Genomic DNA, 567,749 nt, shown 5'->3' on the forward strand with positions numbered 1-567,749 from the left:
AGATATACAAATTGTAGCTACTAATGACCTAATACCATCCTGCGACTTTCAAAGGCCTCCGACATCTACTGTAGCTCTGGCACGGTGACAAAGTTGCAAAAAAGTGACTTGAGGTTGGGTCATTCAAAGTGACCTGGTGACCTGACCTTAAAAGTTAGGAGGTTCAAACTTGCACACCATGTGTAAAATTGATGAGGGAATAGTCATACCAAATTTTGCGGCGCTACGCGCCGCGGTTTTCCCGCTATCCGCGAAAAACCTCAGGGGGGGGCGGATATCCGCCCCCCCCGTCGGTGCGCGGGTTAAGGTCTCATAAGGTCAGGTCAAGTGACCAAGGGCCAGGGTTCAGTTTTTAATAACTTCGCAAAAAAAAAAACGGTCGGAGAGCCGCGATTTTGGCATCATCGTGTTCGCCTCGCTCAGGCGCGTCGAATGGTATACTTTTTGTTCGAGTGAGGTCAACTTGAGGTGTTGACCTCGGGTCAAGGGCAGGTCAGCTCCCCCAGATCACGAAGCTGTTTGAAAGAGGTCATGTTACATATTACTCGAATCGGCAGGTCTTCCTGAGTTTATTGGTGGCTTTCCCGACTCGCTAATTCAATTTGATGGGCAGTTATTGATGAAAAACTCTAATGACCCAAGTATATGTATAACTGCAATGAAAACCGTAAGCCTCATGCTAATAATTATATTCAAAATAGGGCCAAGAAAATAAGACATGTTGGCCAAACTGACAAACTGACCTTTGTCAAACCGTCTTACTGTTTTCATTGCAGTTATACCTATATGTAATCATGAGCCTCAAAACCGCGCTTTCTTTACCTAATCAATGACCCAAGTGACCATAAATGACGCCACGCAATGTCAACAATGCAAAAGTGAAGCATCGGACCTTGCAAGACGTGCAAGAAATCACGATTACATGCGCTGGAGACAGTTTGAGATAGTTCTTGGCGCTAACATTGCAGTTTTCATTTTTCCCCATTGACTTATACCTAATGGTGAGGTCACGTGGCCGACCTGAACTCATGTGATTTTTAGGCAAAATCCGAGATATATGTACAAGTTTTGAGACCTCTGGATGATACTACATCCTGTAAGTTTCATCTCCCTGTGAAAGTTCCTCTGGCACTGACAGCGTTGCGAAGTTGCGACATCTGAGGACTGTGCAGAGGTTCACTTATGACGTCACAGGTCAGTGACCTGACCTGACCTGAAAATGCGGTTGGTGTCACAAGATGCGGCTTGGATCAAAGGTCAGGTATGCCAAGTTCCAGCTCTCTATCGCCTGCGTGTTCGGAGCTATCGTGAAAAACCCTATAGGGAGGCGGCACCCGCCCCCCCCCCCGTCGGACGGCGAGGGTTAATGATACATGCAGTACCTGATACGAGCATAAGGTTAAAACATGCCTAATTTCATTTCAATAATAACGCTCGAAAGCGTCACAGCTAGACAAAAAAGAAAAACTGTGCTTAAAAATAAGCGGATGCGAACACAATCTCCTTGACCGAATCCTTACAAAATGCAAGTCACGGGCCACGGCACCCCAGAAAACCTTGCTTAAAAAGACCCACTGAATCGCCACGAAATCAAGTGCTTTAACATAGGCGTGTCATCTCTATGTATATAAGATCTCTATGATTCCTGGGACGACTCGCATGAACCTGACATGTCCGGAATTAACCGGTTCTGTGTGCATGGCAGCCTTCTGAGACCCGTACCGTTTGTAGCATGAGCCGTTTTTTTTTTAGGCCCGGTGAAAACTGGTGGTCGGTTGGGTGCCGCATGCGGGCTGGTCCAAAACGTAAACACAGCGGGTGAATCATAGCGCTGGAGTGACAAATGAGGGATCCTTTGCATATACACTATACATGTATGTACAGCATACCGCGTACTCGTCCCAACTGACTCATCTATGGGTGGGCGTAATGGGATGGCCTTGGCCACGCCACAATACTGCATGGGCTGTGCGCTGTGGTGCACCCACACACTCTGATCCAGGGACCCCAAACATCTGCCCACCTTCAGATCACCTTCAACCTCAGCCCCCCACTCCACCCCCCCCCCACCCCCCACCCCCGGCTGGAAAGCTGGGACGCGTGCACTCGATAAAATAAAGCTCCCTTTGCGGATCAAGACTAGAGTGCGCCTGAACTAAATAACCAGCAGAAAAATGGCGCCGTGTAACTGGATGACCGGTTTGACCGCCAAAAAGAATGCAGCAATAAACTGTTTCTCCTTCAAAGGCACCAAGTACAGGACAAGTGCAAATACCAGTCAAAGAAGGCAGCCTCAGCTAAATGTTTATTGGTCTTGTTTCTGCTTTTCTTGGGCTGCGCAAGAGCAGGGACGTATCCAAGGGGGGGGGGGGCGACGGGGGCGGTCGCCCCCCCCTGGGCCCTGCCGGGCCCCAAAAGCGGGCCCGGTAGGGCCCGCTAGGCAGCCCGTGAGCGGGCCCGAAGGGCCCGCTTTTGGGCCAAACCAGGGACAGTTTTGGGCCGGCAGGGCCAAAAAGTGGAAGGGCCTGTTCAGAAGAATTTGTTCGAGCCTTCAGGCTTGAGGAAGGGCTCCTATGGCCCTGCCGCCTGCCGGGCCCCAAACGGGTCCCTTACCGGGCGCGAAGGTCCCGCTTTTGAGCTAATTGGCCCTCGAGAGGTTATGAAAAGCGGATCCGAAAACTCCTCTTCCAGGCCCAGTCACAGGGACTGTCCGGGCCCTAGAAGTGGAAGGGCCCGCTGGGAAAGTCTTGCCCAGGCTTTCGGGTCCAAAAAGGGCCCCATGAGGCCTTGCCGGTGCTCCCTGGCCGGGCCCCAAAAGCGGATCGGGTCAAGCCAATGACAATCTGGGGCCCGGGAGGTCTCCGAAAGCGGAAGGGCCCGCTTAGAAGGCCTTGGACCAGGCTTTTGAGCTTGAGTAATGGGTCCTCGGCCTCGACAATGTATCAAGAAAGCGGGCCCAGATATTCACTTCCGGCTCAGTCTCAGGAACAGCTTGTCCTGGCCGGGCCCCAGAAACGGAAGGGCCCGCTGAGAAGGCCTTGCTCAGGCCATCGGGCCCGAGGAACAGGCAACAGCCGATGATGGGCCCCTGTCGACTGACCTCGTGGGGATGCTCCGGTTTACAGTTCTCCAAAGAAAATGAGCTCCAACAATACATAACTAAACTAAGCTAAACTACTATTTATTATAAGCAAGCATTCTGTACAGAAGGTATCATTTCCAATTCGCATGTTTTTTTTTTTACCTTGTTTCTTCCTTCATTTGAAGCGCATTTGGCAGCTTTTTAATGCATGCTTCTGCAACGTGCAGACGAATGTGACGAAAACTTAACAAACATCCGGAACGTTTGTGAACGGCAAATGGCCTTACCTTCAGTGCCTGGATGTAATCCCCACCCACCCCGGGGTTCTGACCGCTGCGATCAACGAGGAATGATATGGATGGACATTATAAACCGGTTTGATCTCCATGTGCTCAATGATGGACAGCCGACACGATTGGATGAATCGACCGGTATGATGTCCCATATTGATTTGACTCTGGCTTCCAGCGACATTGCCCCCTGGTTCGAGTGGAACCCAGATAGGGACTTACACTCGAGTGACCATTTTCCTCTGCATGTTCGGTACCGGCCTTCGACGCCAGTGCCGGACTTACCTAATATATTCCTGGGATGGAACACCAAGAAAGCTGATTGGGTGGCATTTAGAAATACATGTGACATCCGTTTTAACGATGCATTGGGTGTGGGTAACTGTGATATCATGACCGAGGAGATAATCAACACTGCAAAAGGATATATCCCAATGAAAAATGCAAACTCAAAATATCAATGTCCGTGGTGGTCAAGTGAGTGCCGTGAGGCCATACGAAACCGCCGGCGAGCGCAAAATAGAATGCGTAGAGGCCCCTTTTCCCAGTTTTTACGACTTGAATATAGGAGAATCAAGGCCCAGACTCGGCGTACCTTGAAACAGGCACAGCAAACATCATGGAGAGAACTTTTGTCCACTTTTAACCACCGAACCCCTATGAACCGATTATGGGAAATCATACGCAAATTCTCCAATAAATACAGGGTGACGAAACCATTTCCTGTCCTGTTCCACGACAATACGACCAAAGATGACCCTTATGAAGTGGCAAGGATATTCGGGAAACACTTTGAAAAGATCTGTTCCAAGGAGAATTATCCTGAAACATTTCTCGAGCAAGAGCGAGATATGTTAGCCAGGCGCGTAACCACCACTGGGGACACTGGGGACCGGTCCTCAGTAACTTTTGGGTTACTGGGGACCGTCCCCAGTAACTTTTGGGTTACTGGGGACCGTCCCCAGTAAAACCGACGACCTTCTCAATTTGCTTCAAAAGCCAAATGTCTCTAAATCGACGTGAAGAGTAATACATATGTAGTCAATGGGAGACAAAACTATGAAGGTTTTCTTTAGCCAGCTCCCGAGTGGGCCTCTCAGCTAGCTTTGCCATGGTTGGGGGAGGGGGCTTTTTGGCCACACCAGATTATCTCGCAAGTGAGTCGCGAGCAGCTGTTCGCTTACTTTCCGTGGAAAGTAAGCAAGCTAGAAAGACGCGGTAAAAATCAACAGTTCATTATAGTATCTCAGAATTACCCAAGGCCATCTATAGAAGGTACAGTCACTCCCCCGCCGACCAATCAGAGACAGATCCTGAGTGACGTCACCCCTGATGCTCGAAAGGGGTACTCCATTCCTTTACAACGTAAAAATGACTAACTTCATTTGAAGATTGTTGGTGACACCCTACACATATCGCTCAACCATTGATGTCATTGAAAAGTCCAACTAATTTTCTAGCGATTAAAAGGAGCAGCAATATGCTAAGAAATGGCCGGTTTTGAAGATATAGACGATTTAAAAACCCTCTGCAGTTGCAGGAAAGCAACGTAAAAACGCATCGAGCTTATATTTTTACTATGAATAAATCATTTTTAAGTAAGTTTTTAGATATGGTATGGATTTATTCAACAACTTTTTTACAATATTTTTATTACTTTGAACTTTATTTCAAAATAATATTTTCAAAAATGGCAACTGTTGGCAAGTAGCTTTGAAGCGATTGTGGCGCGCCGCGCCATTATTGTCCTGAGGCCCCCATATGATGTCATCAAAAGTGGAGTGACATGGGCCTGGAATTACCTATGTCATTTTTAATCAGGTCGTTGCTGAGGTAAGTGGAGGTCACCAAGGGTAAAATTTTCAAGAACTTATGTTCCCAATTTTGACAACTTTTCTTTCACAAATCGGCGCATAAGTCAGGAACCAATAGAGCTGCATTGTTGCGGGAAAGCGCATTCGATAGCTCTTTCAAAGGCCTTTCTGAGTAATGTTCTCAGATTTGACCTAAGGTCAACGGTTAAGTTTCCAGGTTGACGCTTTTGCAGAAAAGGTTTTCGTATTATAACTTTTGACTCAAAACTTGCATGACGCTGATTTTACCGGCATCGCGTTTGTCTCGTCAAGAAGCGTCAAATGAACTATAAGTTGACCTGAAACGGTTAACTTGAAAATTTGACCCCAGGTCAAGGTCACGGAAAAGGTCATGTTGCATGTCATTCGATTGGTATTGTTGAGCTGATCACATTCACTGTGTTTTAAAGGGACTATCCCACCTTTAACATGGGGTTTGAGTTGAGATAGCCAAGTTTGCGGCGAGGTTCAGAAACCACTATCTATCTAGGTTGCAACCCCCGCGGCCTCTTGGTGTTGAAGAAATCCGTTCCCTTCATTTGAAAATGGGCCTTGTACAAGGCCCTATCTTCAACATGGAGCGACCGTTAGTGTGACGTCACCTCGTTTAGTCATTCTGATTTAGATGGGTTTGTTCGTTGAAAAATCGCTTAAAACTTGGTCTGAACTTTGTTGAGGTGCCTACAGAGTAAAAAGAATCAGATTTATGACAGTAATGTGGCCTGGGGAAGGAGGTAATTTTGGGCTGTGACGTCACATATTTGAAAGTTTGTGTTTGGAATATGGGAAGCCTAAGATGTTTAATGAAAAATAAATGCCAGAACCGTGTTCCTGGTCGTCCAATCTATAAAGTCGGGCACAATTTAACAACATTTTAGAAGGTGGGATAGTCCCTTTAAAGGAAACAGTTCACTTTCCTGAAATTAGTATTTTGCTATGGATTTATGATTTGTTATGCTCAAAATGATCAGAAAATAAAATAAAACCTTTTTGTAAAAACAATTATTTTCTATATTTTAATATAGGACGAACTATATTATATGTAAAATAATGTTTGACGCGGAAGCTTATTACGCGTGGACCAATCATATTGCGTAGTTCAAACCTACGCATGCTGCATTGGCTGTAAGCAGCATGCTGATTGGCTGACGATGACGTGGCTGCATTCCTGTGCAAGGCACACATTCCTCTGCAAGGCACTCTTTTCGGAACGAGAAATGGAATATCTTCGTCTAGGGTGATCGTTGAGCCGTAAAAGCTCCTGATTTGTGCTAGTCTCAGCTCAAGCTACGAAACTGCTATTCCAGTTCAAAACCCCATGTTAAAAGTGAACTATTCTCTTTAAAGCTCTAGCATGTTACTACCTCAAGTTATGGTAAAAAATTGTTGGAGATATTTCACGACCTGAGATGACCTCAGCGGCATAGAAGGGGCCACAGGTGCAATTTTCCGGTTCAGTATGTCATGTTTACAGTGCTGTGTCACGGTGTTTGAATGTGTTTTCGGGCAAAAGAAGAGCATTTCCTTTATTTTTTTTCGTATATCACCAGAACCGCTGCGCCGATCGTCACCAAACTTTCAGTAGCTCCCTGGGAGTAGCTTAACACATTGTGACCAAATATTTTTCCAAAGGCTATGATAGATTGGCCGCTAATGACGTCGGAGTGACTTCATTTCTCCCATTTTCCACCCAAAAAAAAGGGTTTCGCGGGAAGAGCTGTCAGTTCTACGGCTTTAGAGATGCAGAAAAATGTTTAATACATAAGAGGTGTAGAATTAATAGGGCTACAAAAATTTTATCTCGGATTTTTAAAATTTTTGGTTGTCGACCCCCCTATTTTTTTTTGAAAATAAATGGCGAAAAAACCAAAAAGTTTTTTTTTCTGAATTTCGAAAAAAAAAAACGGAATACCTATATGTGATAGTCCCTACCGCCTTCTATTCACATACCAAATTTGAGATCGATACCTCTTTTTTTGGCCAAGTTAGATCGAAAAAAACTGTTCAAAATTGATTACGTCAAATTTTCAAACCCATTTTGTTTAGCAACTCTAGACCACGTAGCACAAAACAAAGACCACCATTAGACTCGCCATGCCGAGCTTCAATACCTATTTTATGCAAAACAATCAACTTTGAAATTTGACCTCTTTTGACCTGACATTGACCTGACCTCCACCTGCAAGCGCTCTAAACCGAGCCTGATGGTCTTAGAACCAGCACCATTGAGCTGGAAATGAAAAATTGTCCATAAAACATGCATCGCACAACCCTAGTAAAGATGGGTTCATGTGTTGACCCTTGGTGACCTGACCTGTGACCTGACCTGGTATTATCAGTGACGTCCAATAGCAACATATGCACTAGGCAACTTAATCCCAATCGCTGATTTCCGACAGAATTCGTTTTACTCGATGTTATAGCGCATTCCCTAGAAGACCCGTGAACGGCGAAACATTTTATCTTTGACCTGACCTGTGAGGTCATCGGTGACCCCGAGGTCAATGTTATTAGATTTTTCCTTGATAAATTTGACAGGGCTATCGAACGACGTTCGAATTTTACGGATCCGTCTAGTAGTTTTGGAGATAGGGAGGCAAAAAATGCCTCCCCCTACCGCGCGGAAGGTGGCCGGGAGGCCCAACGCCTGCCGGGTTAACCCTCGCCCTGGCAGGGCATTTTTCATAACACGGCCTGGCAGGGGGGGGGGGTCGATGCGACCCCCCCCCTCGCGATTGGCTCCTATGGCACCTAGAAACACCAAATTTGGTAGGTAGGTGGGCCCCCTGGAGTTCTCGCCCCTGTTGCTCTGGTCAATATTTGGTTGCTCTAGGTCAATATTTAGGGGGGTTTTGGGGAGGGGGGGGGGGGGTATAAATGTAAAAATTTCGCTAAAACAGGTCAAAAGTTTTTCGCTTATAACTTTTGATCTAATTAAGATAGAGCAAAAAGAAAAGCACCAGTGAACTCAGCACGTCAAGGTGCGTCGAATGATATACTTTGTAGCTTGCTTAAGTGTACTTAAAGTTTTTTTTTTAATTTTTAAGTAAACTTTAATTAATCAATTAAGTTCAAGTTAACCAAATTGCATCATATCGCATATCATTCGATTTGGCTGGTCACCAGGAACACAATGACACCATTTTTTAAGCTCTAGCGTCATTATGTGCCAAGTTATTGACAAAAACGTTATTTGACCTCAGTTGACCTCATTTGACCTGACCCATGGATAAGTACACCAAACAAAGAAGCACCAAGTGACCTGCTGTTAAGTACTGTGGTTTCAAAGCACAAAAGTGATAGAACGAAGCGGATATCTCCAATATTTTCCGAATTTAGTATTTTCCCATAGGCTTACGCTTAACATTACGACGTAATGACCTCTAACTGACCTCAGGTCAGTGACCTCAAAAAACCCGAACTATATGTTATACAACTCGGTGAACTTAGCACACCCTGAAAGTTTGAAGGAAATCAGTCCGAAACTGTGAGCTGGACAGGTGCAAAAAGAAAATTGAAATTTGACCATGACCTTGTACCGGTTTTCTGACCTGGTGACCTGACCCAAGGTCACCCGGACCTGAAATTTTCAGGTCATATGTAAAAAGGTTGCCCCATAGGCTGTGCCAAATTTGGCGGCGCTGCGCGCCGCCGTTTTTACGCTATCTTCGAAAAACCTTAGGGGGAGGTCGCATCGACCCCCCCCCCCTGCCAGGGCGAGGGTTAAATAATGGAGAGGTCGGGAAATTGACCTGACCTTAGGTCACCGATGTGAAAACTTTGAGGTATACGAATTTTTCATACCAATTTCCTCATACAAAAGCTAGAGTTTAAAGTTCTGGGATGTGAACTGTAGGAATGACAGAGTTACAAAGTTTTTTTTTTAAGAGGCATGGTTACTTTACTTGACCTGGTGACCTGACGTTAGGTGACCTGTGGTCAAAATTTTCACACACGATGCGAAATTGAGGTATCATAAGCTATATCAAGTTTCGCGGCGGTGCGTGCCGTGGTTTTTCTTACACGCGCAGCAAAAATAAAAACTGGCAGGTGTGGCCGAAATCCCCCCCCCCCCCCCACTCGGGCGAAGACTAATTCTGAAATATAACATTTGGTCATTGCGGCCCTCCATGTGGTCCCCAGTAACTTCAGACTCGTGGTTACGCGCCTGATGTTAGCCAGTATGCCTGATTTTGGGGTCGATAACAGGGACCATTATAACAGAGCTTTTACTGTGGACGAGCTTCGGGACGCCATAAGTCGCTCCGGATCCACATCGGTTGGCCCTGACAGGGTTCACTACGATTTCATACGACATCTGAATGACGTGCAATTATATGAACTGCTGAAGTTATTTAACCACTTATGGACAAACGATATCTTCCCTACATCGTGGAAGCATTCATTTATTGTCCCGATTTTGAAACCAGGGAAAGATGCCACATTGGTTGAGTCGTACAGACCGATTCAACTTACATCATGCCTTTGTAAATTAATGGAGAGAATGGTTGGCAGGAGACTATCTTGGTGTATCGAGAAGTACGAATGGGGTTGGGAACTCGATTTTTTAAGAATGCATGAAAATGATCAAACTATTTTCACAGAATTTATGGTGCATACCATTGCCTCATAAAATCAATAACCTGAGAGAAATGGGGGAAGAAAGATAGGAAACTTGTTTTGAAAAGTTCTTGAAAAAGATGCTCTTGATGCTGTTACGTCACATGTCACCTTCTGCGGTTGACAAATAATGGCGCATCTGGCGCACCACAGATTACATGTTATATCAATGGGTGAAAGATGTTGTTTGCTTCACTCTGCCATTCGCGCTGTTTTTAACTATAAATTATGCTAAAACATTTACGGATGAAATGTTCAGTGTCAAAAATTGATGTGTCTGCCGTGTACTATATTCCCACTTAACATGAGCGCGTGATAAACATTTTATGTACCTCGAATTTTCAAATGATAAAGATGATGAATCGGAGGATGCTGAAAAGCAAAAGCTCATTCCAATATTTGGACTACTTTACGATTAAAATGTTTACATTCCTGTCATCTTATTGATCATTTATTTGTTCTTTTTTATGAAAATAACTTAGGCGTTGAGAATCGAGGTAATTTCTATCTACCGTGCCTTAACTTACCAGCAACAGCAATCTATCTATACGTCCTACGGTGGCAAGGGAGACTGTGAAAGAAGCGTAAGATGGATTCTAAACAATTCTTTTGTGATATACTGAAGGGCAAAGTGCAGAGAAGAGCGTACAAGTCCTGTTTTGTGCCAGGCTGTTGCAGTAGCACTTATGAAACTCCGAAAACGATCTTCGTTCATGTCCCAAACAACATTACCCTGAGGAGATGATCGTCTGCAATAGCAGGAAGAGCTGATGCAAGTACTTTGAAATCCACTATCAAGTCGGTGCTATTGTTGTAATGATCACTGTGAGGTGAGATATTTTGTGCAAGGGCTGAGTGTAATGCCCAGGAAATGACCTCCATTCGCCCCCTGACCGGTCAGGGTTATAAAATTTGAGTGGATGGCGGTCCGTTTGGGGTTCAGATGTCAATTGTATTTTGTTCCTGTCAAACAATACATGTTATGCTGGCAGCGAATGTGTGTAACGTCGTTTTTCGAAACAGAAGTTAGAACTGTAACGGCAGAGTGCTTGCTGGTCTCATCGTAAGTATTGTAAGTGTTGTAAGCAAAAGCATTGTCAATATTGTAAGTATTGTGAGCATTGATGTATGGTATATATCACCTCACATGATCTCGGCTCAGATAACCCTCTCCGGTGTCCCTGTCAGTAAATGGCACCTGTATCATTACAGATAAGATAATTTGTCATAATTCTTAAAGAATTGGGTGGTTTTGACTCGTTTACTCGAGGTGCAGTTCGCATTTCAATACTTTTCCATAGGCTTGCAATGTAAAGGTCACGACTCTGACCTAACCTCAGGTCACAGATCAAAAATTCTGAGATACCTATACAAACGACACATACTGCAGGTACTGTTTTGAAGACTTGATGAGAGGAAATAACTTCGTGAAAAACTCAAGCTCTGACGTGTTTGCAAACTTTTCTGAGGTGGGGTCAACAAACCCGCTCTGGTTCCCTGACCTGACCTGACCCGGCATTTTTTTTTTTTTTTTGCTGAGATGTGCGCAATGAGCATTTAGGAAAAGTCACCAAATATGAGCTGAATGTCTCGCGGCGTTTGGCAATTGTACAAGAAAATCCTGAAAGGTCTCCCCGTCCGAAATAGGGTTAATGTGTATATGAAGAGTTGCAGATGCCAAACATACCCAGATCTAACCCTCGCCGGACCTATTGGTTTTCTACATACGCGCCGGCCGAGGGGGGGGGGGGGGCGGGTACGACCCCCCCTCGCCGTTTCGCCCCTGGTGGAGCTAGCGCATCGCGGAAAAAACGAGCGTGTGCGCCGTTGCGAGACGCAGAGATTGGTACCCGATTTTAAGGTCCTAGGTCAACCGGTGACCTCTGAGGTCAGGTCAAGTGCCCCAGGGTCCGGTTCAGTTTTTGGTGAATAACTTCGCAAAAAACGGCCGCAGAGCCGCGATTTTGGCAGCATCGTGTTCGCCTCGCTCAGGCGCGTCGAATGATATACTTTTTGTTCGGGTCAGGTCAACTTAGGGTGTTGACCTCAGGTCAAGGTCAGGTCAGCACCCCCAGGTCACGAAGTTGGTCGAAAGAGGTCATGTCGCATAGCATTCGATCCGGCAGGTCTTCCTGAGTCCATTGGTGGCTTTCTCGACTCGCTAGCTCAATTTGATCGGGAGTTATTGACGAAAAACTAATATGACCTTGATGACGTCATAAATGACGTCACGGAAGGTCAACATTGCAAAAGTGACGCATCTAACCTTGCAAGGAGTGCATCAAATCACGATTCTGTGTGCTTGAGATAGTTGGAGATCGTTCCCGGCGCCAGAATAGCAGTTTGAATTTTTCCCCATTGACTTATAATGGTGAGGTCACGAAAATGACCTGACCTCATATGACCTTTAGGAAAAATCCGAGATATACAAATTGTGAGACTCATAATGGATACTAGATCCTGCAAGTTTCATTTCCCTGTGACATCTCCTCTGGCAGTGAGGGCGTTGCGAAGTTGCGACATCTGAAGACCGTGCAGAGGTCCACTTATGACGTCATAGGTCAGTGACCTGACCTGACCCAAAAATGCAGTTGGTGTCAAAAGATGCGGCTTGGATCAAAGGTCAGGTATGCCAAGTTTCAGCTCTCTATCGCCAGCGTGTTCGGAGCTATCGCGAAAAAAACCCTATGGGGGGGGGCGGCACCCGCCCCCCCCTCGGCCGGCGAGGGCTAAGACTGCAATTCCCAGCGCCGCTGCAACGTTTTTAAAACAAACATACATAGGACATACAAACATGTTTATTTGCATCTGTTTTGGATAATAGCAACTCATGGCGCCATCACCCGCGATAACTGTTAGGATTTGAGATATATCTTTATTTAGGCCATTAGTTTGGCTGTAATGTTTATTAATATTAGTTGGGCGGAGTTTGGTAGTTTTTTATTTAACTTGTGGTATGTTGTGCTGATTGCGGGTTGTTCAAACCTTTCAAATGTAAGGACCTTATTGAACTCAACCCTACCCCTACACTACCCTACATACGACTGGACGCTTTCCAAGCCCACAAGCATCACGACGCCGAGATGGAATGTAGCCGAGAAATCACCCTCGCCATCTGCTCTAGAGCTAATCGTGTGGGGCGGCGTGTGGGGCGCCGCTTATCCTATGGGGGTGCACTTCTAGTGGATGGGGGACGGGGGTGCACCTGCACCCCTTTCATATGGAAAGTTACTTCCCTGATTACAGCTCCCCGTATTGCACCTAATCAGGGAACGGCCAGCAAACGAAGGAACTATTTCTGGATGACAGGCGAATAACCGCTCACGCAAGGAGCGGAGCTCCGCCCCGTCCAAAGTGGCCAACAAAGCAGAGACAGAGGCAGCATCCCATCTTCCATCAAAGAACTGGTTTCTGGCTTGGAAGATGAGCTCCATCTTTGCATCCGAGTCGGTGCTGTCAGAATCAGCTGGTCTAATGGAGTGAGAGTAGTAAGACGACTAGCTATTGTATCAGAGCTGCCTGGTCTTCGTAGCATTTGCACCGATTCTTCTCGATCGGACTCTGAATTCTGTCCCTCCTGCGTATTACTTGAGGCATTGCTATGTAGCTAAGTCTTTGGCAGAGTTTCATTATCCATGCTTTGCAAACAGTGCCATAACAACACAGTTAATTAATCACCAAGCTTCTTTGCAAGTTCCAATACAGTTGAATCGCACGCGATTTGAGTGCAAAAATCAAGAAAAGTGCCAACTTGTTCCCGTAAAATATTTTGAATATTGACCTAAAAAAATGAGTAATTTCCAGATAAAATAACAGCGAAATCAGTTTTCGCTTGCCAATAAAACTCACAGATATTGAAGCTCCATTATTAAAGGAGCATTTTAGTATATGCCATTCTTGATAAAACTTCTTAGCCACGCAATACCAGCGCAAAATAAAGAGACACTGAAAACACGACCAATCACTCCGATTTACCATAGGAAAATACATAGAAAATGTATGTCTCAACTGCGCCAAATATACAGACAGTTATATACCTACATGTGACGTCATGATTAGCCCGACCAATCAGAAGCAAGTTGTTTTCAGCCACAAATAATTAATTTCTGAACTAACTAGGCATTTTTATAACAAAGTGATTTTAAATTAAATCATTAAAAATTCTGAGCTTTTTTATTTTACCAAAACATACAGAGCATGCAGATAGGTCCCAACCCTATTGTTGAGCAAATATCAGTGTGCTTTTCGGACGGGAAAGTCTACGGCAGATCATCTGATTCGAATGGACTCACATATTCGGGAAGGTTTTTTACATCACGCCAGTACCTTGGCAGTCTTTCTGGACATAAAATCGGCCTATAATATGGTGTCTCCCACCATGCTTCTTCACAGAATGCATCATGTCGGCTTCCGGGGCCACATCATGCATTTTGTTCATGGTTTTTTGTGCAACCGAACATTTCAGGTGCGATGTGGTGTTCTATCCGATGCAGGGGTGTCGTTTTCCGAAAATGATTGGTAGTGCCCAAAGGCGGCGGCTGGCCATATATGACGGCGCTTACAAGGTAGGGTAGGGGAGAGCGGGGAGAGTTGTATCATGTCCAAGTTGTATCAGGGCGAATTGTGCCAAACTTATCCAATGGATGGCGCTCGCGACACGACCAGCCGACGAGGTTTTCCGGGCGCCATCTTTCCCTGTTCTGTCTTGTGGCTGAGTGGACGCGTCTCGAGGTGAGAGCCGATTTTATGTTTTTTAATGTCATTCTAAAAAAATAAGTTGCAAGAAAATGTGTGTTTTGGGCATTTAGATGTGCACGAATTTGAAAGATCTCCGTAGCGGTGGTGAGGGTAGGTTCTAAGGCTGCATGAGTGAAAACGGATTTCTCCAGCTGTCCGCTGTTTTTTTAGCACGAGGATGTTTTTTTCCAAGATGGCGGCTAGGTACATGTTGTATCAGAGCCGGGTGGGGTATGTTGTAACATTATGTATGTATGTATGTATGGGTATGTTGCTTTTGATCGCGAAAACTAAGCCCTGGCTCGCGTTTGTAGGTAGCTAGTCAATGCTCGTTCCATTTCGGCACAATGTGTTGGCTTCTTTGCTCTTAACGGGCCACTTTTGCGTCTAGTCTGTTGATGTTTCGTTCGGATTGCATTGACCTAAGTTTGGTCTAATAAAGTGAAGCCTTTGAGCATACCTATACATTGTATTAACCCCATTTAATGTTGCTGTTATGTTCAAAACCAGTAACAAGCACACTCCCTGAAACGTGAAATAGTGATACAAATTACCCCACCATGTGATACAACTCACCCAAGCCATGGGGCAAGTTGTATCAAAAACATTGTTCTATTCGGCAGACCGTAGAATAAAAACTGGTAGAGGTAGCGGAAAAGCTACTTTGCACAAAAAAAGCAGAAGAATCAAGGAAGAGGATAGTGTGGAAATAATGAGTTTATCACGGATAGTTACGAGGTTATGGGTCTCGGAGTAAAAACTGATACAACCCACCCCACTCTCCCCTACCCCCAAATCTGCCTTTCTCATTCGATTTCGGCCACTTATTTTTCGCCCTGGTCATTGACAAGACTAACCGAAATCTAAAAAAAAAACAAAAAAAAAACTTTGGAAATCTGGGTCCACACCAGACGCCATGCACAAAACGTGCAGTTATATAGGCAATAGTGTCGGAGGAATGCACGCCATTCTGAAAGAGGCCCACATCGACTTAAAAGGACGGCTGTGCTGAAAGGGGACAGGAACAGCTTTGAGGGCCCAAGCCGACTAAAAAAGACGGCTGCGGAGCCAGGAACGGTTTTGAAGACCCACGCCAATTGAAGGGTTCGACAACTAACGAGGACTGGAAACACAACGATAGTTAGAAAGACCTGCTTGCCAAAATAAAAGGATGACAGTACACGGAAAAAAATATTTTCTCCCCTACGTGGGGTTCTGACGTCCCAAATACAGTACCTATATTAGAGTAGATATTCGCCCTATTTTGGAGTTCTATCCATAACTCCCTAAAACTATCAAAAGGCGATTCATTACTCTCTTGGTGTTTTGAAACTCCCTTGTAAAACGCAATTGAAACTCCCTTTTAGGGAGTGAAAAATAATAGGGAGTAGTGGAACCTAAGAGGAGTAATAAAACTCCTTATTGACTACTCCTTATTCCGGAGTTATGATCGTAAAAGGGAGTTTCACTACTCCTGTTCTGCAACTGAAACTCCTTTAAATTTGTCTGTGGAGTAATGTCACACCGAAAACGAGACAAGGTAAGTGGTTCCAAAACTCCTAAAAAGGTACTCATCCCAAATACAGTACTTATATTAGAGTAGATAAAGTTAACATTCTGGAGTTTTCCAAAAAGGGTGTGATGTCACCCCAAATATACGGGTTGAGTCACTCCTAATTTTGGGCAGGACGCACATTGCACAAGCCCCAACTGACATATTCAGAGCATTTCCAGCTGGAATTTTAACAAATATGGATCATTTATAACGTTATCATTGCAAAAAAAGTTACTATGATGCTATGACGTGACGTGTGTTGTGAGGCTGAAATAAGAACCAGTCTCTTCCTATTTCTTTCGCGCATTTCGGAAACAGAGTTTAGCTATAGTGTAATAAATAGCCAGCAGACGAATAAAAATCTCGAGCATATCCAACAAAAACACTGGATTATAAACAATATTTATTATGTATTCTCGTCAACCAAATCATGCATGTAACAGCAGATTTAGCACAAGAGGGCCAGGAGCCACAAGGATTTGCCATGGGTTTACAGAAAATCTGCAGCAGCATCCAGTATCATCCAGTATAGCAGCGTCCAGCAGGCAGCAAGTACAGCAATGGTGAACGAAGCAGCATATCATAGATGTTAACCCTCGCCCTGGCAGGGGGTCGATGCGACCCCATCCCCCTAAGGTTTTTCAAAGATAGCGTAAAAACGGCGGCGCGCAGCGCCGCCAAATTTGGCACTGCCTATGGGACAACCTTTTTACATATGACCTGAAAATTTCAGGTCCGGATGACCTTGGGTCAGGTCACCAGGTCAGAACAACCGGTACAAGGTCATGGTCAAATTTCAATTTGTTTATGCACCTGTCCAACTCACAGTTTTGGACTGATTTCCTTCAAACTTTCAGGATGTACTAAATTCACCGAGTTGTATAACATATTGTTCGTTTTTTATGTCACTGACCTGAGGTCAGTTAGAGCCTAGAGGTCATTACGTCGTAATGTTAAGCCTATGGGAAAATATTCAATTCGGAAAATACTGAAGATATCCGCTTCGTTCTATCACTTTTGTGCTTTGACACCACAGTACTTAACATTATGTCACTTGGTGCTTCTTTGTTTGGTGTACTCATCCAAGGGTCAGGTCAAATGAGGTCAACTGAGGTCAAATGACGTTTGTGCCGATACCTTGTCACATAATAAAGATAAAACTTTCAAAATGGTACCATTCTGCTCCTCTTGAACAGCCGAGTCGAATGATATGCAACATTAAGCATTTTGACCATTCTTAAGACTTAAGTTGTACTTAGGATGTGCTTAATATTTTATGTACACCTAAACAAGCAAAAAAAGTACATCATTCGACGCGCCTTGACGTGCTGAGTTCACTGGTGCTTTTGTTTTTGTTCTATCTTAATTAGATAAAAAGTTAGAAGCGAAAAACTTTTGACCTGTTTTAGCGAAAATTTTACACGTATACCCCCCAAAACCCCCCTAAATATTGACTTAGAGCAACCAAATTTTCACAGGGGCGAGAACTCCAGGGGGCCCACCTACCTACCAAATTTGGTGTTTCTAGGTGCCATAGGAGGCAATCGCAAGGGGGGGGGGGTTCGCATCGACCCCTCTCCTGCCAGGCAGTGTTATGAAAAATGCCCTGCCAGGGCGAGGCTTAAAAAATGAACACATTTTTATGCAGAAACAATTGAGATGTGAGACTCTCCATAACACTGTAACACGGTCATAGGGGTGTGATTCTAAACACACATATCCAGCGCCGTGCTCGTGGTGCGAGTTTTCCGTGGAGTGCTGGGGGGGGGGGGGGGGACGGCGTTTTCGCGCCCCAGCTAACTCGGCTCTTGGGTCATCTAGCGACACGCGGTAAACGGCGCTTCGATAGTCAAAAATAATGAAGAAAACAATCCTGTCATTTTTAGATCATGTCAAAGATCAGGTCACCAGAGGCCATCAAAGGTCAAATTTTGCCTCTTTCAATAGTTTTTGAAAACCGGCGCATAACTTGGGAACCAAAAAGAGCCGCAGCACCGCGGAAAGGCGCGTTCGATAGCCATTTTTAACGCTATTTCGTAATGTGTCCTCAGATGTGACCTCAGGTCAACAGTTTAGCCTCTAGAGAGAAAAAAGAACTATACAAATAACCGTTTTACGAAAATAATAGTGTATTTCTGTAATCACTTTTGACTCAATAGAGTCACGACATTGCTGTTGGCAGCATCATATTCCTCTTGTCGAAACGCATTAATTGAGCTATAATTTGACCTTGAGGGGTAATTTTGAAAATTTTACTTAAGGTCAAGGTCATGACTTGACCGGAAAAGGTCATGCTGCATATCGGTCGATTCTTTTCGTCAAGCTGAACACATCTGAGGTTTTTTTACCGCTCTAGCATGTCTCTCAATCAATGTTAGAGAGTGTTTAAAACGACGTTTTTCCAAAAGATGCGCATTGCAATTTTCTCCCATTCACTTATAATGGAGATTGCGCAAAATTGCCCTGGCATTAGGTCATCGATATCAAAGTTATGAGATATAGGTATATTTTATAGATTCTTTTACTTTTATCAATCGCCGAAAATTGCAATACAATCATTCAGTTGGTGTAGCTACCTACTACGAGCATTCTTTCTGCGGTGAGGTTACTTGAAGTGGCCTGGTGACCTGATCTTTGGCAACCTGGGTCTGAAATTGTAAAGATGCTGAGCAGGTGTGCCAAAGAAGACGGTGGCTCCACGCAGCCATTTGTGAGCTATCTGCGAAAACCACGGGGGGGGGGGTGTCCGAACGCTCTCCCCGGTCAGGGCGGGTTAAAATCGGTATTAGTCGTTGCATCTCGCGACGGCACACGTGCTCGTTTTTTCCGCTAGCCACACTGTGGCTCAGCATCCATGCACAGTGTGCATTGCACACACTGTCTCCGTGATGGTTGTGCTGGATGAATAGACAACCACGCGTTGGACACTATTCGTTTATCCAACGTATTCCTCGTCGTGCAACGGGCTTCCGAGCGTGTTTGCCAACCATGCTTGCCAGCATTATCTGCAATGGAAAATGTTCAGTTGTGACTAAAAAAGACAATATTTTAAGTCTGCATAGGTGGGGTCAATGGGTTTCTGAGAAACTTTGTCTAGGAGCTAGGGACATTCCCAACATCTGATGAAATTTGATGCAATTATTAGGTCACTGCATTGGGCGAGGAGTGATGTTTGCTCTGCTCTGCGCTCAACCTTTGCAATTGATAACTTAAGCTTTTTAACATTTCCGTATAACATTTTATTTAACTCACATTTTCATAAACATTTCAATTCCGGAATTCACGCTTGAGTGCATTTGTCTTTTGATGTGGCGGGTAATTTTCGGAAAATAATTGAGATAGGCCTATTCTAATAAAGCAATATATGTACATAAACGTATTTTTTCATATGCCTTTCATTAAAACTAGTTTCATTGTTTAACCCTCGCCGGCACAAAGGGGGGGGGGGCAGGTTTTTCGCAAATAACTCGGGCAAAAAGCGGCCGATCGCGACGACACTTTCAGTACCCTCGTGTTAATCAATTTTACACCTACCCTGATAATTTCATGACCCTGACCCAAATAACCTTTGACCTGTGGCCTATTTTCCAAGACCATGTTTAGTGGCCAGAATCGCGATTCGGCGTACGTCGGCTCGCATTAGCAGCGCGTTTGCAGTCTTTTCGTGGTTTCAAGCGTTCAAACATGTGATATGATGTTGGTCTCATGGATAAGGATGGGTATCAAGGTCACCTGAAGGTCAGGTCAGGTCATTGACCTTTGGTGGCCTCGGTTAAAAACCATTTGAACATTTACAAAGTAGTTTTCGTGCCTTCGTAACATGTTACGAGGCTGCCAGAAGCGGTTGACACCTACTACAAATACCCGGCAGCACCCTTACTGGTTGACCTGACCTGACCTGACCTGACCTGGCCTTCATGCATAAAGACATCATCTGTGATCAAAACCAACATGATATTCGTGATCAGCGCCCCGAAAAAACAGCAGCCACCCTTTACGATGTTCTTGCAGGTCCCGATTTTCCCGACCTTTGGGTCATTCACCTGACTTAGAAGGTCAACCGATGACCCTGGACCTCAAAATTGGGTATCATCGGCTTCCTCTCGTCAAGGGCAACACGCTCGTTTTTTTCCGCGAAGCTCTAGCTCGATCAGGGGCCAAACGCCAGGGAGGTCGTCCCTTGTGCTGTCGAAGGACGCAAAATGGCCTGTGCCGGCGGGGGTTAAAGTATAAATTACCTTATGAAAAGGCTACACTGAATATGGAGCATGGATCTATGCAGCGCAGATAACCAATGACATTCAGGTACTCAGATTATTTTTCAAAGAAAGGAGCAAAATAGAGCCAAAAACCGGAACATGTAAACCATTAGGTACGGCCCGAGTTTCCAAAAACTGTAAATCTTTTATTAATTTTCGCTTTTAACCCTTGTATATTCTGCCATGACAAGTCTACGACAAATGGGAACAGGCGGTGATGTCGTTCATTGCATTCTCTAGTTTTGCCAAAAGTGTATAGCTACCAAAAAAGAATGATTCCGGGAAGGGCCGGCATAGGTACTGGACGTCAATATTTTGGGCAAAGAAAAAAACAGCCTCCACTGCAGTAGCTTCTGGTTTTAATATGTCACGAAGCAAATATAACTGTTGAACGCATCTCCAAAGTCGCAGCGAGAAGGGACTTGCCTGAATTGTGAGCTCGAAGATCCTGTCAGTTATATGCAGTGAGATGATAGTTGCTGCTGCGAGAGCGTCGTCTCCGAGCGTATCGTCACCACTCCCACCTTTTCCTGCACCACTCTCCGCCGAAAACTCTCACAATCCACTGACAGTCCACTGACACCACCACCGGCATGTTCACTGTAGACGCAACTGCCAACCGACTGCTGCCTTGAAAATGGCGTCGAATAACGCACGTGCATCAGTGCCGCAATGGCGGCAAAACTCTTTCAAGAGGAGTTTCAGGTCTTTTTTTGGAGTTCAGTTACTCTTCTTTTCTTTTGACTGTCCTCGCTGTTCTTCGTTAACTCCCTCTGCGGTGAATTACTCTGCATTGCGTACTTCCAAGCTTATTCGAACTGTCAAAGCAGAGTAACAAAACTCCGACCGGGTTTGTATACTCCGAGCGGTTATGCATGGGGAGTAAATGAAATCCCAATCTCTTTCCTTTACTCCGACAGATAAAGTGAGGTACTTTTATTACTCTTCCTCGCCATGAAATACTCCAAAATGAATGGTATATGAACACCATCAAAAGGAGTTTTCAAAAAAAGGTGTATGTAAATCTCTCGCGGAGTAAATATTTTTTTCCGTGTACGAGGGGCGTTCAGAAAGCTACGGGCCCGACCATGAAGGAGCAGAGCGATACAGCATCGACTCATTAGACCAAAAAGTTCATTTATTCAAATAAACACCGTTAAGACAAACACATTTCGCGCAGCGCTTCGCGAGAGCCCTCAAGGCCTCAATAACCAAGTGGGTTTTGGACTCATCCTGCACGTCCAAGACGGCTGATTTCGTCTCCCTCTGTTAGCGAGGTTGCCGCTGCTAATTTTCTTATGTTGGGGAAGAGGTGGCAACCACTAACCAGAGTGTGCAAGGTTCGGAGAGAAAAAAGTGGATGCGACAACAACTCGAAGCTCATCGCTTCACTGTTCGTCATCCCGCCCATGTACGCAGGTGCGTGGTCGCGGATCAGGTACACACTTTACGTCAGCTTCCCTATAGCCTCTCCTCGATGTTTATCGAATGGACGCACATCATCAATTGTGTGCCCCTGTTTTGGAAAGTTGACGAGCGGAGGGGGGTCGCATCGACCGCTCCCCCCTGCCAGGCCGTGTTATGAAAAATGCCCAGGGCGAGGGTTAACGCTTGGTGCCTTTTCTGCACTAACTACTATGAAACGAATCACTGCTCTCTTCTGGGCGTCGCCCATCCTATCCGAAATGGCGAACTATGCTACGAATAGAAGCCCGAATCAATCACAGAAGAGACTTAACCCTCGCCCGCACATGGGGGGGGGGGGTTGCCACCCCCCAGGCAGTCTTTCTGCTCTGCACTCAACATTTTTAGAGCTAGAAGGCTGATTTTTCGTATAGCTGCTCGTCTATCCTTTCTTGATGTCCACTGAAAATTTCAAGTTTCTGTGATTTTTGGTTTTGGAGATATGACCTTGTTTTTCAGGTCATGTCATGACCCAAATGGCCAATTCTCAACATCTTGCGTTTGCCATGGGCCTTGTGAGCTTTTGACACCCTGATTTCGGTCTTTTTTGCCAGTCTTACCTCCCACCTATCATGGAACATGTTGTTCGACGATGTACAGGTGTCAAGGTCAGGGTCAAGGTCAACCTTGGTCATCTAAGATAATTGCGTTTTAGGCAAGCTGAATTTACTTTTTGTGAAGTTTTTTGACTGCATTTTTGGTAAAAGCTTCTCAGATCATGATTTCATGTAATATGGACCCAAAAACAATCGGTGCACACATCAGTATACACACAGACACACAGACATACAAACACATATAATTGACCTTGACCTAACTTGACCTGAAATGATCTCAGCAGCAAAATTCTGGTCGGGTAGTGTGACAAAGAGGTTCTAGCTGGCTTGGCACCAGAAAACAGCATCGTCATCGGTATTTGATAAGCAGCGCACTTGATATCCAACGGTGACCCAAAACAGCAACATTTTTTTGTTTGACCTGACCTGGAAGGTCAATGACTGACCTGAGAAGGTAAAACTGGGTATCATTGGATTCGTCTCTTCCCATGGAATCTTTTTGGTCTTTACTGCTAAGCTCTATCTCCAACAGGAACGAAATGGTGCGGGGGGGGGTGGCAACCACCCCCCCCCCCCCATGTGCGTTCTAGGATGGGAAAATGGCATGTGCGGGCGAGGGTTAATTAATGGCCACTTACTTAATTTGCGTAAGTGGACATCCCAATAACACATCATTTAACACACCGCCTTGCAGGCCAAAATTCCAACTCCTTCATTGTTCGGCCCGAAACTTTTTGAACGCCCCTCGTAGTTACGAGCTTCAGTTTTCGGGGTCTGATGCGGTAATGACCTGGCGTTGAACCCTGGGGAATCAGGCTGCATCACCCACTCAAATCAATATACCTATGGCCTAATCTGGAGCACCGCGGCACCTTCCGAAGTCGGTGTAGGGCCTCCAGCGGCTGGTGTGGAGACGGATCGGGGTCTATTAGGGGCGGTCGCGTGGTATGCGGGACTCAGAGGCAGTTATGGACCTCTATAACCAATTGCGTTTTCGAGCCTCTTAAAATCCATTAAGGACCGGAGTCCTAGACACGTGAAACCTCATTGTCAGCTACATGCACCTACTGTGGCTAGAACCTTATTTATCTACTTGCATATGTGCTTATTTAATATTTGCTTATCTGTTTATTTTGATTTTTTATCAACTGATAAGTGACAAAAGATTGGTAGGGCTCAGCTAACATTGGTAGGGCCCAAATAAACATTGGTAAGGCTCGGGCCCTACCAGGCCTATACAAAACGACGCCCCTGATCCGATGTATACCAACAAGAATATGGTGTAGTACAAGGCGGAGTAATATCTCCGATGCTGTTTAACCTCGCCATTGATTCTCTTATTGACACCCTGCCCCCAGGCATCTCGTGTGCAATATATGCGGATGATGTAACAGTATGGACCCAAAGAAAACGTGTACCCACACTGTACAGAGACATGCAGGTAGCACTGGATCGAATAGGAGATTGGGCGACGAGGAACGGCTTTGCTTTCTCTCCCAATAAGACGAATGCTGTACTATTTCGACGCGGCCTTAAACGAATTGACGAGACAACACTGTAAAAAATATTGACTAGCCCCTCGTCAAATGATTCTCAACGCTAAATGTCGGGGGTACAGACTAGTTTTGCATCCTACTTTTGACACACGCTGCGAGCCCCTGGCTTGTTTTGTGTTCGTCAGATGACAGTTACCAGGTGTCGGTTAGTTTTTACCACGTCCCAAAAATAGCTGGAGCGTTTCTGCCTTGTTTTGGAAGCAGGTCCTCGTTAATGCTGTGTACGATAACAAAGTACCTAGTAACAATAATAACGAAAAACAATGTCAAAACAAGGGCGGCTTGTTTAGTGACGATGTTCAAAAGAAGCATCGTCTTGTTCCTACTTAACGAACGAAGCTCAAACTAGGTCAAAACTAGGGGCCCAACTAGGCCCTAATCAACCCATAGTCAGATGACCAACAGATCCTACGCCGCCCAATCCAGTCATCGAAATTTGCCAGCGAATTCGTTTGAAGACCATCATATTATTAAATATCGGTGGTCTTCAAACGAAATCCCTTACCAGCTTGATGACGAATTCATCCGGCCCATTCCAAAAACGCTCAAGATAAAATGAAAGTGTATTTCTGAAATAATGTGCTTTCTTGCAATGCACCTTTCGTATATCAAGCGAACCTTTCACTTCCAGCGCCCGTTTACAGTTATCAATCGAATCAGAAGCATGCACATACCTATCGATAGATCTGAACCTAAGAACACAGAAGACATTTTGTAGAGTACCTGTCTGAGCCTATGCAGTGGAGCCCGTGAGCCGCCCAAACCGCAGCTGCCTCATGAACTTGATGATAGGTCTGAACCTCAGATTGGCCAGAGCTTGGCCGTCAATAACTAGCTTATTTATATCCACAGTTGTAGTGACTTAGGGTTTGGAATTTGCCAAACCTAAGTTTTGATTACCAAGAGAAGTTTTGTACTTCTTGCACTTGCCTTTTCTTCATAACTTTGGCGGAAATCGTCGTAGTGAAACTTCAGTGTTCCGTTAGCTGTCGGTTCTTGAGAGAGTTGGCCAGGCCGGACACCGGGGGCGGCTCCACAACTTTCGAAAAATTAAACCTAAGTCCTATTGCACTGCATGGAGAGCAATTCATTTAAAATCGCTCTTGTCCCCCCCCCCCCCTCGACAACTTTGCAAACGTCTCTGCGCGATTTGGTTGAGAATAATGGCTTATGGCAAGTTATTGAATCAGAACGTCGATCACTGCAGGTCATATATCGGCAAGCAATTCTTCATAACTAGACACTGCACAAATGGAAACGATACAGGTTTGCCCAGTGATAAACACTCGCACTTCACAGACGCGCGTACCCCCGACCGAACGCGGCACGGCACAGCGCAACTGGCGCCGGGAAGCCGGGAACGCATTAAGTGAAGGATTCACAGGTGCGCAACTTTACTGCGAACAATAAAAACCTACCGCAAACGATTAAAAAAAAAAGTTTTAGGGCAATCGGAAATACAAATGTATTGACTTATAGAAATAAAATTGTCATTCACCTTCCAAATAACCCAACAATTTATTTGCCGTAAAAAGTGTCTGGAAATGGAAAGTTGCAAACATGATTCAGCAAGTAGGGAAACGCAGCAGCTACCTGGCGAATAATCTCAGGCTGGTTTAGTGACGAGTGCATTGCTACGGCTTGTTCATCACCCTTCACAGATTACTATGACAAAACTACCCCTAGTATTTTGATCATCCTGAGGCTGGCTTTCACCTAATAATTTGATGAGGGTCTTCCTCGTTTCGGATTGAGGCGAAAACAAACGTCAAACAACCTTGATAGTTAATTCAGCACTTCAAAACAAAGGTACACCTAGGGTATCATTACAATACCGGATCATAACGATCTGGATAGTTCTCAGCCTGTAAGCTAACTAAGCGGTAACTAGTCAAGTGGTAGGTACCGGAAGCATTGACAACCTGGTGACTGTTTCGAGACCCTTGTTTTGACACATAGCTCGTCAATATTTTTTACAGTGAACCCTCCCAGCTCTGCGCCTGAATGGAGACCGGGTTGGTGTCGTTGACCAGGTGAAGTACCTGGGAGTTATTTTAGATTCTAAACTAAACCTACATTCCCACGTGGAGTATGTCAAAGGACGGGCGCAAAAGCGGATGTCAATTTTGAAATGTGTCGCCGGGAAAAGTTATGGGGCAGATCGTACAGTGCTCCTCAGGATGTATAAAGCCATCATTCGGCCCATACTGGAGTATGCATCGTTTATCTTGGACGGCCCTGGTAACAGGCGAGTGGAGTCGCTTGAAACTATACAGAACGCATGCCTACGAATCGCCACAGGAGCGATCCGAACCTCTCCAGTACAGGCACTACGAGTTGAAACAAATGTCCCCCCTCTATGTCTACGACGAAAAGAATTGTTGGTCAGATATGCCCTGAAGGTACTGAGTGACCGACAACATCCCTGTTATAGCTTGATGGCAGTGCCGGCGGATTGTATTTCTGAAAGGGTGGGCAAGATATCGTGGGGGCCTCCTGGCGAAAAGGGGCCTTTTGTGTATAGGGGCCTCCTAGATCTGGTGAGTGAACGAACGGAGGGGTAAACGTGTATCACCGAAGTAAACCAACTAGCATAATCTGCTCTACAAGCATATTTTTTCCGCCAGCCAATTCTGTAGCACGCTACATCTTGAACATTTAACGTAGTATCTTTTCGGCACGGCTCGGTACGGCAGTTCCCCCCCCCCCTCGCAGTCCGGTCACAGGCCTAGCCCTCCATTCACACACCCGTCGCTGCTACCGGGTGACGCACAGCTGAGCGGAGCGCTGCTGCTGCGCTCTCCTCCCCTCTCATTATTCACTACCCCCCCCCCCCCCCCCCGTCACCAGGCCCGCCATCCCCATTCAGCACTTTTCCCCAACTCCCTCAACGAGCACTGTCCGTGAGAATAGCCCGCAGTAGACACATCTGCGAGAAGACGATGCCGGTCACATCAGTACGAACCGCCGAGGCACAGCTGAGTCAACAAGCTACGTCAGAACTGCGGCCGGCGGCGGCGGCGAGCGAGCACGTTAAGGTACTCTGTCACTTGTCACGTACTCTGTCAGGTACCACAACAGCTGCGCCGCGCTGAGTCCCACGGAGGGAATGGCAAAACCAGAAAGATCCTACGGCAAGCAAAAACGCTGTAGTTCCAGAGGTCTTCGCAATGGGCAGCCGTTAAACTCTCATTACGACGCTCGCCTATGGAGACAGCTACCGCAGGATGAGCGATCCGAGCCTCCTCAAATAACGCTGGATCAGTAAGATATGTCAACAGATCATGGAGCAGTGTCAAGGATGGATGCCGGCTGGAGCACACAGCCTCCTTTGTCGGGCACAGCAACCCAGGGTGAGTGAACCTGGCAAAACAGCCGGGTGACCGACCTCACAATGGCCTCATGAGGTAGTTCCAGAGATCTCCGCAGAGGAAGAAGGCGCTGACTTACGGCCACGCCCCGGTACGGTGGGCGGAGCAAGAGTGACGTCACAGGGGCGTTGGCGGCAGACGAAACGGAAGGAAACAAAAGTTTGAATAAAATGAAATTGAAGAATCAAAATTAAAACTCGAAAATCACAAACCTTTCGGGGATTGTTTTATGCCAGCGATTACTAAAATGATAAAGCACTCAACACGAAGACGATTCGACGGCCAAAAATTGCAGGCACAGAGGAGCAAGGTGACTAAACAGGACAGAGGGCGCCATCTTACGGCCCCACCCACCAGAAGAAGGCAGAGGAAGATGACGTCGCAAGGGCGTGGCAGTCACCCCTCCCCCCCCCCCAACTATAAAAGGGTGCGCCACCCAACCAGAGGGAGAATCACAGTCGAGCAGCCGAGAGTCACAGTCTGCAGCTGGAGCCGGGGACGCCTTCTGGGAGCCGCCGTCAGTCCGGGGTCACCCGCGAGAAGCCTCTTCAGCTCGAGCGATCAGAACCGAGGACAGCCGCCGACGCTTGCGACCACACTGAGAAGCGGAAGCACAGAGAAACTCCAGAATGTGAGTGTTGTTGAAAAGTCTGCTCAATCCCGATCCTTGACCCCCCCCCCCTCTACCCAGCCTGCCGTGCCGTGACGACTGCCAAACATTTTCGGTTGCCATAAAATGCACTCTCTATTGGAATTGGAAAACTTAAATTACTTTGAACTTATTGGTCCAGACACCCTAGTAGCACATTAGGATCTGAATTGTGAAGTCATGCAAGAGCCGCCAGCAAATATGTTATTGTCAGTTGGAGTTCACGATTAGGCCGGGAGCGAGATGCTAAAATTTGAATAAGCAGCTCATTGTCACGAACGTTGAGATTGATGACATGATGCGTGTCAGCATTGAATAATGAATATGTCTTTGTGTTTGGCCAAGCTGGTTCGTTTGATTTATTCTCGGCGGTAGTCAAGTGCGATTTGAGGTTGGAATGTTGGTTAAAATAAGGGTGTAGATTCGTGCTGTACTCATTAAAAGTTGCATTGCGAAATCAGTGGTAATATTGCTATAGGAATTAATTGTGGAGTCGAAATCAATTATAGAACAGGTAAATACGGTTGGAAAGAAATGTAATGGTTTAAGGTGGCGACTGATTCATGCAATCGATCTATGAATATGGCTATGGGTTATGATTATCGACAGATACGAATGCTTGAGTTTACGGCGGAATTTCTTCTGTTACTTAGGTGCAGAGTTGAGAGTAGTGGTTTGAGGTCGACGGTTTGACACTTTGCGACTTTAGATGGTTTTTGTAGTTTGCGTCATTGCAGCTGCGAAATGTCGAGTAATAAGTAGATGTATAATTGTTTGTGGTTTGAATTAATATGCGACTAATATAGGTAGCGATCGTTGCGCTTTTGTAGAATAAATACTAGAAAAAACCATCTTTGTTGGGAACGATTAAATGGGACAGGAATTTAATTATTTAAAAAAAAACTTACGTGGAATGGAGCTGATGAGATGTCGAACAGGGAGATATTACAGCGATATTTTACCAGATTCACACTCACTGACACATCCGGTGAATCTACCGGCCAGAAGAGCCAACACGCACGAGCACTGTACCGCGAGTGTTGACGCGCCCATAGCGGCGTGACTGACTGACGGTGTCGACGCGGCGCCGGCCGGCGGTCGTGGTAATCGTCGTTCCCGACGCGGGCGTTGAGCCGCCAGAGGGCGCGAGAAGCAGCCACAACAGGGGCAGTGGGTTAGCCGTAATTGGGGCGCGGGCGGTAGGTGAAGGTCACGTATAGGAGCCTGGTTAGTTGCGGAAAGTTGCAACGGGATAAGAACGTAGACAGCTAAATATGACATGCTATATGATATCTAGGATTGCACTTCGTTTGATGCGCATTGTTTACTGCTAATAGGATGATTTAAATTAGATTCCCTATGAAAGGCTCGGGACCCTATGACAATATTCTGGCACTCTATAAAGATAATTTGTTTAGGTAACTAGTAGCCCATCAGAAGCTATCGAACGAGTTTCAAGGAGTCATTTCCGTTTGAGCATTCAGCAATTCACTATGATACGGTGGATCACAACCAGACGACAGATCGGTGCGTACTAATTGGTTCTAGATTATCTGATTAAATCAAGAACGGTTCAAGGTTTGATAGGATTGCATACGAGAACTGATGATTAGGTTCACGCGTGCAGCAGCAATTAGGGCTTGAGATTACGATTTGGTTGGATAAATAATGCGTTTTTGTTCTTCGCGTTCTTGCGAGTTAGCGCCAATAATTACTCCACCAATATTGGCACAGGGCATTTTGAGGCACAGACGGCTTGTTTGCCCGTCTCCTATGGCGTAGCGTTTACCAGCATGACCGTATGAGACACAGATGCACTTCTCTAAACCCACGTCCAGACCGGAATAATAAGAGGGACACGCCGTCACGTACGCAGGGCATATGCACGTTTTCCGCCAGTGGTACCGGCCACTGTTAATTTTCCCGCTTAGGTAACACTGGGTGAGAAGGCAGTGAGAGGTTTCTACGGCAGGGGAGAGGGGGAAGATTGGCACAGTATGCAGTGGAGAGTAAGTTATGCCAAAGGCAAGAAGCCGAAGGTCAGGGGTGAGTCACCCAAAGGGCGGATAAAGCGAGCCGTAGTGTCCCGAATAAGTCCTCATACTTATTTCGTAAAGGTACTCTAATCGGTACTGGACAGCCTCAGGGGAGGGAAGAATGTACTCCAGGACACGTAAGGCCTTGAATAGTAAATCCCATGGTTTAAGGATAGTTCCAGGATATGAACTGTGGTCCCTGGGTCGTGAACGGGAATGTTACACGCGGACCGGAAGAGGGCATAGGTAATCTCTCCCGGTAGAGAGATAAGTCGGATATAAATCGTGTATATGTGTACCATAAGTCTATCGGACGTGTAGTGAATTCCATAAATTAGTAGGGTGGATATTTGTGCAATTATTCTGGACGGCCCTGCGATAAGTATCTTTGTCGCCGGTTAGCGGAGCATGCATATGTATTTCGGAAAGAGACATTTATCTCGCCGGGGAGATCGTTGTTGATCCGACGCCTAACACTATCGGAGGGAATTTCGAGGGCTACGAATTAAATTTGGGTGAATACATGAAAGGTGAATGTAATGCGAACAAGGGTGTGAGAATGGTGAAGGATGAATCTTAGAATAAGGCCGATAGGAATTGCGTAGAATTCGGTTACGGCAGTCGAGCTAGCAACCCTCGAGGGCAACTAAACGATAGCAACGCTAATACGAATTAAGTGGGCAATTTTCGTAATGGGGAGGCCAGTGATATAGGAATGGGTGACTGGACGAATGATCACATTCAATTAATCAATGTAATTACCACCCATAAGTTTGGCAGTGGTCATCGGGACTTCGAATGCCCTGTCCTCACCTGCCCAACTGTGCCGCAAACCCAGCTGATCGGACCCCTCTATCCCTAATCCGAGCAGTGAAGAAGCATCTCGTACATCATGGTCTATACAATGAACAGAATCATCAAGCCTCTAAATTAAAAAGCATCTTCCATCAGATGTATTTGTATGCAAGGAGGATCTATATCTACATCTCCCTCAGGCGGGTCTTGAGATCTCTATCTGGATCCCTGCATCACTGTCAAGATCTCTCTCTATAGCTATCTCAGGATCTCTTCAACGACTCTCAAGCTCCCCTGTATCACAAGCTCTACTATCGAGTCATTACAGCAGCAAATTGTTCTCTCTCTTCTGCTAAACTAGCCGAACGACAGAGGACTGCGGTTTTGATCAACCGCGATGATACAGCTTTTTCTATTCTTCTTCTCTCCTAATTCACCTTGCTACAAATGGCGCCCAACGTGGGGATTTGATAATTCTCAAATTGTGAAGCTGGTAGACTGGCACAAGCCGCCGAACCCGAAGTTGATGAATTGAAAGTCAACCGTATGGAGAAGAGGAAGAAGTTGAAGAATAGAGCAGGTGTTCGGAATACTGGCAGCAGTGGAAATAAGCGTGCTGCAGGGGTCGATATGAAGAAAGAGGATGAGCTAAAGAAAGCTGTGTGAAGATGATGAAGCTTATGATGGTGGCTGATGACAGGAAAGTTGAAGAATTGAGCAGGTGTTCGAAATACTGACAGCAGTGGAAATGAACGTGCTGCAGGGGTCGACGTGAAGGAACTGATGAGAGGAAGCGGTCTTACGAATACTGAAAAGGACATAGAAGAAGTTGTTGAAGATAAGATAAGGAAATGAAGCTGTCTCATGAACAAAGGATCAGACTAATACAGAAGACAGGCCGAAAATGCTTGACAATTGTTTGCATCAGCATATCAATTCTTCTACGTTCTGCTGTACAACAAGTCCAAGTCACGGTCAGCTGCTGTATTGCAAAGGAGAGCTCGAACTTTCTAGAGTATTGAGGATAAAAGGACAGCAATATCAAAAGCAGAAGAGGAAGAAGAACAAGCGGAATGCTCGTGTTGTACTGAATCAAAATCAAACACGGTCGTCTTCACAACACAGCCAAGGCGATTATCATGTTGGTGAACGAGGAGAGGGTGCCAGGATGCTGCAAGACCAACTGCCAAACGATCCATTCAGATGGGCTGCTGCAGAGATCACCCACCTGGGCTGCTGCGACGGCTGTCACCTGGTCCGCCGAAAGGTCGCTACCTGAGCTGCCACGGAGGTCACCTGTGCTGCCACGAAGGATGCATTGCCCTCGCGTGCTGCCTCGGAGGTCACTCATCTGAGCGGCCGCGGAAGTCGCCTACCTGAGCTGCCACGGAGGTTGTCACCGGGTCTGCCACGAAGGTCACCTACCCGGGCTGCCATGGAGGTCACCCACTTGAGCTGCCGCGGAAGTCGCATACCTGAGCTGCCACGGATGTAACCTGTGCTGCCACGGAGGATGCATTGCCCTCGCGTGCTGCCCCGGGGGTCACTCAACTGAGCTGCCGCGGAAGTCGCCTACCTGAGCTGCCACGGGGATGCATTGCCCTCGCGTGCTGCCTCGGGGGTCACCCACCTGAGCTGCCATGGAGGTCGCTCACCTGAGCTGCCACGGAGCCTGCCACCCGGGCGGCCACGGAGGTCGCGGCAGGGCCGGCCATGGAGGTCGCCTACCCGGACTGCCACGGAGGTGTCGTCCACCTGGGCTGCCACGTAGGCTGCCCACGCGGGCCGCCGTGCAAGCTGCCCACCCGGGCTGCCATGGAGGCCGCCACCCGGGCCGCCATGAAGGCCCCACCCGGGCTGCCATGGAGGCTGCCACCCGAACTGCTGTGGAGGCCGCCCACCTGGGCTGCCACAGAGGTCTTCACCCTCCTAAGAAGCCGCTTACCGGACGACAACCGACGACATCGGGCTAACCAAAGTGGTTGGTGCCCGTGACCCGGATCTGGTGAACGACAAACTGAGGTGGGGACGAGGAACAACAGGTGCGTGTGTGTACTGTACTAGGTATACGATGTCATGTTGTGGGCATTGCGGAAGCTCACATGATTGTGTAAATTTAGATGAGTAAGGGGTGTGACTTTTTTTGTATGAGTTGCGAGGACGCAACTAGGGTTGTTTGGACTGAAGATGTAGCACGCTACATCTTGAACATTTAACGTAGTATCTTTTCGGCACGGCTCGGTACGGCAGTTCCCCCCCCCCCCTCGCAGTCCGGTCACAGGCCTAGCCCTCCATTCACACACCCGTCGCTGCTACCGGGTGACGCACAGCTGAGCGGAGCGCTGCTACTGCGCTCTCCTCCCCTCTCATTATTCACTACCCCCCCCCCCCCGTCACCAGGCCCGCCATCCCCATTCAGCACTTTTCCCCAACTCCCTCAACGAGCACTGTCCGTGAGAATAGCCCGCAGTAGACACATCTGCGAGAAGACGATGCCGGTCACATCAGTACGAACCGCCGAGGCACAGCTGAGTCAACAAGCTACGTCAGAACTGCGGCCGGCGGCGGCGGCGAGCGAGCACGTTAAGGTACTCTGTCACTTGTCACGTACTCTGTCAGGTACCACAACAGCTGCGCCGCGCTGAGTCCCACGGAGGGAATGGCAAAACCAGAAAGATCCTACGGCAAGCAAAAACGCTGTAGTTCCAGAGGTCTTCGCAATGGGCAGCCGTTAAACTCTCATTACGACGCTCGCCTATGGAGACAGCTACCGCAGGATGAGCGATCCGAGCCTCCTCAAATAACGCTGGATCAGTAAGATATGTCAACAGATCATGGAGCAGTGTCAAGGATGGATGCCGGCTGGAGCACACAGCCTCCTTTGTCGGGCACAGCAACCCAGGGTGAGTGAACCTGGCAAAACAGCCGGGTGACCGACCTCACAATGGCCTCATGAGGTAGTTCCAGAGATCTCCGCAGAGGAAGAAGGCGCTGACTTACGGCCACGCCCCGGTACGGTGGGCGGAGCAAGAGTGACGTCACAGGGGCGTTGGCGGCAGACGAAACGGAAGGAAACAAAAGTTTGAATAAAATGAAATTGAAGAATCAAAATTAAAACTCGAAAATCACAAACCTTTCGGGGATTGTTTTATGCCAGCGATTACTAAAATGATAAAGCACTCAACACGAAGACGATTCGACGGCCAAAAATTGCAGGCACAGAGGAGCAAGGTGACTAAACAGGACAGAGGGCGCCATCTTACGGCCCCACCCACCAGAAGAAGGCAGAGGAAGATGACGTCGCAAGGGCGTGGCAGTCACCCCTCCCCCCCCCCAACTATAAAAGGGTGCGCCACCCAACCAGAGGGAGAATCACAGTCGAGCAGCCGAGAGTCACAGTCTGCAGCTGGAGCCGGGGACGCCTTCTGGGAGCCGCCGTCAGTCCGGGGTCACCCGCGAGAAGCCTCTTCAGCTCGAGCGATCAGAACCGAGGACAGCCGCCGACGCTTGCGACCACACTGAGAAGCGGAAGCACAGAGAAACTCCAGAATGTGAGTGTTGTTGAAAAGTCTGCTCAATCCCGATCCTTGACCCCCCCCCCCTCTACCCAGCCTGCCGTGCCGTGACGACTGCCAAACATTTTCGGTTGCCATAAAATGCACTCTCTATTGGAATTGGAAAACTTAAATTACTTTGAACTTATTGGTCCAGACACCCTAGTAGCACATTAGGATCTGAATTGTGAAGTCATGCAAGAGCCGCCAGCAAATATGTTATTGTCAGTTGGAGTTCACGATTAGGCCGGGAGCGAGATGCTAAAATTTGAATAAGCAGCTCATTGTCACGAACGTTGAGATTGATGACATGATGCGTGTCAGCATTGAATAATGGATATGTCTTTGTGTTTGGCCAAGCTGGTTCGTTTGATTTATTCTCGGCGGTAGTCAAGTGCGATTTGAGGTTGGAATGTTGGTTAAAATAAGGGTGTAGATTCGTGCTGTACTCATTAAAAGTTGCATTGCGAAATCAGTGGTAATATTGCTATAGGAATTAATTGTGGAGTCGAAATCAATTATAGAACAGGTAAATACGGTTGGAAAGAAATGTAATGGTTTAAGGTGGCGACTGATTCATGCAATCGATCTATGAATATGGCTATGGGTTATGATTATCGACAGATACGAATGCTTGAGTTTACGGCGGAATTTCTTCTGTTACTTAGGTGCAGAGTTGAGAGTAGTGGTTTGAGGTCGACGGTTTGACACTTTGCGACTTTAGATGGTTTTTGTAGTTTGCGTCATTGCAGCTGCGAAATGTCGAGTAATAAGTAGATGTATAATTGTTTGTGGTTTGAATTAATATGCGACTAATATAGGTAGCGATCGTTGCGCTTTTGTAGAATAAATACTAGAAAAAACCATCTTTGTTGGGAACGATTAAATGGGACAGGAATTTAATTATTTAAAAAAAAACTTACGTGGAATGGAGCTGATGAGATGTCGAACAGGGAGATATTACAGCGATATTTTACCAGATTCACACTCACTGACACATCCGGTGAATCTACCGGCCAGAAGAGCCAACACGCACGAGCACTGTACCGCGAGTGTTGACGCGCCCATAGCGGCGTGACTGACTGACGGTGTCGACGCGGCGCCGGCCGGCGGTCGTGGTAATCGTCGTTCCCGACGCGGGCGTTGAGCCGCCAGAGGGCGCGAGAAGCAGCCACAACAGGGGCAGTGGGTTAGCCGTAATTGGGGCGCGGGCGGTAGGTGAAGGTCACGTATAGGAGCCTGGTTAGTTGCGGAAAGTTGCAACGGGATAAGAACGTAGACAGCTAAATATGACATGCTATATGATATCTAGGATTGCACTTCGTTTGATGCGCATTGTTTACTGCTAATAGGATGATTTAAATTAGATTCCCTATGAAAGGCTCGGGACCCTATGACAATATTCTGGCACTCTATAAAGATAATTTGTTTAGGTAACTAGTAGCCCATCAGAAGCTATCGAACGAGTTTCAAGGAGTCATTTCCGTTTGAGCATTCAGCAATTCACTATGATACGGTGGATCACAACCAGACGACAGATCGGTGCGTACTAATTGGTTCTAGATTATCTGATTAAATCAAGAACGGTTCAAGGTTTGATAGGATTGCATACGAGAACTGATGATTAGGTTCACGCGTGCAGCAGCAATTAGGGCTTGAGATTACGATTTGGTTGGATAAATAATGCGTTTTTGTTCTTCGCGTTCTTGCGAGTTAGCGCCAATAATTACTCCACCAATATTGGCACAGGGCATTTTGAGGCACAGACGGCTTGTTTGCCCGTCTCCTATGGCGTAGCGTTTACCAGCATGACCGTATGAGACACAGATGCACTTCTCTAAACCCACGTCCAGACCGGAATAATAAGAGGGACACGCCGTCACGTACGCAGGGCATATGCACGTTTTCCGCCAGTGGTACCGGCCACTGTTAATTTTCCCGCTTAGGTAACACTGGGTGAGAAGGCAGTGAGAGGTTTCTACGGCAGGGGAGAGGGGGAAGATTGGCACAGTATGCAGTGGAGAGTAAGTTATGCCAAAGGCAAGAAGCCGAAGGTCAGGGGTGAGTCACCCAAAGGGCGGATAAAGCGAGCCGTAGTGTCCCGAATAAGTCCTCATACTTATTTCGTAAAGGTACTCTAATCGGTACTGGACAGCCTCAGGGGAGGGAAGAATGTACTCCAGGACACGTAAGGCCTTGAATAGTAAATCCCATGGTTTAAGGATAGTTCCAGGATATGAACTGTGGTCCCTGGGTCGTGAACGGGAATGTTACACGCGGACCGGAAGAGGGCATAGGTAATCTCTCCCGGTAGAGAGATAAGTCGGATATAAATCGTGTATATGTGTACCATAAGTCTATCGGACGTGTAGTGAATTCCATAAATTAGTAGGGTGGATATTTGTGCAATTATTCTGGACGGCCCTGCGATAAGTATCTTTGTCGCCGGTTAGCGGAGCATGCATATGTATTTCGGAAAGAGACATTTATCTCGCCGGGGAGATCGTTGTTGATCCGACGCCTAACACTATCGGAGGGAATTTCGAGGGCTACGAATTAAATTTGGGTGAATACATGAAAGGTGAATGTAATGCGAACAAGGGTGTGAGAATGGTGAAGGATGAATCTTAGAATAAGGCCGATAGGAATTGCGTAGAATTCGGTTACGGCAGTCGAGCTAGCAACCCTCGAGGGCAACTAAACGATAGCAACGCTAATACGAATTAAGTGGGCAATTTTCGTAATGGGGAGGCCAGTGATATAGGAATGGGTGACTGGACGAATGATCACATTCAATTAATCAATGTAATTACCACCCATAAGTTTGGCAGTGGTCATCGGGACTTCGAATGCCCTGTCCTCACCTGCCCAACTGTGCCGCAAACCCAGCTGATCGGACCCCTCTATCCCTAATCCGAGCAGTGAAGAAGCATCTCGTACATCATGGTCTATACAATGAACAGAATCATCAAGCCTCTAAATTAAAAAGCATCTTCCATCAGATGTATTTGTATGCAAGGAGGATCTATATCTACATCTCCCTCAGGCGGGTCTTGAGATCTCTATCTGGATCCCTGCATCACTGTCAAGATCTCTCTCTATAGCTATCTCAGGATCTCTTCAACGACTCTCAAGCTCCCCTGTATCACAAGCTCTACTATCGAGTCATTACAGCAGCAAATTGTTCTCTCTCTTCTGCTAAACTAGCCGAACGACAGAGGACTGCGGTTTTGATCAACCGCGATGATACAGCTTTTTCTATTCTTCTTCTCTCCTAATTCACCTTGCTACAATTCAACGAAAACAAAGTTCAAAATTGTAGTCAACGGCGTGTTTAGAATATCGCGAAGGAAGGGGGGGCAAAGGTTATGAGGGCGCCACCTCACCCAAGGAGGGCGCCGTTCGGTGGCGAGATAAAAAAAAATCCTTTAACGATCGCTGAGGAGGGGGAGGGGCGTTTTTTACCACGCCACCAGTTTTTTTTTTTTTGCGTATGTAAGGAAAGCGGCGACGCGCAGTGCTGCGAAACTTGGTATCGGGTTAACCCGCGCCGGGCCGGGGGGGGGGTGTTTGAACAACCCCCCTGCGGTTTTTCGCAGATATCTCACAAAAACGGCGGCGCTCCGCGCCGCCGTTTTTGGCACACCTATTTGTGCATCTTTTCCGCACATGTTGTGAAATTTTCAGGCCCAGGTCACCTTAGGTCAGGTCACCAGGTCACGCCAAGTGACCTCACCTCAGAAACAATAAGAATGCTCGTCATAGCTACACCGATTGATCGATTACCTTGAAACTTTCAGCGATTGATTAGAGCAACATTATCTATAAAATGTATATCTCGGAATTTTGATATCGGTGACCTAAGGTCAGGTCAATTTGGCGACCTCTCCATTATAAGTCAATGGGTGAAAATTGAAAAGCGTCTGTTTTGCACGAACGCTATTCTAGACACTCTCAAACATCGAAATGTAGGTAAAATGGACACACTGAACCGGAAAATGGCAACTGTGACCCCTCGTTATGTCCCCGAAGCCGGTCAGGTCATGACCTTGACCTGAGGTCAAATTTTCAAGTTGACCTTTCAAGCCAAAATTATAGTTCATTCGACGCGTCTCGACCAGAGGAACACGATGGTGGCAAAAGTAATGTCATGGCTCTTTTGAGTCAAAAGTAATTGCCGAAAAAACGTTTTTCGTAAAAGCGGCTATTTTTGGAGTTTTCGCCCTCTGGAGGCTAAACCGTTGACCTGAGGTCAAATCTGAGAACATTACTCAGAAAGGTCTGTAAAAGGGTAAAAGGGCTATCGAATGCGCTTTTCCGCGGCGCTGTAGCTCTATCGGTTCCCGAGATAGCCGTTGGCAGTTTCCAAAATGTTGAAATAGTGAACATTTGACCTTTGGTGACCTCTGGTGACCTGACCTTTGACCTGACCCAAAAAATGACTGAAGTGTTTTCGTCCTTATTTTGGACGTTCTTTTGATTGCCGCTTACCGCGTGTCGCTACGTGGCCCGGGAGCCGAGTTAGAAGGGGGGTGTTCAGACACCTCCCCTCCCTGCCCGGCGCGCGGAATCTCAGAGCACCGGCCCGGCGCGGGTTAATATCACACGCGACAAAAAGGTTGCAAGCGATTGGCATGTGGGTACCAAATTTCTTTCGACCATACGTTCTTTAAATACCGCGCCGAAGTCCCGTAGAATTGTCAAAAAACAACCTTTTTCTGCTTCTTAGGCACACCTGTTATGCATTCACCATTCGAAGCTTTTCTTGTCCCTTAACCCGCGCACCGACGGGGGTCTGCGCCAACTTCGCACCGACGGGGGGGGGGGGGCGGATGACCGCCCCCCCCCTGAGATCTCGAGAACGAAGCAAGATAGCGACAAGCGGTAAACGGCATCGGATACGCACGGTCAAGATCTACAATTTTTACAAAGGTCATTTTCAGGTCAGGTCAAAGATGACGTCACAGGGGTCGAAAAAGTCAAAATGGCGGCGCTAGATATGGAGAGAGTTTTTCTCGAATAACTTTCGAATTAGTCAAGATAGGAACAAACTAAGGGCATCATCGTGATCCTCTCGTCAATCCGCATCGAATGACATGTATGTTGACCTCGAAAGGTCAAGGTCAAAGGTTGACCTCAGGTCACGTGACCTCGAGGTCATCATGTATATCATTCGATGCGTCTTGACAAGCTGAACACAATGAGACCATCCACGCGTCTGTATCTTGTTCCTGTACGGAGTTATTGGCCAAAAACCTTTGGTGACCTTTGATGACGTCACATGACCTCACAGCTGCCCAACAGCAAAACAGACCTCAAGGTAGTGAAGGTTGATCGTATATGAAGTCATGTATGGTATATGGGGCCATTCCGACCCGTTTTAGTGGTAAAAACAGGGAGTTGATTTTTCCCCCATTGACTTATAATGGGGAGGTCGCGAAATTGACCTGACCTTAGGTCACCGATATCAAAATTCCGAGATATACAAATTGTAGCTACTAATGACCTAATGACATCCTGCGACTTTCAAAGGCCTCCGACATCTACTGTAGCTCTGGCACGGTGACAAAGTTGCTAAAAAGTGACTTGAGGTTGGGTCATTCAAAGTGACCTGGTGACCTGACCTTAAAAGATAGGAGGTTCAAACTTGCACACCATGTGTAAAATTAATGAAGGTATAGTCATACCAAATTTCGCGGCGCTACGCGCCGCGGTTTTCCCGCTATTCGCGAAAAACCTCAGGGGGGGGGGGGCGGATATCCGCCCCCCCCGTCGGTGCGCGGGTTAAGCAAAGTTAGTGGGACAAAAATAAAGGTTGGTGGAGACGTTCTGCCCATGGGTGACGGTGTAGAAAAAGTTTATTGGTGACGGCATCCACACCAAATCACCGTATCGAATCGACACCGGAGCAAGAGATGCGAAAGCATGCAAGCTCACAGCGAGAATGCAGCAGCATAGCAGCAACAATCCTCAGAAACACCAGTCATGGTTGTAAAATCAATCAGTTAAGACCAAGACGGGTTTCATCCATGTTAGAGCGTAAATAGCTTTGGTATAGGAGTCGGCATTAATTCAAAGTGTGTCAACCATAAGGGGCTTTTACACCTTAGGAGGGGTGATTTGCGGTCTGGGTGTGTACTTGTGATGAGTTGTGAGCTTTTGTACCATTTTGATTTTGTATTATAGGAAGCTAGCACTGACGAAGATATATTCGAAACGCGTTTGCAAATGCTTTCTTTAATACAGTACCTTTATATTTAAAAAAGTTTCACTTATCTACTCATACATTTGGTAGGTATACTTCCTTCATTGTGCTGAATACACGTTCCATTGTATCAGTTTTCCCAGGCAATGCATCACATTGTGCAAGAGAACGGCTATGCTGGGAAACATACTTAAGCTTACGAGTAGATAAATGATAGGAGGGCAGCGATCAACGGAGGTCGCCAATAGGTAGATGGGCTGTGATCGGCAGGATAGTGCCAAATGCCAATGGTTGGGAGGGCGGAGATCATCAGGAGAGCGCTAAATAGGTATGTAGTAGGGCCCCCGATCAACATTTAACAGGAGGTCGCCAAAAGGTAGGAGAGCCCCGATCAACATTCGACAGGAAGGCACCAATAGGTAGGCTTGGGTTGCGAACATCGGGAGGGCTCCAATGGGTAGAAGGGCGGCGAATGACAGGAAAACAGAAACACCAATAGTTAGAGGGCGTTTTTCCCAAGACGGTGATGTTGAATAGGACGTCGTCTGTGAGGAGGGAGGACGCCGATCAACAGGAGGGCGCTTGTGATCAGAAGGGCGGTAATCAACAAGACGGCGCCAATAGGTAGGAGGATGGCTATCAAGAAACTGGACGCCAATGTGTGGAAGGACGGCAATCAACATGAAGACGCCAAAGGGTAGGAGAGCCCCGATCAACATTCGCCAGGATAGCACTAATAGTAGTAGGTTGGCGAGCAGCAGGAGGGCGCCAATATATGTATGAGGCCGTTTATTAAGAAGTGGGCGCTAATAGGTAGGATGACCACGTCATCAACATTTAACAGGAGGGCGCCAATGTAGGAGGGCCCCGAACAACGTGAGGGCGTCAATGATCAGAAGGGCGATGACCAGCAAGAGGACGCCAATAGATACGAGGATGGCAGAAGGTCGGGACACCGATACCAAACCAAATACCAACAATGATCATGTGAAAATACCGAAACCGAACCGACTTGGGAATATGAGGAAAATACCAACTTTTTACCAAATTCACAACCTCTTTTTCATTAGTGAGGATTCATGGTACCAACAAAATACCAAATAAATCAGCCTTGAAATATCAAATACCAAGATGGTATCGGTTCGGTATCGGTATACCAAGAAGTTGGTATCCGATTGACATATCTAACATGGAGGGCCTCCCATGTGCACGGGGGCCTCCTGCATACGTTTAGTTCCTCATCCGTTCAGGAGACCTCCTCTGTACTCGGAAGGGCCTCCTCTGTACACTACGCGCCTCCCGTGTACGTGGAGGGCCTCCTATGTGCAAGGGGCCTCCTTTGTATCCGTCACGCCTCCGCTTTAGATGGAGGGCCTCCCTGTGCACGTGGGCCTCCTGCGTACCTACGTTTCGTTTCTCCCCCGTTCAAGGGGGAGAAACTCTGTACTCGGAAGCAGGGCAGCGGAGTCGGAGTCGGAGTCGGAGTCGGAGTCGGTCGGAGTCGACAGTTGTGACCGGAGTCGGAGTCGGAGTCGATATTGGAAACCCCAGCCGGAGTCGGAGTCGGAGTCACCGAAAATCTGTCGACTCCGCAGCCCTGTCAGGTGTGCGGAGTCGGAGTCGGGAGTTGGAGTCGATCGGAGTCGACATTTCTGCCCGGAGTCGGAGTCGGAGTCGGAGTTGGTTTTTGAAAGCCGGAGTCGGAGTCGGAGTCGCCGTAAATCTATCGACTCCGCAGCCCTGCTCGGAAGGGCCCTCCTCTGTATACTACGCGTTTTCTATATGCATGGAGGGTCTCCCATGTGCACGGGGGCCTCCTGCGTATGTTTCGTTTCTCCTCCGTTCAGGGGCCTCTGTACTCGGAAGCGCCTCCTCTATATACTACGCGCCTTGAAGCCTTCTCTGTGCATGGAGGGCCTCCCATGCAGGGCTGCGGAGTCGATGGATTTTCGGCGACTCCGACTCCGACTCCGACTCCGGCTTTCAAAAACCAGCTCCGACTCCGACTCCGACTCCGGGCAGAATTGTCGACTCCGACCGACTCCAACTCCCGACTCCGACTCCGCAGACCTAGCAGGGCTGCGGAGTCGACAAATTTTCGGTGACTCCGACTCCGACTCCGGCTCGGGTTTCTAAAATCGACTCCGACTCCGACTCCGACTCCGGTCACAACTGTCGACTCCGACCGACTCCGACTCCGACTCCGACTCCGACTCCGCAGCCCTGCTCCCATGTGGACTTTTTGTCCTCCCAGCTAGCCGTGAGGCTATAGCCGAGGTCCCATGTGGACGTGAGCCTCTTCTGTATCCGACACGCTTCCGCTTTAGATAGAGGGCCTCCCATGTGCACGGGGCCTCCTGCGTACGTTTAGTTCCTCATCCGTTCAGGGGGCCTCCTCTGTACTCGGAAGGGCCTCCTCTGTATACTACGTGCCTCCTCTGTACATGGAGGGCCTCCCATGTGCAAGGGGCCTCCTTTGTATCCGACACTCCTCCGCTTTAGATGGAGGGCCTCCCTGTGCACGTGGGCCTCCTTCGTACTCGGAAGGGCCTCCTCTGTATACTACGGTTTGTCTATGTGTATGGAAGGCCTCCCATGTGCACGGGGGCCTCCTGCGCACGATTAGTTCCTCATCTGTTCAGGGGGCCTCCTCTGTGCTAGGAAGGGCCTCCTCTGTACACGGAGGACCTCCCATTTGCACAGGGGCCTCCTACGTACACATAGTTCCTCCTCCGTTTCTGGGAGGGCCTCTCTTTGCAGGGACTGGGAAGTGGGAGGGTCTTCTGTCACGACAGAGCCTCATCTTAAATTGCAAAGTAACCCTGAGGGAACCTTCTTTTGCATGAAAGTGCCTTTTTTTGCACGGAAGCCTTTAGCCTCTTTCAAGCATGGCTGCCCCCCCCAAAAAAAAACGGAATAGAGGGCCTGCGGCCCTCTATTCCGAGCAAAGGGCCTCCACCCAGAACAGGGTGGGCAAAAAGATAGTTTTGCCCACCCTGAGATTTTTCAGGGTGGGCAGCTGCCCACCCTGCCCCCCGGAATCCGCCGCCCCTGCTTGATGGACATACAGAACATTGAACACTTGTATCAAGATGTGTCGGAGAGGTATTTGCCCGGCCCACCAGAGCCATAGCTCCATGGACAATGCATGGAGTGAGCACCCGTTTGCTGTTGACACAAGACAAAAGACATGTGACACTGACAGACATTCAGACTGAGTTTCAGGATTTACTTGAAAGTTACTCAGGGTACAGAGTCCTCTTTACAGATGGTTCTAAAATCAACACGTCTGTCAGCTGTGCTTTTACTGTATGCCTGGCCTATTCAAATACATTAGCTAGAGGGGTGTGGTAATAACTGGTGTAAGCAAATTGACCACGGTCAAAAATGCATTACCAGAATGCACTTAAGCCAACATTTTGGGATGGTCTCGTTCCTAAGTCGGCTAAGAGCTTCGGTCCAGAAAATAAATTTATCGGTGGCATACAGTAAAATACATACCAAACTCGGCCGGTGATAAATTTTCAAGACCTCAGTCCTTACTGATTTTTGAACTCGGCCTTCGGCCTCGTTCAAAAATCCAGTAAGGACCTCGGTCTTGAAAATTTATTTACACCGGCCTCGTTCAGTATTATATATTACAATTAATAATGCTTTTTATTCATTTAAGCTCCAGGCAGGCCTCTCAATCTATACCGCAGAGTTAGTAGCGATAAGGGATCGGCTTTGAAATACGTGCGAGATAACCGGTTAAGTAGAACTCTGATATGCACAGATTCGATGGCGGCGATAAAGGCGCTTAACAGCCCCACAGGTGATCACCCGGTGCTTCAAGAGATCCTAGAGATCAACCACGCCATCAACTGTGCTGAATATGAATGTGTTCTGGTCTGGATACCAGGACATAGTGGTATTGCCGGGAATGTGAGGGCAGATTACTGGGCTAGGAAGGCACATGAGAAACCAAATGTGACAATGGTTAGGGTTTGTTATCGGGAATATGTACCAGCTGTACGCAAGTGTATCCGCGATCGTTTTGCGATGATGTGGCAGAATTATCGTCACACCCACTTGAAACTTATCAAACCGAATGTTGGATTATGGTCGTCTAGCATGCGTGATAGTCGGAAGGAGGAAGTGGTATTGTGTCGTCTTAGACTTGGCCATACCTTACTTACTCATTCGTACATACTTGATCGCATTCCAGCTCCGATGTGTGACACATGTCGATGCCAGCAAGATGTTCAACACATTCTCCTGGACTGTCGACTGTACCGAGTGCAAAGACGTAGACTGTTATCGACCTGTAGGAACCTCGGCATTCGGCCAACAGTGGCTTCCCTGTTGGGAAATGACGATAGTAGTATCATTGATGCATTGTTCCTCTATCTTCGAGACTCATGGGTGTAACTTTGTATACTTTCGAGGTCCCATGTGGGACCCCAATGCGAACATTTGGGACCCCAATTGTCATTTTGGGACCCCAATAGTGGAGGCCCCCGAGACGCACCAGCTACTTTGCAAACGGAGGTCCGATGTTCATATAAAAGGTTCTGTTTAAATAGGAGGCCCCTTGGACAAATCGGAGGCCCTGTTGGACAAAAGGAGGCCCCCTGAACAAGTAGGAGGCCCCCTGAACAAGTAGGAGGCCCCCCGGAAAACAGGAGGCCCCCTGGAGAAATAGGAGGCTCTGGACAAGCAGGAGGCCTCCTGGACAAATAGTAGGCCCTAGGCAAATAAGAGGCCCCTAGACAAATAGTAGGCCCCATGGACAAATAGGAGGCCCCATGGACAAGTAGGAGACCCTCTGTACAAATAGGAGGCCCCCTGCAAAAATAGGAGGCCCCCTGGACAAATAGGAGGTCCTAGACCTAGACAAACAGGAGGCCCCTTTCACAAAAGGAGGCCCCCTGGACAAATAGGAGGCCCCCTGGACAATTGGGAGGCCCCTGGACAAATAGGAGGCCCTCTGGACAAATAGAAGGCCCCTTTCACAAAGGGAGGCCCCCTGGACAATTAGGAGGCCCCCTGAACAAGAAGGAGGCCCCCTGGATAAAGAGGAGGCCCCTAAAAATAGGAGCCCTCTGGATAAATAGGAGGCCGCTTGGAAAATAAGAGGCTACTTTAACCAATAGGAGGCCCCCTGGACAAATAGGAGGCCCCCTGAACACGTAGGAGGCCCGCTGGACAAATAGGAGGCCTCTTGGGCAAATAGGAGGCCCCCTAGAAAAATAACAGGCCCCTTGGACAAATAAGAGGCCCCCTGGACAAATAGGGGACCCCTTGAACAAATAGGAGGCCCCATGGACAAGTAGGAGCTAGAGGCCCTATGTACGAATGGGAGGCCCCCTGGACAAATAGAAGGCTCCCTTCAAACAAAAAGGAGTCCCTTCAAAAAAAGGAGGCCCCGGGACAAGTAGGAGACCCCTGGACAAATAGGAGGCCCCTGGACAAATAGGAGGCCCCTGTACAAATATGAGACCCCTGGTCGAATAAAGGACCCCTGGATAAATAGGAGGCCCCTGGACAAATAGGAGGCCCCTGAACACGTAGGAGACCCCCTAGATAAAGAGGAAGCCCCCTGGAAAATAGAAGCCCCCTGGATAAATAGGGGACCTTCTGGAGGAACAGGAGGCCTCCTGGACAAATAGGAGGCCCCATAGACGAATAGGAGGCCGCTTGGACAAATAGGAGGCGCCGTTAACCAATAGGAGGCCCCCTAGACAAACAGGAGGCCCTCTGTAACAGTAGGAGGCTCTCTGTACGTACAAGAGACCGGCGCTCGACCTGTAGAAGCTTAGCTGTATATACACTAGGAGGCTCTCTGTGCAGTGCAAGTAGTCGAAGTAGGAGGCTATCTGTACTGTATGTACCTACAATTACAAATATGAGGCCCCCTGGGCAACTTAGATGCAACACAAATCGGAGGTCACCTATAAAAAGCGGGACTCTGTTGGAATACCTGTTTGAATAAATTGTTTACCTGATATTCAAATTATTTAATCCTCGCCCGCACAGGGGGGGGGGGGGGGGGTGGCAGTGGTTGCCACCCATCCCCCCCCCCGCCCTAGGTAGTTTTTTCTGCTCTGCACTAAACATTTTGATTGCTAGAAGTCGGATGTTTCGTATAGCTGCTGCTCTATCCTTTCTTAGCGTCCACTGAAAATTTCAAGTTCCTGTGGTTTTTGGTTTCGGAGATAGGTATGACCTTATTCTTCAGGTAATGTCATAACCCAAATGACAAATACCCAATATCTTGCGTTGGCGTTGGTTCTTGTGAGCTTTTGACACCTTGATTTCGGCCTTTTTTGCCAGTCTTACCAGTTACCTCCCACCTATCATGGAACATGTTGTTCAATGATGTAGAGGTGCCAGGGTCAGGGTCAAGGTCAACCTAGGTCGTCCAAAAATATTGCGTTTTAGGCAAGCTGAATATACTTTCGTGAAGTTTTTTTGACTGTATTTTTGGTAAAAGCTTCTCAGTTCATGATCTCATGTAATATGGACACATTCACAATCGGTGCACACATCAGTAGGTATACACACAGACACACACAGACATACAAACACATGTCATTGACCTTGACCTAACTTGACCTGAAATGACCGCAGCCAGCAAAAACCTAGTCGGATAGTGTGACAAAGAGGTTCTAGCTGGCTTGGCACCACAATACGGCAGCGTCATTGGTATATGATGAGCAGCGCATGTGATATTTCAACGGGCAACGGTGACCCCAAACAGCAACATTCTTTAGTTTGACCTGACCTGGAAGGTCAATGACTGACCTGATGAGGTAAAATTGGTATCATTGGATTCGTCTCTTCCCAAAGAATTTGTTGCTCTTGACCGCAAAGCTTAAAATCTTGTAAGAAAAATTGTGGTGATGTCGAATAAGATACCTACACAGGCAGCGGGCCAACCCATCATATACCGATGACGCTGCCGTATTAGTGTCAAGCCAGCTAGAACAGCTCTTTGTCACACTATCCGACTAATTTGCTAGCTGTGGTCATTTCACGTCAAGTTAGGTCAAGGTCAATGATATGTGTTTGTATATCTGTGTATGTCTGTGTATGTACTGATGTGTGCACAGATCGGTTTGTGTGTCCCTATTACACTAGATCATGAACTGAAAAGCTTTTACTAAACATACAGTCAAAGAAACTTCACGAAAAGTAAATTCAGCTTGCCTAAAGCGCAATAATTTTAGATGACCCAGGTTGACCTTGACCCTGACCCTAACATCTGTACATTTTTTTTTATTTTTTTTTTATTTTTTTTTTCAACTTCTAGCCATTTATTTGATCATTTGACCACCATTAACCACGCAAAACAAACGCACACAAACATTACATACAAAATTACAACATAATATGACACACATAGCTTAACAGCTTTACTAACAGACCTTTTAACAAAAAACACAAAACACAAAACCAAACAAAGCAAAAAAGAAAAGAAAAAAAATAAGCAAACGAACCCAAATAAAAGTGACGACATACGTAAGCAGTTCGGATCAACTAATAACGGCATTCGTGACCCTCCACAGGGCATCATATCTATCCATTTTGTCATTTATTTGCGCCACATGCTTTTCCATAAGACTGTACTGTTGCAGCGTGCTGATAAAGGTCTGGAAGGTTACCGGTCGGTTACTAACTCTACAATTCCAAATATACTGTTTGGCTACCAAAATCAGTAGATTTAAGCGATCAACAAAGTGAGCTTCGCCTTCGACCCCGCATATTATCTGTTGTAGAGACAGCTCCTCTCTTACCCTGAATCTGTCCTTCAACTGACGCCAGAAACTCGCCACTACCTGACAATGCCAAAAAAGATGTCCAATAGATTCTTGATACATTGGACAACTCCGACACTTGTTTGTTTCAATTAGGCCATACATATACAGACGCTTATTCGTGGGTAAGAAACGATGTAAACACTGATATTGCAACCATCTTAACTTTCGATCTTCACTAATTGCGTACACAAAGTTAAATGCTCTATCCCAATCATAAGTTGCTGGTAACCCCAGTTCTTCCTGCCACTTAATGCATGCAATCGGCTTCGCCTGATTTTCTCTGATAATTTTCAGATACGCCCATCTTACTACTTTCTTTGTTTCTAATAGTTCTTGCGTGACCTTATTTCTGACCCTTGTGATAGGCTCCTCTACGTTCAGCAGTTCACGCCAATTCTCGGGGATTGTCCTAATCAACGATTGACATGGTAATGGGTGTAAGTCGTACTTTAATGCCAACTCATTTGCAGACAACATTCGATGTCTATCGTAATCGTACAAATCGCTCACTTTGACCATTCCCTTAGCAATGTATACACTTCTCCTTATCCCCTGAATTTTCTCTATTCGTATATTTCTATTGAACCATATCACTTCATTAAGCACATCGCCAGCTGTTAGGGATTCTTTTGTAGCTACTTCTCGCCAGGCTAATACGGTTTCTCTCCAAAAACTATTACTCACGCGCCCCTGTACCTGTCTTAGGTCAGGGTTGCATTGGAATATACTGACATCGCCGTTAACCGTCAAAACTGGGCTTATAACCTTTTTCCAACTAGAAACATTATCTTTGTCGAGATATCGTTTGACCCATCCAATCTTCAGACTTTTTACTACCGTCAAAACATCTGGCACCTTTAGGCCTCCTTTTTTGTATTCCATTTTGAGAACTTCTTTCTTAACCCTAGCTCTTTTCTTGCTCCAAATGAACTGGAAAATAATATCATCTATACGTTTGATCATATCGGCTCTTGGTTGTGGGAGTACAGACATTACGTAAATTAATTGCGACAATGCGACAGATTTGACCAAATGGATCTTGCCATATGGCGTCAATCCTCTTTGCAGCCACGGGTTAAGACGTTGTTGCAATTTATCAATCTTATTTGTATAATTTTTCTGCAAGATATCCTCCTGGAGTTCGGTATCAATTAGCAAGCCTAAAATCTCGATCGGCTCCCTCGTCCATTTCAAGCCAATTTCTTCGCAAATGAAGTCTTTTGTCTGTGATTCATTGCCAATCCACGTGCAGTGGGTTTTATGTTTATTTAACTTCAATCCAGACACTGCTTCAAAACTATCGAAGGTCGCTATACACTGTCTGAGTGAGTTCGTTGTTCCGTCCAAAAATACCGTAAGATCATCAGCGTAAGCTGTAACCTTCACAGTGATGGAGCCCGACAGGTCCACCCCCTTGACCTCATCGTTATTTCGTAATGTGCGAATGAGGGGCTCTATACACAACAAAAACAGGTAACAACTCAGTGGGCAGCCTTGCCGTAGTCCCCTTTTAATCACATACGGCTCAGACAAAAAGCCGTTTACTTGGACTCTAGCCGTAGGGTAATGTTCAGGCAGATCGGTATACAGTATATCTATCCACTTTTGGAAATTTGGTCCAAACCCGTTCCTTCGAACTACCTCTTTGAGATAAGACCAGCTCACGCTATCGTACGCTTTTTGCATATCACATGCCAAGAGTAAAGCAGAAATCTTATTCTCTTTACACTGTTGTATAGTATCCAGAATTAATCTGACATTTTCACCAATGTATCTCCCTTGTATAAACCCAGTTTGGTCTTCATGAATCAAGTCCTTAATCACATTCCTCACCCGTAAAGCAATCGCTTTCGTTATTAATTTGTAAAGAACATTTAATAGACTGATCGGTCTTAGATTTTCAACGTGCCTCCTATCTTTACCTCTCTTCGGGATCAGTATAGTTATACTTTTTTTCATCTCTCCGGGCATTTTACCTGTATCTAAGATCTCGTTTACGGCTTGTGTAATCAAAACCCTGAATTCTGACCAGAACGTTTTAAAAAATTCAGCAGTATACCCGCATGGTCCCGGAGAGCTACCATTCTTCATTGAAAACAGTGCTTGCTCTAACTCACTCGAATCAAAACGACTTTCACACCCGTCCCGTTGTCTCTCTGACAGTGAGGCAGTGTCGTTCAAAAAATTGGTGTAGCACTGCTCAACGTGCTCCGAATCATAAAGCTTTGCAAAAAATGTCCGGCATTCCTGCAATATTTCATCCCGGTCTACGGTGACTTCTCCTCTCTTTGTGCCATAATTTGACATGACCATAGCTTTACAAACGTTATGTGCAGCACTTCTCACAGGCAAACCATGAAAGTATTTCGTACCTCGCTCTGCGTGCATACGCCACCGAATTTTCGCGTTCCACATGTTTTTATCAGTCATTTTGCTTACCAGACTTTCCAGCTGAGCTCTTTTCAGTTCTAACCTATCCTTATCATCCTCATCTAAAGTATCTAAATTGCTCATGTAGTTTATCTCTTCATCGAGCTGCTTAAACTCTTGCTCTCTCTGCTTTTTTTGGGTGGCTGCATACTTAATAATATCACCTCGTAAAACGCATAAAGTTGTCTCCAGTAACAAAGTTCTGGGAGTGCCTATCGTGTCATTGTCCGCAATTATCATCGGTACTCGTGCTTTAACCATATCTTGAAATTGTCTGTCTTTAATGAGATCTCTTTTACACTTCCAGTAAGATTTTCCTATCTCGCTTCCCGTAACCTGCATCTCCAACACAACCATTCTATGATCTGCCAAAAAACCGTCAACTATTCTCGCTTCCGTTTTACCATCCCCATACAACACTGATTCACTCACAAGGAAAAAATCTATCCGAGACCTGCTTCTACCATTTTGACGAATGTATGTGTAATCACGTTTAAATGGATTTTGCTCCCTCCATATGTCTATAACATTATATTCATTCATAATTTGCTCGACAGCTCTTTTGCAACGATCATTATTAGAAACATCCCTACCGGAGGTTTTTCTATCTAAGTTCCTGTCAAATCCAAAATTAAAGTCACCCCCTATTACTAATTCATCGATTTGATGTTCGTTCAGTTTTGCGTGCAAATTCTCATAAAACTTCGGATCATCGATGTTTGGTCCATATAGGGTCACTAAAGTCATAGATACACCTTGAGTCTCTATGTCTACTATGAGATACCTTCCGTTGGGATCTGCTTCTACAAGTTTCATCTGTATGGCTGCCCCCGGTCTCAGTAAAATGCACACACCCCTGCTCCTTATGTCGCCGTGTGCAAAATATCCATCTCCCCCCCATTCGTTTAACCACCTTGCAGAATCTCTCTCCTCTGAATGAGTTTCTTGTAGCATGTATATGTCTGCATTTTTCTTTTTGAGCCAGGTAAACATCTTTCGCCTTTTTGGTCCTCTTTCATGTGTCCTCAATCCATTCACATTTAACGATACTACTTTAAGCATTTTGAGTTTAATTTATTTTTCCCTTAACCTTCCAGACCTCCTATCGCCGCCCGTAAGTTGTCGTATTATCATCTCGATGCCCTCCGAAGTCAGGCAAGGGCAATGATATAGCGCTATACCACCGTCGTCGCCGGCCTGAGAGCAATTCGTCAAACAAAAAGTCTCCCTGGTACTACGCGCACGTTGTGCCGTTATATCCGTAGGCCTTATGCGTGACATACATGATCCGATTGAAATAACACAAAACAAAAATGCAAACACTTTCACTAACCGCAGAAAAAATCCCGACATCGCGAGACCGTGCCCGTGGGCCGGTTACCCGAAAGGCCCAAACATCTTGTACCAGAACCCCCAATGTAGAAACACAAGTCGCGAGCTAACAGTGTAAGAAATCTCGTCGTAATCCACACCATCCTTATGTTTAACCCCCTCAAATATTACAAATCTTTTCAATATACCCAGTAATCAAAATCCCACCTCAAGGCTGGAGTACCCAGCTTCCATTCACTCAGTCCGCCACAGTTCTGCCCGAGGTCGTCCCACCCGGCCGGCCCGGGGCAGCGGCATCCGTCTCGCCCGACGCACTAGCCGGCCGATCTGCGCCGCCGCCCCGAGGAGCGGCCCCCGTCGAAGTCGATCCACCAGCGCCGGCCAGGTCCGCCCGAGCCGCCACCCGCGCGGCCGCATCCACGCCGCCCCACCCGGGCGCCGATACACTGCCACCTGTCTTACTTTTCCCCGCCGGTGGGCGCTCCCCTGCGGTCGGGTTACACGCGGTTGAGGTGTCATTGTCCGCACCCGGCCCAGCAGAGTCGATCGCCTCAGCTGGAGATCCATTAGGGGTCGAGTCTTCAGAGGTGACGTCATCAGCCCGCCTCCCGGACCCGCCGTCACCCCCACCGTCTCCTCCCGAGTCAGCAGCAACTGTACCGCCACCGAGAGAGATGACGTCATCGGTCCGTGGCGATCCGAGGGGCCCGGACAACCAAGCTGTCAGCCCGACACCAGACGACCCCGCCCGGGGCTCCACAGGTCGGACATGGCCATGGGGCGCGCCACCAGCCGCCGGCAGGGGCGAGTCCAGCACCTCGGCGTCCGGCGGCACTGGCCGGCGCTGCTCCCACTCTGTCCCCGCCGGTCGCGCCTGGCCCGCCCGAGGAGTCTGTCCCGGCGGCCTCTCTTGTCCGCTGCTCCCCACCTCTGTCCGCCGGCCGTCCCGGGCGCGCCCCTGGCCTCGCCCCTGCGTGCCCGCAGCAGGATCGCCGGACTGCGCGTCCCGAACGAGGTCCGCCACCGCCTCCAATGATGAAGCCCTGCGTGGAAAATCCTGGAACGACAGCTTGTAAAATACTTTTCCGCCCTGAGTGTGAACGGAAAATATCTTGCCGTCCCTCCTAGCTCGCAGGAGGGCTTGGAATATCTCCTGGCGCCTTTCGGTCAGCGATTCTTGCACATATAAATCCTTTCCCCTCAGCCTGCTTTTGAGTTTCCACACCTGTTCCTTGTCGGATCCTGGCCCTGTGCGGTTAAATTTCACAACAATTTTACCGCTTTGAATCCGATGTGCACGATTGATTTGCTCGTCATTTAAACGGTAGCCCATATGATGCTCCAGGAGCTTACGCACAATCAGAGCACAATTTTCGTCCGACCGGCTTTTGGGGATAGCTTTCCCACTGAAAACAAGCAGGTCTAGCCTAGAGTGCTGCTCTGCGTTATCGCAGCGGTCCTCTAGACGCCTCAGGTGCTCAGAAATTGACTCCATCCCCGCAACCGCTCTCCTGGCCTCAGACTCTGCTGCGCCGGCCTTGGCGCTTGCTGCTGCCACCGAATCCAATGCGAACTCTACGGCATGCTCAACAGCAGCGAGTCTTGCTTCTGACCATCCTTTAAATTCTTCCCTCAAGCTACTCAGCTCTGATTTAATATACTCTTTCAGGCCACCGATTTCTTCACTAAGCCCACTCACCTGCTTATCGGCTGGGCTTCCTGGACTCGACATCTTCTTTCGCTTTGTCATCCCGACACCAAAATCAACTTGTCCACCAACAACGCCAAACTGATCAGTGCTCAACTGCTCACACTCGCCTTTTCATCACAGATGGCCCCGGTCACCGGCCACACGAGCTACCCCTCAGCCACGCATTCCTCCCCTCGCGCCGGCTGCGGGTCAAGGTCGACCGCTCGGGACGGCGGTCAGCGCCCAACTGGTAACATCTGTACATCGCAGAACAACATGTTCAATGATAGATGGGAGGTAAGACTGGCAAAAAAAGCCGAAATCAGAGTGTCAAAAGCTCACAAGGCCCATAGCCAACGCAAGATATTTGGTATTCGTCATTTAGGACATGACATGACCTGAAGAACAAGGCCATATCTCCAAACCCAAAAGCCACAGAGACTTGAAATTTTCAATGGACGCTGAGAAAAGGAAAAGCAGCTATACAAAAAAAGCAGGTTTCTAGCTTTAAAAATGTTAAGTGTAGAGCAGAAAAACTAACTTGGGGGTGGCAACCCTCCCCCAGGTGCGGGCGAAGGTTAACCCTCACACTTTCTGGGGTCGGCTAGATTCCTTGCGCAATGCTGTGCCGTTAAATTCTTTTTTGTTTTCTATAATAAAAGCATTGTGTTTTATTGTCAAAAGTGAAAAAGCCAGATATTTTCGTCGATTTCGGACACCGCGGGGGGATACCTATTTACATACAATGTCACCCTGCTGGCCTGGATCCACCATTAGGGTCAGGTCCTACCATTTCTTTATTAATATTAAAAAAAATCATGGCATCAGAGCTGTGACGAAATATAAGTGGCTTAAATCCGATGAGAAAACTGGATTTGGGGGTACCCTAGGTTTGGCTTCTAAGCCTCTGGTCCCCCAATGAAAATTTCTTAGAGGAGGCCCTGGCGTGGTTCGTAAATTACCGCTTCCGCAATTGGAGGCCCCTAATTGCTTGGAGGCCCCCACTAAATGGAGGCCCCCTTGGACGTTTGGGACCCCAATGGTGATGTCAAAGTTTCACCCATGTCGAGACTGTGACCTCCTCGATAAGCTGTAACAATTCTTGTTATGGTGTTAATGTTGCAGGCACTTTAGAAAATCAGTCATTTTGTAAAATGCCTAGGCATTTTACAAAAAGACGGCTGTTTGAAAAATGACTGAACGCAACCAGGCTTTTTCAAAATGGCTAGCCATTTTACAAAATGACTAGGCATTTTGCAAAATGCCTGACCAGCATGGAACGTAGATCCCACTACAGATACTATGGCCAAAGTTTTTGGACGTCTTCCTATACCCTATAGGTACGTGTTCAGCCTGTAGCTGATCGATTTGAAGCTCTGTGATGACGACAATGCTGAGTAACGACCTGGTTGAGTTGCAGACTCGGCTGTAGCATAAAGCATTGTTTAGTTAACGCTGTAAAAACTCCCAAGTACATCAACGCCGTTCACGTTCTGCCTGAAACTAGACCTAACAAAACCAGCCGGAGACCGGCCCTAGTCAATAGGCAGGCTCGGTTGATGTACAATTACGTGTAAACGAATGAGTGTAGTCTTTGTTTGATTGTGTCTTTGTTTGACAGCTTTGAGTACCTACTTGCATGGTCCCAGTTAAAAATATCAAGCTCCATATCGGGAGAATCATCAGGTCGCTTGGCGTAGGACAAGAGCGTTGGTTTCAGAAGATACTAACGCCTAAGTGTGTGGGATCGAATCCTCGCGACCTCTAATGGTTTTACAGATACAGGCCGGCATAGGGCCAGTCGTTTGTTGACGCTCCAGATCGATCATTTTAACCCGCGCGGGGCTGGGGTCCCCAGCCGAACGCGCGGGGCTGGGGGGGGTAAATTTTACCCCCCCTGTTATCTCCCGAACTAATGGTCCGATTTGGAAAATTCAAACGCCAATCGAAAGCTCTCATCACGAACTACTAAAAACATGTACTTAATTTAAAGTTTGAGGTCAAGGTCAAGGTCAGGTCAAGGGTACAAATTGCAAGTTTCTACAGTATCGGCCTTGCACCGTAGTTGCCGAAGAATGGAGTCATGGACTGAGACTGATCGCCCAAAACGTGTTCTTAGGCTACCAAGACAATATTAGTTGCATACAATATCATTCAGAGGTCAAGGTCAAGGTCAGGTCAGGTCAGGTCAGGTCACCAAAAAACAAAATATAGAAAAGGGCATGTGCGACACATGTTTTATGGGTCATTTTACTCATATAATTCAATAGGCACACTCAATAAGTGATATGGACCACCTCTGGATGAATTTCAGGTCGAGGTCAGGTCAAGGTCAGGTCAAGTGAGGTCAAATTTTGAAGTTGGTTGTTAAGGCCTAAAAAGGTGTCTATCTGATGCAGTTTTTCACGGCGAATCGAATGGTGCTATTTTTGTTTCCGTACGAGGTCTAGAACTTCCAAAAAAGTCATTTTTCAAAAATTTTGTGTGTCGTGACGTCACAAAATTTTGAATAACTCCCACATTTTTGAACCGATTCTTCTAAAATTTGGTATGTAGGTGCACATAGACCACTTCTCTGACATATATTCCGGTTTTTTCGATAGACTCAAAATTTTGGATTTTATAATGATTTTCCCAAAAAAATCAGTTTTTTGAAAAAATTTAGGCCAAAATCCAAAATTTTCAAAAAACCGAGATGGCCATTTGATAGACAAAGTAAAATTACGTATAACCTTTTTTGTTACGTCTTGATTCCTTTAAAAATGAAGATGTTAGCGGCGTTTGAACTTTTGCCGTTTTTGAGGCGAAAATGGCGAACATGACGTCACTAAAACGTCAATATCTCAAAAATTTTCCGACGGATTTCGCTCAAATTTTCAGGGAAGGTGTCAAATTGATGTAAGAAAAGGTACTGAAAGTTTGGCGGCGCTGCGCGCCGCCGTTTTTGAGATATCGCAAAAATTCGCGAGGGGGGGTAAAATTTACCCCCCCCCAGCCCCGCGCGGGTTAAATCCAGCAGCGTCGCTGACGTGGGGGTTGGAAATGTCGCGGGCCTGCACTTCTCAAAATAGAGAGAAGTAGGCATGGACTTCCCACTGCTGGACTCCTCTGGTCATAATGCTGGACTCCTCGGTCCACATACACGCTACCAAAACGTATATTAATTAGGTACTCGTATCTACAACACGCTGCTCAGTCATTTTGTAAAATGGCTAGGTATTTTGCAAAATGCCTAGGCATTTTGCAAAATGACTGGAGAGTCAGTCATTTTGTAAAATGCCTAGGCTTTTTGCAAAAAGCCTGGAAAATCAGGCATTTTGCAAAATGCCTAGGCATTTTACAAAATGACTGATTTTCTAAAGTGCCTGCAACATTAACACATTGATTTGAATTGGTTCATATTACCGCAGCCAACACGGTTGGTTAAGTGGTGAGCGGGCTAGGAGTGAAGCTGATCTGACAAAATGCGGTGGTTGTTCCTGTCATCATCATGATTCTGTTGATATGAGTGACTGTCCGTTATTCTGTTCTGTGCTGTTTTCTCTGTCCGAAACTGGTCACTTACGTGAGAACTGGCCGTCTCCGTTTTGTGCTGTCCCTGAGGGCCTGTGTTGTGAGGGGACTGGGCATCGGGGCACATGGGAGGCAACCTCTTTCCTGAACTGAAGTCCTTCTTAAGTTGTATGTAGCAGTATCTAGAATTATTTTAAGTTGTCCAACTCTCCAGCCCGAGGGCTGAGGATTCCAATTTGAAATAGCTAGATCGCTTCACATAATGCTGAATTACTAACACTAACATAAACTTCAAGATTCTTCATCAACTTCATCAACTTCTCCCTCCTAAGGTTATTCCTCCCTGGCAATTTCCTCCCTGCGCAATTTCCCTACCTTGGTATCTCCTTACTCCTTCCATTGTCACCCGCTTAGTACCGCTTAGTACCGACGCCTTGGTACCGAACAAGAAAGGACGTGACTACTAGTCAAGAGAACGACTACAGTGAAGTTGGACGCTTGGGTCGCAAGGCTACGCGTCCTATTCCAACAACAACAACAACAACCCACCCACCCCCCCCCCCACCCCCACCCGCACGTCTGCCTGTCTCGCCCCTCTTGGGCTGTGTGTGTCGTGAGCGGGGTCGTTACGTGCGATTTGTGGCCCCCGCCCTACCCCATCCGGGCTAACCCGTGCCCGGCCCCCCAGCATCTGCTGTGCAGTGGGTGGGCCGGGCCGCCATATGGGGGCCGCCGGACCGTCCCGCGAACCGCCGCGCCGCACTATGGTTGGAAACGGCCTCACGGATGGCCGGGGGTCAACGCGAAAAAATGTTTTGCCCATAACTTGTTAATGCGTAGACCGACTGCGATGAAACTTTGCATAGGTATACCAGTGTCCTTCGTACATCATACAGTAACTCAGAAATGACGAGGTCACGTCACGTCACGCGTGTGTGACGTCATCATTGCAAGTATGTTATAAGTCGCCTATGTCTTTCCTTATGTTATCGATATCGCGAGGCATTTTGAACATGTTTTGAATACTGCTTTTACTGAATGGATATTGTTGTTATGCTTTCTGGCGAGAAAATCAACGTAGTGACGCACAGTGTCTTACTATTGGTCATAAAGGGTAAAAAATTTGGAGAAAGAGTATTTATGATTTTTTTTAGATTGGGCAAAAAAGTAAGAAATAAAATGACGATCAAATGACAAAACATGCGTCAGATTAACCCGGCAGTTGCTGGGGTATTTCCCCATCCGCCGTTTGCCGGGGGGGGGGGGGGCCTTCAACGCCCCCAGCCGATAACTCGCGAACAAATAGGCGCAGCGAAACGCACGAGGCGCGGCAAACGAAAGAAGAACACGACGAGACGATTCACATGAATACTTTAAAGTTGAATTTCGAGGTCACAGGTCGGGTCAAGGTCAGGTCAAATACTTGAAATCGGGCTTTCAGTAGCATGGACTTTAGAACCTCGCAATCGGTGCCTCGCGTTTCGCGTTTCGATTATATCGTCATCAGTTGGTCCTAAATAAATTCAGTCAACAGTTGGTCCTAAACAATCTGTCACAACTGTCACAACTGTCAAAACCCTTCATATAAGTGCTAAAAGAGTGTCAGATCAATGTAGGGGTCAGTCAAACATAGGCCACTGGCCAGGGTCAAAGTCAGGTCAATCAGGTAAGCACATAACCCCGAAAATTAAAACTGGTACCTATTCGCAGCCCATGCATGACACATGTTTTATGGGTACTTTTGGGCGTAGAACACGATGGTGACATTCATTTTATCATACGAGTACGTGGCTGGTTGAAAAAAGATCAATTTCAGAAATGCATGCATCATGGTCGTGAAGTAGTCACGAGAAATTGCCAACATTCAGTTCAAGATTTTGGAAAATGTAGAACGATGATCAAAAGCCATAGATAGCCATTTGATTTGCCATGGTATTGGCAGTGTAATGGCGTTTACAGCATGTCTGTATGTCTGCTCTGTCGGTGGATATCCATATCCATACTCCAGGATATCCATACACGTTTGCACGATATCCATACTCCAGGTGCAGGGGCGAGCAGTTACTTCTTACGAGGGGAGCGGAGTCGAAGTCAGAGTCGGAGTCAGAGTCGGAGTCGGAGTCAGAGTCAGAGTCGGAGTCAGAGTCAGAGTCGGAGTCGGAGTCAGAGTCGGAGTCGGAGTCAGAGTCGCCCAGAGTCGTGGCAACGAGCCAGGAGTCGGAGTCGGAGTCGGGGTCGGTCAGGAGCCCGCAGTGGAAGTCGGAGTCGGTCCGAATCGGAACAGCTCCATCACGACTCCGAAACACTGGCAGGGGTCCGGAGTCGGAGACAGAGTCGGCCGGAGTCATGGCAACGAGTCAGGAGTCGGAGTCGTAGTCGGAGTCGGATTTGGCGCCACCACGACTCCGCAACCCTGCTTCTTACCATCATTTATTAGGATAAGCGATTGCAAGACTGACGAGCCGATCTGGTGCTAACGAATCGACGGGTAGGTACGCCTCGGGAGATGAAGCTTCACGGACGATTTTGCGCACAAGTGCGCAGTCTGCTTTTACGTTCCCCTTAGGCAGAATTGAACAGAGATTTATTCTGCCAAAAAGCTCAATGGAGGTCGATGGAGAACTTTTTGTATGTCCAATGAAACATAAACGTAATTTTGCAAATATTGCTGTGGTGACACTGCAAACAGAATGCAATGCCGTTCCTGATTTTGAACACGCATGGGAAAAAGAGTCACTCCACTCGATAGCAAACATAACAAGGATTATTTTGATATATAATAATCCAGTTTTACAACGTCATGGAGGTACTCAACATGCTATCACCAGCGCGGTTGTTTAAACCTTTGACGGCGCACCAAAAAAGCCACTATCAGAAACTCCCGATTCCACGTACGATAATGGAGACTAAATGCGCAACTAAATAATTTTTTCTGCCCAATTCAAAACATTTCATCAATTTCCAACAGAATGACACCCCAAATATACATATATTCCGAAATTGCCCACGGCCATCCGTGAGGCCGTTTCCAACCATAGTGCGCCGGTGGCCCGCGGGACTGGCCGGTGGTCAGGGGGCGCCGCTTCGCGTAGATAGCCGCACTGAGGTGCGAGGCGGCGCGGGCGGGGGCCAGCGACTCCGTCCGGTGAGTCCGAGTCCGTGCATCGTCCACGGCAAGTGGTGTGACTGTTGGTTTGGTAACGTGTGGTTGCTTGGTCGCTTGTTGCTTGGTCTGTGACGCTGTTATTTACCGAGCATGTATGTGCCTTTTGTTCAACCGGAAATGCCATTGGTGGTAAAATGTGAGATGAGACTGATAGGAGGCAAAGAGGTGTCAATTAGGATCGATCACAAGTGTACATTATCAGGGGTGTAATTTTCCCAAAATGATTGTGGGTGCCCAGCTGTAGGGGCGCCAGGCCGCTTAGGGGACGTAGGGGCGCCAGAAGGTTACAAGAGCGCCGAGAGATCATGACAAGGGCGCCATTCTCCCAGAAGGGCGTCAAGTGATTAAAAATGCTATATTATCCAGGGGCGCAGAGAGGTCAGAAGGGCGCCGCACCGTCAGTAATGCTAAGTTGGTGGGGACGTAGGGGCGCCAGACGGTTACGAGGGTGCCGTGAGATCATGCAAAGGGCATGGTCTCACGGTCTCTCATAAAATAGGGCATGGTCTCTCATAAAATTCTCCTAGAAGGGCGCCGAGTGATTGAAAACGCTATGTGGTCCATGGGCGCTGAGAGGCCAGAAGGGTGTCGAACAGTCAGTAGTGCTAAGTTGGCGGGGACATAGGGGCGCCAGACGGTTACGAGGGCGCCGTGAGACCATGAAAAGGGTCGCCATTCTCATAGAAAGGCGCCGAGTGATTGAAAACGCTATGTGGTCCAGGGGCGCTGAGAGGCCAGAAGGGTGTCGAACAGTCAGTAGTGCTAAGTTGGCGGGGACATAGGGGCGCCAGACGGTTACGAGGGCGCCGTGAGACCATGAAAAGGGGCGCCATTCTCATAGAAAGGCGCCGAGTGATTGAAAACGCTATGTGGTCCAGGGGCGCTGAGAGGCCAGAAGGGCGCCGAACAGTCGAGGGATGCACGGTGGACAGAGACATAAGGGCGCGAGACGGTCAGGAGGGCGCCGTTAGACCATGAGAAGGGTGCAGTGCTGTCAAAAGGGCGCCATTCTCCCAGAAGGGCGCCGAGTGATTAAAAACACTATATTATCCAGGAACGCGAGGCGGTCAGGAGGACGCCGTTAGAGCATGCGAAGGGCGCCGTGCTCTCGAAAGGGCGCTTGTGACATAAGACTTGTGGGTGCATTTTCATCATTGTGGGGGCATATTTCAGGATTGTGGGTGCATCTGCCCCCACAAAGAGATATAAAATTACACCCTTGTACATAATTATGCTTGCTGAAGGCTGATGCTGCTTCCAATGTCATGAATAAACGCAACCGGTGAAAAAGTCAGTGGGGTGTAAAGAGGTAATATTGGCACGAGTCACGATTAATAACTAACTGTTCATAATGTTCAGAACGTCGAACTTCAACGGAAGTGAGCTGCAAAAACGAACTTCAACGGAAGTTAACTGCAAACATTTTATCAAGGTCAAAAAACGCAAGGCAATGCATTTTCATTTACAACAGGTCGAATTCTATCGTAAATTTACTGTTTTTCGGCATTCTCGATTTTTTTTTTCACACCAGGATAGGCAGTCGCTGTGGGGCCCCTTTTAGCTGACCTCCGGGCCCTTCTCAGCTGTCGCCCCCCCCCCCCCTGAGCGAAATCCTGGATACGTGCCTGCGCAAGAGTGATTTGGTTGTCATCGTGCATGTCGTGTAAACATTTCCTCGACGGCTAGACACTGCTATGCTGTATACTTAAATGTTATTTATCTAGTTTACTCTGGTAATTTAGTCACACCATCACGTGGCAGAATGTGGACAAAAGAGCGTACGAGTACAAACCAGCAGCAAATTTTAACTAGCAGACGCTTGTCGAAGTCAACGATATGTACCTATATGGTATTTAACCCCTCAGGTGTTTCACCCCAAGCTGCAATGCATCCCATAAATTATATATCGCAGTTTTTAGTTAGGCGCTAGTCGTGGTAGTTATATAGTAAGATGTAATTGTCGCAATTGGTTTAGCCCACGCCATGCTGGGGACGGGGGGGGGGGTGACCTGACCTTTGCCCTGACCTAAAAACGACCGAAGTATTTCCGGCACTATGACATTATTTTTTACGCTCTTAATGCCGCGCCGCGTGACGCTTCGTGGACCAGGAGCCGAGTTAGAGGGGGAGGCGTTTTCACGCCCCCAGAGGCGGATCCAGCTCAGAGTTTGGGGGGGGGCAAACCATAACAATTTATCGATTCTTTCCATGCATCGTCCATAGGCGTAATGTTAAAATTATGCCGTTTGGGGGGGGGGGGCAATGCCCATTTTGCCCCCCCCCCCTGGATCCGCCACTGCACGCCCCCCCCCCCCCCAGCGCGACCCGAAAAACTCACCACCAGCACGGCTCGGGTCAGAGCACGAGCGCCGTTGCCGATAAAGCGTTAAACCCCGCGGCCGGCCGGTGAAATATTTAAAGCAAACGGTCGAATGTAGTTCCACAATATCGCATATTCTCAAAATGGACATTTAGGGTAAACATTCACTTGTCGGTTACCGGAAAAACTCTCTTTATTCCTTCCGGCTTTAGCGATCGGCATAACAGAGGTGCACAAACCTTCCTACTTGCCTACAATGTAGGAGACAGGAAAGAGCCGAAGAGGGTAGCCGCGAGACAGATTTCAGTTTGTGTTTTCTGTACAAAAATGACTATAAAAACAGCTAACTGGTAGCAATTGGTCGGTACAATCAGCTGTCAACGGCATTTGATCGTTACATTTATTTACGTGTCTTCAAAAACAGTTCCTACAAATCTCCTCCATGAGACACCCACGAGACAGTTCCCATTGGATTAACATTGTGTCTCATGAGACACCGTGTAGGTAAAATGTAGGAAGAAAAACTGCGAAAGTGGTGGGCATGTTTCGAAGAACGGCGCACCAATCCTTTAGGCGCCTACCAGTTAAAACAAAACACCTGATCGAAAATGGGTTCTGTAAAGTTTTGTCAGCTGGTTTCCATAGCAGCCGCCATTCGTGGGACAGGCTGACTCCATTTGCTAGCGCGTTGCGTGGTAACGAGCTATCGGTGTCTGTTGAATTTGAAAGATATTTGTAACACTGAACAGCTCGCTTCAGTTGCTGGTTGCTGTACTGTGCTGTGGATGTGTGTCTTGTGCAGTGTAAGGGCTTTCACATTATATTTTGTGATAGTGTGGTAATAGAAGGTTGTGAACTCCAAGTGGAGTTAAGGAATTGCCAAAGAAATGAAAACTCTGTATAGGCCGGAAGTCCATGCAGCCTGCACTTCTAAACTCTTCACAAGAGGTTCGTGGCAGGGGGCATTTTGGGGAGCGATTATGTGGAGGTGCTGGTAAGTAGGTAGGTACCCAACCTAATTGGCTTGGTGAGAACTGAGACTGGGTATCCATGCTAAAAATCGTGTATCCTTATGTCACATATTCCTGTAGATATTAGATGAGCCAATTGATTCTTTCCTCTGAAATTATACCTATTTGAAAAAAATAGTGTGACAAGCAATTGGAGTAGCCTTCAGAAACAACTACAAAGGTGTGAAGGATGATTAACTGAATTGTGAAGTTGCTTTACCTATCCTATCTGATAACTTCAACTTATTTTTTTTTGTAAAGTTTCCAATCATTTTGATTGATAAAGGGCAACATTGAAAGATGCTAGCATGCAGGTAACTACCTACCTACCTCTGATGATCATGTAGATAGGTAATAATTTCCATCAAAAGAATATATGGCTCTTCATTGTACTGGAGTTTTAGTAATTGAAGGCATCTCACTTCATTTTAAACATTACCTAGGTATAACTTCCCTAAGCTGCATGACAAATTTTCAATTTCCTTGTAACACCAATACCACAAACATTCATCTGGGCACAAGGCTCACAATATCAAATCATTCATGTTTTATAGACAGATACCTATACAGCAAAGATGCATCAGAGATATGTGATTATTTTCAACATATGCTTTGTGTTCAGTTGTGTATATAATAATTTTGTGGGTGGACAATGTGTCATGAATTGTCCACAGGTCTGTGTAGAATTGTCATTAATATGATTATAGAAAAGGTAAATGGTCAGTTAAGTAACCAGTCAACATGTTTACTCAATATTAAGACATGATGGCATGGAGTTTGCTCATGAGTCTGCTCAAAAGTCTTTCTGCAGTTAGGGTGGGAAGCTTAGCAATTTGAAGCATATGCTTATAAAACTGATTTGTAATGGGGTTTGTGAAGTTCTCCATAAATTTCACACATAACAATGTACCTACCTAATGCATTGCATTATTTTAAAATGAGAGGTACCTACCATACAAGTTGTCAGGTAGGCTTTGACATTGATTTCAAAATAAAACATTTAGGTGATCTGTGCTTTTGACTTATTACTTGTCCTCATTCTCTGACTAAAGGAGTGGCAATACAATCTGACTTGTTCTATTTTCCTTTTGCCTTGCCATTTTTGACATAATCCTTGCCCAGGCTATAAATATATGGTATGGTGAAGGACAAATCAGTCATCAGATGACATATTTCAAATATTAGAATCATGATTTCAGTTGAATTTGCCTAACTTTATTTAAACAATAAAAGATTACACATTGCATAGTTATAACAGCGATATTTGAGCCACCACTGGCATAGAAATTAATAGGTTACAAAACATTACTCAGCAAGAAGAAATCAGTCATTGACAGTGGAGAAAACACATCTAGGCTTGACAACAAATTACTATATTGATTATTCTTCTACCATTCATGTTGGCATAAGTGATAATTCAAATGTATACCTACTTGGTGCATTTTTTAAGATTTTAAGCTCATGAGATCCATCCAAAGACACAGACTCAGAACAAAGGGTATGTTAGGAACAAGGACATTGCACCTTTTTTGGTATTTTAACATGTTGCTATATTCCGACATCCTAAGAAAAATGATGTGGCCATCTGCCCTGCTTCATTTGATACGTATCGATGGGTAATTGGATGCTGCGGGAATGTAGGTAGTTTTCCGGCAGTTGTCTCCAGCAGCGACAAAATGGCCGCTTACTTTCTGTCAAACATTTACTTTCATATGGCTAAGTATGTACATTAATTTCACTTGGTCCAACTTTGCCTAGCAAATCTCCAGTTTTATTTCGGAAAAACCGGCAGCGTGTTCCACATTGGTTACCCAGCCAGGCGAGGCAGTCCCGTCGGCCGTCGATGTCCTTCAGTCATATAACCCCCAATAAAACTAGCGTGTCGAACGATCGGCAGCATGGATGGTCTCACACCATCCATGGCATGGACCGACCTCACAGAGCCACGCAGAAAACAGCAATATCGGATTCACCTGCCTCTAAACTGTAAGGTATGAATACGTCGTGAAAATTGCACAAGACAGCTGAGGTTTGCTAAATAAGAAAAATTAGACCCATATTTGTAATAGCGAAGAGATGAGCGATGCACGTGAATAGATCGCATGTGTATAGATTGCAGTATTAGTCAGCGATGGATTATAAAAGGATTTAAAGCCGCTTGTTAAAGCCTACAGTCAAAACGTTTTCTGAAAGTTTGTGGTTCTTCTCAATATGATATTCCATACCAATTTAATGGGCTTCGTCCCATTATGATAGCAAATATTGCAAACTTGTCCTCAAATAATGTTTTCTTACCTAAATGAAGTAATGTTGATCCAGGAAAAAACTTGTTTCACACTCCTAAAAGTTTCAGATTCCTAAACAGAAACGCTGATGTGCACCGCCCACTGCAGCGATGGATCACTTCACCTTCAGCCCGCCAAGTAGTGACTGCCCCACTAAACGGGAGAGGGGCGCTATGGGACGGCAGATGGACGCCCGTCTGGTCCATGTGGAACTGAACCCTCATTGGATGAGAGGAATTAATTGAGCGTCCCGGTGGTTTTATGAGGGTAGTTCTCGACTCCCCACTCCCCAGTGTTCCCAGACACAGTCATCTACCAGACCGCCTCACTCTAGTCTATTTATACACCACCAGTATGCATTTCAGGTGGAGGTGTACCAAGCCCTGCCTCGCACTTTTCCCAAAGCAGCGTATACCGTATGTCTGTCGGCCTCTTTCCAAAAATGTCGATATATCTGCGGATAGCTTCAAAAAAAAAAAAAAAAAAACTTCAGGAATAACGCTTCGGTGCTGTAAATATTAATAACTGTAATGTAATATAACCAGCTTTACTTGATATGTTTCGATTTACCTAAGGATGATCGGTGAGACAAACCTGAGCCATCGGAGACCGTGTAGGAGACAGGCTGGGCTATTTGTGCACCTCTGCGGCATAACAAGACTTACTAAAAATCAACATGAAATGCCCACCAAGCTAAAAGACCCAAGACCTTAGGTCCTCTTCTGCCCCCTGCCCCACCCTCACAACATGGCCCTGTCGCTAGGCGACCACGGTTCGGTCGGTATGTGGGAGGGGGGGGGGGGCACTCGCGGCCCGCGCCGTCACCGCTTGGCAACTCATCAGAAGTCGCCGCCGGGGCCCGGGGTCATGGGTCACGTGAGCGCCGCACGTGCGCTCCGCTACACGCGAGGAAAGGACAGCTTCCTGGCGTGAGGTCGATAACGTATAGGTACACTCGGGGGCAGATTGATGTTCCACAACTCTTTATCCACCGGGTTCCTATGGCTCAGCATTGTCAGCAGCCGCCTGGTACCGGTAGACTGTGCCGCTTCACTTACTTGTTAAGCGGCACAGCCTACCCACACCGTATGCCATCGGTCTGGGTCGGTGGCTGGAAGGCGATGTGGGCCGCCTGTGACGTCAGCGCAGCGGTGAGGGCCGAGCCCGGAGGCATGGCTCGGGTCGGCGCGGCGCGGCGGCTGGCGAAGGCTGGGGAGTGAGGTGGGGTGGGAGCACGGACCATCGCGCTGTTGAGCGAGTGTAGTTAACTTTCGCGTCTCAAGGCGCCAATTATTCTACCTAACAATTGTGCTAAAGCAGTTGTTAAAATGTCCTATCCCCAAGACAGCGCCTATCATCATACTTGCCATGCACATTACGACACACTCAAACGTGACATTGGGACAGCCGATAGAATTTATATCACACGTGCATCGAGTTGCGGAGCTACATTGTTTTTAACAGATATGTATTAAGGCCTTGATTGAGCTCATTGGTGTCTATTATTTCGCACAGCAATCGTCCAGAGACGTGGGAACTGGGGTTTTTGGATAGCGCGGTGTCCCAACTTTAAAACTCTTATGTTCCTCTAATGTGTGGTCGCAGCCACCAATAGCAAACCGTTCCATCTAGGAACAAATAAGTCGCGCACCTGGGACGGTTCGAACCGGGGTTCTCCAACCGGGCACCCCACGACGCTAGCGTGTATCCACTGAGCTGCCGAAACCAGCGACCACCCGCCGCGGTCAAACGCGATCAAATGTCACAATACTGTCATTGGCGGTCAGCGGGTGAATGTCATTTTGTTTTGTGCGGACGAGGACCATTCTCGGTAGCTCAGTGGATGAACGCTCGTGTCATGAATTGGCCGGTGGGTGAAGCCCGGTTCGAACCCCCTGAGTGGCTGACTTTTTGGCTCCTAGTTGGAACGGTTTGCTATCGTAGGCTGCGACCACATATTAGAGCAACAGTAATAATCGCTTTAAATTGGAGCGTTGGCTGCGGCACTACTCATAACCCCCAGTTCCCACGTCTCTGGACGATTGCCGTGCGAAACAATAGACACTAATCTGCTCAATCAAGGCCTTAATACTAATATGTTATACAAAATATAGCTCCGCACCTCGATGCACGAGTGACATAAGTTCTATCGGCTGTCCCATTGCCACGCTTAAGTGTGTCGTAATGTGCATTGCAAGTATGATGATAGGCGCTGTCTTGGGGATAGGACATTTTAACAACTGCTTTAGCACAATTGTTAGGTAGAATAATTGGCGCCTTGAGATGCGAAAGATAACTACACTCGCTCAGCCACGCGATGTCCGTGCTCCCAACCCACCTCACTCCCCAGTCCTCGCCAGCCGCCGCGCCGCGCCGACCCGAGCCATGCCTCCGGGCTCGGCCCTCACCGCTGCGCTGACGTCACAGGCGGCCCACATCGCCTTCCAGCCACCGACCCAGACCGGTGGCATACAGGTGGGTAGGCTGTGCCGCTTGACAAGTAAGTGAAGCGGCACAGTCTACCGGTACCAGGCGGCTGCTGCCAATGCTGAGCCATAGGAACCCGGTGGATAAAGAGTTGTGGAACATCAATCTGCCCCCGAGTGTACCTACCGACTCGTATACCTACCGATAACGGAACGATTCAAGTGTTCGATCGTCAATGAAGATTAAATGGCTTCTAAAGAGTTGCTATTTGCTAAGTCCATTGCTTTGACACGATGCTGTGCCTAGTGCCTTGTATCATTGTGGTTGTTATTTTTATTTTTAATTGTAAGGAGATACCGAATACCATACATATGACTTCTATACTTTCCCAGCCTGGGCTGCATTCGTCTGAGGGGCCATCTAGATTCTAAGCCACAAACTCATTGTCAAGGTGAAAAGGTCATGACTCCAGCCAGCCCATCCGTTTCATGTCCTGGACTAACTCGATCAACGAGACTATCCATCAAGACGATTGACGGGGACGCGGGGCTAGACGGGTACGGGCAGTTGTGTTGATTAGGTCATATCCGATACTTTCGGAACCACGCGAGTCCGCGACATTGTCTGAACACTACAGTCACGCCACTCCGAAAACAAATACCTATAAAAAGAATAAAGTAGCGGAGGCAGAATTAAGATTCAGCCGCTTTAAAATGTCGAACGAGCGAACAACGCGATATAGATGCGATCATATGATCATATACCTACTGGATAATGAGCTTCAACACTCGTAACGAATCGATCCCTCGAAAGGTGCCTAAAAACTTACATTTTAATTGAATGTGGCACGCACCTAATTATGATTTTTTGTCGTTTTTAAAGCCATGACAGCTAAGTGTTGGTGTTGAAATCAGAGCCAGGCCGTTTAGGCCAAAGAAAATTAGCAAGCGAAACTCGAAACTCGAAAGTCGAAAGTAGAAACGTTTCAACCATTAAGACGGTGTAAAAATTGAGGTACGCCGCGGTGCCCATAAAAGTGCAAAACCTTTTTTTCTTCTTCTGTATTGGTATTTGAAATTAAGTGTTAACGATATAATCACACTTTTTGAGTAATCAGTTTCTAAATTGTTCAGCGGCTGCCGAGAGTTATTCCTAAATGCTTATCTTTTTATCCGTTTACCACCTCCAGGTTGCCACGATATGACGTGGACATTAAACATTGGTGGAAGCAAATTCTCTTAATTCTCATAATTCTCCACCATACTGCTCACTTATGCCACCATGGATTCAATGGGAGAGGGGGAGGAGGCGTTGGGGCTCTTGCTCTTCCTGTTACCCAAGGTTGGTAATTTCACCGTTTTCCTCGAGCAGAAAAAAAACCTTTTTATAAGAAAGGTGTGTAGTGTCTATTCCCCAGCAAAGCGAATGGAGGCGAATGGCGATATCCAGTGCATTCTTTTTTACTGGATGACCGTTCAATTTGGGTATGCCATCCGGCATCTGGTATCCCCCCGCCGGACAACACTCTTCGACCGCCACCCCTTGCAGCCATATTTCTCAGGAACCACTAGACCCATCGGGACGAACGAAACACCATTCAAATCAGGTGGTACGATTTTATCGGCCGTTTCGAATATGGTGACCTCAGATGACCTCAGTGACCTGGAAAGGTCAACTTGACGTTTTCGCCTATTGCAGCCAATCTATAACTCAAGAACTACTTGGCCGATCGAGACGAGAGCACCACCAGTCGATTCAGCGTATATGCGATTTCATTAGCGGCGTTTCAAATGTGGTGTGGTGACCTCAGGCGACTTTGGTGACCTTGGGAGGTCACATGGCCGTTGTCGCCGATGGCAGCCATTCTATAACTCAGAAACCACTGGGCCAATCGAGATGAAAACACCACCAGTCGATTCAGCGTATGCGATTTCATTAGCCGTTTCGAAGATGGTGACTTCAGGTGAGCTCGGTGACCAATGGTAGGTGACATGACCGTTGTCGCCGATGGCAGTCATTCTATAGCTCAGAAACCACTGGGCCGATCGAGATGAAAACACCACCAGTCGACCAGTAGCCGTTCCGAATATGGTCGGACCTCAGGTGACCTCGGTGACCTCTAAAGGTCAACTTTACATTGTCGCCCATGGCAGCCATTCTATAACTCAGGAACTACTGAGTACTGGGCGGATAGAGATGCAAACGCCACCAGTCGATTCAGCGTATGCGATATCGTCTGCCGTTTTAAATGTTGTGACCTCAGGCGACCTCGGTGACCTTGGGAGATTTAAAACCTAAAGGTGACCTTTCGAGGTCACCGATGTCACCTGAGGTCACCATATTCGGAGCTGCTGGTGAAATTGTATACGCCGAATCGACTGGTGGTGTTTCGGCCTCAATCGACCTAGTAGTTTCTGTGTTAGCTAGGTATAGATTGGCTGCAATTGGCGAACACTTGAATTTGACCTTGCAGGTCACCGAGGTCACCGAAGGTCCCCATCTTCAAAAACGGCCGATAAAATCGTACCACCTGATTCGAATGGTGTTTCGTTCGTCCCGATTTGTCCAGTGGTTCCTGAGAAGAGTTATAGAGTGGGTGCAAGGGCGGCCATTGAGTAGTGTTGTACCCCCCCCCCCCCGCCCGGAGTGCCTCAAGACTCAAGTCCCACTTTTCTTTTTCCGCCAGCGACTAGAGCTGTAGTAGAATAATTAAATTCACCCTTATAGTCTTTCCGTGATTCCAAGCTGGCAAGCAATATGCTTACTTAACTCTATAATGTATGTGCTATAGGGCCATTAATTGCTTACAACACAATAGATCAGTAATCAGTATCACCATCTTCGGACAATAAATCATACCACGGGTGCTACTACCCCGTCATCTATACAGGAATTACTGCATGGGCGATGACAGCGTCATCTGTGCTCGATATAACTTCAGAATCCATGCATTACTGTAGCTTAGAAAACTTTCCCACATAATGGATCAGTTAGATGTCGGAAATCCTACATATTTTTAAAGTACTCGCCTCTTCATAACATAAATATTTCAATTTTCAACACCGAACTAGCATGAAGAATTGATAAAACAAAATTTGCGGAGGCTTGGAATCGTACTGAAGAGGCCAAATCACAGGTATAATAACCAATGAAGTTAACATTTCATTTTAGCCGTATATAAAGTGCATGCAATCACTAAACCATGAAAAAATCAGTAAAATTTGTTTAATTTTGCTGATATCTTGTATCACTCATATAGTTAACAAAGATTTTGGCACGCATTAGACTACAATGCGATTTAGCTACCTATTCCTTCAGTAGGAAGATTCATTAATGGCGTGCTTACTACTATTTTGCCGCAGTAGTCTGAACACGCAATGCTCAAGTGATAAAGCACAAAGCGCCTGCGTTCTATTTTCACGTCTTGTAGCCTGCAGGTGCCCCCATAAGCTGGTCCAGGGGCTGGTCCTGCACTCTGCAGCTGTGTGAAAAACCTTTTTTTCTAGAAATAACAGACTGGACTTGTAGCTGCGTGGCTTGAACGTTTAAAGAACGTAGCAAACGGTCTGTCGAGGCTTCAATCAAGTTTTCACTTCAACTTCAACTTGTGATGAATGAACTGACTCCAGAAGAGGTAATACTCTAAGACAAAGCTTTTTATTGTTCAGAATTTTACCTGACTGTAGAATTATTAGAAACATTTATGTACTATGTGGTACTCATTGAAGATAAATGAAATAAAGAGGATAGCCAAATTGGCAAAATATTGGATATTGATATTGATATTATCTATGATGTTGACGAGTCAACACTAAATGGCTTAAACACATCAGAAAGGAGAACAAACTACCACAAAATGACCTACCTCCTTCCAGTTGAGACAAAAATGTGCACATCAGTTTTGACAGAGCAGAGTCTGTTTAATTAGGTATCACTTGATGAGATTCAGATTATGCGGACTCTGCTAATTTCTGGGCTCCGGCTTGTGGGGTCCAGCCAAGGTGGTCCAGCCCAGCTGTGGTGCTACATTGAAGTAAGAGGTGACAGTTTCTGTGACAATAATAAGTCAGCTTCCCTGGGACTGGATTTTATGTAATTATCCCTTTAACCATTTTAATTATTCATTTGTGCTGAGTTTCTATTATAATAGTGCTAATTCAGTAGGCGGAACTATGGTCAAGCGTACCCATTTTCTGGGACGCATTTTCGTTCCCATGTTTGGGAACGATAAACCCAAATATGGGAACGCCATGTAGGCATTATTTAAAACAAGAAAAAGAACCGTTAGATGACGTCCAAAAAATATAAAATGATCGTGAACCGCCTGATATTTGTCTCAATATTGTTGGGAAAGAGTTTGATATTGTAAGGCCCATCGTAGTTTCAAATCGTTCCCCTATTTCTAAAGCAGTCCATCATCCGGGCCGCGAGCCCAAATTTGGGAACGCTCTCGTACACTGGCGCTGCAAGCGTTCCTTATTATGGGAACGGCGTACCCAAAATTGGGAACGATTTCACCGACGCCTTTCAGGGGCTCTTTTCATTAACAAGCATCACGTCCAACGCCGCAAATTATTGTTAACGCAACAATCATCAGATGACCTTTCCGGCAAGACCGTCGCATGTTTCGCCCGGTCTTCTGCGCTTTTATTCCCGTCGATCTCGCAGCGGGCACGCCCCCCTCTGCAGGATTACGTAATTCACAACGCTCAGCGATGTTCAACAAGGTCTTCCATAACTATATCCACCGTCCGCGCTGAGGGTGGAGGCATGTCAAGCACCTGTCTGTTTATCACCGATAGTTGACGAGTACAAGGAAGTATCCAAAAATGGGAACGCTGAATATGTTACACCCTCAAAACACCTAGTCCCAATGAAAATCTAGTTTTTTCCTTTCTTGATGAGTGTAAGTGGCAAAAGGCCTGGTAGGATGGGCACGAGGAATTATCGAAATCAGCATAAAAATTATAAATAAGTCACACAGAGCGAGCTATATAAGAGAAATTCCCCCAAAACGATCACGCTTAGAAACACGGAAGACAAAAACCACGCTCATGACGCTCCTTATAAAACAACTCTAAACAGCTAGCATCCAAATAAAATATGTCTTTCCGGGATGATAAAATACAGCTGGATAATTTTCAACCGCTTAAACTGAGTTTACAACAGTAGCTCGGTAAATTCACTCACGTTCCACGCGGTCGTCCGCCCCGACACAAAAGTCAACAATATTACCTCGGGACCGTCCGCGTCTTCGCTTGCATTTGTCAGCATCTGGTGTCGATAGTATGAAAGTTCATAACCAGGCGAAAATTATTATACTTTACCTCAAACTAAAAAATGCTTCATTTTCCTTAAAATTGCATGTTAAATGTCGTATAACCCATATTTCCACCATTCTGCCATTTTCAAAAAATCATTAAAAATATCATTCCACGGTCAATTTCCTGGTTCCACGGTCAGATTAAAGATAACTTTATGGAGATTTAGTAGACACTTAAATCAGCGTGCACTTTTTTGAGACGTGATGCACTTTTGAGTTTTAGTGGGAGAACGGCCGAAAAATTGCCTTCCGTTCTCATAAATGGGAACGCCCGTTCCCATATTTGGGAACTCCGTTCCCAAAAATGGGAACGTTCCTATATTTGGGTACTCATGACCATAGTTCCGCCTACTGAATTAATTTTAAAGCTTAGAATAATGGACTGTCATTAACCTAGGTCTATTCTTACATCCCAATAAGATAAAATGAATACATGAAACCATGAAACCAGAAATGGATCAAGATAAAATGATCCATTTCATTTTATCTTGCATTGCATTGCAAGACAAAATCCAAGCTTTATTGTGTGTGGGCTCAGTTTGATCTATAATTTTAGCCTGGTTGTTGTAAGTTTCAGTGAACTTTGCCCCCTGGTAAGTGTGGCTAGCTACTTTTGCTGCCATACTTTGCAGTTTGTTCCCCAGCTACACTCCTGTGCAGCATATTAATAAACTAAGGCAACTGTTGGATTACTTGTAACAAAGCAAGTAACCAATAATATTTGAACTATTGCACCCATTTTATTGGTGCAGTTTTAGTTTGTTTTGACAAAACTGGACATAGGTAACATTGATTTTTAAGTGCAAACACATTTCAACCTGTTCAGCTATTTCACAGGAATCCACACAAGTTTGCATTAAGTGATTCTGACCTGTCAACATCAGAAAAACATACTCTGATTTTGATATTTTCAATTGGTGCCTGAGCAAGTTAGCTGTTGGTCAATCTTGCAAAACCATGCAAGCCTGAGTAGTTCATATGGTCTCCTTTGCATCATAGCTTTGCATTGGTCAGGTGCAAGACCATGGCAGGCAGATGAAAGATCATTTCAATAGGCAGATGTTCTCTGTTCCACTTGGTTTCCTAAGTTTCTATTTTCTAATTTTTTATTTTTAGAAGAGCATGAATGCCATCATGATCATATCAGTGCATATGAAATAAATGCATCAAACCTGTTGTCAAATCACCTGAGGTCATCATTGGTGACCTTAAGGTCTACATTCAACTTCACCATCTGTCCATCACCATGTACAATATTTTACTCAACACAGGTTAATGTAACAAGCATGATAGTGCCAAAATTATTGCTTTGCTATCACTTACTGGTAGAGCTTTCACTAAAAACTAAAAACTTGACATTCAAGACATTTGCCTGACTTCCTACATCATCTGCTGACCTGAGGTCTTGAAAGTATTGCCTTTATAAATTCCTAAAATAGTAACATTTCTTAGGTTTCTCACGAAGCTCTAATTGCTCAGTTAGGGGTTAGATGGGGCCTCTCGCAGGCTCGCCTTGTACCAAAGAAGGTTTACCCTCGCTGAACCTGTCGGTTGTTTTTTTTCCTATCGGTCGAGAGGATGGGGACCAAGCACGACATTCGGCGCCATTTCGGCTGTAATTAACCCTCGCCCCAAGGCTATGTAACCCCTCGCCCGTATTGGTGTTTTGCCACCCGCGAACATATGGGGGGGGGAAGGGGCGTTGAACCCCCTGACGTTCGGCCCCTGATCGAGCTAGAGCTTTGCGGAAAAAAACGATCGTGCTGCCCGTGACGAAAGGAAGCCGATGATACCCAAGTTTGAGGTCAGAGGTCTTCGGTTGACCTTTCAGGTCAAGTCGATGAACCAAAAGTCGGAAAAATCGGGACCTGTAAGAACTTCGTAAAGCGAGGTTGTGATGTTTTTCGGGTTGCTGATCATGAATTTCATGTTAGCTTTGATCACAGTTGTTGGCTTTATGCATTTAGGCCAGGTCGGGTCAGGTCAGGTCAGGTCAATCAGTAGGCGTCCTTCCGGGTATTTATAGTACTGTCATCCGTCACTAACAGCTTCGTAGCATGTTACGAAGGCTCCAAAACTTCTTCGTAAATGTTCAAATAGCTGCTAAATTCGAAATCAGCTAAAAAAAAACTAGTCTAGAAACATGTGTAACTCGAAAAGTGAAACCAGGTCATCAAAGGTCAGTGACCTGGCCTTAACTTCTTGTGACCTTGACACCCACCATAATGCATGGGACCAACAGCATTTCTGATGTTTGAACGTATAAAACCACAAAAAAGACTGCAAACGCGCGGATAATGTGAGTCGACATACGCTGAATCGCGATTCCGGCCAAAGACGTTGTCGAGAAATAACTCACAGGTCAAAGGTCATTTGGGTCAGGGTCATGAAATTTTCAGGGTATGTGTAAAATTGATAAACTCGAGGGTACTGAAAGTTTCGTCGCATTCGGTCGCTTTTTGCGCGATTTATTCGCGAAAAACCGAGCGTAGGTTCGTTCGACCCCCCCCCCCCCTATAAGAGCGAGACTTAAGTTACAGCTTCGCGGAGAAGCCAGCGTGTTTACCGTTACGCATCGCAGCGACTGGTATCCTTTTTGAAAGTCTGAGGTCATTCGGTGACCACTGAGGTCAGTAGACGCCTTCAATGTTGTGCTCCGATGTTTGGTCAATAACATTTCGGAAAAGCGTTGCAGAGCGACGATTTACACCATCGCATAATAACACGGAAGAAAAATGATAGACGAGCGCGTTTCGGCTAAATCGCCGTCATCAGCGTCTAAAAGGAGAACAAGAGGCACACTTGTTGTGTGCCTTTTGTTGTGAGTTTGGCACACTTGTTGTGTGCCTTTTGTTGTGAGTGTGCCTCTTGTTCTCCTTTTAGACGCTGATGACGGCGATTTAGCCGAAGCGCGTTCGTCTATCATTTTTGTTCCGTGTTAGTATAGGTACTTGCCTCAACTGAAATTACACCGTCGCTGATCGCGTCTGTCTGGTCAAGCCGTGGCGAATTAATATGCGTTTGTGATAGGGAATAGTTAAGCTCGACGTTTACTTCAAATCAAGGTTAGTTTGAACCCACTCACAGACCAGATTTACAACGTCAAAATCTCTGGCCGCGGTTGTCTGAAGCCAAAGTCGCCCACGAGTTTTGCCAGTTACGCGAAAAAACGCTTATGTGAAGAGCCATATCAGCCAGCCTAGTGATTTCCTCACTTCAGTGTTTTGTTTTTTGCGTGGCTTATGAACTTGCGGGCGACTTCTAGGAATAAAAATAACCGCAATCGGCAATGCCTATCGAAATCGACCGCGGTCTGTCCCATTCACTGACTGACTGGATGCGGCTGCTCCCACCAACCGCAGGCCATTCCCGTTAGTCTAATGTCGAGCGCCTGACCTGCTCGAACCCCGGGCTCTCACCACCGGGAGTCCAATGCTCTACCAACTGAGCTACGGGACATGCCTAGTGCCTACTGCTTTGTGAATCTACCTACCTGTGGTTGATTATGTCTATTTGGGATGTTCTTCTTGATGGGCTAGGGCGCTAGCCGTCAGGCTCAAGCGTCCGACGTTTAATATTTGTGTATAACACAGTTTGTCCTTTGTGCCGTCAGATGCGGCGGCGGCGGCTGGCGCGTCTGGCGCCGTCCGCGCCGCCCGCTGCTGCAGCCGGTGAGAGTGTCCCCGACCCACCGGCCGGGACCGACCCAGAGACCGGTCAGGTGCCAGGTGAGGTCACGGACAGGTCAGCTGGGGGACGGTGCAGGTGGATGGTGGAGAAACCACTGCATTGAGCATTTGACTATCATGTGAGCATGTGACTTGGCGTGCCCAACATGATTTAACCCTAGAACGCCTAGGGGGGGGGGGGGTTGTATCAACCCCCCCCCCTGAGGTTTTTTCGAAGTGCACGCTAAACGGCTTGTCGTAGCGGGCTGAAATTTTCAATACCCTCTGGGGCAACCTTTGCGCATCTTTTGCCGAAAAAAATTGATCGGGTCATGTCAGGTTACGGAGTTATGACGTCATAAGACGTACAGCCTCCGGCCGGATTTTCACAAACTGAGTGCCAACGCCCGAGGTTTCCTGCCGGTGGTACGGACATCGGTTGATGGATCGTGATGAAACTTCCCATGCATGTTGGGGCAAGTATTGGCTATTATATGGTATAAGAAATTTGACCGGGTCAGGTCAGGTCACGGAGCTATGACGTCACAAGAGGAACAGCGTCCGGTACTATTTTTGAAAAGCGCCCGAACCGCTATTTTGCTAATTCTTGTCACCTCAATGGGAATATGCAGCAATATTAGCTTCTATAGGGAGCAAATGGACCTCCCAAATCCAAAAATACAATCAGATTTCAAAAATTTAAATTTTGATTTTTCGAATTTCTGCCGCCGACTGTGACCTTGCCGACTTCCGGCGCTCCCAACGCGCCATTTTTAGAGCTAGGGAAACGAAATACATACCAAACGATAGAGAATTGATCAAGGAACACGATAGTGAAGGTTTCAAGTCGATATCTCCCACCGTTTTGCCGCAATCGCCGCCGAAAGTTGAAAAAAGTCTATTTTTCCGAAAATTTGACCTTTGACCGGTCAAAAGTAGGTCAAATGTTGACCTAGGACCAAAAAATATACCACCAATCGCGAGATCTCGTTGAGAGCAATCCGTTGGTTTTTTCCGCTAAGCTCTACGACCTTCCGTTTCGAAACGCCGGGGGGGGGGTCGTAACAACCCCCCCCCCCTGGTCGTTCGTGTTATGAGAAATGGCCTGGTCGTGCGAGGGTTAACATCTGTATTAATCATGCATGGACGGCTGTCTATTTGAATGTGAAATGAATAATTTGTTTTCTGGTGGAAATTGTCTCATCTTGCAATATTCCGTGTAAAATTCGGCTTTCTTCCATTCGGCTAGAGTGGTGGATCTTCTTGAGAAGTGGTAAACCTCTCAGCTTCTCTGTGTAGATCACTCGCCCTTCACCACTCCCCCCTCTTGTCGACAGGGAGCTCAGCCCCCGCTGCGCCGGGGGTGAGCAGCGGATCTTCCTCTCAGCTCACTCATCTCTCTCCCTCCACAGCGAGCTCTGCCCCCGCTGCACCGGAGGTGGGTGGTGTCTCCCAGATGGAGCTAGACGCCGCTCCGCCGACGGTGGCTCCCGTGTCGGCGGACACGCTGATCGTGGGACCGCAGAAGGGCCGTGCCGGTGGCCCTCTGACCGGGCTCGAGGAGCTGCCCGCCGCCCTGGACCCCATGGAGACCGACCAGCTGGAAGAGAGTGCCACCAAACGGCTCCGGGTCAGTCGGGCGGGCAGGCAAACAGACAGTCTGTCATGAGTTAGTGATGAGGTCAGTCAGTTGTGCCCGTAGACGGCTGTTCTGACGGTACAGTTGCACCGGGAACGGGAGCATGGTGTCGTTTAATTTAGCTCGTTATTGTTTTTGCTGTTATTTTTTTTCTCATCACATTTGGTTTTGCCATTGTTGTTCACTTGTTCAGTGTTCCTCCAGGCTCCATCTGCAGTTATGATCAGTTGAATATCAGTCTCGTGTGGCATTTGAAATTATTTGTTTATTTGTTCATTCATTCATTCATTCATTCATTCATTCATTCATTCATTCATTCATTCATTCATTCATTCATTCATTCATTCATTCATTCTTGCATTCATTCATTCATTCATTCATTCATTCATTCATTCATTCATTCATTCATTCATTCATTCATTGGTGCATCCATTCATGCGCCCATTTTTTCTTCCATTCATTCATTCATTCATTCATTCATTCATTCATTCATTCATTCATTCATTTCATTCATTGATGTTATTTATCCATTTAATGACAGTGATTCCCTTAACCCTATTCCTGGCGGGCTCCGCCGGGACAAGAAACTGGCGGGGGGGGGGGCGATTCAGCCCCCCCCCCCTTCAGATCTCAAAAACTACACATCGCAGCGACAAACGGTAAACGGCATCGGATACGCACGGTCAAGATCTACAATTTTTACTCAGGTCATTTTCAGGTCAGGTCAAAGATGACGTCACAGGGGTCGAAAAAGTCAAAATGGCGGCGCTAGATATGGAGCGAGTTTTTCTCGAATAACTTTCGAATTAGTCAAGATAGGAACAAACTAAGGGCATCATCGTGATCCTCTCGTCAATCCGCATCGAATGATATATATGTTGACCTCGAAAGGTCAAGGTCAAAGGTTGACCTCAGGTCACGTGACCTCGAGGTCATCATGTATATCATTCGATGCGTCTTGACGAGATGAACACAATGAGACCATCCACGCGTCTGTATCTTGTTCCTGTACGGAGTTATTGGCCAAAAACCTTTGGTGACCTTTGATGACGTCACATGACTTCACAGCTGCCCAACAGCAAAACAGACCTCAAGGTAGTGAAGGTTGATCGTATATGAAGTCATGTATGGTATATGGGGCCATTCCGACCCGTTTTAGTGGTAAAAACAGGGAGTTGATTTTTCCCCCATTGACTTATAATGGGGAGGTCGCGAAACTGACCTGACCTTAGGTCACCGATATCAAAATTCCGAGATATACAAATTGCACATACTGGTACCCTAACTAAAGCCTGAAGAGAAGAAATTGATCGGTCAAAAACTCTAGCTCTGGCGTGATTGCAAACTTTTCTGAGGTAGGGTCACCAAACCGCCTCTGGTGACCTGACCTGAGGTCAGATCAACTAAAAAATTTCAGACATGTTGCGTAGAAGCCTTTTAGGAAAAGTCAGAAAATTTGAGCTTCCTAGCTCAACGCGTTTGGGAGAAATAACCAAAAAACCTCAGGGGGGGGGGCTCCTGAGGCCCCCCCCCCCCCGCCAGGAATAGGGTTAAAGGTCTTGGTGTTGTCAACTAGAAGTAAATGCTTTCATTATGAGCTAGAAGGTGACCCTAGTCTTCTGATCCCATGTGTGACCGTTATCCCGCCCTTTATGACTCTGTTTATCTGTCTCGTCAGCCGTCGGAGCCCTCACCGCACCAGCCGGCCTCGGACCCGGTCCTTCCGACGCTGTGCCGTGTACTGTGTGTGGCGCCGGCGGACGGGCCGCGGCCGGACGGAGCCCCTCACCAGGTGACTGTGCCGGCCGACCAGCTGACTGTCGGCAGTACGGAGGACTGGGTGGACCAGGTGAGACTAAGCTGGTGTGTCTGCAGTTTTTTTAAAGACTGGGTTGGGGCTGGGGATTGGGTATACACAGGGAAGGTGGTGTCTGCTTTCTAGCTAGGACGACCGAGCTATCAGATTCACCTTATAAACTGGGGAGCGATGCATTTCTAGCTCTACTTTATGGCTAATCGTAAAATACGCTGCATCCTAGCTCTATTTAGTATTTACCTTCCTACTTCGTGTTGTCAAATGTCTACCGTATTTCCCGGTGGAACCGTGATATCTGTAATTTTCCGCGGCTGGCAATGTGTATTGCTACTTTGCGTATAGGTGTATTGTCACTGTGTGCTGACGGTACGAGTGACGGTCTTCCTGTTGTTTCCAGGTACTAATGGAGGTTCTGGTGGACATCAGCATGGCGTCAGCGCCGCTCCCCTCCCCCGTACCGGACCAGAAGCGTCCCGACTACATCCCGACTCCCCCCGCTGCTGCGTCACCGTCCTCGTCGGGATCAGCGGCAAAGACGGCTGACACCTCTACCGGGGATAGGCCGGAGCAGGGAGCCGCGGCGGAAACCCAGTCTAGTGTACAGTTCAGCCTGCTGCTCTACCTCACCGAGTGTGTGGCCAGAGGAGAGGAGGAGATTCGGCGAGCCCCCAGAGTGAGTACTGAGGAATATCCTTTTCACTTTTTTGTTTTGTGCCGACCTGCGGTTTTTTCCTCTGTCCAGGGTTGAGCCTTTGTTTAGGGGTAATTGGTAATATTAGGGGCAACTGGTTAGTGTATTTGGGCTTATGTATGGACAATTTTGTCTGCAATGGACAAAGCACAGCCTGAATCTGAAAATTTCTGTGTTTGTTTCTCGCCATTGACCTTAAACAAGCATGTGTTTCTGCGTTGCACCTGACCGCTGCACCCCGTCTGCAGTGTGCCCGGTGTTCACTGTCCCGCTGCTCTCACTCGTCTGACCTGACTGACGCTCGTGCCACCTTCTGCCCCCTCCTCAGCGCTGCGGCGAGCCGCCTCTCAGCACTGCCCTCGCTGCAGTGCGCGCTCAGGCGGTGCGCTGCGCGGCGCTGGTGCTGCGCGGCCGACTGACGAGCCACCTGGCGGCGGCGCCGGCAGGCAGCTGGCCGCCACTACTGCGCGCTGCCCTGGAACCGGGCCTGCTGCCGGCCGGGTTCCTGCCGGAGCTGGTACAGGAGCTGCTGATCCAGGGAGAGGACGCGCTGCGGCAGGTGAGAGACACGCTGGGAAAGGCCATACCGTGATGGAGAGGCGTGCCTTGGACCGTGGAGAATATACAGCTGTGTATCGGCTAGAATTTACATATCAGACACCGTTTTTAATCTAACATATTTCAGAATTCTTTGACCTTTTTGTGAAGCCCCATCTTCGCTTTGGAGTTATTGAATAACGGAAAAGTTCTAAAACATAAATAGCACTGCACAATACGAAAGACACCGACGAACTTTGTGCCCTCCCCGTTGTTGCTCTTTTGCCGGCGGCTTTCGGTACTAACAGTACACGCTGCCGCCGGTAGGTGGTGCTGCCGGTGCTGCGGCGGCTGCACCGGATGGCTCGCACGGCCTCCATGTCAGAGCCGGACCATGGCCGACCGCTGCAGATTCTGGCCGAGCTCTGTGAGGTGCGCGCCGGCGGACGGCGGCCCGTCTGTGACCTGATCGTCACGCTGGTAAGGGCCGCGCTCTAGGAGTGATTTTTGCGGCTGTTATGGTGGTGTGAGCCGCCCCTGGGGTTGGATTTCGATGATGATGATTTGGTGTTTTAGGGCGCACCAGCAGGGGTTGGATTTTCATCTGGGGCTAGCAGGGCTGGACTGCTATGTTACACTCCCTGATGAAAATGGTCTCAGGACTGGTACCTCAGAGTTGACGGAATGAGCGTTGGTTTAGGCGGTACTTACAGAAACTAGTCACTGGTGTTATGTTCGTGATTCACGGTTCGAGTGAGAGAGAGCTTAAGAGAAACGCGATTTATTTACTGCCGGTGCGAATGGGCCGAGAGAGTCCTCCAAAACTAAACAAGTATGGCCAGCGCCACGCCTAGTCGCCCGCGCCAGTCATGCCGCTTGGCGCGCACGATCAGCTGAGCGTCGGCAGGGGCGCTCCCAGGCACACAGAGGTGGGGCCGCAGAGGCGGTCCAAGTACACACCCCCTATACCCGAACACAACATCCCCCCTCGAGACAACAGTCGTCAAAAACACACAAAAACACAACAATGCACGACGTTGTCTCACAGTCACTCCGCATACGAGGTCGCACCCCATTGAACTCGGAGCCGACCAGGAGCGCGGCGCTGCCGTCGAGAACGACGCGGGAGAGCGGCGGCGGCCGTCTCCACCTGGGGTGACCGCACCGGCGACGAGCGGCACACGGCCGGCGCACTAGCGGCGGGTCGGACCGCCCTCTCGGCGGCGACCGCGGTGCGCGCTGGCGGCGGCGGCGGCGGCGGCGGCTGAGGCGCACCCGCAGCGGGCGGGCGCGGGGCGGACGGAGCCACAGGCGGGGTGGGTTCCGTCAGAAGCGGCCGGTATGGGCGCAGGTAGCGGCGGTTACGCCACAGGACCTTGCCACTGGCCGTCTTGACGAGGTACGTGCGCCGCTGACCGACGCCCACGATCACTCCGATCCGGTTCCATCGGCCGGTGGCGGGGTCTTGAAGGTCGACCCGACTGCCGATCTTGAGCGGTGACAGCCGGCGCGTGCTCTTGTTGTAGCACCTGACGGCCTGCTCCTGGAGCTCGGCAGCCTTTTCCTCGCAGACATCGGCCGCCCGCTGCCACTCAGGAGCGAAGGCGCGGTGGTGCGTGGGAACACCAGAGCGAAGCGGGTGACCAAACAGCACCTGTGCCGGCGACCGCCCGTCTGCTCGGGGCGTGTTACGGAGTTCGAGCAGACTTCGGTCCAGTTGGTCCTGGTCGAGCCGGCCCGATGAGGACGCAGCCAGCACCAGCTTCTTCGCTGTCTTCACGCAGGCCTCCGCGTGCCCGTTAGCGCGCGGGTAGTGCGGTGACGACATCTCATGTCGTACGTCCCAGCGCTGGAGGAACCGGCGGAGCGTGCCTGATGCAAACTGGGGTCCGCCGTCTGACCGGAACACGGTCGGGACGCCCGTCTGCGAGAACATCAGTCGGAGCTGCCGCGTCAGATGGTCTGCCGAGGCCGTGCGGGGACACACTGTGACATACGGCCACCCGGACAGCCGGTCCACGTACACCAGGTACGTGTGTCCTCCAGCGGAGAAGTAGTCGGCCGAGACCGACTCGAAGACGCGTGTCGGTGCGCCGTCCTCCTGCCACATCGGCTCCCGGGCGTGGCTGGGCAGGCGCTGACGGCACTGAGCGCAGGCGGCGACAGTGTCAGCAATCTGCTTGTCGATGCCCGGCCAGTACACACTGAGCCGAGCACGGCGCTTGGTCCTATCAACGCCCTGGTGTGACTCGTGGAGTTTCTCCAGCACACCGCGTCGGAGGGCGGACGGGATGACCAGTCGAGCGCCGTAGACCACCAGTCCGTCGTCGATGGCCAGCTGATGGCGCACGCCCCAGTACGCTCGTACTGCAGGGGGCGTCTCGTGCCGGTTCTCTGGGAATCCGGCCAGGATCAGCTCGCTGAGAGTCTGGTACTCGGTGTCGCGCTCCGCGGCGGCGCGGACTCTCTCCAGTGTGGAGTCGACCAGCGGAGCCAGCTGGGCGCCCTCCTCCGATCGGGTGGAGGCCTGCAGCGCGGCAATGACGCTGGCGTGCAGCGGGTCGTCCTCGGTGTCCACCGCTCCGTCGTCATCAGCGGCGGGGTCGCTGGTGGGCGCTCGCGAGAGCGCGTCTGGGATCACGTGACTCGATCCCTTCTGCCAGCTGGTGGTGAAGCTGTAGGCCAACAACTTCTCTCTCATCCGCTGCAGACGCGGGTTGTCGATCGAGTTGAGCTGCTTGTAGTTTAGGATGGTCACCAGCGGTCGGTGGTCGACCACCAGGTCGAAGTGGGGCATGCCAGCCAGGTAGACATGGCACTTCTTGCAGGCCCAGAGTACAGCAGCCAGCTCCAGCTCGATTACAGCATATCGGCTCTCGGTATCGGTCAGGAACCGTGAACCATACTGGACCACACGCCAGTCCTCGCCGTGCCTCTGGAGCAGTGCAAAACCCAGTCCTCGGGTTTTAGCAGCGTCCGTCTGTAGCACGGTCGGCAGCTGGGGGTCGAAGAATGCCATCACCGGCGGTGACGACAGCACAATCTTGGTGTGCAGAAACGCTGCCTCGTGCTGCTCAGTCCAGCGCCAGACCCGGCGCGACTTGAGGAGGTCTCTGAAGGCCTGAGTCGAGTCAGCCAGCTCCGGTGTGAGGCCGCTCAGCTGATTTACCAGACCCATGAAGGACCGCAGGTCGGTGACGTTCTCCGGTCTCGGGAAATCAGCGATGGCGCGCGCCTTTTCATTGTCGGTGGTGTAGCCGGCCGGGGTGATCTTGTAGCCGCAGAATTTGACCTCATTCTGGGCGAACTTGAACTTCAGCGGGTTCAGCGTGATTCCTCGGTCGTCACAGCGCCGGAGGATGTCGATCACCTGCTGCAGGTGCTGCCGGTACGTCTGTGCCACGGCCAGGATGTCGTCGACAATCTTGACACAGTTTGGGATGTCGCCGAGCGCGGCATCGCCGCGCCGGTTGTACTCGTCTCCAGACGCACTGCATCCCATCGGACAGCGGACGAACTTGAACCTGCCCCACGGCGTGATGAAGCAGGTGAGGTCCTGACTTGACTCAGCGAGCGGCACCTGGAAGTAGCCCATCTTGGCGTCCAGAGTCGACATCCACCGGTGCCCGGCGGGCAGACTCGTCACGGCATCGTGAGGAGACCGGCAGGGGTACGTGGGTCGATTCACGTACCGGTTGAGTCCCGTCAGGTCCACGCAGAGTCGAAACCCGGACGGGTTCTTCGGCACGCACGAAATGGGATGGCACCATTCCGTCGGGTAGTCCACAGGGACGATGACGCCGCGGTCCAGCAGGTCGTCCAGCTGCGCCTTTACCTCGGCACGCCAGGCGAAGGGGATCGGTCTCGCAGCGGTGACCGACGTCGGACACGCGTCGGGCCGGAGTTCGATCGTCATCAGACCGCCGTCCATGACTCGAAGAGTCGAATCTTGCCCGAACACACGCGGGAAACACTCCACCAGAGCGGCTGCATGAGCTGCACGGACCGCCTCCGGTGGGTCTGAGTCGCTGTCCCAGGCCGGCAGCGGACCGCTGAGGCCGGCGGCCGGCCCGGGTCCATCGGCCGGCGGCGCCGGCGCGCCCGTCTCGGTCCCGGTGGCCGGACAGGGCCTGTCACGCGGCTCCTCATACGGGGCCGAGCGGCCGCTGGCGCTACGAGCGGAGCCGGCAGCGGCCGGCGGTGCAGACGGTGTGACGTCATTAGAGGGTGTGACGTCACCAGCGGATGTGACGTCAACAGAGACCGTGACGTCATCAGCAGGGCGCGGTGCGTCCTCGACGGACCGGATCTGTGCCGGAAAATCCCTCGGCAGAATCCCCAGCGCCACACAGTCGAACCAGCTGAGTAGCAGGCCAGTCAGCTCCCTGATGACGAACACGGCAGCGGTGGTCGATCGGTCGCCCAGCTCCAGAGTAGCCCGGAACGACCCGACACAGGTGAGCGGCTGTTTCCCTACTGCTGAAAATGGCTGGCCGATGCAGGGCTCCAACTGCGCTGGTTCCACGCAGATGGAAGACAGGCTGTCTTCGCCGATGACTGTCGCCTCGGCGCCGGAGTCGGCCCGGGCCGGCACGGTGAACACACCAGCCGGCGTAGACAGTCGGACAGTCACAGTGGGAGTCGGCCGCGTCGAGATGCCGTTCACGTAGACGTCTCTGATGACACGGCAGATGCGCGGCTCTGACGGCTGCCCCACCGCGGGCCGCGCGCGCTCCGGTGCTGCGCGCTCGGCGGGGGCAGCGGCGCTCTCGCGCGCCACCTGGGCGCACACCACTGCAAAGTGGCCGCGCTGGCCACACGAGTTGCAGATGGCGCTAGTAGCGCGGCACGCCGCCGGGTCTGCGTGGGCGGCCCGCCCGCAGCGGCAGCAGCGCGCGCCGGCCGCGCCCGCGGAGCGCCCGCCAGGTTGGGCCGCGGGGCGCGCCTGGGGGCGGCGCACGCCGGCCGTACCCGCGGAACGCCCGCCGGGTTGGGCCGCGGGGCGCGCATCGCGCAACCTTGAACGGCGGTATGCCGACAGACGGCTCACTGACGCCGTCGGTGAGCGGAGGTCGGAGCAGGTAGCCCGGGCGTTCTCTGACGCACGGCAGATGTCCACCGTCTTCTTGAGGTCCAGCCCCGGATCCTCCAACAGACGCTTCACCGTCTCCTCGTCCCGCAGGCCACACACAATCTTGTCACGCAGGCGTGAGTCGTAACAGTGTGTGCAAAAGTCGCAAAATGCCGCGAGCTCCTTCACTTCGCACAGAAACTCCTCAAAATTCTCGCCCTGCTCCTGGACACGGGCGTAGAACGCACGGCGGTCGACCAGGACACTGCGCTGCTTACGGAGATGACTCTCCATGGCGTCTACCACCGCGGAGAGGGGAGAGTCGTCCGCTATCGTCAGTCCATAGCGCAGCACCCGGTGCCAATCTTCGTCGAGAAGACTGAGAAGGGCAGCTCTCTGGGCAGTGACGGGCAGCGCGGACGCGCCGGTCAGAAGCATGTACCCGTCCAGCTTCTCCCTCCATACAGCGAAGTCGCGCAGGGATGTGGAGGACGACAGATGAGGCGCCGGCGTTGCAGCAGCAGGCAGGCGCACGGGCGGGGCGGCAGCCGACGTCCGGGCGGCTGTCGCCGCCGAGGCATCGTCGGCAGCGACGGTAGCGGGTGGCTGTCGGTCGGCGACCAGTCGCTCCACCATCTGAGTGAGCCGCTCCTCGCGCTGCGCTGAGTCTCGCTCCCGCTGCGCCGACAGCTCCGCCTGCTGCAGGAGCAGCTGCGTCAGTTTCTCAATGTCACTCATCGTCACAGATCACGGCGCGCTATACACTAATTACTGATACACTGATACACCGATCACTGCGCGCACGCACGGAACCATCTACTGACCGCGCCATGTTATGTTCGTGATTCACGGTTCGAGTGAGAGAGAGCTTAAGAGAAACGCGATTTATTTACTGCCGGTGCGAATGGGCCGAGAGAGTCCTCCAAAACTAAACAAGTATGGCCAGCGCCACGCCTAGTCGCCCGCGCCAGTCATGCCGCTTGGCGCGCACGATCAGCTGAGCGTCGGCAGGGGCGCTCCCAGGCACACAGAGGTGGGGCCGCAGAGGCGGTCCAAGTACACACCCCCTATACCCGAACACAACAACTGGGGTAAATACTGAGCCTGGTATGTCGTCGAAGATGGGCTGTGTAGATGCTGGATACTTTGACACACACGTCCGCTGACCTCCCGTCCCTGTTTCTCCGCCGCTCCAGCCGGAGTGGCTGCCGGTGCCCCTATCAGCGGCGCCCGGCCGGGAGGTGGCCGCCCTGGCCTTCCTCGGACCGTTCCTGCGCTACTCTGTGCTCTCAGAGGACGACTGTAAGGTCATCAAGAAGTCTCACGCGGGCGCCACCAACCCGGAGGCAGTACGGATGCTGCACCGCACACTGCAGCAGCAGCTGGAGATTGTCAGGGTGAGGAATGTGTTGGGGAGCGAATGGCGGGGGTGGGGTTGTGGGAATGGAAGGGAGCTAAGCCTGGCTGATGCGGTGGTGTGGCTTGTTGTGGCGTTGAAATTTGACAGAAATGTCACATGCTTCTTAAAATTGTCTATTACCATATATAAATGACTCGAACACCGATATAGGATGAGGAATTGCATGTTTAAGACATCAAAGTCGCATTTAAACGAAGAACCTCTGCAGCTTGCGCGCATTTGAATCTTGACCTTTAAACAAACACTTCTTGCTACCAGCTGATATTCTACCAACCATTTTACCATATTCACCCCCACCTTGCCCACCCTACCCCTTCTGTCACCCACTCACAGACGCACCAATTCAACATCCTCCACGCTCTGCTGGTAAACTCTGGCTCCCGGGAGGCCACTCTGACGCTCCTGGCGGGCCTGCTAACGGCCAACGAGCGCCGGGGCCAGCTGCACGCTGATGACAGGCTGGTGGCCGGCGACGGACTCATGCTCAACCTGGTCACCGTGCTCATGAAACTGGCCAGCAGGGTGAGTAATTGTTCAGCAGGGAAGGTCTTGGTCTGCAGGGGGAGTGGCAGTCAGCGTTGCCACAGGTTGCCGGGGTGGGATGTCGGCTGTGGGGGTCGGCAGGGTGAGGGGGATGATTTGGTGGATGTTTAGGGTCATTACACACAGTCAGAAATAAGCTGGCCAGTGAGCGTTGGCTTTGAAATGAGTTCGCTCGTATGTTCAGGTTATTCCCATTTGAATATTTGAGCCTGACTTGCAAGCTACTGAATGATACGATCCACTGCATTGTCCCTTACGTTGTTTTTGTCAGTTAATGTGAACGTTGTCTCATGCTTATTTTGTGTTTTGTTGCAGGTAAAACTGGACAAGGTAGACGTGTGTTTCACATTCCATCCCAAGTTTAGGTTTAATATTGATGGCGAGACTCGAGTGAAAATGACGTCACAGGAGGCTCAAGAATGGAAGGAAAAGATGGGTAAGTCAGTAATTGCCAGCACAAAACGCACTACATATACATACATATCGTGTCATTTGGTGCAATGTGATCCCTCATGACGCTATGGGTTATCGTCTTGTATGGGTTATCGTGTTGTACTGTGTTCGTTTTTGTGCAATGTATATTTATTTCTAGGGCTGTCATGCTTGCTGGTGTTTGTGTTTGTGTTTGTGTTTGTGTTTGTGACACCCCCGCTACTTCTCCCGCCAGTGTCGGGTCCTGCTCCGGGGGTGGCCTGGATTGACCCCACCTTCCACACCGAGTGCTGGTACCTGACACTGCACTGTCATCACCTGTCGATTCTGCCGGCCACGCGCAAATACCAGCACCGACTGAGGGCCATCCGAGACTACCAGAGACTGGTGAGTAAGTGGACGGTGCTGGACACGGCAGCGCACCATGCACCGACTCGGGGTACGCGAAATGACTTCGGTTAGTGTGAACCCTGTAGTAAATTAGTGTTGTGAACAGTTTGCTGTTTCGAGGTACCGCTGAAATGGTTTTCGTGTAGCGTGGCGACACATCGTCTTGAATACCAATTACCAATGGATAATGTCGTGGAGATTGTGTCGCCAAACGTCTGGTTTCAGTTCATGCTGGTAGTCTTCCTTTTTATTTATATCAACAGCTAGTGAGGCAAAATCCTAACTCATTGTATTATGTTTCAGATTGACGACCTGAAGAGCTCAGAGGCGCAGTGGAAGGACACTCCGCACGCGGCCAGAAACAAACAAATGCTGGCCAAGTGGAAAAACCTCCACAAGGTAAAACCGTATTTGACGTCTTTGTTAGCATGGTGGCCCAATCAGCTGGCTAACCTGAGTGCTTCTAACTGGATGCTTTTCAATACCCACTTACTTGAGCCTTCTTTCGAATGGTACTCGCGTCTAAGGCAGAAGTCATGTTTAGCTCTCTGAGCCAGGGATGCGGATTGCGGAGCCGTGGAAATTTCAGACGGCTCCGGCTCCGACTCCGGCTCCGGATAAAAAATCGGCTCCGGCTCCGGGTGAAATGTCAGGGCGGCTCCGGCTCCGGCTCCGGCTCCTACTCAGTACATCCCCTATGCGATTAATTAAATACGGGTGGAAGAAAAGGCGATGGGATTGGTACACGTTGCTTCTGAATTTGCATAACAAGGCTATTTTTGAATACCACATGTTTTACTGCCTTGTACTGTCAACCCGAACCAGAGGCCAGTTTTACCAACAGAAAAATAGCCGCCTGCCGGAATTTTTTGCCTAGAGACCGCTTCACATACGCGACGCGATGGGCACGTAACAGGATATGGCTTTGCCGTTTACGCTCAGTATGTGAAGCGGTCTCTAGGCAAAAAATTCCGGCAGGCGGCTATTTTTCTGTTGGTAAAACTGGCCTAATGTCAATAATTTTTTTTCCTCTTCAAAAAAGGAGCCGGAGTCGCCCTTTTTTGACGGCTCCGGCTCCAGGCTTTATTGTTTCACGGCTCCGGCTCCGGGCAAAATGAGCCGGCTCCAACGGATCCGGCTCCGCACCCCTTCTCAAACCGCTGACAGTCCCTCAATAGCGATCAGTTATGCCTAACTTTACTACTGTGTTAGCTTGCCTTTAGGCCAGTCTCTAAGCCCTAAGCCGTTGTCTTACCGTGACCACATCTCCGTGTTTTGTCTCCACCAGCGTCTGAGCGAGGCGGCTCTATCCGCGGACGCCGCTCTTCTGGACCCGGTGCTGCTGCAGCGCAGTATGTTGTTCTACTCCCACACGTGTCAGCTGCAGCTGCGACAGATGGGCGCACAGAACGGACAGCTACCGTCCCACGTACCCGACACGTTCCGCGCGCAGCTCGAGTGGTACATCGAGGACATCGCTGAGCTGCTGCTCTTCACACTGCAGTGAGTGACGCTAGACGTGGTAACTGTAGCTGCTGTATGGGATGTGTAGAGAGATGGAGGGCTGTGGAGCATAGGCGGCGGAAAGGGGAGGGCACCGGGGCACCGTGCCCCCCTTTGATTTTGGCATTTTAACATTAGCCCTATGGGCGTTGCATGGAAAGAATGGGACCAAAAGTCGGCAGTGCTTAATTGAAGGTGTTCCGCCGCTACTGCTGTGGAGGGGTAACTGGTGAGACGATATGAGTTTGTGACTGGTGCAGACTGTCCTTTTAATCATCAGTTTGTGGTGGTGAGGGATGAGAGCAATGTGCGACATTGGCGATTCATTCCCACGTGCAAGGAAATCGGGATAGGTATTCCAACTGACTTACAGGGATCGAGCAAGTAGCTCCCTTTATCCTCTCCGTTTTCAATGCATACCGAAATGTCGTCTGCATTAGGATGTGGCATGAAGCGTTTACGGCAGACTTCTCACAATAGCTGCCAACACTCCCCGGGCCGCCGAGTTTATGCCATCACTTTCTTACAGCAAGAGACTGTCCACGGCTCCATCGGCCACCGGCAAACTCTGACCACCAGCCCCCGAGTCTGACCGCTCCCCCGTCCCTTCCCTCACCCCCAGACACCGTCCGGCGCTGGTGCGGGACAACCTGGACGACGCCATGCTGGTGTGGCTGCTGGTGCTCTGCTGCTCGCCCTCCTTCTTCAACAACCCCTACCTGGTGGCCAAGCTGGTCGAGGTGCTGTACGTTCTCAATCCTTCCGTCCAGGAAGGCATGGAGGATGTGTTCCACAGAATCATGGCCCATCCGCTCTCTGGGCCCCTGTCGGTCAGTCTGATGAAGTTCTACACAGATGTGGAGTCGACGGGATCGGCCAACGAGTTCTACGATAAGTTCACCATCCGATACCACATCAGCATCGTGTTGAAGACCATGTGGGACTCGCCGCGGCACCGGCAGCTCATGATCGCAGAGTCCAAGTGAGTAGACGAGCGGTGAGAAATTGTAAACAGCAATTTGTTCTTGTGTGAGGGCGACGATTGGCGGTATTATAAAATTTTGATGGAATAAGGGTGAAGCTGAATGCGAGATAATTAGTTGATGTTTCTGAGTGCTGATGGGAATTTATAGAGCTTGCTAGTTGCTAGCAGCCTGAATGTAGAGCACAATGACTAGTCACCAGGTGTGTGCAGTTTATCTGTTACAATTGTTTCGCATTTCATTTGTGTTTTATCGAACGTTGATTGTCACACTGCGATTGTTTTCGTTCTCAGCACGGGTAAGCAGTTCGTCGTGTTCATCAACATCCTGATGAACGACACGACGTTCCTGCTGGACGAGTCTCTGGAGAGTTTGAAGCGGATCCACGACCTGCAGACGGAGGCCGAGGATACCCAGCGATGGCAGGCGCTCAGCCGGGAGGAGCAGCAGAGCCGCACCCGGCAGCTGCACTCGGACGAGTCGCAGTGCAGGTGAGCGGGGGTGACAGGGGTGGGGGTCTCATAGATTACGGGTGACGGGTCTGAACTAACGGAAAGGGAGGTTGGAGCGTACAGATCAGGTAGCGGCACGAGCAGAGGGTACGGAATATATGTATGGCCCCATGGGTGGCCATACATATATGTAACTGCTTCCCAATGTATGACCGTTACTTCCACCGTTCTCGTGTGCCCCCCTCCCCATGTTGCGACTGACGGCTGATGTGTGACTGACAGTCTGGGCCGGTACACGGTCGAGATGCTCCACTACCTGTCATTGTGTAACTTCTGACTGTGTGACAGAACGTACCTGACGCTGGGTTGGTACACGGTCGAGATGTTCCACTACCTGTGTAACTTCTGACTGTGTGACAGGACGTACCTGACGCTGGGCCGGTACACGGTCAAGATGTTCCACTACCTGTCTGTGTAACTCCTGACTGTGTGACAGGACGTACCTGACGCTGGGCCGGTACACGGTCAAGATGTTCCACTACCTGTCTGTGTAACTCCTGACTGTGTGACAGGACGTACCTGACGCTGGGCCGGTACACGGTCAAGATGTTCCACTACCTGTCTGTGTAACTCCTGACTGTGTGACAGGACGTACCTGACGCTGGGCCGGTACACGGTCGAGATGCTCCACTACCTGTCAGTGTAACTACTGACTGTGTGACAGGACGTACCTGACGCTGGGTTGGTACACGGTCGAGATGTTCCACTACCTGTGTAACTTCTGACTGTGTGACAGGACGTACCTGACGCTGGGCCGGTACACGGTCGAGATGTTCCACTACCTCACCATGGAGATCAAGGAGCCGTTCCTGCGACCCGAGCTGGCAGACCGGCTGGCCGCCATGCTCAACTTCAACCTACAGCAGCTCTGCGGACCAAAGTGTGAGAAGGGTTGGCTTCACAGTGAGGGGTGTAATTTTTTGTTTGATTTCCGTTAGATTTGGCCTAACAAGGTAGACGTCCCTGAAAAAACACAAGGGTCCTAAATTGATTTTCGTTACTCGAAAAGGATAAATACAGAAAATTCGCGTATCATCCTCCTTTGGTGGTAACCATGCTGGGCCCAAGTAGCCATTCTTCACGCTCTCTTCTTTTCCTCCGTTCTTTTTCCTTTAAACGGGAACCTAAACCGGATCACCAGCGTCTTCAACTGTGCATCTATAAAAGCAGTCACCCGTCCAGACCTTCAACTTTACGTGACATGTCCGATCCTCCTGTCATGTTTTCAGGCAGCAACCTGAAGGTGAAGAACCCGGAGAAGTACGGCTGGGAGCCGCGCCGGCTGCTGGACCAGCTGACCGACATCTACCTCCACCTGGACAGGCCCGAGCTGGCCGCGGCCATCGCTAACGACGAGGTACGTGGAGTCTACGCGTGCCGCGGTGTCTGGACACTGAGGGGTTCCAGCTAGGGTTCCAGCCAAAACCGCGCGCCCTGTTAGTTAGCAAGCCGAGTTAAGATAAAATATGTGATATAGTTGGCACGTTTCGACTTCTTTTACAGCAATGCTAAGTAATTGATGTTTGGTGAGTTTTTCGTTCTTTCAAAGTAATGCTTCTTTTTTTGGGGCTGCTGGCGTTGCACTTGAATTTGATTATCACACCCGTTAACAGTGGGCACTGGGCACGATGATCGGCGCAGATCGGGCGCCCCTAAAACCAATGACATCAAACAATGACAGCAGCGTGGCGTATCTTGTGATCGCGAACACTGTCCATCCCCGTATAATGTTCAGCATAGTCACTGTAGCGCATCATGTGACCAGTTGTCCCCTAGCCTTTGACCTTCGCTCGCCTTCCGTGCGTCCTGCAGCGCTCTCTGCGACCGGAGCTGTTTCGTGACGCCGTCAGTCGACTGGAACGGAACGTCATCAAACCGCAGCCCAAGATCAACGCCTTCTGGGCGCTGGCCGAGAGGAGCCTGGAGATCCGCGCCAAGAACGCCCAGAAGGCAGTGGAGTTCAGCGACGCGCCCGAGGAGTTCAAAGGTGGGTGGGAGGGCGGAGAGGGGCGGGGTGGGCGCGCAGAGGATTGAGAGAATTAGAGGGTGAGGTGGGTCGGATGGTTGGGATGAAATGAGGTGCGATAAGATTAAATGGGATGGAATGAAATGGAATAGGAGTGGCTCAAATTAGAATGCAACCCATGGTTAGTAAATTTTAAGTTTCTGCGCTTTATCGGCAATAGTTAAGACGACACTCTTCATCGTTCTAATTTGGGACAAGTTGAATGATTCGTCTCGACTTGATAAATGTGACAATTTAGGATACTGTGATGTATTTCTAACATATTTGGATGGTTTTGTAGTTAGACTTCTTTGGTGAGCTGCTTTTTCACTCCGACCATCCGCATATGTTTACCATCTAACTGACGGATTCCTCCGTCCGTCCCTCCTCAGACCCTCTGATGGACACGCTGATGGAGGACCCGGTGGTGCTGCCCTCCGGTAAGGTGATGGACCGGCCGGTCATCACCCGACACCTGCTCAACTCATCCACCGACCCGTTCAACCGACAGCCGCTCACTGAGGATATGCTCGTTGATGGTGAGTTTTCCGCGTGGACTGGGTGGTACTGGGATGTGCTGTACACCGGGGGGGGAGCTTATTACAGGGAGGGAGGGAATTGCCAAGGGAGGGGAGTGGAAGCTGTGACCGGACGCAGATACCTGCAGCGGGAACGGAGGGTTACTTATGTTGTACTCTTGTAATAGTTCGGTAGACCCCGACTGGTGGCGTAAAAAATGTGAAGTATTTTCGATATTAGGGCCTGATAATGATGGATATTTTTTTTATTGGCATCGTATTTCTTGTGGGAAGCCCAGCTGTGAGTGGTGGAACAGCCCCACGCCTTGTTATAACACCTCTCAGAATTGACCAGGACTTTTTGCAGACAGCCCAGTGTTTGCTGACGAATCGTTTCCGGTTTCGTGCCTTGACGGAAGCCTCGTGCAACCTGCCGTGCCAGACTGAATTCATTTTCTGTGCGGTGTATTAACAATTGGAACGGGCTTCCAGCAGAAATTGTACATTCGCCCTCAGTCAACGTCTTTAAGAACAGGCTGGATGCACACTGGGAGTCGATCTGGTACTCCACTCCTGTAACAGACTGAGTACTAAGTGAAGTTATGGAAATCGGCGAGAACGGGCCCTACAGGACATCGTGCCTCTTGCCCCGATAACACGAAGATGAAGATGAAGATGAAGACTTTAAATCACAGTGCATTGTCGCAACGCTGCATCACATTTCATTGTGTATCATGTTTGTTCCTTTTCATCAGTAAGTGGTCTGTTGTTTCGTTACAGCCACCGAGCTGAAGCACAGAATCCAGGAGTGGAAGAAAGCCAAGCTGGCGGAGATCAAGTGAACTCCTCAGAATCTCCCGTCCGGCCACCCACCCAACAAAGGTGTGTGCAGTCTCTCAGCCTCCATCGGCCTGGCTTTCTCACTCATCTCACGGGAAAACTCACGGCACTCGCACCTGCCAAGATGTGATGAACGCAGTCAGGTCGGTGGTGCAGTGTTCCACTCAGTAGCAAAGCTTTATCAGCACGCTGTTATTCCGAGTGGTTGTGATGGCCACGCGGCGGGCACGTAGCTTTTTACCTCGTCATAACGTATCACATTGCACATAATACGCACATCCCATTGTTGGGGTGTCTTTTCCTCGTATTGACTGGGGACGCGGCAGACCCGAGGACGGCTGCGGAGCATCCCCTAGCGCTGTGATCGGTTGGTGAGCTCTGATCATCAGCTGTGAACTCTGGGGGTCGGTAGTGAGCCAAGGACGTCTGGTGAGCTATGAGCGTCTGCAGTGAGCTAAGGTCTGGTGAGCTAAAGACGGATCAGTGAACAATGGGCGTCGGCAGTGAGCTAAAAACGTCGGCAGTGAGCTACGCTCTCTGCAGGCGTCACAAGTGAGATAGGCGCCTGCATTGAGCTCCGATAAGCACGTCACGGACGTCTTGTCAAATTATGTGCACCTGCAATGGGCTCCACGCATCTCCCAGCGCTGTGATGATCATACGGACGCTTGGTGGGACGGGTGCAGTGGCGACAACCACCGGCTATGGAGTCCCAGCCGGTCTTTGTAAACTCAATGCGGATCTCTGGGTGTTAACGCTGTCTGGGGACGTGGCAGTGTCGCTGTTCTCGCGGCCAGCAGGTCGCGGGGACAGACTGGCGGCGCGGCGGGGTGGCATGGCAGGTTTGTATAGACATTCGGCTCTCGACAGTTCAAGTTGGACACTGGATTGCCGGCCCGTCCAACATGTGTGTTAGCTGTGACCCGCGGAAACTGTGTAATCATCCCGGCTCGCTACCAGGATGGGCAGGCGCACCACCGGCGTCGACCTGGCTCTAAATATGTGTGTGGGGTGACCTCCGATATATAATTTATGGGTGTATCGTCGGTCGGCCGGTCCAGAGCTGTGCGCGGCCCACATATCGAGTTACCGACGCGAGCGCGAGTGTTGATTGTACAGAATCCGTTTGTATACTACCTGTCATGACACCACTGGTGAATATGTTATAATATACTTATGTATGAAATATCATGGAGTCGTTATGTGATGATGATGAAAAGTCAGGGCTTTGATGTTGGTTTCCGATGTGATTGCACGTTATATTACGAAAATCACAAAATACACTCCACAGTCCACATTCAATCATCATAGCTATATGGTATCGCTATAAATATTCACGGTCCAGTGAAATGACACTTTTCGACTCGACATAACACGTCTCGACTCAGCGCACAAACACACACGACCCGCACGAGTCAGAACTGCATCCTTTTCTCCAAACATCTGCACGCATATACAAACATTGCAACAGATGCACAGCGTTTGATAAAAACACGTGGCGCACAAAGCCACGTTGTCCCGCCCCCATTATAGGGCACGCGCCTGTCTAGTTCGTCCGGCCTGCAATCGAGTCAAGCGTAGCGTCTGTGATGGTCCGTCAGGCAAAGCGTGACGAGCAAGAAACACTTGGGCAAACTATCATCAGACGGTGTCTTCTACCTTGAAGAGGCCATCACCGCCGCACACGGTGACTCACTGGCGGTGACGCCCGGATGACGGTCTGATGACGTCCTTATGACGTCCGGATGACGTCCGATGGCGGTTCGAGTGACGGGCCAAGGCCAGGTCACCGCCGCTTTCCGGCCTCTCGGAGATTGTGGTACCAGCGTATCAACGGCTCGCGCTTCTCCCAGATGTGTTGCCGGCCGTGCATTGCCCAGTAGCTGTCGGGTAGGACAGACGGGGATCAGGTCACTTATCGGACATAAATATTCAGGTCGCAGTTGCCTAACAGGTAAAACAGTCCTGGGAAAAAGGACACAGTAATTCAGCTGGACGCCAGACATATAGAAGAAAGCAAATTTGAAGAAGACAGTCGACGCCACCGGACATTACCGACTTCAAGTCTCTCGCAGCCGCAGGTCATGATACAATCGTATGACTGTCATCCACCCCACTTCCTTCCCACACTCCCCACTCACATTCCGAACAGTGTGCCTCCCAGATGAGCGGCGTGATCGAACAGCTGCCACCGCAGCGCGGCACCTAGCACATCAAAAGCAACCAGCGCCTTGATGGCGGTACCGGCAGTGAACGTTAGCATGGGCAGCAGCACGATGGCCAGCCGAGAGTCAGGTGACTCGGTACACACGTAGCCGAGTATCGCCATGATGGCTCCGGACTGCGGGGGGGGGGGGGGAGAAGGGAGGGTCAGTCGGGCGGGTCAGTCAGACGGAATGTTTAGATGGCTAGGTCAACCAGAGGGGACGCTCAGGTTCTCGGGTCAGCCAACGGGCTCCTCGTACCTGAAAGACTAGATATATAATGAGCATACTCGGATGGAGTAAGTGTATTTGCAACAATACATACTTAAAACATAAAATATAGCGCGACCTTGCTACGCCAAAGAAACGCGGGCCATTAATTCAAATTAACCCGATTGAGCTCCAACTTTCCTTGAGCTATTGGAAGAAGTAGAATAATGTCCAACACCGTAAGGAAACCAATTACTTTCATATCTGGCATCAAGCTAGTATGATAAGTGTTTGAGTCCCCTGACAACGGTAGCATATCCCCTCCGCTGCCCGACTCACCGCGCCGAGGGAGACAGCCGGGCTGAAGACGAACATCTTGTAGAGGTAGCTGGCGAGGGACGAGGTGAGCGCTCCGCTCAGGTACAGGCCCAGGAACTGTTCTTTCCCCAGCAGAATCACGGCGCCTGGAACGGTCCGGGGTGGGGCAGTCAGTCGGGCGGCGGCGAAACTCTCGCATCGCAGAGGGAAATTTCGGCCGCCTGACCGAACACAAGCCGGCGGTCACTCGCTTTAGGTTACCATCGTGATTTATCAACGATCGTGATTGGCATAATCTTATCAGATCTTGAATATTGAATATTATTGAATAAATCAGAAAGAGAAGCTTGCGATATTGATGAGCGAGCATGCAAGAACGATTTCATGCTGGCCGTATAGCAACTCTGCAAGCATTACGAAATGACGCTTTCAGCAGACGTGTCTCAAAAACCCAAGTCCCGACATCTAGAACGCGAGCGGCGAGTTCACTCACTGGTGGAGAAGCTGTGCAGCACGAACATGTTGACGGCCAGGTGGATGAACGAGTAGTGGCTGAACCCCGAGAGCAGCATCGGAAGGCGGAACCCTCCTGTGCGGACAGAAAAATGATCAATCAGTGAGGCACAGGATTACAGTTGCCCGACAAAGCGTAGTGTCCAACGCATTACACTATTCCTACTTCCACTATGGAAGTTATGGTAGCAGGAGTGACATAAGACAGCCACCTCCATATTCGGCACTGTATAAGAAATGTAACCACCGATTCTCACTCGAACATAGAACATAGAACGACTTCAAATGCGTAAAACTTGATCACGCTCAGAGCGATAAAAGAAAAGAGGAACCAAGACTGACTGTCACTAACTTCCGATCTGCTTCTCCGATGAACTCAGAACTCACGAGACGCCGGGCTCGATGCGAAGTACCGTAGCATGGTGGGCGCCAGGCTGGGGATCTTCCAGGCGCCGAATACGAGCACATTCACGAGGCAGATGGGCCAGAACACCTTCTGTCCTTCCGTCTGGGACGCCCACCAGAGCGACAGCTGAGCGCGCCACTCGCCCTGTCGGAGTCGGAGGATCGTCACGAGTGATCGTCACTGGGCGCACACACTGACAGGGAGAGATGCGGTAGTGGCACAGGGCAGCCTCAGCGGAATCGCAACTGTTGGCATGTTTGAACATAAAACGGATAGCAAACAGTCTTACAATCAAGTTCTAACAGTCAGCTTCCGTTTAAATTAGGCTGCAACTAACACGGGCGAGCTGGACTTAATGCCGTAACGATTAAACTGAGTATGCCAATGTAAATAAATCGCTAAGCGTATACGTTCGATGAATAAATCACAAGCTTAATTTCATACAAATTACGTATCACCGCCTCAGAAGACACTGATCCTGGCAATATAAAGAAAATCCGGCCCGCCCACTGTACCGAAGTTCCGTGCACCCTGCATCATAAATACTGACCCATTTTTCTCCGGGCTCGAAGGGTCTGCGCGCCCAGAGCGGGCCTCGCTCCATGTGTCTCCTCATCACTGCTCGTACCTCCTCATACTCCCAGATCACGCAGCCGGCGAAAAACGAGCCGGCGCCCTGAGGAAACGACGTGGTGTGGTGACCCAGGGGCAGAGTGCAGACAGTCACAAGGAACAGGGTGGGGACAGAGAGCAGTCACCAGTGGATGGGACAGGGAAGGGCGGAGAGGAGTGGCCAACTTGCACAAGAGATCAGTCACTGGCAGTTGTGAGATGGGATGGAAGGTGCAGATAGTGAATGAAATGGAGGGAATAAGTCACATAGCAAGAAAAGGAAGCGGTCACGAATTACGACGGATATTGGAACACTTAACATATTCGCACACATCTAAAAAACAATGCTGATCACCAGAACATTTCTTAGACCACATTTCATGGATACATTTGTTTAAAAGCGGTAGGTACCTTATTAAAAATAACATCATGGACCTAATGGGCAGGCATAAAGATGCTCCCAGAGACTGTGACTACCTACCACCACAGTGAAGGCAGTGGCATGTGCGAATTTGCCCCAGGTGAAGGTATTCTGCGATGGGGATGGCTCGACTGGTCGCTTACCAAACCGGGCCAGCAGCCGACCTGAGGGCAGGTCAAGGCAGGGGGCTGTCAGAGTCGGCCATCATAACCGCCAAACTTAGGTGGGCGAGATGAAAAAGAAACGAGAAATGAGATACAAGCCTGTGAATGAAATGACTGATCTACACTGCAAACAAATTTAAAGCGACTAAATTGTTCTCCACATAAGTTTTTACCTATATAAAAAACTATTGCTACAACAAATTATATTCAATCACTTAGTTATTAGCATCATACATTGAAGTCATCATGGAATTATGCTAACAAGGCGTTTTATCTGTATGGCAGAGACAGCTGCAGTTAACTGAGATTATTACCTCCAGTGTGAAAGCTTCTGTAGATCTGTCTGTGAGGTGCATTTGATGGGGCTGTAGAATTCACTGCAAGTCGACAGGCTGCAGGCAGAAAAGTCCTGGAATAAAATGTAAATTTAATATGTTTTCATACAGATGATAAGCTGTAGGTATGACTAGCCTATAATCGTAGCGTAAAGGAGCATACCATATGTTTTATGTGGCAGTAATTCTAAAATATACACATTTATATTTTCAAGAATTGAAAATTCGCATTTTGGATGTTTCTAACCAGTTTCATGCGCATTGCTTTGCATGTCATAATCCTTCCTTTCAACAAAATTTCGTCCTCAGACCTTTGATTCATTACCCTACCCACTCATCATCCCATCTAGACCTCGTCTACGCATTCGTATGTGCATAACATCTTCGTCTGCAATTCGTCTTACGCAATTCTTCCGCATACGAATATCATCGGCATTTTTGTCTGTGTAAATTTTCATCCCCGAATATTCGTCAATTCCAGAAAAAAAACTACCATCTCCAAACCTTCACTACCAATGCTGGCTAACCTGTTCTTACCATCTAAAAAAGATTCCAGGACCCAGCGGCTCACTCCCACTGCGATGGTGCAGTGCCTCATACCCTCATTGACCCCACAGGCACTCCCCACTTTGTGACAGTTGGTGTTTGGCAGGTGGTCAGACTCTACACCTCACCCATATATGAATACCAATCATACAGCACCACATGTGCCATCTTGCACCATACCCATCCCTTGGCCCACAACTGTCACAAATATGACAGCCCAAAAATGATATGATACAGTGTCCTGCTGGCCTGTTATGTTGTGTTGATCCTCAGCTGAAAGGCATTATGGGTAAACAGATGTGCAGCCAAACAAATATATATCAAACAAATATATGTACATATATTTGTTTGTATTACATAGATATTACATAGATTTTCATACATAATTGGTGAACACTGAACCTTACCATAGTTTTAACAGTTTTGACTTTGGGGCGAGCCTACACAGAACAAAGATGCATCAGTACAAAGATTCAAAGATGAAGATTTTTTGTGAGCAAGCACAACTCCTGCACAAGAGGACAAATGTGCACAACTGGTCTCGATATAAGGGTTCCTGACTCTAATGACCGGAAGTTTGGATGCAATTTTACCCTCATTCTTGCCCTCACTGTCATGGCAGGATACTCTGTCCCAACTTCCAGTTTGACAGGCAATGGCTGGGTCACTTTGAAACTACTGGTCACAGTAGAACCCTGATTTTGAAACTGGTATTACATGAGTAGACAGTAGACACAGGGTTGAAAATGATATATGAATGAAAAACTAAAGCCTTATAGGCTTTAGCCTTATAGGCTAAAGCCCCACAGGCCTTATAGGCCTCAAAATTCTGTATTGGTAAGGTAAGGTAAGGTAAAGGAGATTTAGATGTTTTTACAAGAAGCAGCAATGAGATGTGAATAGTATCGGTACCTACAAAGAAATGTGTGAAACAGAATCATCCTATCGAAGAAATGCAAGACAATACGAGATAGGTCAAGGCTTGAAAAACAAAGGAACGTAGTGACTAAAAATTTAAGTGAATGTCGCCTACTCCAAGGAGATACCAGTTAAAAAATAAATTACAACTATTTCCTATTCACGCATCAATTATTAAATAGCAATGTGTACCTCTGTAAAAAAAAAAACAAACAAACAATAATTTGGCTCAGGTTAAAACCAAAAAGCCAATGGTAAAAGCATTAAAATAATTCAGCCTATTTATCGTACCTGCCAATATTCCTCAGCATCTTGATAGATGATATTTGTTTTATGAATCAGAATGCTCGAAAAAATACGAAACCGAGATATTAGGGTAGAATGAAGAAACACTCCTCAGCAGCCTGACAATCCCAATTGCAATCCGCTTCAGCTTGTACGCGCAAGCTAACAGAACTAATTAGGAACCGTGCATTTGCATTTGATGCACATTATCACAAATATTTTTAACAGAAAATAACGAAAACATCTCAAGATAGAGTTACGTCCCAAATTAGACGGCCTTCATGCAAAAAGCTGAAAACCATTTATGTAATGTAACAGCGGCGCCAGTTTTGAACAAAGTTGACGTCATATAGTTCCAGAAGTATTTCAATTATAAGTCAAGGAATTACCGGAGGTCAAAGTAATTTTTAAGAGCGCAAATATATTTTCATATAATGAATATATTTATTTGGAAATAAAAATAGGAATGAAACATAATAAAAACCATTTGTCACTGAAGTTATTTTCACAAAATCCCAAAGCCAAGGGCATACTGCGTCGCTTATGCCTTGTTACACTTTTGTGTTCGAAAGTGCTTGACGTTTTATGCAATACGCTGATCTACGGCGTTCCTTCACCGTTCATTGGTGAAAAGTGCTTCTGAATGATCGGCACGCCGGCTGCATGGAAGCACTAGTACACGTAAGTTGTAGGTGTCTGGATGCTTCGAAAACGCACTGCGATTCTGTTATTGTCATCGTCGACGTCGACGTGTGGGGGAGTGGATGTGGCGCGCTGGCTTCTCGCAGTAATTTATGATTTATATGGTCTTGCCTCGCAGTGTTGGCGTTGTTATCGTGGTGTTGAAAGTCTGGCATTGGCATTAGTTGGTGCTTTGTGCATTTTTGTGGGTGATAAGACTAAGAGCTTTCTTGATAAGCCCTGCCCCCGGTGAATGCGTTTGCTCAGGAAGAACCTTATTTCGGGACAGCAAGACTCGTGAAGCAGTTCAAGTCAAGGACCTTATTTACTTGGTGAGTACTTGGTGTACTTATTTACTTAATGAGTTACTTGGGGAGGTATCCCACAGCTCTCCCCGGGGCCGGGACGGCATATGCCATGGAATGGCACCGTCCCGGTCTGGCCAGACGGGCCGCCGTACAAAGTTAGGGTGAGGCCGCCGGCTGGCAGAGCGGCCCAATCTCACCAAGTGCGGTAAACTCAATTTGGGGTAAAATACCAAACTACCCCACTCCATAACTACAAAAATACTACCCCGGTAGTTAAACTAACTTGGTGAGGTTGGGCACTTGGCCCAATCTCACCAAGTTATGTAAACTTAATTTTGGGACAGTATTTTTGTAGTTACGGAGTGGGGTAGTTTGGTATTTTACCCCGGTATATGTCAAGTTTAGGTCCTAACTACAATTGTGGCGCTTTTGATACGAATATGAAACAGCAAAAATTTTAGGTTTTAGGTTAGGTTAGGTTGTAGGTTTGTAGGTTTTAGGTTGTAGGTAGGTAGGTTTGTAGGTTAGGTTAGGTTAGGGTAGGTTTGTAGGTTGTAGGTTGGTAGGTTATAGGTAAGTAGGTAAGGTTAGGTCAGGTTTGATTATGTTTTTTTCTTTTATTTGCGAGACATATGAGTATCATTTTTGGATTCAGGATGTCAAATAATGTATAAATATGAAAAATTTATCAATGAACTCTTCTTAGGACTTAAACTTGACATTTACCTTTTACCCCAAATTGAGTTTACCACACTTGGTGAGATTGGGCCCCCAATTTCACCAAGTGCGGTAAACTCAGGTATGATGGCACATGTAAGCTATATTTCAAGTTAGATGGTAGTCTGGCAAATAGTACCCAAGATACAGATGATGCAAATTACAAACCTACAAGATACAAACCTTAATCACTGCCTATACCTCACATTACCTACTTCTGCAGAGACCTGTACCTACTCCCCTACTGGCTACTACTGCCCTGTACTACTCTCCCCTACATTGGTAGTTGCAGACTGATACTGATTTCCAGTTTGATTGGTGTGGGCTCAGGGCCAGTAGGATACTTTATCCCAATCCTCTCTGGTGCAGCTTGTTGACTGTTGCTGCATTTTGCACTCAAGCCCTGCTGCAGCTGCTCCCCCTGGCTGATCCAGAGAGTAGGTGGGTCAGGATTTTGTGGAGGAGGCACACTTTCCCAAAATTTCATCTTTTTTCAGTTGCCAAAAGCCTAGACTTTGGAACTATTAACATATTTTCCTTCACCTTATTGTTCAGATTTTTGCTATCATTCTTCAACAAAATTGAAAAAGTTGTCCTGTTCACTTTTATTTTCCTTCTTTTTGTAATTTTGGCTTGTTCACTTGGTAATTTTCCTAGCTCTTTGAGCTAGGAAATTACAAAATTTTGTTCCTTTTGGATGCTGTTCAAGGGGCAAATGCCTCACATGCCCCTTTGATTCCCCAGTTGCATCTGCCTGTCCAGACTACTTTGAAGAGTGTAATCTTATCTTAGCTATGGGTTGTGTACACAGTACCTACACTGCATTGAAGTTTCTCTATGCCCAAATATCTATATTGCTGGTGGTTGGGCAAGAGTGAAGAAGAGGTGTGCCCAGATACCAGTAATTGTCAAAGTTTTTCTTTAATGTGCTATGGTATTTTTTTTTATTTCACAAATAAAAGTGCTACTATGATTTTTTTTCTCCTGCACAGCAAAAGGCCAGGTGTACCTACCTATGATAAAAACTTGCAACACTTACCCTGATAATATGTTTCAGAAATTGATGTTTCTGCCCAATGCAGTTAGTTGTACATTTTCTTTCGCGTGACAGATTGTTTTCTTTTGCAGGTGCCTATTTCCATTTATATCTCTGCGGTCTCTACAATAGTCTATTTATACACTTTTTGAATAATTTTATTATTTCTACACTCTTTCTGTGATCGACACCAAAGCACAAATACCCCAAGATGTCTCTGGCAAGTGAGAGGAACGACATCGAGCTGGATGAGAAGATAAAGGAGCAGCACCGTATCGACTCTCTGAACCTGCTCCTCTACATGATGCTGCTCATCACCACGGTGCTCACAGTGTGGATGTTCAAACACCGCCGGATGCGCTACATGCACGAGACCGGCCTGGCGCTGGTGTTCGGTAAGTACCCTAGCGGCCTAACCCGTTCAATGAGCGTGATCACGGCTGGGTGGTTAAGAGTGCTTCATATTGGACGTCACGTATCGGCGTAAAACACGACAGTGTTTGTAGGAATTTATAGTACGTTCCTCTCTAGACAGCGTATAGCTACTGTGACTCGTAAGTATACGGGGCGCCGATGTTGACCTAGTCGCAGGCAACTCTTCTTTCTGGGGTAACTGAACTTTGACAGCTCTTTGGTGAACTCATCGGGCTCAGTTACGGACAAATCATTTAGGTTGGTCGGCACAAAGGTATTTTTCAAGTCTAGTTGCTGCCCGAACAGGATGTTTGATCATCGGCGTATTTTCGTAAATTGTTTGCAAGTAACCAGTTGATTGAATAAGCTGTTTGATTTTGTGACACATCCGACTCGAAATCCTTCCATGAAGCCGGCATCTGTCACAATCAAGCAATTCTGGTTGCTGGTTTAGCTTGAAGTCTGACGTAAAAGCTGCATATTGTAAACATTTCGACTGAGTTATGGAGCTAAAAATATGCCCATGGACTCATGATTCGACGAATGCGTAGTTTCATGTACATTTTATTCACAAAAACATTCCGAGACGGACTTCTGGCTCAAATTCACAGTGCCTAACTGTTTACAGTACTGGTTTCACAACTGTGTGTAGCTGAAGGTCGCGCGGAGTTTTTATGTTGAGTCTTTAAAGGGAGTGCTATAGGGCATAAACTATGATCTATTCTTACGTGCAATGGGTTCTTGCTTGTTTCGGAATGTTCATTCCCTGCTAGAGGGAATCTGTAATTTACTTATGTGAGCGGCTCGGAAAATTCTGACCTTATCCATGTGCCATTTCTCGGTGCGCTTTGGCGTTACGCCTGGAGACGTTGTATTGTGCACAGCTCTTTAGGAGGGAGTTTTAGCTTAAATGAAGCTAGGCAGAGCAGCTTTTCTGCTTTTGCGGGGCTTAAAGCTATGTTAGTGGCATTTAGAATGGACGACTTACTGGGCAGGTATTGAGCAAAGCGCTCTTTTAAAAGATTTGATCTACTACGCTGATGCTTGTTTTAAATTGTCTGGTGCATCCATAGAGATACGCAACACTGCTGTTGCATCTAGGAAGTTCCATATTCCTTCGTACGAGCGTTGCGAAAGGCTCGCCATGGTTTAATGAGTTCTTAGCGCTGGATGGGTGCCCCTTTGTGCAGGGATCTGAACAAAAGCAGCGATCCCCCCGGCCTTGAGTTATGTTGCTATTTTACCAACAATGGCGACTGTCGCGTTGTCTACGCTCGTTGTCCGTCGTGTTGATCTGTTTGTCGAATGACCTGCTTTGGGGCTGATGTCGACCTGTGTATTCGGACTTATCTGACAGTTTGGAATCGTGATATTGACTTCTCCGAAATATGTGGCCCATGGCTGGCTGCCTGTCCGACACTGGTCTGTACACACCGTCTGACTGTCCCTCATTATCAGGTGGTATGGGCTGGTAGGATAGCGGGCGCCCTCTGAACGTCTCCCTCTACTCGGCGGCGGGTCTTGTATCGTGCCCTGCGCCGTCTGACCGTCCCTTACCCCGTCTCAGGTCTGGTGGTAGGCGCGCTGATCCGTTACACATCAGTCCCTTCGGCCATCTCTCATGTAGAAGTTAAGGCGGTGTCGCATCCAACCTACAACGGCACGCTACCGCCCGACTACCTCTGGTATCATATGAAACGAAAACGTGAGTATCGACACGGGACGGGACGGCCGTGAGGGCACTGTCGACGGAGGGGGGGGGGGGGGGGGCAGCCAGCGCTCCGGCGAGCGGGGCTCATGTGCGCCAAAACCGGACCAGAACCGGTCCAACGCGACGGTTTACGTCTGGTGATGGCGGCTGGTGCGCCCTTGGGGAGCATCAATGACTCGTAATCATCATCAGCGCTGCCGTCTAATTTTGTTGCAAATATGGCTGACACACTTTCGAGTTGATACGATTTTTAAACGAAAAAGTACAGGTGTATGATTTCTACGTGCTGTGCGAGAGTCTTCTTACTTCATGCTCAGTCGCTGAGTCGCCTAATATTACTCTTCATGCTTTTGATATAAAAAAGCGTCCTTGATGCCTTCCCGACTCTCAAGCTGTATTTTGTTACCACTAGCAGCCCTGGCTTTAGTCATTTGAGAATACTTGATAATAATGTAAATTGACACAGCATGGAGGTGGCCGGTAGGTATCATCAATGCTTCAAGCGTGGTAATATTCGGTCAGTTCCAAATCCTAACGGCCGGATACATTTCATCAGGAATTTCATTTTGTCGGGACCGTTCCGGGAATGTCGCTCCCGTTGCTACGAATTGGCTCCCCGTCCCATTGGAGTGTGGCTGTTACTGTAAAATGGTGCAGGCTGTGGGGCCGGGCCTGTAATATCACCTCTGGGTGGACCAGTTGACGGTAGCTGGCGGCCACGCTGCTGTCCATGACCGGAGTGGGAGGGCGTCCTTTCGCCATACATGGGTAGATAACAGACAGCCCCAAGGGCCCAAGTCCAACACCACGCCACTCCAGCGTGACCAGTGTCGCTACCCTCCGACTCTCTGGTTAGCGTGCCGGTGGTAACGTTCTCTGGTCGGTTGGTCGAGTTAAAGTTAGAATCAGAGGTCAAACCCAACCGGTCCGCACGTGCTGTACGTGACGCCATTCAGTTGTATTATCGACACAAACAAGGTAAGGAAATTGGTGGTCATGAATTACGGGAAAATACCGTGGTATCGATATGTGCATTTTTCAGTTGTCGGCTATTGTCTCACTGACCTAGCTTCTGGTATAACGTTTGCACAGCTAGTGAACAACGATGCATTTGTAAGCGAGTAGAAAAACGTGCTGCCGTAAGAATTCTCAGTTGTCCTTTGTAAACCAGCTTAGCTTTATATGTCAAATTGTGCATACCGTTTCTGTTTGGCTTGCTAATTGACATTTAGCATTCATATGATATCATTGATGTATCATTCTACCGGTAGTTACAAACAACTCGTATCTAGAATGTTTGCCCCCGTGTCCGCCCTTGTTTCGACAGTAACACAACGTAGACATATTGTTACAAAATTTACCGTTCATCATACCACTGGCAACCTTTCATTTGTCCTGGTGGGCTGCTAATTGGCTTATTCTTGTCTGGCAATGTCACAAACAACCCATGCAAACAGAACGAATGTACAAATATATCCACATTCAATCCACGGAAATGATGGGACGAAGTCAACACCATAAAGATCTAATATCTTTTATGATCCACGCGTCCATTGTTAAATACACTTAACTTCCGAAACGAATTATTCGACACCAGTAATATGTATATGATCGGTAGCTTTCGGGGGCTGCTGCCAGGGGGGTCGAAGTCTAGTTCATACTAGACTGGCAACCCCACGGCTGACGTCACGATCCCCAGCGTGACGTCACAGCCCCAGGGCATTGACCCCTTGAAGCTTGCAATATTTGATGGTGCTTACAGACAAACTGAACAAAGCTTGTACGTAACAAAAGAGTCATGGTTCTACGCTCGATAATTAATGTGTTTATTGTGTTTTTAGCAGATAAAGCAGACAAAAATTGTTCAAAGGCAGAAACAGCGAGGTGTACGCCAGTCGCCACGCATCGATCTCATCGCATATGGTGCCCGAAGAGGCGCAGCATTGCACCCGTGACCCGTCTTTATGTCCCTAAGGTCATTTCAGGTCAAGAATGGTCTCCAGCAGTTTTTTGTTTTACCGTACCCTTTGACAGAGATATGATTCTTGATTAAACAGCAACAAAAATACATTAGATGTGTTCAGCCCAACGATACAGATCGACTGATATGCATTACGACATTTTCCGGTCAGGACATGGCCCGTAAATGAGGTAAAATTGTCGAAATGACTTTTTGTGGTCAATTCAAAGTTTATTTGACGCGTATTGACGAGAGGAGCATGTTTATCTGCATTTTGCCGGCGTAAAGTCTCATTGAAATCCGTTGAATAAAGTTTAGGTCTGCGGAGTCGGAGTCGGAGTCGATCGGCGTCGACAGCTTTGCCCGGATTCAGAGTCTTAATCGACATGTCATTGCTCAAATTCGTGGTCTTCGTCTGTTTGCGGAAAAATATTACGTTCGGTGACCTTTCCAAGACCGATGTTTAAGCTGAGTTCCTGTTCATCTTCCTGTTTTGGATGAGCTTTTGAGTGTGAAAAGCAAAAGGGGGTGGCTGCATCCGAAACTGCTTTTATTCACAGACATGTTATTTATAACCACAGTTCTGACCGGGGTCGGAGTCGGAGTCGATTTTGCAAACCAGAGCCGGAGTCAGTCGGAGTCACCGAAAATCAATCGACTCCGCAGACCTGGCAGGGTTGCGGAGTCGAAGTCGGAAATAGAGTCGGCTGGAGTCGATAGGTATTGTATGCCTGCAGTCGGAGTCGAAGTTGGTTTTTGGAAGCCGGAGTCGGAGTCGGAGTCAGAGTCACCGAAAATCCATCGACTGCGCAGCCCTGGACTTATAACGGTACCGAAATGAGCTGCTGTTGGAATGTCAAGTGTGTTCACACGATTTTCAGGCACCAGAATCTGCATCTTAGATCGTGAAATGGTCATTTCATGGCTTCTGGTTTCTAGTCAAGATCTGGTAGCCAGCGGTTACTTAACCCGCGCCCCGTAGGGGGTGGGGGGGGGCCGAAACGGCCCCCCTGTCCTTTTCGGTCGATATCTCCTAAACGGCTGGAGATATCGCCACCAAACTTTCAGGACCCCTCCGGGCATCGATTTTACACATTGTGACCAACAATTTTTCCAGAGGCTATGATAGGTTGGCCACAAATGACGTCAGAATGACGTCATGTTCTGTCATTTTCGACCGAAAAAAGACCTTCGCGAGAAGACCTGTCAGGCCTACAGCTTTGAAGATACAGAAAAATGATCAAGACACAAAAGGTGTAGATTTGACAGGGCTACAAAACTGCCATCTCGGATTTTTGAAATTTTTGAGTTTTGACCCCCAAAAATCAAAAATGCATTTTTTGGATATATAAGCCGAAAAATCCCAAAAGTTCTTTGATTTTCGAAAAAACCGGAATATATGTGATAGTACCTACCGTCTTCTATCTACATACCAAATTTCAGATCGATACCTCGTTTTTTGGCCAAGTTATAGCGAAAAAACTGTTCAAAAATGATGACGTCAAATTTTCAAACTCAATTTTTGGCAATTCTAGACATCGTAGAGCAAAACAAAGACCACCATTGGACTCCCCGTGACGAGCTGCATCGAATCGATACCCATTTTATGCAAAATTATCAACTTTGAAATTTGACCTAATTTGACCTGACCTTGACCTGACCTTCACCAAAACGTGACCTAGGCTGGCCCCAAAGGCTACCTAACCCACATTATCGCATTTGTCATGTAAAATGGACCATAAAACATGTATCACACGACACTTTCATAATGTGACCCCCGGTGACCTGACCTCGCTGTGACCTGACCTGGCATCAGTGACCTCAGATAGCAAAGTATGTGTTTGACGAACAATGTACCATCGATGGTTTTCAATAAATTACCAATTTACTCGATTTCACAACACATTTCTTGAAATGCCTGTGAACGGTGAAAATCTGACCTTTGACCTGACCTGTGACGTCATCGGTTTGACCTAGGTCAATGAAATTTGGTCAAGGTAGTTCCCGGGTGGGGCTATCGAACGCCGTTTGAATTTTGAAAATCGGCCGGTAACTTTCCGAGATCTTAGGGGGGGGGGCCGAAACGCCCCCCCCCCCCCCTACGGGTGGTAGGGTCCGCCGGTAGCCCTACGGGGCGCGGGTTAAAGTTCCCAGGCATTCTCTGGTTCTCTGGCGCCTCAGGTCTCTTGATTTCTCAACCTGTCGGCTGTCTCCTCAACCGTTCACGGTTTTCTGAAAGCTTCTGAGTGGCGGCTCTTCCACCAGCTATAAGCTGGTTGTTTCGTGGTTCTTGACTTATAGCTAAACTTCTTATTCTCAGACAATTTATGATCGATCACACTTAGATCACTGATCACAAGGATGCTTCTACCGGGATAAAAACAGATACCTATCTCTGTGTATCATTCACTTTACCACCAAGGAATGGCGACTTGCATTCTGTATAACATAAGTCTTTATTCTTATTTCTTTACGCGCTGAAATTAACCACCTGTGTCTGGAACCATGATATGATAAAGTAAAAATATTATGCTAAAGCTTTAAGCTAGATATATTAGATGAGCCCCGAAATACAGGAAAATATCCAAAGAGCTTGTTTTACCCTATTTCATAACAACAAAACTATCTGCAAATACGAGATAGCGTCCTTAGCAACCGCCCATAGCAACGTGTTTGTCTGAACCACGCATCTGGAAAATTAAGTAGATACTGGATAAGTCGACTAGAGTTTGGTCAAAACTACGCTGAACTTGATTTCGAAATGGCTTTTTGTGAATCAAATGTAAAGTGACTTATTATTTCCTTTCAAATTTTCATACTATTAGAAAACATGCTTGTTTGCTCTGTATTTGTAAAGAAACAACTGCAAGGACGAAATATCACGACAAATTCTAGTACCTTGTTGGTAGGAAACTTCGTCCAACCTTATGTTTTAGGGCCTTGGCTGCTGCCTCCTTCATCACTCATCAGCCTGCTTTTTAAATGCATTAGAACACAAGACATGACAATACGTTTCAAACATGTCTACCAAAAAGTAAACCGCCACGAGGAAAAGTTGTAACGGTACGTCTCAAGCATAGATGCACAAAACAGTTTGATACATGATAACAAATAATAACACATAATTAAGTCGCCATCGTCCGTAACATCCGTAATAAAACATTCGACATTAATCGTGATCCGTGGTCGTAACAATCGAGTTCGTGATCCGTGGTCGTAACAATCGAGTTCGCACAATCGGGGTCATGACACATAAATCGAGTAACAATCGAGTTCGTAATAAAACAATCGAGTAACAATCGAGTTCGCACAATCGGGGTGATGACACATTAATCGATGGTAATCGTTATAGGATCGTAATCGTTACATACTCGCAGGCGCACAAGCTTGCATAAATTCGCTGTGATAGCCACACGCCTATACAACAAAACAATTTTCAACAATTATCAGAGCGAATTTATGCAAGCTTGTGCGCCTGCGAGTATGTAACGATTACGATCCTATAACGATTACCATCGATTAATGTGTCATCACCCCGATTGTGCGAACTCGATTGTTATTCGATTGTTTTATTACGAACTCGATTGTTACTCGATTAATGTGTCATGACCCCGATTGTGCGAACTCGATTGTTACGACCACGGATCACGAACTCGATTGTTACGACCACGGATCACGATTAATGTCGAATGTTTTATTACGGATGTTACGGACGATGGCGACTTAATTATGTGTTATTATTTGTTATCATGTATCAAACTGTTTTGTGCATCTATGCTTGAGACGTACCGTTACAACTTTTCCTCGTGGCGGTTTACTTTTTGGTAGACATGTTTGAAACGTATTGTCATGTCTTGTGTTCTAATGCATTTAAAAAGCAGGCTGATGAAGGAGGCAGCAGCCCCCGAAAGCTACCGATCATATACATATTACTGGTGTCGAATAATTCGTTTCTGAATATTTACCATGTCCCAGTACAACAATTCCATATTTAAAACACTTAACTTCCATTTAGTTTCTTTCCTGACTCAGCTCTCGGTGTCGGGACAACCTTCGGTTGAGTCGCGGTAGTGTTGGTAGGGGAAGCCGGGGGAAGCCCGGGCGCGGGGGAAGCCCGGCCACCCCGTTTCCGGCTAAATTATTCACAATAAAATGCTCAACTGTTTGTCCTTACAGCGTGGCAGCTAAGCTGACGCCAGCAAAAAAGTTAAGGCTGACAAAAATTGCATATTGTTAAAGTTATAGCGCAAAAATGATATTTTAAGGGTTTTTAGCTAAAAAGTGAGATATGTTGCACTGTAAATGTTATACCATACAGTACTTATATTTATACGAATGTTATGTAAGGACCGTTTAAGTGTTTGTAGTGAGGGGTGACAAGGCAGGCTGGCTTAAGTATGACATTTTTTTCGAATATCGCTGTTCTAAAATAAAAATTAGCACATTGGGGTAACCCCGGACGAGTGGCCAAGCTTACCCCCAACCGAGAGCGATGCCACTAAACCACTGTTTTCCATGAGATAATAGGTACTGAGCAGGTTTGGTTTACACCTAGATCAAAGATAAATTTCGAAAATAAACATGTTATCATAGACAAAGCCAGTCATGTCACTTAACCCGGCAGTTGCTGGGGTATTTCGCCACCCACCGTTTGCTGGGGGGGGGGGGGGGCGTTAAACGCCCCCAGCCGATAACTCGAGAACCAATGGGCGCAGCGAAACGCACGAGGCGGCAAACGAAAGAGCGCGACGAGACGCTTCAGATGAGTACTTTAAAGTTGAATTTTGAGGTCACAGGTCGGGTCAAGGTCAGGTCAAACACCTGAAATCGGGCTTTCAGTAGCATGGACTTCAGGACTTCGCAATGGGCGCCTCTCGCCATAAACTCTGTGAAAACGGTGCACAATCCATCTTATAAGGCCTACAAGAGTGTAAGCTCCATGTAGGGGTCAGTCAAGCATAGGTCAGGGTCAAGGTCAGGTCAACCGGGTAGGCACATATCTCCGAAAATCAAAACTGATATTCGCAGCCTGTGACACATGTTTTATAGGTAATTTGGGGCGTAGAACACGATGGTGACATTCATTTTATCATATGTGTACGTGTTTGGCTCAAAAAGTTCAATTTAAGAAATTCATGTATCATGGTCGTGAAGTAGTCACGAAAAATTGCCAAGATTCAGTTCAAGATTATGGAAAATGCGGAAAGATAATCAATAATCGAAGATAGCCATTTGATTGATCATGGTATTGGCAGTCTAATGGCGTTTACGGCATGTCTGTATGTCTATTCTGTGATTTTGTATGATTTTTTGAACATATGCCGTTTTTGGTCGAAAACTCAGAAATCATGACGTCACTAAAACCTCGATATCTCAAAAAATTTTTGGCCGATTTTTTTGAAACTTTGTCACAATAAACTTCAATCAATTCCCTACAGGTACCCAAAATTTGGCGCGCCTGCGGCGCGCCGTTTTTATGCTATGGCCCGGCGAAAAAAGTGGGGGCGTTTAACGCCCCCCCCCCAGCAACTCGCGGGTTAAGGTCAACTAGGGTCAAACTACGTTTTTGCAGATAACGCGACAGACAATGAAGCTAGAGCTTCAAAAATGGTGTCGTTGTGTTCTTCTTCATCAGCCGAGTCGAATGATATGCAATATGATGCATTAAGGTAAAGAGATAAATAAATTTTAAGGAATTTTGAAATGCACATTTTTTTGTCAATTTTGCATCACGATTTTCATCGACCTGTACTGTATATGTAGTAGACGCTAGCTAAAATACCAGTAGTGACATAAACTCTAAGATGTTCAGAGCTAACCAGTACCTTAATATTTCACTTTCCGTTAATATTTGGAAAACACATAATGGTTTCATCAACTCGTTGTAAAGCGCTGGGGAGGTGGCCGGGCTTACCCCAGAAAAATCAACACTTTTTTAAAACTCGATTTTCTCAACCTTATACTTATTCCACGAAACCGAATTTTTGGGAAAACACGGCCAATGAACTTAGCTAGCTAGCTGGATATCAACATTTTATACAGCACGTATGGTATGTAATAAAAATGAAAAAGAGCTTACTATGCCGGGCTTCCCCCGGCTTCCCCTACGTGTAGATATGTGATCCGCTGCTGTTTGTGTGCATGCCAATATGTGTATGTACATACAACACTTAAGTCAAAGGCTGGGAACGTGAACCGCGCGGTGTGGGAGGGTTTCGTGGATTCCTATGACCAAGTTCCACTCCACCGGCCTGCCAGACGACATCTGACCCTGCTGACCTGACTGCGGTGACCTGATTGTGACCTTACGTCCACTGGCAGCCAGATGTCATATCACTGACCCACTGCTACGTCTTACAGTTCCCCTCTGACGGCCCAAACGATCGGGCGTTGAGCAGGTGGCTTATGAATGCCATTGGGAGGGGGGGGGAGGAAGCCGCACATAGCGCTCACAGTCACCACCTCAGGTGGTCAGTCACTGAAACCGACCCGTCCCCTGAAATAATGACTTGCGGACTGTGGTAGGCTAGCGGACTGCACACCAGTCCCTACGGAACGGGCCCTAGTTGCGTAAGCAATTGTCGGGAGGCACCGCACTAATTAACCGTCGGTCCTCGTGTCGCTGCCGAGATCCGAGCCCAAAACGCACCTACCAATTTGAATGTACGTCTTACCCGTGTTGGCGCATGCATTTTTCAACTTCGAGAAATCACACTTGCCGAGCTTGAGCGGACGATTTTCAGCATGCGTAGCTCGGGTGCTTGCGGTACCGACAGTGTCTGCGTTCGCATGCTGAAAGCCGGATTCCGAGCTATTGGTGGTGTCATCCTGCATATTATCAATACCTGCTTAATTCAATCCGATATCCCCGATTCATGGAAACATTCCATAGTTCACCCTCTGTTCAAATCCGGCAATCCTTCAGACCCCGCAAACTTCCGGCCCATTTCCCTGGTTCCTGTGATCATGAAAGTGGTTGAGCGCATTGTCCATCAGCAGCTCTACACCTACCTCTCTCACAATCACCTTCTGGCATCCTCACAGCACGGCTTCCGCCCCCGGCACTCTACTGAAACCGCGTTGTTGTCTGTCACTGAACGCATCCTGGCCGCCACCGACAGGGGGGAGATCTCAATGCTATGCCTTCTCGATCTTAGTAAATGTTTTGACGTGATAGACCACGAGCTTCTGATGCAAAAACTTATGCTGCACGGTATCGAAATTTCCTGGTTCGCTGCCTATCTTCATGGGCACACCCAGAGCGTGTCGTTGAAAAATGGGTCCGGAAGTAGAGTGCTGTCTCGGCCTCTTCCTAATACCATGGGTGTCTTCCAGGGCTCTGCGTTAGGGCCGTTACTTTTCACCATCTTCTCTAACAACTTATCGCTGTACGCGGGTGATGCAGTAGTCTTTCAATATGCCGACGACACCCAAGTATTGCTTAGCGGTCCTGCCAGGGACCTTGAAGTTCTCATCTCGCGCATGGAGGTTTCGCTCGCGTCACTCAACGAATGGTTCTGCGCTAACGCCCTGAAGGTCAACGCCAGTAAAACACAGCTCATTGTCTTCGGCAGTCGTCAAAATTTACGCAAATTGCCAGATTTCAGGGTATCGTTCCGTGACGCAGCGTTGCAGCCGTGCGCGCAGGTTGGGAACCTGGGCGTCACTTTTGACAGTACTCTATCCTGGGACGCTCACGTCTCCGAACTCAGCCGCCGGTGTACGGGACTGTTGATCGGTCTCTCCCATGCGCGCCACAGTCTCCCGGATGGCATCATTAGAACGCTCGTGACAGCACTCGTTATCTCACGCATCCAGTACTGCCTCTCAGTTTATGGCAATGGGTCCCAAAAAAATTTCGATCGTCTCCAAAAAATTTTGAACTTCGCTGCTAGAGTCATTTTCGGTCGCCGTAAATTTGCCCATGTCTCTGACCTGCGAAAAAAGCTCGGGTGGTTGTCCCCGCGTCATATGGCTGATTACCAAACCCTTGTTATCGCCCACAAAGCCATTCAGCGCGGCGAACCCGAGGAATTGGCAACCATGTTCGTCACAAACAGCGCTGTCCGGGAGAGACACTCCAGGCAAGATCACCTCTTTCACCTTCCGCGACCACGGCTGGAAACGGGTAGGCGGCGGTTCGGCTATCGAGCCGCTGCTCTACTCAACAGTCTCCCAACTCAGCTGTCGCAGCTGTCTTCCGCCCCCTTTGCCCGATCTGTTAAAGCCGCGATAGTGGATGGGACATCAACTGATCGTCGCTGACCAACGGGTTGGTGGGTGGGTGAGTTGTACCTGTGTTACTACGAAAGTGTCTCTGTCCTTGCTTTGACGTGAGTGAATGTGTGAATGCTGTGAATGTTTAGATTAGTAACCGCGGATACGGATTCTGAGCAGTAATCGCCACGCACTTTCAGAATGTGGATCGCTCATGATTGTTCAATACAATACAATACAATACAATAACCCCAGACAACCCCGACAGACTCTCTTACCCTGTTTGGTCCCGTCGACCCCATTTGACCTTGCCATTTGGCCCATTTTATACTCATTTGGCCCTCTGCCAACCCTGGTCACCACGCTTCGCCCGGCTGACTCGTGACCCCATGTGACCGCGTTCCGCCCCGGCTGACCCGTGACCCCGTTTGACCTGTGTCCGTCTCCTTTGACCTGTGGCCCCGTGTGCCCATGTCTGTCTGTTGACCCGGTGCCTCTGACGCCTCCAGGAAACCCCGTCGGTCCATTCGGTAAGGAGCCGCTGCCTCACGCCTTGTGCGCGTGTGCGTGTGTGCGTGTGACCGCTCCGGCCGCCGGCAGCCCCGCGGCGAGGTACTGCACGCATCGATCGGCCTCCCCGCTCCTCCCCGCCCCTCCCCACTCCCGGGCGGTCTCCGCTGCTCTGCCGGCGACCGCAGCCTCTCGGGTTACCGAGATGACACCGAAGGCGTGCATCGCACGGTGGGCCGCACTTTCAGGGAGCTCTCCCTCCCTGCATCCCTCCCTTTTCCTCCCTGCATGACACCTGGCCAATGCCACGCCGACGGACTGAGAGAGCGAGAGGGAGAGAGAGAAAGAGAAAGAGTGCCGGCCTGGGTCGGCGGGTCGTTAGCGCCACCGAGCTGCAGGGCGGTGGATTTCGCTCTGCCGGCGGCGACTGGCCAAGCTGATCGGCAAAGGCTGAGGAGAAGGGAGAGGTGCAGGCACGGCATGTGGGGCTACGGGGAAGACAAGCTCGGCTGGGGGTCCGCTCGGCTTGGATGGGGGCATGCCCGAAGCGGATCCGTCGTGCTCCGTATGGCGGCGGTGGGGAGGGTAAATCGGGAGGGGAGGGAGGTCCTATTGAAGCACGGCGTTCACCTGGTGGGGAGGGAAGCCCAACACCTGCGGTTTCATTGTGGAGGAAGTGCGGTCTAGTGAGAAACACCCACACGTGGATTCATGTGGCCCGAGTAAAAGGATCCACAGCGGATCCACAGCAGGAAATTGCTAGACGGTGGAAATAAAGCTCGTTAATTAAGAGCATTTTTTTCAGAAGTGAGGGAAAGACTATGTCTTGCTCTTTTTCACTCGACGGGTGTCGAATCATTTGCGAACTTCCTACTGGAAAGTCCGTGGGCCATTCGTGTACCATTATAAGCATTATTTTTTATTTCACTTTTAAAATTATTCAGCCGAATTTCAAGATCAACTTATTAGAAGCGGCGAACGTCAACATCAATCAATTAATAATTGAATTTTGTTAAAGTCGAGTGGTAGTTCATAGCGTTGAGAATTTGACGGATAACAGTGCCAGCAATAAGCGAACGTACAAACAGGTGGAGCTCCGTGACGGAACCCCACGTCGCCTCCCGAACAGAACCATCGACTGCGCTCCGTAACTGCGTCACGTGCCATGCGGGTGCACTGTGTCCATTGATTTTCCGTTCGTGCTGCTGCGGGAGTGTGTCACTGTATGTTCCGGTCACACTGTGTTACCCACGTCACACGAGTGGTCTTCACACTTCACACGTTACACGAGTGGTCACACGTAACGTATGTGATGTATGTAATATGCATGGTGATATGGACCTCCCGGGCACGAGCGCCCAGGGTCAGTGGCGTCTTTTGATTGCCACTGGTAGCATGAGAGGACAGATCGTTTTGGTTCTCCGCTGGAACCGTGGGGCATGTGGCACCTGGGAAGTTCTCGACTGGAGAATGGCCCGGCGATGGACTGTGACTGGGTCCGGGTTAGGACTGCTTGGAGTCTGGTCTGTAGTGGCTGACCTGGGGAGGACCGGGGCGAGTGCGGCGGTCCTCTCCGGACCAAGAGGCAGTTTTGGACAGCGGAGCGGGGCGGGCGGCACGCGGGAGCCCCGAGCTGCATACCGTGAGGGAAACGCATTCCGAAGATCGGCTGATTTGGTCCAGCTAGTCGCTTTCAGCCCAGCTACGGAAAATGGCAGCGTTTTCCATATGCATGTGCATTGCATCAGTTTCTGGAGGCCTCACTACTGCGAGTAATTTCCTCAGTTGCTCTATGAGGCACAGGTATTAAATGGCTGCGTTGTCTTTATCTTGAAATAAGCCGATTGAATCTGGTGATAGACTTTTCACTGCTGCACCGCATTCCCTTCCAAGTGCACCTACCCTGGGTCAATGGTCTCCAAGGTCTGATATCTCATGGTTTCCTCAAAGTTCAGCAGAGTTTCCGAGTTCCATCGCATCTGCAGCCTGCACTGACGCCCCTTCCCCTCCCCTCCCACAGTTGAAAACAGGACATACGCGTACCGCCTGACGGGCGAAGTGGAGGACCTCACAGGCAACCAGTTCGCTCAGCAGGCCACCTTCGACCCGGAGATATTCTTCAACATCATCCTGCCGCCGATCATCTTCAACGCCGGCTACAGCCTCAAACGGGTGAGCATTGAACATTCACTGATAGCACCGATGTGGTGCACTACGTGGTGTAGGTTACGGTGGAACTGTGGTGGTGCTTGGTGGTGCTGGTGACTGGTGACGTCTTTTTATATGTGTGCTTGACGCTTGTAATCTACATTCACGCATATTGCAGAATGCACATCTTTGTACTAGACTAATAGCACGACATATTCGTAAGATACACATCCTATGCATTGTTATGAGACGCAGTAACTGATGTGTCTGTGACCCGATGCGTGTTGACCTGCATTCATACCGACATGAAAACGTGCATTAGTTCGACCAAGTATGACATCAGTTTCGTGTCATGAACTTCAGCCTCCGACTGAAAATCACCAGACCATCAGCCATAGGTGGAGAATTGTGACCAGCTGGGGGTGCTCGGGCGCAGCAAATCCGCCGCCGTCTAGCGGTGACCTTGACCCGCGCCGCCCGGCCGCGGCTCCAAAGCCAAGCCGGCGTGGCCGGCGTGGAATTGGGAGAGCTCGAGCACCCCCAGTCCAGCACAATTCTCCGGGTTCCGGACAAAAAGTCAAATGATAAAAGGTAAAAGGATGATAAGTCAACAGACATTACGTCAAAAGCAAGAAGTCAAAAATCTTAAAAGTCAACAGGTAAAAGGTCAACAAAGAGGAAAGTCAAAAGGCAAAAAGTCAAAAAGGATAAAACGTCAAAAGATAAAAAGTGAAATTGCGAAAAAGTCAGTGAACAAAAAGTCAACTAGCATAGAAGTCAAAAGACAAAAAGTCAAATGGACATAAGGTCAAAAGACAAAAAGTAAAAACGGCAAAAAGTCAAATTGCCAAAAAGTAAAAAGGACAAAAGTCGAAAGACAAAAGGTAAACAGGACATAAAGTCAAAATCCAAAAAACCAAAAGGACAAAAAGTCAAAAAACAACAAGTCAACCGGGCATGAAGTCAAAATAAAAAGTCAAAAGGTCAAAAAGTCAAAAAGACATATAGTCAAAGTCCAAAAAGTCAAAAGGACAAAAAATCAAAGGGACAAAAAGTCAAAAGGACAAAAAGTGAAGAGGACAAAAGGTCAAAAGACGAAAAGTCAACAGGACATAAAGTCAAATTACAAAAAATCCAAAGGAAAAAATCCAAAATCCAAAAACTCAAAAGGACAAGTCAAAGAGACAAAGTCAATGACCCCTGGATCATCAGTCATTACATACATGAGATAACATTTACAAACAGCTGTACACAATTAAGCAGGATGCTGCACAATATAACCTGCATCATTGGACATTGAAGCGAGACTGTCTCCATTGCGCGACTGATGGGGATTCCCATGGCCCGCAACCGCGACTCAGCTGGTCACACGGGCATGCTTGGCTGAAATCTGACACACAAACGTTGACACTTACGTGCTAGGTGGGAGCTCGCTCGCATGGTAAGGTTGTCATGAGGCGGCGTTACATGATCCTTCGAGACAACTGGCTGTCCCAGGCGCAGTTTACTGGAATTATTTCAACAAATATAGTAACCCGGAATGTAACCGATACGAAAAGTTCGCTTGTTCAAATTTCCTATATTGTGTAGGGAGACGTTTCTCATCAATTGATTCCGTCACGGGCTCTATAAGCGATTTCACACTTTTATTATAGTTCAAGCGTATTGTATGGTACAATTGGTACAATAGTAAAGCGCGTCGTTTCTTTAAGATAGGTGGAAGTTGGAACGAGAGGCAATTGTGTGATTGTCGGATTGTCCTGCCTTGAAAGGAACGCTCATATCAGCATCAACAGACAACAACCTGTTAATATTCACGGACTGCATACAATTAAGGTGACCAATTTTCATCGAAAGTTACTGACTTTCGAGGTGGGAGACCAATTTTCATCGAAAGATGCGATTGCTAAAAACACAATTTTTTAGGACCTCGGAGCTGTGACGTCCAAAGAGAGGTGACAAGTATAGCGCATTGTGGCCACCAGTTACTGTCCCTCTCCTTCATCTTCGCCTCCGCCCTACGTCTCCTTATCGGAACTGCCCCCCCCCCCCCCCCGCCACCAGCAGGCACAGTACGCTAACTTTATATAGATAAGTTCACATTCCCAATATACTTTTTAAAGCAAAATAAAAATAGGTAGGAGCGTTCTTATCGGTAGTGTCGGGGCACGCACGGGGACGCGCCGAGACGCGCTATGCGGTGCAGCCGGCGCCCAGCGGGCGGCGGCCGGGGATCAGGTGGCCCGGCGCGGGTCAGTCGCCGACCGGAGACGCGGGCTGCGGCGTACTTGTACCGACTTAGTTAACGACTGCTGTTAAAGACTACTTTTTGCTGTTGACTACATTTTGCGCATCAACTTTTCGCCCACCTATGAACTATTTGCTTGAACTTGACTTTTTGTGTGTTAACTTTTAGCGTGTTGACTTTTAAGCATGTTGACTTTTAGCCTGTTGACTTTTAGCATGTTGACCTTTCGCGTGTTGACTTTTAGCGGGTTGACTTTTAGGCGTGTTGACTTTTAGCGTGTTGACTTTTTGCGTGTTGACTTTTTGCGCGTTGACATTTTGCGTGTTGACTTTATGCGTGTTGACTTTTAGCGTGTTGACTTTTAGCGCGTTGACTTTTTGACATGTCGGCTTTTTGTCTCTTCGACATTATGTCTTTTGACTTCTTGCGTGTTGACTTTTAGCTTGTTGACTTCTGGCGTGTTGACTTTTTGGCAGGTTGACTTTTTGTTCATTTGACATTTTGTCCTTTGACTTCTTGCGATGTTGACTTTCTGTCTGTTGACTTTATGTCCTTTGACTTTTTATCCGTTTACTTTTAACGTTTTGACTTTTCATCCGGGAATCCAATTCTCCACCCGTGCCATCAGCGGCTGAGCTTTCACCTCCCCCCACGTCCCCACTAGGGTCACCGAACCCGTCAGAATATGACCAACAGGAACTGAGTTGTCCGCTGTCTCCCTCCCTCTCCCTCCCTCCCTCCCTCCCTCCCTCTCTCTCTCCCTCTCCCTCTCCCTCTCCCTCTCTCTCTCTCTCTCTCTCTCTCTCTCTCTCTCTCTCTCTCTCTCTCTCTCTCTCTCTCTCTCTCTCTCCCTCTTCCCTGAGGTTACCGCCATGTCACCGGGTCACAGCCTTTCTCTGTCGACCTCGGTCGCCGCTCGGTGCCCGCTACCACAGACCCCGTAGGCCGTAACCGATATGCCTGTGGCCGGGCGCGCTGGGACCGGCGTAGACTGGTCGTTAGCTGGCACTGACACACGAGCCACCAGGGATTATCCAGAGTATGTGGGAGATGGGGCAACGGGAGGATATGGCAAAGTATTGACGAGCTAGGATGCATGCCAGAATGGCGTCTTCCGGTTGACTATTATTTTACAGTGGTTATCCATACAGTCGTAACTGTCATAATAAGTCGTATAATAAGTGTAATAAGTCGTAACTGTCATAATGTCTCCTTGAGGACATGCTCTTTAGTGGTGCGTTTGTTTACGAGTGAGACTGGGGTTAGGGTGACTTTTGGTGTGGTCACCGCTATGGATCACGTGGCGTCTGGTACTCTTACTTATCCATATGTCCCGTGAGATAGTGAGACAGAGACCAGACCACCAGATGGCACGCACATGACTCAGTATGGCCTATGTGCGGGAGCGACCTTCGTACTAGCGACACTGAAACCGAAACTAAAATCCCCTCCAAGACTCGGTAAGACTGGGTCACAGTGACAGCTACCGGCCGAGAGTCTGACAGGCGGGCCGTGGGGGCGGGTCCTGAGCCGTTTGGCGGGGATCTGGCGCCGGCCGTCTCCCGCAATAAGCCGTGTCGCGCCACACTCGCCGCCGCCGCGCCGGACTGGTCGCCGCTGCGCCGCGACCGTCTCGCCCGGTCTGATCAATACCGGCCGGCCGGCGGGCGGCGGAGGCGGCGGACGTACCGTGGCATTTGTCGGCCGTTTGTGTGTACACAGCCTGCCGAGTGGTGCGCGGCCAATTGCGCGGGGGAGGGCCCAGGGAAGGTGGGGGATCATATGCCGGTCACGTCCGTCTGGCACCGAGGACGTGGCTCGTGTCATGACGGCCAGATGGATGGATATGTCGCCGGAAGGCGACTGACAGGCCTGGGTGGGTCATGTGAGCCTTGACATCGGCTAAAGTGATTAGCTGTACCGTTATGCGATACGCAGTATAAAAATGATGGAGTAGCAGCCAGTGAATTGCGGTCGCGGCATTTTTGGTATTTGAGTAACGATATTATGAGCAAGTGAGCAGCAGTGAGAGGCGATGCTCCTTTCCTGACGACCGCCAACTTGTGGCCATAATGGCCCACTGAGATCCCTGTATGTGCCACCACATCACCACAAGTGTCATAAAGGGCACCAGCTGGTGGCTGCTTCACACTGGAATGCGTACCTATTGTCGCTGTGAGTTGTGCTGAGTGATGTGTTATGTGATGGACGAATTGCCGTAGATTTTGTAATGTTTTATGTGACGGGCCAATTACGTAGATACCTACCTTATCATCTACGTGGACATTGGGTAAAGTATCTGCGCAGTACAAACGAGTTACAATGCAATAGTCAACACAAAATCCCCTTCTGATGCGCACTTACTACTTATGGATGTAGCTGCGCGGTAAGTCATACCCTCTGATATGTAATACTCCGTCGTTTTCATGCTGATCGACTGTATCATTTGTCACTTGCTATTACCGGTGCGGATTACCGTGACAGTCACATTTCCTGTACACGTGCCTGATGTAACCGCCATCGGCTCTGCCCGTCCGACCCAATAACTGTCCTGTTGACTGGCCCGTGTCCGGTGCTCTGTTGGAACACATGACTGTGTGTCCTCCTGGAACACATGGCTGTGTGTTCTGTCGAGCTACGACCGTTTGTTGTACCCTGGTGTGTCTGTGGGCCAGCTCAGGCGGTGTCGGCGGCAGCGGGTGACCTTTTCCGCTCCGTCGCGCGGCTGTGGAGCCGTTCCGGCCCGGCCGCCGCCAGCTGTGCTGTTGCCACTCTCGTAATTGGATCATTCATACCCCCTCCCCCGCCCCGCCCCGCCCGCATCGTTGCAGAAATTCTTCTTCCGGAACCTGGGCTCGATTCTGTGCTTCGCCTTCATCGGCACGACCATCTCGGCGTTTGTGATAGGGTAAGTTTCCAGTGCTATGTCAAAGGGAAAACGACCGTATGGCCTGTTGGTGTCTAGATGAGTGTTGACTGAAGTAATGTGACCTACTAACCTGTATGACCAGACATTTGTTCCGTGATCAGATGTGTTGATTTTTCCTGACAACGTTGTTTGATGAGCAAAGCTGTACACTTTTGTTGTTTATCGAAACTTTATTACATCCTTTTCGCTGCGAAGTGCGGCGACTCTGTCCTGGGCACACCCGATGCCAAACCATACCTACATTCCAGTGTACCTACTGTGGTCGCCGCCGGCCTCAGTGGTGATGAGGCATCATCGTTGAGTCATGTTGTGACGTCAATGCCTGGTCATCAGCCTGGTCACCTGGTTATCGGGTAACAGCCACGGGTCGCCCTGGGCCCCACCTGGACAGCAGAGCCAGGATAGGGAGGGCGGTGGACACGAGATGAGGCTCTAACCAGTATCTTTCAACCTTTAGGAATCTGCATATCGCTCGGAATGGCGACTGAGCCTGTGCCATCAGTCTGCGATCTCAGTTTGAAAGGAGTTTAGAACTCGGGGATTGCCGGCTGGTAGTGGAAGTGAGAGCGTCTGGTCGTTAGGAGTATCTCGGGGAAGTACCTTCTACCGAGAGCCAGGTTTTCTATAGCCAGGCTCATTTTGCATGCAAAGTCTTGCTGATAGACAGACTTTTATGGCCTAGGTATGTGCTATCACAAGATTACGAGTATTCCTTGGTGACATCACCACGCCTGGGTTTTTGACATTGCTTTGAGTATTGAACCATTCCTTATTGTATCTTTTAAATGTTCAGTATTCCTTTGAGACGTCTCCATCGTGGTACTCTTCTTCAACCTACATCTCTTTCAGTTATCAGCATCTACATTGTTAAGAAGTGTTACTTTTGCACGTTTCGATGACCGTGTTTCCCTAGTCTCAGCACTGGTGCGTCGTAGGGAGTCTATTCTTATCACGGTGCGAGGTATCTCGAGGAATTCAGGAGCGATTGTAGCGATTTGTAGTGGACGTACAATCTCGGATATTGCTTAAATGGTTCGCCATTGACCTTGGCCTGGGATTACTCGTAATGCTCTCGAGTTTCCCAAACTTCTGATGTGGACGCCCAGAGTTTGTCGACCTAGCGCACGGATCACTGGTTTGGAACTACCAGCTAGCATTGCGGCATAAACTACACAACACGTCAGAAGAGGTCATATGCCCCGAGCTGTTGTGATATTGTCCGCGCGACATTGTGCAATAACCAGTGCGATGTTCACCACTTCTCACTCCCCGTGACGCCATCCAGCATCCATCCAGCGCCAGACAGCTCGCATGTGGCTTGTCTCGAGTTGACTCTGGTGCTGAACGCCGCTGGTATGTCTACCCACTGTGTGGTGACTCTGTGCGTTCAATACCACTGTATCTTGACCTTCACTGGGGCCGCTGGTCTGTAGACTCGCTGTCTTCCAGTAGTAGATTTTGCAACGTGTCGCGTCTCCCGGCGCTCTCTCAGTTGTGAGTCACTGTGCGGCGTCTCTCCTCAGGCCACTGTCAGTGACTCTGCGTGAATCAGCACCGCGCGTGGACGGCACGTGATGGTGCGATCAGGGCCGTGTGGTAGCGAGTCGAGCGCGGCGGATGTTACACAATATCCTCCGTGGACGGACCGCTAGATGAACCTATTCCGCTGGTGGCGTATTGTTAGGAATTTGTTGCTTGATTCCATTCCAGAGCTGACAATGTTTATGGTAAAGAATTTGCCTCAGCGAAAAGACACCTTCTACTAGAAGTTTTATGTAACGACCACAGCTGATTTGAAATCCTGACGGGGTGTTATGTTTATGTAACGACCATGTGGCTTATGAGGAATGTATGCCAAGATCCGATTCGGTCAACTAAAATGTGCAGCCTTCATAGCTCACCAGCTTAATACCTGGTTCCATAACGATGTTGATATCGCTGCCTCGATCACTATTTTCCTAAGGCATCAAGTCTTAAATGAATGCATTAACTGGTCTACCTCAGTATGTGGTAAAGTGCTGAGAACTCTGAAGTCAGCAAGCCTTTTGTGTCTAGACAATAATTCCATTATGCAGAGACATTATTCGCCGCAGCGTGCAATAGCTTTCCGGACATTGTCATCATATTACTGGCGTTGTCGGGAGTCAGAACATGCATCACTATAATGAAGCGTGTGGGTGTCATAATGGATTTGCTGTTGGCATGCTTGCAGATATATCACAATGTTGCGAAACTGACTAATAACTCTAGCTTTGCATAACAAAACTTTTCCACTATTGCCTAAGCTACCCATCCTTTAAACGTTTTTTTTCATATTATTGTTATTGCGTCAGCCGTCAGTTAACCATCCCTACTTCCATGTTTCAGCGGCGTTCAATACACATTCGGTCTCCTGTTCACCTACAAACCATCTTTACTGGACTGTCTGTACTTCGGTGCGCTCATCTCCGCTACCGATCCGGTCACCATTCTGGCCATCTTTAACGACCTCCATGTCGACGTCAACCTTTACGCCCTCGTCTTCGGCGAGTCGGTACTCAACGATGCCGTGGCCATCGTGCTTGTTACGTAAGTGGGAGTGGAGGGATGGGACTGGTGAGGAACTTTGGCGAGGGACGAGGCTGGTGAGGGCTGATGGTGAGGGATGAGGGCTGGCGCGATAGACGTTATGGCGAGGGGTGGGATACTGGTGAAGCTTATGGCGATTGGCGGGGTTAATGGCAAGGGACGGGGCTGGTAAATGCTCATGAGGAGGGCCTGTGGGATTGGCGAGGGACGGCTGATGAGAGGCGGAGTCGAGCAGATGCATATGGGGAGGGACTGTGACGGCCGGAGAGGACTGTGAGCGTCTCAGTCATGTCGGAGCGTATTGGACGGCTCATGTGCCAGTTGCAGCTCAAAGTCCTCTTAAGAATTAAGTTTTACAGGCAATCGACCTTACGTTTATCAGTACAGGTGGTCAGATAGTAGCGTGTATGATAGCGTGACCTCTGATTGTGTTTTATCTTATCATTCTATGACGTGTTGGGTATCAGATGAATGATGGACAGACGGCCTTCGTCAAGGTTTTGTCAGTTTGATTCGAGACCAGAATATGTATGGGGTCAGGACCCATTCGACATATGCTCACCATACGCAGTACACGTCTTTCACCCCCAAAGCTATCGAGAACTACGCCAAGTTGTGCGTCACGGCAGCTGAGTCTTACCATACCTACCTCCCGTCCCACAGAGCCATCGAGAACTACGCCAAGCTGTACGCCACGGCTGCGGACGGATTCGAGGCGATTGCGTTCCTGAAGGCGATCGGCCTCTTCTTCTACGTGTTCTGCTCCTCCTTCCTGCTGGGCTCGGTGATGGGCTGCGCCACGGCGCTACTGACCAAGTTCACGCATATCCGCGACTTTCCGCTGCTAGAGAGCTCGCTGTTCCTGCTGATGAGCTACTCGTCGTTTCTGATCGCCGAGGCGGCTGATCTCACAGGTGGGAGGATAATGGGGAGGGGTAGAGAGAGAGGGAGAGAGAGAGAGAGGGCGGGAGAGGGCAGGGAGAGAGAGAGAGAGGGCGAGAGAGAGAGAGAGAGAGGGCGAGAGAGAGAGAGAGAGAGAGAGAGAGAGAGAGAGAGAGAGAGAGAGAGGGGAGAGAGAGGGCAGAGGGAATAAAGCAGGGAGGGATTTTTTTTTTTTAACGATTTGAAGCAGTGGACGGCAGCTCTCAAGTCTCAACGAAAATTTATGTTAGTTGTATTTTGACTGGTTGCATTGAATTACATTTACGCAGATACGTGTCCTTAAACTAGAAGAGACTGCTTTTTACCTATCAGCGGATATTGTCACGAACTCGGACGTAGTTATTTGACCTTTTGCCCCCTCTGTTCCTACCCACTGCAACAAACATATGCCAGCGAGAACCGACTCAAACGTGATGCTTCGTGAACGCCTCACTGACATGGGAGCCTATGTAGGTTTTAGCCGAGTGCAGGTGTTACTTCTATTGCTATGCTCCTTTTTAAACACCCTCTTAAACTCAGTCCTGTCTTTTCGCGGCGGTCGTTAGCAATGCGCCCCACCTGTGAGGATAAAAGGACCTCCCGCATATTCATGGGACAGCGGTCGTCCCATGAATATGCGGGGATGGGACAGCCTTCTGCCGATTGGGACCGCTGAGCTAAAGAATTCCTCGGTCCCCTTTCATGCACCTGGTTTGGTCGAGCTAAAATGGTTGTATCATTCTCTACCCTCATCTCACTGTCTCTCCTTTCTTGCGTGACGCGGCAGTTTACGGGGACTTGCGGCATGTTTTGTGAATGCCTCATGCTGCTTTTGTGGGGTGTGACTTAAGATTCGACGGAGGTGAAGAATTAGCAATTATATGCAGTAACCAACGCAGCTAACTATTTTCGTCTCTGACCCCGTCACTACTGCCGTTACCTTCAACGTCGCCATTCTGTCCCCGTCCCTTCTTGTTATCGCCCCCTCTTAGTTGTCTTTGTTCTTTCTTATCCCTTCTTGTGCTAGTCCTCCACCTTATTCCCGTCCCCGTCTGGCCCTTGGTCCGTCTCGTCCCTGCCCGGCCCTGTCCCGATCCCTGTGCCCCTTCTAAGTCCTTCCCCGTCACCATCCCGTTCCTTTCCCTGTTCCTGTCCCCGTTCCTTCCCTGGCCTGTCCCCTTTCCCTCTCTCTATCCCAGTACTCTGACCCGCCCATTTCCCCGATTCCGCCGCCGTCGGCTGCGCCCTTGACGCCCGGCCACGGCCGAAGCCCGGTGAAATCGATACTCTCAGGTGTTTTTACTCGGTCGCCTGGGACGGCCCCTTGCGCAGCTGGGAGGGCAAAGGCACCACCACGGATGGAGTTTAACGTTGAATATCACGTATCACACTCGCCGCTGAGATGTTAAACCACGTGATTGCAATATTACCAGTCACCTAAGACGCTCTATTTTCTCAAGATTTTTCCAGTTTCTACATTAGTGATGATTCTGGTACCTAGCACACAGCTTGATACTTTTACTGCGCTTACAAGTATCCCACCCCGGTCTTGTTATTACGCATGGCGAGCGATTACATAGCCGTGTTTACACTTTATCTCTCTTGCCAAGGCTCTGCCCTATGATTATGCTGATCTGCACTAGAAACTTGTATCTGATGTTATCCATCCGGGACACTTGATCATGCATTCCAGCGTTGTTTTGGAGACATTCACGTGTTAAATTTACAATGGTGAGCGATTGACTATTTGCCCAGTGTTGGACTGGTCACGCTATTTAAACAAACAATAGTTGATGATCTGGTGTTGTCAAGAAACTGCCAAAGCTCAGCGGCTGTTATCACTCTGCCGTATCCGTGGATAAACACAATTGTCTCGTTGTTTGACTAACCCCTTGTCTCCGTTCCCTGCCTACAGGAATCGTTGCCGTCCTGTTCTGCGGTATCTGCCAGGCTCACTACACATACAACAACCTCTCTGACGAGGCCAGGGTGCGCACCAAGGACTTCTTCGAGCTCATCAACTTCCTGACGGAGAACTTCATCTTCAGCTACATCGGCGTCTCGCTCTTCACCTTCCCAAAGCACCAGTGGGACTTTGCCTTCATCGGCTGCGCTTTCGTATCCTTTTCGAAGACGTGAACTTTGACGGGCTTCGTAGTTGCGGCTAGAGCGTTTAATTGACACTGACAGGAATCATATATCCAAATAAGAAACCACATACAGTTTCAATTAGGTCTGAAGATTCTCTCTGAGGGGATCAGGTACTGTGCACTCGACACACTTATATTTCACTTCGAGTACTAAATGTCGAGCCTCGGTAATTGCACGCCCACATGCCTTACACAGCTCGCTACGTGTTTGTAATTGCAACCTCCGCGTGGTAAATCCCTGCGACAGGTGATACGAGAGTCGCAGCACTCTGCCGCAACTGGACACCCGTTCTCTGCGTGAAAACTGTCTGCACTCGGCAGGCTTCTCTGAAATCCCCAGTCCTCACTTCCCATGGTGGGGATAGGAGCGGGGAGTCGGCTTTAGGCCGTAGCCAGCCGACCGCGGTTGGCTCGGGTTATGCCCCTTCTATATATATATATATATATATATATATATATATATATATATATATATATATATATATATATATATATATATATATATATATATATATATATATGTTACAGGGAGTTTGAGAAATCCGTGAGTTTGCAAACTCCCTAGGGAGTTTGCAAACTCCCTGACCCATCAGTGAGTTTGCAAACTCACTAGGGAGTTTACAAATTCACTAGGGAGTTTGCAAACTCACTGACCGGTCAGGGAGTTTGAGAAATTCCAGAGCGATTGGGCCAAATAAAAACAAGTGTGCAGCATGTGGGTGGCATACGTGCCGTCCGTGATGTTAAAACAAAGGCGGCTAGTTGTAGGGCCTCGCACGCTGACAAAAAGCTTATAGATCATATGCACACCATAAATACCTTCTTTTGATTTCAAACTGTTCAGTGATCTATCCAAGCATGTACCGCCGCTTAATTAGTCATGCCCAATTATCCGTTCCACTCAAGTGTGGCTATTCAAGAGTCAGGCTCAATATATCGAAGTAGAAACAGCTAAGTTGGTCACTTATGCTAAAGTACAGGCACACGCACCAATTACGTCCATCCCCACTCCGCCATAGACGTGTCATCGAGAGCCGGCGCTGCTGGCAGCCAGCTGCGACTGGAGCACGCTGCTTGTTTGTTTTTGTTTTGTTGGGTTAGGCCCCTTCGGTCTGGCAAGACCATTTCAGAGTCGGAAGAATGATAGGAATTAGGGGGAGACATTGCTCTGGGCAGACACCCTATAAGAGAGTCGCTGGGGCTGAGCCCGTCCGAATAGACAGGCCGACCAGCCCCCCAAGTAGGGGAAGGTGGGGTAAGACGGACCAGCTAAGGTTTGAGGCCGCATATCTTGCTACACTGCTCTCGTAATTCATATTATTTATAGTCTTCGGAATGCTCAATCCTTCCTCTGTTGATATGTGTAAAGACTAAATTTCAAATTAAAGACATCTAGGTGGTGGATGCTCTTAAAGAGGGACATGTCAAAAACTCAGACAAGAAAAAACGTGGGGTAAGACGGACCACCCAGCAGTGCCTGATATCCGTTCATGTGTGTTACACTTCTGCTCTGTACTCTTGTAAGAAAAAGTAACCAGAATGGTAAAATAACAAAATGAGCCTTTATTCTTTACTCATATGTGATGGAAATGCAGCTAAAAGCTGGGAACATGTGAGTTGATTGTCGTTTGGCATGAATGCATGCTAACTGAGCACTTGCATGCATGGCTCACATGCAACAAAGACTCCTTCCTGAAAAATTAGCTTACTTAAACTTGTGTCAATGTTTTGGAAAAGAACTTTCCATATGCAGGGTACAATGGACCACCACAGGGTAAGATGGACCACAGTGGTCCGTCTTGCCCCAAATCTAAATTCTGTCATTATCATGACGTATATGTCAAATAGCCCAACATTGCAAAACCTTGCCTTTCCTAAAGTGTGCTGTGTGACTATAACTAAGTTTATAACTTTGTTCTTCACAGTTAAGTGCAAAATAGAAACTAATCATGCAAGAAAGGCGCCGTAATTGAATCACCCGTAGACCTCTCATATTAGATCGGTTTGACGAAAAACAACATTTTTCTCAATAACTCAAAAGCTATGCATCCTAGCAGCATGAGCTCAAGGTGGCCATTGTTACGAAGGAAAACAAACATAGTGAAGGCATAAAGCAGTAGATACCAGCAGCGGTTCAGCCGGGAGGGCTGGTGGTCCGTCTTGCCCCGCTGGGCCGTCTTACCCCACCTTCCCCTACTCTCTGCACCCGGCTACGGGGTGCTCTCCCTCGGGAGCAGCGAAGGCGAGCAGAGAAGTGAGCAGCCCGCATGAGATAAAGGTGCCTGTCCAGCCCGAAGTGGGGGTTGCGGAGTGGAGGAGAAGGATGTCAGTATCCTGAGGATGGAAACGACGGAACGGAGGAGCAAGTTGCTCCGAACCTCCCCTTTACATAGCTGCGAGTAGCATTTTTTCCCGGTAAAACGATTAAGGACCTGTAAGCTTTTTGTCAGCGTGCGACGGTTATATAGGCCGTACCACTAGCCGCCTTTGTTTTAGCATCACGGACGGCACGTATGCCACCCTCATCTTACACACTTTATTTTATTTGGCCCAATCGCTCTGGAATTTCTCAAAGTCCCTGACCGGTCAGTGAGTTTGCAAACTCCCTAGTGATTTTGTAAACTCCCTAGTGAGTTTGCAAACTCACTGATGGGTCAGGGAGTTTGCAAACTCCCTAGGGAGTTTGCAAACTCACGGATTTCTCAAACTCCCTGTAACATATATATACGAAACCCCAAGATTCCGCTCAACTTCCAGCATATGATGTTCCTGGCAGATGAGTAATTATGCTCCCGCTCTCGCTCTCTCGCTTTCTCGGGCTCTCTGCACGGCGGTTCCTTCCTTAACGCCACCGCTCGCAGATCTCCCTGTTCGTCGGACGTCTTCTCAACATTTACCCGCTCTCCTGGCTGCTGAACTTGCGACGAAACCCCAAGATTCCGCTCAACTTCCAGCATATGATGTTCCTGGCAGGTGAGTAATTATGCTCCCGCTCTCGCTCTCTCGCTTTCTCGGGCTCTCTCCCCCCCTCTCTCTCTCTCTTTCCCTCTCTCTATCTCTCTCTCTCTTTCACTCACGCATATTTTCCTCAAAATCATTCTGTATTTGTTTCTTTTTACTGTCTTTCTTTCTTTTCTATCTTCATTTCCCCAATTAACCTCATAACTCAATCTCTTTCTCCGCTTCTCTAGTTAACAACAATTCTGGAGAACCTGGACTCAGTTAGTATTCAGCTAGGGATGCTGACCCGGTCTTGGCTGGGCTATTCTAGCGGCACTCAGAAAACAGGTCGGTGTCGGGATTTGTGATGATTTTGGCTGACGCAGGAGCGAGCTTGATAATGCTCTAAAAGCAATGCCAAGCTGTGGTACCCTTGTGGTCTTCACTGCTTACGAGTACTCGCTTCTACACGAAATTGATGCATACATATTACGGATTCATAATACTGTTTGGTTTGGCATTTGCGCTTGCCTTTGTTGAAGCTCAGTCAGGTAATTTGATTGATCTTGATGAGTTCATATTAATTGGCCGTCGCATTAGCTGCACCATGCGCGACCCTAGCTCTTGTGTAAATTGCATTTGCCCATTGTCTCGCGATGGTTGTATTAGCGGATCCAGCCGCGGCCTATTTCCCCAGCAGATGGCATTCTGTCCATCCGCTGAATTCCAATAAGGCCATCATGACCCGGAAGCTGCTGCGGGCTTCCCGTCTGGGTCGATCTCGCTGCGAATTGGTGAACCTGCTGGTCCGCCGTCTCGACTGTAAATGAATGTGCAATGGTATATTGACCCCAAAAGCCTGCTTAGGCATTATGTACATCTTTTAGGCAAGTTGAGCACACGAGCCCTCACTTATGTGTAAAAGAAGATCCGTGGAAAACTTTTTTACTCGATGCAGATACCAGATACTGATATAGTTATGGCTTATGAATGTCCTTTACTGTCATGTTAATTAGGTCGACTCGGGAATTATTGAGTTATGTTCGTGTTATGGTGAGTGACAATACCGCTACGAATACCTAGCTCCCGCACAGGGTGGTCCTCATCTTTTTAAGAGCTGGAGAGCCGCTTAACGGCTCACACGGCTTCCGCTTATTCTTACACAGCGTCTCACCAATGTCAGGTGTAGAGAGTAGGCTAGGTCTCCCCGGGCGGAGAGCTGGGTCATTAACATTCACGGGGCTTCTCGTCTCAGACACGAGAGCTCCCCAGCGCCTGAGCTAGTGCCTTCGAGTAGTGCTTCCTGTTCGCATCACAAACGCTTCCCACTTGACCCGGCTGACCTTTTGTGTCGTTTTTTTTTCTACTTAACCCGCGCCCTGGTGGGGTCTGTTTATAACGCGACCTGGTGGGGGGGGGGGGGGGCTATTTTTTGCCCCCCCCCCCCCTCGTATCTCCGAAACTACTGGACGGATCCGCAAAATTCAAACGGCGTTCGAAAGGCCTGTCAAATTTGTCGAAGGAAACCAAATTTCATTGACCTTGGGGTCACCGATGACGTCACAGGTCAGGTCAAAGATGAAATGTTTCACCGTTCACGGGTCTTCTAGGGAATGCGCTATAACACCGAGGAAAACGCATTTTGTCGAGAATCAGCGATAGGGCGTCAGTTGCCTAGTAGATATGTTGCTATTAGAGGTCACTGACAATACCAGGTCACGTCACAGGTCAGGTCACCAAGGGTCACAGGTCAGGTCACATGAGCCCAACTTTACTAAGGTTGTGTGATGCATGTTTTATGGCCAATTTTTCATTTCCAACTCAATGGTGTTGGTTTTAAGACTCAGGTACGGCTTAGGTCACTTTCTGGTGAAGTTCAGGTCAAGGTCAGGTCAAGGTCAGGCCAAAAAAGGTCAAATTTTAAAGTTGACAGTTTTGCATAAAATGGGTATTGATTCGATGCAGCTCGTCACGGGGAGTCTAATGGTGGTCTTTGTTTTGCGCTACGGGGTCTAGAATTGCTAAAAATGGAGTTTGAAAATTTGACGTCATCAATTTTGAACAGTTTTTTCGCTATAACTTCGCCAAAAAAAAAGAGGTATCAATCTCAAATTTGGTATGTGGATGGAAGGCGGTAAGGACTATCACATATATTACGGTTTTTGCGAAATTCAAAAAACTTTTTTGATTTTTCGATCATTATATCAAAAAAATATTTTTTTGATTTTTGGGGGTCAAAATCCAAAACTTTCAAAAATCCGAGATAGCAGTTTTGTAGCCCTGTCAATTCTACAGCTTTTATGTCCTTATCATTTTTCTGTATTTGCAAAGCTATAGGAAATGACGTCACTCTGACGTCATTTCCGGCCAACCTATCATAGCCTTTGGAAAAATTTTTGGTCACCATGTGTAAAATTGATGTCCGGGAGGGTACTGAAAGTTTGGTGACGATCGGCGCAGCGGTTCTGGAGATATATTGAAAAGTCTGGAGGGGGGGGGGCAAAAAATAGCCCCCCCCCACCAGGTCGCGGGTTAAACCGGGTCTGGTAAATTTTAACCCCCCCCCCCTCGTTTTCCTCAGGTCTGCTTAAGGTTAACTTTTCCCTCTATTTCCCTCGGGCCATCTGAAGGTTACCACCCCCCTCCGCTGCATGCAGGACCGCTGAATGATAACTCCCCTCCGTTTTCCCTCAGGACTTCGTGGTGCGATCGCCTTCGCGCTGGCCATCCGCAACACATACTCAGTGGGCCGGCAGACGATCCTCACGGCCACGTCCATCATTGTGGCGGTTACCGTCGTCTACGGCGGGCTCACCACGCAGCTGCTGCTGTGGCTGGGAATACCGTGAGTCGGGGCGGAGCGGGGACGGAGTGATCGAGTAAATCGTGACCGTGCCGTAAGTCGGGGCGGATTGGGATGGGACTGTATGCTGATTCTGGCTGGGCATGACGCGAGTCGGGAGTGGGAGTGTTTGGGTTAGGACAAACCGGAACTTTCGTAAGTCGATATTTGCCAAGACGGGGCTAAATCTGTCAGACGTCTGAGGCTTATGTGGCGGAAATTCTGTAAGTCGGGGTCAGATAGGACAAAAATATCGTCAGTCCATGGCGGAGGAGGTCTCCGTCCGCCGTCGGGCAGATGGTCCGGGATTTCAGCGAGAGAAACAGTTGTGACAATCGATACTTGAACGGACAGTGTCATTAATTACCTAACAAACGGGCCGAGGTGAACCGTGTAGACTGGAAACCGGACCGGATAAATAAATGGCGTTTTCAAATCAGAAGTTGGCGGCATTATGATGCTGTTAGAATGTTTTGGACACGCTCTGGTCCAGTTCTGTATGGCCTGATGTGAACGATAACGGACGGTTAGTGGGATACTGATGTAAGCGGGCCGTGTGAGAAAGTCCTCATAGGTGCAATCAGTCCTCTGAGCGGGGATTAGCCGGTGTGTGCCACACCAGACTAGCCGCGGCAGGCATTGATGACGTGGTTCGCTCGTGACGTCAGTGACGTTGGTTCATCCCGTGACGTCAGTGATCTAGTGACGTGGCTCACCCTGTGACGACTCTGATCCAGTGACGTAGAGCCGCCCTGTGACGTCAGTGATTTAGTGACGTTGGGTCGCCCTGTGACGCTGACTCATTGCATGGCTATTGCGGCGGACGTTTCCGCTCCATTGGGGACACTGGACGACGCCAGGTCAGCGCGATCGATCGACGGATTTGGTCTTCAAATGAAATGGCTGTTGCCGATGTTAGTTGAGGCGTTCAGGCTCCGATTGGTAACCGTATGTCTTAGTTAGATCAGTAGTTCTCGGTAGTACTGATCCGACTTTATAGTGGCTTAACTTATCTGTAGTAGGATGGTGCGTTCTTTCGATTGTAATTCGGCCAGGAAGTTGGCTAGTGACTTTTCTCTGTTATGTTACAAACTGCATACCATCCTAATGGACGTTCAATAGCCAATCAGACTGGTATCGGAACGTTTAGTTCCATTTTGTGGCTAAATTGGAAAGCGGCTGGCTGGCTTTCCCAGAGAAGCGACAATGTAAAATCAGGCTGGCGATTGACCAGAGAGGACATTTACGGATATGGCGGAAAGCATCGTACTGAGCTAGGCTTCTAGCGGCCATCTGTGGCAGTACGAACAGAATATCTCGAGACAACTTATCTGTCAGGGAATCGGGAGGAGTTCAGTCGCCTGGTCGGGTGGTGACAGGTTTTTCGTCGTAAGATTGCCTATTTCCGCGCTTGTGCTTATGTTCAGGATCGTCCCACTGCGGCTATCGCTGTGTTCGTCCCTATCTGGGTTTTATGCGCTGTTATCCTGAGTGGCGTGGTGTGGTATACTGCTCAGCGTTGTTGACGTGTTCGCTGTGCGTCGTTTTATGACTCAGCACCCCACGCAATGGCAACTGACGATTTTGTCGTCACTGAACTCACATAGTAAAAATAGACGACCTGAATGTCTTCTTGGTGTTTTCTTATTGGTGTCCTCTTGTTCATTCCTAATGCCTTTGACCTCCTCACTCGCTGTTCTGACTGGCTTTGTAATTTGTATTGAAACTCCGCGTTGTGCCTCTATAATGACCTGTTCGTCTGTCTTCGTTCCAGAGTGGGAGGCGAAGCAGAGGAGGATGAGACAACAGGACTGAACCAGATGCAGCGCACACGGCCGGTAGGTGCCCCCCCCGCCCCGCCCCTTCCCACCCTCACCCCTGTCCCCGCCCTGCTGTGGTTACGCGCCTCGGTGGCCCGCTTGGTAGGGTGTTGGTGCTTGGTGAACCGGCCGAGTCGGCCGGGCGGGGGGGGACGCCGTAGTCAAGAAGGGAACTGGGTATCTGGTATAGGCCCCACTGGACGGGCTGAACGTACTATTACCGCGATTGAAAGGAAGAAAATTTGGTCAACATTTGGTGTTCTTTCCTCTCTGCAAATACTTTATTTTAGCGCAATATAAGTGGCTTGAAATTTCAAGAATTTGAACTCATTACCCGAGAAAGATTGAATTATCCCGTGATATTATAATTGAGGTAACAGTGGAACGTTTAAAATCAACATTTGTTACAGATGGCAAATATTGAATTATATGTAGATTGGAATTAAAATCCATGAGCGTGCCATTTTTGACCCTGGACTTTTTTTGCATCGTAGTTACTCTGAAGCCGAATTATTATTTTTGCATCTTGACGTTACTGCGGAGTTGAATTATTATGCAAGCTTATAATTATTTTATTTTGCATTTCCTCACAGAGATATGGAAAAGTGCGTCCTTCACTCGCTCTGCACCATGTATTGTGACTCGTTTCTGGAAACACTTTGTTTAATAATTTTGCCTTAATGCTTTTGCTATTGTAACTTTTTTGCTGTTTTATTTTGCACGCTTTTTGACTCACGGAACGACGACGACCGTCATGTCGCATATTCATTTGCTTTTTATTTTCGCGTCATTCTGCTTCAGTTTTGTTCGCCATTAGCTCGTGATCACTCTTTCGCTGCACCATAACCGATGTAAAGTCGTGTGGGTTGCCTCGCGAGCACTCCCGGCTATCCCACGCTAGCGCCTCCACATACCGGCTCGTGTATTTGGCCGCAGAGGGGGCCGGTTTTTGGTTCTTATTTTGCTTCTGTCTCGCCGGACGGTGGCTGCACCGCTCCCGAGCGTCTTGTGCATAAACACTGCCAACCGGCGACTGCCGCATTACCATTGAGTTTGGCTGACTCTTGTGTTGGGGCAGCGGGCACCCGGCCGGCCCGTGCTTTTGATTTTAACTCTTTGTTTTGCACGTTGCAGGTGTATAGCACTATGGATGCCCGGGTAAGAGGAAACGCAGGTTTGGTCCGTCTGCAGATCCAGGCCGACTATTGCATGTGTCCGCGTTTCGGAATGCTATTTACTCACGGCTAAAGCATGCTTTCAGCTCGAAGGTGCCGTCCATCGCAAACTTTGTATTAGCTTTGGTGTGGCTCACCTCAGCTTATTACAAACTCACTGACTTAACTACATGAAGAAAACGATAGCATACTAGTAAAAAGAAATATATAGGGAGAAGATAAAATCAAGTGTAAGAAATTAGAAAACATTTCAATTTGACTTGATGGATTGGTACGTTTATGGTATACATGAATTCAGATTAAGTAAGCACTATGTAACCAAGTCGATAACTTTTAAAAATGAATGCATTTACTGAGTACTTTCGAGCGACATTAAATTTATTCTGAACCTCCCAGTAAATAACTATGTTTTGCGACATCCTCGTTCCGCTACCGCCTTATAGCTTACACTTTTGTGTGTGTCAATGTCATCAACCTAAACCAAAGCTTCAGCTGCTTTCGATAAACTCAGAAGCATTGTGTGTTTATCGTTTTACTGTCTATTCTTCCTCTCTGAATAATGTAGTAGTTATCAGGATGCGGTAGCGGGTGAACGTCAGTGTTAACTATTGTGGCAGAAGTGTTTCTCAAAGACACCCTTCTGTGTATTGATCTTTGTTTAGACGAACGGAAGGGTATGTCCCAGAGACATCTGAGTAGGAAATAGACCATTTGCCTTGTACCGCTGGCCAGCCTTATACAAATTGGAGCTGGTTGAAATCACGAATGAAAATACTTCTAAATGGTAAGATGATTAAAGAGACGGATCTTAGATAGGAAGTACAAATGTTTAAAAATAACCTGATTGCTGATTGACAGCTCCAGTCTGTCAGGATCTAAAAGTGAATATGCATTCGGTCGGAGCCGAAAGCTTATCCCTGTTGAAATGCCCACGAATTCCTTACACATCTCTCACCAACTGTTTCACAGCGCACACCGGAGGTGGCAGAGGAGGTCAAACCGAATGCGGTCAGATCGTGCTGTCCCGTCTGTCGTGGGGTGTTCCTACCGGGGATTGTATTGTCCTTAAATGTGTGACTGTGAGATTTGTGGCCGAATGGGTATCAGTATGTCTGGGAAATGAAAATACTGATGTATTGTGTCCAGTATTCTGTTACGGTGGTGCACGATTCGGCGCTCGGCATGAAGATGCAGAGAAATATTCAATATCATGGCTCCTAGTGTAAGGTCAGGATATCTTCCACTCATCCGAAAGCCAGGCCTTCAGTCATTATTGCTGCAGCTTTGCAGCAGGCTTGGTGTGCTGTGCATGACTGTACCGCTGGTGACGGTGAATCGGGAATGGTGGTGGAAGGCGGCGACATTGAAATGGTGGTGGGTTGTGATGACGTTGGAATGGTGACGGGAAGTGTTTAGTTGAAATGGTGGTGGATTAACGACTGTGTTGACGTTGAAATGGTGGTGGGTTGAGTGTGTTGACGTTGAAATGGTAGTATGGGTGGTGGTTGAGGCTGCTATCAGCGACTAGTGTACGGGAGGTTGGAAGGGGGGTGTATGGAGTGAAGTGATGACACGAGAGGCTCTCACCGGTGCTGGATTTGATGCTTGGCGTGCGTTTCGTATTGTTAGCATACTGTAACCTGAATTGTATCCGCCACGAGTGAGTATATTGTGTCTGGTTTGGTCTCAGTACGTACACATCTGTCAGCCGCGAACGTAATATCCTGACTCGATAGCCTACCGTCGGCTCCGTAGACCCTTGCTCCCCCCCCTCTATCCCTCTATCGCCCACCATTGTCTGACCATATCCGCGTGTTTCAGCCGAACGCCACCGGCGCGCGGGACAACCCGGAGAAGGCTCGCCTGGTGCGGCTGTGGTCCAACTTCGACACGGCCTTCATGAAGCCGCTGCTGACGAACGCGCGCCCCACGCTGCTAGAGACGCTGCCCATGTGCTGCCACCCGCTGGCGCGACTGCTGACCAGCACACAGCAGCTGACGCAGGTCTGATCGCACCCGCTGACCTGTCTGGCCTTTTACAGTCTGACCTGTCTGACCCTCCCCCTGACCTTCTGACTCTATCCGCTGATCGTCCAACCCTACCCGCTGACCCGTCTGACCTTTTACCGTCTCACAGTGGGCCAGGCGCATCAAAAAAGCGGAATTAAGTCGAAAATCAACTTCGGTGAAATTCCTGTAATTATGGGATAGAGTATTGTAAAAATGTCCAAAGTTTCCGAATAAGCAAGTTTCCTTTCCCCAATGTCAAGGCAGATAATGCTATAACGTCGCAAAGTAGGACTTACCGACTGGAGATGGAAATGACTGCTGTGTACCATATTCCGTTCCCCCGATTCAAAAGCTCTCAGCGTAAAATCAATTAAAGTTATTCCGTGCAAAATAGCTTTAAAAAAACAGCCGGTATTTCTGCGCATGTTTCTCGTACTCAAGTTCCCGGGAACTATTTCATGCTTACTAGTAGCGGTGGGGTTTGCAGTGCATGTTCGGAACCGTGGTAGTGCAACGACGCAATGAATTTATATAAGGATATAAAGAAAACGTCACCGAACAACACGAAGATATTTGCTGCCTGACTTTCCTCAAGGTGTATAGCTTGCTGCCCAATGCAAATATTTTGCGCATTTTTGCGCGAAATGGACGAATAAGGGTTTAACCCTCGCCGGCATAGGCCGTTTTGCATCCCTCGACGGCACAGGGGGACGCGACCCTCCTCGCGTTTGGCCCCTAATTGAGCTAGAGCCTCGCGGAAAAAACCATCGTGTAGGTCGTCACGAGACGAAGCCAACGGTACCCGGTTTTAAGGTCATAGGTCAAATGGTGACCTCTGAGGTCAGGTCAATGGCCGAAAGTCGGGACCTGTTAGAACGTCGTATAGTGTGGCTGCTAAGGGGGTTTTCGGGATGCTGATCACGAATATCATGTTAGTTTTGATCACAGATGATGTCTTCATGCATTTAGGCCAGGTCGGGTCAGCTCAGGTCAGGTCAACCAGTATGGGTCCTGCCGGGTATTTTTTTTTTTAAATATTTTTGTTGCCCGACCCGGGCTTTTGTCGTTAGTAGCACACATTCATACTGGGTTAGTACACTATATACACGGCAGTGGTACGAAGCGTTTTCGGCACCCGCTACGCGGGACAGCCTTGACCGCACGCTTCCTGTCACGCACCCCAGGTGGCACCGCACTGGTGCGCACGCTGGGGCTATCCCGATTTCTCGGGCCCGGCAGGTCAGAGGGCTGCTCCGGGACATGAAGCGAGGCCGTGCCCTCGGGACATGTCACCGGACCGAAGGATCTGTTTAAAGGCGGATCAGGCCCGTGTACCTGCGGCCGGGGGCGCTGGCTGGCACAGCGGTAATCCCCACGACCGAGCGAACACTCCCCAGTTACTGCCATCTCCTGGGTAGGAGCCGGCCGAGGAAAACGCTGCCAGAGGTCAGCTTTGATCCAAGGACCTCCCACACCAAACGTGAACGCACTTGCCAACTGCGCCACAAGGGTGGTCTCCTGCCGGGTATTCGTAGTAGGTGTCAACCCGCCTCTGACAGCTTCGTAACATGTTACGAAGGCACCAAAACTACTTCGTAAATGTTCAAATGGTTCCTAAATTCGAATTCAGCTCCAAAAACTAGCCCAGAAACATGTAAAACTCGAAAAAGTGAACCGAGGTCATCGAAGGTCAATGACCTGACCTGACCTTCAGGTGACCTTACTACCCACCCTAATGCATGGGACCAACATCATATCACATGTTTGAACGCTTGAAACCACGAAAAGACTGCAAACGCGCGGCCAATGCGGCATAGTGCCCGCCTGTCCCAGGCATATGTGCAGCGCAGAAATTAAATAATGACGTCATAGGTCAGTGACCTAGCGTAACCAATCAAAATTGAAAATGGATATCGGATTCGGCTTTAGCATGATGTTTTACCCTGTAACGAATCGTTTTTGGCACCGCAGCTGTGCTCAATGATTTAATTCCGCTTTTTTGAAGCGCCTGGCCCACTGTGCGTCTGATCTACATGGGGTGGAGTCATCACTGGAGTGTCTGAGAGAGTACCCAGTACCCAGCTACTGAGGAGCCGAGGGCCGAGGGACGGGACAGGGGAGGGAAGCAGAGACTATCGTTATTCAGGCACCATGACGGAGGTTGTTGGTTCACGTCCTTAAAAGAAAGTCCAGAATGTATGCTGCTACAAAGTCAGGGCAGGTCCTCATGATTCAGGAAATGTGAGAGTTACAAACTGATGAAGGGGCCACGGATAGGCATGTGTATTATATGGAGGGTTAAGTTATGGGTCTTTGTACTGAGCTGAAAGGAAGGCGACCCCGGTCGCGAGCTCGGCCCATTGAGAGATTTTATGAGATTTGAAGTGACATGATTTTGAGCTCAGAGTCGTCTGGTGTTTGGAATATTAATGACTGTGAACGGAACAAATGCTCTGGATTCTTTGAGCTTGCTGACGGAATATTACCGCCTATTTATCTTTCCTCACTTACTCAATAGTATGTTTCGTGTTTCGTTGTGGCTTGATAGCACGGTTTACTTACATAAGAACGATGAGAACGAAAGAAAACATAGAGCGCCTTTCGTCACTGACCACCCACCCCATCCTCGCCCTCCCTTCCCTCCCCCAGGACACGAGTAACAAGTACGATGATGACGGCGAGGGTTTTCTAGAGGGCGACGACGCCAGTCTGCACGGCGCCGGCGGTGACTCGGGGTCGATACACTCCAATGGCAGACAGGTGAGCGCTGCTGACGGGTGGATGGGTCGGGAAGGCGTCGCCGGGCTAGCACGACGCTGGGCGGTGCCGTGGTGGTCTGATGGGCCGGACTGGGGTAAAGACGGAACTGGGTGACTCAAGATGACCCATGGATGGTGATGTCTTAGTGCGAGGTCAGCGATGGTCCGTTTCAGCGTCTGTGGTCGAGATTGGTCCGTTCTGGTCTGGTCCCGTCCGTTTGTGTTGTGGTCTTGTCCAGTCTTTGTTCAGCTGACGTAAGGAACATTACGAAAATGGACTTGCAGCGCAACCCTGCCCTTGTCCCTCAAACTAGTTCTCTCAGTTTCCTCTCTCCTGCTATGTTTCCCTCTCTCCCCTTTCCCTTTATCCCCCTTTCTTTTTCCTACCCCCTGTCCCTTTTCGTAGTCAATAGAACCTCTCGCCAGCCGGGCGGCGTAGAACAGTCGAGTTGAATTGTGCGAATAGTGTAGTCTGGTAGTTGTGTGTACACTATACATAGACTAGTCATGCACGGAGTGTGTAACAGTAATACTGATTGTAGTTAGATCTGTGTACTGAGTGTAGTACTGTAGCTGGAAGTTTTGCGGTAGAGCGGTGCTGATACATTTTCGTTTTTTTCTGACGACTGTACAGTGTACACTTACGAATGTTTGCGGTATATTGACACAAATACCACACAAAAAAACACCAAACAAATCTATCTGGAGGGCTCTTCAGTCCCCAATCGAAGTGAGCTGCAGTTACCCGGCCCTATTTGTTACGAGACTTGGCGTTCCTTCTGGTACATTAGCCGGGCTAGCTTTGATGTGTGGCTTTCCGCTCCGTCTGCCTAGTTAGTGGACCCTGTATATACCCGGCCTTTCCGGAGCTTCGGATGGCCTCTCCCATCTGTCTAAGGGCTTTCTGTCTACTGTAAATACTGTCATTTTGGTTTACTGTGGTAATCTGTCAGCCTGACGGCGCAGGCCCAACCCCGGATTTGTCCATCCAGTAAATGCTTGGAGTTGGTCGTAAGGCATCAAGTGCCATATATTTCATCGTATTTGCACAGCCATTTTGCGAAACTATTATACAAGGACCGACCCGGTGTTGTGCTTTGCTTGTCAGGCACATGCCATAGTGGGAATACTTGCTAGAAATATGGTCACCAGTGGGCTACGATAGTTATCATTCTCATTTCTGACCTGACCCCTGTGTGGGGTTCTTACCTCTGTCGGCATTGGTCTCTCTGTACAGTCTCGAACTTTCTGCTCGTGTGTCTGTCTGGGCCCTGGGGGCCGGTCTATGGCTGTGTGCAGTCTCTCGGGCCGTGTATGTGGGTGTGTGTGGGCCGCTGTCAGTGGACTGAGCAGCGTCTGTCTGTAGTGGGGCTACACGCTGCTACCGCCTGTGGCCGAGCTGCGTCGGGCCCGGGCCGATCACCTGAGGCACGCCTGACGCGACAGACAGAGCGAGAGAGAGGAGGAGAGATGGTGAGAGAGAGTGGAGAGAGACGGTGGCGGGTCACCAGCTCTGGGTGTGGCTGGAAGGTTATGCGGTTATGCTGCGGATGTGGACTGCGTTGTACGCGACGGGACTAAGTCGGTGTAGGTTGCCTTCTCGGGGTTATAATATTTCCATCCATTATCATTTCATCCTGTCTCACTCCAGCCTACCCCAGTCGTCGTCCGCTGGCCGCCGGCCGGCCGTCTAACGAGGTGTTAGATTGGACACATGAATCTTCCACCGACTGGTCTATCCTGTGCCATGCTGCTACAGTCGACAGCTGGACAGTCACAGAGACAGTCCTGGTCTTCTGGAAGTTACTGTCCCCTACTGATCCAAATTCATGCCGCCATCCTAAATAGGTGGGGTTTTGTTTGAGTTAATGCGGCTCATACAGGGGCTGTAGTCGTAGATAAGGTGATGGGCATGGATCGACGCGGCAGCGGTGGAGCAGTGATTGACTGGTGATGACTTTTGGGTCTGGTAAATGATAAAATGAAACTGCATGATGGGTCGGAGGTGACGGATTTTATGGGCGACGGCTTTCGTAAATGGTGACGTTTCCAGCCAGTCTTGACCTCTTTTCAGGATGACATTATGTTGGATCTTAAACCAATGATTAAGATTGTGACCCAGACGTCGTTATGGGCCCATTCCGTTGAAATTTACAGCTACGTTCAATGGCGGACATTGTTAGCCCGAGAGTGCAGTTAGCGACACGACCGCTTCATTTACGAGCATGAAGTGGATATTCCTCACAGTCTTCAGAGTTATGTTTGTGTGAGCTAATAAAACGTCCCAGCGGGGGCCATTTAGGGCTGATGCATTTGGTGGTAAAATGTCGACAAGTGTCTGCCGGGACGTTAGTTGGAACTCCCGGCAGACTCGCTACCTCCTATGTCAAGCCTCTTCAGTCTTCAGGCGACGTCTTGGACTTTGTACGGGATGACTAAAGCGATGTAGGATGGAAAAGGCAGCATGGTGAACGAATGTGAGAATGGGCTTTGCATGTGGGAAGGCTGGAAGGGTTTGACGGGTCGGTTCACAGTACGGGTCTGAAATGTTTGCGTTAAGATTGAGGGTCGGCTGACGACTATGATATGCCGGTCCGAAATGCTGGCTAGTCTGATCAGTTCCGTAATTGTCTGCCCCCCCCCCCCCCCTGGGTTCCCGTTGCTATGCTATGGGTGCTAAATCTTGCTGAGGTTTGGTACCGGTTGAGCTTACATTAAGCTTTACCAGACATGCATAACTAAACACTGTGGACAAGCTGGTCATGCGACGATATTTTGGGTGATGGCTTCACTTCTCGGTATTCTTTTTTCACAATAGTTTCTGCTTGATGCTGCGCTATTAGGCTGTCGTTTCCGGCCTATCTGCCCGGGCTGTCGCTGATTGATGGCTCTGTTGGTATTGTGGACGTGTGACAGGTGTTGACTGGTGTCCTGTCCTACTAATGGTGACGCTGGGATGGTGTGTGACTGTACCCGCGGGATGTTACTGCGACTGTGCGGGGTAGGATTGGGCGCAGATGACGATGGGGGTTTGCTATGCCTCTGTGATGTGCGGAAGTGCTGTGCCGGTGGTGAAAAAAATGCGGGAGCGAAGTGGTGCTGGTGGTGATCCTTGGGAGGACCTTGACATCCAAAAAGTGACGTGCTCCTTTACTTGTGTGGGTGGTCCATTGGGTACATTATAGTTTGTTTCTGGCATTCTCTTATCGTTGGGAACTTTTTAACGGCAGCGTTCATAAATCATTTATTGTGGTCAGGGACCTCAGTGTTCCGGAGGTCGATTCTGCTCGCTACCATTGGCTTTCTGTGCTACAGCCTGCTATCTTGGCTAATTCTGCTTCAGTGAAATTTCCATGGACCACTTAAGGACTGGCTCTCGGGGTTTTGTTGATTGTTGTTGTTAATTCGTCGGAAATTATATGTTATCGCTTGGCCATGTGTCAGCCTCTGTGGATTCGTTTTCTCAAAATATTATTTTCTCGGTTGCTGAGTCAATCTCATTTGCTGTTTTTCTGAATAATTCCAACTTTCTCACCATGAAGAAACGAAACTGTATTACCTCAGTCTCCTGAATAAAACATTTTGATTGTTCCAATACATGTTTAAAAAATGATATTCGTTCCTCGATGCCTGAACCTTAGAATGTTTAGCAAATTGAAGAGCGCACGCAAGTTTGTCCGATTTGGTAAATATTGCAGAACAGGAATACCGTCTTTCATTGTGCTTAGAGTCATTCCGCTTTTGGCCGTTAGATGTATCTGAAAACTATCCTGATAGGTTCTAAATTACATGGGTGCATGTCACCGCCCGAGTATGCCTGAGGAATCCTGGGATGTGCTCGAGCCATGAATGCAGGTCCCCTGCGCGTCTGCCGATCGTGGGACTGACGGCTGCCCCCTCCCCGGCGTGCGTTGACCGGCAGATGACTGCCCCCGACGCTGCCGGCGCCACCAGCCCTCCGCCAGCAGCCAGCCACATGTGGTAGGGACCCCCCCCCCCTGCTCCCGCTGCATGACACCCCCACCTCCCACCGTGCTGTTTCTACTCTTTCTGGTCCCCTTTCTCTCTGCCGCCGGCTCGGCCAAGCTGCACTGCCACAGGCTGCTCTAGTGTGCTGGCCGGCACTGTGTGGAACTTGCAGAACATGAACACGCTGGTAACTTTTTGATAGTCGCGGTCGAATTTTTATATCTTCATTTAGTAGTGAGCACCGGCGTAGGAAAGTTAGCGAACGAACACTGAACACTGGCCAGCCATGTTTGATATTTTGGCACATTGTTGCCATAGTCTCACATAGTCTCACTCTGTCTACTCTTACCAAGCACTCACAATGGGTGAATATTTGCCTTCCTTCTGTGCACTAAATCGCGTGTAATTTCTGGGCTGGAGCATTCTGATTCGTCTTAGTTGTGTGGTGGGGAACCCACGGGTTTTAACACGGTTTGGTGTTGCGAGTCGCATTATTGTCGAGAGAAATAACAAACGTTTAGCCTTACATAATTCTTGTCATGTTTTTTGTCATTATATTTACACAGAACTCGCTCGTCACCTGTTGTAATCAAAATGACACGCCAATTTTGAATTTTAGATTAGCATTAGCACTGGGTTTCCCTTCGAAGTAAGTTTTTTTGTCTTACCCCAGACGCTAGTCAAATGAATTATGAACTCGCGCTTTTAGCCTTTGTGCAATCGCTTGTGACATTCTCTGTCTCGTTTGTGTGTGTGGTCTTTAGTGGCGTGTTGGTGGTTTTTCCCTTTGTGTGGTTTTTATCCCGCTGTGCGTGGTTTTCACTCACTGACTGTTCCCGCTCTCAGAGGTGGGTGGATTCGACATGCATTGTGTCTGTAGTTTGACTGCATGCGGCACGATGCACGTAGCGAGTTGGTCTGTATATGCTGCCGTCCGTGGTCCGATTCAATTAGTCCTGTTCAGTCCGAGCGTCCTTCATCCCTGCCAACCGCCGGTAGCTTCAGTAGCTGTCCAACATTGCTCTGTGTGCCTGTCCTCTGCTGTCCTGTGGGCACCCCGCCGTCAACGCGCCCAAAAGCCTTAACAAATAAACTGTTGCTCCGTCCCACGTTATGTCCTGTTTTCTTACATCCTGTCCTGCCTTGCGCCTCCGATGTCCCGCCCGTATTATTCCGTCCCTCTTAGCCCGTCTCAGCCCGTCTCGGAACTTTCGTCTCCATCAATCTCGAAGGCTCTGACCAAACTGATGTTACACCTTCTGTCTCTCGCCCCATAGGCGGCGGAACGATTTGAGACAAGGGGGCACCAGCTCAAGGAGCCAAACCTGGGGTACCCCCAAATCCTGTTTTCTCATCGGATTTAGGCCACTTATTTTTCGTCACAGCCCTGACACGATGATTTTTTCTTTTTTTTTTTACTAAACGAAAATGGCAGTACACCCCCGTATGTGTGGTTAACTTTAAGCTGATCCTCAAGTACCTATGTGTTTGTCTCTTCCTTATTCTCGTTTGATAAATTCCATTAATCCTACATGTATCAAATTACCAAGAAGCCATCGCAGTACTAATCAGTGGCGAATCCCAGGGGGGAGGTTACATGGGTCATGACTTTGGGCCTGGGGTCACCACATGCCTGCCAGGAGCACCACAAGCCTGACAGCCGACAGGGGCACCACAGGCCCGCCAGGGGTACCACAGGCCTAGCAGGGGCACCACGGGCCTGTCAGTGGCACCACAGGCCTGTCAGGAGCACCATCGGCCTAGCAAAAGCACTACAGGTCTTCCAGGGGCACCACAGACCTGCCAGGGGCACCAGAGGCCTGCCAGGGGCACTATCGGCTTCGCAGGGGAACCACCGGCCTCGCAAGGGCACCATGGGCCTGTCAAGGGCACCACAAGCCTGTCGTTGGCACTTTAGGATTGTCAGGGGCACCACAAACCTGTCAAGGGCACCTGCGTTCTAACAGGGGCACCACAGGCTCGCCAGGGGCTAACAGACCTGCCAAGGCCCAGGGACACCACAGGCCTGTCAGGGGCACCACGGGCCTGTCAGGGCCCATGGGCACCTAAGTCATGTGCAGGGCCCACCGTAGGCTTGTCAGGGGGCAGGTTAGGTAGGTACCACAGTCTTTCCAGGGGCACCAGTCATCACACGACTAACCAAAAATAAAGAAAATAAAAAACTGAAAATAGGGCACCACCAAAATTAAGTGGCCGAAATCCGTTGAGGTTTTAATTTTGGGTATAGGTAGGGGCACCCCTTCGATTCATGACCCTCCCCTTTGAGTTTTCCCGAACCCGCCCCTGGTACTAATACATCAAATTTAAGGAGGGGCACCTTGCTATTGGTGCCCCCTTGCAGAATTCAAGGGGGCACGGTGCCCCAGTGCCCCCCCCCCCCGTTCCGCCGCCTATGTCTCGCCCTGGTCCTCTCCTCCCATTGGCACCGCCGCCCTGCCCTCTCCCATCCCTCCCAGTGTCCTCTGCTGCTGCTGCCGCTGCCTGCGCTCTCGCTTGTGCCTGTGGTGACCGGGCGTCCGCCTCTATCTCACAGATAGGCGGCGGCGCGCCCGACGACGGTGACCTGGGCACGGGCTCTGCCAGCGGGTACCAGCAGGCGCCACCCGCCGCCGCCGCCGCCGCCCGGCCCACGCGGGTGACGCTGCGCGGCCACGGCCACGGCGAGAACTTGTAGTTACGGCCGCCGCCGCCGCGCGGCGCTGGCGGCGTCCGGGTGCTGTCCGCTTGCTTCGTCCGCTCAACGGCTGCGGGGATTAATCGAAGATGAGGCGAATGTCAGTGGTGTCGGCCGCGTATGGTCCGTGTTTGTGTGCGGGTGTGGAGCCTGTCTGTCGTACAGTCTCTGCTGGATCTCGGTACCAGTCGGCACGGAACGAACCCTGTTTCCGAGACTTGTCGGTCGCTCAGACAGCCCCGCGGCATGACTCGGTGGATATACAGCGTGTCCGTGACATTGCGCCCTTACCGCCCATGATCGGACCCTCGGACTGGCGGCTGCCAAGTCGCTGACTCGGTGATAGGAGAACGCACATTCCGGCCCGAGTGCACGTGATGAACCCCTCTGAATGTGATTGTGCGTGCCGGAGACGCCCAGAACGCATGCGGCGCGAGAGACATGGCCATAGGACCAGTGACTGCATTATAGAGGACTGAGAACCGGTGACTGATGTGCAGAGGACTGAGACAATCGAGTGGCCGGCGTAGAACGGGTTCTGACGGACGGCTTATTGAGAACGGTCTGTGCGAGAGGACTGGATAGCTTTGTTAGGTCAAGGAGATCATAAGACTGCCAACCGGCTGCGATGACTGGAGATGACTGATGACTGAAGACTGATGAGGGTACCGACGTTTGGAGACTGCATAGTGAGGAATAGGACTGAGAGCTGACTGACAAATTCCAACAGACTGAAAATTATACGCAGCTATCTTCAGTCCTGGACCAGGGACCTAACTGAACTGGACTGACTGAACCGACGACTGAGGACTGGAGACTGTCTCGCTCGGCCGCGCTCTCAGACGTCCGGCCCGCTGTTTTCAGAATGACGCCCGGCAGCCGGTGAAGGTGGCCAGTTACGGTTCAATAGCGCCCTGAGACGCGCCGTGGCCGACCGAGGGTGCTACCGACGTCAGTTGTGATCTGGTCTGCCGCTGCCGCCGTTAGGTGGTGCGCGCTGAGTGAACTAACCGGGCCAGTGGTCCGCTGGGCGGGGCGGCGACCCCACCCAGAATCAGTGGAGCCCCTTGTGGGACTATCTCAGTCAGGTATATATCACTGTACCACTTGTTGCTTGTATGCCGAATGTTTACTTTGCTTCTGGTGTGTATCGTTGTTTTACTCCCCGAGCTCTGCGGTCGCAGAGGTGGCGGAGGGCCGCCGGGGCTGCCCGGGGCCGGCCCGACGCAGTGCGCGGGTCCCCTGCTGTGCCAGTCGTTTGACGTGATGACCCGTGTGGGAAATGAGAGCCGGCGCGCCGCGGGCTGTTCCCGCGAGCCGCCCCGTCTGCTCGGCTATCTTATAGTGTATGTACTCCTGGTGCTTATTAAATGGAATGTGGCCACTGTGAGTTGCGCGTTTGGCGGAGACTGGACGGTGTGGGTAGACGCACTATATAGTCGTACGAGTAATTTGGCAATAGTGGGATGCGCTCGTAGTGTGTGCCGGCAACCCGACCTAGCTGGGGATGGGGTAAAGGGGACACTCCACGTTAGCTGCGCTAGTGCTGCTAAATAACATCAGGCCTCTCAGTCACACACAGAACAGTCAACGTCTGCACCCTGTAGCTCTAAAAAAAAAAAAACTCAAGTTGGTAAACACACAGCTGTATTTCACAGATGAACGATACAGCTTCTGGTGAATAACCACAGTTTGGACGGAATCGTTAGCGGTGCACAATAAAACACTGATAATCTACGATGTGCTGTTCACAATCAGTGATGACACATTGTCATCTGTTCATCAAGATCAAGTCCGTGCGAAATGGACCTCGTAAAGGCTGTGCGAAATGGACGGAATGCCTTGTCTGTACGCACAGTTGAATCACACCCACGGGTACAACATAAACAACATTGACTCATCTACGAGTACATCTAAATACCTTTCGACCAGAAACCGGCGACCAGCGCTTCCTGAGCAGGTGGTACGTTCGTTCAGAATACCCCACGCTTGTGCGTATAGCGTCGCCATCCGACCCCGACCAGAACACTACATAGATGTGCGCGGCGCAAAGCTCTTGTGAGAATACCACGATCATGGCTGCAACATTAATATACGTAGCAGCGTGCAACGACTGGGATCAAAGACTAGATGGGCAGGGCTAGGAGAGTAAGAAGAAGCACAGGTGCTCACACTGACTGAGATCGCGACACCGAGCTTCACACAATCGACTGTTCGTCAGCTGCCCCCGAACTTGATTTGAAGACGTCCACCTTGTAGTTCCTCCTACTACAGACGAAGATTCGTCATGAGTTTGATCCGTTTCAATCATTGCCGATATAGCTGTTGTTTTAGTGAGCAACGTTCGTAGGAAGCTTTTCGTGATTGAGCGGCGCCCGGAGGCACCGTTCACTATTTGATATTCCTAGGCGACCGTGACGGTGCCGACGCAAGAAACGGGCGTGAGATCGGTATGATAAAACTGAGAAACCTACACAAGGAGAATAAGTGTGACCATAGGCTTACGCCACTGTTGATAAAGTTGATCTCCTTGGATGGCATCAGCAACGTCCCCTTCGATCGATATGAGAAGAACGTCAAATGGAACCCAACAACAAAACACAAACACCTGCATAACAACCGAACACTAGGTCACAACATAAATCGTCTGTGAACGTATACAAGATAAATTATCGCAATTGACTAGAAGTTCATGATATGCGACGAACCATATTACGACTCAACGGTAACTATGTACCGAAATAAGTCCTCTCCACTATAAATAAGTCTGGTGTTTTGTGCAGCTCCCCCCCCCCCCTTGCGACCGACCACCGCCATCTAGACTGTCGCCATGCCTCAGACCCGCGTCTTTGTGCACCTACAGGGTCTCCTTGTGTTCAGGGATGAGCTGCTCCTGAACATACAGCGAGTAGACCAGACCCTGACGCTTATCCCCGCTTGTGACGGCGCGGATGTACGCCGGCTTCTTGCCCACCTCGAAATGAGTTTCGGTGCCGTCTTCGACAAACTCTCCCTGAGGGGGACGGGAACAGGAGATGCGTCAGTGGGCGTCGGTTAGGGCCTAAGGGGCATAGTTGAATACCAGGACTAGGTGGTGAAGACTCGACATAGGACCACACTAAAGCGATAAACATTTCCCAGTCTGGGATACGACCTATGGGAATCATGAAAGACATAACTAACGGTTGGTAATTTAGTTTGCACAGTTTTGCACTGATTGCATCAAATCAATAGCCACAATTTAGTTGAAATGTGACATAAGCCATTTAAACGATACCAAGTGAAGGGTGATGCACGATTACGAAGCGTTCTGATCAACTCACCGCTGTCTCCAGTTTTCGGCCGTTCACCCACACATCCAGAGTTCCCTTTTCTGAAACAAAGACGGGGAACGATCACACTCAGTCGCACGCACTGGCAAGCGCCGATAAATCACAAACGAGCTAATTACCAAATATCGATGATAACCAGTGGACACCGTGTAACCACGACATGTAACCAGTAACCACCCATGCTCCGGGTCCATTAACACCTCATAATTGTCGCGTGCCAGGTGAGCCGCGCGCATCAGTGAGCGCTAACACCTCTCGACGGCGGTCGATCAGTCGACCCCAGACTGTGCATTCCACTCAATAAGTCACCGGCGCCGCTGCAGCAGCACCGATACGGACAAAGGGATCGTTTACCGTTCAGCTCATTGACGTGGCCTCGAATTCCGAGAGCAGGATCAATGAGAGAGCGGCCTCAGCTGCACAGCGCCCCAAACATGCGGCCGGGAGGGTCGTAAGCGTCGCACAGGTATGCGGACAGCAACCGGAAGCAATTCGGCTCGTTAATATCCGTTTCCGATAATGCCATGACATAATATGCCCGAGAACCGGAAATATTGATAGAATCTTGCACGGAAATCATTTTCCGCGATAACCCGAAATTCGCACCCGATAATCTAACAATCAATTGGCAAGTCAGCCCTAAACGTATCGGCAAAAAGGCTATCAGTCTATAAATTATCATCACCCAGCCTCCACCGCCCTCCCTATCGAGCAAGGCAAGAAGGTACAGCGAGGGGGAGGCAGTGCCGCGGGCGGGGAGGGGAGGGGCACTCACCAAGAACGACGCGGTAGGTGCCCTCGCGGGCGGTGACCAGCCAGGTGCGCATCACCTTGGACTGGTGTTCGGTAAAGCTGCGGAACGCCTTCCCATCCACGTCCAGGGAGTACTGATAGGCGAACGCGCCGCACGGCTCGATCTTGACCGTGCAGCGCACGCGCGGCCTGCCCACCTCAAACGTCTCGCTGCCCACTAGACGGAACATCCAGTCGCGGCGAACAATCTCCTGTCGGTCGGCCCGGGGGGGGGGGGGGGAGGGGTCAGCTGTGGCGCCGGCCGACGGATCGACGCCACGCTGGAATGCCAGTGGCACGTAAAGTGCGGCTCATGCAGACACAACAGGATCGATCAAACCGGGCGCCAGTGGAGTTGCTGGTTTCCCTCACAGCAAACAGCCAGAGGTTTTACCATGACGATCGGATTAACCATTTGCCCAAACCTAAAAGGCTTATCTACATTGTGTACGTCAAATGTATGCAGTATCATAGTTTGACGAGTCACAATATGGTTGAATTTTACGAATTTGTGAGACGTGAGCGAGCAGTTTCGTTATTAAAGCAAGACATATTTTTCCACTCGGGTCCACAAACATCGGCTAAAAGTTTTACTTTTAACGTAAATGAGTAGCGGAGTTCCATGACGTATCGAGCTTTATCAATAGTGTGATAGGTAACTATTTTATTATTACACGCTATTTATTTAACTATGATTTATCCTTGACCGATATACGTACTAGCTGTTGAAGGATGTCTAGTTAGGTTAGGGGATAGGCTTTTGTGGGGTTGGGCCATTCGCTAACGAGGAGTTCACTCGTGCCACTGCCACCGTCAAAACTAAGAGCAGCTCAGACTTCAGCTTGTCCAGAGAAGCATGCAAGTCGCGTGAAAATACGACTAGGTATCCAATGGGTATGGGTATCCGAGGAATGGGTATCCAACTCTATTCAAGGCTATCACTCCACACAAGACCACTGAATAGGCCACACTCATTATTCAAGTTCTCGGTGTGGCCTGGTGGGTAGGACGTCTGCCTCGTAACTCGATGGCAACGAGAAACGGTGGCACAGTTCGCGGCCGAAGAGCTCCACATCCTTCGACCCACGTTCAGCGCGCTGACAACTGGCAAGAGACTAGGGCTACGCTAGAGCTAGGAGGGGCTACGCTAGTCAGGAGGGCCATGTCGCCATCTATCTGCGACACGCTAAACTTTCCATAAAAAATATCACCGGCGACTCGGGCGCTGGCAAGGTCGGTTGTTCGTGGCGTCATTGTAACAGCCAACAAGCACCGCCCATCGCTGCACCTGCCCCGCTCATCAATTTGGACTTCTTCAATCTGTTAACATCAATGCAATGTAAATAATTGATAGAAATGTAGCTCGAATGTTTGAATTGACGGATTGACGGAGCCGGAGCCCACGTTAAAGGGACCCTCCCACCTTCAAAAAAGTTAATGAATTGGCACAAAAGTGATGTCGCTCGGTTCAGAAAGAGCGAAAACGAATATCTACCAAATTTCATCGAAAAATATTCACCGGTTTTCAAGATATTAGACTTTTACTTTTGTTTACTTTTTGAGATCTCCGCTGTTCCTAGCGACTTATTTGAAAGTGCGGCATTTGTTGCGCGCAAAGCAGCATATACCACCGCGTGCTACCAAACGTTTTAGTAAAAGATTTAAAAATCGTTAGATCTCCGCTGACGTCACAAATTCTAAGGGGGCATACCAATGCACTAGCCCCTTAGAATCCGAAAACTGCAAGTTTGAAATTCCATATCTCCGTTAAAGCATTTGTCTATGTTGTGAGTGCCCAAACCGGTATTTGCAGGCCATGGCCACCAATTTGGCTATCTCAACTCAAAACTAATGTTAAGGTGGGAGTGTCCCTTTAAGCGGAGCTTGTTGTGTAGACTGCGACCCCTACCGTCCGATCGCGCAATTCCGGGTAACAACGGGAGCATTTCGATGCCAAAGTTTAACGTGCCCATCAAAGCCAGACACGGCCTGTCCCACTCTACTGACTTGCTGGCTGTGGCTGCTCCCACCAACTGCAGACCATCCCCGTCGGGAGCCTGAAATATCGAGCGCTGGAACAACTCGAGCCCAAGCTTTCAGAACCAGGAGTCTGGTGCTCTACCTGAGCTATGGGACAGGCTTCAAGATATTCAAGGGTCGTGTCCTTCAAGTAACAAAAGATTCTATCCTATTCAATAGGTACTAAAACAGTGAATTAGTTTTTCCTAAGTGCTTGCTTGTTACTGCACTGCCATTGCATTTTTTTTTTTTTAGATAACATAATATACATATTTGTACAAAAGCTGTCAGCAATGCTTCTAGTAGGTAGTTTGCAGCTATTATTCTTACTATTTCTGAAATCTTAAAAAATAGTATCCTCCTGTTCTACCCAATCTATTTCTTTTACATACCTACATTCATCACTGAGAGCTATTCTTTCTGCTTTCTGTTCTTCATTTTCAGTTGACATTTGTACAAATAGGTACCAATTTGTATTATTTCTATGCATGAGGCACCTATTATGAATTACCTGCCCATCAACTTTGATGATCCTTCTTCCCGAGATGGTGCCATGTTCTACCTCCACCTGGTGGATGCCATCACTGCATGGCACGTCCCATACAGCCACCAGGTCCACGGCCATTATCTGTGAATGACTGAGTCAGAGTCAGAGTGTGGACACCTTTAGAAAACAATTCAAACAGAAAATTTCCAAATTTCTTAACACGAATTTGGCCTATAATCAAGGACAAATGCATGCAATAATTTTTCTAAAATAACTAAAACCAGAACAAATGCTACATTATCTAATCCTGCCCTCAGATGCCTTCTGATAGCCACTCCAACTCACTGGTCCACGTTTTGCATCACCAACCTAAAAACATAGCACTTCAACATAACTTCCAAACAAAATGCTGACGCATATTACCGATCGGTTTCAAGACGTCTTGCAATAGCCTTCCTTGTTGTTTCCAGCAAGTTCAAGTTGTTTGCAACAAGTTCAACATTCAACTTCAACTTGCAGTCCCCAAGCAATCGTCATAGCGCAATAATTGTAGCTTGTGCGCCATATGAGTTTTTGCAAAATTCCTGTTCGACAGCAGGAACATGCAAGAAGAAACTTTTGCAAAAACTCACGTTGCCTGGCAACGAGTGTAAGTATAGAGTGGTTGCTTGGCAAATTGCTACCACAGCCTTGTACAAATTTTCAGCAGAACATGGAAGAACAGAGGGGTCCCTAATGCACGTCAATTGGGTGTTTTCTTATGCAATACACGTATGAAGGTACGCTACTGCGCATTTAAGGTGGTTCCTGGGCACTGAGGACTGAGGAGGGTAAGTCGAAAATGCATTTGAAGATGTGGGTCGTCATCCATAAAGGGGTGCTCAGGGACATAACTTTTATCATTTTTTCATGTTTTGCTCGTTGAAAAACATGTTCCAAACACCAAAAGCCAAGCCTGGACCTGGCCCCTGGCCTGGGCCCTGTTTCCCGGCGGAGCGCTGCAGTGCGCTGCGTGCGTTGGCGCGTTGGGTTTCCATGGCAATATCAACAAACTTCCCTCTGACGCTACGCTATGACGTCATCGCAAAACGCCAGCACCCAAGCGCCAGCACCATCAGCACGCTAGCAGCATTCGCACTCAAACCTTTGTTCTCTCTGTACAGGGCGTTGCAGGTAAATCCGACACTTGGAAAAAACGTGTTTATTCTAGTGCTACGCTCACGATGAAAAGTTTGGGCAGTATGTTACATCTCTATGATCAATTGCCTCCCCCAAAACACAAACACAGGATCGCCAACGGACGCCCCCACGTCTTCCAGCAAGACTCCGCCCCGGCGCACAAGGCCAGGACGACGCAGGCGTGGCTGCTCAACAACGTCCCTCACCACTGGTCGCCGGACTTGTGGCCGCCCTCCTCACCTGACTGCAACCCCCTTGATTATTTCTTCTGGGGCGTGATCGAGGCCAAAACCAACAAGCACGCACACAATACCGTCGACTCTCTCAAGGCCGCCATCGTGGCAGAGTTCGCCGCCGTAGACAAGGACGCGGTCGCCAAGGCGTGCGAATCATTTCGCCCTCGGCTTGAGATGGTCGTCGCCGCCGACGGCGGTTACATCGAGTAGAATTGCAGCATATGACTCGAACTGGTGCTAAATAAAATGCCAGGCCTGTGTGTGCAATATTCATGCTTTCATTGCCGATTTCGTATTTTGCCTCTCAAGAGTCGGATTTATCTGCAACACCCTGTACTTGGTTCTTTAGGACCTCTGTTCCAAACGCGATTCATCATAAGCTAACGGATCGCACGCAACGTCATTCGAGTGACGTCAGGGGTACGCCTCAGCTCCCAGCGCGCTGCAGCGCGCGCAGCGTCGGGCGGTGAAACAGGACTGGAGCAGGAATTTTAAGGCCACTTTCGGATGGGTCCTAGTCTCAATTGAACTGAGCTTGAGGTGCCTGCCTTCCATGCCTGACATGCATGGAAGAGGTCAGGGGCTACATGAGGGCCCTTTCTTTCTTTTTGTGGCCCTTTCTCATTCTGCAAAGACCCCCTTGAAGCCGTGATTGAGATATTTGTTTGTTAGGTACTTATTCATCTTTTAACCCTCACCCGCACATGCCATTTTCCCATCCTAGAACGCACATGGGGGGTGGTTGCCACCCCCCGTGCCATTTCGTTCCTATTGGAGATAGAGCTTCGCGGTAAAGACTTAGGTCGCCGGCACCAGTGGCTGTGAAACCCCATGTGCGGGCGAGGGTGAAAGCATAGGATGTAAATGTTTGGAATTTGAATGATAAAGTGTATTTTGAAGATTACACCTATTGTAATTTGTAGGTGTACCTACGTCATGATGATCTGTGAACTCTGGATAATTTAGGTATTTTTTTAAGAAAAGTCAATGCTGATGGAGGTGTGATTGTCAATGTGTTTCATGTAGATCACGTTTTTACAGATAGAGTACCACTTACTTCTACATACCAGATATCAAAATGGAAGAGGATCCCATCTTGGCCACCTTGAAGATTCTCATTATTGGTGAAAGTGGTGCTGGAAAATCCAGGTAGGCCCATACTCTGCACCTTTTTTTGTCTCCTTCTCCTGTGGAGGAATTGTTTTGCAATGACAATTGACAGGTGATGTAGTGACTTGCCATGTGGACCAACGTGTTGTTTCTATGAGTGGCAGGGCAGAAATGACAGATATCTAATACCAGGCCCAGGTGAGCTGTATGTTTACATTTAATGAGGTCACAGTCCACAAATTTTGACCCATTAGGGGTGTTTTATTATTGTTTTGTGCAATGTGCCACATCACATTGTGGCTGTTTGTGACTTCACTAGTGTTTCATTTTATTGTCTGCCAGCATCAACTGATGCAGTTTTGTGTGGCTCACCCAGTGACCACTCACCCAGTGACACCCAGTGCCAGTGACCCCAGTGACCACTCAACCATCATGCTAGAGCAATTTCATCAATTTAAATCGTTCATGCCCTTAAATCCCCATTCCATTTTCTTCCCTGACTTTTCTTCCCTGGGCTTTGCATATGGGCCAAAGTATTTTCTTGGATGTTGTGATCCTAACAATTCCCAAATTTTCCCTCTTTGGTCAAAGCTTAGTCCTTTCACATCATTTCAAAGGACAAATGTTTGTTTTTGGTCGCGATCAACTATCAAAGCAAATTTACACTAGCACTGTTTACCCACAGGACTCGTTTTATAGGTATTGGTTTGAACTTTGAAGGTTCAATTTTTATTGTTGGAAATGATGAGCATTGGTCATATGAGGTCAGATAACTATGTATCTTCATTCATTTGTGCATGTAAGACCATTGACCCTGTGAATGCTTATGTTTCTATGTTCATGTCCACATGTGTCCAGTGTCACTTCTTACATAAGCTAGACATCGGCGATCCTTTGTTAATGCGTTGATAAGTAATGAGCCATTCATTCATGCGCTGCAGCAGAAAGTAGCTATCGGAGCGACTAGCATTCGATAGTTGTCTGCTGTTGGCTCCATTTCTCCTGCTGAGCCGAGGTGCCTGTTTTTCAGTCTGCTTCTGCGGTTCGTTGACAACACGTTTGATCCCGATCAGAGCGCCACCATTGGAGTCGACTTCAAGGTCAAAACCATCAACGTGGACGGCAACAAAGTCAAACTGGCGATATGGGTGAGGACTGAGTGCTAGCCTGGTGGTGTACATTTAATGTTGAGGGAGTAATTTGATAGTAACTCTAGCACCGATCTATGCATGAGCCGAACGGGGCTAGCACTATCGAGGATGCTCATGAGTCATGAGTCATGATAGCACTCTTTCGGTTCGTCGGGTACCCAATGAGCGCTGAGGAAAGGAGAAACAAGTGCTGAGTCTACTTTTCGGTAACCCACTGACACTGATCACTGGTTTGATGATAAGGCTGTAAAACGGCAGTCGTTCCCTTTGTCGATTCTGCGCTGACAGAACCGACTGACGATACCATTATCCGCCCGAAGAAGTGACATCGATCGCTTTTCCCTTTCAGGACACAGCCGGCCAGGAGCGGTTTCGGACGCTGACGCCCAGCTACTACCGCGGCGCCCAGGGCGTCATCCTCGTCTACGACGTCTGCAGCCGCGCCAGCTTCACCAAGCTGGACATGTGGCTCAACGAGCTGCAGACCTACGCCAACCGCACCAACATCGTCAAAATGCTGGTCGGCAACAAAATTGACATGGTGGGTGACGCTGCCATTCCGGTGTGTTGGGGAAGCGCTCATCTGCTCAATGACTAACAACGTGCTATGTTTCTGAGTCCCGAGAATGGATAAGGACCTATAGCGTAAATATTTTTATCTATTATTTCGAAGCTCTATTAAAGGAAATAGTTCACTTTTTAACATGGGTTTTGAACTGGAATAGCAGTTCCGTAGCTTGGGCTGAGACGAGCATAAATCAGGAGCTTTTACAGCCCAACGATCACCCTAGGCAAAGATATTCTATTTCTCGTCCCGAAAAAGGTGTCTTGCGTTGAGGATGTGTGCCTTGCATATATTTCCATCCAGTATGAAAAGAGCATGGGTCCCGAAAATTATTCAGAAACTAGAGAAATTATCTACGAGAACTCTAGAGAAATTCTCGTACTGATCAATTAGGACATTCAGGGGAACATTATCAGATCGAGCAGATCGCCCAAATGCCGGTGGCTGCGATAATTTCTCTGTTTCTGAAGAATTTTCGGGACCCATGCTCTTTTCATACTGAATCGCGTGTGCCTTACAGAAACTGAAAAGTTCTTCCTATATCAAAATATAGAAAAAAAAAATTGTTATAAAAAGATTTTATTTTCTTTGCTGATTATTTTGAACATAAAAAATCATAAATCGTTGCAAAAAAAAAAAAATAATTTCGTGAAAGTGAACTATTTCCTTTAACATCGAAGATAACCGGGAGGATTGGATGATTTTCTTAGAACATGTCACTCGCTGTCATTTCCACAACTAATCTGCATGTTAATTGCACCTGCCCCGCCTATTTTCTGGTGTACCTTCCTCTGACTCTTCCCCGTGTCGCGCCCGCAGGAGAACCGCGCCGTATCCCGACAGGAGGGCCTGGCGTTCGCACGCCGCCACCAGATGCTCCACATCGAGTCCAGCGCCAAGACCAAGGAGGGAGTCCAGCTGGCCTTCGAGGAGCTCGTCCAAAAGGTAACGATACGCCCGGGGACTTCGGCGAAATTCAGAGGACTAGAGGAGTCTTGTTAAGCTTGGTCGATTGTTTGCTTTGGCTCATAACGTTCAACGCGGTTGCATCTTTTATTTGATTATGCTCCATTTCAGAATAAGAGCGCGAAGCCGGAGAGTGTGCCAGTGATCTGGTTGTTTTTACTATGCAATATTATAGGGTTTTTTTCTCGTTATTTAGCAAGGCACCACATCATTTATTTGGCGACAGAGCGTGTTCGTATACCTATTTTCATGTTGTGCCTTATTTCGATGAATAAGGCATAGAATAAGGCAAGGAATAGCAACCGACATTCCGGCCTTTCCGTTCTGTGTTGTCAGTCTCTGAAACTCGACAGTCCGCGTTTATCTGCCCACACCCCTCGCCATGTTTCCCTATATGTCCCCATGCTGCAGACACATCGCTGCACCTCCCGACATTTTCCCTTTCCCCCACAGATAATCCAGACGCCCGGTCTGTGGGAGTCGGACGAGGCACGCCGCGACGGCCAGCTGCGGGTCGGTGACGGCGCCGACGCACACCAGGGAGCCTGCGGCGGCTACTGTGCGCTGACGTGATGTGGCGACACTGTGACTACCTGCCGATCGTGACCCGAGGTGACCTGTGGGCCAGCTGCCGAGCGTGACCCGAGGTGACCTGTGGGCCAGCTGCCGAGCGTGACCCGAGGTGACAAAGGAGCCAAACGAGTGACCTGCGACGGCCCTGGACATGAGAGAATGACCTACGCTGGCCTGGGACATTGGCGAGTGTTCTTCGTTTGCCTTGGACCTGGGAGAGACCTGCCTGAGAGAGACCTTGATGATCACGGGTCTGGGACGGCTATTACTAGCCTGGAAACCGCGCTAGTGGTTCATCTGTAACCGATAACTGGCTACACACTGCTGACTTGTGTCAGTTGTGACCACAACACTATCACACGGGTATCCGTGACACGACTTATGATTTGAGAGGTAGCACTGAGACGATTCTGCGTGGTGGGTGTGTTTCGGGCGGCTTCTGGGGTGATCTGGACTTGTGTCTCAGTCTGCCGTTCATAAGTAAGAGACCCAACCGACCCCTTCGGTTAGCTGGGCCTCTCTAGGGACTCGTGACTGGGGATAAGTGATAATTCTGTACGAACGAGTGTCGGTCTGGTAAATGCCTGCAGCTGTGGGATGATTCAGTGTGTATTTGCACGCTGTTCTGAGGAAGATATGGTTGAGTGTGGTGCCCGTCAGTGTAAACAGTGACTGGCTGGTGCTGGAGGAACCCGTGTGACCAGCACAATGTGCTCCGTGAAACGACAGTAGATATGTGCTCGCGATGGCCAGAGGACCACGACAGGTGTTCGCCGTGCTACGCCTGTTGTTATATTAACGGCTTTGCGGGGCTGATATATTTTAGTCACCTAAATATAAGTGGTCATGGGCCTATCAATTATTTTAATGATTGGGGATATCTTGTACGGGGAGGTATTTACATATGTAGTGATCTGTCGGCCCGTTTGCCTTAGAAATGCCCTCTTGGTCGTTGAGTTTGTGCTAGTCAGGCTAAGTTATGTGAAATAAAGGTAAATTTTAAACCAGCGTTCATGCCTCTTGACGTAAGGAAGGAGTCTCGACCTCGGTCAACGCCCGTACGGCGGTCGTCTGTGTCAGGTAAGACTACGGTCTACGACTCAATTGACGGGAAGCAAACAACGGTGGGGGAAAGATGCTTGTGGTAGTGACACACCTTATCCTGTATATGTGTCGCACTTGCGAAAAATTTAGACCCACTTCAGGGATGCAGGCAACTCTCCGATTTATAGACGCGTATGAAACGTAAAAGACGTTATTTACACATAACGTCACTTGTATGAGTGACGTGACCCAATGTTGGGTCAACTTTGCCGCTGATCCATATCCATTAGAATGAAACTGCACCTCTTTCGGAGTTATATCATACCTACCCAAGGCCATGCCAAGCTACCCTAGTCCTACCTACATAAAAAAGTTGAACAAGTCAAAGTAATGAATATGAAAATGGCACATATGACCTCACCTCATCCGTGATATCATCTTGGTCATAAAAAGGTACCAATCAGCGCAGTGGCGGCGGAACACCTTCAATCAAAGGGGGGGGGGGGCACTGCCGACTTTTGGTCGCGTTCTTTCCACTGCAACGCGAATAGGGCTGATAGTAAAATGCCAAAATCAAATGGCCGGGGGCACGGTGCCCGGTGCCCCCCCCCCCCCTCCCCGTTCCGGCGTTCCGCCGCCTATGAACCAGCGAATTCCGACGATAACTCATTGCATGTTTGAGCGCTGAAAACACCTCGGTGTGTTCAGGTCATATTGCTCAGCTCAGGTGATAATATTACCACCAAGCTAATTTATAGACGATCCCCACCGATTTTCCTATTCTCTGGTTTTAGTTCCGTTTAACGGCATTCGCGCTGCTTCCTTTCCTAAACTGACAGTGAATTCGATTCCACGATACCATCGAATTTCCGATCCGAAAGTCCTCGGGAGACCCGGAGACATCGAGACGTCGGTTGACACTTGACAGTTGACGTACCAGTTGACACCAACGTCTCGGGTGTCGCATGCCGCCTCGGGGTATAGATCACGTGACACGACGAGCGCGCGGCTCAGCCAATCGGAGGCAGGGAAGGATGCGTAGACAGCGCGGCGGCGCTTCCGCCGTGCGAGAGTGCGAGTGGCGGGGTGCGCTGTGCGGAGGAGCAGTCAAGGCGGAGCAGTTTGAGTTTCCGATTGAGTAATGGGATTGCGCTTCCGGTGGCGGGTTGTGCAATGTGCGTTGAACTCATCAAGAAGTGTTAGCGATTATTTATGTGCCGTGCGCGGCCGCGTTCGTCGGTGTGCTCTTCCTTGAAAGTGATACAACTCAAACTGAAACTCAGAGCCGTGAAGTTTGAACTTTCAGTCTGCGCTACCGATAGGTACATTTTTATTATTGTGCGGTGTGGTGCAAACTGCAAGGTTGAGGAATGAGGTGTTGATGTGACCTGTGGACTGGAAACTGAAATTCGGAACGTTAAGTCGCCTCATTCGCCACGGTCAGATCCGTCCGATAAGAGGAGTCAGAGTGCGATTAGCGAGTGGAGATGAGTGATGCCAATGAGTCGTTCTGACTTCTGGGCATAAGAATCAGCACTTCAATAAGGAACGGCGACTGACGGCCTCAGGTAAGTCCTTACTCTGAACTATAAGTAACTTTACGGGACGAGGCAGTTGTATCAGTAGGTATCATCATCAGTGCCTGAAAGGTGAACCAGAACCCAGGATCTGAAGCATGTCATGACGTGTCGGTGTCCGCACAAGCACGCAGCAGTCGCTGCAGTCCCGAGTCCCCCTTGGTGTCATTTTAGATTGATTTGGAAGGGATCTGTTGGTATATGTTGCGGATTACAGACGTGCCGTTTAAATGACTGCGCGTGCGGTCAAACAATTGATGAATTTTGTGCAATGGATTGGGGAGAGTGATAAATCGAGGTCAGAAGAAATAGAAACCTTGGAATGGAACTTTGTTTACCTTATTAAAAATAGTGAAACGATTTAGAAAACACAAACACGGATCTCAGCAACCAAATAATGATTAACGTAAAGGACTTGTAACATAGTGGTGACCGTGACAGGACGAGATGGAAAAGTACCTCGAATTAGCGTCTAGATATGGGCTGCAGGGGGAAGAAGCTCTCCGATTTGCAGCTGATAGATTCGACAAGGACACTGAAAGAGAAGACAGAAGGCTGGAACGGGAGAGGAAAGCCGAAAAAGAAAAAGAAGACCGTGAAAGGGAAATAAAAGAACACGAAAGAGAAATCCAAGAACGAGAAAAGGAAAAAAACACGAACTAGAAAAACTAAAATGCCAATCAGAAATGCAAGGCTCAACAACAGATGCTGTCAGTGCAGTGAAGACACCGAAGCTGCCCCCGTTTGTGGAGGGACGGGATGATATTGACAGCTATCTCTTGAGGTTCGAAAGATTTGCGAGAGCGGCCGGGTGGCCTGAGGAGCACTGGTCAGTGTCCTTGAGTGCACTGCTGACAGGCAAGGCCTTGGACATCTACTTCCGACTCGACGCTGATCAGTCTTCAGACTACCAACAGATTAAAGAAGCTTTACTGCGAGGCTACGGCCTGACCGCAGAAGGCTATAGGAAAAAGCTTCGAGAGTCACGACCGGAACCCGGTGAGACACCAGCTCAATTTGTGGCTAGACTCCAATCTTACTTGAACAGGTGGATAGAGCTCGGAGAGGTAGATGATACACGGAAAGGACTGAAGGATCTCATCATTCATGAACAATTCATGAATACCTGCGCTACAGAGCTTCGCCTGTTCCTGAAGGAGAGAGATCTGCAAAATTTGGAAGAAGTTTCTGAAACCGCCACACAATATTTGGAGGCAAGAAATCAAACATTACATGACATCTGCAGGAAGCTCCAAACTAACGACGCGAAAATGCGTCTGACACGGGACACTGGACGGTCCAGTGTTATCAGGTCCGCCTCAGCGTTACACGTTCGTTCTAACAACCGACAACAAAGGTGCGCATTTTGCGATGAGCAACATGAGAGCAGTGCGTGCCATGAAGCGGTCAAGCTGTCTACCGAAGAGCGACGTAGGCGTCTATTGGCTTCGGGTAGCTGTTTCCTATGCTTAGGACCGCAGCACATCGCAAGTACCTGTGAGAGCCAGAAGTGCTGTGCCATTTGTAAGCGCAAACACCACCTGCTGTTGTGTCTTGAAAACAGATCAAATGGATCAGAGAAAACCACTCCAATCCTGGCAGCACGATCTCAGGTACAAAATGGCTCCGCCGTGGTGTTACAAACAGCGCGTGCTGTGGCCATGGGCCCAAAGGGTGAGGAGCGTGTCAAAATGCTAATTGACACCGGCTCGAACCAGTCTTTCGTCACCAAGCGACTGGCCGCCCGGCTTGGATGTGAGGAGACGGGTGAACAGGACACCAATATCATGACTTTTGGTGGTGATGAAAAACGTCACAAGGCTCTGAAGAGAGTCTCAATCACGCTGAAGCGCGTCGGAGACGAAATATCAAGCGGACTGAGGATGGACATGGCGGAGATCGACACAATTTGTGGCGCTGTGAACACAGGCCTGACCGTGTCCGAGGAAGATCTGGATCAGTTGAAAGATCTGGTCTTGGCAGATCCGCCGGCAATGTGGAAGGACAACGAATCAATTGACATTTTACTCGGAATGGACTTGTACCAGGATGTGATGACAGGGCGCAGTCGATTCAGTCATTCCGGTCCCATCGCTATGGAATCAGTGTTTGGCTGGATTTTAGGTGGACGTCTCCACACGGCTGGAGAAACCGAGAAACACGCACTACTCATTCGGACAAGGGAAACGAAAGACGACTTGCAGCAGCTGTGGGACCTGGAGAGTATCGGCATAGAAGATCCCACGTATGCAAGTGACCGTGAAGAAAAACAGACAATGGAGGACGCTGCGATGATGCATTTCGAAGAGACATGCCAGAGGCTCCCAGATGGCAGGTACGAAGTGCGATGGCCCAAGAAGGAAAACTTTAATTCCTTACCTGAAAACGAGCAGATCGCCAGGCTCCGTCTGGAACGTTGTGAAAAGGGCCTGAAGCGAGAGCATCAGAAAGCGGAGTATGAGAGGGCTCTGCTTCAGTACTTAGAAGATGGCTATGCGGAGCGGGCTCCAGTGATTCCAGATGGACCAATCCATGTTCTTTCTCACCATGCAGTGCATAAGAGCGATAAGATGCGTGTAGTGTTCGACGCTTCTGCTGGACACCCAAAGTCGCTGAATGACTTTGTGCTACCCGGACCAAACCTCATCGCCGACCTTGCGGGAATTCTGATCAGATTCCGCCTGAATCGTGTTGCCGTCACAGCAGACATCGAAAAGGCTTTTCTACAACTAAGCCTCCATCCAGAAGATCGTGACGTCACAAGATTCCTTTGGCGAGAAAGCCCAGAAGTGGAGCCAACCGTGTTCAGGATGAAGAGGGTTGCCTTTGGAGTCAGCGCCACGCCGTTCCTTCTACAGGCCACGATCCGAAGGCACCTCAGGCAATACACGGACAGCCACGCTCTGTCAGTTCGAAGACTCACTACTGACCTGTACTGTGATGATCTTCTGACGAGTCTCAAGACAGAAGAAGAAGCAAACACCTTCATTCAAGAAACGAAACAGATCTTCGCAGAAGCAAGGATGAATATGAGAAAGTGGGCGAGCAACCAGCGACTAACAGCAGTTGAGGAAAACACCTCCAGCGTGGTTCGGATCGATGATAGCGAGAGATCAGAAAAGAAGGTGCTCGGGGTTTTGTGGTCTCCAGCAGAAGACAGCTTCAAATTTGACCCCTCGACTGTGCTGGCCCTCGCAACCGATCTCCCAGCCACGAAACGGAACGTTCTGCGTGTTTCAGCTCGCATCTTTGATCCCCTGGGTCTAATAGCCCCATTTACTGTCAGGGCTAAGATGCTCCTAAAACGACTCTGGACGGAGGGGAGCGACTGGGACGACCTGATGAGTGAAGAATCCCGTCACCTTTGGCTGGCATGGATCCAAGATCTAAGTGATCTCGGAACGATCGGTATTCCGAGACCATATGCAGATGACAGCGTGGAGTCTTTCGAAATTCACACATTTTGTGATGCAAGTCAGGAGGCTTACGCAGCCGCCGTCTACATACGGCCAAACAGCGCGGCTTCCCGCCAGAATCGACTGGTGATGGCGAAGACGAGACTGGCGCCAACAAAACGCATGTGTCTGGCGCGACTGGAACTGATGGCTGCCGTCATCGGCGCGAGACTCACCGAGTATGTGCTAACATCTCTCATCGTCCAACCGACATCCGTGTACATATGGACAGACTCAGCTGTGGCGCTCGCCTGGATTCGAAGCGACCCAGGACGATGGGGAGCGTTTGTATCCAACCGTGTCACCGAAATCCAGCAGAGATTCGCTCCGGAACACTGGCGACACTGTCCTGGATGCAGCAATCCCGCCGACCTGCCGTCAAGAGGGGCCTCTGCTAGGAAGATGCAGGGAGATCTGTGGCAACAGGGCCCGGCATGGCTGTGGTTGCCCCCGCCTGAGTGGCCGGCACAACAGTCAACTGGTGAACCAGCAGCGTGCAGAGAAGAAGAAAAGAAGACAATGAACACGCCAGTTTTGATCTCAAACACAAGCAACACTGCAGACAGAATCGCGGCTACAAACGCTATTGACATCAGCCGCTACAGCTCCTTGAAAAAACTGCTCCGAGTCACTGCCTGGGTGTTGAGATGGATCGCTGTGACCAGAGGAAGAGTCACGGGAGCGGAACATCTAGTGGCTGAGGAGATTCACGAAGCCGAAAGAATTTGGCTTAGAGAACTACAACAGGACGCCTACCCGGATGAGCTCCAGCAACTGCGTTCAGGAAGCGAGATCATGAAACAGTCGCCGATACACGGCTTAAACCCTTTTGAGGAGGATGGTCTCCTAAAGGTCAGAGGCAGGCTGCAGGAATCGGAACTCAGCTGTGACGAAAAGCATCCGATAATTCTTCCTGGTGGACACGCGTACGTACGGCTACTTATTCTCGACCATCACCAACAAACCAGTCATGGAGGAGTGCAGCAAACGCTGCACCAGCTAAGAAAGCGCTTCTGGATCCCTCGCGGACGACAAGTAGTTGGAAGAACAATTCGAGACTGCCCAAACTGCAAGCTGTTCAATGCAGAACCCTTCACTCAAGAAATAGCTCCACTGCCAAAGGAAAGAGTGCGCCAAAGACCTCCGTTCTCCGCTGTGGGCGTTGACATGGCTGGGCCCGTCTACAGAAAGGCTGCAAGAGGATCAGAGGCCCGAAAAATGTGGATTGTGCTATTCACATGTGCAGTGATTCGAGCCATCCATCTGGAGCTCGTAGAGACGCTCTCAGCTGAAGATTTCATGGGAGCATTCGAGAGATTCTGCTCACGCCGTGGGACGCCTCAAATCATATTCAGTGACAACGGCTTGAACTTCCGGAGCGCAGCAAACATACTGGCACCGAGAGGTGTAGTATGGAGGTTCAGCGTGCCAAGGGCGCCATGGTGGGGCGGCTTCTGGGAGAGACTCATACGCCTGACAAAGGAAGCCTTGCGTAGAACCCTGAGAAGAAGCCTCCTCACATGGCAGGAGCTAAATACAGTGTTGTGTAAGATCGAAGGCGCCATCAACGCCAGGCCGCTGTCAGCGCTCACTGATGATCCAGATGATGTACAGCCTCTCTCACCAAACGATTTTCTCCACGCGAGATCGTGCCGCACTGTTGATGAGGTCTCTATCCCGCAGAACAGTGGTCAGAACCTGAGATCCTTGCGAGAACATCACCTTCGAGTTCTCCAGCATCTCTGGACCCGCTGGAAGCGAGAGTACCTCCGCGAGCTGCGAACGCCCACGAGAACCGCCTCAGCAGCTGTCAGAGAACCCAACGTGAGAGATCTCGTCCTCATTGAAGACAACCCACGCGTGTCACGTGCACTTTGGACAACCGGGGTAATCGAAAGGCTGTATCCAGGCCGAGATGGAAGAGCACGAGCTGCAACTGTACGAACCACGAAAGGGACGGTCGTGCGACCCATTCAGCGCCTGCACCGTCTGGAGAGCGCTTGTTAGATCACCAGTATGGTGGAATTCGCATCCCACGGGGGGAAGATGTTGCGGATTACAGACGTGCCGTTTAAATGACTGCGCGTGCGGTCAAACAATTGATGAATTTTGTGCAATGGATTGGGGAGAGTGATAAATCGAGGTCAGAAGAAATAGAAACCTTGGAATGGAACTTTGTTTACCTTATTAAAAATAGTGAAACGATTTAGAAAACACAAACACGGATCTCAGCAACCAAATAATGATTAACGTAAAGGACTTGTAACAGGTATATAATTACCATTATTTGAGCTGAAATGACCAACTAGTGAATGTGTAGCCCCCCCCCCCCCCAATAACGAAGCCAGCCGGCACCTTAGGTCGCGTGACCTCGAGGTCATCATGTACATCATTCGATGCGTCTTGACGAGCTGAACACAATGAGACCATCCGCGCGGCTGTATCTTGTTCCTGTACGGAGTTATTGGCAAAAAACCTTTGGTGACCTTTGATGACGTCACATGACCTTACAGCTGCCCAACAGCAAAACAGACCTCAAGGTAGTGAAGGTTGATCGTATATGAAATCATGTATGGTATATGGGGCCATTCCGACCCGTTTTAGTGGTAAAAACAGAGAGTTGATTTTTCCCCCATTGACTTATAACGGGGAGGTCGAGAAATTGACCTGACCTTAGGTCATCGATATCAAAATTACGAGATATACAAATTGTAGCTACTAATGACCTAATAACATCCTGCGACTTTCAAAGGCCTCCGACCAGGGGCGTAACTTTTTGGTTTTCGTTGGGGGGGCAACGCTGTCAGGGGCGCCTTTTTAAGGGCATGGGGGCGCCTCCCCGTGACTGTCTAGAAATAAGTCTTATTTCAGTTTACGACAGCATTTTTTTTTACCATAGCACGTTGTTTTTGTGCCGTCGTGTTTTGGCACGTTATGTTGCAGTTTTTTTTTCTGAAATAGCGCGCCAAAAGCGCGGAATTATTTTGTAACCAAATACATTTTGAAAGCACTTTGGGGACCAGAGACCGGGGGCGGGTAGTGGAATTGGGGACCAGGGTAGTGACGTCTTATTAAACAACGCATATGGTAGTTCTTCTAAAGAAACGAGACGAACTGATGAATTGACAAAAAGAAAAGAAAAAACAACTGATAAAAAGGCGAGATTAAAGAAACAAATCTGTAGAACTTCACCCCACGCAGAAGCAAGGGACGTTTTTACGCCTCCCCTTTTAAGTTAAGAACACACTTCATACTGCATCTTTTCCGCACGTGTTCTAGAAGCAAACCAGTGGCAAAAATTTGCCCTCATCGAAAAAAATAAAAGATTGCCCCCCCCCCCCCGCCCGCGCCGGGCCGGGGGGGGGGGAGTGAACACCTCCCCTGCGGTTTTTCGCAGATATCTCAAAACTCCGCGCCGCCGTTTTTGGCACACCTGTTCATGCATCTTTTTTTTACACATATAATTAGATAAATAAAAGAAGTTGACCTTTTCCTCGACATCAAAAATGTAAAAAGCCGAATAATATATTTTAAAAAACGGTGAGCACATGTAGCATTTTTAGCACGGTGCATTTTAGCATTTTTAGCATTTTGTAGCACGGTGAGCATTTTTTTTACACATGTGCAAATTTCAGACCCAGAGCTCTCAAGGTCAGGTCACCAGGTCACGTCAAAAGACCTCACCTCAGAAAAAAGTTGCAATTTATTTATTTATTTATTTATTTCACGTCGCGACAAACCCATCCATTCGAGAACGGCTATTCCGGGCGTCATGTCATTTGGAAGATGTGATGGATAAAACATTCGCTCTTAGCACACGCATACAAAACACACTCACGGGTCCTCATCGCCATACTGCTCTCGGAGTAGCAGTGCTCGGTACTGGGCTTTGAACTGCCGCGGCCCCAGGCCTCACACGGCTGGTGGCAGTGAGTTGTATGTTGTCACGGCTGAATAAAGAAACCGTCGGCGGCCTGACTCTGTGCGGATCGCTGGGGTCTCGAAAAAGTCAGCTTGGCGGGTCTCCCTACCATGAACACTGCGGCGGGTAACAATGCCTTCACGCAGCGACTCAGGCTGTCCCGTAGCTAGCATTCTCTTGAGCAGAGTCACCGAATGAAACCGCCACAAGTTCTCAGCAGAGAGCCACTTCAGGGTCTTCATGACATCGCTGACATGGTCATACCTACGTCGGCCAGACACCACCCGAGCACCGAAGTTCAGTAGCTTCTGAACTCTGGACAGCTGGGTCACACCGCAGCAGCCATAGACACTGATACAATACCGGACAATAGACACCGCCAGAGCCTGCACCAGTATTGTCAGTGTGTCCCTGGGCAGCGAGTGTCTACTGTGGCTTAAACCGCTCAGGATACCAGTGCCACGCCGTACGACATCGGTCACGTGATCTGAGAAAGACAGACTCTGATCAAACGTGACCCCCAAGTTTCGAACAGTGAGGGATCCCGTAACCTTAGCACCCATAAATTCAACTTCTATTGGCGGTAACTGACGGAGATTTTGCTTGGTACCCAATATTATTAGTTGCGTTTTGTTAGCCTTCACTTTTAAACCGTTTTTCTGGAACCAGACTGAAAGAGCCGCTAAATCCTGTTCTAGACTCTGAACTATCGCTGCTGCATCACGAGGGCTTCCCAATCCTCGTCATAGCTACACCAACTGAACGATCGCCTTGAAACTTTCAGCGATTGATAAGAGTAACAGTATGTCTAAAATGTTTATCTCGGAATTTTGATATCAGTGACCTATGGTCAGGTCAATTTTGCGACCTCTCCATTATAAGTCAATGGGAGAAAATTGAAATGAGCCTTTTTTGGACGAATGGTATTTAGAACCCTCTCAAACATCGTTTCATAGGTAAACATGATACACTGAATCGGAAAAAATGCACCTGTGACCCCTCTGTGTGCCCTTGAGGTCATCTCAGGTCATAGACGGTCACCACCAGTTTTTTGGCTGTAACTTTTGATAAAGGCGTGCTAGAGCGATGAAAACACTTCAGATGTATTCAACTCGACGATACGGATCGACTGATATGCAACATGACCCTTTTCGGTCAGGTTATGACCTTGACCTGAGGTCAAATTTTAAAAATGACCTTTCAAGGTCAAAAAATAGTTCATTCGACGCGTCTCGACGAGAGGAACATGATGCTGCCAAACGTAATGTCGTGGCACTCTTGAGTCAAAAGTTATTGCCGAAAAACAGTTTTCGTGAAAACTGCTATTTTACAGTTTTTGCCCTTTGGAGGCTAAACCGTTGACCTTAGGTCAAATCTGAGAACAATGGTCAGAAAGGTCTGTAAAAGGGCTATCGAATGCGCTTTTCCGCGGCGCTGTAGCTCTATTGATCCCGAGTTAGCCGTTGCAGTTTCCAAAATTGTTGAAATGGCCTACATTTGACCTTTGATGACCTCAGGCGACCTGACCTTTGACCTGACCCAAAAATGACCGAAGTGTTTCCGTCATTATTTTTGACGCTCTTTCGAATGCTGCTTACTGCGTGTCGCTACGTGGCCCAGGAGCCGAGTTAGACCAGACACCCCCCTCACCGCCCGGCGCGGAAGTCGCGGAGCACCAGCCCGGCGCGGGTTAATCCCAGGCTGAGAGCGTTCAAGCTTAGGTCACCCATATACCTCTGTATACCGAGACATGCAGAAGTCTGTGGCTCACCAGGTGATATCAAGTTATCACGAAATGATACAAATTACTCCTGCTTTGATCTAGAGGTGTCAAAACGTGAAAATTTTGGGAACCAGACTCGAACCAGACCCGGCTGGACATTTCTGGAACCAGTCGGACCCGGTCTAAGTTGGAATCGGAACCAGTTGGACCCGTTCCCCAAAAGTCAATTAATACAAACCGTTTGTAGAAATCATTAATTGCATCGTGTAAAACAGCCCTTTTCCCACTGATAATACTTATGAGCTACAGTGTGCAAAGGAACATACATGAGCAATGTGACATATAGTGCATGCATGGCCTAAACTTTTGAATTCATTTTAAAAGAGATGAAACGCAAAAATTACCCAACGTTTCGCATTTATTGCTTAGTCATGGGTGTTACAGTGCGGTTGTGACACTTTGAATACATCATATGAAAATTGCATCTGAATCATACACTTTTTGGAGGAGAGGTCTTTTTCTGGGATGAATGGTCTTTTTCTGATAATCCTCATACATGAGCAAATGTTTTCTTTCCATTCACTTCATATTTTGCAATCATATGTAGTGTCCACTATGTATGGTTTATGGTAGGACCCGGTTGGACCCGCCAGAAAATTTCCAGGAACCGGTCCGGACCCATATGGGTCCAGACCGGTTCTTTTGACCGGGTCCTCGGGTCCACATTTTGCCACCCTTTGAACAAAAAAGATGATGTAGGATACCAGTATAGTCAGAGGAGCGCTAACATTGGCTCGATGGGTGCTATGAACCGTTGGGACGCTACGCCAAGCAAGAGTGGCGCTTTAACAGCAGGGATACCATAACACACAAGGCCCTGTGGGACGATTACATTGACTCAAGGGGCGCCCTTTAGAATCGGTGCGACACCGTGCAGAGGGCGCCATTCTTAACCACATCAATTTTAATACTCACTGCAGATGGCCTCCAAACTGTCTCGAGGGGTGCCTTCAGGAACCGATGGAACAGCCACCGAAATAGGGGCGCCGCTCTAGCTGCAGTGATGAAATAAGGTATTGACCGCATTGACCAGAGGAGCGCTTCATGTGGCTAAAGGGGCGCGTTGGTAAACTGGTGGGGCGCCACCCCATGCCCAGCGAGGGGCGTCGTACTTAGCAAGGAAATTATGTAAGTCAGAGGAGCGCGAACTTCGGCTCGAGGGGCGCTTGTATGAACCGTTGAGGCGCTAACCTAGCTAAGTGTGCCGTTTTAGCAGCAGGGATGCCATAACACACTATAGCGTGCTATGGTATCTAGGCCCTCTAGCCTCCCCCTCCCCCTCCCCGAGGAGCGATGATTATGACTCAAGGAGCGCCCTTAAGAATTGGTAGGCCACATACATTTCATTACTCAGTGCAGAGGGGCGCCAAAACGGGCACGAGGGGCGCCTTCAGGAGCCAATGGGGCAGTCTACGGACTGGGGGCGCTGTTCTAGCAACAATGATGATAAGGTATTGGCCAGAGGGGCGCTTCATCCACCTGAAGGGTCACATTGATAAACGGATGGGGCGCCGCTCTGCATGCGGGGGCATTAGTTATTAGCAAAACAGATGACATAAGACGTGCGTGTTGTCAGAGGGGCACCACTTTGGCTCGAGGGGCGCTTTTTAACCAATGGGGCACGCTATTTAGCTAAGTTTTTACTTGCCGCAAGCGGCGCACCATCCCTGAGGAACGTTACACAAACGACTGACGACTCTCTCGACATGGGCATCAGAGGTGCCCCTGTAGACCTCACAGTCGTCTCTAATTCCCATTGAGGCGCCCCTTTGGGCTTCAACTGGAGCTCCTCTTTCTATGGGCCTCGGAGGCGCCCCCATTTGGCATGCAGTCTCCCCTCTTTCGTATTGGGGCGCCATTATGGCCTTAATGGGCGCCCCTTTTTCATGTGGGCGCCCCCTATACTATAGACCTCAGAGGCACCCCGAAGGGCCTCAGAGGCCAATAAGGTGCCCCTCTTTCGCATGCAGGCGCCCCTGTGGCCATCTCAGGCGCCCGTGTTTTGCATTGAGGCGCCCCTGAGGACTTCATGGGCGCCCCTCTTTCGCATGCAGGCGCCCCCACGGCCTCAGAGGTTCCCCTCTCACGCATCCCATTTCCATATAGGCGATGGCGCCCCCTTGAAAGATGGCGCACGTGCTCCTATGACGCCGCTGGCCCGTGAGGGCGCCTTTCGGGCCTGGGGGCGCCCACCAAGGTTGGGGGGGGGGCAAACGGAATGTTGGGGTGGCAAAATTTCAAGTTGGGGGGGCACCTGCCTCCCCAAAAGTATACAAAGTTACGCCCCTGCCTCCGACATCTACTGCAGCTCTGGCACGGTGACAAAGTTGCAAAAAGGTGGCGAGGTTGGGTCATTCAAAGTGACCTGGTGACCTGACCTTAAAAGTTAGGAGGTTCAAACTTGCACACCATGTGTAGAATTGATGAACGAATAGTCGTACCAAATTTCATTTGCGAAAAACCTCAGGGGGGGGGGGGCAGATATCCGCCCCCCGTCGGTGCGCGGGTTTAGCGCCATATAGCGCGATTCAAGATTACTTACTACTGCGCGATTGACGGTGCGACCAAGGTGCGACTGCAGGACTGCGATGGCAAACCAGTTAAGGGGTGCATTTTGGTTTAGTTTGAAGACCCCAAACTCCAGAGGATGCAAGTGGCTCTTGCTCAATGCTTAGGAAGGTTGATACCACTATTTCCCGTTTTATGTACTCGGCCTGGGACCAACTCCCACCGCCGCGCCTCAGAACGAGCACGAGCCATAGCTAGCGATGACGAAGATCTCGTTACGTTCAAGCGGTTGATAGTGTAATGGACACTGAATGGGTGTCATACTGAAGTTTGGTGATTGGAGTGCGGCGACGTCCCATATATCCCCGATAGCCGAGTGGGTAGGGTGTCTGGACGTTTGGCCGGCGTGATCAGTCGGTGGTTGCCGGTTCGAATCCGGCCCGGTCCTTTGCTTTTGTACCGTGCGCCGAGTTTCTGTCCGTGCCGCGCTGTGATTGGTGGTGGCATCTGACCCGAGGTCACGACCGGTGCGTGCCGGCGGTGGCGGTCAGTTTTGTGCGTGGCGGTGGCCGGGTAAGTGCGGGAACTCCTGTGCGGGGGACTGTTTGGGGAGGGCTCCTGTCCCGTCCGCTGACCGGTGCTGCTGCCTGGGTTGATCCAGAGGTGCTGCCGGGCCCAGCCATCTTGCCGCTCTGCTGCCCGTGTGCTGTGCGACCTGAGGTAGCGGCTCAGACGTACATCGCCCGGGCTGTGGGGAGCGAGATTTGTGCCGCGGGTTGGGTTGTCGGAGGTGCCTCGGGTGTGGTCCGAGAGCCACCGGCGACTGATTCCGCCGTTCACCATTCTTGCGTCGGCCGGCCTCGGGTAATTCCGGGACGTCCGACGTGGGAAATCCACGGCGGCTCTGTTTGGTGGAAACCAGTGGGTTTGGGGGGACTCGGGTTTATTCCGGGCCCCGGGTTAAGCGGAGGGACTGTCGGCCTGACTGGCATTAACGGGGCACAAATACAGGCACAAAGAGCGACACACTTTTTACTGCTGAGGCTGGACGGCGGGGTCGTCGGATTCTCCGACAAAGCGGAACGACCGAGCACAACACTGGTGTCAGAAGTGGTCGAACCTCCGCTGCCCCACCATGCCTCCTGCAAAAAGGAACGCTCAGGCCGCTGCTGTTGATGAAGTGGATGGGGACACAGAAAGGAAAATGACCGACCAAGGAGCGGAATCTGCGCGACTAACTGCTCTTGAGGAACAGATGGGAGGTGTGACAGCAGCACTGGCCGATATCGCTGGGTATATCCGTGAACAGCCTGTGAAGAGTCAAAGTGCCGAGATTTCTGAGTTGGTTGACTCTAACAGGGCGAGATCATCAGCCACCAATCACTTTGCGCGGCCCCGAGAGTTCGATGGTTCTGTACCATGGGCATCCTACAAATCGCAGTTCGAGGCCATCGCATCTGTTCACGGATGGAACGACTCAGACCGGGTGGGAGAGCTGGTTGCCTGCCTGAAAGGACCAGCTCTTGAGGTATTCACTCACCTATCGCCTGAGGATCAGATGCAGTATGGCCGTTTGGTGAGTGCTCTCGACCAGAGATTCGGGCAGACGAGCCAGCATCTGTGGTTCCGTTCTCAGTTTCGAAGGAGAGCCCGGAATCCAGGAGAATCGCTACCGTCGCTGGCCCAGGATATGGAGCGGTTAGCGGCCCTGGCGTATCCGGCGGCAGAGCAATCCTTGAAGGACTCTCTGGCATGTGAGCAGTTCTTGGATGGCCTGACTGACGTGGAATTGCAGATTGCCGTTCGTCAGTCGCGCCCTGTAAACTTACAGGAGGCGCTTACCACTGCCATTGAAATCGAGGCGATCCGAAAGTCTGCTGAGGCTGGTGCCGTTGGTGGATCGGGTTTCACAGCTCGGCAGGCTCGCACTGATGAGAAAGTTCTGAGTGATAACTCTGTTCCAAAGGCTAACAACACGGATGAGCTGCTGCAGGCCATCCTGCAGAGAATTCAAGCTCTAGAGGCATCGGTTGCCTCTCCCAATCCAGGACAGCGGCTCGGAGGACAGCGACGAACCTGGAGGAACTCAAATCAGTCAGATCCCGAGGGTTGCTGGCACTGTGGCAAAACGGGTCACATCCGGAGGTTCTGTCAGGAACGACGGACTCGAACACCAGGCAACTCGTACCAGAATCAGGGAAACTGAAAATGGCTGCCCGTGAGGGACAACGGTCAGCCGAACCGCAAAGCGAGTCCCCTCGTATTGTGTCCAGAGGAACAAGAGGCGCGGACAGCATCCAGGTGAATGGTTTTATCAATGGCAAGCCACAAGCTCTGGTAGTTGACTCTGGATCTAACTGCACACTCCTACGAGCTGATGTGTTGGAGAAGCCTGATCTGCCGGTGGTGAAAGAAGGCCTCTGTGACGTCACTGGTCGGCGCTCGCCACTCCGAGGTCCCACCACAATAGAGTTGGACATTGGTGGGCATCGCTTGCAGCAAGTGGTGTATGTAGCGGATGCAATTGAAGAACCCTGCATTCTCGGATTGGACTACCTGATAGAAAATCGATGCGAGCTCGACTTCAACAGCCGGACGCTGAAAGTCAGAAACACATTGGTGCCGCTTATCGTGGGTCCTCTGACGGCTGGCGGGCCACGAGCGTTCAGGGTCAGAGTAAAGGAGCCGTTGACACTCAACCCCAGTACGGAGATGATGGTGCCCTGCAAGCCGGAAGGCGAAGTGTTCGGTGCTCTTGGAATGGTGGACACACACGCCTCTCTACCGAACGGAGTAATGACTGGCCGAACATTGATAGACACCACGCGACCCTCATTCCACGTTTTGATGGCGAACCTGTCGGACAAGCCTGTGAAGCTTCACAGTGACACGTTAGTTGGGATGTGTGAGCCGGTGGAGGTTATTGAGGCTGATGTAGATGTGGTGAAAACGGAAACACCATCTCAGACTCGCCTTCCGGAACATCTCCAACCACTGTTGGATGGTGTCAGTCCTGACGTAACAGAAAGTGATCGAGAGCAAGTGCGAAAACTGCTCGAGGAATTCTCGGACGTATTCTCATCCAATGACGACGACTTGGGAAGGACAAACCTTGCAGTTCATCACATCAACACTGGCTCCCATCCCCCCATCAGAGTATCACCACGTCGCATCCCTGTGAACAAGCGGGAGGAGGCCACGAAGATGATTGAGGACATGGACAGACAGGGTCTCATCGAACGGTCAAACAGTCCATGGTCGTCCGCTCTCGTTCTCGTCAAAAAGAAGGACGGCACTCTGCGTTGTTGCGTAGATTATCGTGCACTGAATGAGGTCACAGTCAAAGACTCGTACCCACTGCCTCGTATCGATGACACATTGGATGCGTTAACTGGAGCCAGATGGTTTTCAACATTGGACTTGAAGTCAGGGTACCACCAAATAGGCATGGCAGAGGAAGACAAGGAAAAAACGGCGTTCTCCTGTGGAGGACTTTGGCAATGGAGGGTGATGCCGTTTGGATTATGCAACTCTCCTGCAACCTTCGAGCGGCTCATGGAAAAGGTCCTTTCGGGACTTCACTGGAAAACTCTGCTGGTCTATCTCGATGATGTGATCGTCTTCGGGAAGACACTGGACGAGGAGCTGCAACGCCTCCGCGAAGTCTTTCTGCGCATGCGTAAGGCAAATCTGAAGCTGAACGCAAAGAAGTGTCGATTGTTCAGGAAGGAGGTCGAATACCTCGGACACATTGTATCGCAGCATGGAGTCCAGACGGATCCAGAGAAGACTTCATCAGTTGCGAGCTGGCCCACACCGAGGAACAAGAAAGAACTTCGCAGTTTTCTGGGGCTCTGTTCATACTACAGGAAGTTTGTGCGGGACTTCGCTACCATCGCAGCCCCGCTGCACGCTCTCACGAAGGAGAAGCAGATCTTCATGTGGGATGAGTCATGTGATCAGGCCTTCGAGAAGATGAAACAGGCACTCACAAGTACCCCCGTCTTGAGGTACCCAGATCCAGAGAGGGACTTCCTGCTGGATGCTGATGCCAGCAATCAAGGAATCGGAGCCGTCCTCTCGCAAGTCGAGGGGGGTCGAGAGCAGGTGGTAGCATATTACAGCAGAGCGTTAACTGCTTCGGAGAAAAACTACTGTGCAACCCGGAAAGAGCTACTGGCTGTGGTGGATGCAGTACGTCATTTCCATCACTTTTTGTACGGCACCTCGTTCATCATCCGAACAGATCATTCTGCACTCCAGTGGCTGAAGAACCTGAAAGATCCTGAAGGTCAACTGGCCCGCTGGCTGGCAAGGATCGGCCAGTATGACTTCAAAATTCAGCACAGACCAGGCGCGAAACACCTGAATGCCGACAGCCTCAGCCGCCGACCATGCAGTCCTGACTGCACACACTGTCGAAAAAGGGAGCCTGATCAGGTGGTCTGCCGAGTTGTGGGAGCTGCCGGGACGAAGGAGGCTTCTGACAAGGCGTCTGAAGACGACCTCATGACTAGGCAGCGGGCAGATCAGGACCTCGCCCCTATCATCAACTACAAGGAACAGGGACTGGATAAGCCCAACTGGGAGGAGATGTCGTCAGTGAGCACTGTTGCCAAGCGGCTCTGGGCTCAATGGGAAATGTTGCGTGTTCAGGATGGAGTTTTTCAGAGATACTGGGAATCAACAGATGGGAAACACAGGAAGTGGCTGGTAGTGGTACCCGCCAGCATGAGGGAAGGCGTGATGCAGGAGGCGCATGGATCTGTCACGGGTGGGCATTTCGGGAGCAAGAAAACACTGCAGCGCCTGAGAACCAGGTTCTACTGGATTGGAATGAGGCGGGATGTTCAGGAGTGGTGCAGGGTCTGTGAAACGTGCACAGCAAAGAAGGGACCACAAAACGCACCACAGGCCCCGCTGCAAGTTCGAAATACAGGGGCCCCCATGGAAAGGATCGCTATCGACGTTGCCGGGCCACTGCCGACGTCGGCGTCTGGAAACCGCTACATTGTAGTAGTCATGGATTATTTCACCAAATGGCCAGAAGCATTTGCAGTACCAAATCAGGAGGCAACAACTGTGGCTCAGGTGCTCGTAGATGAGTTCTTTTGTCGATTCGGTATTCCATATGAACTTCATTCCGATCAGGGAAGAAATTTTGAAAGCAGAGTCTTCCAAGAATGCTGCAACCTGCTCGGCATACGAAAAACGAGAACAACGCCGCTGCATCCGGAGTCGGATGGAATGGTTGAAAGGTTCAACCGCACCATGGGCCAAGAGCTCGCCAAAAGGTGCAGAAATGGCCAGGAAGACTGGGACAAGCATCTCCCGACCATTTTGATGTCGTATCGCTCAGCGGAACATGAGAGTACCGGCCATACACCTGCACAGCTGATGCTGGGAAGGGACCTGCGTCTCCCAATGGATCTAATTCTTCCAAATCCACCGGACGTGGATGAACAGGAAACGACAACACACTATGCGATGGCCCTCAGGGATCGACTCAGGGAGGCTCATGCCCGTGCACGATGTCAGCTAAGAATGACCTCTGAATCGATGAAGCTCCGAAAAGATATCAGAGCGACGACAGAGGCACTGGCTCCAGGTGACAAGGTGTGGCTGTTCAACCCGAAGCGCAAGAAAGGCCAAAGTCCTAAACTGATGTCTCCATGGGACGGTCCCTACGAGGTCGTTCAGAAGTTGTCTGCAGTGACATATCGGATCCAAAGGAAGAAGGGATCGGCCCTGAAGGTAGTACACCACAATCGGTTGTGGAAGGTACGAGGACCACCACATTTCAGCTGGCAGAACAGTGAGAAGACCAAGAGAACAGCGAGTGCTCCCCAGATGCCAAAGGAGCAGGAAGACCAGAGGCCTAAGACTGAAACCACGCAAAGCCCGCTGACGGCTTCAACGGCCCCAAGCAGCGTTTCTTCTGATAGACAGCAGGAGCACCAGGCCAGGGATGTGTCGAGAAGTGTGACTTCAGAGGATGTGGTTGAGCGGCCCGTTCATCGTCGAGAGCTTCGACGAGACCGTCGCCCTCCCGAACGGTTTGGGGATTACGTATGCCACATGGGTTTGGTGTAGATCTGGAGTTCAGTGGGAAAGTGGGAATGCCATTTAAAGTGATAGAGTTTCGGCAAAGCATAGCCCATGGGAATCCCCTGTTCGCGTAGGGGCTGGTGGTGCTGCACTGGGTGATATCTAGTCAGCCTAACTTTGGGAGCAGTTTTTTATCTTCGGTCGGTTTTCTCTATTGATGTTTTGCATAGTGAGTGCTGCGTCGGGTATGTTCTGACCAGCAGGTCACACCTCAGTGTGGTTCTGTCTCAGTTCAGCTATTACTAGGCATGTCTGCCTCACCTGTTAAGAAGTGCTAGCCACGACGGGTAGTATCTGTCTGGCATCCCCACATATGTCCCCACACGAAGAGTACAGGTGTTTTTCCTTTCTGCCGCTCTCATTTTGTTCCAGGAGCTACAATGGGGGACGAAGGCGGTGAAGTTCTCAGCATCCTGGATGAGGAGGTCGAGGACTGGCGGGAGGAGCAAGGAGTCCGAGATGGGGAAATGCACGTCTTCCTCGGAGACTCTAACGGGCCCGGACTGGTGGACGCGGGTCTTGATGTTTCGCCCCCGGACATCATCATCAACCGCACTGAGTCAGGAAGGAAATGGACATCTCTGTCCATTATCGTTCGACGAGACATCAACTGGTGGCAGCTGGCGGCCCAGTCGTTCGGTTGCACGATGGGAGTGGCTGTCATCTGGCTGTCAGGTAACGACAGCTACCCGCACCCCAAGCGACCGCTGGAACCGCTTATCGGCTTGGATGCGCTGGAGGCCCACATTCTGCTGGTGTTGCGCACCCTGCGGGATGTCGCTAGACGCGTAATAATCGTGGGCCCCATCCCGCGTTTCCGCTTCGATCGCGGGCTCCCGTGGGAGCGCACCCCTGCGTATCAGGCGGAGCGGCTGATCGTGAAAATGTTACAGAGAGAAAATCTGACTCCGTCCTTCGCGGAAGTGTGCTGCGTGGGACGCTACTTCTCGGTGAGGGTGAGGTCCCGCCGCGTCGTTGGGGACAAATGTGCCCAACTGTTTGCAGATGACGGGATCCACCTCTCGTCGGCGGGCTATCGGCTCGTCCTGAGCAAGCTGCCCCGGTGGCTGCAGCCGGACGCTGGTGCCTAGACACACACACACAGTGATACTGATGTGAACGGACGCGATAGTGTGCTGGTTGTGAGGTTGTGTTTCGCATATGTTGCCGTCTGTTCCGAGGGCGGAACTTTTTGGGGGGAAGGGGGGTAGTGTAATGGACACTGAATGGGTGTCATACTGAAGTTTGGTGATTGGAGTGCGGCGACGTCCCATATATCCCCGATAGCCGAGTGGGTAGGGTGTCTGGACGTTTGGCCGGCGTGATCAGTCGGTGGTTGCCGGTTCGAATCCGGCCCGGTCCTTTGCTTTTGTACCGTGCGCCGAGTTTCTGTCCGTGCCGCGCTGTGATTGGTGGTGGCATCTGACCCGAGGTCACGACCGGTGCGTGCCGGCGGTGGCGGTCAGTTTTGTGCGTGGCGGTGGCCGGGTAAGTGCGGGAACTCCTGTGCGGGGGACTGTTTGGGGAGGGCTCCTGTCCCGTCCGCTGACCGGTGCTGCTGCCTGGGTTGATCCAGAGGTGCTGCCGGGCCCAGCCATCTTGCCGCTCTGCTGCCCGTGTGCTGTGCGACCTGAGGTAGCGGCTCAGACGTACATCGCCCGGGCTGTGGGGAGCGAGATTTGTGCCGCGGGTTGGGTTGTCGGAGGTGCCTCGGGTGTGGTCCGAGAGCCACCGGCGACTGATTCCGCCGTTCGCCATTCTTGCGTCGGCCGGCCTCGGGTAATTCCGGGACGTCCGACGTGGGAAATCCACGGCGGCTCTGTTTGGTGGAAACCAGTGGGTTTGGGGGGACTCGGGTTTATTCCGGGCCCCGGGTTAAGCGGAGGGACTGTCGGCCTGACTGGCATTAACGGGGCACAAATACAGGCACAAAGAGCGACACACTTTTTACTGCTGAGGCTGGACGGCGGGGTCGTCGGATTCTCCGACAAAGCGGAACGACCGAGCACAACAATAGCGACCGTGGGGCTAACTAGCTGGACTAAGATTCTTACAGAGCCGGCTGACCCCAACTTGGCAGCAGCTAGCCAGATTGGTTCGTGTGCGGTCACCTGCCGAACCACTTGTCCGGCGTGTTTTTGAGTGGCACGCGGTTACATATTAATCAATGCTTATGAAATAAACGTTGATACCTTCATGCTTCATATGGGTCGAGGCCGTCCGTAGCTCAATTTTTAGCCCTAATTCAGCCGACCGACTAGGGGACTCTACTAGGGACACTTCAGACGGAAATGGTACTCGCATGCGCTATGCACCTCAGCTTTTGCGTAGGCAGTTTTCTCCCGATCATTGGGAACTATGCCCTTTTGACCCGGTCAACGGAGGTTAAGGACGGTCCCGAAATTTCCACAACAGATTTTAGTCCACCATAACCTACCACCAGCACCTAGCAAGAGCTAAAGATGACACGGAAACGGACTTATGTTCGGCCGTGCCTTACCTTCCCTATATCAGTTCGACCTGTTAAGGTCAAGCGTCGCTGAAAGGTCTTAAGAGGGTCACACTCATAATTCACTGGGCCAACAGATCTCGATCGTTCCAAAATTGCGTAGCTAAAATTGCGAGTTGCAGGAGTTGCAGTGCATATACGAGTGTATGCTGACTGCCCTGCATTGTGCTGTAGTAGGTAACTGCCCCCGCAAGATGTTCGTGGACAGACGTCACCTTGAGGCTAAGGTATTGTGTGACTTTGACCAATGCACAGTGGCCCTTTTTCAGAATTAGCACGCATAAATTCAAAATATTTTTTCTCTACTTTTGAGTAAAAAGCAGTCTTATCGTGTGCAAAACATTCCAAACTATCCGATGGTGCCATTTTTACCTCCTAAAAAATAATTACCTTTGGTAAAACTGACCGCAAAATCGAAGTTTGTCGAGAGGCGCACGGACACCACCGGCGGACCCCAAAAAGTAGGGTGAGATGAACATCAATTTGTAAGACTTTCGATGAGAAAATATTAAAAATTAGTGGCATGGCTGTGAAGCTGAGTTTACGTAGAAGCCCTAGAAACCATTATTTTCATTGTATAAACTTAAATAGACCACTTTTGCCGAATATTGTGGACACAATAACAGGACAATTATTAACTGGAGATGACGGCATACATATGAAGCTTTATGTTAACCCGCGACCTGGTGGGGGGGGGGGCTATTTTTTGCCCCCCCCCCTCCAGACTTTTCGATATATCTCCAGAACCACTGCGCCGATCGTCACCAAACTTTCAGTACCCTCCCGGACATCAATTTTACACATTGTGACCAAAATTTTTTTCCAAAGGCTGTGATAGGTTGGCCGGAAATGACGTCAGAGTGACGTCATGTTCTGCCGTTTTCGACCCAAAAAAGGGTTTCGCGAGAAGAGCTGTCAGGCCTATAGCTTTGCAAATACAGAAAAATGATGCAGACATAAAAGCTGTAGAATGGACAGGGCTACAAAACTGCTATCTCGGATTTTTGAAATTTTTGGATTTTGACCCCCAAAAATCAAAAAATAGATTTTTTGAATATAATAGCCAAAAAATCCAAAAAGTTTTTTGAATTTCGAAAAAACCGGAATATATGTGATAGTCCTTACCGCCTTCTATCTACATACCAAATTTGAGATCGATACCTCTTTTTTTGGCCAAGTTATAGCGAAAAAACTGTTCAAAATTGATGACGTCAAATTTTCAAACTCAATTTTCAGCAATTCTAGACCTCGTAGCGCAAAACAAAGACTACCATTAGACTCCCCGTGACGAGCTGCATCGAATCAATACCCATTTTATGCAAAAATATCAACTTTGAAATTTGACCTTTTTTAACCTGACCTTGACCTGACCTCCACCAGAAAGTGACCTAAACCGTACCTGATGGTCTTATAACCAACACCATTGAGTTGGAAATGAAAAACTGGCCACAAAACATGCATCGCATAACCTTAGTAAAGTTGGGTTCATGTGGTGACCCTTGGTGACCTTTGGTGACCTGATCTGTGACCTGACCTGGTATGACCAGTGACCTCTAACAGCAACATATCTACTAGGCAACTGACGCCCTATCGTTGATTCCCGACAAAATGCGTTTTCCTCGGTGTTATAGCGCATTCCCTAGAAGACCCGTGAACGGTGAAACATTTCATCTTTGACCTGACCTGTGACGTCATCGGTGACCCCGAGGTCAATAAAATTTGGTTTCCTTCGACAAATTTGACAGGCCTTTCGAACGCCGTTTGAATTTTTCGGATCCGTCCAGTAGTTTCGGAGATACGAGGGGGGCAAAAAATAGCCCCCCCCCCCCACCAGGTCGCGTTATAAACAGACCCCACCAGGGCGCGGGTTAAGTAGCACACTCTAGGACATGTCGTATCATACATCGTTCGAATCGCCGATCTCTTCTGACCTTGTCCACCAAAGGGCATCGCGCCATTTTGCGCCATTTTGCTTCTACGGTGGATAACGTGAGCCAGTTCAGTCCGCGAGCGGCTGTGGCTCCTGTTCGATACGACTAAGCTCATTGACCTGGCTCGAAGCTGGTGTCACCTGGTGTGCGCCTAAATGTGGCTTGACTTTTGCCATAAGATATGCTAATTGAAATGTCATATAGGCATAACGCTGTGCCCAAGAAAAACTGTCCGATTTCTTGTCGCGTTTGATGTCCAAGCCGCACAAGTCCCGTGGTCGGCTTAAAGGTAGTGTGCCAGCTTTCTTGGACCGTATGGAGTTAATGGCCCAGATAAGGAGAACCGGATTTTTAGAACTTATCCATATTTTCAAAACTCATGGAAACGTCTTAAATTCTTCAAATTTTGAGTACCCCAGTGCGAAATTCGCCCCGACGGGTTGTCGGTCGTACCCCAACCACATTTCACACCACTATGAACAATAAATGCACACACTGAAATCGCTATTACCGATATGCTCATCCAATCAAGTTTCGATAAACCCGTTCATCATCATCTCCTGCGGTTTAGAACACGCCTGTTAGGTGGCTTCTGATGCTCGTCGAGGTCGGAATTTCCAAATACGCGTGGTGCGTCGGGCCGCGCGCTCTGACTTCGGCCAAGAAAAATGCGTCAGCTGATCATTGTCATTTCTGCCACTTGCGTGTGGTGAAATGGGGTCATAACTTATAAGACGGCTTTTTCATATCAATTATTTTACATAAAATCATATTTCAAACCATAAATAATGTTCGACAGCCAAATAAAAGAAACAATACAATACGGTCTTACAGTTTAAGGCTCGACATTGTGTTGTCTACGATTAGACAGCTGATAACTCATTCCCGTACGTCGTATGGTCGTAACACTATAATGACCTTTGCTTATTGTCACAAGTGCGCCGCATTCGCGATTGTTGCCCGACGCCTGTTTGCAGGTGAGCCCACTACAGTTGTTATACATATCTAAAAACCGAAAAACTTTTAGGCGAAAAAGGCACTATTCCAGGCCCATTTGTGATTTTTTTTGCGATATTAGGTAAAAACAGAAGCTTCTTATCCTAGGAAAAATAAAATGGGAAATCTTTCAAAGGTGGCACACTACCTTTAAGATCTAACGTCAAAAGCGCCTATGTGTTTGTATTGTTCGCGTCGCGCTGACCTTACTTGCTGCCCGGCCGGGGCCGACTAACGGTGGCTGGCAACAGCTGTAGATGCGGTCACGTGACGCCCTGGGGCGTCCTGGCGGTCAGTGCAAGTGCAACGCGGTCGGCTGGCGGGATCGCCACACTCGCGTTCGGAGCGGCCTGGGCCGGCGGGCGAGCCGTGCGAACGTGCGCCAAATCTTGGGCCGAGCGGCCTGTCGCTGTTGGGCCGAATCTCCTTGGGCAGTTTGTTTCTTTTCTTCTCTTTGCATTGGCAGGGAATGCTTCCTTGATCACGTGGTGATGTCTTGCACCACTTTCAGGTAATGTGGGAATTAATGCGTGCTAATTCTGAAAAAGGGCCACTGTGCAATGTCAAATGGTTATCAATTTGGAATGTGGGGTTTGAACGGTTGGTTGATGTCAGTTTATGTAGGAGCTTTACTTGGTGGAATGCACACGCGTATCGGCACTCGGCCGCTGCGCACATTGCCCCAAAAGACGGTAAATAACTTTTGAAAATACCTATCTCCAATTTTAGTGTTTTCTGGACCAAAATTTTGCAAGGAATCCGATGGTGTGGTCCCCGAAATCCGAAAAATTTCCATTTTGGAGATAGCACCTATTTTTTGAAAAATAAATATTCGTCAGGCATAATAGTCAAATAAATTGAAAATATAATGAGTTAATTTTTGTAACAACACTAGAATGTGTCGAACATGAATTAGAGATATATTTTAGTTTAGCTGAGATGATACTATATCTGCGCATACATGTACATGAACTAGTACATTAACCCTCGTCGGCCGAGAAGGGGTGGGGCGGGTGCCGCCTCATAGGGATTTTCGCGATAGCTTAAAACTCGCTTAGGGTAGACGGCTGAAACTTGGTATACCTAATCTTTTATTCAAACTGGATCTTTTGACCTCAACTGCGTTTTCAGGTCAGGTCAGGTCACTGACCTATGACCGATGACGTCATAAATAAACCTCTGCGAAGTCCTCAGATGTTGCAACTTTGCAACGCCCTCAGTGCCAGAGGAACTTTCACAGGAAGATGAAAGTTGCAGGACGTAGTATCCTTCTGAGGTCTCACAACTTGTTTATCTCGGATTTAACCTAAATGTCACATGAGGTCAGGTCGGTCACGTGACCTCACCATTATAAGTCAATGGGGGAAATATTGAAACTGTTATTTTGGCGCCGGAAATGATCTAAAACTATCCCAAGCACATGAAATCGTGGTTTCATGATCGGACCTTACAAAGAGTGCATGAAACCACGATTTCATGTGCTTGGGACAGTTTTTAGACAATTTCCGGCGTCAAAATAACAGTTTTCATATTTCCCTCCATTGACTTATTATGGTGAGGTCACGTGACCGAACTGACCTCATGTGACATCTGGGAAAAATCTGAGATATACAATTTGTGAGACCTCTAAAGCATAGGTACTACGTCCTGTAAGTTTCATCTTCCTGTGAAAGTTCCTCTGGCACTGAGGGCGTTGCAAAGTTGCAACTTCTGAGGACCGTGCAGAGGTTCATTTATGACGTCATAGGTCAGTGACCTGACCTGACCTGAAAACGCAGTTGGTGTCAAAAGATCCAGCTTGAATAAAATATTAGGTATGCCAAGTTTCAGCTGTTTTCCCTCAGCGTGTTTTGAGCTATCGCGAAAAACCCCTATGAGGCGGCATCCGCCCCACCCCTTCTCGGCCGACGAGGGTTAATGTAGGGGAGAGTGGGGCACATTCGTGCAAAAAATGGATAAACCCATATATCTGTTCTTTGGTTAGTGCAATGGCAAAATTGTTGATTGTAGTATGGAAAGGAACTATTGCAGATAGTTTTCCTCTTTAAAAGTTATCCTATAAAATTATTGCTTCCATTAGAAAAAATGACTTTTATTAACTCTGAACATTTGCACGAAACTGCCCCACCTATGGGGCACATTCGTTCAAGAGATGGGGCACTTCCGTTCACCCGGCAAAATTCGAGAAATTACCGGGCATTACCAGAAATTTACCAAAGGAAATTGGCAGGGGGTCATTTCACTTGATTCCTTTCGACAAGAATGCATTGCACAACAAATGTAGAAAGAATGGGCTGGCCAACAAGAATGTGCCAACTGCCGGCCTCCGTGACCTCGCCAAGTTCGCGTGAATTGCTCGTCACGACGTCGCAAGCAGTCGAGACTGAGTCAGGCGAGCGTCATTAGAGAAACCTACTACAGATAAAGTCATAAATCGCAAAAACTAAAAAAAAAAAATATGCACGAATGTGCCCCCAGGCAGTGCGTACACGAACCTGCCCCACAACGTTATTAGTAATATATTTCAAAATTTCTTTTTGAAAAAATGACACTTTTTCAACAAACAAGTTTGCAGCAGTTCCGTGAATAGAGTGGGCTTCTTCACCCCCAATTTTGAAAAGCTGAACCACATTTCCGAGTCAGGATCACGAAAATGGATGATATGAGAAAAGTTTGGAAAGCTCACGAATATTACAAATTTGCGTTTTTATCAAGCATGACAGCATGTACAGTGTTGTCTTCTACGGTGAACGAAGGGCGGCAATGATAGACATATTTCCATAATTTACCTTGAGCTCGTGCAGTCACTCGTGTTCCCATAACTGCTGAAAACGAATGTGCCCCATGCACGAATGTGCCCCACTCTCCCCTACTAATTCATGTACATGTATGAGCAGATATAGTATCATCTCAGCTAAAATATATCACTAATTCATGTTCGATACATTCTAGTGTTAGTATAAATATTCACTCATTATATTTTCAATTTATTTGACTTTTGTGCATGACGAATATTTACTTTTCAAAAAATAGGTGCTATCTCCTAAATGGAAAATTTTCAGATTTCAGGGACCACACAATCGCATTCCTCGCAAAATTTTGGTTCAGAAAACACTAAAATTGGAGATAGGTATTTTCAAAAGTTATTTACCGTCTGTTGGAGCAATGTGTGCGCTAGCTTCATTTCAGCCACTTTGACCTCTGAAAGTCAACGGTTGGGGCACTGCCAAATTGTTTCGGTTACAGACTTGCTGCACACTGGTGTTTTGTATGACTAACCAGTTTTTAGTCGATCTCCGTAAATTGCTTAATGCTGCTTGTCTTGACAGACATTGGATTGGACATTGGATTGGACATTGGAGGGACCTTAGGTACTGTATTTTTGCCTCTTTCCCCTGCAAGATTGGCTTTTTTCCGGGGCCATATTTCAGCCGCGTTGTGCAAATTTTACAGGTCGCTGGCAACTCTACTAATGGCAATATGGCTAAATTAAGGAGGTGATTAAAATCGGATTACGTGACAAACTGTATTATTGCTTAACAATCAGTACATTTTACACAATACACATGAACATGACCATCGAACGCATAAAAATTCGGCGTTCAAATAAAACTGACTCGCAGAAGCCTTGCAAAGGACAATGAATAGTTTAGTTGTACCGTGGCCTGTAGCCTACGATGACCCTCTCGTAGACGGGCTCCCCAGCAGCAGCACTCTCCTCCTCTCCCTCCTCCTCCTCCTCCTGCTCTCCCTCCTCTTCCTCGTCGTCGGCCACCTCCGGCGTGGGGTACTGGGTGGGCACCGGGGTGGGCAGGTGGTCGCCCTGCGCCTGGAAGCCCTGCTCGCCGGCCGAGTACACCACCGTGTAGGTGACGCCGTCGGGGGCCGTGTAGCTGAACTGGCCCGACACGCTGTAGCTGTCGTCATCCTCCGGCTGGCCAGACTCCGACACAGAGATGCCGTTCTCGCTCTCGAAACTAAAAACACAACGAAAACACGATTAGATTGATGATATTTTAAAAGTAAAGTTTAATAATCAGGTAGCACATAATGGTTAATTAATGTGTTGCTCTTAAACTCCGTGATAACTTACGAATGTTGATAGGAGTGGTCGTCGTTGTGGTCGATGTTCTGTCGGAGAATCTCGACGATGTCCTCTTCGTAGGAGAGCTCCGACGGGGCGGCGGCGGCCACGGCCAGGACGACGGCGAAAATGAACTGAAATAACGAAAAGAAAGCTGTTTTATACTGACTACTACGTGCACGAGCATTGAGCACTGAAAGCCCACATGATTGATATTATCAGCATTGGTCTTCTTGAACCATGGACGGATCTTTCTACGCTTTTGATATCAATGAAAAACAAAAGTGTCGGAAAAGGCTCATTTTTCTTGGTTTTCATAAATCAGCTTTGATTTTGAGTCTCTTTTTTATTTTTCCATTTCTCTCAGCTGCCCTATGTTGACTATTAAATACTCACGAGCTTCATGTTGGCGTCTTGGAAGTAGGCAGTGGTGAACTGATACTGGTCCCGGTCTCCGCGCTCCTTTTATACCTCTCGTTACCACATCGGTTCGTCGGCACCGTACGCAGGGGACAGAGGTGCACTCTCAAGGTGACATGGCTGGGGTCGTGCGGTTTGGGATGATTCTTTTCCTCAGTTCAGACTTGGAGTGAAGGGTGACTTGTGCTATAATTCTTCTTTATCGTTGAGAAGTAATCTAGGTACTTCGAGTAATTTAAAACTTCTGTCAACAAAATATAACTGCTTTCATGTACATACCTAACCAATACTTACTAGACTGTTCGTTTGGCTAGTTATGTGTGTTGTGTCGGAGGTGAATTTGACATATGCCGAGAACTTGTATCGGACGAGTTTTTTTTTTTTTGTCAGTTTCGTGTTTATTTTAAATAAGTTTTCAAAGGTACATACATATTTGAAATTCTTCATTTTTTTAACCTGCGACATGAAGAGCTTTAACCCGCGCCCCGTAGGGCTATCGGCGGACCCTACCACCCGTAGGGGGGGGGGGGGGCGTTTCGGCCCTTAAGATCTCGGAAATTTACCGGCCGATTTTCAAAATTCAAACGGCTTTGGATAGCCCTACCACGGAACTACCTTGCGACCAAATTTCATTGACCTAGGTCAAACCGATGACGTCACAGGTCAGGTCAAAGGTCGGATTTTCACCGTTCACAAGCATTTCAAGAAATGTGTTGTGAAATCGAGTAAATTGGTAAGTTATTGAAAACCATCGATGGTACATTGTTCGTAAAACACATACTTTGCTATCTGAGGTCACTGATACCAGGTCAGGTCACAGAGGTCAGGTCACTGGGGGGTCACAATATGAAAGTGTCGTGTGATACATGTTTTATGGTCCATTTTACATGAAAAAATGCGATTATGTAGGTCAGGTAGCCTTTGGGGCCAGTTTAGGTTACGTTCTGGTGAAGGTCTCGTCAAGGTTGTATATTCACTCTGCTCAATTCACTGGAAGACGCACTTGCCCAGGCGATACCACTGGCTTGACGCACTGCCATACCTACTTCTCGGTCTGGCGCGTCTCTTCGAAGGGGTTCCTATGTCCTTTCCTACACTCGCCTATTCTCGCCCATGACTGACTCTACAGTAGTGACGAGGAACCCAACCAGGTGAGTCAACCAGGTGAGTCAAGGTCAGGTCAAATTTCAAAGTTGATATTTTTGCATAAAATGGGTATCGAATCGATGCAGCTCGTCACGGGGAGTCTAATGGTGGTATTTCTTTGCCGTACGTGCTCTAGACTAGAATTGCCAAAAATTGAGTTTGAAAATTTGACGTCACCATTTTTGAATAGTTTTTTCGCTATAACTTGGCCAACAAAAAAAAGATATCGATCTGAAATTTGGTATGTATGTAGAAGACGGTAAGTACTATCATATATGTTCCGGTTTTTTTCGAAACTCAAAAAATTTTTGGATTTTTGGCTAATATATCTAAAAAATTACTTTTTTATTTTTGTGGGTCAAAATACAAAAACTTCAAAAATCCCATATAGCAGTTTTGTAGCCCTGTCAATTCTACACCTTATATGTCTTGATCATTTTTTGTATCTTCAAAGCTGTAGGCCTGACAGCTCTTCTCGCGACGCTCTTTTTTCGGTCGAAAATGGCAGAACATGACGTCATTCTGACGTCATTTGTGGCTAACCTATCATAGCCTCTGGAAAAATTTTCGGTCTAAATGTGTAAAATTGATTCCCGGAGGGGTCCTGAAAGTTTGGTGGCGATATCTGCAGCCGTTTAGGAGATATCGACGGAAAAGGACAGGGGGGGGGGGCGTTTCGGCCCCCCTACGGGGCGCGGGTTAGAACTGGATTTATTTGCACTTTCTACCTTATTGTAAACCTACCTGTTTTGATTAATTATTGTCAATGATTTGTATTTTAACCATTCGACGGCCGACATAGGTACAATCGTGGAGGTTTTCCTGCTCGATTTTCGAAAATTTTCGAATTATCGAGCATTTCGTATCTCTGCGCACCTCTGACCCCTCCCCATCCTCTGTCCACACCCCAGTGACAATGTCACGGTCCGACTGGAATCGAGGTAACGAACCGGCAGAGGCCACACCGTCCGGCCGCCCGGTACGGTCGCAGACGCATGGAACCGCTTGCGCCACTCATCTCGCGCGCAAGGTCATTGTTTCGAAAACGAGCCGATTTCTGGCCGCTTTGTGTAGGGTTATCTTCCTAAGTGTTAAAAGATGTAAGACTGATGCCGTGTGTGATGATATAAATCGTAGAGGTTTAATAAGCGTCAATCGGTCAGGCTGACTGTCGCAGAGTAACCGCCATCTTACCCCACACTTTCCAATTTTTTTTTTCAGCTGAACGATGACGTTATCATCTTTTTTACGAATGTGTGTTAGCTCTGTCCACTGGCGGATGCAGGGGGGGGGGGGGGCAAATGCCTCCCGCAGCGCCAGAAATCGAGGAAAGTTGTCGTTTTTCTTGAGAAGAGAGCTTCAAAAATGTTATTTTTTTACAAGAAAGGTTTGTTTTTAAGTCTGAGCAGTGCGTAAGGAATCGACATCCGAGAAGCTTTTAGATTTTGGGATAACTTTTTATGGTATGCTCCTGCAGCGTTTGAGACCGCCTTTCTGGATCCGCCTATGGCTCTGCCATGGACAATGGACGTGGTCCTATAGCTGAAAGTCACTGGTTGCCAGCCCGACGGATACCTTCTATAGGCCAGCTTTAGACAGGCAGAAGACAAATAACCGGCGTCGAAGGTTGAGTCTGCGGGCATCGATGATTATTTCCTTGCAGTGAGGTAGTTCGACCTCTCAAACCGTTGAATTCCTAGCCCAGGTACTTATAAGGAATGGTTGGCAAGATTCCTAAGCTTTTTTTTGCTAATTAAAGTCATTGGTGAATTTTCATTTCACCGTATAGTTATTTTCATTCATGAAAAAAGTTCTACATAAATCTTTGAAGTAGATATCGTCGGCCTAATCTTTTTTGTTACACTCATGAATCAAATGTATGATCCGGTAAACGTTAAAATCAACGGGATTGAAGCGCCTGAATCGCTATGGATGTGATGTGTTCACTGCAAATGCACAATGTGGAGAAAATATGGCCGAAAAGTTGTGAAAAAATGTTTTCGGATATGTTGAAGCCTTGGTTGAACCAAGTTCCTTGGTGCCAACATAGTTCAGGAGCATCGATGGTGGTTGCGCTTTGAATCCGTTCTTTCTTAGTTTTATCACCCTTTAGTGAATTTTATTGAACTCTATTCAATGCAGTGATTCCTTGGTATAGGGCAAAATAATTTTGGAGGTTAGATCCTGAATATTCCTCGTATTCCACGTTCTTCGTGATTCTGAATGAATTGTCCCTTGGAAGTCACGTTATGAAGCCATGATTATCTAGACTGAAATAACAAGAATATCAAGAATAAGGGCGGGTAATTTTGATTGGTCGGCTACGTTGGATGTGTTTTGTATTCACACAAAATCGTAAATATATATTTGGAAGAATATCGGTTGCATAATGACATTGTCCCGGTGAGGCTGCATGCTGTCCCAACTAGCTATCCTTTTACTAGCAATGGATTGTTAAACGTCGAGTTATCATGGTGATGTGTCCTTCACAAAAACGCATTTTTAGATATCTGTTTTGAATTTCAGACGAGCATCCGAACGGATCCCTACTTTTCGTGTGAGATAAATATCTCTGTCTGAACCACTGAACGCTTGAACATATGTGTTTTTCAGTGGGAACTTTATCCCTATTCGGCGTCTGTTATTGACGCGCGGAACAGCCTAATATTAACCAAGGCATTTACTGATCACCGCACTCTAGCTTCGGCATACAAATTTATTAAAACAATACTATTACACATATGAACACACTTGATACACATAAATATTATACACAAACGCCGTCAAAATCGGCGCAACTAAGACATATGACGCGCAGTACCCGTGAAAGGAATATGAACATTTGATAGTCTAGTTGTACCGTGGCCTGTAGCCGACGATGACCCTCTCGTAGACGGGCTCCCCAGCAGCAGCACTCTCCTCCTCTCCCTCCTCCTCCTCCTCCTGCTCTCCCTCCTCTTCCTCGTCGTCGGCCACCTCCGGCGTGGGGTACTGGGTGGGCACCGGGGTGGGCAGGTGGTCGCCCTGCGCCTGGAAGCCCTGCTCGCCGGCCGAGTACACCACCGTGTAGGTGACGCCGTCGGGGGCCGTGTAGCTGAACTGGCCCGACACGCTGTAGCTGTCGTCATCCTCCGGCTGGCCAGACTCCGACACAGAGATGCCGTTCTCGCTCTCAAAACTGAAAACACAACGAAAACACGATTAGCTTGATGCTATTTTCAGGGTAAATTTGATAATCAGGTAGCACATAATGGTTAATTAATGTGTTGCTCTTAAACTCCATGATAACTCACGAGTGTTGGTAGGAGTGGTCGTCGTTGTGGTCGATGTTCTGTCGGAGAATTTCGACGATGTCCTCTTCGTAGGAGAGCTCCGACGGGGCGGCGGCGGCCACGGCCAGGACGACGGTGAAAATGAACTGAAAGGCGGGAAATGTCTAAATCAAGTTTCATTATATCATACAGACAAATCGTTCTTTCGCTAAGGTGACGAAAAGTCATCCTTTATGGGTTTGTCAATAGCATTGAGCACATCTGTTGAAGATATGTTATTCAATCTATATCTGTAACATTACTTTTTACGTCTTAACACCTATTAACACTTAGGTATTAACACCGAACATCCTGTTCAGTGTTCACGAAAGTTCACTCTTCCTGTTCACTGGACGGGCTTCACGATAGTGTTCACGCTGTGCGCCTTTTCTTCTCACCCTTCCCTGTTCTCACCAGCTTCATTGTTGTGCCTGTGACGACTGTCCGCTGTGACTGATGCTGTCCGGGGGTCACCTCACCTTCTTATACGGCCATCAGCCGGTGGTGGAGACCCGCGCCGAGACGCGTGCACCGGCGAGGTCAGTGTCGCGCTCATAGCGGACAGGCGGGAATGGAATGGAAATTAGACCTATGGACCGTTAAACATTTCACCAATGAAGTGACGTTATTAGCAGCTGGTAGTTACGCATGCTGCAGGAGCACTGGCTCTCAGGTGTGTAATTCCTAAGATATCTGATGCAAGTGCAACCGAATGTTTGCCGTTTCATCCCTTATTAGACGGGAGGAGCGTGTGTTGTAGTCGTTTCTGATCAATGTTTGAAAAGAAAGCTGTGCTGATTTTGATCGAAAAGTTTCGAAAAGTGCTCGCTATGAAGTGAACATTGCAACAAAATAGCAACAAGCAAGGATATTGATTGCTACATTTTATGTTCAGATGTTATGATGGAAAATGATTTCCGCATTGAAATTTGACCTGGACTGATTGGCGCTGAACGGATCACGAAAATTGGATCGCTTGCCAATTGTTTCCAATACTAAGTAGGGTCAGTAATGAAGTAATTTAGCACAGGATACTGGCATTTTGAAGGCTTGAAAACCTTGACTCATCGATCTCTTACAAAAGGTATTGGCGGGTTGTATGCTTCACCTTTGACGTCTCTCCGAAAAAAGACACTCGACCTGAATCTAACTATACGAGTATTAGCCCGTTATAGTAGACACGACGGGCTATCCGGCGAGTGCACCATTTGAGTCGAATCTGCACCTAATCTCTTTTACACCAAATATCATTTCATGAATTTATTTCACTAGCTGACAGCTACTAAGAGACACACTGAACCTAATTTGACCAAATCTGCACCTAATCTGCACCAAATGTGCACCAGATGGCCGTCGTGAAAACGGCTAGTCTAATATAATTTCCTAATATGTCGTTTTAGCGGGTCATCAGACAGTTTGATTAGCCGATAAAAGCAGTGTCTTTATGATTGCTAGTGCATACGCCGTTTGGCTTGCTGATTGACCTATGCCGCCGTCCATATCGTTCAACATCGGTATTCCACGCCATGCTCTACCCTGCCCTGTTGCCATGCCATGTCCTGTCCGACCTGCCCGTCCCGGTAACCGCCACAGCCCGGTCGGTGACCACACATTAGCAGACTGTCCTGGCCAAGGTTCGTCGGCCGGTCCTCCCGCCCCCAGCGCAATGTGACAGCCCGGCGACCTCAGGGGCCCACCTGGACAGGGGCCATGGCGTAACGAGGCGGGCTGTGGGGTAACCAGCCCGACGGTAACAGATAGCAGTGTCGTGTTTGATCAACGTTATACTGTGTGCTGTGGCCAAATTATCTAATTGGGGTTGACTCACACCTAGTAGGACACTGGAGGCCAGTGACGAGACGGAGATATGGGGGGGGGGGGTCATGTGGACCAAGGTGTGGACAGTCGGCCACATGGAAGGAAATTGTGGTCGTTAGGTAGCTACGAACACTGCAACAGTGCAGCACTTCCACGTTTCAGATGACGGTGGGACGCACGCATGAGTGCGATAAAGGTATCGGCAAGCCGTGCTTTGCGTGCTTAATGATGGCTGGCATAATTAGCTATTCCCATTAGAGGCAAGCATAACTTTAATTAAAGGAAGATAAATTGGATTATAAATTGTTCATACCTATTATTCGATCCAGATTATTGTGATGAGAGTATCTAACATGTTATTATCGCCCAAACGTGTCTTTTTTTAGCGGCATTGTTGGTAAGCTCTTGGTGATCTTTTGTGACACTCACTCGACCTTAATGATTTATTTGATCTCGGGTAACATTTTGTTTTTAAATAAATCGAGTCCGAACCTTTTGATTGGAAGGATTCACAAGGACAGAGCCCCCGCTAAGCGAAGCTTGTTGCGTTGACCCTGCCCTCTATACCCTCCGATCGCGCAATGCCGTTTCTACATAAAGCAGAATTTAGATTCTAGTTATTACAACTTAATCGTAATGCTATTCTTAACCCGCGATCGCCGGGGGGGGGGGGGGGGTCGGATCCGATCCCCCCTCCGTTTTTCACGAATAACTCACGAACCGCTTGCGCTATCAACTTGAAACTTCGTATACCTTCTCCGTCATCAATTTGACGGCTTTTGTCAAATTTTAAAGCAAATTTTTTTCAAAAACTTTTTGAGATATATCGATTTTATTGATGTAACTACATGGCTTTTTTCGTCATAAATGGTAAATGTTTGAAAAATCGCCAAAAATCGAGGGTTTAAGCAAATTGCAAATTAAAGACATGAAAAGACGCAGCTCAATGAGTTCTTTAAAATGGCAATCTCGCTTTCCCATAAAGTGCGTTTTTGACCCCTAAAAATTCAAAAACTCTTTTTTTGGAAAACAGCGAATAAAATCAAAAGTTTCAAAATTTTCAAAAAAAAACGGAATATATGTTGTAGAGCTATATTAGAACATAAGATGCCCCAAATTTTAACTTTCTATCTTGATTTTTGACCCCCAAATTGTAAAAATTAGCTCCAACATGTATAGGGCATGGTGACGTCAAACGCATTTTCGTGAGTTTGGCACTCCTGAACATCGCATGTGAAAACAAATGGCAGAATTAGATTCCTTGGACAAAGCTCGTCTAGTAAAGTGCATTTTTATGTCAAAAATAAAAACATTGAAAAATGACTTTTCTTGGTGATGTATAATATAAACGATTTTTTATGCTTGCTGATGACCAGGACAGTGACTTTGGGTTAGGTACATATAACCATAACCATCGGATTCGGCGTGAAAAATAAGCCATAAAACATGTGTCGCATGCCCACGTAGCAGAAAGTGAAAACCGTGACCTTTCGTGACCTGACCTGACCTTGCCCCGTGCTTAGTATGACCCTTATACGCACATGGTATCTTCACTAGGCCATTGACCTCATTTTTGGTGAGTTTCGATCACGAGCTATCGATTCTGCTGTCCGTAAGCCTCATTTTGCAAAACCCCAGAATTTGACCTTTGACCTGGCCTTGACCCGAAAGTTGACCTCAATTTTAAAATCTTAAGAGTGCGTTGGGAAGGTCTCGTAGAAAACTTTCGAACGCCGCCTCGCGGGGCTCGATACGACCATTGGTTCTCGAGATAACAGGGGGGTCGGATCCGACCCCTCCCCAGGCTGTCGTGGGTACGGAAATAGCCCAGGCGGTGCCGGGTTAACACCAAACAAACGATATTTTTTAGAGTCAGGCGTAGATTATTAAGCCATTAGACGACGAACCAGCCAAAGTTCAATTTTCTCTTTAAGTCTGGTATAGCAGAAGTCACAACACTGACGGTAGTGACCTGACCTCTCACTGATTTAAACAAATAGCGGATAAGCGGTTAATGAATCCTGCCGGCTGTCACCCTTTAAAGTGCTGAAAGTTCCAATGGTTCAATGTTTTCGAGGTTCTATCTGTGCACTGTGCAGCTAGTGTGATCATTTGCCTTTTCTTGACATGCGACCTGATTCAACCTAAAGGCACGTGACTTGGTGAGTTTACCGGTGCTTGGTGACCCAGGGCTGTAATTTTCACAACGAGTGAAGAAACCTTTTTTATTAGGCGTTATATGGGTGCTCTTGAGATATTTGCGAGCAAAAACCTGAAGGATCGGCGCAAAAGAAAAAACAACATTCACTCCACTGTTGAAGGTTTACAAGTAGGATAGGTTTGTCACAGCGGTATGTGTCGTCTCATTTAGCTTGATAATTTTTAATGATAAGAAGTCGTGAAATGCTCGATACTATAATGAACCTTATTGAGTTGGTATGCTTACCTACTCGCGCAAGTGTGGAACAGTTTTCGAATATTGGCATCAACTTCGATTTGTTATACATGTCTGAAGTTTTTTTTACGGGACTCATGAGTAAGTTCATTTTAGATCATTTTCGTGAGTTGTATCTGTTGAAGTGCTTGTTGGAGAATCATCATTAATGTGAAAAATAAGTATTTTTTATTATCCCGCGCCCCGCTGGGCTATTCAGCCATACGCACCCTGCTGGGGGGGGGGGGGCAGATTCTGCCCCCCCCCCTGTCTAACTTCCGAACTGATGGTCGTAGAAAGACGGGGAAAACGGCACTGGAAAGCTCTCAACAAGGCAGATCTTAAGAGCCCAAATTTTTTTGCTTAAGTAGGTCAGAGGTCAGGTCAAGGTCAGGTCAAGGGTACAAAATGCAAGTTTCTACAGTATCGGCGTTGCACCGTAGTTGCCGAAGAATGGACTGAGACTGATTGCCCAAAACGTGTCCTTGGGCTACCAAGACAATATTCGTTGCATGCAATATCATACAAAGGTCAAGGTCAAGGTCAGGTCAGGTCACCAAAAACGAAATATAGAAAAGGGCATGTGCGACACATGTTTATGGGTAATTTTATTCATAGAATTCAATAGGAACACTCAATAAGTGATATGGACCACATCTGGATGAATTTCAGGTCGATGTCAGGTCAAGTGAGGTCAAATTTTTTAGTTGGTTGTTAAGGCCCCTTTGCCCGATCTGTTAAAGCCGCGATAGTGGAAGGGGCATCAACTGATCGTCGCTGACCAACGGGTTGGTGGGTGGGTGAGTTGTATGTACCTGTGGTACTACGAAAGTGTCTCTGTCCGTGCTTTGACGTGAGTGAATGTGTGAATGCTGTGAATGTTTAGATTAGTAACCGCGGATACGGATTCTGAGCAGTAATCACCACGCACTTTCAGAATGTGGATCGCTCATGATTGTTCAATACAATACAATACAAGGTCTAAAAAGTTCTCTATCTGATGTAGTTGTTCACGGCAAATCGAATGGTGCTATTTTTGTTTCCGTACGAGGTCTAGAACTTCCAAAAAATTCATTTTCGAAAATTTTGTGTGTCGTGACGTCATAAAATTTTGAATAACTCCACATTTTTGAACCGATTCTTCTAAAAATTGGTATGTAGGTGCACATAGAGCAGTTCTCTGACATATATTCTGGTTTTTCGATACACTCAAAATTTTGGATTTTATAATCATTTTCCCAAAAAAGTCAGTTTTTTTAGAAAAAAATCGGCCAAAATCCAAAATTTTCACAAAACCGAGATAGCCATTTGATAGACAAAGTAGAATCACGCATAACCTTTTTGTTACGTCTTGAATCCTTTGAAAATGAAGATGTTAGCGGCGTTTGAAATTTTGCCGTTTTTGAGGCGAAAATTGCGAACATGACGTCACTAAAACGTCATTTTCTCAACAATTTTCTGACGGACTTCGCTCAAATTGTCAGGGAACGTGTCAAATTGATGTAGGTATGATAAGGTACTGAAAGTTTGACGTCGCTGGCATAACGCGTTTAGAAGTTATTGGCGAAAAACGGGAGGGGGCAGATTCTGCCTCCCCCAGCCGGGCGCGGGTTATCATTACCTTACCTCCTACCAAAAAATATGCTGAGCCAATATTATATTGTTTTGGCGTTTTCAAATATATCAGCCACAGGCCTTCATCAGTAAAATATCCAAAAAAAGAAATATCATTTTGGATATTTCACTGATGAAGGCCTGTGGCCAGTATGTTTGAAAAGGCTAAATTAATATAATTTTGTCTCAGCATATTTTTTGAAAGGAGAAAGGTTATGATGGAAACGAAATACTTATTTTTTTTACAATAACTTATTTTCTTTAGCCCAAAGTCAAAAGCTTTGGCCAATGGGCTAAATGTGCCAGGCTAACCAAATGACTCCAGCCTGGTCGACCTTATCAGTCCCTCCGTCCTTAGTTTCCCAACGTCTCCGCCGTCCGTCCGTCCGTCCGTCCGTCGGGTCTGTATAAAATCGGTCACCGGCGGCTGGGAGGTATCAGTTCCCCGCCCAACTCCACCCAAACAGCCCAAACATGCAGCTGGTGAGTAATCTGGACTACTGCGTGGTCTATTTGAATTACATTTTGAAAGAGCGACTATAGTTTTAATGTTGGAATTATGTATTTATTGAAACTTAAGGTCAGATGTATCAGGCATACCTATGTTGAGTATCCATGACAGGCTGGATGATGATGTAAATAATAAACCAAATTTTTACAAATGCATTCAAATATATTCAAAAAGACACACAAAGCTTTCGGTTCATGGAACCTTGATCACTGTGCAAAAATGTGATCACTGTGCATTTTTGCACAGTGATCAAGGTTCCATGAACCGAAAGCTTTGTGTGTCTTTTAATATATTTGAATGCATTTGTATCAGGCATCTTTTGCAACACGCACATCTTGCATATTGGGATATTGCGATCTTGGATATTGCATACATTGGATATTGGGATACCTACCTACAGTGAAATTTGTTAATGTTAACAACTTACCTGTCATGGGAAACTCTTACTTTGAAAATAATTTTTGCCTATCTGTCATTTCCAGTTTTTCTTCGCCGTCGTCCTGGCCGTGGCCGCCGCCGCCCCGTCGGAGCTCTCATACGAGCAGGACATCGTCGAAATTCTCCGACAGAACATCAACCACAACGACGACCACTCCTACCAACACTCGTGAGTTACATTGAATTTGATTTGACCATTTGATTTTTAAATCATTTTGCGCTGCGTATTTTGACCATTGCTTTCATAAATGTCAAATTCATAAATGTGATCATGTTTTCGTTGTGTTTTCAGTTTCGAGAGCGAGAACGGCATCTCTGTGTCGGAGTCTGGCCAGCCGGAGGATGACGACAGCTACAGCGTGTCGGGCCAGTTCAGCTACACGGCCCCCGACGGCGTCACCTACACGTTGGTGTACTCGGCCGGCGAGCAGGGCTTCCAGGCGCAGGGCGACCACCTGCCCACCCCGGTGCCCACCCAGTACCCCACGCCGGAGGTGGCCGACGACGAGGAAGAGGAGGGAGAGCAGGAGGAGGAGGAGGAGGAGGGAGAGGAGGAGAGTGCTGCTGCTGGGGAGCCCGTCTACGAGAGGGTCATCGTCGGCTACAGGCCACGGTACAACTAAACCGATTCAATCCTATAGACTTGCATAATGTATATTCCTGTGCTCAATTAATTGTGTTGCCTGTTGGTTTTGAAGTATGCTTCATGTTGTGACATTTGTGCTTTGTGTAATGATCGTACATTCAATACATATATTGTGCTCATACAACATTTCTATCGCCTTTTACTGGTTTCGTGGGGTGCCGGTAATTCGATCGATTGAAGTGCTAATCATTTGAAAGATCATACGAATATCTGTAAGAATGAGGTCCTCCACTTCGTTCACAGTCACCACTTTGTCAGTCATTAATGTCACTCAGTTTTGGGCTCTCCTGTAAAAAAATGCAACCAGAGGCCTGTTTCTTTAAAACTTGTAGTTACAAGTGTTTGAGGTTTGCAATTCATAAATATTTTGCAAACTATGTAAAATTAGGCTTTGGTGTTTGTAGATTTGTTCGTGAACAGTGCGTGAACAATGTTTGTGTGTTTGTTCATTTGATAGTTTACGAAGTTCTTCATATATGTGAAAATGCGCCAACCGAACTCCCAGGCGCACGGATTCGTGATGACGAGCAAGCGCGAAGCGCGAGGCGAGTCTTTTCAATATAATGGGAAAATCTCAGTAGCCGTTTTCATGACGGCCATCTGGTACACATTTGGTGCAGATTAGGTGCATATTTGGTCAAATTAGGTTCAGTGTGGCCGTTTTCACGACGGGCTATCCGGCGAGTGCACCTAATTTGACCAAATCTGCGCCTAATCTCTTTTACAGCAAATATCTGTATTTTCTGAATTTATTTCAGTGTTTTCATCGATAATCATCTCTGATAATATGACAAAGCAGGCATATAAGCAATAAGTGCAACCCTGGCTAACAGCTAGTAAGAGACACACTGAGCCTGATTTGACCAAATCTGCACCTAATCTGCACCCGATGTGTACCAGATGGCCGTCGTGAAAACGGCTTGTGTCTCTTAATAGCTATCAGCTAGGGTTGCACTATTTGCTTATATGTCGGCTTTGTCATATTATCAGAGAGTATCATCGATTAAAACACTGAAATAAATTCATAAAATAAAGCTATTTGCTGTAAAAGAGATTAGGTGCAGATTTGGTCAAATTAGGTGCACTCGCCGGATAGCCCGTCGTGAAAACGGCCAGTATGAGCGGCACGGCCCGGCCCGGCTCGACCCGGCCTGTAACGCTGCTGAGAGGCTTAGGGTAGACCGGGGCAAGGCGCACCCCTTAACGTTTAACTCGTGATAGGGAATAAATTCATCCGAATAAATCCGAGATAGCAGTTTTGTAGCCCTGTCAATTCTACACCTTTTAAAGCAGGGGTGGCGGATTCGGGGGGCAGGGGGGGCAGCTGCCCCCCCTGGCAAACTCGTGGGGGGGGGGCAAAAGTATCTTTTTGCCCCCCCCCCATAATTTGTGACAAAACTTAGACAAGAAACATATACCTGATTATTCTGTTCGATCATTTGAAGATGTAACCAGATGCCCATATACTTTATCATACGTTGCCTTTCTTAAATGACAAGTGTTCGCGTTCAATTCAAGTTTTCCTCTCTTCACCCTAGTTTTAGAGACATTATAAGCGTCAACGTGACGCAGCGGCAACCCAGGCCTTCAGTGGACCGCTTACAGGGGCGACGGATACGGGGTGGCAGAGGAGGCATCGTTCCCTAAGAAACTTCTGGAGGAGGGACAAACGTATATTCTTGCCCCTCCATAATTTGTGCCCTAAACATGAGGAAAATTTCCATAGCCTGATATTGCAGCTATGCACTCCTACAATTTGTCCAACGGTGCCTTTTGAATATGTGTAAATGCTAACCATTTCCGATTTATAGCATTTTTTGTCTTTTCAGATTCGATTTAGAGATATTTTAAGTGTGCAAGAGACGCAACTCACACCCTCAGTGGTCGTTTGCCGCTATTTTGTACCTACATGAATGCCAAATCGCAAGCGAGCGGAGACGGAAGGGCTAGCCATTCGCCTGCGGGTAGTTAGGACTGATGAGCGCTCGTAATAAGCCACTCCCCTGATTTTTTCGAGCGCAACAGTTCAGTGCAAGTAAAATGGTAAACGCCGAGGTCGTACACATTGACCACATTGACAAATGCACGGTATGACACCCAAAGGCCAGTCATCAGAATCTGCTTTGGGCATTCGGAGGCTTGTGTGGGGCCAGTGTAAAAACTGGATGTTCACTCAGTTCAGTATCCGCTTTATTTCAGTATTCACTATTAAAGGGACCCTCCCACCTTAACATTAGATTTGAGTTGAGATAGCCAAAATGGGGTCCCTGGCTCACAATTACCGGTTTCGGCACTCACAACATCGAGAAATGCCTTAAATCGGAAATATTGAATTTCAAAATTGCAGCATTTTGATTCAGAGGGGCTAATGCATAGGAATACCCCTCTGAATGTGTGACGTCAGCGCAGATATCTAACGATTTTTAAATGTTTGACTAAAACGTTTTGTAGCACGCGGTGGTATATGCTGCTTTGCGCGCAACAAATGCCGCACTTTCAAATAAAGTCGCTATAGGAACAGCGGAGATCCCAAAAAGTAAACAAAAGTAAAAGTCTAATATCTTGAAAACCGGTGAATATTTTTCGATGAAATTTGGTAGATATTCGTTTTTGCCCTTTCTGAACCGAGCGACATCACTTTCATGCCGATTCATTTACTTTTTTGAAGGTGGGAGGGTCCCTTTAAATAAGTTAAAATTAACGTTGGAAACTTTTGAGAGTTAGGGCACTGATCATTAGTGGGGCCCCCTCTGGCTAAAGGCTGGCTATAAAATACAGAGCATCGAACACGAAAGCAAAATCTAAGGCATTTTGGAAAAATGAGTATGCCCCGCAGCGTCCGATAACTACCACCTTCCAGTGGGTCAAGCCAACGGGGTCCAAGTCTATAATGGCACTTAACGATAGCACTAACCTTGTCTCACTTTTCGTTGAAGTCTGTTCCGAATGGTTTCGGCGACAGACTGGCTGCACTGTAGAGCACTTCATGGGCCGGATAAATCCGTTATCCACGGATAAATCCGCGGACCGGATAGGATTGGATTCTAAATTTGTTAAAAAAGAACGGATATGGGCGGGCCGGATTTGGGAATTGAAGGTTGAACCCGGATCAAAACGGATCAAAATTTTAACATTCAACATTGAAGTTAAAAATTGATACCTAGTTTACCAATGTGGTGATTTTCATGTGGTTTTAGGTTTATAAGCATGGTTTTTGGAACCATGATGGTCTGTGAGATGTATGGCTGTCTGGTCCCTTAGATTGAATTTGTTAGTCCAGTTTTGGGTGAAACCAGTTATTGGTGAAACGGATTATTACGGATAATTTTTGGAAGTTTGGCTGCAATACGGGCCATGGGCGGGCCGGATTCTGATATTCAAAGAAAGGCGGATAATGGGCGGATCTGGATATGACTTGCCGGATATGGGCCGGGCCGGATCCTAAAAAGCCTATCCGTGAAGTGCTCTACTGCACTGAGGTCGTTTGGTATGTGCAACTGTAATTAAAGCCACCTGAGGTGCCCACACTAGGCTGAAGCTGGGTTGGAAATGCTTCGCCTTTGCAGATATCACTGGCCGCTGATTCTCGAGTGCCTGAACCGGTAGATGTCGTGGTAAAATTTGGTGTGATAATTTGGACCTTACCGCAGTCAGCGCACCCTTAAGTCCTAATAAAGAAACGCCCCCCCCCCCCCCCCAGAGCTTCTGCATCCAGTTCACCGAATTCCTTCACCCTAGTCCGCTGCTCGACTCCCTCACCTCAGCCCTCCGTTCCCAGCTTGACGAGCGTTTGGGCCTTAGTTAAGCCTTACTGTGGGCTTACTGTAGGATAAACCCATCGAGACAGCCCGTCTCGGTGAGCTTAGTTGGCGAACTACTGCCTTGGGGAGGGTTTCTGGCGGATCGCTGTCCCAAAAGGTTTAGATGCGACCGACTGTCTCTGAATGTTTGAGCGGTCTCCTCCCGCTGTGAGCTAGTTTCAGTTGATATCTGTCTCAGAAATACTTTTTAAAGGTAGTGTGCCAGCTTTCTTGGACCGTATGGAGTTAACCCTATTCCTGGCGGGGGGGGGCCTCAGGAGCCCCCCCCCCCTGAGGTTTTTTGGTTATTTCTCCCAAACGCGTTGAGCTAGGAAGCTCAAATTTACTGACTTTTCCTAAAAGGCTTCTACGCAACATGTCTGAAAATTTTGAGTTGATCTGACCTCAGGTCAGGTCACCAGAGGCGGTTTGGTGACCCTACCTCAGAAAAGTTTGCAATCACGCCAGAGCTAGAGTTTTTGACCGATCAATTTCTTCTCTTCAGGCTTTAGTTAGGGTACCAGTATGTACAATTTGTATATCTCGGAATTTTGATATCGGTGACCTAAGGTCAGGTCAGTTTCGCGACCTCCCCATTATAAGTCAATGGGGGAAAAATCAACTCCCTATTTTTACCACTAAAACGGGTCGGAATGGCCCCATATACCATACATGACTTCATATACGATCAACCTTCACTACCTTGAGGTATGTTTTGCTGTTGGGCAGCTGTGAGGTCATGTGACGTCATCAAAGGTCACCAAAGGTTTTTGGCCAATAACTCCGTACAGGAACAAGATACAGACGCGTGGATGGTCTCATTGTGTTCAGCTCGTCAAGACGCATCGAATGATATACATGATGACCTCGAGGTCACGTGACCTGAGGTCAACCTTTGACCTTGACCTTTCGAGGTCAACATATATATCATTCGATGCGGATTGACGAGAGGATCACGATGATGCCCTTAGTTTGTTCCTATGTTGACTAATTCGAAAGTTATTCGAGAAAAACTCTCTCCATATCTAGCGCCGCCATTTTGACTTTTTCGACCCCTGTGACGTCATCTTTGACCTGACCTGAAAATGACCTTAATAAAAATTGTAGACCTTGTCCATGCATATCCGATGTTGTAAGGTATAAAACAACAGGACTACATGTCTCGATATCAACTCCGTGTATTTTCTCAAAAACCATGAACTCGTAAAATAAAGATGTCGCGTGACTTTAACGTCACACTATAACATCTCCAGATCCTCCAACCCCCCTTATGTTTCCATCTTCCCCTCTCCCACTCGTACACGTGTCGTTTTGTCACGTGGACCGCACGTGGGTACCAGCTCTGGCCCCAGTACCGTCTATACTCCTTGAGCCGGCTCACTGCAGCGCGAGGCGCTCGGAACGCCGGCGCGGTGGCACCGGTGGCTCCGGGTTGGTGCTGCTTGGGGATGGGACATCGCGTTCCTCTCCTGTTGTGCGTAGTGGTCTTAGGAACTTCCTGTTGCGGAGAACCAGTCGACCAGACCCATCCAGACGAATAGTGTACTGTCTGACCGCACGAAGAATCCGTGTTACCACTCCGGTCCGATCCCATCGCTTAGTCGCAGCATTTTGGATTCGTACACGCTGACCCACTGCCAGCTTGGTGAGGTCACGGCAAGTCCTGCTGGAGAGATTCTCTAGCCGGTCAGCCTTCTGAGCCATCATCCTCTCTCTGCGGGCCAAGTCCTCCCGCCAATGATCCTGCACGCGCAGCAGGGTCGCCGGGACCGGCACACCACCTCTCAGTTGCCGCCCCATCAGCAGCTGCGCGGGCGACTTATCGCCCTCTCGGAGCGGCGTGTTGTGGTACTGTAGTAGGGCGGATGCGATCTTCTCCATTTCTAGACTGCCATCATCGCCTGTGTTGTTTCGCATGATTGACTTAGCAGACTTTACCGCTGCCTCTGCTCTTCCGTTCGACTGTGGGTACTGGGCGGATGACTGGCGAACATCCACCTGCCACCGTCGGAAGAACCCAGTCATCTCCGCACTGACGAGACTGGTCCCTCCGTCGATCGATATTTGCTCTGGCACTCCGTACTGGGAGAAATGCCGCTGCAGTATCGGTATGATGATGTTGGATGCGAACGAGCGGAGATGATCCAGCTTGATCCACCCCGTTAGTCGGTCGGCGTACACCATGTAGCGATGACCGCGCACCTCGAATAGGTCAGCAACCACCTGCTGGAACGGGTATTCGGGCGGTGGTGTCATGATAAGTGACTCAGCTGGCTGCGAGGGTGCATGGTAATCACACTCTGTGCACCGAAGCCTCGCCCTGTCCACATCAGCTTCAAATCCTGGCCAGTACACTGCCTGTCTGGCCCGCCTCAGCATGTTTCCTGTGCCTTGATGTGCTGCGTGCAAATTTTGAGCGACCAGCGTTCTCAGGGTTTCTGGGATGACTAGTCTCAGGGCGCCACCTTCGTGTGAGTAGCATATCAAGTTATCCACCACGCTGAGACTGCTCCGCACCTTGAAGAATGCCTTCAATTCGCTCACCTCGTTTGAGCAGCTTCCTGGCCACGTGTCTCCTTCAATGCGCTGCTTCAGCAGCTGGTAGGTTCCATCATTTTGTGCATGCTGACGCACCATCTCCTGGTCGACAGTGATCATGTCACTGCACTCCTCCAGCGCTGTCATGGCCGCCACGGTCAGCTCGTCTTCCAATGCCAGGTCTGCTTCGGACGGCCCTATCCTTTCCACAGGATAGCGAGACAGCGTGTCTGCTATGGCGTTCAATCTACCCGGGCGAAACCGAATAGAGAACCTGAACAGGAGAGTCTTCTCCTTCAGCCGGAACAGCCGTGGGTTGGAGATATCCTTGAGCTGCCTGTCACAGAACAGCTTCACTAGCGGTCTGTGATCAGTGATAATCTCCAGATTTGGACAGCCTGACAGGAACAGTCTTGCCTTCCGCAGGGCCCAGACGATTGCGAGGGCCTCTCCTTCCACAGCGGCATATCGCTGCTCTGCTGGCGTCAGGAAACGGCTTCCGCACAGTGCCAGTTTCCATCCGTTCGGACAACAAAACGGCTTGTCCCCGCCTGTACATTTGCAATGCTGTTGTAGAACCACGAAGCCGACTCCAGTCTTGCTCCAGTCGGTCAGCAGAGCGGTCGGTTTGTGCTTGTCATAATACTGCAAACCGCGTGCCGCCAGCTCGGCTATTTGTGACTTCACCTCCTCGCACCGTCTCCTTAGCTGGTCGTCCCAGTACACATGCTTCGATTGGGGATTTTTTAGCAGCTCTCTGAAAGGCTCCATGACGGGTGCCGTTGCCACGAATGGCGCCACCTGATTCACCAGACCGACGAATGACCGGATATCTGTGATGGTTGGGGTAGCTGGCATCGGGAACTCAGAGATGGCCGCCAGCTTCCCTTGGGCCGGTCCATATGCGTCCCAGCCGAGTTTGAACCCGACAAACTCGACTTCACGCCTGCAGAATTTGAACTTCTCAGGTGACAGCGTCACACCTGCTCTGCCGCACGCATCTAGGTATGTCCAGCAGTGCCAGAAGGCCTCTTCTATGCCGTGGTCAAATAGCAGCACGTCATCCACACACTTGAACTTTCTGTCGATGTCAACCACCGCATCGTCGTACCTCTTTGTATAGGCATCAGACGCTGAACAGTGGCCCATAGGTGTCCTCAGATACCTATATCGGCCCCACGGCGTGATAAACGTCGTGAGTGGTCGGCTTTCCTCAGCCAGCGGTACTTGGTGGAAGCCCCAGTAGGCATCCAGTGTTGTCTTGTAGGTTTGCTTCGGGACGGACGACACCATGTCGAACGGGACTCTGGTGTGGTGCGTCTCCCTTACACAGAACTTGTTCAGCTCTTGATAGTCGATGGTTCGACGTGGTCTTCCATCTGCCTTAGGCACCACTACCATCTGGGCACACCACATCTGGGCTGGCCTGCCGGGACCTTCTCTATTATTGTCGAGGTCGGAATGTTTACCGCTTGTCGCTATCTTGCTTCGTTCTCGAGATCTCAAGGGGGGGCCGAATCGGCCCCCCCCCCGCCAGTGTCTTGTCCCGGCGGAGCCCGCCAGGAATAGGGTTAATGGCCCAGATAAGGAGAACCGGATTTTTAGAACTTATCCATACCTTCAAAACTCATGGAAACGTCTTAAATTCTTCAAATTTTGAGTACCCCAGTGCGAAATTCGCCCCGACGGGTTGTCGGTCGTACCCCAACCACATTTCACACCACTATGAACAATAAATGCACACACTGAAATCGCTATTACCGATATGCTCATCCAATCAAGTTTCGATAAACCCGTTCATCATCATCTCCTGCGGTTTCGAACACGCCTGTTAGTTGGCTTCTGATGCTCGTCGAGGTCGGAATTTCCAAATACGCGTGGTGCGTCGGGCCGCGCGCTCTGACTTCGGCCAAGAAAAATGCGTCAGCTGATCATTGTCATTTCTGCCACTTTCGCGTGGTGAAATGGGGTCATAACTTATAAGACGGCTTTTTCATATCAATTATTTTACATAAAATCATATTTCAAACCATAAATAATGTTCGACAGCCAAATAAAAGAAACAATACCAATACGGGCTTACAGTTTAAGGCTCGACATTGTGTTGTCTACGATTAGACAGCTGATAACTCATTCCCGTACGTCGTATGGTCGTAACACTATAATGACCTTTGCTTATTGTCACAAGTGCGCCGCATTCGCGATTGTTGCCCGACGCCTGTTTGCAGGTGAGCCCACTACAGTTGTTATACATATCTAAAAACCGAAAAACTTTTAGGCGAAAAAGGCACTATTCCAGGCCCATTTTTGATTTTTTTGGCGATATTAGGTAAAAACAGAAGCTTCTTATCCTAGGAAAAATAAAATGGGAAATCTTTCAAAGGTGGCACACTACCTTTAAAGGAAGTTAAACGAAAATCCAACGTAAAATGAACAGAGGAAATGGTAACGAGTTACCTCATTGAAGAGTAGCGCTCGCCTACTTAAAAAGGTTTGGCACCGTTCTTCAACATCTGATTGCGATCAAGTTATGGCACAATTTTTTCCCATTGGAGCTTTTTTCTAATACAGCAATACGAAATGCGTTACATCGTCCACTGGCGGATCCAGGGAGCGGGCATTTAAAGCAAATATTTAGGTACTCCCCCTCCCCCTGGCCCCTACATCGCCCGAAATAGACAAAACGTACCTTATGTTTCCTAATAATAACATTTTTATCAGGATTTTTTTTTTTATACTGTTCAGCAGTAGGTCCGTAAGGAATCGAAATCCGAGGAGTTTTTGGATTTTGGACACTTTTTTTGGGGGGGAGGTATGTCCCCTACAGCGTCGAAAACGCCTTTCTGGATCCGCCTATGACATCATCTCGACTGGGATCTTGCCCCCCCACGCCAAAATCGAATCCGCCGCCACTGTTTTAAAGGGACCCTCCCACCTTCAAAAAAGTTTATGAATTGGCATGAAAGTGATGTCGCTCGGTTCAGAAAGAGCGAAATCGAATGTCTACCAAATTTCACCGAAAAATATTCACCGGTTTTCCAGATATTAGACTTTTACCTTTGTTTACTTTTTGGGATCTCCGCTGTTCCTAGCGACTTTATTTGGAAGCAATAGTTTGGCAGCTGAAAGTGCGGCACTTGTTGCGCGCAAAGCAGCATATACCACCGCGTGCTACAAAACGTTTTAGTCAAACATTTAAAAATCGTTAGTTATCTGCGCTGACGTCAGACATTCAGAGGGGTATTCCTCTGCATTAGCCCCTCTGAATCAAAATGCTGCAATTTTGAAATTCAATATTTCCGATTTAAGGCATTTCTCGATGTTGTGAGTGCCGAAACCGGTAATTGTGAGCCAGGGACCCCATTTTGGCTATCTCAACTCAAATCTAATGTTGAGGTGGTAGGGTCCCTTTAAGTCCGGATCATTTTTCTGTGTGTTCAAAGCTGTAGTCCTGACAGCTCTTCTCGCGAAACCTTTTTTCGGTTGAAAATGACAGAACATGACGTCATTCTGTCTGACGTTACCTGTGGCTAACCTGAACCTATCATAGTCTCTGAAAGAAAATTGGTCACAATGTGTAAAATTGATGCGCGGAGAGGTCCTGAAAGTTTGCTGGCGATATCTGCAGCCGTTTAGGAAAAGGAAAGGTGGGGGGCATTTGGCCCCCCTTACGGGGTGCGGGTTAAGTCTTCACTCTTTATGTTTTTATTATGTTTCTGTAATCTATATCTTTAAAGGGACTATCCCACCTTTAACATGGGGTTTGAGTTGAGATAGCCAAGTTTGCGGCGAGGTACAGAAACCTCTATCTATCCAGGTTGCAACCCCCGCGGCCTCTTGGTGTTGAAGAAATTTGTTCCCTTCATTTGAAAATGGGCCTTGCGCAAGGCCCTATCTTCAACATGGAGCGACCGTTAGTGTGACGTCACCTCGTTTAGTCATTCTGATTTTAATGGGTTTGTTCGTTGAAAAATCGCTTAAAACTTGGTCTGAACTTTGTTTTGGTGCCTACAGAGTAAAAAGAATCAGCTTTATGACAGTAATGTGGCCTGGGGAAGGAGGTAATTTTGGGCTGTGACGTCACATATTTGAAAGTTTGTGTTTCGAATATGGGAAGCCTAAGATGTTTAATGAAAAATAAATGCCAGAACCGTGTTCCTGGTCATCCAATCTATAAAGTCGGGCACAATTTAACTGGTTTTAACAACATTTTAGAAGGTGGGATAGTTCCTTTAACCCGGCAGTTGCTGGGGTATTTCGCCACCCACCGTTTGCTGGGGGGGGGGGGCGTTAAACGCCCCCAGCCGATAACTCGAGAACCAATAGGCGCAGCGAAACGCACGAGGCGGCAAACGAAAGAGCGCGACGAGACGCTTCAGATGAGTACTTTAAAGTTGAATTTTGAGGTCACAGGTCGGGTCAAGGTCAGGTCAAACACCTGAAAGCGGGCTTTCAGTAGCATGGACTTCAGGACTTCGCAATGGGCGCCTCTCGTCATAAACTCTGTCCAAATGGTGCACAATCCATCATATAAGGCCTACAAGAGTGTCAGCTCCATGTCGGGGTCGGTCAAGCATAGGTCAGGGTCAAGGTCAGGTCAACCGGGTAGGCACATATCCCCGAAAATCAAAACTGATATTCGCAGCCTATGACACATGTTTTATAGGTAATTTGGGGCGTAGAACACGATGAAGACATTCATTTTATCATATGTGTACGTGTTTGGCTCAAAAAGTTCAATTTAAGAAATGCATGTATCATGGTCGTGAAGTAGTCACGAAAAATTGCCAAGATTCAGTTCAAGATTATGGAAAATGCGGAACGATAATCAATAATCGAAGATAGCCATTTGATTGATCATGGTATTGGCAGTCTAATGGCGTTTACGGCATGTCTGTATGTCTATTCTGTGATTTTATATGATTTTTTGAACATATGCCGTTTTTGGTCGAAAACTCAGAAATCATGACGTCACTAAAACCTCGATATCTCAAAAATTTTCCAACCGATTTTTTTGAAACTTTGTCACAATAAACTTCAATCAATTCCCTACAGGTACCCAAAATTTGGCGCGCCTGCGGCGCGCCGTTTTTATGCTATGGCCCGGCGAAAAAAGTGGGGGCGTTTAACGCCCCCCCCCCAGCAACTCGCGGGTTAAAGCAGTAGGCATAACAGCTTTTCCCGCGAAACCTTTTTTGAGTTGAAAATGACTGAACATGACGCCATTCTGCAACGTCATTCGTGGTAAGTCTGTCATAGCCTCTGAAAAAAGCTACAAGGCATAAAATTGATGCCCGAATTGGTCCTGAAACTTCGTTGGCGATATCTGCTGTACTTTCGGAGATATCGACAGAAAAGGAAAGACTCAGGTTATTGATTTTCTTCGCTAACTCTTTGGTGCTTCAACATAAAGTCATCCCTGTACGACTATTAGTAGAGTCATACTCATTGCTATAGTAAAATATGACTTACAAATTACCATTCTTTTCCTCTTTCTTTTTTCACGAGCCACTTTTTCTCAGCATTGCTCTGTTCTTTTCTATCCAATCCCCAAAACTGCACGGCACCCTCATATCAGTTTTTCATCGATGGGATTATTGGCAACCAATGAAACTAGTAAAAGGCGACAGAAATGTTGTATGAACACGAAATATATATTGAGCGTACGATATGACACATATGACGCAACATGAAGTACCAATGCACTTCAAAACCAACTGTCAACACAAATAATTGAGCGCAGGAATATACAGTATGCAAGTCTAGGATTGAATCAATTTAATTGTACCGTGGCCTGTAGCCGACGATGACCCTCTCGTAGACGGGCTCCCCAGCAGCAGCACTCTCCTCCTCTCCCTCCTCCTCCTCCTCCTGCTCTCCCTCCTCTTCCTCGTCGTCGGCCACCTCCGGCGTGGGGTACTGGGTGGGCACCGGGGTGGGCAGGTGGTCGCCCTGCGCCTGGAAGCCCTGCTCGCCGGCCGAGTACACCACCGTGTAGGTGACGCCGTCGGGGGCCGTGTAGCTGAACTGGCCCGACACGCTGTAGCTGTCGTCATCCTCCGGCTGGCCAGACTCCGACACAGAGATGCCGTTTTCGCTCTCGAAACTGAAAACACATCGAAAGGTGATTAGATTGATGAATTGGTGAAATAAATTGTTAAAACAATGAAGTTGCACATGCTGTTTTTGCCAATTTGCTGCTTTTTAAATCCATTGTTAAACTCACGAGTGTTGGTAGGAGTGGTCGTCGTTGTGATCGATATTCTGTCGGAGAATTTCGACGACGTCCTCTTCATAGGGGAGCTCCGACGGGGCGGCGGCGGCCACGGCCACGACGACGGCGAAAATGAACTGAAATAACGAAAAGAAAGCTGTTTTATACTGACTACTACGTGCACGAGCATTGAACACTGAAAGCCCACATGATTGATATAACCAGCATTGGTCTTCTTGAACCATGGACGGATCTTTGATAGGCATCAATGAAAAACAAAAGTGTCGAAAAGGCTTATTTTTTCTTGATTTTCATAAATCAGCTTTGATTTTTAGGCTCTTTTTTATTTTTCCATTTTTCTCAGCTGCCCTGTGTTAACTATTAAATACTCACGAGCTTCATGTTGGTATCTTGGAAGTAGGCAGTGGTGCACTGATACTGGTACCGGCCTCGGCGCTCCTTTTATACCGCTCGTTACCACATCGGTTCGTTGGCACCATACCCAGGGGACAGAGGTGCACTCTCAAGGTGACATGGCTGGGGTCGTGCGGGTTGGGATGATTCTTTTCCTCAGTTCAGACTTGGAGTGAAGGGTGACTTGTGCCATAATTCTTCTTTATCGTTGAGAAGTGATTTAGGTACTTCGAGTAATTTAAAACTTCTGTCAACAAAATATAACTGCTTTCATGTACCTAAGCAATACTTCCTAGACTGTTCGTTTGGCTAGTTATGTGCGTTGTGTCGGAGGTGAATTTGACATATGCCGAGAACTTATATCGGGCGAGTTTTTTTTGTCATTTTCGTGTTTATTTTAAATAAGTTTTCAAAGTTACCTACATATTTGAAATTCTTCATTTTTTTAAGGACGCCATTTAATTGCGTCCCAGAAAAGCTATTTCTGGCACCTAAAAGCTGACTCGCCCCAAAATTGGTCCTGAGCACCTATTTGGTGGATACCAGCACCAATCATGGAAAATGACCTTAATTAGCTGTTTCTGGCACCTATTCATCGGTACGCCTTACTCTTTTTTCTGAATCTGGCACCTAAATGCTGAGCGTAGCACCAATCTAGTAGAAAAATGAACTACTGGCTGGTAGAATCATGTTGTTCTGGTATAATGACCCCTGGAGTCTAGCCTAAAGGTTGCCAGTGCAGCTACACTCTAAGACAGCCCCGTAGTGATCTCAGCATTGTATATGACGTTTAAGTAAGCAAATAATATTGATTTGTTTGAAAAAAACAATGTCATTTAAATGTTTAAAAGTATTTATTTGTAATGCTTAAAGGGAAACATTTTTGTGAGTAATTGTCTCGATTTTGACCATTAAAACGGGTATTGTATTTTTTGACGTCATCAAATAGCTCCAAAAAAGAAATGTAATGTTTTCATTCCGTTCAAAGCCGCTGAAGAAACGCGGGATCTTGCGTGGTCCGTTGTTTGCCGCGCAGAGTTGTGCGGTGGTTGTGCCTTTTTCATCCGTTTCTTACTTATGTCATATGTGTGCATGAAGCTTTGATTTTGTTTTTGGTTATTGTGTGGCCGGTCAGTCAAACGCCCCTGTAGAAACCGGATGCTGCGTTTGATCGAGATGGAGTCGGACGATGATTGCAGAAAGCTAATAATATTGAAAAGAGGGCCGGTTCCGGTTGCGTGGCATGTCTGTTCAGAGTTGACATTTTGCTTTACTCCAGTTTATGACCTGAGAGCCTGGCTGGAAGTGACGGATCCAAACTTTTCACGTTAAAATGGCTGAGGGTGCAATAATCTCTAGTCTCTACATAGCGGGCTGGTATAGGAGCGTCTTGCTATGCTGCACCATAGCTGGCTAGTGATTCTCTTTTGGCTAGAAATGGCATTAATCATTATCTCCACTGGCGAAAATGGCACTTGACATCACCGAATGCAACGTTCATGTTGTTAGGATACATAAAATCAGGAAGATTACGCCAATTAGGTAGGCAAACGTGGAATAAAATAGGTGCTGGATGTTTTGGTTTTGGTGCTGAATCAGCAAACAGCAAATACGGAGTTCAACTAGACGATCTGGCAACTTTAGGCTGTGTGGAAGCAATTAGGTGCCAGATTCAGATATTAGGGTCGAATAAGCATTTTGGGGCTGATCAGCAATTAGGTGCCAGAAACAGCTTTTTAGGGACCAGAAACAAATATTCCCCTTTTTTTAACCTGCGACATGAAGAGCTTTAACCCGCGCTCCGTAGGGCTATCGGCGGACCCTACCACCCGTGGGGGGGGGGGCGTTTCGCCCCCCCCCCCTAAGATCTCGGAAATTTACCGATCGATTTTCAAAATTCAAACGGCGTTGGATATCCCTACCACGGAACTACCTTGTGACCAAATTTCATTGACCTAGGTCAAACCGATGACGTCACAAGTCAGGTCATAGGTCGGATTTTCACCGTTCACAGGCATTTCAAGAAATGTGTTGTGAAATCGAGTAAATTGGTAAGTTATTGAAAACCATCGATGGTACGTTGTTCGTAAAACACATTCTTTGCTATCTGAGGTCACTGATACCAGGTCAGGTCACAGAGGTCAGGTCAATGGGGGGTCACAATATGAAAGTGTCGTGTGATGCATGTTTTATGGTCCATTTTACATGACAAATGCGATTATGTGGGTCAGGTAGCCGTTGGGGCCAGTTAGGGTTACGTTCTGGTGAAGGTCTCGTCAAGGTCAGGTCAAATTAGGTCAAATTTCAAAGTTGATATTTTTGCATAAAATGGGTATCGAATCGATGCAGCTCGTCACGGGCAGTCTAATGGTGATATTTTTTTTGCCGTACGTGCTCTAGAATTGCCAAAAAAATTAATTTGAAAATTTGATGTCATCATTTTTGAGCAGTTTTTTCGCTATAACTTGGCCAAAAAAAGAGATATCGATCTGAAATTTGGTATGTATGTAGAAGCCGGTAGGTACTATCATATATATTCCGCTTTTTTCGGAACTCAAAAAACTTTGGATTTTTTGGCTAATATATCCAAAAAATTACTTTTTTATTTTTTGGGGGTCAAAATTCAAAAATTTCAAAAATCCGAGATATCAGTTTTGTAGCCCTGTCAATTCTACACCTTTTTTGTCTGGTCATTTTTTTTTTTTGTATCTTCAAAGCTGTAGGCCTGACAGCTCTTCTCGCGAAGCTCTTTTCGGTCGAAAATGGCAGAACATGACGTCATTCTGACGTTATTTGTGGCCAACCTATCATAGCCTCTGGAAATTTTTTTGATCACAATGTGTAAAATTGATGATCGGAGGGATTCTGGAAGTTTGGTGGCGATATCTGCAGCCGTTTAGGAGATATCGACGGAAAAGGACAGGAGGGGGCGTTTCGGCCCCCCTCCCCCTACGGGGCGCGGGTTAAAACGGGATTTATTTGCACTTTCTACCTTATTGTTAACCTACCTGTTTTGATTAATTATTGTCAATGATTTGTCTTTTAACCATTCGACGGCCGACGTAGGTACAATCGTGGAGGTTTTCTTGCTCGAAAATTTAAATTTTCGAAAATTTTCGAATTTTCGAGCATTTTGTATCTCTCCTCACCTCTGACCCCTCCCCATTCTCTGTCCACACCCCAGTGACAATGTCACGGTCCGACTGGAATCGGAGTAACGAACCGGCAGAGGCCACACCGCACGGCCGCCCGGCGCGGTCGCAGACGCATGGAACCGCTTGCGCCACTCATCTCGCTCGCGCAAGGTCATTGTTTCGAAAACGAGCCGATTTCTGGCCACTTTGTGTAGGGTATCTTCCTAAGTGTTAAAAGATGTAAGGCTGATGCCGTATGTGATGAGATAGATCGTAGAGGTATTTAATAACTGTCAATCGGTCAGGCTGACTGTCGCAGAGTAACCGCCATCTTACCCCACACTTTCCATTTTTTTTTTCAGCTGAACGATGACGTTATCATCTTTTTTTACGAATGTGTGTTAGCTTTGTCCACTGGCTGATTCAGGAGGGGGGGGGGGGGCAAATGCCTCCCGCAGCGCCCGAAATCGACGAAAGTTGCCGTTTATCTCGAGAAGAGAAAGCTTTAAAACTGTTACTTTTTACAGGAAAGGTTTGTTTGTCTCAGCAGTGCGTGAGGAATCGAAATCCGAGAAGCTTTTAGATATTGGGGTAACTTTTTAGGGTATGCTCCTGCAGCGTTTGAGACCGCCTTTCTGTATCCGCCTATGGCTCTGCCATGGACAATGGACATGGTCCTAGCTGAAAGTCACATGGTTGCCAGCCCAACGGATACCTTCTCTAGGCCAGTCATACGAGTAGACAGGCAGAAGTCAAATAACTAGCGTCGAAAGCTGAGCCAGCGGGCATCGATGATGATTATGTTCATGCAGTGAGTTAGTTCGACCTCTCAAACCATTGAACTCCTAGGTAGTTAGAAGGAATGGTTGGAAAGATTCATAAGTTTTTTTTTTTTGCTAATTTAAGTCATTGGTGAAGCTTCATTTCACCGTAGTCCGTATATGTAGTTATTTTCATTGATGAAAAGTTCTACATAAATCTTTGAAGTAGATATCGTCGGCCTAATCTTTTTCGTTACACTCATGAATCAAATGAATGCTCCCGTAAACGTTAAAATCAACGGGGTTGAAGCGCCTAAATCGCTGTGGATGTGATTTGTTTACTGTAAATGCACAATATGGAGAAAAAATGGCCGAAAAGTTGTGATAAAAATGTTCTTTGATATATTGAAGCCTTGGTTGGAGCTGGTTTGTGCCAACCAAGTTCACGAGCATCGATGGTGGTTGCGCTTTGAATCCCTTCTTTCTTAGTTTTGTCAGCCTTTAGTTACTTTTATTGAACTCTACTGAATCCAGTGATTTCTTGGCAGGGCAAAATAATTTTCGAGGTTAGTATAGTTAACATTCGTAATCCTGAATATTCCTCTTGTTCCGAGTTCCTCGTGATTCTGAATGAATTGTCCCTTGAAAGTCACGTTATAAAGCCATGATTATCTAGACCGATCCTGTAAGAGCAATAACAAGGGCGGGTGATTTCGATTGGTCGGCGACGTTGGATGTGTTTTGTATTCACACACAATCGTTGAGGAAGAATATCGGTTGCATAATGACATTGTCCCGGTGAGGTTGCATGCTGTCCCAACCAGTGGCGGATCCAGGGGGGGGGGGCAAAATGGGCATTTGCCCCCCCCCCCAAACGGCATAATTTTAACATTACGCCTATGGACGAGGCATGGAAAGAATCGATAAATTGTTATGGTTTGCCCCCCCCCCCCCAAAGAAAAACTGAGCTGGATCCGCCTCTGGTCCCAACTAGCTATCCTTTGACTAGCAATGTATTGTTAAACGTTGAGTTATCATGGTGATGTGTCCAGCACTAAATCGCATTTTAGATAACTGTTTTCAATTTCAAACGAGTATACGAACGGATCCCTACTTTTCGGGTGACCCAAAGATCTCTGCTTGGAGATATGCGTTTTTTAGTGGAAACTGTACCTATACGCAGGGGCGGAGCTTCCTATACAGTTGGTGGGGCGGCTGCCCCACCAACTTGGTATTTTGCCCCACCAATAAGCGTTTTGCCCCACCAACTTAAGCTGATTTCCAAGACTTTGCTGCTTTGCAAATTATTCTTTTTCGCATTGAAGAGCTTTGGAATGTCTGTTTAATGCAAAATATATCTGTAATGATAGGAATTGATTCAGTGTGGCATTGTATTCAACTTCATAATGGGACATTGTGGGTTTGACGCTTTTTGCCCCACCAACTTCAATGGAAAAGCTCCACCCATGCCTATTCGGCGTCTATTATTGACGCTCGGAACAGCCTACTATTAACCAATGCACCCACTGATCACCGCACTTAAGCTTCACATTTAAATTTATTAAAACAATACTTTTACGCATATGAGCATACAATTGGTACACGTGAACATTAAACACAAACGCCGTCAAAATCGGCGCAATGAAGGCATATGACGCGCAGTACCCGTGAAAGGAATGTGAACATTTGATAGTTTAGTTGTACCGTGGCCTGTAGCCGACGATGACCCTCTCGTAGACGGGCTCCCCAGCAGCAGCACTCTCCTCCTCTCCCTCCTCCTCCTCCTCCTGCTCTCCCTCCTCTTCCTCGTCGTCGGCCACCTCGGGCGTGGGGTACTGGGTGGGCACCGGGGTGGGCAGGTGGTCGCCCTGCGCCTGGAAGCCCTGCTCGCCGGCCGAGTACACCACCGTGTAGGTGACGCCGTCGGGGGCCGTGTAGCTGAACTGGCCCGACACGCTGTAGCTGTCGTCATCCTCCGGCTGGCCAGACTCCGACACAGAGATGCCGTTCTCGCTCTCGAAACTGAAAACACAACGAAAACACGATTAGCTTGATGCTATTTTGAGAGTAAATTTGATAACCAGGTAGCACATAATGGTCAATTAATGTGTTGCTCTTAAAATCCATGATAACTCACGAATGTTGATAGGAGTGGTCGTCGTTGTGGTCGATGTTCTGTCGGAGAATTTCGACGATTTCCTCTTCGTAGGAGAGCTCCGACGGGGCGGCGGCGGCCACGGCCAGGACGACGGCGAAGAAAAACTAGAAAAAGCAATAGATGTTTAAAAATGATAAAATGGGGTATGCTGGGAGGTAGAACCGTTGCTTCCACGCTTGTGAATTTGTGATTTTAGATCGAGATATCACAAGATACATTCGTTGGAAAATGTGCACGATACAACCTGCCTTTAGCTTCAGTAAAAACAATTCGACAACAAAACTAGTCCCTCTTTCTGAATGTAGCTCTAGTAGACTACAAGTACACAGTTGTCCAACTCACGACTCTACTCACCAGCTGCATGTTTGGGCTGTTTTGGGTGGAGTTCGGCGGTGAACTGATGCCTCCCAGCCGCCGCTGACCGACTTTATACAGACCCGACGGACGGACGGACGGACGGCGGAGACGTTGGGAAACTAAGGACGGAGGGACTGATAAGGTCGACCAGATTGGAGTCATTAAAATGCGCTGTCGCACACCGCGCTGGTGTGAGTGTTGACACACTGAAGACCTTGATTAGCTACATTATTAGCACAATAATGAAATACTAGCACATTTCAAGGTGACACCCATAACAAGAAGCATGAACAAAACTACAGGTAAATTGCACATTGCATGTACCTAAAGTGCAAATATAGAACAAGTTTCAGCGAAATCGCCCCAGTAATTACCGAGTTACTGAAATGGGAACAAATTTGGCACCTCTTATTGTTGTATTTTGCACGTGCACTGGGGGTGACCCACATACATCGAGAGTATCCTATTTTGGGTAGAAGGGATGCTGCTACCCTCCAAAAAATACCGCAAGTCAATCGCCCAAGCGGCTGCTGAGATATGAGCCTATCAAAATCACTACTTTTGCAAAACAGCTTGAACACCGTTGACTTTTCACGTGGCACGTGCCACGACGGTCACTGAGATGTATCAAAAGTAGTCAATTACGGGGCAGAAGGGATGGGGCTACCCAACAAAAAAGGCCGCAGGCCAATCGGTCCAGCGGTTGCTGAGATATAAGCCTCTCAAAAGCGTTACAGGCCGGGCCGGGCCGGGCCGCTCATACTGAGATTTTTCCGTTATATTGAAAAGACTCACTTCGCTCGCTGCGCTCGCTCGCTCGTAATAAAGTGCATATAGAGGGTTACTCTACATATAGACACATAAGCACATGCACGTTCAGTGTTCGCCTTAAACGGCTCCCCATCAGCGGGCGTTAGAAAAGAAAAACTTGTGGAATAACACTAGGTATATTTGCACAATAGGCGTAAAATCATCTTTTCAAAACTTTGCAAATACTTTTTGGACGTTTTTCTATAATTGTTTTATTTTCATTTCCATGGTCAGATCTTTGTAGAAAGGCGGTCTCGGACACTGCAGAGTGGGAGGGGGGGGGGGGCATACCCCCAAAAATGCTGCAAATTTCACAAACTTCTCGGACTTCGTTTTCTTATGCACTGCTGAGCAGTTCAAAACAAAGCTTTTCTAGTTAAAGATGGGTCCCTTCTACTTTCGGAAAAAAACGAAAACTTTCCTTCCATTTCGGGCGCTGAAGGGGGAGGGGTTAAATTGGCCCTCATGCCTTTTGTACCCACCATGGTGTTTATTTGCGATTCTAAAGTACACATTGGTTTGGATTCTGTCGGGGTCTGTAGCGGCGGAACACCTTCAATTAAGGGGGTGGGGGGGGGGGGGGGGAAGGCACTTCCGACTTTTGGTCCCATTCTTTCCGTGCAACGCCCATAGGGCTAATGTTAAAATGCCAAAATCAAAGGGGGCACGGTGCCCCGGTGCCCTCCCCGTTCCGCCGCCTATGCCTGCTTTATTGCCTTCAGCCATTCATAAAAACTGCTTTGTTTAGGATAATATGTGATGTAGCGAGGAAATCAGCGTTCATGCTCTGTGAAACATCAACAACTACATATGAATTCGCTGCTGACTCTTTCCTAGCAGCGAGTTCTCAATTTGTTGTCTTTTTGTCGAAAGATTGTGCTCGCGACGCTTGTACCCAGGGCATATACTTGTACCAATGCAAAACTTTTACTGGTGCTCGATTTCCACTTTTTATGTGCATTTGAAATCCGTTTTCTGACTCACTAAAATGTCGAACGGTATTGTGTGAACAATATGAGCTTTGTAAAATTGTGATGTCCCTTTTCATGTCTCCGAGCTTTCACTTCCGTTTTATGTTTCTCTCACTTGCATATAGAGGCTGACGCTGCGAACAATTTCACGAGCGCGCTTAATGTTTTTTTTTTGCCTGGGAGTGGGCACTGGGCAGTGTTCTAAAATAATCAAAACACGTACTTAGGTATACCTAATCTTGCCAAAAACCACGGTGACTATAAATACCAAAAACCAAGGCGATAAATGCTGCTGTTGGCGTCACGAGAAATTGGCGCAGGCCTGCTGAATGCTGAGGGCTGTTCACGACGTCGGTTTATGTGGTTTACATAAACTGCCCTCGGGGCACGTTCCCGGCTGTGACGTCACACGGCGTTTACGTTTACGAAACACTAGTGTTTACTTAAACAGTGACAACTAATAAGCAGTTGAGAAGATACTGTAAAAGGTGCAAAGAAAAGATAATCTGATGGAAATATGTCTCATTTCATGACATATTGCAAGAATAAGGACAGTTTTCATCACAAAATACCCACGACGCTAAACGCTGGTAAGCAGAGAACGATGCTCAAAGTAGGTCTTAATTACAATGAAATAATAAAACCTCCCATTCCAGTCCTCTGCAATCCGTACAGGGTTATTTTGAAACTCATTTACCCACCTACCAGCAGTGGCGGATCTAGGATTTGAGTTTAGGGGGGGCAAACATTGCGCCGCTAGGCAGGTCGGCGAGAATTTCAAACGTCCAGTCTTAGGAACAAAAAAAAAAAAAAACGAGCTACCCCTATTTTTCTCCTCGGATTTCGGGATTTTTTTTGATTTTTTACATTTTTATCAGTCCGGCTAAGCCAGGGCAGCGCAAAAAAAATTGCAGCCACCCTGACTCCGGGAGATAGTTAGAGAATAGCTCACCGGCGCTATGGACGGTCCGTCCTCTACCTCCCGCATCATCTCGGCAAGACCTCGTCCGAAAGGTCCGCCCGCGCCGGTTCTCAAGGGCTTCTGTATCCGGAGACCGATAAGGGTCGCAGCAGCAGGTTCATGTGTAAATGCCCACGACCAAAGGCCACATCAGCGTACCTGCGATACTATACGCAGTCAGGGTTGCCATGTAGTTAAACGTATTAACAGTTGTTTCCGGTAATAGAAAATGAGATCAGTCGATTAAGAATCCCAACAAGAAATAGACGAAGAACAGCGCATTTGTTTTCGGTCCTGCATTTATTGATGCAATTACAATGAACATTCCTTAGCTTTGGGACTAAACTTCGCGAGCTAGCAAAATTATACAATAAGTGTTACTTTCGAGAGGAGATAAACGATGCTTCTACAGACTACATAGGACCACAGCGCAACAGCCAACGGAATCACACTGAACAGCGTTAAGTTCCCACAACATACTGAGCTTCTCCAACACCTCGCAAACCAAAAGCTCTGACTGAGCCTTTCTGTGTTTGTCCCCGTTAGATAACGGCATGGCTCATGAAAAAGCCGCGATTGGTAATCTTCTTTACGTTATTCCTCTCAGAAACCTATCTCGCACTTGTTCTCAAAGGCACGCAGTACACCGTTCTTTCTGGCCATCACTTGCCGGGGTTACATGAGCAAGTAAATGCGTATCAGGAACGGATTTTCCTATTCGCTCACCATTGTAGTCCGTTTGTAATGCGTATTAACTCTGCTCATGTAACCCCGAGCACTGAGTGACACAGCGGCAGTAGCTCAACCATATCGTTCACTCAACCAGTTCTATCTCGCCTGCCATGTTACAGCTACCACCAGCGCAGCTTTACTTCACATTTCACAGCGTCTGACTGCCACATTGTTTACCCATCACTACACTTTTTTCAGCTCCTACACCCATGCTATCTAGCAATAAAATACCAGTATAACGCCTTTTGGGGCGACTAACGGAGCGAGCGAGAGGGTGGGCCTTGCACGTGCGAAATTGCGAGGGGGTACCTCCAACTGACTTCTGCATGGCACCCTACTAACCGGTCTCTAGCGATGTGCCAAATTTGGGCACAATCGGCCCACCCGTTCTTGAGATCTGGAAGCGGCACCCTGCACGTGCACACGTGCAAAATGGGTCCCAACTGACTTGTGCACGGCACCCTACTAACCGGTCCCTAACTGTGTACCAAATTTGAGAGTAATTGGTCGAGCCGTTCTCGAGATCTGGAAACGACCCCTGCACGTGCGCACGTGCAGCAGCGCCCCAACTCTGGCACATGGATATGCAGTGCCTAGTGGGTGCCCAACTACATGCCAACTTTCAGCGCAATCGGCCGAGTAGTTACCGAGATATTGCAACAATTACGAAACGGACACCTCTTCGTTTTGCACGTGGCACGTGCATAAGGGGTCACCCACATGCATCAGGAATATGTAGTATTGTAGTCCAATACTTGGTAGAAGGAATGAAGCTACCCTACAAAAATTACCGCGTGTAAATCGGTCAAGTGGTTGCTGAGATATATGTAAGCCTCGCAAAAGCGTGACCACGGCCGGCCGGCCGGCCGGCCGCTCATACTCAGAAATTTCCGTTAATCTAAGGAAAGACTACGCTCGCTTCGCTCGCTCCGTAATTATGCAAACACTTCTTATATACCCATGCAAACCCACCACTGTCCAACCGCTCACCAGTGTGGTGAGCCTTGACCCCACTGGCGTCTGGCGGTCTGCTGTTGACGGTTTGTTTACTTGGTTCAAGGTTTCAATAAATCGCGTTATTTTTTTTTTGGTAGCAGTAGCAGTAGTAGCACTGCTGATGGATGATGGACTGACATTCATGGGGCGGAGGACTTTTTATCAGCTCACAACTTAATATCACGAATATGACAACCTTCTAGTCCTCCATTTATTTCACATGTTCTTTTCAAACACCATATTTTTAGTATTCAAGTTGTAGTTTTTTTAGGGGGGGCAAAAAGATATGTTTGCCCAGAGGTTTTCCGTTTAGGGGGGGCAATTGCCCATTTTGCCCCAACGTAGATCCGCCACTGCCTACCAGCCCCTGAACTGTCCGAATTCAATTTCCTAACTCACAACTCGCCTCACGAGTTTGCCGCACATCGCCATCATTGTCACATAAACGCGTTTACGCGCCATGTTGATGCTCTGAGGCATCAACCGCATAAACGGTTTACGGCGGAGGTCTGACGTCATTGACGAGATGTGACGTCAGGATCAGGTCGACGCTGATTGGTCCTTCAAAAAATAAACATGTTTACGGTTTATTAAACGGGATAACCCAACGTCGTGAACAGCCCTCTGATATCATGGTGTGAACACTTTCGGGAGTTAGAGAAAGCATTTATGAAATAGATATTAGTATTTGACAAATAAATCATACTTTTACATCAAAGTGCTCCCGAATCTTACGAAAGAATCCTAAAACAATATATTTATTCAAGAGGTTTCCTCAGAACAGGTACACTATTCACATCATGACGTCTTCGAAACCGAACACGTTTCAGGTATGCTAGTAACCACGGTCATACTATAGTAACGACACGGTCGTCAAGTTAGATGTAAGTGAATCCTAATCTATAATCTAAGATTCGGAATCAGGTGAGCCCCTACGATTTGGACCAAACTTGGTCAGTGGATAGTACGTAACGTACTGATTACGATGCACCCAAAATCTAAGCTCGGCCCGCCATATTTACGAAGTTACGGATGTTTGAATTTCAAGGTCATTCGGGAGAGCCCCTACGATTTCCGTCAAAATTTGTGTACGGACACCCTAGATGCTCCTCATTACGAATATCACAAAATTTAAGCTCGGCCCGCCATATTTACGAAGTTACGGAGGTTTGAATTTCAAGGTCATTTGGTTGAGCCCCTGCGATTTCCGTCAAAATTGGTATACGGACATATTACATCCTCCTCATTAGGGGAGAGTGGGGTGGGTTGTATCAGTTTTTACTCCGAGACCCATAACCTCGTAACTATCCGTGATAAACTCATTATTTCCATACCATCCCCTTCCTTGATTCTTCTGCTTTTTTGTGCAAAGTAACTTTTCCGCTACCTCTACCAGTTTTTCTTCTACGGTCTCCCGAATAAAACAATGTTTTTGATACAACTTGCCCCATGGCTTGGGTGAGTTGTATCACATGGTGGGGTAATTTGTATCACTATTTCACGTTTCAGGGAGTGTGCTTGCTACTGGTTTTGAACATAACAACAACATTAAATGGGGTTAATACAATGTATAGGTATGCTCAAAGGCTTCACTTTATTAGACCAAACTTAGGTCAATGCAATCCGAACGAAACATCAACAGACTAGACGCAAAAGTGGCCCGTTAACCCGCGCCCCGCTGGGGGGGGGGGGGGGCAGAATCTGCCCCCTCCCGTTTTTCGCCAATAACTTCTAAACGCGTTACGCCAGCGACGTCAAACTTTCAGTACCTTATCATACATCAATTTGACACATTCCCTGTAAATTTGAGCAAAATCCGTCGGAAAGTTTTTGAGAAATTGACGTTTTAGTGACGTCATGTTCGCCATTTTCGCCTCAAAAACGGCAAAATTTCAAACGCCGCTAACATCTTCATTTTTAAAGGAATCAAGACGTAACAAAAAAGGTTATACGTGATTCTACTTTGTCTATCAAATGGCTATCTCGGTTTTTTGAAAATTTTGGTTTTTGGCCAAAATTTTTCCAAAAAACTGACCTTTTTGGGAAAATATTTATAAAATCCAAAATTTTGAGTTTATAAAAAAACGGAATATATGTCAAAGAAGTGGTCTATATGCACCTACATACCAATTTTTAGAAGAATCGGTTCAAAAATGTGGGAGTTATTCAAAATTTTATGACGTCACGACACACACAAATTTTGAAAAATGATTTTTTTGGAAGTTCTAGACCTCGTACGGAAACAAAAATAGCACCATTCGATTCGCCGTGAAAAACTGCATCGAATAGACACCTTTTTAGGCCTTAACAACCAACTTCAAAATTTGACCTCACTTGACCTGACCTTGACCTGACCTCGACCTGAAATTCATCCAGAGGTGGTCCATATCACTTATTGAGTGTGCCTATTGAATTCTATGAGTAAAATGACCCATAAAACATGTGTCGCACATGCCCTTTTCTATATTTTGTTTTTGGTGACTTGACCTGACCTGACCTGACCTTGACCTTGACCTTTGAATGACATTGTGTGCAATGAATATTGTCTTGGTAGTCTAAGAACACGTTTTGGGCAATCAGTCTCAGTCCATTCTTCGGCAACTACGGTGCAAGGCCGATACTGTAGAAACTTGTATTTTGTACCCTTGACCTGACCTTGACCTGACCTCTGACCTACTTAAGCAAAAAAATTTGGGCTCTTAAGATCCGCCTTGTTGAGAGCTTTCGATTGCCGTTTTCCCCGTCTTTCTACGACCATCGGTTCGGAAGTTAGACAGGGGGGGCAGAATCTGCCCCCCCCCCCCATCAGGGCGCGTATGGCTGAATAGCCCAGCGGGGCGCGGGTTAAGAGCAAAGAAGCCAACACATTGTGCCGAAATGGAACGAGCATTGACTAGCTACCTACAAACGCGAGCCAGGGCTTAGCTTTCGCGATCAAAAGCAACATACCCATACATACATACATACATACATGGTACAACATACCCCACCCGGCTCTGATACAACATATACCTAGCCGCCATCTTGGAAAAAACATCCTCGTGCTAAAAAACAGCGGACAGCTGGAGAAATCCGTTTTCACTCACGCAGTCTTAGAACCTACCCTCACCACCGCTACGGAGATCTTTCAAACTCGTGCACATCTAAATGCCCAGAACACACATTTTCTTGCAACTTATTTTTTTAGAATGACATTAAAAAAACATAAAATCGGCTCTCACCTCGAGACGCGTCCACTCAGCCACAAGACAGAACAGGGAAAGATGGCGCCCGGAAAACCTCGTCGGCTGGTCGTGTCGCGAGCGCCATCCATTGGATAAGTTTGGCACAATTCGCCCTGATACAACTTGGACATGATACAACTCTCCCCGCTCTCCCCTACAAATATCATAAAAGTTAAGCTCGGCCCGCCATATTTTTCAAGTTACGGAGTCACAAAGTTACGGAATTTCAAGGTCATTCGGAGAGCCCCTCCGATTTTCGTCAAAATTTGTATGCGGACACATTACATGCTCCTCATTACGAATATCGTAAAAGCTAAGCTCGGCCCGCACTATTTCAAAAGTTAGAGATGTTTGAATTTCAGTGAGTTTCAAACGTCAGTAACTTTTGAAATAGTGCGGGCCGAGCTTAGCTTTTACGATATTCGTAATGAGGAGCATGTAATGTGTCCGCATACAAATTTTGACGAAAATCGGAGGGGCTCTCCGAATGACCTTGAAATTCCGTAACTTTGTGACTCCGTAACTTGAAAAATATGGCGGGCCGAGCTTAACTTTTATGATATTTGTAATGAGCAGGATGTAATGTGTCCGTATACCAATTTTGACGGAAATCGCAGGGGCTCACCCAAATGACCTTGAAATTCAAACCTCCGTAACTTCGTAAATATGGCGGGCCGAGCTTAAATTTTGTGATATTCGTAATGAGGAGCATCTAGAGTGTCCGTACACAAATTTTGACGGAAATCGTAGGGGCTCTCCCGAATGACCTTGAAATTCAAACATCCGTAACTTCGTAAATATGGCGGGCCGAGCTTAGATTTTGGGTGCATCGTAATCAGTACGTTACGTACTATCCACTGACCAAGTCTGGTCCAAATCGTAGGGGCTCACCTGATTCCGAATCTTAGATTATAGATTAGGATTCACTTACATCTAACTTGACGACCGTAGTAACGACGGCCTGCCAAAAACAACACACGACAAAAGAAATACTTTCTGGTTGCCTTACTATGATTCTGAATATGTTTGTGTTTCAATTGTAGAGTGATCGTTCGTTGCTTTTTGTTGCATTTGTAACGCACTTTGGCTTATTTTCATTTGTGTTGCAAGCACATGCATCTGACAAGCCGACGCGTGATCTATATGAAACATGACAGTAGGTAGCTAATAGGCCTAATAGGTATAATCAACGATTGTTTAGCTCATTTTTGCTAACTAACTGAACTAAGCACTCGTTCACAATTTGTTTTCGTTGCCTTTTCAGTTAAACAAGTTGTGCTCCGAAAGTCCGTCTTGTCGAAAACTTTCTCCTGGTGTTTTCCCCGTTTTTCTACAACCGAAGTTCGATGGGGAAGGCAGAATCTGCCCCCAACCACCCAGCGTGGCGTGTTCCGCTGAATAGCCCAGCGGGGCGCGGGATAACAGTGAATGAATGAAAAAAAATGATAGATAATGACTAAAAATACCGACGTGCTTGCGCATCGCAAAGTGTTCTCGACACGCCCACGCATGACCCCGGGAAGTGTTTGGAGTGACAACTTTTTCCTTGTGATAATCATCAGACCACAGATGACGAGACGTTGAATCATCACAAACAGTGTTACATTGATATCGCAGCTTTAGGTACATCCCTTGTTTGACATTCTTTGATAACTGCCGCGATTCCGTTTCCGTTATCCTCAATCCACAGTCCACTTGACACAGTATCCAAGCCATGGTGAAAGCTGAACTCGCATAGGCCCGTTTGACCGACAGCTTATGCATATGTAGATTGTGGGTGCTTGGTAGTGTCTCGCAGTCTGGCTAGTTGCGAGCCATATACAGCTGACAAGTTGTCTGTAAGACAACTTGGACTTTGGAGTCTCAAGTGCACGGTTTGATATCACGGTGAGAATGCGGGCCTTTACGATTGAGTTTCGCCCGTAGAGTAGGTATTGCCAATCCACCGTCTTCGGTTGTTGGGTTGACTGTGAGGGAATACCAAAACTGATGTTTACGAATTTGGTATATTTGTCATAATTGTGCACTCTTTACCTACGAGTCCAGTGCCCGTTTGTCATTGTAAAACCTGCGGCTCTGCGGCTCAGTCCGCTCGGATGAGCAATTGAGCATGTATCTGTGATATCAGGCGGCAGACGACCGGCACTCCTGTGTAGCGCGCCCCGCTGAGCCCACAGTCCGCCCTCCCGCCAGCCGGCCCGACCGCCGCGCCAGCCGGCCCGACCGCCGCGCCAGCCGATCATCTCGGCAGTGTGTTTGCATTCGTGACGTCAGGCCCGCGGCTCGGCCAGAGGCGTTCCCAGGCAGCACTGTGAAGAGAGCTCCCAACCTGTTATCTGATACTGCAGCCGCTCATCAGTGCTCCCCTTTTCACCCATCACAGAATACTGCTCTCGTCTGGCGCCCCGCCCGCGGCTGGTGCGTATTACCTCCCTAGTTCATCAGCCTGGCGCCGCCCGTGCCCCAGTGACCGCCGAGCAGCGGCAGCGGCGGCCGACAGCTGATCAGTGCGAGTCGAGCGGCAGGCGGCGGCGGCGCTCCGTCGGTGGTGATACCCAGTGGGGGCGGGGCGCGGCACGCCCGTAAACCGAGCAGGGCTGTGCTGTGTGGAGCGCGGTGTGAGTGTGTGGAGGAGCGCGGTGTGGTGAGACTGGGATAGTGTGGAAGGCGCAAGCTGAGGCTGAGCGGCAGTGAGTTGAGAGGTTCGTATCGTCAGACTACGTCAGGAGCCGTCGGCCGGCCGTGCCCGCCCCGCTATCGTTGGCTGTGGGGCCTCGTGCGTCGCCGCCGGCGCTCCCCCATCCCCCCCTCCGCCGGCACCGACGAGGTGACGTCATTGGAGCAGAGGCGGTGTCAGGCGAGGACTTGGGGTCACTCCGAGATCGACAGATCCCTCTGAGGACGAGCATAGACTAACGGCTGGACCGGCTGGCACGGCGACCTTCTGCCGACCTCCCCCGCCCCGCCCACCCCACTCCGACCATGGAGCCGCCGGAGGAGGAGATCCTGGGCGCCATCAACCTGATGATCCTCGGCGAGGGCGCCGTCGGCAAGTCATGCATGCTGCAGACCTACTGCGGTGACGCGGTCGAGTCGGTGCGTAGTGCCACGATCGGCGTGGACGTTAGCACGCGCATCTGCTGCGTGCGCGGCCTGCCTGTCAAGCTGCAGTTTTATGACACAGCGGGCTCGGAGCGGTTCCGTCCGCTCATCCGGCAGCAGTACACGCGCGCACACGGCGTGCTGCTGGTATTCGACTTCACCCAGCGTGACACGTTCCAGCGTCTGGAGGGCTGGCTGAAGGAGCTGCGAGCCGCCGCTCGACAAAATCCCATCATCATGCTGGCCGGGAACAAGGCCGAGCCGGAGCTGGCAGAGCGGCGCACCGTCTCCGTCCAGGAGGCAGACGCGTTCGCTAACCAGCAGGGCATCTCCTTCCGCACGCTGAGCGCCTTCAACGTGGCGCAGGTGTGCTCAGTGATCGACGACCTGGCGCATCGCGTGCTGCTGACGCCGCGGCTGTACCGCACGCAGCCCACCGACACCGAGACCTTCGTGCTGCTGCTCAAGCTGCAGACGCAGGCGCACATGCGAGCAGAGGACGCCGAGCGCCGACTGGACATGCTGGAGGACAGGATGGCCGCGCTGGAGAAGGCGGCGCCGGATGGAGAAGCTCGTGGCGCCGGCGACTGACCGGGATGGAGGAGGGGGAGGACAGTGCAGTGGCCAGACCCTGGTCCGTGGTCTGACCGTGCCAGTCAGTGGTCTATGGAGGGGTGCTGATAGTGCAAGAAGGCTGTGCGACCGTGCTGGCCCTGCGAGGGAGTGAGAGTATGATGAGCTTTTCAAGTCAGGGAACTGTAGGCAGGAGAAAAGTTAGAACAGAAGACGACAGCCAAAGAAGCATGGTAGCACTTCTTAGCGGAGATATGTAAGAGAAAACATGCATCTCTAATGCTCGAGCAGTGTCAGGTCACAGGTGTCTGGCATACGCACACAGAACGCACAGAGACAACAACTAGAGCAGCGGTGTGTGCATGGGTCTAACGCACCTGATGAAACAGACTTTCCGGCTGACGTGACCTTACAAACAGACTGAGGTCACCTCAGGGGACCGGACCGCCGCGCCGCGCGTGGACAAAACAGTCTAGCGGTGGACAAACGTGGACTGTATATACGATGGCCAGTTTGGGAGGAGCCAGGATTCGGGGGACGTGCTATCCAGTCAGTCAACGCCCGAGTTGTCGGTACGGAGCCGACCATTGTTACGCCACGAGGTGCCACCGCCCTGCTTTGTGTCGTGTCCAGTAAGCGTTTCGTGCTGCCGGTGGCTGCCTTGTTCCCGTGCCGACGCCCGGTGGACGCCTCAGCCGGCGGTGACCCGTCCCCCGGCGCTGGTCCGGTCCCGTGGCCCGTTTACCAGCAGTGAGCCAGCTCAGCTGGCTCAGCTGGGACCTGCCGCCGTTATGACACACCGCCTGTTACAATGCGGCCGCGGTGGTGTGCCGTCACGCCAGAGCCAGTGTTTCGTGACTATCGGGTCGGGTGTCTGCGGTCGTGACTGGTGGCGTGTGACTGGAGCGGTCGCCCGGACCGGTCCCGCGTCCCACTGTGATGAGTGGGTCACGTGAGGGTATGTGTGCTGGACGCTGGTGACGGATGTGTGCTGGGGACGAGCCGGTATGATCCGGGGCGGAGCGGCGGATGATCGGCCGCCATGCACCCAGTGCCCGCTGGCTGTTCGGGGCCGCGCCCACCACCGGCGCGGCGCGTCACGGCCCGCCCCGCAGGCCGCCAATCAATAACTACTTATCTGAAATCGCTGGCGCACGGCGGCCGAGTGGCAGGGGGAGGGGAGGGGCTCTCAACCACCAGCCGTCACCGCGTTATTGGCAGGCGGCGCCAGCACTTGCCAAACGAGTATATAACTGCGTGTCGACGAAATAAAATATTGTTACTCTGTTGTCACGCGTTTCCTCTTGCCTTTTTGTCGGACTGTGGAGACCAGGCGTTGTTTCCTTTGTTTTCTAGCCAACAATACGCATTGTTATATAGCTGTTAACTGGAGCGTATTTGATTTTTTACAAAATTTAAACGTGCATTGTTAAACAATTAAAATGGGTGTCGGCTTAAGTCCGTCAAGACTGCCAACATTCAGCCCAGATTCTGCCCGGTTCAGTCACTGTGTGGCATGGCCTCAGTGAAGCGTGCCCCGCTGTGGATTCACCGTAACTCGGCGAACTGAAAAAATGGGGCCGCTAGTGCATTGTGTCTGAGACCGACATTGTTGTGGTCTAGTTTTGAAACTCGAACTAAGGAGAATCGCAAGCCTTTGGCACATTGTCTCCACGAAGGATGCCATTTTCCAATTGTCGAGTCTGGATGAAAGAAAAAAAACGATGATATGAAGACGTAACAAAGATTCCAAGGAGTGAGAGATTTTACCTCGACCTTGCCTGAGCTCCTACCGAGGGTGTCTGACCACTATATATGGCCTTGGTCTGACCCAGAAAAACCACGCTCCTTGGATTAGCTGGCTTGGCCAGAAGTTGAAGCGACTGTCAACCGCGATATTTGCGTTATCGCCCACAAAGGATGTTAAAGAATTAAAGATTTGCAATAGCCATATTCATTAGATTATGCAGACCAAAGGAGAACGTGCATTTTGCCTACATATTTGAATACACCACACACATGCATAGCACTGAGACCGAGAAATCTGCGACTTTGCCATTTGACTCTGCTCTCCCTCGATTTGTGCTACAAAGCTACACGCCTCAGTGGCGAGGCCAGCGGTGTTACTGCGTTGGGGGAAGCCGTGTATCGTCGTTAGGGCCGTGGGTGACTGCGACGTAAACATGCCAAGCCAAAGCGATGAAGGTGGCTCGGATTTAAAACACTGGGAGTTTGGGCCGATTTATGTTTCTGCCTCCCATCAAATCTTACTGTTATATACCCAAGATCAGTTGTCAATAGAGGCACATTGAAACTACTTGAATCCATTGATCATTTTTATTCGAGTTCCGTTTCTAGCGACATGTTGCGATTAATATGCGACGAAACTCTCGTGTTCGATGTTAGCCAAAACAGACATACAAAAGAATGGGCGACGCTCCACAATGAACATCACCCTAGCAGATCAACAATAATCGAGATTATGAAAAGAACAGGTACAACGAGCAAGCGAGAAACCGATTCCCTTTCTGCACGAGGCACGAGGTCATGCGTCTTGGCAGTGAGGCGGTTTATATATACCTAAACTGGCAGTGATAGCATTCAAACTTCCCCGCATAGAAAACGATCAAATGTCTCGACCCGAAAATGGCAAGCTTGTCGTCATTGCCAATCCATGATATGATTGTGAACGATGCCCCAAATGATAAGTATTTTGTGCTCAAATTGAGCGATGCATGGCAATTATGCGCGCCCAATTTCAGCAGGCACTAGGCATCTATCAAAATTAGGTGCCGAACATTGTCTAGAAAGCAATGTACAAACAATGAGACAGAAAGAAAAATGAGGTTCTCGGTATTCTTGAGATTTAAGCTGATCGAATAAGATATGCAGCGACGGAAGGCACCAGGCGTGACGACTTGCACGCCGTAGATCTGAATATGTACAAAGTTCCAGAAAGTATTGTCATAAGCGGTTATTGCTCAGAGCCCTACTTCGATTCATCGTCTCCATATCTGCAACAGCAATACGGACAGTGTGGCTCCGATGAACACATGAGTTTCATCACCCGGATCGACCATAGATCCGCTACTATGAATTCGTTCGCCTCTCACCCAACAGCACCCGTCCCGCCACCCATCGGGCTTCAGTGACAGCCTGCGTTCGGCCAGCGTTCGCCAGATGTCAGGGCGGTAGCGGCCGGCCGGCTGCGGGCGCTCAGCCTCTCAGTGGCCTTCTCTGCGGGAACGGCTGACGGCGCGGCGAGCCGCGATCGAACGGCGGCCGTGCGTCGAAGCGCGGTCTCTGGCGACGGCAGACGGAGCAGCGGGACACGCGGGAGCGCAGGTTGCCGGCCTTGAGGGTCTGCTGCTGCGGCTGCCGGAACTGGGCGTAGTCGTCGATGGTGGCCAGCCAGTACGAGTAGGCGGTGGTGAAGAAGTTGCAGCGGCCGTGGCCGTGGCACTCGATGAACGGAGACGGTCGGAAGTCCTCCAGACAGGAGCCCGGAGAGACCAGCGACTGGCCGCCGCCCTCTGCTCCGGCGTCAGTGTGCTGCGGAGAGGTCACACATCGGTCAATAGAGCCCGGACACAGCCCCCTACGACCGTCATCTCCAGCTCCCAGCATATGCGTGATGAGAAAAAGGGGGTCAGGGAAGAGCCACCGGCTACCGCCCTCTCGCAGTCCCGATCTAACAGCAGAGGGTCTCGAATATGATCCGCAAGTTTTATGTGAAGGAGCCGTATACAAATAATTCAGCATTAAGAACAGCGTAGCTTCGCGAGGAGTCACCGACCATCTCCCGTATATTCTGTGGACTGTGGTACCGTACCATGAGGAAGGAGTATCCGATCCAGACGCTCTCCCAGTCCTCCGGACACTCGGGCACGTCCATGCTCTGGCTGTGAATGGCGATCACCAGAGTCTCCGCCTCGCACACCGAGCACCTGTCGGCCGAAACAGAGGAGATGCGTAGTCAGGGTCAGTCAAGAACAATATGTTTGCCTATGTTCTAAGTTTTTTTTTCTGGCGTAAGTTGACCGTCACACTAAATCATGTAGCGTTTGCACACTTTGTATATTTGTTTGTTGGACTCGATTGAGTCTACCCGACATTTTTGTTGCCCTTTTATTTTACTATGCGACTTATTATGTCGGTAATATTACCAGATTTTAAGGAACCATCCATTTCTAATACGGATGCGCATTCCGACCAGCACTTGGACTTTGCCCTTAGCCCAAAGCTCCGCTGCCGCACCTGGAGATATATTTGGGGATGTCGTTGCCTCGGATGGGCGTCATCATCATGGGCATGGGCTCCGGCGTGCTCAGCCAGTAGCTGTAGTCGTTGCGCTGGGCGTACTCGCACTGGTTGTTGATGTTGCAGAACAGGTACGGCATGGTTGAGAACTTGCGCATGCACGAGCCAGGAGTGCCTGCAAGTGGGATCAGCTGGCGTCAGAATTGCAGATAAGAGCATAACATTTTATTCGTCTTTTACTCGGGTAAGTGTTTTTGGGGTAATAATGCATATTGCATCCCTCCGGCTTACAGCTAGCCAGAATTGCTTTTTACTTTGTCCTCAAATGGAGCAGGTCCTTATTGGCAGCCCGAGGCAGAGCAATCTTCAAACAGAATCGAACCACAGGAGCCGTACACGGGTACCAGTGCCTGCTGCAGCACGGCTATGTGGGTATACTGACCGAGGTCGGCGCCGTGCGCCTTGGTGTTGCCGGTGACGTGCAGCAGGGAGTAGCCGTCCCACAGTTTGGTGGTGCCCGGCGGACAGCGCGGCAGGGCCGTCGTCTGGCTGTGCCGGGTGAAGAAAAAGCCGCGCGCGCTCGGCGTCGGTCCCGGCGGCGCGTCGTCGCCGTCGGGCCCGCGCCGCCCCGGCTCGCCAGTGGCGCCCGTGACGCCGTCCAGTCCCGGCAGGCCGGCCATGCCTTTCGGTCCGGGCGGCCCGTCGCGGCCGCGGAACCCGGACAGACCCTCGTCTCCGTCCCGGCCGGGGAAGCCGTCGCGGCCCGGCTTGCCCATGGGTCCGGGGGCGCCGGGCGCGCCGCGGTACCCGTCCGGGCCCGGCTCGCCCGGAGCGCCCTTGAAGCCGTAGCCGGCAAAGTCTCCGGGGGCGCCCTTCTGGCCAGTGGGGCCCGGGAAGCCGGGGAGGCCCGGGCGGCCGTCGAAGCCGTCCAGGCCATCCAGGCCTGGTGGACCATCCGGACCGGGCAGGCCGGGGTCGCCGACGGCGCCCTTCTGTCCGGGCGGGGCGTTAATGCCGGGCAGTCCAGGACGACCGCGGTCACCCTTCATACCACTGAAACAGACCGCGAGACAACGGTGAAATAGTGCCGCTTTGGGATGCAGTAACACCATCAAAACAAAACACCGACTAGATATGTCAATTTAGTCTTTAACGCATCATAAAGCAAATGCCTGGTGGGATTTGCTAGGGAAGACGTTTCACAAGGTAATCAGCAATAACACATGCCGTATTTTTGCAACTTTTATTTAGCACTTAATTATGGTAATGGTGCGACCGAAAGATTGTTCCAAATATCAAAATCATATAGATAAGCTTCACTAGGTCTGTGAAATGTGATAAACTCACGTCAGTCCGTAGAATCCGTCGAATCCGGGATCTCCTGTCATCCCGGGCGTTCCGTCCTCTCCGCGCGCCCCCTGGCTGCCCATGGTGCCCGGCTGACCGCGGCGGCCCGGCAGACCCGAGCGGCCGGGGTCGCCCTGCTCCCCCTTGGCGCCGGGGCCGCCGGGGCCGCCCGGCCTGCCGTCCAGACCCCTCGGACCCGCCAGACCGTAGTCGCCCGGCGCGCCCTTCTGGCCCGGGAAGCCGGGCAGGCCGTCGGGACCGTCGAGTCCCGGCTCGCCCGAGTCGCCCTGGTCGCCGCCGATGACGCGTCCGTCGCGCCCCGACGGACCGGGGTCGCCGGGAGCTCCGTCGGCGCCGGGCCGGCCCTGCTCGCCGTCCGGTCCCGGGCCGCCCACGTCGCCGGCCTGGCCGCGGGCGCCCTTCAGGCCCGGGAAGCCGGGGCTGCCGGACCGGCCGCGGCCGCCCTTCAGGCCAGGGAAACCCTCGTCGCCCGGTAAGCCGTCAAGGCCTGGCTGGCCGGGCAGACCGGACTGACCGAACTGGCCCTTGGAGCCGGGGAAACCTGGACGACCGTCGCGTCCTGGGAGGCCCTGGTTACCAACCATACCTGCGAAAACGACGAAAACGACTTTGGTCAGTGGACTAGAAATATATAGGGCCCAGGCCAGATATCAGTCGGACCAAATGCTAACAAGAGGAGAGAGCATGATAAGCAAGGAAGGCTCACAAGAGCCCACCAAACTTACGAGAAAAAAATACGAGCGAATACGTATTTGGCAATCTCAGTTTCTACCACAGTTGTCCATTTTGCTTCTTTTGATTCCAAATGCGTCACACCCGCAGCAAAATTGTCCTTTTATTGCCTAGCTGACGTACCTGCTCGTCCGACCAGGCCGGGCAGTCCGACCATGCCGGGCCGGCCGCGCAGTCCCGGGGGTCCGGCCGGTCCAGCGTCGCCCCGCTCCCCCTGCGGGCCGGACAGGCCGCGCGCGCCCGACCGGCCCGGCCGCCCTGGGAAGCCCTGGTCACCGGGCAGGCCGTCGGGCCCCGGCACACCAGTGTCACCGGCCATACCCTGCGGGAGTAGCGCAGCAGTGGTCAGCGCTGAATTTCTCCCTGTTTTCATTCTACATTGTATAGAAGAATCTCGCGACGGCAGCTTACAAACACTACGATAGATGGCGCTGGTAGTCAGCGCCTGAAGATAGGCTGTACCGCAATGCAGCCTGGAAATTGGAATCAAACGCAAGCTCCACGCGAAGCGGAGAAACCAATCTCACTGGGTGATTCGAGTGGGTAAATTAGTTCGTACTGGCAACCGGAAATGTGCTATGAAACCCTATAACATTAATGCTATAACGCTAAACGTTTTGTCGAGTCTGGGACATAACATCAACAGACATGTGAGAGCAAAACCAACCTTGAGCCCGAACGCCCCGAAGCCGCCGGGCCGTCCCTGCTCTCCGGGCTCGCCGGGCCGGCCGTCCAGACCGGGCAGGCCCTCTCCGGGCTCTCCTCGCTCTCCGGGCGGGCCGGTGGCGCCGGGCAGTCCCCGCCGTCCGGGCTGGCCGGGCTGGCCGTCCGGACCGGGCTCTCCGGGCAGGCCGCGGTCCGAGTCCTCGCCCGGCTGGCCGGCCGGTCCCGGCGGTCCGTAGTCGCCGCGCGGTCCGGGCAGACCCGGCTCGCCGTCCGGGCCCGGTCCGCCGGGCAGACCGTCGTCACCGGGCGGACCAGGTGGTGCGTTGTAACCCGGTCGGCCAGGGTAGCCCTTCGGGCCGGCCGGACCTGAAAGTGGCGCGCAGAGCCGTCACGGTGAGGGGCGAACAACCTATCATCAGGAATAGTTTCATCGGCGACCAACTTATCAGTTATAACAAAAGTCAGCATTTTTTTGTCATATAGGTACCTACTCAGATCACTGCCAGGAGACAATATCAGAAACACTTCAGTGATGCAGTGATGATGAAAATCCAAGGACTGATCTGCTAACGAAACAAGGTTGTACGTTTTATGCCGGGGACTCGAAGTTACGTGGATACGAGTAGACATTCTGTCAGTGCTCTTACCGTTGGCCGGACCGTCCTCTCCCCGCTCTCCCTTCGGCCCGGGCCGGCCGCCGATCCCGTCCCGTCCCGGCCGGCCGGGCAGACCGCGCCTTCCCGGCTGGCCCTCCATGCCCCGGAAGCCGGGGAAGCCGTCATCTCCAGGCTGTCCTTTTAATCCGGGGCCTCCGGGCAGGCCGTCCAAGCCCTTTTGACCCGGAAAGCCGAACATGCCCGGCAGTCCGCGCAGACCTTTCGGTCCGACACGGCCCGGCATCCCGGGGATCTGGTCTCCTTGCGGTCCGCGAGGTCCCTGAACCAGAGGCGGTCGGTGGTTAGTGGTCATTTGTCAGCTGCTGGTCGGTGATCTAAGGTGGTCAATCCGAGTGGCAACCGAGTGGTCAAAATACACCGAAAAATATATTGTGCTTGGATAATAGGCTAGCTTAGCTATAGAGATGATTATGACGACATTGAATATTTAAAACAACGTATGCGCCAGTTGGCTGTCGACTGTGTCGAGTGTTTCGGCTGGTCTCGGGTGTCCTTTGAAAAGACCGTCCGTGGGATTCACGTTGCCCTCTCACCTGTCTGCCCGGCCGTCCCTGGAACCCTGGCGCGCCCTTCTCCCCGTCAGTGCCGGGCAGGCCGCGCGGCCCCGGCCGGCCCGGCTGGCCGTCGGGGCCGGGCAGGCCGGGGTCGCCGATCGCTCCCGGCTCTCCGGGCGTTCCCGGACGTCCGGTCAGGATCGGCAGACCGTCGTCTCCCCTCAGACCGCGCAGACCAGGCTGGCCCTGAAACACACGGTCAGCGGCGGTCAGCAAACGCTCCGGGGCGCACAGTGGTGGTGCGTGAAGTGCAAGGAATCAAACACCTTCATATGCATCATATCTAATAGACATGTATCAGATGATAGTCGTATATATCACGCAAACCTGTCAAATTCAAATCGAAATACCGAGACCACCCCCATCTCAGTCACCGCCTCACCGGCCTTCCATCCGGCCCCTGAAGTCCTGGCGCGCCGGGCCGGCCGGCCGGACCTCTTTCCCCAGCCACGCCCGGGTACCCCTTGAGGCCCAGGCCGCCTCGCTGTGATCGGCCGGGACCGCCGCGGGCACCTCTCCTGCCCGGCAGGCCGTCATCGCCAGAGAAACCCTTGGCACCCTTGATCACCCGACCTGGAACGAAGGAGGTCGGATTTCAGATTGAGAGAACGCCAGTTGCTGTGGCAGTGAAATTGGCAGTGGGGCAAGCGTTGAGTCTGAAAGACTTTGTGACAGCTGTGCGAGACAAGCATTAAAAAGGCTCTGAAACCAAACAGAGGTTTGACACCAAAACTCTTAAATATAATGTAGACGTTCTATCCTTTTGTGATAGTGAAAACTTGAAACCAAATATGCTTCATAGAATGGTTGCTTCAATGGTTGCCGAATAAGTATGTATTATGTAACTATGTTTCGTTTCTGTCGTGAGAATATCGCGCGTTCGGCGGCGTCGTTCTGCTGCAGCCGTACGTACCTGGCAGGCCGGGTTCTCCGGGCTCGCCCTTGGACCCCTGGTAGAGGTTGGCGCTCGACTCTCCGGGCTCTCCGGGTGGACCTTCGTCTCCCACATAGCCTCGACGACCGCTGTCAAAGCGCACACCGGGCCATACTGATGATTGGCGAACATGATGAGTGAGATTCACATTTCCATCATTGGGTGGGGACCGACTGTAAGCTTGGGGAGATCGGGCAGGCTGCGGAATTCAACAGAATGTTGTTGGTAGCATCGTAGAGAAAAGAAGTCAAGAACGTCTTACACTGATCACCAGTCGTGATTTATAAATACACTGCTAACCAGGGGCGGAAATTAATGCCACCTCAACTTAAAGGAAATAGTTCACTTTCACGAAATTATTTTTTTTGCAATGGATTTATGATTTTTTATGTTCAAAATGATCAGCAAAGAAAATAAAACCTATTTATAACAAAAGATTATTTTCTATATTTTGATATAAGAAGAACTTTTCAGTTTCTGTAAGGCACAGGCGATCCAGTATGAAAAGAGCATGGGTTCCGAAAATTCTTCAGAAACTAGAGAAATTATCGCGGCCACCGGCATTTGGGCGATCTGCTGCTGCTGAATGTCCTTATTGATCAGTACGAGAATTTCTCTAGAGTTCTCGTAGATAATTTCTCTAGTTTCTGAAGAATTTTCGGTACCCATGCTCTTTTCATACTGGATTGGAATATATGCAAGGCACACATCCTCAACGCAAGACACCTTTTTCGGGACGAGAAATAGAATATCTTTGCCTAGGGTGATCGTTGGGCTGTAAAAGCTCCTGATTTATGCTCGTCTCAGCCCAGGCTACGGAACTGCTATTCCAGTTCAAAACCCATGTTAAAAAGTGAACTATTTCCTTTAACCAGCGTTGCCCCCCCTCTCTCTCTCTCTCTCTCTCTCTCTCTCTCTCTCTCTCTTTCTCCCTTTCTTTCTCTCTCTCTCTCTCTCTCTCTCTCTCTCTCTCTCTCTCCTCTCTCTCTCTCCTCTCCTCTCTCTCTCTCTCTCTCTCTCTCTCTCTCCTCTCTCTCTCTCCCCCCTCTCTCTCTCCCCTCTCTCCCTCTCTCTCCCTCTCTCCCCCCCTCTCTCTCTCTCTCTCTCTCTCTCTCTCTTTCTCTCACCGGAATCCCTCCAGTCCACGGTCGCCCTTCAGCAGGCTCTTGCGGCTCTCGTCTGCATCCCTGCCGTCCAGACCCGGCCGGCCGTCCAGTCCGCGACGACCCGGCGTGCCCTGGTCACCGTAGTCGCCCTGTGACGTCACACAGAGGTCACAGAGGTCAGCCAGGAGGTCACGGAGGTCACGGAGGTCAGCCGGGAGGTGACGACGGCGAGAAGTGGAAACAGGGTGCTTGAAGGTGCGCGGCCAACTGCACAAAACCAGCAGAGGGAGATATCCATCTCGGTCAGGCATCACAGGACCTGTAGCAGAGGCGAGGAAGTGGTTTAACATACGACATGATGTGATGTTTAAATGTCAAATTATGATCAAATTACATCATAAAGTATTATGGTGAAGGGTACAAGTATCGCCATCATTAATATACAAACAGTTTTACGGCAAAGTTTTACGGCTGGCTGGCATGGGTCACCTTCTAGTGGCCCACGAAGCGTACTGCGCCAAGCAGCCGCTTGCGCTTGGAATGGAAGGAAAGAAGTCCGATTATTTGTGCGCCAACGCTGTCGTTTTTCACTGAGGTCAGGATATTGCTCAGTCGGTCCTCTCACCAGGGCGCCTTTGAAGCCTGGCAGTCCGGAGGGCCCGGGCATGCCGTCTGTGCCGGGTAGACCCTCGTCTCCTGGTGGACCCTCGGGTCCTGGCTCGCCCCTCTCCCCGGGCGGACCGCGGCTGCTCCTCCCGGACTCGTAGATGAGGATGCCAGGGGCTCCCGGGTCACCGGGTCGACCCGCCAGACCTGAAGGAGGGCGGACGGGGGATTTAACGGGGTAGTCTGGCGGACAGATATAATAAACACGTGTGTACTGTGTACCCACTATACTGATTCAGAATGACATTGTACAAATGTACAGTACAGTCGGTCTTAAGTACCGCGCAACAGTGCGAGGAATCCATCAAGCCCGACCGATGAAGGACTGCTAAATTTGAGTCACCGAAGCAATTGACATCCCCGTCCATTCCCCAGGTCAATTAGTTCGGTGACTTTCAAATTATAGCAGGCCCTTCCTCGCTCAGGCTTGATGGATCCACCGCACTGTTGCGCTGACTGTAAGTACATGCTAAGGAGCATAGAATGATGTTTGCACGGTCATCTTGCCAAAAGGCAAAAGGTATTCATTGACGTGATCTGGGTAATATGGGCTGTATATCAGCGCATATCAAAACTAATCTGTCTGACCTGAAGGACATGGGGCCTAGCGTTTCACAGCCTATCCGTTTTGGAAGTTCGGGGTGTCTTACCGGCAGCACCCGGCAGTCCGTCCAGTCCCGGGTAGCCGATGGGTCCTGGCAGGCCAGTCGGTCCCTGGAAACCGTCCGGTCCCGGTCTGCCGGGCGGTCCTCGCGAGCCCGGCAGTCCCGGCCGGCCGGCATCCCCGGCCCGACCCTTCTCACAGGGTGACACTGCGGGGAGGGGCACAAGAGCGTCATCACATGCGTCTTGTCATCACCGACATCGAACGCACGACAAGTGTTCGCGACGCATAACGGCACAGGTACATAAAAAACGAAGCGCGAACACCGAGTGGTCTCTGTTTGAGCGTTATCGGTACGCCCGCCAGGCTGTTTGTGTGCTCTAACATGCGTGGACTTGACAGGGCGCCATTAGCTATTTGTACGCCGCGCAGCCTCCTGAGAGCGTGGTATCGGGATATCCGCGTCAGTAAGTTAGAGACGGTATCAGCCAGGCTATCCGATATGGGAGCGTGTCCAAACTGCAGGTCGACCGTGACTCGGTCGCAACGGGCGTCAAACTTCAGTTTAACAGTGAAATAAAACAGTAAAACTACCTAAGGCTCAAAGTTTAATCAACGAACCAACTTTGTGAGATCTCAACGATGCAAGTACGAGCGCCATACAATATTATCAAGTACGGTATCAAATAGCTGGTCAGTTCTTATGGAAGAAGACACATAAAACCTTATCAAAACCCTACTAGTTAATATCTTACATGACACGCGTAGAGCTAGAGAAGTGATAAGTAATAAGCGTTGAGCGAACAGATCAATACGGGATGGGACGGGACAATAAACCGTGAGACAGTATATAAACCGGTTCAAGTCGATGTAGGCTGATGTGAGCTGTTGTGTGCCGCTGTGATTAATCTGCGGCGTTCTACTCACGGTCCTGGGGCTGGCAGTCGTCGCCGCGCGGGCCCGGGGTTCCGGGCAAGCCGTCCCGTCCGTCGACTCCGGGTGTCCCCGGGAATCCGGGAGGGCCCCGCAGACCAGGCGCGCCCTGAGGACCCTTGATCGGCACACCGATGCCGGGCATGCCCTTCGGACCTGGCCAATGGACGTGCTCGTCAGTTTGATGGGTTGGGTTTGTGTACTTCACAAACGCATCATGCACATCCCGCCACTTACTGCAAAAACTGTCTGAAACGTGTCTACCAGCGACTGAGCTATGTTCATCAGGTCACTGCCGTTGGATTAGTTGAATAATTTAAATGTTTACAACCTTTCAAAAAAAGAAACATGCAATGATGTCCATTGCCTGTTTCAGGTAAGGTAACTTTAATACCCACAGATCTATCGGTAGATGCAGGCCGTCAGGTAAGCAACAAGTCCCATTTGCAGTCAGCAGGCCGCACTCCGCGGCGCCTCACCCTGGTATCCGGGGTCTCCGCGTTCTCCAGGCATGCCGTCCAGAGCGGGCCGTCCGGGGACGCCTTCCCGGCCCGGCGGGCCCTCCACGGTCTCCCCCTGGCCGCCCTGCAGTCCGGGGAAGCCGGCCTCTCCGGGCGCTCCGGGCGGGCCGGCGGGCCCGATCGGTCCCGGATAGCCGTCGTCTCCGGGCTGTCCCGGAATGACCAGTCCGGGCGCGCCGGCCTCTCCCGGAGGTCCGGGCGGCCCGGGCGGGCCGGTCACGCCGCGGTAGCCCTCCTGACCGTCGCGGCCGTCCAGACCGCGGTCGCCCTGCCGTCCCGGGAAGCCGACATCGCCCTGCACTCCTGTGGAGCCTTTCAGAGTGCGCGCGATGTTGGGATCGTAGAGGCCCTTCTCTCCGATGTCGCCCTGGCGGCCGGGCCGGCCGGGCTGGCCTGGCTCGCCGAGCAGACCTTCCCTGCCCGGCAGACCGTCACGACCGCTGAAGCCCGGCGCGCCCTTGTCGCCCTTGTCGCCGTAGGGGCCCGACGGGCCGGCGCGACCCTGCTTGCCCCTGCGGCCGTCGCCGCCGCGCCCACCGCGCTGGCCCTTGAAGCCGGGCAGGCCACGGGGCCCTGGCCGCCCGTCCGGCCCGGGGGGACCGTCGGGGCCCTTGTCACCGCGCGGGCCACGCCCCCCGGGACTACCTGCAGGCCTGCCGACAGAGCGGGAAACGGACTCAGACGCTGGATAAATAGTCAACCAGTGGCCTGTCTGGGTCCGTCCCTGGGCCTGGACCAGAAGACACACAAGCTCAGACGCCGAATAAATGCTCATTGTTCATCAGGGCATATTGTAATATAATGAAGATAATTATCTTTACTCTTTAGATCCCTGCACAATGCACAGTGCACAATGCACATATGGTTGAAGCCTGACGGTGAGTGCTGCTCATATGGCCCGGCAAGATGTGTTATGCGGATCCAGACATCCAAGGTGGACAGCAAAATTGAGAGCTTAAAGTGTTGTCAAAATGGCCTAATTCAGAAGCGACTCGCCCCATGGCTCATTGAACCTAAATGGACATTATAGCCGTTTTCGCGACGGCCATCTGGTACACATTTGGTGCACAGCTGGTGCAGATTAGGTGCAGATTTCGTCAAATTAGGTTCAGTGTGTCTCTTAGTAGCTATCAGCTAGGGTTGCGCTAATTGCTTATATTCCTGCTTTGTCATATTATCCGAGAGCATCATCGATTAAAACACTTAAATAAAATCATAAAATGAAGATATTTGCTGTAAAAGAGATTAGGTGCAGATTTGGTCAAATTAGGTGCATTCGCCGGATCGCCCGTCGTGAAAACGGCTTATAACGCATCACTGCGTTGCTGTATGCAATATGCATCATATGAAGGCGGCGGGTTCACTCACGGTGTGATGATGGTGACATTTCCAGAGACCCTTCTTTCCGTGCCCTTCTTTCCCGGCGGGCCGGGCTCGCCCTGCATGCCCTTCTGACCTTTGGGCCCGATCTTGGTGTCTCCCTGCATACCTCTGGGGCCGGGGAAGCCGGCAGGCCCCGGAGAACCCTGTCAACGTGGACAAGATTCAATCAGCATGTGTCACCAGCGTCTCGCATGCATAATCGCAATCAATAAACACACGCAAGTATCGTGATAGTCCTGCATACATTTTTTGTTGTTTTTGTAATAAAACGTTATCGAAAGTACCGAAATTACCCAAATACATTTCCATCATATTCCGTGGACGTATAGCTCACCATGAATCCTGCGTCGCCAGTGTATCCAGCGTAGCCCTTCGGTCCGGGAAGGCCCGGCAAACCCTGTGGGAAGAAGACCGTCATTCAATGCGGGTCATTTGTATCATTTTGTAACATTATCAGACATCATTCTCAATTAAAACACTGAGATGAATTCATGATATGAAGATAATTGTAAAAGAGTTTTGGTGCAGATTTGCTCAAGTTTGGTGCAGTCGTGAAAACGGCTAACAACTCATGATGATATCCATTCTCTCGTCCTTCTGATCTCGGAGAGAGCCGTCAACTCACGTCCGCTCCGGGCCGACCCGAGATACCCTGCTCTCCCTTGATTCCCACTGAGTTGATACCGCCTTCGCCGGGGTCTCCGGAGGGACCCCGTGGTCCGGCCGAACCTGGTGGTGGGACATAGGTCAGGTCAAAGGTCGGTACAGGAGAAATAGGTCAAAGAACGACCCATCTAGAGGTGAGTTTGCAGGTCAGCAGTGTTAGCACGAAGGTCAACGAAGACCAGTCTAAAGAAGTGTGCAGAAGTTCAGTTCTTTAGGGACCAGTCTTTTTTATGCGGAAATCAGTGAAGGGGCCAATGGAGAGGCCATTCCAGAGGTTATTCCGGAGACCTGCTCAGGAGTGGTCTGGAGATCAGTCCAGAGCTGTGGTTCGCTGGCCTCGCAGCTGTAGCCGGGGTTACCTGGTCCAGACGGGCTGACCTGCGCGGTGTGAGCCCATGAGAAGCACTGTCAGCAGTCGATGCACTGGGTGGGAGGGATGAGCGCTGACGAGAGGTCAGCTCATGTTCGCGTATCACAGCCACAGGGGAGTAACAGAGTCAGAGACTCGCTCAATGTGCATTATCTTAGCCGGCTATAAACCTCTGGGACTGTGAAGTGTCTCCCCTCACCTGGCTATTTTATGGGTCCGTATGTAATGTGTGTGCTCTTCTGGTTGTTTCTTGGTTAAAAAGATATTCCGTGTTTTTAGGTAAGCTTCTTCACCTGTCTAGTGTTTGAGTCCATGAAATGCGTTTTTGCCTATGTTCCTGCATTTCCTATAACGTTTGTAGGATGCTGTTCCCTGTCGGGTGTTTCCTCTCACCGGGCTGTCCTCGCGGTCCGCTGAGTCCGGGCAGACCGGGCAGGCCCGGCTGGCCGTCAGTGCCGTTACAGCCGGGAAAACCGAGCGCTCCCCGCTGACCCTGGTCTCCGGGCAGACCCTGCCGGTCACCAGGGGACGGGTCAGGGGTCGTCAGAGACGTATCAGGCGTCACCTGGGATCAGTCGGTTGTTTGATTACCGTTAGAGAGGTCAGGGATAGAGGAGATGTTGTCAGCGAAGTAAGTTTGAGACTACCGGATATAAATGAACGTTTAATGCTCCCGTGGAGGGGATGGGGTTGATAAATTGAGGGTCGAAACACAGAGATATTGTCCTAAACCTAGGTATCAGGCACAGGCTTACAAAGAATAAAACAAACACATTCGTACATAAGAACATTATGTAGAGCATTAGAGCACAATATACCGTTTTTCTTGCTGGCTGCTGCTGACACGACAGACCCCCGAAAGCCGATTTGCGCTGTACTTCCTCTGCCACTCACCGGTATTCCGGGGGCGCCCCTGAATCCGGCGACGCCCTGTTGGCCGCGGAAGCCCTTGGCGCCCTGGTCGCCCTCCAGGCCTCTGGTGCCCTTCATCCCGGCCGGACCGATCCGGCCCTCCGGGCCCGTGTCACCCGGAAACCCGGGCGAGCCCTGCAGGCCCGGGATGCCCGGGTTGCCGATGTAGCCCTTCTCGCCCTCGCAAATGCAGTTCTGAACCACACAGCCAACGCACGCCTGAAACAGACAGAACGAACGGTCAGGTCAGTAGGGCTCTGTGTTCAGCTGGTGGTCGCATAAAGTTGTATTGAAAGAAACTAGTCTAGAATACGGCAAAGATACGTGCATAGAAGTAGAGATAGGTAGGTATAAAAAAGCTGCAAGCATCGAATCGCTTTGTCGCTTTCCGACCACGGACGTGTCCAACTCACGTTCCACGAAGTTGAAAGGATTCTCTGAAACTGAAATGATAGTCGTTGAAAAAGGCGACTTTGAGGCTACTCTTTTTCAGGGAGAAACATTCAAAGTTTCATGCATTTGGCCACCCTTGTTCCCAGCTCCCTAGGTCCCCAGAACTTTTTTACTTTTTTGCAGCTTTTTTGCCCGTCCCTATAGGCAAAGGTCAAATTTATGAATCAACTGTACGCCTAAGTCTGGAAACATGCTCCCTGGTCAGACCCATACCGTTAAAATTTCTCAGAATGTTCTCCTAAACTAAAACATGTGCTAGAACCCGCCGTAGACGCTGTTTGGGAGCAGTCACCTGAGCCGCCGCCATAAGGCAGTCAGTCGGCGTGCAACTGTTTACCGAAATATTCGGTGAGCACGGGGTGGGCTGTCACCGAACACTGGAGCCGGCGGGCCGCCGGGCGGGCACGGTGGGCCGCAATACGGCTGCCGAGCGGCCACATAAACACAGCGGCATATACCAACTCCCAACAATAAACAGCCGTGCCGCGCCGCGCCGGCGGCGGCCGATGCAGTGTCGATGGCGGCGGCGGTGACGGCGGCAGTCGGTGGCAGTGGCATCGGCCGATGGTAGCGCCTCAGCGAGGTACGACAGGGCGCGGCCAGCATGAGGTGCTCGAACCGTAAAGAGAAGAGAAGATGCAGAGCGGCAGAGATGGCGGTTGCAGATAGCAGACCGGGCGATTAGGGTTGGGGGCGGAGCCAGCCACTGCTCAGGCATGGATGGGTTGATATGGAGCCCGTGGGTGGAGCCTAATGGCTGTAATGGCCATCTCAGGCGGAGGCGGAACGGGACGCGGGGGGAGGTGAGACAGGACGAGAGAGTGAGGGATAGGAACGGAAATTCAGTTCCGGAAGGGGTGGGTACGGTTCAGAGAGGGTGGAACTGGGCTAGTCGGTGGGAACTGGAGGATGCGGGATGGGATTTGCCTAGAAAGAAGCAGGACTTGTAACACGCGGGCGGGACGGGATGGACACGATAGCGAGCCTGGAAGGGGCGGTGCCGTGCCTGTGAGGAGCGGACAGGGCCTTAGAGGGGCGGGTCGGGGAGTGGGCGGACCGGCACGAGCATAGAGACTGATATGTCCGCAGCTGCACGTGATAACTGCTGACCTAACAGCCGACTGGATGGCGTCGGGGCGCGGCTGGCCGCTGCTGATGGGCTGATGTGACTCCCCTGCTGACCGCTGCGGGGGCGGGCGGTCTGCCCCTGCAGAGCTGTCCGCCTGCAGCGGCCCTGTGCTGACTGGAACCGCCAGCTGCCGGACCGGACCCACTGACGGCGCAGACTGTCACATGAGACGTCCGGGCGCCGCCGCTTTCTGGGCCACACCGGCTGGCCAAATGTGTGGCACATAGTGCTCAACTACACAGTTGACAGTTGTTGCAGGAGATGAGTGGTATAAGAATGGACTGGTTTGCAGTACCTACAACTCAAACAAAAGACTAAGTTCAGACTAGGCACGGAGTCATCTAAAAAAAATGTTCAAAATAATTTAACGTATTATATTTTTGTAGGGTTAGCCGTTTGGGTTTTAGCAAATAGTCTGTTTCGGTGCCGCGAAATGAGAGGATGAGGGGCCCGCGGGGGGGGGGGGGGCATTGTGCCTATTCCCCTGGCTGGTGCGCAGCAGAGACTGGGTGTCATTCCCATTGGGAGAGGTGTACCGGGTGTACCCCATTAGAGCAAATGACCCAGCCGCTCAGACGGTCAGCCCGGAAGCGCATGCTCGTTTCTACCTGCACAATGTCCTCAAGTGCTCTTCCGGCTTCCCTCAGATGGCGTAAAGCAATTGCTATTTTTTTGCTACATGTAAAACCATTTCTTATATATCACCCGTCAGAAAAAAGAACTATGCATGGGAATTAAGTTTAAGGTTTTTATCCCTTGCTGTACGATGCTGAACTTTTAGTGCGCTCGCGCTGTTGGAATTGGAAGCATTGTTTTTTATAAGAGACATAATCCAACCCCAACAGAATCGCAGTCAGTTCTTTGCTAATTGGCTCGTCACTCGGATAAGAGGGCCAGACAAATAACCCGTCTTACCTGTTAAAATGCACTTATCTGCTGGGCTTTGGTCATGTGTATAGTTGACTACAGAATGATGTTCCACTTTTCACAGGCAATTATTTGCTTGGAGTGGTAGGCTGTGCCGCATCACACGGGCTGAGTTCACAAATTATAGCTTTGTCCCAATGCTCACAATCGACACACTTAATTGCGTGATAAACGGCACAACTTAGCGCTCCGGTCAACTGATTTTTTTTTCTGAGGAGTGGAATATCATTCTGTAGTCGACTATACCCAGGTAACGTGTAGACTTTTTAGAGACGTCCATGCCCTTTTTCGTCCTATTTATTTTGCCATGCTCATGGAATGACCTGTGACCATCCCCATTTTGATTTATACCTCCTTTCGGCTCCTATCTCATACAGTGTCCGCTCCGTCATCACCTGTCCGCCGCCCGGCGAATTCGCGCTGAAGGATGAGCCGCTGTCCCGCAGCGCATCGGTGTATTCCGGCACAGTCTATCCCGCAGGACGGCCGGCTGGAATCCATTCCGAACTAACAGACAACCGGACGGACGGGTGGACGGGCGGCGGCGGCGGCGGCGGCGGCGGCGGCTCTACACGAACACGTGGCTTGTTATCGTAGGCCGTGCTCCAGTGGGATGTCCAGCTTGCCTACTTGCCCGAGGTCCCATTTTTTAATGTTTATGCCTTGGCCCGGTATAGTTTGTGCCTGTTTCTTCTCATTGGCGGATGTCGACACATCCAAAGCTGGTTCGAGCTTCGAGGGACATGTGGGATTGACATTCAGTGAAGACACTTTACACAAAGTGTGGTTGTTACTTCTCAGCCACGGCACATTTTTGCGTGGATGAGCTATATGCACAATTAACTATATGTAGTTAAGCACAATTACAGCTACATATACCTACCTATGCTTTTTATATAACGCGGTTGATGGAAAGACATCCGCTTAACCCGCGACAACGCATCTCGATATCGCTAGGAGCGATTTGGAGGTGTGACTCATGTGCATTGCCAGGAAACTGTCCCGTTGTTATCGTCTCATGGCCCAAAACGAACCACGGACGTGCAGCGTGTCCGTCGGCACTGGAGGGGGCCTACGATCTGCCCCGTACCGGGCCAACGATAACAAACGGTCCCGTATACGACCCGGCCGGCCCGCTAACGGCCACCGCCGTCCGTCTGTCCCGTCGGAGCTGAAACGAGGACCATAAGGTGGCGTATCATGTGTAGAATATACCTGTCACTTAAACAGGAGTATTAATTTAATTGGCATCTTTGAATTTAATGTAAAAGACTTCATGGAATCATTCACCATTGAGCTGGAATGCAAACCGACGTATGCTAAATTGCTTCTTAAATGCACTGTCCCAGATCGGCAGTCGGCAGATATTCATTCGAACTGATATGTCCCCATCACAATGACCTCAGTCTTTGGGATAAATTAGTCGGTGAGTTTGTTGAACCCGTTCTGCGAATCCCAGCCGACGGCAGACGGCAGACACCGGATCTCTGCACGGCCGCCGTGGCCGGACGCAGTGGGCGACGTGCAGTGCCGGAACTAGGCCGTGTTCGCACCGTGCCGTCAGCGGTCGTCTACGACCGATAAGGTGGCTTTGTTGGCGCCATGAGCGGCCTGGCAGACGGCTGGGAGCTGCGCGCGCACCTCCTCCAGGCCCTGGCGGCTGGAGCCAGCCCGGGGGTTCGTGCCGTGCAGCAGCTCGGCCAAGTTTGCAGAGGAGGACCGACTGGGGGCGGCGCCGGCTGTGCAGCGTCTCTGAACAGCACTCCGCGACCGCTCGAGGTCCTGGAAGTGCTTCTGGAAGGCGGCACTCCAGACTGAACAGAATGTGCTTCCATAAACAAATGATAACATTGTTGGTTGATGGTTGCAATAATATTCACTGCATTTTTTAATGTTGGTAACGCTATCGGTTCTCTTAAATTGTTTACGATGAATGAAATGTCGGTCTGAATTTTCATTCAGCATGAAATTTGCTCGGAAATTTCGTGATACATTGGTTTATGAAAATCGGGAATAACAAGTGATTAATATGAGCTACAATCCCCAAAACCACGAAAAAATAAGAGATAGACGGAGCACACCCAGTCGCCAGGGGCCTATACAGACGGTACACAACAGTGCTGTGCAAAAAGTACCACAGGTGCACGGCTGAATAGGGAGGTTTTTTTTTCTTGTACTTAAGGGTTGGTACATACCTAATGCCATTGAGCATGCTCGTACTCAGGTACGGTGGTACCGTACCTGCCTGAGTACACAGGTACGCCGCGCGAGGTACCTCAGGTACGTCCAGGTACGGCGTCTGGACGGACTCACCGCGGCGCTGGTGTGATGCAGCTGAAGCAGCAGCAACAGGCCCGCGGCCAGCGGCCGGCGCGGCGCGGCCATCCTCGCCATGGGCGACGGCGGCGGGACGGTGCCGCCGGCAGCTACTCTCCGGCCGCGCGGCACACTGACCGGCGGCGCGCACAGCGCCCCCAGCCGGCGGCACCGGCGCGCCGGCACCGACGGAGGCGGGGCCTAACGGGCACACCACCGAAAAACTCACCGATTCAGGTCCTGTTATGTCACAGTAGGTGTAATTTTGAACATATAACGTATCAGTGTGTTCTTTGGTGTTATCTGTGGCCGCTGGCGGCTGTAAGGAGCGGTGGTCGCCGTCACTATATTTTCGTGGGCGGTCGGCGCGCCGCTGGCGTCTCGGCTGGGGCGCGGCGGCAGAGTGGGCCCGGCCGCCCCGCGGAGAGGAGCAGCGCGCGCGCACCGCCGCTGAGCGCTCGTCGCCCGCTCGGCCGCCACTCACCCCCTGTCCTGTGACGGCGCTCAACACGGAGCGGCATGCACTGCTGAAGTGAGCGCCGACTCGCAGGGGCATCATGGAGGTGACCAGCGCGCGACCGGCGCTGCTCGGGTGAGTACCCGTAGTGGGACGTCAGGCGCTACCGAGACGTGAGGCGGCGATGGGCTGTTGCCGACCGCCGTGGCCGACTTGTGTGCCACATGGGTAGGAGCGGAATACGCGGCTCAGTGGTGGTCTCTCCCTAGCTGGCGTCTCGCGTGCCGGGCCCAAGTGTTGCTCTGCTCCGTGTTCGATGGCGATGACATATGGGGCCTGTTCCAGCGCATCCAGAAACTTCCAGAAAGCTCTAGAATTCTCCAGAGAGCGTTCCAGCGCCTCCATAAAGCTCCAGAAAGCTCTCGCCAACATAGAGATCTTATATACATACATGTATATAAAATCTCTATGCTCGCCAAAGCTCCAGCAACCTCCAGTAGCCTCCAGAGAGTTGAGAGGTCCACATTTCTCTGGAGGCTCTGGTCTACAATTATGGCGCAGCCGCGCACATTTGACAATTATGAATGTAAGCAAATGGCTTTTGACTGTTAACTTTACAATTTGAATGTAAAGAAAATTACATCACAATTATTTGTAAATCTTTCTTACTAAAATAAAAAACAAATGTTGTTTTTCAAGAGTGAACCATCTTCATTCCGTGACACCAATCTCCAGAAATATCCAGATTGCGTTCCAGCGACTCCAGTAAAACTTCTGGTAGAGCCTCGAGTCAAGAATTTCTACTGGAGGCGTTGGAACAGGCCCATGCTTTTTTTGCTATTTATAGTATAACAACGTGTAGTTATATCAAACGATTTTCTGTTGATAGTTTTGATCTAATCATTACTTAAAAGTTAAATATATAAGCCGAATGCACACACGTAGTTTGCCAGCATAGCTTCGTTGCTAGGTCATTTGTTCTGCGTTTGATGTATAAGTTACATTAATGCTATTCGCTATCTCACAGTAAATAGACGCGCTTTCCTAATCCGCTGCCAGACGAAACGGGAATCTCGCGCAACCTTATACAAATTAATTCCAATAAGTAATTCCAATTTTTGGGGTGACGTCTTTCACATAGGGTGGTGTAAAACAGTCAAGGTGTGAAGGCAACAAATGACGTTCGAAAGCTTTCGGAGTCTCGATAGAAACACCACAAAATGAGGCAACGAAAGTGCTGTTAGGTATGGGCAACGTGGGTCCCTACCTATTTAACTAGTTTAGATGCCCCAAATTTGCCTTTCTCGTTAAACTCTGGCCTCCTTCTTGTTATACTTCTTGTGGTCAAATTGTCCGTAGCTCAGTTTTATTACAGCTAGAAGTGGATCACTAATTCACCCTATCCACACCAGTCAGTGAAGAGAGCTCTTGTGGAAACACACCCCTCGAGATAGCTGTTTGGACGGCTGAATGACCCAGGGTATATTGAATTAGGGTATATTGAATTAGGAATGACCTGTCCACCTCTCTGGTGCCTGGGCCACGAACGTTTTTACTACTCTGGTGCAATAGTCGCGGCAGTGCCACCAGTGAAATATCTCCCCCTGACCCTTTCCTCATACGGGTTTCTTGTTCCTCATCGGCCTTAACACGCGCATGACTGAGGTGCTCGACCCCCTCGAGAGCCCCCTCTCGTTTTTCTGCAATATCCCCTAGGCCGTGAAACGCATCGACACAACCCTTTCAGTACTTTCAGCTGCATAAATTTGACACAGGTGTCCAAATAAAATCCTGTAACTATCATAGGCCAGCCGGAAATACGCTGAATTACGCCTTGTTCGGAAGATTTTGATGCAAAACATGGTTCTACGGCAATCCTTCTCAAGAGCCGAGTTTTTTTTGTAAGCTAACATTGATTTGTTCTTATATGAAGTGTGCGATGGGATGCCTATGATAGGTGCTTAAAGGGACTATCCCACCTTCTAAAATGTTGTTAAAACCACTTAAATTGTGCCCGAGTTTATAGATTGGATGACCAGGAACACGGTTCTGGCATTTATTTTTCATTAAACATCTTAGGCTTCCCATATTCCAAACACAAACTTTCAAATATGTGACGTCACAGCCCAAAATTACCTCCTTCCCCAGGCCACATTACTGTCATGAAGCTGATTCTTTTTACTCTGTAGGCACCACAACAAAGTTCAGACCAAGTTTTAAGCGATTTTTCAACGAACAAACCCATTTAAATCAGAATGACTAAACGAGGTGACGTCACACTAACGGTCGCTCCATGTTGAAGATAGGGCCTTGTACAAGGCCCATTTTCAAATGAAGGGAACGAATTTCTTCAACACCAAGAGGCCGCGGGGGTTGCAACCTAGATAGATAGTGGTTTCTGAACCTCGCCGCAAACTTGGCTATCTCAACTCAAACCCCATGTTAAAGGTGGGATAGTCCCTTTAACATAACCTAATGACGCTCGACTTTAAAGTGCTGTAGTGATCTGTAAAAAAGTCGACTTGTTTATGAAACAAAAAGGCATTCGTATTCCTAGGAATCCGACACAGGGTGCAGGGTGCACTATCACTCCCGTCCCTGATGGTGGAGCCACTCGCCATGGGCGCTCGGCGAACAGCAGCTCTGAGCGGGTTGATCTCGGTGGCACGTGGAGTGGGAAGTAATCGTGGCACGTGGAGTATGTAATCTATGTAGTCTCGAGACACCCACTTGGGGGCGGGTTAGGCATAAGTCTCCCCTTTAACCCGGCGGCCGCTGGGCCTCCGCGCCACCCGCCGGCCGCTGGGGGGGGGGGGGCATATAGTTGCCCCCCCTTTACTTCTGCGACGATATCGTCGCAACGCGAAGAGATAGAGAAGCGAAACTTTGCACATATCTTCCTGAATACCTAGCCGAGGTTGTGTCCAAATTTGGTGTTGATCCCATTTGAAATGACGTCACAGTGACGTCATAAGTGAAATTATAGATTTGCGACTCTCATATTCCTCACGATACATCAGATATACGGGACCGAATATAAAGGACCGATTATTGGTCAGAAACTAGATGGAAGTGTAGTTAGATGTTTTAGGATGACAGCAGGTGCTGTCTAGTTCATTTACAGTTGATTTTCATGCTCAGCGTCATCAGAAACGGTCCATATCGGAAAACGGCAAAACTTTATGACGTCACTGTGACGTCATCTTAGGTGCTACAACCACCAAACTTTCCACAAACATTGCCTAGGTATTCATTTGAAGCTATGTTAAGTTTCACGTTCGTAGGTCATCAGGTTTCGGAGATATTTCACAAAACGTAAAGGGGGGGCAACTTTATGCCCCCCCCCCCAGCGGCTCGTGGGTTAACCCGGCCGGGCCCGGGGGGTAATCCCAACCACCGCAGCCCGGGGGGGGCGTTTTTCGCCCCCCCTTGTCTAACTCCGTAAATAAGGGAGCTACGGAAACAAAAGCGATACCAAACGAAAGGTCCTTACGAGACGATTCTAATGCACCTAAAATTTTTGACCTCAGGTCAATTTTCAAGGTCAGAGGTCTAGGTCAAAGACCAAAACCGGCACATGTGTAGTGATCTCAAAGTAAGCCTTCTAGAGGACGGCAGGCTGCATCAAACCGGCAAAATTGGGTGTCAAACGAAAGAAGAGAATCTGAGGATTCTGAAAATGTGCTCCAAATAAAAGGTCAAGGTCAAGGTCACGCTCAAAATTGACCTCAAACTTGGCACTTTTTCGCACATCTTGCGTGCTAACTTCCAAGATGTTTTGAAATGTTTTGAGGCTTATCAGTTCCCTATTTGTGGTTCATCTTAGGATACAAGGCTGCTCAAAGGTCAAGGTCACAGAAGAGTATCCCTGCTAGAGGCTATTTCACTGATTCAAGTAAGCAATAATAAATAAGACAATTTTGCCATCCGGAAGCTCTAAATGAATGCTTAGAGGAAAATAGATGCCAGATTCGTGATCAGCGGGTACAAATCCATCATAAACGACCTTTCATGTGTCAAGGTCAACCAGAGGTCATTCGAGGTCACATGAGGTCAACATGAAACTTGACCTTTTCCGAACAAAATATATATCATTCGACGCGGCTTGACAAGGCGAATGCGATGGTACCACTGCCGTAGCTCTAGGACCATTTTTGTCAAAGTTATTTGCGAAAAACTAAAACCACATTTCGGGGTCGTTGACCTGACCTCTGACCTCAGGTCACCAAAACTATTTTTCTATTTTTCTCTAGGTCAAACGCTACACAGCCGTGCTCGTAATTTGTCTTTAGCTCTAAAACTCTATTTTTAGCAGCTATTTGAAATTTGCGTCTGTGACGCCGAAGTTTGCCGTGCAGGGGTCTAGAAAAATAGATCTTGTGACGTCATCAAGGGGGCTAGGTCCAAATTTTTTACTTCAGAAGATGTCAAATTGATGGGAGAAAAGGTACTGAAAGTTTCGCCTTTCTATCCCTAAGCGTTCGGGAGTTATCGCAAATATTCGCCAGGGGGGGGGGGGCGAAAAACGCCCCCCGGGCCCGCGAGGGTTAAAGGGACCCTCCCACCTTCAAAAAAGTTAATGAATTGGCATGAAAGTGATGTCCCTTGGTTCAGAAAGGGCGAAAACGAATATCTACCAAATTTCACCGAAAAATATTCACTGGTTTTCAAGATATTAGGCTTTTACTTTTGTTTACTATTTGGGATCTCCCCTGTTACTAGCGACTTTATTTGGAAGCAATAATTTGGCAGCCTTAAAGTGCGGCAGACGTTGCGCGCAAAGCAGCGTATACCACCACGTGTTAACGATGGTTTTAGTCTAAGATTTAAAAATCGTTAGGTCTCCGCTGACGTCACAAATTCTAAGGGGGCATTCCAATGCATTAGCCCCTTAGAATCCGAAAACTGCAAGTTTGAAATTCCATATCTTCGAATTAAAGCATTTTTCGATGTTGTGAGTGCCCAAACCGGTATTTGCAGGCCATGGCCACCAATTTGGCTATCTCAACTCAAAACTAATGTTAAGGTGGGAGTGTCCCTTTAACGCGTGTCGCGTCTCAAATATAGCGACACGTGAATGTGTGACACGTATAGAAAGGGAGTAAACTCTCCAAGAAAGTGCTGATACTGCCCCTCAATAACGGATCGACCCTCTGGTATGGGTCGTTCATCAGGATTCAGGTGGTCCCCCTCCATGAATTGGCCACCAGGCACCAACATTAAAATGTGACAGTTGATCATTTCTTATTATTTCATTCTGCTATATGTTGGTGACCATAAATCATAATACCTTAATTGTTATTTGTTTTTGTTAAATATGCAGGTTTCCTCTCTTCACTCTTGCATACTGAATTTTGACCTTGCATTTAAATGGGTTAGTCGAGATCGTATGACAAGAACAGATACCTATCAGAAATCGCTACCTCGAACTACGAATGTCGGTCTCCCAATTAACTAGCCAATAAATAGACCTCCATATACCGCTATATGCGGCATACAAAGGTCTATGCTACATTGCTACAACATTTACAATACAACTCTCCTTGCAACTCGGCGGGGTGAATTGTGCACTGTGATCTGTAGTCACTGCTGACGTGTGATTTTGATAGTTTGCTATGTGTAACGCCTGGCAAGTGTGGCTAATGTGGGAAGACGTGACCTTTACAATGCTTTTTGCTTTAGCTTATTGAACGTTGGTGTGCTTGCTTCATCGCATTTGCATTTGAGAGAAACATAGGTCAGTTACATGCCTTTGACACCTACTTTACCATTTTCGAAGCATTCTTAACACTTCCGTCTCTTATTGAATTTGTCTTATTGAATTCAGTCAAACAAAGTTACATGCATAACGTCCGAAACCAACTTTATTCGCAATCAGGGGACCAACAGCCACTCAACCATGCCTCTTCCTCGTGCAGACAGTGTACCCACGTGTGTGCCAGACTGGTCCCACTTTAGGAGAGCGGGCAACAATGAACATTGCTAACATTGATTCGAAACCGCGCAATGCCCGTATTGTTCTAGGCGGAGACTGCATCCCTCGTCTGTGTGTTTGACGGTTGGGCTCTGTTGGCAGGGCGCTGGCGATAGTTTTGTGCGCCCTGACTGTTGTTGCCGACCCGGTGAGTACCTGGCTAATGGCCACACACAATCGAGTATAACTTTGAACTGGTTTATATTGTTTGGTTATTCAACATAGCCTGAAGGCTATGTTTGAAGGAACATGACCTTTTGTGAAAATATGACTTTTTGCCTCGCCAATATGCTAACATTAGGTATTTTCGTAGTTCACAAATTTTGATTTCGTGGGATGATCCAATTGCTACCGTTTATTTATTTATTTGTCCCCACTGCAGGGGGTGATCTACTTCCCAGCCGATCTCTCATCCCCGATCGTCTCCGCTGAACCCCCGCGGCCTGCAGCGCGGCCAACTGACAAACACAGCACGTCCCGGCGGCCGGGCGGGCGGTGTTCCAGGCCGACCCCGAGCTGGCCGAGCCGGGGCGGGGGCGGCTGTGAGTCAGGCTGGCGTCCGTCCAGTGCCGCCGCCGCCGCCGAGCTGTTGACATTGCGGACTTCTCGCCGTCCTCCGGCCGCCCCCGCCCCCGCCCCCGCCCCCGCCCCCGCCCCCGCCCCCGCTGCGCCGTCTGGGGCTGGTGTTGGTGCAGCTGCACAGAGAGCACGGCGGCCCCATCCGGTCCCGTCCGGCCCGCTGTCCGCAGCGCGTTCCGTCAGTCCTCTGCAGTCACATCCACACAGTACAGCCTCAGACACACTGCGGGGACGGCAGTCCGGTCTCAGACACACTGCGGGGACGGGCAGTCGGTCACAGTTCGGTCTTTGACACGCCGCGAGCAGGACCGTCTGCCTGGCCTCAAGAATGCTACAGCTCGTGTACCTAAAGTCACTCATTGCAGCGTCTCGCTAAAAGTCTGTTCATTACAGTCCGTCAACCCGAAGTCAGTTTCAGTACAGTTGGTGTGCGCTGAGTCAGTTACATGTCAGCCCGTCTGCTCTGAGCCAGTTACGTTACTGTCCTGTTTGTTCAGTCTCGCCAGTCACTCTTCAAAGTCGTCATCCTAAGTAACCGAGGCGCGCCTCACGATCGTCCGTGACCGCCGGAGAGCCGCCTGTGACCGCAAGGCCTCTGGCGCCGGCCAGCGGACCCACGCGGCATCTCGGGCAGGTCCGGTTCACTCTGTGACCCGGGCTATCGCCCTCGGGCGGCCGAGGCACGTGCCGCAGGGCCGCCGCGCCGCCGCCGCGCCGCTCCACTCTCAGCTGGTCGGCGCTCGGTGACGAAATCGCCCGGTCTCGGCCGGTATAGCGGCACGCCCGGTGCAGTGTGTGGCGTGTGGCTATCCATCTCCCTCTCACGGCCGGTGACCGAGGCGGGGTCACTGCCCCCCCCCCCCCCCCGCGGCACCAGCCAGGTCGCTCAGAGGGTACAGCTGCTCCGTTAGGTCACCGACGGAGCGGGACGGATGTGTCTGCGGCTAGCCCGCCGCCAGCTGGACCCGCCGCCCCCTCCTCCGCTCGCGGTGCCCCCGCCCCCGCTCGCCGCCCCCGCCGCTGCAGGCGGAGTGTTGCACAGCTGCGTGAGTTCACGACAAAGTCGCATATTGTGCGGACCGGGCCCGGATCTCTGTCCCTTCCTCTGTATGAAATACTGACGTCAACATTGGTCTCGGTCGAATCTGGATTCGCTCTGTGGTGGATAGAAGCGCTCCTTGTTGACTCGGAGCTGAAGATTTGCTCTTGCCTTCTAAATGCCCATACCGTCATCCCTATGTTGATGTGTTTGACTTCTGGCTTCGATTTGTGTTATTTAGCGTCGTATGAAACACGAGAATTACGGCAAATCCTTGGCTACACTACCTTAGCAACTAGCAAAGAGCAAAGGTAAAGTAAAGAGTAGCACAGAGTTAGGTACTCTGCTCTTATCATTCATGATCAACTGATAGGCATGAATGTAAACGTTGCAGTCTTGATGTTATCTCGGCTCGTTGCTATACATACTCTGTATGCGTTCCCGATGTGTACTGTCTCGAGGTTGTCAGCGTAACGGTCGTAAAAAGCAACAGACTGATCACAATGCAAACATGCACATCGGCTCAACGGCAGTCTCAAACAAGCGTTTGCGTGGATGGCGTCCTGTGCCAGCTCGAAAAATCTTCAAATTTTATGATAAGACGATTTGTTCATGGTATGTGTGGCGCAGATAAGGCTCATTCAGTCTGAACGGCGCCGATATGGGCACTCAGAGACGGCGGCTCCGATAGTGGCGCAGATAGACGGGCCTGTCGATATGGCGAACGCCGATTTTCTGAAGAGTGCGTTAGCGGAGGCCCATGAATTGTGTGTTCTACTGCCTTATTTTGATGGTCATTGACCGGGATAACGCTCAAGTTTCCTGATCGCCAAATCGACTGCCGCTGACGGCCCAATCTGAGGCTACAATCGGCTCAACTGTTTGTGAATGGCTTGGCAACAAGCCTGCACCGCTCTATCACTGTGCCATTACGGAACGTGGCGGCAGAGTGACATGTCGCCAATCGACGGCGCTACAAGCTCGGAGACAGACGACTGACGGGGTGAAACATAACGGCCGATCCGTCAGGGAGAACCAACAGCGCTGTCAGACTCCACAGAGCTGTCAGCTGGATTCCCGAAGTGACAGGCCACTCTCTAGTTTCCCACGTGGAGGATAGGCCGGCCGACGCACTGGGGCACCGCCCGTCCCCTCCCCCTCCGTCGAGGCGCGGCCCACTATTTCGGGGCGGGCTGCGCGCAGTCCGTCGGTCGCGGGTGGTCGCCGCTCCTCAGAGGCGCTCTCAGTTCAAACGTATATCTGCGGCGCTGTATGTGGGTCAGCGGGCGGCCGAGCGGCGCGTTTCGTCGGCCGGGGCGCTGAGTTCCGGATACCGCGGGGGCGGGGGCGGCCGGCAGATGCCCCCAGGTCGGCCGGGACGCTGGCGCCGGCGCTCATGACGCGATGGTCGGTCGCGGCCGCCAGCGAACACGGCCGGCTGTTTACACGGTCCGACATCCGACTCCGGCCCGGTGCAGGCTGCACAGAGTTCTCAGACGCCGCCCCCGCCCCCGCCCCCGCCGCCGCCGCCGCCGCCAGTGCACCAGACCGTCCCACACCAGCCGAGCAGGATGGTCTCAGACTCGCTGAAGGCGCCCAGCCGTGCCGTATTGTGCAACGGAACCAATCATTGGTTATGGAAGTGATGAATAATTAATTTGCGGGCGTCTATGCACTCCTTGCTTCACCCGTAGATCACAGATGAACTCGCTCACTCGCTGCACTGGCTTGCTTATTAGCAAGCTGCCCGTTGCTGTTGATTTCTAAGTCTACATTATTTTACTTGGTACCCTATCTGCTTATCTTGTCTATAGCCATTACCTCATATCTACCTGTCATTCTATTAATAGTGAAGGCTAAACCACAAATCGTAAATCAAACCCCAGTCGCCGGAACCCTGACAAAAAGCGCCACCATGTTTATCTTGATAATTGCGCTTTTTGTGGTCCGGAAACACGGCACATTTGACGCCGGTGGTCTGCGGCACGCGTCGCCGTTTTTACCCGCATCGGCCGTGCAGGCAAACATTGGCAAACACCGCGCACCAATGGGCTGTCGCTGCTGAGAGGAGCGTGCGTGTGCGTGTGTGTGCGTGTGCCACGGCGCGTGAGGGACGAGCAGCGGCCGGCGGGCGGAGAATGTCGCCCGTTGAGACAGAGCACGGTGGTTGAAAAGAAGCAGAGAATATCGCCCTATGAGACAGGGCACGGCGGGTGAAAAGAATCAGTGGTCACGAGTACGACGGCCGGCCGGAGGGCTATGGAACCCGTGACAGCGTCTCACATCACCCCTCCCTGGGTGTCAGTGCCTTCTGACCGAGGCCGCTGCAGATCTCTGAGTGGCGGCAGCCGCGGTCTTGGCAGAGGTCCCCGTCTCAGCTGAACAAATCCTCCGGCATCCGGCGGCCGGTTTCCGGTCGTTCTGAGACCTTCGCGTGCATGTTGCTCGTGCTGGTATGGCAGGCCTACACGGTCTTCACAGCGGCCTACAGACTTCGTGGCGGCCCGGACTTCGTGACTCTCATGTCCCCTGCAGTAGCCGAGGCTCATGTTTGCCTCACAGAGTCCCACACGGAGCCGTCTTTACTGCCGCCGACTGCCTGCTGTTTATTTTCGCTGCACATTTCGGTTCTACTGAAATTGTTTTTCTATGGCTGGATGACGATATTGGCTTGCGATTTGTATGCGCTGGTATCGTTTTTCATTTAGCCATTAAGCTGGTTCAAAACAATAAATCTAGTGTAAGACCGGTGTGTGCACTGACAAATTACGCTATTGAAAATAAAGCACAGTGCCGTGCGATCCGTGGCCCGCCTCGCTGTCAGTCCATTCTACAGTCTGTGCTTCACCCGTTGTAGGGCTGCAGCCTCGCTGTGTGTCCTCTCGGACGTCCACTGTACCCGGTCACTTAGCGAGCCGTTCTGTGTCACTTGCGGCGCAGTTGGTCGGCTGTCCGAGTCTGCTCGTGACAAGGTCAGATGAGATCACCGCCTGAAGAAGCAGACGGCTGCCGCCTGCTGCTGCTGCCTCCGTCCAGGCGGCAGCCCTGCCCGCCCGCCGCGGCGGCACGGCAGACCGCGCGCGGTCATACATTGGCCGATTGCCGAGTGGGTGTTCAGCGTTGCACTCGTAGGATAGGCTGGGCTGGTCACTGCGATCCGCCTGGTCTCAGCAGTGAGAAGTGACCAACGGCTTCGAGCTTTGTGGGCTGTAGGATGAACCTCCAAACTAAGGCTGTCATCCATTCACTTTTCACACATTGCGCTAGACCGTTCCTAAAGGCTTCATCTGTAGGTTCCGAGCTAACGACCGCCGTTTCCAAACCGAGGCCAGCGCTCCAGGGCCGTGCCAGCGACTGAATCAACAAGCTCACCCGTTTGGTTGGCCCGCCCGCGCTGGTAACCTAGGGTGGAGAAAATACGGCCAACTTCCGTTTACTGAGCAACGGCAGGTGTGCTTATTTTGAAAGGTCAACCAATGAAGAATAAGGCATGTGCCGGCCAGCGTTTGATTGTCCATTGAATAATTTGCTGGCAACAATGCTGAGCTACATTATGAATATGTATGCCTCTGCCTCGTAGTAGCAACAGAACGGTCACGCGGGCTTGAATGGCGTGGCTTTATCGCGTAAGTTTCACACCTGTTGTTATCTCACACTTTAGTACCATGGTTTTTACTCTTTTCTCATTGTTTTTGCTCCTTGTCGCTTTTTCAACTTGTCTGGCACGAGTTCCGTGAGAGACTATTGAAGTTGAATGGCCGACTTATCAAATACTACTTCATCGCATTCGACAATCGATCCCACAGTAGGTGTTTGCGGATCGTTCGATGAAGACTCACTTCAAAAGGTGCATGAAGCGAAGCCGTCAGCAAAAATGCATAAATTACCGCCTGAGGAACCAGAAAACATTTATTCCATCAACTTGGTCCTCCGTGTTATGAACTCGGAGTCGCTTCAGCGTGACGGGGCTCTCAGTGCGTCTCTCGGCCTTCTATAAGCTGGTTTCCTGACAGGTCCGTGACAGACGGCTCGTGGCGGCGGCAGCTCGCTGCTGGCACAGTTGGCACGCGTCGTGCCGTGCCGGCCCTCTGACACGTGCCGCATCTACTAACATTGCGCTGGCCGCTGCTGAGACTCCCGCAACCGACCACAGGCTGGCCGGCCGGACAGCACGTGCCGAAACGCGCCGGGTGCTACATTGCGAAATGTAACCCAATGAGTGTGGCGGTGAAATATGCGCCTCAGCGGTAGCCAGTAATGCCAAGACGGCTCTGCTAGTAGAAAGGAGGCACAAAGAAATCAAAAGGGATTAGTAATTAGATACCAGACAGTTGGGAACACAAACTCATAATCGAATGTACATTTATTTATCACCTCTTCTTGGAGGATATATTATCATTGTTCTGACAAGTAGCGTATGTCAGCCGCCAGGTTGGCCATATGCAACTCTATTGCAGACATTTGCAGAAAACATTCGTACTTAACGTCATGGTAAAGGAATCTGCCGGCCAATGTTACGAAATATTAGACTGTTGATGATGGGCTGCTTCTGTTTATGCCTGGGAATCGTTGCCAGACAGGGGGCATTCTGACGCAGCAGCGGCGCTGGCGGTGATGGCACGGTGTATGGTGACGTGTCGATGAGATCAGAGTGGCCAGAACATCCGGTCTGTCCGCCTGGTCTGTGAAGCACCGCGGGAGATCACACTCTGACACGGAATATTGGTCATATGTCGAGCAGTCAGCTGAATCCAGATTGAGGCGGTTACTACCGAAGCCTATCGAACTATAATCCTATCGAACTATCGAGTCGACTAACGAGGCAGTTCACTTTATCTTTCTGAATGTTTCAATGAAATGTGGAATACTTACTGAATTCTAGACACTGACTAACTGCATGAATAGCTCAAGGTTAGGTGGATTTCATACTTTTTCAGTTTGTGCTGAATGAAAGCACGCAGTCATGTGTGTCCCAACGTCCCATCGCGCCCTGTTCAGTGCCCATCCGGTGTCCAAACGGCCGAAGCGCATGCATCGCTTATTAACCCGCGCCCCACTGGGGTCTGTGTAAAACACGCCCTACTGGGGGGGGGGGGGGGCTATTCATAGCCCCCCCCTCCTAACTCCGAAACTACTGGACCGATCGTCAAAATTCAAACGGCGTCTGATAGCCCCGGAAAAACTGTCGAGCAAAACCTAATTTCATTGACCTCGAGGTCACCGATGACGTCACAGGTCAGGTCAAAGTAAAAATTATTAGCACTTTGGCTTGTTCACATTTCAATTTTGGGCTCTGGCCGCCGTCTAACAAGTCAGATCAGGCTCATTTTTGGATTCCACACTCGTGAACAGATGCTCTAGATACCTTGAGGGTACCAAACTTGTACTTTGATTTTCAGGTCAGGGTCAGGTCATCACAGGTCACGAAAATATTATATCATGCATGGGTCGCGTGACACATGTTTTATGGTCCATTTAGTCCATAGATTTCGCATTTGATGTCGTCTGTGTCATTCGAGGTCATTTTGAGTCGAATTTAGCTTAGGTCAGGTCACTTTCAGGTCAAAAAAGGTCAAATTTTGAAGTTGAAATTTTTCAACAAAAAAGGTGTCTATTGGATGCAGTTTGAGCTCAGGAACACGATGGTGCCATTAATATTGGTGTACGATGCCAAATACGTACTGAAAAATTGATTTAAAAAATTAATAATTGTGAATTTTTTGCAATAATGCGTATAACTTGGCCATTTTTGAAGATATTTTGCTAAAACTTGCTAGAGTTAGTCATAATCATGCGTTCTGTCACATATATTCCGGTTTTTTCGAAAAGTCAAAAACTTTTTGAAAAAAAATATAAAAATATAAATTTTGAATATTATTATGTAAAATTTTCGAAATTTTCAACATTTTGAAAATTTGAGATAGCAGTTTGATAGCGCGGTCAATCCTGAGTCCTTTCATGCAAAGAAATTGGATCTAGCTTAAAAACTGAGCTCTTGGGAGCGATTGCCGTGGTTCAATGTTTTGCGTCAAAATCGGACGAACATGACGTCACTCTGACGTCATTTCCGGCCGACCTATGGTAGCTACGAAGTTCAAATTTTGACACAAGGTGTCAAATTGATGCAGCCGAAGGTACTGAAAGTTTGGCGTCGATCTGTCAAGCGGTTTGGAAGTTATTGCAGAAAAACGGGAGGGGGGCTATAAATAGCCCCCCCAGTGGGGCGCGGGTTAACTCACTGTCGTAAACTGATCAGTGCGACTAGCCCGCCGTGCTTCGGTGTATGGCGGTACAGTCTATATCACCAACCAGAGATACCGATATGCGTCCGAAACAGCCGATGACAGCGCGACCGGGCTGTAGCCGCTCAGGTGCACACAAAAAAAAATAATTACACTCTTCGGTTCTTCGGAGCCAAGTACTCCCATTAACCCGCGCCCTGCTGGGGGGGGGGGGGTGTTTGAACACCCCCCCCCCTGTGGTTTTTCGCGAATATCTCAAAAACGGCGGCGCGGAGCGCCGCCGTTTTTGGTACACCTTATCATACATCAATTCTACACATGTTGTGAAAATTTCAGACCAAGGTCATTCAAGGTCAGGTCACCAGGTCACTCGAAGTGACCTCACCTCATAAAAAGTTTCAATGTCTGTCATAGCTACACCGAGTGACCGATCGCTTTGAAACTTTCAGCGATTGCTAAGAGCATTAGCATGTACAAAATGTACATCTCAGAATTTTGATATCGATGACCTAAGGTCAGGTCAATTTTGCGACCTCACCATTATAAGTCAATGGGAGAAAATTGAAATGCGCCTGTTTTGGACGAAAGACATTATAAACACTCCCAAACACTGAATTACAAGTGGTTTAGACACACTGAACATGAAAATGGTGTCTGTGACCCCTGTTTATGCCCTGAGGTCATCTTAGGTCACGAATGGTATCTAACAGTTTTTCGCAAATAACTTTTGATAGAGGCATGCTAGAGCGATGAAAACGCCTTAGATGTGTTCAGCTCGACGATACGGATCGACTGATATGCAACATGACCCTTTCCGGTCAGGTCATGACCTTGACCTGAGGTCAAATTTTCAAGTTGACCTTTCAAGGTCAAATTATAGTTCGTTCGATGCGTCTTGACGAGAGGAACACGATGCCGGTAAAAGTAAGCTCGTACAATGCTTGGGTCAAAAGTTATTGCAGAAAAACTGTTTCCGAAAAAAATCGGCTATTTTTGCAGTTTTTGCCCCCTGCAGGCAAAACCGTTGACGTTAGGTCAAATCTGAGAAAATTACTCAGAAAGGGCGTTAATAGGGCTATCGAATGCGCTTTTCCGCGGCGCTGTAGCTCTATTAGTTCCCGAGTTATGCGTTGGCTTCTTGGAAATTTTCGACATTCGACCTGGAAATCGGCGAAAATTTGCCTTCAATGACCTCTGGTGACCTGACCTTTGACCTGACCAAAAAATTGACCGAAGTGATTTCCTCATTATTTTTGACGCTCTTTCGAACGCCGCCTTCCGCGTATCGCTACGTGGCCCAGGAGCCGAGTTAGAAGGGGGGGTGTTCAAACACCCCCCCCCCCCCAGCAGGGCGTGGAAATCCAGGACCCCCAGCCGGGCGCGGGTTAAGATGCTTCCTTAACCCTCGCCGGCCGAGGGGGGGGGGGGGGCGCGGGTGCCGCCCCCCCATAGGGTTTTTTCGCGATAGCTCCGAACACGCTGGCGATAGAGAGCTGAAACTTGGCATACCTGACCTTTGATCCAAGCCGGATCTTTTGACACCAACCGCATTTTTGGGTCAGGTCAGGTCACTGACCTATGACGTCATAAGTGAACCTCTGCACGGTCTTCAGATGTCGCAACTTCGCAACGCCCTCACTGCCAGAGGAGATGTCACAGGGAAATGAAACTTGCAGGATCTAGTATCCATTATGAGTCCCACAACTTGTATATCTCGGATTTTTCCTAAATGTCATATGAGGTCAGGTCATTTTCGTGACCTCACCATTATAAGTCAATGGGGAAAAATTCAAACTGCTATTCTGGCGCCGGGAACGATCTCCAACTATCTCAAGCACACAGAATCGTGATTTTATGCACTCCTTGCAAGGTTAGGTGCGTCACTTTTGCAATGTTGACCTTGCGTGACGTCATTTATGACGTCATCAAGGTCATATTAGTTTTTCGTCAATAACTCTTGATCAAATTGAGCTAGCGAGTCGGGAAAGCCACCAATGGACTCAGGAAGACCTGCCAAATCGAATGATATGCGACATTACCTCTTTCAACCAACTTCGTGACCTGGGGGTGTTGACCTGACCTTGACCTGAGGTCAACACCCCAAGTTGACCTGACCCGGACAAAAAGTATATCATTCGACGCGCCTGAGCGAGACGAACACGATGCTGCCAAAATCGGCGCTCTGCGGCCGTTTTTTTGCGTAGTTATTCACCAAAAACTGAACCGTACCTTGGGGCACTTGACCTGACCTCAGAGGTCACTGGTTGACCTAGGACATTAAAATCGGGTACCAATCTCTGCGTCTCGTAACTCGGGACGCTCGTTTTTTTCTGAGTGTGTCAAGTGTTGGTCAACACGTGACGCTCGTTTTTTCCGCGACGCGCTAGCTCCACCAGGGGCGAAACGGCGAGGGGGGGGGGGGTCGTACCCGCCCCCCCCCCTCGGCCGGCGCGTATGTAGAAAACCAATAGGTCCGGCGAGGGTTAACTCACTCTTGCGCGCGTCACGTGTTGACCAACACTTGACACACTCAGAGTGTGGATGGAGCTGAAGAGCTCATAGAACACCCACTACGACACTCATAATACCGTTATGAGAGTCGTGTGACACCCAATATTAGTGTCATTTTTGCACAAGCTTATCGGCTGTTTTTCTTGTGCAAAAATGACACTAATATTGGGTGTCGCACGGCTCTCATAACGGTATTATGAGTGTCGTAGTGGGTGTTCAAATGAGCTGTTCAGCTCCATCCATACCTACTCTTTAAGAGTGTGTCGAGTGTAGGTCAACACGTGACGCGCGCAAGAGCAGAGGCGGATCCAGCTCAGAGGTTTGGGGGGGGGCAAACCATAAAAATTTATCGATTCTTTCCATGCATCGTCCATAGGCGTAATGTTAAAATCATGCCGTTTGGGGGGGGGGCAAATGCCCATTTTGCCCCCCCCCCCCCTGGATCCGCCACTGCGCAAGAGTAAGTTAAGGAAGCATCTTAATGGGAGTACTTGGCTCCGAAGAACCGAAGAGTGTAGGTAATTATTTTTTTTGTGTGTGGTTGACAAAAGATTTTTATAAGAGAGGACTTCTTAGTTCTTTCCAACTCTGCTCTCAGGATCAGTCCAGTCCATTAAGCTAAATCTACATCTTTTGGGCGATATCTCTGAAGATTTCTAAAGCAGCCAACATTCGTCTTATGGCGCTTGATATAAGAATAAGTCCAACTATTTTAGACATGTTTGCGTCCTCAAATCACCGCGGTTTTTCTCTTTCTCCTATACGCGGCACTGGTGCTCGGCCATGGGCAGCGCACCGTTTTTCCCCCACCTAGGACGCCGCCGACTAGCGTCAAGAACGTCCTGCTAGCGGCGCCTCATGCGCCCGGCAGCCGACCGACCGCCCGTCGTTCAGTGGCGGGTCCTGGGGCTTTGGGGTCACGGGTTCATGACCCTATAGAGCCTTCAGAGTTTCAATAGACCCCAAAGCTGCAGCTAGGTGCTCTTGCCGCCAGTACTTGCGGTATTTGCGTTCAGCAACGTTTTGGCCGGAACTGCAATCGGCCATGAGTTGCCCCCAAAACGCACTGCCAGCTCCGCCCCTGGCCGTTGCTAGGTGGTTCACATGGGCGTCAGTGCCGCGCCAGGCCGGGCGGCGCTATCGTGCCATGATAGGGCCAACGCAGCCTCGCGGGTCGCTCCACCGCCGCCCGCGCCGGAGTCGGAGCCGGAGCCGGATTCGGCGCTGCCCGGAGTCGGCGGCTCGCCCTTGGACCTTGGTCGATCAGTGGCGGCGGCAGAGACAAGCGTGGCCGCTTCTGAGTACCGTCCTACAGCACCTGGTGCCAGTCATGTATAATATATGCTTTTTATAAGCGGTGTGTTACGGAATACTGAACGGCCATGCGCGAGCTGTCATGAGCCCTCTCGCGGGACAAGCGCCCCTGATGACCGAGAACCGTGACCCCAGGACCCACAGTGTCTCGACCCGGTGGCGCCGGCCCGACCCACCCCGACACCGACCGTGCACCTATCGACTATAACTGCACCAGTCCAAGCGTTAACTCAGTGTGAAGAGTACCTACATAGGTGACGGGGAGCCCCCAAATTCCTTAGACAGGATCTCAAGTTCCGATAGGAGCACGTTTCTCCGGTATGACCGTTTGGACGGCTGTTTGATCTGCCTTCGGGACACTCCCGTCCCAATTGGATGACCTCAGTCGCTACCGCACACTGCAGTTGGTGATCGATTGAGTCTAATGTCATATATCCTCTCATTCCACTGTTTAAAATGGTGTCTATAGACGAAAGCCGGTGTCTATAGACGAAAACCGCCAAACCTGGCGCAACAAAAAGCAGATCAAAGGCACTGCCCTGAACCTCTCATGATGGCGGCGCCCTCAAGATGCCGGCGCGCACTTTTATCGGCTGATCCTCGGCCTTGCAGATTTGCCAGATTCTGAAGCGTTTGGCGCCCTCCAACCCATGGCTCCAACTGTTGATAGTGTGATACGGCGGCGTTGGCGTTCAACACTGTGCGCGCGGCGCGGTCCGGAGCCCTCGGCGACCGGCGTGCCCCCTTAGCGACCGCCGTCAGTTCGCTCGGTACACCTGCAAAGGTAATCGCTGACCAATCGCGGCCCGCCAGAGTGACGCCGTACCCGTCTGTCCGCGGCCGTCTGCCGACAGAACGGACTGCAGATAGATAATCGGTCGTTGACTCGGTGTGCGGTATCGCTGCACCTTTAGCGCCACCTTTTCAGGGCCAGCCAATGCCATGAAAAGATCAACAAGAGCCAACAATCGGCGACATTTGATGGTGGCTTATGGATAAACGGCCTAAACTGGGACCAGAGGTGCTACGATGTGTTGTATTTGTTGGCTTTAAATTAACCCAAACGTTTGACGATATATCTCTGATCGAATGCGACTGACTTAATCTAATTCATTTCTGGAAAGCTGTGCGGTACTGGGTACATCCTGCCCTACTCTAGGTGCTGGAGCGTCGCGCTTTTCGTTTGAATTGGCTCGTTTGTTTTGTCAGGCCCGCGGGCGGCCATTTGGCAGCAGTAGGTATACTTACTGGCTGGCTGACTCTTGGCCTGGCAGACGACGGTATACGAGGGCCTTTTTTATCGGGCGGCAAAAATTCGGCCTCTTGCTGTATACGCTAGCGTGGGCAGATTGTCTGGTGACACCTATCGAAGCCGTTTTTACCGTAGTGACGAACAATTAGTAAGTTCAGATAGCAATGGCTGTGACGAAAGCTGCCCTACTTTTATCTGTACTTTTATCAAATGCGAGTCGTGAAAGCATTACTTCTCTCAAAGGGGGTGACCCATGATGCCGACCGTATTGACCTTATTGCTCTTTCAATTCAGTTGTTGGCAGGGCACAATGCAGTAAATAATTTTGATTACTCTCACCGCATTGCGGATTGCTGGTGTCCATGGGCTTTAGATAAGTGTCTATATATTGGTAGCTGAAATGCTATTTAAAATGTATAGGCAACAAAGCATAGGTATAGAAGGAGTCGATAAATGTCCGTGAGGTAGCCCTTGGCACGGTAGCTAAGAACACAAAGGAGGATAAAAACCAGCGTTGTTGGCAAAGCGAATGGAACAATGGAAAGTGGGTAGTGTGCTCAAAGTGCTTATGGCACGTTTAACTGACCACTTCGAATGTTTCAGTTTTAGTAGAATTTATTCTATACCGAAAAGTCGACACGTCGATAAAAAATCGATTAAAGAAGAAAGAGTAGGTACCTACTTTCTGTGTATAAGAATGTCACGCTCTCGGAGAGTGTCGGCCGTCGTCTGAGACATTGCGCCATTGATCGGGCCTCGTCAAAATAGTCATCTTCTCAGCACCGCGGATGCACGGGACCAGCTGACGTACCACTTACCAGCGCACGTGATGTAGACAAGAGACGCTGACTTATCAGCACACGTGGGATGTGGTCACGGGATCACTTGACAAGCACCTAGAGTCTTGGGGAAGAGACCCGGACCCGTCCACCTATTATAGTATACTCGTATATGGCCTTACGTCCAGGCGACGTTCAGACTTCAGAGATGTGAGGGAGCCTCTGCTGCTGTCCCACCGTCGCCCGGGGTCCTAATCCGTCGTCCCGCTTTGCCTCGGGTTCGGACGGGGTCAGTGCCCTCGGGCTACTCAGGGTGGTTCCAATGCGCTGCTCCAGTAACGGGCTTGGGGTGGCCAACATTATGGATCCGCACGTTACACCTCCTTCCCAGCCACGCCTCTTGGTTCGACTCGGCCTCTTCAGCGCCGGCCTAAATCGCCGCCTCTACTGGCCGAAATCGTTATGCTTCCTGTTCATACGCCGCGCCGGTCGCCGCAAGCCTCGACCACCCATTTTACCTGATTTCCGATAAATGTTTAGAAGCTATGGCGCCGGGAAAGCTCGAGCTTTATGAGGTTAGCGATTGTAAATATTTTACGAGCTACTGTAAAACTAAAAAAAAAAAACGAGTTACAAAATGTCAATGGCCCTTGGTCAGTGTCCATGACAGCAGGTCATGGTCAGAAGCCAGTGGTCAGTAATTGCGCTCGGTTAGTGGCCGGCGATATTTGGTCAGAAGTTAGCAGTCAGTGGTCAGCAGTCAGAAGCCAATAGTCGATGGACGGCGGTCAGCAGCATTTGTCGGTTACGAGGCGTTTTCCGGCGGATGGGGGCGCCACCTCTCGTCTTGTTTATGTGAACTGCTGACAGCTCCAAGGCGATGTTTTATGAGACGAGCCAGATTGGGCCACGGCCGTCTGCGGTCGTGGTCGGCGCGGCCTGGTCGGACCAAGTTTTAGAGTCCACCGGGGACTACAGGCTGCGTGTCAGAGACCACCGAGACCACAGACCGAGTCACTGAGACCACCGCGGACCACAGACCGAGTCACTGAGACCGCCGCGGACCACAGACCGAGTCACCGAGACCACCGCTGACCACAGGCGGCGTCGCAGATACCGCAGAGATCTGCAGACCAAATTTTAGAGACTAAGGTGGATTGCCAACCTTATTACTGAATCAGCGCCTTGATCTCATATAAACCTATCATGGACCGGGGACTGCCGATCTAATCTTACGTATTAAAAGGTAGTGTATGAAGGTCAAATGGGACCGTTCAACCAGCCAAGGTCATCATGACTGATAAATCCCATCGACCTGGGTGCTGCATTGAACACGATCGCATGACCCACTGACTCAGCACGGTCCTGAAGTGGTGGTTGGCGAACCGAAAACGTGTGGTGCCGCGCAGCCCACCGGCACATTATTTAGTTGCGGCGTCTCCGCCCAAGTGCGCTATTGTTTTGTCGCGTGTGCGCAAATACTGTTTCCTTTTCAAGTACCTTCTGATCTCGTTTTTAGTATTATATTTAAATCGTATTATCTTCGCTATTGTCTTAAGATTATATAATGTTACTTGCGTTCTAAAATAAGTTTATTGTGCTTTAATTGGCGTAATTATTTCGTTGTTTTCTGTAAGCCCGTTTCTATCTTTTATCTAAAATAGTTTGTGTTTCTGGCACTGTCGCTTCCGCTCCGTTGTTATTCCGGCTCTCGTTACACAGTTGTTTCACATCTCGATATATCTACGCTAAATATAGCTTTTCTACAGTGCACAGTGGCGTCTGACAGGCTGAGTATTCGCGCGAGCTTTCCTCACGTTTTTCCTTAATTTTTACCGCTGATCTCTCGTTATCTCGCTTACCTAAACATTGTCTTTCGTCCCACGTGTCATTTTGGCAGAACAATCATTTTCCTTCCAATCACAGAGCACGTAGCCTTTACCTGACCACTTCATAACTGGTGACCTGCCCGACGTGATTGTTTTGCCTGCTTTTCCTGTGCTTTTGTTGTCATTTTTTTGTCTGTTTTGTTGATTGACCTCCCCACCTGCTCGTCGTGATGCCTGACCCTGTTGATGATGGCCGTGCCCTCTCCGGTGACACTGTTGTCCCTGTGACTGGGGGTGCAGCAGCAGCAGCTGCTCCAACTGACTCTGCCGCTGGTGCTGTCCAGCACGTGTCAGTGAAGCCACCAGCCTTCATGGAGACGGCTGTCCAGGGCTGGTTCGCGATCATGGAGGCCCAATTCCATCTGGCCAAGATTACCAGCGACACCACCAGGTTCTACCACGTCCTGGCTGCCCTTCCGCCCACCACAGTCTCCAAGCTTGACACATCAGTGCTTGGTTCGAGCAGCTATGCAACCCTGCGGGATGCTGTGTGCTCCCTCTATGAGCGGACTAGGTCTGAGCTATTCGATCAGCTCATCAGCAAGGTCCAACTGACCGGACGGCCTTCTCTTTTCGTCAGAGAACTACAGGAGATTGGCTGCAAGGTGGGGGTCGGCGACGACCTCGTGAGACACAAGTTGCTCCAGAGCCTGCCGCCCACCGTGGGAACTGTCCTCGCAGCCCAGCGGGACCTCACGCTCCACCAGCTGGGCAAGCTGGCCGATGAACTGATGCCTCTGCTTCAGACGTCCTGCTTAGCAGCAACTGCCCAGCCTCAGCCGCCCTCGACCAGTCAGCAGCAGCACCAGTGGGACCATCGTCCTGCCGCCCGATCCAGTGGCCGCAGTCGGGATGGACCTCTACCTGCTGCCAGCTCCACTCCACGAGGCCTGCAGCCATTCTACAGAGACCAGCGACCACAAGTCTGCAGGGCGCACCTGTACTTCGGCCAGGAGGCCCGCACGTGCAAGCCCTGGTGCCGGTGGCCGAAGAAGGGGGACGCCAAGATGGAGCCCTCCTCCCGGCGTGGTTCTCCCCAGCGTCCGGGAAACTAGAGGGGCAGGCCCTCGCGACTGCGACGCGCGGCCTGCCACTCTTTCGAGTCGCAGCCCAAGCTGGAGTCAGCACTCTACACTTCATCGTAGACACTGGAGCCGGCGTCTCTCTGGTGCCTCAGGACGTCGTCAAGGGAGCCATCCTGCAGCCGACAGCTGTCCGCATCACCACCGCCAGTGGAGCGCCTCTCCCAACGCATGGTGAAGTACTGCTCTCCTTCGTCATTCCTGCCCTCCGCCGTTCTTTCCTCTGGTCGTTTGTTGTTGCTGACGTCACAGCTCCCCTGCTCGGCCATGATTTTCTTGCCCATCACAACCTCCTTGTTGACTGTGGTTCCCAGACTCTCCTGGACTCCGTGACCTCCCTCCGTTCTCCAGGTGCTCCCGTCGACCGCCCCGGTCCCGGCGCCTTCCTGGTCAACCAGAGCGACAGTCTACCACCGGAGGTCCAGACACTCCTGCAGCAGTTCCCCTCTCTGCTGATGCCGCTGCAACTGGGAACAGAAGCTGATGCGTGCCCGATTCCAGCCTCCCACAACATCGACACCGGCAGCTCTCCACCGACGTTCGCCAGTCCGAGACGACTCCCGCCGGACAAGCTGGAAGCTGCCAAGAAGACGTTCGACACCCTGCTGGAGGCTGGCATCATCCGACCGTCCAACTCTCCCTGGGCATCGCCTCTGCACATGGTCCCGAAGAAGACACCCGGGATGTGGAGAGCGACAGGGGACTACCGCGCGCTGAACGGCAAGACCAAGCCAGACCGCTACCCGCTGCCACACATCCACAGCATCAGCACCCGTCTCCATGGGATGCGTGTGTTCTCCAAGGTGGACCTGCTGAGAGCCTATCACCAGATCCCTATGTCGCCACAGGATGTGGAGAAGACGGCTGTAACGACACCATTCGGCGCGTACGAATACGTGTTCATGCCGCTGGGCCTGCGGAACAGTGGGGCTACATTCCAGCGTGTGATGGACCAGCTGTTCCGCCAGGTCAGCTGCGTCTTCGTCTACCTGGATGACGTCCTGATCTTCTCGCCAGACGCAGAGCAGCATCACAAGGACCTTCAGACCGTCCTCGGCATCCTCCATCGACACCGGCTAAGGATCTCGCTGGACAAGTGCGACTTCTTCAAGCCGCAGGTGGTCTATCTAGGCCACACCGTCTCCGCCGAGGGGCTCCGGCCGCCAGACGCCAAGATCGAGGAGATCGCGGATCTGCCGACTCCACCGGACTCCACAGCACTCCGCCGATTCCTCGGGATGGTCGGGTTCTTCCGCCGGATGATCCCACACTTCGCCGAGATCGTCCACCCGCTGACAGAGCTGATGAAGCACAACCAGAAGAGCACCAACCTCCCGTGGACCGAGACGGAGCTCGCCGCCTTCACAGACATCAAGGAGGCACTGCAGACAGCATGCACCATCCGACATCACCTGCCGTCCTGTGAGACCTACCACCTGGTCACCGACTGCTCACAGGTGGCAGCCGGTGCAGCTCTGTACCAGATCGCGGACGGTCAGCCTGTCCCCGTCGGCTTCTTCTCCAAGAAGCTCAGCGACCAGCAGAGGCGATACTCAACATACGACCGCGAGCTGCTGGCCGCCTACCTGGCCGTGCTTCACTTCCGTCACCTGTTGGAAGGTCGTGTCGTCGCGCTCTTCACTGACCACCGGCCGCTCACCACCGCGTTCCTCAGCCCGCAGACGGCCAAGTCGGACCGTCAGCAGCGGCACTGGAGCGTGATCTCCGAGTACGTCTCCTCCGTCCAGTACGTGCGCGGGGCTGACAACGTGGTCGCTGACTGTTGGAGTCGCCCTGTGACCCCCGACGCCCTCAGTCCGCCCGACCAGAGCTCCGAGACCTCGCCACCGACAGGATCACTCCTGACCACACTGGGCAGCGCGGCTACCGCGCCCGTCGGTGCGGGTGCGCGCCCTGAGTCGCCTCCGGTCACCGTACCGGACGGCGCGCGCGCGCGCCCTGTGCCGCCTCCGGTCGCCGCACCGGTCGCCGCGCGCGCGGTACGCCTCGAGCCGCCACCGGTCGCCGCGCCGGACGGTGCCCGCGCGCGCTCGGAGCGGCCACCTGTCGCCGCACCGGACCGCGCGCGCGCGCGCCCCGATCCGCCGTCTGCTGCGCTCAGCAGCACCGCCGCCGACACTGGCATGACCCCGGTGACTGCTGCGCCGCACCCGGCCACCGAGTCGCTGGCGGCTGCCGCGCCACCGAGCACCACGCCTACAGCGTCAGTGAACGCCGCCACCGTGGACGCCGCCGACCTGCACGCCATCGCCGAGGCTCAGAGGGACGACCAGGAGACAGCTGCCTACTCGGACCGGCTGACACCCTTCCCGTTGTCAGCTGATCTCACCGTCCTCTGTGATACCACTCTGACACTTCCCAGGCCGTTTGTCCCAGTCCCCCTCCGCACTCATGTGTTCGAACAGGTGCACAGCCTCGCTCATCCTGGTGTCAAGGCCTCCCTTCAGCTGGTCAAGTCGCGCTACTTCTGGCCCGACATGGACCGCTGTATCCGCCGGTGGGTACGCGAGTGCTCCTCCTGCCAATCGAGTAAGGTCCACCGCCACACCAAAACCGTCCCGTCTCCGTTTTCTCTCCTCAGCGACAGGTTCGAGACCATCCACATAGACATTGTCGGTCCTCTGCCGCCATCAATCCCTCACGGTGAGTCTTTCACCTCCCCGTGTCGGTACCTCCTGACGTGTGTTGACCGTTCCACCCGCTGGCTGGAGGCGGCCCCTATCGCCGACATCTCAGCAGCCACCGTCGCAGCCGCCTTCATGGACGTCTGGGTGGCCCGGTTTGGTGTGCCGCTGCACGTCGTCACCGACAGAGGTACTCAGTTTGAGTCCGCCCTCTTCCGACAACTGGCCGAGATCCTCGGCTTTCACCGCCTGCGGACAACGGCGTACCACCCCAAGACCAACGGCATGGTGGAGCGTCAGCATCGGACGCTGAAGTCAGCCATCATCGCCAGCAAGAAACAGTGGTTACAAGCACTACCTGTGGTCCTCCTGGGCATCCGGGCGGCCATGAATGAGACTGGCTATGCGCCGTTCACTGCCGTCACCGGGGGCATGCTGTTGCAGCCCCGGATAAGAGTGGACCGGCAGCCTGCTCCGGACGGCGCCGCCGAGACCGTCGGGGAGCTGGCCCGCCGACTCGCCAGGACAGACTTCCTCTCGCCGTCTGAAGGCAGCCACCATGGACTGACCCAGCCGCACATGCCGACCGACCTCTCGACGTGTTCACACGTCTGGCTGCGGGTTGACCGCGTGCGCCGCCCTCTGGAGGCGCCTTATATCGGCCCTCTGCGCGTCCTCAGGCGATGGGATCGCTGGTACCAGCTGGAGCTGCCGTCGGGGAAGAGTGACACCGTCTCGGTCGAGCGGCTCAAGCCAGCATACCTACCGCAGTCACCGCCGCCGGGTGGGCTGGGCGGTGCCGATGCCGCACCGCCCCTGCCCCCCGTGCAGTCCGGTACAACCACATCGCCGTCGGTGGAGCCGGGCCGCGCCGATGCCGCGCTGTCCCCGCTTCCCGGCCTGGCCAGCGCTGCACCGCCTGTGCACGCTTCATCATCGCCGCCAGCGGAGCCGGACCGTGCTGACGTAGCGCCGCCACCATCTGCTCCGCCACGTCGTGGTCGCCGTCTTGGGGGCCAGAGCTCGGCGCCCGCGTCGCCGCCGTCGCCTGTGCCTGTTCGTCCACAGCGAGACGCCGTGTACACTCGTGCTGGTCGCCGCGTTCGGTTTCGTGTTCCACCCTCGTGAGTTTTTTTTATCTTTTCCCGCTCCGCTCTTAGGGGGGGGAAGTACTGTGGTGCCGCGCAGCCCACCGGCACATTATTTAGTTGCGGCGTCTCCGCCCAAGTGCGCTATTGTTTTGTCGCGTGTGCGCAAATACTGTTTCCTTTTCAAGTACCTTCTGATCTCGTTTTTAGTATTATATTTAAATCGTATTATCTTCGCTATTGTCTTAAGATTATATAATGTTACTTGCGTTCTAAAATAAGTTTATTGTGCTTTAATTGGCGTAATTATTTCGTTGTTTTCTGTAAGCCCGTTTCTATCTTTTATCTAAAATAGTTTGTGTTTCTGGCACTGTCGCTTCCGCTCCGTTGTTATTCCGGCTCTCGTTACACAGTTGTTTCACATCTCGATATATCTACGCTAAATATAGCTTTTCTACAGTGCACAGTGGCGTCTGACAGGCTGAGTATTCGCGCGAGCTTTCCTCACGTTTTTCCTTAATTTTTACCGCTGATCTCTCGTTATCTCGCTTACCTAAACATTGTCTTTCGTCCCACGTGTCATTTTGGCAGAACAATCATTTTCCTTCCAATCACAGAGCACGTAGCCTTTACCTGACCACTTCAAACGCGTCTTCTGGCGACTATCACCATTCCGCCAGGCGCCAGCAGGGCAAACCAAGAGCCGTCAGAACAGGCAAATATGGATTAACCAGCTGCATCGCGATCTTTGGTGATTCGTCCTCAAACTTGAAGACGGTATTTACTTTCGATATATTTCAGATTTATATGTACGCTCGGTTTCAAGTAGTTCCAAACGTCTTGTTATAGCTTCTGGCGATAGGTATCCTTGCTGGCAAGATGAGACGAGCCAGCGTGGCCCGGCGCGGCGTCTCTTCGGCGCCAGCGCTAGCGCCATTGTCTGCACCGTCAGCCGTGGCTCGGGTAGCGGACTGTCCGGGTATCTTGTGTCTACCTTTAGAGAGCTCAATGAACGGAGTCGAGCTCAGCCGACAGAACGCCGCGTTTGAAGGGGTAGTCCCTCCGCCCCGGCTGGGCGTCAGGTCGCCGGAAGATGGCTCGATTTCTATAGACCTGTTTCTATGGCGTCTCGAAGACTGGTCACAGAAACGAACAGCGTGGCTATTTTACTGGCTTTTAGCTCGTAGTCGGGGCCCGTCATAGCCACCCGCCAACTGCGTGCGTCCGTCGGGGGCCGCCATGATCCAGTCAGGTGTCTGGATCATGTCTCTCGGCGGCTGTTTGAGGCGCTCTGTGAGCTGCTCCACGCCGTCCGACCGGCACAAATCCATAGACCATCCCGGGATGACTCGCCTCTGCGCCTACCTTGGACTTTGTCTTCCCGAACATTCCACCCAAAGCCCGAATCAAGGGCACAACGAGATAACTGAAGAGCGACTGCTCATTCGTCTACAGGAAAATGAATTTCCATTGTAGCTGTCCATTTCAACAAGTGGCTTGTCCGAGTGCTTTTTGCGATAGGACCAGTGCTTTTGCGACAGGGCCTACTTATCATCTGCTAAGTAGGCCGTCCTATTTAGTTGGCGCCCCCAGAGGGCATCCGGCATATAAAGACTACTTACTTCCCCGAAGTACAGATATCCTACTGCGGCACGGCATTTATGCCCGCCGGAGCACCTTTTGAACGCTGTGTGCTCCAGATAAAATTCATTCATCTGGCTTGCTCAAGCACACAAGCGTCGGTATAACTGATTGTTTAGGCCCCACGTAGACCGGTTTTTGACTGGGTGACGTGACTGGAGGTCTGGGAAGCGTCAAACGTGGAAGACTGGAGAACGCAGGTGTGACTCGGCCTTAGCTGAAAGGGGTTACGTCAGCTGGCGCTCCCGTTCTGACCTCACACCGCTCCCTGTCCCGTGTCTTCCTAGATATAAACACCAGGACTTGCTCACAAACGGCACCGAAGCCGACTGTTCGTCCGTTCTTCCGAGCCACGCTGCTTTGAAAGGCGCAGGCAGTACTCGCGGAAACATGGCTCCCCTTTGTATATTTGACTTTTGGATCCGGAAACCTGTAACAATCTATCTTGTGAAGTCTGAGCTGTGAACTCTGAAGTATACCAATATTCGATACCGTCACTTAGAAAATAGCCGGATTGCGTGAATTACTGTAAATGGCGTAACGATGCCCACTAGACGATCATCCATCAACTCTTGCGAAATCTTACGTACCTACTCTTACGCACGCACAGTACGCAACGCATTGTTTGAGTTTGTTCATGTGTCGCTGACCACTATGTTTGTCCTTCTTACAGCAATACTCACTGAGCGGCCGGAACGACAACATCGGGTACGGTTTCTACCAGTCTCGGCCAGGTCAGACGGACATAGACCAGGACATTGACCCAAGAACGGGCCGGCCGTGTGGCGCCGGCGGCTGCGGCGCCGGCGGCTGCAAATGTGTCGGCGAAAAGGGCAGCCGGGTGAGTTTGTGAGCGCCGATGGCCGCTCACGTGCTGCCGACGGCGTGGGCCGTCCTGCAGCGTCCAGCCACCCCACTGGCTGCTGGGGATCGGGGGAAGGCCGGCCACTAGCGCTGGGCTGCAGAGCGTAGGTATAAGCTTTCTTTCACACCTTTGCACACCGCCAAATTACAGCACTGAAGGAACCGATAAAAGTGCCACTTTACAGGCAGTCAAGTTATATTGGTTCGGGTGATCCTATGGAATCGCTGATGGCACATCGAGCGATAGGCTGGCTGGAACCAGTCAGCCAAGCCGATGTGTTTATTGACGCTACTCTAATAAGTGATGACTGATGACTCTGCAACTTGCATGCACGTCATCAAGTACATGTCCTATATTTCTGTACTTTACCGGCGCAGATAAAATAATGCATTGAAACTTAATCGTCTGCGTACGTGGGCAGGACAACGTCTGTTTGTGTATTACTATCGTGAGCCTCCATAGCAACGAGACCCACTTCACTGTGCCGTTGATATAACCCTTTCACAAGTGCCAAGGACTCGGGTGGCTATCAATAGTCGTCACTCGTCATTGTTTGCAGGGTGTAAAATCGCACAGTGCATGTGACCTTATTTACGCTCACAGAAAGCTCGCTCAGTTTAGAATGTTGTATCCAGCTCTTTGAAACTGATGTGTTTATTGTTTGGCATTGAATAGTTTTAGTCACATGAAGCACTTTTTCGCTTTAACCTATACTGGGAAGGTAGGGCAATAATGCTTCGTTTTTTTATGAAAAGTCCGTTCTGAACCGTAAAAAGCCGCTTAGGTTTACGCTTTTTTTAAACGTTTTGATTGTATGGTTGAAAACGGTTTGGTCACTAACAGATGGTGAAGTCACGAATTCGTGAAGCACTGAGAGGAGCCGGGGCGAGAGACTGTTGGCCTTGAAACTCATCCTGCTGTGCCCACTGTATACCAGCCCATGACGTGATCTGTCGTTTCAGGGCCCTCCCGGAGTGCTGGGGCCCACTGGACCCAAGGGCCAGCAGGGTTTCCCCGGAATGGAGGGCCTGCCCGGACCCAAGGGCAGCAAGGGCGACACCGGCCCGCAGGGCCCCAGAGGGCTCCAAGGAGACCGGGTGAGTACCGCGGACGTCACTGATAGACAATCGCGCTCCGTGTAGTGTGCGGAAGAATTGGGCGTTGCATCCACTCGAAGTCTAGACGTGTGTTGAAGAGGCTTTGGCCCTTTCTTATCACTCTGTCATCATATAAACTATATTGAGCGGGCAAGCTATGTCGGCACATTCTGTTACCAGGCGCTGCTCGGCCTGGCCCCGTCTGACCGTTTGACCCTGTCTTTGTACAGGGTAAAATGGGTCTGCCGGGATTCCCCGGAATTAACGGAATTCCGGGTCTTCCGGGCGAACCGGGCCCACGCGGCTTCCCCGGACTGGACGGCTGCAATGGCACTGACGTGAGTACGGTAGATTGCAGGTGGACTGGCTTGAAAACAGTGATGTAGGTGGATTGACTTAGAAACAGTGATGCGTGAATACTGAATTGATGTACGCACAGTGACTTAACCCTCGCCCTGGCAGGGGGGGGGGTCGATGCGACCCCCCCTAAGGTTTTTCAAAGATAGCGTAAAAACGGCGGCGCGCAGCGCCGCCAAATTTGGCACAGCCTATGGGGCAACCTTTTTACATATGACCTGAAAATTTCAGGTCCGGGTGACCTTGGGTCAGGTCACCAGGTCAGAAAAACCGGTACAAGGTCATGGTCAAATTTCAATTTTCTTTTTGCACCTCTCCAACTCACAGTTTTCGACTGATTTCCTTCAAACTTTCAGGATGTGCTAAGTTCACCGAGTTGTATAACATATAGTCCGGCTTTTTTTAGGTCACTGACCTGAGGTCAGTTAGAGGTCATTACGTCGTAATGTTAAGCCTATGGGAAAATACTAAATTCGGAAAATACTGGAGATATCCGCTTCGTTCTATCACTTTTGTGCTTTGAAACCACGGTACTTAACAGCAGGTCACTTGGTGCTTCTTTGTTTGGTGTACTTATCCATGGGTCAGGTCAAATGAGGTCAACTGAGGTCAAATGACGTTTTTGCCAATAACTTGGCACATAATGACACTAGAGCTTAAAAAATGGTACCATTGTGTTCCTGGTGATCAGCTGAATCGAATGATATGCGATATGATGCAATTTGGTTAACTTGAACTTAATTTATTAATTTAAGTTAACTTAAAATTTAAGAAAAACTTTAAGTACACTTAAGCAAGCTGAAAAGTATATCATTCGACGCGCCTTGACGTGCTGAGTTCACTGGTGCTTTTCTTTTTTCTCTATCTTAATTAGATCAAAAGTTGTAAGCGAAAAACTTTCGACCTGTTTTTAGCGAAATTTTTACATTTATACCCCCCAAAACCCCCCTAAATATTGACCTAGAGCAACCAAATTTGCACAGGGGCGAGAACTCCAGAGGGCCCACCTACCTACCAAATTTGGTGTTTCTAGGTGCCATAGGAGCCAATCGCGAGGGGGGGTCGCATCGACCCCCCCCCCCCTGCCAGGCCGTGTTATGAAAAATGCCCTGCCAGGGCGAGGGTTAAGGACTGACGTGCTGCGCACACAGTGCTTTATGGACTGACGTGAGTACAGTGATGAAGATGGACTGACTTGACATCAATGATGTGTGAATTAATGGGCGCCGATGACCACTGTAGTCCGGCGCCCAAAAACCCCAATTCATCATCACCATCATCGATGTGTGAATTGACGTGCGCACAGTGATTTACGGACTGATGGGAATACAGTGATGTATGGACTGGACTGACGTGAGCACAAGTGATGCGCGGACTGACTGTAAGATACAGTGATATCTTGACTGATGTGATTTTTTCACTTTACCATAGCTGTTTAGCCTCAACTCTGTTTTTGATGAGACAGGTAAACCTTGTGGGAGTTACGAATGTCTATTGTGTCACATTGACTGACTGTTGCAGGGTTCCCCTGGATTTCCGGGACCCCCAGGACCGGCTGGACCCCCTGGCTTTTCGGGAGTACCGGGACCAAAGGGTGAGTCTCTACTTAGTTTACGCCAAGTGCACAACCAGTAGCATACATTTACACAGCCCCGAGTGACAGAGATTGGTAACCTGTATTGGAGGCATTGCAAGTTTTGATAAACTACGCAAATGCACGTCCACATTCAGTACACAGCATAACTATACATACTTTCAACGGATCCCATTGCCCGCATACTACATGGCGGGCTATTTGCAAACGGTATTTCGTCGCCAATGGCCTTACGCTTTTATTACATGGCTCGTGTGTAAACTGGTATGTGATAATTTTGACCGTTGAGCGCCATTTTTACATTTAATTTTATTATCCGGGATTTCATGTTTTTGTTAATGACACAATGACAATGGACAATAGTAATCCGCGCCTGTTTAAATCCTTTTTAATTTTCTTCTGAGTGACGACAAATTTATTCACGAGTTTATACAACGACGTTTATATATAGCGACATTTATTCGCGAGTTAGAGCGGGCCACGTAAAAATGAATAGGTACTGTAAGGGGTAGGGACAACAATAAAAAAATATTGCCCTATGTGACGCCACTGTAGCCCTGGGGTAAAGATCTCAACAAGTAATATTGCCCGCGGCTATGCCACGGATCAGGTGTGTGCTTACTATCCTGAATCCTGAGATGGGCCTTTATCGAGCGGCGATCGGCCTGCTCCTGGCTCTTCCTGATTATGCCACTGTAAAATGTGATATGTTATCAGTTCGTGGTCCGTCTTTTCCTGGTAGCTGAACTGTTCGACGGACCGACTATTCCACTGAGCTAGGTCTATAGTCCGTGCCTTCGTAGGTCCCCTCTCCACTGCCAAACATTTAGCGGGTCTGCAGTCACTGATGACAGACCGGCTCTCTTGTACCGTCCGATGCAACGATCGGTGGTGCTTATTTACGTTTCCGTAATGGAAACCGAGGCCGAAAATTCGGTCTGAAATAGTGCTGATTGAAATTGCCTTTTAAACAAGCTACGACACTTCACGTGCACGCCTCTTTGACAATAACGTTTGAAGCTCAAATTCGTGGTGCATACTCCATCGTGCATTATTTTATATACCAATATTTCAATAGCTATATATTCATTCATCTTGTCATCGCAGCATGGTTCTTTCATACGTGCTTCTAATTGACAGCCCAAATAACATTCCTACCGCTCTTTGACATCCTTGTTCCTTTTGGCTTTTTTGTTCATAACAGAGACAGAGAGTGTGCGTGGCCCCTCCCTGTCCCATGGGCCACTGAGTCTGCCATGAGAGTGGCCGCCGACTGGGCCCCAGAAAGCGTTAGCGTGCGTGTCCCTGTCTGTTAGTGTGTGGCCCGCGGACTGGCGATACTCGCTAAGTGGGTCGGTTTGCATATACAGTAAAACGGCCCGTGTATATGTATACAGTGGCCGATTCGTCTAGGCCAGAGCAGTGGCCTATATAGCCAGCCGCCATTTCTGGTATAGTGCTGGTGGTGGTTTGAATGAGATCCGGCCGGACATTCAGACGCACCTCAATAGGCACAGCCGCCGAATAGCCTAAATCGTGCGACCGTAACATGTCTTACAAATGAAAGTAGTTTCCCCATTCAAAAGTGAAAGTGGCGAAATTATATCAAAAACCCCACATGTCAGCATAACTGGAATTTTAATCTTAATTTGGCTCATGGGGGTAAGTGTCCATGGTGTAAAAATGCAGGTGAAATCTTTATGTAAGCTAACATTTGGTGAAAAAAAAATGGTATCTATTGCTTGTTAGGTGCGATAGATATCCGCCACATCAAAGCAACATTTTCAAAGTTAACTTGTGCTCGAGTCCATGCTGACTCATGACTGGTGACCTGTCACCGGTGTCCGGTACGCTGTTTCCGGCTCTCGCTGACCCTGTCGGCGGCGGCCGGCCTTGTTCTCCGGCGTCTGCGGACGCTGCTGTCGGCACCGATTATGACGTCACCGTCCTGTTAGATCGGTCGGCAATGGCGGCGCAGCAGAGACGTGCGCCGGAGGAGAGGAATGCCGCGCCATTAGGCCGCCTCTGCCGCCGGTGCCGCCGGCCAGACCGGAGATAAACATTTACATGAGCGGCTCGCTGCAGCTGCGGATAAACAGAGGGTGCCGACTGGTCGGCGGTGGCACCGGCGGCGTACTCCGCCCGCTACCTTACACCGGGAGCACCGCTGAGCGCTCCGCCCTGAGCCGACGCCGCCGACACTGCCACCTGGGCATTCAAACCTGAACATGCCTTCGCCAAGTATAGAAACACGTTTTCTCGAAAATCGGAGCTTTAAAAACGGAGATATTTCGGGGGAGAAAGTTGGAAAAGGCGTAATTTCTTAGAAACCCACAAACCACACCTGACCTCAGGTCACCGCCCTCAGTTTCCTAGTCCCGCTCCCAGTCTGGTCCTACCCTTCCCAGGCTCTTCCCTCGGCCTACTGTGTTTATCATGTTAGTCGCACTGTTTCCTATGACCGTGTTTCTGTGCAGTCGTGTTCCGCCAGTGCGTCTCGCCCCAGTTGACGGGGTTTCCGGCAGAGAGTCTGGCGGACATGCCATTGAGACCATGCCATACGACATTCCGTGCCATTTTCCGCCCAATTCCCAGTGACCCGCGAAGCTAGTCTAAATCACCCGAGGCTGGTTTTGTGGATCTAATGTTGGTAGTGTCAGTGTGAGGAACTCTGTCGTGTGTAGTGTTCATAGCCCTGTTCTTTTGGCTGAGCTCAGAAAAAGATAAACCTGGGCCTGCCAAAATCTTCCAGCGCACTAGAAGTCGCTCGAGCTGACGTTGAAATGACGGGGCCAACCTTCAGGTTTACTACTGCTTTCGTTACAACTTTACGATCCTTTCCCTCATACTCTCCGGTCTGCGCTGACCTCACCCGACGCTGTGCTTCTCAGGTAACAAGGGAGACTCAGCGATAAACCCTGGCCGGGCCATCAAGGGCCAGAAGGGCGAGCCGGGTCGTGACGGGACTCGTGGGATGCCCGGTCGGCCTGGCGCCGTCGGCGAGTCAGGAGATAAGGGAGACAGAGGACCACGCGGACCCTCCGTAAGTAACTCCACCGGTCTCGAGTCGATCGGTTATAGCAACATTGCACTAGTTTAAATGAGGGTTATTGGTTGTTTATGTGTGTGCTCATATACCTACCGGTGAGAAAGTCTGGTCAGGAACTTAGCTTGATTCGAATTTCTTTCTATACAAATGTTTACCGTACAACCTCGAAGTCGACGTGTGCTGTTAGCAAATGTAGGTATTGTTTTTTTATCTTTTTGTTCATTAACGTTTTCAGGATTTCTTTCCGAAACAGATTACGATTATGCGATGACAAAAAAGTACCTATAATGAGCTACGATGTAGATAAGTCGTGCCATGGTTATAGCTGTCAGCTTAGTTTTATTGATGTCTTAGCAGCGGATATTATTGGAGGAATAGCCTACAGACGACCTGCCCGAATGGAGTTTGAGTGTCTTCGGTAGAACCACTGACTAAGTGCTGAACCCTGTCGGACCTGACGAGGGGGGGGGGGGGGTCTCTGAATCTGTGTGCCTGTGAATCGCTCGCCGCGTTGGCAGGATGACCTGCTGTTGACCTGTAGCTGACCTGCCGTTGACCTGTAGCTGACCTGCTGAGGGACTCTCTGAGTAGGTACATCCGCGACCCATCGGCCAGCCTTCGGATCTGATGATTGGTGTCTGTGTTTCTTCGTGTCTGCGACTGCGTCACCTGTCGTAGCTGTGACTCATTCAGCGCCGAGTGCACCGACCGGCAGTTGACCAGTCGCCGGGTGTCTCCAGGTGCCACCCTCTCGGTCGGACGACTGACCTGTGCCACCTGTCTGTACCCGTGACTCACTCGGCCGGGCCTGTTTGTGTTGAAAGTCGCTGGCACCTGGGCCCAGTCCCGGCTCCGGCAGTCTGCCAGTCCTACCCCGGTGGCAGAGCCCACCGCGGGAGCGCCCTGTCCCGTCCCGTTCTGCCGGCCAGCTAGGGTCACGGGGCTGCGTTGGAGCCGCTCCAAACTGTCGCGCTGACGAAACTTGCAACACCTGGGCTGGCTCTAGCCATCAGACAAATGGAGATTAACGGGATTTCACTAATGGATGCGAGTGGAGAATGACGCATGTTTGATGTTTGTATGCCCACATATACCGTTTCCTCAGTGTGCGGCACCGCCCTGCGTTCTGCATGCATGTGATAGCTGCTGTGTAAAACCCCCAACTGAGCTCTTAGTTGAACGGCCTTAGCGGTGTTGCATGATATTTTCAGAGTCGACTTTTAATGTATTATAACAGCCTGAGCCCTGAAACCTGCTATCATTGCATCTCATTTAGTAATTTTGGCATGCTCGCCACCTACTGACCGGTACAGACGCATGGTTGACCTTGTTGTCAGCGATACTAACCGGCTGCGCTCGTCGCGTCAGGGCCTCCCCGGCTCCCCGGGCCTGCCGGGCATGAAGGGCGCCATGGGCCTCGGATTTGAAGGCAAAGGTGGCCAGAAGGGAGAACCGGGCACGCCGGGCCAGCCGGGAATATGTCCTCCCTTCCAGGAGGGCAATTGTACGAATTTCGTCGGCCCGAGGGGTCTTCCCGGCCGAAAGGGAGATCAGGTCAGCCGCCACCTTGTCCGTCCGTCCGTCCGTCCGTCCGTCCGTCCGTCCGTCCGTCCGTCCGTCCGTCCGTCCGTCCGTCCGTTCATTCGTTCGTTCGTTCGTTTGTTCGTTCGTTCGTTCGTTCGTTCGTTCGTTCGTTCGTTCGTTCGTTCGTTTGTTCGTCCCTCAGTCATTGTGCGCGATTGTGCTTGTGCTCTGACGCTGGAAGCATTGCATGAGGTGTTGCTTGGCATTTGCCCCATATCCCGTCTTGCTTCTGCCGCATCCTACATGGTCTAATTTCCATGTCAATTGTCAACCCGCCTGTCTTGGTCTATGTGTATGCTTGTGTCTTTGTGGAAGTATGTCTGCTCGTATAGTCTTCCTGTATTTTACAGAACCTTCTCTAGATAGTCTCGATGTGCTTGAAACGATCACCTCAGTCCTAAGCTTTCTATCGATGCCCAATTCAGCCTTCTGACCGTTCTGAATTACCATGGTGGCCTCTAGGGTCGGCCGGGCCCGCCCGGTCAGCCCGGACTCAAGGGGTACATGGGCATCTGTCCAGAGGCGCCGGCCGGTGAGAAGGGCGAGCCGGGTCCGCCCGGCTGCGGCCCCTGCGGCCCTCCCAACTGTTTCGGTGCCGACTGTGAGCAGGAGGCCAAGGAGCCTAAGGGGACGGTGGCGACCAAGGTGAGGCAGACCGGACGGCGTATTACTAACGGGTGCCGCGGCCGGTGGATGACCGACGTCCGGGCAGACTAACACCCAGCAGCAGGGGACAGCTGGCCAGCCGGCCAGCCGGGCTGCGTTAACCAGCAGAGGGCAGCCCGACCAGCATTAACACCAGCAGGTCGCCGCCGCCGCCGCCGCCGCAGCGGCGGGTGGGGCCACGCCGGCGGCGACAGCAGGCGGCAGCGGGGTCGGCAGCGGTAGTGGCGGGGCTGCAGAATGGCTGTTAACCGGGTGCCGCTTTGTATGACCTGTCGCGTCCAGGGCGTGCCGGGCCGGCCGGGAGCTGCTGGTGCCAAGGGTGAGATGGGTGTCGGCGTGATCGGGCCGCGCGGCGAGCCGGGCGAGCCGGGCCCGCCGGGACCGGCCAGCTTCCTGCCCGTGCCGTTCGAGGCCAACTGCACGACGACGGTGGTGCCCGGCCGCCGGGGCCCGCCGGGACCGCAGGTGAACGGCCTGACAGAGCTGCCGCCGGAGCATGGCGCGCCGCGCGCACCGCACGGCCCTCACGGCACTCCGAAACCCGTCGCCTCCCCGCTCGTCTGTGTGATCTCATAGAATACCAGCACTGAGCTTCGCTGTGCAATGCGCATTGTAGTTCAGCACTCAATTGTGTAGAACATAATGATCAACTCTGCATACGTCTGGAACGTGACTAAAGATCGGTGTGAAACCGAGCATCAGTCTGTAGCTGATATGCTTTTAGATTTTAGAGTTACCGAGCATAGAGCTGAGATCCCCTGAATGAAAATATTCTAGACGCTTTGTGATTTATGTGCAACATTTCACATTTTCAAGTGACACACTTCTGTGATTAAACATCGACATCTGTTCAGTGTCTCATGCTTTGTGTGATAAATGGATACCAAACGAAATTGCACGCCCTTGCACACCTTAGAGCCTGATTACGGAGCGAGCGAAGCGAGCGGAGGTAGAATAACGGAAATTTCTGAGTATGAGCGGCCGGCCGGCCGGCCGGCCGTGCGGACGCTTTAGCGAGGCTTATATCTCAGCAACCACTTGACCGATTTACATGCGGTAATTTTTGTAGGGTAGCTTCATTCCTTCTACCAAGTATTGGACTATTCCCGATGCATGTGGGTGACCCCTTATGCACGTGCCACGTGCAAAACGAAGAGGTGTCAGTTTTGTAATTGTTGCAATATCTCGGTAACTACTTGGCCGATTGCGCTGAAAGTTGGCATGTAGGTAGGCACCCACTAGGCACTGCATATACATGTGCCAGAGTTGGGGTGCTGCTGCACGTGCGCACGTGCAGGGGTCGTTTCCAGATCTCGAGAACGGCTCGACCGATTGCGCTCAAATTTGGTACACGGTTAGCGACCAGTTAGTAGGGTGCCGTGCACAAGTCAGTTGGGACCCATTTTGCACGTGCGCACGTGCAGGGTGCCGCTTCCAGATCTCGAGAACGGCTGGGCCGATTGTGCCCAAATTTGGCACATCGCTAGAGACCGGTTAGTAGGGTGCCGTGTACAAGTCAGTTGGAAGTACCCCCTCGCAATTTCGCACGTGCAAGGCCCACCCTCTCGCTCGCTCCGTTAGTCGCCCCAAAAGACGTTATACTGGTTTATAATTATTGTTATAGTTATCTCAAATCTCAATTCGATCCTGGTTCTGATTTATGACGCCCTCTATCATCTGCTGCTACAGAGTTTAGAACGATTATGCTCGTGTCTTTCGATTCCATGTATTGCAGAACAGTTTAGGTATTCCAAAATAGTCAGTGCATTGATGAGTCCGTTGTCGGTTTAGCTTCAGAAATAATTCTATTCTAGCTAAGTTGTTAACGAGGGTGATTGATGTTTTTCTTATCTAAAGGTGAATTAGTAAATATTTAATATATCAATGATTCCCAATTGTTTGGTACAGCCGTTTTCTTAGAAGTATCTTAAATTCTTAACATGCTCTGTATCATTCCACTTATCAGCAGTCACAATTACTGAAGTGGTTTCCCGTTCATTTCAAAGGAACATTTGTGACTCTGATTATAAGGAAGATCAGGGAAGATTTGAAATGTTATTTTTTCGGGAAATGTGATGACGGAATTAAGCTTTCAAGCAAATAACGGGCACCTCAACCCAAGGCCTTCTATAGCCCCAGCCTAAGCAAAAGTACGTGTTGCATCCTGCATGCTCGCTTTTGTGCTTGTTTGCTCGTGCTGCTTTTCGGCGTCATTTACATGTTTATTGACATGAGCCATTTATACCTCGCAGGTCTAGCAAAGCCAGGTAAGTGGCAACTTTGCGGCGCTTGGAGCGCCTACGTAACTTAAAAACTACTCGTATTTGCGTAGCTCTTTATTTATAACTTAAACTGAACTCAAACGATCTTTAAACTCTTCAGCGTTTATTCACTGAACAGTTACGTTTAACTTTGCTGTATGTAATATGTACATTTATTTGAATTTGTCGCTTAAGTGTTCCTAAACATTTAAAAACCGTACAGATGTTCTGAAGGCTGCATACCGATTACACTGTTGGGTGGCGTGTATGCCCCGTCTGTCTGATGCGATCTGACCTCTGGTGTGTCCGCGGCGTGCTGCAGGGAGATAAGGGCATGATCGGGATGCCCGGCCCTCCCGGCGCTGACGGCTATCCCGGCCCGCCTGGAGACCTGGGCATGAAGGGAGAGAAGGGTCTGCAGGGTCTACCCGGTCCCAGGGTGAGTGCGGAGCGAGAGATGACCGGCAATACGCAACCAGGCAATATCTGGCGGGCGATTATGCTGAACTAGATGACGTGTTCGATTTATTTATCATTACGACAATGTGGTTTTTATGTTGTTGCTCTGTTTGGGTGGTCAGTTCCGCCAGTCGAAAGCATCTGATTTAAATGTACTTGCCCTTTTGACTATCATTAACGATAAGCTAATTGATGATGTATGTAGTATGCTGCATACCGCAGTTCATTGATAGACCAATGATAATTATGTTTCGCCAGTGTCATTACCACAGGTCACAGCATTTTGACCCCTGCTCGCCAGGGACGAGATGGGCCATACGGGCCGCCGGGACCTCAGGGCTTTAAGGGCGACATTGGCGTGCCCGGCCTGGACGGCCGGCCCGGCCTGCCGGGTAGGAAGGGCGATCCGGGGCCGGCCGGCCTGGATGGCGTGCGTGGTCTGCCGGGACCGCAGGGTCCGCCCGGCGGTGGTCCCGGCGGTCCGCCAGGAGACCGCGGACCACGGGGCTTCCCCGGACCCGCCGGACCCAAGGGTGAGACCATGGCACGACAGGGGGTGAGAAGGAGCCAGGCATGGAGGAAAGGAAGGATATTAGATAGGGAGAGAAAGAACAGATATTGCCGGCTCATTTATATAAACAGGGAGAGAGGACATGTATTGCTGGCCGTTGGATGTCAAGCTCCCGTTCGCTTTGCTTCGTGTATGAAGCGGAAATTCAGTCATAAAAAATGCAGTCATGGGGTTCCCTCCTATTATTTATCATCCAAAGTTGAACGGGTTGTCGCGATCGGAGTCAAAAGTATTATATACCGTACTTGCTGCTTACCTTCAATACCTGCCGCTAGATGCCACTAGTGTTTGACGCCGTACAGTAGACTGTGCCGCAATGCTCCTTTCGCTGGACGCCGTGATGTATGCTGTCCCGCATAACGTGTACTGTCAGTCTCAGTCACTAGATGTCGGTAGTTGGCGGCAGTGCACGCGATATTCATGTTACTCTGCTAGTGCTGATCACTGATCAGTGGTGATAGATGGATGGGAAATATGGTAGGTAATATCTTGTTTTCACCTCTGAGCTGGCATTAGCTGGCCGTCCGATCGCCGCGGCAGGCGACGGCCAGCCATACCGCGTATCAATGCTGACCAGATCAAGATGAAGGTCATTGACCCTTTTTCTTTTGCCTTCCAGGCGAGGACGGCCTGCCGGGTCTGCCGGGCTCCCGCGGACCCGAAGGCCCCCCAGGAGGTATCGGTCTGCCGGGTCTGCCGGGCCCCGAAGGTATGCCTGGCGTCAAGGGCAACAAGGGCGAGCGGGGCCTGGACGGCCTGCCGGGCCCGGTGGGACCTCCGGGCCTGCCCGGTCAGCGCGGCCCGCCCGGACGGCCCGGAACGCCCGGAGAAAAGGGCGCCTCCATCCCGGTGCGTACAACAGTTCCCGGGACATTCTCCTCTGGGAATGTCTTAATATTTTGATGAGGTTGCATGGTAATCCGCCCGATGATTTGTTTACATTCTGATAACGACGTTTTGCTTTGTTTTAGTGCAAACTCCAGCCAGCACCAAAATTGGTGCACGTTAAGTCACATGCATCTTTCATATGGTCGAACATTGTTATGTCGTGTTCATTAATCAAAATCAACTTCCATAAATATTATTTAGTAGTTTTTTAAGAATGCACGTAAGAACTCACCAATGCCGTAAAGTCGTCGTTCCACTCCCCAGAAATACTATATTTGCCGACGTTGACGGTGCTGTCCCAAAGCCGCGGTCCGACCAAGCTTCTCTGGTCGTCGTTGCAGGGTCGGCCTGGTCTGGACGGTGACCCCGGCATGGACGGTCTGCCCGGCCTGAAGGGTGAGCGCGGCTACACGGGACCTCCCGGCGCGCCCGGAGACACCATCGACGGCATTCCCGGCGAGACCGGCGAGCCCGGGCCGCGCGGAGAGAAGGGACGCGACGGTATTCCTGGTCGGCCGGGCAGCCCCGGCCAGCCCGGCTTCAAGGGCGAGGAGGGCCGCCAGTGTGACCAGTGTCTCGAGTGTCCTGTCGGCGAGAAGGGAGAGCCGGGACTGGACGGTCTGCCGGGCGCGCGCGGACTGCGGGGACCCGAGGGGCCGCCCGGCCGGCCTGGCCAGCCAGGAGAGGATGGTCCCCGCGGCCAGCCCGGACTGCCCGGGAAGGAGGTGAGACGTGGCGACCACCAGCCAGACGGAGCGTAACTAACTGTCTACATAGATCCATCTGAGTGGTCATTGATCATGCTAGCACGCAGTTTTCATTGCAACACTGCGGCAACCATATTTACTCAGCTGCAAACTGCAGCAGAGAGGTATTGGACGGTAATTGCTGTACGTGGTATGGTAGGTAGGAGCGAAACTCTGCGGTGTAAGCGCCTTCACTGACGGCCTGTGTCCGTGTTTGCCCACAGGGAGCGTCCGGCCAGGACGGTCTGCCCGGGCCGCCGGGACCCAAAGGTCTGGACGCTGTGGTGCCCCCGGACGTCACGCGAGGCCCCAAGGGAGACAAGGGCGACTACGGTCTGCCGGGTCTGCCGGGCCGCGAGGGCCGCGAGGGAGTACCGGGCCGTCCCGGCCAGCCCGGCCCGCCCGGCCTGCCTGGACTGAAGGGCGATAAGGGAGCGCGCGGCTTCCCGGGCGACGCCGGCCGGGACGGCATGCCGGGCCTGGACGGCCTGCCGGGACGCGACATCAAGGGAGAGCCCGGAGAGCCCGGAGACATGGGTCTGCCCGGAGAGAAGGGCAGCAGGGGCACCAGGGGACCGAAGGGAGAGCCAGGTAAGAGTCCCCCAGCTCTCCATCACCAGTGGAGCCAGGATTTTGGTGGGGAATGGCATATGTTTATAGGTTTATGAGCGTGGCCATACTCTCTTTTGACCCCATAGTTTGACGCGTCCGTGAACTGCAGTTCACTTACTAGTGTGACCTTACTCCGTTCAGGACGTGAGGGCAAATCAATAGACGATCATTTTAGATGAAATTAACCCTCGTATGTAAAAGGTAGGTATGTACTTGGCAGATACTCTGCTTGGCAGCGCCAGCGATCAGTGAAGTCAGTGAAAGCCCCTGCATTCCTTTCTTTGGACATGCAGCCCTGTGTTTAGGCCTAATTAAATAATAACATATGCAAGTTTTGTATTTTCCAGATTTCCAGTTTGTATGTGAAGTGTGGGCTGCGTGTGCTGCTATGTCTGCTGTATGACTGATTCGGTGCCAGCCAGTCGCTGTACGAGTATCATTCTCCGGCGACTGAGACCCTCGTTTTACGGCCTGTGCCCCCAGGTCGCATTGTTCCCCCCGGACAACAAATCTTCAAGGGACTGCCGGGACCGAAGGGAGACCGCGGCCTGGACGGGCCGCCCGGCCGGCCCGGCCCCAAGGGAGACAAGGGCGACCGCGGACTGGACGGCCGGGAGGGCACTCCGGGCCCCATCGGTCCCGCCGGACCCCCGGGACCGCGCGGTCTGCCCGGACCACGCGGCGACAAGGGCCTCATGGGACTGGAGGGACTGCCCGGCTTCCCCGGCGAGGACGGGCTGCCTGGCCGGCCCGGCGAAGACGGACTTCCCGGCCTGAAGGGAGAGCCTGGTCTGCCAACGCCCGGCCCGGCCGGCCAGCCGGGCCTGCCCGGACTCAAGGGAGACCGCGGTCCGCCCGGCCAACCGGGCAGCCTCGGCCAGGACGGAGACAGAGGACTGCCCGGATTCCCCGGAATTAAGGGCGAGCCTGGACTGCCCGGACTGAACGGACTGGACGGCCGGCCCGGAGAGAAGGGAAGTCCCGGGTTCCCCGGTCCCGACGGCCTGCCCGGTCCGGCCGGCCCGCCCGGAGACGATGGACCCAAGGGTAAGCGTCGGTGAAGGCCATTGAGCACTTTCATTTGTGTATGTGGTGGTTAAAATGCTCTTTTAGCAGTGGATGTTTGCACTGGAAACTGCATTTGTTGTGGTAACTATGTAAGTTAACTGGTGATCATGTAAATCTATCAAAAGTTATTAGGGGCGATGACTGCTGTCAGCTACGTCTGTCAACAATCTGATATCATACAGAATGGCCCACTGGCGGTGACTGTGCCGGTTGACCGTGCGCTGATTGCGACTGGCGCCGCTGCCCGACAGGTGAGCCGGGTCTGCGCGGCGAGGACGGACGCTCCGGTCTGCCGGGCTTCCCCGGACCCAAGGGCAACGCCGGCCAGCCGGGCCTGCCCGGCATGAAGGGAGAGACCGGCCGGGACGGATTCGACGGTCCGCCCGGCACTCCGGGACAGGACGGCTCGCCCGGCCTGCCCGGAATGAAGGGCGATCCGGGCTTCCCGGGACCGGTGGGGCCGGCCGGAGAGCCCGGACTGCCCGGCATCGACGGACTGCCGGGTCTGAAGGGCGACTCGGGCAGACCGGGCGTGCCCGGCCAGCCGGGGCAGCGCGGACTGCCCGGACTCAAAGGTGACACCGGTCTGCCGGGCTTCCCCGGACCCAAGGGCGAGCCGGGCCGCGTCTCCGAGAAGGGCGAGCGTGGTGAGCGCGGCCGGGACGGTGCGCGCGGTCCGCCCGGCCTGGACGGCCTGCCCGGCTCTCCCGGCCGGCCCGGCGAAAAGGGCCTGCCTGGGTTCGGCGCGCCGGGTCTACCCGGAGCGAAGGGCGAGCCCGGTCCGGCCGGTCTGCCCGGACTGGACGGCCGAGACGGACAGAAGGGAGAGGCTGGCCTGCCCGGCTTCCCAGGAATGAAGGGAGACCGCGTAAGTTTTCGCTTATTTCATCATGCTATGTTGTGTGATCGATTGGTTATGGCATGTGTTGTAACTTAGAGTTCGTTTAGTTTAATTCCTGTATTCGAGTGCCTTACATATTAAAGACCAAATTATAACACCGTTCAGTTTGTGCCGAGAGAACGTTCAAATTTCCTCAGATAAAATATCGCGTTCTCGGCACGTACAGTTAAAACACGGATACCTCTTATGAGGTTAGTGACCTCTGACATAAAAGGTCAGTGACCAACACAACAACTCACACCCCCTAAAATGTGACCCCACTCCGCTTGTGACCTTTATGGCTCCCCTGCTTGAAAACGGAGAGGCCTGCGTACTTCTCGGCCACTTCTAGTGAATATCCTCGTTCGGCCAGAGCATGTAGTAACATCCTGGCCAGAGGACGGGTCTCCATCGCTGTGTCCATCTTCTGCTATATCTTTCCCTTCTGTGCTCCTTTCAGCGTCATTTGAATGTTCAACAGATGACCCGGCTTCCGACAGCGTCGTGTCCGTATCAGGGACCCTGTCGTCATCAGTTGGGTTGCTCCTGCTGACCTCTTGTGGTCGCGGTTCAGCTGGAACCGATTGTCGTGTCACTGGGCGGGAGGACATCTCGGTTACTCGCTGACGAAGCGGTGAATTGTTCCTCCTTGACTCCGTTTCAGTTCCAAGTATTCGTGTCTCGGATGAGCCTGCTCGTGGATCGGCTGCTCTCGAGGCTGGCTTGCTGGCATGTCCCAGCGGAAGCAGCTGTCCTGCGTGACGGGACCATGTCAGTCCGTCTACTGCCACCTGATAGGACACTGGTCCTGTTCGCCCAATAACATGGCCCTCCTTCCATTTTGGTCCGCCTGCATAGTTGCGTACCAGCACCTTGTCTCCAGACTGGTATTCTGGAAATCTTTTGCTGCCGTTTTCCATCTGTTTCGCCTGTGCATTTAGCACCTTGTCGGCGGGCCTTGGCTTCAGAAGCCTATCCCGTCTTGGCACACCCGTCTTGGCACATTACGACGGACGGAAGCCAGTGCGTTTGATCACGGACGCCAGTCCGTATGGCTTAGGAGCCGTTCTCGTGCAGGTGGACGGAGACGGGAACGAGAGGCCTGTCAGATTTGCCTCCAGAAGCCTATCCACAGCCGAGAAGAATTATGCCCAGGTCGAACGGGAAGGGCTGGCCGTTATCTTCGGTGTGAAACGGTTCCGCCAGTACCTGTGGGGCAGAAAGTTCTCATTAGTGACTGATAACAAGCCACTGACAACGATGCTGGGACCAAAGACGCCAGGCCCTGCTCTAGCAGCTGCCCGAATGCAAAGATGGGCGTTGATTCTGGCAGAGTATACCTATGATGTGGAGTACAGAAAAGCAGCAGACATTCCCATGGCTGACTTCTTGTCTCGTTTGCCAGTTCCGGAAGCAGAGGAGACTGACAGGATCACAGATGAAGCTTCAGTGTGCTTCCTGGAGCAGTGGGACAGGATGGCGCCACTCACCTGTGAACACGTCAAGAGGGCCACTGGTCGAGACAGAGTTCTATCAAAGGTGGCACAGTACCTCCTCAGCGGCTGGCCGGAAAGGATCCCATCCGAGCTGCAACCGTTTGAAGCAAAGAGGAGTGAACTGTCGCTCACCTGTGGCTGTATTCTCTGGGGTAACAGAGTCGTGGTACCGGAGAATCTGCGAGCCGAGGTGCTCCGTGAACTTCATAGCAGCCACCCAGGCATCAGCAAGATGAAGATGTTGGCACGAAGTTATGTTTGGTGGCCAAAGATCGATGAAGATGTGACAGAAGCTGTAAGAGGCTGTGCAGGATGTCAAGCTGGACAAAACGAGAGACCAGCGGTGTTTCTACATCCGTGGGAACATACGAAGAACCCGTGGGAGCGGATCCATCTGGATTACGCAGGACCTTTCAGAGGTCAACATTACCTAGTCGTAGTAGACAGTCATACCAAGTGGCCAGAGATAGTCACCATGAAGACAGTCACAGCAGAAGCAACAATCAGTGAGCTCTCCAAGATATTTGCAAGGTGGGGAATTCCGGTGCAAGTTGTGACGGATAACGGAGCGCAGCTGACCTCGAGAGAGTTTGAAGAGTTTATGACAAAGCTGGGGATAAAACATATCCGAATCGCACCATATCGACCTCAGTCTAACGGACTGGCTGAAAGAATGGTGCAAACAGTCAAGCAGAAGCTCAAAGCATGTCTTCTGAGCGGAGATGACCGTCCGCTGGAACTACAGCTGTCATCGTTCCTGATGATGTACCGAAACACCCAGCACAGCACCACTGGAGTCGCCCCGGCAGAAGCTATGATGGGGAGAGTGATGCGTACCAAACTCGACCTGCTGAAGCCAAGGCCAAAAGTGGAAATGGACGGCGACTGAAGAAGCCAGCTTCAACGAGCTGAAGAAGAGGCTCACTCAAGCACCCGTCTTGGCACATTACGACGGACGGAAGCCAGTGCGTTTGATCACGGACGCCAGTCCGTATGGCTTAGGAGCCGTTCTCGTGCAGGTGGACGGAGACGGGAACGAGAGGCCTGTCAGATTTGCCTCCAGAAGCCTATCCACAGCCGAGAAGAATTATGCCCAGGTCGAACGGGAAGGGCTGGCCGTTATCTTCGGTGTGAAACGGTTCCGCCAGTACCTGTGGGGCAGAAAGTTCTCATTAGTGACTGATAACAAGCCACTGACAACGATGCTGGGACCAAAGACGCCAGGCCCTGCTCTAGCAGCTGCCCGAATGCAAAGATGGGCGTTGATTCTGGCAGAGTATACCTATGATGTGGAGTACAGACAAGAAGTCAGCCATGGGAATGTCTGCTGCTTTTCTGTACTCCACATCATAGGTATACTCTGCCAGAATCAACGCCCATCTTTGCATTCGGGCAGCTGCTAGAGCAGGGCCTGGCGTCTTTGGTCCCAGCATCGTTGTCAGTGGCTTGTTATCAGTCACTAATGAGAACTTTCTGCCCCACAGGTACTGGCGGAACCGTTTCACACCGAAGATAACGGCCAGCCCTTCCCGTTCGACCTGGGCATAATTCTTCTCGGCTGTGGATAGGCTTCTGGAGGCAAATCTGACAGGCCTCTCGTTCCCGTCTCCGTCCACCTGCACGAGAACGGCTCCTAAGCCATACGGACTGGCGTCCGTGATCAAACGCACTGGCTTCCGTCCGTCGTAATGTGCCAAGACGGGTGCTTGAGTGAGCCTCTTCTTCAGCTCGTTGAAGCTGGCTTCTTCAGTCGCCGTCCATTTCCACTTTTGGCCCTTCTTCAGCAGTCTGTGCAGCGGCGCTGCCACTTTCGACATGGCAGCCACAAATCTGGCGTAGAAGGTCACAGCTCCCAGGAAGCTTCTCAACTCGCCCGTGTTCCGAGGTCTGGGAGCGTCCAACACCGGGGTCACCTTCTCCTTCACTGGTTTCACGCCGTCACCGCTGAGTTCCACTCCAAGATACCGAATCGACTTCATCATGAACTCGCACTTTTTCCTTTTTAGGACGAGCTTCCACTTCTTCAGTCGCTTCAGCGTTTCACTTAACCGCTCTAATGTTTCAGCCTCTGTTGGTCCCGCTACAAGGACGTCATCTTGGAAGCATGTCACTCCTGGAAGGCCTTCAAGCACCTTCTCCATCGTGCTTTGGAATATAGCTGGAGAGGCTGCTATCCCGTATGGTAACCGCTTCATCTTCAGCAGTCCCCTCGGAGTGTTCAGCACCGTCATCTTCTGGCTCTCTTCGTCCAGCGTCATCTGCAAATACGCTGTGCTGAGGTCCAACTTGCAGAAGAACTTCATATCTGGCAGCTTTGCCAGAATGTCTTCTAAGGTTGGCATTGGATGTTTCGGAACCTCAAGCTGAGGGTTCACAGTGCACTTGTAGTCACCGCAAATCCTGATGCCTCCTCCGGGCTTCGGAACCACCACCAGTGGCGTTCCCCAGTCAGAATATTCGATCTTCTCAGCAATTCCACTGTCTTCCCATTTCTTCAGCTCGCTCTCAACTTGGTCTTGCAGGGCATATGGGACCGTTCTGACTCGCTTGAAAACGGGCTCTGCCGTTTCCTTTAGCCTCAAATGGGCCTTTACGTCAGCCAGTTGTCCTAACTTGTCTTCAAACACATCCTTGTTCTCCTTCAGAATCGCTTCGAGTGATAGGCGCTGGCTGCCGTTCTCCGCTACTTGATTGACGTGTTTCCCGGTGGATATCAGTCCGAGCAGCTCCGCCGTTACTCCACTCAGAAGCGAAACTTGGCCGTGGGCCGCGATCAGCCAGCAGCTCTGGACCTCTCTGCCGTTCACCGCCGTTGTCGCCAAGAACTGACCATCCAGCTTCAGAGGGATCTTCGAGCCATACGGCAGCAGACGCCGGTTAGTCTTCACTGTCTTGAAACCGACCAGTGTTTTGAAGTCTTTTCTTGTTATAATATCTGCTGAGGCTCCTGTGTCAACCAAAACCCTCACAGTCTGACCGTTTAGCTGCACTGAGGTCAGTGTGCCACGTCCTTCAGCGCTGCTGCTCTCGGACGTGAACGCAAAGTCGTCGAAATCACTCACTGTCCGATCTGCTTCGACTTCGTCTCTTGTGGCATTCACTCGCCGCTTGTAGCTCGGTCCATCATCTTGGCGGCTTTTGCACATCTTGGCAAAATGGTTCTTGCCTCCGCACTTGTTGCACGTTTTCCCTCTGGTGACTAAACAGTCACTCGCTTTGTGCGAACTCCTTCCGCATCGGTAGCATGGGCCTCGACTCTGTCCGCCTTTTCTGTCGCCGTGTTGGAACGGACTTTTCTGGCCTTTTTCACCGACGACTCGGTAGGCCGACTCTCCTTCTTTCTTCGGCTCCTGCTCCGGACTCGGATTGACTTCTTTTGTCAGATTCATCTCTTGAAGTTTCTTTGCCTGTACTCGGACCTGCAGAAACGACTCCCACATTTTGATTGCATCTTCTGCCGTCAGGTGCTGTGCCTCAAGCATTCTGACTTGCAGCGAAGAGTGCGGACACCGTGAGATTATCATATCACGAATGAGCTCAGTTCTCTGCTCCCGAGTAAAGTCACACTTCTCTGCCTGTTTCTTCAAGCGCCCCACAAAATCTCTAATATTTTCATCTCGGTCCATCATGGTCATGTTGTGGAATATGTTCCTTTCGTACAGAGTTCGGACCTGGGGTTTAAGAATACGTCTCAGCTTTGCTTTGGTGCGTTCATAGTCATTTGGCAGTGCTGAATCGGATTCAATTTCAGCCATATCCTTTAGTTTCTGTTGGATGTCAGTGCCCAGTAAATGAAGCAACAGTGCTCTCTTCCGAGTCACTTCTTCTATGCCTAAAGCACACAGGTACACTTCAAATCCATCTAGCCATATATCGAAGTCTTCACCTTCATGGAACTTCTCTGGAGTGCTGAGACTGAGCGCCATATTTACTTGCTGTGGCCTGTTCCGGGTCCACAGTGATATCCACAATTATATGCAACAGTCACGACTCAGTTCACCGTTCAGCCTCACTCCAACTCACTCAAACGTCTGTTAAGTTACTTTGCACCAAGCTTCTCTTAAATAAAAATTATCATGATAACACTCGATATCTGACGTTACGTTACTCTACTTAATTAGTTCAACATCCTCGTCGCCATTATGTTGTAACTTAGAGTTCGTTTAGTTTAATTCCTGTATTCGAGTGCCTTACATATTAAAGACCAAATTATAACACCGTTCAGTTTGTGCCGAGAGAACGTTCAAATTTCCTCAGATAAAATATCGCGTTCTCGGCACGTACAGTTAAAACACGGATACCTCTTATGAGGTTAGTGACCTCTGACATAAAAGGTCAGTGACCAACACAACAGCATGTTTCCGTTCATTATGGTGAAATTGATACTCATACCACTTGGTTGGTGCGATCATAGTGGTGATATATTTCACGAAACAAGCCACGAGCTGTCTGTTGCCTAGTGTTGACTCAATGGCCTCGCATATTCAATGCAACTTATTTTGTGAAAATGACTAGCTCTTCCAGGATCCACCATTGGGTGCCACATGTTAATGTGATTCTTCACCTTAATTTGTACAGCCCACCGCTAAAGTAATGTGTGGTTTTACCAATTTCAACGGATGGCTTTGACCGACGATTTTTAAATGCGAACTGATTGAAAAGAAGACGTCAATAGATAAAGTTGTAGCTGCAAGGGTGAAGATGCATGTAAGCTACACTTAAAGTCTCGTTGCAGTCTGGCTAATCGTTCCTAGGCTTCAGAAGCAGAACATACCCATGACTGAAACCACACATTACTTCTGCTGTGGACTGTACAGTCCACAGCAGAAGTAATGTGGAAGTAATGTGTCTTCCGGCAGGGTCCCTCCGGTCCGGAAGGCGCCCCGGGCCTACCTGGCCTGGACGGCACTCCTGGCTTCAAGGGCGACATCGGCCCCAGCGGTCCGCCGGGACGCGACGGTCTGCCGGGAGAGAAGGGCCAGCCGGGCTTCCCCGGCCTGGACGGAGAAAAGGGCGAACCGGGACCGCAGGGTGAGTTATAGGTACCGAGAAACGGGCGCTGAACACGAGTACCGAGTACCGAGTACCGAGTACCGAGTACCGAGTACCGAGTAAGAGCCGACAGGGCTAGGCGAAGCAGTTAGCGGTCTGACGCAGACTCCTGTTGAGGGTCGGCTATCTTGACTGGTTATTCAACCACTTTTCACTGGTTGGCGTTGTTTAATCAAGCATGTACCGTTTACGATGTAAGCCTAAGGTCACGTAATTAGGTATATCATGATCCAGGAAATATTTAACTTGATGTTTTTTTTGCGATCGACTTAGTTACTATTGAAAGTATAATTTACTTAAATAGCAACCACAATACGCATAAAGTTCTCATTGTACTGTCGTCCAATATGTCCGTTGTTATTCATTCAAAACCCACAACCAGTCGCCAGTGGTTCTGAATCTAAATACACATATAACTAGTCGTAAGTCGGCATGTGCTGTACCCCACTGTTTCCAGTCGCTCAGCGCTTTGCTGACCGTTCAGTCTGACGGGCACCCTGTTCTGATTACAGGACCGAGCGGCCTACCGGGCATACCCGGTCGGGACGGCTCAAAGGGAGATGCCGGTCGGCCCGGTCAGCCAGGCCCTCCAGGCATCAAGGGCGAGCGTGGCCTGCGCGGTGTCAAGGGCGCCATCGGCGAGCCCGGCTTCCCGGGCTTGCCGGGACCGATCGGACCTGCCGGAGACAAGGGCGACCGCGGCTTCCCGGGCGCGCCGGGCCTCAGCGGCCTGGACGGCGTACCCGGACAAAAGGGCGAGACTGGACCGATGGGCCTCGAGGGCCTGCCCGGCTACGGCGTCAAGGGCGAGAAGGGTCTGCCGGGCCGTCCCGGCAACAACGGCAGGCCAGGACCCGAAGGTCCGCCCGGACCCAAGGGCGACAAGGGCTTCGACGGCCTGCCGGGCCTGCGCGGCAACCCCGGCCAGCCGGGGCCGCCGGGACCGTTCGGCGACAAGGGCGAGCCCGGCCTGCCGGGTGTGCCGGGCCTTGACGGCGAGGACGGCCTGCCCGGCCCGCCGGGCTTCTCCGGACCGCCGGGAGCCCCCGGCCCCAAGGGCGACCGCGGTACCCCCGGACAGCCGGGCGCCAACGGACTCAAGGGAGAGCCTGGACTGCCAGGTGAGTGTCCCGACCGCCGAGACCACGGTATCTCGTCCTCTGAAGGGTAACGTAGTCCGTCACACAATCTCACCGTCATCCCTCACCGTCACCGCCTATGGCACCAATGTTGGTCGAGTGTTCCGGTTGATGAGTGCTTTGAGCACGTCGCCAGTGAATTCGGCCTGCTGTGTCTAATTATGTCTGTGCGCCAGCGCGAGTGCTGACTCGGAGCTCCCGCCTGTGACAGGGACGGACGGACGGGACGGTCTGCCGGGCTTGCCTGGTATGAAGGGAGACCCCGGCTCGCCGGGCCTGCCCGGCCAGCCAGGAACGCCCGGCCAGCGCGGTGACGACGGCCTGCCCGGCCCGCCGGGTCCCATCGGACCGCCCGGCCTCGACGGCATGAAGGGAGAGCCGGCGCTGGACGGCCTGCCCGGACAGAAGGGCGAGCCTGGACCGCGCGGTCTGCCCGGCAGAGAGGGTCTGCCGGGCCCGCCGGGTCAGGAAGGCCCGGCCGGCCTGCCCGGACCCAAGGGCGACCGGGGCCGCAACGGCCGCGACGGCCTGCCGGGTCTGCCCGGACCGCCAGGCATGAAGGGAGACCGTGGACTCGACGGACTCTCAGGAATCCAGGTGAGGCTGCCGAATGGTTATTATTCGGCCTACTCGGTAACAATATTATCTCCTTGCGTTATGAAATAAACATGTTCCTCTACCGAATCGCTACTGCCAACGTGCTAAATTCCACAGAGTCCCTGCTAACACGTGTGTGTGTGTGTGTGTGTGTGTCTGCAGGGCAACAGAGGCCCGCCGGGACCCAAGGGCAACCAGGGCCGTCCGTGCTCGGCCGCGGCCGATTACCTGACGGGCATCCTGCTGGTGCGACATAGCCAGACGACCACCGTGCCCCAGTGTGAGCCGGGCCACACCAAACTGTGGGACGGCTACTCACTGCTCTACATCGAGGGCAACGAGAAGGCCCACCACCAGGACCTCGGTACGTGGGTTGTTTGTGACCTGTGACCAGTGGTCACCAAACCACCAGGATCTCGGTACGTGGGCTGTGTGTGACCGGTGACCAGTGGTCACCAAACCACCAGGATCTCGGTACGTGAGCGGTGTGTGACCGGTGACCAGTGGTCACCAAACCACCAGGATCTCGGTACGTGAGCGGTGTGTGACCGGTGACCAGTGGTCACCAAACCACCAGGGCTGCGGCATGTGAGCTGTGTGTGACCGGTGACCAGTGGTCACCAAACCACCAGAGCAGCTGCGGACTGCGGTACGTGAGCTGTGTGTGACCGGTGACCAGTGGTCACCAAACCACCAGGGCTGCGGTATGTGAGCTATTTGTGACCGGTGACCAGTGGTCACCGAACCACCAGGGCTGCGGTATGTGCTGTGACCAGGGAGTACCCATGAACTTTGCCGGGCTATGTTCGGAATGGAGGATGTTTTGGTGTCCAAAATGGAAATAACCTAATGGGAGATAAACTACACGATCACCGATAGATGTCCAGGTTTAATACTGACATAGCCGAGAGAAACAACGCGCGTTTCAGATGTTTCATCTCAGCTGAACTTTATAAACGTGTATGTCATGTTCCATCTATCATCGGGTAACAGTGTATGTATGCTTCTCTTTGAGAGCGAATTCCATTTGTAATTTGTGCGATTTGTCCATAACCTCGTCACCCCGTCGCCAGGTTTCGCCGGCTCCTGCGTGCGCCGATTCAGCACGATGCCATTCATGTTCTGCGATATGAATAACGTCTGTAACTACGCCAGCCGTAACGACAAGTCGTACTGGCTGTCGACGAACGCACCTATCCCGATGATGCCCGTGGCCGACACGGCTATCCGCCAGTACATCTCTAGGTTAGTGACCGGGGAGGGGTGCCACAGGAGGCGCCGCCTAACAAGGAAGGGGCTCTGACCCACAGGGGAACACCGAGCAATGAGAGAGGAACGAAAGGGGAACGGGATCCTGTGGGGAGAAGAGGCTGTCCACCGTGGCGCAACGATTTGTCGTTCAGAGTTGTCAGGTGATCAGGGATGAATATGAAACTCTGTAAGCAGGCCGGTATACTATGAATTCTCATCAGCAGGTGCGCAAGGTGTCGGTTGGTGTCAACCATGTCACTCGGGTTTGCAGAGAATTCATACACGGTCGACTGATCGGGTGTTGTGTGGAGCAGTTATGTCTTCCTGGTGTGTCAACTCATCCCCAGCGGTGCTGGCGCCCCTGACTGACCTGTGCCCACCGTCTCCAGGTGTGTGGTGTGCGAGGCGCCGGCTAACGTGATCGCCGTGCACAGCCAGTCGCTCAACATCCCCGACTGCCCCGCCGGATGGAGCGGACTCTGGATCGGATTCTCGTTCGCCATGGTAAGCTGGGCTAGGCACAGCTTCGCCGTCCTCACCAAACAGGCTTATGGTTTGGTCGGCCGCTGCTTGTGGGCATTTGGAGGGGAGAATTTAATTGGCGGGATACGATTGCTAGACTTGGTGATTGAAAATAATATGCGGTTTTCAACTATTCGCATATAGTTGCTAGTTCATGTACGGTTAATCCTGATAGGAATGTTTAGGGTTCAGGTTGGTTAACTTCAACAAGACTGAAGCAAGACTGTTGCCGAATCGGTCGAACAGTTCTATCCAGTCCGCCGCGTACACACACTGGCGGAGTCCTGTCCGGTGGCCGGCACTGACGCTGTCCGTCCCCTCCCTCAGCACACGGCCGCCGGAGCAGAGGGCGGCGGCCAGTCGCTCTCGTCACCTGGCTCCTGTCTGGAGGACTTCCGCGCCACGCCGTTCATCGAGTGTAACGGCGCGCGCGGCACGTGCCACTACTTCGCCAACAAGTTCTCCTTCTGGCTGGCCACCATCAACGACCCGGATCAGTTCAACCGGCCGCGCAGCGAGACGCTCAAGTCCGGAAACCTGCGCTCGCGAGTCTCGCGCTGCCATGTCTGCATCAAGATCACCTAGATCTTCTTGTGATATTTTCTAGTGACAGTGGTCTTGATGTGGGCTGTACAAAACAGCGCCTGTGCGGGCCGCGCCGGCCCAGATAAACGCTGAACCATGGTGCTATTTGTAGTCTGTCCGCAGCCCCCGCGGCGGCGGCACAGTGTCGTTCACTGCCAGACTGGTGCGCGCGCGCGGCGGGCAGAGCTCGGCCGCGGCGCTGGGCGCGCGCCGCTCCACACTGCGGCGCTCGCCACCTCAACACGAGCTTATGTATCTGTTCAACACTGCCAGTTCGAAAATTGACGAGTCAAATCAGCGAACGCTTAGAGAGCCGCGCGGTGCCGGTGTAGTCGGTAATAATTGAGCTGCGCGCCAGTGAGTGAGCCGAGACGGACGCGGCACTAATCCGAAGAGCGGGTCCGAGCGGGAAGCGGGTGACGGTTGCTGGTTCGTAACAACCTGATCTGTCGAGCTTGTATCATTCAGATTAATAAACACGGTCAAATTCCGCGCCTCTATCAGTCAAGAGAGATATCAGTCGAGAGAGACAGCTGCACGATTTTTCTTTGTGACAACCCAAAGGTACGATAAGATACGTATATTGTCCCTCGCAGCGTCACACGAACGCCTATCGCAGTCAGAATGCGTTGTCTTTAATAAACACCTATCTTCACAATGCGCAGGTACAAGAGCTGGTCGAATAAAGCTGGCGGTAACACGATAGCGATCACGATAAGCACGGTCCCATTGAAGACAACAGCCAACGTCAGATCGACCCGCCGAGATATCAATTGAGGTCGCTGGCAAAATAAGGGCATCTCAAATAAACAAAATAAATACGACTGATATGTGCGATAGCTGAATAAGGCGCTGGTTGGCGGCAGAGGCAGTGGACCGGCTCACGCCAGCGGTGGCGGCTCGGGCTCGGACAGTTCCGGGAACAGCTCAGCCACCACCTGGTCCAGCAGCACGTACGCCAGCTGCTTGTTGAGCTGCGGCAGCTGCAGGCACGCGAACAGCGCGCGCGTGCCGTCCTCAAAGTGCGCGCCTAGAGTGGAGGCCAGCAGCGGCGGCACGGCGGCGCGTACCGCCTCCAGGGTGTGCTGCGCGCGCGCCGCCTTCTCGGCGTCTGTGCGCGGCGAGCTGGGCGTCAGCAGCGCCTCCCGCGCCAGCTCGGCCAGCCGGGCCAGCCGCGCCGGCGGCGCCAGCGCCTCGGCCAGCGCGGCGGCCAGCAGCCGGTCGGCCAGCGCGTCTGTCGAGTGGCGCAGCAGCGGCCGGGCGCCGCGCAGCAGCGCCAGCAGCCAGCGCGGCGCCTCGAACAGCCGACACGCCAGGAAGCACAGCGTGTCGTACAGGCCTGAGAGGGGGCACTCATGGCTGGGCCGCGCCACCGTGTGCGCCCGCCGGCTGGCGGCCGGCTCCTCCCTGGGGCCGCGGCGCGCCCACAGCACCGGCTCCATGTCGGAGCAGTCGGCGCGCGCCCGCGGCCGGCCCGGCGCCGCCGGCTCCGTGGAACTCAGCAGCCCCGACAGAAAGTGCTCCAGATTCTGGCCGCGCTCCTTGCGGAACTTTCGCGGCACGGTGCGGATGATGCGTCCGATGTTGATCTCCTGCTGCAGGTCGTCCACAAACGGCTGCTCGGAGCTGATGAACGCCCTCACCAGCTGCGATCCGCCCAGACCAGGCAGCACCAGCAGTCGGCGAAGGAATGAGGCGAACAGCTCCTTGCGGCAGTCGAGAAAGTCCTGAGTGTAGAAACTGGAGGCCAGCAGACTCTGTTTGGGCGGTAATCGCACGTCGCCTAGCTCTCCGTGAAACTCCATCAGCTTCTTCTCCAGGACGTAGAACTCGTTGAGCCGTCGTTTGACGCGGCAGGGCGCACCGTTCTGCCCGTCGGCCGTCGGTCGGGTCACCTCTAGCACAAACTGAATCATCGGTTTGCCGGCAGCGTCTGTGGCCATACACACGGTGGGCACGGCCACCGTCCAGGCCGAGAGGTCACAGGTCAGGTCACCGGTCAGCGCGTCCACCTCATCCTCCTCCTCCTCTTCCGGCACATACTCCTCTCCCAGCTCGAACTGATCGTCCGGCTGGCCGTCCACGGCGGCTGGCCGGAGCGCCTCGCGCAGTCGGCGGCCCCAGCGCGCCACGGCAGTCACCGAGCGCAGCACCCGGCCGCGGCCGGCCCGACCGGCCGCCGCCTGCCGACGGCACAGCTGACTCAGGTAGTGGCCGCTGCTCAGAAAGTCGGGCATGTGCTCCTGCTCCAGACGGTTGTAGGCCTGCTCGTAGGCCTCGAACAGCGCCTTCATGCGGCGCAGACGCGTGATCTCCTCTACCCGTCCACAGAGCACCTCATGCACCTGCTCACACGCGGACCGGTCAGCACCCACAAAATCGGCCGACTCGGGCCTTAGGAACGAGTTGTAAATGTGCGACGCCTCCGTGTACAGATTGCGCAACTGTTCATCGTTCAGCTCAGGGTTGAGCATGCGCTGGTTAAATTCCTCGACGGCTAAACAGAACTGCACTAGGTTTAGGGCACCACGCTCTTTCAGACACTGCATTAGTGCGTAGAGTAGATCCGCCGACTTCAGCACACCGGACAGATCGACTGCTAGTGCCGAGCCGGGCGGCGGCCGGCTGGTCTGAGTCCAGTGCAGCAGCAGCTCCACCGACGGCGAGTTATCCACCGGGCACGGGTCCAGCTTCTCCGGCGAGAGCAGCAGCAGCAGCAGCTGGTTGACCGTGTCCGGGTCGGCCAGCAGGTCCAGCAGTGGCCGCAGCACGGCGCCGGCCAGCAGCTCGCGCAGCAGCAGGCCGCCGGCGCCGGCGCGGCACGGCCGGCCCGCCAGCAGCAGCGGCGTCACCCGGCTGGCCAGTGTGCGCAGGTAGCGGCCCTCGCCGCCGGCCGAGACGGCCGCGTGCGCGTCCCGGCCGTAGTAGTCCCAGGCGGCCTGGTCAGAGAGCAGGCCGGACCGATGCAGCCGGCGCGCCAGCAGACAGCAGTCCAGGTGGCACACACCGGCCGGGATCAGCCGGCGCAGCACCAGCGCCGACAGCTCCACCCGCAGCGCGCGGCGCGCCAGCTCCGTGCACGCGCAGCGCAGCACCAGCCGCACCTCGTGCAGGAAGGCCGGGTCGGCGCTGACCAGCTGCGACCAGGGCGCCAGGTGCTCGGCCAGCAGGCTCTCCAGCAGCCGCTCCAGCGCCGCGTCCACTGTCTGCGGCACCAGCAGACAGCCGGCCGGCCGGGCCGCGCCGACCGACACCGCCGGCGACCAGAGGCTGCTGAACGGCCGGCCGCGGCGACCCAGCGCGTCGGCCAGCAGCACGCCGGCCAGCGCCGCCAGCAGCAGCAGGACCAGCAGCGCCAGCAGCATGGCCGCCGCCACAGCTGGTCAGTGGCCGGTCAGCACACCTGGCAGACAGAGGACAATGTCAGCACAAACTGCTCCTCTGAGAACTCTGATGAACTGTTTCTGAAAGGATTAACACACATATTGCTAACTTGTAGAAACAAATAAAGCGCTTATGATTTATGAATGGAGTAAAATATGTAATATTCTCATTTCTCATTAATCTACAATTTTTTTTTGGGGTATGAAAATACAATTTTTGGATATTTTGAGCAAACAATGAGGCAAATTTTAATTACCTATTCCCTGAACATAAACCAACATATTTTGATCAGCCAATTCAAGTTCTTTTAAATGGAATTGCAATGAGAAAAGCCTCAAACCTGATTTTGGGTCTTTTCACTCCAAACCAACCATGAAAGAAAATAGGATTTAGGAATGCATATTAAAAGCACTAACAAGAGAACCTACACTATTTGACTACACTATTTGGAGAATTTTGACAAATCATAACTGCAAAATGAGAATACAACTGCATGTCTACAGCATAACATGGATCAATACAACAAGGAATAGGTACTTAGGTAAAAAATATGGTAAGTAATGTTATAAGTTCATTTCTGATTGAATACTTAAAAGAAAAACTGACATCACACTATGTCAGCTCTGGTCCTCCATCCTGCCCTATGCAAGCTCAGTAGGTGGAACTATGGTCATGAGTACCCAAATATAGGAACGTTCCCATTTTTGGGAACGGAGTTCCCAAATATGGGAACGGGCGTTCCCATTTATGGGAACGGAAGGTAATTTTTCGGCCGTTCGCCCACTAAAACTCATTAGTGCATCACGTCTCAAAAAAGTGCACGCTAATTTAAGTATCTACTAAGTCTCTATAAAATTATCTTTAATCTGACCGTTGCACGTCAAGGAAATTGACCGTCGAATGATATTTTTAATGATTTTTTGAAATGACGGAATGGTGAAAACATGGGTTATACTACATTTAACTTGCAATTTTAAGGAAAATGAAGCGTTTTTTACATTTTGAGGTCAAGTATAATAATTTTCGCCTGGTTATGAAGTTTCATACTAGCGACACCAGATGCTGACATATGCAAGCGAACACGCGGACAGTCCGGGGGTAATATTGGTGACATTTGGTGTCGGGGCGCACAACCGCATGGAACGTCAGTGATTTTACCGAACTACTGTTGTAAACTCAGTTTCAGTGGTTTAAAATTATTCAGCTGTATTTTATCATCCCAGAAACACATATTTTATTTGGATGCTAGCTGTTTAGAGTTGTTTTATAAAGAGCGTCATGAGCGTGGTTTTTGTCTTCCGTGTTTCTAAGCGTGATCGTTTTGGGGGAATTTCTCTTATATAGGTCGCTCTGTGTGGCTTATTTATAATTTTTATGCTGATTTCGATCATTCCTCGTGCCCATCCTACCAGGCCTTTTGCCACTTACACTCATCAAGAAAGGAAAAAACTAGATTTTCATTGGGACTAGGTGTTTTGAGGGTGTAACATATTCAGCGTTCCCATTTTTGGATACTTCCTTGTGCTCGTCAACTATCGATGATAAACAGACAGGTGCTTGACATGTCTCCACCCTCGGCGCGGACGGTGGATATAGGTATGGAAGACCTTGTTGAACATCGCTGAGCGTTGTGAATTACGTAATCCTGCAGAGGGGGGCGTGCCCGCTGCGAGATCGACGGGAATAAAAGCGCAGAAGACCGGGCGAAACATGCGACGGTCTTGCCGGAAAGGTCATCTGATGATTGTTGCGTTAACAATAATTTGCGGCGTTGGACGTGATGCTTGTTAATGAAAAGAGCCCCTGAAAGGCGTCGGTGAAATCGTTCCCAATTTTGGGTACGCCGTTCCCATAATAAGGAACGCTTGCAGCGCCAGTGTACGAGAGCGTTCCCAAATTTGGGCTCGCGGCCCGGATGATGGACTGCTTTAGAAATAGGGGAACGATTTGAAACTACGATGGGCCTTACAATATCAATAACTCTTTCCCAACAATATTGAGACAAATATCAGGCGGTTCACGATCGTTTTATATTTTATGGACATCATTTAACGGTTCTTTTTCTTGTTTTAAATAATGCCTACATGGCGTTCCCATATTTGGGTTTATCGTTCCCAAACATGGGAACAAAAATGCGTTCCCGAAAATGGGTACGCTTGACCATAGTTCCGCCTACTGAGCTTGTTATACAGGCATGCCGCATGATGCCAATTGCCAAGACCTTATCAGGAAACTCCTGGTAGTTTAGAATTTAGTGGTAAAACTTTGACTAAGCATGCCTCCACAGTCTTAAATCATCTACCTACCACGTTTACTTAATTAAAATGGCACTGGCTACTCCCATTGACTCAAACCGAATCAAACAGGAAATTCCATATGCTGTTAGTATTACCTAAGTGGTGGCCGCTGACTGCTCAGACAGCCCAAACTTATGCTCTTACCGACGAAAAAGGAAATGTACGCTAGGTAGTTACAAACTGAACTTATTTGATTAAGGCAGTAGAGATAAGTGAATCATACGAATATTACTATTTACAGCAACTGACGGTTCAAAATTATGGACCAGCTGGGAGGCACAATTGTCACATCGAAACATTTGATTGATTCTGAAAGGTTCGTTGGTTGGTTTGGGTTAAGCACCATATTCGGCGGACCAAGTGCTAACCGGAACTCTCACGCTGTTCCAACTCAATTCCAACTGAACTTCCAAGCGGTCTGGCAGGCAGCGGCAATGGATTCTGAAATGAGTGAAGCCCAACACAATCACAATCAAATAAATTTGTGAGATCAGTGATTTTCGGCTAGCCCAAACTATTATATGTCATACCGTGTTGTGTTCGCTGATTTTCTTAAGCTGGTGCTCACTGTTTTAACTGTAACATCATAAAATGAAATTTAATAATATGCAAGGCCATATATAGGATAATACTTTATTTTTATCAGATAATATGACTCATTCCACAAAACTAGACTCAAGCTAGGGCCTGTTCCAGCGCCTCCAGTAGAAATTCTTGACTGGAGGCTCTACCAGAGGTTTCACTGGAGGCGCTGGAACGCAATCTGGAGATTTCTGGAGATTGGCGTCACAGATACCAAAAGAATGACGATTGTTCTCTCTTGAAATGCAAAATTTGTTTTCAATTTTATTAAGAAAGATTAACAAAATTATAGCTGTAACCGCGTTTCGTCAACTACCATCAATAGAGAAGGACAGTTAGGATTGCCCCAGTGATGTATTGCAGCAGTAGTCCATTCATTTGTCACGTAAAAGCTGCAACAAACACGCACAGATCACGCACCGTCAGTCACATGAAGCTCATGCAGTGCTCATGCACGATTCATGCACGACAGCCCTGCGCAAGAAGCTATGCGGACAAGACAATCGCGCAAGCATTCTAGCGATTAGTTTGACTGTACATTATTCACAAGCAATCATTCACATTTTGTACTGTCCGCTGAACATTCTGTTGTGATCAGTGTCGATTCAAAGTAGTGGCCAGCTCATTAGAAAACAAATGACTCCATAGCGTAGCCACAGTTGACCGCAGACATTTAACACATAAACGTATGGATACGTACTTCGTTTGCAAGATGAAGGAGTTCAATGGTCCACAATACGCCTGTCATCAATGAACAATTACTTTAGCACGTTTGCACTGTAAGAGAAGGCAAAACATGTGTGAGCAAACCCGGCAGCCACGATTGCAACACAAAGCAAACGTCCCAACATCCCATGCAGTGCAAATTCCGCAGGCAGACATGCACAGGTAAGTGTTGCACATTCGCATGCCCTAAGCAATAAACTGAACTGGCACCTCCTATTCCTTCAATTCCCCCTCTCGGCGGTAACATGGCTCCCCAAAATCCGGTGAGGATTTTATGATCCTGAGAACAAATCCCGGATGCACAGAGGCGCACTTAACAAACTTAAAGATAACTTCCGCAAACACCCCATCACAGCTGAGTTCTTTGCAGCCGCTCCGCCGGGTGCCGCAATCACTGGCCGCGTTGTCTCAGCACTCGCCCAAAGTCCGCGCAAAAACCGCAACGGCCGATTCGACGAACCACTCTGTTCCAGCTCCGTCGAAGATCGCGAGCTGAAATCTCCAGCCCCGCTGCTCGACTCACTGACTCCCCGACTGGGAATCACACTGCCCACGTCTCATGAGAGAAATGAGACGGTGCACGGGGCGGTCATACTCCTGACCGTTTACACGCACTCGCACCCTTCGCACAAGTCCGTCCGTAGCCGGGTACGTCGCCACAACCAGGCCTAGTGGCCAGGCGCCTCGCGGTTGGCTGTCATCAACCATGATGACAACGTCGTCCTCCTGCAGGTTGTGTTCTGGCCGCTGCCATTTCCGCCTCTCCTGCAGAGACGGCAGGAACTCGCGTCGCCACCGCGTCCAGAATTCGGTGGCGAGGTGCTGTACTCTCCTCCACCGTCGTCGCCCATACAGGTCCGCGGAGCAGAACATCCCAGGGGCAGGAAGGACGACCTTTGATTTTAGGGTGAGGAGTTGGAGAGGTGTCAATGGCTCCACAGTATCACTACTGGACATGCTACAGTAGGTCAAGGGCCTGCTGTTGATGATGGCTTCAGCCTCGGCGAAAAGAGTTTGCAGAAGTTCGTCGTCGAGCTGTTGACCATTAGCGCTCAGCAGACTGGTCAGCGCCGTTCTCGCCGTTCGGATTTGGCGTTCCCAAACGCCTCCCATATGGCTCGCATATGGCACATTGAATGCGAACTCCACCCAGTCGCAGTTGTCTTTACTGAGTGTCTGAGCGATTCGCTTGTGATCCTCTTCTTTCAGAGCGCTCTCCAACAGGTTCTTCCCACCAATGAAGTTAGTTCCATTGTCGCAGTATATACGCCTGATGGGACCTCTTCGGCAGATAAAACGACGATATGCGTTGATGAATGAGTCAGCGGTCAGAGAACTGATCACTTCCAGGTGAGCAGCTCGGGAAGCGAAACAGGTAAACATCAGACCCCATCTCTTTACTTCACTGCGCTTCTCTCGTACGAAGAACGGGCCAAACGCGTCCACGCCACAGAACTCGAAAGGCTCCGACATTTCCGTTCGCTCAGTTGGCAAATCCGCCATCTTCTGGCCACAAGGACTTCCTCTGATCCTTCGGCACTGGATGCACCCCAAAATGCACTTCGAGACCACTGACCTTCCATGGAGTATCCAATATCCACGGTGCCGGATCTCACTGAGAGTCGATTCACGTCCTGCGTGGTGCAGTTCTTCGTGAGCATTGTAGACAACCAGCTTCGTGACTTGACCTTCCTTCGGCAAGATCACTGGATGGATGACTTCAAAGGGCAGACTACTCCTCCTGAGACGTCCCCCAGCGCGCAGCAGTCCATCGTCCGCAACGAACGGATTCAACCGCTTCAGGGAGCTGGTACCGTCTGCTGTCACTCCAGAAGTCATCTTCGTTGCGTCAGTTTTCATTTCCTTCACAAAACACTCTTCCTGTACTGCTCTCAGGATGACTTTCTCGGCCTCTTGCATCTCCTTCACACTGACTGGATCTGATTTTCTTCTCGGTCCACTCGGTGAACATTTCTCCGACTTGCCGCCACTCTTGGACCTGATCCTCTCCAAGAGGAGCGTTCTGTAGCGAAGACAAAGGGCCACTGATCTCTTCGCCCGATACCAGCTCGAGAAGTACGACAGTCTTGAAGACATCGTACCATACGACTTCGGCAGCTGTCCTGTACTAGTTCCGCTTTGGAATGCCGCCGCCTTGACTTCCCGATCATCTGCGGGCACCTCGACAATGATTTCACCACCCGGAAGACTTCCGGGCTGTTTCAGGAAGGAGGGGCCCTCCCACCATAGGGTGCTCGTCTTGAGACTGTCGGCCCGCATCCCGCGTGAGACTAGGTCGGCAGGGTTGTCCGCTGACTGGACATACCTCCACTGTCGGGCTGACGAGAACTGTCTGATCTCTTGCACTCTGTTAGCCACGTAGACGTGGAACCGTTTGCTTTCGTTTTGAACGTAACCCAACACGGCCAAACTATCTGTCCAGAAGTGTTCGGTGAGGTTTGGCAGACAGAGCTCACTTCGCAGGAAGACACTTGTCCTCACTGCTACCACAGCTGCAGCCAGCTCCAGTCTTGGGATTGTCACTGACTTCTTCGGTGTGACACGACTCTTGCTCATGACCAGTGACGTTGTAACTGATCCATCTTGATCTATGATACGCAAGTAACTGCATGCTCCATATCCATCTAGGCTTGCGTCCGAGAAGTGGTGCAGTTCACATCTGCAGTCCGCCAGGCTGTGCTCAGAGAAGGCGTACCTTCTTGGAATAGAGATGTCTGCGATCTGCTTCAGGTCCGTCTTCCATTCCTCCCACGGGGGCTCGACGTGGTCCGGAACAGGCTCATCCCAGTCACGCCCGTCACAGCACAGTTGCTTCACAATGTTCTTTCCTAGAAGTGTGAATGGGGCCACCCAGCCGAGTGGGTCATACAGGGAGCTGACCATGGAGAGGATTCCTCTCCTGGTTGTCGGCTTCACTGAGATGTCCGTATTTATGTGGAACGAGTCTTCTTGAAGATTCCATTTCATGCCGAGTGCGTGTTCAATGACAGTCCTTTCAGAGATGTCCACGTGCTCCAAGGACTTTGCACGCCGGCTCTCGGGAACACTTGCCACCACCTCGGGACAGTTGGATGTGAACTTATGCAGCTCAAAACCTCCACTCGAGCACATGCTGATCGTGTCCTTGACCAGCTGCACACTTGACTTCTCTTCGGTAGTCGACGTCAGACCATCATCCACATAGAAGTCTCTTCTGATGAAGTCTGCCGCGTCAGATCCAAACACTTCTTCGTACTGGTCGGCTGTCTTGTTCAGGGCACTCATGGCGCACGCCGGCGAAGATGAAGCGCCGAACAGATGTGTCGTCATCCGGTACTCGGATGGCTCTCGCCGCATGTCGCCGTTCTCCCACCATAGAAACCTTATCAGGTCTCTGTCTTCGGGGGCTACCCTGACTTGGTTGAACATGCCCTTCACGTCACATGTGATACCGATGCGCTCCTTTCGAAACCGAGTCAGGATGCCGCACAGGTTGTTGGACACATCGGGCCCTTGCATGAGCTGGTTGTTCAGGGAACATCCCTGGAATTCTCCACTGCAATCAAACACTACGCGCAGCTTCTGTTTGGTTTGACTGTACACTCCGTGGTGAGCGACATACCATACCTTCCCGTCGTCACGGCATCGCTCGTCATCCGGAACAGCTTCAGCGTAGCCTTTATCGAGCATATCCTGCATGTATGCTTGATACTCTTCTTTCAAGCGCGGCTGCGATAGCAAGCGTCTCCTGAGGGAAGCAAGACGCTGCTCTGCCATGATCCGGTTGTTCGGGAACTGAGAGTCCGGGTCTTTCAGCGGCAGCGGTGCCACGAAGTGTCCATCTTCTCCCTGCACCATCTGCTCTTTCATCAACGTCTCGAACCTCATGTCCTCTTGTGACATCTTGGCACCCTTTGAGACCTCCTTGAAGTCACTATCGAAGAGACGTGATACTTGTTCTGGAGTAACTTCTCTCACTTGCATCCTGAAGGCAAAGTGTCGCTTGATAGTGACGTCACTACCCACGTTGACGAGGTAGCAGCCTGTAGAGGGCGTCGTCGGTGCCTCGACCGTGCCCACAACAGACCACCCCAGTTCAGTGCGAACTGCCCAGGGTTCGTTGTCTCCACCTGTGACTGTTTGCAGAGGCTTGATGGCTGCACCACAGTTCAACCCCAACAGCAGACCGATGTCAGCCTCTTCATAGTACCTCGGTAGGCTCGATGCCACTTCTGTGAGATGCTCCCAAGCCTGAACTGTTGACTTCCTTGGGATCAGCTGTCGATCAAGAAGAATGTCATCCCGTGTGTACGTGGTTGGTAGTTCAATCTCGGTGCCTGTGCTCAGGGATTCGATGACCAGGTCCTTTACAGCCAGTGACTCCAGCCTTGACTTGCCGGCCATCGTGCTTAGCTCCAACTGTATCGGTTCACCGTCAGCTTGCAGAGAGTCCCGAACGCTGCTCTTCAGGAAGCACGCGTCCGACTGTGAATCCAAAACTGCATACGTCACCAGGTTCAACTCCGGATGAAGTCTGTGCCAGATCCTGACGGGTACGATCATCGAATGTGAGCAGGGTGTCGTCCCTCGTTCGGCTGTCACCTGCAGTGACGTTGCAGTCTGAGTAGATCCATCGTGGACCGATCTCTTCTCTTGTGTCTCCCTGTGCACGGAGGCCAGTCGTTCGTCGTGCAGCAGGGTCGGGTGTCGTTTGCCGCATCTGTCACAGGTCTCCTTGCGCCTACATTCACGCCAGCGATGGCCAGCTCGAAGACAACCGCGACAGAGACGATATCTCTTTACCAGCTCGTGACGTTCATCTAACGAGCTAGATCTGAAGACATCACAAAGTCCAGTGATGTGTCGTCCTGGACACAACAAGCACTTGATAGGCGTCGGATCCAGTGAGCCTCCAGTGTGTCCGCTACGTAGTTCAGTTGCCGGCCTGGGGGCGCCTGCTGATGACAGGAAGGTCCTGACTCTACCATTAGCGGGTTGTGTTTGCGGGCGACGCTGGCTCCGCGTCTCTTCCTGGGTCGCCAGCATCGCCACGGGGCCCGAGGCGATTCTTGCTTCTCTTGCAAGAAATGTGACAAATTCATCGAACGATGGGTAACACGGTTCTTGGCCAGGCTCTGGCTCGTAGATTTTCTTGTCCACGATCCTTTTCCACTTATCGACGATGTACCTCGGCAGCTTCTTCAAGATCATTGCATTCTCTTCTGCTTCGCCTAGCGTTCTCATGCCTGGCACGACATCAGCAGTAGCAGAACACCCATCTAGAAAGTCAGCCAGCTGTTGCAGGGCCTTGGTGTCGCCCGGTTTGATCACAGGCCAGTCCCTCAGTCTTTTCTTGTAGCTTGTGACGGTAATGAAGCTGTTCCCATATCGCTCGATGAGGCGTGCCTTCGCTCGGTCATACGCGTCGTTGGTCCTGAGGCACAGCAGTCCGTGTATCGCACTCCTCGCTTCTCCGGCCGTGTAACGAGACATGTAGTTCAGCCGTTCAACTGGAGACTCGGTCTTGCTTTCAATGAAGGACTCAAACGACTTTAACCAAAGCGGAAAGTCTTCAACGTTGCCCTTGAAAACGTCTGGCTCCAGCTTAGGGAGATCACTTCTTTTGTTCTGAGCTGACAACAGCGTTGACAGACCCGTCAGCAGTTGTTCTTGAGATGTCATCTCAGCGTTTCCTTGCGGATCACCGACTGCGTCCAACGGAACTCTTGTTGAGCGACTGATACCGAGGCCAGCTGTGTCGATGGTTGGACCTTCAGTTTCTTGATAGTTTCTCAGTGTTGCGGCTTCATGCATAGCAGCAGGAGCTTGCTGATGTTCGACACACATGCGAGGTCTTGCTCCTGTTTCCATAACAAACATCTCTTCTTCTTCCTCTGCAATCCGGTTTGCAGCTTCCCTCTGTGCTGCACTGACTTCAATTTGTGTCTTCAGCCGCAGCTCTTCTTCTTTCCATTCGAGTTCCTGTCTCATTTGGTCCAGTTTCCTCCTACTCTGGAGAGCAGCCATCTTCGCTTCCGCTTCAGCTCGCTGACGCTCATCCTGAAGGCGGGTTTCGAGCAGCTTAGCACGAAACGAGCTTGCAGTGCTCTTTCGAGATGCAGCGCTTTTGTTGTCATCATCGCGTTCAATCCTGAGGTCGGTTTGAGGCGTCTCTTGCGTCACACCCTGTCCTCCAACTGCACCAGGTGCAGCACTTGAATACGGGCGGCAGAGAAGCCCTCTTGGATCTTGTTGTCTTAGAAGACCAAGAATCACTTTCATTTCTTCCAGTTGCTGGCCATGTTTCTTGTCATGTTGGAGTCTGTCTTCAGGATCCAGCAGTTCTCGGAGTTCCTGTTCAATCTGTAGGAACTCCTGATGGCAAAGCATCCATTTGTCCAGAAGTTCCTGACTGATATCGTCTGCTATTTCCATGCCATCTTCAGTCAGTATGCGCACTGCCAGCTTGTTAAGCTCCTTGCAGTATCTGTTATATGCCTGTGTCTTGATACCACATTGGTATTCTCTGCCAGCTTCAGTCATCTTCTTTCCTCTTGTTGGTCGTGACCTTTCACATACAGTTGTCTTCTTCTCTTGCACTTGAACCTTCTGTTGATCCATCTTGTCTTCAATTCTCCTCTTCAGTGATACCAATGACAAGGATGGGACATTACATTGGACAGAAGGTAAGCTTGTTCAGCTTGTGTTCATTGAGTGATTGGAAAAGGAAGCAGCAAACGAACTTTTACTGTAACCGCGTTTCGTCAACTACCATCAATAGAGAAGGACAGTTAGGATTGCCCCAGTGATGTATTGCAGCAGTAGTCCATTCATTTGTCACGTAAAAGCTGCAACAAACACGCACAGATCACGCACCGTCAGTCACATGAAGCTCATGCAGTGCTCATGCACGATTCATGCACGACAGCCCTGCGCAAGAAGCTATGCGGACAAGACAATCGCGCAAGCATTCTAGCGATTAGTTTGACTGTACATTATTCACAAGCAATCATTCACATTTTGTACTGTCCGCTGAACATTCTGTTGTGATCAGTGTCGATTCAAAGTAGTGGCCAGCTCATTAGAAAACAAATGACTCCATAGCGTAGCCACAGTTGACCGCAGACATTTAACACATAAACGTATGGATACGTACTTCGTTTGCAAGATGAAGGAGTTCAATGGTCCACAATACGCCTGTCATCAATGAACAATTACTTTAGCACGTTTGCACTGTAAGAGAAGGCAAAACATGTGTGAGCAAACCCGGCAGCCACGATTGCAACACAAAGCAAACGTCCCAACATCCCATGCAGTGCAAATTCCGCAGGCAGACATGCACAGGTAAGTGTTGCACATTCGCATGCCCTAAGCAATAAACTGAACTGGCACCTCCTATTCCTTCAATTCCCCCTCTCGGCGGTAACAATAGCAATGTGATTTTCTTTACATTCAAAAATAAATAATCAGTCAAAAGTCCTTTGTTTACATTCGTGATTGTCACATGTGCGCCATAATTGTAGACCAGAGCCTCCAGAGAAATTTGGACCTCCCAACTCTCTGGAGGCTACTGGAGGTTTCTGGAGCTTTGGCGAGAGCTTTCTGGAGCTTTCTGGAGGCGCTGGAACGCTCTCTGGAGGATTCTAGAGCTTTCTGGAGCTTTCTGGAGGTTTCTGGAGGCGCTGGAACAGGCCCCTAGACTCTAAGACCAAGGCTATAGAACTCCAGGTAAGGACACCAGCCGTTTGACCTTGAACGCCGCCGGCCGGCCGATGACGTCATTGGAGGCAAGCCGGCTCGGCAGACACACAAGGCGAATGCATAACGGAGGGGCGTTGGAACGTTGCGGGAGCCGGGGAGATATTTGTGGTTGCATACCACCATTGTTATGTTGATTGATCTACAGACTGCATTCTTTTAAACCTCGATGCATCCTAGGCCTGGATGGTGCGTACATTCGTTGAACGATCACCCCGTCCGACGTCCGTGGTCGAAGCTGTCATAGTATTAAAGACACTAAGACAGGTGCAATAACGGCGATCCGATCCCGTCTCTGGCGAATCTAAAGGGGTCGTAAGGACCCAGGCCGAATCTGACCGTCTATTTCTAGGGAGACGGGGTGGGTGAATTGACAACCGATGGCTTAAGAGATGATGAGAAGGGATCCCGTCGTCGATTGTTGTTTGACAGACAAGACAACACATGTTGTACTGGGCGTATGACCATCAAAGGTAATGCCTGAACGTAGGCATTAGGCAAGCATAATTGGTCTGTCATACTGTTTAGGAATATAAAATGGTAATGGAGATCATTGAGGATATGATCTCTCAGAGGCAGATCCAGCTCAGAGTTTTGGGGGGGCAAACCATAACAATTTATCGATTCTTTCCATGCCTCGTCCATAGGCGTAATGTTAAAATTATGCCGTTTGGGGGGGGGGGGGGGCAAATGCCCATTTTGCCCCCTGGATCCGCCACTGTGATCTCTACATTACGGGAATTCACTAATTACTACGGCCCATAGGGGCACCGCCGGAGCTGTTGTTTTGCCATCGGTCCCAGGCAACTCCAGGGAGCTGCAGTACCCGGCGGCCAAAGCGGCCACCTCGTCGACTCGCAAGTCCTGTGGGATTCCGTGATGCTTTAGTGCTTCACCCACAGAAGCACGGGCATAGCAGTAGGATGTGGGGCTAGGTGTCTGTCCACCTCTTCATTGAAAGAACAACGTATAGTTACAGCGCCTGGTCCCGCCGAAGCTCGGTATCGACCGTGACTTATTCACAACTGGCGGATCCAGGAAGCGGTCTTGGACACTGCGGGGGCAATTACCCCATAAAGGTTTCTCGGAATGAATTAAAAAAAACTCGGATTTCGATTCCTTGCGCACTGCTGTGCAGTGTGATTAACCAACATTTCCTCAGAAAAGTTGTGAAGTTTTCTTTTATTCTGGAAAAGCGATTTCGGGCGCTGCCCTGGTTGTGGGGGAAGACATTTGCCCCAAATGCCTTCCCCTGGATCCGCCAGTGGGTTGCCCCACTCCGAGCTTGACTAAAAACGTCTGCAAACCCCACCAGAAACCGATGGTAAGGTGAATTTAAATCCAATAACTCATCTCTGTCTGCCCGCCTAAATATACGGCACCCGGCCCTGTCGGAGCTATGAGCCGATCGTGATATTTTCGGCTTTCCCCATCCCGCAAGCTCGATTAGAAACGTTCTCCTTTCCCACCCGATTGCTGATGTCAATTCAAATTCAATACCTCAGCTCTGTCTGCCCGCCCATAACCCATTCATTGCACACCGTTCAGCGCCCGGCCCCGCCAGAAGTATCCTAGCGCGCTGAGCAGTTGCCTCCAGCCGCGTCATCGCGAGGCCCCGCGCGGCCCATAAATGAATACATTACGCGAATAGCCGTGTCGCCCCCCTGTCTAAGACTACTGATCCTTCACTCTGTTCAATAGCATTAACTTTCGGTTAGTATTCATAGTTGTCCCTGACGTCATAGAAAACTTATGAGTTCAACATAAGAGTTCAAGTGAAACTCTTTCAATAACACCATTCAAAGTTAATTGTATCGTGTTTCATGAGATATTTTATCGTCTTTTTAAATCATCTTTAAGCTAAAAAGTAAGAAATCATAAACAAAGAACAATAACAACAGTCTGCTAGCGCTAGCACCAATCTTGCTAGAACTTAAAACCAAGAACAAGATGAAATCGCTGCATCGGATTTTGTCTCTAGCACGTCTCAATCGCTTCGCTCAGTATTCGGTCAACTGTCAAGAGCCTACACGGCCTATATACGATACGGCCTTGAGCCTACAACAAGATACCAAGATACCTATAAGAAAACTATAAGAGCCTACGTTCGTATTTTGATTGGCTCGTTCTTGCAATGTATTCTTATATACCTTGGAAACGTTGAATTCAGATATATTGATATACGGTATCAAAGGCTACATGGATTTAAGACTCATGTGAATATGCTTATAATTTATACCGAAATGCAAGACGGTACCGGCTCAGCATAACGCATGAGACTCCAACTGCCAGCCAGGGCTGGCAGCGGCCGCGGGGCGGCGGACGACCGGCCTCCGTCCGACAGCCAGGCGCACCTGCGCCGCCTGTTGGACCTGTCGCAGCCGTCGCCGGCGGGTGGCCGCGCCGGCCGGCCGCTGAGCGGCGGCGTAGCCGGCCGGCCGGTGCAGCGCCCGGCGCGCTCCGGCGGCCCCGCCGCGGAGTCACCGTGCCAGCACCACCCAGAGGCGGCCAGATTCAATCTCTCTGACGGATTCAGCGTGGAGGGCGACTCGCCGACTGGGCGCGGTGACCGTGCGCCGCTCCCCTATGTGTGGTCGAACGGCGACGGCCGCCGGGTGTCAGTCGACGCGCCCGGCGACGGCCCAGGGTCAGCCGGTGGTCGGGCCGAGCGGCCCACGTTTGATCTGGTGTCGTTCGCTGAGGGCAGCCCGGACTGGGGCTGGCGCGGCACAGACGCGTCCCCCGGAGCGGCCGACAGCGGCATGCCGCCGAACCCAAGGCCCTACATACCGCCGAGCCGCTACAGCCCGAGCCCGGAGCGATATTCACAATGCCCCGCTCAGACGGAACCAACGCCCTCGGACTGTGAACAGGGCGCCGCGCTGCTGGGGGCTGGTGATCACAGAACGGGTGTGGGTCGTGTTGATAGGAAGCCACCCGGCGCCGGCCGTGACCGTGACCGAGTCCGACACGTTACGCTGGACCAGCATCATCGCACGGAGACTCCAGCTCCCGTGTGGCTTCCCGAGCGTTTCATCCACAAAGATGAAGAGGCAACCACTAGATATCAATATCAGCGCCACTGCTCCTATAGCTCAGTGAATGCCGGCATCTCTCGTCCCCACCAGAGTCCTCCGAGCGCACGGCACCAGTCTGCTGATGACTTGTTGGCCCCGCCAGAGCACCCATCCTACTCTCCGGACCACCCGTCCTACTCTCTGGTGCAGCCGTCCGACTCTGCGGAGCACCCGTCCGACTCTCCGGAGCACCCGTCCGACTCTGCGAAGCACCCGTCCGATTCTCCGGAGCACCCGTCCGACTTTCCGGAGCACCCGTCCTTCTCTCCGGTGTACCTCTCCAGTGGACGACGGGCAGAGCCGGACCAGCGGAAACGACAGCCATCCGACCTCTTCACTAGTATGGACTGGGACTCTCTGCCGGAGCCAGGCGCGGGCAGCACCATCGGACACGTGGCCGGCCGGTGGCCGCTGCGGCCGCGGACCGAGCGAGCCACCTCCCCACCAGCTGCCCGACGGAGCGACGACTGTCCCGCCGCTCTGCGCGCCGTCTCCGAGCTGCCGGCGCGCTACCGGGCCGTGTTCCAGCCATTCACCCTCTTCAACCGGGTGCAGTCGGCCGTACTCGACGACGCACTCTACTCAGACCGGCCCCTGGTGGTGTGCGCCCCCACCGGCTCCGGGAAGACAGTCATTTTCGAGCTGGCCATAGTTCGACTGCTGATGGAGTTCGAACGGGCCGGTCAGCCGGTGGACTGCCTCGCCGTCTACATGGCGCCGATGAAGGCGCTCTGCACTGAGCGCTTCCGCGACTGGCGGACCAAGTTCGGTCCGCTCGGCCTGGAGTGCTGCGAGCTGACTGGCGACACCGATCGAGACGAGTACGCCGAGCTGCACCGGCCGCAGGTGGTGCTGACCACGCCGGAGAAGTGGGACTCGGTGACTCGGCGCTGGCCGCGGCTGGGCTCCGTCCGGCTGCTGCTGCTGGACGAGGTGCACCTGCTGGCCGACCCGCAGCGCGGCCCCACCATGGAGGCCGTGGTCAGCCGGACCAGGAGTGCCCCGGCCGCCAGCACCCGGTTCCTGGCGATATCGGCCACCATCCCAAACGCCGCCGACGTGGCCCAGTGGTTGGGCGCCGACGGTGGCGCTGCCGTGTCACACCAGCTGGGCGAGAGCGCGCGCCCGGTGCGGCTGCGCCGCCTGGTGCTCGGCTACCGCTGCCCGGAGCGGTGGTCGCCGTTTCGGTTCGACATGTCGCTCAACTACCAGCTGGCGTCTGTGCTGCACACCTACTCGGACGGAAAGCCGGCGCTGGTGTTCTGCTCCACTCGGAAGGGGTGCCAGCAAGCGGCGGCTGTGCTCGTCCAGCAGGCCGCTCTGGTGGCCGACGGACGGCACAAGGTGCAACTCACCCGCGCCGCCAACCTGGTCACCGACGGCGCGCTCCGAGAGCTGCTGCTGAAGGGCGTCGGTGTACACCATGCCGGCCTGTCGCCGGCGGATAGACAGGCAGTGGAGCAGCTCTTCCTGGCCGGCCACCTGCCCGTTCTGCTGTGCACCAGCACACTCGCGATGGGCGTCAACTTGCCAGCTCACCTGGTGGTGATCAAGTCGACCCGCCACTACACGGCCGCCGGCTGCCAGCTCTACTCGGACGCCGAGATTCTGCAGATGTGTGGACGCGCCGGCCGGCCGCAGTTTGATACGGACGCCACTGCCGTCATCATGACCGAGACCGCGCACAGGGAGCGGTACGAACGGCTGCTGAGCGGCTCCCAGCTGATCGAGTCGTGCCTGCACCGCCACCTGATCAGCCACCTGAACGCCGAGGTGGTGCTGGGAACCGTCACCGACCTGGAGGCGGCGCTGCGCTGGCTGCGCTCCACCTTCCTGTACGTGTGCGCCGTACGCCGGCCGGACCACTATGGCCTGGGCGGCGGCGCCGCGCTCAGCCGTACACAGGTTGAGGACCAGCTGCATGAGCTGTGTGTGCAGGAGCTGGATCGGCTGGCAGACGCCGGCCTCATCTCCAAAGGCGAGCTGGAAGTGGTGCCCACCCCCGCTGGCCGACTGATGGCCAGATTCTGCATCTCGTTTAACACGATGCGCGCCCTCCAACAGATGAGTGGCCAGGAGGACCTGCCCGCGCTGCTCTCCGTCCTGGCCGGCTGCGACGAGTTCGAGGGCGTCCAGCTGCGCACTAGCGACAAGAGGTGTCTGAACGCCCTGAACCGGAGCTCTGAGCGAGCCACCGTTCGCTACCCGCTGCCGGGCCGAATTAAAACCACCCAGATGAAGATCAACTGTCTGCTGCAGGCCGCCCTGGGCTCCATCTCAATCGGTGATCCCTCGCTCTCACAAGACCTCACCAAGATATGCCGGGTGACTGAGCGAGTCATGAGGTGCGCCGTCGAGTACCTGCGCTCGGCGGGCGGCCACCGGGCCTACGTGTCGGCCGTGCTGCTGGCCAAGGGTGTGCGCACCCGGCTGTGGCCCGACTCGCCGCTGGTGGGCCGCCAACTGGCCGGCGTCGGCCCGGCGCTGGCCGCCGCACTGGCCCAGGCCGGACTCACATCGCTGGACGCCATCGCAGCGGCGGGCGGACGGCGGATCGAGCAGGCGGTGAACCGGCTGCCGCCGTTCGGCGCCCATCTGTGCGCAGCGGCCGGCGGGCTGCCGCGCTACGGAGTGACGGCCGAGCAGCAGGGAGCGCCGGCGGCCACCTCCGCCACCGTCACCCTCACCGTCCGTCTGCTGACGCAGCATTTCTCGCCGGAAACGTCAGCCACCGGCGCGCGCCACTCGTGTCTGCTCGTCGTCGGCGATGAGGACAACCGTCTGCTGTGCGCCGCGCGCCTCACGGACGGCGCGCTGCAGAGGGCCGGACAGCTGCAGCGTCAGCTCCACGTGCAGCGAGCCAGCGCCGGGGACCTCCTCACCATCAGCTACATCAGCGAGAGCTGGGTCGGTCTGGACGTGCGAGCCGAGTTTTCGCCGGTGTACCGGACGCCGGCTGTGGGAGCTGGCAGGGAGCAGCTCCCGGCGGCGGACGGCGCCGCAGCCGCCACCACAGACGCCGGTGTGGCGGATACGCGCCAGTGCCGCCACCACTGTCTCGACAAGACTGGCTGTGCCCACCTTTGCTGCAAACAGGGCGTGCCCGTGCGGCCCGTCGGCACGCGCGAGCGCGTCTCGCGGCTGATGCGCGCCGGCGCCGCGCCGCCGCCACGCGCCGAGCTGGCGGCGCCGGCGCTGAAGAGGCCGCCGGCGGCGCGGGCCGGGCCGTCGGTGGCCAAGGTGGCGTGTCGGCCAGCCTCTGTCCTCAGCCACAACGCGGTCTGTCCGACCATCGCCGACTACTTCAAGACCACCCAGCCTGCCACCGTGGCCGCGCGCAGCCCACCATCCCAGCCGCAGCCGCCGACCACCGCGCCGCAGCCGCCGACCACCTCGCCGCCGACCACCGCGCCGCAGCCGCCGACCACCTCGCCGCAGCCGCCGACCACCTCGCCGCAGCCGCCGACCACCGCGCCGCAGCCGCCGACCACCGCGCCGCAGCCGCCGACCACCGCGCCGCGCTCCGCGATGCAAGTGACCGAGTTCGAGTGTCGCCAAAAAACTGTTCACTCCCGACTGGATCGGCTTTACGGACTGTCCGGGAGCCCTGCCCACAGGGGGCGCCGGCCGGCGGCAGGCGCCCGCGACGTGCCGCCACCACCGGAGCCGGACGGCACCGAGGCCGCCCAGCGCCGCTCCATATTCTCCGCCTGGGCGGCACTGGAGTCGCTGCGCCAGGCGCGCGCGGAGCCCGCCTGGAGCCGCCGACCAGCCGGTGCTGCCGGCGGCGGTGACACGGCCATCTAGCCGGCGGTGCGCGGACCGCCTCGCGGAACGGCGGCACTGGAGGCGGCTGTCGACTGACGGCGTGACACAGCCATGATTCACCTGCGTTCGTTGAGGCGGTGTTTGACTCGCCAGCGCTCGGCGAGGAAGTGTTTGACTCGCGCCACGGTGCTAAGCCAAGGTCGCTTAATTTTTCTTTGTCATGGTTTGTCATCTTGCTGTCTTATACTGACATACATCAGAATTGCCAGCGAAAATCCACCTTTTTTATTTAGTACCCTCCAAGGTTTTCTAGACCCCGAAATTCGGTCTATATCCGTTCAGTGCGTGAACAAGAGCGACACAGGGGCGACCAGCGCAGCCCTAGACGTTTTGAGTGGCAATCTCATTCCCCTCCCCTGCTAGCCCAGTATGGCTGTCATTGTCATCATAGGTTCTAGAGCCCGAGGCTGAAGAAATGATTCACGACCACCGACCGTTCCGCCGCGCAAGCATCAACACTCAATCAACGTAGCCTGTTTATTTTGGAATGCATCAGACAACAGAATATAGCCAGTTTATATATATAATAGATAGGAGAGGCGCGTCCGCGTGCGCCAGTCCGTGTGTGCGCCATGTCCAATCCATCCATGTCTTAATCACATAACCACACCGGCGGGCGCCATTGAAAAGGGGCTGTGGGCGGGAGAGGCCGGCGATTGTCACCAGAGACGCACCGCCCGGCCGCAGCGTGCTCGCCAAGCAGTGCTATAACAGTAAATATATATTTAATTGCAGTATAACGCTCGATAAACAATCCCTCTGGTAAAGCTATTCGATAACGGAAATTCGCATCCAAAACACGATTTTGTGCCTTGTGTGGAATGGATGCTTGCGTCCGTGTCCAGCAAGCGATGCAAACAAAAATAAAACTACCGAGAGGCCGGGGCGGGCTCGCCGATTGCCCAGCTCTTACCGCACTTCTCGTCTGTCGCTCAGACTCTGACACCGCCCCAGCACGCGACGCCCGAGCAAAACCCTGACAATAAAACAAAACAGCCGGCCGGGCCGGACGCTGCTCGCCGAGCGCCCCGGCCCGCCGGCAGACATAAATGAGACATAAATGCAGCGTTCAATTTGTACACGCGAACCGCGCCACGCACGCGGGATTGTCTTGGAGCCACACCTAGGACACCGGAGAGGACAGGCCGCCCGCCGCCGCCGTTCGCCCCCGAGAGAACACCGAACACCGCGCGCGCACACACAACCACTGACGGTCAGACGAACCACACGAGCCACCCCCGCCGAGCGCGGAGACACTGCAGTCCTCTCCGGTGGCACATTGGTCTGGTGATTTACCTGTTTATAGGTGTTTGCGCTCGGCGGTTAGGACAGCGGCCCGTGCTTCGTCTGTCTCCCGCGCGTATCTCGGTCCAGCCGTGTCCCGGCGCGATCACAGCGCCTCTGGTGGCAGTCGTTCGAAGCTCTCCACGTTCACGATCGGTTGGCGACGGAAGGACGGGGCGTGGCGGGGAGGAAGGGGGGACAGGACGCGACAGACCGACAGACGCGCACCCGCCAGATAAAATCTGGACACAGAGGGCACGTACAACCACGTAATAAAATAGACGGTATATATCAGGGTCGGGTCGGGTCCGGGCGAAACGCGCTGCACTACGACATCATAACCATGATTTGCTGTACGAGGACGGCCAGCAGTACAGCGACGGCCGCGAACGCGCCCAGGATGACCACGGCCCACTGCTGCTCTGTCCACGGCTTCCGCTCGGCCGCCTGGCGACAGAGCACAGGAGGGCACACTGTTAATAACAGACAGCGAGCAGCGGGGGGGGGGGGGGGGGTTCGAAGGGAGCAACAGCAGCGGGCACCGGGGAGGATGAGGGTAAAGAGAGGGTTGCGGGAGACGCGAGAACCAGCAATCGACGTCCCGGTGTCCAATCATTTGCATTCGGATTTGAGTCAAGTATATAACAGGTGTTAGGGCACTGACAGCAATCCCAGCAAGGAAAGCATGTCTCCTTACGCAGCTACACTGCTGTATCAATAACAGAGAAGAGCGATAACGCCTAGCAACTCCCCGAGACTGGCTTGTCATCAATTTCTGATTGACCCTGACAGTCTCGGAGCCTCACGGCCGCAATTAATCAACCGTTTCAGGCTTACATCAAAGATCGAGAAGAACAACGTCAACAACATACGAATAAACATGAGGTTAGGATCAAGAGGGCAGTGCTCTACACCAAATCCCCATCACCTTCCATGACCTCCCGCGGTGTGCTCCGTACCTTGGCAGTCTGGGAGGTGGCGGCGGCAGCGCGGGCGGCCGGCGGCGGCGGCGGCGCCGCGGGCGTGGTGAACCGCAGCGGAGCGGTGAACGGTCCACACTCCCCGGTGACGGGCCGGCAGCAGACGCGCGCCTGGTAGTCGGTCTGGGGCTCCAGGCCGGTCAGGCGGTACTGCACCTCCGGGCCAGTGTACACCTGGGGAGAAGAGATGGGAAGTCAGACTTTTGGACTTGGGAGAGCTGGTAGATAGGACGAAGGCAGCAGCACAAGAGGAGGTAGCCAGGCTGCATCCTTGGCTGGGCTCACAATATGTGTCCGGTCTCTGTAAAATGTATGTGAATGATAACGGGGAATGGCTATTGGCAGGCTGGACAGCCCGTAGTTTTTGTCTTGTATGATGAAACAGGATGTGCTTTTTAATCGACGTGTTTTCACCGGCCAGTTCTTTTACTGTAAGACAGGTTGGTAGTGTGCTGATAATATAAACGGCTCTCCCAGAAGACTCCCCGCCAACGGTCGGTGTCGGCAGCAGCCGCCTTACCGTCTGGAACTCGTGCTGCCGGCCGGCCGGCGTCAGCTGCAGCTCATAGCTGGGCCTCTGGTCGGCCGACGCGCCAGACTTGACCGGCAGCCACTCCAGGGTACAGCTGCGCTCCGTCCGGTCGCCCAGACGCAGACCTGAAGGAGAGAAACACGGAAGGTCACCACCCGAGAGGGGGGAGGGGCAACGGACAGCTGCTAGCCTGGGGAGAACACAGAAAGCCATAAGCCCGAGAAAAAAAAAAAATGGAGAGTCGGTTATACAGGGCAGCGGAGAGTTACAAGACAGCCAAGAGTCTCAGTCCTGTGATGAACATGTAGGTAGCGGACAATGAGAACTAAGCAGGCCTTGTAGACTGAGAACAACATTAACGCGGAAACACAGTGAGCGGTAAATGCTCTGCTCACCTCTGACGGAGGGCGGCGGCTGTCGGGTGGTGCGCGTGCTGACCACATTCGAGTAGGGCCCCTCGCCGGCCTCGTTGGCCGCGCAGATTCTCAGCCGATACTCGGTGTCCTCGGAGAGGCGGGCCATCTTGAACTGGGTGCCGCTGCCCTCGTACACCACGTAAAACCTGTCATGCGCACACCGGTCAGAAAGTCAGGAAAAGACATGCATTGTCTTCCAAGACACGTAAAGCCTGCGGCACCCAGCGACTAAACTCGCTAGATCCACCAGACACTCTGATCAGAAAGAGGAACCCTTATACACAACGGTAAACTTTCCGCACAATCCAAACTCCAACCAGTGAGAAAAGGCAAACGTTCTGGGCCACTGAATCTCAACACAACCCGTCTGAGTGTTCTTTCCTTGCCCTGCCGCTTCTGTGTACATCACCCACCACCGTCCCTCGTACTCACTCTCCATTCTTGGCCTCGCACTCTAGCGAGTACACGATACGCTCCGTCTGCTGTTTGACGTCGCCCCAGCGGAGGCGGACGAAGTTGTGCGCCGTGTGGGTGACCTCGAGGGGCGGCGGCGCCGGCGGCAGGCTCAGGGTGCTCCAGCGGTAGACGGCGCTGAACGGGCCGGGACCCACGCTGTTCACCGCCTGAACACGTATCCTGTAGGGTGAGAGAAGGGGCGGAGGGTCAGCGGTCATAGGGGACACATTAGTGGAATGTACAAACGTGAGTTAGCTGACTGAAGAGATGACGGACACAGGATGAGTGCAACAACATTGCTGACCTGGTTTCGCGGCAATTTGTACCAATACCATCGGTTGTAAGGGCTTGATAAAAATTTGTCGATGAAACAAGAAATTTCAAGTGCAATGAGACAATGCTGCAGTGAAGTTATGCACAGTATAAGCGTCACTACGTAGTCACGACAAAGAATCAGGCAGCAGCTGTGTGTCTGCCTTTATGTGCCCGTTCGCGTCACTCACCTATAGACGGTGTCGGGCGCCAGCTGGTTGACAGTGAGCCGCGGCTGCGGGCCGGCCGTGCTGCACAGCCTCTCGGAGACCTCCACAGTGTAGTGGAGCACCTCGGCGCCGTGGTCGGCCGGCGGCTGCCAGCTCAGTGTCAGGCTGGTGGCCGTCGGCTCGGCCTCCACGCAGGTGACGGCCGCGGGCGAGGCCGCCGGGGTAACCGTCACAGTCGGCTCAGAGGGCGGCCCGGCGCCGGCAGAGTTGGAGGCCGACACCCGCAGCCGGTAGGCAGTGGCCGGCTGCAGTCCGCGCGCCTCGTGCTGCAGCGCCGTGCCCGTGTAGACCGGCTGGAAGGCGGCACTGCCCACGGCCAGCTCCAGCCGGTACTCGGTGACGGCGGCGCCGTTGGATGCCGGCTCCGCCCAGCGCACCAGCAGCGCGTGCGGCGAGCGGGCTGACACGGAGGGCGCGGCGGGCGGGGAGGGCGGTCCGGCGCCGCTCAGTACAGACAGAGACTCGGACCACGGACCGGCGCCGACACGGTTCACCGCGCGCACCTGAGAACGGACGGAGGAAGGGGAAGGCAATCAGGGCACGGTTATAGCTTCCGAACAGTACCAACGGAAGAGTCAGCTGTTAGCTGTTACTCTTCATGGAACTGCAGCGCAACAACTTTGAACCGACTGAGTTACCAGCGAATTCAAGAATCGCAAAAGCATCTACATGAGCACACTGTTACCTCGCGGCGTCCATGATCGGTGCTGATTACTGCAGCATACCTTTCTGGCAGTTCCAGAACCCCAGGCTGCCAATCCCATCACACAGCGTGGGCACACCACCCACCATACACTCTCCTCCCAACCAATCTAGACTGGTCGGGCTGCACTCAAGACACACGCCAGCTCACTAACTCGCTCACTCCCTGTTCCCCGTACCCACCTGTAGCCGGTAGGGCCGGCCGGGCAGCAGGGTGGACACGGTACACTCTGTATCCGAGCCACTGTACACCCGACTGGCGGCCGGCGGCTCCTCCACTCCGTCAGTCGGCTCGTCCAGGGTCAGCTCGAGCTCGTACTCCAGCGCCAGAGTGCCGGACGCGCCGCCGCAAAACTCCGGCGCCGCTGTCGAACATTGAGAGAACGTAAGGTAGAGAAACCAACAGGTAACGTTTAGAGGGGAAACATGGGACGTCAGTGATCGGTCGGTGGAAGTAGATGCTGCCAAGAAGCGCCATTGGTGTTGGAGACATTAGGCTGCTGAGCGGGCATAACACAGCCCGACACAAGAGCAAGCCACCCCATCAAGCCATCCCCGACAAGGCAACGACAGTTCATGACAACATGACAGTGTATCATGCTAGCCATGACATTAATGTGACGTGTTCCTCCAGCTGTACATACGTAAATGCGGAACACATCCGTACAGTTGCTTTAGAGATACATGTTGAAAAATTGTCTATCATAGGACATAGACCAGGTTTGTTAGCAGCTGCGGCTACTCACCCCATTTGACGTGACAGGATGTGGCACGAGGCTTCCCGTGGAGCCGGGGCGGCGCACAGCGGCCGGGACAGACGGCTTCGGTGGTGACCGTGGCCGGCTCGGAGGGCTCGCTGAGGCCGCCCTCACCGACACAGCACACCTGAGAGGGAGGACAGAGAGGTCAGTAGAGGTTACCCACAGACAGTGGAGCTCACCCACACAACACACCTGACGGGGACAGAGGGAGGTCAGTACAGGACACAAACAGTGACAGGTCGGTGCATCTCGCTCTAACAAAACGTCCGAGATGCACGAATGGGACACAGAGAGACTAAGTAAGCACAGCGCACAACACAAGGACAGGCCGGCCAGTAAAGCTACACAGCGCCCTCAGCCCTCGCTTTCACACAGACTGACAATGCCGTTGGGATATGGTGTCACCGTCCCGTATCCACTCACCCTCATCTGGTGCGCGGTGCCCGGCTGCAGGCCGGTCACCGTGTGCTCCAGCTCGGCGCCGCTGTACACGGTCGTCCACTGGCCGCCAGCGCTCAGCAGCTGCAGCCGGTACTCGGCGATCCCCCCGCCGCCCGTGTCGGCCGGAGGCTCCCAGCGCACACGCGCCTGGTGTGCGTGGACCCGGCCCCTCACCGCCGGCCGGGCAGGAGCCGCCGGCGGCAGGCAGCACGTCCGGTAGCTGACCGTCTCCGACCAGCGAGAGGCCCCCTCCTCGTTAATCGCCCGCAGCTGAGGGCGCACAAACGCAAAATAACACGTGAGACAGGTGAGACGAAACAGGACCACGCACCAACAACATACACAACATGTACAATACACATAAACAGGTGACAGTCCAGTCCATATTGGTAAGAACAATATCCAGGAGTCATCGATTTCCTAAGAACTAAATCAGTTGCAATATTATCTTACTGGAACATAACTTCAACGGACGCGTAAAAGAATAAAGACAAAACCGAGAAGGGGATCCAAACCAGCTCGTTCCCACAGTTCAGCTATGAGCAACGCTGGGTTCACGTGAGTCGGTAGACCGGTAGCAGAGAACTCTCAGCTTGAATTGGTAACAGTGCGGTGTACTCACCTTGAACCGGTAGCTGGTGTTCCTGGCCAGCCCAGTGACCTCACCTTGAACCGGTAGCTGGTGTTCCTGGTCAGCCCGTTGGCGCGGTGGACTCACCTTGAAGCGGTAGCTGCGCGGTGAACTCACCTTGAACCGGTAGCTGCGCGGTGAACTCACCTTGAAGCGGTAGCTGGTGTTTCTGGTCAGCCCGGTGGCGCGGTGGACTCACCTTGAAGCGGTAGCTGGTGTTTCTGGTCAGCCCGTTGGCGCAGTAGACTCACCCGGAACCAGTAGCTGTGCGGTGTACTCACCTTGAACCGGTAGCTGGTGTTCCTGGTCAGCCCATTAGCCCGGTGACGCGTGTCCGGCCCACTGTAGAGCGCCAGGAAGCCGTACTTGGAGCCGTCCTTCTCCATGTGCACGTCGAACGAGTCATCGGTGGGCCGCCGGCTCCAGCTGAGCGACAGCTGCGCGGCGGTGGCCTCGTCGAGCCGCGGCGGCTCGGGCGGCGGCGGCACCAGGCCGGCCGTCTGCAGCGTCACCAGCTCAGAGAACGGGCCCTGGCCCAGCTCGTTACAGGCGGCCACCCGCAGCCGGTAGGCGGTGGCCGGCTGCAGGTGGGTCACCGTGTGCTGCTTGCTGCGGCAGCGCGTCACCTCGCTGAAACCCTGGCCGGCGTCACACTCGAGCACGTACTGGCTGATCCGCGAGCCGTTGTCGGCCGGCGCCGACCACCTGAGGACAGGGGACCGGGGGTGTGAACACTGGACAGGGACGGAGAGACGGGTCTCGCCGGTCCGCCATGTAGGGCTCTGAGAGGGGCAGTGATACCGTGACACTGCAACGGCCATTGAAAGGATACAGTGTGAAACTTCTGAGAATCGTTCATATTCAATGCCTGCATACAACACGACACGTGCAGCACTCCAAGCTTTGTCAACGGGCGCGCGCTCTGCACACTGATGATTGGCATCAAGTGCAGCTCTGACCTTACCAACCTAAACCACAACACCACCGTCAGAAGCTTGTCGAAAGTCAACACCAGTGCCGGGAGCCCCGGCCCCCGGGTTAGGAAGGGACAGATGCTCCCGTGCTCCTGTGCTCTAATGGGCGACTATGCGTTCCCTGTGCCCCCCCCCCCCCCCGTGCCCAGCGGCCCACTGCAACAACCACTCACTTGACGTGGAGGTTGGTCTTGGTCTTGCTAAGAAGTGTGGGCGGCCGCGGCTGCTCTGGGGGTGCCGCTAGCGTGGTGAAGCTCACAGGCGCGGTGACGGTGCCCTGCAGAGCTGCAAGACTGCACTGCAGGCTGGAAACATTGACACACAGACGGGTCAGACTTACTGACGGCTGCGAATACAGGCTACATACGGCCAGACAGGTCAAATTGTGACGCTTCGCACGTCAATACTGTATTCCATCCCACTAATTATTCAAACATTCAGAAAGGGACTCCCCATAACTGTATTGCACGAAGCGTCGTCGAGTGGCAGATACGACATGCATGACAATGCATAAATTATGCAGCTAAGCAAGGATGTTTTGCTTCTTTCTTAGCATTAATCCATAATCTGAGCACACATAGTGTACTTAAAATACACAGGCCCCACAATATCAGAAGCGCCAAGCGCCGCCCGGCGGCACTCACGTCAGGTAGTAGGTGGTGGCCGGTCGCAGCTGTGTCAGCTCTGCCGACACAGTTCTGTCGGCGCACACTCGCCGGAAGGCAGCCGGCGGCGGCGGTGCGCTGCCTCCGGAGCCCGAGCGGCTCTCAGCCATACTGAGCTCGTAGCTGAGCTGGTCGGGCGCAATACTCAGCTGGTCGACGGTGACGTCCGGGTGCGCCCAGCTAACCAGCGCCGAGCCGCGCGTGATCTCTGACACCTAACGGTCACATAACACAAAAACGGTCAGTTGCTAAGCAGTTAATAATCATTTTTATAAATGCTTGCTCCACTGTGTTCGGGTATAGTTGTTCGTCATGTTCCTGCTGCACATAGATTGTCGATGTAGCGGATGTAGTATGCATATTGCATGTGTTGCCACAGTCTTGCCAAATGCCGATATTGAACATCGGTTCAACAAGCTCAAACATCTAAGACATCTTGCGATCACAATCAAGCTTCCAGGCATTATTGAGTCACCAAATATCCACGAATTCCATGTAAATAATTCCAAACAGTAGCGCCTCCACTACTTAGCTGACCCCACGTTTCGCTCTAACCTGCGGCGGCCGCAGTTTGGAGAGGAACTCGCAGACGGCTCGGTCCTCGTCGTCCTGTTGACTACACACGGAGCTGGTACTGTCCCCACTCGGCTCTCCATTCTCCTCCGGCTCAGAGGCGGTGCGACGGCCGTTCTTGTGGTCACCTGAGGGCGAGCAAACGTCACGTCACGGTCTCACGTCGTCTGAATGTGATGATTTAACGTCACATCTCAGTGTAACGTCTCGGCGCCACGGTCCACGGCCGCGGATACACGGCGGCAGTGTCAGGACACCTAGGTGGATCGATGTCTTTTACGTAGACAAGCCAGACAAACAAAAACGCGTCTGCGACGCAAATCGGACAAGAAGGCCGTCTACGGTATCTACATACATCGCTGGTGCATCGATTGATATTAGCCAAATTTTAGCATATGAGAACGATTACATATGCTGCTGCATCGCATTATGGGCAGAACACATTTTCCACACGAAGAATAGCAGAATATAACAGGAACAAAGCAGAATCGGGCTTTACTATCCGTTCCCGCCAGTGATGCCCGCCTCTATCCATCAGCGTTGTCCGCCTCTCCACTGCACTGGCCGTCAGGGATGCCCCTACCTGGCGACGGCGACGGGGAGGGCGAGGCGCGCGAGCCGCCGGCCGGCGGCCGCTGCTTCTCGTTTAGCTTTCGGCGCATCCTCTGGATACGGCGCTGGGAGCGCTGGTCCTTGGGACCGTGCGGCGGCGGCATCTGGGTCTGCTGCGGCGGCGGCGAGGGACCTGAAGACACAAATCAACGAAACAGAGGTCAGCAAGCATCGCAAATAGGATGGTGACGCGAGGCAATGCTCGGATGCTGTGGGCGTATTTCGCTGCGGCTTACTCGTAAATCCATCCATCTCTATAAATGATCACCTAGGGCGAGCTGCCCTGTTAGCCGGCGGGGCGAGGCGGAGGCGGGGGCGGGGGCGGGGGCGGAGGCCGCCCAGTAACCTTAACCCCCGCGAAAGTCAGCCGGATGCCGCAGCCGACGTCAAACGACGCTCAGGGTATTTCTGGAGGATGCCAATTCCCCGAAGTGTCACTGGCGGCGGCGGTGTGTATTTTTATCCGCCGCCATCGCCGCCATACCGTGTTTGCGTGTGACCGGCCGCCACAGGCCGGCGACTCGGTCCTTTGTACCAACACACGAGGACCGGCGGGACGGAACCGGCGTGGGAGGCCCCTCTCCGCCGTGGACAGTGCACGTGATCGTTGTATGGGCGGTAACCCATGGTTACCGTCTGCCCCGTCTGTCTGGTGGGAAGGGGAGCCGCCAGCCGGGCACAGAGGCCGAGTCATCGAAGAGCCTACTCATATCGGTCTGATCTATAAGCGTCCTTCCAGAATACACATGGCACGCCAGAGAATCGTGAATCAGCGGATAAAAATAAACCGCTATCAGAAATGTTCAAGCAAATGGCAAATGGGTTAACTGCTTCGTGAAATGATTGTAAATAAATAACAAATGTATAATTCCAGGAGATACCCTCGCTCATTAACTTATGTCTTGCTATCATCCCTGGATTCCTTGATTGAGTAGGTACGAAAATAGCTCAGTTATGAAAATGTTACGCAAAAATGACTTCATGAGACTATTGACAGACATATTTTTGCGTTATGGACTAACCGTTTTCCAGCAATTCCATCGTGGCTCGTTAACAAAGAGCTATTTCCTAATTAGGCATCACAATTTGCTCTCAAAACGTCAAACAAGGTAAAAACGGCCGATGATGTCGAAAAAAAATTGTATACCTACCAAATTAACAACGTAAACTACGTAAGATAGAAAAGAAAGTGGCTCTGAAGCCATCGTCTTCTCAAATAAGTTGCATGAAAAGCCCATCCAATTCGGCCTTAACACGGAGGATTGTGACTTTCGCGATCACTCAAGATAAAAATATACCTCATAAGTCAATGTTGTAACTATGGAGCATTTGAAGTTTGTTTAGTCGGTTGACCCAAGAAACAGTATTGAAACTTTGTGCGTAATGCGATCAGCGAAAACAAGTTAATCATGTTAACATTTAGTCCTGCATACCATTCAGGGTGTGCTATTCTCAAGCTGATTGGCAATGGCACTCAATAATGGTTGAAGCAAAAATGTCTGCCGGATGACTTTCAACAGCATTAAAGATATCAAATCTTCCGTCAACTGGTGACCCGAATCTGTTTCATTCCGTCTCTGAGTGCACGAGCCACCCGTCCCCCGTCACGATGCGTTCCCTTCGGGTGCCCGGCGGCCGGTGATGTTCCGTCCCCCACTGATCGGAGCAGCGGGTGCGGCCGGAGACGTCCCGTCCCCTCTGACCGTCTCGGCGGGTCACCACAGCGTGCCTCCGGCCTCTCTCGCCCTCAGCAGCACGCGGCCGGCGCCGCCGGCGGCCGATCGATGTCCCTGCAGGGCACTGTCGAGCTGCTGAAACCAATAGCAACGCCGCCCCGGCCGGAGCCGGCGGCAGCGGCGGCTCGGCGGGGACTCGGACTGTCTCCGAGAGACACCTCCGGACTCGGTCCGGGCCGGTTACATCACCGTTCCCGGAGCCGGACACGGCCCGGGCCCGGCCAGCTCGGTCCGGAGATGCGTCGGACTGACGCGCGCCGTGCAGACCGGCGTGCATCCGGCGGGGGAGGCGACCCCGCCGTCCACACCGGACTGAGCCCGGACGTCAGACGGCCGCGCTGAGACACGAGACAGCTGTCCCGGTCGACAGGACGGTCGGCCGGCGCCGGCGGGCTGCACGGTTCGGCTGACCTGACCGGAGAACAGCCGACCGACCGGCCGGCCGCGCGGGCTCGTGTTGTTCCAGCTGCTGAAGTTCAGTGCTCCTGGTGCTGTGAGCAAACAGTTGCAGTTGTTGCTTCAACAGTGTCCCAGCTAGCGTGTGATGATATCAATGCTGAGATAACCCGAGGTACATTAACAACGCCATTATCAGATGTGTTGGAAGCCGGATCTCGGTGCAAACCTATTCGCACAACGCTGGGCGCTCGCATTAGTGATGCTATGCTCACCTAAGCGCGTCATACTGCACACTGCACACACACTAGGATCTCACGAACGGGTAACGCTCTCGGAGCACTCATCAGCTCGGTTGTTAATGAGGGTAGTGTTGCCCAGCCGAACTTTGTGTTGGCTTTAATGAGGCATCTGTTATGACAGTAATGATTGTCCTCCATAGCCCCTCAGCAACTGGTGCAATTACCAACAGTTTGGAAAAGTTCGAAACGGAATAACAGAGCCATGGAGCACGGAGTCACAGTCATGGGTCATGGACTGCGGCTCTGATTATGGATATCACGGTGCGGGTTCCCGTCTGTGCTCCTGGTGAAATCGCGCCTACCCGGCCGCTCCGCAGCTTCCAAAAACATCCGGGTGACGGGGAAGGGATTAGCGGCGGACTGGCCATAACAGCGGCGCCGCGCGCGATGTGCGTAGTTACCGCCGCCGCCGCAGAGGGGCTGAGGCAGGGAGGGGGCAGTAAGCGGGCCATCCCACCGCGACAGGGCAGTGGGATTCCCACCGTCCGCCGGCCGGTAAGCATCCCAACAGGTCCGGGTACGCCACCCCCGCCGAGGCGGAGAGACCTTTCCCTGTGAAGGATCTGACGGCACTCCGCCGCCCGCGCAGCCTGACGCTGTGAGATCAGAATCACTTCTGAGCATACACAGTCAGTGTGGCATTATATCAATAAACAGCGGCTGACGGCCACTGAGTCGGTCCCCGCCGACGCCGACGCCCACGCCGATCAGCTCATCTCGTCTCTCTCAGCAGGGTGTTGCACAAGCCAGCCGAGCCACTCTGTGCCCCCTGCGGGCGGGGCGCGCGACTCTGTGCACCAGCGGCCGCCCCGGGCCAGACAAGGACGCTGAGGGACACGGCCGAGGGGAGGGGTCGCCGCCACCGTCTGGGAAGGCACGGCTCAGACAGGAGCTGGTCGGCCAGCCGGCTGGATCTGCCTGCAGGGTGCAGCCGGCGGTGGTCTGACGCGACTTCGGGAGCAATCACGGTATGCCAGACCGGCTACCGATACCAGACACTGACGTCAGATGGCGATTGACTAGACACCCACTCAAGGCGTGAGAAAGCGGTGCGACACCATCAGACATGCCCTATGAACTAAGCCGAAAAGTCGGGGCGCTCTAAGCTGTAAGCACAGCTAGTTTCAAACGCCCACTATCACAGATACCACTTCCATGGACGAGCGTCAGCCATCAGCAGCCTCCGCTCATCACTCAGTTCCCGTTCGCCCGACCGGGAGCCACTAACGGTGTGCTAATCCATGCCATGTAGGAAGCCAGGGACGAGAGGAGGGACGGCCGTCAATCCCGTCAAGCCCCGTCAATCCCAATCGACAGGCCACTCGGAGGAGACAAAGGCGGCAGCGGCGACGGCTATTTGTGGGGTGTCTGAGCGGCTGGTGCCAGGTAACGCCGCAGCCTGCGGGCAGCGCGCACCCATCACCGCCAGAGCTCGGCGCCGCACCGGTCAGGGTCGTTTCGCAGCGGCAGTCGGCCGGCGGGCGCGCACGCGGTGCCCGGCACCGCCTTCCTACTCATTATGCAGCGCATTCCGATCGATAACGGAGGAGGCGCAGCCAGACGGCCGGCCGACCGGTCAGCGATCCTCGTGAACGGGTCACCGGCGGGCAGGCGAGCGACCCCACACGGCGACCCGGACCGCGGCTCAAACGCGACACACGTTGTGACCCCAACGACTTAGACATGACCAAGACGTGACCAGGGCGCCGACCCCGACATGACCTACACAGACCCGCCCAGCGACCGCGACGTAACTCGCAAAGTGACTCTGACGTGACCTAGACATTGCCCAGGCATCGACCCAGCCTTATTATTACGCGACGAGGCCGGAGGATAGGCAGAGGCACTAACCGCTGCGGAGCGCAGGTGACTGCCCCAGCTCGACTTCGATCTTCGTGACCGCACAGAGGAGCCATTCAGACAATGTTCAATACATGACAGTGACCAGGTGCGAAGTGGCTCACACGAACAAAGCCCAAGATCAGCAAACGCTAACCTGTTCAGCACAAGATAAGATCCACATCACAAGGCAAAACAATAAGCCAGACGCGGCCGTGACATAAGTAAACATTCCATGATGCGACTGACATGCGAATTTCAAAAGTAGTTCAGCGATGATAATCCTTGGTTTCGCAACATCACAGCCGCCGATACATTCCTGGGGCGTCGGCCGGAAGGCCAGCCGAGTATACAGAACATGTCTGGCAGCGACAGCCCGCCTGGGTTCGTGCAAACCGGCCTCGAGTAGACTAAATATCGCGTCAGATCGCTGCGATTTGGTCTGTTTTCAAATACTGCGCGACTGCTGATCGTCAAAAGCCGGCACCGGCACACTTTGCGTGCACTGTATATCTCGTGGAATGAGATAAGGGGGTACTGAGCGATCAGATGAATGTGGCATTACCACGCAACACCACGCAGTAATTGATATAAATATTTATTCAAATATGACCAAGTAGACATGGGTTCACGTGAATGGCTCAATGAATGTGTGAACGGGTGAATGGATGAATGAATGAAGGTCTGAATGAATGAATGATCACACGAGTCGGTGCACGTGTTGGACATAAAAAAACGGGCGTCACGCGACCATCAGGCACCTGTTGTGTGGGACAGCTGGTTAGCGGTGGCTAGAAATGCGAGAACACCAAGCTGCTACTGGGTCAGACTGCTCCACGGCCCAGCTAGGTCCGCCGCTGCGGTCAGCACAGCTAACTGGCTCAAACGGCGCGCTGAGACAGACGGCCCCGAGGAGCCCGCAGCCGGCCGGGAGAGGCGTCTCTCGGCCACCGCTCGGCCGTCCTCCCGACTCTAGTCCGCGGCGACCGTCACTTCCTCTGACCGCCGCGCCGGGCGGCCGCTCGGTCATTGACTCTGGCCGGCCGCCAGCCCCGGCGACCGGCACGCGTACGCGTCGTGTGGGCCGGCGGCGGCGCGCCCTTGACGGGACGGTCGGCGGCGACGGGCAGACGGACAGACGGCCGCCCGCGCGCGCCGTCGGCCGCCGGAAGCCTCCCCATGAGGCCGTGTCTCCGAGCGGCGAGCGGCGGCGTGGGCGGTGGCGGGGGCGGCCGTAACCAACTGCTCCCGTCGGCGGCGCCCGGCCGGCGATTCCGGGAGTACTGGGAACGGGGAGGCGGCGGCCGACGCCGGCTCTCCACCGCTGCAATCCGAGACGCAGCCAATCAGGCTCAACAAGAACAGCGGCGCTAACGGCGAGGATGGCGGCTGACGGTCCGGGCGCTAAAAACAGCGCGGCCCTAACGCGCAGTTGACCTCACTGACTCAGAGGCACGTGCTTACGTAACAAGGCGAAGAGCTGGAAGATAAGGCCGACCGGATGGATGGCGAAGAGCACGAAAATATGTTTGGCTTATCTGGCAGCCTCAATAATTCTGAGAAGCACCGCAGCTTGAAAAATACTCTCCTACAATACAAAAAGTATTTCCGAATGACAAGCAACAATTCTTTACAAAGAACTGATGGATTTACGACAATGAAACCAAGACACGTTTCACCCATCAAACCTACAACAAAGCCTAAAAATGTTGGAATATTCCGACCGATTGCTAACAGTTACTTGTGCTGCATCAAAAATCATCCAAACATTGAAGACAGCACCACGACCACTGCCATCGCTTGAGAAGCAGTCAGCTAGTGCTGATCTGGGCCCTGAGTCCCAAGATCTTTATTCTTTAGGACGAGAGGTAAGAAGAAAGGCTTCAGCTCAACTGAAATGTTCGTTGGAGCAGCCGCACCGATCGGTGAACGGTGTTACACCTCTCGTTGAACGGTTCCCAGCTCACCGCTGACCCAGTCTACCGTTAGCTCTGGCTGATCCGGGACCCGCCCCTGTGATCGCCCAGCCAGCCGCCCCGGTTGGTGACAGCACCAACAGCGTACTCACCGCTGACCCCCGGAGGGGACCGGCGGTCGACAGACGGACCTACATGCGTCATCAGCTCACCGTCATAACAGTGCTGACTGGCGGCCGACGAGTGGCAGGCGGAAATCCGGCACAGTCGCCACCACAGGCCCGCTGCACAGCCCGCTGTCGACGGGGGCCGGCGGACGGCGACGATTATCACCGCGCACACGGCGATGGTCGGGCCATCGCACCGACCCAGCGCCTCATAAACGAGTCATAAACGCTGTCGGTCGGCACACGCCGCGCGTTCCGGGGGCGCACGGGGTCAGACCGCCTGGTGGGACGGAGCGGCGCAGGAAACTCGGTGCACGGGACCGAGCACGGCGCCAGCGAACTAGTTTCAGAGCTGTGATAGCGCGTCGGCAGCGGAAGCCAGCCGATGAATGGCCGCGACCGTCCTCAAAAACTGGTCAGGGACCGCCTCTGCTGCACATCAGCCAGGACGTGTCTCCACAGCCGGCCGAACCCAGAGGGATGAGATCAGCGCGGCGAAAGACACAAAACAGCAGCGGCCAGTGCAACACCTCCGGTCAGATGTCCTGTGGAGCTCCAGCTGGGTTACAGCGCTGTCTTGCACAGAGAACAGCGCTGCAACTAAAGGCAGCTAACTGAGAGATCCACTCTGCAATATGAGCCACCGTGGCGTTGTTTTATGGGCATCCCAGACCCGGACATCATAAGTCACTTTATGCTCCGCACAGAAGCCTCTTCCTACAGTGATGGTGTCTGTTTTATGGCATCAGATTAGTTGGCGTTTGTTTTGCTCGTGTCGGAAGCACATACATACGAGATAACGCAAGTACGCCGAGTGCACCGACGGGGGCCTCTTTCCCGTTACAGACCACACGAAACCGGAGGTAAGACGATATGTGCACCACAATATAAGTACAAAGAATTTCACTTTGCATTCTTCAGTCTGACCAGTATTTCCTGATCGCCTGGGAAACGTCAACAAACAGCCATTGGTCCAGCACACCATCAGTTCTGAGTTCAGAAATTTAATACTCAGCCAAAACATTCGGACTTGTTTCACTAAAGTTGCCAAGCAGATATGGTGGCGGCAGTGGCTACAGCACTCTGCAAAGACCTTTGCACTGTTTGTATTCACTGTTCATCAGTATTCGTTGCTCCTTGTTCAGGTGATATATTCACTATCTTCGGTACCAGGCTCCCACTCCTGTGCTCTCTGTGGTCTAGAATGCATCTCTTCCACTGATCGGTGTTCGATTTTGACTATGTCTGGTGTTTGACATTTGACGATCTCCCTCAACATCTCGCTAGGTGTTCTCAGCATGTCCAGTGAACTTAGTCCTCAGTTCTCTTTGTTGATTACCCTCTGTACCCCATTGCAAGTACCGCAATGTGTCCAGTACTCACCCTGCTGCATGGGCGCTGCTCCAGCCGCCAGGAGACCGGCTCCCGTCTGCTGTCCCCCCGCTCCGTACATGGCGTGAGGGGGGTACGGGGGTGGACCGAACCCCTGCGGCGGCGGAGGGGCCGGGTAGAACGGCGGCGGCGGCTGGCTCGTGCTCTGAAACAGGGTAGAGGGCCACAGGTCAGAGGTGATAGCACAGGTCACAGGTCAGAGATGACATGGTACCGGTAAGATGTCACAGGTGATCACTTGTATCATATCTGGAATATCACAGGTCACGAGTCTCAGGCCACAAGGGTCAGAGACTAGAGGTCGCGTGAAATATCCCCGGTCCTGTTCACCAATCTAAGGTTGCATCTTTTTATTAACACCAGTTGCGGAGCAGCATCAAACCTCAACTGAGTTGCAGCATATTAATATAAGAAATTCTCATACAGTCTTATACACCAAGGTACAGCCCACCGCTGAAGTAATGTGCGGTTTTACCAATCTCAAAGGATGGCTTTGACCGACGATTTTTTTATGCGGAGTGATCGAAAAGAAAACGTCAATAGATGAAGTTGCAGCTGTAAAGGTGACGATACATGTAAGCTACATTCAAAGTTTCATTGTAGTCTGGCTAATCGTTCCTAAGCTTCAGAAGCAGAACATACCCACGACTGAAACCGCACATTACTTCTGCTGTGGACTGTACATACAACAGTTTGTGGGTCACAAGTCTTCAGCAATCATAAACATAGCTTCTCACATAGTCTCACTTACAAGGTCAAGAAAGGCCAACTACAAAAGCCATAAAGGCCCCACAAACACAAGAGAGACAAGTCCACAAATACAGCAACAAGGCAGCGTCAATATGAAAAACATCTGGTCAGACCGATGTCAGCCATTGACACGACCACCGGACACATACCCCACCTTCAGACCCTCCGACATTTCCCACAACACGGCAAACAATGCTCGATATACAAACCGACAGGTCGGTCGTCCACAGTCCGATGTCGTCTATTGTTCTCAATATTCCGCCGCCTCCACTGTCCCGGCCCGCGGACGGCCCCAGCAACAACCCCCACCAGACTGCCGGCCGACCGACTGCCCCGCGGCAACACGATGGATCGACTCACGACGCAGGCCGAACAGCTGGTGCCCCCATCAGCGCCCGGGGCAACGTCTAACGGACCGGCACCGCGCGCAGTCGATCGGTCACGGGCCACCCCGACCGAGCGACCAATCACCGAGGTCACTGGAGGTCACCGGGGGTCAGCGGGGGTCGCCGGGGCGCGCTGCCCCTCGCCGTCGGCCGTCAGCTCAGCTGAGCCGCGGGCAGCAGCTGTACGGCCGACGGCGGCGGCTCAGCCAATCAGCGCCCGCCCAGTCACCGGTGGGTGAGACGGCTGGCGGACGTGGCCGGGGCTGCCACACGGCGCCGATAGACCCCCCCCCCTCCCCATCACCCCCTCTCAGACACAGCGCTGCAGTGGGGGCTGAGAACGACAGACAATGTTGACAGTGCTGAGCTCAACCAGAGCTTGGATTTAGAGGGGCACCTCGCTTAGTGACCTAAAAAAAGTATTAGCTGAAACTTTTGCTATGAAAACGTCTGATGCGTCAACAGATGATAAAACGGAACGTCAAATAATCAATGGGAATGCCCCTGCTGAGCCACACAGTGAAATAGTGCGTTGTATCTTATCCACGAAGTTATTTGTGTGACGATCACGCGTCATCACTATACTGAGTCACTAGAACGATAAACAGAAGAACAGCAAATAGTGTCAGCCGTGATCGAGCTAGTTATTGACCTTCGCTATCGGAGCCTTTCATACATAAAATGAGTCATCAGCCAACCGTAAATGCGATACCAGGCTACTGGTTATCCCAGATGCACATTGCACAGACTCATCACTAAGGGGTTAACCCCGACGAAAAGACGTATCACCAGTGGTGCCGATCGCCACCACACGACGTCTGTGGCGGGCTCCGTCTGCAGACCGCAGGCCGGCCTTCAGACGGTGCTGGGAGCCCGGGCCCGGCTACCGGCGACTCGGCCCGGCCCGGCCCGGACCCAGCGGTGGGCTGCGGGCTGATCAGCCGCCGCCTGGGCCGACGACGGGCGAGTTCCGGCTCCGGCCCGGGCCTGGCCGACTGTTCCGGGAGGGCGGGGGGGGGGGGGGGAATACTGCACCCACTAGCCACCCTGGTCCGGTCTGACACTCCTCGCCCGCCGCCCCGCGACAACCAGTCTGTCATAGAACACAGTCTGCCACATCACACAGCCTGACAACAGTCTGCCACGCCAGACACCATGAGAACAGACAGTCTGTCACAGAGGACAGTCTGACACACAGAGATTAGTCTCTTGTGAGGCAAGAGACTGTCCCCGCAGCCAATAGGAGCCACCAATCAAACAACTAGCTTCAGTGGCGATATTGGGGCTCTTTGCTCCCACACACCGGGACACTTGGTTTCGTCCGTCTGTCTCCAACGAGCGAACGGCAGAAAGGCATACGAACAGCGCGCCGGGCAGGCCGACCTAGGCTTCAATAAATGTCCAGCACACAGCCGATCGAAGCGAACATGTAAATAGAGAAGTCTGTTGATATAAACGTCGAAAGAGGTCGTTCCGATGGAAGTCAGTGGAGCGTTGCGTCCGGATAATTAATCGAAAGACAATTCCGGCGTCATGAAGATTGATAATTAGCCATCCAGCCCACTGTTTCGAACAATCAATGTCTGTTTATGCCCAATCTAGACTGGTGTTGGTTACGTAACTATAGCTTACATAACTGATAAGTTATATAACTACCGCATAACTAATCGAGGGAAGGCGAGGCGAACGGAAGTGGAAGTGGGCAGTGCGTTTACAGCACTTTATCACCTCGGAAGAGACTGGACAACTTTTTAAAAATACAGTTGGCTTGGCGATCTATGCAAAAGCTTTTGAAAGCAAAAGCAAAGCAGAACAATCGCAAGTGCGCTGCACTCCCAACGTTTGCAAGCATAGCCAAAATAACAAAACAATGTTGAGCATCGTACATTTAAGCGTGGAACAATGCCGATAGAATATTACACGTTATATCGTGACAACTCTTTCATGTCCTGACTTCTATTTCATTGTAACTGTGACCACATGGTAACGTCAGCGTCATAAACTTGCTAGACGTCTACGGCCTGCCGGAATTGCATATCCGGAATGGATCCCTCAGATGGCAAAATCAGCTTGTCGGGCCTTAGTACATCCAGACTCCCGGCTCCTCCGTCACAGGCGTGGAACCTAAGCATCTTAGTCAGCCCACTCTCAGGTCCAAGTAACCAGACGCTCAGTCCTACACAACTCCATTCCTTTATCCACAAACTACCAGTCCCTAAGCCCCGCAGTACCAGTTTCCGACACCGCGTCAGCCTTTGATAACACTCGTCATTCACATAGGACGGCATGGTGGCTTCAGTCCTACCGCCTTAGCCCACCAAGCCACACACACAAGGCGGTATGGTACAGGGGCGCGGGAACTACTTTCCGACTGGGGGGGGGGGGGGGGCACACCATAATAGAGATAAACCTAGGGTACCCCCAAATCTAGTTTTCTCACCGGTTTTAGGCCACTTATTTTTCACCCCTCGGCTTTTTCAACAAAAAAAGAAAACATTTGCAAAAAAGTGTGGTATTCCGTCTCAAAGCTGTGGGGGCACCGCCCCCACGGCCCCAGAGTTGGGGGGGGGGGGCAAGCTGCCCCCACTGCCCCCCCCCCGGCTCCCGCGCCTATGGTATGGTAGCATCCGTCCCACTATCCCAGCCCCACCCAGAAACCTAGAGCGGCCTCAGCTCAACCCCGTCACTCACATAGGGCGGCATGGTGGCCAGCGCTCTCGGCTCCGGCGAGAGGATGACGTGCCGCAGGGTACCTGTTCCGTCCACCACCTGCTGCATCATGTGACCCGGAGGTACCTGAACCGGGTACGCCATCGGCGGCGACGAGTTGGTCGAGACCATCTGCACCGTGGCGGGACCTGGCGAGAGGACGAGAGATACGGTCAGGTGGGCGGACGGGGGGGGGGGAGAGACACTGAGCAGAAGGGTGCACAGGTCATCATCATCGTCATATCATCAGTTCTTTAAGTTATCAATGAACCTCGTGATTAAGTTCGACATAGCCATGTTTGGAGTAAACAAGCAACTGAACATGTAGATAAACAAAGAGCGGCAATGCATGGGTAAGAAATGCCCCAGAATATCAACAATGCGAGAAACAAACAGCGCACGGATATCGACGACAGAATGACCCACTAGTTCTTGCTACTGACTGGTGGTGAAGTCGATTAAATGTGAGACTCATTGTCCGTAAGCGAACCGACACACGACTGAAATTTCTCGCGAAGAGTGGATTGCAAGTTGTACTCGTATACTCGCAACATTTTTATACTAACTGGACTCCCCGCCTGCCCATACCCGAGCGCTATAAAAGCTCTGTCCAGCGCCCCATCACCAGGCAGCACCGTGTCCCGTTTGAAGGCCCAGTGCCGAGCGGCGCCGGCTCCCTTCCCAAGGCTACAGAGAGCTCCTCCCTTCCCGTCATCGGTCACCGATGACGGCCCGGTGCTGACAAATCACGGCGCCAACGAGCCGAGCGACGGCCCGACCCACATCGGTTTGTTGATCTATAGCCGAGGCGCATTAGACTATTGACAGGTCAAATCAACCGGTCACAGCAGAGACATAAATATGAACAGCTCATTAGAACAAACGACGTATGCAGGCGTGATTCGCATGAATCATCACCCGCTGATGAGTGCTGAGCCAGTTTGTTGCATTTGCAAACATCGGCAGAGGTGGCCAACAGGACACAGCAAAAATAAACAAATGCCCACGGTAAATCAAACTAGAAAGCATGACTAAGAAAGATACACAACCACCCACCGATGCACAGAAACTATCCTCAGAAAATCATTCCAGTCTCATCAAATCATCATGCCCAGTCAAACAGATTATAAGACTGACAGAATATGGCGGAAGCTGATGCCCCCACTATTGATCAACAAGTCATCCGACATCATCAGCGCCTGTGAGACATTGTTGCTCGATGTCTGCACTGGTCCTGAGGTACTAGCACGCAATAGCGTCCAATTTCCGAGAAGGGCGCGGAATGCTGAAAGTTGAGCTTAGGGTTCAAAAGTATGAAACAAAGGTAGCGTTCGTATTCAATTCAACAAGGAAGAACAAGTACAAGTAACAATAACAAGTTATAAGAACAAGTAGCAAAAAGCAAGTAAGAAGTTACAGAACGTAAAACAGAATGGAAAATACCACGATCCGAGAGCCTGACAAGGTTATATGTCTAATGACGACTGTATTGCCCCTTGGACATGACCGGTGAACACAGGTGGGATACGGGAATCCCTTCAAGTCGACACGGGGAGGATTCTGCTAAGAAACAGACGGGGACCGTCCCGGCCACTGTGAGGGTTCGTCTGGGTGATAATAGACAAATGCCAGCCAGCCGAGGCAGCCGGCAGGTGAGCAGGTACCGAGACCGGGCAGGTGATTCCCAGGCAGGTGGGTCCACTGACCGACATTCCTCGCTCTCTACCCATGACGTCATCCGGCCGGGTGGACGGAGGGTCCGACCGCCGGCAGCTGAGACCGCGGCCCTCCCACCGGACAGGGAGACCTACCAGAAAGCCCCCGCCCCCGGCCCGGCCCCCGGCGGCCCCGGCACGCCGCGGAATGTGGGCCCGGAAAACCCGGCCCAGTGCACGGCACGGCGCCGGACCGCCGCCGGGACAGCGCGACTGACAAACAGACCTCGGCTCCAGCACAACACCGAGCCGTCGCCGCGGACAGTGGGATCGACAGGCAGAGCTAGGATCCCGGCAGACCCTCCAGCCGCCAGGGCATGGAGCAGTTGACTGACAGGCAGACCACGCATCTCAGCAGACCCGGCGGGGGAACACAGACCAGACAGACGTCTGGACTTCACACCCAGAAATGGGGCACGTCGATTGACGGCTCAAGTCACAAATGACGAAATCCATGTCAAAATGATGCCAGGTTTGCTAGTAACTTAGGAGGGTCTTGGCAAATACTGTCAAGGATCAGTATAGAATAAGAACGAGCTGGTTAAGATCATCTTCGCAAGGCAACTGGTACCTGACCTTGAAAAATAGTGGAATAAACATCAACTGCAAGCGTTCGCATGAGCTTTGGTCTTACGTCACTTGATGCATTGGACAACCAGACGGTGAAAGAAGTCTTTCACAACAAACCTGACATAGAAAGCTTGTCAACGTTCTTCATATATGAAACTTTAAATGGGCTTTGCACGATGCAAGCCCATGAAATAAATAACAATGGTGTCACCGACGAAAGTGTTCGGACCAACCCGCGCTACCGCTGTGCCGCCGTGATAGCCGGCCGGCCGCCGTGCCACCGCGGCGCCGCCGCCGCTCGCTGCAGCCGTCCCGCCGCCGCACCGCCGTCACCCCATCCAGACTCAGGATGAGTTGTGAGGCATTGTGCAGGGCGGGGCCGCGAGCAGACGCGGCCGGCGGTCGGTACGCGTGCCGCCGACGCTGCCGAGCCGTAGCAGCGCCGCGGCCGCCACCGAGACCGAGATATAAATTAAAGACACGTCGTTTTAAGGCACGTAGGCCGCCAAGCTGGCGCCTTCAGCCACCTCCCCGCTGCAGTGCAAGTTTGCACTCGTTTTGCACACGTCTTAAGCATTGCGTATAAAATGTGGGTCACGTGCGACCCCGGCAGAGTCTCACTTCGACCGTCGCGCTGTGCGCACGGACTGATCTGCTCCGCTCGACGCCTCGCCCGGCTGAGCGGGGACAGAGTACAGAAGCACGCGCGCAGACCGACTCTCCTGCGCGCAGCCGCGCCCAGCGGGGCAGTGTCAGTGCTTCAGATTGTACAGCGAAAGTGAATGGTGCTCCGTGTCTGCGTGTTTCATCTACCGGTTTTCTTCACAACTGCTTCCGCTTCTTGCTTCGCGTATACTTCAATAAATCCTCTACGGGAAATCTTCACGTCTATCTTCAACTGTAAATCGCCGAATATCAAAACCCAGGAGCTCACATAGCAGGCGGGCGGGCTACGAATGTCGCACAAACTCACCGAACAAAATACAGTCCACATCCAACCAGAAAAGAACTCCGAACGACAGTTTGTCGGCGACATTTGCTGGGCCCGATGGGCTACGAATGTCGCACAAACTCACCGAACAAAATACAGTCCACATCCAACCAGAAAAGAACTCCGAACGACAGTTTGTCGGCGACATTTGCTGGTCCTCCGGGCCGGATCCTGAGCTATGGCAAGTGGAGAAGCAAGCCCGTCTCTAGAGCGAATGGGGGAAAGTGACAAAGAAGAAACCGCTGACATGGAAGAAGTACCAGCTGAACCAGCCGCTGCAGGTCAAGGACAAGCTGCAGTGACTACAGCCCAAGAGGAACCACGAGAAGGCCAATGCTCCAACGGGGAGTGGCGGCACCTCAGACAGGTGAGAGGTCGTCATCGGGCGGCTCTCACAAGGATTTTCCGGCGCGCTGAAGCTCTCGTGACAGATAGAGCCTCACGCGTCCAGCTTGGAAATATCCGCAGAGAAATGGACAGCGCTTTCCAAGCGTTGATGGCCGTTCACGAATGTATCTCTGGATACACGCAGAGTGAGGAAGAAAAAGAAAATGAGGCTCAGTACTTAAACGAAGTTCGTACGGAGAAAGAGAGAATCGAGGAGAAAATCGAGACTTTCATGACAAGCACCACAGACGAACTACAGCTGACCTCTACGAGACAGACTGACTTCAGCGAGGATGGAGGAGGGCAACCTGAAGACGGCTTGGGACGCTCAGTGTCACGCATGACCCGTAGCGTCGCTCGCCGAGCAAGGTCACAGGTTAGTGGCAGCTCGGCGGCCTCTCAGGCATCAGCTGAAGCCAGGATATCATCCAAACTGAAGGAGTTGCGTGTGCGCCAGCTGGAGCGAGAAAGGACACGAGAACAAGAGCTGCGCGAACAAGAACAAAAGATAAAGCAACAAGAGCAAGAACTGCAATACGAGAGAGACCTTCAGAAAGCCAGAGATGAAGCTGAAGCTGCCCGACTGGAGGCAGACCTGAGGGAAGAAATGGAAGACGAGCTCAATGCAGACAGGCGAGACGATTTTGTGGATGAAAATCTGGGAGAACCAATCATCGAGAAAAGCGTTTCTCAAAGGCCGAACTGTTTCAGATCACAACTTCGTTTCTCCGAGCCAGTCTCCATTACGCCCAGAGAACCTCTAGAACCTCTAACCGAAATCAGAGAAGAACCTCCGCAACTAGAACCTCCACGAATGGCGCCCAGTCCCGGTATGTCCACAAGCCAGACGTCATGGATAGATCAGCTGCGACCGACAGCTGCACCACGTCCGGCTCCTACGACATCCGCGTTCACGAAGAGCATCCCCCGTCTCCAGCTGCCGACCTTCTCAGGCAAGCCGTCTGAGTGGCCGCGCTGGATCGGACTGTTCCGAGCGCTCGTGCACGACCAGCCATCGCTCAGCGACGCGGAAAGAATGGCTCATCTGCAAGTGTCAGTGATGGGACAAGCGCAAGAAGCCATCGCTGGCATGTTATTTGACGGCAACCTCTACCAACAAGCCCTCAAAACTCTACAAGATCGTTTCGGCCGAAGCACGGATGTGATTAAGGTACATCTCGAGAAAGTGTTCTCGGCTGAACCTCCTCAGAAGAACAGTGTTCGATCGTTAGAGTACTTCCATTCCGCCCTGCACTGCGCGGTCACGCTCATGCAGGCCCAAGGATATGAGGCGGACCTGTACAGCACAGAGAATCTTCGAAGAACGGTGGTCAAACTGCCAGAATATCTACGGCGTGAATGGGGTAAACATGTGCTCGAACTCCACCCAAGACATCCATCACTCATCGACCTGGACGTTTGGCTGCTGAAGCAGGTCCAAATTGCATCGCTCTGCCAAACCGCTGAAACGCCGAGTGACAGGCGGGGGAGAACCAGAGACCAGACGACCAAGCGAGCAGCGCATGCTACCGCAACTTCGTCACCAGCCTCTCCATCAACGGCACAGAAACCAGGTGGGAATGCGTCGTGTCCGAAGTGCGGTGGTGAGCACAGACTGCACCAGTGTCGTGAGTTCAAAAATCTGGACATCGAAAGAAGAATCGACCTAATATTCGACAAGGGACTGTGCCTCTGGTGTCTGCAAAGGGGACATCTCGTCAGAGAATGTCACAACACCAAGCTCTGTGGTGTAAATGGGTGCCAGAGACGCCATAATCAGCTGATACATGGCAGCACCAAACGAACCACGCCCCTCACCGACCGCTCGGGAGCCGTAGCCAGTCGGCCTGCCAATGAAACAACTTCAGCGGCAGAAGGAGAAGAGGTACGTGTGGTGGCTGCATCTACCTCCATCGGAAAGACGGGCGGAACTCTTCTACAAATCGTTCCAGTTCGAATTCATGGAAAGAAGGCAGGAACTCACCGTGACACCTATGCTCTTCTCGATTCAGGGTCAGAATCTTCCTTCTGCAGTGAAGTTGTGCTGAACCAACTGGGAATCACAGGACAAAACGAACAGCTGTGTCTTCAGACAGTGGAAGGAACTGGAAAACCTCAAGCATCAACTAGAGTGAAGCTAGAGCTGAGCTCTGCGGCCTCTGGGGAAACTCGAAGAATCATCGTGCCTGAGGCGTGGTCTGTTCCATCTCTCGACATCTCCATGCCGAACGTCTGCAAGAAGCAGCGGGAGAAGTGGCGTCACATCAAGGACTTGGACATTCCTCAGTGCTCCCATGGACAGGTGGAACTGTTGCTCGGAGCTAACGTCAGCGAAGCAGTCATCCAGCAAGAGGTCCGGGTGGGTCAACCAGGCCAACCGATAGCTGTACGTACTGCTTTTGGTTGGACCCTGACTGGCGCTGTGTCCGACCTGCACCCTGGAAAACATGGACGAACTAGAAGAGCGATGTTCATCCAGAAAGGCTCCGCTGCTGACGAGGAACTGGACAACATGCTGAAGGACTGGTGGACAACTGAATCCTTCGGAGCCAAGTATGAAAGGTCAGTGTCACAGTCGAAAGAAGACCGTCGAGCGCAAGAGCTTCTGGAGTCAACAACCACCAAGTTAACCGGCAACCGCTACGAGACTGGCCTCCTCTGGAAGACTGATGACGACACGCCGTTTCCAGACAGCAAGGTGATGGCTACAAAGAGACTACATGGCACCGAGAGGCGTCTGGTAAACGATCAAGAGAAAGCAGCAGCTTACCAGGCCACGATCGATGCATATGTAAAAACGGGCCACGCCAGAAAGCTGTCCAGGGAGGAGGCACAGCTCCGGCTACCCAGACGCTGGTTCCTACCACACCATGCCGTGACTAATCCCAATAAGCCAGGCCGCTTCAGGATAGTCTTCGATGCGGCAGCCAGATCGTACGGAACATCGCTGAATGACAAGCTCCTGACCGGACCAGACCTGCTGAAGAACCTCACCGGCGTCCTGCTCCGTCTCCGAGAAGAAAAAGTCGGCATGGTGGCAGACATCCAAGAAATGTACCACCAGGTCCGTGTCATCGAGAAGGACCGACCTGCGCTCAGCTTCCTGTGGCGCGACCTGGATCAAACTAGAGAACCAGACATCTATGAGATGCAGGTGACCATATTCGGCGCCAAATCGTCTCCAGCGTCTGCCAACTACGTCCTCCAAAGAACAGTCGCGGACCATGGAGAAGACTGCGGGCTGCCAAAGAAGGCCGTGGAAACTGTGAAGAACAGTTTCTACATGGACGACTTCTTACGATCAGAAGAACATGAAGATGATGCGTTGAAGACGACGAAGCAGGTGACAGAGACACTCTCCCGAGGCGGCTTCCATCTATCCAAGTGGGTAAGCAACTCGAGGCGCGTACTGGAGAGCATTCCCCGAGAGAAGCGCGCCCAGCCGGAACTAGACCTCACAGAAGCGGAGCTGCCCACACAAGGTGCCTTGGGAGTGGTCTGGGATGCTGAAAAGGACAGGCTGAGCTTCAGATTCCGAGACTCAAGCGTCCCGATGACAAAGCGGGGAGTCCTCCAAAGGACTGCGTCGATCTTCGATCCTCTGGGTATCGCCGCGCCCTTTGTCATCAGAGCCAAAATGTTCATGCAGCAGCTCTGGACCAAGCAACTGGACTGGGACGACGAGCTGGATCGTGAGGAGCAGAAACAATGGGAAGAATGGCTCCAAGAACTGCCAGCACTGAGAAACATCAGTGTCCCACGCTGCCTCCGTCCAACATCAAGTGACACAATAGCGCGTGAGCTTCATGTCTTCTGCGACGCATCAGAGGGAGCGTTCGGAGCAGTCGCTTATCTCCGTACGACCTCACCAGACAGCACGCATCACTGCTCGTTCATCATGAGCAAGACACGAGTTGCACCGCTGAAGAGACTGTCGATCGTCAGACTGGAGCTGCAGGCAGCAGTGCTCGCAGTGCGCTTGGTGGACGCACTCCAAAAGGAGATACCAGATCAAGTCAAGAAGGTCACCTACTGGAGCGACAGCCGGGTCGTCCTGCAGTACATCAGCAACGAGAGCAGACGATTCCATACATTCGTCTCAAACAGAGTGGCAGAAATCCAGGACCTGTCAGACAAAGGTCAGTGGCGGCACTGCCCAGGACGACTCAACCCAGCCGATCTGTGCTCCAGGGGTGAGACAGTGAAGGAGCTCGCCGACAACCCTCTCTGGCTATCCGGCCCAGACTTCCTCCGAGGCGACGAAGAAGGGTGGCCAGAGCAGCCTCACGTTCAGAGGCTGGCTGAAGAAGATGTAGAAGTGAAAGTTGGAGCCTTCGCCACAGTCACGGTGAGGGATCCAAAGGCAGCACTGCCGACACCGAGCAAATTCTCGTCTTGGACCAAATACAAGCGCACGGTGGCCTGGATCCTGCGCTTCCTCCGCAACTCGAAGCTGAAAGGCGAGCAGAAGCGACAGCGAAACCTAGGCCCACTGACCGTGTCAGAGCTCCATGACGCGGAGAAGAACATCATCCAGATGGTGCAGACGGAGGCCTACAGGACCGAGCTGCAGCAGTTACAGGCGGGTCAGCAGCTCAACAAGAAGAACGGCATCGCCGACCTGTCACCAATCTTGGACGCTGATGGCATCTTACGAGTCGGGGGGCGACTAGAGAATGCCCCACTGGACGAAGACGCTCGCCATCCCATTCTACTCCCAGCAGGTTCTGATGTGGCGAGGATGGTCATCTACGAAACGCACCGTCAGCTCATGCACGCCGGCGCAGAACACACCCTGAACGAAGTTCGCCAGAAATTCTGGATTCCGAGGGGTCGTTCGCAGGTAAAACGAGTCCTTATCGACTGCGCCATCTGTCGCAAGAGAAGGGCGAGACCTCAGCCTCCAAGAATGGCCGATCTTCCCTCTGACCGGTTTAACACCTCCCATCCGTTCAGCTTCGTGGGGATCGACTATTTCGGGCCGCTCACAGTCAGGCGGTTCCGCAAGACGGAAAAAAGGTACGGCCTGCTGGTGACGTGTCTGGCCACGCGAGCCATTCATCTGGAAGTGTCCAACAGCCTGGATACTGACAGCTTCCTGATGGCCTTCCGACGGTTCGTGGCACGCCGAGGTCGTCCAAAAAAGGTTTTCTCCGACAACGGAACAAACCTGAAAAGCGGGGAACGTGAACTCCGAGAGGCACTAACACAGTGGAACCAGCAGAAGATCTCTGACGAGCTGAGCCAGCAGCAGATCGAATGGTGTTTCAACCCACCAGCCGCGAGCCACATGGGCGGCATATGGGAAAGAATGATCGGCGCAGTCAAGAGAGCGCTATCGGTCGTGCTCGGCGGCGAGGTGACAACAGACGAGGTGCTGTCAACTGTCTTCTGCGAAATAGAGAGCATGATCAACAGTAGACCGCTGACACACGTCACAGACGATGTGAGAGACCTGACAGCTCTCACACCGAACCATTATCTCCTGAGGAGGGGAAGCCGTTGTCTTCCCCCTGGAGTCTTCAGCAGCCAGGATCTGCACTCCAAAAAAAGATGGAGGTACGTTCAAGCACTGACGGACCATCTCTGGCGAAGATGGAAAAGGGAGTACCTCCATACCCTGATCCACAGGAGAAAATGGCAAGCTGACCAACGGAACCTAGCAGTCGGCGACGTGGTGCTGCTAGCAGAATCTGACACGCCCCGAGGTCACTGGCCGCTGGCACGCGTGCTGCAAGTGTTCCCGGGGCCTGACGGCCGAGTCCGCGCCGTACAGCTCAAAACGGCAGCAGGTGGTACGTATACCCGGCCTGCCACGAAGGTGGCGCTTCTGGAACTTGCCCCGTCGCCTCCTCAGCCATCTCATTAGCCGACCGAACGCAAACAAGAAATGATGCTGGCTGGCTGTGGACTGTCGAGCCCTCGCCCCTGAACCAGTTAAAGTAAGGAAGGCTGTTGTGCGTGTACGTGCTTACCGACGCACTCACTATTCATCCGTGTTTTGCGTTGTGAATATGAACCTCGTAACTCGCGCATAACGGCCGTTTGTGTTTGGTAGTTTATTCGATTCAGGCGTGTAAATCGTACTTGTTTGAACGTCTTTGTCGGTGATCGTGTCATTTTGTGTTCTCCCTGTGGTCAAACACGGGGGTGGAGTGATGTCACCGACGAAAGTGTTCGGACCAACCCGCGCTACCGCTGTGCCGCCGTGATAGCCGGCCGGCCGCCGTGCCACCGCGGCGCCGCCGCCGCTCGCTGCAGCCGTCCCGCCGCCGCACCGCCGTCACCCCATCCAGACTCAGGATGAGTTGTGAGGCATTGTGCAGGGCGGGGCCGCGAGCAGACGCGGCCGGCGGTCGGTACGCGTGCCGCCGACGCTGCCGAGCCGTAGCAGCGCCGCGGCCGCCACCGAGACCGAGATATAAATTAAAGACACGTCGTTTTAAGGCACGTAGGCCGCCAAGCTGGCGCCTTCAGCCACCTCCCCGCTGCAGTGCAAGTTTGCACTCGTTTTGCACACGTCTTAAGCATTGCGTATAAAATGTGGGTCACGTGCGACCCCGGCAGAGTCTCACTTCGACCGTCGCGCTGTGCGCACGGACTGATCTGCTCCGCTCGACGCCTCGCCCGGCTGAGCGGGGACAGAGTACAGAAGCACGCGCGCAGACCGACTCTCCTGCGCGCAGCCGCGCCCAGCGGGGCAGTGTCAGTGCTTCAGATTGTACAGCGAAAGTGAATGGTGCTCCGTGTCTGCGTGTTTCATCTACCGGTTTTCTTCACAACTGCTTCCGCTTCTTGCTTCGCGTATACTTCAATAAATCCTCTACGGGAAATCTTCACGTCTATCTTCAACTGTAAATCGCCGAATATCAAAACCCAGGAGCTCACATAGCAGGCGGGCAGGCTACGAATGTCGCACAAACTCACCGAATAAAATACAGTCCACATCCAACCAGAAAAGAACTCCGAACGACAGTTTGTCGGCGACAAATGGCTTTTTATCAGAAATGGGATCATTATCAAATGCGACTTCAGCAGCAGCGAAGAGTTGCACCGGACTACAACGATTTCAAAATGCATCAAGCAATAGGGGAAATGACAGCGGTCAAAGTGGCAGCCGGTGCTGCCTTCAGGACCCGGCGACTCGGAGACCCAGTGAGATGCTAAACGGTTGCCTGAGGAGTTGCCTGCACCATTGGCTGACTGTTGTTCTCTTCTGAAAGCCACCTGTCCACCGGCCGCAGTAAGCAGAGGTGGCCGTTTCCTTCGCTCCCTCCCCCTGTGTCAGGTCGGGGACGGAACGTCCGGTATGTCCGCCCAGCACCGGCGGCCGGTCAGGCACGACCGCACATTCCAAGACCGACTCTGCGACCCGAGCCGACCGAGCTGAGCAGTCCCGACAGGTGCCCACGGCGTGTCGCCGCCGGTCATTTCACTGTGTGGCGACACAGCTCGACACAGCTCTCGGTGTCGTAACCAGCCAGCGCGGCCAGTGACCGGAGCTGCCACCGGTCGGCGGGGGAGGGAGGGGGCGGACCCCCGCCTCCCAGACGCCCGGTCAAGGAGGCCGAGCTGTGGCCAGGGCCGGAGCCTTGCAGCCAACAAAAAATGGCCCCAGTGAAAGGTGCCCTAATCTGGCGGCGTTTGCCTGTCAGCAATGGATCTGCGGTTCGCAACAAATCAGCCAACAACCCTGGGAAGATTAGTGCAACAAATAACATCTAGGACACTACCAGTAAAAATCTGCCACGTTAGAGCCCCGATGTTGACTCGGCTGTTAGGCCCCAGTAACCCGGCCGACCGTTATGAGCCGGGGTCGTCGGCAGCCAGTGGCCAGGGCCGGGCTCATACATACACGGCTCAGCCTAGCTGCGGCTGCGGGTGAAAGTGGGCTGGCTCAGCCGCGTCACCGGCGCTCACACCGACACTCAAAAATGCTGGCCCGCGCTGCGGTCTGGCCGGGCCTTCACACGGTGCCGCCGGCCCGGCGGTGATCCCATCAGGGAGCGGCGCACCAGCGCGGCGGATAAAATCCAACAGACAACAGACGGCGCGCTACCAGCTCTAATACATAGGAGTGGTGCACCGGCAGCGATGCAGCAGACAGGAGTGGCGCACCAGCTACAGTTCAACAGACTGTGCGCTAGCAGCTCTAACAACGGGGAGCGGCGCAGCAGCCACCTAACAGACAGGAGCGGCTCACCAACAGCTCTAACAAACAGCAGCGGCGCACTAGCAGCTACAACCAATAGATCGCCTTTCAAACGGCTCCAACAAACACGCTCGCTGCTGGCCGCTGCTAGAAACTCTGGCAAACACGTTCGCCGCTGCTAGAAGCTCTAACAAACGCATTGGCAGCTGCTAGAAGCTCTAACAAACGTGTTCACCGCTGCTAGAAGCTGTAACAAACGCGTTCGCCGATCCTAGCAGCTCCAACTAAGAGGTGTGCCACGCCAGCGCTCCAATAAACAGAAACGCCGCCGCCAGCCGTTTCAGAGAACAGGCGGCCGGGCGGCGGCGGTCCCCAATAAACAGGCGTGAGGCTGAAAAGGCCACCGGCCGCGGCGCGGTGAGCCGGTCGGCCGGGCCAGCCCACACCGACCGCACCATCCGGTGGGGGTCGCCGGCGGCTGCAGCGGCCGGGTCGCGGCCCAGCGCACACTGGTCGGAAACGCCCTCACGAGAGGCCACGGGCGATTCCGGAGTTTCGGATTATTTTTTATATAGATCGATTTGAAATTGATCAAATTATTATAATTAGGCCAAAAAAACTAATCCGGGTGACCAAAAATAACTGTAATCAGCCCTCGAAGATGGGGTATCCCAGAACTCGGAAACTGACGCGGAGCAAGAGGTTTCTTGAGCCGGATATTCAGAGTCTTATTGCTGATAGACACCAAATTGAAATCCCACATATTATGCATCAAAATGTTTGTTATGAAGTTGCCGACTGGTCAGTGCAAATTTTTTGGTATACTTTTTCCCCAACTAAGATCTACTGTAGCTTTTTTATGAGGGCTCTCCTAGAGTGATTCTGGAATATAACTGCAAAGTGTAGGTAAGGAAACAACAGGTAGTCCCATCTAGTCCCACTCTGATTTTTTTGTGAGATGAAGCAGGATTTAAATTTACACCAGGGCAACATAAAAGCTAACTGCGCATATTTGCGCAAAATTTGCAGGAGCCGCTATTCCTACCCAACTACCGCCCGCCCCGCCCCAGTTTCGGCTCGGCCGCCGCGCCCGGCTTACGCTGACCTGTGTGACCTGCACGCATCCATGCGTAGTTGACTGGTCATTAAAAACAGACGCGCTTGAGTTTATGAATTTTGTGGAAAGCGCATACAATATGGCTTTATTATTGCATTTATGTATGTATTGACATCAAAAGCCTTCCACATATTGCGTGGCGATTACGGCTTGCATTTAGAGAGCCTTGCTATTAGTAACCATCACTCGGCTGAAGAAAGTGGAAATTGAGACCTTCGTGAATATAAGACGCTGCGAATATAGGACACCTGTCACTGGCGTCAGGTTACCTTGGGCCGTCTTTTTACATTAGATCACAATTCCGGTATTTAGCCCTGGCCGGACCGATTGGTTTTCTATATTGACCGGGGAGGGTTGATGCAACTCCCTCGCCGTTTCGCCTCTAATTGAGCTAGAGCCTCGCGGAAAAAACGAGCTTGTGTGCCGTTATAAGACGCAGCAAGTACTACCCGATTTAAGGTCTTAGGTCAGCCAGTGACCTCTTAGGTCAGGTAAGTGCCACAAGGCACGGGCTCGGTTTTTGGTTAATTACTTTGCCAAAAATGGTCGCACTGCCGCGATTTTGGCATCATCGTGCTTGTCTAGCTCAGGAGCGTCGAATGCTATACTTGGTGTTCGGGTGAAGTCAACTTAAGGCGTTAACCTCGGGTCAAGGTCAGGTCGGAGCCCCTCAGGTCACGAAAATGGTTGAAGGAGGACATAGCGCATATCACTCGATTCGGCAGGTCTTCCCGAGTCCAATGGTGGCTTTCCCGACTCTCTAGCTCCATCTGATCAGGAGTTATTGACGAAAAACTTATATGGCCTTAGTGACGTCATGAATGACGTCACGCAAAGTCAACAATGCTAAAGTGAAGCACCGGACCTTGCAAGGAGTGCATGAAACCATTCCCGGTGCCCGAATAGCAGCTTCCAATTTCCCTTGTTCACTTAAAGTGGTGCTAGATCCTGTATTATACTCAATTATGACGTCATAACTTCACAGATTTACGTCATATATTTAGTGCTTGACATCCAAATGATAGCTTACATATGACAGAGAAGGTATGCAAAGTGTTATGAAGTTTGCTTCACTAGTTGTGGAATAACAAGCAAAAAACTTTTGCGGAAAGGCCGCTGGCCTCTCGCTGGAGCGTTTCCGACCAGTGTGCAGCGGGGTCAGCGGCCGCAGGGGAGAGCGGTGACCGGCGGCAGCCGGCGGGCTGTCCGCCGACCCAGCGGCACACAGCGCGACACGTAGCCGTCGCACGGCGCGGGCGGCGGCGCGCCAGCCGGCCCGGCAAAAAGCCCCGGCCGCCAGACGCACCGGCCACGGCTATCGGCGGCGGGCCTTTCTCCGCTCAGCGGCGCGCCGCCAAAACACAGCGGCTGCCGGCCGCCAGACGTGCGCCGACCCCTTCTTTCTCCGCCTCTCTCTCCTGGCTTTTCGCTCTCTCCCAGACTCAGCGGGACGGCCTGTCGCCTCGCTGAGCCGGCGCAGAGGGAAAGGGCAAGGCAAGACGGATGTGACGGCCGGCCCTTCCAGCTAAAACTCTGAAAGAGCACGGCGATTCTGCCTGCGACAGCGCTCTTACAGCGAACACAAACACGACCAAATGCCAGGGGCATTACGGAGTTTGTTTACGTCGACGCTGTCGCGCCGATCCGTCCGCGGCGGGTCCGGGAGGGATGCAGAGTGATGATCCAGCTCAGGCCTGATCACTCGGCTGAGGGAGAGTGGCAGTGCCCCATGCCACCCCTGACAGAGTCTCCAATGAGGGGCGCCGCGCCGCAATCCCACCTGAGCCAGCCTCAGGGACTGGCAGAGCGGGCGGGATTGTCCGCAGGTGACACATTACCGTGCCACAGCCATATTATCCCCCCTGGGACGAGTTCAGCCACTCTCACCAGTCACCACCGACCCGTCTCCCATGAGCCGGCCGGTCCCCATCCCATCATCTGCGCCTCCCGTCCGGCTGTCCGTCAGGCCGACCGCCGCGGCAGCTCGCCTCCTTTCTCCCGGACCGTCGTGGCCAACAGCCGACCGGTGAAACTGGTGCCGTCGCACGGGGCCGGCCAGCGCGGCTCACCGGCCGGCCCGAGCGCGTTCACGCTCTGAATCTGCCACGCACCGGTCGCGGCCGCCTTCGCCGAGACGGTCGGCCCAGCCCGCGGTGCTGGGATATACACACAGCTTCTCGTAGACTGGTTGGGTTCGGGAGGATCAAACGTGCTGAAACATACACATTACACAGCGCTGCGTACACAGGTCATGGGCGGGCACAGGGCGGAGGATGAAATGAAAATAGGTCAGCATAGCAGCCTGCACCAGAGGAAGTAGATCAAACTATGTCCTACATATACATTTGTAACAGATTTGATTTTATTTAGCGGCATTTCAGGAGTGCCGGTTGTGGCGGTTGGTTTGTGCACCAGCCTCCATCTGCCGCCATAGGGCCAGTATCAGCGGTAAGAGCCTCAGCAAAGCAGTGCCGCCGAGTGGCGCTATCTCGGATCAGCCTCCCCAGCCATCAGACAGAGACTTAGGCCGAATGTCGGCCGTCTTTAAAGCGCTTGGTCGCATCGGCCAAACGGTGTGCATGACGCCGGGCTTAACCTGCTTCTACTGGCTCGCTTGATTTGCGATTAAGGCGCTTCTCAGTTTCACCAATAAATATTCATGAGAGACGAGTGAGAAAAGGGATTGCTTTTCACGGTTAAAGGTCTTCTTTCGAGTGGATATATTTGATTAATTAGGCTTGGCTTAATGCGAAGCCAGCTGAAGGTTAAGAAGACAGAGGCGGCCAAACTTTGAATAACTTTTCTAATAGCGAGCTCGGATTCTGGGCACCGTTAAACCATTCTTCGAACAAAATATGTCTATGAGGCGGACAAAGTCACAAGAGGGGTCACTCCACATTGTTCCTAGCACATAAACCTACAAAAATAGCTTGAGCGATTCCGTCTTCGATAAAGTAAACAGATCCATCATCCAACAAAAAATGAAGCAACTATCCAGCTCACACCTGTTCGGGAAGAGTTCGGCAAATAGTGGCGCATCAAGCGGGTGCGCCCCCGACGACCGCTTATGACCCGTTTGACGGACGTGCAACAAAATACTCTCCGCGATACCCTCTATAGGGCGCCGGTAACCCCTGTGGTAATTGGTATGAACCCACTGACAGAGGGTACGGCTTCTCATCAAGACACCATTCACACCATTCCTGTGCGCCCATTCTCCCTTTGGTAACTGGCTCGCTCTGAGGGCGCTGATCCTCCGCACAGCTAGGATACACTACCTATGGAACCCTGGTGCCCTCTCAGGGCGTCTGTGCCCCGGTCACCCCTGTTTAGGGGCGCCAGGGCCCCACGCGGCACTGTCTGAGGGTGTCGGTTTCCCGCGCGGCCCTGTCTCGGCAAACCGATCCGCTCGGCTTGTCTCGAGCCATCCGTGCCCGTAGTGGGGGCCGTGACCCTGAGAGAGCAGCCGCCGGCGGCGATCGATCTCGTCCGGACGGCTCTCCGACTCTGCCGGCGCCCCGCTCTGCCCACCGACGGCGGTTCGGACCCCGTCACCGCGTCACGGAGGAGCTCCGACCGAGCCGGGCCAGCTCTCCCGGCAGTGTCGGACAGATAACCCGGCTTAGCTCGAGTCACCGAGCTGTCCTGGCTCTCTCCCAATGTCACCGAGCGGGCCAAGCTCTCTCCCTGTCTTCCGGCTGGCTAAGCTTTGCCCTTGTCACCAAGCTTACAGAGCTCTCTCCCAGCGTCGCCAGGCTGGTCAAGCTCTCTTACAGTGGCCATCCCCATACCACCAAGGTAGCCCAGCCTTCCCCGTGTTCCTATTCATCGAGCTTGCCCAGCTCTCTTCCAGTGTTGCCAAGTTGGCCAAACTCTTATCTGCACGAGGGGTTGGTGGGTTCGACACTCTCAGAGGAAAAGGTAAAAAACGGATACCACGGGAGCTCACTAAATGCAATGCAGTGACTAGAGATTGTGCTGCCACGAATGGATCATGAGCAAATGCGCTACACTTGCGTCAGCAAGCCGACGAATTTGAAGAATATCAACAAGTACATAATTGAACGATGCTAGCGTGCACCTTCTTCTTTGTCGTGTGTGGAAGAGAAGAGCCAGCCTAGTCTCGATATGATGTGCGTGCATCCGTCTAACCAGGATGTGGCTCGGCACAAAGATGACAAAAAGCTTGATAAGAAACGGGTGATGTTATGCTTCAAGGAAGAACGAAAGGCACGTGCTCAATATCAACCCCTGCCGAGTCGTTCCCATTTCCAAAGAACGCATGGCTGAATTCCTGGAGCGGCAGCCACCGTGTTTCCCGGCCGTAAATTGCGCGGCCCACAGCTCTGGCGCGTACGGCGCTATGTGAAGTGTGAAGTGTGAGCCACGAAGGCCGTCACGGCACCAGAGGAGCCGAAGCCAGCCCGAGCCACAGCCAGCGCGGTGTCCGGTGAAAGCGTCCAGAGCCGCCTCTCAGGGCCGTCACCGGACGCGTCTGCAGATCTTCAAAGTGCCGCCCGTGTGTCGGGCGTGTCTCCGTCTGGGCCCGTGCCGCCGGTGGACACCGGAGCCGGCAGGGGCGGCCGGCGACCGTGTGATCTGCCCGCGGCCGGCCCCACCGGCGCCGCCGCCGCCGGGAGCGCCGCCGATGACTCAGCTCCGGTGGGACGGGCGCCGCCGCGGGGGGCGCACCGATTCGGCCCGGCAGCGAGCGGACCGTTCAACACGTCACCCGGAACCCGGCCCGACCTCCAGCTCGGCCGCTGTCAGATCCGGCCGCACCCTGGCCCAACTCCAGCCCTGCCCCAATCCGCCAAACCCATTCCAACTCTCCCAAACTCAGCCGAGTCTGTTCGGTCCCCAGGCGACAGACGAACTGACTACGACGGAGCGAGAAGTCACGTCTCGGCGTAAATAGGACAGCCACCTCGACTGGCGTCGCAGGCGCAGCTGCCGAGGCTGAGCCAACGCTCACCAGGCACGACGCACTGATGCGCATCAGACAGACCCACATAAGAGGAGGCCGGAAACGCTGTCTTACGGAAGCGCAGCGAACAGTGCGAGGCTCCTCGCTAGCCCAGTCCGCTTTCAGGCGGATCCAGTGTAAGAGAAGGAGAGTTCATCCGTCCGGTTAGCGACTGTGAATCAGATTCTTAGATCGGTAGGCCATGGCATGGTGGTTGATGGGTTTCTCCGGGGGTTCACCAGCCGCCAGGGCACCACCAGACACCATTCGCTCAAATACCGCTTCCCCGAATTCTAGGAGGTTCCGAGCATCTACTGCGCATCCGATGCAGCCAAGATCGGACAGAGGCCGGTTTCCTGGATCTCATACTTGGCCCAGTTCAGTTGGCAGTAGGCTCATCCTCGGCTCACGCTGATAAGCCGCGGCGGTGTGGTGCATTCCCGCAGGGCGAGACGGCCGCCGGGGCTCTGGCTCCGTGAACTCGTTGTTCTGCAACCCCTCCCCGCTCCCAGGCCGGCGGCGGCTGAGCGGCGCCGTCTCCGGCGGGCGGGCGGCGCCGGCCGCCGGTATGCGGCCTTGACAGGTGCATTCCTCCGGCTCCGGCGCCGGCCGGCCGGTCCCGTTATCCGGCCGGCGCGGCGGACCACTCACCGTACTCGGTGCTGTACAGCTCGCAGACGGGGTACTCCATGTACCGAAACTCGGGGTAGTACTCGTAGCCGGGTACGGGCGGCGGGTACTGGTGCGGCGCGCCGGTCGACTCGGGGCCGCCGCCGGCCGCTCCGGACGGTGTCATCGTGCTGATCATAGCGGGCCGCCGCCGGCTGAGCACATATCACCGGACACACTGCTCCACAGAGGTCGGCACACGCTCGCCGCCACTGTCGGACAAACACTGTCGCCGCCGATGGCCGGCGGGAACTGGAGCCGCCGGAGCGGCGCGGCCGTCCCCGTGTCGGCCGCCAGAGGCGCTGTGGTGGCGCGCGCGCCGCTCGACCGGCCCGCCAACTGTGTCAGCAGAGCTGGGCCAGCGCCGGCCCGGCCGCCAGAGCTGCGCACATCTCGGCCGGCCGACGGGCCGACGACCGGAGCGGCGCGGCGCCGACGGAGAGCGGCAGCGGCCCGGCGACCCCACCAGAGGCGCGGAGAAAACAGCGCAGACACGCGGAGAAAACGGGCACGACGGACCGACAAGCGAGGATAACAGGGAGCCGGACAGGTGCTGGGGAGGAGCGGACATCACCAGTTCGCTGGCACCCAGACCAGCTGAAAACACAGGAGATAGGAGCGGGAATAAGTAACGCAATGGCTGAAACATGACCGAGATACCGGCTGGACAACAAGGGCCGGAGGCAGCGATTGAAAAAAAAAACTGAGCTATCAACGTGCTCATCCATTTTTAGTCTACCCTCACTTAAAATCATATCATACGCTGGTCCAACTCTGGTCAATGAGCATATACTGAATACCTAAGCCTAAATCTGACTTATGTGTATATCCTAGTTCGTCTGATTGGAAGGTCCCTTATCCTGGAGCACCACGCATGTCATCATCGGCCAGAGTAAACGTTTAACACGTCACTGTGTAGGAATCTAGTTGACCGACAGGACAGACCACAGTTCACCGAGTATCCGGCCAGGACTATATACAGAGCCGCGGTGACGAGACACAGAGCCGGGCCAAACCACCAGCAGAGGTGCCACCCCGGTGCCCCATTTCCACACTCGTAGGGCGACAGAGGTAGCACAACTCCACATCACTCCACAGAGGTGCCACCCTGATACTACTTCACATACTACACGCATACTACAAAGCAGTACATAGTCCCATGAGGTGCTATCTCACCCCCTTTTTTTCGCCCAAAATCATTCAAGGTCTCGATCGGAGAAACGACGATAAAATGATTAGAACAGCTTCAGCTCCTCGAGTGACCACATCGTCGTCAGTTTGTTTTGGCGACAGCCATGCCCTTAACAGAGAGTCGGCGTTCAGAAAAATAACTACTTATAAAAAGAACCAGTCTCAAACAAAGTGTGTGTTGAATGCTGCGCTCATGTCCATCTCGTGTCTGTGCAATGAAAAAGCAAGAATAATTTCTAAGGAACACCCCTTAAGGGTTACATCGAGTTGAGAGAACAATCAGTGGCGGCGCCACGAATTTTCGCCAGTGGGGGCAAGCTTCAGGTGACCCGACTGTTGTCTGATAACCCGATCTGCAAAATCCATGAGCTCCTCGCCCCTAGATGTTGCCAATTAGAAATTATCATGGTTTCAGGTTTCATGCATGCGTATTGAGCTTAACCCTATTCCTGGCGGGCTCCGCCGGGACAAGAAACTGGCGGGGGGGGGGCCGATTCGGCCCCCCCCCCCTGAGATCTCGAGAACGAAGCAAGATAGCGACAAGCGGTAAACGGCATCGGATACGCACGGCCAAGATCTACAATTTTTACTAAGGTCATTTTCAGGTCAGGTCAAAGATGACGTCACAGGGGTCGAAAAAGTCAAAATGGCGGCACTAGATATGGAGAGAGTTTTTCTCGAATAACTTTCGTATTAGTCAAGATAGGAACAAACTAAGGGCATCATCGTGATCCTCTCGTCAATCCGCATCGAATGATATATATGTTGACCTCGAAAGGTCAAGGTCAAAGGTTGACCTCAGGTCACGTGACCTCGAGGTCATCATGTATATCATTCGATGCGTCTTGACGAGCTGAACACAATGAGACCATCCACGCGTCTGTATCTTGTTCCTGTACGGAGTTATTGGCCAAAAACCTTTGGTGACCTTTGATGACGTCACATGACCTCACAGCTGCCCAACAGCAAAACAGACCTCAAGGTAGTGAAGGTTGATCGTATATGAAGTCATGTATGGTATATGGGGCCATTCCGACCCGTTTTAGTGGTAAAAACAGGGAGTTGATTTTTCCCCCATTGACTTATAATGGGGAGGTCGCGAAATTGACCTGACCTTAGGTCACCGATATCAAAATTCCGAGATATACAAATTGCACATACTGGTACCCTAACTAAACCCTGAAGAGAAGAAATTGATCGGTCAAAAACTCTAGCTCTGGCGTGATTGCAAACTTTTCTGAGGTAGCGTCACCAAACCGCCTCTGGTGACCTGACCTGAGGTCAGATCAACTCAAAATTTTCAGACATGTTGCGTAGAAGCCTTTTAGGAAAAGTCAGAAAATTTGAGCTTCCTAGCTCAACGCGTTTGGGAGATATAACCAAAAAACCTCAGGGGGGGCTCCTGAGGCCCCCCCCGCCAGGAATAGGGTTAAGCATTAACCCTCCCGGGCCCGGAACGGGGGGGGGGGGGCGTTTTTCGCCTCCCCTGGCGAATATTTGTGATACCATATGAACGCTTAGGAGTAGACAGTAATCAGTAATCAGTACCTAGTTCTCTTTTTTACCGTAGTGCGAATATATGCGTTTCTCTCACACACTATTGATACCAGAATAAGCTCTATTAGGGCGATCCATATACATTTCCAGATAACCCGGATATACATACCTACCTATCACATTTTGTCATACCTCCCTGAGCTCAGTCTCAGTCTAAGGGTTCCCAAAAGAGGGTGAACTCTTCTCTGGCCGATTTTGACAAGCTGCCTCTCAACCTCCTCGAGGTCAAGCTCGAGGGCAGCCTTCTGGTGAATGAAAATGAGTAGGAAAATGAGTGGGAGTAGGAGATATGCGACAGACGGTCTGAGAACGAACGTTCTGCTGATGCACTTGATACGGGAATCGTCAAAAACAGGCGTACTATTATAACCGCCTATCATGAATATTGCACCGGTCTTCTGTTCCCATTTCAAAATCAGCCAAATTTTGTGGGGGTAAAAACATAGTCTTGCCCCCACGGCCTCCTGCCAGTGGGGGCAGTCTGCCCCCACTGCCCCCACGGTGGCGCCGCCCTTGAGAACAATACATGTCCATTGTCCACCCACTATCTATAACTCGTGTTATCCTGTTGGCGTAAAGGATGCAGGCATGAGGCAAGACGTCTTTAATCCAGCGTGTCCGCATTCACAAAGCAAACAAGGATCACCTAAGCAGGAAAAGCGGTAGCCATACTTTCCAGTCGAGTGACATAGAACATGCTGCTGTTATAATTCTTTTGGTGGGGGTGAAATCGGCAGTCTCTGTCAGCCGACCTCCATCCTCGTCTTGTCCGTCAAAAAGCAATCTAGAAAGGAGTCATTAAGTCGCTGAGGCGAACTGAAGCTAACTGAATGCGATGACAGAGCATGCAATCGTTATACCTGGCTTGAGTGACATCACACAAGCGAAGGTTAACATCTGTCATTGTATCTGATTAGCCAGGAACGGAAAAGTGGTGACCATTCCACTCTGTCCAATCATGGAAAGAATATATTTTATGCTTTCAGCAGCACCTATTCAGTTTTCATCATCAGGTGCCAGCCAGATGTAACAAAATCGTTAATTTCCCTTCGACGCAGGCGAAAGCAAGCGGAACGCGCCACAAGTTAGGCGTGGGGCAGCTCAACGCAAACATCGTTTGCGATAAAGAAGAATCGCAACTGTTCAGCCATGAAGGTGCGAGCTCAAGAACAGCACGACCCAGTTTATCGATGCTGAGCAGCAGTGCAGGTTACACCAGGTTATGAATTTCATGCTTAACAACATGGCTGAGGGTTACACCAGGGCCTGGATTTCGTCAGACCGTCAAATGTTTCACTTTTTTCATTAGGTGGGCTGGTTTATCTCAGTAAACGTAACCATAGCATGCTCTAGCACACAGTTCTACTCTCACAAATCGCATCTTGGATTCACGCGCACTGAAAAGTAGGAAACCAGAACAAACCGACCTCACTGCTGACGGTATGCTTTGCGGAGAGCTAAAATGTCATCTAAATCAGTAAAAATTCAGGATTCAGGATTCAGTAAAAATGTCGGCAGACGGCACACCAGTGCAGTGTTGTGGCACGAGAAAATGGAGAAATGACAGACGAGAGAAAATATCCATTGTCATGCTACACCTGTCGCGTCATGCGATAGAGCGATAGCCCGGGAAGTGAAGAGAGATGCTTTTTAGCAGCTTCGCGTCCAGAAGGTGACAGACAGCAGCGCAGGCTCCATCCCCGACGGACAATCAAGCGGGAGGACGGAAGGACAGACGTACGGGTGCAAGAAGAACACACGAGCTGGGAGCCCATGACGATCAAGAAGCCAGCCATCATCAGACCGGAACATCATCGGCGCCAATACGAAGACCAATCCGTGTACAGAACAATCCCACACCAGCGTATGGACCAAGACCAGATAAGAGACCATGATAGCAACTGATGTCACTAAAAGTGCCGAAAACATGGTGGAAATCAGTGCCAGCGGGCCGGAAAAACTGCATTAGCATTCCCAAATCATCATTGTTTTGTAGGTTTTTACCAACCGCTTGGCTATGCCATACAGACCGGCCAGCCAAACTTTCCAGCACCCAGCCCCAGACGTTTACTCCGGCTTTAGCGAGCCCACGTAACTTTGCATGTGAAGTTTGGGCATTATATTTACGTGGGAGCTGAGATCGTGCTGCCCTGGCAACAACAGCGACTCCCTTTTCCACAGCGTGGCCTCTCGTAGCTATTGATCGCGTCAGGCGATATGTAATAACCGACAGGGACAGAAAATAGCCGCTGATAAACGTCACAGTTCATTACGTCAATCGGCTACGGGGCAGAGCACCAGAAAAAGTTGAAACTTATCTATAGATCAATATCCACTAGCAGAATAAATAATTTTTTTTTCAATCAGAAGCATGAACTAGTCGTAAATCCAAAGCACATCACAACCTTGGCACAAAAAGCACACATTGGCAACAAAAGCAAAAAACTTCATTGCAAGTATGTAAACGAGTGCGCAGCAGTACCTAATACAATTTTGTAAATCGTGGCGAAACATATCCGGGTAGCTCCAGTAATATAAAGGTTTGCCAGAGCATCCAAAGAACAGGGCAGTGCAGGTAAAAGGCCGCTGCTGAGAATGGGGGCGTGGCTGCAAGGCTAGAGCGGCCCCAAAGACGGAACAAGGCTCAAGTGCCCCAGAGACGGGACCAGGCTCGAGCGCCCCAAAAGGCGGGACCTCGAACAGCCCACAGCCGGGACAAGGCTCTAACACCCACAAGACTCGAGGACAAGGCTCCAGCGCCCCCAAAGACGGGACTGGGCTCGAGCGCCCCGAGAAACGGGACAAAACTCAAGCGCTTCAGAGACGGGATCTCGAGCGCTCCAGAGACGGGATCTGGAGTGCTCCAGAGACGGGATCCCGAGCGCCCCAGAGACGAAGGGTCACGGGGAGCAGCTCCTCAGACAAGGCTGGCGGGGTCGATCGGCACCGGAGTGTTCCGGAGACCGTCGGAGCCCGGCCCACACAGGGCCTGTTCGTGGCAGTCACAGTCGGCTGACAAATCTGCCCGATCTGCGGATACCTGGTACAGAGGTGTGGCTACCGTCTCAGTACCAGTTCGCGACTTGTTGAGCGGCCCCGCACCCCCTGTTCCGCCACCCGTCTGCGGCTACGCGGTATTGAGGCGTGGCTACCGTTTCTGTACCAGTTCATGACTAATTACGAGTATAGACCCACCACAAAGTTAGCCGACTCCGTGGCACAATGCAAACACCGCAAACTCTGGAAGTGGCGCATGCATTTTGCATGATTTTTTTTTTAGTGAAATCAAAACAGGACCATATGTTGAACGAGATAAATACGCATTCCATGCTTATCCAATATGGATTCATTTAGTGCGTGTAACAATCGCATTAAATTGTATGTACACTTGCTTTTAGAATAGGTACGCTGACGGAAACTCAGAACAGGGCTACCTATTTCCAAAGGATCATACCGAACTACCGTAGGTAGCTGGTGTGATTGGGGTAGCTGTTGTGATTGGGGTATCTGGTGTGATTGGGGTCCTTGGACAGGATTTTCCAGCCCGTGGGCGGCCGCCGGGTGGGGCCGAACCACGACGGTTCGGCGTGTCGGCGGTGGCGGATCTCGCGGGGTCGACCGCCGCCGCCGCCGCCGCCGCCTTTTGTAAATAAACATCGCAGGGTGCGGTGGCGCGGCACACGACCGCAGCCCCCCCCCGCGCCGCGCACGAATGAGCCCTCCCACCTCCCCCCCCCCCCTGCCGCGCACGCACCGCTTTGCACACCAGTCCCACGGCACCGCTATCCGTGTACTTATCAGTTATCACCTCATCAGACTCTAACCCTGTTCAGAATCCATACCAGCTCTGCGCTTCTGCCGGTATCAGCTCACACTTTTCTGAAGCGGCCCACACTAGTTCAGTTCTGCCGATCATATTAACCGCTCTATTTCGTATACGTCACATACCACTCTCCGTATCGAAACACATTTCTGCCGGTATGGGCTCATACTTTTGCCCGTTGCAGCCCATTTTGTTCGTAGCATCCCACACGCCTGTCCACATCAGCCCTCAATTTTGTTCAGATCAGCCCACAATTTTGTACACACCAACAAAAACTGCTATCCCCATCAGCCCACACTTATGTCCCTATCCACCCACACACAAGCGAATCAACCCATCCTTCATTGTGTACCAGACCACACCTCTGTCCACATCAGTTCATGCTGAGTCCAAATCAGCCTTCCTTCATTCTCAATCCCGCATTCCTAAACGCCACCCACCCCCACTGGCCCCGCTGACCCTACCAGTCTCCCCCAGCCCAGCTCCGGCGGGCGGTCAGCTTTCCAGCCTCGTCTGTGAACTGCACGGCGACAGCGCTAAGTTCGGCCCAAGGTCCGGCATAATCAGCGCCGGAAAATCGGGTCCGGCCTGCATCGGACTGCCGCCGAGCTGTTCGCAGGTAAACACAGTGACAAAAATAGACACAGGAACGCCGATTCCCAGACAAGTTCACGACCGGCACCGCTATGGCGACAGGGCCTTTCGTGGCCAGAGATGGCGGATTTCCCTCGCAGAGGGCTTTCCTTCGCGATATTCTTAATCTGCTGAAAGTATCAACCATTACAGATGCTTTCCGCTTTTTTTCGGGCCAGTTACCGCATCGTTTCTGCTTTCAGATCGGTAAGTTCAAAGCTGAAAATCAGAAGATAAGAGTGGAAATTGAAAAGCTGGCTGGTATGTGAACAAGGAGTGAAGCCATGTGCCGTCAGCTGCAATGGATTGTAGTTAAGGACGACTTTATGGTTAGCAAAGCTGAGTCAGCTACCGACCATAGCAACAAACATCGTCTATGAAGCGGCAGCCTTGTTTCGTAAGAAGCCAAACTAATGGTCCAACGTCACGAAGCTCATCAAATTGTTGCTATAGTGTAATTGGCGAAAGGTAAACCAGTGGCTTCACTTTCATCATCACCTTTACCCAGGATCAGTGCTACATATGTTCAGCGCTGTGGGACATCCTTTGTGGCTGCCGCGACCCGCACCGGTCCCACTCCCACTGTCCATCGGGCCGTCTGTGTCTGTGTGTGTGGGCTGGGGCCAGGTGGAGGCCGGCGCCGGCGGCGGGGGAGGGGACGGGGGCGGATCCTCCCACACCTTCAGCTCTGTCTCTCCACCCGCGCCCGCGCCGGCACGGCCGGCGCGCCGGGCACCGTTCGATACCGCCCACCGGCCGGCCCGCCCGCACCATACGGCCAGATGGCTGGTCGGCCGACAGCGCCGGGCAGCGCGACACAGTCGGCCGGCTGGCCACGGCTAGAGACCGGTCAGAGGGGCAAACTGACTGCGGACCGCCTTAGGAAGAAGTTTCTAGGAATGACCACAGGAGAACACGGCTTTAGACGACCACACGCTGGCAGATCAGCATGGGCACAGCTACGGACAGTCATATGCAAAACTGGAAATAACGGCTGGGATCATACACCGGTGAGACCAGACAGAGGCGGCCACACAACGGCCAGATCAGCCATGAAAGTTCATGAACTTCTGGTCCGGTCAGTCAGGGAAGGGCATATGAGAGAGCCAGATAAGGAGATCGTGAACTCAGCTGAACAGACCGGTTGTGACGGTCACACACCGAACAGAGCAGTCAGAAAAAGTCACACATATCCAGTCAGATGAACCGGAGCACATTCCTGAATACGCGGCGAAGTCTCTCATGGCAGCCGACAATTGTAAATCGAGTGGTTTACTCAATGAATCTCGGTCCAGATGGATGTAACACAACCGTAAACACTACTGGTTGATAGCATGACCAGTGTCAAACTTGAACAGTCGCGAAGCCATGGAAGAAAATGCTCGTGAACTGAATCTGATTGACAGGCGCTCAAGTGGTGGACGTTTTGTCCACTATTCAATGACACTGGAATGTGACATTGGGAATAGCGCTGCTTTGAACAATTGAGGGAGAGGGCTGAGTTCTACTGAGTGGATCAGTTAGAACCAGGTTGAAATCGTTGACAAAGCGGTGTCAGCGTGAGAGTAAGGACGATAAAATATTGAACACGCCCCTCCCCCGCTTCATTATTTGAGCATCGTTCAATATCGGGCAGGCTATCTCCGGCGTGCCTTGTTCCCACCGACTGCAGGACAGGCCCACACAGTCACAGGCCCCGGGACTGTCACAGGGCCATGGGGGCTGCACGGCCGGCCAGCTCCCACGGGCCGCGCCCTGTACCCTCGGCCGGCCCGCTGCAGTCGACAGCCTCCCAGCGCGGTGCGACAGTAGCCATCTGGCCGGCCGGACCGCCGGAAGTGACGTCACGCGTCACCCGGCGCCGCTCCGGAGGCCAGGCGAGGTCACCGTCACCGGCGCCGCGCCGCGCGACACAGGCGCCGCCGCCGCCGCCGCCGGGGTCGCGTCAGCACCACCGGAGACCACCATCAGTCCGCCGAGTGGCCACCTCCGCGCTCCGGTTACAAAGCCTGATTCCCACAACTCGACACCTCGAGAAGTGCATAAAGAGCATAACAGCCGCAAAATACCTAATACTACCTCAAAGTAGCCGATGTGCAATCCGAGTATGTTTTTTGCCCATTATCAGGCGGCAAAGCGGCGGAACGAATTTTCATGAGCGAACGACCTTTCACGAATTGTGTGCTGAGGGCGTTCATATCTCGCCAGTACTGCAAGGATTTTGTAGGCATGAGGCACTGCCTACCCAAGAGAGTAAAAAAAAAAAACTGAGGCAGTGACTGCGACGCTGCCTCAGAGGCAGTGCCGCAGTCATAAGCCTATTGCTGCCTTTAGTAGCAGCACTTTTATGTTTCTTTGTGCACATTTTAGCACAGCATGGCTTGGGTAGTTTGGTATGCTTTTGTCGTGATTGCGTAGCATTGACTGTTTTGACAGCTGACTTGAAAGTCACATTGCATACAAACTTGAAAAATGATAAGACTACCAAACATGTGCTAAGGCTTCAGATTCCGGAGGTCACCGGCTCGCTGGTTACTCTGATGTCTCGGAGGACACTAGAGACGATAACGAAGGAAAGAGCGCCTTCTGACGCTAAGCCGCTGTAGTAATACAATGGAATGAGTTCATAATTCACAGTTAAACGAAAATCATGCCTAAAACATAATTCGCAGAGTCCAGCAAGTCAACAAATGTGCCTTATTCCAATTCTAAAGTTAACCCGGAAAATTCGAGTCAATATAAGAATTCGTTGTTGGCTGATGTTCCAGAAAAGTATGGGATACCAGTCCCTTCCAAAACAGTTTCAAAAGTGGTTGTGTCACGTGAAATCTTCTATGAACCCATTGAGATCAGGCAACTAGAGGATCTCCCAAAACTCAGTGTAAAGCACATACAGTCCTAAAGTCATCTTGGATATTGCCGACTTCTGGAACGAAAAGCTCGAAGCTCAGTAGGTAGATCATCTTCGCGATACCATCAAAGCACATACTTCGCCAAGAAAGTACCTACTACCGAACCACTCGTATATGACACCTCACTGTCCTCCCAGCCCGAGCACTCACCTTGTATGAGCTCCACATTGTCCCCGCGCTGGAACTGAATGCTCTCTCCGTCCACTATGTGTAGCAGCACCACATGCGGGCTGGCGGCGGCCTGCGGCGGCGACGCAGAGTCCTGAGAGTGCGGCGACGGCGTGTAGCGCACACCGTCGGTCGGCGGCGGCGACGACATGACCAGCGGCACGGCCGGCGCGCAGCCGTCCGTCGGCCCGCCGTGGCCGCTGCAGTCGCCGTTCAGAGGCGGCAGCGGCGCAGACTGCTCGGCCGGCTCGGCGCCGGCGGGCTCGGCGGCACCCGCCTGCTGTTGCGGTCTCACCATCGGCCGTACGGAGCGTGCACACGTACCGCTGCAACCGAGAAGGGCATGGGGACAGTCAGAGACCGGCAGGGACCATCAGAGGCGCTCGGGGTCGGACACTCAGAGATTGGCAATGGCCGTCAACGGCGCTCAGGGACATAGTCTCGAAAGAGAATCAGATATTCGTGGGAATTGCCACACATGGCACCAGGGGAAATTCAGGGGCGCGCGGGGACTCAAGGGACACTCGGGACTCGAGGGAGGCCGCCCGCGCTAACGACCGCCCAGACGCACGTCCGGGAGGCGCGTGTGGGAGGTTGTTAGCGCGGGAAAAGTCCGAGACTCACGGGGACAGCTGGACATGAGGGAAGCGATAAGAGACTCACTGGGACCAGTAAGGGTTCCAACTTCTGAAGAAAACTTAAGGAATAACAATGGCAGTTAAACTGCAGGGTTAACTTCATGCTTAATCATGATAAATGTTTGGCTGTTGAGTATTTGTGTTCATCCTAGTTTATCTTAGTGTTCAGACCTGTAAGAATAGAAATAAGTCTATTCTGCCTGTCCTGTAGATCACTCTGGTGGGAAAAAGACATGAAGCAAAGAATCTTGAAAATCAATATTCCATCTAAGTCAAGAATCAGTATAGGAAGTACTGAGAATATACCATTTCCAGGGCAGGTAGTTAAGACAGAGTGCCAACTTTTTAGCAGAGTGCTATGCAAAAGGAAGGTAGTTTGATGCTACACTTTAGAAACAAAGAAATCCTCAGACATATGAAGCCAGATGACTGAGCTATTACTACATTTCACTTCCTTGCCAATTGGCTTATAGGTACTTGAGATTGGAATTTGAAAACCAGATGAAATTGCTGAAGAAAGTCATACTGAAGACTACAAACATAGATTACCAAACTTACTAAAAGATACTATCAAATCCACCCATGCTTACTTCAATAAATGCTCAGTTAGTTTATGTAAGAACTCAATGGCATTGCATTATATAGACCATGGTCCCTTCTAGGCACTGGTACTGCTAATGATTATTCCAATATGATCTTTGGCCAGTTCATTCATATGACTGTGGGCTCCAAGTAAGGTTCCTTGCCCTCCTATCTAGGTAGTTAGGTACCCTCTTTTATTCTAATTCAGCTAAGGGAAGGCAATGAAGCTGATAATATTAGTGAATATAATCCATGCATTATTAACACTAACCTAAACTATGTAGGAAGCTCCCAGTCATGGGCATCAACCTGTTAAACTAAAACTTACGATATTATAAGCTATACATTCAATCATCCATCACATCTTTATTAATTTGATCAATGGCAAAACTTATGTCAACTAACCAAAATGTCATCAATATGGTTGCATGTGAGATAAATATTCGCGCAATGATATTGCACCAAACCAAATATGATGTCACTCATATTGACATCTAAAAGAACAAGCAGTTGAAACAAAACACTGTAAAAAAGCAGGAGAACTCTATCAAATTAATCATTTCCAAAAATGACCCATTTCTTGATGTCTCTTTGACTTAGTTACTCAATATACATAGGCTGTTTATAACCAGCACAGTTCTAAAATCCATTCAACCACGTTCCACTAAACCTACCTGAAATGTTAATTATATGAATCAAACGGTTTTTCCACAGTTAGAAACCCGGCACACTTCTCACAAACAACCCGAACGCTGCTACCGCAGAACGCCAACAACTCACGTCTTTCAGCGCCACCTGACTACACTTCATGCAAACAAGAAAGGGTCACACAAAGTATGCGTTCGCTGTTTAGGGACTTAGGAATATATTCTCCCCATGCGTTAGAATTTCTTCAAAAAAATAATTTCTCCCAAGCTTTGAAAAAATATACTGTTTTGAGCCAAAAGCTTAGCATAACTTTAGCATAATTCTGACTAAATAGTACATTTTTATTATTTTTCTTTCAAAATTGATTTCCAGGATCCGAAAAAAAACAGTGATTTTTAAGAAATGAGAATAAAATTACCTAGAATCAGTGAAATCGGTCAAGCTCTTGAATTACGAACGTACTTGCCTCAAGCGCGTCATTATTGTGTATAAGTGGATATAGCTGTTGATTGCGGTATTTGTATTATTAGGTATATGTGTTATTTTGGTACCTACTGGGTAGAAGAAAAGCGTGACATTATATTTATGTAAGTTGTATTAATTATTTATTCACTCTGTTCCATTATTGACTTGAACTTATGCCTTTGTTGGTATGACTGCCAGTTGAATGCTGGCGCCCTGTCGCTTTCACTAACTGAGGCTATTATTATAAATTACAGTTTGTGCAGGGTGCAAATTTTAGGACACTGGTGAAAACAGGGCATCGGAGGACATATTTGGTAACGTGACAAGGTCCTGCAAGGTCCTGTACAACCCAGCTCCTTGAAGCTATGGATGACTGGACGCGAGCAATAGACTCTGGGCAGCCTGTCGACACCATTTACCTCGACTTTAGCAAAGCATTTGATTCGGTCCCACATGGTCTTCTTCTTTCTAAGCTGAAGTACTATGGTGTTGATGGAAGGGTGTTGAAATGGGTCGAAGCATTCCTGTCTGATCGCACCCAGCAGGTCCTGGTCGAAGGCGCCTTGTCAAGCAGCTCTAAGGTGAAAAGTGGTGTTCCTCAGGGTTCCGTACTGGGTCCTTTGTTATTTCTCATATACATCAATGACATGCCTGACCATCTTGAAAGTCATATCAAGATTTTCGCGGACGACTCCAAGCTGTTCGGTCCTGTTCAGTCCCCCAGTGATAGACTTCGACTTCAAGAAGACATCGACAAAGTAGCTGAGTGGTCACAACGCTGGAGACTCCCACTCAACTTGGACAAATGCAAGGTGCTCCACATGGGTCCCAGGAACCCCTGTGTCAGCTACAAAATGTTTGAATCAAACCTCACTGCTGTTGACGAAGAAAAGGACTTAGGCGTGGCAATAGACAGTGCAATGAAGTTTCATGTTCAGACAGCAAGGGTTGTGGCCAAAGCAAACAAGCTCCTCGGAATCATCCGCAGATCGTTTGGAAATCTCAGCAAAGACATGCTTACTGTGTTGTTCAGGACCTTGATAAGACCTCACCTGGAATATGGTAACAGTATATGGGGACCGCCATCGAAGGGAGACCAAAAGAAGATAGAGAGAGTCCAGAGACGTGCTACCAAGCTGGTCCGTGAACTACGGCCCAAGCCATACTCGCAGAGACTCAGGGAGTTGGACCTGCCCTCACTTACGTATCGACGCCTACGAGGAGACATGATAACGGTCTTCCAGATACTCCGGGGCTCCCTCGATGTGCGCCCAGGTCTCCTTCCATTGGCAAGCTCCAGGATTACTCGAGGCCATCATTTGAAGCTCCACAAGCCAAGATCAAGATCAAGAGCGAGGAGGAACTTTCTGGGAGTCAGAGCAATCAACAGCTGGAACGGCCTGCCTCCCTCTGTTGTATCCGCGCCTACTGTCAATGCCTTCAAGTCCCGACTCGACTCCCACTGGAAAAACATGCAGTATTCATCAGTCTTCGATCAATAGAAACAGAGCGAGTTTAAAGTAATGATCCGGTCCAATAGGCCTGCTACTTGGCCTCAAAATTCCGTGTACTTCTAAGGTAAGGTAAGGTGACTATTGAGAAGTTTTCCCCCTCTTCACGCCCTTTACACAGTAATTGTCATGTAGCTTGTGCGAGTGAATTTCAAGAGCCTTGATCAAATCACCCCAGGCGCCCTGTTTTCACCGTTGTCCAAATTTTGTTCCTGATTTTGAGCTGATTCCCAGCAATAAAGGAGCCAACAAGTGCATTCACATCAAGCTCGTGTAGATTTAAAGATATGCAACCAGTAATTTGGCTACATTGCGGTTGGTAGACTAGGTAGAATAGTCGTAAAGCAGGCGTCACACTTGTTTTTTGCAACCAAGGAGAGGTGCTATAGCCAGAGATGCTCTCTAACCAAATCAAACCAAGTTAAACCTAACCAAACCTGACCTAACCTTACCCAAAACCCAAAACCTACAACCTTAATCTACAACCTACAACCTAAAACCTACCAACTAAAACCTATATCCTACAACCTAGGTAACCTACAGTCAACACTCAACAGTGCCTCTCCTTGGTTGCAAAAAGCAAGTGTCTGGTGTCACATTATGTCTGGTTTACTACCACCCAGTAAATCAACTTCAGTTATTTATAATATGGCCTTTGGTCCCAATGTGATAACAAAAAGGAATATGATGAATTATTGTTGTAGGTATAGTGTACTCATAATATATGTATCAGTATCAGTTTGTGTGTGTCTCCTTCAGCCCGAGCCACTTAAACATGACAAAGATTTGTGACATTTTCAATTACTTTTACCAGAAGATATGAGTATGATGAATATGGATGGATGCTTAGATGGGTATGAAGGGTATGTGCGCGAATAGGTAGCTTGTAGGAGTTGCTTTCTGTTCATAATTAATACTGATTGTCATATATATATGCTGACTGCTGGGTGCTGGCTGGGCAATTCAAATTACAATGACCTGGGTAATGGGTTCAGGGTAAAAAATGGCAGCTTCAGGGCAAACTAAGACTTTCACTTTACATGTCCTATGGTTGTGTCTGACCCAATTTCACACAGATGGGTAGGGTTAGGATGGGATGCCTGCTTCTCTGTTCTGTCAGATTGCTAAGTAATATATGGCAGCAGATAGCAGAGGTGATCTGTGATAAGCTTCACTGGTCAAAAAATCTGCAACAGCTTGTACCAAAGCATATGCACCAGGCACCAGGCTTTACTAAGCAAAGGCTTGGATGTCATTATTACACCACAGAGTTCTATAAAGCTAGCTGATCACTGGCTAATCATGAATAGTCTTCAATTTGTTATTATCTTGGACAGCATACACTTGCACTTCAGCATGCTGTTACATGCAGATGTCACCACTGCAGACAAAACCTGTGCTGTGTAGCAGTAAATCTGCACCACACCCTGCATGATTCACTACTCACTGTGGTACTCTACTCTGGCTGTGTGCTCCAGCACCTATGAATTCTGGTTGCTTAAATATTCTTCTATTGGCTCCAGTAAAATTGCTCTTTTTTACCTGGGCTCTCAGAGACGTAAGAAATATTAAGGGAGGGATTGAAATGACAATTGAATAATCTGCTAGACAATTTATCAAAAATACCCAGTCAGTTTTTTGCTTCAATGAAAAAAATGGGTGTTACACCCATTTTTGTACATCCAAGGTGTACCAAAGCCTGAAGATCTCTGAATAGCAAATTAAGCGATTTCCTGACAAAGACCGACAATATCCGACGATCTACCTATTTCATGATGCGTTTGCCCCCGCAGATTTTATAGCCAGGCGGCGCTGAACGGACGATCACGGGCGACAGACAGGCTGTGTGTCTGAGCATCAGCAGCGCAGCCGCCTCCACAATGGACGACTACGAGAGCACGCTGCTGGTGAAACAGGAGGTGTTTGTGTACCAGATCCCGCCGCGAACCTCGGCCAGGGGATACAGGTGAGGTCTAATCACACCTCGGCCAAGGGTTACAGAGGTCCGTTTGCACCTCAGGCGGTTGTTGTGGGTGATGTATGATTACACGTCTGCCAAAGGCTGCCAAAGTTTGAGCTTTGTTCACACCTCGGTCAGGGGCTACTGGTGAGGCCTGTTCACACCTCGGCCAGGGACTACAGGTGAGGTCTGTTCACACCTTGATGTTCTTATCCTCCTCGAGTCGGCCACCGCCAACCGTAGCTTAGAGGCTCTTGGTGCCTCAGGTAGCCGCGGTTCAAGGCCACCACGGTCACGCTGTCGGCTGTCTCGAAGCTGCGTGGGTCCGGTCTGACGTTGCCGAGTAGGGAGAGTCTCACAGGGCTGCTGGTAAAGCTCAGTAAGATGTTAGTCCTCACTGTGTTTTATGTATCTGTCTGTGCGTCTCCAGGGCTGCCGACTGGAACTTGGGCACCCCAGACTGGACTGGCCGACTGAAGCTCACCTCCCGCGGCCGCACGTGCAACATTCGCCTGGAGGACCGCAACAGTGGCGAACTGTTTGCCAACTGTCCGGTGGAGTCGTACCCGGGCGTGGCCATTGAGGCCGTCACAGACTCGTCTCGCTACTTTGTGCTCCGTATCATGGATGACAGTGGTGAGAGCCTGGGGAAAGCTAGGAAGGGGAAAGGCGGGGTTAGACGGTGAGAGGAGGGAGTTAGGGTGGTTAGAGGCGGGGTTAAGGCGGTTAGAGGCGGGGTCAGGGTGATGAGAGGCGGATGTAGGGCGATGGGACAAAGCATTATTTTTAAAGCGGACGAGCGTAACACTGCTATAAGTCGCAGCGAATCTGACGATGAATGTGCTGTTTCCAGGTCGGACTGCGTTCATCGGCGTGGGTTTCGCTGACCGGTCCGACAGCTTCGACCTGAACGTGGCGCTCCAAGACCACTTTAAGTGGGTGCTCAAGGAGAACCAGATCGAAAAGGAGAAGTCGGAGCCAACGCAGAAGCTCGACCTCGGCTTCAAGGAGGGACAGACCATCAAGATCAATATGAAAATCACGGTAGGTAGACTGGCGAAACTAGGAGTGAAAGTGAGACGGAGGATGCCGAAATTGGTGGATGGTCGATGGGTGCTATAATACCACCTGTATTTCCATTACGGGATATCTATAAACTAAACATCAATGCTCCTGAAAACATAAATGATGAAACCTCAAACGTACGGGCATCTCGTCATCTGTTACTAAAACTCCCGCGGGTTATTAAACGTCCGAAAGTAAAACGACTTGGAATTAGGATTTTAAATGGCTTCAAAAGGCAGCATTACGGATGTCCGTCTATGGTTGTTCTATAAAGGCTAAAGCCCTTTTAAATGAATTTCGCCTTCTTAAAAACAGTTTCCGCTGTGGTCGCGCTCAAATGTGATGTGGGGACTGGGGTGAATGTTGGCTCCATCCAATACTGACTAGCGATATTGTCTATCAATTCTTCAGTCTGTGGTGAGACCGTCTTTTACTATTTTTCACATTGAGTTACTTTGGCCTGAGGGTTTCACCACGGCTTCAGAATCGCGACATAAAACCACGATTTGAGAACAATAAACAACTGGGTTCTAGGAACTGCACAGAACAGAGTTTCAAGTATTCTACAGGATGTTTGCATCAATGTCCATTTGATATTTATCCGAGACCAGTTTTTTTTCTAATCGTTTCACAATCTACGTCGCGTGGTGAAACACTGGCTAGTCACTGGCATTGATCGCAGTTCAGGGGACATCTGTATGAAAGGTTTCCCGGATGCCCCCAGTCTCTTCACTTTGCTTTGTCGCGTTAACTCTCAGTTGACGTGGTGCCGTCTGTTACCGACAGCGAAAGAACCAGGATGGCGGCGATGACGATGACGTGTCTCCCACGCACCGGGCCAAGCCGCGCGGCAGCGGCGGCGGCGGCCTGGGCCTGCTGCCGCCGCCGCCCGGTGCCGCCATCGCGCCGCCGCCCCGGGCCGCCGCCGCCCCCGCCCCGGCGGCAGCGGCCGCGCCCGCCGCCAACGAGTGGGGCGACTTCACGTCGGGGAACAGGTGGGTGGTCGGCCGGCCGCGGGGGCTGTCCTACCTCCGCGCTGTCCGACAGTGGTGTGACATCTATGATGAAAGAAATTGGTGTTTTGTTGAAGTGTCATGCTACATCATATTAATTTCTTGTCGTTATTTCAGACTTTTGTCTAATTGTCTGTCATAATCATATACCTTCTGCAATGCGAGGTATGCATAATTTTAAAAGAAAAATCTTTCAAGTTACCAGCAAAAGCGTATGCCTCATTGCGCTCTAAGAATCAGCTCCATGCGTGTGCAATGAAACCATTGAAACATGTGCTCTTTATGACTACTCGTTCATTTGTGCCACTGCATATCGAACATATGTTCGTAGGACTGACGGGTCCCCGCCTGCCCCCGCAGTTCGGCACCGTCAGCTAGCTCGGGGTCTGGCTCGGCGGCACCCTCCAACTGGGTCCAGTTCTGAGTGTCCGGCGCACCACCTAATCACACCCGCGCCCGCCCGGCGTGCCAGGGAAGACGGTGGTAAAACGTTACCTGTCAGTGGTTGAGAAGTGCTGGGCGACATGAAAAGGCGACGTGGGAGTGTTAGAAGGGCGGCGAGGGCCGACGGAAGTGTTGGGGAGAGGTGGGTGACGGCAGAGAGTTTCAGATGGAGACCGGTCGATGTGAGAACTGGGGAGAGTGATGGAGTGTTAGGAGGGAGGGAGATGCGAGTTGAAGAGAAGGCGGCGTGGGCAGGCCAGCGTTGTTGGGCGTGACCACTGACCATCTCACGTTGTCGGTGATCGGCCTCTTTTGTTACCGAGATGGCGCTGGCTCCGACCGTTCTCCGATTATTGGAGCGTTGTGCCGAGCCTGGTTAGATGGTCTCTGCGCGACTCCCAGAGTGAAATCTGCTCACAGGAGGAACCGGTGAATTTCACGAGTGTCAACATGACATGACACTATGTAATATGAGGTGGTATTGGAATAGATACTTAGCCAAAGCACCGGTTGAATGTCGTGTTCGTGCTGTGGCGTTAAATATTGGAGGGAGACTTATTGGGTAGTTAAAATTAGCTGTATCTGAACCGTCTATCATTCTATCGTCTAGTTATTAGACCATCTGCGGTACACAACGAACCGCATCGTCTATCGCTGAAAATGAGTGGAGATTGTTTTCGGTGGATTTCAATTTGCACCTTTTTACTTTGTGGTTTTGGATGTGTGTCGTAGGTTATCGGCTTCTTGTGGCTTGATTGCGCTTGGCTTCATTCTCGCGAGTTTGATTATCACTATGGTTGTTACTCCATGTATGCTCGTCGCAAAATCTGCTTTCTGCTTTATGCATCACTTAGTCCTTGGCACATTTATGTTCTTATACTATATGTACTGCTTTATTGCTTTCATATAAGTCACGACGTTCTTTTTTCTCGTCGTGACTTCTACTGCAGACCTGCGGCTCGTACTGACGTGGAGTTACGTAGACCGGTGTGTGCTAGGGTGGCACGTGCGCGACATATACTGATGTACTGCATACATTCCTATGGCGGTGTGGTGTCTGTTGTTGGTGGGGCCGGCACCGGCCCGGTCTGGGGGGGGGGGGGGGGGGGCGGCCGGCCCCATATTAGGACCACCGTGGCCTCTGTACCACGGCGCTGTATGTGTGTAATACATACACTGCTGAGGCAGGCAACAGTTACAGTCCTGTGTTTCGGTGAAGCGTTTGATGATTGGGTTTTGGGAGAAAATTACCCTGTGAACGATGATGGTAGCCAACAACTTAAAAAAGAACACGCTCGTAAGAAGTGCGTCAACTTTGAACCTTTGATGAAGGCCCCAGTGCATCACCGATTCCAGGAGGCCCATCTTCAGTGATACGATAGCTAACAGGTAAAATGCGGCAGTGCGCTTCACGAGTTGATGTCAAACACTGGTTCTATTTGATGACACCAGCACTTATCAAACACGAAAACGTATATACGTTCAGTGCCGATTAGATTGTTGAGCGCTGGGTCGCCCGCTTTTGACCACACTGAAGGCACGATTCGCCATCGCAGTCTAAAACCACTCGATATCCTGAGGTTCCTTCTGCTTAGAGACCGTCAATGCTGCCATTCTATCACCATTGCAATTTCCAGCTTGTATTAAAAGATAAAAAGTATGAAATGTTCAACAGACAGTCGTGAGTCGTATCACACTCGCGTCGTACCTGAGAGACGATATCACCACCGCCACCAAGACACAGCGCGCAGAAAGACCGCTCACACTTCACAGTCACACCAAGCGCAGTTGAGCGATAGACACAAGTCACAACAGGTACTAGCAACAGGTACCAAAGCTCATTGGAAGCTCTCGATTATAATGTAACAAAAATAGGCATGTCCAAAATCGCCTATCATGAGAGTTCCTCTTAGCCATGATCATAAAGCACGTCACTGTTGCAACAATAAAGCGTCAGACTAATACATACAGTAACCCTGTCAATATTGTTTGAGTTACACATTAACTTCTAAGTATCGTGGATCGATTGATTCAAGAAAAATCTCATAATTCGTATTTCGCACCTACTAACAACTGAATGGCTATGTCAATCAACATTAAACATCGTGAATCGATTGACTGTAAATAAAATCTCATAATTCGTATAAACAACTAAGCTGTAACAATCAACCATGTTTTGGACATGGTGAATCTCGAACATTAGTTACCTAATGTAAGGTAATATAAGAAGGTAAATGCTAAATATACTAAGAACATGTCGGCAAAAGCGCCTCGGGAGAAGAGGGGTCACCGCTCGTAGTTTTTATTTACAACCATCTCCACCAGTGGATGGTCTCCAACACCGACAAAGTCCAGCATGACGATGTTGAGGCCGCGCTCGACACTCTGTCCGGGCAGCCAGGCGGCGGCGGCCGAGTTACAGTTCTCTGCCAGTCGGCGCATTGAGCTGCCGGCCCTCAGCAGTACACCGCTCGTCTGTGGCGTCAGCACACACTGCTGCACATGCAGCCGGCCGGCGGCGTGGCGCACCGCGCGGGCCATGTGCCGCTCCAGCAGCGAGAACAGTCGGCTCACGCTCTGTGTGTCCGGCCAGGGCGAGCTCAGCGCCCGCTCGTCCCAGAGCAGCGGGTGCCCGGCGGCGCTCCAGTCGCCGCTGCCGCCGCGGTACACCGCCAGCACGCTCTGGCCGGCCGCCGCACACGCCTCCAGTGAGGGAGCCGCCTCGCCGCGAGGTACCAGGGAGTCACCGAACGTGTCGGCGAGCAGGGCGGAGAGGCGCGCGGCGCCGCCGCTGCCCACGCCGTACACGTGCTGCAGGTCAAGGATCACCAGCTCACCGGGTCGGTCGGCCAGGAACCGGCGCACCTCGGCGAGCAGCGGCGCCAGCGGCGGCCCGTGCAGACCGTGCACCACGTGCAGCTGGCCGCCGTGCAGCGCGGCGCGCACGTCCAGGTACCTCACACCGGCGGCCAGCTGGTCAGTGACGCTCAGCTGCTGGGTGACCACCCAGCGGACCAGCAGCGGCCGCGCCAGCCGCGGCGCGCACCGGTACAGGCCGACCAGCGCGGCCGGAGACAGGTCCGGCGCCGGCTCGGCCGGACACGACTCGGCGCCGCCGCCCAGTGAGTAGCTCAGACTGTCGTGAGAGCCCGGGATGGCGAGCCGGTTCAGCGGCCGCCGACGGACCTCCGGCGGCAGCTCCGACATCCAGCGGTCCAGGCAACCGGCCATGGCGCCTGCGGGGGTCAGCAGCGTGTTATACACATCGAACCAAGGTGCAACAGCGTGGGTAGCAGGGTAACAGCGTGAAATGTTCAGAGTTTACCATGGAGACCTGAGGTTTTAGAAGTGGACACTTTTGACCACTTTGAAAACAATTATTTCTCACGTCAGTCCTTTGTGACAGTGTTTATTGTTTAGCCAACAAACGAACATTTACTCAGCCTGTGTTGCCTTCAGCTCATTTCAATTACTGTTTAGTAGTTAGTACCCCGGTCGATGTCCTGACATGTTCAGATTTTAGCCCTGATTGACTGATGAAATAGCATACGTTTCGCTTCAAATAATGATTGCTCCGGAAAAAATGATCGAAGAAATGCGTTTTAAATGAGCATTTCAGACAGACACCAATGAAAAGTTGAGCATCGAAGCCCAACCTACAGATCGTCTGTCACGATTAAATCTGATTGAATAAGAGGAGCTTATTAAATTACTCATGGTAAATAATTGAAGTCCCATTGACCAGTGTCCTTGAAATATGATTATTGTGATTTGGGGTTTTGGACGCTCGGACTGCGAGCGACACTCCAAGCGGACGCTTGATAGGTAAGCGCACGGAACCTCCATCATGCGTGGAGATCAGCAGGTTTCGTTGTGTCGTAATGCTAGTAACTTCCAACGCCGGCTTATCATTATCAGCGCGAGCTGATAAGGTTGGCAGCAGCCAGGTACCGACAAATGGCATTAAGAGCAGCAGGTGAACTTTACTTTCAGCACGCACAAAAGCCACTGGCCCTATAACATCGAACGAGGACATAGAAGCGCGGTCAAAGGGAAAAAATCATACCACGACACGACGTAAAGCGTTTACATGCATCGCAGACCTCCAAACGCCTATTTAATATTTATGAGTCTCAGGATCTGCATCCGACGCAGCCACGTCTCCCCCCCCCCCTCAGCAAGCAGGAAGACATATCTCGGATGGCGGCAGGACGGGAGGCATAGGAAAACGCAGCATGCAGGCGACACCCACCTGACACCGAGCTTAGGGTTCTTCGAGCCAACTGTCCTTGGCTATACCTTCTCCTCGTTGAAACAAGCTCAGCAAGCCCACGAAGGAACTTAGATCTTCCCGGTTGCCAAGCTGTTCAAACACGTTCAAAGTGAGGGCATGTCCCGAGAAGAACGGATGGAAGGTGAGAAGCGAGCCTGCCGTTTGGTTCTTTCCGAACGTGACCACGTTTAACACACGATCCATTAGCGAGTCGTCGCTGTCGCTGTCGTCCCCATCACCACTCTCTGCTTCTGAGGCCGCGGGCCGCGCCAGCGTCTGTCCCAGCGCGCTGAGCGCCGTCATGCCCCAGAACTCGCCGCTGCTGAGCCGCTCGGCACGCAGCAGCAGCCGCTCGGCCAGCTCGGGCACGGGCCGGCCCAGCCAGTCGGCCAGCAGCGCCAGCACGGCGGGCAGCAGGCGGCGGCGCAGCTCGGCCACGGCCGCCGCCAGCTCGGCGCGCTCGGCGTCGCTGCGGCTGGCCAGCAGGTTTACCTCTGGCCAGAAGTAGCAGGGCAGGTAGCCGCGGGCGAGGCAGATATCCAGGTAGCGCAGGATCAGCAGCAGCGAGTCGTGCATCGTCTCCGCCGTCCACTGATCTGCCGCGCGAGACTCGGCCAGCCACAGCAGCGCCGTCTTCAGGTAGTAGCTCTTGAGCGGCTTGGCAGTCGGCCCGACCACTGCACGGCAGAATTTGAGCGCCAGGAGGCACATTCGTTGGTCGGCAGTCATATTCCGCAGAGCGATGTACTCGTGCTTGGAGAAGGACAGTCGCCACTGCAGCGATTCCATGGCGCTGCCGGGAAATCCAACGGGAACCAGGAAGGCAGCCGTACGGCACAGTCGGACCACCAGCGCTGCGTCCGGCCAGCCCGCCGGTCGCGGCCTGCTCGCGTAGTCGGCGCTCGGCCAGCGGGGGCAGCGCACGCACGCCACCAGGTCAATGTCAGCCGGCCGGTGCGCGAAGTTCTGCACAGTGGCCGACACGGCCGGGCCGCTGTAGCTGGCGCTCTGTTCAGTGACGCGCTGACGAAGCGAGTCGATCAGCTCGACGACGCGGCGCGCCTGCAGCGGCAGCGCCCGCCGATGGGTGCAGCCCGGCAGTGTGCGGTGTCGCAGCAGGAAGAAGCCCGGCTGTTCTGCCCGCTCCATGGAGACGACTATCTTCGGTCCGCCGCCGTCCCCAGTCATCGGGTTCCGTCCACCGACCGCTCCAGCCAGCCCCGGCTTCAAACCACCACCACTCGGTCCCGGCTCCGAACTTCCCACTCTTCCAGCCAACCCCGGCTCCGAGCTGCCGACTGCTCCAGTACGTTCTGGCTCCGACCCACCGACCGCTCCACTCTCCGTACCCACATTTTCTCCATTCCCTCCACCACCAGCATGGATGGTTCCCGGACCACGTCCGGCCCCGAATCCTATTCCCGCACTACCACCTGCTGCGGTCTGTCCGCCATCAGCAGGGTTTCCCGTCTGTGAATCAACCATCGCTCCAGAGCCTTCAACGCCAGGCCCCTGCGTTCGGAGAGACCGGCACGGTACCCGGGCCGCTCTGACCGTCTCCTGCCTCTCCTCCACGCGGATACCGCCCAGCTGGAGCATCACGTCCACGTCAGAGGCGCAGCTGTCCAGCAGCGTGACGTTACAGTTCTCCCGCGCGCTGCCTGACAGAAACGCCCTATCGACGGTGAGGCCGGTCAGGTGGGCGCACGGACAGTCGGCGCGACTGTCTGGCAGCGGCAGTGGCATGCCCGCTCGACTCTGGCTCATGCAGAGCGACGCCTCGATCATGGCCTCGTTGATAGGTACTGCTACATCGTAGTGCGTGCTGACGCGATGCTTCAGGAGTCTGCTGAAGCAGTGAAAGAGCGCGGTGGTGGAGACTGGCGCGTGGACAGCCAGCCACTCAGAGGCCTCCTCGTGAAGTGCGTGTAGTCGCTGCCAGCCGGAGGCCATCGCGACGGACGTGCGGACACGTCACATCGACCCGCGAGGATGAAGGGAGCGCCGCCGACTGGAGTCCGGTCTTACCATCTGCCCACTGCTATTGTCCACCACCAGCACCAACCGTGTCACATTAGACTTATCGCCCCAGGGCCCAGAGCACCAGCTACCAGCACAGCACAGATGAGCTGAGAAGTGAGAACAGGGCATCATAATCAATCCCATTGTGCAGGGCAGGTAAGTAGGTGCCATGCATGAGCTGCCAATGGGCAATGGGAGCCCCCAATCCAGTAAATGATTATTACATACCTAGCAGCTTCTACTGGTCTACTCTACTCATTCTTTTAGCCATGCAACTATGGTAAGATACACTAAGATTCAGTTGTGTGGCATCAACAGTGGTTGCAAGGTGACAAAGGTGCTGAAAGAAGCAGCATAGTTATTGGGTTGTTAATAATGGTGCAACACATGCACTCCATGCTGCATAGGAATCTGGCTATCATAATGCAAATTGCAAACACAGTTAGTCACTCCTAGCTGTTAAAATTGATTAGCTCATTGGAATTTGAAATAATTCTCTGTACAGTGTGTACTGGGCACTGGGCATCAAATCAGCTTGCCATGATAGGTGCCTAAATTACAATATGTGGTTTATTTTATCATGGACATTGGGATGACTTCAATCAAGCCTGGACTATGTCCAGCCCAGTGAGCTTTGACCAGTGACCACTGTCAGCCAGGGTACCTTCCTTTCCAATAGTCTACCATACCAGTTCCTGAGAAAATAAAACACACTGCTGATGACTCGTGCACAGACTTTTTCAGCAATGGCAGGCAGACCGCAGAGTGCTGGATCTCTGCTTAACATGACCTCAGAGCTTTAGGCATTGATTTCATTTGCCAATCAAAGGCTTGCAGCTACTTTATTAGTAGAATCTGGGTGAACATAAAAGCTTATTGAAGAGACATCAAAGATTGCTGCTTTTCCCTCATAAGTGCAGTCTAAGTAACCTCAAACCAGAGTTGAATAAGGCTCTGTCTAGGGAATGGTATATCCATGGCCAGTTACTCGCAATTCCAGTGGGCATTTGAGGCAAATGTCCCCCTGCGGCACCCAATGGGTATTGCCCAGAATTTTGGTTTAACAGGAATGGGGTCGGAGAATAGAAGGAAAAGTGAGATTGAAAATTAAGCTTTAAACTGCACAGAGGCGCATAAGGAATTAAAACCTGAGGACGTTTTGGAATATTGATATTTGAGAAGCCTTTTTGGTATATGTTCAGACTATTCATATTCCGATTCGCTTCAGTTTGAGTTCAGTAGTGCCCTGGTTCCGACCTTTTGGATCGGTATCTCCTCACACCAATGTGTCAATTCAACTTGGATTTTTGTGATGGTAAAATTATGCTGCAAGGATTTCCAAATGTAATTTCGTACCTGTATATAATTACCAATTACCAATACCAATTAATTACCAATATAATTACCAAAAAATCAACCATCCACCCAGCGCACCTCCCAAGGTATATAAAAACACTGGCACCTCCCACCCCCCGTGCTTGCTTGCTGGGTGTTAGGACCCCACCCCCAAAACCACCGCTTTTGCCGCACTATTGCTTTTTGGTGGGCGCTATTCGCGCTTGGAATTAATTAGATGACGTCAATCCCTTTTTCTTTTGAAAAAAAAAACTTTCTGAGTTTATTTTTCGAGTGATAAAATAACTTCATATCGGTTAAGAGATTCTAAAATGATTATATTATTGTATTAAAAAGAAATTACAAGTAATTTAAAGATAATTATAAATTAGCGTCATAGAAAAACAAAACAAAATATAACGCTCCCGTTGTTCCGCGGCAGAAGCGACGCGATAAAGCGTGCGAGTGCGTTGTGTGTGTGTGTGGGGCCTTGGTGTGTGGTGGAGAAGCTGGAGGTAGGACGCTGTGAATTGTTTTTCGTTTATTTTCGTGATTCGAAAGAATATTTTTAGTATTTGCATGAGCGTATCACGTTTCAGTGTAGAAAATCACCCATTAGATGTATTCAAGGAGCCGTGGCGGCGGCTGGCGCCCTTCCTGCGGTATCCAAACTTGAACTGAAACATGAACTTGAGATTTTGTCATTTTTCCCAAAAATAGATAACAACTTCAAGAAAGAATATCTGTATAAAATATAAAGCAGTGAAATCAATTTATTGCTGGCTTAATATTGATTCGTTTGACTAAGTGCGGATGCAAAAGGGGATGCTGGATGGGCAAGCTGTGGTGCATATGGTTGCGGAACCAACAAGCTGCCGGGTCAAAAAGTTATTAGTTCTACAGTCATGCATGCACCTGCAAGGATTCAATGTCTGTTGAGTCAGGACTGTGTAGTTTGCAACAGGAACTGGGGTGGTGTTGATGCCAGACTGTCATCTGGGCTCTGTTTCTCCTCCAGGCGCATCTCATGCATCACCTCGGGAGACCTGACACTAAACCTTTGTTGAGGAGTGGACACTGGATGACAGTGGATGTTGTGATCTTCAGCATTGAACATTAAATGATTCAGTTCAGGTTGCTTCTCTGTGGTGTCATGGGAAGGGGCAATCATTCCTATATGTTTGCACTTTACAGTAGGCATCACCAAACTTTTCTAGCACTGCACCCCTCTCCACCCTAGACACTGTCATTGTGAGTGCACTTCTCTGAGCTCCCTATGTGCAAGAACTAGGAAGATGCTGCAGCCAACAGTGCTGGTCACATGGTTTGATCCATTGGCACTGAGCACTGAGCAGAGGCTTCCAACCAGACCACTCTTCTATGTGATCTGTGACCCTGCTCGTATCTCATGCTCACTTGGCATACTCCAGTCCATTTGGTTCTTTTCTTCACTCTTATACATACTGATTTCTAAAGCCTATGTAATGGTACGTGCCAGCACAAGTAGTATGCAGTGACCTTCTGGACTGACTTATGAGTTATGCCCTGGGATCAGAGTTTACTACAATCTGTGGTGATCTGAGATTGAATCAATGCTCTTTCTGGTATGGGCACATTTTGATAGACTACTCTTCACCAGATTGAAGATGAACATGACCTTCATGGTCGTCTTCCTGACCTTCAATGTTCAAGACGAACCTTCATTCATTCTGAGTCCACTCCGTCGTCCGCATCTTCTATTCGGCGAGGAGGCATCAGGCACACACACACACAAGCTGGAATCTCCAGCAAGAAAAGTGACTCTTCACTCTCTGGAGTCTGGAGGGTTTCTCAACGCCATGCTGTTCTGTCCTGGGTACCACATCCACCACTTCCCGCTGGATGCTCCCTGGAACGACCACTCGATGACCTTTCATGAAGACACCATTTTTCAGCGTCATGCCTCGGTTCTGCCGGTATCGTCTGCTGATGATTTATCGTTAGCTAGCAATATCTGACGCTGTGAATAATATCACTGGATCTTGCCTCAGTGAGGAAGCCAGTTTGATCAATGCGTCAGTGTTCCCAAAGTTGCACGCGTGTCTCTCGAAGTGTTTACCTTCATCGCTCAACTGAGGATCCACGGGTGGCTAATAGTCATATTTGGGCAGTCAGTTCCAGCGCTTTCTATACCTTTCCGATACACGATCCTATAGTTACAGGGCTCCAGTCCCATTTACTATTTTACCAACTCATGTCTGGGATCCTTCTGTCTTCGAAGCTAAACTAGCGGGCTAGTTTTACTAGCACGATCTTCTTCGCAGCCTGCAGATAGTTCCTCCACTTCTTCACCGTAGCCACAAGCACCCGGTACTCTAGCTCGCTTGCCAAGTGGTTATGCTGAGCACTTGTCAGTCCCGAAGAGCAGCATTCCAGTGGTTTTCGTACGCCGTCTTTCGTTGCGACAGAATGTCGCATGATGAAACCGTGACGAGAGGAACAAGTCCGCACCAGCTTGGGCCGGTCTCTCGTCCCAGCCCGCCGGCCCCTCGTCTCGGTACGATAGTTTCAGGGCACGTCTTGTCCCAGATTGCAAGTCCTCTGTGTCAGCCCGACGGGACGCCACAGCTCAAGTTGGCGCCACCTTTCCTGCGTGTAACGTTAGCGCCTTAGTATATTTACTATTTAGTTTCTACTTTCTATAAATTGTCTTATCTGAATTTAAGCCTTTCTCCGCCTATAAACCTTGTACTTTCTGACCCTGTTCTGTGTTGTCGGCAGCCGTGACAGCCTCAGTATGAGCGAGTCTCCGGCGGCGGCGGCGGCGGCGGTGGCCCCTCGCGAGCAGATGGTGGTGGCCGCCGCGCGTTTCCTCAACAACCCGCGGGTGGCCGGCAGCAGCGAGCAGCAGAAGCTGGCCTTCCTGCGGCAGAAGGGGCTGACTGAGGAGGAGATTAACGAGGCTGTGCTGCGCAGTCCGGCGGTTGCCTACAGTCTGCACAGCGTGAGTGCTAAGTTGCGTCCGGACATCACGGCCCCGGTCGTTACCGGCACTCAGTGCTCAAAGTGCGCCAATGTGCATGAGAAGGTTAATGGCAAGGTAGAATGACTTATTTGAGTCAATGTAATCGGGAACTATGCATTTCTCTTAACTTACATTCCAGTATCTAGAATTTTTAGTAGCATATATTCGTAGCTGTTCGCAATTTATACCTTACTGTGTTTCGTGGGCCCTTGTTGTCTAAAAGATTAATTTGGATGCATGCATAGGCGACTTGCTGTATTTAGAGTATGTCCTGCTTACATTTGCGTTTGTCGTACAGTCGTACTATGGTGGCTGCGGGAAATCATAAACACTAGTTCTCGTGGATTTATCGATGATAGTTTTATTTAGTGCTGCTCCCTATTTCCAGACCCAAACATGCGCGTTCTTGGGGATCCGCCAGAGTCCACGCTTCTTGGGCGCACTGCAAGCCGTGTGTAACGTCATCGTTGTATTTTTCGGTGGAGGATACATCATCTATTATATTGTTAAGGTAAGTATTGCGAGTTGTGTATCAGTCTTGGTTGCAATATCTGTATACAATGTGTAATAATGAAGCTGCTTGTTTTACTGTCAGTCGTGGTTTGGGTGCGCATATTCAGCAATCAGCAATTCGATTATGTTAGCGCAATAGTTAGGACAAGCCAACAAATTCTTGTTTGTACGTCATGAGCTGTCTTGGTTTTATCTCACACTTCTTTTCAGTACCTAAATCACCGATCAAAATTATGATCAATTGGTGTGCAGTGGTCATGCAGATACATCACTCGGCGGTATAGCCGTGTGTTATACTCCCGCCGGAGTCCCGCGTCTGACGTGCCGCACCCACCGGCCGCCGGCAGACCTTTGTGCTGCCGTGTGTTGTACCGTGTTTTATACTCCCTCGTCTGACGTTTCGCGGCCGCCGGCAGACGTACGTGCTGCCGTGGCTGACGGGCTCCCGGCGGCGGCCGTCCTCTGCCGAGCGGCTGGACGCGCTGCAGGCCAGCCTGGACGCCTCTGTGCGCCAGCTGTCGGACTCGCTGCGCGCCCTGCAGACCCAGCTGGGTGATCAGCAGCGCTCGCTGGATCAGCTGCGGCCGGCCGCCGCCGACCAAACCCAGCTGCAGAGGGAGCTCGGCCAGCTGCGTGCAGAGGTGGCCTCTCTCAAAGGACTGATGCTCAACAGGTAAATGTCGACCAGCTTAGAAAGTGGTGATGGTGGGAAAGGGAATGGTTGGCGTGTGTAGTAGTCTGCTTACGGTGACACGGTCTGGATCATATGTTTACAGCATGTCTGAAGTTGCTACTATGTGGTCAGGCTGACTTATGCTGTATGGGCGCAAAATGACCTCGTAGTCGGCGCGCCCCTAACCCCCAACAAACAAACAAACAAATGACTTATGCTGTATGTTTTTGGCGTGGCTGAAGCATGTTGTCTGTTTCGCTGTCTCGATATGGTTGACTTATGTTGTCTGTTTCTAGCGTAGCTGACTTTTTTACTTTCAAGTGTGCTGTCTCTGTTTTAGCCGGCGAATGTGTCTTAGTCTGTTCCCATTAAAACTGACGTGCGTGCTGTTTTCGGGGGAGGGGCCGGGGGCGTGTACTGTGTGTCCACGCTGCTACCGACTGATGACGGTTCTGTCTACCCCAGGCACCAGTTCGCCGCTGCGCCGTCGCCGCCGCCGGCACCCTCCATCCCGTCCTGGCAGATGGTGAAGCCGGCGCCGGCCGAGGCAGCCGACAAGACCAAGGCGGACAGCTCCAGTTCTGGCGACATCGTCATCGTCAGCGGCAACAACAGCGACGCATCCGACCAGCACAGCGACAGCTAGTGATCATAGGGGATCAGGGAGGCTGCGCTGCCTCCCCGAGCTAACACCAATCACTGGTAGGTCCGGCAACTGCTGTCACTCAGCCATGCATTAAATGCTCGGAAGGCTGCAGGGAACTCTTCCCTATGCAGTTGGCTGACATATGTCGGTGGTAGACTTCCACTCGACATTTGCAGATGTTTGATGGCTGAGAAGCGTAATGCTATGATAAACCTTAGAAACTGCACAATAATTGCAGAACAATCATTTAGTAGCTCGTGAGACGTGAATTGTCATAGTTCGGAAGATCGCATCTGGGCATTAATTTCTAGGTAAAAAAAAAAATAATGGATTTGCAAATGCGATTTGCGTTTTATTTAGTTGAGTCAAATATTTATAGATTTATTCAAGAATCTTTTGAGGTTTCTTTATGATCTGACACGCACTATTGCTTAAAGTATTATAATAATTGCAAGTGTTATGCATTGTATTCACATGATACTATAGTTTTGCTGCCGTCACTTCAGCACGCTATCGGAGTTTGGGTTTCCAAGTGACGTGTGATTCTGCGTATCCTGCCAACACTATGAGGCCCTATGTGATCGTCCGACGTGGTTATTGATCGTACAGTTGTTAAACTTTGTTCAGGGTGACTGGTGAGGTACTATTGTAATGTTTTATCCACCACTCTTTATGTACGGCGCGGTGGGTTATGTTTTGCCTCTCAGTGACGCCCCTTTTCTGGAGGGAATTCGGAGCGCTGTTGAAATGTATTGTTCGATGCAAAAATAAATGGGCTAATATAACATATAACACATCTTTTCACAATCGTACCTATAAGATTATCCATTTATTCAAATGTCTATGATCTTTTAGCACTATCAGGTATATTATTATAGGATTACCTTATCTTCCTACCCAGCCCAGCCATCTACTCTGTCCAGACTTATTAATCTTTCTCACAAATGAGAACGTCAGATGGTGCGTTTTTCAGAAATTACCAGATTTGGGACGCCTTGTTTTTTCATAAAAAAATATACGGACTTTCCCTACTTAACCTACTTTACAAATGCTGTCCAGGTAGGCATTCACCACAATAAGGATATACATATGTGACATTTTAAATCCCATATGTTATTTGGCAGTGTCTTGGGCAGTGTGCTGGAGCAGAAAACACCATCAAAGCCCTTCTTTCAAGCTCCAACCCCAGTAGAGATACGTTACAGGCTACAGCGAGATGAGAAAAGGTGTGCATGTACGTTTTTACACGGTGACTAAAAATATTTGCGCGTTTTTATTCGTAAGCGTCCGTGCAGTGGCGTACGTGGGTGAAGATCATAGCCGGGCCTATTCTATATAGAGTAACCATGAGCTTCATGTCTGGCTAGCAATATGATCACATGAATTTCGAGTCCAACCGCTGTTGTTTATCAAGAAAATCGCAAAATTAGTGTTTCGATCATTGACCTCTATAGGCCAACGCTTTTGTTTGGCTTTTTGCAGTGCTTTATAAAATACAGCAGCGTTTTAAGAGCTATTTCATTTGTCTACATATATGCCGCAGCTGCTATATTTTATTTTTATGCTTGTGCTTGAGATTTTGTTTATTGTGTAGTAATTGGAGGGCTATATAATTTCTGAATTTTCATAAATAAATACAGTAAGCCGGTTCCCTAGGGGTTCATTCGACCGTGTTCTACTAGCTACAGAGGTAAGAGATAGAGTGGGAAGCACTAAGTTGAAGTGGACTGGAATTGGATTGGAACTGTCCTATTGTGTTTGTGATGTCCATGTTTCTGATTTCAGAAATGGAAGTGAATTTATCATGATTGGGGTTTCATAAGCTCTGCCCACAAAAAATTCTGCTTTTTGCGTGCAGTAGGAACTATTACAGCAATATACTAGGCTGTTTTGCTTAACATAAATAATTATGAGCAAGATGATCTAATCATTTTACCAATGAAACACTATGGCATAAGCGTGACCATAAGCTGGATGTAGCCCACTTATTTGCATTACCTCAGTTTTTTTTTTGTTTCAGTTATCATGGATAAAATACTTAAAGGTATTCTGAAGTACCGCCACACATTTAGACCTGGTATGGTTGAACAGTTTCAGCAAGTCAAGGATAACCCTGTTGTAAGTACTTTACTTGAGAAAATACGTTATTTCCTATACCAACCTATCCTGCTAACCTTGAAAACTTAATAATTCATTTCAGATTCTAGCCATTTCTTGATTGGAAGAGCCTGTCATTTCAAAGTGGAACTGATTTAATAATAAAATAGGTGTCAATAAGCATTTGACGTACTGCCAAAGCCAAGGCAATTTATAGTCACTGTGGCAATAACCATTTATCATTTTGCAGTCTTCCAGTAATCATGTACCTACCTTCCTTCCTAGTTCCTACCTTACTAATCACTTGGTATCAGCTCTCAGATAAGACTATCTTACCTCCTTGTCAACTGTAATTTTTCTGAGCGCTGTTCGGCAGCCGGCTATTTTGTGTGCAGGGTATGACGTATTTCGCGAGCCGACGTCACAGGCGGTGACATCGGCTCGCGCGCGAGCCGAGCGCCAACGACAAACTAACGGGAACCCTCGGACACCCTCGGGGCATAAACCGCGGAGTAGCATATTGAGCGAGTCTTATAAGGAAAATTCATATATTTTCGTTTCTCAAATGATAATCAGGGTGTCTCTTACCTTTTCACATATCATTTAGGCTTACCTAACACTTCAGTTGCTAAATATCTGCAATTTATTGAAGCGAAGGTATTTTCAGTAAATATAAATGGTATAGACCGAAATCTTTTGAATAAAAACTCCAATCAACAGAAATAAAAATTACTTAATTTATTCCAACCATTTCCTCCAAATAAACAACATAAAAACTCACTTTTACACACATCATTCATAATAAAGTATACTAACACGCCGCTTTTGACAATTGCGGCGTCGAGTGGCGCGCTGCTAGCGCTCTTTTTCGATCGCAGAGACCCTGCACGCGCGCGAGCACACTACGTCACGTCCGGGGGGCACAGGTATATGAAAAATCGCAGTGACGTAACACTTTTCTCGCTTCTCATTGGTCAATAGCCCGTTGCCGGGGTAACGTGCACGTATGTGAGCGCGGGCAAGAGTACTAGCCGGCCGCCGATCAGGGCTCTGGTCAGCTGTATATAGATGTGTAATTTCAATCGTTTCTGCTGTGACTCAATCTCAAATCTACTATTCTGTGTTATTAATATTGAGTGATCATTCATTTTTTTAGCTGCAGTGATTTATGGCTCTCATCTTTTAGCCTGGCCTCTATTCTGTGCATGTATTTTTTGTGAGTTGATACTTTATCAAAAGTTAATGCTGCTTCTTCATTCCTGTTTTCAGCCAAAGGCAATCTTCTTCACATGTATGGACAGTAGGATGTTGCCAACCCGCTTTACATATACAAACGTGGGTGATATGTTCATCGGTGAGTTGTTTCAGTCATTGTTACATAGTTAATGAATTTAATTCCATAGTTAAGGTCATATCAATCAATCAATAACATCAGTCTTCCATAAATGTTAAATGTTAGTCATCCATTTTATAGATTGATTCACCACAAAAGATATAATGTGTACTGCAACTAGCTTTTTCATCAGTTGATGTACTGTGCCCGTTCTGCGATCAGCGTTCTGTATTTGTTCTGTGTTTGACAGTCCGAAACGCCGGTAACCTGGTGCCGCACGCCAAATTGTACGATACCGAGACGGTCTCCACAGAGCCGGCCGCCCTCGAGCTAGGCTGCATCGTCAACGGCATCAAAAATGTCATCATCTGCGGTCACTCGGACTGCAAGGTGAGTGCATGGATGAAGTATTCCTGGATAGGACACTCCCTATTCTCCAACCCTAGCGCCGGCGACCAAGCGGCCGTCCTGGTGGCGGAGCGCCGAAACATCGGTGGCGAGTGCACCGGGCCGCACCGGCGTGCGTGCTGAAAACGTGGGAATGGATAGCTCGTAAGACACGATTTCAGACACTTAAAATATATTTTTAGTCCTTTCTAATAATTATTATGGCTCCATTTAGTCACTATCACATACGGAACCATTAGACACGATCCGCCCATAGCACGCAATGCTAAATGGCGCCTACGCCCTCGCCGTCGTGCGTGGTCGGAAAATCGGCGGAGTGTCCCATCCAGGAATACCTTATCCATGGTGAGTGCTTCTCTCCTGATAGACAGGCACCTCTTTACCAGAGTACTCCGAGCACCGGAAGGCGGGGGACGAGGTACCGCCTGTTAGACCGGTGTCGTCTGTCGTTGGGTGGGCGGCGGGCGCATCTGCCGGCAAATGGGCCGTCAATTTTAGCACACGTCTCTGTGTTTACTACCTTCGATCTATATTTTTCACCTGTATCTTCATTTCTGACCGGTCAATATCCGCAGGCGATGAACCTGCTGTACGACCTGCGGGACCCGGCGCTGGCCACGCCGGAGAAGCTGCACATGTCGCCCCTCTCCGCCTGGGTGTGCCGCCACGGCTCCGGCAGCCTCACCAAGCTGATGCAGCTCAAGGTCTCCGACTTCAAGGCGCCGCTGGTGTTTGAGGGCGAGCTCCCGATGCGCCGTTTCGTGGCCTATATCGACCCCGAGAACCAGTTCAGCATCACCGACAAACTGTCCCAGGTGGGTGCCGTCTCCGCCGGCGTCTTCTTTAGCTTATAGTGTCGTCTGTTCGCTGCAATGTGTTGGAACTGCACTGCATTAGACGGCTGCCTTAGTTTTGGAGACGGGATAAACGCATACTCTTTATCGGTATTCGAGTGTTCTCTACCGTGTTTCCAATTTTGTGTTCCTCGTTCTATGCGATTCCGAAAGCAAGTGCGTCATTGCAAAATATCATCCAAGAATATTTTTCAGGCAACAAATAATCAAACAACAAAACAGGCATCCCTATCATAAGTAGGTTGCACAACATCACAATTCACAACCGTATAATTCCAAGCCGGAAGAATACTGAGGCACAAAAAGTGGATACATCAAAAAGTGATCAAATATTCAAAGCGCTTGACATCGTCGACGCAAAACACCGAAAAACCTCACCTACATTTTCGTCTCTCCGCAGGTGAACACGCTGCAGCAGCTGCAGAACGTCAGCTCGTACGGCATGCTGAAGCGCGGGCTGACCCGCGGAGAGATCCACATCCACGCTCTGTGGTTTGACATCTACACGGGTAACATCCACTACTTCTCCCGACAGCAGAAGCGGTTCGTCGACCTGAACGAAGACACGCTGCCTCAGATCTCTGAGGAGGTGCGGACCTACTACTCGAGCGGCCGGTGAGATGTCGGGGTCGTGAGATAGATAATCCGGGGCCGATCAGTGTTTCTGTAAGTTGGTATCATCGCTAACGTTCATAAGCTTATATCGTTCATTGGGATATGTGGCGTGACATCGCCCGCTGGGACCGGAAAGTTGATATCGTCCACTGGAATCTGTGAGCGATATCGTCCACTGGAATCTGTAAGCGATATCGTCCACTGGAATCTGTGAGCGATATCATCCACTGGGGCCGGTGACTTTATATCGCCCGCTGGAAACTGGGAGCCCATAACTCGATATCGTCGACGGAGGTCCGTGGCTCCGCTGCATTTGAGGAAGTTTTCGCCGCACAAGATGGCCGACGGGTGTCAACGGGTTACTCTGTGTTTGGATCTGATAGAGCAGACAATCAAGGCCCGTGTGTGAACCAGTGTTAGGTGTGCCGATACGTTGGTTGTGCGTCGGTTGAGGGTAGTGCCTTTTAACATGATATTTTCCCTTGGCTTTACCTTGTGGTTATGTTTAGTCATTTAGTTATGTGGTGCTATTTTCTTTCAGTCTTTTTTCAGGTGCTATTTTCTCTTCACTTTTACAACGCCTAGTATTCTTATAGTGGTCTATGCTAACATTTGTGTATGTGCCATTGTGCATTGATAATTTTTAGCTTATAAGTATTGTTACTGAAACGATTGAGATGCCATTAAGTAAAAAAATTATCATAGGATGTTGTAAGGAATGCGTTAGGCATTCCTTAAAACAATAGCTCATGTATATGTTTTCGTAAGCTTTTTTCGTTTTGTATCTGATCGTGTAATGTCGAGTCACCATAACCATTCCTTATAGACGCTACCTTGTAACCGTTTGAAGGATGAATGCAACGATCGAATGTAGAGCGTGATGTTTGTTTTCTCTATAGCTTTCACTCAGGACTCCTAATGCATGTCTCGTGTGCTTCGCCCGCGGTGAAATAACGTATAGATGTCTAGAGCGGATATTGTGTAACATATAGTCAGTACAACCGGGTGATAGGGGCATCTGCGTTGATGAACGTGGTCGGCAGATGTGAGTCTGAACTTTTAGATGAGGATTCGTTTGTTTGTGGCTATAGTGTTGCGGTGTGTGTCTCCTTCGGTTTTCATAGATATGTCCATTTCCCATAATTTTTGTGAAATCAGCGTTTCTTATATAGATTTCAAGACATTGCTCAAGCATGAAGTAACAATGGTTTCTGGGTGTCTTCGCCTTTATTCATAAGTCGCTTAAACTCTACCACAGTCAGTTGAAACGTTTGTGTTGAGAATTCGGTATATTAAACGACTGAGTTCGAATAGCGGTCTGTCACTATTTCTGTGCACATGCGTCATTCCTCAATAAACAGCAAACAACTTATGTAGTATCTATCGTGCATAATTATTAACACACAAGGCAAATTGACACAAGGCAATGGGCGCAAAATGACCTCGCAGTCGGCGCGCCCCTAACCCCAACAAACAAACAAACAAGCAAACAATAAACATCACACAAGGCAAATAATCATTAACACATAGCAACAGAAGCAACCTTGTAGAAATCATGAGATGCTGTAGCCCATTTAGTTCGCGATATCGACAGTAAAAAGTAAAAGTACAGCGGACTAGTGCCGGTACATTGTGTCTGTTCGGGGACGGTACTCATGTCGGGAGTCGGGACAGCGTCGGGCCGGTGTGTCAGTGTGTCGGTACGGTCGTTCGTGTGTCACAGCGTCAGTGCACTCGCCTCGTTACCCCGCTGTTACCGAGGGTGACGCACGGCCCTCAGCAGACCGGCGCGGCGGCCCTCAGCCCCAATTGGGGAGTCGGCAACTGCAGAGCAAAGCAGAGCCGCCGAATGGGCGCAGATGACCGTCAATCTCGGCTGGTTACTCCGGCCCAAAGTGACGCCCTGCAGAGCACAAGCCGGGCCGAGGGTCGGCCGTCGGCGCGGGGACAACCTTTGGCTTTGAGTGGGGTGACTGTTCCCATCGAACCGTCTTACTCTGTTAGTTGAGCAGTCCCGGTGGACTTAAGGCTGATGAAACCAGGAAGATCTGATTCTGGAATGCCAATGCTAGGCATCGATCATGATCAAAATTGAACATATGTGCGTGAAATTATGCTCCCCAGAAAATACGGTCGCTGGCGGTTCTTTCGAATGTGTGATGTGAATGACCACAAATTGATGCGATTTTACGCGCTCTGTTCTTCTACACTCATCGACGGTCGTCGCCTGAAGTGAGATCACTCCGTTGTTAGTGCGATCAGTCGGGATAGCTCCTCCTCCCCCCCCCCCCCCCGTCTCAGCTAACTGTTACCGGAGCCCCGGAGGTGGAGAACGAATGGGCGGTGCCAGACGACGACGGTGGAGTGGCCGCAGGGGCTGGTCGGGTGACACCCCCAGCCGCCGTCCTGGCACCGCTCCTGCCCCGGGCGGCGCGGCCGGCGCGGCGGACCCGCGGCAGCTCGGCCGATCACGACCGACGCGCCGCGGGCGGTGGCTGCTGCGTGCCATTACCGCGCAGAGAGCTACACTGCATCAGTGCGTCGTTTGAATTCTCAGTGGTGGTTCATGGTGGTCGAAAGTATTCCCTGCTCAGTGAATCGTCTTATCTTCAATTATGGAAGGCAGTCTTCAAGAAGACACCTGTGAGAAGACACGTGAGTAGACGCTGTTAGAAGACACGTATTCTATCAGAAGTGATAACGGCGTGTGCTTACGTTTGGTGTGAGCTGAGCGGTAGGACAGCCCAGGTCAGAAAAGCTTCCGAGTTCCGGACAGCCTTGGATCATTGTCAAGAGAAGCCACTTCTCGAACCAACTGGAGTTACCGTGTGTCGATCGAGTGTAATGCGAGCCTGCACCTCAAGGTCATGGTGTCACTCAGTCAAATGAACTCTCAAACTACCATTCCTGTGATCAGCCAGGGCGAGGAAAAGAGCTCGGTATAATGAGCTGAGAGTGAGCCTGCGACCAGCGCCGATACCGGTGCGGGTCTCGACCACTGACCAGTGACCAGGGCAATTTCCCGTCGTACGGCGCCAGAACGTAACTCACACGATCGACGTTCCGTCTCGCAGGGACTCCCGGCTCGTAACTGGCGACGGGTTTCCTGTTGTAGCCGGCGGCGGTGACGCATGTCATTGCATCAGGCCCTGGAGTGGTGCTCGGAGGAGACTTGTGCGTCGCTGCTGTGAAGGAGATACTGGTCTGAGGGCGATATGGAGGAGAGTGATCAGTTGTGTTGACAGGGCCGCGTGCTTCTGTAGGCTGTAAGTACAGCTGGCGCCCAGCAGTGTTGGAAATTGCGGACAGCTGAGATGGTGCCTGGTGCCTCGACGTGCGTATGCCAGTGCAGCGTAAACGACTAGAAACTCTCGGTGCCTCAGCGCCGATAAGAGACACCAAGGCCTGTACGATCGCCAAAGACCGCTGCCGACAAGTTGACGCAGTTGACGTGCCTGTGCCGCTCGCAGAGCTGGACGTGGAGCTACTGATGGTGCTGAAGCTGGTGCTGGTCGTGGTAACGAAGCTGGTGCTGCTGTAGTAGCTACCCCAGCGGTGTGACGATGTCAGCGGCTGTCGCTGTGGCTGTGTGGCTCGCGCTGCTGTTGGTGCAGACGGTGTCGGCGACGTTCTTCACCATGCAGAATGCGACCCGGTACAACGGCTACAGAGGTGAGTCGATCCCGACCTCCGCTGTCGGCGGCCAGGAGGGCTGCAACCAGCCGTTTCGATGTTCTGATTTTCTGATGTTGTTTGTCTGAAGTAAGACTTCTTTTCAACCTCACAAGCAAAGAATTAACCCATTCTTATGAGAAAGATTGTACGGTGTTCTTTAACGTGTAGTTAAGACGGACCGCCCTGAAATCAAAACCGGCTAAGAAGAAACATGCTTGATTATCAAGTCTTGCTTACTCAGTTTAAATCAACATTTTTATTATGTTGTTATATTGTTTTGATTTTTCTCTACCTCGCGGGAGCGTTTCCATTCTGGGTTTAGTGATGCACTGCCCGAGCATTTGCTATTTTGGACGTGACACCATTGCTGTATGGATCGAATGTCAATTGATTTCGCAGGTAAACGGCAAAAAGACATGCCCAGTGTCGGTGAATATTTAACGTTATACTTATGACACTCATAAACGAGTTCCTGCGGTGCTATTTAGCCGGAAGACGGCATCCTAGCGTCGTTACATTACATCTGTCGGTCTCTGTGTCGTCGGAGGGTGTTGGACGTTGGCTTGTCCCTATCTAGCTAGAGCACGTTGGTCGGTCCCAGCGTCGTTAAACGGTTTCGGTCACCGTCCATCGGTCCAGCGGCGCCGTTGGTCGGTTCTGGCGTCGCTGTACGTCGTCCCAGGGTCGTCAGCGGCCCTCCCGCTGGTCTCGCCCGCTCGGCGTGCCCTGCAGCGCCGATCGCCCGGTGACATACGAGAGACGTCGGCAGAGACCCGGGTGGGCTGCAGACGTTATCACAATATCGGCATCAGTCGGCCGTCGGGTCTGGAGGCGACCAGCCGAGACGGAGCGCGGATCAGTTTCGCCCTGAGGTAATTCGTCCGTGGCGTGGCATTGTTGGTGTCAAAATAACTCCCTTATTTAAATAAACAATGTAATAAAGTACCAAAGCTGACTGACGTCGGACGTCCGTCTCCGTGCATATCGTTTTTCGTTCATGATGCGCCTTTTGTCGCTGTGTGATTGGTCCCGCCATCTGCGTGCACAAGTTGGATAATGCCAACTGCAGCTTCATCTATTGGACGGTAGATGTCTCTTTATGCACCCAATGCGTTCTTTTATGGTCCATGCATAATATACTCATGCGAGGACTCACGACCGTGGATGGTCGGAGTTGGTACCAACTCTATTGTACTATTGTACACTACACTATCCATGACTGGACCCGGTGTAAAACCGGCGCATTGAAAAAAAATACACGTGATATATGAAGTGACTATGGACGTGGGACAAATCGGCGATTGGTGCCCGCCGAGCGTTGCAATGGTCATGGAACGGAACACGTAAGTGACCGTTGCAATGGTCAGCCGTCAGGGGACGCAAATGACTCAGATACACGGAGGACAGCGATGACTGCTGGCCAGTCCTGTTATCAGAGGGTTTATACGATCATGCAGTCAGATGACAGTGGCATTGGTGATCAGTTCTGTGGTCGAAGGATCGCCGATGGTCGGAGGACACAGTGGCCTGTGGACACGGGTGACCGGAGCCGCGCGAACTGTGACGGACACAATCGTCCTAAATTCAGGGCGCAGCGGCAGGCGTTTGGTCACTTATAGTCCGGGGAAATTTTGACAATTGAACTAGAACGTATATAACAATCGCGCTTAGTTGCGACATCTCGGACAATTAACAATGCTCGAAAGCATTTATCTTCATCCGATATCACGCTGTCCCTGAAGAAGATTGACTACTTACATATGGAGACCCGGTAGATTGTTCGATCTGAATACAAAAGCGGCTGATTAGCCTGCAATGACTAGCTTGCTGTTCTGGTTTTCCACATTAGGTACGCTAGAGAAAGGCATTCGAATTGAACGTTCACTCTGGTGATTGAAGATATGGTGTTGAGTGCTCTTGCGAGGAACATATTGTTATAATAACTCAAAATGAATGACCTTTTCCTCGAAAAGGTCGAAAAGGATGATGCCCTGTGGGCGAAAATTAACCTAAATACATCATTTTCGACATTTAAACTTTCTATATTCGAGGAAAAGGTCATTCATTTTGAGTTATTATGAACGTTTACTCCCTTGCTTGGCCCGTGATGAGAACACATAGAGTAAGAATGGAGCCGGCGTTGCACTTATAGATCGTGATTAACTGCTTATAGTTCTTTGAATGCACTCCCCTTTAAGCTATTGTAGGCTGCATTGGCCACCGGTCACTGACAGGTGATCGTCATCGGGAACAAAGTTCGGAGCGTCATTGTTCAAAGAATTCTTGTCTCACGATGAGACAAGGAATTAGGAAGACCTGTAGCTGATCGATTGTTAATCGAGTAAAATAGCTGTTGATTGGTTAAAACGGTTTGCACGCCACACATAGTTCTTTAAATTTGAGTTTTGTTTTCTCAATAACTTAGGCCATTCTTTACTCTTCAGATGGGCTATTATGTCTTCCTGGTAGTTAAAGCTGTTGTCTTGAAAATTAATTGAGGATTGTGAGGTATCCTCGGGTTATTTCCGTTTAGAGGCATTTCGTCATTTTCCTTGTGCATTTACCTTGTTTTGAATGCCAATCTGTAATATTACCCGGTTAGCGACACGTTTATGCTCGTAATCAATTTGCTGCCGCAAAACACCGAGAGGAAGGCAACTGTCTGGATCGCCACAGCGATTCACCCAATTAGCAAGGAAATTCGTGAAGGACGTCGTCTTTTTTAAAGCATTTTAGCAGCTTTTTTTATCCATAAAATTTCACACCATAGGTATTAGGTATATGCCACAGTGATGGTAAAGCCGGGCATTTTCCTTTTGTCCGAACTGGCCTCACCGGTCTGTGGAACGCTGGCATCGAGTGCTGGCAGGCCTTTATTCTGTGTAACTGTAAGTACAGGAGTCGCTGCCACGTGCACTGGCACCCGGCTCGCACCCGGTCCAGCCCAGTTCAGTGTCTCCGGGATGGCCTCTGGGCCAGCTCGTTAGCCCTGCCATTCCACGCGGCTATCGCGCTGATTTATCTGGGACTTGGGAGATCGGAGAGACGCCGGGCGCTCCGCGAGCCACAATATCACCAGGGAATACCAATGGTCGCGCCGCTGCAGTCACCAATCACATACTCGTAGTCCCTTACTTTTCCGTCAGTGACCGGTCACTTGTCATCGGTGACTACTCGCCATTGACTCTATACGATGGCCCTCTCAGCAAGGCCACGTCACCCACTCATATCTAGCCACCGGACTCACCGATCTGAACTATAAGCTAAATAATTTCCGTTCCCGCTTATCTCACCTTTACCTATAGTTCATGCAGGATAAAATATGCTGCATTATGTTGATGCACTACATATTGGTGCAATTTTTTATCGTCAATGACATCCAAGTGGTGGGACATTTCGCAATTATAAACGTTCTCTAGACCATCTATTAAACTTAATGTTCCCAATAACAGCAACTGTGGATGAGTCTACGGCTTCCCCCGAGCCGGGTCCCCAGAAGTGCCTTTGTGTGATCGTGCGAGGGTCTTTGTACTGAAGTGCGATGGCGGGGCTCGGGCCGGTGACTAACCGGGTACCGTCGGTCGTTTGAGACGGCCTCGGTGGTCAGTTGAGGGGGTCGAACGAAGGTCGGTTCGGCAGCGGCTTCCCTACGGTGCTGCGCCACTGCTGCGCCCGCCCTCGAAGCCAGCGTCGGCTCTATACCTTACCTCCGGTTTACTGCATAACAGGGCACCTAAAAGTCCTACATGGTTTATAGTTCGGTACTTCTGAAGCACTATACCGGCGGCTACAATTGCCTGGATGCTCACCCATGCACTGCTCAGTCCTACTCATGTAGTACCAGTCCGCTTTGTGGATAACATCTCACCATCGCGTCGGTACCTCTCACCCGAGGTACGGAAGGATACCACGGCTCTCGGTACCGCGAGTACCCGTACCAAGAAGATCCTCTCGAGTGATAGCCGCCGGCTGCGGGGTGACTAATAACCACCTGGTGCAATGGATGTCCGTGATAAATTCGATAGGATACCCTATCGCTGATTAGTGCGCGTTCCACTCGTTCGCTCCATCATTGCTTACGAACCTCACCTTTTGGCTGTTAAAGGCCGTACGTTCCCGTCGCGTGTGCTCATCCTCCTTGCGGGCGTCTTACCATAACCGCCGCCCGCAGCAAACACGCTAAGGGAAACGACGACAGGAGAGGTAGGATTTAGGTCAAAAGGGGGGAAGCTGGGGATGGCGGGCGGGGAAATGATGACCATTTTCACTCTACGTCCGTCACCATGGCCGTCGCTGCTCACACTGGTCAGCCCCCTCCCGTCACCGTCTCCCGCGCCCGTCCCTCGTAAACATCGTTCACTCGCTATCCCTACGCACACACCGCCCTCCCCTCTTCCCGCCCCCTCCCATCCCCACTGCGCCCAAACTGACAGTGTCCCCCCTCACACCTGCATACAGTGCCACTATCTCCGTCTCACGTGTCGCCCTGTAGCTATCTCGTGTCGCGCCACTAATCCCACAATAGGATACCCTATCGCTGATTAGTGCGCGTTCCACTCGTTCGCTCCATCATTGCTTACGAACCTCACCTTTTGGCTGTTAAAGGCCGTACGTTCCCGTCGCGTGTGCTCATCCTCCTTGCGGGCGTCTTACCATAACCGCCAAACACGCCAACAGGACATAATGGAATGTTTATCTGGAATGTATATGCTAGACACAAGTCGGGGTGACTAATAACCACCTGGTGCAATGGATGTCCGTGATAAATTCGATAGTGGGTCGTATACTGCCGGCCGGCGTAGGGTGCCGCGCCATTCCTGCGGCCGGAGCGTCACGGCTGCGCGGCCGGCGGGCGGCGCCATTAGCAGCTATACTGGCCATCAATAGCTCTACCTGGCCCTGCTGTATAGGCTGGTATCTCAGCGGCTGGCTGTCTGAGTGTCTGCGCCATTAGCAAGCAGCTAAACCCGGCCCTTGTCGAATGTTCTGCGAATAAACTGTGCGCTGTAAGTTTAGGATGGTGTCTCAGCACCGCAGTTGGTCAGTGACGCTATACATATAGTCATACCTGATTTTGCTGCAGGGATAGGATTATCTTTCATCAAGTTGGCAAAGGTATTTGTAGAAACGGTTGTACGCCATTGGCTTGGTCAATCAGCTGTTCCTCTACCAGTGTTCTTTGTGGATACGGTCAGTATGGCTACCAATGGTCGTATCAAGGCTATAGAACTCCGGTCGTATCAACTCCCTCACATATTATGAAATAGGAAATAGTTTGTATGCCAGACTGTCTTAGTCTGGTAGAGTTTTATTTGTCAGCACACATACGAGGGGGTATCGAAAAGTTCTGATCATCACCATGAATTTGATGTGATAGAAATTTGATTTTTTTACATGATGTTCATTACTCCTTTACAAGTCACCACACACGACTGCAAACTTATTGCATCGTTTCTTGAGCTGCCTCAGGCGGTCATTGTAGGACCTTCGCACCCTCCCGTAAATCACTGCTCCACCTCATCAATGACGTCATTTCTGTCCTTAAATCACCGGCCATACTGTGGATTCTTGATCTCCCGTAACAATCAAGAGTCAGTTAATATCCGTTCAGGTGAATTTCTTAGATGCGGTAGGATTTAATGTCCACATCATGTTGTTTCTTCAAACGCAACTCAGGACGAATGGGCGGGGGCGCTGTCGGTGCGGATGAAACATCTTTCTTTGGCTTTTTTTACGGCAATTCTGCTGGAGGCCATCTCGCAACTTCTTCAAAAGTGTGCAGTAGTGCTTGCTTATCATTTTCCGACCATCATCAAGACAGTCGGTAATGGCTATCCTACACCAGATCCAGAACACTGATAGCATTGACCTTCCATATCGGCTTCTGCATCTTCGCCTTTTAAGAAGGACAGATGTGCCGTGCTTAAACTTCTTGATCGTCTTTTTGTCTCTGGATCATACAAATAGACCCAGCATTCGTCACAAGTCATCAAATGATCGAAGATGTCTTCAATTTCCTAAAAAAGGTCTAGTTTTCATTTCGAAAGGCCAAGACGCACTTTTCTCCTGAACAAAGTAGACACACGAACTTCTAAGCGGGCTGACTCCTTTATCGTCTGTAGTTCTTCGCTGATAATATTTTCAGGCACTGCCAACATTGAGACCTTTCTGTTGCACAATCATTTGAAAGGTCACACGACGATCTGTAAGGATGAGGTCCTCCACTTCCTTCACAGTCACCACCTTCTCAGTGACTGGTAGTCACTCACTTCTTGACTCCCCTGCAAGGATCATGCAACCAAGTTGAAAATTATTTCTTCATTTTCGGTAAGTGCATGAGATGGGCTTTCCTCGCCATAAACTAATTTCACGTTCTTGATGTATTTTCTCTGTGTGATACCGTTTCAAATGCATTAGTTGGATGACGGTTCGGTCCTCAATAGGCCCAATACTCATCTTTTTTACTTCTAAGTCTCTCCTACATAAGATAAAACCACTTCTCAGGATTCTCTTTGCGGGAGCATTGTTCTTAAGAACCAAATATAATACCAACCAAAAATCATCAAAATCGGTCTATATCTTATATGTGATGATCAGAACTTTTCGATACCCCCTCGTACATAGCTATCGAGGGAGAATGTAGATAATCGGACCTTCTGAGTCTTTCTCCGACGACGCGCTATAGACCGTCTGCTGGAACCGACTGAGCCGCGCCCAACACCCGTGGATTGTCCGAATCTAAATCCGTCTGTCAATAAGACGATAAGGAGGCCGTCTTCTGCGAATCTGGCGATTGTAAACTGCAGTTTGAAACGACGTCTTACGACAAAGTGGATGACATCATACTGGGAGGAGCGAGGGAGGGAGGGAGGGAGGGAGGGGAGGAGCGAGGGAGGGAGAGAGAGAGAGAGAGAGAGAGAGAGAGAGAGAGAGAGAGAGAGAGAGAGAGAGAGAGAGAGAGAGGGAGAGAGAGAGAGAGAGAGAGAGTGAGAGAGAGAGCGTGCCTGTCAAAGGCATGTTTTGGAGAATAAATCTGTAGAGCAGCGCACCATTACGCAATGTTGATAAATTCGACCTTTTGGGCTAATATAAAAGTGAAAGAAATAAAACTTATCATGCAAGTTCGGCGCTACTATAACAAATATGTTGTAGTAATCTTGGTTCGGCGTATGAGTTTTGAAAACTCAATGGGGCACGGGCCCTGCGATGATGCTTTCCTTCGTTAAAATGGACGAACGTCCATTAAAATGCCCACCATCGCGCCTATTAATTAGTCGGCGCCCGGCGGTTTTAGTCCCCCAGCCTGGTCGTCGGATAAAAGTTGTGTGTGTGAAGTTCTCGGCTATAGCTTATCGTGTTCCTTGTCAGAACCTTTTTATCCGCTTCTCTGTGCCCCAGTTCCTTTGTACCACTCGATATAGTTCTGTGAGGAGAGGCTCTATCAGCTCTTTATCTGCTATCGGAGCTCTGTTTGCGCCGTTAGCACAGTCGCCTATCAGTGTTTTCTGAGAGGCACGGCGACGCTTCTTCTGCGTAGCTACAGCGTAGTGCATGGATAAACGGTCTTTCCATAAGATAAGATGAACACCCTGTTCTTATTGGTAGCTTATCCAATACCTACCCAGGGATGGAGGTTAATTTTTTTCATTGTGTGGAACTAGCAATTGGCACTGCTTTGTGAATTTAATGGGCGCAACCAACCGATGAATCGCAGCTGAAAATAAGCATTAAAATTCTGTCCCGTGGAACACTCACAGGTATTCAAGCTCCTAAACAGAATTGTCAGCAAAGGTTCCCCTATACATAACAGTGGCGGCGGAACACCTTCAATGAGGGGGGGGGGGGCACTGCCGACTTTTGGTCCCATTCTTTCCATGCAACGCCCATAGGGCTAATGTTAACATGCCTAAATCAAAGGGGGTACGGTGCCCCGATGCCCCCCGTTCCGCCGCCTATGGCATGGGTAAGTAAGCAGATTCATTTAGGCCTGCCTATACTCTGTTAAAACAGGTAACTAGCTTAAATAATATAGGTAAATAAAACAGCTGACTTTGGGGCCGTCGGGTCTGTCTTACGTTTGCACGCCTGTCCCACATCTTCGAAACTTGACCCGACTGAAAACCAACCACTCCTCGCCCTGACCTCGTGCGAGAGGCGCGGCGCGGCGGTACGCTGGCATCCACCGCCCGTCAGCTAGCGCCACGGTGCGGCCGGATCCGCACCTGTTCACTATTTACCTGTAATTTAGTGGCTGCGGGTTGCCTACCCAGAATGCGCCGCGGCCGGCCAGGTAGGCGGCCGGTCGACAGTCGGGCGGAGGCGGCCGCGGGGAGGAGTGCGCGAGGGTGGAGCGCACTGTATACGGCGTTCAGAGACCGACGTGTGTGCGTGTGCGCGGTGCCGGCGGACGCCGCTTGCGAACGCGGACGTTGTTCGTGGCTGTGGATGGTTGGATCTGAATAAGGTAAGCTTTTCTTACGTTCTTTGTACCTAAAGATCGTAATTAATAACATGTGGTGTTAGTCATACTGCACCTTATCCATCTGTACCCTCACATGTGACATGAGTAGGAACACCTGTTGCAGATGCTTCCCATTATCGAGATGAATGTGTTGATCTCTGACACACGGTCATGTAACAGCCTTTGTTTGATTTATGTGTGTCGTATGAGGTGCAATGTGGTGTGATCGACCATCGTATTGCCTGCGGCAGTGCGAACAGGTGCGGATTCAGTGACTGAATTCAATAACCTGCCACCGTGCATCGCCTCTGGCAGAACTGACAGGTGTGGACCCAGTGACTGATCGGACCCATCGGATTGTACTTACTTTCCGTCTGTGATCGAGTGCTATGGGTCTAGACAGACACGGTCAACTTGTCTGTGTGTCAGCCCTTCCTGTGTGGTTTTCTCGTATCACCTGTAGGTACCCTGACCCTGTCAAATCTAGTTTTCTTGTGCCAACTGACAAAGTCTGCCCGCATCACCTGTGGTCTTCAGATGTCATCTGCGGTCTGCCCGTGTTACCCGTGGTTTGAACGTTTCACATGTGGTCCACTCGTATAACGTGCTCGGTGCGTGTCGCCTGTCGTCTGCCCGTGACATGTCCCGTGTGAATTTCCCGGTCACTTTTCGTTTGGCCGTGTTACCTTTTTATTCTGTCCGTGTGGCCTATGGCCTGGCCGTTTCGGTCGTGTTAGTGGTGAGTTTGAGTTACCTGGTCAGTGGTCAGCTGTGTGCCAGTCTTCTTCCTCTGCCAACATGATCACAGCGTGACGGTTGTTGTGCGATTCGGTCGCAGTACCTATCACGGTACATTTCGTGACTTAAGTCACGGTACCATTTGTGGTTCGTGGCACGGTACATACACTTCGTGGTACTAGCTAGTCACGATACCGTTCGTGGTACAAGTCACGGTACCTCATGGTGCGAGTCACGGTCATATTTGTGGTACGAGTCACGATAACTAGCCGTACCAGTCACGGCACTGGTCGCCGTACCTGCCAGTCACCCAACCAATCACGATCAGAACCGTCAGCCTTTGTCCTCGCTCACGATCAGTCGAGTTCATTATAAAAAAACACAAAAAGACACTTCACGGATAAAAACGCTGTTCAGTCCCAACCATGGAGCGCAAGGTCACGGCCGTCGGGATGCCGTGATAACCACGAATTGTGAGCTCCCGAACGTTCCGCGATGCGGGCTCTGCCGTTACCGGGAGGTCCGGGTTGGTCAAAAAACTTCGCAGGTCTCGGCACGGTCTTTTTAGTCGATAACCATTCTCTGCAACCTCGCTAGTCTCATCAGTCTGTTAGTTTCAACAGTCTCGACAGTCTCTTCAGATTCGGGCATGTTCAGCATTCTCACCAGTCTCTGCAGTTTCGAGTATCTCACCAGCCTCGAAGCCGATAGTCTCCTCTCTCACCACCAATCTCGGCAGTTTCGAGTATCCCACCAGCCTCGATAGTCTCGCCAGTCTCAGTGCAGTCTCCTCAGTTTCAGTAATCTCCTCTGTTTCGATAGTCTCGCCAACTACTCCAGTCTCTTCAGTATCACTAGCCTCGCCAGTCTCGACAGGTGCGCGCACTCATCCCACCGTTTTCCACTCACCAACCCGCTCGGCACGAAGCGGCTGACCGGGCGCTACCCGCAGCCCTACCAGCTCGGTGAGAGCTGCAAGGTCCGCTCGCTGTCAGGTCAGGGAGCGGCCAGGCACGTCTTGCCGCTAATGCCGCTTACCGGGCGGTGCGCCGCCGCCTAATCTACGCGCATTACTCACCGTGCCGCCGCCGAGAGAGGTTGTGAAACGACGTCCGCGCTCGCAGCTTATACCTTCTCTGCCACTCTGTCCAGTCTCACTCTCTTCGCTAGCCATTCCCGTTCTCTATCCGCTATCCAGTTCCGTTCCTATCGCCCGCCCTGTCCTGCATTCTCTTCGCTGTCCAGTCTTTTCCCCTGCGTTGTCGAGTCCCGTTTCTTCGCCGCTATCCACCCATGCTCCTGTTCCGCGATACACTTGCGTTCTTTTCCGCTGTCCATTCCTGTTATCTGTCTGCTGTCCGATGCTATTCCATCTCTCCCATCCAGTTCATGATTTCTAGTCCGCGGTCCAGTCCTTTTATCTGTTCCACTAGCCCCCTCCAGCGCTGTCCGACTGCTCCGATCCCGATATTCCCACCACTCCGCTCTAGCCGCTCTCTCAGAGACGTCGGTGACCGGTTTGTCTCGGCGGCCGGTACCAGGCGTCTCTCCGATTGTTCCAGTCACGATCAGACCAGGGCACATGTGCTCACCTGCCACGCTCCTGACATAATCGGACACCGCCGTCGAGTCCCGCTGTCCGATACAGCCGCAGCGGACAGATCTTTGCTCGGACGACAGGGTCGCTCCTTATAGCGAGCATCGAAATAGTTAGACAACAAATGGTGATGTTTGAAAGTTCAGCAACGCTGAAAAGACTGTCTGCCTATTGTCTATTGTACTATATCACAGTGGCCTCCATATCTTGCATACATTTTTCGCTTGCATTGTTGTTTCGATAGAGTTCTGTTCTGCTTTAAGTGGCCTTATCAAAGTGTCCATACAAAAGGTAAGATAGGATGTCTACCGTGATTGAGCTCCTAACTCGCTGGGTCATGTATACCTATGTGTCTGCATGTGAGGTCTCAGCTATTCGGTCTGAGTCGCCCGCTCCTCCTTCCCGGCTCTATTCCTTCGGCAGACTGGCTCTTGTCCCTCTCAAGGCCGGCGCTATTTCCTCAATAAAGTTGCTCCATTCCCTAAGGATTCCAACTTCGTTTTCTCATTAGATCAACTCCGCTCCCTCGCTAGACTGGCTAAATTCCCTTGTCCGACCGATTCCGCTCCCTCACCAGTAAACTTATCAGACCAACCCCGATCGGCACCCGACCCGTCCGATGTCGAGCGAGCCTCCTGACTCGAGTGCCGAGCTGCCCGTGACCCCGTCTCGTATACCGAGCGGTCCGGCTGTGATTCCAGACACTGGCCGTTTCGGTGCCGGCTCGAGCCAGTGAGATCGTGCCTGTCCCCGGCCAGGGTACGCTCTGCAACGGACCCTGGGTAGTTGGTTTGCAGCGCCTGGCGCCAGCCCTTCGTCTGGAGCAGTCTGGCTGCATCACGGGCTACGTACCGAGTACCGACCCTAGAAGTCTGAGGCCCTAACAGTCTGAGAGCCAACCTTTTATCATTGAGTAGCCCACCAGCAGCCTCCTGTGATGTGTTTGCGTCGTGAGCGGCGCACAAAAAAAAACTCTTCACGAAACTTGAAGCCATTTGATATTCGGTCCGTTTCATTCACCTCTCGTCACCCTCTGCACCTCTTCGCTCGATTTGCATGATCTTTTTGGTGTAAGTAATCAGATTTTTTGCCTTAGGAATATACGAGTATACGTTATTCTCGGCAGATGATTCGTTTAGCATAGGTAGGTATGCCTTTACAGGCTTTTCATGACGCTTGTTCCAAAATTCTATATAGTGCCTTTTTTGCTTATGTCTTGTGAGAATATGTTTGCGATGTATTTTTATCATAAGAGGCCACATACTTCTGCGGCTATGTGCCAATCTACATCGTTATAAGAAGACATTCTCGTATACATTCTCGCGTACCCACATCTCAACCGTCTTACAAATTACGAATGATAAAAACAGGTCGATTTATCTCAAAATCAATTACTAGGTTCAAATTCAATGACAGTTGGAGGTCTAAGTGCTGCGCTGGTCGCTGCATTTGGCTAAATTCCAACGATACCAGCCATGAACCCAAGTCCCCAATGTATGTAGGCATGGATTTAAGTATGTATGCATTCATGATCATTAGCGATCCACACATAGCGTGACAATTGCTGCTGATTGTGCACAGCGTCCTTAAATTCTTGTGCGAGGTTAATTAATATTAACTGACAGAGTAAATGAAAACGATTACTTTTCTCTCCCCATCTCTCTCTCTCTCTCTCTCTCTCTCTCTCTCTCTCTCTCTCTCTCTCTCTCTCTCTCTCTCTCTCTCTCTCTCTCTCTCTCTCTCTCTCTCTCTCTCTCCATCTCTCTCTCTCCCCATCTCTCTCTCCCCATCTCTCTCTCTCTCTCTCTCTCTCTCTCTCTCTCTCTCTCTCTCTCTCTCTCTCTCTCTCTCTCTCTCTCTCTCTGTCTCCCTCTCTCCCTCTCTCTCTCTCCCTCTCTCTCTCTCTCTCTCTCTCTCTCTCTCTCTCTCTCTCTCTCTCTCTCTCTCTCTCCTTCCTTTCTGATCGCTGCGGCACCGTCTATCTCCATATGATGCTAATCATGAGCAGGACCGCAGCTGAGCAGCTGATGGGTCCCTCCAGTCCGTTTCGGTGTCTTCCCGCCCGTGTAACCAGAGACGGACCGTACATACAGGCGGCGGGCGATCCGTCACTGCTACACTCGGAGAAAGTGCATCCGGCGAGCGAGCACCGCCCCCTGCAGCGTCCAGCCGACACCGCTGCCATTTCTCCCGTGGAACTCGACTGGCCTGCATTCTACGAGCACGCCAGCTAACCAGTTCATAATGAGCTCTGGTTGGCCATGGATGTTCGCCTGCATGAGGTCATCTTCACGAAGGTTCGCCGATGCATGAATGCTCACCGCCTACTCTTCATGCCATTACGCCCTCACGAACCGATAAAGCATATACCTATCTAAATACATATATAGAACTAAATGCATCGACAAGGGGAAAGGCAGCGCTTTAGAAACTAGAGGAGGCATCTCTTGCTGCATACCAATCTTCCTATCTCTATTACCAACCACCTTTAATCGAAATCCACTTCTGACATATACACAAGACTCGCATCTATCCATTGCTTTTCCGGCGGGCGCCGAAGACGTCACGCCGGACAGGAAGCTCGTGACGCGTCCGACCTGGCAGGGCGCCACTCGGTCAATCGTGAGCAAGCTGTCAGCAGACTGGACAGCTCCCATCCCGGCACCTGTCCTGCATATCATGTATTGCGGCCCGTCTGATCAGCAATGTGTCCATATCGGGTTATCGGTGACACCGTGCCCATACCGGTCTCCAGATCACTAGAGCGCCACTTGTCAAACTCTAAAATATTCTTGACGCTTCGTTAACCTTGCAAAACACCCGAGCGTGCCGCCCTGAGATGAGTGACGGCTACAGCTCCACTTTAGGATCAGCAAGCTTGCTGATCCATGGTGTCGTTTCCTAGGAAGCGACACTGGTATGCATTGGGAGATGACTGGCAGAGTGACTTCCATGCATCTGGGTAACGTCCACATTTTTGTCCGTATTTTGTGTTTCTTTTTATTGTTCGTATGAAGGTAAAAAAATGGTGGCCGTTGGCTATGCAATTAATTGAACATAACCCTTTTGCTTTAGGAAAGTGCCTACCTACCTACCTACCTACCTACGTAACGTTTCATTACCTACAGCATAAATCAAATAAATTCATACTGATGTAGGTTAGGTATTCTCTACACCGTCTAAAGGCTCGTCCCGAAGACGCCACAATGCCAAAACACCAATATCACCGTATTTATTTTGTATTGTTGTTTTAAGGTCTTACATGTAGCGAAGCACATCGATACCTATATAATAACATTGGACTCGACGTCACATTAGGCTATTGATATTGAACAAACGGCTATGATTTACAAGGCATTGTGATAGTGGCATTTGATCTAGCAAAGCAGCATACCATTGCCATTGTTTGGATATTTTACCGGACCTTTCATTGCCGCTGGCCCAACATACGTACTGGCGCTGGCCTAGGCCATGTCGCATATTGCTCGATGTTCGTCGAAATGATTGCCTATAATTTCGAACGGCAAGAGCTATGAAACGGGCTGGAATGTATGTCAGATCGTATCAGGTCTGAACTATGCAGTGCCAGCACTACCATCCCGAGTTCGTTCCAGATGAATTGCTACGATTCGAGAGCACACACTTCCGAGTATTATGGGAGGGTGCCATTCGCGTGCCGTGCCTTAGGCGTTTCGTCGGATAATCGAACTTGACGGAAGCACGTGGCGTTCCACTGTGCTCGGCCTCGCTGATCACTGCTTTACTGGATCACATGGTCTAACGTCCCCTCTTTGATTTCTCTGTGACCAAGTGTTTCGCTGTGCGCGAGCCCTTCTCCTTGGCCGTGTCACTTCTGTCCGGCGCCGGCGGCGGAGGCCGGGGCCGGTCGGTTTTTACACACCGGGCGGCGGCGGAGTGGAGCAGCGCCCGGTCACGTTCCCCGCTCACTCGCTGCACTGCCCGCGGACCAGTCGGCACGCCGCGAGTACACCTAACCGGCCGAGCGACGTCTCAGTCCGGCGCCCACCGCGGCGTCGCGCCGCCAGCTTTTGGGAAGCGACGCCGAGCGGCATGCGAAGGTCATCCGCGCGCGGCGCGGCGGCCGGGAACTTGTCCCACGCCGGTGCCGCCGGCTCACAGCTGACCAGGCGCCGACGAGCGCGCAGATGCTGACTGCCTGTGAATATGCACGACGGGATTAGCGGCCGGCGCCAAGGGCGCTTCTCGCTGCATTACATCACCGCCCGATGTGTACCTACGGACGAACCCGGCCGCGCTGAGGGCAGGTGGAGGTGGAAATTACTGGCAGCGAGCGATCACAGCGGGCGAGAGCTCCCGGTGGCTGACCGGCCGTGACCACACCTGACCGTGGTCACTGACCAGCCGGCGGCGACACGGGCCACTCCTCGGCAGAAGACGACCGGCTCGTCAGCGCGCAGCGGTCGGAGCCGCGCGCGCTCGGGCCGATCTCGAGCCGATACGGCCGACCGGCCGCACCGTGTCGGCCATCTTGGCATGACGTCAGCGCCGTGCTGATTACTGCCGCGGGCCGCTCCGACTCGAGAGGACAGCCGAGCTGAGAGGAGAGGACAGCTGGTTTGGGAGGAACTGGCGGTGGGAGGGAGAGGACGGGAGGCGAAGAGGACGGTCGGTGAAACGGAAGGAGGAAGAGGAAAAGCAATGAGGAGAAAGCACAATTGGGAGGATGAGCGGATGACGTTTGTTGGGAGGAACAGTTGGGAAGACAGCTGGTGGGAAGAACGGCCAAGGGGAATAGGAGGACAGGCCGGCCACCTGTGTGTTTCAGGCGTTCTTCGAAGTAAAGGGTCACTTGCAGAACTATTGGCTGCAGATGCTCGTTACCATTTCGTCTTGACGACCTCTGAGCAAAAAACTCGGCCGTCTCCGTGCCTTCTGATGTTTAGCTTAATTCTCTTAGCTGTTGCCTGTTGCCTTTCGTCGACGTTCAGCCGTTTTCTCTTTGTTGCTTCGACGCCATAAGAGAGATGTAGGCTACGCTACCGTCTTAGCTGGCACGCGATGCCGTGGACGAAGCCGGTGGCGTGCCCGGACGTTGACCACTGATCAGTGCCCCCCCCCCCCTCCAGAATACCTGTGATTGCACTGCGCAGTGCGCACTGATCGATTGCCCATCAACTGGCCTGCTGAGAGGGGGGGGGGGCAGCTCTGGTTTTCCTGGACATCACGGCGGGGGCGGCCGGGAGCCATCTAAGGCCATGGCTGTAAAGAACACTGAGCCAGCACCTGGCTCATCGAGCTACCGTTTTTGTACTCGGTACCCAGATGCTGCTCTGCTTTTGGACACTGAACCGTGTTCACCGCGGCGCTACTTAGCAATGAGCGCGAATGAACGGAAGATATCCCTATTTGACACATCTGGAATAAGCTGCTTGATGTGGGCTCTATCTATATAGGTAAAGACGCCTTCCATTAAAGTTTTTTCACTCTTAGGAGTTTTCTATCGATTATAGAGGAGGCCCGGAGTCCCTCGGGGGCTGCACGATTTACGACCTCGAGGGACTCCCCTTGGCCGACTCAGTGCGCAGATCCTGCCGCTTTCACAGTACCTACCCTGTCAGTCTGCTGACGAGTCCCCAAAGAGGAAAACGGTGGTTCGCTGCAACTGTCAGGTGGTCGCCCACGCCACTACCAACTATGGGGATGGGCGGGCCACCGCTGCCACGCAACTTTGCACCAGTGCTGTGCATCGCTGTCAAAAACCGCTGGACGTCGGTCCTCGATTAGAGTGGCGGACGTTCATAATTGGCCGCTGCCTTATTTATTGATCTCTACTGTTGTTGTTTGGATTTGTCACGGAATGGTGCTGCTCGGGTAGCCGAAGGCTGTCTGTTGTCGAAGCCAGTAGGGATTGGACCGCTGTCTGGTGTCTATGTTCACTGGATAGACACATATTCTCGTGTCTATGGGTCCTACTCCTAGGCACACTAGGGACTGGACACAGCCGTTGGGCTGTAAGGACTGAGCATTACAGGGCCGTCGGCGGAAGATAGTCTCTTACGGCAAGCAGACGGCTGGACCGCTCGGTTGTGGACCGGGCAGGCTCCCGACGACCATTCGTCGGAGTGGTGTTACCTTCGTATGCCGCACTGCAGTCTCCGACGGTACCGGCGAAACGCGGGGCGTGAGTCGAGCAGACGACTGGTCTCGACTAGTGATGTCAATTACGGAAAATCTGAATACCGATACCAAACCAAATACCAACCAAAACCATGGGGAAATACCGAAACCAAACCAACTTGGAAAAATGAAGGAAATACCAACTTTTTACCGATTTCTTAGCCTTTTATACATTATTGAGGGTTCATGATACCAATAAAATACCAAACACATTACGATTGAAATATCAAATACCAAGTTGGTATCGGTTTGGTATCGGTATACCAAAATGTTGGTATCCGATTGACATCTCTAGTCTCGACACTCGGCGTGTCGACCAGCCCAGGCCTCGACACCGACCCATCTCGCATATGTTAGCCGGATTCTCCAGGCCTCAGTTAACTTGCAGAGATCTAGTGAATAGGTATGCTTTTCAAGGTAGGCACTCACCAGCGTGAATAACCATCCGTGAGAGCATTGGTGTGTCCGGAAACGAATTAATGGATGTGTTTTCCCACATCACCCTTGGGTGATTTTCAGTCACGGGGCTGCCTATGTCCGTTTGTGAGTCACCTTTGGACCGCTGACGTCAGAGTTCTTTGGGCCAGCTCGCTGGTCGTGCGGCGCCTCTGGTAATAGGCCGCGGCTGGCCGGCGGCGACCATTGAGCTCAGCCGGAAACGGCCGTAAAAGGCCGCGCGCGCGGCAGGGCTGGCCGCCGGCGCTGCGAGGGAGGCGGCACGCCGGCAGCCGGAGGCCGGGCGCACCGAACGGGGCCAGAGCCAGAGGCGGACAGCTGTGGAGATGGGACCACATGCAGATAACTGTGCCGAACTGGGTCCAGAGGCGGTCGCGGTTATTGGCTGTGTAGCTGGAGACGACTATTAATAATCTTATTTGGGATGGTGGCCGAACAGACTGCCCTGGTTGAGTGATGTTTTTTTTTGGGGGGGGGGGCGCCCGGACTACAGTGGTCATCGGCGCGCCCTGGTTGAGTGGTGCGACCAAACCAGTCGGGAAATTGACTGAGTAGGCAGCGGGCCGAGCTCCGACCCGGTCATTCCACCGACAGTGCAAATAAGGTCGTTGTCAGTCTTCCCGACATTTATTACGCAGTGATCGAGAGCCGTCCGTGCTCCGGTTGAGCGGCTGGTTTCGACCCGACTCCACCCGTCCCGGCCTTCCGCGAACAAGAACTCAGCGGGGCGTGTCTACTATCCGTCTTTTTCTGCCTGAATTTCCCATTTTATCTCTTTCTTTCTTCATTCGCCTTTCCCTCCCCTCTTCCTACCTCCAACCCTCCCATCATCCTTCCCTCCCTCTCGAGCGTCAGTGTCATTTTAATAGCCCCCTTCTGCAAATGAATTGTTTAATGGAGGGTAGAAGTCACGGCTCATGCCATTGGCTTCACGCAGAGCGTTTCAAGGACAGTGCCAAGTTCTCTTGAACACTCCCACGGAGCCTGCTGGGTGCCATGAGCCGTGACTCATTTGGCGGTCTGGTGGAACGCGCGGCCAAGGCTGGGATGTGCAGCCATTCGGAACTAGCGGACGAGCGCAGCCCTTTGGCTGAAAGTTATTCTCTGCGCTACTCATGTGTCGCCTCAGACCCGTCTTTTTTCTGTCACCCCAGGCCTGCCGGCTGGGATATTTTTCAGGCGATCCAAGGGCGGGTTTCTCTTGTCGGCTCTTCAATTGATGCCCTCTGTAATGACCTTTCCACCGTGGTCACTGAGATGGGTACCTTATTTCACCTTACCTCAGTAATTACAGAGCCGCTTGATCCAGCCGGTTTTCCAAGAGAAGTCGTCAACGACCTCTCTTTCCTTGATATCTGAGGTGCCGTCTTAGCTTACCCTTTATAAACACGCGGGCTGATGTCTCTTGTCCTTGGTGAACACAGATATGCCGACCTCGGTCTTCCTTTGATGAACACAAAGCTGCAAGGCTGCCACTGGATGGTCACCTCGTCCAGCTTTGTCGGCCATTTTTGCAGATGCCATCACAAAATCTACGCCATAAATCGTCGTGCAAATTAGCGTAATGACATTTTATGGCTGTAAAACAATGGTACATGATACAACACTGGCTTTTGAAGCGCTTTTCACCTGCATGGCCACCGATAACCGCCACTTAGCATACCTTTTTCATCATACCGAAATGTTTCTTGTGGACTGGTGACAGTGGTGCTCAATTTTTGACGAGATTACACTCACTTCGAAATGCGTCGTACTTTTGGGTACGTAATAAATTTCATTGTCGTGTGCCGAGTAAATCACGCAATCATCTAAATGCACTGATGTCCACAGTCCGATGACTGGCCAATGGCCATCATTTGGCCTCATATTTGATTTCATGCATACAACAGACGATCGATCAGAATTGTCACATTTTACATACGAGTATATTCCTTTTTTAGTGATGAGGTTACCTTTCCCACCGGTCTCTATGATCCCTGTTCCGCTGAGGGAGTTGTGCCGCCCGTGCCAATCGCCAGGTGCTCCATGACGGGACCATCACAATCACACTTCAGGCGCAACAAATATCCGTTTTGCCCACCAATGCACTGCCTACACCTGCCACTCTGTCCACAGACACTATTCACTAATGTAAGTGTCCACTCGGTCTGCTAGGCCCTGTCCACAGATTTCACTGTCCGCTCGGTACACCGACACCGACCGACCCACCGGTTCACGATCGATGTCCGTACGACTACGGGTGGAGTTAGTGACAGCCCGGTCTGTGGGCGTTGTCCGCCCACCGCCCTCCGCCCTGCAACCTCCACCCTCCGCCCCACCGTCTTCCGCCTATTACCCTTCGCCGTTTGCCCTCCACCCACCGCCCTTTGCACTCCGCCCACCGCCCTGCAACCTGCGTCCTCCGCCCTCTGCTTTCTGCCATCAGTTATCCTTTCTTCGATTTCTCTGTTCTCTGTTTCTGTCTTGTGCTCCTTATCGTCCGTTCTCTCTCTTCTGTCCTGTGTCTTGTGTCCTTTGTCCCCGTCTTGTGTATTTGGTTCTGTGTCCTTTGCCTTTGTCCTTTGTCCTTTTGTTTTCTGTCACAGTCACTCTGCTCTCTTCTCCGTTCACTATCCTCGGTTGTTCTCTGTCTCCCTCTCTCTGCTCCTCTCCAGCTCCATCCTCCTTCCTTTGTCCCCACCTCCCTGCCCTCTCCCCTCCACCTCCACCCTCCGCGGTCATCTCTCTGCACTGGCACGCCCGCCCGCCCGGCTGGCCTCTCTCGGCCTTTCTCGTCTCGCTGGAATGTGTGCCGGCCGCGCGCCGAGGTCCGTTACTCGGTCCCTGCACCTATGACCGGCCGGAGGCTGCGGCCCGCCCGCCGAGCTGACGCAGCTCGGACGGACGGCGCCGCCCGCGGCAGACACGGCGCAGGAAACGCGCCGTTACTCGCCTCCGCCTCTCTGCCGCTCTCTACCTCCTCTCTCCCTCTCTCTCTCTCTCTCTCTCTCTCTCTCTCTCTCTCTCATCTCTCGTTACGGCTCTTTGATGTTTGGTTTTACCATCACCTTTCTCAGGTGAATGTTTCTACCAAATCATCTTGCTACCAAAGGAATGTGTGGTGATTCTCCCCCCCCCCTCTCCCCCGGCGCGCTGGCCACGGGATGACGTCGACCTATGTGATGACGTAGCTCCTCCGCTGTTCCTCTCATCAATGCGCTGCGGTGCCCGGCTCCTCTATTAGACTGCCCTGTCACGGAGCCTGCCAGTGCTCCTAACAGCCCGGCACAGACGGGGAAATCACATCGCTGGTCAGACTGAGACAGACGTTATAACGGGACACTGAGTGACAAGGTTCCCGCGACATCAGTAAGGTAATGCACAGCCAAAACTCTACAGAACCAATTAGACCCGCGGCGGTGGCGTGCTCAGCTCGTTTGCTCTTCAGATTTTTACTGCCAGGGAAGTCCCATGTGCTGTACTGAATTCGTTTTCCTTATGAGGCATAGTAGATTGTAGGACGCTGATAAGCACCATGTGCGCTCCACTTCTAGCTTCCTTGATGTTTGACGTGACGTTTTACAACATGGACTACACAGAGAGGCTTGTGTTTCAGAGTTGCTCAATTCGACACACATACCGAGACTGGAGACATCATGTGATGCTGCTGCATGTGTTACACTTTCCTGCTTTTAGTCTTCTAATAACATATTTTGCAATAGGCACTAAGCCGAAAGCTGATGCGTTTTAAGCACCTCCTGATTACCTCAAGTTCTTCAAAGTACCTTGTCGCCCTCTAATACCCGCGATTGCTTGTAAGATAACTGGAGGCATGAATATGCCCGGCTCAGACCCGAGGCTCCCGTGGATTAGTGAAAGTCGGCTGATCGTGTGTCTCGTCAGCCTTGAACTTCGGCTCGACGGCGCTCGGCGGCCCCCCAGTCTCCTTTACTCGGGTGGCGTGGGGCCGGCGGGGACTCTCGGCACGTGTGTTAGAGCCCCGGGCCAGGAGGCTCCGCTGCAGGCCGCGTGCACGGAGGACAGGGCTTCCTCGGGGGTCGGGAGGCCTCACCTTGTGTGGCCCGCAGCTTGCACTGTTGGCAGCTCCGAAGCTCTGCCTGCACGGTTGGCAGGTGGTGACCTCCCGCTGGTTGACAGACCGCGGAACTCACTGCTGGCACGAACGCTATGCTCACAATCTGAAGGATTTATAAATACCGGCCTGCCGGCTGCCCAGTGCACAGCGTTCCTCCTTTTGCCCGCTTCAGCTGCTCCTGTGATCCATCTAGGTATGCAGCGGCGGTGGTGGCAAGAACTTACCATTTAATTATAAATCTTCAGACCTTGCGGGTTACTCAGGCGACTCCTTTTGCCCAGAGAAAAGTACCCTGTGCCCCCTGGTGATCACGTGCTTCTCTGGTGATCATGTGTCCCTTGATGGGCCTGCAACTCTCTGATGACCCTGTATCCCTCTTGAGAGTCTCGCATCCCTCTTGATGTCCCTTTGTCCCTCTGGTATCCCTATGTCCCTCTGATGACCCTGCATCGCTCTTGAGGAACGTTTACTCCTCTGGTGCCCCTGTTCCTGTTCCCCTCTGGTGACCCCGTACACCTTTGGCGAACCTGCATCCCTGTGGTGACCTGTGCTTTCTGGTGGCCCTGTGTCTCTCTGGTGACCCTGTATTCCTCTCCGCTCCGTGTTGACACCTGGCGACTGTGTGGCCGGGTCTGTCGCCGGACCGTGGGAACGGTGCCGGCCCCTGGCCTCTCCTCTCGGCTGGGCGCCGCGCCGACCGGCCGCCGCCGTTTTTACGACTCGGGGAGGCCGACCATACCGCGGTGGATCTCCGGCCAGCTCTGTCTGCGTCACGACGACCACTCGGTGCCGGGGTATTTGATGGCGGTACTTCTCGGCAGTACCTACCACGCGGAGTTCTGGACGCTGCGGGGAGTAAAATGGGCCGTGACGGCTCCACACCCTCCGCCCTGCCGATATCCGCCACCGACAGGCAGAGCCTATTTAGCGCGTGTGGAGCAGAGCAATGGATAATGATTGACTGCGGGGAGCGGAGGCGGAGGCCACTTTTTACCGGAGGCGGCGGCTGTGACAGCGCTGGGCGGAGTGGCCGGGCGGACCGGCTGGTGCGGCGCCCCGCCCCGCCAGTTGCGCCGGTGCGTGCGGCGCTGACCTGCCCTGCCGCCCGGCGCCGCCCGTCGCGCCGACCGGCCCTGTCGGCGGCCTCTGAGGTCGTCAGACCGCCGCGATGGCCGGTGGACAAACCTGCACGCGACCACGCAACGCGCCGCCGCTGCAGCCACCGTAAGCCACTGAAAGCCGCCTTTTTAGATCTGACACTATCGAGGACTGTGTTCAAAGTCGGTTTCAGTTTCTGCCGAGCCTGCCTTTGAAGACGCCGCGCTAAGTTGCACCCGTCTGACTTCCGCTTACCGTCACGACTGTGTGCCGCAGTGAGGACGGTCGAAAGCCGTACATGCAGGAAACTTGAGGGCTTTCCCCCAAAGGAAGCGACTGCGAAAGCTGAAGGTCCTTAGATAAGCCCGGCGACAGGAAGATTTCGGCGGATGGCAGCACTAGCACTGCCTAGGAAGTTGAGATGCCTTTTGGTACAGACGGTCCGAACGGACCACCTCAGAAGTCGTCTCCCGGTAAAAGTGTAAAAAGTTGTACGATCAACCCCTCAAGTCCCCGACAGAGTGTGTTCCATCACATCGACCGTGCACTCTGCTTGGGAGCTTGTGTAAATGCTCCGGTACATTCCAAGAAAAGACATCATCGTCTCGAGCGTAAATTGGTATAGAAAATCTCTGACTGCAAGCACTGATATACATAAATAAATTTGTTTATGAAATGAAGCTATTATATAGGGAAAACGAAAAAGGACATGCTGTAATCAAACATTCTACCCTTTAGGATTTTTCAATTTTTCTTTAGTCTGCTTCGCTTGATAAACTTAATGTTTTGAAACTTTTTAATTAATTTTATATCTTTCTTGCTTGCATAAGGGAATTCCGTCCGCCTACTTTTATCCTTTTAAATTTGTGGTATTAATTATAGTTTGCTATTTCTCGGTATCCTCTGCCTGGCGTTTGGTATATTTATCACGTCGACATTTTCCCTTCAATGATCAAAAAGTTTACTCAAAACAGATAATTCCTAGCAAGTACACGCTCCGATCAATTTGAAGTAGGTATGTTTTTTATTGTCGGGAAAGTCCGGAGAGCTCAGAATACGAAAAAGCATGCTGTATGAGGAAGAAACCCTCACTTTATATGTAATACTCCATCCTCAGCCGTGATCACTGTTTCGGTAAGACCATCTAGACTCACGTGCACTCAGCATTATCTGTGTTGATCCGTTGAGTGTATACGTTGAGTAGGTATATACGCGTCGCCCATCCACGACCCAGCGACCGGCTATATACCTGGCCGGGGGGTCGCAGTCTATCTAAATCCACACAGTCCCCACTCGACAATTATCAGTGAGGCCCTGCACGTGCGACCGCTCGGGGGTGCATTTGTGTTTGATACCATCGCATTAGTCATGTGTCTATCCCGTGCGCCCTTTGGCCTGACCCCAATCGAAATGTCACCTGTGTGTCTTTGTATAGTAATCCACAACGGCTTACCGCTTGGCGATCGTAAGCGAACACGACGTGCGTACCCCGCCCCGCGGTGGCGACCCATCACCGCAGACGCTTTTGTTCGCCCGCACCGCGCCAGCGGCCATATTTGGCACTGGCTGGCAGGCCGTCCAGCCAGCAACCGGTTTCTGTAAAAGCATTTGCACAGAAGAAGCAATAAAGCCGGGCAGCCTGGCGTGTTGAGTCGGCCTGGACTGGACGCCGCGCGCGGCCGCCGGGAGTGGGTCACAGTGCCAGTCGGCTGCACGTGGGTGTATAGGTGCCGCGGCCTCCACCCCGGGGCGGCGGCGGTCGGCCGGCTCTCACTACACGCCCTGTGACGCCACAGGGTCCCTGTGGGGGCAGAGCAAGGCTACTACGGTCACCGCCGCGGTCCGCCCCTCACAACTCCCACAAACGGCCACTATTGAAGGCTCATCCGGGGAGACAACGCCCTCAGCTCCTGGGCTGTGCACTGTGCAGGTTTACTGCTTCCGCTGTGAGCGCTCCTCTCAGCTGGGGCAGTGATGTGCCGCATTGCCTACCGATGAGAGTCGTGGAGCTTCCCTCGGTCCGGCAAACCGTCCTCTGTAGTCTGTCGACTCTCTGTGAGGATTGAGTGAGGCCGACGGTGGGCTGCACCTATATCGGCATGATCTCTGACCGGATCTGACCCTGACCTTTCGCCAGTCACGCCTCAGGCCACGCCCCACGGCGTCCGCACGATCTTTCTTTGGCAACATGACGTCAGCCGCCCTCGAACCTTCCCAACCCTCATGACGAGGAAACTGAAGCATTATTTGTCTCTGAGGTTTACATATCGGTCGGGCTCACAACGAACGGATGGCAAGCTACGTGACGGAAATATATAATTGGCCGGCAGCACAGGACATGACGCAAGCGGCAAGTTGTGAGATGTATCCGTATTGCAAAAGGAGAAAGAGCCCTCATATAAGTGGACAAAAAGTGCCTTTTCGAGAGTGAAATAGCTTAAAAGAAAAAAACTGCATCTCCAACCTGCATCCAATGCCATTGACAGACACACATCAAGCTCAATCTCGAATACCGACACTGACCTTTGTTGGTCCTTGATCTTGACGTCTCTCACTCCTTGCCCCTGATCCTATCCCCGGTCTGTGAGTCGTGACTTCCGACACTTACCCTGAGTCTCTGACCACCCCCGGCCCTGACCTGTTGTCTCCGCGTCGTGTGACCGCCGGGGCGGGGTGCGTCGGACGACAAGCGGCCCTGTCAGAGCCGACACGAGCCGTTCCGGCGGCCCCCGTCGGTCACTGTCACTCGCGCCGCCGTCCTGCTGAATGATGTCTCCACTAAAGTCGGACCGCTCACTCCATCTGTCATTTTGTAGTCGATCGTGTACGGAGTATGTAAATGCGCGCCACCGCACCGGCAGCCGCGGTACATTATGGATGAGAATCCAGCCGGCACGGCCGCCGCCGGCCGTCCGCCCCCCGCGCGAGCTTTATTGGAGGAGGATGGTGATCATATGTCAAAGACATTGCTGATAACATCCGTATGCGAGTAGATACGTTGACTATGGTTCACTCTGTATGGCAGTGTCTGAGGACTGGTCTTTGCACAATGCATAGTGCACATAGTGGGGAGGGTAGTGCCGGACAATCCCGAACAATCCCTCCTCCAATGACCCTATAGCTACCTTTACCTCTTGCCGTTAACTTTTATCAGGAAGAGGAACGTTCGTCATTTATATAAAACCTGGCGGCGGACATCACTCTAAGGTAAACCTGTAGATAGTCAATAGACGCAGACAGCTTTGGCAGGCGGAAACAGTGGCAGTGCATTGGCTCAACGATCGGTGAATCGACTGATCAGTAGGACTGCCGCGAGCATACGCTGTTACTCTCACTCGATCTTTCAATTCGTCATTTTGGGTGCCCACTGCACGTCTAGCAGCCACACAGAGCGTAAAACCGAACTGAACTGCTAAGACTGTCATCCTTTTATCCACATACGGCTGGTATGCTCTTGTGACCGTAACTGGCATTTCTTGTCTGTGAATCTGACGAGATCCATTTGTCCTTTGGTGGTGTTGACTTTTGACGTACCCGAGTGGCTGGCCTGTGGATGATGCCATCTCAATGTCTTGCATGCTTCTGACCGTGTAGTAAAGCTAGACTCCTTTTGTCCGTAAAAAAAGGTTGTGAACTGTATGTATTGTATATATTAGCTAATGTCTAATGACGTGTTGCGGGACCGTGCCTTTAATGTGCTAACGCTGTCTGTTCTTTTCTCTTCCCTGTATGCACGCTCCTGCAACTGATATTTATTGCACATTCAGTGAAACCTCTGGTCTCATTTGTTCTGGACTTATATGCTGAGCTGACCTGTCTTTGTGTTGCAGCTTGGACAACAGGACGAATCAGAATAAATCGACGCGACGCGAGTGTTACGAAGTGCCGGAGAGGAGGAAGCCAAGAAAACACGAGTGTCGGGGAGTGCCGGAGAAGAGAGTTCCGACGAAGCGTCGGCGTGGGACCAAGTGCCTGGGAGCATCAGGGGCACTTCGGCGAGTGTCCAGCTTGTGAAAGTGTCGACCAGGAGTGCTCACCCAGTCAGCTGTAGTCGGCCGCTGAAGTCTCTCACACAGTGAGCTCAGTGTGGAGTGCCACTGGAGTGTTACATGCAGTGAACGGTGTGTGGAGCGCCGCTCTGAGCTCCACACCCTGCCCCGGGTGCTCGGCGCCGTGCTGCGCGGTCCTCCGGCGGCCGCAGCCCTGCCGAGGCGCGGAGGATGTGCGCTGCGGCCGGCCGGCCTCTGTGCCGCCGGTGATGGCCGGGACCGACCCAGGTCGCCTGCCGAGATGGCCCGAGTCGCGAGCTGCACTCACAGACACTCTGGAGTCGCGAGCCGCGCGCACAGGCCCCCCTGCGCCGCCTGGCTGCTACTGCTGCTCCTCGCCGCATGCCTCGCACACTCCTCGGCTGCCGTGCGCAGGGACTTTGCCTACGAAGTTGAGTCGCCGAAAAAGCCGAAAAGTAAGTTTTGCTTGCGTGGCTCCGGGCGTGCTGGCTACGCCGTTGCCTTTTCTGAGCGAGCTCGCCGCATCTTCTACTTGTTCGTTATGGTATAGCACCGACGTTCGGCGCTCATGTAGGTAGGATACTCGTAATTTTGTTTGCTTCAACATATTCATCTGTAATCTGCCCTCAGTTCTCGTGTTCCTGTCATTATAGGTGAGCCGTTGTTTTAGCGAATAACTTCGTCTCTCACCTACAGCCTACAACCGGCAAAAAAAGCAAAGTGTGCATGCATCTGTATCCCCGCAAAGGTCGCTGTGCTTACTGCGTCGAGCTCGTGTCAGCGATCTCCACAGCCACGAGCCACGCACGCAAGGCGCGTGGCTGGTATGTGCGAGCACGATACACGAGCCGTCCTTCGTTAGGCTGACCTTCCACGCCATACACGGGCCGTCGGCCTTGGCTCCGGGTGGATGACCGGTTTTTCCCGAACAACTAAAAAATAACACGTTTCTAGCGATGCCCAAAAGGGTGCCCATACGTGTACCTACAGCCGGCAGTGGATGAGCACCTTCACTGCAGCGTTTGGGCGCGGTGTGCCGGGCTGCCAGCGGCCACCACACCACTAATATGGCGTCTGCCCGGCTCGGGTGAGCACTGAGCACTCGACGGGCCGGTGACTGGTGCCGGTGAAAGGATGGCATACCCTCGGAGCTCGGCACCGGCCGACACCGCCGTCCGATCCGGCAGATCGGCTTCGTTAGTGCATTTTGTAAATAGAATCGTGACGTGCGCTGTCATAATGCACATGCCACATGCAGCGATATCACCTGCAGCCATCGTTTTACCCAGGAGTGCAACTGAAAAAACAGCGGTTTGTTGTCCTGTGCTGGAGTTAATAGCATTGTGTTCGGCGTGCGACTCTTTGACAAAGGCATTTATAGAGATACAGCTTCAGACACACTTACATATTACAAAGCAGCCCATTTTTGGAACACATTTGAAACCTGGCGCACAACTATTTAAAATAAAGTGTACATTTGTATAAATTTATAAGTTTGTTATAATATTTAATTACTTCTAAGCTCGTCGCTTGCCCTGTTCTGGGAACGTTGTCGGAAAAAATTGCTGTGGTGAGTTGACTGGCCTGTGGGGAGAGGATCTTCTGTCGCTACCGCTGAAAAAAGTGTCGCCACGATGGAATCCGCGGTAAAGGGCCGCCGGATTGCTGGCTTCAGAGATGAGGAATGCCAGACCACGGAATGTGAGCTCTGGACGAGCGCTGGCGTTCTTTCACGACTGTATGTGATAATGAGTAATCGTATCCGCGATGGCGAACAGGTCGACATTTGAACACATTAGCGTGCCAATGTTACTCGCCATAAAGACAGGCTTGCATAACGTTGTCTGTTAGTTGTAATGAGCACAAAAAGGCACGGGTTTAATAGTTAGCATCCCTGTTACAGGCATGAACATTTTTGCAGGCTTAGCAAGCCTCGGAATGTGTTTTATAATCGTCTGTTTTACTGTTTTCGATTTATGATGGCATGCAGCCGAAATGACCGTTTAAAGTGTCCCGCGAGTTGGCAGCACTTTTGTTGCCCGTTTGTGCTGTGATTATAAGGAAGGCAAACCTAATTAGGTATTCAAAATGGATTAGGTAACCACGGTACCTAATCAGGAGAAATGAGCACATACAGTGCATTTTTTCAAATGTAATTTTTAGAAACTCAACCACTGTATAACATATTCTTGGTTGCGTGGTGCTAGGCTCATGTGACGATATTGCATGCTTAGGTACCTATTTTTATCGCCACAAATTGATATGGGTGCTCATTAGCATTATTTACGAGTCATTTATCAACTTACTTGATCAGAAGTCAGAACCATTGGAGTAAAATACAACTAATTGGGCTTCATCTTTACTAGCCACGAACAAATGCAGGCTTCGAAAGGAGAATGCACCATTACACATGCGCAATACATTCGTGGTTGTGACTGATGTAGTTTTGTATTTGTTTCATTCTCTTTTGGCATATTTTAGATTTATCTCTGTATCACTGAGCGCGTGGGTTAGGTCTATGAGCACATGACCAATCCTGTATCCTTGTTGCAATGCATGTGCCCGTCTGAGATGTATTGAGAAATGTCCGACTGCCACTGTCACGTCTCTCAGACGGAATGTCGAGATGGCATCGATGACGTCACGGCTGTCAGCTGTCCACCGCGAACAGTGTCAGAATTATCGACGACAAGACTAAATCAGTGTTCTACCCGCCGACGCCTGCAGAAAACATGTGGCTTTGCCGGAGAGCGGCTGATATGTAGCCGGTGACAGTTTCTCGTTGATGGACTGCCGGTAGCCGGCTGCATCTGATCCAATGTAAATGACGGCCATTGAGATGCGCGGCGGGCTGCTCTGTTCACACGCCGCGCCGCTCGCTGTTCGCCCGCCCCGGCGACCGCTCCACATCCCTGTGTCACGCTGTTCCCAGAGGTGTACCAACACTGTGCCCATGAGCCGTCATCTCGACCGGCAGTGACGTCACTGAGGCACGCGGGGAGCCGCCACGGGCACGCTCTTATATGCATGTCCTATTTTTCTACTGACACTGAATGCATAGCTCATGCTTCCTTTTTTATGAGCTATGAGCATTGAGTAACGAGTTTGCTCCTAAAGGAAAGGTCAATCATTTGGTTCCGATCGGAACGTGCCTGTTTGGATCGAAGCTATGCATGATATCATGGGACGGGAGCGGCTAGTGAATTGTTGGACCGAGACCCGCGGATGGAACGTCCAGTGGTGTAAGGTCAGTGTGTTATAAATGGAACCAGTTTAACCATGGGCCAATAAAAGGCATCCAACTGACTGCTGTGTAATCAAAAGAGCCGCCAAAACGTAGCATCGGACCGACGGATTTTATTGTTCGAACGGTCGACGAATATATTCCAGTACATATAATTATACCTTGGACGTATCAGTAGACTGGTGTATTCTTGGACTGAGAGCTGATAAAATAATACCTACCTTCCATCAGTCATAGGACCATATGTGTGCAATATGAGTATGACCGACGCTGTTCGGAACCGGCGCCTATTTGGCGGCAAGGCGTATCGTTGCATCGCAGCGCGGACGGTTTTGGACGCGCCGCCCCAGATGTCGGGACGATAGGCGTATGACACTGAGCAGTGGCCGCCCTTTTGGTGCGGTCGTGGCACAGTTGGGGCGAACAGCGCACTTTGCGGCAAATCAACCGAGCCACTCTCCGAAATCGCATCCGGCGGTCGCATGCCTCTAATTGTGTTGCATATTTAACTCTCAGTATTAATGTAATGTAATTTAATTATGTTTTACTATTTTATCTAATTCTATTATTTGATACCTATGTTGTGTTGCGTGCATTTTGCCAATTTTTATGCAATATAATCCCTAATTGTATACCTACTAGCAAGTGAAGGTAACGAATTGATGGAAAGCTGGCTGGAAGCCCGAGTGACGCACCACAGTGCACAGTGTGGCCGAACACCAGTTTAGCGCGAATTTAATCCCAGCGCCGCTCGGATCCACTGAAAATGGTTCTCTGGTTCCAAAACTGACACTTACCTTTCGCCGGACTTATTGGTTTTCAAAATACGCGCCGGTCGAAGGGGGGGGGGGTACGACCCCCGTCGCTGTTTCGCCCCTGATGGAGCTAGAGCCCCGCGGAAAAAAAAACGAGCGTGTACGCCGTTACGAGACGCAGCGACTGGTATCCGATTTTAAGGTCTCAGGCCAACCTGTGACCTCTGAGGTCAGGTCAAGTGACCCAGGCGCGGATTCGTTTTTTATTAATAACTTCGCGAAAAAATGCCGCAGAGCCGCAATTTTGGTATCATCATGTTCGCCTCACTCAGGCGCGTCGAATGGTATACTTTTTGTTCGGCTGAAGTTAACTTAAGGTGTTGACCTTGGGTCAAGGTCAGGTCAGAATCCTCCAGATCACGAAGTTGGTTGAAGGAGGTCATGTCGCGTATCATTCGATTCGGCAAGTCTTCCTGAGTCCATTGGTGGCTTTCTCGACTCGCTAGCTCAATTTAATCGGGAGTTATTGACGAAAAACTCTTATTACCCTAGTGACGTCATAAATGACGTCACGTAAGACCAACAATGCATAAGTGAAGCATCGGACCTTGCAAGGAGTGCATGAAATCACGATTTCGTGTGCTTGAGATAGTTTATTAGGCTGGAGCCTATCCGGCCGCGCCGCCCCCGACCTTGGTCAGGTCACATAGGGCGGCCGACTAGACATGTTCAAAGCTGAGTTGACGGCAAATAGGCAAAAACTGGCAGCTGAAACTTGCTCGCTTATGTTCAGAAAGGTGCGATGAGTTCAGCCATGCCCTATTCGTCATATCCATTTTTATCCATTTTGACATTTTTCAACTTCTTTATTAAATACTATCGTGAGAACGATGCACATGCAGGGCTCTTGTTGTAACTCATTAAACTCAAAAACCATGCATTGAAAAGCTACAATGATAGCAGAAACAGCTTCATCATGAATTGTGCTATCCAGTGATATGCTATTTTCTCATATATCTTCTCGAAACTTCCGTAAAATTTACGTTGAAAACTGGACATATTTATCAGTACCATAGCCCGATTTTAGGAACCGGAGCGTGGGTCTACTTTCGGCAGGGATATAAGTCCTCAAATGGTAAAGTGGCTTAAAAATAAGGTTCTATCCGATAACTTCAGACAATTTCCTACCCACTGATAGGTATAAATAACAGTTTATCGAAAGTCGGGTTTTTGATTAAATTCGCGCTAATCTGGTATTCGGCAAGACCGTGCAGTGGTACGGATCTGAGGCTGCAGTAAAGCTAGGCTCCGACCGTCCCTCAATACAGTCTTCGCGGTTTGAGATCGTAGCAACAAACGGTATCGACGCTACCCTTTTTCAATTGAGTGGCAGTGCGGATGTGAGTTTTAAATAAGGTTCTATCTAACCATAAGCTGGCTGGGCTCGAAACTGCAGCTGCAACTTTTTACGTTTTGTTGTCACTATCTAATGGCTCTACTTATTTTGTTGAATGTTTCTTATTGATATAGGATAGCCTCATGTGTTCCAAGTTTGCAAGCTCTGTATATTTCGCCATGACTGGCAGCCAAATCGTGTCATATGGTTGAGCTCTTCAGTGCATCAAGGAGGGTGAACTAACCTCTTTTCTATGTATGTTCGTTTCTATTGCGCAACAGGCGCAGGTCCTCCTTTATATCATGACTTATCTGAGGTTACACCTACACTTGCATGCCACGAGGGGCTGCGTGCAGATATTCCGCACTGTTTGCATCAGTGCTGCCACTTGCCAATGACGCCACCACACGTGGCTCTGTTGTGCGCCTGGTGATGTGATAGTGACGTCACTTTGTATTTGTGGCTGGTTGAGTGACGCCACGGAAGCTAATTGGATAGCCAGGTGACCTCACGGATGTGGGAGCGTTGCGGTGGGTGTGGGTTTTGCTGGCCGCTGCCGGTTTGATGAAGACTCGGAGATGGAAGGGATGGGGGATGCGTCCAAGACCCGCCTCTCGGCCGTCTTCTGTGTACTCCCGCCTAACACCCCACTCCGCCTCTCGTCCCCAGTTTGTATCGGCACCAGCGGGCGGATGTCTGTACCGGGTAACCGGACGACCCACTACGAGAACCTCAAGGATCGCTACACCAACTGCACTTATGTGGACGGTAACCTGGAGCTGACGTGGCTACAGGACGACAGTCTCGACCTCAGCTTCCTCCAGTACATCAGAGAGGTGAGTGGCTACTGGAAATCATCGGACTCTGTATATTTAATTTCAGCGTTAATTCCAGAGAAATCGCCATGCATAAAATTTGGAACCTTTCTAATGTGTGCTTTTAATTAATGTACAAATGGCCTATAAGTAGGTGACAGGTGTAGTAGTTTTAGGGCCTTGGGGGCATACATATGTACATGCATAACGTTTGCGTTTACGTAACGTTTGCATAACGTTCTATGTATCCCTCGCGGCTTACAGTATGTGTATAGGTGCTTTTTAGCTGTGATGCCAAGCGATTACATAATTTTCAATAGCAAACGACGAAGGATGAGGGCTGAGTGTGACCGAACTGAAAAAGAGTTGGGCCTACAGTCCAACGGAATACCCACCGTGCCGATACCATTCGACAGCTGAAGGCTGAAGCTGAAGGCTGTAGGAATAGCTCACCTTCCTTATATAAGACGACAGGTACAGACGCAAAGCGGCATTACGTTCCACTATCTCTACAGCTTGATAGTGGCTTACATACCGTTAACACGTGCGGAAAACATGGAGAAAATGCCGAAAAATGCCGCGGCAGTTTGGTTTCGGCGATCAGGTGCAGGGCACGCGATATGGGCTCCGCTCAGTGAGGGTTCATACCATGTATGACCGTGTTCCACGCCAGCGGCCACCGTTCTGCGGAGGCCGTAACGGTCCTCAGTTCAGGTGAAACAGTGGCACGCTAAACGTTCAGTTTAAATCGTATTCGGTGCCTCGGCTGTAACACGCTCTAGACGGCCGCTCGCACCGCGCGAGCAATATCAGGTGGTCTGTACTTCGTGCCCATGCTTAACGCGATTCGTAACAAATGCAGTCATAGCGAGCTGAAAGGCTGATTAATTATAGGCCGTTTGCACTCTTGGAGACGTTTAAACCCGAAATTTTCAGTTTTTTTTTACTGTAAATTTTGTTTGTGTTTAGAAGTTAGAACGTTTCTCTATAGATGTAACGGATGTTTTGGAAAATAAAGTGCTTTCTCAAGTAGTTGCTACCTATGCGAAATGATTGCTTAATGCGCACGAAACATAAAGGATTGTGCAAAAAAAACTGCTGAAGCCGCATGACAAACTTTGTGTCACATTCACACTCTGATAATGGTCACAATTACAGAATGCTTGACACAATTAGCTTGATTTAAATTGATAAAACTGCTTAAATCCTTTCACAAAATCAAAATTCATTCTTCACTCGAAAGTCATAACCTGTATGAATCTGCAGTTTTGTGAATTGCTCTGCTGGAGAGATCTTAGGGTCAACGTTTTTTTTAAAGAAGTTACCTTTTGCTGAACGATTTACTTTTTATTGTCCGCTTCATTATCGCCTGTCACCTGCGACTACCGAAGAAGTGCCGACCGTTTCCGCCGGTCCACCTGTGCCAACACGCGGCCACGCCGGCGGGCGGGCGGGGCCCACCCTGCCGTTCCGCTCGTCCCGCCCGCTCCGCCCGGCCGCTGCCACCGCGTCTGGCTGTCTCAGTGCAGCGCGACGTGCTCGCCTCAAACGGCACCTGTTTGCACAGTGCACACGGCCGCCAGCGAGTCATTCTGACGTGAGAGGAGTCCTCTGATAGAGTGCACGTGAGTCTGTCGTGTTGACTCAGGCCGCAGTGGCCGCAGTGACTGGAAATATCTCGATGTTCCCTGGCCGAGCCTCCGTGTGACGGTTGGCGGCGTCTCTCTCCTCGGCGGTCGATTGGCTAGACGTCGCTGTGGGTCCAGAGAGGAGTGGAGTGTTTGCAGTTACCTACCACTTGCCCTCTCCGAGGCCCGAGGCCGGCTCGGGCGCCGCTGTCCGAATCCGCCGCCGGGTGGCAAAGTGTGCGCTCCAGCGGAGGTGTCGCGCCGGGAGGCTGGTTTGGGACCGGTGCAGCTGAGTAGACCGGGCTGAGTGTGACGTATGACCGGCTCTGGTGGGCGGCGGCAGACCACATCGGTCAGCCGGCAGCGGTGCAGGCGGTGCAGCGGATTAGCCACTGCGCCGGAGATGATGTACGAGCACTATAGCTACTAAGGACGGAGAATTGAGGCTGATGGGTTATCCTTCGCCCTTCTCCGTCACCCCCGTCATTTTAGTGACATTGTAGCGTTAGCAGTAGTCACTGAATGACCTCTATTTCGATTCAACACCGCTCGAAAGTGTCGATTTTACTGTTCTTGACTCCGGAACACTTTGAATTAGACTTACCTATCACTCGGTGTGCTGTAGGTAATGGACTTTGTGTTGCACCTCTGTGTACGTTATAGACCTGTGATTCGACAGACCGGCCCATTTCGACCATTCAAGCTAGTTGTAGCAGTAGTGCCCGAATGGGAGGCGGTAAAACTGTCTGCTCTCCATTCGTCCAGACTGCTCCTGCCCACCGTTCGTCGAACTACCCGCGTCCCGTTCAGCAGGTCTCCTTGCATATCCCATCCGTTTCATCTTTGTCTTATCTGTCCCTCCTATTATGTTCAAACATTTTTACCGCGTTACGGTTATTTTGCCCGTCTGCCCCGTCTGACAGTTCGTCCCGTCCGTCCCATCCCGTCTGTGCCCCCTCCCCTCCCTCTCTCTCTCTCTCTCTCTCTCTCTCTCTCTCTCTCTCTCTCTCTCTCTCTCTCTCTCTCTCTCTCTCTCTCTCTCTCTCTCTCTCTCTCTCTTTCTGTCTCCCTCCATCTCTCTCTCCCTTTCTCCCTTCCTCTCTCCAGCTCCCCCCCCCTCTCTCTCTCTCTCTCTCTCTCTCTCTCTCTCTCTTTCCCTCCCTGCCATATCTTTCCACGGCCACCCCTTGTCTCCCGTGCTCATCTGACGTCATCACTCTCTGTTCTCGGCAGGTCACGGGGTACGTTCTGATCGCCTCTGTTGACGTGCCACGTCTCGTCTTGCCTTCACTTCAAATCATCCGCGGCAGGACACTGTTCAAGCTGAACGTCTGGGATGACGAATTCTCTCTTATTGTCACCATGTCGAAGATGTACAGCTTGGAAATGCCGGCACTCAGAGGTAAGGAAGAAGGCTAAGGGAGGGCCCTAGCTTTCTCACATTCATGAGGTTGATTTCCTCCTTGAGTGGTTAAATACGAGGGTCGAGTGGTCGATGGATATTAACGGACCTTTTCGTCCCGGGCCGACTCGGTACCGTACACCTTTGTGACGCCACTCTCCCGACCCGCAGATGTCCTGGCGGGGAACGCTGGCGTCTTCGACAACTACAACCTCTGCCACATCAAGTCCATCAACTGGACGGAGATCCTGACCGGTCCGGGCGCCGACATTGTCTACCACTACAACCTGACGCAGCCAGAGCGCCAGTGCCCCGGCTGCGACCCGTCCTGCAGTGGCGGCTGCTGGGGGCCGGGACGCGAAAACTGCCAGAGACTGAGCAAGATCAACTGCTCGCCGCAGTGCTACGGAGGACGCTGCTTTGGCCCGGAGCCGCGTCAGTGCTGTCATCTGTTCTGTGCTGGTGGTTGTACGGGACCCACCCAGTCGGACTGCCTGGCCTGCCGCAACTTCTACGATAACGGTATCTGCAAGCAGGAGTGTCCATCCATGATGCGCTACAACTCGATCAAGTACTCGTGGGAACCGAACCCAGACGGGAAGTTCGCGTACGGTGCTACCTGCGTCAAGGAGTGTCCCGAACACCTGCTGACTGACGGCAGCGCTTGCGTCCGCTCCTGTCCCCCGAACAAGAAGGCCAAAAATGGCGAGTGCGTCGCCTGTGATGGACCCTGCCCAAAGACGTGCAAGGTGAAGAAATCCGAAATTATCCACGCTGGAAACATTGACCGCTTCCGCAACTGCACGATCTTGCAGGGTTCGCTTCAGATCTTGCAGCACTCGTTCGACGGTTTTCAGGAGATCCACGAGAACTACACTTTTGGACCCCACCACCCTCGGCTGCACCCGCGACGGCTGGAAGTGTTCAGCGATGTTCAGGAGATCACCGGATATGTCAACATCGACGCCTACCACGAGGAGTTCCTCGACCTGGGCTTTCTGCGACGACTTCAGGTGATCGGTGGCCGGTTCTTGCACGAGTACTTCACGGCGCTTTACATCGTCAAGACGTCACTACAGTCACTGCGGCTCAAGTCGCTGCAGAAGATTCGATCCGGTGGTGTGCTCATTGTGGAGAACAGCGACCTCTGCTTCGCAGACGGTATCAACTGGGGCACGTTCATCTCGCGGGACCAGAAGTCGCAGGCTTCCTACGACGTCATGGTGGAGAAGAATAGAAACTCCTCCAGTTGCGGTGAGTAATCTTTGCGGCGTATATGATGGTGCTATTATAATAAGATGATTTTGCTTTTGAGTTACATATTGTGCCTTTATAGTGAATTAATGCGAAATACGAGGCGTAATCGTAGGCGTTGCTATCATAAGCACGCAGTATCCTGGGTGGTTAAACTAATGTAAAAACCGTAGCATGCAAATCCTTTTATATAACTTCGTTGACAAAAGGCACTAGCATTGCCACAGCCATATCAGTGGCATTACATAACAACTTCCTCAAACAGGCTGACGACTTTTCAGCCCGAAGCCTACCGTCCATCCTCTGACTTGCTCCTTCTGGTGGGTTTCAGCGGCAAGCGGGCTCGTCTGCCACGAGCAGTGCACGGACGACGGCTGCTGGGGTCCCGGCCCAGACAGTTGCCTCAAGTGCCGCGCCTTCCAGGTCGGCCGCCGCTGCGTAGAGCGATGCGACACCTCGCGAGGGTACGTAATGCGTTCGCACATTGTCACAGACTACGTTATATGATCACTGCATGCTCCATGGTGAAGATAATGCGTGCCTATCATGTGTCCGTACTCCGTCTTGAGTGTTTATTGCTCTAGTTTGTGTTAACCCTATGTGATTTTTCGTATTGATATCCCGGCAACTCCTGTGGATGACGCTGTGTTTTACCCAGCTGCTCTGTGCACAGCTGTTCGGTGGCTGTCTCCCTCCTTTCCGGTGCCCGATGACCCCTCTAGTCGGTCGGCGTCAACACGTCCGAACGGCTTGCCGCGTCCACTGACGCCCCTCGTATTTGTTCCGCCAGCATGTACAAGTCATCGCTAAACACGTGCGATCTGTGCCACCCGGAGTGCGACGGGCCGTGCACGGGTGGTGGACCCGACCAGTGTACCGGCAGCTGCCGACACGTCAAAGACGGTCCCTACTGCGTCAAAAAGTGCCCCGAGGCCAAATACAACGCGTCCGGCGTGTGCCTGCCGTGCCACCCCAACTGTCTGGGCGGCTGCTCGGGCCCTAATAACACGGTCGGAGAGGGCGGCTGTGTGCGCTGCCACACGGCAGTGTTGGACGAGAACGATCGAGTGGTGAGTGAACCGCCAGATAGGGTGACCATTTCCCCCAGCTATCCAGTCTCCTGCATGTAACGCCGTTCGACTATCGCGTACCTTTCATCTCATCTTGTCCTGTCTCATTCCATTCCGCCCGTTTCTCTCCACTCGGTGCCTCTCCCTGTTCGCACCGTTCCCATTTCGCTGCATTCCGTCGCGTCGCGGCCTCCTGAGGGTAAGTATCCACCGGCGGCGGGGGAGGCACCAGCTAGTCACGCCATCCATTACGACTCGGTATCAGCTGCGGCATCAGCTGGCCGAGCGGCGGGGCGGTGGGCGGTGGCGAGGCGGTGGGCGGGGCGGAGGGCCGGCCGGCTCCACCGCCCCGATCAGAGCCGATACAGGCGGCGCCTGGAAGACTGGCCCGCCGACTACGCCCGCTGTGCCGACCCGCCCGCTGTGTCGACCCGCCCCACTGCGCCTGCCCGTCCCTCCCTTTCCGGCGGCTGCACCCAGTGACCCTTCACCTGACTGTGACTGACCCGCTCCACTCGATGGCACCTTATCCGTGCACGATATGGATTTATTTGACAATCTTTAAACTAGGCTAGACATTTCTCTATCAGTCACTGGTGCCGAAGCGCAGGAACGTTTGCAGTTAAGTATGTACCGTATTGTTTTGCAGGAAGGTACGGATTGACACCGTGTAGGGCTTCGCCCTTGTTTATGCTCGGTGGCTTTGACCAGAAATGGGTCTCTGTCCGCATTAGCGGCTCGATTGGTACCGAGCAGTGGGGAGAGACTCTCTGCTTGCGGACGGGACGGGGGCCGGGGAGGGGGAGGGATTAGCACCATGTCGCCGGTACCCGAAGCCGTGTCTCGCGCCGTCCGTCGACCACGGCCGGCCTGTCTGCGGGCTCCGCACCGCGCTGAGAACAGGCGTCTCGCCCACAGGAGCGCTGTCTGGCCGCAAACGAGACCTGTCCCGACGGGCACTTCAGCGACCACGCTCGATCACAGAAACAAGGCCGGATGGAGTCGCTGGCCTGGAAATTATGTAAGAAGTGTCATCATCGCTGTAAGACCTGCACTGGATACGGGTGAGTGTTTCTGCCGCAGAGTTCTCACATTATCTCCCCGTTCATCACAAACTGTCTGTGATGATTGTGTTTGTTTCGGTCACGAAATTGTAAATCGATAGACACCAGCCAGACCTGGTAGCGTTGTAACGCGCCTTGTATGGCCTCAGCATTGCTAAATGAAGTTCTTTCTCATATTGGCTAGCTTTCTTCTACAAACGAGTGGCGAGCATTTGGTACGTGAACCGTATGTCCGATTACATTTTTGCGCATTGTAATCGCTAACAGCATAGAAATTAAGCTTCTTAGAGGCTCAGCAGTCAGCACCTTACTGACGACCCTCTCCCTCTCTCCGGCGATCAGGTTTCACGTGCTTGTATGCCAGGAGTGCGTGCACTACCGGAACGGAGAGCAGTGCGAGGACAAATGTCCGGAGGGCTCGTACTCGAACGAGGACACTCACGAGTGTATCCGGTGCGCGGCCGAGTGTGACGGCTGTACCGGACCCGGGCAAATGTGCAAGGAGTGCCGAAACTACCGCATCTACCTGGTAAGAGTGAGACATGGGGAAGTTTTGAGTTGTGGCTGATGTCCTCACCATCCGGTGGGTGGATGGTATCTGGTAAAATAGTAAGAGACCGATGTGTCTTTGTTCAGTCAGGCCGGACTGCAACTAGTAAACGGCCGGTGTGCCAATAGCACGAGGTCGACTCAATTTGTGAGTGGTAAACCGTTCAGCTGGCTGAGTAGGAGCACTGTATGAAAGACATGATATAGCACTTCTCTAATTTATGATGCCCAACCATACACTTTGCGTTGTGGTCGCTGCTGTGCAGGATATCTTGACTACTCGTCATTCAGTAACTCGCGCCTGTATCATCAGCAGGCTGGCTGTCGTCATTGTTTGATGTTGGTCTGAACTCACCACTGACCTGCGCTCGTCCCCCGGTAGGACGAGGATGGTCCTGACGGCAGCCCACTGTTCAACTGCACGGCCCAGTGTCCCCCGAGTCACCCGCACAAGCTGTTTCCGTCCGACGGCGGCGACCCGTTCTGTTCGGCCGAGATGGGAGCGGGGGCCGACTACAGCTCGGATGAGAGCATCACGATCGTCATCGTCTCGGTTGTCGTCACCGTCGTCATCCTGCTGGTCGTCATCATCTGCATCGTCTGCAAGTGCCGCACGGACAGGAAGCGACAGCAGATGACCATGGAAATGCTGATGAGCAAGGAGGGTCTGGAGCCGATTGAAGTCACAAACGTGAAACCCAACATGGCCATGCTGCGTATTGTGAAGGAGGCTGAGCTCCGTAAGGGAGGCATTCTCGGGTTCGGTGCGTTCGGCACAGTGTACCGTGGAGTCTGGGTGCCCGAGGGAGAGAACGTCAAGATTCCTGTAGCGATCAAGGTTCTTCGCGAGGATACAGGAGCAGACACCAACAAGGAGATTCTGGAAGAGGCCTACATCATGGCCTCTCTGGAGCACAAGAACCTGCTGCCGCTGCTGGCCGTCTGCATGACCTCCCAGATGATGCTGGTGACGCAGCTGATGCCGCTCGGATGTCTGGTCGACTACGTGAGGAACAACCGCACTAAGATCGGTAGTAAGCCCCTACTTAACTGGTGCACGCAGATCGCGCGCGGCATGGCCTACCTGGAGGACCGGAGACTGGTTCACCGGGACCTGGCGGCACGGAACGTCCTAGTGCAGACACCCAACCTGGTGAAAATCACCGACTTTGGGCTGGCCAAGCTGCTCGATATTAACGAGGAGGAGTACAAAGCAGCTGGCGGGAAGATGCCCATCAAGTGGCTGGCGCTCGAGTGCATCCAGCACCGCATCTTCAACCACAAGAGCGACGTCTGGGCATTCGGTAAGTGGCAGTGCGCTGATATGTATGTACAACATACATAGGTGGTGAAACGAGGCTACCGGGATGTTGTACTCCTTGATTTGCAAGGTGACGTAAACGTGAATGAGTAATCTCAGAGCGTGTGATCGTGGTCTGATTCGTAACTTGAAAATTTGTAACTTGAAAGTTTCAACCGTATTGTGACTATGGTCAGTGTCTTGTGGTATGCTGTTGTCGCCTTGCTATGTCTGTTTCGACTTCGGAAAGGTATCACCTCTGATAATTCCGGTAGTTTTACCTACCGTGACCGTGCTGTGACCGTTTTCTGGCCTGGCCTCCCAGGTGTGACCGTCTGGGAGGTATCACCTCTGATAGTTCCGGTGGTTTTACCGTGACCGTGCTGTGACCGTTTTCTGGCCTGGCCTCCCAGGTGTGACCGTCTGGGAGGTATCACCTCTGATAGTTTCGGTGGTTTTACCGTGACCGTGCTGTGACCGTTTTCTGGCCTGGCCTCCCAGGTGTGACCGTGCTGTGACCGTTTTCTGGCCTGGCCTCCCAGGTGTGACCGTCTGGGAGCTGCTTACCTACGGCGGCCGGCCGTACGAGGACGTACCCGCCAAAGACGTACCCGACCTTCTGGAGAAGGGCGAGCGGCTGCCCCAACCCGCCTCCTGCTCCATCGAGGTCTACATGATCATGATCAAGTGCTGGATGCTCGACGCCGACTCGCGGCCCAACTTCCGCGAGCTGACTGCCGAGTTCGCCAAAATGTCGAGCGACCCAGGCCGGTACCTGGTCATACCGGGCGACCGGCTGATGAGGCTACCATCCTACACCCCGCAGGTTAGCGATACACCAGGGCAATCATTTACGCAGAGCAGGCTAGGCAGATACAGCGGGCCAATCTTTCATCCATGTCGATCACACATACCCGATGTGTTAGATCGTGCCCTTAAACAAACAATAGATCAGTCTCTATTTAGGGTCATTCTCCTCTATCAAAACGCACTGTGCTATCCTGGAACAGGGCGTTGCGGTCTCTACGGACTTCAGTCGCAAACATTTCGCCTTGGTCGGTCATTTATAGTGCAGTGAACTCGTGATCGCCGCTTGGTTTATCCTATAGCGACAATTATTTCAATATGAATTGATGAATTGATCCCGCCAAGCGTCACACGCGTACACATTCACACCTAGGCGTTGGTAGCCAGAAAGGTGTGCTTTCCTCCTTCCACTCTTACCGGCTGACTGCAGGCCTGGTTGGACATATCCTGTCCATGCATTGTCCGCAAGTACCGCTATTCCAACACTGCGCGATGTGTGCCAGTGCGTCTGACTGTCTCCTTTCCCCACCACAGGATGAGAGGGAGCTGATGCGCTCGTTAGCAGCCTCAGCTCTGGACAGCCCGGCTGACGTGCTGATGGCTGCCAGCGAGTACCTGCACCCGGCTGGCCTCCACGGTACAGGGTTCGGCTCGGTCGGCAGCGGCGCGATCGGCTCGCTCGGAGCGCTGGACGCCAGTAGAAACGGCTCGCTGAGGACGCGTCAGAGGCGACACACGCACGAAGAGGCCGGTCGGAGGCGGGCCGGGTCGGCCGGGTCTTTTCGGCATAACGACCTGCATCGCTCGCTCGGTGAGTAAAGGGTGCTCGGTGGGTAAACGTAGCTACCGGTTGGGCATCGGTTTACAGACACTATTGGATAGGCAACTGAAGACCACTCTATGACTAGCGACAAACAATGGATTAGAGGGATCGGTCGTTGTGTGATGTAGGCATTTTATTGGGTAACGAGGGTTTATTTAATGGGCTATTTAACTGTAACCGAGCAGTGGCAGTATCGACAACTCGTCGGTAACACTGTTGGTTACCCAATGTCACATCGTGCCACTGTCATTTGATTAGCGATGTCAGGTTCATCGCAGCTGCTATGCACTCTTTTTATGACCGCAACTGTGATACCTGCAGCTGCTATGGACCATCTGATCATTAACACCTATAACCAGTACCCCTAGCTAACTATATGCCAGCGCCACCGTGAACCCTCTCTTGACAGCATCTCTTTCCTCGGCAGGTGAGATGGGCGACGACGACTGTTTCGAGTCGGGCTCGATGCTGGGCGCCGAGGCTGGCGGCGGCACGACGCTACACCTGCCTCTGGACGAGGACGACTACCTCATGCCGTCGAACGGCACCCCGGCCGACTCACCGCCGGCCTACATGGACCTGATCGGCGACGACCCGGACTCTGGTGAGTGCGCGGATGGTGGGGCGCTACAGGTAACAGGCAGTGGGGTTAACGGAAGGGCTAGGTGCTGAAAAAAGTGAAATGAGATGAAGGAACGACGAGCAAGGAGTACGGAGACCAGGGACGAAGTAGGTGAACGATGCCGTTCGCTGCAACCAGTATTTTAGGCGTTGAATTGGCATGTGAGTGATAAATTCGACCCACGGCGTGGAGGTAGGCAGTTGACCTTAAAATTTATCAGCTTATTTATACACATTTAGCGTATCACTTTTCTCGCGTCTTTGCATATCCGATGTTCGTTAACAATCATTTCAGCGCTGAATTTTCCATGAGCTACTTAATGCTCAACTGAGACGGATTCCCATTCTGTGTGTCTCCAGCAGACGGAGCCAGTCCTCGGCTCGACCAGGCAGCCTCACCCTTCACCTTCAGCATGGACAACCCCGAGTACCACATGGTGGCCCGCAACGGGGGCCCCCACGGCCCACTGCTGCCTTCTGGTGGTAACAGTTTGTCCAGGGGTAACAGTTTGTCGCGGGGTAACAGTTTATCGAGGGGTAACAGTCTGTCGCGGGGTAATAGTTTGTCGCGGGGTAACAGTTTATCTCGCGGTGCCAACGGTCGGCACGGCAGCAGCGGCGGTTTTCCGCGGACAGCCGTGCCTCGTCCGGTCGCGCTGCCGGCTCCACCGGGTGGACTGAGCGCCCCCTACCCGGTGGGAGCGGGCGCCGCGCCGCGCCGGCCGCACCACCAGTACTACAACGAACTGGACCTGCTGCCGGTACCGCCCGCCGGGGCGAGACGTAACGAAACGACTGTGTGACGCCCGCCGTGTGTGACTACATTCCGCGTGACGCAATGTGACGCCGTGTGACGTCGCAGTCCTGTGCCAAGTCAGCGCCGCCGCTCCACAATCAGAGAATTATCCGCCGCGCCGCTTGTGATTCGTATAGTGTTTTATTGAGTGGGCCGTTATGCCGACGTCTGGTCTTCCAGTGATGTGCCTTAGTACCGTATACGGTAGCGGATGGGTCCAGGATGGATGAAGCGCCCACCCTGTCCGCAGCCCGGACCTGCTGCGGGCGAGACGACGGGTCCTATTGGCCCACAAATGGGATTATGAACGTGCCATTTTTCGGTGAGACTGTTGTGCCTTCGATCGTATTGGTGTAGTCCGACCGTGAGAGAGATGGCGGCCGGTATGACGACATACTCCGGAAATGGAGAGCCGGGTCTCGCCACGACCATATAGTTACTTGTCCGCTCATATGTTATAAACTGGAATAAAATGTCTTTTATATTTAACGTGCCGCCTTTTCTGGTGTCGTTCTGCCTTTATTTGATACATTGATCAAGCAAACAACATTGCTCAAGCCAACATGGTTCAAATATGATCTTAAATGAGCCTATCAACTACACAAATGACTAGTCTACAACAGTGAAGCACGTTCAACATCAAGCATACGAATTAGGTTCATAACCTTCTGATGTAACACTGTAGGGACCAGATTGCCACACAGCCCATTCCAACCAGTCTTGTAGGAAGCGCCTCGGGGCCACTGTGTGGAAATCCGACTGAAGTCAGTCACCTCGAAATTATCCGTGTATGGGACCACATTCAGTCTCCATTATCCCGCTGTATAAAGACTAAATTGAGTCGCCATTGAACCAAGCCTTTAGGAACTGGTCACCCTCTCAACTTGGCTTGGCAAAAACGGACTGAAAATCAACGCAGAAAAGACGCAATTAATTGTAATTGGAACTAAGCAAGGTCTTCGTAGCCTTCCACCGATCACGGTTCGCTTCATGGGTTCCAACATTAACGGGTCTCGTACTGTCAAAAACCTCGGTATCACGTTTGACCAGAGCCTCACGTTCATCGATCATGTGTGACTGATGTGGCGCGCCGGTGCACAGGTGTTCTGAGTGGGCTGAGTCACTGCCGGCACGCCCTTTCGAGAGAGACATTGACTACGCTGGTGCAGGCGCTGGTTATGTCTTCCGTACGCTATTGCATCAGTGTATACGGCGTGTGTGGCGCAATGCAACGGGCCCGGCTGCAGAAATTGATCAATTTTGGAGCTCGGGTGATATCGGGTCGGCGGAAATACGATCATATAAGTGATGTCATTAGGGAGCTGCAGTGGCTGTCGGCGGAGAACCTGTGGCGCTATCACTCACTGAGCATGTTGAAGCGTATGATGCACACAGGGCAGCCGGAGTCGCTGGGAAATAGAATTGTGACTCGTGGAAGCATTCACGGCCGTGATACAAGGCAGACGGACTCACTTGAAACACCGGCAATACGTACCGAGTCCGGGCGCCGCCGGTTCCTGTACTCGGCTGTATCGGAGTACAATGCCTTGCCCCAGGATCTCCGCGACCTGGGCCCTCGTCAGTTTAGTGCCCACTGCCGCAGCCATCTGCTGAGAGTGCAGAATGGTGAATAGTTGAACTTGCAATGTGTGATGTGTACTGTGCAGGGATGCGTGGCTTGTGGTATGGATGTTCGTATGTGCATTTTAGAACTTTCCCATCCGTCCGTGTTTTACTTTTTGGACTCGACGCCAAGAATAGCCATTATTTGTATATGGAATGGTTTGTCATGAAGTCAATACATACATACATACATACATACAACTCTTGAACCGGCTGTATAAAGATCAGACTGAGTCCCTTCGACCCAGCCTTTCAGTGATCAGACCGAGTCTCTTGAACTAGCCGTGTAAAGGCCAAAATAAATCCCCCTTGGGCCCTCCTTCGTGTATGGGAGACCAGATTCCGTCGTCTTTGAACTGGCCATTTAGAGATCAGACCGAGTCGCCTTTGAACCAGCCGTGGAGACACTTGGGCACGGGTCCGTCAGTGTGGAAGGTGGCCCTGCCGAGCTCCCGCATGGAGACGGCGTCGACCACCAGTAGCGCCACCTGCCGCTCCTGTCCCTGGGCCCAGAGGAGTGCGGAGAGCAGCACACCGTCGTCCTCACTCTGCCGGCAGCAGGGGGCGGCACGACTTCGATAAGACTTCCACCATTAGGCTCGGGTTTCGGAACAGCAAAGGGAGCTGGTGACCAAAGACTAATTCTCCGGACCCAGCCAACGTCACCGTCACGTCCGCGCTGCTAGCGCCCTGGGTATCGGCTACCAGCGAGATGATCAAATATATGTGACGATATTGAGTATCCATGACAGGTTGGATGATGATGTAAATAATAAACCAAATTATTACAAATGCATTCAAATATATTCAAAAAGACACACAAAGCTTTCGGTTCACGGAACCTTGATCACTGTGCAAATAGGCCAGCAGAAGCAGAAAACACGCGGCTGATTAAAGGGACCCTCCCACCTTCAAAAAAGTTTAAGAATTGGCATGAAAGTGATGTCGCTCGGTTCAGAAAGAGCGAAAACGAATATCTACCAAATTTCACCGAAAAATATTCACCGGTCTTCAAGATATTAGACTTTTACTTTTGTTTACTTTTTTGGGATCTCTGCTGTTTCTAGCGACTTTATTTTAGAAGTGCGGCGTTTGCGGCAGATGTTGCGCGCAAATAGCATATACCACCGCGTGCTACAAAACGTTTTAGTCAAACATTTAAAAATCGTTAGATATCTGCGCTGACGTCACACATTCAGAGGGGTATTCCTAAGCATTAGCCCCTCTGAATCAAAATGCTGCAATTTTGAAATTCAATATTTCTGATTTAAGGCATTTCTCGATGTTGTGAGTGCCGAAACCGGTAATTGTGAGCCAGGGACCCCATTTTGGCTATCTCAACTCAAATCTAATGTTAAGGTGGGAGGGTCCCTTTAATTTCAAAGAATTTTTAGACGGTTACAGCGATTGTTATACTCATTTGCACAGTGATCAAGGTTCCATGAACCGAAAGCTTTGTGTGTCTTTTTGAATATATTTGAATGCATTTGTAATAATTTGGTTTATTATTTACATCATCATGTGACGATATCTAAGAAAATTATGCATTGATTCAAATATTTTCATCACACGTATGTATTTGCTGACGCATATAAAGCAAGCACATGACAAAGAGTCAACACACTTCTTAGAAAATCATCGGGCTTCAGAGTGGAATAGCTCACCACTGCGAGTGCGTCCGGTCATGGTGCGAGCACTGGCTCCGGGCTCGGAGGGGTAGCGTTTAGTTGGAGGGCGCGTTTAGTTGGAGGGCTACTGAGTGCATACACAGTGATCCTGAGGCTTTGAGCGACTTTAACCTTCGCCCCAGTGGGGGGGGGGGGGCAAATGTTACCACCCTGTCGCGTTTTTTGCGTGTGAATAAAAAAGCGCGGCGCGTAGCGTCGCGCCGCTTGGGGTAGCTTTTGGTACATCAATTTTGGACAATGTGTGAAATTTTTGACCCCAGGTCATGTCAGGTCAGGTCACCAGGTCAAGTTAACTGACCAAGCCTAAAAACGTTTGCAATCATGTCCAGCCTGCAGTGTTTGTCAGAAAGGTTTTAAACTTGGTGGATTGCATGCTGTTATGGGCGCCTACAATTTGTATATCTCGGATTTTTTATATCCGTGACCTAAGGTCAGGTCAGTAGCGTGACCTTTCCATTACAAGTCAATGGAGAAAAATGAAAATGCCTCTAGATCCGAATGTACGCATAGGAACAGTCCAAATATTTCAGAATCACAATGATTTAGTCCACTCGTGATGACCAAGGTGTCATTTTTGCTGATAGCCTCTAGAAAGGTCATCCGAGGTCATTTGAGGCTACTAACAGTTTTTTGCCAATAACTCGCGATTGGAAAGAGATAGAACGCTGGGGATGGTCTCATTGTGTTTGTCTTATTGAGACGCATCGACTGATATGCAACATGACCTTTTCCGGTCAGGTCATGACCTTGACCTGAGGTCAAATTTTCAAGTTGACCTTTCAAGGTAAAATTATCGTCATTTGACGCGTCTCGGCGAGGGAAACACGATTCTGGCAATAGAAATGTCGTGACTTTTTGTAGTCGAAAGTAATTGTCGAAAAACACTTTTCGTAAAAACAGCTATTTTTGGAGTTTTTGCCCTCTGGACAGGGCCTCCTCTAACATACCCACTGGGTGGGCAAATGCCTACCCAGTCACCACAATTGCCCACCCAGTGGCGTCGATTTGCCCACCCAGAAGCAAATGCAAAAATAAAGGTCCGGCCAGACGTCCGGTAGGAACTACCACTTCGGTTTCCCGGAAAAAAACTTGCTAGCAGCCAGTGCCCCAGCCCCCAATCACTGCAGTGCAAGTTATTTTTTTTTTTACAATGGATGCATCTGAATGCAGGGGCGGTAGCAGACTTGGCGTTTGGGGGTGGGGGCAACTTGGCAACTTTGCCAACCCTCGGAGGGGGGGGGGGGGCGGTGCTAGCTTACAGAGGCCCATGGCCATAGCGGCCTCAAGGGCCCGTATGGAACCCCAGAGGCCGATGTGGGCTCTCAGAGGCCAGTGCGTGACGCCTAAAGGTGTAAGCCATGGGTCCCCAGCCAGACAACAAAATAGGGCCATCAGAGACCTTATAGGCTGATTGGGGACTAAATAGGGCCTCAATTTGGAGCCATCAGAGGCAAATGTGGGCCTCAGATATCAGTGTGAGGCCCTTATAAGACTGACATTGGTCCTCAAAGACCGGCATCGATCCTTCAGAAGCCAGTACGGGGCCCTCAGAGGCACAAAAGGGTCAGTCTTGGATCTCAGAAGCAGAAAATGGGCCATCAGCAACCGGCGTGGGACCTTTAGAGGTCGGTTTGTGCCCTCAGAGGCCAGTTTAAGGCCCTCAGAGACCAGTACAGGGCCTGAAATGGCAGTTTGAGGCCATCAGAGGCCGACTTAGGCTCTCAAAGGCTAATGCGGGTCCTTGAGGCAAGGATGGTACCCTCAGGGGTCAGTGTGGCACCCTAAAAGACAGGCTTGGGCTGGTGTTGGACCCCAGAGTCCAGAAAAGGCCAAGTTAAGCCCTCAGAGCCGATGCAGGTCCTTAACCCGGCAGTTGCTGGGGTATTTCGCCACCCACCGTTTGCTGGGGGGGGGGGGCGTTAAACGCCCCCAGCCGATAACTCGAGAACCAGTAGGCGCAGCGAAACGCACGAGGCGGCAAACGAAAGAACGCGACGAGACGCTTCAGATGAGTACTTTAAAGTTGAATTTTGAGATCACAGGTCGGGTCAAGGTCAGGTCAAACAGGTCAAACACCTGAAATCGGACTTTCAGTAGCATGGACTTCAGGACTTCACAATGGGCGCCTCCCGTCATAAACTCAGTCAAAACAGTGCACAATCCATCATATAAGGCCTACAAGAGTGTCAGCTCCATGTAGGGGTCAGTCAAGCATAGGTCAGGGTCAAGGTCAGGTCAACCGGGTAGACACATATCCCCGAAAATCAAAACTGATATTCGCAGCCTGTGACACATGTTTTATGGGTAATTTGGGGCGTAGAACACGATGGTGACATTCATTTTATCATATGTGTACGTGTTTGGGTCAAAAAGTTCAAATTAAAAATACATGTATCATGGTCGTGAAGTAGTCATGAGAAATTGCCAAGATTCAGTTCAAGATTTTGGAAAATGCGGAACGATAATCAATAATCGAAGATAGCCATTTGTGTTCATGGTATTGGCAGTCTAATGGCGTTTACGGCATGTCTGTATGTCTATTCTGTGATTTTATATGATTTTTTGAACATATAACGTTTTTGGTCGAAAACCAAGAAATCATGACGCCACTGAAACCTCGATATCTCAAAAATTTTCCGGCCGATTTTTTTGAAATTTTGTCACAATAAACGTCAAACAATTCCGTAGAGGCACCCAAAATTTGGCGTGCCTGCGGCGCGCCGTTTTTTTTTTTTTTTTTTTTTGCTATGGCCCAGCGAAAAAAGTGGGGGCGTTTAACGCCCCCCCCCAGCAACTCGGGGGGTAACCCTCGCCCGTATAGGGGGAGTCGAACGGACCCCCCTCGATTTTTTGCGAATAACTCGCGACCTGTGACCTCTTTTCCGTGACCATGTTTGGCCGAAATCGCGATTCGGCGTATGTCGGCTCGCATTAGCCGCGCGTTTGCGAGCTTTTCGTGATTTCAAACGTTCAAACATGTGATTTGATGTTGCTCCCATACATAAGGGTGGGTGACAAGGTCACCTGAAGGTCAGGTCACGTCATTGACCTTTGGTGACCTCGGGTGACCTCGGTTCACTTTTTCGAGATGTTCTAGGCTAGTTTTTTATCTGAATTCGAATTTAGCAACCATTTGAACATTTACGAAGTAGTTTTGGTGCCTTCGTAACATGTTACGAAGCTGTCAGAGGCGGTTGACACGTAATACGAATACCCGTCACAACCCCTACCGGTTGACCTGACCTGACCTGACCCGACCTGGTCTAAATGGCATGCTTAAAACATCATCTCTGATCAAAACTAACACGATATTCGTGATCAGCACCCCGGAAAACCACATAGCAGCCACACTTTACGACTTTCTAACAGGTCCCGATTTTCCCGGTTTTCGGGTCATTGACCTGACCTGGAAGGTCACTCGATGACCTAGGACCTTAAAATTGGGTAGCATCGGCTTCCTCTGGTAACGGGCAACACGCTCGTTTTTTCCGTGAAGCTCTAGCTTGATCAGGGGCCAAACGCGAGGGGGGTCGTGCCGCCGAAGGACGCAATGGCCTGTGCCGGCGAGGGTTAAAATTGGGTATCATCGGCTTCCTCTCGTCACGGGCAACACGCTTGTTTTTTTTCCGCGAAGCTCTAGCTCGATCAGGGGCGAAACGGCAAGGAAGGGCCAACGCCCCCCCCCCCCCCCTAAACGAGTACCTACGTTCGCGGCTGGAAAAACACCAATACAGGGGATGGTTAAAGGCCGGCATCGGGTCTTCAGAATCCAGTGCGGGGCCCTCAGAGGCTAATATGGGCCTTCACAGGCCAGCATGGGGCCTCAGAGGTCAGTGTGGGACCCTCAAAGACCGGCATGGGCCAGCAGGGTAGCGCGCTACAAGGCCAAAGATGTATTACAAGTAGATTAAGGTCAATAAAAGCCGTATTTAGATCAAGAGGACGCGCCAAGAGTAAGCTGACCATGCCTCCTAAAAAGAGGCAGCGAGCATCACCTACCTATTCGATTTCTGGTTCAAGGAGCAATCATAGTAAGTTTAACTCTGCACTTTTGCAGTCTTCTTAAAATTTTAAATGTATGTAGACTAGAGATGTCAATCGGATACCAACTTTTTGGTATACCGATACCAAACTGATACCAACTTGGTATTTGGTATTTTGATCCTAATGTTGTTGGTATTTTGTTGGTATTACGAATCCGGCTAATGTATAAGAGGATACGAATTCGGTAAAAAGTTGGTATTTCCCTCATGTTCCCAAGTTGGTTTGGTTTCGGTATTTTTCATGGTTTTGGTTGGCATTTGGTTTGGTATCGGTATCCTGATTTTCCGTTATTGATATCACTAATGTAAACAATAGGCATACCTATAAGGTGAAATACACACGAAATACCATATCACACACGACAAACGTTTAACTATAAATGGCACAGTTGGTTGACTGTGAAAGTGACATAGGCCTTAACCCGCCCCCCCCCCAGTCGCAGGTAAAAATGGTTGCACCCCAAAACAAGTGACTGGATCTGCCCTTGGGCAGGGGAGCGACGAAAAATTTTGCCCACCCAGTGAAAAATCCTTAGAGGAGGCCCTGCCTCTGGAGGCTAAGCCGTTGACCTGAGGTCAATATTGGTAATGAACTTTTCAAAAGAAGAGTTCAAAAGCTATCGATTGCTTTTCCATGCGTTTTTCTAACTACCATAGTTCCTGAGATAGCGGCATGTTTTCTGAAAAATATAATGGCAATTGGCAAATTTTGACCTTTGATGACCTCTGGTGACCCCAATATTGCTCTAAGGTGAAAAATGACCGAAATACTTTCAAACCGACGCATTGAGAGCTATCGACTGCTTTTACCGCGTCTTTCTAGCCCTCTTAGTTTTTGAGTTAGAGGTGGGTGGTAACATATGCCCCCCCCCCCCACTAGGGCGAAGTTGGCTGAGACCGCAACTGGGGCGCGGGTTAATCTTAACTCACTATTGCGTCTGACCGTGGCATGAAGACAGGCTCGGAGGGATAGGCGTTCTGTTAGATCCCTGTGTCATACGCAGGGATCCTGAGACTCCGAGCGACATATTCACCATTGTGTCCGGCCGGGGTACGAAGTACGAACACTGGCTCGGAGGGGTAAGCGTTCTGTTATAGGGGGCTGCTGAGTGAAATGGCTCACCATTGCGTCTGGCCGGGGCACGAACACAGGCTCGGAGGGGTAGGCGTTCTGTTCACACCAGGTCCGCGTCTGGTGGGTCACCGTGTCGACCTTTATCAGCTGCGGTCAGGAATAGCAGAGAATCAGACAGACGGGCAAAGAAAAACGCGCGGGCGCGTACAAATTGCGAATGAGCGACGCGAACAACTGACAATTTGACTCGGTGGCGGCAGCTGATAATAATGAAATGATATGAATCAAGACTCATTTTGTGAGCTGCTTAAGCAATAGCATGGTCAGTATACCGACATAGAACACACTCATAGTACACAAACGAGCTTGCCTTAGCCTTTCCGGAAGCCATTACGCCCCAGAAGTTTGTTACGGGTCGTGCGGTACAGCATAACTTCAGGCGTTTCACGTAGTGTCATCTAGCGGCAGAATTATACACTACCAACTGCCGCCCGGACGCGACGAACGGAATGGTAGGTAGTGAATTTTGCGCGCTGCGGCCCAACCATTGCCTGATCGATGATTCTCCTGCGAGTTGATTGCACATTACTGACGCAACATTCCGTCTCGTTAGTATGTCCAGAGGCAGGAACAATGCCTCTGTCCGTTGGCGGATATCAAGAAGCGCAAATATCTAATGAATGTTATGATTTCCATTCGCTTTAAGAACACGTCATACCTTTCTCCCATTCCCCTCCATCTTCTCTCTCTCTCTCTCTCTCTCTCTCTCTCTCTCTCTCTCTCTCTCTCTCTCTCTCTCTCTCTCTCTCTCTCTCTCTCTCTCTCTCTCTCTCTCTCTCTCTCTCTCTCTCTCTCTCTCTCTCTCTCTCTCTCTTCTCTCTCTCTCTCTCTCTCTCTCTCTCTCTCTCTCTCTCTCTCTCTCTCCTCTCTCTCTCTCTCTCCTCTCTCTCTCTCTCTCTCTTCCTCTCTCTCTCTCCTCCCTCTCCCATCCCACGCACCTTTCCAGGATTATCTCCGTCTACATCCGACGATATGGCGTAGAAGTAGCGGTACTTTGTGCCGTTATGCCGGGCGTAGTTGATGCGCGGTGTCTCTGTGCCGAGGTCACAGAGCAGCTCCGGGGTCAGCTGGAGGGAACCGTCCGACCGGCGACGGGCCGTGGCCGTCGTGCCGGTCAAGGTCACCAGGTTAGCGGCCGGGTCAAGGCCGACTGGTGGTGACAGGGGCAGGACGAACCGCGTCGGCCGGCCGCGGAACATATCCGCGTAGTGCGGGTTGGTCTGTGCAGACTGCAACGGAAGAAAACAAGACAAGAAAGGCGTCAAAGCTTCGACATCAATCAGGACGGCTATGCGCTTCGTTAGATTAGCGAAAATGCATTATTTTACCATGGTTCAAGATTATTGTTAGTTAAAATGCCGAATTCTAGAAAATAAAAAATAAAAAGCGTTATTCTCGAAGAGGCATCTTACGTCCCTTGGTTCTGAAAATTGCTACCTCCATCTTTGGAACAAAACTGCAGTAACTTAGATATTTTAGAATGTCCGTCTCAGAGCTCACCTTCAGAGCCTCGACATACATACAGTCGAGCATCTGCGCGTCCTGGTAGGCGCACAGGTCCACCACGAGGTGTCCGTCCTCCTCGTAGGCGTTTATCGTGTGTAGAAAGAACAGGGGATCGGTCTGGTAGGACAGAGAAGTGGCGCGGTTCGTCTTACGGTCGATCACGATAAACCGTGTCTGCCGGCAGAGAACGTAGGCAAAACGTGAGTGGGCATCACTGCGTATTGTGTCTTGTTATGTGAAATTGGACATGTAGGAAAGTTACGTGCAGTAATGGTCTTTGTTTAACTGCTAATCACGAAATGCGTTATAAAATGAATCGTAAATCGTTAAATCGTTATTACAAAATAAGCACATGAATTTCCGAACTTTTGCTATATTTGCTTTCTCAAGGCACAAAGGTCGGTAAAAAAAAAAACGATTTTACGACTGAAGGCTTAACGAACGCCATCACCGCAGCCTTCATATACGAAACTTATTGCTCTGGATGCGTTTATTTATGGCTGTATTGAAGCCGGGTATATTATAGCTGCCCATAGCACAAGGTGAAAAGAAACCTGACTTTTGACTTCGCCTCACAATGGGCACTGCCTGTTGGCGATGTTGAGAAATAAACGAAAATAAACGAAATAAGCGAAACAGGTGGCAATTTTTGAATGCATGGCTTCACGACATTGGTTTCCCTCGGCTAGACAAAGCCACAGTCTGTTTATCCGCTTACGGCTCTAACACGGGAAGCCCAGATTAGTGCTCACACACAGGAATCAATATTGTGGTAGGGAGATCGCCGATCAGTGATGGGCACTGGATACGAAAGGTTATTTATATAGGGCTGCAGTTCAAAAGCAGTGTTACTAGCATGACAGAACAATAGAACGATGTTCCTGCTGCCGTTGAAAGACCGGTTTATGTGTGCTGCCCTGGAATATATGACCCTTAGCGGAATGCGTGTGCTGCTTGTGTCTGTAAACATGCTGGGCCCTTATTATTGTGTCAATATCCGTATGCTGTAACGGTAATAACACAAATGAAATATTATACGATACGGTGCATGCTGATGAATAATTTCATAATGCATATGCTGTGTCTGTACCGTACGTATCCGTGTGCTGCGGTGATGCCGGTATGTACGAGGATATGCATGTTCTTTGTACAGTATCGGTAGCTCGTGTGCTAACTGCTAAGCCGTTGCCTGTCGGTATGCGTATTTACAAATTGCACGTATGTACGAGTATTGAACATATGTGTCATATGCCGATTTCCGTGTACTATGACGGTAGTTCCCATGCTGTGCCACCGCAATGCCTATACTCACGGGCTCGTCGAACCAGCGCAGGGCGGCGACGAGCGGCTGCCGCTGCAGCAGAGTCCTGCACACCTGTACGGTGCTGACCGCCAGCGGCTGCTCGATCAGCACGAAATACCCGGGCGTGATGCAGAAACTGTGCATGTAGGACGGGTGCAGCGGCCACCGGCAGCCCACAGAGGCCACTACCTGGGCTCGCTCGAACACGTTGTCCACTCCTGAGGCCGGCGGATGCACGAAACGGGACACGGGAGAATGTTAGAGAACATGTGAGAATTGTGTGCTACATGACAAACACTTTGCGCTATTCCATGGATTCATAGCATCGTGCATTGTAACATTCTTGAAAAGAAACAAAATTTCCTGCTTCCCTACAATGCGAGAGCTATTTAATCGGATAAAACCACTCAAAACACTTTTATATGTGCATCAAAATAACTGCAAATGTCCGACAATGGTATATTTGCAGCCTTATACCCGTCCCTTCCACTACCTTTCCGCTGAATCTAAGGGCCGACGCCCTTGACTGGCACGGGATTGCTATAAGCCCTTTTCACGACGGGCTATCCGGCGAATGCACCTGACTTGACCAAATCTGCACCTAATTTCTTTTACAGCAAATATCTTCATTTTATGAATTTATTTCAGTGTTTTAATCGATGATGCTCTCTGATAATATGACAAAGCAGGCATATAAGCAATTAGTGCAACCCTAGCTGATAACTGCTAAGAGACACACTGAACCTGATTTGACCAAATCTGCACCTAATCTGTACCAGATGTGCACCAAATGTGTACCAGATGGCCGTCGTGAAAACGGCTAATATCACTGACTATAATCCAGCTATAGCTGCTGACTGACTGCCACTGACCTGAGCCGTCGGACGGCGGAAACCGTAAGACGTTGTAGGCGGGCCCGGTGAGGCCCACACTCTGGCCCAGGTTGAAGACGGTGCCGTCCGGCTGAACGTGCGGGTGCGCCGAGTGGTTCACCACCTGCACGTGCTTCATCAGGTTCACCTGCAGCAGTGACGCAGCAGAATATTAATTCATCACTGCTGGCTGGTCAATTGGCCAACCAAATGTGTTTAGGTTCGGCCGAAGGGCTCGATATTTTGACATGCTATCCGCTGGTATGTTGACGTTTATCTGCCGGCTTGTATTTTGAAAATCTGTGTCGGTCTATCAGCCCGTCGATAAGTCGCTCTGTAGGTCTATGAGCATTCGGTCTTTAAGTCGATTAGCCTATCAGTTTTCGGTGCTGGTAATTCTGACAAAAACCCACTACCCTTCGGCCGCTTTTATCAACTCCCTCCACAAGCAACTACTCTTTCGTCTACCGAACGATCCTCCCCGACTCTCCCGTTCAAATGTTTCTTCACCCTCTGTTTGGTCTCTAGCGTCTCGGGGTCGACTCTGAACAGATAGGGCGTCTCAGTGAGCGCGTACAGCTCGTCGCCGTACGGGTAGATGCTGATCATGGCGTTATCCGTCATCATCTCCTCAGTGCTGAACATGCTGCTCACTCTGTGGAAACCGAACACCCAGGTCAACACATCGTAGAAATAAAACAAGCCATTTTACAATGTTTTTACCCAATTCAACTAGGACTTCATGTGATCAGAAACATGAAGTCAACAACGTTATCAACTCATTGGTTATTATCACCATGATAATTATTGACTCCTTCTCAGAATATGGCAAGGGGAAGAACTTTATCGGGCTATGAGAGAACTCTGGTCTCTGGAAGACGACCTCATGACACTGACCTCTGGAAGATGGTCTGACACGGGTCCGGCACGGAGGCGAGCGTTCCAAACTCGGATACCACGATCCGACGGGCGGCCGTGTTCCTCTCGTATGTGCGGGAGCGCAGGAAGCGGTTCTGGTAGGTAACATCACCGTCGGCTATGTGAAACCTGCCGGGACGATAATGGCACCATCGTTACGAGACCGGGGGTAGCCACTCCGGTCAAGCTGATATCCTAAACTGAACATGGGCCGCTTGAGCCTTTCAGCACAACATCACAAACATAAAATATCAAACTTCTTCAAACACCAACCAAACAAAAGGATAGCAGTGATGTGGTAACCTCAACGCTCGCTAGATGGCACCAGTAGCGAGCGCCTGAGTGAGGCTGTGCCGCATAACACGTCCCGAAAAGACCGAGCGCAATTGGCGCTGTGTTTGAAGTGTTTGCATTCGTGCATGTAAATGTACGTAACTGTGTTGATTTCTCCCATATACTGCTTCTCTCTCTCTCTCTCTCTCTCTCTCTCTCTCTCTCTCTCTCTCTCTCTCTCTCTCTCTCTCTCTCTCTCTCTCTCTCTCTCTCTCTCTCTCTCTCTCTCTCTCTCTCTCTCTCTCTCTCTCTCTTTCTCTCTCTCTCTCTCTCTCTCTCTCTCTCTCTCTCTCTCTCTCTCTCTCTCTCTCTCTCTCTCTCTCTCTCTCTCTCTCTCTCTCTCTCTCTCTCCTGTACACGTTTGCGTGCGTTGATCGCTCACCGATGCAGCAGTGCTGAGGCGTCGAACAGATGTTTGAACTGTTCGTCGCCAACGTTGAGCCGGCCTGGTCCGTTCCTGAGCAGTGAACCCCGCAACCACGACGGAATAACACCTGCACAGGTCAGAGAGTCACTAAAGTCAGGGTCTAGGGAACACCTTGCAAAATGCAATTGCAATGTATATTTGGTAGATTCTACGTGAGCAACATCTATCATTGGTTTCCCATTTCCTCTTTCGGACGATCAATGAGCTGGCATCTGCAATCTCTCGGCTCACCGACGCGTGCTCAATGTGCGTTCTACGCAGCAGAGTCGTCGGAGGCAATATATCTATCGATCACGTCAGTCGTCAGCTGATACAATCGCTGGAGGTACTGGGTGTACCGACGGAGGGAGACAGCGCAATAACAGGTGGCTGAAATAAAAAAGCAGAACGGAAGCCTGGGAGCGGACGGCACTAGGAGAGACTGGATGTCGGTCCCGTCTATCGTTCTTTCGTTTTGTCTATTTAAACGTCTGTCTATAACACCTGTCGGCTGGTTGTTCGGTCTCTTAGTCGATCAATCCGTCGCTCTGTAAATTAGCTACTCCATCTATCTTTTTGTCAGTCTAGCTGCTGGACGGCCGTCAGGCAGACGATAGGTAGGTATTTATTTCATTTTGCCCACCTGTTGGCTAATACATCGGTGTGTCGCATTGCCAGACTGTCAAATAGTCAGCCGATCAGTCTGCCATATAGTATCAGTGTGTCGGTCTGTTTCGTTAGTCGGTCTCTTGGCATGTCCGTCTATTGGAGGATCAAAATGCGAGTCTGTCTAGTTCGGCCCCCGGATCGTTTGCTTTCCTGACGTTACACCCGTCGTCGTTTTCATGGCGTACACAAGTCAAACCGTTTAAGTAGATCAGTCATATTCATTATGCAATGGTAAATACAAATTGACATAATCGCTATTTTCATCATGATACGAACGTCTCATGGCAACCGAAGTAGGAACTTGATGTTTCCAAATAACTTTATCATTTTAATATCATTATTAGAACACAAACATTTCAAATAAATGTCAGTTGGACGGTGCTCCGGCGACTGACCTGAGATCTCTCCACGGAGCGGCTCAATCTGCTCCGTGTCACAGGAGCGCATCCAGATGGAGAGGTCGCAGTTGGGGTAGCAGCTGGCCTCGGCGGGCGGCTGCTCGGCCGGCGGCTGGCCGGCGGCCGCGGTGTCGGCGCCGCCAAACACCATGAGCAGCTCGAGCTGGGCGCTGGAGCGGCGCCGGCCGGCCGCGCCCGCTGCCGTCGGCGCCACACTGAGCAGGCCGCCGACCGCCGGAGGCGTCTCACAGCGGCTCCACTCGGAGGGTCGGCGACGGCGCAGCGGCGGCGGGGTCATCCCGCTGGGGCGCCGCAGACGGTGACCTGGGACCGGCGAGCGGGGCGCCAGCGGCAGCGGACGCTCCGGTGCCGGGGAGGCCGCCCGAGACGAGGCATCCCAGAAGAACTCCACCTCGACCGGCGAGCCAGGGCAGGTTTCCGGCTCGTACCCGGGTGGGGCGGCGGCGGCCTGCGCCAGTGCGGCGCTGTAGCCGGGTGGACACAGGAACGTGGCCAGGGCTTCCCTGTTGGCCTCCTCCAGAATTCGAAACATGACTGCGCAGTTGACCGTTCAGAGCTGCAGTTATGACAGTTGTTCTATTCTAGTTCATGCTAAATGCCCGTGTTCATGTAAATGTCCTTCATTTGAGTTGTTGATGCAGTTTTTCTCGAGCTCTGTCAACACTGACGTCTTGCCCCGTCACATATGCAGTTGGATCATCACATTGACCTTGCTCTGTTTGACATGCATCCACGACGACGGTAAACAACAGTCGTGCAAATATTGCAATGGTACGTCGGCCGGGTCAAGACTTCCACGCTGTACCCAACTGGCGTAAGAGGGGCGATTATCTCCAGATCCTGAGCGACAGGAGGTAAATAATTCACATAAGCATCAAACAATGTTGACGGTATATAACTGCTACAAAATGCACAGTCCACACAAAAAAGCCAGCTCACTGGCTCCTAAATCTAAAGGCTCAATCCTAAAGCCTCAACCGGCGACCGACCAGGCTAACCCCTCGCCGTCCCCCCCCCCCGATGGAGCTAGAGCGTCGCGAAAAAAGCGAGCGTGTGCGCCGTAACGAGACGCAGCGACTGGTATACGATTTTAAGGGCTCAGGTCAACCGGTAACCTCTGAGATCAGGTCAAATGACCCAAGGCAGGAGTTCAGTTTTTCAGGAAGAACTTCACAAAAAACGGTCGCAGAGCCGCGATTTTAGCATCATCGTGTTCGTTTGCTCAGGCGCGTCGAATGGTATACTTTTTGTTCGGGTGAGGTCAAATTGAGGTGTTCACCTGGGGTCAAGGTCAGGTCAGCGCCCCCCAGGTCACGAAGTTGGTCGAATGAGGTCATGTTGCATATCATTCGATTCGGCATATCTTTCTGAGTCTATTGGTGGCGTTTCCGAATTGCTAGCTCAATTTTATCGGGAGTTATTGACGAAAAACTGTTATGACCCAAGTCAAGTGATGTCATAAATGACGTCACACAAGGTCACCAATGCAAAAGTGAAGCATCGGACCTTGCAAGGAGTGCAAGGAATCACGATTCCGTGTGCTTGAGATAGTTTGAGATCGTTCCCGGCGCTGAAATAGCAGTTTTCATTTTTCCCATTGATTTCTACCTAATGGTGAGGTCACGTGACCGACATGACCTAAGGCGACCTTTAGGAAAAATCCGAGATATACAGTTGTGAGAACTCTAGAGGATACCGCATCCTGTAATACTAATCTCCCTGTGAAAGTTCCTCTGGCAGTGAGGGCGTTGCGACATCTGAGGACCGTGCAGAGGTCTACTTATGACGTCATATATCTGTGACCTGACCTGACATGAAAATGCGGTTGGTGTCACAAGATGCGGCTTCGATCAAAGATCAGGCATGCCAAGTTTCAGCTCTCTATCGCTGGTGTGTCCGGACGTATCGTGAAAAAAAACCTACAGAGGGGGGGGGGGGGGCGGCACCCGCCTCCGCCCCTCGGCCGGCGCGGGTTAATGATGAAACGATCAAAGCCGGTCCCGTAATTTGGTTGGCATGAAAGCTGGCCTCCCGGTGGCGAGGGCCCTGGTTCGAGCCGCTCCAGCGCTCGATGGATAAGTTAAGCGACTGGTGCAGCGCCGCAGCGGCTGATCACGTCCCATTGGGACCGACTAATCGCCGTGGTGCAGGACATCCAGCTTCTCAAATGGTCACCCCGGGAAATATGTTTCTAAAGACGCCGTCCTCACCGGCTGCCTAAGCGGTGTGAGTGTCAGACACAAACAGGGAACTGAATAAGAAAACGGATTTATCCTGAGGTTTCGAGGGTCTGATGTTTCGAAGATAACAAATGTCTTTTTATGAGAGATTCACAACCAACAATCACCTACTCGACATGCCTTAGCCACCTAACTAGGTATAATATGGACTATGGAGTACCGTATATTTTTCGTCATTTGTATCTTCGTTTTCCTTGACGGTTGACTTGTCACGGGCATATTATCATCATTTATTGCTTGCTTCATATTGGTTATGGTCGCCAATCTCATCAGCTTAGAACTTTGAAGTAGCCAGACCACTAAACTCCCTGATAGTTTGGGTTTTTACATTGCAGCGGCCCGCGCCCATCCATTCATGAACAAGCGCGAGCTATACCTGCGAAGTGCGGCGGCAGATCAGAGCTGTACATTACGCCGCTAGATGGCAGGACATGAAACGCCTGAAGTTATACTGTGCCGCCGGGCTCGCAGCGAACGATCGCCGCGAGACGCCTGGAATAACGGAGGCTAGGAACGAAGGGGTGGGCCGTGGGGGATGGCAAGGAATAATCTGGAATGTCTTACAATGGTTTGGTACTTTCCCATGCATACACTGAACTAAGGCCATTCAATAAGTCAAATAAATATACCTATATATCGCTTAGTTTTTCCGTGCCATTGGCAGAACGCTGGGCTCCAGCCATGAGAGCCCGGGTTTGAGTCACTCAGATACACGAATTTAGAGTCAAAGAGACGCACTGATGGGAAAATAGTGAGAGCCTAAATAAGACAACATATTATAGAACCATTCCAAAACCGTATCGACTCAGCTGAGACTTCTCACTTCTCAGCTGAGATTCACTGCCGGTAAATGTTGCAGCACATACCGTCATACAACCTACAAGTATCACAACGCCTCAAGCCAACACAATACGCTGCGTATTATCACTCGGTAGTCGCCGACAGCAAAAGCGAGTGACAGGGGCCACGGCACCAAGGACACTTGGTGCGAATAACAGCCACCGGCGACACTCACCAGGGACCCTCGTCGGCGGCACCCGGCGCGGCGGTGGCTCTCACCAGACCAGACACTAGCAGACACTCACCAGCGACACACACTCAGCTCCTTTACGGACGATGGGATTTACAAAATTGACACAAGCCACAAGCGACACCCAACAGCGACCCATGCCAGTGAAGCTCACCAGAAACACTCAGAGAACACTCTCAGACATTGTTAGAAACTCGGCGGTAACACTCACCAGCGCCACTCGACCCGTTCGCGGCACCAGTGCGGAGTGAGCGTTCGGCGTCGTCCGTCCGTCGCCGCCGCCACTAACAGGATCGGGGCAAGGAAGCCCGCGGGTGACGCATCACATCACCGGTACTTATACAAGCCCGTCCGCCCGTCGGGTGAATGAAGAACCGACAAAGGACGAACGAACAGACCGACATCGCAGTTGGCAGGGGGATATGAGTAGAAGCGTCCCGACATCTCTACCGTCCGTCGTCAGACGAATAGACGGGCATTCTCCCGCTGACCGCGCGAGTAGAGCTGATACCAGTCTAAAAATCTACCATAGGCAGCAACTATGCGAGACTTATTGCCACCATAGACTACTCTACAGGGTGTCTCAAAAGTTCGCTTACACATTTCCCATGTCAATAAAGCATATAAGAACCGGCCAAAAATCTAAGGTTTTGGTGTCCGTGTGTACACTAGACAAATATGCATGCTTTGACAACTGATTCGGAAGGTTGGAAACCAAACCCTTTGCTGTATCTCCAAAAATATTTGCCCATACCGATTTTCGTCACTCCGTCAGCTGCCGGAGGCTGATAAAAGGTTACCAGCTTTCAAGCTCTTGTAGGGGAATCCCCCGCAGTTTCTGCGTCGGATTTAGGTTTGACGAGCTCCCCGGCAACATCCGCTTCTCCCTGAAAGCCGATAGCTTGCATCGACACCATCCGTGAGTATTTTGTAGGTCTTCTCTGGCGCTAACTCCTTCATGAATGACTGGCGCCGACCTCCCAAGCACCATTTTCCTTTTCAAAACAGCCCCATTCCTGAACAAATGGGAAGTGCCAGGGGCAAATTTTTCGCAGCATATCGTAGCAGAATGTGTCGGCCATCTGTTTCTTAGACACATTTTGCAAAAGTTGCAAATCCCGAACGCTCGTCATTCCCAATGCCAAGACCTTCGCTGGGTTCCGGAGTGTTTTCCTCAGGAGAGGTTCTGCTTTGTAAACGGCCAAAACCTGTCCATCGTGCGGTTTTGTCCGGATTTTGTGTGTAAAAGAAAGCTATTTGCTCCAGATCTGCCTCTTGAAACTTCGTTAGATAAAACTTTACATTAATTGACACTTTTGGAGGGTCACTTGTCCTCGGCATTGACGATTTTCGCATTATTTTCCCTCAAAATTTAGCGTTATAGATATAATAAACAATTTTAAATGATATTTTGTCTTTATTTTATGATGACCTGCAATTTTTGAAACTGGGTAACCTCTGTCTGTGAGCTTCTAGTCAGTTTTCAATAGTTAGGACTGCATTTTCAGCTGCTTTCCGGAGCACGAGTCTGCTGCGGTACAAGGGTCGTTCAAAGCGCACTTAGTCTCGCATGGTTTTGTCCTTCAAAAATTTTAGCCACCGTTTTTATTAGATGACCATCATGTTGTACTCATCCTCGCCGACACTTTGCCATGTGTCATTTCCGACCTAACCATTCCCATTACTCGTGAAGCAGAGAGTTTCTCAGCCGACCCGAGTATGCGACCTCCATTTTCATGCCTGATCCATGGTCAGAGGTGAACCCTTTTTGTGAGCTCATGAAGGGTCGAATGCGCTTGAAAACAATGAAGCTGCTTGAGGAAGGTTGTTACCAATGCCCATGCAAAATTTCGACTGTTAATTTCATGTTGATTCAGAATTATTGACAAAAAAGCATGGCTGGTACCTGTAAGCGAACTTTTGAGACACCCTGTATATCTAAAGGAGACGACAAAAGAGCTAACAGACTATATCTAGATTCTAGACCTCTCTAACGGACACGACAAGACGGTGTCAGTTGCTCCCACTGGTCAGTGCGTCAATGCGACTAACTTCAAAGACAGTTACACGATCAGTAACGATAGCATAAACGGTAGCGAGTGATGATGACGTTACTGGTGACAAAGAATGGATCCTTATCTAAAAGCGTCCCTGACAATAGCAGACATATACTCGTACTCCCGAGTCCCGACACCGCAGGCGTCGAAGAAGCTGCATTAGTCACATATACGCCAGCAGATCCGGCATCACTGTCAATTGAAGCGCACATCCCCGTGTCACAATAGCGGACCTTAGGTGTCGGAATATAGCTGAAAACGTGCTAGTGTCACTGCCAGTATTGTCCGCCCGCTGGTAGGTATCATTGACCGCCCAGTCACGTCCTCCTGCCTCTCCCGATGCCGGCCTACCCTCTGTGCCCGGTGAGGGTCCGGGTGCCGCAGCCAATACCATCCGTCCCCAGACCTTTATTAAATTGTTGACGGCCGAGGTGGCCAGGACGTCCTCTGACTGCTGAGTAGAGCGGCTCCCGGGTGTCACGTGACTGGCAATACGCCGTGCGACTGATATTGACTGGGACACTAGGCGCACCACGTGATTGACTTGTCCCAATACACAGCTGGGGTGAAAGATATCGATGATAGCAAATATAAACGAGCCACATCAGGAAACACAGAGGAAGTGATATGACCTTTGGTGACGGGAAAAGGTGGTCAGGACGCTGAGCACACGGATGCCAGGAGACAGCACAACCTTCAATGCTCAAAATCAATAACCCTCGGGCTCCTTCTAAACAAAATCACAACGAAACAACAATTTGTTAATTTCTGGCTACGTTTATTGCATTCACAAATTGAGCAATAATTGACACGGGCACATTCACACAACACGTCTACGATACGAGAAAAAGACTAAGCTCAACACACCTGTGTATTCTCATACACAGGTGTATTCTCACGAGTACCAATCTGCGCTGTAAAGTTGCAGTATTCTGCCGCTGTGCCGCCCAGGACACACACATGACCTGGCAGTGACCTTTGCCAACCGGCGACCGTGAGGGTATATGACATGCGACGGTCCGCCATCACTGGGAGCTTATTACACCAGGTATCGACAAATGGAGGGTACCGCCCGTGGGCTGCCGCTAAACATGCGAGCAGGGTCGTTTGAACTCGGACCAGCTATCGACCCGGCTCCACAGCGCGAGTGACTCGAGCGTCAGCTTTGTGGTCGGTGCTTTAATCCAGACAGTGAGCTGGATAGGTCATGGTAGCCTATTGATCGATGAGAAGCCACTGTGATAATCGCCACCGAGACACCACAGATGCCCAGCGGCGACAGAATGACTAGTAACGCTGTTTTTCCGGGCCTTCCTCCCCTTCAGGCGACTTGACCCCTGGACAGGGAGGCGCCGCCTGGGGTCAGTTGACTTTTCCACCGCGCTTGTTCCTGTGTTTGACGGTTTGTTGTTGGTGCTGAGGTTTAGCGCGGCTCGTCTGTGACCTGGGCTCTCCGTCCGCCTTCCCTCGGCTCTGGTCTCGCTCTGAGGGCTGCCGGCCGCCTCCCTCAGCCACCGCTGCCGCAGTCGGGGCGTCGTACTTTCGTATCAGCCGGGCCAGGATACCGACGTTGGCACAGAAGAAGGCAGCGCTCTCCGCCCAGACGAGTCGGTACACCTGACGGCCCTCGAACTCGAGCAGGTACGCCGGAAGCAGCCACGAGGCCTGCGCAAAGTACCAGAGTCCCAGCATCAGCCCGCCCTCCAGGTAGGAGCAGGAGAGTCGGGGCAGCACCGGCGGCAGCAGGCTCAGGTACCACAGGAAGTACTGTGACGTGCACACCTTGTTGAACGTGACGAACACGTACACCTGACAGAAGGCGCAGAAGAGCAGGTGGCGCGGACGGTGGAAGCGGACGGCTAGCGCCAGCACCAGCACCAGCTGCGGCACAAACGTCACCAGACCCAGCGACCAGTGGCCCCACTCCTCCGTCAGGTAGAGCGCGTAAAAGAACACGCTGAAGTTGTGCCGCACGTCACGCCGTGTCAGGTGGTACAGGTAGGTCTCCTGGAGGAATTCATCGCCGTAGATAAGCCAGCATCCGACCGTCAGGGATAGAAACGTGACCGCCGCCGCACCACAGAGCCGCAGTCGCGCTGCGTTCGGCAGCAGCCACCGGCGCACTCCACTGCCCTCTCCGAGCGACCAGTAGAGCGCCGGCGCCACCACGGCCGGGTAGATTTTCACATGAACGGCCAGTCCAAGGGCAGCGCCGGCTAGCAGCAGCAGCCGTCGGCGGCACAAGTACAGGCAGTAGAGCAGCAGGCAGAGCACAAGGGACTCGGCGTTACCGCGCGAGCAGACGGCGATCGGCAGCGGGTTGTACCACCACAGAGCCGCGCAGCTGACCGCTATCCGTCGACTGTGCCCCTCCAGGCGAGCTAGCCGATACACCAGGGCGCCCACGGCAACGTCCAGAGCCGAGAACACCAGTTTGCCGAACGTGCGGCACAGCTCGGTGGGCACCAGCAGCCAGGCGAGTAGTGGGGTGTAGCGGTACGTGGCACGTCGGTACGGACTGTGGCCACGTGCCACGTAGGCCGCCGCGTCCGTGAACACGTGGTAGTCTACATCTGTGTAGGGCACGTGCATGACACTGTCCTGGTACTCGCCATAGGCGATAAACGCTAGTCGGATCAGGAAGGCCGCTAACACATGGTGGGTCGTCATGGTTGGGAAATAGGGAGGAGCTAACACACAGACGAATGAGATTTCCTCACTGAGTCGCAAACTCTGTGACAGCACTCTCCCAGGCAGTCAATGGGTTTAGGCACTCTTCACTAGGCCGGAATTACACACAAATCTGAGTTCACGCAGTCGTCGTTCTCTCAGTACGAACACGTTCAGCCCTCGCTCTCTCTCAGTAGGAACACACTCAGTTCTCGCTCCTCAGTGTAATTCACTCAGCCTCGATCTCTCAGTCCGAACGCACTCAGTCTTTACTTCCTCAGTATACCACCACTCAGCCTTCGCTCACTCCAGCCCGTGTCACACACACGCGCACAACGGGCACTAGCAACACTCCACACGGCTACGCGTCTCACTACGGCGTGTCCAACAAGTCACCTCAGTAGCGCGTGCCTAGCCGTTTGGCAGCGTCCTGGACACAGCGGCGGAACACGACAAACTCCTTTTCACACTCGCCTTTTCCGGCCTCTCCCTCCTTGAGCGCCACGCAGCGCGCGTAGGCAGCGCCCTCTGTCGAGCAGGCGGCCAGCAGGCGGGGGTAGGCCCGCAGACGGGCCCGTGCTCGGGTCAACGACTCCATGGTGTTGTAGGTGGCGACTCAAGCGACTCAGGCGACTCAGGCGACTCAGCGTGACTCGGACGGAGTCAGAGCCGGCTTCTCTCCCACACGGATGTACTGGCGGCCCTCCACGCGCTCACGGAAGAAGATGTCGTAGATGGGCCGACTCCAGAAAATCAGCATAGCAGAGCCGACGAACAGCGAGAACACGGTCTGTGGACAATGGAAAATGACGTACAAATACACAGATATACACGATATGACAGTAGTCATGGGACCGGAAGTGGCGCATAGTAGCACTAAACACACAGAATCAATCGAAAACAGCTTCGCAAAGACATGCCCTTGGGAATAGGGATGAGAATGTGCAATGTCTGAATTAAATCTTAGTCTAAAAATCTTCGGATCCCGTCCGATACGACAGTGCTAACAAAAAAGAATGGGTCATAGGTTGATAAGCCACACAACCAGCTAGCAAGGCTCACACCACATGACAATTGCAAACGCTGAATGAACGATTTCATAATCAATGAGGCGCCAAGCGATACACCGTGCAGTAGCAGAACACGGTACATCACCTAAGAACAGAGCACCCGGAAACAGTGCCTTCACAGTCCACACTTACTACAGTGCAATCACTATACAATCAATAGGTGTCATGGTGACCTTTCGGGACTCGGGAGGGTAACGAATGAATGCAAATATTTGCTGCAAAGATACCATCTGGATTTGAGAAATGCGATTACATGAGCGTCTAGACGCCCCTAACAATAAATGACATACCGCAGACATCAAGATTTACGCGTCAACTCCCAAATTTGCCTTGGTTAAAAAATCAAATTTGCCTTAGTTAAAAATAGACTATGATCAGTGTGACCAAGGCAATTGACTATCCTTTGGTGCGTGCCCAGGACACGCAATGCGTACGGAAGAAAACACAGCCCAACGGCCCAACTTAGCCGACTGAAGAACAGTGATCGGTAGTTTTATGAGATAGTCATACAAGCAAGGTGCATTGCGCATATGATATATGATGTAGCCTACGCATATGCCAGCCACATCGCCTCATCTCTGGCCTGCAGTGATGACAAGAACCACGAGTCGTTTTGTCGGGAGGCACATGACAGGCCCCAGATGGCAGCGGCTGGCGCCAGATGGCGGCAGGCCCCCCGGGCCCGTGACACACCTTCTCAATGGAAATTCCTACAGAGTGGTGTGGGCCGTGCTTCCATGGTATCATCAGTTCAAATGCACTGGTGTTTTCACCGGTTCGATGGTCTTTGAACTAACTATTTCGCAATGATAGACGGCGCCTAGCCGGCTTCACGTTACGGAGACTATATGCATTAGCATGTGTGGCATGTAACTGCATTATACAAGTTTGTGCTTCATGAAAAAAAAACAGGTGGAACATAGAGAAATCCTATCATTTATGCTGAAACGTAAGGAATAAGTTGGTAATTATCTTCTACAAATTCAGGTATGTAGACATTAATGAACTGCTTCACTGAGTACTGAGACACGCATCAGAAGCCCTGATGTGCTGTGGTCCATTGTAATCCGGAACCTAAACAGGCCATTACCGCAGACCACCAAACACTACTTATCAATGCCCGTGATTACGGGGACTGGAAGAGAAATATGAGCCCTCCGCTGTTTGACATATTCCAGAAGCGCATTTAATGCTGATGTGTCATTGAAAAAACGAGTCAGGATAACAGGATAACAGTCAGCTATTGCCGTGGAAAAATAGCCGGCGACTACGCAGTACAGTCGTGTACAGGTTGATGGTCCTCTACTCTTTATCCACCGGGTTCCTATGGCTCAGCATTGGCAGCAGCCGCCTGGTACCGGTAGGCTGTGCCGCATGACCCGAAAGTTATGCGGCACAGTCTACCCACGCCGTTTGACATCGGCTCGGGTCGCCGGGTGGAGCGCTTTGTAGACCAGCTGTTGCGTCAGACCAGAGCGGGGGGGGGGGGGGAAGGGCTCGTCTCAGTGATTGGCGTGGGCTGGCGAGTGGTGTGGGGCGTGTTGGTGGACCATGGGGGCTGGTCGGGTGTGTGTGGTCACTTCCTGGATCTGTGCATTGCACATTTTGCGTCGCTTAACAATTGCATTCCTGTTTTTGATAAGCACAATGCACGAAAGACCCAGCGAATATAATTTACTTTACTTGTGCATTGTGCAAAACGTGATTTGGCACGGTATCGAGGCAACCATAGGTCTTGTGCCTATGCATGATATTTAGGCAATACGTTTATGAAAACGGTAGATTGATACTGGATGTCAATTCGTATGCTAAATGTCGGCACGTATTAAATGAATGAATGAATCAATTAATCAATCGAACAATCAATCGACATGTATAAAACCGTAACCACTAATAGCAATCAAACCATCCTAACTCGGAAAAGCAGCCGGAGCCCTGATGAGGCTCGAACCGGGACTCCACGCTGTAAATTTTGCCTATGATCCATCATCATTCCACCAAGCTAGAGTGACCGTCACCCGAACCCACAAAAACATTAATTGACTTTGCCGCCGACCTCCCGGCCCCGCCGCCCGCCCGGCCAGACTTTGCCCCGGCCATGCCACCATCCGGTGTAGCTCAGCGTAGGAGTGCTCGACTGTCAAACTGACCGGTAGTAAGGGGCCCGGTTCGAAACGCTTCGGATGCTGGATGTTTATTTCTCGGTGGGAGGCTTTGCGTTTAGTCCACTTTTCAGAAAGATCATTTGGTGACTGACCTGTTTTCTTTCTTTGCTGCAATTCATGAGGAGACCGTATGCACCCTTACCTGTCCTTCCGCACCCCACTTGGGAGATGGGTGGTTGCCCCCCCCCATGGGTTTTGTAAATATATCTAAAACGAATTTTTGGAGGGGGGATACGATCGGTTCTATGCGACAAGTGACCACAAACGCCCAGCCCCAGGTCCGCTCACTCCGTCCTTACCCATAGCACCCCCTCCCCACAACACACTCCAGCCCGCCTCATCCACTGAGCCGAGCCATAACGAGCCTCAGCGCCCCGGGGCGCGACCTGTCAGCGAACACTGTTATATAACCAGTAAAACGCCTTTTGGGCGAAGAACGAGCGAGCGAGATAGTGAGCCCTGCACGTGCGGAAGGGCGAGAGGGTGCTTCCAACGGGCTTGCGCAAAGCACCCTTCTAAACGGTCGCTAGCGGTGTGCCAAATTTGAACGCAATCGGCCCAGCCGTTCCTGAGATCTGGAAGCGGCATTCTGCACGTGCGCACGTGCAAACGGGGTCCAAAATGACTTTTGCACGGCACCCTATTAACTGGTCCCCAACCGTGTACCAAATTTGACCGCAATCGGCCCAGCCGTTCTCGAGATCTGGAAAAGCCCCATGCACGTGCGCACGTGCAGCAGCACCCTAACCGCAACACATGGGAATGCATTGCCTGGTGGGTGCCTACCTGTATGCCAAGTTTCAGCGAAATCGCCCCAGTAATTACCGAGTTACTGAAATGGGAACAAATTTTTCACCTCTTATTGTTGTATTTTGCACGTGCACTGGGGGTGACCCACATTCATCGAGAGTATCCTATTTTGGGTAGAAGGGATGCTGCTACCCTACAAAAATTACCGCAAGTCAATCGCCCAAGCGGATGCTGAGATATGAGCCTCTCAAAATCACTACTTTTGCAAAACAGCTTGAACACCCTTGACTTTTCACGTGGCACGTGCCACGACGGTCACTGAGATGTATCAAAAGTAGCCAATAGACGCGTTTACATAGGGTTTGTTGCAAGCTTATATCTCCGTCCGTGATGTTGCAAAAGATGCCAATGGTGCTGAACAGCTTACAAAATGATCCCCTCTAAATATTTGAAGACCACTGCATCGAAATTATCGCCAAATTAACGAGCTAGAGCCTCGTCAAAAATGCTATGTAAACCGGGTAAATTACGGGGTAGAAGGGATGGGGCTACCCAACAAAAAAGACCGCAGGCCAATCGGTCCAGCGGTTGCTGAGATATAAGCCTCTCAAAAGCGTTACAGGCCGGGCCGGGCCGGGCCGGGCCGCTCATACTGAGATTTTTCCGTTATATTGAAAAGACTCACTTCGCTCGCTGCGCTCGCTCGCTCGTAATAACAGTGACAATATATCAAATCCTTGAAACTCTATGAATGTCGTCTCGCAGATCCGGCAGTTTGGGCTTCAACGACTGAATGTTGAGGTGTCCAATTATCAGGTCTGGTCCAGTGTCGCCGTGGCGGCGCCAGCTCGCGCCGCCTCGATGTCCCCGACGCCTGGACAGTGGACGCGCCCCTGCCCCCGCGGCGCACGCAAACGCCGGCCCGCGTCCCCGCCGGTTCGCTGACAGGTCGCGCCCCGGGGCGCTGAGGCTCGTCATTGCTCGGCTCGGTGGATGAGGCGGGCTGGAGTGTGGTGTGGGGAGGGGGTGATGTGGGGAGGGAGTGAGCGGGCGGACCTGGGGCTGGGCGTGTGTGGTCACTTGTCGCATAGAACCGATCGCATCCCCCCTCCAAAAATTCGTTTTAGATATAATCACAAAACCCATGGGGGGGAGGGGGCAACCACCCATCTCCCAAGTGGGGTGCGGAAGGACAGGTAAGGGTGCATACGGTCTCCTCATGAATTGCAGCAAAGAAAGAAAACAGGTCAGTCACCAAATAATCTTTCTGAAGAGTGGACTAAACGCAAAGCCTCCCAACGAGAAATAAACATCCAGCATCCGAAGCGTTTCGAACCGGGCCCCTCACTACCTGTCAGTTTGACAGTCAAGCACTCCTACGCTGAGCTACACCGGATGGTGGCTGTGGCCGGGGCAAAGTCTGGCCGGGCGGGCGGCGGACACGCCCCACACCACTCGCCAGCCCACGCCAACCACTGAGACGAGCCCCTCCCCCCCGCGCTGGTCTGACGCAACAACTGGTCTACAAAGCGCTCCACCCGGCGACCCGAGCCGATGTCAAACGGCGTGGGTAGACTGTGCCGCATAACTTTCGGGTCATGCGGCACAGCCTACCGGTACCAGGCGGCTGCTGCCAATGCTGAGCCATAGGAACCCGGTGGATAAACAGTAGAGGACCATCAACCTGTACACGACTGTACACATGTATATGTTGCAGGCACTTTAGAAAATCAGTCATTTTGTAAAATGCCTAGGCATTTTACAAAAAGACGGCTGTTTGAAAAATGACTGAACGCAACCAGGCTTTTTTCAAAATGGCTAGCCATTTTACAAAATGACTAGGCATTTTGCAAAATGCCTGACCAGCATGGAACGTAGATCCCACCACAGATACTATGGCCAACAGTTTTTGGACGTCTTCCTATACCCTATAGGTACGTGTTCAGCCTGTAGCTGATCGATTTGAAGCTCTGTGATGACGACAATGCTGAGTAACGACCAGGTTGAGTTGCAGACTCGGCTGTAGCATAAAGCATTGTTTAGTTAACGCTGTAAAAACTCCCAAGTACATCAACGCCGTTCATGTTCTGCCTGAAACTAGACCTAACAAAACCAGCCGGAGACCGGCCCAAGTCAATAGGAAGGCCCGGTTGATGTACAATTACATTACAATTACGAATGAGTGTAGTCTTTGTTTGATTGTGTCTTTGTTTAACAGCTTTGAGTACCTACCTACTTGCATGGTCCCAGTTAAAAATATCAAGCTCCACATCGGGAGAATCATCAGGTCGCTTGGCGTAGGACGAGAGCGTTGGTTTCAGAGGACACTAACGCCTAAGTGTGTGGGATCGAATCCTCGCGACCTCTAATAGTTTTACAGATACAGGCCGGCATAGAGCCCTGGGCCAGTCGTTTGTTGACGCTCCAGATCGATCATTTTAAATCCAGCAGCGTCGCTGACGTGGGGGTTGGAAATGTCGCGAGCCTACACTTCTCAAAATAGAGGTAGGTATGGACTTCCCACTGCTGGACTCCTCTGGTCATAATGCTGGACTCCTCGGTCCACCTATACGCTACCAAAACGTATATAATTAGGTACTCGTATCTACAACACGCTGCTCAGTCATTTTGTAAAATGGCTAGGTATTTTGTAAAATGCCTAGGCATTTTGCAAAATGACTGGAGAGTCAGTCATTTTGTAAAATGCCTAGGCTTTTTGCAAAAAGCCTGGAAAATCAGGCATTTTGCAAAATGCCTAGGCATTTTACAAAATGACTGATTTTCTAAAGTGCCTGCAACATATATACCAGAACTCGGGTTCCCGTGGACTATTCAGCGCAGGGACGCCGAGATCGGGTCTCAATACCATGGTACTGATGATTGGTGACGGGGCATTATTGGTGTTATGCCTACAAGTTAGTACCGACATCGTCTTGGGTCGACTCAATACAAAGTCATAGTGAGCCCACCCACGTACGAGCGTGTGCTTGTCACACTGAATAAACGATTACATCATGTTTCACAAGCGTCCCCGACTGATTATGACCAGGCAGCATCATAGGGCACTGTGGATTATAAAGGCCTGGCTACACTATGCGTTTTCTGCGTGTGTTTTTTGCGAGTTTGCGTGATTTGCGGAATATGGTTCTAGAAAGAAACGACATTACGTTTTTGTTATATGTTTTTCATATAAACTTGTATTTAATATAAACATTTTATTTACTTTTAAATAAATATTAAAGAAGTTATGTTAATAATAACTTTTTTTTTCTAGAACGGATATTACACAAAACACGCGTTCCCGCAAAAAACGCACGCAGAAAACGCATAGTGTAGCCAGGCCTTTAAGGGGTCGGAGCAATGGCTCAACAGAACATGGTACGGGCATGGATGAGAGATATACAGAGGCGTGGATATGATATATAAATATGTGGCAAATATACGATGCATGGATATGATGTTCAACGTTTTCGTTAGTACGCTGCAGGTATTAAAATTTATCATGCTGTAATGCTTTGCTATATTGTGTTATGCTATATTATGTTTTAAGATATAATGTTACGCTGCGTTGTATTATGTTCCTATGTTTCTCGTCCCTTTGTCCTCTTGTTTATATTATCCATGTTCTAGGTCCTTATTGGTTACGTTATCTAGTTTGCCACTCGTTATCTCACTGCGACGTTGGAGCAGCTGGGAGGGCGGTGGACCGACGGGCGGTTACTCAGACTCTACTAAGCAAACACAGTGACAGGGACAGGAATCATAATTCGGAGAAACGCATGGTCTGGACAGCATACACAGCTGAATCACATGAGAAAGAGGGAACCCGTGCACATTGGAGCAGATTGCACATTGGAAACACCCACATACACGATCGATGATTTGCACAGTACTATACATACGAATGCAACTAAATACTGGTATTTAATGCGCATGTTCACACAGGACGAGACAGTCCAGCCCGTCCTCAATCAAGTGAGACACTCTGTAATTTCTCCACTCGGCACTTGATCGGCATTCGGCACCGTTTGAATTTACAGCTTAATTGCCATGTGCTAGATGGTAATCATCAATCGATGGATGCGGGCTCGCCGGTAAGCACTGTAACTCATAGAGATCTTATATATTAAATCTCTATGCTGGAACTTACTCTGGGATATCGGCGAGAAAACGGGATCTTATGCTGGCTGATGTCGAATCTCCTCTTCGGTGGCGGAGTATACCTCTCCACCATTTCTACACTGGCCCTGCGAACACAATAGGTAGATACCGTGAGATTGGTATTTCGTCGTCTCGTCGACACCACAGATAAATCAAAGTTGGTGCTACATTAGGCCTGCCAATATTACAGACACCGTGAGATTAGTGTAACACCGGACTGTGGAACAAAGATACCGTGAGATTACAGCTTCACAAGACCTTCAGAGTTCAGCCACCACAGATATACGAGGCAGATTCTACACTGGACCTGCGGACACCACAGATGCGTTTAGTTGATGCTAATGCTGCCCTCTCCTTGGCCTCCGTCAGAGCCGGCGCCTCCCGCTGTCGCCTTTCTGGCCAGTTCTGACCCCGTGCGGTAAGTGCGCGTGAACCCGAGATGGAGAACACGCAACACCGGAGCCGAGCCCCCGTCGTCCGAGTGTTTATCAGAATGTCCATGTACATACTGGCCAGAACTCGGCCATTACACGAACAAAAACTGATATTTGGGACCAGTGAAAACATGTTTTGTATCAGCTTGGCTGCGGTGACGAGTTGGCGACTGTCAAAATGCTTATTTACCCTGAACGAGTCACCAGGGGCCTGGATTGCCGTCAACAACAAGACAATGTCCATACCTACCTTTCCAAACTGAATACTGTCAAAAATTTGATGAGGGTTGGACCAAGCTTAAATCTATAGACATAGTAAGCGTTTACAATTCACGTTTTATCCTTAGTTCCTCGTTGAATTGTTTTCTTTTCTACATTTCTCTTGAGATGAAATAAGAAACGTAAGAAATGCAAACTCGAAATCATAGTTTTGTCAATGAAGTCAGAAAACTTCACATGAGGCCAAGTTTTCTAATAACTAACTATTCAAGGTCAAATTACAGTTAATTGGATCAACACGTACCGACAAGAGAAACACGATTATGGTCAAATTATGGTTAAATTAATGCATTGACTGAGTTTTACGTTAGGTATTGCAACTAAATCATTTTGGCCAAAACCGTCGATTTGGCGGTTTTCACCCTCTGTACCTATACCTACCAAATTATTGACTTCAGTTCACCTCTGAGGAGATGTTAGTGTAATAGCTTCGAAGTAGTTATCGAATGCGTTTTTCGCGATTCAGTACCAAGCCCTTTTAGTTTACGGATCTTGCACCCATTTTTGAAAAAGCATCTATATCGTGAAAATTCAACGGGAAAAAGTCATCGTTGATGACTTCCAGTGACCTCGACATAAACCTGGCTAAAAAACAGCCCCTTTATTTTTGAAAGATCTTGCCGAGAGCTATCGATTGCTTTTTATCTTCTTAGTTACTGAGATAATTGGGAGGGACCAAAGGGCCCCGCCACCCTGCAGGCGATGTTGGCTGAGACCTAAAACCAGGGGAGGACTAAAAAGAAGGTTTACAGTCACCACCTGCGCCTTATTCCCATCCCCACCTCCTTGGCGTCTTATTCCTCCTGTAACCAAGTGGCGGCGCGCTCACCACAAAGGCCGGTCCACATCTGCGTTATGTCTGCGGATGGCGCATTATAGAGGGGCGCACCGTGTCGACGAGTGGGGCACCAGAGGCCGGCAGACGGCCGCCGGACGGCCAGGGGGACGGACGGACCCGCGGACACCGCGGGCGGAGCTTCGCGCCGGGGACTTCACATCGGACCAAAGGACGCCGAGCACAACACATACTGCAAGGAGACATCCAAAACCTACACGGCAGGTTTGCTAGCCCAGGTTGGTACCAACAACACCGCTGCTCCTAATGACAATCGAGATGGTTGCATTTGTTGAACAGAATATATGGCTGACTCTTGCACTGGTCAAGATACGCAGCCCAAGTTCTTGGATAATAATGCCTAGACTAACCTTAGCCCTGTTGAGCTTAACCTGATGAGTGGAGGGAGAGGGAAGGGATGGCCATTGAGGGTGTCAGTGTCAGCAATTTGCATGTATCTCTCCGATTTTTCATATATGTGACCTGGGTTGGGTCAGATTTATGACCTCATCATAATAAGGCACCGGAGAAGTGCAAATGCCTCCTGCCTTGAATGAACACGTCAAAACCACAGGATGTTTACAGAAGCATGCCAATGCTTCCCCTATGCAATATTCAGAGTGTAGCTGATGAACTCAAAGGTCACTCAAAGGTCATGTTAGGTCATAAAAGGTCACCAGAAGGTTTTTGACAATAGCTTTTGTTGGAAACACGGTAGAACGACGACAGCACCCGCCACCCGGAATTTATTCAGGTCATCAGTACGGATCGATTGATATGCAATATGGCCTCTTGCGCTCAAATCAGACCTCGACCTGCAGTCAAATTTAAAGTTGACCTTTTTCGGGTCAAATCGATGCGTCTGGAAAAGAGAACTACGAAAGAGGTAAAATAAATGTAATACAATAATTGAAGCCAAAGTTACTGTGGACAAATAGCATCGGCGAAATCCGTCTATTTTGGTAGTTTTCGTTCACTGTGGGCCACATCGTTGACCTGAGGTAAATCTGAGGGCACGTAAGCGAAAGAGCGGTAAAAGAGCTATCAAATACGCATTTCCTAGTCTCTAGCTCTTTTGGTTCACGAGTTGTACGCCATTTTGTGAAAACCTGTCAAAATCGGGAAAATTGTACGGTATAATTTTACCATTTGCGAAAAATAAGCTTAGTAAATTAGAAAGATCTTATAGCAAGCTATCTGTTGCTTTTCTCGCGTCTTTCTACCTTTCTTATAAAGTTTTGGAGATAATCGGGTGGGGCCAAATGGCAAATCCTCTACCATGGCCAAATTGGCTGGGACCCCCAGGGCCAGGGCGCAGGCTAAAAATGTTTAATTCAGTATTAAATTATCATAATTATGCCGCTAAATAACGTCAGATATGACTGGTGGCACTTTTTGTTCGCTCAGGCAATTATGTATACCGACCAAAAATCCCATGACAAAATGACCAAGCATTACGGCATGACGTTTAATCGTCCGAATCACCTGGATTACAAGCTCGCACCCCCCAAAGTTGACTTTCTATTTTGTTGTTCAATAACACACAAGATGAAATGCGGTGAATGGAAATCAAACTTTCAAGGTATGTACCACTGTCATCCCATTACAATTGCTCTCCTCCGCGCTTTTGATTCGGCTGCCATAAGGTACTTCCCCCTCCCCTACTGCACCGCTACATCCCACCTGTCAATCACACGTACGCAGAGGCTTCCTTTCAGAGTTGCGCACTTAGGCTCTTACCGGTCGCACAAATAGTTTCAAAACAAAATTTCGACAAGGCAGATCGAATTCCAAACAATTTCCTTTTTATTTGTGTCAAACAAAAAATAATAGAAAAACAAAACCGGGTCAACAAACACACATGTTCGTTCACACTGAAATTCGGCTTGTTTCCGTAGTAGATGGCTTCTGCTAACGCCGTCACGTTAATCGAATTTGTAATTGCTGGCATAAACAATAAACCAGAATTGAATTAATGAAGGACCCATGACACTTGGTGGAAGGCCCTCAAACTGAGCTAAGGTCGACAGTCAGTCATGACTCACGTTCCACCTGTTCATGACCATCCCTATAAAGCATAACTGATCATTATCAATGAACCGAAAACTTCCACGGAACTGAGGTTGTTTTGAATGAAACGTGGAAAACGGAAACAAACGCAAACAACAGATTCCCGACTGGTGTCATTATGGAATTAGCAAAGTCTGTGGAGCAGGAACTGCGCCGTCCCAGTAAAAGTGGGTAATGACTCCTGGCTCCTACGCAGTGCGCACGCTTCAGCGAGCGACAGTCCCGAGATTGTTATTTATTCAGGGTAGTGCGACCTTCCCCGCTGGCAGTGCATTTCCAAGGACGAGTCTCAGTTCCACTAACACTGGCTAGCCAGCAGTACGACGAAGGTTGTCTTTCTAACGGTGTGGACTGTGTCCTTTCTGACGCTGTTGACTGTGTCGTCCCCAGGCGGCCGGACCGCGGGGTAGGATAGCGAGGAGCGACTGAAGAGCGACTGAAGAGCAGAGTCCAGGCAGACTGTCGTATAGCATCAGCAGCGACACCATGTCCCACGAAGAGGACGTGCCGGAGGTGCAGCTGTTCCACGGCACCGTGGTCCACTCCACGGCCAGCAGTGCGGCCGACGTGCTGCCCGAGCACGTGCTGGTGGTGCGCCGCGGCCGGGTGGAGCGGCTGGTGCCGGCGCGCCAGCTGTCCGACCAGCTGCAGCGGCTCGGGGGCACCGCCGAGGACGTGGTGCACCTGGAAGCCGACCAGCTGCTGCTGCCCGGGCTGGTGGACGCCCACATACACCCGTGCCAGTACCCGAACGCCGGCCTGGCGCTCGACCTGCCGCTGCTCGAGTGGCTCCAGCGCTACACGTTCCCGCTGGAGGCGCGCTTCCGAGACGAGGAGTTCGCCGCTGGCGTGTACGAGACGGTGGTCGAGCGCACCCTGAGGAACGGCACCACGTGTGCTTCCTACTTTGCCTCGATCCATCGGCCGGCCACCGAGCGGCTGGCAGACATTTGCCGCCGGAGAGGACAGCGCGCCCTCGTCGGCAAGACGTGCATGGATATGAACTCGCCGGCCGACTACTGCGAGAATACCGACGAGAGTCTCCAGGAGACGGCGGCGTTTGTAGCCGGCCAGCTGCGGCGCCGGTGCTCCCTAGTGCGTCCCTCCATCACACCACGGTTCGCCATCACCTGCAGCGAACGACTCCTGAACGGGCTCGGCAAGATCGCCAACCAGCACCAGTTGCACGTGCAGACGCACCTCAACGAGACGCTGCCGGAGAAGGCGCTGGTGGCCAAGCTGTTCCCGGCGGCGCACAGTTACACGGACGTGTACCAGCGTGCCGGGCTGCTCGGTCCCCGCACCGTGCTCGCCCACTGCCTGCACCACGACGAGGGCGAGCTGCAGATCATGGCCAACTCGGGCGCCGGCGTGGCGCACTGCGCCAACTCCAACAACTCGCTGCGCTCCGGCCTGTGTGACGTGCGCAAGCTGCACGAGGCCGGCGTCAGTGTCGGGCTGGGCACAGGTGAGATGGGAAATAAATATTGGACCTCGGCACAGGTGAGCGGAAATTCATAGCGGGCCTTGGCACAGGTGAGTTGGATATAAGAACGATATATCTACACCTGTAGCTCACCTGTGGTAACAGGCAAATGGGAAATAAAGAATGGACCTCAGCACACGCGAGTCCGATTTCAGAGCCGCCCTTGACTCAAGCAAGCAGGACTCAATGGGCATCGCACAGGTGAGAGGGCGACAGCGCGGTCCTTGCCATGGGTAAGCGAAACAGTAGCCCGCGGTACGTAGCCCACAATGGACCCACTCCACGCTGCAATAAAACCCCAAACTTAATCAACTGTGGTGCAATCACGGCTTTGAGCAGAAGCACGTTGGCAAGTGTGCATGCACATCTGTTCATTAGCCGCATTCATTCTCTTTACGTGTTTCTGTCGTCACTTGTTACATCACCGGTCATTGGTGATGTAGAGCAGCGTAATTATCCGATCATAATAGAGTGGTCAGCGCCCACTGCAATCAATCCCCGACTGATGGTGTAATTTACGAGCTGCCTGAGGGCTCCAGGCAGCAACCTCTGCTGTCTGTGTCGAGCATGTACCGGTGAAGACACTGCCACCCAGCAGACGGTGCCGATGTCGTCTGTCTGACCACGCTCAGTTGGTGACGGTGACAGTTTCAGCCGGTCAGTCGCCTGTCCTGACCCTTTCGCCGCACCCTGACAGTCCGTCTGGGCATTTGACTGAAACCGCCCAGCTGAACGTCTCGCTGCTGTTCGTCTAACCATCTGATCGTAACTGGGCCCACTTTCTGACCGCGCTCCTGCTCTCCGTTAAATAACACCTCGTCCACCGGCAGACATGTCTGGCGGCTACCACCCGTCGGTGCTGGACAGCGTCCGTGCCACGCTGCACACCTCTAACGTGCACGCAATCCACCGGGACGACTACGAGGCGCTCACCTTCCGAGACGCCTTCCGAATGGCCACGCTCGAGGGCGCCAGGGCCCTCGGACTCGACGACATCATCGGCAACTTCGAGCCGGGAAAGCAGTTCGACGCGGTGGTGGCTCATGTGGGTCACGAGGAGTCAAACGTGGACCTGTTGACACCGCACTCACACGACGAGCTACTGCAGAAATTCGTCTACCTGGGAGATAGTCGTGACATCTGTGCCGTCTACGTGGCGGGCCGTCAGGTGGTCTCCAATCCGACTCAGGAATGGAGCAAGAGCGGCGGCGCCTGATCACAGTCAGGTAACAGACAGTTGCTGCCTTTACGGTCAGGAAAGGACCAACAACGGCAGTGCCTGATCGGAGTCGGGCTACTGGTGGTCTCCGGTTTACAGCCGGACTGAACCGGGTCACGTCAGGCTGCTGGCGAGCCTGGATGATGACGAGGTAAACACGCTCAGTAGGGGGTGTCACGGTATATGAAACAGACTTATGATAAATGTTTAGTCAGTGACATGTAGATTTAGAAGGCCCAAGGAACCCCACTGTCGTAGTCGAGTGGGTATGTTTAAAGGTAATGTCTCGGATTTTGAATCTCAAACCTACATAGAACTGATGTTTGCATATGAGTTATCATACATAACTGATTAAGATTTGTTCAACCTCCAGTCTTCATCTATTCATTCATTGTTTGTGTTTCGTCAATGACTTATGCTGTAGGTAGTTTGGTTGTGGATAAAGCTGACTATCCAAGCTAGTTAACAAAGACTTATGGAAAATATATGACTATTTTACCGGTACTTATGGCAGGTATAAACATGTCCGTTAATAACAATAAATAAACTCATGAAGATGTGCGTTTATCAATGTTTAGTACCTACCGCCTGGAAGCCTTGCTTTGTTTCTGTTGTCGATAGCGTTACTCAGTTGCTTACTGCCGCACAGTTCCCCTCGCTCCCAATCACCCTCAGGGGAAGAGCCGAGGAGCATTGGCCCGTCAAGCTGTCCAATAGACGCTCAAACTGGAAACTTGCAAATCGATAATAAAGTGTTACGCCCCGGCACCTCAGCCTTGGCATAAAGATCCCGGCATTGATAGTTGGCAATAGTTGTGCTGATTTTAGTCCGTTTGACACAAGACTGCTGATTGATACACTGTGTTACAAAACTTCTGTGCTCCCACAATATCGATTCCACCGCGACCTATCCCAATGCAAAGCAGATGTTGTTGAGAAGCTCTTGATCTCTACTGCTACATCGGGCAATTAAGGTCGACATACGACAGGTTTTAGTCAAATAATTATGCTGACTGGCCCACATAGGCGTTGGCATATGCATTGCCGATCCCGTAGCTCAGCCGGTAGAGCATTGGACTCCGTGTGGTGAGAGCACATGTCCCGGTGGCAAAAGTCCGGGTTCGAAGCGCGGCGGGTGTTTGATGTTTATGAGCCTCCTGACGGGCGAGGTTGCGGTTGGTGGGGGGCCGTAGCCAGCTGAAGTCAGCGAGGTAACCGGCCGTATGCAGCTATGTGCGTACGTTAAAACTCCAACTCAAGTTTCTGCCATAAAGACGGGAATGGCGCGATCCGAGGGTAAGGGGCAGAGCAAACTCAACAAGCTCTGCTAGCAGAGGCTCTGTCCTCGTGAATCCTTCCATTCAAAAGATTTCAAACCAATTTTATTTTAATAAAAATAGACAAACACATCATACACTGCTCAGTGCTCACACCAACTCCATCTGATTCTGGCCTGTAATGCAATGGTCACAAACTCAGACCACCAATCTGATTAATCACAAATTGACCACTATTTGTCCAAAGCAAATAGTCAGTGCTAAAGCCTGAAATGGCTCTCGCGTCTCATTGCTGACCAGCTCTTAGGGAACACTTTTTACCATACTTGGCGTGGGTGCATCAAACTTCAACATAACTTTTAGAATTAGGTCAACTGTCACTGGAATTTCAAAAGTCAGGAAGGTTGAAACCCAGACTGCATGGCACACAACGCAGCACTGCAGCATAGTCAATAAGACCAGAGATGCCCCAAGCTAAGGTGACTTTTCTGCACCAGCCCACACCAGCATGGCTGGCAATCTGCACCAGCCCAGCCCTAGTCCCCACACTGGAACAAGTTTACCAAGAAAGAACTCATGCTATATACATGTATTCATATAAAACTGTATATTCATATAAACTTATATATGAATGACATGTATATTCATATAAACTCATGTATTCTATAAAACTGTACTTGCAATAAGCCAAAAATGCAATAAAGGGTTAATTCTTTTGAAAAAGGGTTGATTCTTTCCTGGCAAACTCCAATGTATCTTTTCAGGAGATAAAATGATGTAAAAGACTGAGATTTTCCTGTAGATCATATCAAATTCAGACAACAATGTGCCAACTACCAGCACAGCAGTTAAGAGCAATACCAATAGGGGCCTGCAACTGAGTGTATTGTGTTCCACACTAAGTCCACACCACAAAGCAGTAAATCTGCACTGCAGTATGCACACTGGTGACTGGCGGTCGGCGCCCAGCGAAATGCCGATCAGGACTGCCGTGCTTTGCAATCTCAGTTGCAGCCTTTTCAATTATTGCTTGAAACATATCTCTTTAACAATATTTAATGACATGCAATTAAAAATTAATGTGCTACATCAACATGGAAATTAAATATCAATATTGATTTCACGCTGGCACTGAAGCCAAAGCTGGGCTGGCAACAGCAATAGCAATCATAGGCGGCGGAACGGGGAGGGCACCGGGGCACCGTGCCCCCCTTTGATTTTGACATTTTAACATTAGCCCTATCAGTTGGTGACATACCAGGGAAATAAGCTAAAATTAGAGCGCTCTATTTATTGCTCCTGCCCCATGTTGAAGAGATACCCCTAAAAGCGTGATCTTTTATCGGCCCTTACGCAGCAAGGCAGTAATTCTCAGACCGGTGGATGGTATCAATAGAAAGAGAATGCGTCAAAGATTAACATGAATTAATTAAAATAACATTAAAATGTTAATTAAGCGTGGAAATTAGTCCCAAACATAAGCTAATTATTGCTCCTACCTCGGCGACGGCGCTCCCCGCAGTCGGCGGAGAAGCTAAAATAAAAGCCACCATCCTCCTCCGTAAGTCAATTTTAGAGCGGCCGAGTGGGCCGATGCGGGGCCACCAAACTGAGGTGAGACGTGGCTAGTAATTGCAAACCGCCATAGAAATCAATATCTTAAAGACGTACAATATGGGATGATTACTCTGAAGCTGGAGTGAAAGCATGAGTAGATTGCAAGAAACGAAATGCATAGATTGGTTGAATTATGTACAATAGGCACAACTCAGATGAAGCCATTTCTATGATGTTGACATATGACATAACCCTTCCTCTCCTCACCTATGACCTAAGTGCATTGGCAGTTACTGGCATAGTTTTTGAGCACGAGTGTAATTCGCCATCGGACCGCAATACATGTTGCTAGGCTGCTGCAATTACAACGAACATACGAATACTGCCTTCATTTGTAGACGTTTGTTTTTTAGGCGGTCTTTGACGTGCAAGGGGGCATACCTGTCGACAACTTGAGTTTCTCCGAATTTCAAAAACTCCCAGAATTTCAATTCCTTATGCACTGTTGTAGGTACAGCTATGTTCACAAGTTTTCGTTTCCTCCTGTTCTAAAAAGGATGATATTTGTCGATTTCGTGCGTCGCTGATAGGAGGGTGCGTTTAATAATAAGGCCCAACGCTTTCTGCATCCGCGAGTACCTTTAAAAGGGAACAACAGTTCCCATTTATTACACTATGGGACATGTGACAAAATGACTACTGGAACACGCATGAAACGGAGCTCATATTCCTAAAAATGTCTACAATCACTTCTTTTCTGACACTATTAGCAAATACCATCTCAAGCTAGGTGGTTGACAGACAGTCAATGGAGATCTGGGGAGACTGAGTGATGCCAAAGTCACCACTTAACTGATAATGAGGGCCGAGGGAAGAGAAACATGCAACATGCACAACTGACAACTTGACAAGTGACAAAACACTACCACTATTGCGCAGTGCACAACAAATTACAGCAGCCAGCCCAAAAATGCTTTTGGTGGCTAATTGCAAAACAAGTCACTAATAAATGTCTTAGTTGCAGCTGAACACTGCACAATAATCACACTGTTCACACATTGAGTGAGATGCCACAGGTGGTTTGAATCACACTTTGGTTCAACTGCAAATCTGAAGTGTTGTCATGAGGTTCATGCCTCCATGATCACAGCACTGTGGTTGTGGTTGGCATAACACTTGTAGTCTGCAGAGTTCCACATGAACTGCAGACACCTCATCTGGTGGTCTTCATGTTGCTCAACTTCTTCAGGAGGCAAATGTCGACCACCCAGCGGAAGCATGGTCCTGCAGAAAAGAAAGGTAATGCATAAGGTACAAACATTATCTGCTGAAACAGCTCCTTCTGTTGGCTGTTATTAAACTTTTAACATAGGTAACATAACATGTATTCCATGTATATTACATTTGTTGAAGTAAAATACTGCCGGCTATTTCAAAACCAGAAAATGAAATTATATTGTGGCATAATTCACATGCTCAGCTATCAGTATCAAATAATAATTAATTTAATATTTGGCATATTATATATAACACATTCATAGAATAGGTATTCTACTTCACGTCACAAGGACTCACAATCTTTCTGTTAGGTGTTTGATATACGCATTAACTAAGTTTGTCTTAGGTTTTATTATTGCAAAAAATTCATATTTCATTATTGTATCAAAATACTGCCAGCAATAACAAAACAAGAACATGAAATGCCAATGAGCAAGCCACCTTTCCTTAAAATGGGTTACTTTGAAAGGAATTTTAGTTTCTTTTCAGGAAAAGGAGAAATGATTATCCGGTAATTATCAGAAAACCATTCAACCAGCAAGTGGCTGGGTGGTTTCACAGCAAACATCAAGCCAAAACATAACTTACATCTATCTAACTATTGAGCCATTTGACTACTACAAGGATATGTGAGCAAAATAGGAATCCAATTATCCAATGTTGACTTCCTTGCAAAGTTTATGCCTTATTTTATGAAAATGTGTCACTAGAATATGATACTTATCATCGAATATTATTTAATTTACGATTTATTTCGATCGGAATGCACATGGAGTCCCGCGCCATTTTCGTCGACGATAAATATGATCGTGTTTCTGAAGAGATAAGGGGTTTCAATGGTCTTTCAAAGCAATAATTTGATGCAAAAATTTGTAGGAAATAATATGAAGCTGGTTCAAATGGCCATCAACCATTTAAAACACCGAAAATACTCACAACTCCGTCCCGACCACCGCGCAGCACCGCGCACGCCACACTACTGGCACAATGCCAAAACTGCTGTCACAGCGGAAATGTTTTTTTTTCTCGATTGCAATTGTGGAATTATTTATTAAACAGAAGATGATCTTTCCGAAAAACCGACTGATTTCATACACAGATGCATGGAAAATAAAAAATCCCGGTAAATTTATTTGTATTGTTTTGGCGATTTTGACATGCTCCTAGTTTGCAGCCATATTTCGATATGTTCTACAGGGAGTTCAGAATTATTTCAGGACCAATCTTTTCCTCATTCATTTTCCCGTCGATCATGAAATTTTTAGAGCGGAACAATTGGTTTCCAGGCGGTCCGAGCGGTTTTCGTGAGAAGGGTGCAAAAATCGGCGTCATTTTTAGAGCCTCGACACCAGCTCAACACAGGACCCTATGGGAGACGGTGAAGTAGCGGAAGCAATAAATAGAGCGCTCTAATTTTAGCTTATTTCCCTGGTGTGTCACCGACTGCTATGGGCGTTGCATGGAAAGAAATGGGACCAAAAGTCGCGGAAGCCGGAACTTACCTACTAATCGAGGACTTCAAAGGTAGCTTGTCACCCAGATTTAAATGGAAATTATCAGTGCTTGTTCACCAATTCACACATCATGAGATGTGTTCCCACAATAATAATAAAAACTGATAAATATAATTAATTTCGAGACCTCAGCAGACCAACATCAACGGGGAAGGTGCGAATATGACGCATTCTTCTGTTCAGTAAATCCCTCTTCAAACAGCTGCCTGATATTGGAAGAAGGTCGCCTGGCAACGGTCGGCGTTTTTGCTGCTTGCTTGCAGGTTGCTAAGCAACTTGTTATTTCACATTGACTGGGCATAATCACTGAACAGCAGAAAATCACGTAGACGGCATCATCCAGCCGGCTAGACGTGACGTGTGTGTAATTTTGCAATTATTTCAATTTTGCTTTTATGAGTGAGAGGCGGTGAAAAGCCCTGCAAGAATATCTTGTAAAGTGAGTATAATAAAGCTGGCTTGCTGAAACGTTTGGCGGAAAGAGGCCTTTGTACTTTTTACACGTATGTGCGTAATGCCCATTAGTTGGGGGGGGGGGGGGCTGACAAGCTTGAGCTACCTATTTGATAGGGAAATGATCACTGATGTCTGTTTGTGGCATAATCACAACTTAAAGGGACCCTCCCACCTTAACATTAGTTTTGAGTTGAGATAGCCAAATTGGTGGCCATGGCCTGAAAATACCGGTTTGGGCACTCACAACATCGAAAAATGCTTTAATTCGGAGATATGGAATTTCAAACGGCTCTCTCTATCGTCTGGAGGTTTCGAAAGATGCTCTCCAGAGATGGCGCTAGTAAATTTGGCTGACATGACGTCATGCTTAAAAGTGATGGGTTTTGTGAGAGCAAATGTAATAATAGTTGAAAATTTTGTACTTTTGCTTAATTGAGAAAAAATTAATATACGATTGTTCAAAACAGCGTTTTCCTCATTCATCCTTCATTGTTTTAAGAGGAATATAGACAGTTAAATTCTTTTTTCTTGACCGCAATTCGCACACGCACTAAATTAAAAGCTGGAGTTTTGTGCGTTCGTAAATCGTGATTTGAGAAAATAAATTGACAATAATCTTTTGCACTTTTGCTTTACAATCAGTTTTCAATGCAGATAAATGCATAAATCATTCGAAAATAGGTATATCTTTGAAATATTATGATTTTCCACAAGCAAATTTTTCCAAAAACTTGAACTACTTACAACTGACGAACGCATCCAATAATCTGGATGTCTTAGGATGAGTTCGTCCTTTTTTCTCAAGGAAATACGATACAGTTTAAGCTACTTTACCGATTTATTAGGGTACTTTTGCTAATGAATTAATAAATAAATGACAACAATTAATCTCATTATCAACCATACTCGGAAGAATTTTCTTCGCATAAGCGCGAACACATCCGCGTTTTCATGAAAAGTAGCGCCTGCAGATGTCAGGACTGCTGCTTTATGTTTCGCAAGGTGGCGCAGCGCGCAGGGTACCGACTACCGAGGCTGAGGTCTCCAGACTCTCCACCACGATTTAGCTTGGAAATGGCCAATGGGGAAGGTCTCACCCCAAAAAAACGGACGCCCTTTTACACAGCTGCATAACGAGAATGAATTATTGGCATAGCTGACCATACGTCCCCTCCCCCTCTCCGCCCCAGCTCAATTGGAAATATCGCCTATTTTCCTTAGTCAGTTATATTCTGACTAATTTCTCACTCTTCCCAGTAAACCTTAAAATGCATGACGCAGATGTCCACTGCGTAAGTTGTGTGCTTGCGTAAGTGTGCCAACTATATAGTGTTGCCTACACTCTATAGTGCCTACTGCTTCCACCGTTGTTATAACTGGTGATTCTCAGGTCAAAAGTTACACAGTGGTCTCAGAGAACAATCGTTTCAACAAATTAACGATTCAAACCGTTGCATTCTACTTATATTCCGGTCAGTTCTGCTACTAAACGATTCCGGCAAAACACTCTTTAGGTTATGTATTAGCGAACCACCACACAAAATTCGCCCAATCAATGGTCAGTTATTACTGCTGGGCTGAACCGTCATACGCTATATAGCCTATTGCAGTCAATATTTTCAGAACGATACCGACTGACGAAATACAACGTATTCGCGGATTCGCACATACGTTGGCACCCAGGTGGCCTGTCAGCAGCCGCACAAATTGAGATGGTACACCGTAAAGCATGCCTTTCCACACAGGCACAAGCACAGGGACACAAATTCTCAAAATCCAAACTTATTCTAATACTGGTCAAATACTAATAGGCATAAAGTTTTGAGGTTTTCTCATGTTCATTCTTCTTTCAACACACGCGGCAGACTGCAGCAGAACATCTCACAGAGCTGCGCTGGATGCAGTCATGAGCTGGGACACGGTTTGTGACCAATGACCGATCGGGGGTGCCAGCCTCCTCCCGGCACGCGATGCACTGGCCGCCGCGCAGTCGATGTCGGGGCACCGCCGGCATTCGCCGACAGGGTTCCATCCGATTCGGTATATTGGTGGCAGCCCGAACAGTGACCCACGCGAAGCTGGTGGACGTCGATGGCCGATGAGCGATGCCCTTCCGCGACCGGCGGTGGCAGTCGGTCCCACATCAAGAACAGATACCAGTCATGCGGTCAGTCGGCGACGGCGCGGTCGCGAGCCGATCTGATGGTCGCGCGGTGGGCGTTGCCGACGTCCACCGGGACCGTCGACTGGGAGAGCGCGGCCGCCTCTTGGCCGCCGCCTCTGGTCGGCGCGCTCGTTGCGCTGTGGGACGGCATCCACAGCTGCAAGTCGTTCACTGTGAAGCGGTCGTTTGACCGGACCTGGCAGGCGGGGAAAGGGGGCCTCAGCTGAAGTAAAACCATCCCTCAGGCCAGCTTGAGCTGGCTCTCCACCTCACCATGTTAGATAAGCGGACACCCTCGTGATCATCGCAGCGATGATTGCCAATTGGTGTGTCATTATGGGAGAGGATGCCAGCCTCCTTTGCAAGATAGTCTGCCTTTAATATAGTGCAGCCCGACCCATTGCCTGTGGCAGCAGACTGGGCTTGATAATGCAGTGCAGGACACACCAAAGTAAGCGGCCATCTGTACCCCCTGTGCAGTAGGGGTGACTCAAGAGCCCAGAGTTGCCCTCCCCCCACCATTCTGTGCACGTGATAACTGGATGGGACATGCCATGGTCAGCATCTGTTCAAAAGCTGCCATAAGCATGTAAAGCTCCACTGGCATGCTCAAGCATGGTCACAGTCAGTTCTCACTTCTCAGTTGAACCTCCAATGGAAACCCATCACAAAGTAGAGATCAGGGCGCCTCTCACACTGCAGCACACTCAACGACTGAGGCACCATCTCATCACTTGCAGGTGGTTCTTGCCAGGAGCAATGCCAGCCACGCACATCAGGTGATAACAGCAGTGTACAACTGCAATCTACAAGCATCCATGTTCTTTCTGGTTTTCTCCTGTTGAGATCCACTGCCATGCATGAACTTGATGGGCTTTTGTTGCGCTCCTCCCATGTGCAGACAGGTTTCTGCTGAAACAAAACAAACAAATGTGATTAACAATGGCCCTGTTTCACCATCCAGACACTGTGTGCACTGGTAGCTACGGCATACCATAGCATCACTCCAATGACGTTGCATGTGATCTCTTAGTTTATGATGAATCGCGTTTGGAACAGAGTGAGAGTTGCTGAAAAACCGTACCAAAAACAAAGGTTTGAGTTCAAATACTGCTAGCATGCTGCTGGTGCTGGTACCGCAGCATGCTAACGTTCTGGGATGCTGTCATAGCTTAGCGTCACAGTGAAGTTTGTCGACACTGCCATGGAAACCCAATGCTCTGACACACGCAGCGCACCGCAGTGCTCTGCCATGAAACACCACCCATGAACGTTGGTTGCATGACCAGGATCGAAGCAGTGTGGCAGACAGTGATTTTTATTTTAATTGCACTTACTAGAGATTAACAAGTTGTTGGTGAAATTGCTTTTCATTATTCCTATTACCATTGTCTAAATTTCACATTTCAAGACAGCATCAGCATCGACATGTTATATAAATAAGGTTTAGACTTCAGGTGGCCCCGGGTTCCCCGGGTTTTTGCCCGTAGAACAAGGGCAAAAAGTTGTCAAAAAAATATTTTTAAAAATACCTGCCTTTATCAACACCTCATCTACTAAAATCACATCTCAATACAATCAAACACAGATGGGGTAAACAACAAGGCCCTAAAAGCAAAAACCGTTTGAATAACAATGTGATATTTTGCAACCGCTGCACCATTACTGTCACGTACGCTATCCCTAGATTGGTTGCTGGTAAGTAGTGGTTGTCGTCATCAACTCGTCATACAGCAGCTGATTGGGATGGGCGGGGCCTATTTTTATCCAGGCGATAGAGAGAGCCTTTCAAACTTGCAGTTTTCGGATTCTAAGGGGCTAATGCATTGGTATGCCCCCTTAGAATTTGTGACGTCAGTGGAGATCTAACGATTTTTAAATCTTTTACTAAAACGTTTGGTAGCACGCGGTGGTATATGCTGCTTTGCGCGCAACAAATGCCGCACTTTCAAATAAAGTCGCTAGGAACAGCGGAGATCCCAAAAAGTAAACAAAAGTAAAAGTCTAATATCTTGAAAACCGGTGAATATTTTTCGATGAAATTTGGTAGATATTCGTTTTCGCTCTTTCTGAACCGAGCGACATCACTTTCATGCCAATTCATTAACTTTTTTGAAGGTGGGAGGGTCCCTTTAATATATTTTCTGAGAGTTTTGACGGATACAGCTAACAACATCCTATCTCCCGAGTGTGCTCTGAAATGTTTTCCCTTTCCTGCGTTCCGCGTTCGTGTCATCAACTTACTTACCTGGTTTACTTACCTGGTTGGGTTCCAATGTCCGACTGTGAGGGAATGGCAATTTAGGAAGTTGAGGCAGGGAGTGGACTACGGAACCCCAGAAACATAAGGCGCGCCAAACAGTAGTGCTGGAATGTCCTATGAGCACAATCATAAATAAACTGTCTGGAAATGTGCACCTCACAACAGTAATTGACATGTAGCATATACTAGTTTCCTAAGATGAGACAGTAAGACATGGTATCAGCCATTACGAGAAACAGTACAATGAGTCATTCAGTTCACTGTCTAGTTTTCCTTTAAATCGCGATACATTGTCCGCGCATACAGCTTCCGCAGAGAGAGAGTTCCATACAGATATACACCTACGAGAGAACGAGCGCTTCCTTACATCGGTTCGCAAGGTCGAGGGAAAAATTTTGTAGCAGTGACCTCGGGTCCGAGATTGAGGAGGCTGTAAGAACAAGTCAGCTGGCTTGATGATCGACTTACCATGAAAAATTTTCCAGCATTGAATGAGGTCAGCACGGAGCAGCCTTCCCTGGACCGAGTAGAGGTTTAGGGCTCTCAGTCTGTCACCATAGGATAAGGACTGCATACCGGAGATGCGTTTAGTCCATCTTCGCTGCACACTTTCCAGTAGCTTAAGGTCCTGGACATATCCGGTGTTCCAGACGCAAGAACAATATTCAATAACGGGGCGTATATGTGTGGTTAAGAGAAAAAGCATAAACTTGGGGGACCGGCACACCGTCGACTTTAGAAAACTGTATGCTAGCCCGCCTGCCCTGTGAGTGACTGATCTGACATGGTCATGAAACTTCAGGTCCGTGTCTACCAAGACTCCCAAGTCCTTAGCCGAAGAAGCGTGTGGGATGTGATTGCCATTGAGGATGTAGGTTGGGACAGGTAGTTTCGATGAGGATCTAGGGAAACGCAGTACAACGCACTTTGCCACATTCATATGCAGTCCCCACGAGTCAGCTGTAAAGTGGAGCTCGTCAATATCACGTTGCACATCTGCTTGGCGTAAAGCTGTGGACGAAGTAGGGTGATTAACACAGGCATACACTTTGAGATCATCAGCAAAAATTTTGTAATTACATGCGAGCTGTGCGCCAACGCTGTTAATATATATCAAAAAGAGCAGAGGGCCCAAAACGGATCCTTGCGGCACGCCACTCAGTACCTCTCTTGTCTTGCTCAGCTCACCATTAATACTTACTCTCATATGGCGGGAAGTCAGAAAAGAATGTATCCAATGTAATATGTTACCATCAACCCCTATGCATTTCAGCTTGGATATCAATATGCTGTGAACGACGACATCAAAGGCCTTGCTAAAGTCGAACAAGATTACGTCTATAACGCCTCCCTCGTCAACACATTTTGACACATGGTCATACACGAGTAGTAACTGGTCCATTGTGGATCTGCCGGAACGAAATCCAAATTGGTTAGGAGATAGAATGTCATTGTTCTCCAAGAACACAGTGAGGTGATCAGCAATGATGCGTTCTAGGGTTTTGCCACAAACAGAGGTTAAGCTAATGGGACGATAGTTAAGCGGATCGTAGCGTGGTCCTTTCTTAAAAATAGGAATAACTGCTGAACGCTTCCAGTCGTCAGGCACAACCCCCTCTGCTAAAGAGCGGGTGAAGATAGTGCACAGAGGGTAAGCGATGTGTGGGGCACACTTGTTCAGCAGCAGGGGATGCAGATTGTCAGGTCCCATAGAAGAGCTGCAATCTAAAGAGTGCAGGGCTTTGAGAATGGACTCAATCGAGAATGAAATGGGGTCAATGACACAATCAGCACGTTGGTAGGGACGAGGATTGGGAGGGGCGACCGACGAGTACACGGAGGCAAACGAGGAAGCAAACACCTCGACCATCTCACCGGGTGCGTCGGTGAGCTGTCCTGACTGGAGTCTGATTGGACCGACTGAGGGTCGACCCACCTTCTTCCGACGAATGTAAGTATGTATAGCCTTGGGATTGTCTTTGGATTGAAGCAGGGTTGGCAGGGGGTGGCAAAAACTGGTTTTTGCCAGTGGTTTTAACCGGTTTAAACCGGCTGGCAGAAACCCTGGTGGCAAGAACTGGCAAAAACTGGCTAAAACTCAGATGGCCAAACCTACAACTTTTATATGTAGTTAGGAATGGATTTGAAATGTACAGCCCACCGCTAAAGTAATGAAGGGTTTTACCAATCTCAACGGTTGGCTTTGACTGGCAATTGTTTAATGCTGAGGATACATATAAGCTACATTCAAAGTTTCATTGTAGTCCGGCTAATCGTTCCTAAGTTTCAGAAGCAGAACATACCCATGACTGAAACCACACGTTACTTCTGCTGTGGACTGTACAAATGCATTTCTGGTAGTTATATAGATGCACTAAACATTCTGAAGCTGCCTCATTACTTATCCCTGCTTAAAATGTCTATGCATGTCGGTAGATATCCACAACGGAATGTATTTCCATGTAGGGGAGAGTGGGGCAAGGCGGCCACGGTAAGTAGGGTGTCATGCGGTGCCGTGCGCATATCAGTGGCCGATACCTCTTCGCACTTCTGATTGTGCAGAACTCACCCAGTCACCCTTGCACTGGCTCATTTGTCACCCCCAAAAGTCATCTTACTAGCTCCTTATGGATAGCCCATGAAAATGTTTCTGAGTTAGGTATGAAACATTTCAATGGTCAATGTCACTTCTGTTTGAAAGCATTAAGCTTTCACCGAATTCTCCTTAAAATGTTTCCTGTTCAAAATCATGTCTAGGCATAGCATTGTGACATTTCTGGGTTTTTGCCAGTTTTTGCCACTTTTTGCCGGTTAAAACCGGTTTAAACCGGCAAATGGCATAAACTAGTTTTTGCCGGCAAAAATGCCAACCCTGGATTGAAGGAAGAGGTTCTCCTCATACTCTGCCTGGCGAGAAACCGCAAAGCTCCGGTAACGGTTGTTGACAGACTTAAAGGCAGAATATGCGGCAAATGACTCGCTAGAGCGACGACCAAGACGCGACCTGACGTTCTTATAATGCAACCAAGCTGAGTGTCTTTGGTTGATCAAACTGTTTGGAGGCCGCTTGAGCCAAGGGGGATTGTCATCACCACGCTTTGGTATCACTGGTACAAATTCATCGGTAAGTTGCTGAAGGATACCAGCAAAACGTTTAAAGGAGCTATCTGCGTCTAAATGGGCCAATTCAAAGTCCCAATCAATAGAGGCTAAGTGGGAGGATATCGCAGTATAATTACCTTTAAACCAATGCTTGTGCTTGGCACCGGTAGTCATACTAGCGTCTGGTACATCCAGAGAGAAGGCATATTCAAACTTGGTGGGGCTGTGGTCACACCCAGGGATAGGAGGGAGAACTTCTACCTGCCCAATTCGATCTGACTCAGAGGTGAGGACGAGGTCTAGTATGTTTCCGGACCTCGGGAAGGTAGGTTCTCGTACCCACTGGTGTAGTCCAAGCGAGGAGAATGCGTCCAAGAAGGAGTGGTCGGTAGCATTGGATGCTGTCGGAGGGTCAGAAAGCCAGTTGATCGAGGGAAGGTTGAAGTCACCAAGTAGTATGACCTCTCTGTCCGAGCAAAAGTCATTGATGAGGCTTAGAACTGAGTTGTTTGAAACAATCGAGTACGAAGGAGGTCGGTATACAAGAAGACAATACACATTGTATGCGGTAAGGTGCACTGACAGCGTGTTTGGTAGGGGTCTGCAAGGGGAGTCAGTCATAATGTGTTCTGCTATGTATACACATACACCGTGTTTGGCGACGCTTCCTGCAGTGTCATTTCTCAGAAGACTGTAACCAGGGATTGTTACAAAGGAGTCAGCTATTTTGGGTAACAAGTGGGTCTCAGTAACACAAATTATATCCCATCGGTCTACGGTTGCGTGGTTTAAAAGGTGGAGCTTTGATGACAGTCCATTTATATTAACATGCACGATTTTTAAAACTGTTGTGGCACTAAGTCTGGGCTGATTCACTGTAGGAGTGTCTAAGCACGAAGGGAGTTTCCCGGGTCAGCAGAGGGGGTGCCACCCTGGGCGTTGGTCTCTGTCCTGGGTGGGGCCTGAGGGGCGGAAACATGAGGCTGTCCATTGGCCTCTTCTCGCCTGGCTTGTCTACGGGCAAACAGCTCAGCCCTCTGGGTGAGTTCCCTGTAATCAGTTGTCACTGCCCCCAGTCTTCACCTTCGCCTTCAACCGCCTTCAAAGCCAGACTGGACAAACACTGGGCACATTCAAAAGGCACAACTCACTTTAACGACTGAGTCAGGACACTGCAAAGAGCTCGGTATGACGAGATCCTTGAGGCGAAGTGGCCTTTCAAAAATCAAAATTGTGTACCTAGGTGCTTTATAAGTATCAGTCTAAGTAAGTATAAGTAGTTGCAAGTTGAATATATTGTAAATTTGATATAAAGTTTTACTTATAAATCATTTTAGCCATTGACACTGGCTGGTAGATCCAAAAAGGTAATTTTGCATGCTGGATTGAAGAGTGGAGGGAGGGAGGGAGATAGGTAAACTACTCTGTAGTTTGACTGCTCCTTTGTTGCATTGAACAGTGTGAGTGTGTGACTCTATGCTCATTTTAATTTTGTGTTCATGGAATGTGTTTTGTTGCTGTTATTATTGTTCTTGTTGTGAAGGCTCCAGTTAACACTTGGCCCACACTCCACACTCCTCCTTATAAAGGGTTAAACCCACAATCAACCAGTCAGCTTGGTAAGTGGGAGTAAATCTAAGCTCTCAGACTTTGGCCTCAATAGATCCACTCAGTGAGTTACTGTCATAAGTTGAATGAAGCTCTGCTATTAATGTGTGTCATCTTTCAGGATGATGTCCTGGCTGCTGGTCTGGATTTTTTATCTAGTGCAAGCTGGCACAGCAGAGGAACACAACATCAAGAGCAAGTACATTTCAACAAATCTTGATGCAAAGTGGGGTCAGACACCATTTGCCCATGAAGTTGCTGAATACTTAAGTGAAGAAAACAATGAATACTTCTGGGATTTTGTGGATCAAACATGCACAGCAAATATTGACCCAGGTGAGCTATGCAGCCATGCTTGTGTTTATGTATGTGAATCACAAATGACTGTGTTCAGCAGCTGTTCATATGCAAGATGTCTGCAGGCTGTATGTCCCTGTCAGAATGGCTTAGTGCCTGCCGAAAATAGCCTTCAGAGAGGCGTCATACCCTCCGTATTTGTCTCTTGTAGCCCTTACCTGTGCTAGTAATGCTCATCTGAGCGCCCTGTCCCCAGGCTCCCCGGAGCGTGTCCAGTATGAGCAGGTGGTCTCTGTGGCGGGGCGCTACCTGAGTGCCTCCGAGCTGGGTCTGCTCCGCTTCTCTCTGTCTCTGCGCCGGCACTCGCCGCGGGTGGCGCTGTGGCAGCGGCTGGCCGCCGACCTGGAGCCCCCGGCGGACTGCGCGTCTACCTTCGTCCAGCTGGGTGACCGCCTGCTCTGCTCCGCCGGAGAGCTGGCCGAGGCAGCCGCGGCAGAGACCGCAGGACCGGAGACGTTCTCTGTTGATCACCGGTACGGCGAGCAGCCGGCGGGACGTGCTGCGGCCGTGCTCTACGGCCGACTGGGGACCGAGTCCCTCTGTAAGCTGCACACAGAGCTCAAACAGCTGGCCGACGAGCGGAAAGTCGACTACGTGCTCCGGCCCTACAGTGGCGCGGTGAGTAGAACTCCGGCTGAAGAGGCATGGTGCCCCATTCTTCAGCTGTGTTTCGACTGTACGTGGTGCTGGGCCCGGTGCTCGGGCTTGTCTCACAAGAGGCGGATGTGGCTACTTTACCCGTATCCTGGCTACGAGCATACTGAAACTCCCAGCTATTCATACTGTGATGGAATGGTATAAATGTTTTTCAATGGCGATATGTCGTCCTTCGCGGGACTAAGGCATTTTGAGCTTTGCTGCTTTCCTCTGTGCATTGGGTGATGATTATTCTGATATTTTGTGACGGTGTGCTGTATTCTGGCCCTATAGTCTGAGGGCGGCTCCAAGGTGCGGCTCTCCGGCTATGGTGTGGAGTTGGCCATCAAATCCACCGAGTACAAGGCACAGGACGACACCAAGGTGCGCGAGGAGACGTCCGGTGACGCCGCCTCGCAGGACCAGGCCGATGACGTCGAGGGCTTCCTGTTCAGCCGACTGAGGTGAATCAGACTGCACTGATCAAGAGCAGCGCCTCTGTTTCCTCTGCCACCGACAGTCGTCACTCTGCCGTAAATTGTGGCTCCACAATGTAATTGGCTTGCAATGAGTCGTGTAGATGAATGGATGTGATAAATGTTAAGGATTTACCAAATTGTTCCTCTTGTTGGCGATCTTTGAGGTATTCTCAACCTCCGCTCTGACCGTATCGCCCCACCGACTCAGCCCTGCCTCTCGCCCACAGGGAACTCCATCCGGAACTGTCTGCCAACCTGAGCGCCTTCCAGCGTCACCTGGTGGCCTCCTCTGCCGACATGGCTCCTCTGAAGGTGTGGCAGCTGCAGGAGCTCAGCCTGCAGGCGGCTCAGCGCGTGGCCCAGGCGGACCTGGACGAGGCGCTCCGCCTGATGACCGGACTGGCGCAGAACTTCCCCTCCGTGGTGAGTGGACGTGGGGGCTCGAAAGCTTCCTTGTATGACACGGAGAGAGCTTCCATTCGCCGACTAACAGGCGACATCTGTCTTACTTTGTTACCACAAAAAAACTTCAAACGACCTTCATGTAAATGGTTATGAAAGGCGCTTTTACCTGGTAGTGTCTGATCGGTATACAGTTCGCCGGTTGAATGCTCTGTGTTAAGCACGACCGCACTCTCCGTCTTCGCCAGGCGCGGTCCCTGATTCGAACGAAAGTGGACAAGGCGCTGAAGAGCGAGATCAAGAACAACTACAACAAGATCTACCAGTCGCTGAATCTGGACTATTCTGACGCGGCGCTGTTCGTCAACGGCATGTTCTTCGACATGGACACTATGGACGTGTTTACCCTGTTCGAACACCTCCGCGAGGAGCAGCGGGTCATGGAGGGACTCGCGAAAGTCGGTGAGTTGACAGTGCGCGATGACTTGGTTAATGCTCAGCAGATAATGGTAGACACTATACAGCGAGCGAGCTTTGATCTGCAGGCTGCTGTTGATAGCAGCTGTTAGCTGCTATCTTTACCTTCCTTATCTGTGCGATCATATGCATGTAATAAGCTTATGGTGGATGTGATAGAATGAAAAGACGGTAGCAAAGTAACTGAGTAGCCCAATATATACGCGTCGCAATTCGGCGGAACTGAAATGCATGCCGGCTAAACACCGGTTTAGACACCACCTGGTATTTTATTGGTTCCGATCCGCTTGCTGACAGCACCTGACCTGCCTGCTCCACCGTTCCACAGGCGTACCTCGGGCGGCGTTCGACGAGATGCTGCGTCTGGAGCTGAGCTCGAGCTCCGAGGATTTCGCCGTGGATTTCCGCGACACGGCTGTGAACTGGCTGAACGACATTGAGCGCGATCGACAGTACTCCAAGTGGCCGAGCTCGGTGACAGAACTGCTGCGACACACCTACCCGGGAATGCTGCGCACCGTCCGCAAAAACATGTACCACCTGGTGCGTACTTGGCCGGGCAAAGGACGGGGCTGTGGGTGGGGAACAGTGTCGGAAACAGTAGTGTATGTCGGTTCTGGGCGGAGGGAAAATTTATGATTTGTTTTCAGATATGAAAACACGATACTGAGGGATATCGAAGTCTAGAACATTCACTCGGAGAGGGTAAGTCGTGTTATGGTTGGGCTTGGGGACATGCGACTACTGGAAGCTGCATGCACATCACGGCACTGTCCTCGGCTGACCTCTGTCCCTTTGTTTCCCGCTTCAGGTGCTGGTGCTGGACCCGAGCCGTCGCTCGTCGCTGGACGTGCTGAAGCTGGCGCAGTCGCTGCTTACCAACCAGCTGCCCCTGACGATCGGTCTTGTACCGGTGGTGTCTGCCGACCCGGCCGTCACCGGTCGCCAGGACGCAGGGGTCGCACTCACAGAGGCCTTCAACTACGCGCTCAGAGAGGAGGGCTCGAAAGCCGGACTCAAGGCGCTCCAGCTGCTCATCGAGGTGGGAGTGGCGCCCGTCCGCCTGCTCATGAACCCTGGGTTACTGTCTGTATGTGCACATAAAACCATCCGTCCTCGTCCGTTGGTTCTAGGTCTATAATATCATTATATTTTGTACGATGTCACTCCAACCCTGTCTGCCGCTATACCACCTAACATCCTGTTTTGTTTCAAACTGTGACTGCAACCTCTGATTAGGCTCCGTTTGACCACCTAAATTTCAGCTGCCCCGTCTAACCGCCGCTCACTCCCCCGCCAGGCACACACGTTCGCCGCCGGTCAGGACGTTTCCGTGGAGCACGCCGAGCGGGCCTTTCGCCAGCGGTACCCGTCGGCAGACGTGGAGGACGTGTTCGGAGAGGACTCCGACTACGACGCCGGCCGGACGCTGGCGCGGGACTATGTCACCCGGCTGGGACTGGGACAGCCGCCACAGGTGGGTGAAGGGATAGTCATTAGTTACACAGATGGGGGAGGGTTGAGCGGCCACTGTGTGCAGACACCACATGGATGGCTGGCAGTCTCAGGTACCGCAGCTGGGCGCGCGGACAATGCGATGTGTGTGTGGGGTGGGGGGGGGGGGGGGGCGGCTCAGACACCGCATATGGGCGCACGGACACCACCCGGGGGGGGGGGGGGAGGGAAAGGGGGGACAGCTGCCACATGTGGCTCCAGAAACCAAACCCACGTGCTTTTTGTCCAATGGATGTGCTGTGAGCTTGCAGATGGATTTACCAGATTCGGGCAGATCGTCGCTTTTTTTTCGCCACAGATATTCGCTGAGCGCCGTGGATGTGACGTGTCCAGTCATCTGAGACGCCTTGCCCTGCAGCTGTATATAAACAACATTGTGGTTTGCCCAGTTCTTGCATGTGATGATTAACGAGTGCCGTGTCTTGCTCCAGGTTCTGTTCAACGGCGCACCACTTCCAGTCCGCTCGATCACTGGCGACTCTATCGAGGAGGCGGTACTTCAGGAGCTGATGAGGGCGCTGCACCAATTCACCAAGGCCGTCTACAAACAGGAGCTGACCGACGCAGATGACCTGGCAGAGTGGATCGTCTCGCAGCCCAACGTCATGCCCAGGTCAGACGACGCGCGGTACCGTGCAGCTGGAGTGGGCTGGGAGAGCAACGGGTGGCAACAGTCTGTAAAAGAGGAAATACACCTTTTTGCACTCAAAATAGGCATCTTTTCATTCAATTTCGGCGAATTGCATTCAATTTTAGCGATCTCTCTATTCAAAGCAAATGAGAGATCGCTAAAATTGAATGCAATTCGCCGAAATTGAATGAAAAGATGCCTATTTTGAGTGCAAAAAGGTGTAGTTACATACAGGATGTTAGGGCTAATGCAGGCTGGAGGTGTCCTCACCTGCTCTTTTCCATCGTCTCCACTTCGAGACTGACGTTCCCACTTCGACTGATTCCCACTTCGACTGACTTTGAATGGGCCCCATCATTTCTGACTGACGTTCCTAATATGGCACCTTGAGTAATTGTTTGAACAAATCCGTGAACCACTCATCGACTAGCTGTTTTCTGCGAGTCTTACCTCTGTATTGGTATTTCTGTCGTTGATGTCATGACGATGTGGTAACTGGTACCTGACGCTCTGACAGGCTGAACGACCGTATCCTGAAGTCCTCTGAGCGCCGTTTGGTGGATTTCACTGGCGAACGGCCGGCTGACGGCGCCGCCACCGAGTTCAGTCAGCTGGCGCCACGCGACATGAGCGCCTCTATCGGCACGCGACTGAAGTACGCAGCGCGGCCGGGCGGCTCGGTGCGGCTGCGACCTCTGACCTACTGGCTGGTGGCTGACCTGGGCTCGGAGTCGGGTCGGCAGCTGCTGCATGATGCCCTCCTGCAGGCGGTGAGTGGGGCCTCGGAGCTCATGTGGAGGGTCACTGACGCAGTGGGTCACTGGTGAAGAAAGCCGGTGTCACTTACTGACCGGTTTTCTGGTTAATGGTAACAATGCAGCGTTGAGTCGTTTGAATTGTGTAACACAATCGTGCACACAGCTGAATGGGGCTCGATGCTCCGTGAACAAGCCTTCACTCATTTATGGCTCGCGGTTCAAATCCTTCTGCTACGGCTCTTCCTGTCGTCGCTGCCCGCTGGTCCAGTCTTGTCCCAACCGTTTCGCTAGGAAACTACTCTTACCCGCCACGTATCTACTCTGTCCAGCCGTGCCGTCGCTACTCTGACTCTCCCTCCTTATCCACTCCACAGAAGAGCTCTCGGGACATCCGTCTGGCGTTCGTACCGAACCCGGCCGAGGGCGCGGAGGACTCTGACCTGAACCGGCGTGTCGTGGCGGCGCTGGAGGCACTCACCGGTGACACGCTGATGAAGTACCTGTTGGCGCTCACTGCTGGGAAGGCAGAGCCCGAGACGATACTGACGGTGAGCTGGGAGACCGGCGCGGTCGGTTGAGGATCAAAGTTAGATCCCCTGATGTGATGTGATGGGTGTGAAAAATAGGCGATATATGATGTAGCTGTCTTTTTTAGTTTTACGCATGTCGGCGATTTCTACATAGCTGTGAGTGGTGTTGAACCCCTGCTGTCTGTAGGCTGCTGCGATGGGCCTCAGGAGCAATGCCCTCCCATCCGTCTACCTCGCTCATCCCCGCCAGGAATGGGAAACACGGGACTCCATCATCCCCTCACCCCGACCCCGTCCATCCCTTCCAACAGGAGGACCAGAAGACCGCCCTGGCCGACGCGCTGTCCTCGCTCCCCGCCGCGCACCTCGCCGACTGTGTCACGTACGTGCGCCGCGTGCTGCACGTGCCCGCGGGCGCACGTGCACTGGTCGTCAACGGTCAGCTGGTGGGTCCCCTGCGCGCCGACGAGCCGTTTGGGGAGGACGACTTCGCGCTGCTGGAGAAATTTACCACGAGCAGCTACGCCGGCCAGCTGGAGAAGAAACTGCTGTCGGCTGTACCGCAGGATGTGCCAGAGGGTGAGTCGTCGACGTTGCGCAATTGCACTGCGTGTCAAAAGGTGATAATTGTGCCATCATGGCTGCATTCGATTTACCATGCTGCAGACTGATGTTGCAAATGCCCTTCATATTCATATCTCGAGTCAGCGCTTGCATGTAATTGGTAAGGCGGTGGTGTTTTTCCCGATCCTATGATGACTAAAGTCTGATGCCCACCGTCTGTTTCATTCGCATATCTACTGCCACGTTCCGTTTCTATGATAATGTATCTCGCTCATCAGGTGTTCTGAGCGACATTATGATGAAGACGTCGGCGCTGCTCAACTCTCGCACACTGAAGAAGGAGCGATATGCTATGCCGAAACTGGAGGAGAAACACAGGTAACGTGCCAGACCACCCCCACATCGATCCGGCTACTTCTGGGGGGGGGGGGGGGCAGACCACAACCTAGCGGCCAGACTGGAAGTATATGAGCTTTGTCAGTCTATTTGTGCTCTTCTTCATCTCTGTGGTTCTTGTATTGTGTGTACGGGTATCTCCGTCCGTCTGCCTGGTATCGCTTTGACGCAATATGACCCTCCCCTCCTAGTCTGTTGTCCCTCTGAATAGCATGGTGTGTCTGCCGGCTGCCGACGCGGACCGCCCCGCGTTCGACCTGGTGGCCGTGTGTGACCGATGTAACCCTCCCTCCCCTGTGTCCGCAGCGTGGTGCGTCTGCCGGCCGCCGACGCCTCCCGTCCTGCGTTCGATTTAGTAGCCGTGTGTGACCCTGTGAGCCGCGGCGCTCAGCAGCTCGGACCGCTGCTGGCCGTACTCAGACAGGTGCTCAACGCAGACATCCGGCTGGTGCTCAACGCCCAGGACAAACACAGCGACATGCCGCTCAAAAGGTACGCGACACTTTGGTATGGCAGGGGGTTTTATTGTTTGAAGATAGGAATGTGCCGGCAGCTTTCATTCGTAGTTTATAATAAGCATTGATACATTGGGTACCTGATAATTTATTCAACCTTTAATTGTTTATTTTCGCATATTATTTGTCACGAAACACTTCAGCTCTACTGATGGTTATCCAGTGCTAATTTCGACTAGGCTGCTGAAACCACTGTTAATTACCTATCTACGGTCTGAACGCTGCTCTTGCTGAGTATGCTGACCGTTCGACCTCTTCACTTGTCACTTTCAGCTACTACCGCCTGGTGCTGGAGGCGGAGCCGCAATTCTCTTCGTCCGGCGCCCTGCAGGGTCCGTCTGCCCGGTTCACCGGTCTGCCGGGCGAGCCGATCCTCACCCAGCACTATCACGTGCCGGATAATTGGATGGTGGAGGCGGTCGTGTCACCGCACGACCTGGACAATATCAAACTGGATGATGTTGAGAACGGTGTGCACAGGTGAGAGATCGGGGCAGTACTTAGGTGCACAGGTGGGTGGATCGGTGGTGCATAGGACGTGCACATTGCACAGGTAAGCGTGCTGTCTGCTGTGCTTCCCTCAGCGGCAGTAGCTGAGGCTAACGATCTCTCACTGCACAAATGTGATATAATTTATCTACCAGAAGTTACTCATTCGTTTGGGCTTGGGAGATCGTCGACTGAAAACTGATGAAGATTGTCGGTTGTGTATTGTACCGTGTCCACGGGCATGCCTTCTCCTCTCTTCCCCCTCTCTCCCTAACCATCCCCTCCCTCCCTTCTTCCCTCGTTGTCCCCTCCCTGACCGTTGCCGTCGTCTGCCGTCAGCGACTTCGAGCTGGAGCATCTGCTGCTGGAGGGCCACTGTTTCGAGCAGTCGACGGGTAACCCGCCTCGCGGTCTGCAGGTGACTCTGGGCACCGTCCGACAGCCGGTCATGGTCGACACCATTGTCATGGCCAACCTGGGCTACTTCCAGCTGAAGGCCAGCCCCGGCGCGTGGACGCTGCGCCTGCGACAGGGCCGCTCGGCAGACCTCTACAGCCTCGTCAGGTGGGTGACGGGGACCCTGGCAGGGACTGTGTGTGCTTCGGGTTAATGTGTGTAATTGTCAGCTGCAGTGTGCGGAGAGCTGTGGTGATGTTATGTTTGGTAGGGCTCCGTTTGTAACTTGTGCCTTGAAGTTGAGTTGATGTGTGGCTTATATTGTGTCATGCAGCCGGCTATCCTGTGGTCTGTGAGCCAACCTGTGGCCAGACTGAAAGTGCCTCCATGCCATTAATCGATAATGACCTGTCCTGACTTGCCCTGACCTGTTACTTCTGACCTGTGACCTCTACTCTGCAGTGTCGACGGTACCGAAATACCCTCGGACGCTCCCGGAGTCAGCGTGGTAATCAGCTCGTTCCGTTCGCACGTCGTCAAGGTGCGCGTGGCCAAGAAGCCGGGGATGGAGCAGATGGACCTGCTCAGTGATGAGACGGACGACTCGTCGGGCATCTGGGGAAGCATCAAAAGGTCAGTGATCGGCAAGGGCTGGGGTACTCCACGCCGGTTGTTGGTCGGGTCAGAGGGTGGTGCAGAGACTTTGTCAAATAGGCGAGGTGTGCTCAACATCGGTCTTCGTGATATGCCGGTTCGAAGTGTGTCGGTATTCAGTTTGTTAGTTGTTCAGTTATGCTATGCGAACGACGTGCTTGCTCTGCTTTTTTTCTTTGTGACGGCCCTTTTTGACTTATTATTTACACTTCAGTCTGAAAGCATTTGCCTAGCTATTCTAGAACGCTAGCAGAACGCTTTACCTTCAACAGCATCGCACAGTTTTCTCTGGTGTTTTAGGCGCCCTCAGGCGCGCCTGAGACTAAGTCTCCTGTGATCTGAGTCGTCTGTTCTTACCTTACCACGCTTATATGAGACAATTGGGAAGGGATATGGCCGAAATTCATTCGTTGGTACTTCCAGGCTGCCTGTCACGTCATGTATATTTTGCCTCGGGTCAAATTTTAGAATAGATCCCAAACGTGTGACTTGATATGTGGCGTTAAAATATTCAGATGCAAGTTGTTATTCAGACGTTTCGGCAAAGACTAAAATGAGGTGACAATGCTTTTTAAAAAGCCGATACGATTGACTTCACATATGATGAGACATCACAGTTTTCTTTCAAAAAGTCTCAGACGTGTGCCTATGTCATATCTTACCATACCCATTCCATAACGATTTATCTCGTGCGCTAACGGTCTGTGTGCTGTCCCTCGCTCTATGCACGGAGCCAGGCTGGGCCGGCGCTCGGCCGTGCTCGGTGCCCCCTTTCGTCTCGTTACGGCGCTACTGGAGCGGCTGATGGTCACAATAGACAGGTAGAGGGCCACTCATATCCTCCCCTCACACACACCGGCCGGATGCCACAGCGGCGGTACGGCACAGCGTCAGCCTCTAGTGCACAGGGCGCACTGCCTGCATGCCGTCGGAGCTGCCTGACCTCGGCTCGGACAGGGGCTAGATAAAACCTCCACTGATATAGTGCACAGGAATGGTGACAGTAGGCGGCTAAAGCCTGGCGAGTGGCGAGTCGGCCGTCGGCGACTGACCGATGCGGCTGTGTACGGTCTCAGTAAGACGTGATTGAGACGCACGCACCCTCCCGAGTAGTGTTGGGCCAGTGTTTTGATAAGCAAACGAATCGATCGGACACATCGAGCTAGAGTAACGCCAGACTGCTTAGGAGAAGTCTGTCGACAAGCTTTTCGTTTCTCGGAAGTGATTACTTCGCCAGATTTTCTATCTAGCGCCAGGTCAAAATAAAAATGATACGAGGAGTAGCCACGCTGATGGTGACGTATTAATAGTGCTTTGTTCAGCCCTTAATAAAACAACAATAGCACATTTTAACGCCCCTCCCGGCAAAACCTAAATTTGTTTGTTAATGCTGTACGTAGTACCGAATTGTGAAACATTGCATTATTATGCTGTCACTCGCATTTCGCTGCGCTAGCAGTTGTTTTTGCTTAGAAGTGTGTTCTTTTTGTTACGGGAATTATAGCAATATTTATTACTGTACGACTCTAAGGTTCTGAAGGCTCCAGTGTTTTGTCGGCCTAATTTGCGCCTGGTCCGGGTGAAACCCCTTGCCCCTACACCCATTTTTACGCAGGATTTCACGTCAAGATGGAAAATATTAAAGCCCAGTTAAGTGACGAACGGCGAACTGATAACGTAAGACGGACACTGTCTTTTCCTTATTTTTCTTGATGTGCCTATCTGTCTATCTGAGTGAAGGTCGGGTATATCCGCGGCCTTAATTGATGTGTTTAATCGTGGTGATAAGTGGCGGCGACGGCAGGCTGTCGGTAGTGCCGACACATTATCGGGCGTATCCGCCTAGTAAGTCTCTAGGTACCTGTTTTCCTCCATTGGGCTGTTTGGTTTCTTCGCTGCACCAATTTCACCCCACTTCATTTGTAGAGCCCACAAACTAATTGCGGGTCAGATGCCCATTCAGTACGGGCTAGACTCATCCGTCCATGAGACCGTTGTCAGGGGGCTTTTCTCCAGTCAGGGCCAAACATATTGAACTACGTGTTAAAACAAAACTGAATAAACACAAGCATTTTACGAGTGTAATACACCCGATGAGAGCGAAAACGACTAGGTATGAAAAAACTACTAGGTTCAAACTCGGTCAGTTGTATGTAGACTGTCCGTTGTCTGTTGAATGTATGTTGATTGTTGACCTTCATAATATTTTAGATGTAGTTATTTTGACAACTACTCAACTTTTCTCACTGCTGATCGCCACTGAATCAACACAAGTCGCTTTTTAGGGTAGGCAAATATGCTCAATTTTTATGTTCTTTGATACGTCCTATTCAGAACTAACTGTCAGCAAAATCTATCAACTCTTCATCGAATAATTTAGAAATCAACGTATGTTTTCGGTACAAAAATGACGTCATTTATGATATCCCTGCTACCGTCGCCAAGCATAGCATCCGAATGCAGATAATTACTTGGCACATATGCTTGCATGTTCAAGGCAGCCAGCAATTCTACAACTCTTGTTGATTGACGTTGATTAATCACTTTCGCATACCTTTCTGTAATATTTCATCAGTATGCATCCTACTTCAATGAATCCCCTTTGATTTTAATGGTGCATTTTCGGTGAGATGGTTTTAATTCGATATTGATGCGATCAAATTGGGCACGGCGATTACTCAATGTCGGATTTGACTAGCTCGGGAGCATCTGAGTCGTCAGATTTCCGCTATCTATTCGGATCATTAACATACCAGCGCTACTTGAGCATTCCTGTTTCTAATGAGCCGGCCTACCCCTGAGTGGCTCTCCCGGGGATTACGGATAGAAGTACCGTGTTCGGGCAAATGCTGCTCTCTCCCGGCAAATTAATTCACAGCTGTCGTTTGTGCATCGTGCAAGCCTGTGTGTTAAGTGATGCGTTTTGTCTTCATTCTTTCCTTATTGAGTTTTAATGTCATTCGCGTCACTCTTCGGAACACTACTTGGCTGGTTTTGTTCCGGTCTACCTTTGTACCGCACTGCCAGGTTATTTATTTTGCTGTTTGTGGTGCACACTGAATTGTGATGGTTACGTTTTTGTACTTGCATGGTATTCCAGTTTTTTTTCCTGAGCATATCATAGATCTGTCGGTTACGTAATGTGACCGACCGTAATGTGATTTGCGTCATATATGTGTTATTAGACTATGACGCGCGGAAACTGTCGTGTTTCGTCTGTGTGAAGAACGAATTTTACCCCTTGCGTGATCTTATAAGATTCAATTCGTCTTCGTATCTGTAGTTTTTGAAATCAACTAGTTTATTTTTGTACTGTAATTATATGCGACCCGAACTTTTCCGGGCTGACCTGACCCGGCCTTATCTCCTCACTCGACCGCTGACGTTACTTGACCTGTCTCCGTTTGACAGCACGTTCGGCGGCAGTGGCAGCGGCGCGGCCGACCCGGACGACAAGCTCAACATCTTCTCGCTGGCTTCTGGCCACCTGTACGAGCGTCTGATGCGAATCATGATGCTGGGAGTGCTGCGCCACACCAAGACGCCCGTCAAGTTCTGGTTCCTCAAAAACTACCTGTCGCCCACATTCAAGGTAGGTGGCCGCCGTCGTCTGTTCCCATGTGCTGTGCTAGCGTGAGGACTGGAGATTCTAACCTCCGGTAAATCGCTATTCTGATGTTCTATCATCGTCAGTTTCTGGTCTATATGTACAGTGTTTGTTACTGTCTCCAGTCAGGTAGGTCAAGGTGAAGATGTTTGAGACTCGGCTGTTGTTTGACTTCGTGCTCACTGCTCTGTTTTTTGCACCCCTGTGTGAGTGATTTGAGCGACCCCTTCCCCACCCACGGGCACAGTGCCCTACCTGACCTGACCCGACCTGACCTGACCCGCCTTGACTGGCCCACAGGACCTGCTGCCGCCGATGGCCAAGCGCTACGGCTTCGAGTACGAGCTGGTGCAGTACAAGTGGCCGCGCTGGCTGCACCAGCAGACCGAGAAGCAGCGCATCATCTGGGGATACAAGATCCTCTTCCTTGACGTGCTCTTCCCGCTCGACGTCAAAAAGATCATCTTCGTCGACGCCGATCAGGTCAGAGTCACTAAATGTGCATCGTTTTTCGTGCTCAGTCAGCTAAGCATAAGCTACAAGCTAAAGCATAAGTAAGTAAGCATAGCATAGCATAAGCATAGCATAAGGAAGCATAAGTAGCATAAGCTAAGCTACTTTTATGTGCTTGCGTATATTGATGGTAAATTATTGTGGGACAAGTAAGCTTCAGTTGACTGATGCACTTTCCGCGTGGTATATTGCTGAACAGAGTTTTCTCTGCAATGTTTGTCCACTACGAGACTGCACTGTGTAATATGTTTGACTGCACTCCGAGTCCATATGATGTCCGCTAACCATGCCTCTGCCGCCCGAACAGATTGTGCGAGCTGACCTGAAGGAGCTCCGGGACCTGGATCTGGAGGGAGCGCCGTACGGCTACACGCCCTTCTGTGACAGCCGGAAGGAGATGGATGGATTCCGGTCAGTGTCTTCGCCCTCCGCTGACTCTCTGACCCATACTGAACCGCTGTGACCTAATCCGATCCTCGCCGACATGCGAAGTTTGATGTAACGGGATGAAACGTAGAACCTTGGGGCATGTGTTATAACATTAATTCACTTATTTATTCCTTCGCGTATTTAGAAAACATCCCACAATTTTACCATATTTTAACATTTAACTTTCTTACATTGACGGAAACTCCGACCAACGTGACATGTTCATTGTTCATAAGTGGTCCATGCTCCGAATTTCGCGGTCATTTTCCGTTTATTTCCTCGACGCTCGAGCCACCCCTCAGCGCCTCCCTATTCTCTGCACCGTTGCACCAGACGATGTCTGGCTCTGGTATGGAATTCGGTGTGGGCGGATATCAACTGAACGATCATATCGACCAGAAACAACGACACCCACTTAGTTAACCGGCCAGCGATGGACGATAGTGTTCAACGAATGTGCATTTTGGCCGGACAGGCGCTCTAGAAGGTCCGATGTATATCGGGACTGGGGCGGGCGTTCTTCGGTGGTGTCTAAACGTCCTTCACCGTACTGTAGTCGGGTAGTGCTGTACTGAATTGTTGCCCTGCCGCGCTGGCACTGTGTGGCTGTCGAGTTGCCCCTTCTGTGGGCTAGGGCTGGTCCGTTGTTCCCAAACTCTAGCAGTCCTTCAAAGCGATTTCTGACTCCCCCTTTCCCCCTCCCATTCAGTTTCTGGAACCAGGGTTACTGGAGAAGTCACCTGCAGGGGCGCAAGTACCACATCAGCGCCCTCTACGTGGTCGACCTGAAGAAGTTCCGCCAGATCGCTGCTGGGGACAGACTGCGTGGACAGTACCAGGGTCTCAGCCAGGTCAGAGTGTGTTAAATAATTGTCACTGGGCAGTACCAGGGTCTCAGTCAGGTCAGTATGTGTTTAATGTTATCAATGGGCAGTGCCAGGGCCTCCAGTACTGCCCAGTGCCCAGAGCAGTACCAGTGTGTACAAAATATGATCACTGGGCATAATTACGGCCTTAGTGAATAGCAAGGTGGAGATATGTTACTGAACGACAATGGGGTCTTAGTGGTTTTGGCATTGCGCCATGAACAACACTGGGATTAAGGCGAACTCAGTATCTCCCTTCAATGTCCGCATTGCATGACATGGACCCATCTGCACGGTATGTGGAAGTCCATTTATATTCGGATCTCCTAAAGACTTATTTCTTTATGGCCTTTGTAATGCTTGAAGGTCAGAGCTGGCTTAGTTTCGAGTTCGGTTTGGTCTCCACATTGGGCAAGGTCTATTCTTAAACACAGCTTACTCGTATTGTAAGTAAGCTACCTTACTTGATCACCTCTCTTCCTCAGCTTTGACGTTAGTCTGCTTAAATTGGAATGCTTTTAGGATATCTGAGTATTCCTTGGATGTTCATATGAACTGTCTACGAAAACTCATTTGAAGGGTATCTCAAGGGGGAACCGGACTATTTCCGTGTTTATATGTGTACGTGTTTATAGGATTGGTAGGTATGCATAAGATGTGCGCGTTTAATATCCAGCGAGGTGACGGCACCAATTAATTTGGGTCACCACGCGGTGCCTCTGCCATCAGTAGTCCCATCAGTCGTATTCGGAGGGGTCCTAAACCAGCCTTCAGTCGGAGCTCATTCCCTGTCCACGCCCACTGTTATTCGTTGAAGCCCAGTCCTCGGGTTGGTGATGGGTCCTAGGCCAGCCATCGCTCATACATAGTTAAGTATAACCCCTAGAACTCAGTCTAGAGTCCATTCCCTGCTCAGTCGTTACCCAGGTTTATTCCCTGACAACTCTTCAGTCAGTGCTCAGTCCCTCCAGCCATCAGTCCAGTCACGCCTGTCCGACAGCCGCTCTGTGCGGTCCGTGGTCCGACGGCCGGCGGACGGTGACGTGCCGCCGTTTCCGTGCCGAACTGCGGCTCAGCCGCGGCCAAAGTGAGCCTGAGCTGCTGCAATCCGGCCAAATTTAGTGCGACCATTCGGCGCGCCGTGCCGCCCTGACGCTAATGCCGGGTTATCCATGCAGATAGATGGGCTGAGGGCCAGCTGCGAAACAGCTTTTTTAAACGTCATTTGCTGACGCGATTGGATTAGATCGGCGAGGACTTAGAGCAGTCATGAAATCGGATCGTGGACGGCCTGAATGTCCATTGGGTGGATTGCGATTTGTTATGCATTGCAGATTTGAATGCATGTGTGTGATGAGAGGCTTTGGCTAACAGTACCCGAAACCTGGCTCGGTTCACCGGCTCCACGGATTGTGAGGGCTGGAACAGCTGACGGAAATAAGGCACGCTTCCTCACGAATTGCCAAGAGGTTCGCTAACATCGTTGTTGGACCATTTAATACAGTAATTTTAGCTTAATGCTGCAAACACAGGGTAACGTTAGCTAGTTGGTATGGCGCTCCAGTTACGTGCCTGGTTACGAGCCCAGCAAAATATTACTGATTTGCGAAGACGGCACTGATGTTCGGATAAGTGTTGTCCTGACGTCGCTTCTCCCTTCCACTTTCAGGACCCCAACAGTTTGTCGAACCTGGACCAGGACCTGCCGAACAACATGATCCACCAGGTGCGGATCAAGTCGCTGCCCCAGGAGTGGCTCTGGTGTGAGACGTGGTGCGACGACGCCTCCAAACAGTACGCCAAGACCATCGATCTGGTGAGTTAAGGTCGAGGGAGGGGTCGACTATCTCAACGAACGAATCGTCGTGCTTGCCTTGCAGAGTTAAACTACTCACGACTCTTCTCCCGTCGTTACTATATCCTGAGACTCCCAGATGCAAGCTGCTCAAAACCAGCATATCAGTGGCTGTTGGCTGTCACAGCTGTGGTACCCAAAGCGGCGATGTGACTGCGGCTCAGAACTGTGACCGATGATGCTGCCTGCTGACTGATCGCTGTGACCACTGATTTCGCTGTAGTGACAGCTCGCTGTAACAGCCGGCTGTCTCGGTGATGACCGATTGTTGTGACAGCTGATGTCGCTGTGACGACTGGTCGTTGGGACTACTGATGTAGCTGAGGTGACCACCGTCTGTGACTGCTGATGCCCGACAGCTGTGACTGTTGATTTCGCTGTGACAGCTGGTCGTGTGACAGCTGATGTCGCCGATGTTGACTGATCGTTGTGACTGCCGATACCCCTGTAGTGACTACCGGCTCAGACAGCCTACGTGACCGTCTCGCTGCTGTCTCTGACGGCCGGAGTTCCGGTGGTAGCGGCTGAGACCCGTGATGAATGAACCCCGCTCGTCTACTGACAGCGGCGACGGGCCGCGGACGGCCGGCGCGCGGCACAAAGTCGCCGTCGCCGCCGGGTGCCGCGCGCGGCCGCACCCGCCGACGGCCGAGGCAGGCCGCTTTTTGTACATTCCTCCCCCAGTCATCTCTCCGCTATTATTGGTCAGGCTCCCCTAACTGCCGAGACGAGCTTATGCAAATGTGACGAGTCTTCCATTTCTGAAAACGGTCGATTGTACCGCGACCACTAGGTCACTTTTTCTCGGACTCGGCGGCCGTCCCGGCTGCTTTGCATTCACAGAGGTTATGTGTGACCACAAACGCGCACCGGATTCAACCCAGTCAGACCTGGTCAGTCCGGCTTCAACGGATGTCACGATCCGCTGGATTCCTTCTGGATGAAAAACGCCTAATGATGATTCCGGTCGGCGCGCAGCTATTCACTGGCCGTAATGCCTTAATGTGCATTTGAAACGTAAACCGCTTGACTTGATCCGCGGAAAGTGCGATGCATATGCATCAAGCCCGATGTCTGTCCGTTTTGTGGGCTTCCTCATATTAGCCAAGTTGAGATGTTTGATAATCGCCTTAGGAAAGCTGTTATGTATTTATTGCGATTATGCAACCTTCTCGGTCTTCCTTTTATGAGTTATTTCTTCGTTGTACCTGCGGGAATCGCCCAGTGTTCGGGAAAATGACGTGAATAACACCTCGCACAACTTACCTGGCCTTTGTACCGTTTGTATCCCCACCGACTCCAATCATCATCATCATCAGTAACTCGGCAAATATCGCCCATTTTATGCCCCCGACACTGTTAATGTGGGGCGCTCTTTGCGTGTGTCGGCTGAATCAGATCGGCTCGGCGGGGGGCGGCACTGTTCCTCCCTTCACTCCTTTTCGGGCCGCTCGGTCGGATTAGGGGCCGTCGGGAGCGGCGGCGCGGCCCGGCCGGCCGGACAGCCGACCATCTGTGTGCTGGCTGACCATCCGTGAGTGGCCGCGCGGCCGGCGACATTCCCGTCGACCCAGCAGCGGCAGCGGGGCACTTGACGTGCCGACATGTCCGCAGATGGCTCAACTGCCGGCGGTCGCGGCCAGACGATTAACTTCTTGCGTCTGCGGCAGCCGCCGAGTCGCTTCTTGAGACGCATACCGAATGGGGGCCGGGGCGGCCCCGCCGGCTAGCTCGGGCTCCCCACAGCCCGTGACGACTGTCGGCACAGCGCTGGATAAACTCTTGGATTCTAATCTGTGTTGTCACCAACCGCGGACTGTCGTGGCATTCCGCATCAATGACGGCTTGCAGACTGGGATCGCCGGCAATGTGCCCTACGATTATGATTCTCCTCTGTAACCACACCAATCAGTCTTTACTTTTTGACGAACCAGACGACAAATGCTGTTTAGTATGACTGTGCTGTTCTGTGTGGTAATGACCAACCAGTTCCTGGTATAATTTCTTACTCAGTGTGCCATACCAAAGTCGATCCTTTGTCCATTTCAGAGCCTGCCCTCCCTTCCTCACCGGCCGCTGTTGCCCTGTGCCTGGTACCCTGGCACCACCGCTAACCCTCACCATTCCTCGCCGCGCCCCGGCCTTCCCCGTCCACCGCAGTATCGTGCCCCGCCGACTGCCGGCCGGTGTAGCGTGCGCCGTACCGTTACACTCACGGCTCACAGCCGACACCTGCCCTCGTCTGTTTCAGTGCAACAATCCGCTGACCAAGGAAGCCAAGCTGAAGGCCGCCGTCAGGATAGCTCCCGAGTGGTCCGACTACGATAACGAAATTCGGGAGTTCCAGGCCGAGGTGAAGGCCGGAAAACTGTCCGAGAACGCGTCAACAGGTGAGTTATAGACGGATGTATGCGGGATGGGGCAGGCTCGTCTTATATTTGACCATCTAGGATAAGTTCTCTTGCCCTAGCTGAGTTCTCCTGATATGATTGACTGACGGAATCTGGCGCAGCCGGCAAAACGACTCAACTGGCTGGTTCAGCGGTGCAAACTTGCTGAACGGACTATTCCAACCATTGGAATTCTATGACCGACTGACTGGCCCTGATATGCAGAATGGCCGACGACTGTCGTGTGTTGGTTGTCGCTGTAGTCCCTAGACTCGATGGACGCTACCCCCGCTGCCCTGACTGCGTGTCAGCTTTCCAGTAGAAGTGCACATGACTGACTAAACTCATCTCTCCCCATCTTTTCCTACCTACGCTTTCAAGCCGAACACTGTGCATAGTGCAGGCGGTACGAATAGCATTTGACTTTGGTAGGTAGCATCAGTCAATGCACGTCGTCATCGCGTCACAGGCATGCATGCGATGAAGTAAAATAAACGTTCGTTCTCAGTCATCAATCTCAACTTTGCGTAGTGCTGATTTTTTTTTTAGTGCTGACATCGGACTTATCGTTTGAGAGTCTTCCATTGCTGTAACGGCTACTAGCAAGTTCTATATCATGTTCAATTTTTGTGACAAATGAAACCATGGATTTTCATTTTCATTTGATATTTTCGATATTTTCATTGATATTTTTATCGTTATTGCGTAAGTAGAGAGAATAACATGATAGATCATGGCTAGGTGTGTAAAAGCTTGGATCGCGTTGTATACAGATTGGGTACATGGAAATAAACAACGGCATATGCAACAACAGTTGCAACATCATGCAACGTTTGTCGCTTGACAGCGCGAATGTGACTCCCAGTCGTCAGATTCACGTATGACTGCCTTCTAATGTTGTTAGTCGCCGCGCCTTTAGGGCGGAGAGACGGCGCTCGCCTCCCACGCAGGTCGTTCTCCGTGCTCCCCACCCGCTGCAGGAAGGTCGTACAGTGAAAGGGGAACGAAAATAAGTCGCGGTTAGCACTCTGATGTGCACGGTTATCTGCGTAGCGAGAAACATCCGGCAATAGGGGGCGGGCCGCCGGGCTGTGTTTGGCAACGGCGCTATTTTCCTCTGCTCTGCCCTCCTCCGTCATCTCCTCTCATCCTTTCCTTTTCATTGTTCTGCTCTCAACTCTTCTGTTTTATCTCCTCTTCTCTTCTTCTTTTCCTCTCTCTTGCTCTACTCTCTGCTCTCATATCCACTTTTACCCGAATCTCCACTCCCCTAACTCTCTCCTTTTTCGCTTTCCTCTATTGGCTTCTCTCCCATTTTCTTTCTTGTCTTTTTATGCTTGGCTTTGTCGTTTGTCTCCATCTTTGTTAGTGCAATGTCTCCTCTCCACTCTCAGTGAATAGTGATCAGTTTAGTGATACTCTTTCCTTCCTAATCCCGACCACCAGTAGCCGATTGTTCGGCTCCTTGTCTCGTCTCCTCTCAGCTCTCTCCCATTTTCGGCACCCCTCTCCCCTCTGTTCGCTTGCCCGGTCACTATTTATACGACCGCTGTCGGTCAGACGGCAGCACCGCATGTCTGTGGCTCACCTCATGATACCGCCATCGTGGTGGTAGCTGATTGCATTGTTTGTCTTGGATACGGGAAGAAGTATTACACGAGTCTGTGGGACGGTTAATCCCTACAGAAATAGACGGTGGTACTCGACGGGGAACTTCTGCGGGGATTCTCCTTTCGCCATTTTGCTGATTGCAGCATCTTTCACCTCTTTGCCAGCCTGTCTTCCGCTCGACAATGGAATATATTTAAGTGAATTTGATGTATTTTTGTTCATCTCAGTTCAGTTGTGTGGCTATGCCGATTATTGGCTTATGTCTTTCGCTGAGCGACTGAGATGAATCCTGCATATATTTCTCCGTGTTTGCAGGGCCCGGACGGACGGCCTGTCATCGGCTGGCTGTCTCTGTATTAGTGCTCCCGTGATCGTTATGCATGCCGCGGCAGCCGCTGTCTGTCGTCATGTTGCTGACAGCCGTGTTCGTTTTCAGATTCTCCGGCGGCAGACCGGCACGGAGGTGAACTGTGATGACGGCCGACATAGGTTCCATTTGGGAGGACTGAGCGCGGCCGGCCCGGCCCGGGCGGGGTGCTGGGGGTGCTCCCTGACCCGTGCCGCCGCTCAGATCCGGCAGTGTCAGCCGGGACCACGGCGGGTGGGCGGAGGGCGATACGCAGTCAGTCTCGGGGACTCTGTGACCGGGGGAGGGTATGCAAGGCCCTAGGTCGTCTCAGTTGTGGTGGGCGAGGAGTGATTATTCTGATTATTATTGGCAAGGTGTGGCATTTGTGGATGCAACCGGATTTCGTTGTTTGGCCTAAGTTGTCTGTTTTGTCGAACCCACAGCCATTATTTTGTTCAATGTGGGTTTTGTTGTGATGTTTTTTTATTAGACGGAATTTAATTCTCGGATTTCGATTTCACAAGTGATGATGCCGCACTTTCTGCGATTACGGTAGATGTGATGAATGTTGTTCTAGAGCACGTGCGGGGCGCCGTGCCCCGGCTCCTATGGTATGCTCACACTCGGTACTGGATTAGATGAAAACCACCATGACTGTGTGTAGTTGTTGCGGCGTCAGTCTCGTCTGTATGTGTGTTTGTCACTCTCACTCACTGTCACCAGTGCTACTACTCAGTGCAGTCACCTTTCCATGACTGTCGGCAATTACTGTAGATCATGTGACACCTAATGTCCTGTCATTTTCTCATCTGCACCACACAAGCGCTATTCTGTGTTTTCCTCTCTTGCATCAGTGACACCCGCTGTCTTGTCCTGTCCTGATACGGACGTAGACTAGACAGAGATGGTCCTGTACACCGTACGTTTTGTGCCATCCGCTGCCCTGCCCTATTGTTGGTTCTTTTTTCACTTAAAACTGTTCCTCCCTCCGTTGTGTCCTGTCCTGTCTTGTCCTGTCGTGCCCTGTCCTTTTCCCTGTGCCATCCTTTGTTGCACTATTGATACACGCTTTCTCCGTCCTCTCATATTCTATGTTGTCCGACACTGTCCTGTCCTGTCCTGTCCTGTCCTCTATATCAGACAGCCGCTCTCTCACACTACACCTTTCTACATCAGCGGCCCACTGTCCCGCTCCGTACTGACTGCGCCGCTGGGTCACATTGTGATAGGTCGGCTCCGGACGTGTAATGTGCTGCCGCGTGTGCGGTATTGTCCGTCACCGATATCTACTGAGTGGGGTGGGGTGGGGATGGTGGTGGGTGGGTGGTCTGATTCGCGGCGAGGGTGTGAGTGGGGTGAGGTAGGGGTTCCGGGGTGTGAGGTGGCCACTCGGTGAGACCGTTCTACGTCGTCCCATGATAGCCGGGGTTTGGACCTGCCCCCTTCTGATAGTGATCGTGCGTCGGTCGGCGCGGTGGGTTCCGTTCTGTCGGGGCTCAAACCTTCTCCCTTCTAACGGGGTCTGAACGGGGCCGCCTCTGCCGTCGCGTAGTGCATCTGATGGAGCGGCTCCACCGTGCGCTGAACTCTGTGTAACTCTGTGTATTTGTACAATTCATGCATACACTGGTCCATCTGAATGTCGGCTGTGTTTATGTGTGCCATCGAAGTCACCACAACCGAGCCCGAGGGCTTGCCTTTGATACATTGGCAGCAGGCCATTAGATAATGAATGGTCATGGCTGCAAATGGTTCGCCAGCGCGGCGGTTTTCTTCACATCGCATACCGCTAGGTGTTCAATCACCTAAAAGCATGTATGACACTCAGGTATGTGTAACGAAATAATCCACTACAGTGCTTTGAACGCAAAGGCTGGTGGGACAAAAAGACGTAAAACATTGCTTGTTTGCTCCCAGTTTCTAGCTACTGGAAATTGACATGAGAAGCGTGGCCTTTTTCTTGTGTCGAGCTATTTGTTGAGCATTTAAAAGCCGATCACAAAAGAAAAGGTTTTGTATGAAAGCGCACCTAGGAGCTAAACGCTCTGAAAAGGCTTCTACGTAACACCAGAGTCGTCGTAAAATATGAGAATTGCCGATGAAGTCCCTGTTGTGAGCTGAAATAGCGCCGTGACAATGTCATTACTGAGCTCCTAAGGGTTGTATTCGTTCGCGGTGAGACTTACGACCGTGACGAGCCTTGTACGGCTATGCCGGGGTATGTAAGGCCGTGAGTGTGATGAGCTACGGCCGTGGCGGGCCGTGTCCGGCTGTTTTTATAACACGGTGCGTGCCGTGTGGGGCGGCATCGCGCTCATGCCGGCCTCCCAGCTGATGACGGCAAAAACTGCGGCCGGCCGCGGCGTGACGCGCTACAATGCTGTCCGGCCGGTGGCTGGCTGACATAATGGTCCGGCGCGGCTCGGTGGCAGGCCGGAGCCCGGTATCGGCACTGACCGCAGCAGCCACAGGCGGTTCAGTGGTCTCCCAGCTGCATAGTGGAGATCAGGAGACATCGAGATGGAAGCGATGTGTTCTTCAGTCCACCAATTAATACTTACAATCAATGCCTGGCTCTGTGCTGCAATCCCTCCAGTTCCTTAGTGCTTGATTTAGATGTCCGCTTAAGTCCTCTTTCTGAAGTATGATGACCATATCGGCCTGCACTTTGCCCTTCAGTTCAGTTACTAAATCTACACGCTTTTGTTTCGCCCGTCGATGTGTAGCTTACAATTGTGTGTGTGTCTGTACGACCCACCCATATCCTTTTTTCTGTGTCTTCCCTTGTCCTGCTGCTTATCCCTGTGTTCACATCCGTTTCCATCCCCTTCATTCTACCCTGTTCGTGTTGCGCCGTATCTGCGTGCGTTCCGCTCCGCCGGCGCTCTGCGTCCGCCGGCCGCCCGGCCCCAGCTCTGTCGGACCCCGCTCGGGGTCGGCGCGCGGGGCGTGCGCCCGGCCGCGGGCTGACGCCACAAACACTCATTATTTCCGATATAATTCCCGGAGAGCCGGCCGCCCTAATAACCGGCTGTGAAAACATGTCAGAGCCGCCCCGGCCGCCGGCCCAGGGCGGTGCGCGTTTTTCACGCGCACTAGCGGTCCTGCGCCGCCCCGAAAAACGCCGCACACAAACAAAAGAGGCGGCGCGGGTCGGGTAAAAACGGCCCCAGCCGCTGGCCGCGGCGGCCCCCTCCATCCCGTGTCCGCCCCCGGTCAAACCATGTGTGACATGATCGGTCATATTGTGCACATTGACATGGACTGCCGGACACCTCCCACCGGCCACTCGCTTCGCCCGACACATCCGTCAACGCAGCTGTCAACGGAGCTGTCACAACACGGGACGCCACGGTAGGGCCGCCGCCCACCGACTGATCAACATCGGTCACTAGTGATCCAAGCGGCTCATAATAGGTCAGCAACGCTCACATTTGGTCAACGCTACTGCACATTTTATCAACACTACCGCACATTTGGTCAGTACTATCTCACATTTGGTCAACACTGTCTCACATTGGTCAACACTGCCTCACATTGGTCAGTACCGCCCCACATTTGGTCTCAGAGAGTCCGTCTATCGGTCGGTCGGCCCGTCCCGGCCGACCGACGCCATGTTCACTGCCGACCGCGCTGTGTCACCTGCCGTGTGATTGGCCGCCGGCCGGTGACGTCACGGCTCCGTCTGAGGGTCCCCGTAGCGGTCACCGCGCCGGTCGCACTCTTCGGCTCGTCTCACGTGCACTCGTGAACGTCCTCCCAGCGTTTGCACGTTTTGCACTTGACGTAGCAGCACCAGACGTATTTGCACTGGCAGCGCTCGATGCGCTCCACTGTGAACGTGTTGTACGGCCTGCCGCAGCACATGGACTTGCAGCCGTCGTGAGACGTCGACGAGGCGTTACATTGCCTGAAACAGAGGGCATGCAGAGTTAGGAAGACTGCGAGAGGAGGCGTTACATTGCCTGAAACAGAGCGGATGTTGTGTTAGAAGACTGCGAGAGAAGGCGTTACTTTGCCTGAAACAGAGGGGGGTGTTACGTCTGAGGAACGGTGGGGGAGGCACTGTTCTGCGCGGGTGCCAGGGATGAGGAGAAGTCAGGAAGCATACTATGCTAACGCTGTCACAGCCCTAGACACAATATCGCTTTGTGAAACGCTCACGTCACACTATTTTGATTTAACTGCATGCACACGAGAAGCGCTCACGCACACACAGAGACACACGCAAATAGCAGTCAACCCCTACTCTGGGAGCGTTGATCGGAGCGGTGAGTCGCGCAGTGTAGCTCGCTTAGAAGTCCTGACTCAAAGGAGTTGGTACAAAAGTGCGACCTCCCTGCGCATTTTGCCCCTAATTGAGCTAGCGCCTCGCGAAAAAAGCGAACGTGTGCACGCCGTCACGAAGCGCAGCGATTGGTGCCCGATTTTAAGGTATCATGTCGGCCGGGGGCCTCCCGAGGTCAGGTCAAATATCAATAGGCAAGTCAGGTTTTGGAAAATAATCGGCTGAAATGTTCAACAACTTTTGAACTATTACTCCTCCAACCACTTTCAGCTGCGTCGAATGGTATTCTTTTTGCTTGAGAAAGGTCACCTTGGATGTTGGCCCCTGACGCTCTACCGTCGGGGTCTACCGGCTCTGCTGGTCTGCCGTCCGTCTGCACTCTGGATTTGTCTATCGTGTGGCCTGTCTATTGTCGCACGGTATATTTCGCTATATGCTACCTCAATATTGACTTGTATAAGTACTGCTCGCTTTGTCCGACCAGATCAATACGAGCGTCGGACAATATAAAAACCGCAGCATCGTGGCCCAGCTCCCCCGGTATTGATTATCATCACGCCAGCCTCGCTGTAACCTTTTCGTCCACCAATCGCATTGCTTCTCTTGTCGTTTGTCAGCCAATCATCGTGTTCCCCGTTTCGGCCACCGCCTAAAGAAGTGCGGACCAACGCCCAACTGTTTTGGTATATAAACTCTGTTCTGTCGCTCAATACATTCATTCTCTATCTGGCTGACCCACGCTTGTGAGCTCTCCGACAATGGTGGCAGCGGCGGTCGAGGGGACTTGCGCCCCTCGCAACGGACTCCAGCCTCTACATCTGCACTGACACCGCAGACCGGAGGTTCGTCCGTGCTCCGATACGGTGCGTCACCCCTACGTCACGTCATCGACTAGGGTGCTGACCAGTGACTACTCTGGAACCGTCATACTCTAGCGACACCGTATACAGTGTTCAGCTCTGCCCCGACAAGATAATCTGTCTTACGCAAGACCGAAGTCCAAAAACGAGCTGCATTAAACCTCAACGGAGCTCGCCGACAGCGCATGGCACACCAACCTGCTGCGATATCCTCAACCTCATGGAGGAAAAGCCACCACCACCAACATCAACAACAACGAAAATCGACGGAGTGCAAATCACAACGCTAAATTGAAGACAAATCTGATATTTCAAATTCAAGATAACCGACAAGACCTATTACAAATGGCAGACTTTTGTTCTTTAATCTACGAAGTGCCAGTGACATCGTGCTTTGGAAATTGTGTTACAGTGGTTACAGTGCATCAAGATTATCCAGGCGATTAAATAGTTAAATACGTTTCGTTTCGTCCGTGATTGGAACCCATGTTGTCTAAAGTGGTACATAACGTACCCCACAATTACCGGGAAATGGGCTACTACAGTGCTGTGTTTAATATTAATTTTGTTCACATCCCATGTCATTTTGGCAATCAGTCTTACAAGCGTTTTGTAAATCGTATGAACACTTAAATACGTGGATATCATGGTCAATTCACTGAAAATCAATTGAATTGATATTCGGCCAGAGATGCCGAGGGCCAGAGATGCCCAGGAGCGGTCCCTGCCAGAGAGCAGAGGAGCCGCCCAACCGTAAGCTCCACGACCTTGACGGGAACGCTAAGCGTCCCGGCAATGGCTCTTTTCCTTTACAGTGTTATTCAACATATATGTCAAAGGACCATGAAGAACCATTCAAGCCACCGTGGCAGGTAGTAGGTGATATTGCCATGACACCTAATTACATGTTCATACCATTTTCAAATACGTTCATCTTAAAATGTATTACCCGTACATTTTACGTGCTGATTATTGTCATGCCTCCTGTCGTCGGCTCATAGGGAGGGTGACATGTGTCGCACGGTATATTTCGCTATATGCTACCTCAATATTGACTTGTATAAGTACTGCTCGCTTTGTCCGACCAGATCAATACGAGCGTCGGACAATATAAAAACCGCAGCATCGTGGCCCAGCTCCCCCGGTACCTATTGATTATCATCACGCCAGCCTCGCTGTAACCTTTTCGTCCACCAATCGCATTGCTTCTCTTGTCGTTTGTCAGCCAATCATCGTGTTCCCCGTTTCGGCCACCGCCTAAAGAAGTGCGGACCAACGCCCAACTGTTTTGGTATATAAACTCTGTTCTGTCGCTCAATACATTCATTCTCTATCTGGCTGACCCACGCTTGTGAGCTCTCCGACACTATTGTGGTCTGACTGCCGTGTAGTATTACGGCTCTGGTGGTCTCTATCCGGGTCTGCCTGTTGTTATGGTCTGTCAACCGTTATGGTCTGTCGGCCGTGGTGGTCTCTATCCGGGTCTGTCGGCCGTGGTGGTCTGCCATCCGGGTCTGTCGGCTGTTATGGTCTGTCTGCCGTGTATTGTCAGCTCTGGTGGTCTCTATCCGGGTCTGTCTGCTGTTATGGTCTGTCTGCCGTGTATTCTGTCAGCTCCGGTGGTCTGCCATCCGGGTCTGTCGGCCGTGGTGGTCTCTATCCGGGTCTGTCTGCCGTGGTGGTCTGCCATCCGGGTCTGTCGGCACACACGTCGTCCACCGCTGTAGCCGCTCGCTGCCGCCTGAATGCCCAATGAGCCACTGCCGTTGATCCTGAGTGACAGCTGCTACGGGCCGGCCAAAGCCCGAGATCCGCCACCGAATCAGGCGCGGGCTTATGGATGTTCCCGTCCCTCAACGAGTTGTGATTTTCTGCGTCAAGTTACATCGAGCATAAGCCGATGATGGCCCGGACGGCTCGGCTACCAAACTGAGAAGATGGATTCGTGCCGGGCCGACTGCAATCCGTCACGCGTGCCACGCTCTGCCGGTGGTGATATTGTGGATTCCAACAGGCATTGACGGATATTGGCATTGTGCTGAGATTATGGTGGATATCCTCTATGAACTGCCACTCCCAGTGTTTTCTGAAAGATGAATCTTCATGAATGGTCGAGACAAGCATAGCCACAGGCTAAACAATGAACTGTGAACAGAAAGTCTTAATTCTGCGCTTTTGAAACACCTGCACTTTTTGCGTAAAAAATTTGCTCTTAATTGCTTTTACTGAGGTCCGCGGTCTCTGATCAGTTTAACCTAAGGGTCTTTCAGGAAACTCTCCCAACTTAGGTGCCTGAAATGTTGACTGTCCTATCGCTGTGCAGTGTGCACGTGTAAAAACACACATTTTATCTCATATCATCTCACATCATCATTAGTCTTTATCTCAGGGAATAATTGCGTCAATGGCTGCTGTAGAGACTCATTTGACATGGAGTATTTTATTCAGTCGGTTAATGTGCCTACCACCCGGAACCGTTTAAATACAACCAGTTTACATAATTTTCATGCAGCGTCCCACCATGGGAACTCATGCCAAATGAATGACTTTTAATCTGCTCTACTTTATTCCTACTTAACCTGTGACATTGGGAGATCGTTATAACACTATCAGCTCCGGTTCGACGTCCTCAAAAGGGCCACGACGGCCACAATATCTGGGTGCATCAGTACCAAAGAGTTTAACTTGTCACCGACTAGAGAAAAAGAACGAAGACTCAGCGTCGGATCTTACTAAGCTGCTCGCACGCGACTCGGATCAGTCAAAGGTTTATTCACGGAACAGACTCGTGCCAACCAGTGCTTTAACCCTCGCCCGTAAACGGCGATCTGCCACCTTCGCCCTGTTGGTGCGACCCCCCCCCCCCCTTGGCGTTTGAAAACGGAGCGTCAACTTTCCGCGGCGATTGCGGCAAAACGGTGGGAGATATCGACTTGAAACCTTCACTATCGTGTTCCTTGATCAATTCTCTATCGTTTGGTATGTATTTCGTTTCCCTAGCTCTAAAAATGGCGCGTTGGGAGCGCCGGAAGTCGGCAAGGTCACAGTCGGCGGCAGAAATTCGAAAAATCAAAATTTAAATTTTTGAAATCTGATTGTATTTTTGGATTTGGAAGGTCCATTTGCTCCCTATAGAAGCTAATATTGTTGCATATTCCCATTGAGGTGACAAGAATTAGCAAAATAGTGGTTCGGGCGCTTTTCAAAAATAGTACCGGACGCTGTTCCTCTTGTGACGTCATAGCTCCGTGACCTGACCTGACCCGGTCAAGTTTCTTATACCATATGATAGCCAATACTTGCCCCAACATGCATGGGAAGTTTCATCACGATCCATCAACCGATGTCCGTACCACCGGCAGGAAACCTCGGGCGTTGGCACTCAGTTTGTGAAAATCCGGCCGGAGGCTGTTCCCTTTGTGACGTCATAACTCCGTGACCTGACATGACCCGGTCAATTTTTTTTTATCAAAAGATGCGCAAGGTTTGCCCCATAAGGTACCCAAAATTTGGCGGCGCGCAGCGCCGCCGTTTTTGCACTATTTCCGAAAAACCTCAGGGGGGGGGGGTTGCACCAACCCCCCCCTACATGGGCGAGGGTTAAACCACGAACTGCTAACTGATTCTACGGCGTTATAAAGCGTACTGGTTCCTGCATTCATTATTCCGTATAGGTAGAATCATATATCCCATAACTACTGCACGGGGATAAAATAATCCTTCAAAGGCATGAAGACAAGGCTGCAGTTTGAATTATTTTGCCTCTGAGTGTGGTGGTGCTCTTCTGTGTTCCATTAAAGTCTTCTGTTTACACTCCGTTTACCCGGAGAGTTCAGCGTCTCGCAGCCATAACTCGGTTATCGACGCGTTCAGAATCGGCCAGTTTTGGTGATCAGGTATTATTATCGAACATATTCTGCGGGGTGATTTTTATGAAGGCAGTCTTCATGGAGGTGTGCAAATAACTACAGAAAACCTCCTGGGAAAGACAAAACTTCTGACATTCTCCCGCTGAACTCCCTTTCCCTAGCACTAACACCGGCGAGCCGACACCAATACATGCACGGTTTGCATGCGTGTCGAGGGTTAGCATAGGATATGCCTATGAACGGATGACGTATAGGGTATAAAGTTGATGAAATGGGTGGACGCCGGCGCCGCCCTCTGTAGCCGCCGGGGGAAGACATCCTTGCCTCTGGGCCAAGTAAGTGTGCATTCACGTACGTTCCCGTGCAGTAGGTGTGAGTGACCCCATCTACCGGACCGGCGCCCGGCGTCGGCAGCACTCCCAGACACCTCTGAAGGGGTACAGTTCCCAGTACACCCCGGAGCAGCACCACCGCCCGTTACTGAGAGCCAACATGGGGCACTGACACTGGACCGCGGCATAGTAGACCAGGCAGGTCACTGACATGGTACGTAAGCCAGCTGGGTCACTGGAACGCCAACGGGGTCACTGACATGTCATGTACACCGGCGGGTTCACTGAAATGTCATGTAGATCAACAGAGTCACTGACATGTTATGTAGACCGGCGGAGTCACTGACATGTCATGTAGACCAGCGGGGCCACTGATATGCCACTTAGACGAACAGGGTCACTGACATGTCATGTATACCGGCGGGGTCCGGCACGCCGGATGGACCTCTTTATCTCCACAGGCCACGAAAACCGTTTCACACCATCAAACGTGAAGCAAATCACTTCAGGGTACCAAGACGGCTGCGGACCACTACAGACCACCGTGACTCGACCATCCCAAACCCCGTCCCCAGGCCTGCTGATAGCCGTCTCAAACCATCCCAGACCCGCTGACAGCCGTTCGCTGGGTATCAGACCATCCTGCTCAGACCACACCAGACCACTCCAGACCCTCTGACAGCGGTCTCGGACCCGCCCAGACCAGCTGACAGCCGGTCGCTGGGTCTCATCTCACCCCAGACCCACCGAGACCCGCTGGCAAAAAAAAAAAAAACTAGACCATCCCGGGACCCGCTGACAGCCGCAGCCTCAGACCAGCCCAGACCCTCCGTTCTCTGGGTCTCAGACCACCCCAGACCTGCTGACAGCTGCAGTCTCAGCCCACCACGGGACCCGCTGACAGCCGTCCGCTTTAGGCTTCAGACTAGCCCAGACCCTTTAACAGTCGTTCGCTGGGTCTCAGACCACCCCGGGACCCGCTGACAGCCGTTCGTGGGGTCACAGACCACCCCGACCAGCCCGGGACCCGCTGACAGCCGTTCTCTGGGGTCACATACCACCTCAGACCACCCCGGGACCCGCTGACAGCCGTTCTCTGGGCCGTCGAGTAGCGTGCTGATGGCGCGGCGGCAGGCTATAATTTTCTGTCATTTCTCGAATCGTTGAGCCGACCGCGGCTGCAGCATCCTCATCTCTGCAAGGTCGCTGCAGCTAATTTAAATAAGCCGGCCGGCCAGAATGGGGCATGTGTCGGGGTGTCGGAGCAAATGTGTAGGCGCAGGACACAGGTGCAGGGACAAACGAGGGTGCGGGTAAAGACAGGGGCATGTGCAGGAAACGATTGCAGCAGGCAAGGCAGGGACACAGTCAGGGACGAACAGATCTGCGGACGCTGGTCGTGACTTCAGGAGTGGGTTAAATGAGAGATCAATGTCATGGTTGAATGAAAAGGCGAGGAAGGAAACGATGATTATCTGCATACCTATAATTATTTGGACAAAAAGAGATACGTGGCCACCCACCAAGTGAAGATTTTTTTCCCTGACGGTCGTTGTCGGCGCCGGAAGTAACCTTTTCATCTTCGTCTCAAGAAAACTGGGTCACAGGCGTCGACTGGCTCCCGACATGCCGTCTAGACCTCACCGACCAGGGGCGGTGGACTGTCCCATTGAGATATGCGCCCAGTGCCAGGGTTGACGGCTCCCTCACTGCACTGAGCCGCCTTCCGTCTCGCCTACTGGCATCCCTGAGCGGCGGCACGCCAGCCAGGCTCGCTTCAGAGAACCGCTGCGGTGCAGCGATCCAGCCGGCGGCGGGCCGACCGAGCCAGCCAGCCACCCGAACACCCAATCACTTCCCCGACCATCGCTGGCTCATTAGAAACGCATTAGTTCTGCGGCGAGCGCGGTACGCCGCCGGGCCCGCTGCAAATGAGGGCGCGGAGGCCATCTGATGGCCGAGTGAGCCGGGTCGGGGAGGTGTCCGACTGGGGGTGGTGTCGGATGATGTCGAATTGACCCGGGTGATGTAGGGTAGTAAGGCGAGACGATGGGACAGCTAGAGCTGCCGTCTGCATTCTAAAACTCGCAATGATTGCAAATAATTTTCAAGGAAGACGTCTAAGACATCATGGGTTGTCATCAGAGCACAATTTCGCATTCTAATGCGAACTAAACTGAAGATACGATCAGTAGGCAGTATCAGCTAAATTATTGCACGTTTCACTGCTTCCTGGGCTGGGCAGTGGGCAGGCCTGAGAGCCCCTGATGAGTAGTGTATACTGAGTCAGCATTGACTGACCACACACCGTCTCTGCGAGCCCCCGCCCCGCCCCGCCCCGTCCCTCTCCAACCCGGCAGCTCAGCATGCCGTGCACGTGCCGGGCTCGCGCGAGACGCCCAAACTAATGGCCGTTTTTATTATGCATTGCACTCGAATCGTCATTATAACGGCGGCACTCAGCCTTTCCGGGAATCTATTTTGTCTGAGCGTCACGAACGCCAGAGCTGGGACCGGCGGCGGCTCGGAGCAAGGCCGGGCAGTTTCCCAGGACCGGCGCTAATTTCAGCCGATCACGCAGCGCGGGCGGCCATCTTCGCCCTGTTTCGCAACGGGTCCTCGGGCACGGAGGAGGTCTCTCTCTCTCTCTCTCTCTCTCTCTCTCTCTCTCTCTCTCTCTCTCTCTCTCTCTCTCTCTCTCTCTCTCTCTCTCTCTCTCTCTCTCTCTCTACCCACTGACCCCGGAGACGCCATCTCTACTCACCTTCCGACCGTGCCGAGGCTCCCGAACGACTGGTCCCGCACACAGTAGTCGGGACTCTTGGCGTTGTAGATAAGGTCCTCGTGACTGAAGCGGCCCATGGCTGTGGTGGCAGGCGCCATCTGCCACCGGGCTCCCACGCGACGCATCGACACCTCGATGGCGTTGCGGTACCGTCGCTGCAGTCGCTGCCCGATCCTGTGCAGGTCCGGTAGTGCCCGCCAGCACGTCTTGATGTTACATGAGCCGGACACGCCGTGGCATTTGCACTGTTTTCGCAGTGACTTTTGCACGGCCTGTGAACAGATGGAGAGCGCGGTTAAATGGCGAAACAATGGCGGCTAGGAAGCGTTTGGAAGCGTTCTAGGACGGGTCAGTTCCTTACAATACCTAAGCACGTCTCAGAGACTCTCTGGTAGGTACTGTTTAACTACAGACAGACAGACAGACAGACAGACAGACATACAGCCACTCATCGCCTCCCGTTCGTCATAGCTGTATGGATGGGCCCATTGAGAGGTGATCAGCATCTGGACGAGTTACGGCTGGTGGTGTTTTTATGTGGACGCTGAGGCGCGGGCCAGCAGGCCGGCCAATAGGCCTGTTAATCAGCCGGGACGGACCAGCTCGCCGGCTTGCAGGGCACACGGTCGGTCGATCCGGGCAGCAACTCGAGCGGGACCGACCCCGGCCGGCACGCGGGCCCGGCTGGCTGACCGCTTACTTTATCGGTAAGGTATGTGGCTGTGTTCAGTTAAATACCAAATGACCAGCGAGTCGTAACGTGTGCTTCTAGTGGAAGAAGCGCATGAGTTTCGTGATGGTGTTCTGCTTAGATTGGCTGGTGCATGCCATTGAAATGCTAAGAATATTCATGACGTTTTAAAGACCAAGGTCGTACGAAGCATTATTGTACTTTTAGTGTAATTTTTCGGTTCGGTTGCTCGTAGCTAGACGGCTACAGCCTGCCTTAAGTATGTAGAGGGTTGGATGCGTAGGCATTGGGGCATAGAAGTACTTTGATGGACAATTATTCATGATTGTTTAACTATTGTTATATTGACATGCTTATGCATTGCATACTCTTGATAAGCGAAGACTGATTTTGATGAAGCTGTTATCGATTGTGCGCTAAGCCGTTCTGATAGCCTTTATCGCCGCAAGCTAGAGATGGCTGATATGGCAATAGGCAATGGTCGCAACATAGGTATTAAACATTTGACCGACCTGCTTTGCGGATCAGCTGCTCTCCTGCAGTGATATTGGCTGTGTACGACTGTTAGCCATGGGGCGTGCGAAGCTTACACAACAACATGTTATGCACTCACGATTCAATGAACTGGAACAGGCCTCCTTGGAACTTAATTTGCTTCGTTGAGGGGGAGACGAAATGGAGTGAGACCTGGACCGAAATCCGATGGCCCTGGTCCACCCAGACAGGAGCTAGTGAGGGACAGAGATAGCTCCGAGCCCCGGGTGTCATCCTGCTTTTGGAGCCCGCTGGTTCTAGATAGACCCTCTAATAGGGCACTGGAGGCTGTTGAGACCGCAGTTAGTTGGCGAGTAAGTGCTGGCGCCCTGCCGACGCAGTGAGTCGGTCGGCCGCACCACGCGGCGGTAAGTGGCGTCCTGCGGCGGACCCGCCGAGTGATAACACGGAGCTGCCGGGCCGCCGAGCTGGCCGCCCATTGTCTCCACCGGCGAGAGACAACGGCGTCGGTCCGGCCGACGGCATCTCCGGCCGAGAGTCAACAGCGGCCGGCCGGCGGCCGTGTGGGCTGCCCATTAGCGCCGGCCGTCTAACAGGGCGGCTGCGGCGCGCCGCCACCGGCCGCCCAGGACCACCGGCGCCGCCGCCACGCACCGCGCGACGCACGCGCCCCGCCCTGCCCCGCTCCCCTCACCGGCACAGCACGCACAGAGGCGTACACGCACACAAAAGGCATTGTATCCGCTCTGTGAACTTCATTGCGGGTCGCTGCATCCCAAGGCAGCGCAAACTGTACGGCAAATGAGACAAACAATGTGCCGTCTGGTTCAACAATGAAACTGTGGTCTCGACCATCGAGATAAAGAGTAAATAGTCGCACAGAACCTTCTCAAGCAGTGCATTACTGTAACTTATATCCTCATATCTATGCTTAGTTCACAAGTCCGTTTCCTTGCGCACGACCACCATCCTCCCCACTTAACCATGCATCAGATAGGGGCGCACGATTAGCGTGCGTGAGGCATCAGTCATAACCGTGGTCGACTGGAATGACGTCGAAGAATGCGGACTGCCATAGATCATCGGAGCGAACGTCGCCGCCTCCCGCTAAGCGCTGACGTCGCCATTGACCGGTTGCTGTCCGGTGTCCGCACCATTTCCGCTCGGTGTGCTTGCAATGCTTGTCCGCGTATTATCCGTCGCGTACCTGAACAGCATCGTGAGGTGCCGGCTCAGTGTTCGGTCAGTGTCTGCTCGTTGGATCGCTGCTATTGCCAGCCAAATTCATCCGCCACCGGCCAATCAGCATGTCTGCCCGCATCCGTCAACATTCTGTCAGAATAGTCAAATATGAAGAGAGGCCCGATCGTGACTCAGAACACTAGCTTCCCCCACGGCCCATCGGGAAAATCCAGCATCGCACACAGCCGCGCACGGCGGATTCTCAGACCGCCCCATTACGTTCCAAGAAATAGCAACGCCGAGAAGCGCGTGCCTCTGAGTACGGCCGATAAATGTGGACGTCTGGAAGAGTTGGTCAAGGTTATCTTCCATATCAAAATGCCAACCAAGCCCGTCGGCTACTTGCTCGATGACGAAGGGATGAAGGAACGAAGCTGCATCCTGGCGCAGGCCAACGAGAATGGTTTGTTCTCGGAACATGTCCATAAAAGGCAAAACGTTACTGGTAGGAACGGAAAGGGTCTTGGTATTTCAACATCTGACAACTACTTATGCCGGCTTGATTCTCAGACATCATTTGCTGAAGCCTATAGGGGATTTTATCATTCTTTCAAATATGTTTTTATATTTAGGTAAGTCCCTTGATTTTGATACCGGTGATGGTTTAAAAGTAGTGGTACTATAAAAGCTTTAAAACTTTGTTTTTTATCTGTTTTAACACTTCTTCAGCTCGTAATTCCAGCTAGATATCTACTGACATAGTTTAGTGCTTACATGAATGCCTATATTTCGTGGGCGAGCATTTATTACGCATTTAACCCATTCTGCTCCGTTGATGCTTGCTTTACGTGAAATTTGGTAACTCGGCGTGGTTCGGTTTAGTGGGTAACCTAAAATGTATTCCAAAGTGTTGATTTTTCTTAGAAGTTATACCGTCTTGTGATGGCTGAGCCTGAGCAAAGCGCACAGACTGTCTTAGACAAATTGACCATCATCAGTCACGCTATTTGAAGTATGGGAACATCATATATAACACGTGTCGGAACGTACCCTGGGTGGGCCACATTAATAATGCATCGGCGCTAAACAAATTGTAGTCAGCCGGTCCGGGCAGCACCTACTGGCCGACCGTCACCGATCACCGAGCCACAGCGACTGCAGTCAGCACCAGTGATGAAGACGGCGCGGCGGTAACACAGCAGTGCAGCTACAGTTAAGTTATAAACAAACACATCTGCTTCATCTATTGCAATGTCATATAAACATTGAACAGCTTATCTACCAGTACCATGTCCATTGTCCATAGCTGATAATGTCCAACAGACAAACTATTTCTATTTCGCCCTGACTGCTTTCAATGCAATTTACCCTTTGTTTTATGCGACATTAATGCTGAACAGATTGTCAAAACCTAATACCTTTTCTGGTGATTAGTCTGTTGTATTGATCTATCGTCACCAAACATTTCTTCCTTTTCACCCGCCCACCCCCACCCCAGTAATCCATCTGCAAGCGTTGGATCGAGTGTAGGTGCCGCTCTGATCATCCGTCCGTCTGCTCAGTACGACGTAACGCCGTCCCCACGGCGGCAGGCGGCGCGCCATCAGACGGCCGGACCGCGGACAACTGAGCTGTCACCTCCACCACTGACACGTCACCACACTGCCACCGGGCTACGCGGACACACCGCGCGACACGACCACACCGCTCACCGCGCGACAGAGCGGCCGGTCCGGTCAGCGGGAGGGAGGGAGAGGCGGGGAGCGCCGGCCGCGGCCGTCGCCACCCCCCGTCACTGATTTGTCAGCTCGTGCTGGGCGGCCGCTGTGCCCAGCGGTGGCCGGACGCGCCGTGTTCTCAGCTCATTTCACGGCCCTTGCCGTCCCGCGGCGCCGCACAACAGCTGGTGTTACTCGTTTGTTCGGCGCTGCAGTCGCCAGTTGTCTTCCTGTTCTCCGTCGCAGTCGCCGGCTATTGACTAACTTGGCGTCGCAGTCTATGGAGACAATAGTAAGGGCTGTCGCGGTCAGTAGACGATTAGGCTCGATGTTACGATCTACAGCTAACCCGTGCTCGATGTCACAATCCCTGACCATTGGGGATCGTTTCGGTGGTCATCGGACAGCGGTCAGGGGCCGGTGGTCGGTGGTATTTGCGGTCGGACCGAGCCGAGCCGATTTTACAGCCCTCGGTGGCTGCGCCGGCCGAACGCGGACCGACAATCATTACAGAACGGGACCGTCGTCGCCGCCGGCCGACAATAAATCTGCCGGGCCACAAAGGCCAGCGGCCCGTCCCGACCCGCGGCGGTCGACAGAGATGTTTCCGCTGGGCCGAAGGAACCCCAACAGGTGCGCCCCGCGCGCGGGCCCGGCTCCCCGGCCCCACCCGTCTGCTGACTGGGCTGGTCGTGTGGTCCAGGCTGACCACAGACCAGGCCCTACAGTCGAGTTGCATGGATATCATGCTAAATCACCAGTGATTAAGTATATAACAAGCAGTATAATAGATGTGATGGGAGTGGTGGTATTCAACCTGTTTGGGCAGTAAAAGTTTTGACGGTAATGGCGGCAGTAGCTAGATGTGTCGGTAGCAGCACCCATCCTATGCCGATCTGTGTCCACAGCAGGTCTACTTTGAATGCATCAGTAATCTGAGCGGCTGCAGTGTACTATCCGTCTGGGCGGCAGCAGTAGCCGGCCGAGTCCGCTGTGGCCGTGTCCGTGCCGGTGGGCGCGGCCGTGGGCCGCCCCGCCGGCCGCGCGGCCATTCTCCGCGCTCAGTGCTGGCTGATCGCACGCCACTCTCGAGCTGTCCGTGCACTGTCGATCGCCAGACGCCGGCTGAATAAGGCGGCCCGCCCAGATCGCCACCGCTTTAGGGTTCGGGCGAGCACGCTGCAGGCGGCGCCGGCCCGGCCCGGCGCGGCCGAACCCACTGCGCACCGCGGCCCGGACTGGCAGGGACTGTGCATGGGGGATGGAGGCTACGCTGAGATCTGCTGGTATTGTGGTCTACCGTCTCCCCAGCGTCGTATCCGTGCCATTCCGCGTTGCGTCTCCCGTCTGACTGAGGTGCGCTCTCTCCCAGTGTCTGACTGAGGGTGTCATTCCGTGTACTGACTCCTGACTACCGTGAGCTGCTTCGCACTGTCGGAGTGTGTGCGTCTCCTGTCCGTCTGAGCGTACGCTGTCAGCCCACCGCCCATCGTTCCACAGCTGTCCAGACCGCCGTGCTCGCCACCGCCGCCCTGAGCGGCCAGCGCGGCCCAGCGCCCAAAGCGGTTATTAATTCGCTCGCCGAGCCGCGAGCGGCGATTAGGTGCGGATCGTGCGGAATCCGTGCCTGCGGGCCGCCACTCGGCCGCAGAGCGCCCGGCAAAAAGACGGGCAGCGGGCTGCGGAGGCTGCGCGGCAGGCCGGCAGACCGGCAGCCGTCAGTCCGCCGCGCAGACCGGAGACGGCAGTGGGCAGGTGCACTCGGCCGGAACAGATCGGCAGAGGCGGCCCTGCGCAACATCGCATCCACTCGCCACCGGACAGGCATTTATTTATATTGGAAATACACCACTGAGGCGCAATGAGCTACTGAGCATCTCTCAGAAACATGCATGCCTTACTCACTTTTGGTGGAATGTATGAATGCAAGAAATCATTGCAAAACGTTTATGGGGTAAGGTATAATAGATGCAATGCACATATTTCTATTTGTAATCAATGGTGACCGACCTTGACCGAAAGAACATTCTTGTGCATTCTTGACCTATAAGGAATGAATTACGCTGATCTCGTATATTCAGCGGCAACTTTACAACCAACTTTGACGAGGGTGAGCCCATGTTCAGTGTTTTGTTACTTTGACTTTGCTTGGTTCTATTCCGACAAAAAGAAAGAGAATAAAGAGAAAGAGATAGGGAGAGAGAGAGGGAGGGAGAGAGGGAGGGAGAGAGATCACGAGGTCTACAGCTACCTTGAAGTGCACGAAACGCACCTAAATTGAGGTCCTAGACTCGCACAGGTCGATTAATATTTATCAACAAAACATTAAAGCAAGTAGATTGATAATTATCAAGCACCTCATAATTCATTAAAAACGGGTTACGGTAACATGACGACAGTCTAGTGTTCGTAATAGACCAATCTGCTGTCTGGGGAGCATTGGAACGGCACCATTTGTTACGCCACTCCCATGGTATGGATGTGCGGTTAACTGGTCGGCGGTAGCGACACCACATTGTCGATTTTACAACTTTGCCCACAGATAGGGCCCACACCCCACATTGGACGAGGCGCTAAAAGGGCAGGAATTCGCCGGCACCAGCGGAATCTGGCAGCTACCGCGGCCCCGGCTCGGCCGACGGAATGTGCCTGCTGCAGTAAAACAATCAACAGGACAGTTAAGGAAGGGCCCTAAAGCCATCAGACGCGGATTCCACCGCACAATGGGCCGATCTCGGAGCTCCAACAAACAGCACCCTTTACGGCGGCCGGCCGCGCTCTTAGTGCACCGTTAAAGTCGTTTACATCCCACATTAGTAGCCCTGTCCCTTTACCCCAGCAGACCATTAAACAGACGTCGTTCTAGCCGCGAGACGAATTTTAGTGAGCAGCTTATTTGCCTCCCGTCTAATGTCTTTGTTGTCTCATGACCTTGGTGATCTAGGCAAATGTAAATTCATCGTTTTGAGCTAATTTCTTGTGGACTAAAACAGGGATGAATACTAATTTAATCTTTTAAAAAAGTGAATTGGTCGTTTACATTACGCAGTACATCAGTTTTTCAAAACATGTGTCTTTCTGGCCGCATAAGTTGGGTTTGTTCTTCGCCCGATAGCACATGTAAGCTAATTATTTGTTTTGAGCTTTGTCGTTCTAGCCTAGTTGTACTTATGGACTGTCGCTCTGCTTCTGATATGATATGACACCATCGCCGATAGCTTCCCTAAGAAAAGAATGCAGAGAATTAGAGAAGGAAAGGGGAAGAAGGGATACCAAACGGGATGGGAGAAAGATTAATTAGAAAGTGTTGGCAATTATTTGAAAGGTAGCCTTCCCCAATCCCCATGCCATGGGAGACTATTCAACGGACATAAGCCTTATATAAGACGCAGAATAATGAAACCCCGGAAATCGTTTCAAATAGTTGACATTTGTCGGAACGAGTAAAAATTCTGGTAAGGTAGTCATGAACAGTAGCTCTGGTCTTCCGCGCAGTTCCTTCAAGAATGTTGGCAGTTGGCACTAAACTGAATGCGTGTGCCGTGTCATAATTATATAATTATATGTACCACAGACTTCTCTATATATGGACTGTGCGCTGATTTGGGAAATCAGCATTGGAGGCCCAAATTTCTGAAGCCGTAATATGAACCCATATGTTGTAACACAATACCCTTTTATTGTTTCCTGTCGACAGGCTGAACTTTATGTGATATATTTTGTTTTTGTACTATCTATGGCTCGTAGCTCAGAATAAGAAAGGCTTCTGGTCGATATGAATCTGTATTGGAACATCATTTCACGTTCATCGACACCCATTGATGTCCTCATGTCAAGTTCATCTCACATTGCACCAGTGGGCTTGAAAATGGCGTTAGTCCATTTTCACCGCGGGATCCAGCGAGAAAGGGTGGCTATCATCCCTTTCTTCTTCCCCCGTGTGCTGGATTGTTCACATCTCTGACATGGCTGGCTACAAACTCGCGCGACAGTGCACCGACCGCGCTGGTGGTAAAGGTTGGCGGTAATGCCGATGGGGGACATTACGGGAAAATGTGTGTCTGCTGCAACGGTGTCTTCACTGTTCTTCTCTGCTACCCACTTTTTCGCACCACGCATCTACACATAGTCGCACTTTCACACATTCGCACGTGCGCATCACCAATTGCAACGTATCCCTCCGTCTGCTCGTTTTCCACTCGCTGCTGAATGATAAGGCGATAGCTCTTGTGACGGTCGTTCCCATCACGTTGTCATGCTGTAGCTATTGTTGCTTTTATTGTGTCCCTTCGTCCCATGGAGACGTAGCCGAGCAGCTCTGAAGGGACCTGTGGGCGGCCCCCAGGGCCACCACGATGCTGCCGCTCCGCACCTCCTCCATGTTGGGGTTGATGGTCGCCATCAGGCGATGTCGGGGGCCCATCAGAGCCGGGCACCGCAGGAGGACATGCTTGGGCTGTCCGCCTCCTCTCAGCAGACGGGTAGAGTGCGGCTCTGCATTGTCGGTCGTCGCACTGGTTGCACCCCGACAGCCAGGAGGGCGCCAACCCGACTCTGTGGCGCCATTGGGAGGAGCTTGTCCAGTGGCCGGCGCGGAGCTGGTGGATGTCCACCGCCGCTGGCCGGTCGCCGCCGGCAACGGTAGGCGGGAGTCGATCCCCGTCAGCTGGTGGAACCAGGTGGAACCAGCCGGCTGGCCAGGCCCCGACGGTGCGAGCCCTCGCCACTCTGGCGGCGGCCCAGTGGGCCTTCTGGACGTCTATAAGGATTTGTTTTTAGCCGAGTATGTTTGCCTTCTTGGCGATGGTGTCGGCCCTCTCGTTGCCTTCCAACCTGCATTGTGAGGGCACCCACTGTAGGTAGACCAACAGGCCTCCAGCTGTCAGTCCCCAGAGGGCTCTCCAGATGTCCACTCCGAGCGAGGAGTGCTGGGCGGCCCAGCCACCTCGGATGGCGGCGAGGGCGGACTGCGAGTCGGTGCAGGCTATGATGGTGTCTTCGGCGTGCGGCGGGTTCTCCAGCAGCTAGGAGAGAGCAGCTCGGAGGGCGACCATCTCAGCTCGGAAGCTGGAGCATGCAGGTAACCTGCCGGGGCGCGGATCGAGTGCTCTTCCCCGTTCGGCCAAACGATTAGTGCCCCCGGCGCCTCCGTCATATTCTGTAGCTCGTTAGTTACAGTATGCTCTTCGCCCTTGGCACATTTCTTAGCTTCTCCATAAAAAATGTCCACAGCTGGCCTAGAAATGGTGACCTGCCAGTTTCCTGAGATGTTCAAAGTAGAAGTTCCTGTAATAACAGGCCACCACCGGCACAGATGTTTGTCCCAGCTACTTATACTCCAATCAGTCCTGTGCATCTTGTTTCTGCTCCACCGCTATTTTTCCGTCCGTTCTTCGCAGACTGGCGTAATCTTGAGCTTCCCGATCCCGATGCAAGTTTTGCGGTAACATTTAAGAGCGGCAACCTTCATCGTTTAACATTGATGCGAAGGGTACGAATTCCATCATTTCATCGAGCATTCTTCCGAGATGATTTGATCCAGACCATAATGAACTACAACCCCATACGACACACTGGATAAACTTCATTGTTTGATTGAATAAGCTTACTTCTTTTGGATGTAGTGGCGTATCACTGCCATGGGTATGGCATTATTTAGCGCGGCGTAGCTTCGAACTGCGATGGCGAGTTGTTCTTTTCACATTAACTGCTGGTCAAGTTAAGTCTTTGTAGCTCCTTTCAGTGAGTCTTTTTTTTCTCCAGAATAAAATAAGGCACTAGGCATTATAGGCAGTATGCTGAGACTGGCGCCGTCGATAGCGTCCTGTTTTTCTTCTTGCTGTGTGAGTCTCACAGGAGTCAGTGCTTGCAAAAGTAAACTTGCAAATCTGATTGTCCTCCGCGTTATCTCTTATCTCGATTGATGGTTTCGTCTGTGAACATTTTTTCCTTTTAGTTATACGGGAGGCTAAAAAGTTGCCTTTTTGCTAGAAATTATGTTTCGTACATTTCTCTTGCCCTGACTCTGGCTTGATACCCGGAATGACATCTTCGCACCACACGTTTTCTGATCCGGTCGTGATGAGGTAGTGATCGATAATATTCTTTCCTTTTTTGACCATTTCTTCGAGCTATAGTTACTTATTTTTACTGCTTCTTGTGGCCCTATATAATGTATCGTTATTTCTCAAAACCCTTTTCAAAACCAACGTAAATGACTAGTTCCGACAAATTAGCAACGACAACCAACAATGCAACCAACATTCAAAAGCAAGAAAATGCGCGCAAAGTACGGCTGCATTTGTGAAGTATATACCTCCAGCGTGAACAAATGGCTAACTGAGCGAGAAAATATGTTCTCATTTATATACATTTATTTCTTATTTATTTTGAATTCAACAAAAAAATGTAATCCGACAGGTAGATAAAAGTATGGGCTATCCTATATCCAAATTTGTAAATATTCTGACACCCTTTTCATTGTAAAAAGATGGATAAAAGTGCACTTATTTTTGGGCCTCCAATGCTGATTTCCTCGGATCAGCGCACAGTCCATATATAGAGAAGTCTGTGTATGTACCCATATTTTCCTTATTTAGCAGTCAATGATCTCAATCACGACAGTAAGGTCTTTAAAAATTGCTTTATTATTTGACTTGTTTATCCTACTGCAGCAGCCACATCACAAAGAGCTCGCTATATTGTGGCTGCTACGTCAAAGCGTGACGACATTGATTGGTGAAATGGTGGTCAGAAAGCGCAGCAAACATGTTTATCAGCTTTTAGATGGTGAATAGCATCATTTATCTATCTAATGATGAAATTAAGTCGTTAGGACTGATAAGTTATGAGATGTAGAAAGAAATCTACATGGTAAGAAATCTCGCAAAATGATTCCAACAAAATTGATCAAAAAGTAGCTGGCCCTGACAAAGTTAAAAAAATTGTTTCTAAACGGTAAAATTTGTAATGGAAAATGATTATTAAAAGCACTGCAACTAATAGAATCGGAAATATAATGCATATGGAAAATCATCCACAGCTGGGAAATAAAATTGGAAGGTTTCTTGATTGAATTTATAGGAATTAGACATGTTACAATTAATTTTTACTTTCTTATCACGAGTATTGGAGGAAAGGTATAAAAAATCGTTTTTATTAAAAAAAAATAGATGAGCTACAAAAAATTATGAATTTTCTTTGTCAGGCAATGGTTTTAATCTTTTCCCACATTTAACTAAATGTATGTAGACTTATACGGTAACTGTACCTACTTCAAACGTCATCTTTTTGGTTTTTCTCACAATGACAATACAATAACGATGTAAATAAGACCAGACGTTTCGGACAACAAAGTACCTTCGTCAGTGGAAAATAAGATGTAGGCTTTACATCGATGAAATATAGATGACAACCAGCCTGCACGAAAAAAAATCGTGCCAAGTATATTTTATATACGATTTTTTTTCGTGCAGGCTTGTTGTCATCTAAATTTTATCGATGTAAAGCCTATATCTTATTTTCCACTGACGAAGGCACTTTGTTGTCCGAAACGTCTGGTCTTATTTACATCGTTATTGTGTTGTCATTGTGAGAAAACCAAATGTCTAACTCTTCTAATCTGTCATCTTTTTGTTTGCATGATCATCCTGCCTGTCCTGTCTAGATAAATACCTGCCCTTACATATGTCCGCCTGTCTTGTGTTTGCCAATCAGCGCTGGATGATTCGCCCTGAGTGTGTTGCTATGTCAAATTTGAATTGCAGCTGTCTTCGGTGGGCGGCCACAGTCGTTGAAGACGGTGGCTCTCTCGCCACCTCGGCTCCACAAAATGACGGTCTCTGCCGAGCGCACTCGGACATAATTCAGCCTAATACGCCGTAATTGTTTTTCATGACGCTGGTGCTGAGGTAGCATAAATTATGGCGCATTGTGGGCGGCTGCTTGGAACAATAAATCATTGTTAAGTGAGCAGAGACATGATTCAAGGAAATTTACATACAGAGCATTGCAATCAAAAACTCATTCCATCAATGCAATTAAGGTTTCGCTGTCTCTTTATCAGCCGTCTTCCATGTTTAAGCTCTGTTTAAACAGCGGTGCTCCGACATTTAGCACGCTACCGGAGCTAATATTTCGTCATGCATGTGCCACTAACAAAAAGGTGATGAGATGTATGTGGGCCTCGGCCGCTTTTGGTCGTATAACGATCTGAAGACTAATTATGACTAATAACGGAATGCATGTTACGCGGTGTTCTCATGCACATTCCGGGCGCCGACGGCCGAATACGGGACCACGGGCGAAAGCGAAAATGTCTGGCAGATCCCGCTCACAAATTCCAGACTGTAAAAAAGAAATTGATGGGACACTGACGGCTCGAGAGCATACAATCCTGAACGGTTGGGAGCTACAGAAGTGCGATAAACAAATTCGGCAATTCACAGACTAATTTCAGAGTCGATTCGTCACTTATCAGTATATTTATACCTAGAGAACACCATGAGTCTATAGTGAACGGGGCATAGATCTCATGTTTACACAATGCTTGCATGCGTATTGCATTCCTTATAAATGCTGAATAAGGGAGAAGGTATTTCCACTCGGATTTCACAAATCGATAGTTTACAATAAATCCTTTGTTAGCCTTCTTGAAGGCAACATGATATGATTCTTTCGTGGGTTCTTGCAATATGTCATGCAATTGTGCCAGTAACTATTTATACGTGGACATTTTTGGAAGAATATCTGATGCCACTGCTCTATTTTGCATCCCTCCCACACACTCTGATCGCAAATGGCACACCAAGTGGTAGCACTCGGCCTTCGACAGGCTGTAGCCATTGGGCGCCGATCAAATTACCCACCATCACACTGTGGGGATTTTTCCGATTTAGCCTGTCTTTATTCCTGGGTGAAGGGTGCAGGCTTGTAGTGCCCTCAAATGTTGTATAAAAGTAAGTGCTATGAAATATAACGCATTTTGAGTTTTAAACAAGCCTAGAACGTACTATTACAGTCCATGCTAACACCAGTATAGCGCCTTTTGGGGCGACTAACGGAGCGAGCGAGAGGGTGAGCCTTGCACGTGCGAAATTTCGAGGGGGTACCTCCAGTTGACTTGTGCACGGCACCCTACTAACCGGTCTCTAGCGATGTGCCAAATTTGAGCACAATCGGCCCAGCCGTTCTCGAGATCTGGAAGCGGCACCCTGCACGTGCGCACGTGCAAAATGGGTCCCAACTGACTTTTGCACGGCACCCTACTAACCGGTCCCTAACCATGTACCAAATTTGAGCGCCATCGGTCCAGCCGTTCTCGAGATCTGGAAACGACCCTGCACGTGCGCACGTGCAGCAGCACCCCAACTCTGGCACATGGATATGCAGTGCCTAGTGGGTGTCTACCTACATGCCAACTTTCAGCGCAATCGGCCAAGTAGTTACCGAGATATTGCAACAATTACAAAAGTGACACCTCTTCGTTTTGCACGTGGCACGTGCATAAGGGGTCACCCACATGCATCGGGAATAGTCCAATACTTGGTAGAAGGAATGAAGCTACCCCACAAAAATTACCGCATGTAAATCGGTCAAGTGGTTGCTGAGATATAAGCCTCGCAAAAGCGTGACCACGGCCGGCCGGCCGGCCGGCCGGCCGCTCATACTCAGAAATTTCCGTTATTCTACGTACCAGTATAGCGCCTTTTGGGGCGACTAACGGAGCGAGCGAGAGGGTGAGCCTTGCACGTGCGAAATTTCGAAGGGGTACCTCCAGCTGACTTGTGCACGGCACCCTACTAACCGGTCTCTAGCGATGTGCCAAATTTGAGCACAATCGGCCCAGCCGTTCTCGAGATCTGGAAGCGGCACCCTGCACGTGCGCACGTGCAAAATGGGTCCCAACTGACTTTTGCACGGCACCCTACTAACCGGTCCCTAACCATGTACCAAATTTGAGCGCCATCGGTCCAGCCGTTCTCGAGATCTGGAAACGACCCCTGCACGTGCGCACGTGCAGCAGCACCCCAACTCTGGCACATGGATATGCAGTGCCTAGTGGGTGCCTACCTACATGCCAACTTTCAGCGCAATCGGCCAAGTAGTTACCGAGATATTGCAACAATTACAAAAGTGACACCTCTTCGTTTTGCACGTGGCACGTGCATAAGGGGTCACCCACAGGCATCGGGAATAGTCCAATACTTGGTAGAAGGAATGAAGCTACCCCACAAAAATTACCGCATGTAAATCGGTCAAGTGGTTGCTGAGATATAAGCCTCGCAAAAGCGTGACCACGGCCGGCCGGCCGGCCGGCCGGCCGCTCATACTCAGAAATTTCCGTTATTCTACGTAAGACTCCGCTCGCTTCGCTCGCTCCGTAATCACAAGTAATCTCTCTACGGCTGTAAAGATGAGCACATCCTCCGAGTGTTCTGAATACCTACCTGGGCGGTGTTTCACGGCATGCTGCTACCACGCTGCTATCAAATTGCGCGAGCTGACGTCACACTTGTGGTAGTGTTGGAGCAATGGGCCTGTTGATGTTTCCATGGAAACCCAATTTGACACGTGTAAAAGCAGCGTGCTGCTATCACCGGCGAAACAAGGCCCTGATTCACACCGTCGTTAATCCAGACCATTTAGGTAATGCAGCTAACATATCAGTAATTCAGTACTGATCAATATTTCAACAACCGTCTGCCACGAAAAAAATGGAAAGATGGAAAGGGTAAGCACATTAAATCAGGCATAAAGATCGTCGCAAAACCGCGTTATCGATTTACTGTGACAGAAAATTTCAACAAGATGAACTGTTATCTTACGGCTATAAGCAACACCGTTAATTTAAAATATAGAAAATAAGCACGTATTGGTAATAAATCAATAGCTGATATGCCAGCCAAAATGGATGAGTCATTTCCGATTAACAATTTCGAGCAGTTGATATCCACCTTTGCATATCACCCTTATCAATATTCGTCGGGCTGGCATTCAGACGAAATTCAGTTGTTCAGTCATATCAGGTGGAGGAGTAATCCTATAGGATGCATTTCAAGAGTAAGTGCCGTCGTTCATTGGCTGAACGGTATGACGTCAAATATGTGACGTCATGAAAGGTCAGGTCAGGGGTCAAACGCGCGGTAGCCTGCATGCTCCTCATCGCTCTGAGCCGGGCGCCGCCGTAGTACCGTTCTCGATACTATAGACCGCTTTACTCCGAGAGGAGCAAAAAGTAGCAAAAGTTTGAATATGTTCCCGAACCAGAATTCTGCGACAAATCGAATGGTATAAGAATTAAAGTGTCAACTTTTGTCGAAAGTTGTTGATTTTCTATGTTTTTCCAAATCGTACTGCTGAGCTAAATCCCGTTTACAGCATATTTTAAACTTGGCGGTGTGAGTCTCAAAATTTGATAAATATGTTATTGAAATGCCTCTGCATAATCCGAAACGATGTAGTTTTTTGACCATATGCGATTTATAATGCTGGAAATGATTGTTTTCGAGTTATCAGCCCCATAAACGAGTACTAGTTTTTAGCATTCAATTTCACCCGGCGTGTTAGGTAAGCAAGGCCTGACTTTGGGCTCATTTTTTGTGCTCAAAAATATTATTTTAGGTAGAATGAGATACATAACGTGAAAATTCAGACAATTTTACGCTAAATGAAGTCGAAAGAATGATTGAAATGAAAAGTCGGTTCTGGGACTTAAGACAGGCTAGATCGGAAATATCCCTACGGTGCATCACCTCAACGGGATCAAGATAGGGAGCTATGGAACTGCTGGCCAGACATCACGCACTGTGAGTCAGAGCTCCTGAGCTACATATGGCTCCCCGGACCCGCTCCAGCTTGAAATGGAACTCACCTTACTGCCCGCTCGGTTATTATGCAGATTCACTTTGGCTCGGAGCCTCTCTTCAGGCGTCCTTCGTTTTGATTTTCTCCGATCGGCCGAGTCGGCAAACTTCCTGGCGAAGCGCCGGCCGAATTTGGTGTTGTCTCCACACCCTCCCCACTTAAAGTCTCCGTCGGGCGCGCGTCGCGGCGTCCGCCCACAGCCGCAGTAGAATATGGTGCCGGCGCTGCAGCCGCGCGCCACAGAGTGCATCAGAGCGGCGGCACTGTGCGCGTACACAAACGCCTGCTCACGCGTCCCTGTAAACAGACACAGTCGCCAGTCAGTTCCCGTGTCGGGTTCGGGTCCAGAACACCGCATGGACAGTGCCGAGTGATGCGGTTTGCACGACTTAATTCAAGAAAGGTGGAATGTGATGCAAGCAGCCCAAACGCTTCTCACCACGAGCATGAAGTTCTGTTGACGAAATGAGGAATCACGGTGAATTTTGTTGGCGTTCTGGCCTTTCCTGGTCTTTCAGTTCCACTTTTCGATGTAAAGAGGAAAGAAAACATGCTATAAAGTTGAATATGTTAATGTGATAGCATGATGAACTGAAATACCACGTCCGTACCGGAATGCACGATAATGGAGATTCCAAAGTTTTCGAATAATGACTGGCATATTCCTTGTAAGTTCAAGGGCCATGCAATAAAAGATCAATAAGTTTCATGATATTCGATATTCCCATCTATATAGCTCTGCGTGCGAATAATGTTTTAAACACATCAGCTCAATCACTTTTATATGGTCCAGTATAAATATCCAAAACACCATCACGTCATTGCTCAAACTCCCAGCGGTCTCCCAGCTCCCTTCTCACCTGCCGTCAAATCTCGCAGGTAGCTGGGCGCCAGGTTGATGCTGCTGCAGTTCCAGCGGTGTTTGGCGAATATCGCCTGGCACGTGGCGGCGCTCTGGTGGCTGGCCGTGTGCACGTGGCGCATGACATCGCGGTACTTGCGACACAACTTCACCTGGCGGTTCACGAAGCCGTGGTGCTTCCGCGACAGGTGACACAGCCGGGTCGAGTTCCACGTCTCTGGCTCAACGTGCTTAAACGCTCTGAAACATGCGCAAAGATGTGGATTAGACTACATAGGGTCAGGTCAGATATGCTTCCTCGTGTGTGAGACATTGGTAAGACGCCGTCAATCTTCAGTCAGGATCAAGATTGGTGAGATCTCATGGGGCGCTCAAGGGATACCATTGATAGCCTTGTCCCATTTCCGAAGATCTATTGTAACAAACAGACATTAAAGAGGCAATATTGGCGTGTTTTAATACTGCCCCATTATGCCTAAAGCACGGTTCAGCGAGCGGCGCACACCAAAAATGGTAAAACAGGCCCATTAAACGGCACAGAAGGGGAACGGGCCGGGTTATTGTCGGCTCCAGCCGACCGTTGTGCGCGGCTGGACGGCGCCCGTTTCCGGGAGTCGGGCGGCGCCCGGCGCCCCTGTGAGTGAGGCGCCCCGGCGGGTGAGGCGCCCCCGGAGTACTGAGGGGTGGCGGGACACGGGCCGCCACCCGGGGGGCGGACAGAACAGTCATTTGTTTTACCTGGACGGCCGGCCGGGGGTCGTTTCACGCTGATCTGAGCTGGAGTTCAGGGGAGGGAGGCGGATGGAGTCGCACGCGTACCGTGCGTACTCGTATATACGCTGGGCAGACGGGCAGTTTGGTTGAGAGGTTACGGTCGCCTAGGTAAGGGCACAGAAATCCGAGCTGCCTGTCTCAGGATTATGGTGAAGTGTCAGTTTTCACCGTAAAGTCACCCGTCTTCAACGCTTAAGTTATGGACCCAGGCCTTTATCGGTGGAACGTCGCCGATGCCTGTCCCGCCCTGTGTAGCTCTTTGCCTTTCAGCCCCCGAGTGGGTCCCATCATATCGCACGTCTCCCGTCAGTTATTTCGGCAGCCGTGCCGGACAGGCGGTGAAAGGCACGCTTCAGCAGACACTGAAAAAACATCCAGCCCTGGGCAGTTGATATAAAAACACCCACCGACAAACTTATCCAGCCTTTAGATACGTCAAGCGAAAATGGAGAAAACTAGTTTTTGCCGATTTCTTGGGATAAGATATGCTCTCATCCTGATGATGCCTTTAGGTCACTTGCGAAGGAACGAGAAGAGACCGTTCTAGAACCACTCAATCAATCTCTGATGGCATTCTTTGCTTACCATAAGCTGCTGAACGAGGCATTTTGCTATCGTCCTGATCTGGCCCCGGTATGATAATGATCCGCATTACTCAGGCTGCTTTAATTGATGAGTAATTTAACCAGTCACGAGCTCAACGTGATGTTTCATTATGTAGGCACGTCAATTACAATAGATGGTATCGGAGGTGATAGAAAGCCTCGATATTTACAAATTACAGTGGCGTTTTTGCTCGTTTTTGCTGTAAACATAGGATAGGATATGATATGATGTTATGCGAGAGCACGTATTTTTTCAAATATTTTCCCCAGAGCTCTACATCCACGAATAAAATAATAGACCGTCTCAAAGAAGAACATAGCTTCGCAAAACGTGCTACGACAGTTACAAATGCAGTATAACATACACAGAGGGTATTAAGTCTACTCTGCTCAAACTGATGTATATAGGTATGTACATAAGTAATAAGTATGTTTGAATGATAAGCTGTTCCTTGACATTTAATTATACGAGTACATCAGAGCTAGACTTTTGCAGCAGACTTATCTCAAGAAATTAACCATTTAAAGCAAGAAGCTTTACTAATTTGGTTAGATTATACTCCTTGCTCAACGTTCATGAATTTATAGGCATATACCTACATATAGTTGACCAAAGTTTTGTTTACTTCGTCACTGATTTTAAAAGTTCACTCATTTATTACTCGTTTCAATAAAGCTCCGAGAAGCCTTGAAGGTAATTGCTACTTCACTTGATGTACAATGCATTCAAGCATGAACAGGTCCATTTCATCACCATAAGCATTTAGCATAGTCTCCTCCTCGCCTACATCCTATACATAAAACTGAATAGTGAAGGGCTGCTGAATTACTTCTCGGATATCAATATATAATGTTGCCAGAGGACGTTGAACATGGTTCTTTGGATGAACATCGAACATATTTCTGCACTCATAAAGGTCTATTATAAAAGACGAATTTTGAATTGGTATTTCGAAGAGTGCAAGAATTATATTTTACAAAACATAAAGCGGGTCATACATCAGGACCACTGCTTGTCTTGTGTTTATTTGGATCACTCACCACTCTCAGGCAGGTCATGAAATAAAAACCGATGATATTTTCTAAGATTCTAAAACATTTGAAAAGGTACCCCTATAGTTAAGTCTAATGAAAATCTGTAAGTAAAATGTTATATTTGCGAGGCTAGACTGGTGAGTGGTGAGCTTAGCTCTGCGATATAAATTTGACGCCTTCAACCACTAACTCCTCTGAAACGATGTGTGGTGTAGAGCCATGAGTGAGGCACACGCCGGTCCGCCGTGGCCGCCGATTTGGGGCTCTCAGTGACCGCCCCAGTCGGGAAAATCGGCCCCGGCGCTCCACGGCCGGCCTGTGTAATGTGGATGACCTCCTGCTGGGATGGAGGGCGCCACAGTGCGGACATATAGAGCTTGGCTACACTGGACTGTTGTATACGGGTGGCAGTGTAATGGGGAGGGCTGTGAAAGCTAGGTGCCCTCGTGTAGCATCCTAAAGCCAGCAGCTCAGCAGGTACACGGTGGGGTGCGCCGATGTGGGGGACTGACTGGGAGGGTGTTGAAAGTTATTTCTCCCTGTCCCAGTGGGTTCCCTGGCCGACTTACAGCCACGATATGGCGCCGGTCGCTTCCCAGACGACGGTGAGGCACAGCAGTGTGCCCAGCAGGTGCATTGTTCAGAGTCCGGCCGGCGCGCCGTGCTGCTGGTCGAGGTGCGCCCGCGCGCCGCGCCGCATGATCGCTGCGCAACCCACTCGTTACACCGCTGCACTGTCACCGGAGCGGTCACCTGTCGCCGTCACCGGTCACCGCGCACCATCACCGGGTCACCGCCGACCGCCGAGCGTACCCCCACCCACAGCGAGCTGCTGACACCACTGGCGGCGCGGCGCGGGGCCATCGTCGCCGCGGCCGGCGCCGCAGTCGAGCCGCCCATTGGCTGCCGGTCGGCCGGCTGCCGGACGCTCATTGGTCGACAGGATGTCGCCGTCAACCTCCGCCTGACAGCGGCAGTGATCGGCGACAGATTGCAGCCGATCGAACTTGGTCGGCAGAGACAGACACGCGCGAGCGCCGGCCGCCTCTGAGCGCCGAGAGATGGACCTTTGCTCAGAGCCGGCGCGCTGCCACCGCCGGCCGGCCCGCCCCCTCCGCCGTCCGGCCGCCGGCCCCGGCCATTAGCCCGGACAAAGAGCCGGCTGCATTAATCACAGTGGACATCATTAACCCTTTGTCGAAGAGGGCGCCGAGCAGCCGGCCCCCGGAAGCGGCCGCCGGTCCGGGCCGGGCCGCCGGTTCGTCACGGATGTCGCGGCCGTCACGGAGCGCCGCCTCACGGCCGGGCCGTCACGAAACGCCGCTGGAATGTCCGGAGACGGCCGGCGGAGACGGGCCTGCATTTCCCCGGCGCGACTGGCCACAAACTTCCGAGCACCGCGAGCCGCCGGGGTACGCGGAATCTGTGCCACCGCCGCACGCTCCTCGGGCACCGACTGGATCCAGCCGAGCGTGCCGACGGCGACGTGCCTTCAGCTCGGCAACAGGTTTCACTTTCAGCCATCTTGAAATGTCGTCAGCCCATATCGAAAACCATCATGCAACTGGCAACCAGCTGAGGATGTAATTCTGGCTTCAGTCCGGAATTCCTTCGGAATAAACGCGCAGCAATTAAACAAAGGACATTTTAGATTTATCGACAATATTCTCCGATCACAATATGTAACCACGTGCATGTAGGCATTCGCCGTTCGCAGGTTTGCTGGCCCAAATTCCATGGTTACACTTTTCTATATTTACGCGGTATTCCAGTTCTGGAATAGGTACGAAGAATATAGGTATCTCCTTATTCCTTTCCCCAGAAATCAGAATGACAGCATCGAAAGTTGGGGCCCGTTTTTTTGGGTCATCGACTCATCCTATAGGTCTGTTCAATCCTTTGCTTCTGCCATTGTGTGGTTGAGATATTTTGCGAATTCGATAATTTACGTTCGGTTTTTGCGACTCGATATGTTGCGTTTCGATGTTTTGTGTGACACCCGTTCAAAGAGGCACAGGAAGGTGCAGGTTAAATTAAATGCTTTGGTTAAAATTTCAAACGTTTTAAAACGCACCTGACCCCAGCTCCGGTTCCGGAAAGAATTGGAAATTTTTCAGCTCCGGCGACTTCTGGCAGGCTTCCCTCGGGTTCCCCCGGGTTTCATGTTCAAGATATGCATGGCCTTATTCATTTTCTCCAAAAGAAACAGAACAAAGACCATCCCTGTTTTTGTCACGTGGAAGTAATCATGAGAAACATTATAAAATTAAACGCTGTGCTTTGGAGTCGTCCTTGACATAGAAATTTCGAACCGTGGTTTCTTTGAGTTTTTTTTTTGTTGTTATTTTTTATTGCGTTTGTTCCTTTATGTCAACAAAGTTATTTAGCTAATATGAAATTCGAATACATTTTGCTTACATGCTATATTACATATATTATCCCCGCGTTAGCGGCAAAAAGTGTGCTGCTTTCAAAAGAGTCATTACCAGAACTAGACACAAAAAGCGATGAAGAAATAGCTGAAGCTGAAGCTGCTGCGGATGAACATGTAATCGAAGAATCAAATGAAGTCGAATCTGAGGAGCCAACAGACCACCACGTTAAGAAAAAGCATCCCCACAACAAAACTGCAGAGGCAACGTTGGATGAACTGAAGGACATGCTCAAAAATCTTACCGAGACATCAAATGTTACATCTTCAGAAGAAGAGATTGAAACAACAACGCCGTATAATGTCAAGCACTACCTCACAGCGGAACAGAAATACTATATGCTGAGAATTAATCTTCTTGGTATTGGAATCCGTGTGGTTCACGACATCATCCCTATCCCAGTGCTCAATACAGATCAGTACAAGAAATCGATGGAAGCTCTTTTAGATAAAGTGCAAGCGGCTCGCGTGGCATCATCCAATGTGACTGCTGGGAAAATGCACAACATCACACTCGAGGATGCCCACAAGCTCCAACTGAAAATGACTCATTCTGGATCGACTGTGGCCCCAGCAGCATCCAAGGCGACCCACATCAGCCGGACAACCGAGGTGAGTTGATCGCTGGCTTTTTTCCGTGACCATAACGGCTAACTAAGACGGACTCGTTAAGCGGCCCAACTACTCTGGCCATTTCCATTTCATGCTTCAAAATACAGACACAGGTGATTCAGAGGTTGTGCTCTGAAAACGAGCAATACATTAGATATTGACGTTTCTTGTCATGAGCCAAAGGAACAGAATGCCGGACAGAAACCTTTCCCCATTCAATAGGTAGAATCTCAAGAATCATA

At 50.9% G+C, this 567,749-nt stretch overlaps 27 protein-coding genes and 2 long non-coding RNA genes across 77 annotated transcripts in view; 13 read left to right on the forward strand and 16 right to left on the reverse strand.

The window, feature by feature from the left end:
- Positions 1 to 71,964: 71,964 nt before the first annotated feature.
- On the forward strand, positions 71,965 to 97,640 carry LOC122384228 (ubiquitin conjugation factor E4 B-like). The gene is made up of 20 exons (XM_043371372.1): positions 71,965 to 72,192; positions 77,495 to 77,609; positions 78,962 to 79,179; positions 80,867 to 81,037; positions 81,402 to 81,677; positions 82,024 to 82,254; positions 82,560 to 82,712; positions 88,500 to 88,700; positions 89,057 to 89,245; positions 89,582 to 89,702; positions 89,934 to 90,085; positions 90,392 to 90,487; positions 91,377 to 91,591; positions 92,214 to 92,573; positions 92,868 to 93,065; positions 93,823 to 93,968; positions 94,316 to 94,443; positions 94,899 to 95,073; positions 95,484 to 95,630; positions 96,390 to 97,640. Exons 1-20 carry the CDS (start codon positions 72,169 to 72,171, stop codon positions 96,449 to 96,451), a joined length of 3,378 nt encoding a protein of 1,125 aa, XP_043227307.1. The 5' UTR covers positions 71,965 to 72,168; the 3' UTR covers positions 96,452 to 97,640.
- LOC122384230 lies at positions 83,135 to 88,381 on the reverse strand. Its single transcript, XM_043371376.1, has 2 exons — positions 87,258 to 88,381; positions 83,135 to 83,209 (listed from the first exon to the last, which is right to left on the reverse strand). The coding sequence occupies exons 1-2, from the start codon at positions 88,039 to 88,041 to the stop codon at positions 83,196 to 83,198; spliced, it is 798 nt and encodes a 265-aa protein (XP_043227311.1). The 5' UTR covers positions 88,042 to 88,381; the 3' UTR covers positions 83,135 to 83,195.
- A 47-nt stretch (positions 97,641 to 97,687) lies between the features above and the next one.
- LOC122384229 (presenilins-associated rhomboid-like protein, mitochondrial) lies at positions 97,688 to 103,689 on the reverse strand. Of its 2 annotated transcripts, none has more exons than XM_043371373.1 (9): positions 103,388 to 103,689; positions 101,612 to 101,706; positions 101,194 to 101,297; positions 100,651 to 100,776; positions 100,082 to 100,244; positions 99,675 to 99,770; positions 99,203 to 99,327; positions 98,591 to 98,790; positions 97,688 to 98,332 (listed from the first exon to the last, which is right to left on the reverse strand). In XM_043371373.1, exons 1-9 carry the CDS (start codon positions 103,405 to 103,407, stop codon positions 98,236 to 98,238), a joined length of 1,026 nt encoding a protein of 341 aa, XP_043227308.1. In that variant the 5' UTR covers positions 103,408 to 103,689; the 3' UTR covers positions 97,688 to 98,235. The 2 variants fall into 2 exon arrangements, with proteins under 2 accessions (XP_043227308.1, XP_043227310.1); XM_043371375.1 differs by having other exon boundaries at positions 101,612 to 101,689; positions 103,388 to 103,667.
- Positions 103,690 to 104,094: 405 nt separating this feature from the next.
- LOC122384231 (sodium/hydrogen exchanger 7-like) lies at positions 104,095 to 153,496 on the forward strand. 14 transcript variants are annotated; one of them, XM_043371383.1, is made up of 17 exons: positions 104,111 to 104,394; positions 106,216 to 106,518; positions 108,105 to 108,242; positions 118,935 to 118,955; positions 120,956 to 121,107; positions 126,163 to 126,239; positions 128,628 to 128,828; positions 129,492 to 129,742; positions 131,665 to 131,867; positions 134,761 to 134,872; positions 137,534 to 137,684; positions 139,456 to 139,519; positions 140,636 to 140,659; positions 142,498 to 142,680; positions 145,336 to 145,446; positions 149,368 to 149,426; positions 152,974 to 153,496. In XM_043371383.1, coding segments are annotated over exons 2-17 (1,932 nt in total). In that variant the 5' UTR covers positions 104,111 to 104,394; positions 106,216 to 106,334; the 3' UTR covers positions 152,975 to 153,496. The 14 variants fall into 14 exon arrangements, with proteins under 14 accessions (XP_043227315.1, XP_043227321.1, XP_043227322.1 ...); XM_043371381.1 differs by lacking the exon at positions 149,368 to 149,426 and adding an exon at positions 146,812 to 146,918 and having other exon boundaries at positions 104,126 to 104,394; XM_043371385.1 differs by lacking the exon at positions 152,974 to 153,496 and adding an exon at positions 151,969 to 152,091 and having other exon boundaries at positions 104,126 to 104,394.
- Positions 153,497 to 153,740: 244 nt separating this feature from the next.
- Positions 153,741 to 159,284, reverse strand: LOC122384233 (fas apoptotic inhibitory molecule 1-like). 3 transcript variants are annotated; one of them, XM_043371401.1, is made up of 5 exons: positions 159,163 to 159,284; positions 158,764 to 158,880; positions 156,217 to 156,445; positions 155,433 to 155,482; positions 153,741 to 155,122 (listed from the first exon to the last, which is right to left on the reverse strand). In XM_043371401.1, the coding sequence occupies exons 2-5, from the start codon at positions 158,875 to 158,877 to the stop codon at positions 154,967 to 154,969; spliced, it is 549 nt and encodes a 182-aa protein (XP_043227336.1). In that variant the 5' UTR covers positions 158,878 to 158,880; positions 159,163 to 159,284; the 3' UTR covers positions 153,741 to 154,966. The 3 variants fall into 3 exon arrangements, with proteins under 3 accessions (XP_043227336.1, XP_043227337.1, XP_043227335.1); XM_043371402.1 differs by having other exon boundaries at positions 158,764 to 158,890; positions 159,163 to 159,251; XM_043371400.1 differs by lacking the exon at positions 159,163 to 159,284 and adding an exon at positions 159,085 to 159,148 and having other exon boundaries at positions 158,764 to 158,890.
- LOC122384232 (ras-related protein Rab-18-B-like) lies at positions 158,210 to 165,528 on the forward strand. 7 transcript variants are annotated; one of them, XR_006257000.1, is made up of 7 exons: positions 159,485 to 159,569; positions 161,196 to 161,303; positions 162,295 to 162,412; positions 162,765 to 162,956; positions 163,800 to 163,925; positions 164,400 to 164,593; positions 164,629 to 165,528. XR_006257000.1 is itself a non-coding variant. In XM_043371398.1 (6 exons), the coding sequence occupies exons 2-6, from the start codon at positions 161,233 to 161,235 to the stop codon at positions 164,517 to 164,519; spliced, it is 627 nt and encodes a 208-aa protein (XP_043227333.1). In that variant the 5' UTR covers positions 158,210 to 158,432; positions 161,196 to 161,232; the 3' UTR covers positions 164,520 to 165,528. The 7 variants fall into 7 exon arrangements, 6 of the variants coding, with proteins under 6 accessions (XP_043227333.1, XP_043227329.1, XP_043227332.1 ...); XM_043371398.1 differs by lacking the exon at positions 159,485 to 159,569 and adding an exon at positions 158,210 to 158,432 and having other exon boundaries at positions 164,400 to 165,528; XM_043371394.1 differs by lacking the exon at positions 159,485 to 159,569 and adding an exon at positions 159,263 to 159,388 and having other exon boundaries at positions 164,400 to 165,528.
- A 1,099-nt stretch (positions 165,529 to 166,627) lies between these two features.
- LOC122384234 (ras-related protein RABB1b-like) lies at positions 166,628 to 238,808 on the forward strand. 2 transcript variants are annotated; one of them, XM_043371404.1, is made up of 2 exons: positions 166,628 to 167,131; positions 236,228 to 238,808. In XM_043371404.1, exon 2 carries the CDS (start codon positions 236,827 to 236,829, stop codon positions 237,535 to 237,537), a length of 711 nt encoding a protein of 236 aa, XP_043227339.1. In that variant the 5' UTR covers positions 166,628 to 167,131; positions 236,228 to 236,826; the 3' UTR covers positions 237,538 to 238,808. The 2 variants fall into 2 exon arrangements, with proteins under 2 accessions (XP_043227339.1, XP_043227338.1); XM_043371403.1 differs by lacking the exon at positions 166,628 to 167,131 and adding an exon at positions 228,297 to 228,521 and having other exon boundaries at positions 235,109 to 238,808.
- On the reverse strand, positions 193,865 to 195,281 carry LOC122384236 (cuticle protein CP14.6-like). The gene is made up of 3 exons (XM_043371407.1): positions 194,833 to 195,281; positions 194,446 to 194,570; positions 193,865 to 194,329 (listed from the first exon to the last, which is right to left on the reverse strand). The coding sequence occupies exons 1-3, from the start codon at positions 194,839 to 194,841 to the stop codon at positions 194,002 to 194,004; spliced, it is 462 nt and encodes a 153-aa protein (XP_043227342.1). The 5' UTR covers positions 194,842 to 195,281; the 3' UTR covers positions 193,865 to 194,001.
- LOC122384257 (cuticle protein CP14.6-like) lies at positions 198,807 to 199,736 on the reverse strand. The gene is made up of 3 exons (XM_043371453.1): positions 199,728 to 199,736; positions 199,296 to 199,420; positions 198,807 to 199,180 (listed from the first exon to the last, which is right to left on the reverse strand). The coding sequence occupies exons 1-3, from the start codon at positions 199,734 to 199,736 to the stop codon at positions 198,853 to 198,855; spliced, it is 462 nt and encodes a 153-aa protein (XP_043227388.1). The 3' UTR covers positions 198,807 to 198,852.
- Positions 206,152 to 206,904, forward strand: LOC122384258 (cuticle protein CP14.6-like; the record flags this gene model as incomplete). Its single annotated transcript, XM_043371454.1, has 2 exons — positions 206,152 to 206,297; positions 206,421 to 206,904. Coding segments are annotated over 2 exons (477 nt in total), but the record flags the coding sequence as incomplete, so codon positions are not given.
- On the reverse strand, positions 218,746 to 220,066 carry LOC122384237 (cuticle protein CP14.6-like). The gene is made up of 3 exons (XM_043371408.1): positions 219,720 to 220,066; positions 219,339 to 219,463; positions 218,746 to 219,218 (listed from the first exon to the last, which is right to left on the reverse strand). Exons 1-3 carry the CDS (start codon positions 219,726 to 219,728, stop codon positions 218,891 to 218,893), a joined length of 462 nt encoding a protein of 153 aa, XP_043227343.1. The 5' UTR covers positions 219,729 to 220,066; the 3' UTR covers positions 218,746 to 218,890.
- LOC122384235 (cuticle protein CP14.6-like) lies at positions 225,181 to 230,643 on the reverse strand. The gene is made up of 4 exons (XM_043371406.1): positions 230,615 to 230,643; positions 226,148 to 226,269; positions 225,773 to 225,897; positions 225,181 to 225,657 (listed from the first exon to the last, which is right to left on the reverse strand). Exons 2-4 carry the CDS (start codon positions 226,154 to 226,156, stop codon positions 225,330 to 225,332), a joined length of 462 nt encoding a protein of 153 aa, XP_043227341.1. The 5' UTR covers positions 226,157 to 226,269; positions 230,615 to 230,643; the 3' UTR covers positions 225,181 to 225,329.
- A 1,033-nt stretch (positions 238,809 to 239,841) lies between the features above and the next one.
- On the reverse strand, positions 239,842 to 258,820 carry LOC122384238 (collagen alpha-5(IV) chain-like). The gene is made up of 22 exons (XM_043371409.1): positions 258,694 to 258,820; positions 253,854 to 254,090; positions 253,353 to 253,470; positions 252,549 to 252,652; positions 252,258 to 252,320; positions 251,909 to 252,066; positions 250,499 to 251,193; positions 250,014 to 250,175; positions 249,133 to 249,294; positions 248,442 to 248,629; positions 247,838 to 247,965; positions 246,690 to 246,799; positions 246,159 to 246,349; positions 245,756 to 245,962; positions 245,193 to 245,481; positions 244,547 to 244,911; positions 244,003 to 244,201; positions 243,127 to 243,733; positions 242,222 to 242,832; positions 241,777 to 241,954; positions 241,352 to 241,466; positions 239,842 to 241,071 (listed from the first exon to the last, which is right to left on the reverse strand). Exons 1-22 carry the CDS (start codon positions 258,772 to 258,774, stop codon positions 240,736 to 240,738), a joined length of 5,304 nt encoding a protein of 1,767 aa, XP_043227344.1. The 5' UTR covers positions 258,775 to 258,820; the 3' UTR covers positions 239,842 to 240,735.
- Positions 258,821 to 259,096: 276 nt separating this feature from the next.
- LOC122384239 (collagen alpha-2(IV) chain-like) lies at positions 259,097 to 315,017 on the forward strand. Of its 3 annotated transcripts, none has more exons than XM_043371410.1 (22): positions 259,097 to 259,288; positions 265,230 to 265,275; positions 287,862 to 288,029; positions 289,016 to 289,150; positions 289,381 to 289,488; positions 291,029 to 291,101; positions 293,993 to 294,144; positions 295,519 to 295,704; positions 298,984 to 299,100; positions 299,422 to 299,653; positions 300,311 to 300,540; positions 300,921 to 301,304; positions 301,550 to 301,916; positions 302,421 to 302,984; positions 303,257 to 303,873; positions 310,241 to 310,412; positions 310,946 to 311,554; positions 311,784 to 312,169; positions 312,332 to 312,533; positions 313,243 to 313,414; positions 313,810 to 313,924; positions 314,270 to 315,017. In XM_043371410.1, exons 1-22 carry the CDS (start codon positions 259,254 to 259,256, stop codon positions 314,525 to 314,527), a joined length of 5,328 nt encoding a protein of 1,775 aa, XP_043227345.1. In that variant the 5' UTR covers positions 259,097 to 259,253; the 3' UTR covers positions 314,528 to 315,017. The 3 variants fall into 3 exon arrangements, with proteins under 3 accessions (XP_043227345.1, XP_043227346.1, XP_043227347.1); XM_043371411.1 differs by lacking the exon at positions 295,519 to 295,704 and adding an exon at positions 296,197 to 296,379 and having other exon boundaries at positions 259,103 to 259,288; XM_043371412.1 differs by lacking the exon at positions 295,519 to 295,704 and adding an exon at positions 296,683 to 296,865 and having other exon boundaries at positions 259,103 to 259,288.
- On the reverse strand, positions 303,933 to 309,728 carry LOC122384241 (uncharacterized protein K02A2.6-like). 2 transcript variants are annotated; one of them, XR_006257001.1, is made up of 3 exons: positions 307,255 to 309,728; positions 305,226 to 306,532; positions 303,933 to 305,094 (listed from the first exon to the last, which is right to left on the reverse strand). XR_006257001.1 is itself a non-coding variant. In XM_043371416.1 (2 exons), exons 1-2 carry the CDS (start codon positions 309,305 to 309,307, stop codon positions 306,501 to 306,503), a joined length of 2,085 nt encoding a protein of 694 aa, XP_043227351.1. In that variant the 5' UTR covers positions 309,308 to 309,728; the 3' UTR covers positions 303,933 to 306,500. The 2 variants fall into 2 exon arrangements, 1 of the variants encoding a protein (XP_043227351.1); XM_043371416.1 differs by having other exon boundaries at positions 303,933 to 306,532.
- Positions 315,018 to 315,092: 75 nt separating the features above from the next.
- On the reverse strand, positions 315,093 to 320,885 carry LOC122384240 (sorting nexin-14-like). 2 transcript variants are annotated; one of them, XM_043371414.1, is made up of 2 exons: positions 320,739 to 320,885; positions 315,093 to 317,930 (listed from the first exon to the last, which is right to left on the reverse strand). In XM_043371414.1, the coding sequence occupies exon 2, from the start codon at positions 317,890 to 317,892 to the stop codon at positions 315,409 to 315,411; it is 2,484 nt and encodes an 827-aa protein (XP_043227349.1). In that variant the 5' UTR covers positions 317,893 to 317,930; positions 320,739 to 320,885; the 3' UTR covers positions 315,093 to 315,408. The 2 variants fall into 2 exon arrangements, with proteins under 2 accessions (XP_043227349.1, XP_043227350.1); XM_043371415.1 differs by lacking the exon at positions 320,739 to 320,885 and adding an exon at positions 318,518 to 318,532.
- Positions 320,886 to 321,125: 240 nt separating this feature from the next.
- Positions 321,126 to 328,937, reverse strand: LOC122384242. The gene is made up of 2 exons (XR_006257002.1): positions 328,673 to 328,937; positions 321,126 to 321,567 (listed from the first exon to the last, which is right to left on the reverse strand). It is a non-coding gene; the product is annotated as an uncharacterized LOC122384242 (long non-coding RNA).
- A 3,684-nt stretch (positions 328,938 to 332,621) lies between these two features.
- Positions 332,622 to 336,158, forward strand: LOC122384259 (probable ATP-dependent DNA helicase HFM1). The gene is made up of 2 exons (XM_043371455.1): positions 332,622 to 335,688; positions 335,989 to 336,158. Exons 1-2 carry the CDS (start codon positions 332,694 to 332,696, stop codon positions 336,156 to 336,158), a joined length of 3,165 nt encoding a protein of 1,054 aa, XP_043227390.1. The 5' UTR covers positions 332,622 to 332,693.
- A 484-nt stretch (positions 336,159 to 336,642) lies between these two features.
- On the reverse strand, positions 336,643 to 388,197 carry LOC122384243 (fibronectin type-III domain-containing protein 3a-like). Of its 3 annotated transcripts, XR_006257003.1 has the most exons (19): positions 388,087 to 388,158; positions 386,175 to 386,518; positions 357,324 to 357,490; positions 353,488 to 353,641; positions 345,720 to 345,881; positions 345,119 to 345,264; positions 344,543 to 344,778; positions 344,072 to 344,203; positions 343,206 to 343,629; positions 342,276 to 342,563; positions 341,838 to 341,976; positions 341,275 to 341,456; positions 340,351 to 340,892; positions 339,824 to 340,027; positions 339,371 to 339,537; positions 338,964 to 339,100; positions 338,423 to 338,617; positions 337,634 to 337,910; positions 336,643 to 337,587 (listed from the first exon to the last, which is right to left on the reverse strand). XR_006257003.1 is itself a non-coding variant. In XM_043371417.1 (18 exons), the coding sequence occupies exons 2-18, from the start codon at positions 386,488 to 386,490 to the stop codon at positions 337,791 to 337,793; spliced, it is 3,711 nt and encodes a 1,236-aa protein (XP_043227352.1). In that variant the 5' UTR covers positions 386,491 to 386,518; positions 388,087 to 388,197; the 3' UTR covers positions 336,643 to 337,790. The 3 variants fall into 3 exon arrangements, 2 of the variants coding, with proteins under 2 accessions (XP_043227352.1, XP_043227353.1); XM_043371417.1 differs by having other exon boundaries at positions 336,643 to 337,910; positions 388,087 to 388,197; XM_043371418.1 differs by lacking the exons at positions 386,175 to 386,518; positions 388,087 to 388,158 and adding an exon at positions 375,891 to 376,215 and having other exon boundaries at positions 336,643 to 337,910.
- Positions 388,198 to 388,532: 335 nt separating this feature from the next.
- LOC122384244 (NECAP-like protein CG9132) lies at positions 388,533 to 395,718 on the forward strand. The gene is made up of 6 exons (XM_043371419.1): positions 388,533 to 388,647; positions 391,830 to 392,002; positions 392,427 to 392,632; positions 392,850 to 393,040; positions 393,848 to 394,056; positions 394,435 to 395,718. Exons 2-6 carry the CDS (start codon positions 391,917 to 391,919, stop codon positions 394,496 to 394,498), a joined length of 756 nt encoding a protein of 251 aa, XP_043227354.1. The 5' UTR covers positions 388,533 to 388,647; positions 391,830 to 391,916; the 3' UTR covers positions 394,499 to 395,718.
- A 424-nt stretch (positions 395,719 to 396,142) lies between these two features.
- On the reverse strand, positions 396,143 to 402,330 carry LOC122384245 (PI-PLC X domain-containing protein 3-like). Of its 6 annotated transcripts, none has more exons than XM_043371421.1 (3): positions 402,170 to 402,294; positions 398,771 to 400,920; positions 396,143 to 397,754 (listed from the first exon to the last, which is right to left on the reverse strand). In XM_043371421.1, exon 2 carries the CDS (start codon positions 400,742 to 400,744, stop codon positions 398,783 to 398,785), a length of 1,962 nt encoding a protein of 653 aa, XP_043227356.1. In that variant the 5' UTR covers positions 400,745 to 400,920; positions 402,170 to 402,294; the 3' UTR covers positions 396,143 to 397,754; positions 398,771 to 398,782. The 6 variants fall into 6 exon arrangements, with proteins under 6 accessions (XP_043227356.1, XP_043227357.1, XP_043227358.1 ...); XM_043371422.1 differs by having other exon boundaries at positions 402,220 to 402,287; XM_043371423.1 differs by lacking the exon at positions 398,771 to 400,920 and having other exon boundaries at positions 402,220 to 402,330.
- Positions 402,331 to 402,620: 290 nt separating this feature from the next.
- LOC122384246 (beta carbonic anhydrase 1-like) lies at positions 402,621 to 413,663 on the forward strand. Of its 5 annotated transcripts, XM_043371428.1 has the most exons (10): positions 402,621 to 402,663; positions 404,909 to 405,131; positions 405,541 to 405,663; positions 406,082 to 406,338; positions 406,804 to 407,040; positions 409,005 to 409,102; positions 410,351 to 410,435; positions 410,665 to 410,804; positions 411,398 to 411,637; positions 412,077 to 413,663. In XM_043371428.1, the coding sequence occupies exons 6-10, from the start codon at positions 409,010 to 409,012 to the stop codon at positions 412,293 to 412,295; spliced, it is 777 nt and encodes a 258-aa protein (XP_043227363.1). In that variant the 5' UTR covers positions 402,621 to 402,663; positions 404,909 to 405,131; positions 405,541 to 405,663; positions 406,082 to 406,338; positions 406,804 to 407,040; positions 409,005 to 409,009; the 3' UTR covers positions 412,296 to 413,663. The 5 variants fall into 5 exon arrangements, with proteins under 5 accessions (XP_043227363.1, XP_043227364.1, XP_043227362.1 ...); XM_043371429.1 differs by lacking the exon at positions 409,005 to 409,102 and having other exon boundaries at positions 402,626 to 402,663; XM_043371431.1 differs by lacking the exons at positions 402,621 to 402,663; positions 404,909 to 405,131; positions 405,541 to 405,663; positions 406,082 to 406,338; positions 406,804 to 407,040 and adding an exon at positions 408,531 to 408,674.
- Positions 413,664 to 414,752: 1,089 nt separating this feature from the next.
- On the forward strand, positions 414,753 to 460,573 carry LOC122384248 (epidermal growth factor receptor-like). 4 transcript variants are annotated; one of them, XM_043371436.1, is made up of 14 exons: positions 424,235 to 424,430; positions 442,381 to 443,015; positions 448,625 to 448,791; positions 451,632 to 451,800; positions 451,972 to 453,054; positions 453,386 to 453,518; positions 453,845 to 454,124; positions 455,043 to 455,188; positions 455,531 to 455,717; positions 456,120 to 457,041; positions 457,580 to 457,863; positions 458,379 to 458,655; positions 459,095 to 459,271; positions 459,649 to 460,573. In XM_043371436.1, the coding sequence occupies exons 2-14, from the start codon at positions 442,841 to 442,843 to the stop codon at positions 460,089 to 460,091; spliced, it is 4,443 nt and encodes a 1,480-aa protein (XP_043227371.1). In that variant the 5' UTR covers positions 424,235 to 424,430; positions 442,381 to 442,840; the 3' UTR covers positions 460,092 to 460,573. The 4 variants fall into 4 exon arrangements, with proteins under 4 accessions (XP_043227374.1, XP_043227373.1, XP_043227371.1 ...); XM_043371437.1 differs by having other exon boundaries at positions 424,267 to 424,430; positions 459,652 to 460,573; XM_043371439.1 differs by lacking the exons at positions 424,235 to 424,430; positions 442,381 to 443,015 and adding an exon at positions 414,753 to 415,963 and having other exon boundaries at positions 459,652 to 460,573.
- On the reverse strand, positions 460,553 to 475,791 carry LOC122384249 (carotenoid isomerooxygenase-like). The gene is made up of 10 exons (XM_043371441.1): positions 474,976 to 475,791; positions 473,888 to 473,999; positions 473,152 to 473,301; positions 472,765 to 472,909; positions 472,255 to 472,402; positions 471,392 to 471,600; positions 470,074 to 470,253; positions 469,512 to 469,802; positions 468,562 to 468,660; positions 460,553 to 462,255 (listed from the first exon to the last, which is right to left on the reverse strand). Exons 1-10 carry the CDS (start codon positions 475,529 to 475,531, stop codon positions 462,079 to 462,081), a joined length of 2,067 nt encoding a protein of 688 aa, XP_043227376.1. The 5' UTR covers positions 475,532 to 475,791; the 3' UTR covers positions 460,553 to 462,078.
- Positions 475,792 to 481,083: 5,292 nt separating this feature from the next.
- Positions 481,084 to 503,629, reverse strand: LOC122384251 (GPI mannosyltransferase 1-like). 5 transcript variants are annotated; one of them, XM_043371444.1, is made up of 3 exons: positions 503,080 to 503,629; positions 491,132 to 491,228; positions 481,084 to 483,786 (listed from the first exon to the last, which is right to left on the reverse strand). In XM_043371444.1, exon 3 carries the CDS (start codon positions 482,994 to 482,996, stop codon positions 481,689 to 481,691), a length of 1,308 nt encoding a protein of 435 aa, XP_043227379.1. In that variant the 5' UTR covers positions 482,997 to 483,786; positions 491,132 to 491,228; positions 503,080 to 503,629; the 3' UTR covers positions 481,084 to 481,688. The 5 variants fall into 5 exon arrangements, with proteins under 5 accessions (XP_043227379.1, XP_043227381.1, XP_043227382.1 ...); XM_043371446.1 differs by lacking the exon at positions 503,080 to 503,629 and adding an exon at positions 500,242 to 500,334; XM_043371447.1 differs by lacking the exon at positions 503,080 to 503,629 and adding an exon at positions 499,869 to 499,966.
- LOC122384250 (guanine deaminase-like) lies at positions 492,741 to 498,036 on the forward strand. 2 transcript variants are annotated; one of them, XM_043371442.1, is made up of 3 exons: positions 492,741 to 492,929; positions 495,151 to 496,228; positions 497,077 to 498,036. In XM_043371442.1, the coding sequence occupies exons 2-3, from the start codon at positions 495,247 to 495,249 to the stop codon at positions 497,460 to 497,462; spliced, it is 1,368 nt and encodes a 455-aa protein (XP_043227377.1). In that variant the 5' UTR covers positions 492,741 to 492,929; positions 495,151 to 495,246; the 3' UTR covers positions 497,463 to 498,036. The 2 variants fall into 2 exon arrangements, with proteins under 2 accessions (XP_043227377.1, XP_043227378.1); XM_043371443.1 differs by lacking the exon at positions 492,741 to 492,929 and adding an exon at positions 494,655 to 494,927.
- Positions 503,422 to 534,743, forward strand: LOC122384247 (UDP-glucose:glycoprotein glucosyltransferase 1-like). Of its 3 annotated transcripts, none has more exons than XM_043371434.1 (25): positions 503,422 to 503,530; positions 512,806 to 513,020; positions 513,238 to 513,659; positions 513,972 to 514,141; positions 514,384 to 514,579; positions 514,807 to 515,020; positions 515,364 to 515,578; positions 515,847 to 516,077; positions 516,336 to 516,512; positions 516,982 to 517,163; positions 517,699 to 517,951; positions 518,314 to 518,487; positions 518,781 to 519,048; positions 519,312 to 519,411; positions 519,736 to 519,921; positions 520,218 to 520,424; positions 520,773 to 520,997; positions 521,292 to 521,462; positions 524,895 to 525,075; positions 525,391 to 525,573; positions 525,911 to 526,014; positions 526,742 to 526,883; positions 528,568 to 528,714; positions 531,005 to 531,143; positions 533,191 to 534,743. In XM_043371434.1, exons 2-25 carry the CDS (start codon positions 512,807 to 512,809, stop codon positions 533,226 to 533,228), a joined length of 4,539 nt encoding a protein of 1,512 aa, XP_043227369.1. In that variant the 5' UTR covers positions 503,422 to 503,530; position 512,806; the 3' UTR covers positions 533,229 to 534,743. The 3 variants fall into 3 exon arrangements, with proteins under 3 accessions (XP_043227369.1, XP_043227368.1, XP_043227370.1); XM_043371433.1 differs by lacking the exon at positions 503,422 to 503,530 and adding an exon at positions 509,827 to 509,925; XM_043371435.1 differs by lacking the exon at positions 503,422 to 503,530 and adding an exon at positions 510,908 to 511,098.
- Positions 534,744 to 536,331: 1,588 nt separating this feature from the next.
- LOC122384252 (protein Wnt-11b-2-like) lies at positions 536,332 to 566,098 on the reverse strand. Its single transcript, XM_043371449.1, has 5 exons — positions 565,034 to 566,098; positions 562,049 to 562,290; positions 561,196 to 561,485; positions 545,217 to 545,509; positions 536,332 to 537,013 (listed from the first exon to the last, which is right to left on the reverse strand). The coding sequence occupies exons 1-5, from the start codon at positions 565,099 to 565,101 to the stop codon at positions 536,839 to 536,841; spliced, it is 1,068 nt and encodes a 355-aa protein (XP_043227384.1). The 5' UTR covers positions 565,102 to 566,098; the 3' UTR covers positions 536,332 to 536,838.
- Positions 566,099 to 566,675: 577 nt separating this feature from the next.
- The window catches only part of LOC122384254, a 1,857-nt gene continuing 783 nt past the window's right edge, over positions 566,676 to 567,749 (forward strand). Inside the window, exon 1 of the long non-coding RNA XR_006257004.1 lies at positions 566,676 to 567,507. This is a non-coding gene — a long non-coding RNA (uncharacterized LOC122384254). The remainder of the gene's footprint in view (positions 567,508 to 567,749) is intronic.

This window comes from Amphibalanus amphitrite, unplaced genomic scaffold (genome assembly GCF_019059575.1).
Source record: "Amphibalanus amphitrite isolate SeventyFive unplaced genomic scaffold, NRLGWU_Aamphi_draft 000184F_arrow, whole genome shotgun sequence".
In the NCBI taxonomy this organism is placed as follows: Eukaryota; Metazoa; Arthropoda; class Thecostraca; order Balanomorpha; family Balanidae; genus Amphibalanus; species Amphibalanus amphitrite.

Coding starts and splice junctions, on each gene's coding strand:
- LOC122384228 (XM_043371372.1), top strand. CDS start 72,169: ATGAATGAACTGACTCCAGAAGAG. Junction 82,255..82,559: donor GAGAGGACGCGCTGCGGCAG/GTGAGAGACACG, acceptor TGCCGCCGGTAG/GTGGTGCTGCCGGTGCTGCG. Junction 93,066..93,822: donor TCGGACGAGTCGCAGTGCAG/GTGAGCGGGGGT, acceptor ACTGTGTGACAG/GACGTACCTGACGCTGGGCC.
- LOC122384230 (XM_043371376.1), bottom strand. CDS start 88,041: ATGAGTGACATTGAGAAACTGACGCAGCTGCTCCTGCAGCAGGCGGAG.
- LOC122384229 (XM_043371373.1), bottom strand. CDS start 103,407: ATGCTGAGGAATATTGGCAG. Junction 101,707..103,387: donor ATGCTGAGGAATATTGGCAG/GTACGATAAATA, acceptor ATTTTATTCCAG/GACTTTTCTGCCTGCAGCCT. Junction 99,771..100,081: donor CGCATCGAGCCCGGCGTCTC/GTGAGTTCTGAG, acceptor CTGTCCGCACAG/GAGGGTTCCGCCTTCCGATG.
- LOC122384231 (XM_043371377.1), top strand. CDS start 106,335: ATGTCTCTGGCAAGTGAGAGGAACGACATCGAGCTGGATGAGAAGATA. Junction 121,108..126,162: donor CCGGCTACAGCCTCAAACGG/GTGAGCATTGAA, acceptor GCATCGTTGCAG/AAATTCTTCTTCCGGAACCT. Junction 137,685..139,455: donor CTGCTGTGGCTGGGAATACC/GTGAGTCGGGGC, acceptor TCTTCGTTCCAG/AGTGGGAGGCGAAGCAGAGG.
- LOC122384233 (XM_043371400.1), bottom strand. CDS start 159,131: ATGTTGAAGTGCTATGTTTTTAGGTTGGTGATGCAAAACGTGGACCA. Junction 156,446..158,763: donor TCATCAAAGTTGATGGGCAG/GTAATTCATAAT, acceptor GCCGACCGACAG/GAGATTGTTCGCCGCGACTG. Junction 155,123..155,432: donor GCCGAAAACTGGAGACAGCG/GTGAGTTGATCA, acceptor CGTCCCCCTCAG/GGAGAGTTTGTCGAAGACGG.
- LOC122384232 (XM_043371398.1), top strand. CDS start 161,233: ATGGAAGAGGATCCCATCTTGGCCACCTTGAAGATTCTCATTATTGGT. Junction 161,304..162,294: donor AGTGGTGCTGGAAAATCCAG/GTAGGCCCATAC, acceptor CCTGTTTTTCAG/TCTGCTTCTGCGGTTCGTTG. Junction 163,926..164,399: donor TCGAGGAGCTCGTCCAAAAG/GTAACGATACGC, acceptor TTTCCCCCACAG/ATAATCCAGACGCCCGGTCT.
- LOC122384236 (XM_043371407.1), bottom strand. Junction 194,330..194,445: donor GACCACTCCTATCAACATTC/GTAAGTTATCAC, acceptor TTGTGTTTTTAG/TTTCGAGAGCGAGAACGGCA.
- LOC122384257 (XM_043371453.1), bottom strand. Junction 199,181..199,295: donor GACCACTCCTACCAACACTC/GTGAGTTATCAT, acceptor TTGTGTTTTCAG/TTTTGAGAGCGAGAACGGCA.
- LOC122384237 (XM_043371408.1), bottom strand. Junction 219,219..219,338: donor GACCACTCCTACCAACACTC/GTGAGTTTAACA, acceptor ATGTGTTTTCAG/TTTCGAGAGCGAAAACGGCA.
- LOC122384235 (XM_043371406.1), bottom strand. Junction 225,658..225,772: donor GACCACTCCTATCAACATTC/GTGAGTTATCAT, acceptor TTGTGTTTTCAG/TTTCGAGAGCGAGAACGGCA.
- LOC122384234 (XM_043371404.1), top strand. CDS start 236,827: ATGGAGCCGCCGGAGGAGGAGATCCTGGGCGCCATCAACCTGATGATC.
- LOC122384238 (XM_043371409.1), bottom strand. CDS start 258,774: ATGGCGAGGATGGCCGCGCCGCGCCGGCCGCTGGCCGCGGGCCTGTTG. Junction 249,295..250,013: donor CGACTGCCAGCCCCAGGACC/GTGAGTAGAACG, acceptor CCCTCCCCGCAG/TGTCACCCTGTGAGAAGGGT. Junction 246,350..246,689: donor CGGAGAACCCGGCCTGCCAG/GTACGTACGGCT, acceptor CCTTCGTTCCAG/GTCGGGTGATCAAGGGTGCC.
- LOC122384239 (XM_043371410.1), top strand. CDS start 259,254: ATGGAGGTGACCAGCGCGCGACCGGCGCTGCTCGG. Junction 289,151..289,380: donor GAGGGCTCCAAGGAGACCGG/GTGAGTACCGCG, acceptor GTCTTTGTACAG/GGTAAAATGGGTCTGCCGGG. Junction 312,170..312,331: donor ACGGACTCTCAGGAATCCAG/GTGAGGCTGCCG, acceptor GTGTGTCTGCAG/GGCAACAGAGGCCCGCCGGG.
- LOC122384241 (XM_043371416.1), bottom strand. CDS start 309,307: ATGGCGCTCAGTCTCAGCACTCCAGAGAAGTTCCATGAAGGTGAAGAC. Junction 306,533..307,254: donor TCCCAGACCTCGGAACACGG/GCGAGTTGAGAA, acceptor TCTGCCCCACAG/GTACTGGCGGAACCGTTTCA.
- LOC122384240 (XM_043371414.1), bottom strand. CDS start 317,892: ATGCTGCTGGCGCTGCTGGTCCTGCTGCTGCTGGCGGCGCTGGCCGGC.
- LOC122384259 (XM_043371455.1), top strand. CDS start 332,694: ATGGACTGGGACTCTCTGCCGGAGCCAGGCGCGGGCAGCACCATCGGA. Junction 335,689..335,988: donor GCCTGCCACCGTGGCCGCGC/GCAGCCCACCAT, acceptor GGCCGGCGGCAG/GCGCCCGCGACGTGCCGCCA.
- LOC122384243 (XM_043371417.1), bottom strand. CDS start 386,490: ATGGTGAGACCGCAACAGCAGGCGGGTGCCGCCGAGCCCGCCGGCGCC. Junction 357,491..386,174: donor CAATGTGGAGCTCATACAAG/GTGAGTGCTCGG, acceptor TCCTCTCGCCAG/GTCCCGCCACGGTGCAGATG. Junction 345,265..345,719: donor CTCCCCGTCGCCGTCGCCAG/GTAGGGGCATCC, acceptor GCTCGCCCTCAG/GTGACCACAAGAACGGCCGT.
- LOC122384244 (XM_043371419.1), top strand. CDS start 391,917: ATGGACGACTACGAGAGCACGCTGCTGGTGAAACAGGAGGTGTTTGTG. Junction 392,003..392,426: donor ACCTCGGCCAGGGGATACAG/GTGAGGTCTAAT, acceptor GTGCGTCTCCAG/GGCTGCCGACTGGAACTTGG. Junction 394,057..394,434: donor GACTTCACGTCGGGGAACAG/GTGGGTGGTCGG, acceptor CTGCCCCCGCAG/TTCGGCACCGTCAGCTAGCT.
- LOC122384245 (XM_043371421.1), bottom strand. CDS start 400,744: ATGGCCTCCGGCTGGCAGCGACTACACGCACTTCACGAGGAGGCCTCT.
- LOC122384246 (XM_043371428.1), top strand. CDS start 409,010: ATGGATAAAATACTTAAAGGTATTCTGAAGTACCGCCACACATTTAGA. Junction 410,805..411,397: donor GCGGTCACTCGGACTGCAAG/GTGAGTGCATGG, acceptor CAATATCCGCAG/GCGATGAACCTGCTGTACGA. Junction 411,638..412,076: donor TCACCGACAAACTGTCCCAG/GTGGGTGCCGTC, acceptor GTCTCTCCGCAG/GTGAACACGCTGCAGCAGCT.
- LOC122384248 (XM_043371436.1), top strand. CDS start 442,841: ATGGCCCGAGTCGCGAGCTGCACTCACAGACACTCTGGAGTCGCGAGC. Junction 457,864..458,378: donor TACCATCCTACACCCCGCAG/GTTAGCGATACA, acceptor TCCCCACCACAG/GATGAGAGGGAGCTGATGCG. Junction 459,272..459,648: donor CGGCGACGACCCGGACTCTG/GTGAGTGCGCGG, acceptor GTGTGTCTCCAG/CAGACGGAGCCAGTCCTCGG.
- LOC122384249 (XM_043371441.1), bottom strand. CDS start 475,531: ATGTTTCGAATTCTGGAGGAGGCCAACAGGGAAGCCCTGGCCACGTTC. Junction 472,910..473,151: donor TGTCAGACCATCTTCCAGAG/GTCAGTGTCATG, acceptor CGGTTTCCACAG/AGTGAGCAGCATGTTCAGCA. Junction 468,661..469,511: donor ACGGAGATAATCCTGGAAAG/GTGCGTGGGATG, acceptor TCCTGACCGCAG/CTGATAAAGGTCGACACGGT.
- LOC122384251 (XM_043371444.1), bottom strand. CDS start 482,996: ATGACGACCCACCATGTGTTAGCGGCCTTCCTGATCCGACTAGCGTTT.
- LOC122384250 (XM_043371442.1), top strand. CDS start 495,247: ATGTCCCACGAAGAGGACGTGCCGGAGGTGCAGCTGTTCCACGGCACC. Junction 496,229..497,076: donor CAGTGTCGGGCTGGGCACAG/GTGAGATGGGAA, acceptor GTCCACCGGCAG/ACATGTCTGGCGGCTACCAC.
- LOC122384247 (XM_043371433.1), top strand. Junction 514,580..514,806: donor CGCAGAACTTCCCCTCCGTG/GTGAGTGGACGT, acceptor CGTCTTCGCCAG/GCGCGGTCCCTGATTCGAAC. Junction 515,579..515,846: donor GCAAAAACATGTACCACCTG/GTGCGTACTTGG, acceptor TTCCCGCTTCAG/GTGCTGGTGCTGGACCCGAG.
- LOC122384252 (XM_043371449.1), bottom strand. CDS start 565,101: ATGCACCTGCTGGGCACACTGCTGTGCCTCACCGTCGTCTGGGAAGCG. Junction 562,291..565,033: donor ACCGGCGCCATATCGTGGCT/GTAAGTCGGCCA, acceptor CGCATGTTTCAG/AGCGTTTAAGCACGTTGAGC. Junction 561,486..562,048: donor CCTGCGAGATTTGACGGCAG/GTGAGAAGGGAG, acceptor GTCTGTTTACAG/GGACGCGTGAGCAGGCGTTT.